At 38.5% G+C, this 473192-nt stretch overlaps 2 protein-coding genes across 4 annotated transcripts; both read left to right on the plus strand.

Moving 5' to 3' along the window:
* The first annotated feature begins 2445 nt into the window (after positions 1-2445).
* LOC146003238 (protocadherin Fat 1-like) lies at positions 2446-249400 on the plus strand. 2 transcript variants are annotated; one of them, XM_083141412.1, is made up of 19 exons: positions 2446-2594; positions 78835-78924; positions 83736-83857; positions 140411-140467; positions 150181-150510; positions 152365-152481; positions 157983-158070; positions 166872-166987; positions 181236-182295; positions 201783-201919; positions 202241-202385; positions 213881-214188; positions 216053-216241; positions 220043-220293; positions 229908-230075; positions 232085-232153; positions 239206-239280; positions 239801-239912; positions 248139-249400. In XM_083141412.1, exons 1-19 carry the CDS (start codon positions 2516-2518, stop codon positions 248355-248357), a joined length of 3732 nt encoding a protein of 1243 aa, XP_082997538.1. In that variant the 5' UTR covers positions 2446-2515; the 3' UTR covers positions 248358-249400. The 2 variants fall into 2 exon arrangements, with proteins under 2 accessions (XP_082997538.1, XP_082997539.1); XM_083141413.1 differs by lacking the exon at positions 181236-182295 and adding an exon at positions 188863-189046 and having other exon boundaries at positions 248139-249399.
* A 64399-nt stretch (positions 249401-313799) lies between these two features.
* Positions 313800-450488, plus strand: LOC146003582 (synaptotagmin-B-like). 2 transcript variants are annotated; one of them, XM_083141882.1, is made up of 5 exons: positions 313800-313948; positions 420871-421475; positions 424440-424578; positions 442148-442330; positions 449957-450488. In XM_083141882.1, the coding sequence occupies exons 2-5, from the start codon at positions 421020-421022 to the stop codon at positions 450088-450090; spliced, it is 912 nt and encodes a 303-aa protein (XP_082998008.1). In that variant the 5' UTR covers positions 313800-313948; positions 420871-421019; the 3' UTR covers positions 450091-450488. The 2 variants fall into 2 exon arrangements, with proteins under 2 accessions (XP_082998008.1, XP_082998009.1); XM_083141883.1 differs by lacking the exon at positions 313800-313948 and adding an exon at positions 374512-374746.
* The last annotated feature ends 22704 nt before the right edge of the window (positions 450489-473192 follow it).

The raw sequence follows: 473192 nt of genomic DNA on the forward strand, positions 1-473192 counted from the left end.
TTTTCTTAATCTCTAAGTGCATAGTCTACATTGGATTTTTAAAACATCAGCACAGTATGGATATTTGCAGCACAGGAACAAATCGCAGTTGTATTTACTGTGTAATTGCAATATCGTATATGTTTACTAATCAGAATATTGACATATGCCCCGGTTCGTTGGACATTGGAAAGCTCATGTGGTCTCAGTTTCCAGTACGCAATAGTATATAGTCTGTTGACTATCCGCACCTCATTTGCGTCGGGCTTCCCGCTGCGGTGTCAATTAACCATGGAATGTCAGTCTTCATTACTAAAGGGGTTCACACAGGTCGCATGTCGCTTGCTACGTTTACCAAAGTATGTACGATACTTAATTTTGTCTTCTATAAATGAGTATGGTACGCATACAAACTATAATACATTTTGTAAATTATAATATATACATGTACGTACACAAATACGAACAATAAAATTCAATGCATTAACTTGTAAACCGATAAAGTTCGAGGGAACTGACGTCCTGGTTTATTTCAAATGTAACAGGTTGATTGATTGATTGATTTGCTTTATTTTACTTCGCTTTTGGCTAATTTGCGAAGATGAGGATGAAAGGACACTCACAAACATCCATGCCCAGACCAGGATTCGGGACCCCTGGCGTCGTACCCCGAGGTGCTAACCACTCTGCAACGAGGGCCGGCCCATGTAACAGGATATAAGCACATACGACTTCAGGGGTTCCTACCTTTTCCTTTATTTATTTACCAAAGTTGCCCTCGACTCATTTTGTCGGGAGAATGAGACCCTGAATAACGTTCCCAGCTTGCTGGGTCAAAGTAGTTGTCGCTGTCAGCTATTTATTTCAAGGGTCTTTTAATTAAAGTATTATCACCTTCACCGGCATTTCCCCCAATGCAACTGGAACACACAGAAAATTAAACAGCTTCTCTTGTACGTACGTCGGAAGAGAAAACAGCTCCGTTGGTAGATACTTTGGTGCGTTAGGCAGGATTATAGTTTAACGCCTCCCTCCCACACTACCACGCATCAGCATTTTATGTGCGTCCTTCGATATGTTCTTCTATTGGCATGGTTTGTGATATTTACATCCCTAAAATTTTGAAATGAGAAACAAACAGAAACTCATGAAAATTAATATAGGTTACATCCAAAGATTCGTAGCTTGAATTTCTGATTTAAAAAAAAGTAGATTATATAAGAATATTCCAGTTGTGTCTTAGAGTCTAAAAACACCTTTAAAAACTGTCGTTTGTTGTTGTTTTTTAAGGGAAATTTGAAAGGCGCCCTAGACATCAGCCTCCCTAGCCTACTCCACGCTACGGCCTGGGTAACAAGGTCCTAATTTAATAACTATGCATCCGTTTTAAGCATATTGCCCACTGAGACGAGGGTAAACGAGGAGAAACGCGGGAACAGAACTTCTGTCGGCTGCTTCTATTGAAATCAAATGGTGTTACGTCCCCCACTGCAAGGAAACGTGCGGAACTGATTTCTGGCCAGAAGTCTGCAGGTTTCCAGGGTGGAAATTTTCTGTTGGCCGCGTCTCCAAATGCCCTCTCTTTTACTGTTACGGCGGCCGATCCTCATTCTGGCAAGGTGAGCGCGGAAGCAACCAATTCAGCACGATAAGAAACGCAGCAGCCAGTAGAACGAGGTTCACGTAATACTTCCTCCCGCCACGAGTAATAGTGAGTGCTCATTAAACTTGAAATAGTTTCTTATCAAATTTTCATTTTCTAAATATTTATATAATTCCATTGAAAAATGATTTGGATATTTTACTTCGCTTTTCTGCCACTTTTGACTAATTGCGAAGATGAGAATGAGTGACGATATGATGAAATTGAAATTGATGAAAGAATATTCACAAAGAACACCCATGCCAGGTCGGGATTCGAATCCGATACTCCGGGCGTCGTAGCGCGCTGTGTTAACCACTCCACCAAGGAGATCGGCTCAATTACATTTGAAGAGTCTACTTAAATGGACGTATGATAGATAGCACAGTTTGAGAGCACTGGATCATTGTATACTTTTTCTTTTCTTTTTTTGCAAACAATGCAGTGTATTATCTCCAGTATTTAAAACATGCCAGCGTATCAGTTGTTATCAGATAATGGGCAAACATTCATATTACGATGACAGTTGTTTTCCTTTCCATAGAGAAGGAAAGCGTTGCCAGATCATATTCCCGTACTGCTCTTAAAGTCGAAGAAAGAATATTCCCGTACCTGTACATTTACACAACACATAAAAACCAGAAAATCAAACACAAGAAAGAATGTAAGATCGGTCTTCCTTCTGAACTAACACCAACCGAAAGAAAATGAAGAATGCACGATGCAGAAATATGTTCCTTCTTATCACCCTGTTGCCTTTTATACTGATAAGGAAACATGGATCATAATCATCCTTTCACTGATAAGTTAGTCGAGTCTCTGAAAGTGTTGCCTTGCAGATGTGTTTTACTTTTGGATGTTGTGCTTCATGTAGTCGATTTTTATAATACCCTCATGGATAAAAGAAGGATATTTCTCTTCGTAGCATATTTGCTTTTCCTAAATTTTCAGGCTGGCAATGCTCAAGACGAAGGTAAGAACACTTTAAATAATTAGCATTTAATGTCGAAATGCAAGATTGATTTCTTAATGAGGTTTTGCTTATTTCGATGCTATGAATCATCGAAAAAAATTGCATTTTCTACGCTCTATTTATGCAACTATACGTAACAGAGATTCACTGTTGCCACAGATATGTATTATTTCTGTAGAATAGTGACGAAATTTGTAGTAAGATACGGATAGACAAGGTTTTCCTGGAATGTAACTGTACAGGATTTACATAGAGTCCATTAACACTTTCAAAAAATTATTGTAAAGAAGCTATTGGTATTACTAAGTAACACAGTACATTAATATCCGTACCAGCTAACTGTAGACCAGGCGAACGAGAACAAGTCTCTGCGGAAGTAGTGACGCGAGACGGCTCCACCAATGAACAGTGAGAGAAACGAGATTGCGTAATGGGCGACGGGAGTTTTCCAGATTTCCCCCTTCGATATGCAGCGTTGCAAACTTTTAAAAAGGATAATTCCGAACGCACATGGCAAACGGACCGTATTTTTGTCTCCAGGTCCGTACGATTGGTTTAAGAATTTCTTAGGGAATTATTAGGGACAAAACTGCAAGAGCAAATTTTGACGTACTGACTAAGGTCTGGACCGTACGTCCGTACATGTACGGTCAGGAACGTACGGTTGGCAACGCTGCGTTTTCACCACTCGATTTTCCTCCTCCTTCTCTGCCGATATGCGCGGCCCTGCTCTACAGTTAGCTGGGACAGGGTATAGTTGAAGGATTAAAATCGTATTTTTCTTTTTTCATTGCAGATGTTCCCTGTATTTCAATTTCTCGCCGCTAGATGGTGGCAAATTCAAGATGGCTCTTTCTAGAGCTGAAAAAATTAGTGTGCTACATTTTCATAAAACAAAGAGTGATACAGATGTCCAACGAAAATTTAAGAGCGAATAAGAAAAATAAGCTTAAATCAGGAAGGCAATATGCGATTGGCTTCAGAAATTTGTTACAACCGAGTGCTTGTGTACGAAGGAAAGAAGTGCTCTGCCAGGCTTGAGTGAAGGTGACATTGAACGAGTGAGAGAGGCGTTCACAAGGAGCCCTAGGAAATACACGCAGAGCCTCACGTTAGCTGGGTATGCCACCAATGACTGTGGCAAGTGTCTTGCGTAAAACAAAATGTGTATGAAACCATCCGACTGCAGTTAGTGCAAAAGTTATATCACTAAGACAAAGAAAGGTACTAACAGCTTTGCTGTGAATTGCAATAGAGAAGAAGACTTCGTAAATTTGTTAATTGTCAGTGATAAAGCAACATTAGGTTGCCTTCCTGCTTGGTGCTTCTTTCCTGTAATTGCTCCTACATTTCCGTTGGACATTTCTGTAGCACTCTTTGTTTTATCAAAATGTAGCACACAATTTTATTTCAGCTCCAGAAAGAGCCTTCTTGAATTTGCCACAATCTAGCGGCAAGAAATGGAACTATAGAGAACACATGCAATACAAGAAAAAATAAAACTCGCTCAACTAATGCACTATGTCACTTAATAATGATAATAGTTTCTTTAAAATAAATTTTTGAAAGTGTTACTGGACATTTTGTACACCCTATATATTTTAAAATTCACGAATTCTTTCTTAATGCAAACTTAGCAAATACGATGAACAACATACATGTGTATGCTTTGCTAGGGAGGAAAACGTTAAGATCAGTGACTTCACCCTACCAGCATCTATACTAATATGGTATTGTTTCCATGAAACACTATCATTTTTAGTATCTTATGCGATATCAAAAATACACTGCTCCATAAAAATTAAGGAACACCAAGGGAACAGAAGGAAACAAACACAAAACAGGGTTCACCCCGTGTACCATTTTGCAATATTGCTGGTCATTTTGGTTGGTGTTCATAAGCCGTGATCAAGAACATCCCAAACATGTTCGATAGGATTGAGGTCCGGTGAGCATGCAGGCCACTCAATACGGGTGATGTATTCCGACACAATACGTGCGCGGTGCGGGCGAGCATTGCCATCCATGAACGGGAACTTCGGACCAACTGCTCCACGGAAATTGCGAACATATGAACGCAAAGGTTGTCTTTCTCAATTTTGGAGGGGGCTGTAGCCTCATCAACCCATCTCTGCGTAGGCCAGTGTAGCGTAACAGTGCTTAAATAAAGAAACATATGACGATGAGGTGCAGAAGAGATTGTAATGTTATTCTCAAGATTTACAATATTCTCTATTACTCTACTGCTCTCATAATCCCTTGGTGTTTCTTAAGTTTTGTGGAGCAGCGTAATTTTCAGTGGCAACCACGAAGCTTTTAATGAGGTAGCATACATACAAAATGTCATTTTCAACTTCTCATATTATCCAAACAAGTCTTCTACGAGCAAACCCTTATCAAGGAAAGTTTTTCTCCTTCATGTCCTCCTCACTCTGTAAAAATTATCTGTGTTGGACAGTGGGATCTATGAGTATTAGTCCATGACTACTTTCATTAATTTTTCTCCTACATCCTGGGTGTTCTTAAGTGATGGATTTTTATGTATGCTGGTGCAGAAGTTGTCAACAGCTAGTTTTGAGTTTTCTTTTAATTCTTGAATCTCCTATTGAGTCAAATAAAGTGCACGAACATGGTGATGGACAATTTGCACGGTAATACTTATGGATCCCACTGTACAGTGGCACCATTTGTATTTAAATTCAGTGTATTAAAATAAATTGTGAGTGATAGAACCTTTTTGTGATATTTTAGTCATGTTCTTATGTTCGTATTACACTGGACTTAAAATGAAACATAACTGCTAACAGTAGGGCAGGGCACAATCTGCTAACTTTTTTACAAATTTTTTATTAACTTTCGTGCCGTGAAATGGATTGTGTGGCTGTTCAGAATTCGATAGGAATTTCAGAAAATTCTTATGTTTGGAAAAGAAGACAAGGTTTTGCAAGCTCTGCTCTGTGGTGGTCATAGAGGCCCCCTTCCGTAGAGGGAGAAGAACCCCTTTAGAGGGTTGGTTTCTTCATTAACGAACCTTTTTTTCCATTACGTAAAGATAATAAAAAATTCCTCTTTATAAAATGTAATACGAAAATTAAAATTCATATGAATGGCACTGTAATCGAGAAAACATTCATTAATCAAGGGGGATCCTATAGCTTTGCACCAATGGTTATAAAACTAAAGTTAGCAAATATTGTAGACTGCAGACTTCTTTTCTAAAGCCTTCCTCTCTCCACAAACAACCCTTTCATTTATGCAGAACAAGATCAAAATTCTTGCAAAATCGGAAAAATCGTGAATGTTAGCCTATTCTGGTACGTTTCTATATATCTGCATTAAAACATTTCATAGTTCGAAAGGGACATAACCCCATGGTATCACTCATATATATGTCTGAGTGGTGTTGCATTATTGTTTATATCCTTGTGAAAAACTCAAGCGTATCAGAAAGTACAATCAGAAGTTCACTAAGGTAAATGCAATGATTTAGTACACAACCTCAATCAAATCTCAGCAACCATGCTCGGAGTGATATAAAATAATCTTATGATATCCACCACAATAACCTAACTCTGTAGACAAACAGCGGACAAGTCCATGGTTATCGGTATTCAATCTCAGAGCAGCTATAAAGGCTGATACTAAAGAATCCACGCATGTGTCATCAAATAATATATTTGTGCATAGAGGCACGATATAAACCCCGTTGTTGGTATTTTATATGAGCTCCAATAACCATTTTAAACCTTCGTTTTAAATGTTATTCAAACACAAAAATAATTACCGGGACCATTTTAAGTTTCCTTCTCCGACTTCATTACTACCTTCATTTGAATTTGTTATTTTCTAAAAAATTTCGGGGGGGAAGCTGTAGCCCCTGCAGCCGCCTCCTCCCTCTGCGTACACCAGTATTACTTGTTGCAAATATTTGAAACGTATGTCTTTCTACTGTGCTATTTTCTCTTGAATATTCAAAGTCAATTTTAATGGACTGGTATTTGTTTAAGAGCAGTTATGTCTAAATATGTATTGGGCTATCTATAATAAAGTTACATAGGATACTATGCAAAAATGCCATGTTGTAACTAGAAAATGTAACTAGATACACCATTTCTGTGAATTACATTGAAGTCACTGCCTTCGAAACAGTGAATAACCCATACCTGCTTTCTTGTTTCAGGAAAAACAAGTTCAAATACGTTGCCTAAAGTAATTGTTTATTTGAATGTGCATATCCTTGTGTGTGATGTCAATACTTACAAGATGAAACTTAGAATTTATTCTCATAGTAATCTCAATAAATGAAGAGGGGAAAATGTCGAATGTCGGGAAGAATTATCTAAAAATTAAATTTAGGTCTCTCGTTAGTCCACTAGGAGGAGCGCAACACCCAAAAGTCCCTGCCCTTACCCAGGTGATTCTTCCCCTCAGCCCTCTTAGTTCCTAACCAATATCTACGTAAATAATGATCATTGACAGATAATCGTTTATTAGTCTTGATCCTCATGAGATTGGCTACAAAAAGGTTCTGTTCGATTTTTCGCTAATGTCCGTGGTTTTGCTGTAATTTTAAAAATAACACAAGCCTGCAAGGGGTAGGATGACTCACAGATGACTGTTGTCTCTTAATAGTTGAAGCATGCTGATTTCAAAAAATGAAATCCATTTTTACCCATCACGTCTAGTTTTTTTCAGAAAATAGCAATATATTAACTGCCTTAATTTTACAATAAAATGTGTAGTTCCATCATTTCCTCAATAGATGGCTCTATTTAGATGATGGCAAAATATTGGTTTTCTAGAATACAAATCCTCTAATTTTGAACTATAAATGCACATAATCAACCTTCTATCTTCACAAGACACATTGACATGAAAATTGTAAACTTTGATTACGTAAGTTCCATTTTCGAAATCCCTGATAAAAATTTTCTCCACAAAATGTCCAAACTCCATGTTATAATGTAGTGGATTGATTGAACTTAATGACGTGGAAAAAAATCCTGACGTGATGGGGAGAAATTTATGTCATATCCGTCATCACCATTCAAAATACTTCCAGAATCACCAGAACCGAAAATTTCCTTTGTTTAAAATTATATTATTTCCTTGTGTAACAGGCGTAATGGAATGGCAAATATAACAATATTGATTGTGAAATTGTGAAAAATCCTGACGTGAAGGGGGAAAGTGGATATCATGTGCGTGATCAGCAATTAAAATACTTCCAGAACCATCTACTGTTTTGTAAACAACCGAAATTTCTCTTGTTCAAATTTAGTTTGTTACCTGTAATAGGTGTAATGGAATGGCGAATATGAGAATTTGATTGTGAAATTGTTAGAAATCCTGACGTAATGGGGGAAAATGAATGTCATTTCCGTGATAAACACTCAAAATAATTTCAGAATCACTTAATTTCCTAAAAACCTAAATTTCCCTTGCATAAATGAATTTTGATGCGTTAGGTAATACATGTAATATAATGGCGAATATTAGAATGTTTATTGTGAAATAGTGAACAATCCTGATGTGATGGGAAAAAATTGATGTCACTTCCGTGCTCAGCATTCAAAATACTTCCAGAATTACCTATTGATTTGGGAACAACCTAAATTTCACTTGCATAAATTTATTTTAAATGCGTTAAGTAACAGACGTAATGTAATGGCGAATATGAGAATTTTGATTTTGAAATTGTGAAAAATCCTGATGTGATGGGAAAAAATGGATGTCATTTCCGTTATCAGCATTCAAAATACTTCCAGAATCAACTATTGATTTGAAATCATCAGAATTTTTTTAAAAAAATCTTTAAAAAAGGTAATTTCCATTGTACATTTTGAATGTTTTTCCTTATAACTTTTGAATAAATTAAGGGAAGTAATTTTTGGAATACAATTTGTATCCTTGTTTACAAGCAACGTGAGCTATAAAATATATGTTTTAATGATTTTTCATCAAATATACATTATTAAACGTGTCTCTTAGTGACACACAGCTTTAGAGAATACATTTTCATATTTGCGTACTTTCATCTAGATGCCGACCTCCGAGTTGGAATGTTTAGCGCAGCGCACTACGATGCCAGATACCGGTCTGGGCATGGGTGTTCTTTGTGAGTGTTCTTTCATCTATTTCATCACTCATCATCATCTTCGCGATTAACAAAAATGGCAGAAAGTCGAAGTAAAATAAACCAAATCAGTTAAATCAGTCATCTAGACGACAGGTTCTGAATACTTCAAATGACTACATTCTTTAGGCTGTGCAAATTTGAAAGTCCGAAGTCAATTACGTGCTGCAATCAGAGGCTCAACCACGAATCTTTGTCTGTGGGGATAAAGTACCAATATATACTAATACCAATAATAATAATAATAATAATAATAGTAGCCTAATAATAATAGCAACAATAATATTAACGTTATTGTCATTGTTGTTATTATTATTATTATTAGTTGTAGTAGTAGTATAAAAGACGTTATTTTCCTTGTAAATATCGCAAAAAGGGGGTAGAAGTCGGTGCTAAAGCATTTGGTTTGATCAAACGAGATTTGAAATATTTTTAAAACGTTCAATTTCACATTAACTAATAAAGGAAAACAAGAACACAAACTGTATTTTTGAAAGACAGAAAATGCATGATAAATGCATTCCGAATATATTTTTTTCACATAAAATGTACAACTTTCACGTACAACATATGTTTGACACATATGCAACGTATGCACACATATGCACATGGAACGACGTAAAATAAGAAAATACAAATGTAACATGCTAACACTTAATTAAGTATGTATTCAGAGCTTCTTTAATACACACACACACACACACACACACACACACACACACACACACACACACACACATATATATATATATATATATATATATATATATATATATATATATATATATATATTGTTGATTTGATATACGTCATTTGAAATTTATGGCTGTTTCGGTCCATGGCTTCATAACTTAAACTTCCACTAATATATAACAATATTTTTGACTATCTGTTAAAGTAGCTGAAAAACATGCAATTGGTTTCAGCACTCCTTCTATTTGTGACAACCTATTCCATAGCCGCTTGCATCCGTGACTAAAACTAATGGCAATCGCCTACTAAAACAGGTGCAGAAACTAATACATGCTTAACTAGCTGAAACTCCATCTCACATTCTTCGTTCCAAAACCATTGTACACTCTTCTTTTGCAATAAATAAAGATTAGGTATCCTAGAACTCAAATTATGCAAAATTCGTACATGACACGCCACTAAACCCATCAAAGTTGCCAATTCCTTTTTATTATCAGGTACCTTACATTTTAACACTGCCTGAACATGTTCGTTTGTAGGTAAAATTCCATGTTCCGTAAATTTTCTTCCAAGAAAATTTACTTCATGAACAAAAAATTCAGACTTCTGCAAATTTACTTTCACATCATACTGCATCTATCTTTCCAAAACTAATACAGTTAGTTTGTAACAGTCATACAATGTATCTGCTCCTAAAAGAATGTCATCAATAAATGATACCACCAAGTATTGTGTCCATGGCTCTTTGAAATACTTCAGAACTTATTTTAGTTCCAAACAATAAACGTTTATGTACATATAAATGACCTTCATTTACAATGGTAAGAACACGTTGAGACTTTTCCTCGACTAATAATTGATGAAAAGTTGAACATAGAAGATCAATCTTCGTATACAACTTATGTGAACCGAACTTATGATAAAACTCGTCAAAAGTTGGAAGTGGATATTGTAAAGTATCTACATTTGGATTTACAGTTTTGCTATAATCAGCACATACACGAATACTTCCATCTGCTTTTCGCACAGGAACTACAGGACTACTCCAATCAGAACGTTTTATTCCTTCCAAGATTCCTTGCTGGCACAAATATTTTATTGCCTTGCCTACTTCATCACGTATAAAGTAAGGTAGATTGTAACATTTCCTTTTCACAGGTACAAATCCAGGCTTCAATGGAATTCTAACATTAATATTTCTTATGGGTTCTGAAATGTCATTATTGAACAAAATTTTAAATTTTACTAAAATATCAGATTTCAACTTCGCTGATTCCCCATTTGATGTGTATGTGTACTGTGTCTCTCAAAAGTTTTAGATCAACGACATTTTAAACTAGGCAACCAAAATTACGTAAGGCGCTGGTGGGTTGCGTGTAGAGTTAGACTCAATTTCAGGGTTGCCATATGCACAATAGATATTTATGAAATACGTGAAAGGAATAAAATCAAGTATTATTGTATAAAACGCTAAAAAAATATCAGTATTACATTTGTCGCAAATAAGAAATACTGTCTGAAAGAAAGAAAATCGATTTTCTAGTATTTCATCGCTGATGAGTATAAACAAAGGAAAAGAGAAAAGAGGAAATGAAAAGGGACAACAATTGAGAGGAGAAAAGATAGAGCGAAAGGGGAAGAGGAAATGAAAGGAGGGAAGAAAAGATAGGACAGATGTGGATAGGAGAAGTAATGAGGAGAAGGGGAAAAAGATGCTAGGAGAGATGAGGAAAATGGAGCAAAGAGGAGAAGAGAGGAGGGAAAGAGATGAGAAGAGAGGAGAAGAGGTGGTTTGAGAGGAGAGGAGAAGACGAGAAGAGGGGAGTTGAGAGTAGAGTAAAAGAGAGAACATGAGAAGAACGAAAAGAAGAGAAGAGTGCAGTGAGGTCGGAAATCTAAGACAGGAGAGGAGATAAGAGGAGTGGAGAAGAATGGGATTGAGACAAGAGGGGAGAACAGGAGGGAAGGCGATATGACATAGGAGAAGAAGGGGAAAGAAGAAGGAGAGGAGATGGAGAGAAGAGAAAGCAGGCGAGAGAGGAGATGAGGTATTTGTAGAAAATATCGTCTCAGCGTCAAGAATTGATCCATTGATCAAAATATTGACATGAAACATTCAATAATATTTTAAAATGAATTGGAGGATGTATTCGATTGGTGCGAAATGCCTTTTGGCTGAGTTCAGAGCGAGATAAAATCTGCCACGTAAGATCTTTGATTCTACCTGTGATTATACCACTAAAAGTATGAATGTATTTTTTCATATTTGTAGTAATTATCCAATTCTTCTCCGCTTCTCAGTTCGTTGAAATTGAGGTTTTGTTATTTAACATTTCTTAATTTATTTAACATCGTTAATTCCAAACTGAATCATTCCGTTTCACACTGTGTGGAGAATGAACACAGAGGAAAATGTCTAAAACTTACGAAAATATTCTGCCACCAGAGGGGTTTGAACCTACGACCATCAGGTTGACAATCTGCAACTGTAACCACTACCCTAAAAACTTTCGTTCTTGAGAATAGCTAGGAGGACCTGACGAGTGTGAAATGTAGATGCAACTCTCCTCCTACATGTAATGTGCAAAGAATACTTGTTTGTAACAAAGAAAACTAAGGTAGTACGAATCGGCGCAAACATGTAATGGAGAAATGGACATAGGCCATTTATAGTAGGAGATTTAAATGATTTGAAACCTATACTTGGTCGAGCAGGATTGCGTATTCTCTTTGGCGATTGGAGAAGAAGTTTAGTAATTGATAGTGTACTAGGGCAAATGGAAGAAAAATATTGGAATGGTTTTGCGAGGAGCTTGTACAGTGTCTCAAAAGTTTTAGGACAACATTTTAAACTAGGCAACCAAAATTACGTAAGGCGCTGGTCAATTACTAAACTTCTTCTCCAATCGCCAAAGAGAATACGCAATCCTGCTCGACCAAGTATAGGTTTCAAATCATTTAAATATCATACTATAAATGGCATTTCATAACTCAGTGAGTTATACTTTACAGGTAAGGAAATTTGACCCTCAAACTTCAACTTTTCTCCTGTGATAGTACCATAGCCATTTTTGAGTGGATTCAATCGTAAAACGTCGCTGTTTTTCCATACAGTACTTTTAGGTAAAATGTTAGCAAAGCTTCCCGTATCCACTATAAATTTTACTGGTTTTTTGCATATATATATATATAGCTGAATCTCATAGCATAGTAACTCCTCAACATCCTTGCTGCTTTCTTCACTTTTATGCTGTACAGTATTTATTACATTTATACTAAATATATTGTGCAGACTTCCACTAATCATATTTTTTGCTTATCGCATCTTCATCCTCAGAGGGTGTAGAAGAAGATCTTACATTTGATGTAGTATTATTTAAATATTGCACAGCCGTTGAGGTGTAGTTAGGTTGTTTTTGATGCATGAAATCTGCCTTCTTCCCAGGTGATATTTTATCTACATACTTTATTTCGTTCTTGTATCTACAAACATTAGAAAAATTATTTATCTTGCCACAAAATCTGCAAGCTTTTCCAATAGCTGGACAACCTTCAGCTCCGTGTTTTTTTTTCTGACCTACACACACACATGCACATATATATAGCAAATCCACTTAACATTACTTGGACTGTCCTGTTGCAATTGTCCTTTATAACATTTCTTTCCTTCTAATTTGCCCTTGTACATATTTCTTGGAGTGTATGTACTAACTTTGTGGATGTTTGTGTCTTTCTGAATATGACTACGAAATCTGTCTAGTACTTCATGATTCCTAATGTAGTCACAAACATCTTTGTAGGTCTTTGGAGTCTCCATAATTAACTTCCTTTTTAATGTACCTTCCCCAAGTCCAAAAATTGTTTGCTGCTTTAATTCTTCATCATAATCCTCTGGCTTAAACCCACATGTTAATGACAACTTTTTAATTCGTGATATATAATCATGCATTGATTCGCCATACTCTTTTTTACCATTTTTAAGTTTATATATGTCTAGCAACTTGTTTGTTTTAGGTTCATAAATATCAATCAACGAGTTCTGTCATCAAAACCTCGACAGGAAAACTACCTGGATCATTTGGAGCCAATGCCTCATACGCATTATTTCCAATCACTGATAACAATAAATGAACCTTTTTATCATCTTCAACTTCTTGTGCTTTAATACTACTTCCTACCTCATAGGACTCGAAGAATGACCACGTATTCATTTTCGAAATTCTAATATTTCAATCTTGTATTCCACTGCAAAAATATTATTAATTGTTTAACTTACAAATGTATCCAATCCATCGTCGCCACTTATCATGTATTGATTCGAAGAACTTATCATGTATCTTAGCATTTTTAAATATATTACTATTGTGTGTTATTAACACACTTTGTATAATATTCAAGGAAACACTTGGGTTCGAACACTTTTATATTAACTCCATAACACATGTATATCAAATCAACAATATATACAGGGTGACTGGTAATTAGATGTATTCCCTGAAAGGGGTTAAAGTAGAGACAATTTGCAATAAATTTGACCATATGATACCCCGTCCGAAAATTTGTAGTTTTCGAGATAATCGAGTTTCAATTGTTTTTTTTAAAAATGACAATTTTCCACATAAAAAGATGAATTGAGAAAAAACTGCTCATTGTATGGAACTTATTTCAGCGTTTTCTGATAGCTAACAAATAAGTGGTTCATTGAAAAAAAAAGTTTTTCCCAAATAACAATCACATGCAAGTAACGGGTGGGTCTAAACTTACAAGTGATGATAAAAAAATGCACTCTTAGTTTACTTGGCAACGTATTAATAACAAAAATGGTATGACACGAAGCGTACAAATTACGTAAATTACTTCCTTGTGACATCTGCTATCCAATAAGGTACAAATGTTGCTAACATACACATTTGTGTACAAGAAATAATACTTCATTCTTCTTCATGTGAATGGAATCAATGAACAATACAATTAAAGAACATTACATGTCTTGCTCAAAGTGGGCACCTCTGTTACGAATGCAGGCACGCAGGTTTTTACAAACATTTGGTATCTTAACTAGTGATGTGATGGTGTCCTTGATGTGTTGACCAGCTGTTAAGATCCTCTCCCTGAGCTCTTCTTGCGAGTTTACCGGTGTCTTGCCATGTGGCTCCAAATGTAGAAGTCGCAAGGCGTCAAATCGATAGGGGGATCGACCTGAGCAGTCATCATGATGAAAAATCATGTCACGTCTTGTAGCTAGAGGCACATCCTCCAACAAGATTGCCATCCCGTTCCTCAAAAAATGTACATAAGTGATGCCATTTAAGATTTGGAGCAGGAAAAATGGCTCGATGAAATGATTGTTGATTACGCCCATCCATACTTCTGCTTGGGCGTGCGGCAGTGGCTGGATGAAAATTACCCAAAGAAATGGATTGGACGAGGCGGCCCGATTCGTTGGCCGGCTGGATCCCCCGATTTGACGCCTTACGACTTTTACATTTGGAGCCACATGACAAGACACCGGTAAACTCGCAAGAAGAGCTCAGGGAGAGGATCTTAACAGCTGGTCAACACATCAAGGAGACCATCACATCACGAGTTAAGAGACCAAATGTCCGTAAAAACCTGCGTGCCTGCATTCGTAACAGAGGTGCCCACTTTGAGCAAGACATGTAATGTTCTTTAATTGTATTGTTCATTGATTCCATTCACATGAAGAAGAATGAAGTATTATTTCTTGTACACAAATGTGTATGTTAGCAACATTTGTACCTTATTGGATAGCAGATGTCACAAGGAAGTAATTTACGTAATTTGTACGCTTCGTGTCATACCATTTTTGTTATTAATACGTTGCCAAGTAAACTAAGAGTGCATTTTTATATCATCACTTGTAAGTTTAGACCCACCCGTTACTTGCATGTGATTGTTATTTGGGAAAAACTTTTTTTTTCAATGAACCACTTATTTGTTAGCTATCAGAAAACGCTGAAATAAGTTCCATACAATGAGCAGTTTTTTCTCAATTCATCTTTTTATGTGGAAAATTGTCATTTTTAGATAAAACAATAGAAATTCGATTATCTCGAAAACTACAAATTTTCGGACGGGGTATCATATGGTCAAATTTATTGCAAATTGTCTCTACTTTAACCCCTTTCAGGGAATACATCTAATTACCAGTCACCCTGTATATATCATTTGAAATTTATGGCTGTTTCAGTCCATGGCTTCATAACTTAAATTTCCACTAATATATAACATAATTACTCTAAAATGCGCATATACTATTAATATGTTTTCATTTGATAATCTGTTTGATACGAGCCAAGAATTATTGATTCTTCATGCATATCATATGTACATTCACTTGCTCTCTTATTAGTTTGGAATGAACCTCGCATAACTATTGAAAGCAAATACATATATATATGTGGCATTATTTATATTTTCACATATTTCCAACTTCGTAATAAATGCATTTACACAACATCGGAAGTAGTTTACACAACATCGGATTTAGATGACAAATAGCTTCTTGCACTTCTTTGCATATCCTCTGCCACAGGAGTCGAAGTACCATCTGGGATAGGCTGCTGTTCCTCTCTTGGTAGAGATCCAGATGTTCCAGCTGGCTCAAGCGTATAATTTTCCTCAAATTGAAAGAAGACAAGTATTAGAAATATGCCAAAAAAAGAGGTTTTGTGCGTTTACTATAAGGGTGGTACCTAAACAACACTGAAAGGGGTGAGACCAGGGAATTTCCCATCTCTGCACATGTTCTTTCTCAGTTTTTACATCCTTAATTTAGTTCTCCCCCAATAAAAATAATAATAATTTCCCCTTTCACAGTTCTTGTTATTATGAAGAATAGTAAGAAATAGCTTGTCTTTTAATTTCAAGGTGATTATACGCTAGTTTAACGTGTCAGCTTCTACACTAAATTTTACATTTGTAATGTAATTTAATACCCACTTGCAAAACAAACATTTCTATCAGTCACAGCAAGTTTATACTTACAAATGTCTATGTCTAATTAATATTGTTGATTTGCCATCTTTGAAAAGATGTTAATGTCAAATTTGCCTTCCTCTAGAAGAAAAGTAAAAGCAAAAGTTCACCGAGCTGCTCGAGGAGGTACTGAATTCTCTTCTTTCCCAAGATGCAAAACCCTGTAGGATCGGTTATTTGTATGTAGCCCTATATGTTTGATTTCTCTGTGTATTGAAACAAAAAGAAACGTACTTAATATGTCTGCATATATTAATAATAATGTAAGTTTCTTGGAAAACCTACGCTTCGTTAAATTGAAATATATTGGCGTAAATGTTATGGTAATGTATTCTTGACAACCCCAACCCCCGGGTAAATTTATCTACGCGACCTTGACTCCAGAAGTTCATTGGGATGCATAAGCAGAGGCGGCAACTTAAAATAAATTTGGGGGGGGCAAGATTGATATAAACAATATTTTATATATGTAATATCTGTCCCTCTACGTGAATTGTTGGGGGGAGGGGGGTTGCAAAGGTTATCGGGAGGCATTTTGTATCAGTTCTTGAAGGAGCGTAAAACAAAGAATAAACCTGGTTATGGACGATTTGATTGGTAATACTTATGCGTCCCACTGTACTGCATACCAAGTTTAGCCGACGGCAAATTGTCCATCACCAGTTTCATTCATTCTGTTTTCCGCAATGTAGCGTTGAATAATTGAAAAAATGCATGAGTAAGCACATGAACAACTCCAATCCTTAAAAGTATAGAAAAAAGATTGAGAAAATAGGGGTGGACTATTCGCGTACTGTTATCTTTACGACAGATTGCATGAATCTCAAAATGTAAAAATATACTTGCTTTCCACTAATAAACCTTAACTTCGTTTTTCTCTTAATCTTGCAAGTCTAAAACGTTCTTTTTCTCAGCAATTAAATTCGTACATACAATGTATTGCACAAAAACTTTGAAAGTATACATATATTTTTGTTCACAATAATAAGGCTTTCAAGTAATATAAAACGTTCTCAACAGATGGCGCAGTTTTCATTTTAGATATTTATTTGAGAAAATAACTTCATTTTTAAAAGGTAATTAATGTAGAAACAAGAAAGTGTGGGGCGTTACCCCCACACCCCCTATACGCCTTCATGGCGTGGTGCTATGCACAGGGGAACACTTTACTTTACTTTACTTACAATTTTTGCAGATTTTATTGCAGTTAAATGCATTCAATAAAATTATTAAATTGTTTTGATTTTTCAGGTACGAGTTTGGAGTAATTTGAAATTATTTTGACTTTTCTCACAAATTCTTTGTGAGAAATATCCTTTAAATACAACCTCACGAGAAAATCAAATTCACGTCAGTGCGTCGAGAGAAAACCCCCTTGGAACATTCGCTCTGACTGTAATTTCAGTACGTTTGGAACGGACGACTGGAGGTAATTGCAGTCTACACAGTGCTTTGGTGTTTCCGAGGTACTTTGTTGAACGCCTTGCTGCGAAGGGATATCTGGCTCGAACGACACTTTTCAGGTGGCCGCAACTAGGTTGTAGCCACAACATTCACCAGTGGATCTGGTCACCAGTAGTTAGAGATACCGATCCTTTCCTTCGTTGGCTCTGGTTTCTGTCCTCGTTTCTCATTGGCTGTTTGGTTCCACAATCTTGTTTGGTAAGTGTTTGTTCCGAGACTTTGACTCTGACTCTCCTCCACGTGCAAAGTGCAGCTTCCACACTCACTCGCCGAAAGCAAAGTAGTGCAAGGGAAGCGATGCATAAGGGGCTCCCCCAACAAGTTGGGGGTACTATCCCTAGAGATGTCAGAGCCAGAGGCCGGAACAAGCTTGAAAACCCAAATTCCCGAAGCTCTTCCATGGATTCCCGCGATCGATCTAGGTCACCACTTGCCAACAAAAAGCAGAAACTTCCAGAGCGAACAGACTCCAGACAGAACAAGACCGAAGTAAACACACAGACACCAGTACTGTACAATTTCCTTCTTTCGAACTACGACACCAAATACAAGACGCCAAAACATATCCTAAGTCAAATCCTAAAATATGTGCCAAGAGCTGCAGTTAATGAAATAGTCTTCACCAGGAACGGAATACTTATAAAATCTACTGACCCACATTTCTCCACCATTATCAGAGACAAGGCCTCATACCAAATTTTTGGTACAAATGCCAATATGAAGCCACTAACCTCTACACGTCCAAAGCAACCTCCTCCGCCTAAACGAGCACCAATGCTATCAGTGGTGATTCGGGGTGTTCCCCCTGAATACACCGACACAGAAATTGCTGAAGAAATTCAGGCAGAAGGTCACACCATCCACAAGTGCATGAGAATTCGAAATGACAACGGACCAACCTATATGGTTCGAATACTGACAGCAGATAAAGATACCGTGGACGAACTATTGCACAATGGAGCCTATATATATTGTCGAAAGCACAGTGTCGAACCTTCCAGGACGTCAACACCACTGCCAGTGCGTTGTGAACGTTGTCAAACATACAATCAGCACACTACAACCAACTGTCCAAATTCAACCATCTGTGGATACTGTTCTGGGCCACATTCTGCCAACACTTGTACAGTCATGGAAAGTAGTTCTTGGGCCACGAGAACTACGATATCGTAACATCTTAAAGCCTGTTGTCTATGCAACCCAAATAACAAAATTGTCGCTTGTGTTTGCCTGGCGGACCTGGATTCTCGGGAATGATTGAGTATTGACAGCAGCGTGAGTCATACCCCCAAGCCCAGCCATAACAAACAACAGCTGGGTGCCGTGAGACCACCAGAAAAAGTATCAGGAATTGGTTTCTTAACAACAGCTATTCGTAAGAAAATGTTCCCTTTACTGATATTAGAGTCATTGTCAAGAAAGTTCACTGAAATGGTGGTTTTCGTCGAATGATCATCGCGCAACACACATGCTGTCAACCCAGAAGTCCTTGAAAAAGATTGGAGTTAAAAACAACTACTTGACTAATGATAAGACGAATCGCTATTCATTAGTCCCAACTTAGAATTTTGTGTAAGACATGGATCATCATGTCCTATCATCCATTTCATAACTTCATTAATCATCCTCATCGCCTTTGTTGACGCCAAGTGCTAGAAAAGCAATATAAAATAAGCAAAATTAAGAAATTAATAAATGACATTTTCAGCGATTTCACGCAGCGACTCAGTTGCATGTAGACAAAGTTTCATTAATCGGGAGCCAAGGGCCCCCTTGTTGTGCTTCATTGTCATTTTCTCTCCACTTTGCCTGCCGCGATTAACCTGATGTTGATTAATGCACAATCCACAAAGTGCACCAAAGCGGCGCATATTATGAATAGGTAAACTATGTGATATTATGCTAATTTAGAATTTAGTAATAAAATGTGAATTTTGGGGGCTTCAGTTAAGTGGCTGCACATCCATTACGTAATCGCGATATCATCAAATTGTACGAAGCGTGTCTACACCTACGTAAATGGTCAGTCCCCGTCATAGGCGTGCGCAGACCCTCTGATTAGGGGGGATAGCCTTGATTATATTTCAGGCCGGAAAAGAATAACGTAATTTCATCTCACTTGTTTAAATTTTATTGCATTGATGGGTGTGTTTATATATACACCCCTCCCCCGCCCCACACACACATATAAATACATACATATATACATATATATATATACATATATATATATATATATATATATATATATATACACAACACACACACACACACACACACATATATATACATATATACCAACAGTAAAAATCATATAAATTGTCTCTCAAATCTGCGCGTTCCTTTTCCTCCCAACAATTGTTCATGCACTTAAGAGAAAACCTTTGAGCAGCAGTACTTCTCTCCTCGGTAATATAAAATGCATTACAGAAAACAAATTGCGAGCAAAGCGACCAATAAATTTTCAGATCCAAACTTTTGCAAAATGAAAACAATGTCGATTTAATATGGGGAAAAAAATTCATGGAGCGCCATATTATTCTTTTTTACAATTTTTTTTCATTTAGATCGTTTGGCGTCCAGGGTTAACTTCCGCCGACCCCTAGCTACGGCTCTGAACTTGACTAGACTGCAAGAAAAGCAGACATTGCGAGCAAAGCGAGCAAGAACATTTTACAACATTTTTAGTATAAAATTTGAAATCAAGGGGGCAAATGCAGCTCTGTCCCCCCCCCCCCCGCAGGTGCTCTTGGCAGTCTGGAAGAAATAATGCAAGAAAGACGTGAAAACAAAATCCATCTTGAGTATCCTTTTGTCCTGCTACTCTTAGATTCTGCTACTCTTGCTTTCCTTTACTTCCATGTTTGCCCCTAAAATTGATTTCCGTTCAAGGTTGTGGGGGGCTGTGGTTTCGCCACTGCACCCCCTTCCCCCGTAGTTGCCTTGAACTTTCATCGGCTTGAAAATACTTAATTTTCTTTAAGAGTATAATTAGTTTAAAAATGGCGATAGGATTCATCTATCCTAAATTTCTAGGTGAAAATATAATATAGGGGCATAGATGTCTGAAAGGGAGGCAAGGTTTGCCACATCTTCCCCTTAGAAAACGAATGTCAACCAAAAAGTACGTTTTCACATGTATAATTTGATTTCAGTCATAATAATTTACATTAATTATTATAATGAGGATGCAGGAATGCGATAATGCAACACTGTTATCGGGGTAATATGCCCCATGGAAAAATACCTTGCTTGTCTCTTCGTAGAAAAAATCTGCAGACGTCCATGATTAAAGGTGCATTTGCCCTCCCCCTGGCCCCATGGGCGCGCGCCTATGATCCCCGTGATGGAATATGTAGCGCAAAGCCAGGGTTTTAAGATCAAATTTGTTTTGTTATTGTTTTTATTAGTAATTACCTCAGTTTTCTTCCTCTGAAGTTAAATTATTCATGACGACGATTTATGATTACATTAAAGACATGAATGAACACACAATGAATCCATTTTGGTCGGAACTCGAACTCGGAACCTTGTTCGGCAAGAAATAAAAATATCCATAAGGCATGAGTGTTTCATTGGAGATGTTCCTCTACTTCCGTCATTTTATCACTAAAATATTTCTTTAATATACAATAATAAGTCACAACTATCTAAAAATAAATATTATTTTGCATTTTCACATGCATATGTTTTTTGACGGTTAGAGTGTGAACTGGCACCTGTTTATTTAGATTGTTCTTTATGTTTCGTGTGTAGTTAAAGATAGGAAAAATGCTTGTGGAACGATTAGGGCTATAAGAATTCCGTCCGTGACAGAGTGGTTAGCACAGTGCGCTACGATGTCTGATGTCCTGGGTTCGAATCCCGTCGTGCGTATGGGTGAAATAAAAAGTCTTATAAGAATCATTCTTATTTCCGGACGTGTCCTACATTTTATAGTTGTGTCTGGCCTCCGGAAGAAATTTGAAAGAAATCTCAAATGTCTTATACGTATTTTGAGCATCACGTAACTTCAAATTAGATGGAGAAACAGAAAAACTGAGGGAAGTCTAAGATAACGTGGTTCCTTGGAGAAGTATGCTTAAATCAAAGAGTGTGCATGGTTGCTACTGGACGTTCGGAAAAACAATTACAATCCCAGCTCAGAAATTACTTCACGATTTTCTAGATCCGAAAAAGTCCGGATATATGTATAAAAATATTTACTTTGTGAAGTTTTATCGATATAAGTGTCGGTAATTTGTTCGAAGTAACAAGTAATTTTTCTCCTTATTGGATAAATAAGGCACACAATTCTGTTTTTTTCCCAGTGTATAGTAGTTTTTTTACATATTAATAAACATGAACTTCCAGACTTTGTTTACGAAATTGTGAATTTTTTCCTTCCCGAGTTCATGGATTGTTTTCTCTTCCTGGCCCCACATCGACGAAAAACGTTCTGTCTTACATACACAAGTTGAAATCACATACAGCCGTGCTATTAATTAGCAGTTGAGGAATTTTGAACTCAACCGTTCACTTCAACATTAATTTTTCAGCTGAAGATGTGTCATATTCTCGTTATATGCTAAGATGTCCTAGTAACCTATTATATTTACTGCAAATGCATTCGTGTCCAACATTTTGAGACAATTTGTCCTACTTTCCTCTGAAGAGTGATCTGATAGCCCTATGTGTGACGAGAACTGTTTTTACTCAATTTCTGATATAATTTATTCCAGCATTTCCTTCAACTTTTATTAACTTGTTATTACCTCCAGTGCTTACACAACTTATCGTTCGTACTCGACTTTTGGGTTCAGAAATGGTTTACAACACCCCCATCTCCCGCGTGTAAATAGCAGGCAACAACACTCTAGAAAACCACAATGTATACAACTTGTTTACTACATATTTTACGAAAATATTATAATGTTAGCTTGATATAACTGTGGATTGGAACGAACGAAATAAAATACCTGTTTCACACGCACACTGGAACGAGAGCAGGCCTGCTGTGAGTCACTCTGGCAGTGAAGGTCACTGATCGAAGCAGTTGGTGCTTGCTTACTAGAAGCAGGCGCCTTATCTTTCCTCAAGGAAACACGGAAATCTTTGTTACTTTCTTTCGCCAGACTAATGATGAACATTTACAGGAACGTAGGGAGTAGTATCGTATTCTATTGGAATTAGATTTCGTGGTGTTTAAAAGATATCATAACAATATGTAAATCTCTTTTGTGACCTACACTGAACTTATTTTAAAGTTTCATTGACATGTGAAAGCGGAAATTTAGAGATCCTTCTTCCTTACGATTTCTAAACAACCGAAGAGTGTGGTAAACGTGAAACTACTTATTGTTCGCAACAACGATATGTATTATACAAATGGTCCTTAATCAAAAACCCTATTACATCACAGGAACTGATATTTAAACAATTCTACCACGTATCCAACGGAACCAATATTCAGATTGCTTCCAAGCTTCTGTTTGGGTTATTTTGTGTCGCATTTTTACCTCTTGCGATAATCGCGACGACGAAGATGATGGGTAATGATACGAATGCAATGCTACATCTAAGCCTCAACAGGTTTCAAAAATGGATCCTCTGGCTTTGTAGAGAGTTACGGTGATTTTGATTTTTATTTTCATTTGGTATTTTAAGTCCACTTTATGCACACAAAGGCTAATCGAGACTGCATCTACAGTTTAAAGTGGGATCCTAACCACTGTGTCTCCATCGGGTATCGAACAGGGGACTCCTTGATTACAAGGCGACTCCTCTACTACAGTGCCATCGGGAAGGATGAGAGAGAGAGAGAGAGAGAGAGAGAGAGAGAGAGAGAGAGAGAGAGAGAGAGAGAGAGAGTTACGGTGACTACGATAATGAAGAATTGAAAGTAGCAGAACGCCTAAGCTATTCTTTTGTCAATATTGACATTGTTAATGAATGTTATGAATGTCAGTTCAAATTGAAAAAAAAAATTAAAAGATTTCCAGAGTGCCGTTACAAATCGTTAATTTTTATCTTTCCACACATTACTTTGCTACTATGTAGATATTTGCATGCTAAGATGTATAAAGTGCTGCATTTTCAGTGTGTGGAATTGCGATTTATTTCTGAGAATGGAGTGAGTAGTGGGAAAAGGATCACCTCACATGTTTGGATTATACCTCCCCGCCAAAAAAAGACACAAAATATATATCGGCTGTTGTTCTTATAAGGAAATATAACATGTATGAATTGTGTCAAGAAATATTGGAGCCTATTCACATCCCTACGGAACTTGGAAGAAAGCCCACGTAGAGATTGGGAAGTTTTGTTACGACAAAATTGGGATGTATAGTAAATTAAAATTCAAAGTCCTACCTTGTGCTTTGCACCAAGCCATGAAGACGTATAGGGGGTGTGGAGTTAGTGGAGTTAGGGCCCCACGCTTTCTTCATCAGGCCGAAGGTGGGAATGATGTGATCAGCACCACGCCCCTGGCCGCCATACCCCCCACCCCCCTTCCCCAGAGTTTCCTCCAGGTACCGACTTTATACGACGCTGGGTGGGCACCGAAGCAGCTTGAACAGGTGGACAAAATTCCGATTATCCCCCGTCGAGGATCGAACCCAGATCTCTCGCATGGTAATAAAACGCCCTAACGACTGTGCTACTGCGGCACATACAGTAATTAAGGCAAGAATTGTTTTAGCGTTTCGTTCAACGTTTTTAGGGGAATCATTTTCGGAGATATAACGTGTAGCTCTTGTCGGTTCTGCGACCTGGGTTGAGAAAAGGCGATTTTCTGACGAACAACATTTCACCTGACAAGTCACGTGACTTTCCTACATTTCCTGTGCCTGTTGGCTTTTGCATGAAAGACGAGTTGCTCTTGAGACAGACAGAACCACCCGATCACCTAATGGTGCAATGTGTGTTGCCTACCCTTCCGGCATTATTTACTACCATTAAAATCTTATGGGGAAGAACTTTTTTCCACCACTGTACAAACATCCAGAACCCGCCTAAATGCAACACATGCTCTGAAGGACATCCTACTTACAGCTATAAATGCCAAGCCAGACCTAACCCAGAACCAAATCACCCTGAGCTCGTTGTTCCCATCCGAACTATAGATAGCTCAACCAAACTGGAAAATTCATTAATGGACCCAATCACTGTGGAAGACCTGCTACGATTCTTTACTATTACAACTCAAAACATCCGGCCATTTCTACGCACACATATTCTGGACCAAGTCATACTCACTGCAAAAACACTTTTCAAACTGCAGTTACACGCTACGTATACGGGACCACATGTTCATTTTAATATCAACCCTCTTGAAAACACAAGTACATCCTAAAACAGTTTTCAGACTCTTCATAACAATCATGGGTTATTCTTTTCTCTTCTTAAATATTCGCTCTTTAACAAAACACAAAAGCTTATTTGAGACTGTCTTGCAGGAAAAGAATGTATCAGCTTTTGCCCTCAACGAAACATTCCTAACGCCAAAAATCAAACCCAAGATCAGCGGATATAATATGATTCGACATGATGGGCCAACGGAAGCTCAACGTGCAAATGGAGGGACTGCAATTGGCTTTCGAAAATCATATCCACATAGAGAACACACATTACCACCGCATTTCAACCTGCCGGAATACAGCATAGCAACAATATATCTGAGACACAGAAGCATTACCCTAGCAACCATCTATGTTCGGCCTGGACATCCTATACCATACAACTTTATCAATTACATAGAAAACAGCTACAAGCATTACATAATCATGGCCGACATAAATCTCCATAGTCGACCACAAGCCGAAAAGCGACAATTTCACCAAACTATAGTCAACTGCCAAAATTGCCATTTCCACCAACTTCCGAAACCATCTAGACCAATCAGCAGTACTTCTCCAGATGTTGTACTTACATCGACTTCCCTCCTTACAAATAGCAACGTGGATGTACTTGAACCCATTGGTAGCGATCACGCACCTATAATCTTTACAGTTGACGCACCTGCACCAACTCCTCACAAACCCTTTCTCATAACAAGATACTCCTACGATCAAGCAGACTGGGAAAAATATCGTAATGCAATCGAAAACTCCGTGCAAAACGCAGATACGCCAACAAACGATAGGGATCTGGATGATGTAGTCCCATTACTCACTTCTGCCTTAACTGAAGCTGCGAAAAGTACCATCCCACTTCAAACCATCAATCTATATAAACCAAAATTACCGCCGAACTATCTAAAACTGATTTCAGCCTCCAGGCGTGCCTTCCGAGAGTATGTTGTAACAAGAAATCCTGAAGCGTTACGGCATCATAGACAACTCCTCCGCACGGTACAAAACTATATCATTGCATATAAAAGAAGGAATTGGATAAAAACGTGCAATACACTGGCTGATACATCCCACCCATCAAAATACTGGCAGCAATTTAACAAACTCACAGGGAAAAGGTCAAGAACTACATATCCCATTATAGTCGATGGGAAATCCGTAGACGACGACCAAGAGAAAGCAAACGCCTTTGCACACCACTTTCAAGGTATCTTCACACCACAAACTGAACCATTACACAAAACAACCCAATCACGTACAGTACAACGTGTCTCAAACCCACATAACCGAGCTCTCAAACCTAACAATGATCATAGTATGGATGAAAACGAACCTCTAACCTCACCTATAACACCAGAAGACATCGCATGCGCAATATCTCGGAAAAGAAACACTGCTCCAGGCTTCGACTCTGTAACCTACCGACTCGTCAGAGAGGCTCCAAGAACCTTTCTGCTAATCCTAGCCACCATATATACCTATATACTACGAACAGGCTACTTCCCGACAGAATGGAAAGTTTCCAAAATGCTGCTGTTCGCCAAACCCGGGAAACCTGTTCGCGAAGTATCTTCTTACAGACCTATACAGCTCACATCGACCCTCAGCACAATCTTTGAAAAAGTACTTGTACGCAGATTGCACCAACACCTTTCATCCAAGAAGCTTATACCTGCACATCAAGCAGGCTTCCGACCATCCATCAGCCTCAACGACCAACTTCTGAGATTGATAACAACCATAACAAACCACTATAACAAGTCCTTGCCATCGTGTATTCTTTTATTCGATCTCGAAAAGGCGTTTGACAAAGTATGGCATTCGGGATTAATATATAAACTCCACAAATTCCAACTTCCTCAATGCTACATTCGCCTTATCCATTCGTTCCTGACAGTCCGCATGGCATACATCTCTCTGAACTCGGCAACATCCTATCCCATCTTCTTGCACACAGGAGTCCCACAGGGGTCTGTTTTGTCACCGCTGTTATATTTAATGTATGTAACAGATATGCCGACCATGGATACCAGCACGCACGTATTCCAATTTGCAGATGACACTGCTTTCCTAACTCTTGGGAAAACAGTTCAATCCATTAATAAAACACTCCAAAAGGCCGTAGACTCCTTTATTCGCTGGTGCAACCAATGGAAACTATCAATAAACTCTTCAAAAACTCAGGCAGTAGTTTTCCTACCTCCCCACTGTCGCTCCAAAATACACCGAAATCCCAAACTCTTGGAGATTAAAATAGAGGGGAGACGCATCTTACCTTCAAATCACGTAACATACCTTTGGGTTACCTTAGATGAAAAACTGACCTGGCGCCCACACTTAGAAAGGATAAAGAAGAATGTAAAGAACCGCCTAAACCTATTATGGAAACTGGTGGGTACATCTTGGGGATTACACCCGACAACAGTCCTAACCACCTACAAAATGTTCTTGCGCCCAGCCATCACTCACGGGCATATTGCTTGGATTGACGCTTCTGCCTCCTTCTACGACCAACTGGAAATCTTTGAACGGCACGCATTTAGATTGGCTTTCCGGATTAAATTACCTTATCCCACAGCACTACTGTATGACAGAATTTCCTTCCCAACTATTTTGTATCACGTCGAGAGCCAACGATACATAAACAAAGCCATGATATCCGAAAACCCAGTATTCTGGAATACCATTCATCTTGATATCCGACATGACGGAGCACCTACACATATTTATACGCCATTACAACACCTGCTCACCATGTATCCATGCTATCTAGATGATCTAGACCCACAGAAACACGAATACGATATATATCATCCATCGCAGTTATCACGCCATATTTATCCCACCACTACAGCCTAAGCAGTACCAACAATACTCCGACTCCAAATATCGAAATCCATATTTACAATCTTCTCAACCATGCTCAAAAGTAAGATAACACATACGAATTACCAATCTTAATAAGAAAAATATTCTGCAATATAAAAAAGCACTTAGACCATCCAAAATGATGAAAGACACATAACTTACAATGAAATCACTTACCGAAGTGAGGGCATAACCCTCTCAACGGGTTAACACTAGAAAAAAAAATCAAATTTGTATACATCTTACTTCATCTTGCTTCCTTTCCAAAGGAAAAATCACTTTTTGTAGAGGTAGAAATTGAGGCCCGCCCGGGCTTAATTTTCTGCCTAATCAGGAAAATAAAAACATGTTTGTTCTCAGCTCCAGTCTTGTGCGAAACGTATTGTTTCGGTAACACTTCCGTATGGTCTAAACGTCGTGGATCATCAGTGTGCGTATGTAGAAAAAATATCTCTCCGACGCACAATTGCTGTTGCTCTTATTTGCTTCCTCTACGTGAACTGGATGTTGCGATGACGTAACCCCCTATCAGTGTTTCCAACCACGCCGTTGTTTTGCAAGAAGATGAAGAAACGAAATGTACATTCCTGATATTACAAGGACCCAAAATTTTAACTATGTTTGCCTAACCGAACCTAACCTAACCTAACCTTACCGTGAATGATTTTTGGGGCTATACGTGAATGGTCTTTGGGGCTATGCATGAAATGGTTTGTGGGGCATTTTTCGGTGACGAAGGTTGGAAACACTACATACGCACTGATGATCCACAACACTAGTCAAGCTTCGCCCGCCATATTGCGTGTTATGTAAGCGAAAAAAGGAAGAACAATATTTACTGCTAATTTCTGCTGAAAATGGTTGACAACTAACATAATCCCAATTTCATGTATGAGTTGTGAGTTTTCGTTTTTTAAAGTCCATTTTATGTACAAATAGACTTATCAGGACTAGACCTACAGTTTAAATTGGGATCCGCGCTACTATGTGCCTCAACCAGGTATCGAGTCCGAGATTACTTACTTAATTATAAGGAGACTCTTTTTGATTATGCCAGAATTTATTTATCAATATTTAATTTAATGGGTACATGTTAATTCATGTATAAAATCATAAATACTGAGAAGATGTTTACGAGGAAAATTCTTGGGATTCTTAACAATTATATAATATATATATATATATATATATATATATATATATATATATATATGGATCCCACTTTAAACTGTAGGTCCAGTCCCAATTAGCCTTACTGTGCATAAAGTGGACTTAAAACAACAAATCAAATCAAATCAAAAATCAAAATATATATATATATATATAGGCTCTACAACCCGTAAGGGCCTTGGCCTATCTCCCGACTGCCAGTCTCCCTCCCACAGTCCTACCTAGAGCTATGGAGTTCTTTAACTGGTAATGGGGTGACGTGGGTCAGCACGTCGAACCATCAGCCGTTACAGGAGATATTTATGACCGGGTTACGCTACTCACTCGTAGCTCCCAAATTACCTCACGATGGTGGATTGCCACCGGTCCTATACACAGGCCGAGAACCCAGGCGGACTCGAACCCATGCCGTCCCGCAGTCGGAGCCCAAAAGCACAGCGCCTTAGACCGCACAGCCACTGATGAGGACTGTGTGTGTGTGTGTGTGTGTGTGTGTGTGTGTGTGTTCATACACACCGGGACATGGTTTCAGGAAGGTTGAGAACCATTTCTCTATAGAGTTTAAGTCTTCGCTTTATCGAGGCTGGAAAGTCTAGCGTATACATTTTGAAATCAGTGCACACGATTTCTCAGTTTTCTCATGCACAACATGCCCTTCCCGAGTTTCAATAACTTGCACAAATTTTAGAACGTGATTCACACAGAACAATGTATCTTGTTACGTTTTTTCGAGTGACTAATAAACAGATTAATGCAATTATATCGGTATCATCATGCAAACTGAGCGAAGAAACAAGTGTCGCGTGTCTCTTCGGTGTGAATTCTCCCTGAAAAATACCATGATAAAACTCATTTGAAAGTATAGAATGAGTCCCTTACTGTGTGTGATGTAATATTAGTGTCACTATACATACACACTACTTGAGACCGTTTCTTTCGAAGAGCGCCGTGGGTGATATTCGAAAGGAAAGAGGACAAAACAAACATGCCATTACCTCCTGACTAGGCAGTAATAAGAATAAATAAAAAATCTTCTTTCCTCTTTGGTGATTTCTCTTCTTCAGGTTTCCTTCACTCCATGTTCTTCACTTGCTTTGCTTCTTTTGTGCTGGTGACATATTTGTGTCGGCAGTATCTCTGTGTCGCAGTCTCGTCTCGTCTCGTCTCGTGAATGAGGAAGGTTATCTTGGCCTTGTCTCGAATCTCGGGCCTCCCCGATGGCGCAGTGGTAGCGTAGTCGCCTTGTAATCAAGGGGTCCCTGGTTCGATACCCGGTGGAAGCACAAGTGGTTCGGATCCCACTTTAAACTGTAGGCCCAGTCTCGATTAGCCTTACTGTGCATAAAGTGGACTTAAAATACCAAATCAATCAATCAGTCAATTGTCTCGAATCTCCCGTCTACCTTCAAGTTAACTTTAAACGATAGATCAGTTGAATGTACAACCAGTCTCATGTCTGCTGAGTAGGTTCAACAGCAATGTCGTCCTCACTTTAGAGTTTCCTAAAAGCTCCAGCGAAAGAGACAGTTGGGGAATAAGTTTCAGTCTGTCCTGTCCCTTCTTTACAGTCACCTGTCTCGTACTCGTCTGGATTCTTAATCTGTGTTCTCAGTCTCAATCCCGTCTTTAATTCTAAGATGAGGTTGAGACTAGTTTCTTCTCAGTACAGTGGGATCCATGAGTATTGCCAAGCAAACTGTCCATCACCATGTTTATTTGACCCAATAAGAGCTTCAAGAATTAAAATAAAACTCAAAACAAGCTGTTGACAACTTCTACGCCAGCATACATAAAAATCCATCGCTTAAAAACACATAGGATGTAAGAGAAAAATTAATTAAAATAGTCGTGGACAATTTGTACGGTAATACTAATGGATCCCACTGTACAATGCCTTCAAAATAATTTCAAGCTCCAAAGAAATGTGAATTACACATTTTCTTAACATCTGTGTCTCACGCATTTGCAGCTTGGGAACGATTCATAACTCCCAAATCCTCCATTCAGCAAGCTAAGCGCTGACGTCTTCCCAACGCAGCATAATCTTTCACTTTTGGTAGGCTCACTGGCTAGAGTTATTATAGAGGACCACAATGTGCACAGATTAAGCCAGTGTGAAAATTTTAATTTGGAAAGTCTGGAATACAATGCATGACAGAGGAAAAGCAACAATTACTTGGTGGAAAGCCTTATTATTTATTTATACAGAAACCAGTGTTATTTAGAGCTTACTTAAGGAGAACCCTTTTCGAACTTTCAGGACTTTTTTGGTTTCCCGTAAAACTCATGTCTTGAATTAGGTGAACGAAAAAATTTAAAGATTCTCAACTTTCAAGGATAGCTAACAAACCTCTCTGATAAGAAAAAGCCCATACTGTGATTGATGTTAACTTATATTAACCTGCCTTCTGGTAAGGGTTTTTCATTGAATAAATTTTTTTTTTTTTCTTAATTTGCAACTATACCTAAGTAGGGAACGATTGACTAAGGTTAAGAAAAGGGGAGGGGAGATCAAGAAAAAGTCAAGAATTTTGGTAGACACCCTGTACTCCGTTGAATAAAAATTTGTTTTGCAATGTGAATCGACAATGATAATGGATTTGAAAAACAGATGCAAGGAGCTTCAAAGCAAGACCAAAATTGTATTTGTAGGACAGGACTACCCAATACAAAGAGACGTTGTTTAGCAAAAATTGTCAAGAATGCTTTTTTGATAAATTTTTAAAAAACTGCATTGTTTAAAACCTTTCTGTCTGCACCGTAATAAAATTTCATTACAGTCGGAGCACCCGTTTCTTATTTATATAATTTCAAAGAGAGCGACCGTTTGCAAAAATAAAAAAACTGCACCTTTTTTTCTCGACGATTAAAAGTAGAAGGCATACCCGAAAAAAAAATCGTTAGCATAGATTAACCTACAATTCAAAAAGCTGAATTTTGATGTAACTCGTTTCTATGTAGGACTAACTACTGGTTAATTTTTGAGTCCTAACTCGAGTATCTATAAGTTTTAATCCGTCAGATAATTCTTTTGTTTGTTTCTTTTTCATCAACGTGTATGAGCAGCGAAACATGAAGCTACAGCTCCTATCGTAAATTTGCATCTTGACTACACACCGCTGCGCGATTTTCTTTTGTTTTACTACCAACATACAGCCCCATCGCTGGCCCATACAAAGACAGGAAATTAATTTATCTTATAACACAAAATCATCACTTATAGAAATAAATGCACTTTTACGACTCTGTGCGTAACAGCAGGAAATTTAATAATGTATTTTAAATTGTGTTTTGTTTCTTTTGACTCTTGCATTTTTTTTTAAAAAAAAAAAGTTTGCAACACTTCAGGCAATCTTATCTCAGGATGCCGAAGAGAAGGTTTCTTTCCTTGATAAGACTAGGAAACGACACTATCCTCAAGACATGATTGGCTAAGAATCTCTCTACAGTGTCTTGAGAGTTAAATACGAATACGGGCCTAGTCGCTAAAAAGAACTTCGTCCTTGACACCGCAGAGAGACAAAAGTTTTTCTAGTCAAAATTGCAAAAGTGTGGGTGAAACAAATGATTGTGTGGCTAGTGCAAAATACAGTACTAGCTAAGATTAACGCTAATTGGTGTAGGGATGGCCAAACGGATCCGGATCCGAAAAATCCGGATCCGGATCCGGGTCTGAAAGTTTCGGATCTGGATCCGTATCCGAGTCCGAAAAATCCGGATTTTTTGGATCCGGATCCGAGAGTTTCGTATCTCAATCCCATTATAATATTACCACACCTTAAAAGGTATTATGATCTTCGATTACTAAGAAATTTTTCATTAGTTAGTCCTACAAGAAATTTTTTCAAGTATTGTTCCTAAAATACTTTGCTACGCATCGGCTAACACACTCGTGCACAAAAATAATCTTACTTGTTGAACATAAAATGTCATTCGAATGTATTGGAAATGAAAACATACATAAATGTGAGACATTCAATTCCAGGATGAAACCTTTAACACATATAACAAGATAGAAATGTTATACAAAAATTATACAATTGTTCTACAGTTACAGTTTTACAAATTAAAATAAAACATTATAATATATGCAGTGTTATATAATTACAAAGTGTAAGACTAACAAGGGAGGTTATCTAAGTGTCCCCCTCCGATTTCCATGAAACTTGGCAGGCGTATAGTGGGGCCCAAAGGAAGAAATACGTGTTTTTTTTGTTTCAGCTAAAAAACTGTTTTAGGGGGCAAAACCCCCTCAAATGTCAAGATGAGGACAAATTGAAGTGTCCCTCCGATTTCCATGAAACTTGGCAGGTCTATAGTGAGGCTCAATGGAAGAATTTTTTTTTTTTTGTTTCAGCTAAAAAAACTGTTTTAGGGGCAAAACCCCCTCAAATGTCAAGATGAGGACAAATTGATGTGAGGATCTGACGCCTGTGTCCCCCTCCGATTTCCATGATACTTGGCAGGTGTGTGTATAAACGGGCCAAAAGAAAGAAATACGTGTTTTTTTTGCTTCAGCTAAGAAACTGTTTTCGGGGGCAAAACCCCCTCAAATGTCAAGATGAGGACAAATTGAAGTGAGGATCTGACCCCTGTGTCCCTCCGATTTCCATGAAACTTGGCAGGTGTATAGTGGGGCCCAATGGAAGAAATACGTTTTTGTTTTTGTTTCAGCTAAAAAACGGTAGGGACATCTGACCCCTGTGTCCCCCTCCGATTTCCATGGAATTTGACAGGTGTATAGAGAGGCCCTATGCCCCCTGTTTCTTCCTATGGCATATTTACGTGGTTTCGGGGTCAGATCCTCACTTCAATTTCTCCTCATCTTGCCATTTGAGGGGGGGGGTCTCTATACACCTGCCAAGTTGCATGGAAATCGGAGGGGGAGACTTAGACCTCCCTTGTAAGTGTATTAATCAATTACAAATCGCGCACGCGCGTACACACACACTATATATATATATATATATATATATATATATATATATATATATATATATATTAGCAGGTAACAATATGTTATAGCAGATTCTTACTTTCCAAAGAAGAGCATATGGGATGGCAAAACGGATCCGGATCCGGATCCAAAAGTACCGGATCCGCGGATCCGGAACCAACCGGATCCGGAATTCGGATCCGCCAGGATCCGGATCTGGCCATCCCTAAATTGGTGTACTCACCCTTTCTCCTCCTGTACTTACATATGCAGTTGCTGATGGAAGTTAGTTTCCACAAGTTTCTATCGCCAGTGTTCTTAAGGGCACGTTCACGAATTTAACGCTCCAAAATTATTAGAAAACAAAATTAAATATTTGTTAATGCATACAAAAGAGAAGAAGATATACCATGAATATGCCAGAGCCGTTGTAGCTTCCAGCGTGACCCCTTCCCTTTCACATGAGCTGTGCGTCAGCGCGACGTGATTGGTCACATTCAGTGTTGCATTTCCTGCGTGCCACAGCAGGCGCTCTAAACAGCCAATCAGACGGATGTATCCTTGAATCTTCCCGCGCTCTTATGCTATTGGAGGGCGGAAATAATGCCGGCCCTGCTTTAACAAATGCAACAAAACTTCGCAGATAGTATAGCGATTTACAAGTAGAGTTAATTGCTATTTATAGCGTTGCATTTCTTGTTGTTTTTTTTACAAAAATACGTAGTATTTCATCCATAGATTTTATAAAAATTCAAATGTGCGAGTTTCAACAGACACGTACTTTGCAATTAAATTTAAATACTCGATTTTTGTCTCTACAACCAATATACAGAAACACACACACTATCTCAAGCACGAACACCAAACCCTATGAAAAAGTGTGGAACAATCCTTCTGAATAAAGTCTTGGCTCGTTGAGATCATCTTTATCCTGCATACATGGAACCATGCAATAGTATCGGGGTTGCAAGTGGCACATTTTTCTGTCTAGGAAAAAGTATGTCTGAGGTCCACTTTAACCTCAGATGGACTAATAGCAACTATACCTTCAGTTTAGTGAGATCAAAGCTTTCATCGGGAATTGAACCTGATTTTTGTTTACAAGACAAAGTTACCACTTCGAAGAGTCCCTATACTTCTAACATATTGAATAGTACCGGAATGCCATGGAAAACCGTCATGTTAACATACACGCAAACAAGGTGAAGTCGCTATGGCGGGATTTTCCCCTAAAAATCTTCATTTTTACATACGCCACTTACCGTATTTATGCTTTTGCATTGAAGACAGGCTTCGTGAATGGTGTCCAAAGATGTTCACACTCCAGTGTAGGCATCCACTCCTCTCGGCTGCCTAGACAGGGGCTTAGCCAGGAATTTCTTTTTGGATGGGGTCAAACCTTTGATGAAAGAAAGAACATTGTTAGTGGAAAATAATACTGAACTCGCCACTATGTATGTTAATTGTCAACTACTTTATTCGCCGGGTCGGTGGCCAGCGCAGTCTTTAGCGATCTCGCCCTTGGTGAAAGCGGTCCCGTGTTCGACTCCATGTCGGAGCGACAACACTCAAACGTTGACCTCCGTGGTGGAGTGGTTAGCTACGACGCCAGGGGCAACGAATTTGAATCCTGGGTAAGACATGGATGTTTGTGTTGGATGAAAATCGAAGTGTAAGATTGGAAAACGGAAAGCAATAATCTCATCACTGCAGTTCCCGAATCTCACCACATCCTGGACATGGGCGTTGCTTGTGGTAGAAAAGCGACGGTGACAGGTGATGTTATTTATGATTTTGTGACGAGATTTACTAGATATGTGCCAAATGAGGTTAAATATGCAAGGAACTCTAAAATACCTCATAAAGTACTGCATTTGCATTTTAGCGAGTTTTTATGCATGAAAATGTGTTTAGCATGCTTTTGTTATCCACTTGAAAAGAATTTCTGGAACTTTTTATTTCAATGACACGTAAAAGAAACGCAAAAAAATTAAAAATTTAATTTGGTTTCTTCCTTAACAAATTGAAATCTTGCACGTGTCTCTGTCACAATTGTACGTGCAATACTTGAATGTGGTTGTGAATTGTGGAGTTCAGTATCTCGGTGTAATGTGACAAAAATAGAATCAATTCAGAAATATTTGATCAGATTACTCTTCATCTAAAGTGAAGTTGTTACGTGACATTTGTTAATGTGAATGTTGAGAAGTGATTAAAATCTCTTAAATTTTGCAAACACTGCATTTAATAAAGAGTAAAAAAATAATTGTACTTGTACAGAAAAGGCTTTCGTGGAAGATTGATATTAACTTTTTCTTGAGAGCTATGGGTTACAAGTTTCCCAAAACTACAACTTAGACAGAATTTCCTTCTAAAAGCAAACTGTAGCAGAGGTTTTGGACTGATTGAAACTCTCATAAATAATTATTTTAACGATTAGTAGTGAACTGATTGTGTTGTATCAGGCCATTGCTTCGTTCAGCACTAAATACCAATTATTGTTATTATTGTTTCTAAATGTCTATTGACACGTTCTCGACAAATCAAATGGAACATATAAATAAAAATCCTTGCGTTGTTCGTCAATATTTTCATTTCCCGGAACATAATTATTATGGACATACATTGAAATTATACATTAAGGTTCTAAAGAAGGCAAGGTAAAGTATTTCAGAGCGATTTTGAAGGACGCAGAGGAAAATTAAAATAATACCATGTAGCATAATTTTAGAAGACGCGTTTTTTGCAAGAAAAGGCCACAAAAAAAAACAGTTTGTACCTTATAGCAACCCTATGGTTAGATTAAATTCACGACTGAAAACCACTACCCCGAAGTGCTATTTATGGATCCGCCTCTGCACTCCAGAGAGGGGAAATTGTAAGTTACCAGATTAGTCTTTTAAAACTGTATGAAAAGTTGCTTTTTCGGTGCTTTATGTGCATTGGAACTTGCGATGTCTGAAAATGGCACTAATTCTCGTCTACCTTACACAATTCATATCAAGAAAGTAGTACCTTTTTTTCCTGGCAACAGTATTTGTAAATGAAATCCTCCTTCGAAATATTTAGATGGGTAACCATCTTCCTGACCGAACAATTGCACATAAAACTTTAAATGGCTAAAAAAAGAGTTGTCTTCCTTGGTTGATCTTAATATTACCATGATTACTAGTGTTAACAATTACTTTGGTTTCTTATTATTGCTGTCCTCTGGTTTAATTGTTGCACACACAAGAGAAAATTGCCATTGTTAGGGACTTACTGAAAACAGAAAACATCTACGCCTTATTCTGAGAAGCAACCTTGGACAAGAAATTGTCTCTTGGTGTTTTACCATTATAGGGTTTGTCTGACAGGAATGTAAATTATAGGAATTTTAAGGGGGGGGTTGTAATGATTCCAAAGCAATGACAATTCTGCTACTGACTTCGGGGCGGGGGCAAGGCAATTTCTGCCCCCACCAAATTCCTCAAGAAATATTTACATTATACATAAAAAATTATTGTTGTCTTCTCCCTCCCCTCCCCATATTTATATGAATTTACCGCATTGGGACAATTGATGAAAATTCAGTCATGGAAGAAAAACCTCATCCCATCTCACTGTCTCATTGTAATGATGGGCACGAAACAGGGGGGTACATAGTGTTTGCCTGCACACACCGAATATCCCCTTAGTGTAATTTTATGCGTATTATATATATATTATATATACTATATATTATAGTTCAATTAGAGTACAACACACATATCGTTGCCCGTTGCGTAGATACCAATTTTCGTTTCGTCTCCCTCTCTCTTAGTATCACGTGTTCTACGCTGCTCGAAAACCTTCGCTATTGTTGCCATATTGTCATTCCATTCCTGGACACACTCGCGCAAACATCATTGAAAACAATTGAATAGCGCTCCAGCTCGCGGTTCACACCGTTCGGCAGGGACGGTAATGTGGCAATATAGCACGGCGTAGTGGTTGCTTCTTTTATGCAGTGCATGTTCATTGGATAGCTAGTAACTAGTGTTGCCAACTGTAATAATGAAGCACTATTTCTGTCACGGAAGGGTAAAGGCAGGTAAAATGACGGTGAGTTTTGTTGGATTGGAAGCACCCTATTTTTATTTTATACTAAGTATTTTACCGGTTTGACGTTGTGTGCGTGTATTGCGTGTGTGTGTGTGTGTGTGTGAAAGTGTGTGTTTGTTAATGAACGTTAAATTCCATAATGCCTCTAGTTCTGTCAAAGTTGAAATCAAAAACCTTGCATAGCCAAGCTCGGGAAATTCTAAGCAACGTGCACGAGTTCATGAATGAGGAAGCCAGTGAAGGTGTTAGCATCCCAATACAGCATTTTGGCAAGAGAGCAGCGGCTGCGACTGGAGTTCCTGAACGAACAATCAGGGCTATCATAAACGAAGGCCCCTCCACATCATTCCACACTCCCGGGAAAGAACGACAAAGACCAGCGACCAAATCGTCAGTGGACGCTTTCGATGAAAACGTTATCCGTAGGCGCATATACGACTACGCTGTGCGTGAAAATGAAGTGCCGACATTGAAAAAATTGCATGTCAAATTACAGGCGGATATACATTTTGCGGGAAGTCAAGAGAGTTTGCGACGTTTGCTGCGAAAGATGGGATTTAGGTGGAGCAAGAGGAAGCTGTCATTTTTGCTGCTTAATGCGATGCATATTGTTTTCTGTGTTAAAATTGCCATGCTTTGATGGGTGACCAAGTTCATAGCAGGGCCGGCGGAAGGGGAGGGCGAACCGTGCCACTGGCCAGGGCGGCAAAATTTGAAGAGAAGAAAAAAATAAGCCTATTGAAAACTGTGGTCGAGCGAGATATTCTTTTGCGCTTAATAGTATTGAAATAGCATAAGAAGTCTCATTATTTATTTTATATTTTGATGTTTTACTTAGGAATATATTGATTTTCAATTTCCCGTTGCTGCGTAATGGCGGGGAGGAGGGGGGGTCGAAATGGAGCGGCATCTACCGCCACCGCCCAGGGAGGCAAAATGACTAGCGCCAGCCCTGGTTCATAGCAAAAGAAAAAGCCGCGCAGCTTATCGTCTAGTGGCAGTATATGTACTTGTTATTGTTGTGGAAGCCGGCATCGTTTGTAAATGTAGAACAAAGGCAACCGACTTTCGCCGATCACAGAGACGAAATAATAATACTGCTTGAGGATGAGTGTTGTGGTCCAATTGTCGCGGTTTAACACGTTGGCATGTCGTTAAAGTTCCGTACCAGTGTATACGGTTTTTGGGAGTGAACAGTTAGAACGCCACCAGTGCATTAATGCAATGAAAAATAATATTTTTTTAATTTTGTTTGAAATCACTCAAATAAGGAATCGTATAAAGAAGTCTTCTTTGCAGCATTTTTGGTAATTTTACGTATGTGTTAGTTCATATTTTGCGAATTTTTAGTCCATATGTATGTAGCTACATACAAAGCCACTTATTAGTATATATTTATCCTAGTCCTGGTATAATGCATGACGTTTAAAACTCAACGTTAGATAGACGTGAATTCTCTAATTTCCTTGTTGTACGTAACAGCTGTGCATCGGCGCACTGCAGCGATTTTTCTATCTGCTCCATTAGCAACACTGCTTCTTTAGTTCTGTCGCGCATCGCACGGCAGAAATATCTGTGCTGGACTCTACGCAGGAAACAATGCACGCCCCTCCTCCGTAGTTGCTTGGAATTTTAAGCTTGAAAATACTTCATCTTCTGTAAGAGTATAATATCGTTTAATAACGGCGATAAGATTCCTCTACACAAAATTTCTAGGTTTAAGTATAGAGGCCTGGATGTCCGGAAGGGGGGCAAGAAGGCACCACTTACCGCTAAAAAAGGTTTGTCAACCTAAAAGTATATATTTCACATATATGATTTGATTTCAGTCACGGTAATTACGTTAATTATTGTAACGGGGATGCATGCAGGAACGTGATAATTTCAAACTCAAGTGGTACTTTTTGAGAGGGCAAGGATGGCAATATGCCTCGTTTACCCCCCTTTAGAAAAATAGCTTGCTTGTCCCTCCCTGTAGAAAACCTGCGGACGTCCATGATTGGGAAGGGCAAATGCCCCCTTCCCCTTGTCCCCCTTGTCCCCCGTGCGCACGCCTATGCTTGTCAGCCATCATGTGGGTGCTTCCACGTGATGAATGATGATAAGATAAAATGGAAGAGAGAACAGTCACAGAGATACACAATTTCCAAATTCGTAAGAGAATGTAATCCATTGAAATGTATGGAATTTTGAAGTCCCACTCCCGCATCGAAACGCTACTTCAAAGAAAGTTCAAAAAGATCAGTTTCCCTCTTACAACCGCATGTCAAGTCCACGTGGAACCTAGTAAATCCTCCCCTCAAACCTTTTCCACCAATAGCGTCCGTTTTAGGAACCGACAACTCTTGTCAAGTTCACGTGGAGTAACTAAGATGTAGCCAATTCAGTTTCTTTAGAGATTTCTTAACGTTCCGTTATCTTTGCTAGAGCTCTCGACACGAAAACAGTCCAGTCAAGGTCACGCCACCCACCTAGAGTGTTGCCAATGAGCAACAATTTCAATCGACGAAATCGACCGCATACGTACAAAGCTAAGTGTCGACTGAGCAGCTTAGAGGGCCAGGGGTGTGGAGGAGCCAAAGGGAAGCTCCGACCTTGACTGGGCTGTTTTCGTGGCGAGAGCTATGTTTTGTGTCGTCATGTTGTGCTTTCTTTTCTTACTGACTAATAGTCTGAGCCTCGCATCAATGATAATAAAACTAAAATTATTCAGTATTGCAGACTACAAAGGAAAATATACTGTCTTTGCCCCACCAGTCTTGTCCCCCCCCCCCCCCCGTTTTGGAGTTACACATTGGCAAATGTTTTCCCATTCGGAATGGGTTTCTCGACGACGACGATTCTTTTTTATGTATTGCGCTGAAACGTCGGCCGATTTTGGCTCCGCCTTCAACCGACATTGAAATCGCCGGTTAACATCGTCGAACGACCTCCGTCGGCCGATTATAATCGGACATTGGACGATTGTCTTGTATCGTCTTGATCCGATTCATACCACTGGCGTACGTAGCGGTTCTCTACGAGTCCAGAAGAAATCAAAAGGTCAAGAAATTATGCTTGTGGTCAAGAATATTTTAATATTTGTTACATTTTATATTATTTATAGTGAATTTACATTGTTATATACCTGCACTGGGATTTGATGAAATTGAATATTTGGAAATCTGAGTTGTGGTTAAGATTTGATCAGTTTGTTTCTTAAGAATTATATTATTGTATGCGTGAAGTTTTGTAAATATTTTAAATAATGTAGCCGTTCTCCACCCAAGAAGAAGTCTGAAGCATTAATTTTAACATGCATTAAAAATTAAAGCAAGTCTAAATCTCTTGTTAAAGTACAACTTCAGTTTTCATCTTAACCGACCTTGTGGTAGGGATTTTTAATTGAGTAAACATATATATTTTCTTAATAGCTAAGTAGGGGGTAATTAAAAATGTTGGGAAAAGGGGTCAAGATAAATGAAACAAAGGACATGAAAAAGTCAAGAATTTTGGATTTGTTATTTTGGTAAACACCCTGGTGGTTTTTTGATAAATTTTGATAAATCATATTTTCAAATGAAAGCGGTAAAGAACTTGGGAAGAACCAAAGTGATAAATGCAAAGGACCCTCCATAAAATGGCCCCTGTTTCTGTCATTGAACAACTTTCAGGTCAAAGATGGAAGGCGTGACCTTATGTAAGGCACCTAAATGTTAACTTCACTCCACGTAGTACACCCCGGTAACTGCTTTCTGCAGGGCAACGAAGCTCTGGCGTCTGGACCTCTGTAGGGCCCTGTGTGTGTGTGTTTGTCCTTATATGGGATGAGTGCTCCTTTACAGCATCAGCTTTTAACTCCCGTATAATGTGACGGGTGCAAAGTTGCCTAAGTGCTGACGCACCCACAATTTTCAATTCAGTAAATCAAATCGATGGTTAAATATGGAAATTACGATATATTTTATTGTGGATCCCGGTCCCCCTAGAAAGCAGCCCCTTCCGAAAAAAAATGAGTACGCCAGTAATTTCTACCATGAACATCGACAGGATTTATTTTCCAGAGAGGGGCAATAATTATAAGGTCATTGTTCCTGCAATGCCATTATAATTGTTATAAATTACTGGATGAAATGAAATTATAGCTATGTGTGAAATATACAATGGCACAACATGATGCGTCTGTTGTTAAGAATTGTTAGGTTAAAATATCCAAGAAGACTCTCACGGGATTTCATTTGAGGGTAAATACCATCTAGTTTGTACTTTACGTGTCTTAAGAATTTAATTTGAATTTGTTCTATTTTGTTTATATCTTGCTACGTCTCAGGGTGCCACACTATGCTTGCGTATTCAGTCTTCGCTCTAACGTAAGTATTATTGAGCATGATTAAGCTTTCGACACTTTTGAACTCCTTGCATGTAAGCATTATAAATCCCAGGAGTCTGTAAACCTAGTTTGTTATGAAGTTAACGTGTGCGTGAAATGTAAGTTTAGAATAAAACAGAACTCCTAGATCTTTAATTGTTTCTACCTTTTTATAAATTTTATTTATTTATGAAATATTCGTTTTTATTGATGTAGTGTTTCGAGTATATGACATTTGGTAACACTTTTGGCTATTTAAGATTACTATTTTGTTTCTTTCGCATCATTCCACAACACTGTTTACGTCCGCTTGTAACTCGGTGCAGCCACTGTAACTGCATATTATTTTGTATATTTTTAAGCCGTCCGCAACAAAGTAACTTACCCGATTGAAATGTTCATGAATATCGTTTATATACATGAGAAAAGGACAAGAAACAATGCATAAGACGAGATTACAATAATTACCTTTTGACAACATTAGATTGTTTATGATGTATCATTAGTACAGTGGGATCCATGAGTATTATTATGCAAATTGTCCATGACTATTTTCATTAATTTTTCTCTTACATCCTGTGTGTTTTTAAGAGATGGATTTTTATGTATGCTGGTGCAGAACTTGTCAACAGCTTGTTTTGAGTTTTCTTTTAATTATTGAAGTTCTTATTGGATCAAATAAAGTGCACGAACATGGTGATGGACAATTTGCACGGTAATACTTATGAATCCCACTGTACGATCCATACTTTAATAAATAATAATAACACGTTAATGATAACAATATTTTTTTAAATTAAGCTTAATAGATTTTTAGGAGGAATGTGGGTAAACTGACCTCAAGGGGTGTCCCGTTTTGTAGCCAAAATATTTTGGCTACCCTATCCATAATCCCCACTGATAATATGCGTAGTAGAAGTCGTTGAAATTTCAGAATGAAAAAACTTCCAGTGTTGCGGTCTCGTGGCGAATGTAAAAAACTGAAATTACACAGAAGATTAAATAGTCATTTCAAGCGCAGCGGCGTGCTCAACGGGCTGTCAGATATTTCGAAGAACTTCCGGTTTCCACTAGAAACAGTACCCAACACGTCATCAATCATGTTGAGAAATATCAGTGTATTTATGAGCAAACTAAAACAAAAACCATGTTCGCATTTTTGTTCCTTTATCTCGTCACTACTGGAGGCTGATAATGAGAAGATGAATCCATAAAGGACGACACACTCTGTGGGGGAAGAGCAAGATATGCTTGTCCACATGATAATCCTTAAAAGGGTACAATATTTTTCAGGAAGTTCTTGTATAATTACTGTGGCTTTTGACGCTTCAAGTGCTTTAGACGGGCATTTTCCTAGGCTCTGAATGCTACGTTCTAAAATGCAAAACATTTACAGTGCAATGACATATTTCGTGCCATCTATCACGAACAGATAGGTCCTAATTTTCTTAGTGTGTCTGTAGCATAACCAATCAGAAGCGAGCTCTGCATCGAAAATGCAACTGTAATGTCGAGCGATTGATTGTTTTAGTTTATTTTACTTCGCTTTTTGTCACTTTTGGCTAATCGCGAAGATGAATATAAGTAATAATATTATAAAATTGATGAAGGGACACTCACAAACACCCTGCCCAGGCCGGGATTCGAACCTGCGGGATTGAAGCGCGCTGTGATAAACACTCCGCCACGGAGGCCGGCGTATTGTCGAGCGATTACAATAGATGCAATATAACACTTAACATGGAGTTTTGAAGAATCCAGTATTCTTATCAATGGAATTACATTACAAACGGTCTGGTACTTGTCCGCAGACAGAATTGTATGGAATGAATGGGGGTTCAGAACACACACAACTCCACTTCTCGTGGAAATTGAGTTACATGTACAACTTAGAAATGTGAAGTATCAACATTTCAGTGCTGGAAGAAAGTATCAGAAATAAGTTTCAAATTCTTGCTCATAGAGGCTGCACTATGTTTGTTCTCCAACAGTTAAATATAGGACTAAGTTACTTAAATGTGCCTTTTTCTCAAAACTGTCTTGAATGAAGTTACGGCATTTGTGCTCTAAACCCCTTTTTATAGTCGTTCAAGGAAAAAGTTTCCCTATGTAGCAAAAAAATGATTTCTTAAGTTACAGACAAAAATCAAGTTGCACCAAGTAGCATGGTCCTTTCTCACTTTCCAAGGCGACACAAGCATTTGTCCCATCGTAGCACAAATTTTTGAAAACCATCTGCAAAAAATTCGGGGTCGAGGGAACGAAGAACACTTTTCGTGTGGGGTGTGGTAACGTTTCCAATTTCATTTCTCGAAGTTTATCCTGCGTTAGTGCTGCCGAATGGGGACGAGCATTGTCATCCGAAAGAATGACACCAGCAGAAAGGAGTCCAGGACGTTTGCGGCGAATTGTTTTCTTCACTTTCTCCAGTATTTGGCAATAAAGTGCAGCATTGGCTGTTTCCCCTTTCTTCAAACACTCTGTGAGCAATACTCCACACCACGAAAACACGTTGTTTCGCCATGACTCGCTACTCCTTATGGCCAGGGCACGTTTCTCACTGCATGACTCACGCTAATCACGTGCCGCGCATGCGCGGTAGCCCGCACGAACATTGCATTCTGTGTAAATGCAGAGGAAAGAACACATTGCTAATTTCATTTCATTTATCGGGCTCGTACTTTCTAAAAAAAGGGAAACTTTTTCCTTGAACGACCCTCATGTGTTATATATATATATATATATATATATATATATATATATATATACACACACAGGTAATGGACAAAATAATATGAACACCTTGGTTTGCAAAAGCCTATATACGCCGTCGTGGAAAAGGAACAACACTAAGCAGAGATTTGAACCATCTAGTGGCGATGAAAGCAAACATATCAGTTTATCAGAAGCTGGTGTGAGAGTTGCATGCGAGCAGTCAGCTATCCGTCAAATGCAGGTATGTCCGACCTTTCAGACTTCAAAAGAGGCATGATCATAGGAGCCCACCTGGCTGGAGCATCTCTGACAAAAACAGCTACACTTGTTGGTGTAGCACGGAGCACAGTGTCAACTGTTCTGACAGCCTACAGACAACATGGAAAGACAACGTCTGCAAAGGAGAATAGTGGGCGAAAAACAAAGTTATCCAACAGGGATCGACGTGTGTTGAAGCGAATAGTGACTCGAAAGCACAAGACAACACTGTCCCAGATAACCGCAGAGATGAACAATCACCTCCAGGACCCTGTATCAACGAAAACCATTCAAAGGGAGCTGCATTCTGTGAACATTCATGGCAGAGTTGCCATCCCCAAACCGTTGGTGACTCCACGTAATGCAGTGACACGAAGAAGGTGGTGCCAAGAGCACAAGAATTGGACACAACAGCAATGGGAACATGTCATATGGTCAGGCGAATCGTCTTTCACATTATTTCAGACCACAGGACGTGTTTATGTGTGGAGAAACTCCTGCTGAAGCATTTGATATTGACTGCTTAGTGCCTACCGTGAAACATGGTGGGGGGTCTGTGATGGTTTGGGGGACTATATCTTGGAATGGTGTTGGCCCACTTGTCGTCCTGCGTGGGAGAATCAACGCAGAGAAGTACTGCACCATCCTGGGTGACCACCTCCATCCCATGGTTCAGACTTTGTTTCCCGATGCATGCCCCATCTTCCAAGATGATAACGCCCCTATTCACACTGCTAGGTGCGTTGATGCATGGTTTGATAAGGTAGAATATCTCATCTGGTGTCCACAGTCCCCCGATCTTAACATCATTGAGCCTTTGTGGGGTATTTTGGAGGCCAAAGTGCGTAATCGGTTTCCACCTCCAATGACACTTTCGGAACTTGAGACTCTTTTGTGCGAGGAGTGGCTACGTATTCCAGTTCACACTGTACAGGACCTTTATTTGTCTATCCCACGTAGGATACAAGCTGTCATTCAGGCAAGGGGGGGCCCAACCCCCTACTAATACAAGTTTTCTGCAATTGAATTGGTGTTCATATTATTTTGTCCATTACCTGTATATATACACACACACACACACACACACACACACACACACACACACACACACACACACACACATACATATATACATAACATATATTATTTAAATAAATAATCAATTAATCCACCTCATAATAAACCAGCAGCAAAAATTATCTAAAGTGTCTCTCAAATGCGCACGCTCCTATTCCTCAAGACAATTTTTTATGCATTTAAGACAAAATCAATTAAGAGTCTTACTTTTCTCTCTGGTAATTTACAATGCATTACAGAAAATCATAGACTGCAAGGGAAGCGAGCAAGCGAATTTTTACATCCAACTTTTTGCAAACTGAAAACAATATTGATTTAATGTGGTTCAAATAATTTCACGGAGCGTCATGGCATTCTCTATTATTATTATTTTTTCTATAGCTTCGGCCCTGAACTTGATAAGACTAAGAAAAAAGTTATTGTGAGCGAAGCGAGCAAGACAATTTTACGAAATGCATTTTATTTGCATACAATTGAAATGGAGTAGCAATTGCCCCTCTGTACGCCCTACAGGTGCCCTTGGCCGCCAATGTTTGCCGCCTTGCCCCCTAGAATCGATTTTCGTCCAAGGTTGTAGGACAATACCCCTCTGCCATAGGCGGAGTTCTGGAGGGGCCAGGTGGGGCCTGGTAACCCCAACTTAAAGAAGGCAAAAAAAATAACACATGATTAAGTTCAGTTACTACATTTTTGTTATGAAGCCATACCGCAAATCTTGTTTGGCATGATGTCATGTCGGTAATTGCGCCGCAATAACGGGTCTTAGACGATTTGATTGATGTGTACAGTTTGAAGAAAGAAAAAAGTAAAAGGACTTTGTGTTGAGTCAACAGTTACTGCTGAGGCATCACAAGAACTTTTCAATTTAATTTTTCTAAAATTTCTGAAGCTTACTATTGTACCGTAACTTTTTTAAAGTAATACGAGTATTGTATCAATAAAAAAATAATGAAATGCAAAATGCAATAATCGTACTGTTTTGCTTCTTTTAAAACTGACAACCAATATACTAAATAATATTTGTTTACTTAAGCGAGGAAATTTAATATTTTCAAATCTAAAAGGCCTAAAACTCAGTGTTTTTAAGTTGTTTTATTTAATTTCCGGGGAAGGCCTCCGGACTTCTTATAAACTAGGGGATATTCAATAACCCTCAGGTAAATCATATGCTTCTCCCAGAGTCTGGCCCCCCAAAGCGAAAGCTCAAACTCCGCCCATGCTCTCTGTCCCCCTGTGCTTGCGCCACTGGCTGCAGTAACAGTGACATTGTTTTCTACAGATACTTCAAGCAAGAATGCCTTTTTCATTGAAACTAGAGATAACAGATAACATATCATTCATTATCAGATGCAGTTCAGTTTGGTTCTTACTTCTGTATGCATTCGCACCGCCAACGCGCAATCTAATGCAGAGATATACACAGAAATTGGAAATAGTTTTCAATCTAAGATAAGCATACATGCATTGTTCTTTTGTATTATAGTCATTGCATTTCTATCCCTACATCAACAATGTATGAAGATTGTATGGATAAAGTATAAACCGACATGTTTTAGTGTTGCCTGTTATGGAGAGTTAGCTACAGAACCAGTGCTACACAACCTTTTTCACTACTTTCATCAAACTGTTGGAAACACTTAAGGGAGCTTTCAAACCAAAATGACAACAGTGGCGAAACCACTATGGGGGGCTCCCCCGCCCAAACCTCGGCAGAAACCAATTTTGGGGGACAAGGGGGAAAATATAGTTTGGCAGAATCTAAAAGTAGCAGAACAAAATGATACTCAAGATGGAATTAGTTTTCATGTATTTCTTGCGTTTCTTTCCAGGTGGCCAAGAGCACCTGCAGGGGGGGGGGGGGGGTACTGAGGGGCAATTGCCATCTTTGGACTTGAAATTTTATGCAAGAAAAAAATACGTTTCGTAAAATTCCTCGCTTTGCTCGCAATGCCTTCATTTCTTACAGTCTCATCACGTTCATAGCCGTAGTTAGGGGCCGGCAGGAGTCGGACTTCGGCACTGAACGATCTAAATGAAAAAGTTGTAAAAGATAGAATGAAATGACACCACGTTGAATTATTCGCGCTCTATTTCAGTTTGCAAAAATTAGTTCCAAAACTTTTCTTCTTCGCTTCGCTTGCAATATGTTTCTTTCCTGTACTGCATTGTAAATTACTAGAGAGAGAAGTAAGACCAAATAGGTACTTCAGACTGTTGCTGCTAAACTGTTTTTTTTAAATATATGAACAATAGTTTTGAGGAAATGAAGCACACACATATGAGAGACAATTTATATCATTTTTACTGTTGGTTTGTTATGAGGTGGATGAATTGATATATATACAGGTTGTTTCTAAAGGTCGTTTACAACGCTTGGGAGGTGATTCCTCTCACGAAAACAAGCAAAAAGTGTGAGTTTCATTTTTACGACTGAGGCTTCGTTTCCGAGATAGGAGCCTCGCAAAAGGTAACAAAGTGAACTTCACACCTAACTGGGACGAATACTATCACAGATAGAGAGGCGGTTCCAAGGGAATCATAAAGGAATCGTATGTGCTCAGTCCGGAAGTCACTATGAAAAGTTCACTGCACGCATGCGCAATGGAGTCCTCAAAGGAATTGGGGATTTCCAGCAAGAACAATGCATGGAAAGGGTATGTAACGCAGCAAGAGGGACCGTGACAATGAGAAATGCGTTAAATACAACACATCCCGACCTCAAACATCAAAACATGAGCACGGAACACAAAATCCGAAAAGTTGAGCACGGTTGCATACCTCAGTTACACGCGAGGAATAAACGGATCATGTCATGTGGCATACGAGATACACATTACTTCACCAGGAGGAGGGAAAGAAAAACACATTATCAGATGATTGCGACAACGTGTATTTTTACACGCGACAACTACGTAATATCCCCTCCCACCCACACACAACAAACAACAAATGCTACAATGTCTTACGCACAGACAGTGAGTGTCACTGTACACCAACTGAAGATGTCACTTTCACCACACAAAGGGGTGGGGAGCAATACCAAGAGTGTTCTCACTGGGAGTTTCCTAGGGCGATAATCACAGACGGTTTTCAAAATGTCTGCCGTTCACTTCTACGCAGAGATGACAGCGACGAATCAAGGATTGTCGAGTACGAGCAAACAAGCCAGGTGTATCTGCTACCGTCGCGGCGGCGACGTTGATGCGAGCACCGAGGTCCTCAGCTGATGTGACAGGTGCGTCGTATACGAGGGTTTCATTTCTCCCTAGAAGAAAAAATTGAGAGGGTTGAGATCTGGCGACCTCGGTGGCCAAGGCACTGGCTCATCCCTACCAATGAACCTATTACGATACACGTCATGCAGTAAATGTCGTACATTACGATCGAAATGAGCTTGTGCCCCATCGTGTTGGTACCACATTTCTTGCCGCAGTGCCAAAGGTACGGTCTCCAACAGTTCAGGCAGAACCTCACTAAGAAATGCATGATACGTGCGACCATTCAGGCGAACAGGGAGAATGTATGGTCCAATTAAATGATCATGTACTATCCCGCACCACACATTCACTGAAAACCTGTGCTGGTGATGGGCCACAAAAAGTGCATGTGGGTTGTTAAAGTCCCAGACATGATTGTTTCTACTATTGAAGACATCCATCCTGGTGAAAATGGCTTCATCTTCCCACAATACCTTTGCCCCGAAGTGAGGGTTTGTGTCCAGCTGATGCAACAACCATTGGCAAAACTCCATACGAGGGCGAAAGTCACGAGGTAACAGTTCTTGTACTTTCTGCAGTTTAAAAGGGTGCATTCCTTCCTCTGACAACACTCGCCAAACATTCACATGGGACGTCTTTCGTGTCCGAGCGAGCACGCGCGTACTGGTGCCAGGATGTTCTGCGACCGCTGTTAACACATCTTGTGCAAACTGATGTGTGCGTACACTTCGGGGTCTTCCAACTTCTTGCCGCGGTGGTAACACTGACGCTGTTTCACGCAGTCGACTGTAAACTACCTGAAAGAAGGCGTGAGACGGCAAACGTCTATGTGGAAAGCGTTCTCCATAAAGACGCCTTGCCTCAAGGCTATTACCACGTGCCTCCCCATACATGAGATGTATATCTGCTAGCTGCTGGGTGGTATACGCAGCCATCTGTGTAATAAAGAGCTGGAACTGCAAGGTATCGTTCGTGTTTAACACTGGCACACTGCACAAATTGGCCGTATCACCGTACGAACACCACAGTCCAATTGTTGCGATACTTCACTTGCCCACTCTACCACGTCAACTTCTTTCAATACAACATACTAGTACTCTTCAATGCGTATGACAACCTAGAGCGAACTGCTAATCATATCCCAGCACCTGCAACACGACTGGGACGACTGTCGGAGAGAACCAACCCTTCGAGCTCCTCTCGCGGGTACAGCAGTCACGAAGGTCAAACGTAGACTACGACAGTGTTGCCAATCTGCGAATGCAGGATTTCCCATTTACCAGTGTAAAATTTCCCTTTTTCGACCTAAATTTCCCTCGATTTTCAAAACACATCTGAAGCTGTATCTTTGTATTACTATAACTGTTAATCAGGACCGTATATAATGGGGTTCAGTGGGTTCAAACCCACCATTGAATAAAATACTAGACACTGATCATAGTTTCATAATATAATTATCCTAAAATAAACATTTGAATTTTCATATAAAAGACTAATGTATTGAAAAAATCCCCAAACCAAAAAAAAATTCGTCTGCGGCGCAATGATTGTCGGACTTTGAAACCCACCCATTGTCAAAGCTTAGCTAGGAGCCTGCTGTTAATATTGTTATTTTGACGCCTGTTTTGCCTGAGGAACAAACTTTATTATTATTAAATATTTATGAAAATCATAAAAGTGTGAAGTAATGGGCAGATATTCTCGAACAAAAGAAGGTAACAGGGGTCCACCGAAGTGGGGTCGGGTACTCTACGTTTTTCAAATTTTCCTGGGCAAAAAGAAAGAGAAAATTTTCCCACTCGCCTCACTTGGGATACAAACATTTCTATGATATTCAAGGATTAGCAAACAATTATTATTACCCAATATGTTGCTAGTTATCAAAGTAAAAAAAATTACTCGCTTTTCTCACAGTGCAAATATTTCTGAGACAATCACAAGTTCAGCAAACAATGTTAGCTTTATGTTGCTAATGTAGCGTTTACTTCTCAGCATTTTCGCGTTGACATTGTGTTTTTATCCTTTAGCATGTTTTTCCAGATCACTTTTTCCTCAATTCAAAACAACATCGCATGCTATGAACCTACACTTACACTCGTTACCTTTAACTGGTTGTAGCCAGCCTTTGAACTGCGGGTCTTCCTGCCACTCAATACGAAATTTTTTCACATGTTTCCCAGATATCTTTTCATCCCACGACGTTTCTAACTTTTTGGGAGTTGCAGGTAGCTTCCTATGAGTCACCTCTTCCATTCTCCTTGCAACGACACAGGACACACAAAGTCACACACATAGGGAGAAAGAAAGCTTACTGAAAGAAAAGTGTCACTGTTGCTAACTATTCATTTGGAAAAAGTACACGCTGAAAAAAAATATTTTCGAAATTTTTAAAAGAACGAAAATGTGAGTTTAAATTTCCCTGTTTTTTAGCTATTTTTCATAAAATTTCCCTTTTCCCTTTTCACCATCAAATTTCCCTGTGCCGAGGGAAATTTCCCTGCTTTTGGCATCACTGGACTACGAGAGCCAGACTTGCCTGCGCAGCGCTTCCAAAACTGGTCTCTTTAACGTCACAGTGATCGCGTGCGAACACTCTTGGTATTGCTCCACACCCCCTTTGTGTGGTGAAAGTGACATCTTCAGTTGGTGTACAGTGACACGCACTGTCTGTGCGTAAGACATTGTAGCATTTGTTGTTTGTTGTGTGTGTGGGGGGGAGGGGATATTACGTAGTTGTCGCGTGTAAAAATACACGTTGTCGCAATCATCAGATAATGTGTTTTTCTTTCCCTCCTCCTGGTGGAGTAATGTGTCTCTCGTATGCCACATGACATGATCCGTTTATTCCTCGCGTGTAACTGAGGTATGCAACCGTGCACAACTTTTCGGATTTTGTGTTCCGTGCTCATGTTTTGATGTTTGAGGTCGGGATGTGTTGTCTTTAACGCATTTCTCATTGTCACGGTCCCTCTTGCTGCGTTACATACCCTTTCCATGCATTGTTCTTGCTGGAAATCCTCAATTCCTTTGAAGACTCCATTGCGCATGCGTGCAGTGAACTTTTCATAGTGACTTCCGGACTGAGCACATACGATTCCTTTATGATTCCCTTGGAACCGCCTCTCTATCTGTGATAGTATTCGTCCCAGTTAGGTGTGACGTTCACTTTGTCACCTTTTGCGAGGCTCCTATCTCCGAAACGAAGCCTCAGTCGTAAAAATGGAACTCACACTTTTTGCTTGTTTTCGTGAGAGGAATCACCTCCCAAGCGTTGTAAACGACCTTTAGAAACACCCTGTATATATATATATATATATTGTAGGGTATTAAATAAACTTTGAATGCGTACACAATTTAGTGTTAACATGTTGCATATGTATTTTCTTATTTTACGTCGCTCCATGTTGCATATGTGTAAAACATATGTTACAAGAAATGAAAGTTATACATGTCATAAACAAAATTATATTCGCCGTTTTTGTCTTTCAACAATACAGCTTGTTTTCCATTAGGAAAATTGAACGTGTTGAAAAAACACGAGGATAAAATGCCATTATTATTATTATTATTATTATTATTATTATTATTATTATTATTGTCTCGTTTATCCTGGTACTTGAACCCCCCAGACAAAGATTGGTGGTTGAAACTTTGATGTGGTTTGTAACGATACCATGAAGTAAGTATATCAAGCTTGGTTAGGGTCGTCAGTAATGACATGAAGTAGGTTGAAACACTTTTGTGTGCTCAGCTGAGGTTATTATGATGATGTTCAACATCTTATGTGCCACAAAATATAAGCTGTATGCAATTCTATAACATCGGAGGACAGCACTTACGAACTTTAAAAGTGGGATGACATAAGTAAAAATGTCTGACTGCCACCAAGTCATTGCAATTACTTCATGACAATACACATTTATCCCATTATTCCATCATCCTTACCAACGAATTTCAGGAATTTCCATTGTTATTGCCCTCGATGACCGGTATTTGGAAGTTTTACAACAGTGCATATAGTATTCCGTGTTCGTGTCCGTTATTGAAAATGACAGTTGTTGAGAAAATATTTACATACACACCTGTATATTTCTCAGAGATAATAAAAACTATCCTTTATTTAGAATTTAGCATATTATAATTATTCTTATTAAGGATAAGAATTATAATTATTTAGGAATTTTTTCGACACCTCGTAAAGGAGGAAATGGGTACAAACATTCATTAAAATCTTTTTATATGTCGAAAAAACCTTCACCACTACATTTCGAGTGAAATTCTAACCTGATTTGATATATCACATCACCCTCTTCCCATTTTTTTTAGTAGAATTCAATATTGCGGCCAGCAATATGGTGGACAGCAATACGGTGGACGTGCGCTTGGAACACGCCAATTTGGTTCCCCCTAAGCCTAACCTGTATCATGACCATTTGTACCCAGCCTAACTCCTATACATTTTAAAGGGAGTTTTAAGGGACTTTGAATCAACCTATAGATGAAGACAACTTGTAAAAATCGAAAAATAAGAAAAAGAGAAAAGAAGAACAGGGAACTGAGATTCGCGAAATAAACGTCCTGGTCCTTTTAGGCACCAGGACATAAGCGCATACCCTCGAATATATGCGGGTGGAGGCTGGGCATTATTCATCCCCCCGTGTTGGTGTAACCTTCGAAAATTCATGGCAGGGAAATATTGGTTGTACTTTTACGATGAAAACGAGATAGTAGTGTTATGTAAAATATGCAACGAAGCTAATGATAAAAAAAAATTATTAAGCTTTTGCATCAAAGGACACCCTCGTTTCATTTCTTATCTTTTTCCAATGGAAGCATACAGTATGTACCTTCAGGAAATTCACTTCTCATGACACTTCAAAGTGTCACAAATAATCGTGTTCTACAGTTGCGGCAGTGCAGAGTACATTGAATGTTGCTTCTAATGTTAGCATTATCAACGGCATTATAAGATACCTCTGAACCAGAGAGCATTTGTGCCTGAACCCAATGTGGCCTAATACCCAATATGGCCTATTTGCTGTTTCTAAGTAGTTACATGGTTAATTCAACCGATTATGTTAAGGCTGGTTTTCATTGGTCGAGTGAGCGGGAGAGTTACTGGCCTCTCTGCTCGACTCGAAGTTTCTATGGCGAGGAGGTGTTTAAAATTTTCTACTCCACTCTTGCAAAGTGGGCTGTAGCTATTGGTGCTCTTTGGCAGAATGAACCCATTGTTGAAGATTAAAAAAAACAAAGCTCTGAAACTGTTTACACACTTTCTTGTAGGAGAAATGAAAACAATAATGCACGAGGACATGTCTAGAAAGAAAAATAACTTCCTTGATTTTTCAATTTTCAATCGTTCTTGGTTGTTACGTAAAACGTAAATTCTTTACTTTCAATTTTATTTCTCCTACGTCAAATCAAGTCCCACATCCTGCACTTATGGCCTCATACGCCTGTACGTTTTTAGAATATAATATTTTTTTTATTATTTTTGTTCCTATGATTGACACAAATTCCATGGACACTGATAATCACGTACAGTTATTCAAACTTTATGTTGTCGGACTTGGACCACCTATTCATGGTTGATTAAATAAAAGCAAACTCACAACACTCTACCACAACACAGACGTTATATATACTCTCCTCAGAAAGCGTTTACATTGATCGAGTAGTCTGTCGAGTTTACGCGCGAGTGAAAAACCGATTGGGGAGGATTTATTGCTTTATTTTACTTCGCTTTTTGTGCTACTTTCGGCTAATTTACGAAGATGGAGGTGAGTGATGATATGATGATATTGATGAATGGACACTCACAAACATTCGAACCCAGGACCCCTGGCGTCGTAGCGCGATGTGCTAACCCCTCAGTAACGGGGTCCGGCTCGATGGGGGAGGAAGCAGCTCGGTCGAGTCGCTGTTCTCCTTGGACAGCCACTCGACTGTCCTGATCCTGACTACTGGAGCGAGTGTTTATGGACACTCCAGTACTCTCCCCAGTTGTTTGTGCGGCAATGTACGTGGGTTGCAACAAGTCAACATAATTATATAATTATCTACAAGAGACAAACCTTATTGTTATAGGGGATAAATTACCTTATCCAGCAACTGTGAAATTTTTTAAAAAAACACAAATTTCGGGTATTTTCTAAGTTTAATTAACGTAATTTTTAAATATATGCAAGCCGTCTCCGAACATTCGATTCTCTAATTATAGGGCCAAAACTCTAATTTTGTGATGTTGGAAATCTCTAATGTTTGTACCTGGATGCTTTAAATTTCATCAATTACATCGGCAGTATGCTTGTCACAAGGTAGACTCACGTTACTCCAGGAAACGTCTCAACAGGCGCGAGGTCGCCCGACGTCCACATTTGTTAACACTCCATGGTGACAAGGCACTACTATCCGTGACAAAAATATTGAGCCCTCTGTTCACGTGCTTGTAAAATTGTACTCAGTGGGAGAATAAAAGTCAAATATACCTCATTGGAAAGCTACAAGTGTCTAATTTTACAAAAAATCAAGACAAATTGATTTTAGCTCTGTCTGTTCTCTATTAAAACAAAAATGTTCTTAAAAGTGTAGTTTTTCGTGTGTGTTTTATGTAAGTCGAATTCAATCATGTGTAGCTTCTTGAAAACCAGTCGTAAAAGTTTGAAATTTCTTGTGATTGAAGCTTGTTTATGTGTAAATATCTCGGCCATATATAATGTTGCTATCATTTGTGGAACAGCCAATATTAATGTTTAATTACAGTGTTGCAATCTCGGTAATGATCAGCCCAATGGCGATGCAAAGCATATCTAGATAATGAGCATGGAATAAAAATCAATTTTATATGGCTTATCTTTTCATATTCTGCGAATTGAAAACGACAGACAGAATTGTTTATCTTGGCAACCGGCTCGCGCGTTTTTCGTCTCGTTGCTACGACGAAGTGCTCTTTGTTGCCACACGCTGCCGGCAGCCCTTTAAATTTGCGTTCAGCCAGCAGCTTTGGCACGGAAAGTAACCGAAAGTTTTGGTTACAAAGCGAATTGTTTTGCACAGAGAAGCATTGTTCAGATGCTGTAATCGACGAATGCAGATTTTCTATCATCACTCTTGTGTTCCTACCATAACTCGCCTGAACTCGCACACATACATAAGATCCCTTACATGCACTTTTCTGTCTGTTTTCCTTTGTTATGAAGTTGTTTTTGCTGTACAGTGGGATCCATAAGTATTACCAAGCAAATTGTGCATCACCACGTTAACTCCCTTTGTTTTAAGCAATGAGAGCTTCAAGAACTGATACAAAACACCAAACAATCTGCTTACGACCTCTGAACCAGTATACGTAAAAATACAGTCCATAAAAATACGTAGGATGAAGATGAATACCAACGAAAATAGTCATGGACAATTTGCTGAGCAATACTTATGGATCCCACTGTACATCGCAGGCACGTTATTTTTTATACAGAGGAGACTGCGAAGCCAGCAGTCACGGGTTCGAATATTTGGTAAGATATTTCATTGCTTTCATCAAATCAAGCTCATCGTTGCACTTACTCTTTTTAAATGAGCGACATAAAATGATACGGAGAAAATGACGTTCGTATAAAGATATCTCCCACTTTACAACCAAAGTACAAGTGGTAGGCTTTCTTTATGATTGGCGTGAAATTTCTTTTTTGATCGACAAATGTTATTTCGCCGCAAACGTAACAAAACTTGTCTGCAATGTTAACACATTTACGCGACATGTTTCTGTTCAGTACAGTCATAAAACGATAAAAAGAAATAACACCACACACTCGTCCAATATCTCACCACAACAACACACTTACGCGGCAAGTTGCTGGTCAGTACAGTCATAAAACGATAAAAAAAAAATACACCACAAACATACACAAAATTTCGCCACGACCATGTTCGGGAGTTCAAATTGGAACTACGCAGGAACACGTTTCCCCTGGAAAAATTTTCAATACAAACTGAAGCGTGATGTGGTTGATGATTCTCGGTCAGCGATCACGTGCTAGCGATAAGGATAGTGATAAAGCTAACTGTCAAACAATGGATGTTTATTGAAATATGCAGACAGCAGCTGTTGTCATGAACCCTTATTTTGCACCCCGGAGCACATCCGGCGATAATGTATTTCTTCGAAACTCTAACGAATCTTCAAAAACTAATATCATATTCGTTATCAGCACCCTCAAATTAGTAAGAATTGGTTACTTTTATCTCCGAAGCATTTTCATTGTTGACTAGTGTAATCAATTAATCAATCTCATAACAAACCAACATTGATAGCAATGTTGGCATTGGGCCGCCATGGCATTCTCTGTTTTAAAAAGTTTTTCATTTAGATCGTTCGGCTCCCAGGGCCGACCTCAGCTACCCCCTAGCTACGGCATTGAACTTGATGAGACTGTATAATATACTTTAATATATTTCTACTTTCATAAAATTTGAAATCAAGGGGTTGCAATTGCCCCTCCGTTCCCCTCTGCAGGTGCCCTTTGCCGTCTGGAAGGAATAATACAAGAAAAATATGAAAACTAATTCCATCTTGAGTATCCTTTAGCCTAGTTTGTCTTGTACTTTAATGTTTGCCCCCCTTGCCCAACTCCGCTAGACTTAATTTTCGTCGAAAGTTAATGAGCAATGCCCCCTGCCCCCTGTGATTGAGCCACTGCGTGCCTGGTTAAGACACCATGTAATGAAGAACAATTAGTTTTCGATGAGGAGCTTTTTTGTTTGCCCGATCATTCATTTAAATAAATGAAGCTGTAATATTGCGTGCATTTCCTGGCAATAAGAAAAAAACTGCTTACAATGAACTGAAATCGCTAAGTATTTACTGTAAATTCTCCTTAAAGCAGAGAGCTCCTCCTAGGACTTCGTAGGATTTTGGAGCTACGTAAGTAGGCAACACTGGCTGTAGCTGTCCACTTGGTGAAGAAACGCCTGGAGCGACACGCTGCCGGAGGGCTGTTTCCTTCCAGCAGGTTTTGCATGCGCCCGGGTCTTGTTGAATGTCCAGGTACCTTGTAAGCGTAGAACGCCTTGAAGACGAGGAACCCGGGTAAAGACGCAAGTCGACTCGTTGCCGTGGACAGGCGAGCAGGTAAACCTGTTCTCGCGGGGCAAGAAGGACGGGTAGGCAAAAGCTAGACTTTGCAGTACTCCGAGTGTGTCCGTAAAATAACGGTGGGGTTTTAAACAGTCATAGTTTTAGAACAAAGGATGGTAGAAAGATGAACGATATGTCAAAGCAAAGAGAAACTCTCCAAGTTTCTTACCTGTTCAGTAGGCTTCGATGCGTGAACTCTTAGTTGTCCTGCAGACGTCAAGACGATATTCAGTCTCTTCCCATACACGGCAGAGAACATCCGACGTGATAGAGGAAGCAGCTTAAGTGATCCTTGCTTTTAAAAGGTCTAACCTCTAACGCACCACACATTCACTTGAAACACATTGCGCATGCGCTACCCCTCGCGCCTATATGTATCAGCGCGTAAGCTTTCGGGTACATAAACTTGGAGAGTTTCTCTTTGCTTTCACGTATTGTTCATCTTTCTACCATGCTTTGTTCCAAAACTATGACTGTTTAAAACTCCAGCATTATTTTACGGGCACACTACAATAAATTACCTAATCAATACAAGCAAATGTGCAAGAAGTTATTCTGAAAACATGTCCAGCAACATGTACTACGTGTACAAAATTAATGAATTTCTAGAAAAATAAAGGAACCAAATGAACATAAATAACTCCAATGATAGAATATAAAGAGTGATAAACATATCTGTCTACTCTGTTAAGCCTTATTTGTTACGAATATATGTTCATACCCTCATTATCTGTGTAATCTTCAAATATATTATGTATCGGATAGGATCATAAACTGTGTAACACTCAAGAATTTACTCTATTGCAATGTAATAAGATATCATGCAATTTATGAAACCATAGATCCTTGTAATCCCTAAGGCGATTAATAAATCAATCAACCTGAGTAAAATCATCTCAATGCAACAAGAGTTAGCGGACGTGGGATGCGGTATCGATGATGAAGAAATCTCCGAGATGATGTTGATTGGATTGCCTGAAAAGTATAATCCTTTGGTAATTGGTTAGAAGGAACTCAGACGAAACTTACATGTGAGTTTGTGAAGTCACGGCTTATGTAGGGTGATTTTCGACGAAGTGAAAGCGTTTCCAAGAATTCTCATATTTAGCTTGAGATATGAAGAAGGGTACATTTCTGCCTATTTGCCACCATTGCAAGAAGGAAGGCCATATAAAGACAAGATGTCCTCAACTACAGAAGTCTAAGATTGTGACGGTCCTGTGAATCCGCACAATATAATTATATGTTTATTGAAATTATTAATTTCATATTATACAAATCACTTTATAATAACGTTTAAAAAAATGTATAATTATTACTTTGTACAACGTTAATTATGTTTTATGTTATTCATTGCACTCTACGCTGTATAAACGAGATATTTGGAATTCTAACGTTGCTATAGCAACGAGAATCAATAGTCATTATGTGGTAGTGTGTCTGACAAAAATGGAAATATAGGTAATAGTGAACTGCATATTGCTTAATTATTTCACTAATATATAGACCTATAGAAGTTGTATCTTCACCTTCGCGTTTTATTTCAAATATTTATGAACTAAATGTGATCGTGCAAATGATTGACTTGTGAACGTCACAGGATAATTGGTGGCCAGTATTGTGGAACGTTATCAGCACGATCTTGAGTGATGTGTTTTGCGTAAGTGTTAACTTACACCATTGTTCTCGTGAATCTAGTTTGTACATAAATTTATATTATGTACGCATTAAGTAATCCTTATAATCTGAGATCCAAAACAAGTCTTACAGCTAGATCTATCAATTGTGGTGATGAACCTGATGAATCACAAAATAAGAATGGTGCCATGAATATGGTGAAGTGCTGCAAAGATCCCGATAAGGAAAGGTTGGTAGCTTGTGAAAATTGTGGCCATTGGTATCATTTACAATGTTTGGGTTTTTCCGATAAGCATTGGGAGTTATACCAGTTAAATGAAAATTATTTCTGTACAGATTGGGATCCATCTTATGATCCGTTCAGTATTGAAGCTTTTGTGCAATGGAAAAGAAGTCAAGAAAATGTTCAAGAAATTGACATTCGTCCTTCTGTGTTGGCAGAGACGTCAACGGGGCAAAGTAATGTTCCTTTTCAAATGTTTGATCTGCTGGCAGAGTTAAGAAAAATGAGCGAGTCACAACAGATGGAATTTACAAAAATTATGGAAACTCAAGAGTCTCAACAGCTTGAGTTTACAAAAATGAGGCAAACTCAAGAGTCTCAACAGCTTGAGTTTACAAAAATGAGGCAAACTCAAGAATCTCAACAGCTTGAGTTTACAAAAAAGGCAAACTCAAGAGTCTCAACAGCTTGAGTTTACAAAAGTGAGGCAAACTCAAGAGTCTCATCAGCTTGAGTTTACAAAAATCAGGGAATCTCAACAGGAAATTCAAAATTCACAGCAACTACTCAAGCTTGACTTCCACGAATTGAGTACATCGTTACGAAAGGAATTAGCTGAAGTTGCAGAGTCCTGCAAATTAGCAACACGTTCATTACATCAGGAAATGGAAAGAGAAGTGCAAGGACTAACAGAGAAAATCGAGGAAGTCAGCACTACTTGTACAGAGAATTCTGATAAACTTGCTGGCTTGAATGATCAGATTACCGAATGCCAGAACAATGTTTCAGGGTTGTCTCGGCAAGTTCAAAGACTTGAAGCCGTTGTGAGCAAGGACGAAATAACTAAGCGCGTGGAAGCATGTGAGGAAAATATTACTAAGTTAACATCTAATATTTCGACTAATGTTGAATCAAGTAATCCTGTACAAGTTTACAGTTCTCATGTGAATAGTAACTGTCAGCCTGGTATTCCTGCACGGAACCTAACCTCCCCTAAATCATCTGATTCTTCAGCGTGTGATGTTTCTGATGATGAACACAATCGCATTGCTTCACAAAGACACAAACGTTCTAGAAATAATCGAGTGAGAACTAGTAATACTAACAAGTTATGTCAATCAACCCGTACTTTATATTCTGATGGTTCTGGTCAGGAAAGAAAGAGGCAAGTAAACCAAAGGTCAGCAAATCCGCAGAATCATCGATGTAATTATCCTGACAATTGTGTGCGTTCGCTTACTCAAGAACCTCGACGGTTGGTAAGATTGAATGAACTTACTGTTCTTCCTAAATATTCTGGAGATCCTGAAAAATCAAGCCCACGTAAGTTTATTAAAACTTTAACGTCCTACTTAGACTTACTGCAAGTTCCTGACATGCAAAGGCTTGAATGTATTACTAATTGTTTTCAGGGACCTGCAGAAGGTTGGTATAATACTCATGTCGATTCGTTTACATCATACAAACAGTTTGTCGACGAATTTCTGAATCACTACACGTCTTATTCGTTAACTCAGGCTCAATTATCTGAACTTAGAAGTCGTAAATATGATCCTAAATCGACGAATAGTATGGAAGTTTTTGCTATTCGTACGCATTCAGCATATTATAATTTAGTTGATCGTCCGAATGATGCAGAAGTTATTGATATTTTAATCAATCAGTTGCCCACATCTATTGCACAAACAATATTAGCTGCTAGATTAGTTAAAATGGATGATGTAATTGCGTTACTAAAGAGGTTGGATTTAGTGAATTCAAGATCAAACAAGAGTTTTAATGTTCATGATAATGTACGTGAAAAAAATTTCCGACATGATGGGAATAATTCTAAAAGTTTTACCGACAATAATAGTGCAAGGGCAAAACTGAGAGTTCAAAGTGTTGCTAAAAGTTCATCGTTTGTGAACGATGATGAACCTAATGGAAATCAAGGTTCAAGACGTAACGTAAGACCTAATGATAGTGTTCATTTTGTTTCTTCTAGCGATGAAAATAAAAGAATTAAGATTCCACGTACAGATGTTCCGTTTGTTGCTGAAAACCAACAATCAAACTCCAGCCAGAAGACAATGATATTTAATAGAAATAATAATTTTGGGAAACCTAACCTAACTAACAAACCATATAATCGTTACAGACGTAATGGTGCAGGAACTCAAAATTTCCGGCAAAATAGAAGTCCACAAAGCTCACGATACTTCAACAATAATGGTAGATTTATGAGCAACAGTTTCAATGCCAGAAACGAGCAAGAACAACAGCAATTTACACTGCGTCCTAACTCTCAGTTCTCTAACAATAATTTTCACTCATTCCAACCATGCAGTGTATGTGCCAATTGCGGATATTCGTCTCCTCAGATGTCAACGGGTAACAGTTGCAATGCAACTGCAGTGGCGAATACTCCATTAAATGAAAATGCTCCATCTTTCGATCCAAGAGAAACTTCTTGTAAACAGTTCATTTCTTCTGTCCCTGAAGCAACGTTAAACGAACGTCGCGGGTGAACGTGGACCAGTTTGCTCGCACTAACATAATGGAGGGTCCGTCTAAATCATATCATAGTGATAATATAGGCACAACTTGTCAGTATGCTGTATTAAGTAATTCCGTTTTATCTGAAGTTGATCATTGTTATCCACTTTCAATATTTTTTCAATTAGATTGGTACGAAGATGAACCTACTTGGATTTTAAATGATACTGGTATACCTACTCCTATTACTGATCAACCTTTGATCACAGGAACAGTTTGCGGTATTACGATACAGTGTGTCATCGACAGTGGAAGCCAGTGTAATTTAGTCAGTTATGAATTATGGTGCAGTATAAAATCAATTATTCCGAGTGCCAAACTGGATACAGTGGATCAACTTAAGTTATTGCCGTTTGCAGGACATCAGAAGTTTCGTGTTGCTGGTCGGAAGATTATAAGTATTTCAATTAACTCGGAAGTTTTTACTTTGGAGATATTCGTATTGAAGCAACTGCATGCTGAATTAATTCTCGGAATACCATTTTTAAGGCAATACAAAGCTGTACTCGATTTTAGAAGAAACGAAATTAGTTTGATGGCGTCTACGGGTTCCGAATTGGTTCAGCCATTTAACTCTAGCAAAATTACAACTGATAGGGATCGCTGAAAAATGCAAGAAGTTACTATAATCAAAGAAGCAGAAAACTTACTTGTCGTTTCTCCAGATCAGATCACAACGAAGGTGCGGTCGTGTGAATCACTCAACACGGAGCAGCAGTCTCAGCTTGAGAATCTAATAATAGAATATCATAGTTTGTTTTCTGATCGACCTCGATCTGCATTCGTAGAACCTTATCAAATTGAACTAGACACAAATAACCAATTAAGGCACCTATATATCCAGTACCGTTCGCCAAAAGAGCGGCGTTAGAAAAGGAACTAGAAAAATGGAAAGCCTGGGGAATAATTAAAGAGATGTCTTCGCCTTATTTGAACCCAGTACATATCGTCCCAAAATCTAATGGTGAGTGGCGTCCAGTGGTGGATTTTCGTCGCCTAAACCAACATGTAATTTCACCACTTACCCATGTTGAACCGATAAACGAGCTACTTCAACATTTTAAGGGTGCAAGATATTTTTCTTCGATTGATCTCTCCTGTGGATATTTTCAAATACCACTTACGCCCGACTCATATAAGTACACAGCTTTTTCGTATCGAGGACGACAGCACGTGTTTTGTTACTTGCCATTTGGTATAAAATCAGCTGTTTCTGTTTTTGTTGAAAGAATGAATAAGGTGTTTGGACCAGAGACTCATTCATTTCTGATGATATATGTGGATGACATTTTAATATTTAGCCCAACAATAGAGAAACATTTTGAACATCTTGATTATGTTATACAGACATTGCAGAAGACGAACATGTCCATAAAATTTGCCAAATGCAAATTTTTCCAAACGGAAATTAAGTTTTTGGGTCATGTGGTGTCTGGGTCTGAGATTAAGGTCGATCATGATAAAGACTCAGCTATTCTACAGTTTCCTGTTCCTCAAAACAAAAAGTCACTTCGCAAATTTTTAGGACTAGCAAATTGGAGGAATCGTTTTATACAGGGATTTTCAGATATCGCTAGTCCATTATATCATCTTATACGCAAGAATGTGCCATTTTATTGGACACCTCAGTGTCAAGAAGCTTTCTTGTTATTAAAGAATGCTCTAATTTCAGCACCAGCATTGAGTCAACCCGACTTTGAGTTGAGGTTTTGTGTTTCTGTTGATGCAAGCCAGAAAGGATTGGGTTGTGTACTTTGGCAAGTTGATAATGATGAAATTCGTGTCATACAATATGGCAGTCGTGCTCTTAGAGGAGCAGAGATTACATATAGTACACACGAATTGGAATGTTTAGCTATATTATTTGCTCTGGAGAAATTTGCTATATATCTTAAAGGAACTGATTTCAACTTATATTCAGATCATAAGTCGTTGTCTTGGCTTAAAACTGCACAATCACTTAATTCTCGTCTTACGAGATGGGCTCTCAAACTGCAGTGTTTTGATTTCACGTTATATCATGTCCCAGGAGTTTCGAATAATATTGCTGATACGTTGAGTAGATTTCCGCCTTGTACTTCTTATTCTCCACTTGATGATAAATTATATATCAATCAAGTAATTGTGGAAGATTCACAAGATGATACTTCTTCTATTTGGTTAAAAGCTCAACGAGCAGATGAAAAATGCAATAATATAATTTCTCACCTGGAAGATAGTACAACTGATAAAGACTTTTCAAAGTATCTTCTTCACAACAAAATTCTGTTTTATAAACCCAATTCAGATGAAATTTGTAAACTTGTAGTGCCACGTGAGCTTATACCTTTGGTATTGCACAAAATGCATGATTTAAATGGACATTTTGGTTATCAGAAGGTTTTAGCAGCTTGTAGAAGGGCATATTTTTGGCCGTACATGAGAAAATCAATTAGAAATTACCTGAAAGATTGCTTAGAATGTGCACGAACAAAGATTGTAGGTCGGCCGTTGCGGAGAGATGAATATCACGTCGTTTCGCACCAACCACACGATTTCCTCTCTATTGATTTAATCGGAAAATTACCAAGATCACGTACATATGAATATCTCCTCACAATTGTAGACGTTATGTCAAAGTTTGTTATGATTTATCCGTTAAGAAAAGCGACTGCCAGGGAAATTATCAATCGTTTTGAAGAACAATATTTTAAACATTACTCTGTATGCAATGTATTATTATCAGATTGTGGAAGCCAATTTACATCAAATGAGTGGAAAGCCTACACGGATTCAAGGAAAATTAAGCATATTACTACCACTACATACAATCCGAAATCTAATCCTATTGAGAGGTACAATAAAGAGATTGTTAGGTTACTGCGATTATTCTGCAATGATAATCACACCAGTTGGTATCCAAAAATAAATTCTATTATTCAGTTATTAAATCATTCATGCTCTTCAGTTACCGGATTATCTCCTAGTGAACTTTTCTTACATGAAGATATCAAGGACTCAATATTTGAAGAAATCAGCTGGCCAGAACAAATTAAATCTTTGCCATGGAAACGCAAATTGTTTTTAGCAGAAATCAGGACTAGACAATCTAGAAGAAGTAGGAAGATTAAGAATGCATTGAACTCGATCAAACTTCAAACAGGAGATTTGGTTATGATAAAAAATAGACAAGTTAGTTCCAAAATTAACAGCCAGATTCATAAATTGTTCAACTTGTATATTGGGCCATTCCTTGTCAAGGAAATTAAGGACAATAATGCAATTCTTTACACAATGAACCAGCAATATTATGACAAGGTGAACTTTTCAAATCTTCGAGTGTTTAACTGTTCGGAAGAAAAGAGGAATCAACTCTTGTCTGAGAATTAAATTTATGAGAGTAGATACTTGAAAAAAATGAAACCATTCTGTTTATTATTTTGTACAATTGAATGTTGTATTATGTTCTGATTTGTTATTACCTGTTAGGCACAAATCTGTTTATGTGCACGTTGTTGTCGAATGTCAGATAATATTGTGCATTTGTAACTTTGTTTTAGTTATGTTGATAAACATCTGACTGATTTTTAAATGAAAACTCCTCCTTGCTGTTTCGTAGTTTTCATTTTCCCGGAGGAGGGGAATGTTGTGACGGTCCTGTGAATCCGCACAATATAATTATATGTTTATTGAAATTATTAATTTCATATTATACAAATCACTTTATATTAACGTTTAAAAAAATGTATAATTATTACTTTGTACAACGTTAATTATGTTTTATGTTATTCATTGCACTCTACGCTGTATAAACGAGATATTTGGAATTCTAACGTTGCTATAGCAACGAGAATCAATAGTCATTATGAGGTAGTGTGTCTGACAAAAATGGAAATATAGGTAATAGTGAACTGCATATTGCTTAGTTATTTCACTAATATATAGACCTATAGAAGTTGTATCTTCACCTTCGCGTTTTATTTCAAATATTTATGAACTAAATGTGATCGTGCAAATGATTGACTTGTGAACGTCACAAGATGTAGATCAAGAATCCTGTTACAGTTAAAAAGCAAGGACCAAGTTCTTCAAAACACAATGATTCATTGTTATTGACTACTCACAGTTCATTTGCAAGTGAAGTGTTTAGTAGTGATGACTGGTTACTTGATTCAGGGTGTTCTTCACAAATGAGTAAAGGTAAAGATTGGTTTATTAATTATTAAAATTCTGAGTCATCTGAAATTATTTGATTTCAAATTATCAAAATGTGATAACTAATGGAACTGGTGATGTGAAAGTAAATCTCAAAAATAATGTGCAGAAGTTAACTTCTGAAGTTATGTATGTTCCTGATATTACAGCTAATTTGCTATCTGTTAAAGTTACTGAAAAATGTTATGTTGCGTTTTTAAATACCATAAGATGTAGTGGTTACAATGTAACTGATATTGAAATTAAGAGTACTTCAACATTTACAGAAACAAAGATAGGTGGTATTTATAAGTTATAGGCTGAAAATTTACCCATGATGAATTTAAACAATGTTACTGTAAATTATCTTGACAATTGTGAGGAGAAAGTAGCTATGTTGTCAGTTAATGATTCACAAGATGTATAGCATAAACGTTTAGGTCATTTGAGTCGAAGAGGAATGTTATCTTTGAGAGATAATTTAGCTGATGGAGTATGTCTTCAGGATGACACCCCAAAACCTTGTATTCCTTGCATTGAGGGAAAGAAGAAAACTGTATCCCAAAGGAATGGCAAAGAGAGCTAAACAAAACCTGATGTTTGTGGACCAATATCTGAATCAAGTTGGGGTGGTGATTCACCGATGATTATACTCGCAAGAGTTTTGTATATTTTCTTAAATTTGAGCATGAGGTATTTGAACAATTTGTAGAGTTCAAAGCTTTTGTAGAAAATCAGTGTGATTAAAAAATCAAGAAACTTAGATCAGAAAATGGTACAGAATACTGTAACAAGAAATTTTCTGCATATCTCAGTGTACATGGTATAATCCATGAGACGAGTGCTCCATATACTCCGCAACAAAATGGAGTTGCCGAAAGACTAAACAGAACAGTTGTAGAAAAAGCTAGAACCATGTTTCATGATACTAATCTCAGTAACATATATTGGACTGAAGCAATTTCAACAGGAGTATATCTGAAGAATGTTTGTCCTACAGTTGCAATTAAAGAAGCTATTCCAGAGGAAATGTGAACAGGACATTAAATAAATCTAAGTTATCTTCGTGTACTTGGTTGTACAGCATATGTTTTGACACCAGACCATCAAAGAAAGAAGATGAATGCAAGTCGAAACCATACATTATGGTAGGATACAGTGTTTTTACAAATGATTATAGATTAGCAGATGCTTCAAATCCTTGTAAGCTTATTAAAGCAAGCAATGTTATATTCCTGGAAAATGTTGCAGGATCATGTGTCGATGGGACAGATGTCAACAGTGACATGTCTTTCAATGTAATTTTATCTCTGACTGTACAGATGCCATCTAATGGGTCACAAGTTAAAAACAATGAAAACGTTGCAGATCCTACAAAGAATTCAGAGGAAAAATCATGTGACACTTTATGCACTTATAGTAGTGTCAGTGAATTATCAGAAGTAAATTGTAGCGATAATGTAACTACAGAAGTAACAGATTCAGAAACTACTGAATGTTCGAATCTAGATTATAATTTATCTCAAAATGTAACACAAGAAAATGGTACACCTGTTAGGAAAAAAACAATTACCAATTTGGAAGGATGATTATGATTTGTCTAACACATCTTTTATGAGTTTTGAAGAACATGTAAGCTTTGAAGATACCACAACATGCAAAGAAAATTCCAAACGGAAGAGAGCAATGGATGATGAATATGAATCACTCTTGACGAATGAAGTTTGGGAATTAGTAGATCATCCAAAGGGCCACAGTGTTGTTAAGTGTCAATAGGTATATAAAGTAAAAACAGATGTAAATGGAGATTAAGATATATATATATACAAAGCTCAATTAGTAGCACAGGGCTTTACGCAAAGATATGGCATTGATTATGAAGAGATATTTGCAACTGCTGTAAGACACTCTACTCTCAGACTTTTGTTTGCTATTGATGTGGAATACAATATGGACATAGATTGATATATTTGATTGATATGTTGTTTTATGTCCACTTTATTCACAGTAAGTCTACAGGACTGGACCTACAGTTTAAAGTGGGATCTGAACCACTTGTGCCTCCACTGGGTATCGAACCCGGGGCCCCTTGATTACAAAGCGACAACACTAAATATGGACATAGAGCATGTTGATATAAGTACTACATTCCTCAATGGTGATTTAAATGAGACAAATTATATGGAACAGCCTCAATTTTATCAAGTTAATAATAAAGTATGTCTACTCAAAAAGAGTTTGTATGGTCTAAAACAAGCAATCAGAAAATACATGATGTGTTAATCAAAATGAATTACAATCGATCAAAATGAAACCTTATGTGTACACAAAATGTATAAAGTATAAAAAGATGAATATAGCTTTATACGTTGATGATATTTTTGTATTTAATGAAGATGCATATGAAAAACAAATGTTGATTAATGTACTAAAAGAAAATTTTGATGTTAAACTATTGGGACCAGTAAGACATTTTCTAGGAATAGAGGTCGACAGGAATAAGAAACTGAATATTCTGACTTTATCTCAGAAGGAGTATACTAAACAGTTACTTGCACATTTTGGTATGAATAGTTGTAAAATTGTTTGAGCTCCCATGGAGCTAAATGTAAAATTAGAAAGAGCTGAAAAATGTGAAACAAAATTTCCCTATCAGCAATTTGTAGGTAGTCTCATGTATCTAGCAGTTTGTACACAACCAGATATTGCTCTTGCTTGTAGTAAACTTAGTCAATTCAGTAATTGTTATGATGTAAGACATTGGGTTGCAGCAAAACGAGTTTTGAGATATTTGGCAGGTACACTAGATTACAGAATTAAGTTTCAAAAAGGTGGAAAGGAAGTAAATGTCTATACAAAAGCTGACTGGGCTAATGATTTGGTAGATCGTAAATTATACAGTGGTTTGGTTGTAAAATTTGGAGGTTTAGTTGTTAATTGGTAATCAAGAAAACAATGAACCATTGCTTACAAGTACTGAAGCAGAGTATTATAGTTTGGGTGATGAAAATGAAAAATAAAAAATTTGTTATCAGAGATAATTGATATTAAGGTGCCAATTACAATTTTTAAAGATAATCTAAGTACTCAGAAAATTGTTGAAAATTCTCAAGAGTATAGGCGTACAAAGCACATTGATGTACGACATAATTATATTAGGGATGCTGTTCAACAGGAAGAGTTTCATTTGGTTTACCAACCAATCAATGATATGGTCACAGATTTGTTAATTAAACCTGTATGCAAAATTGTACATGAAAATTATATATCACTGTTAGGTTTAAAATACTGTAATAATGGATGGTTATATGTATGTATGCATATTTGGGTAAAGGAAAGTGTTAAAATATTTGGTTCTGAAAATTCTCATACTGAAATATGTACAGGGAAATTTTCTCATAAATGTTATAGTCTGTGGTTTGACTTTTTTTCTCTCAGACTTCAGAAATAAACATGTAAAGTTGAGACCCTGAGACCTTCTGTAAACAAACCGTCTCACCGATTTGATGTATCACTGAACACGGAGACCTTCCCGCATGCATAGAACTTGTCAATGTTGAAAGCGGCACTACTTCCTTGCTGTTCACATGATTATTGTTAGAAAATAACCAATGTTATAAAATATCATTAGTACACAAATATCTAAGCTCATTGAACGTTACAATGCATATTCCTACAAAATGTTCACTTATCTTGCATTGCCATGTCACCAAGTTATTTTACAAAGTGCACTATATTTCAAAGTTTCCAACCGCAATAAATTTACGAACTTTCTTTGTCTTGTTTTGATCATCATCAATATATTTATCGGACTTACAGCATTGCATATGGCTGTTTATGGCCATTATATATTTTATTTACATAAGGGTACTACTTTACTATACCGGAGACACCTATCAATGATTTATTTCACAATTTTTTACATTGCTAACGTACTATTCTGCATTGCGGAACATTTATTTAGGAGAAATATTGAATTTCTAACGAACATAATGTCTATTTCTTACATTAACGAGTACTTACTGTTGTTCCTTATTTCCCACAAACCATCCACGGGTAGCCCCAAAAATTCACGATAGCCCCACGAACCATCACGGGGACGAGGTATGCCTACTAGGTTAGGTTAGGCCTGTTGGGTTAGGTTCCATTAGCACTCCTTTCGTTCAATTTAACATATATGGACAATACGAGAGCGTATTGTGCTCTCGTGCAGAAAGCAAATGGCGCAGCAGCAATAGCGCGTCGGAAATAGATTTTCGTAGAAAACCACATGCATTCGCATTAAAATGGATCAAAACTACATTCCCGAACATCAACAACGCTACAGAAAATGATTTGCGTAAGTACTTTCTCCTGTAAATTTGAAGAAATCCGTCTCTGGTCTAGTAAAGTGTTACCTACATGAGATACAATTTACATAAAATCTACAAACAAATTTCAAATGCACTTCTATCTATATCAAACCTTAGAAATATACATTATCATGTTATATCATTTTGTCTAAAAAAAAGGAAGTAAAATATATTCAATTCGCATGCAAGAAAGAAGCCAAATTTATGGGAAATAATTACTGGTGCAAGGAGTTAACCATAAAGGTGAAGCAATAAGTACAAAAGAAAGAGCATTGGGTTTAAAGTGAGATGTCATTTGCGGCAGTGTATTCCATACTACAAATTGGTCATTGTTTTACCTTACATAATGAATCCTGTAACAACGCTGGATTTTTGTGTGGATTATTTTACTTCTATGAGTTTGCAATGTTTTCTGCATGCACGTGGTTTTGTTTACAGAAGGTGTCAGGGTTGGTGATTTGAACTTTAGTTTTCAGTTCACTTTAGTGATTTTTTTTTCTGCATCAAGTATTCAGGTTTGAATAATACCTTAAAATTTAACAGTTACTCATCATTTGTACTATCCTGAAATGTGCTTAGTTTAAACTTTAATCTAAATTACTGTTTATAATGAAGGAAAGAAAACACTATGGAAGGTAGAGTCAATATGGTCTACATAGAAATATTCGTGAAGGACATGCGAAAATGTGTTATTTGTTACCCTTATGTTCATGTAGAGTGGGTGGAACTCATTAAGGATGATAAAGGACCTTTCATTTGCCCAGATTGTGATGTGTAGTCAATTGTCTTCTGGTATCAAATTGTGACATGCCACTCCCTTGTTTACTGGTCTGTGAACAATGTTATTTCTTTCTGCATATATTATATGCCATTATGTAAATAAAATGTAAGTGTATCAATATACTTATCTACCCATAAAGACAACATTGTGACACTTTTCTCACAATTTCTGTTGCATATTTTGAAGTGAAGAACAAAATAAATGACTAGGCCATATTGGTTACACATGTACTCAATATGGTCTAAACATAAAACTTTTTAATAAAATCTTCCCTGCACCCATGTTAATATTGGCTCCAATTTTCAGTAAATGTCCAGAAAATGTCCCTCTTTTAAATCTTGCTTTTAGTTTTACCTTTCTGACTTTGTACACCATGAGAAACAATGTCAAACCTTAGGTAGGCCATATTGGGTCCAGATACCATATGTTATCTGTATTAAGAAAAAGTACTGTGCTCCCCCTGTGCTTTGCACCATGCCATGAAGGTGTATAGGGTGTGTGGAGATGGTGCTCCACTCTTTCATGATCACGGCTGAAGGTGGGGGTGATGTGTTCAGCACCATGCCCCTGGTCGAATTTACCTCACAGAGTTTCTTCCAGACACCCAATTTACACGATGCTGGGTTGGCGCCGAAGCCACTTGAACAGGTGAAAAAAATCCAAGTTCTCCCCCACCGGGCATCGAACCAAGGTCTCTTGCATGGTAGTCAAACACCCTAACAACTTTTCTTTTTTAGTAAGGGAATACCCCTAAGGGGTAGTATCCCCGTAATTCACTTTTCTTTCAATTTTCAGACATATACAGGGTGTCCCATGTAACTTGACAAATCGAAATTTCGCGAGAAATATGCATCGAACGAAAAAATCTTCCATATGAAATATAATAGTATTGTGGGGGCAAGTCACTTAAGCTACAATGAACCCACCCCACCACCCCTGGGGGGGGGGGGCAGGGGGCAAACTTGAAATGTTAAAAGGGAACACCTATTTTTATTGCAATTTCAAATTCGACGACCGAAAATATGAAGGTTTTGTTCGACATATTTTGTTCCATTTGTGATAGATAAATGGCGCCGTCCGTTTACCTCTCACGGCATCGAGGTGCTTGTTTTGGGTGAGTCCCCTAGCCTCTCACCATTAAAGTGTTAGATGTAATTATTCCATGTAATGCTCAAAATGATGTTCTCGAACTTCAATGCATTTATTGATCTGTTGTTCAAATGATTGAACACAATGCAGAAGTGTATCTGCATCAATGTCTGCACAAGCATTTCTTATTTGTTTGATCATGTCTGCGCAGGTTGTTGGCACATCTTGATAAACACGTTCTTTCAGATATTCCCACAAAACGAAATCCGGCGATGTAAGGCTGGCGATCTGGCAGGCCAATGCACAGGACCACCTCTACCGATCCAACGACCATTGTACATGTGGTAATTATCTCCCGTGCTACTATTGCATTATGTGCTGGACACACATCATGTTGGAATCACATGTGCTGTCGCAGTGCAAAGTTTACATCGTCAAGCAATGTTGGTAATTCCTCATGCATAAACGTTCGATATTTGTGCCCATTTAAAGTACCGTCAATAACATACCGCACCAATCAGTTTGTTGCCTATGATTCCACACAACACGTTAACTGATCAAGGACGTTGATGTTCAACTTCACGCAATGAATTTGGGTTTCCCACACTCCAATAATTCATATTGTGATGATTAACCTGACCGTGGTTTGTGAATGTTGACTCGTTGGAGAAAAGTACTCTACAAAATCGTCGCCATGAAGTTCCTGATGCATGGACACGTGATAGGGATCACATTTGTGACGTTTCAATATTCTGAAAACACTATTGCGATGATATTACTCGCGTACTCACCTGCGGAGTATATACCTGTATTTGAAATTAAAAAATAAAAATAGGGGTGTTTAGGTTCGAATCTGGACTTGCGTTAATTAGGCATAGATGTTCACTTATGTAAAAGGAATTTATGTACCAACATAATTAAGACACGGGATTATACATCGTGTCGACGGTCCAAGAGTTCGGCCAATGGATAAGGATGCACAGGTTCCTTATACATTGCTCTTCATTTACGAGCCAAAATTATTACTACAAGAAGGAATCAGAAATCAAAAATCAAGACACTGAACACTGAAACATGTTATGACATAATATTTAATACATTGCAGTAGACATACTTACAACACCTTGCCTCCCGTCTACACAAGCACCATGCGGACAAAACACTATCGCCGACCCATAAGTCTCTGTGTCGGAACAAGTTAGCAGCGGGTGATGGCCAGCGTTACATACAAACTTTAAGTGAGCACCATTTGCTAACAAGTTTAAAAGTTAAAGTTGAAATCTCAAAGCTAAGAATCTAGACTTTGTCAAGAGAGGAGAAAATAAATTCCTCTCCGACCTGCAAAGGTGCTGAAACGAGAGTCTGAATGTGAATGTTGAACTGTGAATGTCCCTCTCAAGTCTTTACTTCTTCCTTTTCCCTGAGTTCCTTCGTTCCCGGAAGAATTGTCGCTTTCTCTATTGGTCGTCGAACTTTTAACTCCGCCCACACGTGGTCATGTCTACTTTGAAGGGTGATAATGCTTACACTGAAGGGAGATAATCGCGTAGCACAAAAACACAATAACACCTTGTTTGAGAGCTGATTTCGAGGAGAAAAGTATCTCGTTCTAATTAATTTTTATTGCTCGCAACTCGGACACTTCGTTAGAGTTATGCAGACAGTTTGTTAAAAGTTATGCTTCTGTGGCTGTCGAAACTTCACTGAGGCGAAGAGATACAAAGAGATATTTTCGGGCAGGGTTGTAGTTCAAGATTCCGTACTATTTACCCTTGTCACTTCACTGAGCCAGACTGGTTGGCGCGCTCCTAGAAGTTATGTCCATCTGCGAGAGCCTGTTATGTATAAGACTATTGTTTTGATTTGAGGCCTGGCCGGCTGCGAACTCCCTTGAGAACAGAGGGTCCTTGTTCAGGACGAGGGTGAGAGTCTTCGTTGGGGGTTTTAAATTTTAAAATGCCTGAAGTTCCGTGATTAGCTGCTTCTCTAAATTTCAACCATAGTGGTGAACTCTAATTGATTGTGACGTGAGCCGAATGTGGACTGGATGGATATGAGAGTTTATTGCGGGACACACTGGCTTCTTTATCTAGAAGTAGGAGCGGTGATATATGCAGGGCTTCATGGGAAAGAATGCTGGTTTCTAGAGACGGCTGTCTCTTTCTCAGAGAGCAGAAAAATGAAATCTTGGGGGAAATGCGTAGGAAGACCGATGGTAATGGTAATTCGTACATCGGCTATAAGTATGAGCCACCATGGCTAGGACTGCAATTTGATTATGCTCTCCAGTGGCAGTTGCTCGATAACCCATTGTTTTTTTGGTTGTACTCTTCCTTCGGCACATCAACGAAGAACGCGATTGTAGCCTGTCAGAAGACGTTCCGCATAAAGGGTCACAGTATCGTCGATGTTTCTTCTGCATTCACCATAAACAAGGATCATTTCAATTTTTTCTTCTTTGGCTAGATAATCCATGATGTTGAATACCCAACTTAAATGTGTCGTTCGACTCTTTGCAGTCACACTGCACTGACCATACAATCACTGACTACTGAGTGCATGAGCACAATTCTTCTAGACCACAGTATCTCTCCTCACACACTTGCCAGCCACTGCATTTGCGAGACAGAATCAACACGTTGCGCTTATGCACCATCTGTCTATCTATCACGAATGGAACAAAATGTGTCGGACAAACCTACATATTTTCAGACTACGAATTCGAATCTGCAATAAAAAAATAGGGTTTCCCTTTTAACATTTCAAGGTTGGCCCCTGCCCCACCCTCTCGCGGGTGGTGGGGTGGGTTCATTGTAGCATAGGTGACTTGACCCCACAATACTTTTATACTTTCATATGGCAGACTTTTTCGTTTGATACATATTTCTCGCGATATTCCGATTTGTCAAGTTACATGGGACACCCTGTATACTTTTCTCTATTTTCTCATTGGGACAAACACAAACGTCCATATCTGAACCGAGATTAGAACCAGGAACCCCTGGCATTGTAGCACACTGTACTAACTACTCCACCAAGGAGGTCGACATGAGCTAACGTGGCTGTTATGTTATCTGTAATCATATCAATATTATGAAAATTAATATCATGATACATGAAAGGGAGAATGTGTGATTTACTTTGTGTGTGTAAACTTCTACTCAAGTATTTAGGCTAGTCAATGTTTCTCAAAAGTTGCCGCGTCTGCTTATAACAGATACTACAGTGTTGTATTTGAGCAAATCGGTCATCACTAGGGAACGGAACTTTATGTGCTAAAAAACTCAGAAATATTTATTTTTTATGTGTCATAAATGTTGAAAATATGTGATAAAAACAGGAAAATATGTGACAAAAATAAAAACATTTGGTAACAAAAACAAACTATAACATGCATTTTAAACACCTGAAATTAGTTTCTAAATGATTACCTCTTAGCGAGCTATTTTTTGGAAGAGTTGCAGTGGATCACCATAGTTCTTTCCAAATTCTCCATTGTAAATCTGTGACGATTATCTCTAAAAAGCATTTATATTGTGAGAAAGATGGCTCCACGTCACAAGAAACAATTCTTGCATATTTGAAGCACGAAATGTCACTAACGCTGAAGTTTTCCAAAGCTTCCTCTTCCTCTACTTCACCTCCTTCCAAAATACATGCAATTTGGCACAATGTTTGAAAACCTTGGTTTTTCCCCAAAAATTCTGTACATTTAGACATTTAGATCCAGTGAGTTCTTTCGGTTTCGTTTCTACTATACGGACTTCACCAATGGAAGCTGCCAAAGTGTTCGCGGACGATTCAAGCTTTCATATGGAATTAGAGAGAATGGACAGGTTTGTTGAGATGTATGCCAATTCGACTTTTAAGGAGGGCTCCATCAACAGTTCTTGCAGAATTCTTCTTTGTCGAGATCATTTACAACAGATACAATTTTTTTCAAAGTTCTGGGCATAACATCTGCATCGCGTAACTACAGGTGTAGGGGGAAGGGGAACCTCAGGACATTTTTGTTTAAAAATGTCTATTCTTCTAGGCGACTTGATAAAAACTTTCTTCCCATTTGAAACCAGTTTATCGACATTGGGATAAAGAGCTCTTATCTTTTCACATATTCTATGCAACGCATGCGCCACACATGTAACGTGCACCATTTTGGGGTAGCTAACGGCAAGACCACTGCATGTAAGCTGCAGCATCTGTCAAGAGAAGAACATTGTCAAATTTTATGTCTTCTGGCCACAATAGCTGCATTGCTTCATTAAAAAGCCTTGCTATCGTTACGTGTAGCCAGCCCCAGCTACTTACAGCTATTTTCTCCCGATAGGATCGTAGGCGAGGTGCCAGAAGTCTGCCAGCGAGCGTTTTCAAAGACAAAACAAACCTAGCACTCTCGATATGAAAGAGGTGCGGAGAATAAACATTTTTCCTTGGAGGATTTCGAGGTAGATGAAGTCAACGAGCGATTTTATGTATTTAAAATGAAAATTCGCAAAATATGTATTTACATACGGAAAACTGGAAAATATGTGTTTTTATGTAAAATAAAATTTGCTGTGTTGACATATAAGGCTATGATAAGAATTTTGGCAAAAATGAGGGTCTCTATCTTATCGCAGAAAAAACATTTATTTACCTAAAGTTCCTTTCCCTAGTCATCACATTGGAAGCTATGAACAAATTTTGGAAATTACATTTTGCAAAATGTTTGTTCTGCAATCCTCTACTTGTTGTGGGTATTCACTGCTTTGCAAACACAAAAATTGCCAGTGTTGCAAATTTTCTCTTTCACCGTTTCTATGTTTAAAAGAAATATATATCTTAATAAAATCCTTGGAATATTAATTTGCGTGTGACCTCTTGACAGTTTTATACCAGTTCACCATGAAATAATTGTTTGGCATTGTAGATATGCGAGTCTTGCTAACACAGCCAATAAAACTTATATACATGTGTGTGTACATTTTGTGATATATTTCCATATTTTCGAAGTAATTTTATTTTTTCATTTTAGAGTGTACGTTATGTAAAAGTCCTGCCACACTCTTTGTAGATGATACTAAAAAAGCAGGCGATGAAATAGCAGGCTGCAGCACTACACAAAGTAAGTACAAATACATATTAGGAGTTTATTCATTTAATACTTTAGTTATCCAAGTTTATTGAAGAGAGCAAGCTCATTATTTTTAATAGATATAAAGCGTGCACGTGTGTGTTTGTGTTTGGTTTCACCTTGACAAGTTAATCGTTTTGGCGAATGGGAAACTGTGTTAGAATATACACCTGCACACCCTGGGGAATCAAATTGTCTATAGGAAACTGTTTCTGCAATCCCAGAAAGAAATCATCCAAAATACAGCAGAAAATTATGAAAGAATGCTCTGCTTTGTGTGAATTCTGGAAAGTTCCCCACATAGTGGATTTTTTTCAACAGTTTATAAAATTTGTGTACAATCAAGACAGTTCTCAATTGGATTTGATATACCCAGAGAGTCTCTAAAAAGCATAGTCAAATTAAAATGAAATAATTTATACAACACTGTTAATGATGGTCATGGCAAGGATGTAATTTATATAATTAACCCTTTATGTACTGATGGTACTTTAAAGTAGCAGTATTTTTAAAATTTCTTTCTGGCCACACCGCTTGTTAAATCCTGGTGGTATTCCTACTTACCATGCTTACGTATGTTATCTTTTTGTTCCTAGATGTCAGGGTGTGTTGCTTTTGTTTTCTTATGTTCAGCAGCATGTGACTGGTAGTGGAGCATGCTGACAGGCAGTCATTTTACAAGGAAAACTTTCTCTGAAAATTTACAATTGTTTTAGTCACCAAAGCATGGAAAGTGTTCCATTACTTTTTATTGGTTAGTGAATGTTCTGTATGTAATATGTGCAAAAGATATAAATTTTCTTAGGATATTATCCAAGTTAGTCCCCAATTTCATTTTGGTGCTTGGGTACTACTTTACTATACCGGAGACACTTATCAATGATTTATTTCGCAATTTTTTACATTGCTAACGTACTATTCTGCATTGCGGAACATTTCTTTAGGTGAAATAATGAGTTTTTAACGAAAATAATGTCTATTTCATACATTAACGAGTACTTACTGTTGTTCCTTATTTCCCACAAACCATCCATGGGTAGCCCCAAAAACCATTGACGTTAGCCCCAAAATTCATGATAGCCCCACGAACCATCATGGGGACGAGGTATGCCTACTAGGTTAGGTTAGGCCTGTTAGGGTAGGTTCCATTAGCACTCCTTTCGTTCAGTTTAGCATATACGGACAACATCGGCTTGTAGCAGCAGCAATAGCGTGTATTGTGCTCTCCTGCAGAAAGCAAATGGCGGCAGCAGCAATAGCGCGTCGGAAATAGATTTTCATAGAAAACCACATGCATTCGTATTAAAATGGATCAAAACTACATTCCTGAACATCAACAACACTACAGAAAATAATTTGCGTAAGTACTTTCTCCTGTAAATTTGAAGAAATCCATTTCCGGTATAGTAAAGTGTTACTGGTGCTTGTAAGTACCATGAGACACCTGGTGCATGATACATTTGTGTTTGTGTACTGTGGGGTGCCAAGGATTTTCAAAAAAGGGGAGGGTATGTATACTACCTTTAGTAGTCATCCTTAGTTTTCCATATTTTCCTGAGGGGCCTCCCCCATGGCACAGTGGTAGCGTCATTGTCTTGTAATCAAGGGGTCCCGGGTTCGATACCTGGTGGAGGCACAAGTGGTTCGGATCCCACTTTAAACTGTAGGTCCAGTTCCGATTAGCCTTACTGTGCATAAAGTGGACTTAAAACACCAACTCAAACCAAAACATATTTTCCTGACTCTGACATTAATTTTTTTGTAATACTGGCCCAAAAGGGGGGGTCATGACCACACAAGCTCCCTTTGAGCATGCTACTGTTTGTGTATATTAGTAAAAAAGCCATAATTGCACTGCAAGAGAGAAAATACTAATGTAGAAGGAACATAAAGGGTACATGTAAATCCTAAATTTACATAACATGCTTTTAATACTTATGTAATGTAATACATATATACATAGAGGATGTCAATATATGTGTTTCAAAAACACAATTATTCTCCATTTTGTTTTCTTAGAATGATGTAAAGCAAAACATTGTGTGACAAAGACATGTGACCTATTATTAAGGTATTTTTATCAGATTTAGATAAATCTGAATGAGAAGTTAATTCATAAATTGAAAAAAATACAATTATGTACAAATACGTACAAATGTTGTTATTATGGCAAATCAAAATGCATTGTGGCCTGGTGGTACTTCAAAGTACCAAACATTAATTTTGTAATTGAAATATAAACAAAATGAGTTGGATCATCTTTTTTTTTCAATTTCCTCTACCTATAGAAGTAACTAGTGGTCTAAGAAAAAATATTCATGGCTCTATATATCTTATATCATAATTCAGTGTATGTACAAGGGGTTAAATATACAAGTTACAATTGCATAAATTTTATTGGTACTACTCAGAAGATTGGAATATTCTAATTGATGGCAGTGACATGTAATAATATATGCTGGCCAATTCCAACCCAAATTTGTTTTTGTTTCAGAGTGGTGATTTCTCTAAATATGTTCTGACCAAAGTCACAATTTGTACCCAAAGCCTGCATCTCAATCTGCCGAAATTGGACACCGAGCTAACAGATGTCATCTTTTTCCCAAACATGTCCTACATTTTAGCCTTATGTTCAGCTTCCGGGAGGAATTTGAAAAACATCATAAATCTCCTACATTTTGAATGTCAGATAATTTGATTTGAGAAAAATACATGTTTCAGTCGAGCAAAGAGAAATCGCAGGAAACATGCAAGTTACAAGTCTAAGAGCTGCTCCCAAACTTAATATTGAAATTTATTTTGATTCAGACATTTTTCTGCCAGAATGGAGAGTGTTGCTATAATCAACAGAGTTTTCGGGCCATATTCTCTTGATGTCACTTTTTGATGCCTGAGCAGAATTTCTTGCTTTGGGGTTTATACTGATGAGAATAATTATGGATCTTTGAAGGTGTCTCTCATTCTTATTAAATGTTTTGATTGTAAAGCAGGGTATATGCAGAACAAATTTATTGAACTAAAAGACCCTAAATTAAGATTCTTGGTTTATTACAAATTATGTTAAGGAGCCCTGGAAATTTGTAGTGTTTACAGTAGAGAAATTCTACTGTTTTCAAATGCTTTCTACTATGCACTATGAATTGTACTCAAACCCAATTGTAGGTCTATTGTACAGCTACTGTACTTCAACAGAAAAAAAAAATCAATGGGAATAATAATGCATAATATTTGCAACAATATGTTATAAAATCATTTATTGACTACAAGAATATTCAGTTTAATTTTTGACACAACATTTTCAGAGATTTATAAGTGCTTTGGAAAAACACTACATCAACTGAATTTCTTCTGTCTTGCTAATGAATACTTCTGAAGTCAAATATATCTTAATGAAAAGTTAATAGAACACTTCTTAGGAAATAACTCTACTTTATAGCAGCTAGTAGTTTGAATACGTGATCATATTGGTTTTTATTTTTCAGCATGGAATTTCCTTGGTTTAAGTTTGTGTAATACAATTGCAAGTATGAGCGATCTTTTGATCAACATGGTCGACAGTGTTTGCTTGTTGGTTTCTCAAGCATTGAGGGTCAGGTCTTCTTATAAACTAATTTTTTGCTGTTTTCAAGTAAATTTAGGAAGAACAATGTATGTCTAAAATAGTATGTATTTCATTTTTCTACAAGCACTTTAACCACAACAAAGCTACATGTGTTCACTCTATTTTACTTTCCTGTTGTTTGAAAGTATTCCAAAGTATTAAATTCCACATGCTTTACAATAAATTTATTTTAGTAGTTTAATACGACTTTTCCATTGCATTTTCAGTTGTATGGATAGGATTTTTTCATTACTGATAATAGTACTGTTTTCATATAGCAATGCACTGAACACAATAAAAGACGTTGGTTGTACAATTATGTTACTGAAAACATTCGCAGTACAGTTCAGCTACTGAAGATAGACAGAGTTGGACTACAAAAAACAGTAGAAAATATTGGCAGTACAGTTCAGCTACTGAGAAAAGTAGACACAGTTGGGCTACTAAAACAGTAGATAACATTACCAGGACAGGTCATCAACTGAAAACAGTAGATGATTCAAAACACCTATTGATCTACTGAAAACTGTAGCCAGAATTTTTAGCATTATCTTTTATATTATGTTATGTAAAATGCTGAATATTTGTATGCAATTCCAGAACATAATGAATGGACTGATGAGAGAAATAAATTTCTCATAGAGTCTGTAAAAAGTTTGGTACTTGCTAATTTATTTCAAAAAAAAATTGGGGAAAAGTTCTGAGAAGTACGACTGGAAACATATGTGGTAATAAGTGTAGTGTGTAGTAAAGTCACTAAAAAAACACTGAAAATGTGTCAATTTCACATAATTTGCTAACATGTTTCAGTAATGTGCATTATTTACTGCAAATGATTTATGCCCTACTTTTTGACTTAAAGTAATACATTTTGGGATGGCATGTCATACCTTTCCCTTATAGTGGTCTGGTATCCCTAGTGCAGAGATGCAGCCTCAGTTACTCCCTCTCCACAACCACAACCATCACCACATCAGGCGAAACCACTGCTAGCCATGTATAACGATCATCATAATTTACTTTTAAGTTAACATTCAATTCTGATTGATATAAAAAATTAATGGAATATATTGGACATATTTAACAACCCTGTTTTTAAAATTACAATTTTAGCTCTGTTCAACTCTAAAGCAGTTCTACTTCAAATTCAAATGATTGTGGTTCATTTGGAACAATTTTTACATGTAATATTTTTTCTCAGTTCATTCACAGGACGATATATTAATCACAGACAGTGTACAAAATTATGTTGAAAAATCAGAAAAAAATGGGCGCATTTTACTGACATTAAAGGAAGGATTCAGTACCTTGGAAGAAATTGTGGTAAGTTACAAAAATGCCTTACTTTACTTACAAATCCTAGGAAATTTATTTTGTTTTTAAGTTATGGGTTCTAAACTATATATAAGTTATTATGGTTTGCTATCATACACATACACATTATCTCTCCTGATCTATTTGTTATCATGAATATTTGCAAGCTTAAATATTTGATTTTTGCATTTATTACTGAGCTTTCTTGTGATATCTGTACATCTTTGCATATGCTATTTAACTTTTTCATGTACTTAACATTTATTTCCTTTTACTAGCACCAGCAGGAATATATAATAATTTCCATACAGTCATTGTCATTCTGTGGCCGCGGTGGCTCAGTAGGTAACGCGTCTGACTACCATGCTCAAGGTCCCGGGTTCAATCCCCGGCCGGTTCAAATCTGTGAACTTTTCTAACTTTGGAAGCGACTCCGGTGCCCACCCAGCGTCGAAAGACATGGGTACCTGGGGGAAACCCTGGGGGGGTAAAGACGGTCAGGGGCGTGATGCTGATTACATCACCTCCACTCACGACCGGATCAAGAAAGTGTGGGGCGTTACCCCCACACCCCCTATATGCCCTCATGACGTGGTTGATGCACAGGGGAGCACCTTACCTTTACCTTTTTTCATTGTCATCCTGAAAGGGCCATCATAGTCTTCACAGACACTCTGTCCCATGTAATGTGCACACTGTGACCAGGGCATAACAAGTTCCCTCTTTGTGAACATTATGTGGTACTTGAATTTGCAAATACATATTACTTAATTTTGGACGTTCTTACATTAATATCTTAACAGTTACAGTTCTAGTTAAAATGTCAGCTTCCATGTCTTCTTAGTTAGTTATATGTTGTAAATAAGCATTTCTGTTTGACACATGTTTTACAAATTATATTTTCTATTTACGTATTTTCTTCAGTATTACTCCAAGCCAAAAAAAAATCTAACTTACTGTCCATCTTGACAATTATAAGGCTACCTGTAAATTTTCGAAAATCTAACTCTGATATTCAACTTATAACACATTTTAGGTCAGACAGACGTTCACACAATGCAACTAATTCTGTGCAGATAATGTAACTTTTAAATTTACTCTTCCAAAGTATAACTGATCGATCAACCTTTACATAACCACTGTATGAATTTGCTTCTAAAGTGTAAATCACCAGCCTGAGACCTTCTGTAAACAAACCGTCTCACTGATTCGATGTATCACTCCGCGTCAGCTGATCATGACCGCCGACTACCGCAATCATCTGCTGTTACACTCATAGTTCGCCACACCTATTCATTTTATATAAGAGCCAAAATGGATGTCTAACAGAAATGTTGTTGAATTAAAAATTGTCAAATCTTATTTTCTACTGTTTTATAATAACCTGTCCCATGTGTATATTTACTACCAAAAACATTGTACTCTAAATTTTCCTTTGTTCTCAGTGACAAAGCAAAGACAATCTTAAGCATATTTAAACTATACTTTATTTCAGTATTTCACTCACATCAAAACATTTCTCAATATTGTTGACGTGCAGAGTATTGTATTCTGGTGGCAGAACGAAAAGATCGCCACTTTTTCAATCAGACTCAAATCAAAGGCAAGCCAAGAAAAATGAAACGTTGATTCTTCATCTTCACTTTACATTTCATAAGTCACAATACCCAAACTGTTGAGACAGGGGGAAAATATGTATTTTTAATTCAATGGAAGGTGTTCACTTACTGCCAAATCTTCGTCACAGCTGTCTTTGGATTCACTTTCCCTGTCACTGACTTGGATAACAAATCTTTCAAAATTCAAGTTCTCAGTTAAATTGTCCACATCCCACAGTTTTCCTTCTTCTTTTTCAATAACGTGTCGAACTGCATCTGCCCAGTTGATAGCTGAAATTTCAGCAATGACACTCTCAAGTCTCTTCATTTCTTCAAGCTTGACTGTTTTGTTGTTCCTGGCAACGTACCCTTTGACTTGAGCCCATATCAGTTCAATGGGATTGAAGTTACAGGGTGCAAGCTCAACACAGTGTGCCCCGTTCTCCTTGCCATTTCATCTATCACGTAACTATGGTAGCTTGGCTTCAAGTGGGAACTTGATCCAAAAGTTCCAACTTCAATGAATCAGCTGAAAGTACGACACCTTTGCTACATAGCCATTCTAAAATATCACCTTTCCTCCCAGCAGTGGTCAGTAATTTTTCGCATTTCACGCTATGATATGGAGCATTGTTGAGCACAATAACACTGTCTGCATTAAGTTTAGGAAGCACAGACGAAAAGCACTCTTTAAAAACATCATCGTTCATGTCTTCATGGTAATTGTCAGTCGTCTTGGACACAAAAATAAGTTCTGCACCTTCAAAAAAGCCATTTTCACTTCCAATGTGAGTGATAATGAGTCTTTTGCCTTTTCCTGATGGTTGTTTAAGTCCAGTTGATAGTCCTTCGAGAAGAGCTTGCTTCTTTGAGGTTATAGTGCTATCATGCCACACCTTGCTTACAGTGTGCCTCGCATTTACCCCCGTTTCATCCAAGTAATAGATTTTCTTACCTTGGTTTCGTAGTTCCCAAATGGATCGAAGGTATTTTCACCACCAAACAACAATATCATCCCTATCAACGAGTGCTGCTTGTCGGTTTCTCTTTCCAAAAACAAAACCAACATCTAGCAAGAGGCTTTAACGTAGACACACTGAAACTTGGAAGATCTTCATCATTATTAACTTCAGTTAATACCTTTTTCAAAGTAGGCAGTTCTTGGTTTAAAAAGAAAGAATGCACTTTGCGCCTTATTGCACTTATTTCGAAATCATCATACTTACTAACACGAGTAGAGTCTGTTTCTCGCCCCCTTTTCAAAGGATGTCCTTGCTTGTGCTTTGAAAACGATCTCGGAGAACACGGAGACCTTCCTGCACACATAGAACTCGCCATGTTGAAAGTGGCACTACTTCCTTGCTGTTCATATGATTATTTTTAGAAAATAACAAATGTTATAAAATATCATTATGCACAGAAATCTCTAAGCTCATTGAAAGTTACAATGCATATTCCTACAAAATGTTCACACTTATCTTGCCTTGCCATGTCACCAAGTTATTTTACAAAGTGCACTATATTTGGTGGAACAAAAATTGTTATTAGGATGCTTGTCAAAGTTTCCAACCGCAATAAATTTTTGAACTTTCTTTCTCTTGTTTTGATCATCATCATCAATATATTTGTTGGACTTACAGCATTGCATATGGCTGTTTATGCCCATTATATATTTTATTTACATTACCATGTTATATCATTTTGTCTAAAAAATTGCAAGTAAAATATATTCAATTTGCATGCAAGAAAGAAGCCAAATTTATGGGAAACGATTACTGGTGTAAAGAGTTAATCATAAAGGTGAAGCAATAAGTACAAAAGAAAGAGCATTGGGTTTAAAGTGAGATGTCATTTGCTGCAGTGTATCCCATACTACAAATTGGCCATTGTTTTACCTTACATAATGAATCCTGTAACAGCACTGGATTTTTGTGTGGATTATTTTACTTCTATGAGTTTGCAATGCTTTCTGCATGCATGTGGTTTTGTTTACAGAAGGTGTCAGGGTTGGTGATTTGAACTTTAGTATTATAGTGTCCAAATTTGTATCCATACACAATTCAAGTTTGTCAGCTTCATTTGTAAAATATAATACATAATTACATGCTTCTTTCAAATAATGGTGCACTCTTTAGCGCCATCAAGTGAGTTATTATAGGATCATTACTGTAACTTGATAACTGACATTATATGCAATATCTGGCTTTAATCCTACTGTACATAAGCAAAACAATCTGCTGTAAGTACTTCTTTCTGTCAACTAATCTTGAGTCTGTACAGTTATTCAAGTCTTTATGCAAATCTCCTTGTGTTTTTAACTTGATTACACATCTAGTTCATATTTTTTCATTGTTTTGAGACATAACTTTTCTATGAAAACCGATACCATTTTTCAGTTCGAATTATGTCTATACACAGAAATGATTTCAAGTATTACAAAATACCAGGTAACCAAGAAAGTTCATGCGGTTTTTACAACTGCCCGTAGTTTTCGTGGGGTAGTACGCAGTTCAGCCGCCAGGGGTACATGTATGTGTGATTGGCGGAAAGCTCATTCCTTGGCACGTCGGCTAACGTAGATAACAGGTCGCAGTCGATAGTTCGGGAGCAAGTATTCGCAGTGAACCATGTCTGTGTCGAATGCAGTGATCAGGGCGTGTTTACTGTATGAGTACAAGTTGGGCACAAAAGGAGCGGAAGCAGCAAGAAAAATATGTGCAGCGTTTGGAGAAGGTACAATTAGTGAACGGACAGCGCAAAAGTGGTTTCAGACCTTCTCGAGTGGCGATGAGACACTGGCAGACAAACCTCGATCGGGCAGACCGAAATCTCTCGATGTGGACCAACTGAAGGCAGCAATTGAAGAGGATTCAAGTCAAACGTGTCAGGAACTCGCTCAACGATTTGCGGTAAGTGCTGAAACAATTCGTGTGCACTTGCATGAGCTTGGCAAATCATGGAAACTGAGTGAGTGGGTCCCGCACGAGCTGACTGCTGCGAACCGTCTCCGACGACTGAACATTTGCGCATCCTTGCTCACTAGGAACAACAACTGTCCAATTTTGGACCGCATTTTGAAGTGTGATGAAAAGTGGGTAATGTACGATAACAAGAAACGCTCATACCATTGGCTATCGTCAAATGACACCACACCTTTAACTGCAAAACCTGCTCTTCATCAGCGGAAGGTGCTGCAGTGTGTCTGGTGGACTACGACTGGGATTGTGCATTATGAGTTCTTGGAAAGTGGTAAAACCATCAACAAAGAGGTGTACTCCGCGCAATTGCAAAGATTGGCCGAACAGCTTGCAAATAAACAACCTGCATTAGTGAATAGGAAGCGTGTTCTTTTCCACCAAGACAACGCTAAACCGCATACAGCAAAGATGACCCTGGAGGTGATTTCTTCTCTCGGCTGGGAACTTCTGCCACATCCAGCGTATTCACCCGACATCGCTCCATCAGACTACCATCTTTTTTTGTCTATGGACAACCATATGCGCAATCGACATTTCCAAACTCGCGAGGAGGTTGAAAACGCGGTGGTGCAGTTTTTTGCGGCCCTACACAAATACTTTTTCAATCATGGCATCTACAGGCTTGTACAAAGATGGGAGAAGGTTGTAGAAGCGGATGGTGGATATTTTGAAGAATAAATATAAGGTAAACACATTTGTTTTGGACCTTTTCCTCTTTGCACTAAAACCGCATGAACTTTCTTGGTTACCTGGTAGTTTTCAACATTTCTATTATCTTACATATACTCTCATCATCTGACCCCAAAAGCAAAACAAATCATTATTATTATTTATTAGTTCAGCGCAGGATAAATCTCTCAATTATGTTAAACATAATATACTATGCATACAGAAAAATAAAATAAAATATAATTGAACATCTATATATATATATTATTTACACTATTTTTTGCACTTGTTGATGAAAGTATTGTTTTTCTTCTGTGCACTAAATGAATCTGTGAATATGTCAAATTCTACAGTTTTTAATAGTTCCTTCACTGCATCCTGCATTCGCACTGCAGATGTAAACCTATGCATATTGACTCTTGATCTCTGTGAAGAGATATTCGTATTAGCAACTAGGCATAGTTTTCATTGTATTGCACTGTGTCTATATTAAAGGTTATAGTTTGCAAGAGCTCGGAACACTGACAGTCATGTTTAATCAATTTCTGTAGGAAAATTATGTCACTGACAACTCTTCTGTTAAATAAAGTGTCCAAACCAAATCTTTACACAATATTTTGTAGTCTCTTTTGTGATAAACAGTATTCACCTTGAGACACAACCATTTAACAAACTGCATTTGAACGCTCTCCACTTCGTCTTGCCATGTTTTGTACTGTAGATTCGACATGAGACTGCAGTATTCAAGTAATGGGTGAACAAGTGTAATGTATACTTTTACAATAGGCACATAAAAATTAAACAAAAAGTTTCTTCTAATGAAACCAACTATGTTTATACACCTTTACACCATAGCTTGATAATAAGTGTTGAAAAATAGGTCAGATGTGAAGTGGACACTTAGGTCAGTATCACCACTCGTATGTCTCTCCGTAGAGCTGCCAATTCTATACTCATGCATAATGGTTGTTCTTTTGTTGGTAAACATAATTGTGTTGCACTTATCCACATTTATGATCATTCCTGTCAGTTTGCAACAGTTTGCGAAAGCCTTCTTGCAGCATGTCATCAATTGAGCTGATTGGATAGTAGTTTTATATCGTCTACATACATTAGGATGTTGACCTTTTGTAGGTGATTCAAAATGTAATTGACAATGGACCTAAATTGGATCTCTGGGGTACACCAGATGAGATGAAACTCCTCTCTCGGCAGAGGCATGCCCATTTATTGCAACTGTTAGGGTGCTATTAGAAAGATAGCTAGTTAGTAATGCGTGCAAATTATCAGAAATTCCAACATTAAGTAGTTTCTGGAGAATAATGGAGTGGTCTATTCTTTCAAATGGTTTGCTGAGGTTAGATTACATCTAACTGTGTATTTATACAGTCTGCGATATTTTGTGTTATCAACTACAATTGATAGTTGTGGATCTGCCCTGCATGAAACCATGTTGCTCAGAAGCTATGAAAGTTCTTAGATTCCATCTGAGATGATCGAAAGTCAGTGATTCGAATATTTTGGGAAAAAATGGGAGAAGGGAGATTGGGTGGAAGTTGCAAATGTTATATTTGTGTCGTGATTTGAAAACTGATATCACGAAGGCTTTTTCCATCGGTAGCGGAAGGAACCTGTTTCCTGGATTTTATTGTAGAATAATAGTAGCAGGGGTTGGAGTTCGTTTGCTCAAGCAGAGATGAAGTTTGAGGAAAGACGGTCTGAACCTGAATATTTTTCTTTAAGCTTTGATATCATGAATATACACTCTTATGTACAGACTTTAATTTATTTTCAACTTACAAAGGCCTCCCTGATGGTACAGTGGTAGCATCGTCACCTTGTAATCAAGGAGTCCTGGGTCCGATACCTGGTGGAGGCACATAGTGGTTTGGATCCCACTTTAAACTGTAGGTCCAGTCACGATTAGCCTTACTGTGCATAAAGTGGATTTAAAACACCAAATCAATCAATCAATTTTTCAACTTACAAATACATGGAGGTGATTCCATATCATAGAGACAAATTAAAAAATGTAACACATCATCTCATATTATCTTCAAATTTGCTATATTTGTTCCTCTGGTGGTCTTTACAAAAGTACAAATTTTTAATATTCTTGGACATTTGGTTTAGGAGATTCAGTTTGCCGAAACATTTATCCCACAAAAACTTTCGAATCATGCATTCATTATTTCAAGATCTCATTGCTGCTCTGCCAGTGGTTACAAATTGTTCATATTTTTCATTTATCTTAAGAAATAAGAAAACTTGTTTGAAAATATACAATTGTATGAACTTACCCCTTAAATTTCTCTCTAGATCTAAAGACAACATTTTCAAAAAATGAAGGGTTAGATACAAATTTGTTTCCACCATAAACACTACTTTGAAAATGAATGAGAATTGCTACAGTGATAGCGTGATATATGTACATTAAAAAGGCCAATAATCCATAATGGAGAAATGGGGTGAAATAAACCTACACTTTGTTAAATCCCCCTCTACTGTGATAAGTGAAAACTGGAACACTCTGCTCCTACGGTGGCACAATGTTTTTTTTACTTTTAAGTCTCTCAAGAGGATGGTACTACTAGACAGTATTTTCCTTGACAGAAAATCATGATAACAACTGACACTTATTAAGATTTTAGGGAAAATCGAAAGATATAAATTCACTTTAGGGATTTTTAAAAATATTTTGGTTGTAAAATGAACTTATAACATATGTTATAACTAACTAACTAACTCTCTAGCCTTCTTAAACCTGAAGGTTCATGGCTGCAGCAACACAGGCCTTCCACCTGTCCCTATCCTGAGCAAGATCTATATACTCTTTTCCATCCCTACCGATTTCCTTTAGGTCCATCTGAACGTTGTCCCTCCATCTTCATCTTGGTCTTCCTATAGGTCTCTTACCGTCAGGTTTCCCAACAAGAATCCTGTGAACTCCTCTTTCCTCTCCCATTCGTGCCACATGGCCTGCCCACCTAAGTCTTCTTGATTTAATTATTCTAATAATATCTGGACATGAATACAAATTATGTAGTTCTAAATTATGTAACCTTCTCCACTCACCTGTCTCCTCATCCCTTTTAGGTCCAAAGATTTTCCTAAGGATCCTATTTTCAAATACTCTCAATTTATGTTCCTCTTTCAATGTAAGGGACCAAGTTTCACACCCATATAATACTACAGGGAAAATTACGGTTTTGTATATTTTAACTTTTAGTTTCTTAGATATTAAACGAGAAGACAAAAGTTTATGAAGAGAGAAGTAACATGCATTTCTTGAATTAAGCCTACTTTTTATTTCCTCTTTAATATAATTTTCATTTGTTAATATTACTCCTAAGTATTTGAATTTGGAAACTGGTTCAAACGAGTTGTTATCAATAATTAGATTTTGATTATTACCTAACACTTGTTTTCGGCCTGTAAGCATATATTTAGTTTTCTCTTTGTTAACTTCCAAACCTATCTCTTTAGCAGTTTTGAAAAATATTTCAGCATTATTCTTAATTGTATTCACATCATCCCCCAGTAAGTCTACATCATCTGCATATGCTAACAACTGAGTCACACCATTTAATTTTAGTCCTTCTTTAGTTTCGTTTACCTTCCTAACAGCATATTCTAAGGCAAAATTAAAGAGCAATGGAGATAATGCATCTCCTTGTTTTAACCCATCATGAATTGTAAATTTGTCAGACACATTAATACCCACACGAATTTTACTTTCTGTTTCACTGGTGCATACTTTTATCATACTAACAAGCTTCTTAGGTATTCCAAACTCGACTAATATATTATATAATTTATCTCTTTTGACCGAATCATATGCTTTTTTAAAATCAATGAATAGCTGATGGACATTTTGATTATATTCCCACTTTTTGTCAAGTGTCTGTCTGATGTGAAAAATTTGATCTGTAGTTTAAATCCACATTGATAATCACCTATAATTTCATTAGCATATGGGGTTAGTCTTTTTAAAAGAATGTTAGATAATATTTTATATGTTGTTGAGAGTAGAGAAATTCCATGGTAATTATTGCAGTTCATTTTATCACCTTTCTTAAACACAGGAACAATTATGGATTCTTTCCACTGTTGAGGTATTTCTTCTTTATTCCATATTAGACAAATTAATTTATGAATTTGACATATTAACGAATTTCCACCATATTTAATTAACTCAGCTGGTATTAAATCAATGCCAGGTACTTTGTTATTCTTTAACCTTTTAATAGCATCTTTAACTTCAGTCAAGTTAGGTTCTGGAACTAAAGGTTCTGCTGTGTGCACTTCATTTACTTCTGATTTATCTCCTACATGAACATTTAAAAGGTCATTAAAGTAGTTATTCCATCTATTTAGAATATCGCTTGGGTCACCTAGAAAATCACCGTCTTTATCTTTTATCAAGTTTACTTTAGGTTCCCACCCCTTTCTAATATATTATAGCGAATGAATTTCTAAAGAAAGCCTAATATCTTATGGGATACAATGAAAGTACAAAAAATAATTTCTTAAGAGTATCAACTATGCCCTTCCCTTAAGTTGGTGAATTTCCCTTAAATTAGTGTTCATTTAGTTGGAAGTTATGTGTAAATTGTTATCCAACACAAAAACGTGTTTCAGAATGAATGCCTGAATTTAGCTGCAGGCACAGTCTGATTCTCACAATTAAAATTCATCGATTGTAAATTTAGATTTTTATGACGATAATTAGAGTTTTTCTACCTCATACCTCTTCTATAGTAAGGTAAATGCCCATTTAAATACAAATCATGTGAGAATAGTGCATTTTCCTTACTCATTGTGGTACATACCAATGTGCCAATGTATATTCTCGACGGTGCATTCTTCATTGAAAATCATGTATTTCCTACAACTTTCTTCCCTTTCTATTTTGTGATATCTGCACAAACAATGGAATTTTCTATCATGATAAACTTTTCAATTGTCATTGTAATTATTATTTATTCATTGTTGAAAAATAGAATATGTAATCTTGTTACAAATAATACAATCCAAGGTAATTACAGTAGATATACTATATCCACTTGATTACATATATGGGATGTGGGATAAGTATATATAGTATATATAGTATATATAGTATATATTCATAGGCATATTTAAGGGTGCGTACATTGGGCCCAACCTTCCCCCCTTTTGGATCAGTAAAATTAACAGATTACCTGTTCTATCTGCTTGTTCATAAAAAAAATTTCAGACTAATTTTGTTCTTCTAAATTAGAGGCATATTGGATGGAATAATTAATTAAGAAACTAATTCCACACACCAGATGGGATTGCAGACCAAATGTCTGCAATTTCCTGATAGTTTCAGAATTTCTCTAAAAAATGCTTGGAAAATTCATGATATTTTGCAAATTATACAGGGTGTCCCACGAACGGCGCAACTGGGAATTAAGAGTGGCGTTACTTTGTAACTAAAACCTGTACATACATAAGTCATACACCAAATGTTAGCCCTGTCCAAGTAGATATTTTTAAACATAGAAACAACAAATGGGGTGCAGTGTTGTTCATGCAGTGTTGCCAAATGTAAGTGAAAGTGTAAATTTATTTTTCCACAAAGCATGGAAAATTTCATGTAAAACATTCGTACGGAAGTATGGACTTCAATTTCCACCTTGGGTAAGTGGACTATTTCGCCATCTATAGTTCAGAGAAGAAAACTGATCGTTTTCGCATATAGCCAATCCTGAAATGCCTCGTAAAGGCGTACCGGTCCAAATGGGTGTTTTAAAAAAATTATGAGGTACAGTGGCAACACTGTTGATGTTTGAAGGCAACAAAAGGTGTGTTTAGTGATGGTCTATGACATGGAAATACTGGAAACAGGAAAAAAGAAAATGAAAATTATGGTGAAAAAAGTGTTACTTACCTACTCCTGGCAACCATGCAATGCGATAAGAGCGCCCACCGAACGAGAACAAAAGAATCAGTTACTTGTGTACTCAGAACTGTTTGAGCCGTGCATTTCGCATTGTTCGTAGGGAAAGATTAGAATTGTTCTGTGAAATGAAGTACTCTTTGGAAGAGAGGGTGTTCATTGTGGAACATTATTTTTGTTCAAAATCGTACGCTAGTGTAAAAACTGTGTTTCGCGAGAAATATCCGAATAACAGTGTTCCAGAAAATTCGACGATATATCGACTTGTTTCCAGATTTCGTGAAACAGGATCAGTTAATGACAAACCCTACCACAGACAACCACCAGTTTTGACACAAGGTGTGCTGCAGGATGTAGAGCAGAGAATATCACAATCTCCCAGGAAATCTGTTCGTAAACTTGCTGCACAGTCAGGTGTATCAAAACCAACAACTCACCAAGCGTTAAAAGAATTGCACCTACGTGCATATAAGGTACAGACTGTGCAAGAACTGAAGGAGGCAGACAAAGGTGCACGTGTAAGATACTGCCAGTGGTTTAGAAATTTTATTAGAGACAATGGTGTGAATATTTTGGATAAGTTTTTTTTCACGGATGAAGCATGGTTCCACTTAAATGAATATGTCAACAGTCAAAATTCTCGACACTGGTCAAGTAACAATCCCCATTTGTTACATGAACAATCACTTCATCCACAAAAGATCGGTGTGTGGTTTCGCGGAGAAAAATAATCGGTCCATTCTTTTTCAACACAACAGTTGACGGAATAGTTTATCGTGACCTTATCACACAGTTTATTTCTCTGTTGGAACGTGATGAACGTGGTTGTTGGTTTCAACAAGACTCCGCAACATGTCACACGTCTAATGAAACTTTAGACATGTTGGCAGAGTTTTTTGGCGATCACATTATAAGCAAAAACTTATGGCCCAGTCGCTCCCCGGATTTGACGTCTCCAGAATTTTTTCTGTGGGGTTATTTGAAACAAACAGTTTACATTAATAACCCAAGAACACTTGATGATCTAAAAATAAACATTTGCACAGCCATTAACAATATAAACCAATTAACCTTGCATAAAGTTGCTTCCAACATGATAAAACGTGTTGATGAATGCCTCAGGGAAAATGGTTGTCATTTTCAACATCTTTTGTAAAGCTACACTGCCTGTTACGTGCATTGCATGGTTGCCAGGAGTAGGTAAGTAACACTTTTTTCACCATAATTTTCATTTTCTTTTTTCCTGTTTCCAGTATTTCCATGTCATAGACCATCACTAAACACACCTTTTGTTGCCTTCAAACATCAACAGTGTTGCCACTGTACCTCATATTTTTTTAAAAACACCCATTTTGACCGGTACGCCTTTACGAGGCATTTCAGGATTGGCTATATGCGAAAACGATCAGTTTTCTTCTCTGAACTATAGATGGCAAAATAGTCCACCTACCCAAGGTGTAAATTGAAGTCCAAATTTCCGTACGAATGTTTTACATGAAATTTTCCATGCTTTGTGGAAAAATAAATTTACACTTTCACTTACATTTGGCAACACTGCATGAACAACACTGCACCCCGTTTGTTGTTTCTATGTTTAAAAATATCTACTTGGACAGGGCTAACATTTGGTGTATGACTTATGTATGTACAGGTTTCAGTTACAAAGTAACACCACTCTTAATTTCCAGTTGCGCCGTTCGTGGGACACCCTGTATAATGTTATATGTAATTTCTGCAAGAAGCAGATGTTTGTGAACATGTTGCATGAATATTACCATCTCATTATAAGTTCCCGAGATTGAAGAACTAAACATTCCTCAAGATCCAATTTTTTGACAATTTGAAATTTCTTAACTGTTTTATAATCCCGAAGGTCAATAAATCATTTCCCAAAGCCTAGATCAGAATGGAAAACTTTGTTTCCAATTTGTTCCTGTTGGAGATGTAACTGCATCTGAGTTAGCTTCAGCTATTACTTGTACTCTCTCTCTCTCTCTCTCTCTCTCTCTCTCTCTCTCTCTCTCTGGTTTGGGTGTGGGTTTAGGAAAAAATGGTTGTTCAAAGATATGATGGTGCTGGTATAATGCATGGTAGATTTAAAGTAGTGAGATCAATAATATCACAGAAGTGTCCAAAAGCAATATTTGTGCAGCACATATTTTAACTCTAGCTGTTGCCCATTCATGTGAAATTTATGCTATATAAACTACATTGGGACTGTGAAATCAGTTATATTTTTTCCTCTAGTATTCTCAAAGATATTTGCTTTGCTATTATAAATTGCAGTGCACGAAAGTAAGGTAAACACCGTATAAGTCTCAAGTTTTTGCCATAAAGTGAACAGAAAAGCATCAATACTAAATAGCATGACTTGTAGAATTGTTTTCACTAATTGTAGAAACTTTACAGGCTTTACAATTTACCAGTACAAGAGAAATGTTTCAGCAAGCTCTTCAGTTTCTTCACTGTGCAACCTGTGGGGAATTTGAAATATCTTATTTTGCTCAAACCAAATTGTTTTCATGCAGTGCAACATTATTTTGGGCACCTCAAAAAGTGGACTGTTCAGTATTGTGGACAAGTCAGTATTCTAATAGAGATATTTTTAAAAAAAAAACATGAGAGGGAGTTCTGAGAACTTTAATGAAATTTATTCCAAAGCAGAGAAAGTAGCTGGAGACTAGACTATGATGAATAAATAAAGAGACATAGAACACCCAACCGTCAAATAAGAGGAATAATGCACCAACTGAGAGCACAAAAGAATATTACAAGATAAACCTTTATCGTCCATTTTTGGGTCATTTTGTCATAGAAAGAATTCACGTTTCTCTGAACACAGTACACAAATTGCAAAATTGCAATAACTTCTTCCAAAAATGTGAATTGGCTATCCTTCATTCATTGGAACAGTGTGTCAAAATGTTGGATAGCCTAATGATAATTTTTACATTTTCAAATCTGAATGACAAATGTGGCAAAAGAGTGTGAAGCAGTAATTGAAATGACACATCCAGGGTCTACATTATAGGCAGTAGAAAATTGTGACAAGTTATTTTACCCAGACATGTGTAAATTGTTGGTGATATTGGCTACACTTCCAGTTTCAACTGCAACACCCGAGAAGATGTTTTCAACATTAAAGAAGTTTAAAATCATATCTTCGAATTCAATGGGAGATTCTCGAATAATGGACCTTGCACTGTTAAATGTACATAGGAATATTAAAATTAAAAAAATGATGATGTTATTTTCAATTCTGTAGGAAGAAATTTGTAGAAAACTAATTCTAATATTGTAATTCTTTTTTAAAGTGAAGCTGGGTATAGCTTTTAAAAAAGCATTTTCAACTCATTTTATACAGAGACGATAAACGTTTGCAGATAGACCTAATTTAACCCTCCAGTACTCGCGCGGGTGACCATTGTCACCCAGCCCCTTTGTTTTCGTTACCGCCAAGTAGTGTGGAGGAGTGGAGTGGTAGGGGCTTCAGTACCTTCCGCCTACATTTCCAGCTACCTGACTAGTGTGCTTTTGTATGTTGTAGTGAAGAGTGGCCCGTGTTATTGCGCTTGAAAGTCAGTTGGGTGACACTTGTCCCCCGCGCGATTAACGGCGTTATGAATGCACCAAAGCGTCCACGACTCTGTAATAGCTCTCTTATTTTGGACGTATTGCTTGGTGAGAGTTCCGATGAGGACGATGTTGTGGAAAATGATAGTGACGATGGTGGAGATGACCATTTAGATGTCCAGGACGATCTCTTTGACACCGAAGAAGAAGGTGAGCCACAAAAGGACCAAGTGAAAAATGTCGAAAATGACCTGATGCCAAATGCGGAAGAAGAATCCAGTGATGACGAGGACATCCCATTTGCAAATTTATGCATGGTAAGAGACCAGTTTAAAAATGTAATGAAGTGAAAGAACTATCCCCTCAGCCCAGAGCTGACAACATTATTTTGCGGCTCCCAGGACCAACTGGACAGGGTAGGGAAGCACGCAGTGCACTTGATTGCTTTGTACTTTTTAACGTTATTGGAACTATAGCTACATCAACCAACATTTATATTGACCATGTAAAGGAGCATTTTAGCCGAGAGATCGGCTTGCGCATATCAGAGAAGTCCTAGAACTTGTGGGGCAAAACTTGTGGTCAAGGCCTCAATCATTTACAAGTTCAACAATGATGCAGCTAAACCACCTGCAAGATGAGAATTCTTGAAAAGTTTGGCTTTAGAACTTATAAAACCTCTTATTGAGAGTCTAATCCAGCTTTCTTTCATGCCTGTACATCTGAAGAGAAGAGGAAAGGCCCTTCTTGTAATCGAAGAAACTCTTCAGCCTGAGCGCAGACAACAACGTAACAGTAGAGGTTGCTGCTATCTGTGTGGGAGGGCGAGACAAAACGACCAGAAAACATTGTGAAAAATGTGACCGTCATATCTGTAATGATCATTCATCAATTGTTTGTACTGAATGCTTGGAATGGGACTAAGGTAATACAAACATTGCAACTGTAAAATATTGCTGACTTCTTAGTATTCTTATGTACAAATGTATTTCTGTAGTTTAACATTCATTTCAATTTTGATATCCAAAATGTGAAACAAAATAAGGACATTATAGGCCTAGTCTTTACATTGAAATTTTCAACCTACAATATGCGTAAAAAATATTACGAGCAACAAACATTGTTGTGACTGTACTCTTTCTATATGTAAAATGCAAATTAGCCATTTATTTTGCCTTGTAAAAATGGCCAAAATATGTTAATATATATGTTTATGGATTCTCAATAAAGCTGTCTTTCATATGAGCAAGGAAATTTACAATGTTACCCTGCATTAAAAAAAGTTATGGTAGCCAAAAGTTTAAGATATTTTTTCCATCCAAAATTTTGTTAAAGAACGATTTGGTAATATTTTTTTTTGCAACACCTGTTTGATACAAAAATAATACAAAAAACATTTTAAGTGTCACTAGAATAGATTGTAAATATAACAAAACAAAAAAATTCACCATACTATAATTAGTCTTTTCGAAATAAATAAAATACCTTATGGGTGACAACTGTCACCCGCGCGAGTATCCGTGTTACGGGATGCCACGCGAGTACTCGAGGGTTAATGAAGTTGTGGCCTTCAATGTGGTGGCAGATTGAAATTCGGGACAATCCCGGAGTGATATAATTTGTCCTGATGTCCCGAATAGTTTCTTCGGGATGCACAAATGTTGTCATGGGATTGGGTGGGAATGAAGAAATAATTAAGACTATGATTTCATATATATTTAAATGCATGTACGTCATTTTAAAATGGGGGCCTCCCCGATGGCGCAGTGGTAGCGTCGTCGCCTTGTAATCAAGGGGTCCCGGGTTCGATACCCGATGGAGGCACAAGTGGTTCGGATCCCACTTTAAAACTGTAGGTCCAGTCCCGATTAGCCTTACTGTGCATAAAGTGGACTTAAAACGCCAAATCAAATCAAATCAGTCATTTTAAAATGCTCATTTTATAAATCAATCTAACTGTACATTGAACCACTCCCTCTTGATAGTACAAGAGTTATCGAGTTACAAGAAGATGCAGCAAAGATATTGTGACTTCACAATTCTAGCAGCACTGAATTTCAGTTGAAATTATCTTCCATTGCATAGTAAGCTGCTTACTGTAAACAGTCAGTGCTTGGGTTCAGTCAACAGATTTTAAATAAAGTTTCAACACAGCTTAGTTCATTATGGCACGGAGAAGTTATTGCAAGGTTATTTATACAGGGTGTCTCATAGCGCAAACTGACACACGTGAAAGTACACGATAATAGAAGCAAAAACGTATCAGTAAACACAAACAAGGGTCTGCAAACCAGACAAATCTGTTTTCGAGATAATCGCGAATGTGTGATTACAAGAAGCCACTGACTTCATTGTTTGTAAACGTCATCCTATTTGGTAAAATGCTAATAATGTGTGTGAATGTGTGGGTACAAACCGTTACTGACTTCAGTGTTTGTAAATGTCATCCTAGTTGGTAAAATACCAGTGGCGATTCTAGATAGAGGGCAACCAGGGCACTGCCCCCCAACAATTTTAACATAAAAAGTTCATCTGAAGAGACGATCGGTATATAACAATTTTTTTTTTGTTTTTGTTTTTTCCCTCAACTCCCACGTTGCTGCAACCAGACTTACAGGATGTGCACACTGTGCAAGGTTAATATATTTCTCCGTCCTGTTGGAGAGAGTCAGATCTCAGCTCTGCACAGCTGATCCAAACATTTACAGCACAGGCAAGGGACAGTATCCCCTCGAAAAGCGCAATATTCGTAGCCATCTTTGGGCAGTGGACGAGGTGCCCTGCTCATTCATGTTTGCCTCGTTCAGTGTTTCCAACTCTTGGCAGGCACTTCATTCGTTCTTCCAGCCTTCGTACTTTCACCTTCCTCAGCAATAAGCTACAAAAAAAAAATCCCCAAATGCTTTTATTCACGCTTGTTCCGGCAACCTGAAAAGTTGACAATACTTTTTATTGCCCAAAGTAGTCCCTCGGTGTTTTCAAAAAGATCCTCACCCCATTCCATTGTATACGGATTTGGATTTGAATTAGTGTGTAAGTTTGCGTTGTGTTCCATCTGTGTGCGTATTGATCATAATAAAAATAACTGTAATTGTAATTTATTCTTGTTCTGTTGTCTACAATGTAGATATTTTTATCTGCAGCAGTATAGACACGTCATTTGTTACATATAACATTAGCATGATTTCTGTACAAATACATCCACTTGATTACATATTTGGGATGCAGTATAATAAAAGTTACAAGTATATATTACATACATATACAAATCAGTTTGATTACATACATGGAATATAGGAGTTATGGTTATAAATATACAGGGTGTCGCAAAACTCTTTCAACAACGCTTGGGTGCTGGTAGATACCATAAAAACAAGTAACTTTTCCCTATAAAGTTTACCTCGAAGGCGCTTAGTTTCTGCGCTATAAGCGCTTAAAATCTATCCTGTACGTCTGCAACCCAACACAGCAAACGCTTGCTCTCACATAACTACCAGGGGCGCGTGGCAGGGTTGCCACTAGCGTTCCTCGTTAAGAGAGACGACTTGAAAACAACAACTTGGGAGTCTTGCCTGAGCAAAATCCAAAACATTAATGATACTTGCGATGTTATAAGAAGCATTCACAGTATTTATAAACTGATTGATTTCATTTGATTTGATTTAGTTTATTTTACTTCGCGTTTTGTGCCTCTTGGCTAATTTGCGAAGATGGGGATGAATGATGAAATGATGAAATTGATGAAAGGACATTCACAAACAACCAAGCCCGACCGGGATTCGAACCCGGGACCCTTGGCGTCGCAGCGCGATGTGCTAACCACTCGGCCACAGGGTCGGGCTATTTATAAACTGACCAAGACAAGTAATGGGCAGACTGAAATTCAAGATTAGCTACTCATTCTAAAATATCTCCATAATTCATTGATTGATTTCGTTTATTTTAATTCGCTTTTCTGCCTCCTTTGGATAATCGCGAAGATGAGGATGATATGATGAAATAACAAACAACACCAATGTTTAGGCCAGGATTTAAACCCGAGCCACTTGGCGCCGTAGCGAGCTGTGCTAACCACATCACCACGGAGTGTTTCGTGTATCATGCATTATCAACAATTGGAAGGAACACGTGAGATAGGGGAAATCCACGATCGAACCAATGTAAACATGATGTGTTTGCTGCCTCGTTTCGAACACGCAGACTGTAATGTTATTACCATTTATTTGAAAATTATTCCTATCTGTGCTAGCGTTATTGCTAATCTCTTCTCATAAGGAATTAATTGCAAGGCTCTTTTAATTTAATGATTGATTCATTCATTGCTTTATTGGTTTGCTTTATTTAACTTCTCTTTTTTATACCACTTTTGGCTAATTTGCGAAGATGGGGATGAGTGATGATATGATGAAATTGATGAATGGACACTCACAAACATCCATGCCCAAGCCGGGATTCGAACCCAAGACCCCTGGCTTATTTTAGAAAACAGTGGCAACCTATAAATTTTACCGAGAACGGATATGCATACAAGAAAAATTATGTGTTTTAATAGTTGGTTTCAAGAAAATCCCAACGATTATTTCAAAATACTAGGAACATGCGAATTAAAAACTCTCCCTCTCCGTCTCTCTCTGGTCCCGGGTTCGATACCCGGTGGAGGCACAAGTGGTTCGGATCCCACTTTAAACTGTAGGTCCAGTCCCGATTAGCCTTACTGTGCATAAAGTGGACTTTAAACAAAAATTCAATCAATCAATCTCTCTCTCTTTCTCTCCACTCAAACTGGTTCATCTTGAATGCTGTATTAAAGAATTTGCAGGAAGAAATTGTTATTTCATTGAAAGGAATTACATTGAGTTCGGTGTCTGTACTAGTTTGTTCCGCACTTCACGATATCGTTTGATATTGGTACATCAAGAGAAATCCTCGTAATTTACTCTCTTTTCATGTGTGGGAATTTGTTTTCTCATTTTGTGTCTTTGCTTCGCATTCTTATCATCGAACGTGAAAGAAAAATAATCAAAAGGAAACCATTGAGTACACGTCATAAATTGTACATATTTTTCATTCATTGTAGCAACTTGATATCAACATTGAAATGTAAGAGTAACACTTTTGGAAGGCACCAAAATGTCAAATTTTAGTTCAACCTGGAAACAACGTTTTGTAGCAAACGAGCGATATTCTGACATCTACAGGTAGATCAATTTCCGGGATAATTCTTGTGAATTTCTATTCTTCTCATTGTACGTCATTTTTCTGCACTTTCAGACAAATAGTAAAAACGAGGACGAAAGATCCAGTTACACCTTTGTCCAGGTCGGAACTCGTGTCCGGAACATTCGGTAGATAGATCATGTGTTGATCCCTAAACGTACTCCGTCACCGATGTGGCTCAAGAATATTCATCTGCCGGACATTTTTGTTTCTTTTCAGTATAGAGGTTTCCTGCTTTTTATAACGAACTCGATTAGCAATAGCGCTACTTCACAATATCTAATAAATAAATTGTAATAAGTTAACATTACAGTCTGCGTGTTCGAAACGAGGCAGCAAAGACATCATGTTTACATTTGTTCGTTCGTGGATTTCCCCTATCTCACGTGTTCCTTCCAATTGTTGATATTGCATGATACACGAAACACTCCGTGATGATGTGGTTAGCACAGCTCGCTACGGCGTCAAGTGTCTCGGGTTTAAATCCTGGCATAGACATTGGTGTCATTTGTTATTTGATCATATCATCCCCATCCTCGCGATTATCCAAAGGTGGCAGAAAAGCGAATTAAAATAAACGAAATCAATCAATCAATTATGGAGATACTCCCAAGTTGTTGCTTTCAAGTCGTCTCTCTTAACGAGGAACGCTAGTGGCAACCCTGCCACGCGCCCCTGGTAGTTATGTGAGAGCAAGCGTTTGCTGTGTTGGGTTGCAGACGTACAGGATAGATTTTAAGCGCTTATAGCGCAGAAACTAAGCGCTTTCGAGGTAAACTTTATAGGGAAAAGTTACTTGTTTTTATGATATCTACCAGCACCCAAGCGTTGTTGAAAGAGTTTTGCGACACCCTGTATATGACATACCCTTGATAACATATTTGGGATGTAGATTGGCATAATTGAGTTACAAATATATATTACATACCCTTGCTTACACATTTGTGGCCGCGGTGGCTCAGTCGGTAACGCGTCTGACTACCATGCTAAAGGTCCCGCGTTCGATCCCCGGCCGGTTCAAATCCGGGAACTTTTCTAATGTTGGAAGCGGCCCCGGTGCCTACCCAGCGTCGAAAGACATGGGTACCTGGGGGAAACCCTGGGGGGTAAAGGCAGTCAGGGGCGTGATGCTGATCACATCACCCTCACTCACGACCGGATCAAGAAAGTGTGGGGCGTTACCCCCACACCCCCTATATGCCTTCATGGCGTGGTGCTATGCACAGGGGAGCACTTTACCTTTTTTTTACACATTTGTGATATAGATCAGCAATTGAGTTTCAAATATATATTACATCCATTAGATTACATATATGGGATGCATATCAGATTAATGAAGGTTTCATACATGTTGATATATATATTGTGTCCAATTGATTGTGTACATGGGTGAGACAGAGAAAGTAGTTTTAGATATGCTGTAGAAATTCGTCAATACTGTAGGGTGATGTTTCTAAGAGATAGTTTTTAATTTTATTTTTGAATAGTTTAAGATTTCTTTCCTCCTTTATTTCACATGGAAGTTTATTGTATAGTAATATTTCTGTGTTTCTGGCACTCCTTTTGTATAGGTTCAGTCTGTGGTTGTCTATGTGTATATTTGCCTTTGTTCTTGTGTTAATCTTATGTATATTACTATTTTTATTGAGGTTTTTGATGTTGTGTTTTACAAATAAGAAGCATTCTAATATATATAGGGATGGTATTGTGAGTATTGAAAGTTTGGTGAACAGATTTTTACAAGATGTTTGCGGAGGCTCTTGGACCATAGTTCTGATGATTCTTTTTTGTAGAATGAAAACCTTCGACTGTTTTGTTGAGTTTCCCCATAGCAATATGCAATACCTTAGTCTAGATTCTACACTTGAAAAATAGAGGATTTTTACCATTTTTAAGTTAGAGATACTTCTCATTTTCTGAATTGCATAATGTAAAGTGGCTAGATGTTTACATAGATTTTCAATATGATGACCAAAATACATGTTTTCATCAAAATGTATGCCTAGAAATTTTATTGTTGTGGTTTTTTTGTACGATTTTTGAGTCTATTTCGAGTGTTGGGCAATCTTTGTTTTTCTGTTGTGTCGTGTGGAAGGCCATGTTGCTAGTTTTTGTTGGATTTAGTATTAGTCTGTTTTCCTTGCTCCATCCTTATAATTTTTTTAAAGTGTTATTTGAATTTTGCTGAAGAGAGTTCATTTTACAATCTACAATACTTAGAGAGGTGTCATCTGCGTATAGTAGTGTAGTTGATGCAGGCACAGCAGATGGGAAATCATTTATATACGTATATATCAGAAACAACAGGGGACCTAGTACACTTCCTTGGGGCACACCAAGATTATTTGTATTGGTATTCGAAATGTGCTTGGTATTTTTGCCATAGTTATCGTCATGTGATATTTCTACAATTTGCTTTCTGTTTGTCATGTAAGATTTAAACCAACTTAGAGGAATTCCTCTAATCCCATATCTTTCCAGTTTTTTAAAGAGTATATCATGGTCTATGGTATCAAAAGCTTTATAAGTCACAGAAAATTGTTGTGTTTAGTAGTTTCCTTTCCATGTGGAGAAGGACATTTTCTGTGAATTCATGAAGCGCTGTAGTTGTACAATTGTCTCTTAGAAAACCACGTTGGGTTGGTGTTATAATTTGGCATGTGTTACAAAAATTCCTTAGTCGTTTCTCAACTACTTGCTCGATTATTTTAGAGAACACTGACAGTAGTGTAATTGGCTTGTAGTTTTTTTTACGTCATTTTTTTCATCCTTTTTATAGATTGGTATTATTTGGGCTGTTTTTAGTTCTTCTGGAAAAATTCCACTTGAAGAGGAGTGGTTTGTAATATGTACAAAGGGTTTCATTATTTGCAAATGGCATGCTTTTATAATGTGGTCTGTTATTTCATTAAGTGCTGCTGTCTTTTTGTGTTTTAGTTTCCCGATAATTTGAATAATTTCTGAATCATCTGTTGGTTCCGTAATAAATGTTTTTGGATTCCGGTTGATTGTCAGTGACGATGATTTGTTTTGGGGGGTGAGGTTTTGTGGGTATAAGTTTCTAACACTTTCTATGAAGTGATTATTATAAACATTTGAGATTTTTTGGGGGTTGTGAATGTTATTTTGTCTTAGCTTTAAACTTTGTTTTGGTGGTTCTTTGGTGCAGAGTTGGTTTCTTTCTTTATTATATTCCACATTGTTTTTGTTTTATTTGTTGTGTTACTTATCTCTTTGTCATACTGCTGTTTTTCTTGCAACTTTTAGAACTTTTCTGTATTTTTTTTTTTTTTGTATGTTGCATAGATGTTCCAGAAGGTGGGAGTGTTATTGGTTTTGCTTTTTCTGTGATTTCATTTTTTTGCTTGAGATAGTAATTCCATTTCCAATCCAGCTTTTGTTTTTTTATTTTTAAGTTGTCTATGTTTCTCACGAAAAGTTTCTTTATATAGAGATTTAATAATATTAATAAAGTTGTTATATTTTTCATTTGTGCTGTTGGCTTCATGGATTTCTGTTCATTTCTTGTTTGATAATTTCTGTTTAAAACATAGTACAAGGGCCGTTCAAGGTTGACCGGGATTTTCGTACGTAAAAAATCGATGAATAGCCGGATCATGATGAAACGTGCGGGTGACGTAATGTATTCCTTCGCGAGTAACTAGCGCCCAGCATGATGTATTTCGCGCATGCGCAGCAGTTGCAGCGAACATGGCGGCAAGCAGTGTGTCTGTGGCTGTGGAGCAGCGGTGTGTAATCAAATTTCTCGTGAAGGAGAATGTGAAACCAGCTGAGATTTTCAGTCGATTGCAAGCACAGTATGGTGAACAAACGATGTCGCGGACAAGAGTGTACGAATGGTGTGAGCAGTTTCGCGAAGGATGGGAGCTGGTGACAAATGAAGCGCATGGACACATTCGGCCGACTGCAGTCACACCAGTGAATATCGCACGTGTTGAGCAAATGATTCTTGAGAACCGGTGAGTAACAGTGTGGGATATTGCTGCCGAGGTGAATATCAGTGTCGGGAGTGTTGAGACAATCATTCACGACCACTTACGCTTCCGCAAAATCTGTGCAAGGTGTGTTCCCTGCCAGCTGACATTCGATCAGAAGTGGACACGCAGGATGGTCTGTGAACAGCTTCTGAAACGGTTTCGAGCAGAAGGTGGTGAATTGTTGCAATCCATCATCACGTGTGATGAAACATGGTTGCACAATTCAACCCCAGAGACCAAAAGACGCAGCATGGAGTGGCGGCATAAAGGTTCCCCACCCCCCAAGAAAAGCAAAACGCAGCCGTCCGCTGGAAAGATCATGGCAAGTGTCTTCTGGGACATGAAGGGCGTTATCCATGTGGATTTTCTGGACAAAGGGAGCACGATTAATGCCCAGTATTACTCCACATTGTTGAGTGGTGCTGTACGAAAGTCCATTCGCAAGAAAAGACCTGGGATGTTGTCTGGAAATGTCATTCTTCTCCATGACAATGCCCGCCCTCACACGGCCAGTGTGACAACAACAACTCTGGCCGACATGCGCTGGGAAGTTCTGCCCCATCCCCCCTACAGTCCGGATTTAGCCCCCAGTGATTATAATTTGTTTGCACCCCTTAAAGACCATCTGGGAGGGAAGAAATTCAAGACAGACGAAGCACTGCGGAGCGATGTCCTCCAGTGGCTACGACAACAACCAAGTTCTTTCTACGCCAAAGGAATTCGGGAGCTGCCAGAACGATGGCAACGGTGCCTCGGCGCGCACGGAGAACACTTTGAAAAACTGACATAGTTTGGTGTTTCTTCTGCTACCTATTTCCTCTGCAGAAATAAAAGTCCCGGTCAACCTTGAACGACCCTTGTACATTGTTTGGGTTATAATCACGCATTTCTGCAGTGTTGGTACATTTTGTATTTTTATTGTAGCTTGTGTCTATTGTGAGTAGCTGAGCATCATGGTCTGAGAAGTAAATGTCAATTATTTTATATGCTGTTTTATTTATGTTATAATTTGACATAATTTGGTCTATCTGGACTATCTGGTCTATTTGGACTGTGTGGTTTTGGTAGTTCTTGTAGGAAAGTCAACATGAGGTGTCAAGCCATAGCTACATATTAGATGTTTTAGTCTTGTTTTCTGGGTGGAGTCTAAAAAAATCAACGTTTAGGTCACCACAGGCCACTATGTTGGATTTAAGCAGGGAATTGAGATTGTTTAGAAATACTTCAAAATCATCATCCGATGTTCTATATATACATATCACGATTAGTTGCATTTCTTTTTTCATTGCTGTTGAGAATTCAAAATCTTTTTCTACTTTTTTAATATTAATTTGTAATTGATCTACCTTTATGTTTGAGTTGGTAAAAATACATGTACCACCACATTTGTATTTGCATTTATCACTTTGGAGCCAATGCTCGGTGATACATACTATATCTGCCTGATTTGCATCTTGAATTATCATCTCTAAATCAATTTCTTTCCCTTCGAGTCCTTGTATATTTAAGTGAAGAATATTTATATTTGTTATTGCATTTGTATTATGGTCTTTTCCTTTCTTGTTTTTATTTATGTTAGCCTTTTCCCTGATTATTGCAGATTCTTTCGTGGATGAGTCACTTGTTTTTACCATTAAAAAAATCATCTTTTTTGTTTGGGATGCACTTTTTCCGATTTGAGATATGGATATTGTTATCAATAGTTTGATCACATACCTGTGAAGCCATGTGTGTACATGAGATGTCTTGCTTATAGTGGCTGTTGATTATACCTACTTCTGAATGTTCTTTAACCGAAGTTTTTGAAGGACTTTCTTCCACCATTTTTTCTTCATTATCTTTGCATTCACTTTTGCTTTCTTTTGGTAAACATATGCTTTCCATGGGTAGGAGCACTTCACTGGAGATGTTCACGTTTACTGCACTTGTACTTCCAAGTTATGGTTCCTTCTTTTCACAGATTTCCTCAGCAGAGTCACCGTCCACTTTTTCCTCTTCTCCACTATCCTTAATATTATTACTGGAAAACTTTTCACATTGCCGGGTTTTTTTATTCACCATTTCTTGTGCACTTTCACTTCATCTGGGAGAGCGTTCAACATGCCGCCCTTCTTCTTCAATGATACCAATATCACTCACAGTTTTCATAGCAATGTCACTAGCTTCTTCACTCACCCTATCATTTTCATTGCTGCTCTTGTTGTTTGTCTCAGTCAAAGTGTTCTGTGTTCTATGTTTTTCCCTTGTCGGATTCAACTAGCGCTGCTCCACTTATCCACTTCCTTGTGTCAGTACACTTTTTCCAGCAGAGTGGGATGATTTGATTTTCATGTGATTTTCTGTTAATAACACCATGGATCATTTGACATACATACTGTTTTCCTTTGTGGTTCAAGTGCTGTCCATGTCTTGTATGATATTCTCTGCTCATGGTGTCAAGGTGGATTCTGGTTACATTTTTAAAGTGTTTACAAGTGTTCTTCATCTGTTTATTTATTTTTTGTATTTCGATGTTTACACACGACTGAGAGACAAGATCATATCTGTGGGGTATAGTAGTTACAATTACATTGATATGAGTCAGTGAACCTAGTGAGTCAAGTACTGCCATTATTGCATCGCTGCCCTGATTTGTCATAATATCATTGGAGCCAGTGACTATAATAACATAGCTATTTGAGCTGAACATCGAACACTCCCTCCTAGCTGCTTCTAGCACATGTTTTGACTTTGCCCCGGGTTTCACTGAACCATATATATTTATTCCTGGTAGAAAATCTTTCATATTGGTGGTCAGGTAGCGCCCATGGCTGTCAGCGAAGATCACTGCTTTGGGTCTCTTTTCTTTGATTTTCAGTTTTGTAGTACTTTGAACTTTCCCGTCTCGAAGTGCATTGATTGGGTCTGTTGTAGACCTCTTTCTTCTTTCTTGGTATTTAAGCTCCCTAAACTAATTGCGTGCACTTTCAATTTCACCAGGTTCATCGGTCAGTGCTGCAAAAGAGTGGGTATGCTCGAATGTATTATCCATGCACTTTACTTTTGGAGCATTAGTGGATGGATAGTGCCAATTGAATTGAACTCTCCCATGTTTCACTACTTCACTCCAACTATCTTGCTTGTTTGTCTCGCAGAGATTTTGGGCAATCCTTCTTTCTTCTTCTTCTACATCTCGAAAGTCTGATTTCAGAACGTCGATAATTTTTTTCCTTTCACGCTAGTTCCAGTTTCAGTCTCTCACACTCGAGGTGTAATGATTTACAGCTGTCACAATTCGGCATCCTGTTTTTTGGCTTTAGTGATTCGTTTGCCACTATTTTTGGCACAGTTGTTATGAAATAATTCGTTTTTCGTGAGTGATAGAGTTTATTGTTGCTGTACATGTGTATTTATTTGTGTGATTGCATCTGTGTTGCAGACAACTTGACATGCAGATTATCTTCGTAAGTATAAACAAACTTTTTGGGGGTACATGGCCAATGTAAAGTATTGTAACTGAACTTAATGCTGCATCATCTTCCTAGTTAGTCATTGATATTAGTGGATACTTGGTGAATATAGAATATTTCTTTTCATTACTTTGGAAGACATTTTGCGATGCTAGTCCATGTTAAAATGACATTGAATCATGTAGAAACTTTAATATCTACGCCTTTCAATTAATTCATTGACAATGGAAAAGGAACTGAAGATAAAGCAACTATAGGACCACATCGACCAAGTACGTATTTCAATTGAGCATTCAACAACATGTAAGGGAAAGCAAGTAAATCCAGAATTTTAACATGGACTGGTATCAACGAAAAGTGTGGCTTTGTGTTTGTGATAAACGCAGCACTTTACTTTCCTTCTATTTTGTTTGGGAGCGACTTTGCTTGGACACGTACAGGTATAAAGGACATGAAACATTTGTCAGAAAAGATAAAAAGCCACAAATCTTACAAATTGAACATTAATGCATGTATGGATCTTGCATTACTGGGTCATGTAGGGCCAGATTAAGGTGGGTGCTATTGATGCTGCAGCATTAGGCCCATTCCTAAAATAGGGCCAGATGAAAACACAAGAATTTTCCGAAAGGTGAACAGTTTTCTTTTGCTATATTAACCTAAAAATAAATCTTAGAATGAAATTTGGAGCCCCAATTTCAGATGCCTAGACACAGTGTTACTTGTTATAGTTACTATTATTCTTTGCACCGTGACAACGTTGTTGTGTTTATTTTTCACCGAAGATTTCAAGCATCAGGCCTAATTTCATCTTAATCCGGCCCTGAGGGTAAGCATTTCTAAACAACTGGACTCATCATATCGAAGAGCAGTGAAATGGCACAATGATATGATTGACAAGAACAGGAAAATTCTATCAACTATTATAGACTGCATTAAATTTTGAAGGGTGCTCACCATTTCACAAATTTTAATGTCGTAGTTGAAAGTACGTTTGGCATTGTTTCCTTTCTCATGCCCTTTATAGCAGAGTTAACAGTGCAACATTTTGCTTATCATTCTAGTATCTATCCAAAGGTTAGTTCTGCAAGTGTATAGGGTTCCCACCTCAGTATTCGTGTTCTTTTTAATAAATGCAATTTCTTCCATATGTTGCTGATTTTTCGTATTCCTGCGTAGTTAGTATTTAATGCTCTTTGGAGAGATATCTTGATCCGAATTTGTTACATTTCATTCCAAATAGTGACCCATTGTTCGAACAATTTACTTACTCTATGTCAAGGAACTTTTCTCAAAAATCTTAAAGAGGAATATAGAGGTTAACTGCCCACCCCTCCCCACACAAAAGAATAATGTGCCCTGCCTGCCTGGAAAGGCACTGTAAAATACCAATAATACAGAATGAAATATCAGGAGATCTCATTGCTTTTATTGAACATTCTACTTACTTTAACAAGGAATACAGCACTACTTTCGCATGTTCTACGTTACAATTACTGTACACTCGTACCTGTTAAAGGAGGTGTTCAAAGTGTCATCCTTCCATCTGGATGCAATACTGTATGCAATTCCGCATTGCATTTCGAATTCTTTCATACACCCCCGGATCATTTCGGAATTGGTCACAAGCATGTGCAATTCTCTGTTCCAGTTCTCCAACCGTGTCAACAGGACTGTTGTTCACTATGCTTTTGAGGTGACCCCAGACACACAAATTCAAATAATTTAGATCCGGTGACCTTGGAGGCCATGTTACAGGCCCACCTCGACCTATCCATCTTTGATGATATCTGCGTGTTAGTTGTCGTCTCACAGCAGCAGCAAAATGTGCCGGTGCGCTATCATCCATGTACCACATACTCTGACGTGGATCAAGGGGAACATCCTCAAGCAATCCTGGAAGATCATGCCGCAAAAGGCGAAGGTACCTCGGTCCATTGAGTCTTCTTGGAGAGTGTTCTACTGCTTCCAACCCCATATCCTTAAATTCAGGCGTAATGCGTGCAGGTCTACTGCTCTCCTACCATGTTTGAAGCTCCCATATTCTTTGAGGTGCTGATGTACCCTAGTAAATGTGCGACTCTCGGGGTGCCTTCGAGCAGGGTATATTTCTTGGTACAAGCGTGCAGCCTCCCATGCATTGCCGTTAGCCAAACCATACACAAAATGCATATCCGCATACTCTGCGTTGCTGTAAGGTTCCATTTTTACTACACAGTCCAGTACAACTGATGTGACTCCCACAGTACAATTAGACTGTGTACTGATTGTATCCATAAAACGTCACCTCTCGGAAATGTTCTGTTTGAATACAACTCCAACTCTCGAAAATGTTCTGTTTTGTAAACAAAGAGCAAACCTCGGACCGCACAAGGAGTAAAGCACTCGGTGTTTACCAAATGCAATTAATGACAGCTTGTAACTACACATTCACACACATTATTAGCTTTTTACCAACTAGGACGACGTTTACAAACAATGAAGTCAGTGGCGGCTTGTAATCGCACATTGGATGTGTAAAAAATAGCCTCCTTGTGAAACAATGAAAAATTAACATTATATCTTCATAGCATTAGTTGCAACTGCTTCTTGCAGATTAACAAAGCTCTGGCGTGTGGTCGTACGTCACCTATAATCCTTTGTAAGGTTCGTGTTGTCCTATAAATTGTCGATATACATGCTAAGTCCCTAGTTACACCCTAAGCTTTTAGCTTCAATAAATGTATTTTAGTCCCCAACCCAAGTGTTGATGCACCCAAAGAAGCCAGTAATACTTCAAAAATACCTTGAAAAAGGCTATAAAGCTAAATAATTCTTCTAGAATAGTAAAAACGTTTGGAAAGTGGACCTAGGCCCCTAAGCCGTCTGTTAACTTCGTATTGTAATTATATTGTTAAATTGTTATATGTAAGGGGAAAAAACAATATTAGTAAGCATCCAAATATGGACCCTCGGTAAAGGGGTTTCAGACCTCATAGACACATCATAATTTTCGTTACACTAAAAAATTGCCCTCGTATAAAAGCAAATAGTTGAAATGTTAAACATTTCGTGTACTTTATCCAGTAAGCCTTAGCTAGAAATACAATAAAGGCGTTACAGACATAAAAATTAAGCAAGCTTTGATATTCTAGTGGCACATAATAAGTATAAAATATCCTTTAAAATACTCTGACAAATAGTTGTGGGTTGTCTGAGATCAAAATTTTCAAGTCCTCTCTCCTCTCTCCTGCATAAATATTCTCTAGAATTCACTAAGCCTCAAAATAATATTGGGTACATAAAATAAAAAGCAGATGGAGAGTGGTGCTGATCGCATCATCTCCAAAATAGCAAAAACAAAAGTATATAGAGCTCTATCTGGTATATTTAGAAAACTTTTACCTAGTATAGCAGTAACAAAATACTCAGCAAACTCTAAAATAAACAAACTTTCCTACGTGGCAGGCGTAACCTGCCCTAGATAAATACATATAGAAATACAGAACCAAAAATAGCATAGTGGAAATCAGTAAACCCTAATAATAATAATAATAATAATAATAATAATAATAATATATTCTGTGGCTTACATTTTAGCTAAAAGTACTTTTTTTTAGTGTTTTTGAAAAAAATAAATAAATACTAAACTCTAAGTTAAAAATTTGTAAATGTATATATGATACAAAACAAAATAAATAAAAGTTAATACATACCCTGCAAAAAATCAATAAAAAAGTTGAAAACCTCTCTTTGTGCATCCAAAATATAATAACAAATCCTTCCTGACTGGATTAAATTGTGTTATTTGAGTAATAATAAGCCTAAACTTGTAAAATAAAAGGGTAGAACTTGTCAAAACATACTTTTGCATCCAAAATATAATTCAAAACACATCTAAATTGTGTTATTTGAGTAAACTAGAGAATAATCCTGTAAACTTGGAAAATCTCTCTCTCTCTCTCTCTCTCTCTCTCCCCCTCTGTGTGTGTGTGTGTGTGTGTGTGTGTGTCTTTGAGAGTCCAAAATGTAATAAAAATGGTGCCTGAATAATATAAATAGTGTCATTTGAGTAAATATTAGGCTAAACTTGTAAAATAAACAAATAAAAGTTGAGAACACACATTTTGTGTGTCGAAAATGTAACTAAAAATCTTTCCTGAACAGATAGAATTGTGTTATTTGAGTAATAATAAGCCTAAACTTGTGAAATAAACAGATAGAAGTTGAGATCACACACTCTGTGTGTCGAAAATGCGACTAAAAGTCTTTCCTGAACAGATTGAATTGTATTATTTTGGTAATAATAAGCCTAAACGTGTGAAATAAACAGATAGAAGTTGAAAAAACACTTTGTGTGTCGAAAATATAACTAAAAGTCTTTCCTGAATAGTATAAATAGTGTTATTTTGGTAAAAATAGGTATAAAATTGTAAAATAATAAGTTAAAAGTTGAAAAAATGTCTTTGCGAGTCCAAAATTTAATAAAAAAATAATGCCTGAATAGTATAATTAGTGTTATTTTGGTAAAAATACACAAAAACTTGTAAAAGATTTGACATAAAGTCAAAGTTTGGTAAAAAAATAAGTTCAATATTATGTTAAATAGAACACAGTAACATAAATTTACTACCTAAATCAATAATCAAAGGGTCCTAGGTTCGATACCCCGTAATAAAAGCAAATAGTGAAAACTGTAGGCCCAGTCCCTGAAAGCTCTCCCTTCTTCATAGTACAGATATAAAACCCTTGCGCTTCGTTCTCCTTGTTCAAATTAAAGTTCTCGCTCCAATCTAATTGGGTATCCAAAATTCCTTTTTTCTTGTGTACTGGGCAAACTTGGCCTACTTAGACAAAAACATGTTCTAGCATGCAACGAGGCACAGTTTCAAAAAATTTGACCCTTGCTGCGCATTTCCAGACATCCTTTGTTGTCTGGATCAATCCCTCCCCTGCACTACAGTATTGCATACCTTACCCCTGTTCTTGCGTACTGGTTAACCTTGGAAAAACCGGTTCTGAAAACCTACCGACGCGTTCTCTGATTGGTCAATTGGGTTCGTTCTTTGTTCTGTCGTTGTGATGTCATTTGACCTTGAACGCACACTCCCCAAATTCCTTTCTCCTCTACCTGCGCGGAATATTAATTCATTCTCTCTGTCTACCTTCACGGCCGAGTCGAGATTCTGAGACAGTATTCTGTCTAGCATCTCGTACCATCGTGTTTCATACCATAATAACATACATTATTACATAGTACTAATTAATAATATTACATATCGCGGGTTCGAGTACCGGGACCGTCTTCTTTCGTACCATTACCAGCGTTCATAGCGGATCATAAACCACAAACTCTTATTTTCAATATTATAAACATTAATATTATCGATTTATACATTACATACTTTGCAGTAATGAATATAAAACCATATGCATAGCGTTTAGTACCTCTAATTACCATCTATATACATATTTTTCATAAAATAAATAATTATATATTCATAAAATGTTATAAACATGCAAATACATAAATGTAAAGTATTCTAAGTACGTGCAAATGAATTCTAAGTACATGCGAATTAATTAAAACCCGTGCAAATTAGTTATAAGTACATACAAATTAATTGCGAATATTAAATAGCGACCGACGTTGGCTGGGTCCCCATCTACTTAGAATTGGTTTGCCCATGTTATTCAGTTTTCCTGTTCTTCGCACTCTACCGGGTATGTTTTCCCTAGTTGAGCGGAGGGAACGGAAAAGGCTCTCAAGGTTGAGAGTGCGACCTGTGGACTCTCACAAGAAGGAGCTTACCCTGGGCACGGAATCACCGCGCCTGAAAAGCAGTGTTTCCTCCCCCTCATTCCTTTCTCCTCCCTCCTCGCCAAGGGTTGTAAGGAAAGCGGGAGGAATGACGTCAGGGTGAGATTCCCTGAAGTCATTCCACCGGCTGGAGAAAGGTTCCCGGACATTCGGTGGCAAACGATTGGAAGTATTCGCGCGCTGGAAGCAAGGAAATGTATGCATCGAAATTGGTTTGGAAGAATATTGCGAAGAAATATATATATATATATTTAAAAAAAATACAGCCGGGTCATCTGCGATTACCTAGATGGCCCAGAGTATACGCCGCTGCACGTAGAACACTTTATCGTCGTGGCCTTGAAGTTCCCTCAGGGCACTCCTACGTAAAGGCTTCTCAGCTAGAAGGATATCTTCCCCATTGAGTGGAGGAAAAGTGGGTGCGTATAGAGGTCCCTCAACTTTCGTATTCTGTTTCATTTCAGAACCCGTGCTGTATCGTCGACTTAATCCAATCTATCCGATGTAGGTTTTAGGTTCTGTTTCTGTTCGGTTATTTCACGTTGTCTTCCTGCTTATGTTATTCGCGACGAAGGCTCTGGATTCGATAATCTGGACAATAACGGGATTGTGTTGGTTGCTTGATTTGGTGTCTTAAGTTCACTTTATGTCCTGTTAGGCTAATCGTGAATGGACCTACAGTTTAAAGGGGGATCCGAACCACTATGTTCCTCCACCGAGTATCGAACCCGGGATCCCTTAATTACAAGGCGCCCACGATCCCACTCCGCCATCAGGGATTGTGTTCGCAACGAATGAATCAAATTTGAGTGATATGATATGCAACCATTGGAAGACTATTGAAAGAAAAGCTACGGGAACCTGCCAGTTTTTCTACTGCAGACAGGAAACCATAAACATGCAAGAGAAGCTTATATTCTATGAAACCTGACGCTATGTACTCGAATACTGGCTATATATAATCCATTGAGGCATAGCAACGTTAAACAACCTCTTATATGATACATATAGGTTTAAAAAGGTCGAAATACAAAGATTGTGTGCGCCTCACTGATCGCGTAGTGGTAAGGCCTTGTAATCAAGGGGTCTCGGGTACGATACCAGGTGATCGCACATAGTGGTTCGGATCCCACTTTAAACTGTATGCAGTTCAGATTAGTCTATCTGTGCCGGTGACTCAGTCGGTAACGCGTCTGACTACCATGCTATAGGCCCCGGGTTCGATTCCCGGCCGGTTCAAGCCCGGGAACTTTTCTAACGTTGGAAGCGGCCCCGGCGCCCACCCAGCGTCGAATGACATGGATACCTGGGGAAAACCCTGGGGGTAAAGGCGGTCAGGGGCGTGATGCTGATCACATCACCCCCCCACTCACGAACGAATCAAGAAAGTATGGGGCGGCTTGATGCTGATCACATCACCCCCACTCACGAACGAATCAAGAAAGTGTGGGGCGTTACCCCCACACCCCCTATACGCCTTCATGGCGTAGCGCTAAGCACAGGTGAGAACTTTACCTTTTTTTTGCATAAAGTGGACTTACAACAAAATTTAAAATTGCGATAAAGATTATGATAAGGTATTAAAGAATTGGGTCTAACACATTTTTTTATTGTTTACCAATGACCTTGTTAACGGTGGAAGCGGTCCCGGCGTCTACCCAGCGTCGAATAACATGGGTACCTGGGGGAAACCCTGGGGGGTAAAGGTGGTCAGGGGCGTGATGCTGATCACATCACCCCCACTCACGACCGGATCAAGAAAGTGTGGGGCGTTACCCCCACACCCTCTATACGCCTTCATGGCGTGGTGCTATGCACAGGGGAACACTTTACCTTTTTACCTTGTTAACTAATATTCTTAATTTCAGTTTCAAGATAAAATCGGCTACGAAATAAAAGGAGTGGGTTCATATTTCTGTTACGAAATTCCACTTTTGTAGTAGACCTGTGCCACACTAAGATGTGACATAATAAACAAATCTGAGACACTTTCAAAGTATTAAATTGCTATCTACGTATTTGGGAACAATCTTTCAATATAATACTTTTTTTGGACGCGTCAAATCATAGTATTTAATTCTTGTTTTAACAGCTTTAAGAAACCTGATTTTTTGGGGGGGTTACAAATGCCCTTTCTGCTCCCGTCAAGTTACGCCTATGAAAAAACAGGAATTCAAAGTAAAAGACTGTCCCGACTAAATCGGGAGACACGTCTGATAGATTTACAATTGGGAAAATCATAATTAAGCGTGTAGTTGAAAACAACCTATTTTCATATATTGCATGCAGCTCTACTTTTTCTGCAATGTGGATCAAGAACTGGGGACGTGGAGAAGCACAACACTCCACGTAACCAATAGTCACGTGACCCTCTTTGCTTTCCTGTCATGTTGACCTTCGCGTGGAACACATTTCTCGGTGTTAAGACAGGCAAAATCACCCGATCATCGAAGGGTGCAATATGTGTTGCCTACCCTCCTGCATTACTTGCTCCTATTAAAGCCTTATGGGGAAGAACTTTTTTCCATGACTGTACATTCATTCATTCATTCATCTCCATGTGAATGGAATCAATGAACAATACAATTAAAGAACATTACACGTCTTGCTCAAAGTGGGCACCTCCGTTACGAATGAAGGTACGCAGATTTTTAAGGACATTTGGTCTCTTAACTCGTGATGTGATGGTGTCCTTGATGTGTTGACCAGCTGTTAAGATCCTCTCCCTGAGCTGCTCTTGCGAGTTTACTGGTGTCTTGTCATGTGGCTCCAAATGTAAAAGTCGCAAGGTGGCAAATCGGGGGATCGAGCCGCCCAGGTAATCAGGCCACCTCGGCCAATCCATTTCTTTGGGTATTTTCATCGAGCCACTATCGCACGCCCAGGCAGAAGTATGGATGGGCATCATCAACAATCATTTGATCAAGCCATTTTTCCGCCCCAAATCTTAAATGGCATCACTTATGAACATTTTTTGAGGAACAGGATGGCAATGTTGTTGGAGGATGTGCCTCTAGCTACAAGACGTGACATGATTTATCAGCATGATGACTGCCCAGCTCGATCCCCCGATCGATTTGACGCCTTGCAACTTTTACATTTGGAGCCACATGACAAGACACCGGTAAACTCGCAAGAAGAGCTCAGGGAGAGGATCTTAACAGCTGGGCAACACATCAAGGACACCATCACATCACGAGTTAAGAGAACAAATGTCCGTAAAAACCTGCGTACCTGCATTCGTGACGGAGGTGCCCACTTTGAGCAAGACGTGTAATGTTCTTTAATTGTATTGTTCATTGATTCCATTCTCATGAAGATGAATGAAGTATTATTTCTTCTACACAAATATGAATGTTAGCAACATTTGTACCTTGTTGGATAGCAGACGATACAAGGAAGTAATTTAAGTAATTTGTACGCTTCGTGTCATACCATTTTTGTTATTAATATGTTGCCAAGTAAACTAAGAGTGCATTTTTTTTATCATCACGTGTATGTTTAGACCCACCCGTTACTTACATACTTACTTACTTACTTCCTCTAGTCCCCTTCTGCCATCATAGCATAGGGTTGGTTGCCTCGATCCATCTCCTCCATTCCTGTCTGTTTCTCATCATTTTCTTCATCATATTTATTGTCTTATTCCTTTCTCTTCCAATCTTTTCCATTCTGTCTTCAAACATTATCCTTGGTCTTCCTTTACCTCTCCTACCTTGCACCTTTACTTCTAGAATTGGCTTTACCTTTTTTTCTTCATTCATTCTGAATACATGTCCCCACCACTTTAGCTGTCTCTTTTCAATTATTTTCTCTAGCGACTCCTGTTCCACTTCTCTTCTTATTCTTTCATTCCTCACTTTATCTCTCCTAGTCTTATTAACAGCTCTTCTCAGGTATTTCATTTCACTAGCCTGAATTTTACTCAGATGTTTATCTTGAAGTGGTAAACTTTCCATTCCATATGTTAATGTAGGGACCAATATTGATTTGTATAGCTGCATTTTTGTCTTTTACTGCCACTTCTTTCTTTCCCATTATTGTTTTACTGAACTGATAATATAATATACTGTATTTGCTTTTCTTTTCCTATTTAGGATTTCTTCATCACACCTACCATCACTTGTTATGATGGTTCCTAAATATTCATATTCATCTACTTCTTCCAAGTTCTCGTTTCCATATCTAATTGCTATTTCATGATCTTTTTCTCCTTTTGCCACCTGCATAACTTTACTTTTCTTAATATTAATCTTCATCCCTTTTCTCGCAAGTTCTTCTCGCCATTCTATTACGCTCCTCTGTCAATTCTCTTCACTACTAGCAATTAAGACTATATCATCAGCATATAGCAGTACTTGCAGTTGTACTACTCTCATATTCCAATATCCTATTTGTACTCTTGGGGTTCTTCTTTTGCAAATTTTAGTTATTTCATCCATTACATTAATGAAAAGTAAAGGACTGAGACTATCTCCCTGTTTAATTCCTTTTTCTATTTGAAATTCCTTAGACTCGTTTCCTTCTATTCTTACTATTCCTTTTACATCCTTATATACACTTCTTATTGCTTTAATAAGTTCCTTAGGTACTTCCTTACTTTCTAATGCCTCCCATAGATATTTTCTAGGTACCGAGTCAAATGCCGCTTTCAAGACTAGAAATGCTAAGTATATTCTTTTATTTTTGTCCAGCATTTTCCCCATCATTGTTCTTAATATAAAAATGTGATCTTGAGTCTGTCTCCCAGGTCTGAATCCAGCTTGTTCCTCTTCAAGTTTTCCCTCTATGATTTTTCTCAGCCTCCTTTCCAATATATTCGTATACATCTTATATACTACTGATGATAGACATATTGCTCTATAATTATCACATTCCTTATTACCCCCTTTCTTGTGTACTGGCACAATTATGTTCCTTTTCCACTCTTCTGGTATAGTCTTAGTTCTCCATACTTCCCTTAATATATTCAGTAGTATTTCAGCCATTCTTGGTCCTCCATATTTTATAAGTTCTGGTGCTATTCCATCCCATCCTGCTGCTTTCCCAATTCGTATCCGTTTAATTACTTCTCTCACTTCATTCTCTGTTATCATCATATCTTCTTCTACATGCTCCTCCTCTTCTCTGTTCTTATTCTCTCATCCTCCTCCTGTTCCTGTTCCTGCTCCTCATCTTGTTCTTGCTCATTTGTCCTATCCTTGAACTTTTCTTCATAGTATTTTCTCCATTCCTCCATCACATTCTCCCTTCCTATGACTAGTACATTTTCCTTATTTCTTATAGCTCTTGCTGCTTTTCCCCATTTTCCTTTCAGACTTTTGACCATATTCCAGAACTGCTTTCTGTGTTCTACAAAACTTTGTTCAATATCATTTCCAAACTTCTCCCATGATTTTTGCTTTGCCTCCTCTACAGCCAATTTACTCTCATTTCTTTTTTGCACATATATTAACCTATGTTCCTCTGATCTTAATTTTAGGTAATTCTTCCATGCTTTCTTTTTCTCTTTCACTTTCCTCTTTACTTCATCCATCCACCAATTAGTTCTTTTCCTTTTTGTATTCACCCTAACTTTGCCACATACTTCAATTGCTGCATACAGTATCACTTCCTTAAATTTTTCCCACATACTGTCAAATTCCATTCCTCTTATTTCCAATTCATTCAATTTTTCTTCTACTAGTTCCTTATACTGTTTTCTCTTCCCTTCCTCTTTATTCACTACTCTTTGTAATTGAGTATAGAAAACTTCTTTCTCCAATATGTCCTGATCATTTGTCGGGGCATAAACTTGTATTATTGTTATTCTTTCTTCCATTTTCAGTCTAACTACTATTATCCTTGAATTCACTGGTTCCCATGATTCCACCCTTTCTTCCATTTGCTCATTAACTATTATTCCAACTCCCTCCTTAGCTCTTCTTCCTCTACCTACTCCAACATATCTCAGCACATATCCTCTTTCAAGGCCCATTATACCACTGCCTTTCTTCCTTACTTCACTTAGTCCTAGTACTGCTAGTTTATACTTTTCCATTTCTCCTACAATTTCCACTTCTTTTCCATTAATTGTTTTAATATTCCAAGTTCCAATTCGGATATTCCATTTCCTTGCTTGTCGTCTTCTACTAAATCCATCCTTTCCGAGGCTACCTTTATTTCTCTGAATCCACTAGTTTTAGTCTAGTGTGGGGGATTAGCCCAACGACCAGGCTGATTTTTATTCTCAGGTTTTTCTCCCATATCCTTTGGTGCTCCCACACCCCTGCAAGGCAGCAGTTGGTTTTGGGTATTTGACGGAGATATCCAATCCGCCTCTTCGTGGCTCATATTGGCCACTAAGGTCGTAACTCTTCCCTCCGGGCTGGCTCTCTATATTTTAACCCCTAGAGAGAGGGTGGCCCAGTATTAAGCCCCCAGGAACTGGGCTCCCTGTTGGTCCACGGGTCCTTATTCTATATTTGGACCACCCCACCATATCTGGGACAAACTTTTTTTTCAATGAACCACTTATTTGTTAGCTATCAGAAAACGCTGAAATATGTGAAATATGAACCATGAGCAGTTTTTTCTCAATTCGTATTTTTATGTGGAAAATTGTCATTTTTAAAAAATACAATAGAAATTCGATTATCTCGAGAACTACTAATTTTTGGACGGGGTATCATATAGTCAAATTTATTGCAAATTGTCTCTACTTTAACCCCTTTCAGGGAATACATCTAATTACCAGTCACCCTGTATACGCCCATTTATATATTATATACCCTTGATTACATATATGGGATGCAGATCAGCATAAATAAAGTTACACACACACACACACACACACACACACACACACACACACACACACTCACGCCCCCCCCTCTCTCTCACACACACAAATACACACAGGGTGTTTCTGAGACCGTGTTACAGACTTGCAGGGATGATGGAAGGGGACAAATGCAACAAACGCAACAAAATGAGATAGGCAACCCTGGTCCGGAAATGCCGCAGTCAAAAGTTACAAGCCAAAACCTTCGAAGGTCAGGCAACCACACACAACGCGTAGGGGAACAATAAACAAAATAGGTAAGAATCCACCGCACATGCCCTGGAGAAGACGTAACATTAGACTCGACGTATGTAGTCTAGAAGCACGAGTGTCATGGCTGCAATCAGTGCAATGGAGTGAATATATAATAGAGGAACTGACTGTTATGGTGTTTGTGTATGGACGAGCAAATGGGAACTGCAGGGAAGCAGAAAGGTTGTATCGGACCATGTATCCATGGTGCAGACATCCAGCGCACACCATGTTTCCCTGACTTTTCCAACGATTATGGGAAACGGGGCAAGTGCGACCTCAATTCCACGAGCAAGGAGGATGAAGAACTGCAAGGACACCTGACCTTGATGAAGCAGTGCTGGATCACGTGGAAGGGCAACCATTCATTAGTACTAGGGCTGTGGCACGTGAAATTGGTGGCAGCAGCTGCACCCTTACCATTCACAGCTTGTCCATTACTTGGGTCCAGCTGATTTCACACCCCACATCGTGTTTAGTGAATGGTTACTACAGCACTGTATGGTTGACTCCCAGTTCCATGTGTGTGTGCTTTACACTGATGAAGCATATTTCCCAAGATATGGGATACTGAATATTCATGATAACCATGTATGGGCCAATCAAAATCCCCGTGCCACAATCGTGAAGGGCCGTCAAGACAGATTTGCTGTAAAATGTGGGTGGGCATTGTCGACAAACATTTAATAGGTCCATATCTTTTACCGCCACGATTAACTGGACCATTGTACTCCGTGTTTCTGAGAGGCACAATCCCCAAGTTTTTGGAACATGTCCCTCTTCTCGTTCGTCAACACATGTAGTTTCAGCATGATGGGGTCCCAGCCCACTTCGTACCTGGTGCTTGTGATATTCTGACACAGACCATCCCTTAGCAGTGGATAGGAAGAGGCGGACCTGTTGGTTGGTCTGCCTGTTCACCTGATCTGACCCCACTTAATTTTTTTTAGTGGGGTCATATCAAAAGTGTTGTGAGTATTGTAGAGGAACTCTTGGCAAGAATCCTTGCAGCCTATGATCTGGTCCGAATGACTCCTGGGATATCAGAACAGATGCGACAGAGCTTTTTGCAATGCTGTCATGCCTGTATCGAGGCAGGGTGGCGTCATTTTGTACAACTGCTGTAATAATGGCTGCAGTTACGAGTGGCGTCTCCTGATCCTGAACTTAAGGTGTTGGAAAAGAAGGAATGTTAACCCCTCCCCATCTCATTTCTGTGAACAAGTATTACAAAATTTCTCCGAACATTTTTGGTGGAAATCTAGAAATATTTAGAAAAACATTAAATTACATAAATTATTTTAAATGCAGTAAATACTTCATTAAAAATATAATTCAAATAGCCATCGTATGTCTGGGCAATTAATTTATCCCCACACTTATATTTATCCGTTATTTCAGTCACGTGACTAAAAAGACCTCCTGCAGTTTTATCGGCGCTCATGTCATGAAATCCAAGAAATCTTTCAATTACTTTTTTCTGTGAGGCCAAAAAAACAAACATAAGATGGTTCACACCTAAGATTTATTGCTAATGTCTGATGTTTCATCGACCATGAGAGCCGCACAGTCTGTTTTGAATTTCATTGTAGATTTCATCTCTCAGAACATCCAAAACTGAATTTATTAAATCTTTTTAAATGCTTGCTGAAGTACCGTGAAAAACTAGAATTTAATAAATGTTCTTTTAATGAAGGATCAAACTCTGCACTTGCAATAAGGAATTCCATTGAATTGCCCTTATTTAGAGATGCTGCATTTTCCTCATGGTCTCGGAATGGCAGCTCTTGCTTTACTAAATAGCAGACGGTGTTAATCAACCTCTTTAATATTTTCCTGTTCTTTTTTACTTTTTCATTGTGTAGCTCTATTTCAGCTTTTCGTTGAGTATCCAAAAGAATGTCAATTCTAGTAGGGGTGGCAACAAAACCACTAAATTTAAAGAAACTAGAAAAATGCAATTCAGACTCGCTGTGTTTTATCACTCCAGTATTGAGATGATTCAAATCCGCATACCCTCGATAATCCCAAACACTTTTTTTTTTATTCGAGAATAATAAACATGTCCAATAGTAAAATTTATTCACCACGTCACACCCGCAAAGCCAGTGTGAAATATCATAGAGTTCTTTTCGAAAATGTGTCTCAAAACCTTTTCCAGCACCACTTTTTTCTTTAACACATGTAGACATCGTGAGATTCGGACCATTGTCAATCATTTGTTTCTTTTCTGAATACAAAAGTGAAGAAAAGGAATTATTTAAATACTTTTGCACAACACTTTCACTATTCTTCATCTTAAAATAATCACATCACTTCACACCACACGTTTAAAAATAATGCACAACAATCAAGAGCAAAACAACGAGGAATGGGGGGTGAATGAAAGCCAAATCGTTGGGAACAAATGCAACACCTTGAGAAGCTAACCATGGTGCGGGTGGCAGGGTGCGCATGCGCTGTCATCCTATGTTTTGGCATTGGTAAGACGTTGGATTTCCTCACCAATGTCCTGCCCGTCCTGATCCGATCTGCCTGTCTGACAACCACTGTGCGTTACGCGGCGTTCAAAAACTATCGGGCGCTCGAAACTGACAATTAAAGAAAAATGCTCAAAATCGTAATTTATAAAAGTACAGATACTTTCTTCTTTATTTCATTTTCCTTTGGGCGTTTACACATGACTTACACACCCAGAGAAATCGCCACTGGCAGTTACTAGTCATTATAGTCACTACAGTGATTCTTCTGTGTTTGTTTTCCACTTCCCCAAACATGTTTTATGGTTCCCCTCGATGTTGTGCATGGTTGCCTGCCCTTCGAGGGTTTTGGCTTGTAACTTTTGACGATGGCATTTCCAGGACCATGGTTGCCTATCACATTTTGTTGCGTATGTTACCTTTCATCATCCCTGCAAGTCTGTAACACGGTCACAGAAACACTCTGTATATATGGAACTGAAGCCACAATTGAATGCATACATAAAAGAATGTTTAATGACAATAATTGAAGACTAAAATCGGTAAACTATGTAAGTGCCAAAATAATTCAAACACCGTTTTCCACGTTAAACTGTGAAATGTGCCATGCTTTATAATGTGGTAAACGTGAAAAGTGGCTGGTAGCCCTCTAAGTAGTTCAAAGGGTGTGTAAAGAGGTCACTAGTGTGCACGTTCTTACGGGCTGATGTGCTGAACGATGCAATTTCCCAACACTTTTGCTTTTGGCACTTACAACGTTTACCAGTTTTAGTCCTCAATTATATCTACTTCAACCACCTTAGTAAACAGAACTGGACAGATACAGAGTAGGAGTGCAGTATAATAAACCTGGCATTTAATAAATTCCACAATATGTTTTCCTACTATTATGATATTGCCCTTTCAAAACAACGAATTAAAAAAACAAAAACAAAAAGACGAATCATGGATCACAACGGGAATAAAACAGCAAGTGAAAAAATGAGATTTCATGACAAAGCCAGAAAAGCTATAAACAAAACTAAAAATTTGAAAGAATATTTCAGTTAACATACAAGTAGATCAATAGATATTAAAATGCTTCAAGCAGGAAGAGAAAGAAATGCACAGTGAGAAATTACTTGCAAACAGCTCCAACAAATACAAAGCTACTGGAGAAATAATAAATAAAGAGTTATGCAGAAACAACATAATACAAGTGAACATCACACTACAGCACAATGAGTTAACCATAAAAGACACCCAGACAGTGGCAAACATGATTAACGAATACCTCAGCCATGGTAGCTCAGTCATTAGGGCCTCTGACAACCATGTGAGATATCTGTATTCTATCACCGGTGGGGAAGAACCAGGATTTTTTCCACTGGTGTCCACCAAGCATCGTGTAAAATGGGCATATGGAGGAAACTCTGGGGGGTAAAGTCAGGCAGGTAGGTGGTACTGATCACATCACTCCCACCTTCGGCAGTGATCAAGAGAGCGTGGATTCCTAACTCCACACCCTTTATACACCTTCACGGTATGGTACAATTCACAGGGGAGCACTTTGCTATTTTTTTTTACTATACTCATATACTATACTCACTAAACAAACTAAAACCACATCAAAACTTTTCACAAATAAAGAACAAATGCTGTAGCTGTACCTACAACCAGTCACTGAAGAAGAATTAGCAAACATAATTTCAAATATAAAAAAGTAAATGGTCCACCATTTTGGATGATACGAGGGTCACTATTTATATTTTGAGCCTAACAATGAAAAAACAGGAATTTGGCATTGAAAACTGCTTTATTGTTTTTCGAAGTATTCTCCTTTATGGTCAATACACTTTTGCATTCGTTCGAACCATTTGTCAAAGCAGTTTTTCCAATCTTCTTGAGACACCTCCATAATATGGTTTTTGAACGCATCAACGGCGTCTTCCGCCGACGAAAATCGTTGTCCACGCAATTTATTCTTGACATTCGGGAACAAGAAGAAGTCATTGGGTGCCAAATCAGGACTGTATGGCGGATGACCCATCAATTCGATTTTTTGACTGTTCATAAAGTCGGTTGTTAGACGAGATGTGTGACAGCTGGCATTGTCTTGATGAAGAATGATCCGACGGCATTTGTTTGTTTTCCGTATTTGACCGAAGACCTCTGGCAAACAAATTGTTGTGTACCATTCAGAGTTGACCATTGTACGTTCCTCTAAAGGCACAGTTGCCACATGACCAGTTTTCTCGAAAAAACAGGCAACCATTTGTTTCGATGTGCTTCGAGCGAGAACAACATTTGTTGGATTGGGTTCATCTTGAAACACCCATACAGTCGACTGCTGTTTACGTTCCGGCTCATATGCATATATCCATGATTCGTCACCTGTTACAATCTTATATACGTCTTTTGAAGCACCACGATTGTATTTATTGAGCATTTGTTTGCACCAATTGACGCGAGCGTATTTTTGAGTTTTTGTCAAATTGTGTGGGATCCAACGAGAACATACCTTTCTCACAGCTAAATGATCATGTTATATTTTATATATGCTGGTGGAACTAATGCCTATGGTTGCCTCAATCTCACAGTATGTCACATGACGATCTTGCAGTATTAGGTTTTGCACAGCATCAATGTTTTCTTGAACAACAACTGATTTTGGACGACGTTCGCGAATCTCGTCGGTGAGCGAATGGCGGCCACGATTAAATTCGTTATACCAGCGTTTCACAGTGGCAAAGGATGGAGCTTCATCGCCAAATGTGGCATGTTGATCGATGCACTCTTGTCTTGATAATCCACGTCGAAAATCGTAAAAAATCATCGCACGAAAATGTTCACGAGTTAATTCCATTTTATTGTTGTCGCGCAATCTCCAAGGCAACATAAACAACACAAATCAAGCTAATGACAAAACATTTGAAGTACGTTATTTTCAATAATGCCAGACGATTCCGTGCAAACGTCAAATCATGCCTAACTTCAATCAGTGTTGCCAAGGCTCAAAATATAAATAGTGGCCCTCGTATACCTTTGACAGTCATAAAGAAAAGTTTTACCCAAACTCTTCATCCATTATTCTATCTAGTCAACCTATCCTTCTCCACAGGAGTTTTCCCTGACAAATTAGAGGTGACAAAAATTAAACCAATATACAAAAAGGGTGGCAAACACGGCATAAGTAACTACAGACCCATAGCATTACTCTCCCCCTTCTCTAATATCATAGAAACTGCAATGAACAAACAATTGACAACGTTTTATAAAAAGAACAACATAATCTCTAAATCACAACATGGTTTTTGGAAATGAATATACATAAATACTGCAATATTTGAATTCATAAAGCATTTTAGATAAATCTTAGACAATAGACAGCACATAGCCAACTCACAAATAAAGTAAACCACTATGGTAAAAGGGGATTGGCAAATTCATGGTTTAAGTCCTATTTACAAAACTGCACTCAAAGCATGGAAATTTTACATAGAGAAAGAAACACTTCTGTAGCTGCCTGCCTTTCAAAACCTTGTAAACAATCATGTGGAGAACCCCCATGGCTCGATCCTGGGACCAATGCTATTTATCACATAAATGACTTGATATCATACTTAGAGTCGATCAAAACAATTTTATGCAGATGGCCCGAGTATGGTGCTGCCAGTGGCGGCTAGCCAAGTGCAACAAGTGCAGATGTTTTCACCTAATTTTCAAATTGATATTGACATTTTTCATTTGCTTGTTAAATTAAACTATTTCCCAGCAGAACGCACACGATAATACTCAAATAATACGCCGCTCGGTGCTATGCCGCACGTGAAGAGTTCGTCGTAGCATAAACAAACCAAGAGCAGACGCCGCCAGGTTGCGGAAGACTTTAGCCCATTGTCATGGCAATGGTGACGTCACCTAGCGTTGGAATTGAATGGGAGTCGCCATCTAGGTGCAGCAGTTCTCTCGCCGACAGAAAACATTGCATCCAGTGGTTGTGGCAAAATAGTGATCTTGTTCCGCTTGTGTGTTTCGCGTTTCCTATCGTGTGTGGTGTTCATGTGTTGAGCTGTGGTTTGTACAATGAACCCAGTAAATGACTTAGTGTGTAATTTGTTGCAGACACCATTTTCCAGATGGACGGATGAAGACAAAAAAAGACGTTTTAAATTGTGGGGGCCAACTGACACTTACTATTTGTTTTTCATTGCCTATAAATGTACTTCTTAACCTGTTATTTTAGGCACGAGCCGCTACTGGGTGCTGCATCGCAAAAATGAGCAAACACTTAAATCTGACATGAAAAAACACAACAGACAGACTTTCAGAGTGGTTCAGCAGCAAGAAACTATATATATAAAAACAACAACGTACCAGTAGCAGTAAAATTCCACCCTTAAAGAAATAATGATTGATTGATTGATTGATATGCTTTATTTTACTTCGCTTTTCTGCCACTTTTTGCTAATTTGCGAAGATGGGGATAAGTGATAACATGATGAAATTGATGAATGCACACTTGCAAACATCCATACCCAGGCCGGGATTCCAACCTGATCCACTCCGCCATGGCCCAAGAAATAAATGCAACAATACATCAACTGTAAGAATAGAAAATGAAAACATTAAATTTGAAAATTCTATCAAATTTCTGGGCATATGATTACAAAAAATCTCAATTTGGACACCCATATTAACTATCTAGCAGGAAAATTAAGCAGAATCATATATGTCATAAGAATGATGAAAGACATAACAGAAAATAACACAAGAAAATCCCTAAATTTCAGTCTATTCCAACTAACATATGACATTATATTCTGGGGAAATGCAACAAACAGCACACAAATATTTAGTTTTCAGAAAGAAGCATTAAGAATTATGACAGGAAAGAAATGGAACCATGTAGGGAAATCTTCATTCCACCACTACCCTGCCTATATACACATTTATTATGGCATGTAAAAATTGATCTGACCAAGTTCTCCAAACGCAACAATGAAGTACATCACTACAACACTAGGAATAACTCCAATCTCACAGTTCCAATGCATAACACATCACTATTTGAAGAAGGTCCAAAATCCACAGGCTCATCCACCTATGCAATAAGTTACCAGATCATATAACAACTATTGAACCAATAGCAAAATTCAAAAAGGAACTAAGAACCACAAGTGTGTTGATGGATTGGAGGTTCGTGGATTACCACAAGAGTGCCATTGAAAATGTAATCAATAGTTCCAACATAAACCCAGAGGAGCAACCACAAATTTTTGTCGGGGAGAGGGGGCGGTGGCAAGGACCAGGATAAACGTACCAAAAATAATAATAGTAATAATAATAATAATAATAAAGTTATAACATTATTATTATTAGTAGTAGTAGTAGTAGTAGTAGTAGTAGTAGTAGTGGTGGTGGTGGTGGTGGTGGTGGTGGTGGTAGTAGTAGTAGTACTAGTAGTAGTATCAAAGACGTTATTATCCTCTTAAATTACACAAGAAGGGGGTAGAAGTTGGTGCTAAAGCATTTGTGTTCGAACAAACTATTTGAATTATTTTTTTAACACGTTCAATTTCACATTAATAATGGAAATCAAGCACACAAACTATTTTTGAAAGGCAGAAAATGCTTGATAAATGCATTCCAAATATAATTATTTTTTACATTAACATGCATAACTTTCATGCATGATATAATGTTTCACACATATGAAACATGGAGTGACATGGACACTAAATTGTGTATGTATTCAAAGTTTCTTTAATACATATTATATATAACACATATATTATTTAAATAAATTACACAATCAATTCATCCATCTTACAATAAACCAACAGCAAAAAATACATAAATTGTCTCTCAAATGTGAACGCTCTCTTTCCTCAAAACAATTATTCATGCATTTAAGACGAGTCTTATTTCTTCCTCCGGTAATTTAGAATGCATTACAGAAAACAATGAAAAATTGCAAGCGAAGCAAGCAAGAACATTTTTAGATCCAATTTTTTTGCAGACTGAATTCAATATTGATTTAAAAAGGTGCAAATAATTTCACGGGGCGCCAATACATTCTCTTTTTTACACCTTTTGGGCCTCCTTGATGGTGTGTGGTAATGTCGTCACCTTGTGATCAAGGGGTCCTGGGTTCGATACTCAGTGGAGGCACATGGCACAGTGGTTCGGATTGCACTTTAAACTGTAAGTCCCGTCCCGATTAGCCCTTTTGTGCATAAAATGGAGTTAAAACCATAATTCAATCAAATCAATCAATCAATTTTATAACTTTTTTCACTTAGATCGTTTGGTGCTCAGGGCCGACTCCCACCGCTATGGTTCTGAACTTGATAAGACTAAGAAAATCAGGTATTGTGAGCGAAGCGAGCAAGAAAATTTTACGAAAAGTATTTTTATTTGCATAAAATTTGAAATTGGGTTCGGTAATTGCCCCCTGTAGGTATCCTTGGCTGTCAATGTTTGACCCCCCTTGCCCCCTCTAGAAGTCATATCCGTCCAAGGTTGTAGGGGGACAGTGGCCCCCGTGATAGCGCTACAGCAAGTTCTCTGTAACCATGTAGCGACAATATGCATGCGGAAAAAAGAGTCGCTCTTAGCCATCTGTTCCACCTGAATGGGTAAGATGGTGCAGTGCGAATAAAATCTGAATAGAACAGTTTAGTATCTCAAAACATTTTCTTGGCAAGCTGTAGTTCCATTTTTTTCACTGTTCTTCACACGGAGCACTTATCAGGATAAACAACAAGTTTAATGGGGTTAGCTTGTGCATTTGATGCATTGTATCCCATCTGCTGTGGATGTTGTCTCTCTGTAAAGTTTTAGGCACTCAACACATTCATTTTCATTGTTGGTAATAGATTCGTCGCTGTCACAGAACATAAGGAAATGTGATGATGACGATGATGAAGATGAAGAGATGGCTAGATAGATGTCTTCTGCATGCTGTCTGCTTGGGAATTTTTAGTTTTTTCTTCAGAGCCTCAGACTTGAACTTCGTACTCTCAATGAAATCTTCTCGGGTCAGAACTCAGGACATTAGCTGTTAGCTTTTGGTTTTGGCACTGTAGGAATTGGAGAAAAGAGTCCAATGCTGTTTGTTTAGAGTCATTGTTTCATTATCACTTTCTTCTCTAGTATTAGTGGATGTGTTGGATTGTGGTGTTGGAGGTTGCGGTGAGTATTCTTCCAATCCAATCATGTCAGAAATTGCAAATGCCTGGCGTGGGATAACAGACTCATCAAGAGGAAATATACCGGTAGCCTTAAATATGACAATTCCATAAGTTCTTGGAATGAAGTCGCCTTCATAGAGTAGACTCTGGTATGTAAAATTCTCAACTCGCTTTCCGCATTTTTCATCTTCCCATTAATCACATGCTGTGCAGAATTTTGAAGGAGTTCCTCCATCCAATATACTCGTTCCGTTGTTCTCTGGCACTTTCTGGACATATTTCTGCAAGAAAAGTGGAAAGAATGCATTAGTAACAACTACAGATGAAGGTTGAGATAATGAAACATATAGAACATTTTGTTTATGTCTGATAAAATGATAGTATCAGACTCTGGAACAGTTTAGTGATCTTGTAACCTTTCATGTAAATATATATAAAGTGTGCCATCTGTCTCACTCCACATTACGCCACCTTAACCCACAACGTCAAGATTAATGTTTAAACAGAACATCACCAGATGGTAGGCCTGACATGAATATACAAAACAACTATAGAAGTGCAAAAGAAAAGCTCCTTGAACATGGGTTTAAAAATGTCTTACTTGCTTTCCTAGATGATGCTTACAAAATAGTGATGATAAATTTATTTTACTTACCAGATATATAGTGGCAATGTAAAATACTTGTCATATCTCTGTTATCAGATTAATTGGGAACACAATTCTCACTTGATCATCCCGGTGTTGCTTCTGCAAAACTGTGGAAGATTGGCACAAATTCGCCTGCTCCTTCTCTGCTAGTCACATGATTTGCCATCTGTCTCCTCGCGCCATCTGTTCCCCCTTTACCCTATATTTGATTGCTTTTACATGCTGTCTTGTTTGGGTTATCATTTGACATAATTTGGTCTATCATGGGTTTTGGAAGTTCTTGTAGGAAAGTCAACATGAGGTGTCAGGCCATGGCTATATATTAGTTGTTTTAGTCGTCTTTTCTGGGTGGAATCTTTTAAAAGGTCAACATTTAGATCACCACAGACTAGTATGCTTGATTTGAATGAAAATATATGTTTAAACAGGGAGTTAAGATTGTTTAGTAAGACTTCAAAATCACCATCCAGTGTACTATACATATATATAATATGTATAGACATATTACAATTAGCTGCATTTCTTTTATTATTGCTTGATTGATTGATTTCCATCCACTTGATCATTCAAGTACAAATTGCACTATGATGTGGAATAGGTCAATTATATTAATGTCTAATTTTGAATACAAAGGAATTAACACATACTTATATCTATTAAAGTAGTAAAACAATAATATAGAGAAATGTAAAAACAATAGTACTATGGAAAGTTACAAAGTAATGTAATATTTAAAAGAGTTTTTAATGTCCATTAATGGAAAATGTGACCTAAGTAATCTTCTGTACCATAAAACAAATGTTTATTTGCATGCTCTTTACTGTCATTTTAAATTTAGTAGGATTGTGATTCTTGAATTCCTCTGGCAACATGTTATATAGCTTTACACCTTAAAATCTTAGGCCACCTTTTGTTTTGGATGTGTGGACAGTTGAAAGGTGGAGGGAGTTATGCATACAAGTGCTGTACTTGTGTTTATCCATACTTCTTAGAACATTTCAGAATTTCTATGAATAAGGAACAATATTAGCATGCTCCAAAAGAATTCTAAGTCCTGAAGTCGTAAACTTGGCAACATTGCACTTCAGTTCTAGCAGAGAGTAGCCAACTAGCAGTCAGTCCTTCGATTAGGCGAAAAATGTTGCGCCGAAAGTTTTCCCATGTCGCACATTCTATGATTTTATAAACTATAATACAATAATACAATATACACATTCAAACAGAAATATAAAATTGGAATAAGAATTTTGAGGAATTTTCACGATTCTGCATTACCTGAAATCAGATAGACTTGAAACACTGAAGAGGGTTTCTCTCCACCTGGAAGAAATCGGCACAAGTTTGAGCAGAAAGAGGCAAATTTCTGAGGAGTTTATGCAAAATTTTTTTTACAATACCCTGCATACGCTTGTCAAAAAATCATATTTTTCATGACTTGTGGAAAAAAATGTGCTTGGAACAAAGGAAGGTGGATGATTTCATAAAAATCAATGTGTTTTTAAGGATAGATTGACAGAAAGTTATAAAGCAGTTGGTTATAGACCAGTGGTTCCCAAAGTGTGGGCCCTGAAATGTTCCAATGTTTTCAGTGAAATGACACTTGTTAATTTACACATGGTTTTAGTACTTTTACATGTGAAATGTTTCTCAATTTGAAATATGTGTTTATTTTTTAAGTTAAGGCAAGCAACCTAACCACACTAACTGAGCATTGTAAGTGTTAGATAGGCCTACATTCTGACTTGGGGGCCGCAGAAAAATCATGAAACACTAAGGGCGCCGTGGAACGAAAAAGTTCGGAAACCACTGGCTAGGTTAGACATTCGTATCCTTATTTTTTGTCAAACGTACCGTCTTTACAGAACCTGGTGAAGTCTTGCACTTCCTTACCTCCTTTTCTTCTCAACGAGCATCTGGACCAAACAATATTCCTACTATTTTCATTCAAAAAACAGCTCACTCACTTGCTACTCCTCTTGCAATGTTATACAATAGGTGCTTCTCTGAAGGCTGCTTTCCCACTCAATGGAAGAAAGCAAATATCATTCCTATTTTTAAATCTGGCAATGCAAACGATACTACATGTTACAGGCCCATTTCTCTCCTTTCCACACTTGCTATTGTCTGTGAAAAGGTTCTAAAAAATAGACTTCTGAAATTCACATCCCCTTACATTAACCCAGCACAACACGGCTTTCTTCCAAATTCTTCATGCCTTACCAATCTGTCTTCTATGCAATCCTATGCCATAAAAGCAATTACTAATCGTAATCAGTTGGATGTTGTGTACTTTGATCTGTCCAAAGCTTTTGATTCAGTGGATCACCATTATTTACTGCATAAATTAGCTAATAGATTTAATATAACTGGAAACACGTTAAAAATAGTGAAAGACTATCTAAGAAATAGACAACAACGTGTTATACTTCCTGGAACTAATTCTAACTGGCTTCCTGATATATCTGGTGTGCCGCAAGGAAGCGTTCTTGGCCCTCTGTTATTTGTATTATATCTGGATGATCTCACAGACCTCTTTAATTCCCCCATCTCAAGCACAATTCTAATGTTCGCTGATGATTGCAAGATTATGAGAGAAATAAAACAGCCATCAGACATGCAACTTCTCCAAAATGACATAAATAGATTCTCTGAATGGTGCAAGCGATGGAAACAGACCACAAACCCTTCGAAATGCTCTTACATAACAATTTCATTGAAGCAAAACATTCTTGAAGGTAATTATACACTCACCGACATCACTCTAACAAAAGAAGCACAACACCGAGATCTAGGTATCCTCATAGATTCTAAACTAACTTTCGATAATCACATATCAACCATCACAAAAAAGGCAATGTGTATGCTAGGCTTACTTTACAGATTCACGGAAATCCATAACCCAAAAGCACTTTCCATTTACTTCAAAACTTTTGTGTCCCTCATTCTAGAATACTGTTCACCCATCCGGAATATGGCTGCCCCTTCTCATACCTCCAAGATCGAGAGTGTTCTCAGCTTTTTCCTCTCCACCGTTCGATATAGAGTGCCGGCCCTGAGACACCTACCTAAGAGAGATCTGCTTGTAAACTTAAACATAAATACTCCAGAATCACGTAGATACGTTGCAGATATGAAATTACTACATAAGATAATTAATGGAAACCTATACCGCGTTTGGTAGAACCTGTCCCGCTTCCCGCGCTAGGGAGCGCTCGACAGTTTCAGTGCCAATGTGAAACGAGGAAAAAATCGTCTGCTGGGCAGCGAGGAGCGAATGGAAGCCAGAAGAGAGGCGCTTACGTAGACGCTGTTGCGACGTTGCGTATTTTAATTGGCTGCCTGGCTTTGACTTTCCCCAACACCGAGAAAAGCCAGGGAGCAACTAGCGCGGGAACCGGGACAGGTTCTACCAAACGCGGTATAAGATGCAGCATCCCACTCAACGAACTCTCCCTCAGAGTGCCTACACACAAAACACGGAGCAAGGAAACTTTCCACACTGAAACTCCAAGACTCTCACTCATTCAACGTTCACTATTTCATAGGCTACCAAATCAGTTCAATGTCAGCTCAAACCAAACCGATATATTCAGTTCATATCCATCTTTTATCACCAACATAGAAAAAATTGTATATAAGTAATGCTTTTGTGAAACACATCTGTTTACCTTGGAACTGTCTCGACTTGTTTATGTTTATATTTATATTTTGTTTATTTTATTTTATTTTATCTTGTTTCGTGTGTTCATTTTAACACTAGTGTACTGTTTTACTGTTGTTTCTTTCCGGTTTAAAATGGCTTGTGCTGTACTGGAAATTTCAATAAATAAATAAATAAATAAATAAAAATCGCATGTTCAAATCCCACTTTTTTTTCACAGACCGTTGATATAAGAACACTAAAAATTAATTCAACACACATTTTAAGAAGGAATGTCCATCTGCACATTTTTTTCCTTAATGCTTATTCAGTTGATTGCCAGGATTTAAGGTTAAAACTTTTTCTTGTAGCCACTGAGGGATTTATAAAATTTTGGCCCCTAGGCTATCCGTTATTTTAGGGTTACTATTATTATTATTATTATTATTATTAACAATTTTGTTATCATGGCACTTCACTTCCACTAATTGCATGCTCTGTATTAATAACACTTGTAGACATCTAAATATAGACGCATCTGATTAAAAGTTATTAATTAAACTTCTATAAAACATTCAAACTTTAATTTAAAAGGAGAACACTCTTCTAAAACTATTTCCTTCTGGTTTTCAAGGCAGCAAACTGATGAATGAAAGATTCAAATTCAATTTCTTGTGGGACAAGGATTTTGATTTCAACTTTCAATATCCCTGCACTTCACTTTCAAATGTTGGCATTCAAAATGTTTATATTAGTTTCTTTGAGGAACAATTGTTTATATTTGAGCATTGTTACGTGAGTTTGTGCTGCTGCCTTTGCAGTCTGCCATACAGACTTGCACCCTGGTTATATACAGTATTGAAATCTAACACAGTTATTTTTAGTGGTTTTTATTGATTTGCAACGTCGTTTCGTTCTGGTTTCCCAGAACTTTCTCAAGCTACACTAAGATATATATACAAAAACACAACCTCACATGGCTAGTCACTCTACACTTCTAAGGAAAGAATGTGTGTCCTTGTTTCCTCCTAGGTAAACTGTTTTTTGTTTGCAGGTGTTCCTAACAGCTGGCTGTTTCTCCCCCTCCCCTCCACCCAGTAACATACTCTTCTTGTCTTCCCTCCCCTCCTCCTTCCGGTGGCACTGACCTTCTGTTTCTCCTTTAACTTATCTCGCAAGATAACATCTTCCATCAATAAAAAACACTAAAAATAACTGTGTTAGATTATTTTGCATGTACAAAAAGTGGTTATGCGAACCTTCAAGAAGAACATTCAGTATTGAAAATAGGATTATAATGTAAAAAGGTATTTTAGCACTAGGAACTCCTTCCTTCTACCTTCCTTCATGAAATAAACAATTGAAAGGACTTGGAATGTTGTTTAATTTTGTTGATATCAAAATATTAAGGAATTTTAATATGTCTATGTAACTCCCCTTCAGTGGCTCATTTTTGTTTATCCCCTAGGCTAGTTTAGAATAGCCTAGCAGCAAAACCCCCTTTGCTTGTAGCTATTCTTCACACATTGTGTTAACACACACATTATAACTAATTCATGTAACACTTAAACTTATTCACAATGCTGTATGTAAGGTTTGTTTATGTTCTTCACTGCACACCTAAAATATTGATTATTTCAATATACTAACACACAAACACACACAATTAAATTTATGTAGTGGGGAGAGTTTAATGAATTCCAATTGACAAGATTGGTTATGTTATGTCAATTCCTTTGAAATCACTGTTGTTAATCCCCTAACCTCTTCCGATGCATCTAAAATTAATGGTAAATCGCCAATTAAAATAAATAAATTGCTATTGCTAGCAAGGCGAGTGTGATAAAATAACTAATAATCAATATTTATATAGTGAGTGACATCTAAAAAATGAAAGACCTGAGAATGATCATTAATTCGCCACTGCTTTGAATCCTAAATACTTGTTTCATTTAAACAGAATTAGATGTAACAAATTTTATGTAGCACTATAGCAGGATTGAAAAAAATCTGTGGGGATTTTTGAGGCCAAGATTATCAGTGGGAAAAAATCTTCCTGTTCCCCCAAGGATTTTGCATGAAATCATAGCATGCTGTTAGCATGCTGTGTTAGCATGCTGGAGGTAAATTTTTTCAATAAGTTCTACGTGCTAACAAACACAGCACCTTAATTTTCAATCTGAAAGTGGGTTTAAGCTCCGAAAAATCAGGTGATGACAATAACAATACTGATTTACATAAATATGTTTATATTCTTAAATAACTTAGAAAATGTATTTAGCCTGTATTGACTTCTTCACCATTTATTGCAGACTTGCCATTTTCTTTCTTGCAGGTCTGCCCAATGTTGTCTAATGCTATTAGTGTAACATGTGCAGATGGAAAAAACTATGTAAGTATTGTAGCATACAAATGCTAAGGCATTATACAAACTTCTTGTTGGACAGGGTTCCGATCAGTGTCGTATCTTCTCGTAAGATAGTTTGTAGTAACACATAAATTAGAGGGGCATATTTATATGATTACATAACATAAGTATACTGAATAGCAAAAAACAAATAAGTTATTCTAATAATCAAGAAAGAGCCTCCCGATGGTATGTATCATTGCAACCTTGTAATCAAAGGATTAAGGATTTCATACCCAGTGGAGGCACAGTGTTCAGATCCCACTTTATACTGTTGGTCCAATCCTGAATCTGTGCATAAAACTCATCTCAGGGATATTTCGCTAACATTATTCATCTGACTTTTAAAGTGTCTCTTATCATGCTATTTATTTGTTTTGTGTGGTGTTTTACAAAAAATGTTGCCAGCACATGATGTAAGAAATTTTTTAATGTCATATTTTTCCTCATATTTAAGTTTCCTGTTTTTTCCTTAATTAATATGTTCTAATATAGATTCTGACTTCATGTTATAAGAAAGAAAGTAAACATTTCACCACTGTGTTCCTCATCTTGTAAAGGGACTTATAGTAAAGTTGGCCACTCTCTGATGGTGCTTATGAGCTACGAGGTGTGGCTAGAAAAAAAACGGACTGTTGCTACACAATCTTTTATTGGTTAGTTTGTACAATACAAACATTATCCCCTTCTAATTACTCCCCTGCACCATTGATACACTGCTCCATACGAATCTTCCATTTCTGGAAGCAGTGCTGGAAATCATTTTCTGAAACCACGTTCATGACCTCCATCGCTTTTGTTTTCACAGATTCTATGGTCGTAAATCTGGTTCCTTTCAGTGCTGATTTGACCTTTTGGAATAAAAAAGTCGCATGGAGTGATATCCGGCAAATAGGGTTGATGTTCTAACACTGGGATCCCATGCTTGGCCAAAAAAGCCTTGACTGACAATGCTGTGTGGACAGAAGCATTGCCCTGATGAAGAATCCATGACTTGCTTTTCCACAAATCAGGACGTTGCCTTCTTACACGCTCACGAAGGGTCGTCAGCACCATAATTTAATAATGTTGGTTATCTTGCAATAGCTCGAATACTCAAGGACAATCTTTTCGAATCAATTCACCGACATTTGCAGTGTTTGATTCCGTTTTTGATGTGCAAGGCCATCCAGGACACAAGTCGTCAGCGATCATTTCTCATCCCTCTTTAAACCTTTGAAACCACTCAAACACTTGCGTGCATGATAAACACTCATCTCCATATACTTGCTTCAACAAACCATAAGTTTCTGTGGTGGATTTTCCAAGTTTCATAAGAAACTTCAAATTGATATGGTGTTCCACTTTCACACTAAACATTTTTCCGACGGAGCAAAGATGTACAGTTCACTTAGTCTACCAGCTAAAGCGGAACTGAGCGCCGCACACCCTGGAAAATCATACAGTCGATAGGCAGGATATCACGTTATACACTCATGCACCGCTTGACCTTGACGCACTTGTCGTTTGTCGACAGCAACATAAATCCTCTTTTTTTCTAGCCACACCTCGTATGTTGTAACATTTACAATTTATGGACATAGAAATATTTCAGGTCAGTCAGATAACTTTTGGATAAGTTTACATATATTCTAAAGGCATTGAATAAACTGGGTCTATAAAAATATTGATAGAGTTTGTAATCAGTAAGCCCCCAGGAAAGGCCATTGACCAAGTCACAAAGTTATTACAATAATAAAAATTGACATTGCAATTGTATGAGTGGTTGCCTACAATTTTATCCCAGTTAGAAGTACCGAAAGCTATATCTTTATCCCAGTTAATGACCATAGAATTTGATACTAAGTACTTGGATACGAATGCTGTATCAGTTAGGAACTGCCCCAGAACTCTGATAAACCAGATAGGAACCTATAATAAATAGTACAATTTTTTTTTAGGTAAGAACAATGCACTGTTCACTTTTATCTCAGTTATGAAGTCTCACTTGTACAATGTTCCTTTAACACGTGGCACGTGAATAAATTTAGCTACAAAATTTTTCCTCATTATCATGTGGTCAATTAAACTGTTCAAATCAAATATTTATCCTCATCACATGACTGATTAGCAAAAATTGTAAACAGTGAAAACCTTTTAACATGGGACAAACTAACAGCGCTCTCTATAAACAAGTCTAAATGGATAGGGTGATGGGTACAGGTGATGAGAATTCCATGGGTATCCCCATGGCATGAGCCAGGAATTGAGAGCAGTCAATTCATGTCGACAGGTACACAATGGGTTCAGGAGAACTTACCTCAGGTTCTGAGGTTATGCACCTGGAATCAGGTTCCACAGAGTAGAACCAGTTGGTGGCTATCTTGACGTTTTTTTTTTCTTCCTGGGAACCAGTTTATACATTATTCATCCATTTCATAGCCTTGACTATCCCAAGGTATTCACCTAGGAATCAAGGTTCTGTTGTAAAATTGGCACACAGTCAGTGACTACATTAGTTAGGAAGGATCTGGTCATGGACTATCCTTAGACCATGGTCTGGGAATCTTCCAATCATATGCAGTTGGCATCCTCCAGTCAACTGAGTTGCCAAATTGCTGCATTGATATATCTTTGAGTGGCACTGAACTGAGGCAGGAATGAGACACTACAAGAATGATGTCATAAATGTCATAGTTGCAAACCCACTTTTATGTAGAGTTGGAAAACATGTGTGTGACATTGTCTGTTTCTTAACTCATAAAAATCCGTAAATATACAGACTACCAATAGCACATTACATTCATGCTAGCATACAAAACAAAAATTTCAGTATTGATCAGCCCAAAGACAACATTTGAATACATTAGCTAACAGACCTTAAAAGCTTGAAAAACAGCAATAGAGTTAAACTAATGTGACCTTGAACTAACAGGGTTACTAAAATGCGGGCTGCCAAATGAGTGTATGAAGTAATCATCGCAAATTTGTAATTATATACATATTACTATGTACCAGTGGGTGCATTATAAATTGTAATTCACTATTTTCACTACAGTTAACAGATAGTAATTTTAAATAAATATTATAACTTTAATTATCTGTGATATCTATACATATATACCTAATCAAATTGTAATTTTTGAATTTTGAATTTTTATTTTTCTTCCGTTGACCCTTGTTTAAAAGGGCATGGAAAACGTCAAGGTACATAATGAAATAATAATTAGTTAAATACATCATAACAAAAAAGAAGAAACATTGTGTAGTACATTACATCACTACACCAAAGTAAAAATGAAAAAATACACTACATTACACTACAATAAAAATAAAGAACACATTATCATTGTTGCATGATTGAAATAAGAATACAATTAAAATACATATTTTTTAGTACATTGGCCTTGTATTGTCTTGTTCCATGAATTCTCCGATACTGTAGAGAGCTCTATCTGTCAAATATTTTTTTATTGTTTGTATTTGTTTATCTTTTGGAGATATCAGTTTTATGTCATGAGGCAGCTGGTTGTAGAATATTTTTCCAGCATTCATTGGTGATTGTTTTGAGATATTGAGTCTGTGTTGGTTCTGGTAATAATTATCTTTCCCCCTTGTATTGTGGTTGTGTAATTGGTTATTTTTAGTCATGCTTCCAGTATTTAGAACAAACGTTATAGCCTTATAGATGTATAAGGAGTATATTGTCATTATTTGTTTCTCCCTGAATAACTCTTTGCAAGATTCCCCACAGCCTAGTTTGTACATTATTCTAAGAGCTCTCTTTTGAAGTCTCTGTATTCTGACAGTATTATTATAAAATGATCCACCCCAAGCTATTATGCCATATTCAACATAGGGGTAAATTAGTCCATAATATATGCATTTGTTAATTTCTGTTAAATTGTATTCAGCCATTTGTTTTAGCAGGTATAGATTAGATGATAATTTACTGCAGATGTTGTTAATTTGTTCTTCCCACATGAATTTTTGATCTAGTGTTATTCCCAAAAACTTTACTGAAGATACAGTTTCTATGAGCACATTGTCTATGCATAGTGTTTGTGACTCAAAATCCATGTTTCGGATTGTATTGAATATCATAAATTTTGTTTTATTGTTGTTTATTATTAATCCATGTGAAGTTAAGTATTGTGCCAGTTGGTTTATGGTGATAAAAGTGTTTATTTCAAGCTTCCTAGGGTCGATACCTCTGGCAAGAACAGTTGTGTCATCTGCATAGGTGACAATTTTTGTGTTTGGGTATTCTGGTACATTGTTTATGTACAAAATAAAGAGCAGGGGTCCCAGGGTTGATCCTTGGGGTAATCCCATTAACACTTTCCTACTTTGTGATTTAAAGTTAGTGACTATACCATGCATGTTGTAGCTTATTTGAGTAATTTGCATTCTGTCCTGTAGATAAGATTGTATAAGTTCATAAGCTATCCCTCTTATTCCTATATTGCTTAGTTTGACCATAAGCAGGTCATGTTTTACCCTATCAAATGCCTTGGAAAGATCTAGATACGGTGAGTCACATAATTATTCGGACAGATAAGATTTCTGAATATTTACTGACGTAGTCCTGATATAATACAATGATAAATGTTTAATATTTATTTAACAAACAAAACACAATATGAGCACACTGTTAATTATCTTCAATTATGTTTAATATAATATATTAGTAGAATATTTTCATTAAACAAAACAAACATTTTTTGTGGGTTAAACAAAATTATTCGGACACATGGAAGGAGAAACAGGAAAACATGCTTCAAAATCAACGAACAGAAATGTCAGTATCTGGTAGGCATCCCTTTCATTTTTAACACCTCGAATAAATGATTTGGCATACATTCTACCAATTTTCTAGTGTACACTGGCGATATGTTGGCCCATTCATGTTGAAGTCTCTCCTTGAGGTCTGCCTTCAAGGTTATAGGTGTTTTCCTCACTTCTTTCTCCAACTTGCACCAGAGGTGCTCAATGACGTTCAAGTCTGGAGACTGCGGTGGAGGATGGAGCACTTTTGGGCAGTTGTACAATAACCATTCTTGTACTACGCAGGAAGTGTGCTTCGGGTCATTATCTTGATAAAACATAAAGTTACAAAGAATGCCCATCATTTCAGCACTAGTCTTTAGATATGACTTCAGAATGGCAAGGTAAAGGTACCTGCTCGATGAAAGCCAATTTACCAACGCCTTGGGCCGACATGCAGCCCCAAACCATTACATGACCACCCCCGTGCTTCACTGTTGCTTGCAAATTTTTCCCTCGGAGCTCCTCATTTGGTTTACGCCACACTGTTACCCTCCTATCTGACTCACAAATATTGAATTTACTCTCGTCAGTGAAAATTACCCGATTCCACCATGTCTGATCCTTTCCTAAGTGTTCCTTTGCGAACACCAGTCTTTTTGTCCTGTTTGGCTTACTCACAAATGGCTTTCTCCTGGCTACACGGCCATGATAGTTTGCCCTTCTGAGCACTCTTCGTATAGTTTCAGGATGACTATGCTTTCCACACTCCTCAACTACCTCAGCACACACCATTGGAGCACTCATCTTTGTTTTTTGTTTTTTTAATTTTCCTCACGATTACTGTCTCTTCTCTGGGGGAAAAAATTCTTGGTCTCCCTGTATGACCGTGGGACTCGATCCTGTCTTCATCTTTAAATCGCTTAATAATATTTGCAACTGTACTTTTTTTCATTTTCAACATTGAGGCAATTGCACGGTAAGTTTTACCCTTAGCGTGGTGCCATATCACTAACTGACGTTGTTCAAATGAACTTTCCTTTCCTCTTCGCCCCATTTCTACATAGAAAATGTTCTTATATCACAACTTTGTTAAACAAAATGCGATCGTAATTGCTACAGAAACCTACAGGAAACCAGAGTTAATATATATGAACAGAGTATCATATCAATCCGTAAATCGAAATTGTCACTGTATCGCAGACTTACGTTAACATTTACTGTGTCCGAATAATTTTGTGGCACTATTTTTGCAACGGTACGGATTCATCCTTCCTTATATTGTTTCTGATGTTCGTTTTTTAACTTTTTATCATCCAATTTTGGCTAAAAATGACATTTTTTAAACGAAAATCAACTTCAACGCTGTATACAGATTTCACTCCCTTCCCGCTCTTAAACGTTAGAAATTTAATGTGTGTCCGAATAATTATGTGACTCACTGTATGTAGTGTTTGCAGCTTCGTGTTTCTCTAATGTTTCGGTTACATAATCGATTAACTGTGCTAGAGCTGTGTTTATTGATTTCCCTTTCTGGAATCCATGCTGGTTTCTGTTTATTATGTTATATTTGTTACAAAACTTTATAATATAATTTGATAAAAATTTTTTCCAATATCTTTGAATAAGCAGATGTTAGGGAGATAGGTCTGTAGTTCTCAATGTCTGTTGCAGCTCCTTTTTTGAATATGGGTATCACTGTGCTGTGTTTTAGAACTTTGGGGAATGTACCAAATTTTATTGAATTGTTGACTGCATACAGCAGGGGTTCTAAAATAGATTCTGAGCAGGATTTAATAAGTTCAGCTGACCATTCATCAGGTCCGTGTGATTTTTTGTTTTTAAACCTTGTATAACTTTTTTTTTAACTCATTAGCACTTACTTCTGGGATATATATACTGTTTGGCCGATATTTTTCTCGATTGGGATGTCTAGTGTTTTGTCATTATTTTCATTCTCTCTGTTTATGTTGGTTAAGTTTATAAAATATTCGTTGAATAAGTTACATATGATATTCGAGTCAATTACTTCAGTGTCATCCTTGATTACTTTTATGTTTGCTTTATCATTGTTTGTGTTTGATACACAGTGATTGTTTACTATTTTCCAAATGGCTTTCTGTTTATTAACAGACTTTTTTATTTGTTTACTGAAAATATTTGATTTGTGATTCTTTATGGCTTTCTTGAATAGTTTTTTTACATTTTTGTAGTTTTTCTGGTGCTTAGTGTCTTTTGTAATTCTAAATTTTTCATATTCTATTTTCATATTACTTTTCAAAAATATAATTTCTTCTGTTAGTGGTACTTTCTTCTTATTAGGGTATATTCTTTTTGTTGTTTTGGGACAAGCTACATTTAAATAATATGTTAAGTGGCTTATTAGCAATTCCCAGATATCATTCATGTCAGTTAGTTGGTAAAGGTCTATCCAATTTTCCTGATGTAAGAGGTATTTAAGATAATCTATATTTTGCTCACATGTATCCCTATATTCTATTGTGTAACTTTTTGAGTATTCTAACCTTTTCCCTTGTATTGTAATTTTTTGAGACGTGTGGTCGGAGATAAGCGTATGTAGGACTTCAGCTTTAATGTGATTTGATTGTATGTTTGTTATTACATGGTCAATCAGGGTTTCTGTACTTTCTGTTATTCGAGTTGGTTCTTGAATTATTTGAGTTAGGTTGTTTGATTTCAAGGTATCCAAGTATTGAGCACAGTTTGTGTCTTGTTTTAGAAGATCTATGTTTATATCTCCAACTAATAATAGTTTGTTATGTTTTTATGTCAAATGGTTTAGCATGTTGTCCAAAGCATTTACAAAGATATTTATATCACTCATTGGTGATCTGTATACTGCTATAATCTTAAATGTATCTAATCCTATATTAAGCTCTACACCACTAACTTCTAGTATATTTTCCATACAGTATTTGTCAAGTTTTAACACTTTTTTGATATTTTGTACACTATTTTTTATGAAGATCGCAGTGCCACCACTTTTTTGAATTGACCTGTGGTAGACTGCATGTAGATTGTAACCTGTAATTGTGCATAATTTATAATTTTCAGACCTGAGACCATGTTCAGTAATTACAAATATATCTGGTGTGCACTCACTTAGCATTATTTCCAGTTGGTCAATTTTGTTGGAAATGCTCTGTACATTGTTATGGAGAACTGTAATCGTTCCTTCTTGGTTTCGCAGGCTGTTTTTATTGGGGATTTGGTTATCATAAGTATGCTTATCACTTACCATAAAAAATCGTTTTTCAGTTTACTGCGTGTACACTTCTTCTGTTGAGATGACCGTACATTTGGAGCATTCACTTTTTCACTACACTTTTCACTGCTATCTTCGGTGTCGTGACTGATTGTAGCACAATCCCTGTTTTCAGATTGTACTTCTACCATGGAAGAATGTGTTTCTTCCTCAATTTCCCTTTGGTTTATGCCATTCTCCTCACATTCTTCACTTGATTTCTGCTCTTCTCTTCCATGAAACCAATATCACTCACAGTTTTCATAGCAATGTCGCTAGCTTCTACACCCACCCTATCATTTTCCTTGCTGCTCTTGTTGTTTGTCTCAGTCAAAGGGTTCTGTGTTTTTCCCTTGTCGGATTCAACTTGCGCTGATCCACTTATCCACTTCCTTGTGTCAGTACACTTTTTCCAGCAGAGTGGGATGATTTGATTTTCCTGTGATTTTCTGTTAATAATACCATGGATCATTTCACATACATACTGTTTTCCTTTGTGGTTCAAGTGCTGTCCATGTCTTGTATGATATTCTCTACTCATGGTGTCAAGGTCGATTATGGTTACATTTTTGAAGTGTTTACAAGTGTTCTTCATCTGTTTATTTATTTTTTGTATTTCGATGTTTACACACGACTGAGGGATGAGATCATATCTGTGGGATATAGTAGTTACAATTACATTTGTATGAGTCAGTGAACCTAGTGAGTCACGTACTGCCATTATTGCATCGCTGCCCTGATTTGTTGCAATATCATTGGAGCCAGTGACTATAATAACATAGTCATTTGAGCTGAACCTCGAACAGTCCTTCCTTGCTGCTTCTAGTACATGTTTTGACTTTGCCCCGGGTTTCACTGAACCATATATATTCATTGCTGGTAGAAAATCTTTCATATTGGTGGCCAGGTAGCATCCATGGCTGTCGGCGAAGATCACTGCTTTGGGTTTCTTTTCTTTGATTTTCAGTTTTGTAGTACTTTGAACTTTCCCGTCTTGAAGTGCATTGATTGGGTCTGTTGTATGCCTCTTTCTTCTTTCTTGGTATTTAAGCTACCTACACTGATTGCGTGCACTTTCGATTTCACCAGGTTCATTGGTCAGTGCTGCAAAAGGGTTGGTATGCTCGAATGAATTATCCAAGCACTTTACTTTTGGGGCATTAGTGGATGGATAGTGCCGATTGAATTGAACTCTCCCATGTTTCACTACTTCACTCCAACTATCTTGCTTGTTTGTCTCGCAGAGATCCTTATTTCTTCGTCTTCTACATCTCGAAAGTCCGATTTCAGAACGTTGATATTTTTTTCCTTTGACGCTAGTTCCAGTTTCAGACTCTCACACTCGAGGCGTAATGATTTACAGCTGTCACAATTCAGTATCCTGTTTTGTTTTTTTTTTGTTTTGTTTTTTTCCACAGGTTCGATCAATACACCACACTCACGTCAAGGTCGAGAAATAGAACCTACACTGAATTTCTTATACTTTCGTTTTCACTGCACTTCCTCACTCCCGAGTTGGGAAACACGCCTGACAATGGTGTGAATACCTCATATGGTTTATGAATGTGCTTCGTAAACAAATTACTTACTGCCTAATTATTATTATTTTTTTTCACTGTTCACTTAAAGGACCCGTTCTTCTGTAATACATGTACCTACAATGCTAATGTTATTTATTTTCTTTCAGGCAGTCAATATGTACGTCATAGATACTAACAACAATCCTCCTGAATTTGATGAAAATGACTACAAGATAAATTTGCCAATGCCATTTCCACCAAACTTTGGAATAACAGGATCTACAGAAGATTCCTTTGCAGTTATTAAGGCAACTGATATTGATCTTGATGGTACAAACAATAACATTACGTTCTCTACTGATAATGATCAGTTTGAAATAACATGCTATGATTGTGAGACATATCAATGTGGAAGCGGAAAAAAGAGCATCCATTTTGCAATCTTGAAAGCCAACAAGTTTGTTGATGTTGATACCACACTTACAATTATTGCAACGGTGAGTATAATATTTAACACTGATTTGTAGGGAACTAATGATGAAAGTGTAAGTTTAAGATATACTGATGGTGGAAGTCTGGGCTGGGTTCTAATATTTCAGTTGCTGTAGAAACCAAGAACCGGATATTCAAAAATTAACGCAGTAAGTTAGATTTCTATTGTGTTATGAGATGGTGTAGTAGAGATATTGCTCTTGAAAAATAACATTTGTTATTGTGTATCTTATGCAAGGACAAGTGATTTTTCTTTACTTCCAGACATTTACTTTCAGCAAATTATTTCAATCAACATAGCTAGTATGTACATTTGTCAAGATTAATATACAATTATGGAATTATATTGTAAGTTTGTTTATTGCACAGAATTAAGGTCACATTTTTTTAAACATATTCTTCTATTGCATCTTGTATTCAAGTTTTCCCAATAAATTGTTCCAAATCACATTCCAATGGACAGGAGTGGAAAAGAGACCAACTTTTGAGTGAGATTAGGCTTGCCAACTTTAAATAATAAAATTCTGGAAGATTTTTTTTGTAGCCTTCAAATCCTTTAGATTAAAATGTTCTGGAAGACTAATGTCCTGAATATGTCCTGTTACCTGTTTGTGGTCTTGCTACTGTGAATATAAAATTGAATTGTCTTGATCCAAACAACCTAGCTACCACAATTTGTAAATAAACAAATGAGTAAATACTTTCTTCTGTTTTGCCACCCCCTGAGGCACTACAATGTCATAGGACCCAATTTCGAAACCCGGTCTGGGCAGGGATGTTCTTCGTGTGTGTCCCTTCATCAAGTTCATCATATGATCACTCCTAATCTTTGCGATTAGCCAAAAGTGCCAGAAAAGCAAAATAAAATAACAAAATCAATAAATCAATTTAATTTATTTTATTGCGGCTCGAAACTGGACGTGACAACATGAAAACTGAGACACACTTAATCCAACTGTAACATAGTGCTAACTAAACTAATGTAATGAAGCAAAATTGGGTGGAGAGAAATAAATAAACGTTGAGGCTTTGGCGTATATGTTGTTTTCTTTTGTAAATGCTCCATCACAGCAATGCATTTATTTAAACTTTCCTCCCACTTACTTAAACAATGACTCATTTTTCACGAGTCTTTAATATAATATGGTGTAGTTTTATTATTTGGTTTGCAATAAGAAATTTTTTGATCAGCTAATGCATACCAAAAGAAAATAAAAAGATAAAAATAAAAATATAATAGCTCTTAATGTCTTAATTTCTGGAGATAATAAAGTTTGTCTGGGAGACCGAAAGAGAGAGTTCGATCCTGGGAGACTCTCAGTCATTCTGGGAGGGTTGGCAAGCCTAAGTGAACTAGGAATAACAATAATTACTAGAAATATTGTTATTTAAGAACAAAAGCAATCTGTTATTCAGAGAAAAACAAAAAAAGTCAAGATGTCAATATAGTAAATTAATGGCCTTTAATTTCATCCCCAGTTATATTTCAGCTGTCAAATGCTACATCCTGCAGATGATTATATATAATGAACATTTATGAAGAAAGCTGTAGGCAGCTAGAATTGTAGTTGTGCAAATGTGCTGGGTTTTCTTTTTCTTTCAGTGCAAAATAGTTCTTCCTTGTAATTGTCTCCATATTTCAACATTTAAGTATGTATATTTTCAAAACAGTCTCACTATAAGTAAAATATATGGTAATTTTTTGACATTCAAATGTAGAAGTCTTGTTATATAATGTTAGAACTACGATATTGGAAAGTAACCATGGTTTGCAATTTACTTCATTTGACAGTATTTTCTCTAATTAACTGAGCTAATAGTTTTAGTGATATAAATGTGTTTCACTCTGTATTTCCCAGGATGGTGAACATCGTGCTACAGCAACAGTTACAATACAGAGGAGTAATAACGTTACTGATGAATATAACCCTCCAGCTTTCAGCAAACCCTTGTATGAAGCAGACATTTCAGAAGATGTAAGTATAATGTAACAAACGATCACATGGAAGAAGTATACATATACCTTACTTTGCCTCATTGTGCTATAAGCCTTGAAGAACTTATATTTCTGACGATTATAGGTGGTAAATTTATATATATATATGAAAGAAGTAGGTTTACTGGTGGAACACCAGTTAACATGGGAGAATATTCCACTGATAAATTAGCAGAGGCAGCAAAACATTCAGTTTATTAATCCATTGATGACATTAGTTCCTTCATTGCTCTGCTGTAATGAGTTTTTCTTTTGTAAAATGATAGAGTTCTTCTTGTTGTTGAGTTTGATTGTAAGTCCGCTATATGCACCTACAGCCTAATTGGAAATGGATCTAAAGACTAAAGTGGGATACAAACCATTATGTGCCTCCACTGGGTATCGAATCTGGTAATCCCTTGATTACAAAGTGACGGTGTTACACTATGCTATTGGAAAGCCCAAATAGTTTTTCCTGTATGCATATATTGCATGCTTTGTGCAGTTTTTCTTTTAACCCTAGAAAGCTAACGTGGAAAATCAGGAATGCTAAAGCTAAGGCATAGTCAATTTGATGACCTTACTCTTTTGCTTTGTAGGTAAAGTTTTATTGGCAATTAAAATTAGTTAATAACATAATTGTAGGGCTGAGCCATTACTGATACCGGCGGTACCAGCATCCGTGAGTATCGGTTGATTTTCTTTTACCGATACCATCTGATACCAAAGATTTTAAGTGGCTAGAAAAACTTGCAAAGGGAACAGCTCATCTTAAGATTTGTCCTTTTTTAAAGCTTCGTTCACCCTTCCTTGTGACAGGTTGGGAGACCAATACAGGAAGTTCCATAGATTTTCCTAGAAACACTGGATAAATCCCCATCCTTCTGAGAAGCAGAAGGCAAGATCAAAGGCATGGGTAAGTGAAACGTGACCATGAAGGCATGTAACTGCTTAGTTAATGCTGTGGGAAATAAACTATCCATTGCCAATTCTTGCTTGAATTGCTTGGTAAGATAGGTGGATGTTTTTAAACCACCCACCGTGCTAAGGCCGGGGCAGATAGTTGCGGAGTTCTTGGAAAAGAGGGATGAAGGTCACTGTAATTAGTTTGTTTTATCTACGTCCAAGGGGAAAGTCGATTCAGCAATTTCTTCTTGTCCTCTTCACTTCTGTGTCAGTCGGCCAATGAGGGTTATTTATTTTCGCCAAGATTAGATTCAAACCAGACAGTATCACTCCCTCCACAGCTCAAGGCGAATTGAAGGTACCGAGGATGTCAAGTACATCATGTGGTAATAAAGGGTGGGGGATACCTTCTTGCATTTATGCGTCATCAATTTGAGGAAGACTTAGCTTTCTAGGGTTAATTTATAGTTGTTACATGCAAGTAAATACTTTCTATTATGCAATAGCATGGACTGAAGAGAGGTGGGTACTAATTATTGGGGGGACGCAAGAAATTGAAACCATACAATGAAGGAAGTAAGTTTATGTAACAGATGTTTAACTGAAATAAGACTTGAATGATGAATAAATAGATTCTCTCGGGTTATCGACCAGGTGAGTTGCGGAAAATATTCCAAGCTTTCGAGAGCTAACATCACTCTCATGTCCAGGGTTGAAGTGCAGACACGAGTGTCAACCCCGTGTATATACTTTTGTGGAGGGGGGATCCCAGTGAAGATGGAGGACCAATTGAGTGTCATGTCTGCTCCTGGTTAACTAACGCTAACCAAGTTTGGTCTAGTTCGAGGTCCGTGTCGCGATTAAGATTATATTTTTCTTCATGAATGGCTATTCCATCCTTGATGATGCTGTCCCTGTAGTTTGATGTTTTGGCTATGATTTCTGTGTTGCTGAAATCTGGTCTATGTCCCTCATTTATTGAATGTTCTGCTAGACCCGACTTTTCAGGATGGAAATACTTGATGCTGCTTTGGTGTTCTTTATAGTGCTGTTCTATTGTCCTACCCATCTACCCAATGTATGCTTTCCTGCATTTGCAGGTAGTATGGTAGACTCCTGGTGTTTTGAGTCCTAACTCGTCCTTGGGGTTGCGTAGTAGGCTTCTGATCTTTGGAGGTGGTTTATGAATGGTTTTTATGTTATGCTTCATGAAAATCTGGCTTATAACTCCAGAGAGATTTCCAGTGTAAGGCAGGATGGCTATCTTCAGGTCAGCTTTGTCCGGGTTCCCTGATGTGTTCGGATTCCCTGCCATGTCTGGATTCCCTGATGTGTCTGGATTCCCCAGTGTATCTAGATTCCCCAGTGTGTCCAGATTCCCTGGTATGTCTGGATTACCCGATGTGTCCGAATTCCCTGATGTGCTGGTCTTCTTGGACAGTACTTGTTTTAATGTTTTGTTGATGTTGTGTTCCGAGTGTACCCGTTCTGTTTGAAAGCCATGCGAAGAAGCTGTATTTCTTCTGGTAGATGCTCCACATCACTGATGGAAATGGCCCAGTGAAATAAAGTAGAGAGTACTGTATCTCGCTGAGACGGATGGTGCAAACTGTTGGCATTGAGATATAGATCTGTGTGAGTCGATTTCCGGTATGCACACTGTCCCAAGGATCCGTCTGGCTTGCGTTTGATGAGGATATCCAGGAACGGCAGGCTGTTGTTCTTCTTGGTCTCCATGGTGAACTTGATATTTGGGTGTTGATTGTTGAGGTGATCTAAGAATGGCTGAAGCATTTCTTTACTGTGCGGCCAGATGATGAAGGTGTCGTCAACGTTTCTGTAGAAGGTGGCAGGTTTCAAGGGAGCTGTGTGCAGCGCTTCGTGCTCAAAGTTTTCCATGAAAAAATTGGCTAGGACAGGCGAGAGAGCGGAGCCCATTGCCACACCATCGGTTTGTTCATAGTACTGTCCACCGTAGCTGAAGTAGCTAGAGGTCACTGTGTGTTTGAACAGACTGATGATTTCTGGTGTGAAGTGGCATTCTAGTAATTGCAGTGAATCTTGAAGTGGCACTTTGGTGAAGAGTGACACTACGTCGAAGCTGAATAAGATGTCATCTGGTGATGTTCTGATCTGCTGCAGCATCTTGATGAATTCTGCAGAGTTTTTCACATGGTGTTCACATTTCCCTATGAGTGGTTGGAGTTGGGCTGTCAAGAGTTTGGCACGTCTATACATTGGGCATCCAATGGCGCTGATGATCGGTCTTAATGGCACTGCCATCTTATGTATTTTGGGAAGTCCATATAGTCATGGCGGTATTATTCTGTCTGGTGTCAATTTGTCCAGAATCGGCTTCGGAAAATAAGTTTTCTTCAGAAGTGCTCTGGTCTTCCTGTCAACTGCTGCTGTGGGATGTTTAACCCTCAACTACAGTTGTGACATCCCACAAACCGGAGTGTTTCTTTTGCTTGTTTCTCTCAAAGTTACCTTCCTCAACTTCAGTGTGCTATGAAAGCGTGAAGGGAAAGGTTGCATTATCTGCATCTGTGGTGTTCTATTTATATACTGCGGTCCCGTGGACGTCACGACTGTGTTTGAGGATCAAAATCACCGACGATTTATTACGATCAATAGACAAGAGAATTGCAGATTTTTTATTTGTGGCATATACTGAATAGAGGGACCCGTGGTTTTGAAGAACGAATGTTAAATAATAACTATGGACTAAATTCATGTTGATCAGCTGTGTGTAAATACTCAGTTGAGAGGTGGTAAGGGGGGGGGATAATAGGTGGATAAAAAAAATGGCCACAGGTGTTAAAGGTGGTGTTATGGCTGATGCTGTGGGTGGCAACAGTAAGGTTGGAGTTGTGGGTGGAAGAATGGTGGCTATTGATTCTGAGGTTCAAGGGGTGGATGTTTCGCCAAGGTAGAAGTTACCACAGATTTGACAGATGAGGATGTATGTAAGGTGTGACAGTTGCCCTTTGGGTGAAGGGTGGTAGGGAAGGGATCTGGAGGATAAGGGTGGTGATGAATATGGGGTAATTCTTGCACCTGGGTTTGTTGCACCTGTGGGTTGGGGTGTGTGAGATGGGGGTTGGTGTATTTCTGACCAAGATGTTCTTGAGGTTTGGGGGTTGGGACAGAAGATGACGCTTGGTTTGCCTGAGGATCACTGTAAAGTATGGGAAGGAGGGAGTGGAAGGTATGCTTGATTTTCATAAGGTGAGGGTAATATTGAGTGATCAGAGCAGGAGGATTGGTATTGGATTGTTAAGTGCTGGTTTGGAAAGTGGCTCTGGTGATTTGTTTGTTGATGAGGTGGAGGGGTAGCCACAGTTGATTAGGGCTTGGTGCAGGTGTAGGTTGTAGTTTTGGCAGGATGAGGGAGATTAGTTGAGGCATTGGCCTCTGAGAACTAGGGAGAACGGGAAGCTTTTTTAGTGTAGTAGGGGTGAGAGCTGGAGTAGTTGAGATATTGGAGGTGGTTAGTTGATTTGATATGTATGGATGTTTCCAGGTGGTCTCCCACAATGTGAATATCCACATCTAGGAAGGTCACTTGGTCTTTGGAGTGAGAGCAAGTGAATTTGAGAGTGGAAAAGATATTCACTTGGTTTAGGAAGGTTGTGAATTTGGTTTTGCAGTGTGTCCAGATGAGTAGTTTTAGATGATAGGAGTCTAGGCACTCTTTTTTCAGACTGCCCATAAACAGGTTAACATAGGAGGGTGCCATTTTCGTGCCCATGGCTGTGCCATATTTTCAGGTAGTGCTGGTCTCTGAAGTGAAAGTTGTTGCAGGTGACTAGAAGGCTGGCTGATTGAATCAGGAAGTGGGTGCTGGGACTGTGTGGTCTTGGTCGGCTCTTAAAGATTTTGATTCAGTTGAATGGAGGCCTTGGGCATGGAGGGTGTTGGTATAGAGGGAGGTGACATCAACGGTGGTAAGGATGGTGGGTGGTAAGGGTGGTAAGTTATGGATGATGTCAAGAAAGTGATTGGTGTCATGAAGATATTAGAACAGGGCTTGGATGAGGAGTTCGAGATGGGAGCCAACGAAAACTGATATGTGTTCGTAGGTAAATTTTAACTAGACACAATGGGTATCCCAATGTGTACACACACACACACACACACACACACACACACACACACACACACACACACACACACACACACACACACTGTAACTATGCTGATCTGCATTCCATATATGCAATCAAATGGATGCAATATATATTTGTAACTTTAATTATGCTGCATCCCATATATGTAATCAAGTGGATATATACATACTGTAATTTACTAAAATATGTTATGTTACAAGATGACGTGTTTTATACAACTGTCTATCAACAATGTAGTCCACAAAACAAAAATAAATCACAATTACAATTTTAATTACTAATGATAGAAGAATTTATAAAAAGGAGAGGCTGAGAGAATTAAATTTCAAATAAGACCAGAAAATATTGTTGTTGTTGTTGTTGTTATTATTATTATTAGATGTTTCACAAGGAATGACAAGGAATTTTAAATTAGTGTATCTATTTCTTTTTAAAGATAACCACTGAATTCTTTTACTTTCAGGCTCAAACAGGTGAAATAAACTTTGATGATGAAGTTACTTTGAGTTCAGGAGATTTGAATTCAATAACTTTGAGTTTAAGAAATTCAGGTCAGTTACACATATTATATCTTTCTATTAATTTATTTCTCTTATACTCATAAAGTGTGTAATTTCATTCAAAAATCATTATATAGTTTAAGTTTATGTACAATATAAATTTTAAAATCTGCGCTGTAATTGCAATAGCTCTCTCTCTCTCTCTCTCTCTCTCTCATATTTTGCATCTGCACTGCACATATGCATGCATATTTGTGTGTTACAAGAACAAGAAAAACAATAAAATGGTATATGTTTTATTATGTTACACAGCGTGCTTTAAAAGTCCTGCAGGATTCTAAAAAGCTATGAGATTAAAGTAATAGGTTTATTAAAACGAAATATTGTTTGTTTACACAGAGGAAAATTTAAAATTTTGTTCTGTCCAAACTGCTGAATGACGTGTGTGTAGGTGATCACATGGTCACATGATTCCAAGATGGCATCAATGCAGGAAAACGCTCAGTGCATGTTATGGCTTGCCAAGTTAAAATCTTGTGTTTTGGTGCAGAGAAAATTCCAAACAATGTTTGTAAAAAATACCTCAAGCGGAGACAAGTATCCAGAGAAGATATGAAACGTTTAAGACTAAGTGAAGCATAGCAGATTTGCTACGTAGTGGGAGGCCAAGAACGAGTGACAATGTGGTTGATGCAGTGCAGGAGAGCATGGCAACAGAGTCAAATGAAATCTCTTAAACGAAGATCCTTGGGAACGCGAGTGGCGAGGTCTATGTTACACAGTATCTTACGCAAGGAAATGGAAGCCGGACCCTACAAGTCGAGATTTGTGCACGATCTGACAGAAGAGGACTCTGACATGAGGAAGGAATTATGTGAATTAATGTTAACATGATTAAATGGTGATGGTAGCCATGCCCTTCAGTCTCTCAACCTTTTCTCTGATGAGGCAACATTCAATGTTTCAGGAAAAATGAATAGACACAATTGCCGCATTTGAGGGGTAAGGAATCCTCATGTGTACGAGACACAAAAGCGGGATAACCCCAAGGTCAATATGTGTTGTGCAGTTTCCACGAACCACCTCATTGGTCCATTCTTCTTCGAGGAGGACATGGTGAATGGCACCAAACCACCTGATCATGCTAAAGACATTTCTTGTCCCATAACTTGAGAGGTTAGGCATCATCAATGGTGTCCACTTCCAGCAAGCCCCACATACACACACTTTGCCCTTGGAGTTCGTGTGTTTCTTGTTAGTCAATTTGGGGAGGGATGGATTCGCCACAAAGGACCCACACCTTGGCCCACAAGGTCACCAGACTTTACGCCTTGCAATTACTGGCTGTGGGGACATGTCAAGACCTAGGTGTATGCACAGAAACTAACAGATTTTGATGACCTGATGTTCAAGGTAAGTGATGTGATCCACAACATTCCAGATGAGCACCATCAGAGTGCAATTCTCGGATTCAAACATTGATTGCAAGAGTGTTTGGACATGAATGGTGCCCAGCTGGAGACCTTGTAATGAACCAAACCATATCAAACATTAATATTCAAGTTTCCCCTGTGTAACAAACAATATATTGTCATAATAGACCTATTAATTTACACACTGTGTATATACAGTATATTATGTTATATTTATATATATATTATTTTATGTCTTCTCATTTCTGAAAACACTGCCTTATTTCTTATTGCTAAGGAACTGTTCCGTAGTTCTATTCTATAGTACATGATTATTCATTCTAAGAAAATAACAGAAAATATGTGATGAAAACATGTGGTGCTTCTAGTAATGTGAAAGCAGCGAGGAGATGAAATGATATGGCTGAGATTTTTTTAGAGGCAAACAACTTTTATGCAATTTAATATGAAAAAAATACTCCCTACAAACTGAAAAGCTACCATATTGGCACAAATATTTAATTCAGACACAGAAAGTTGGCAATTCAACTTATTTATGTTGAATTCCACACAAACCTCTGCACAAAAAAAATAATAAAAATAAAAATGTACAAGATTCTAAAAGTACTTGCATTTACTTTCTAGTCCAGATGTGAAACTATGATTTTGTGCATAATGGCAAATGAAAAAGAAAACAATCTTGTACTCCTTACACAGGCTGAATCAAAAGTCCCTGACCACACCTTATGAAATGAAAGGGAGTGTAGATTGCAGCAATTGGTCATGGTAGTAATATGTTAGACCTAGGGGGAAACTTTTTGGTGCATGTCATGACAACGTCCGTCATCTTGGTGACGGCCATCTTGGATCCAACTTCATTCTTTAAATGGAAAGGGCGGCATCTGGGGTATAGTTTTGGGGTAGAATTTCACCAGGAATTCAGTAGTGAAGTCAGATTTATGAAAAATTTATTGATAAGGAAGTTATGGGCATTAGATAGTTACATTATGAAAGTTACACAATGTGCTCAATATGTCATCCTCTTTGTGCTATGCACATGTTGAGACGGTTCTCCCATGCTCTGTAGACACGGAGTAATATCTAAGGTGTGACTTGGGCACAGGCATCCAGTATCCGTTGCTCCAAGTGGCCCACATCCTGAATCTCTTCGACACATGCAATTGACTTCACATGACCCCACAGGGAAAAATCGAGTGGGTACAAATCTGGTGATCAGGGAGGCCATTCCAGTGGCCCACATCGACCAGAGAACTAAAGGTCCAGATAGTGACGAATCTGTCACCCATAATGAGGTAGTGCCCCTTCCTGCTGAAAATATGCCATCCTCTGTCAAAACAGACGGAAAAATGTGTTCTTGTAACAAATGCAAGTCTGCATTTAAATTGTCATATATGAAGAATGGGCCAATGATACATGTCCCCCAGATCCCGGCCCTACCATAACCTTCCCAGCACTAACCATATTGCTCGGATCTCTTCACAATGGGTTCTTGGAGGACCATACCTCATGTTCTGTTTGTTCACTTCCCCATTCACATAAAAATTTGCTTCATCAGAATGCAGAATATGCAGTGCAAAGTGTGGGTTCTCGCAAATTTGCTCCACAGCCCATTCACAAAACTGCATTCTCCAATCCAGGTCATCCTCACAGAGATGGTGCTGCAGCTGCACCTTGTACGGGTTCCACTTAACCATCTTTAACACCCTGCAAATGGAACTCTGGCTGACAGCACATTGCACAGACATTCGACGTGTGCTGTGCTGCCGAGACTTGGCAAACTATGCTAACAGTGCCGTACCTGTTCCTTCGTCAGTGCCAGTTCTGGGCCTACCAGATCGTGGCCTGTCCTGGACTGTACCGCTCTCTTCAAACCTGGTAAGCAATTGGAACATTGTAACATGCGACACTGGGTTCTGTTGAGGGTTTCCTTCATTGAAATCACGAGCTACAGCATGGGTACTTCTGCTCCCCCACAGGTTGATGATCTGGATTCATTCGGCCTGGTCAATGGCATGGTTCAGTACCTGCAAATGATACATAATTATCACTTTCATATGTCCATAACTACCTTATCATTAAAGTTTTCATAAATCTGACTTCACCACTGAATTCCTGGTAAATTTCTAGCTCAAAACGATACCCCACATGCCCCCCCTTCCCATTTAAAGAATGAAGTTGGATCCGAGATGGCTGTCACCAAGATGATGGACATTGTCATGACATGCACCAAAAAGTTTCCCCCTAGGCCTAACATATTACTACCATGACCAATTGCTGCAATCTACACTCCCTTTCATTTCATAAGGTGTGGTCAGGGACTTTTGACACACCCTGTAGATCATTTGATGACCAACATCCATCTATCAGTACCCTCCCCCCCTTTTTTTGGATTTTACATTAAAAGAACAAATACTTTCACAAATTAGATGGGGAACCTTTTACATCATTCTGAAATTAAGGTTAGAAAATTGTAACAGTTGTGTGATGAAATGTGAAGGAATCCCATCTCCCACATCTTCATAATTTACGTTGCCATGTTCAATAAATTATGGCAGTGTGGCTGTTCTGATCACAGGCGAAGATGACAAAGACATCACAGAAAACTTGCTGCCTTTAGGATTCATTCCCTGTCAATCTCCTCAATGTCATGTTATATACAAACATATTTATGCATGATGTATCAATAAAAGAAGAATGTTTTACTTCCATCTATATTTGTCATAGCACAGGTTGAAATACCAATCCTATTAACAAACATTTGTTTCCACCAAATATTGTAAAAATATATTTAAGTCTGGAAACAAATACAGCTTTCACTTCTTTCAATCGCAAGTATATGCCGGTTTTTCAGTGTAAGAGCCACATCAATCATTGTTCACACACCAACACCATGCTACAGAGCAGGATACTAAATGGTAATTCCCAATGTAACAGGTTATTCATAGACTGTTGAATCTATCATCTTCACTTGTATGTTTAATGTGTTAATGCCACAAAAATTGAAAACAATGTGTAAAGTGTGGAGATTGCTGTTCCCATGAAATTGTAACTGTTTCAGGTGTGCCCTAATCTTGATCCCTTGTCATATTTAATACTAATTAACGACTTACCAAAACATATTACAAATTATGAGAAACAATTATTCAATGACGATCTAAACGTTCTATAGAAATATGATGAAGACGATTCCATGAAGTTACAACAAGATATTGAAAAATCTTAACATGTGGTGTAAAGAAAATAGAATAAATGTAAAGCATACGAAATACAGAGTCTTAACCTTTACCTGCTTGAAATCTTCATGACATTACAATTACAAAATATAAGGCACGTTAGTAGACAGGGCATACTCAGTAATAAATCTTGACAAATTCAATGACAAATTATCATTTCAGTTACATATCACCAACAATGGTGTACGCAAGGTGTAACCTGATGGAGTTACAGGCACTCCCAAAATTTTAATAAAATCACATTTATAAATACATATATTCAATAATAAACTTGAGAAAGAGAAAGTGATAAATCCAAACCCTCCTTAAAATACCTATTAACATTTTTGTCTTTGAACAACTTCTAAAGCAAAGTATAAAAATGGCATTTTTGATAACTTATTTTTGTGCAATTTTATGTGTGTGTGTGTGTGTGTGTGTGGGTGTGTATTCACCCCTGGAATGTAGCACCTTTACAATTTCAACCACCTCCAAAAAATATCCTGTGTATACTAGTGATCACCAAGACAGTTAATAAAGTGCTTAAGAATCTGGGGTTCATTATGAGAACTGCATGAGAATTAAATGAAAAAGAAACACTACTGTCACTATTTAACATAAATGGTAGGCCCATCTATAGTGCAGAATCCACAAACAGATGTAAAAATATCCACCAAAAAAGTTCAAAACAAGTTCATTCGCTGTGTTATTATTAAGACAAGTACAATTCTATATTGACTTCACTGCAATTAAGATCATTAATAAGTCATCTAATTGCTAGGAAGCCAAAGCAATAGCCAACAAGCGGAAATACACAATCTTAATGGGGACATGAGGCCTGTGCTAGATCTGGCCTGGCTAGTGATAGTTGACTGAGAGCATGGATACAGGAGCATGGCACTTGATTGTACCATCACCTACCCCCTCCCCCCTCCAGAACCCCTCCCACATTAAACTGAACTTGCAGCAATGACTCTACTTATTCTATGTTCGTAGTTTACAGTTTCAGTGAAAATTTCATTTTATTTTTCAAAGAACAATTTATCTCTGTATTAATCAAAACTTTACCTTCGTAAAAAAAAATCATACACCTAAATACATCCCACTAGTACTAGAAGTGGTAGATTTAAATGGTTGTGCAACTATTGTCATATTTCTGCAAATCAATATTCTTTAATTTCATAAGAAGTAAGTAGCAAAAGTTAGAAACTGATGGTAGACATTAAAAAGTTTATGTAGTTTTTGTTCAAGAGAATTTGCAAGAAAATGATAATGTTATCCCTAGTACAATGCAGCATGACACATTTGTACATGGGGGTGGGGGAGAGGGGTTACCCGTGTGCTTCTCTGGAGTCGGAAAACTTCACTTGAGATTAGGAATGGGTGGATCAGAATTTTTGAAGGTTCAGATACAATAGTCTAATGATTTGGATAATAAAGATTCAGATATTATGTTATGTACCCAATTGGCATAATTCTTGTAAATAGTTGATAAGATGAAACAGAGATGGCAGCAACAGGCATGTAAGATAGAAGATTGCAGTGATGTGTGCGCAGGACAATGTAAATAAGTGACAGAGTGAATTAGGAAGATGAAAATTAATAGAATACTACGTAAGATGATAAAGAAAAGATAAAAATAATAAATTAATAAAGATGCTTGTCAAATAAGATTAATACTCATATGTAAATAATTAAGAAATTTAAAGAAGTGGAAGTACCAATACCTGCAAAAAAATTCTTAATGTGTTAGGTTGCTTTACGTTTTGATTACACCAGTGGCAAACCACAGCACTTTTGGTTTCCTGTCACAGCCGCTACACCAACTTGGCTGCATGTTTCAGTTGTTTGTCACCAAGTCTACACTTTGTCGCAGTTGCCAGTAGCAGCGTGTTCCTGTCGACACCCCAAGGGTTGGAAAGAGTTAGATATCAGAACTTAGATGGTGAAAATTAGTTTGATCCAGAAATAACATAAGTATTGGGCTTACCTGTTACGCATAAAAGAAGTTAAGAGAATATATGCAAAGGACTTTGAATAAGCAGTTACAAGGATCCAAGTAAAATGCCAAACCCGATCCAGAAGGAAGTTCGAATCCCGATCCAGCTCCACAAGGAAGTCCATACCCAAATCCCCAAACAGAAGGAAGTCCAGAAGGAAGCCCGGAAGGAAGCATAGAGAAGAAGTCACGACAAAAGAAGACTATCCATCGTTGAGGAAGAAAATGAAGTTATTAATAATATGGAAGAATAGAAATACATACAAATACGTACATATGTGAAAACTTATCAAGGAAAATCCAAATAAGGAAAAAGAACTTGTAAAATAAGAAAAATAATTGTGTAAATAACCAAATTAGTGCATTCTAAATGATATCTCATTAATGTAAAAAGAAATATATATATTTTAATCAATGAACTGTCTCCATTGGTAGGCTTACTGTCTGGTTTCATTTCTAACAAGAACCCTACCCTGAAGATACCTTAGCTGTGGTAAAAAGATTTGTACCCTAGTGAGGTAGCAATTTGATCCAGGATTTCGGATTCAGATATGTCATCCATTGAAAATAATTTGTACATTGTTTATTATACAAAATATGTAGTACAAAGAAATTGGATTACACATACTACAATATGGAGCTAGTCATTATGCAGCACATGTTCAATATCTCCAATTTCTTGTTATAGAACCTCTTTTAGACAGGCTCGCACGTTATTGACCACTTGGCAACACAAATCCTCTCCTAATTCCTGGAAAAGGATAACAATGTAAGCTAGCACTTGCTCTATTGTTGCAGCTCTCTGTAGGTACATCTTATACTTTAGGTAGCCCCAAAGAAGAAGTCACATGGGTTATTATCGAGGCTGTGTGGGGGCCACATTGCCCCACAAAGAAAATGTTCTGGAAAATGATTGGACATGACACGAAGGCCAAACTGATTGTGCAGAAAATCCAAAACAATGTTTGCTGTATTGGAGCAAGGTCTGTCTTGCATAAATCATTGGGTTTTGATGGGAAGTTTGCTTGCCAATAACTGTGGAAGGAAACAACACTGTTTTTACCTTCTGCTTCAGTGTCAATCTTCCCTTATCTGGAATGTTGTACATACTACAGCTGGAAATCGGGCAGGGTGCCTATGTGTCACATCATTTAGGGCTGCCATCTGTTGAACCATGCATGAACCAAGCCATGTTGTATGAAAATATAATACTCCAACACCCAACAGTATGAGAAGTCCATTCTAGTTTATGGACTTTTACCCCACTGTTATTTTTTCAAAGAGATTTACCTACGTTTCAGAGGCTGAATCTGCCTTCATCTTCAAGGTAGCGTATAGTCTGGTTGATCATATAAATGGTCTTTAAATGGTTGCCTTGGAAGCCTTGATTCTGACCTTGACGTGGTCATCCTACGAAGTGGAGCCTGGGCCACTGATAATCCTACCTGGCAACTTTATGTATGTAGAGGTCCTTGTGACTGACAGACGTGGTGGAGCCTAGGCTACCAAGAATAATCCTCCGAGGCAACCATTTATAGACCATTTATATGATCTAACAGACTACACGCTACCCTGAAGACGGAGGCAGATTCAGCCTCCGAAACATAGGTAAATCTCTTTTAAAAAATAACAGTGGTTAAAAGTCTAAAAACTAGAATGAATAAATCACCACTAATTAGCTACAAAGAAGTATGAGAAGTGTATGACATTTTCAATGGATGACATTTTTCATGTCTCAGCCTGTATCAGCTCTGGGATCTAAGGTTTCGATCCTGAATCGTGGATCTGAGGGTCAGATGTCAAATGCTGGATCTGAGTTTTGGAAAATTAATCACAAGTCTTAGGTTTGGATTCTGGATCAAAGGTTCAGATAACAACTTCAGGATTTGGGATTTCGATATCGGATTCAGTATTTGAATCAAGCAGGATTTGAATTTGATTTTCATTCTATAAATCACACCCAGATATGCCTCACAGTATGAGTACAAACTAACTAGAACCAGCACAGTGATTGAAAATATTCAATTATTATTGAAAGGTTGGAGCACATTATGGTATTTTTCTTTTCTTCTTCTTATTTTTTTTTTTTTTTGCACATTCTATACTGACTGACTGAAACATGTAAATTACTATAACTATATTACATTTTGATTAACAGATAATAATGTAATTATTCTAAGATTACAAAATGAAAATTTCACCTTACAGATGGCAGTATAAGTGAAGATTTTGAAGCTACCAAGGGTGACGGAAAGGTGGTAGTTTCATTGAAAACACCTGTGGAAGACCTTCCAAATGAATGTACGATGCTTCTAATTTTGGAGGTAAGTGGTATTATCAGTGCTAGAAAAATGTATTTTTACATTAATAATTCTAACAAAAATCTACATAATTATCTCACCAAACAGTAAATAATCATATGCAACTAAATAAAATGTGGATTCAGTGAAAGATTTTCAACATCACATAGTAGACAGAATAGTTTCAATCCATTGTTGAAAACAAGGTAAGAAACAAAAAAAAGGCAAAAAAGTCCTGCTTTCTTCAAATTGTAGAAAAGGATCTTAAGACTTCATTTATTGAAATTCCTTAAAATTACAAACATGAAGTTGCATTTTGTGTTCACAAATACTTGATAGTTTCTTGTTCTTCATGGGCACAAAAAAAGAAGATACAAGTGTTATCCAAAAAGCAAGTTTATAATTTGTGAATCTTCATTGAATTGACATTAGACAGGAATGATTGTGGAATATTCCTTCTTGTCAATTGGTAATTGCATGTTAGCTGACAACACTGTGTAGCACCATCCCAGCAGCAACCACCATTTCAAAATGAAGAGTCTTCTGGAACAGTGGCCCAAACAAGAGTTCATGTCATGCAGAACACTTTCATGAATTATATTTCTTGATTCCATTATCACTGGCAGCAAGATATGAGTTCATAGCACAGCTGAAATGAAACATAATGGAAGCATAGATTATCACATCTTTCTAGCTCTGAATGGACATTGCTGGACACCCTTCATAGTTTCAAATGATGAAGGCATGGCACGTTAACCAATAAACTGAGTTCCTTATAAGTATATTGTTATTGCTTTGGGTTTCCTCAGAGTGAAAGAAATTGGGGTCTTGGAATATAATTCATTTCTCCACTTTATTTTCATTGCGTGCAGTTTTATATAACCAAGAGATATATTAGTAGGCTATAATCTCTTTGAATTCCAGCATGCACAGAATATAATTTAAAAGTTTCATATACAATCGTTTAAGAAATCATTGTGGTAGATAGTGATATTGAGCAGTAAATATCTTGCAAGTCACCAAAAACCTTAAGAGATTGCAAATATGTCTGCAAATTTGCCATCTAGATATCATTACCATAACAAATTGCACAATACTTTCAGTAAAGATAAACAGTGACGTGCGGTGACGTCGACACTTGGGGTAGCAGTCAGTGGCGTGCTCAAGGGGGGTATGGGTTGGTGTGGGTCACACCCCTCCCCCTTTAGTGTCCAGTATTCCTAAAAAAAGGAATGTCAATAACAGGAAAAGATTGCAAAATGATGAATGAGTACTAAAAAAAAGTACACGTAAACCCCACCCACATTCGAAAATAAAAATCGATTTGATTTGACTACTAAGCCAGAGATCCTGGGTTCGAATCTCAGCTTGGCGATGGGTTTTCTTTGTGCGTGTGTCCCTTCATCAATTTTATCGTATCATCTTCGCGATTAGCCAAAAGTGGCGGAAAAGCGAAGTAAAATAAACCAAATCGAGCAATCAATCAATGATTTGATTTCATTTTTGTTACTTAGCGTGTCTTTTTTGTCACATTTGGTTAATTGCGAAAATGATACGATAAAATTAATGAAGGGACAATCACAAAGAACACCAATGCCCAGGATGGGGTTCGAACCCGGAACTCCTGTTGTCGTAGCACGCTGTGATAACCACTCCCCCACGGTTGGTTGATTTGGTGTTTTAAGCACACTTTATGCACAGAAACAAAACAGGTAACAAAACACACTTTTTTGTAGTTTCTTCAATAATATTCATTTGGCTTTTTGAGTTCTGAGATACATTTTTCATTCCAAATTATTTCATTATTCACTGCAGAGTACAACACATAGGACAAGAATGCGAACTCATCACGGGTTCGAATCCTGGTCTGGATTGTTCACATGAGGTCCCTTCATCAATTTCATCATATCATCACTCATCCTCATTTTCGCGATAACCAAATGTGGCAGAAGAGTGAAGTAAAATAAACCAAACCAACAGCAATATGAACACGCGTTCTCTTGCCCAAGTAAATACATCCGTATTTATGACTGTTAGAGGCCAAAAGGTAAAATGCTCCCCTGTGCATAGCACCATGCCATGAAGGTGTATAGGGGGTGTGGGGGTAACGCCCCACACTTTCTTGATCCGGTCGTGGTTGGGGTGATGTGATCAGCACGACTCCCCTGACCGCCTTTACCCCCAGGGTTTCCCCCAGGTACCCATGTTATTCGACGCTGTGTGGGCGCCGGGGCCGCTTCCATCGTTAGAAAAGTTCCCGGATTTGAACCGGCCGGGGATCGAACCCGGGACCTTTAGCATGCAAGAGTAGTATATTTAAATAAAACACTACTAAAACGAGAGTGAGAGAGAGCCCGAGCACATATTTGTAATTTAATCATTATATTTGAAAAAAAAGAAAGAAAGCATATTATTATTGTCTGCACATAACACGTTCCCATTTCATAAATAATAAAACTACATTCCATATTATCCATACATATTGTACAACGTGTAAAATGTTCTGTAAATACAGAGAACATAAGTACTGCAGAAAATTTTACCCTGAGTTCTTTAGAGGATTTACAAAAAATCTATGAGAAACCAATCCCCTATCTGACCTATAGGAGATAGACTAGGGGACCTGAAAGCCTGGGCTTTCAACCATTGCGGGGGGGGGGGGGGCGAGGGGGCAAGGGAGGTAGAGGTAGAAATCTTCCTTTTCCTTGGGCCGGCCGTTTCTACCTGGAAACTGGTCTGGCGGAAGAAGAGCGAGCTAGGGTATCCAGCCAGCTTTGCCCGCGGAGAACACCGATGGACGAGAAGCGCGTGGAAAAGAAGGTGTTGCATATGAGCTGTGGTGGCTTTAACAAGACAATAAATATTGTGATTTGAATATAATTCGAAATGTGAGATTGGTTGACCTATCTCTGCTAGACTAGCTACTCCTCAGTGCACGTCACTGAAGATAAATAATAATAATAACAATAATAATAATGAGTCAACCTACTGAAATGCAATGGAAGATTGAGGGGGGGTGGCAGAAGGAAAGAGAATAACTTTAAAAGGTTATAATTTAGAATTCAATTTATAAATTTGCCCACTATTTCAATTAATTTTGTTGCATAATTTGATATTTCACTTCAAATACATGTTTATGTGTAAACATAAATGTGTCAAACCATAAACCATAATCCTGCCTAGAACTCCAAAATATCAACAATGGAGCTTCCATCAAACACCCACGAGGGTTCCCAAATCTTTCTTTTTCAAGCTCAGTTCCATACTCAAGGTAATACATGGGTCATATTCCTCTATAGTATCAAATGTATTTTAGAAAAATATTATGTACGAAAGGAACAAAGATCAAATGCAGAGAAATTACCCTCAATACACACTTGAAAATTCTGAAATCATAACATTCTGTATTTCTTCTGTATATTACTAGTTTTTCAATGTCTAATTTCAATATTTTGATGTATGAGAAGGTTATTTCTCATTTTAGTACTTCCTATTTTATTATGAATGAACCAAATCTATAGTGACAGATTACATAAAGTCAACAATTTAGAAGTACTGAATATTTATTATTAATTAATGCTATGAAGGTAGGGAATTCCATGACAAGAAACATCAATAACAAGTTTGATTTTGTCAAAACGTATGTAAGAAAAAGGCTTTTAAGAAGAGATGAACTACAAATTATCCCTACTTACCAATAAAAATGCTTATAAAAAATTGTGTTTCGATAGCTCTTGCTTATTAGCTTTGTGTATTTTCATTTCAGCAGTTTTAATTTTGGCTAAAATTATGTTAATTTTTGCACAAGTTTCAGGTTCACATTGACCAGGGATGGTTTCACTAGAGTTGGCTTTCCTACTTTAAAATATGGCTAGAGGTTTCCTTGGTGGTGAATGATGAAGATATTCTGTTGGGTTATTGACCTGGTGGTTTCCTGATAGGCTTTTGAGCACTCTCACTTTTGTGTCCTTGATTCGACTTGAAAATGAGTATGCCATTAGAATTTGAAAACTTTGAATCATGTTAACAATTCAACTGCTTAATATCCCTTGAGAATTTCTCCATCAAATTTGTTTGCTTTTTTAGGCAATATATAATAACAGATTACTGAGTGCTAAATCCTCTCCTGATCACTATGAATGTTATTGTTCATCACTCAAAGCCATTAATAGCTTTAAGATTGCTATTGTCTGTGTTAGTGAACTTCATTTCCATCTCAATTTTGCAAAATTACTTAAAACGTGAAGACAAGCAAATTTTTTACTTCCTATAGAGGCTCATGAGTGGGGCAGGGAGAGGAGATATAGACCATCATTTTCTTCATAGAAATTTTATAGATGAGAATAAAAAAATTCCAAGACATGTAAAGAATTTTAATACTCAACAAATTTTATAATTCACTTTTGACAATATAGTTATTATTGATATTAATTGCTTCTCATTTTTAATATGAGACTTCATTTAATTTTTAAACATTACGTTACATTTAGTTTATGTTTTATAATAAAATAAATTTCTGCCCTGGTCAGCATATTGAGATTTTTTAACATTACAGACTGTTTCCTGTGCCTAATTTTAATAGTGCTAGATTCAACATTTTGATTGGGAGGCCTACATTCCACTTTGAGTGAGAGGGAGTGATAAATTTTCCCCTTCTGTGTACTTGCTTGAAATATTTTGAAAGGTTCAATATTGTGTATATTTGTGTGTGTGTGTGTGTGTGCATGCGCATATATTTTAATTTCATAAATATAATTGAAAGTCTATGAATTGTCACAAGCCGACCTCTATGGTGGATTGGTTAGCATAGCATGCTACAATGGCAGGTCCCAGTTTTGAATCCTGGATGGCATAGGTATTATCCTTTGTGAGTGTCCTTTCATCAATTTTTTCATATCATCAAGTATTCTCATCTTCACTATTAGCCAAAAGTGGCACAATACTCATTGTTTTCTTCTCAAGAGCGCATTCTCTAGATGAGGAAGAGGGATGAACAAGTTTCATGCAGAGAATTTTTTATGGAAAATACGAAAGCTTTGCTCTTTATTAAATCTTTCATTATAATTTTCATACGCAACTACATCCTATAAAAAAATTACATATCTTAAATGTATAAAACTGGCAATGGTAAGAATCAGTGATGTATATATATATCACATGCCATTGATAGACAAGACAGCCTGTTAATGTATAACAATAATATTCCTTCTCCTAGAGATGGTGATGATTGCAACTTACAGTATAGGTGATCATAATTTTCTGTACATATCACTCAATTATTAAAACTTATGGGCTAGTTAAATTTATTATGACAGAATTAACATCAACCTAAAATGCATATGAGAATGTAATTTGCAAAATTTAATTTTAACAAGAGATAAAATTGAATCAGTTTCAGTTTTGTATTTCTGCTATGCTGTAATTTTTAATTTTTAACATAATTTTTATTCTTCACATAACTGTTCTGCATTGCCAAGTTAGAGAGAGACAATCATATTCCTCAGAAAAGTACGGGCTTCAGAATTGATCCCTTGTTTTGCAATATTGTCATTTTCAATTCAATTAATTATGCAGTTATGTATGTACATATGTATGTATCAAAGCCTGAAGTTGAAAATGTTAACTGGGGGATTTTTGGTCGAGCTTTTGAGTTAGCCAACCTGAAGAGAGACATTCATGGACATTGGCTTCACTCAGACGAGGGCATATTCGACTGGGTAAGGTTGTGGATCTGCCAGAAGAAGGCAAGCTTTTACAAGAATGGAATTTTCCATCTCGTCTCCTAGTGGGATAAATAAGTTAATAGTTATGGAGTTAGTTACTTTTGAGGTAATATATTTTCAATGAAACGTTTTGGTGGCTGATCCATTTTCATTTGTCTCCCACTTATATATGTGAGCAAGATGCTTACAATATAATAAGATCAAAACTTTCAGAGAAGTATCAAAAAGTTTTATTCTTGCATTGTGCAGCACATACTTTCAATATAACGGTTGCCCATTCATCTGAAATTTCTGCAGTAAGGAACTGCATTGGGACTATCAAGTCAGTTATACATTTTTTCTGTGAATCGTCTCAAAGGAATTTGGTTTCAAAAGAAATGTAGTGCAAGAGAGATAGGATATGAGACACCAAAATATTCTCAAGTTCTGTGGCCAAGATGGACAGAAAATCTCAATAGCTCAATTTGTGGGATTGTATTGATCAATTGTAACTGGTGTTTCACTCGGGACGGAACCCTGTATTTCGGTCATAACTCAGACACTAATAAAGATATTGCAACAAAATTTGGAGTGGACTTACCTCCGATCATACGAAGTCAGGTGACATCATAAGACGTGCTGGAAATGGCCACCATTCGCATCGAGGCAGCAAAACATCACGCAACCTGGAGTAGCAACGGCACCTATCGGTCGCCCCCGTGAACCAACTGGACGATGAGGAATTATCCATTGGTTATATCCAGCAGGATGGAGCAACACCGCACATCTTGCGCGCAAGCATGGCCGAAATCTGGTATTTTTTCGGCGACCGCGTAATTTCCAGGGAACTTTGGCCACCGTGCTTGCCCGATCTCATGCTGCCTGATTTTTTTTTGTGGGACATTTGAAGTCACAGGTTTACGTCAACAAACCGCGAACCATAGAGGCGTTGAAAGCAAACATCAGTGCAGCCATCCAAGCAGTGACACCTGACATAGTGAGACGGACTATCCACAACATGGAACACTGCATCCAATGCTGCCTGGATGCCAATGGTGGCCATTTCCAGCACTTCTTATGATGTCACCTGACTTCGCATGAATGGAGATAAGTCCATTCCAAATTTCATTGCAATACCTTTATTAGTGTTCTAGTTATGAACAATATACAGGGTTCCACCCTAAGTGAAACACCCTGTAGAAACTTTATCAGTACAAGAGAAATAACATCTGGGGAGTTTGTGGTATCTTTACTTACTCCGAAAAGGTTACAGTGAAACACCAAAAAGTGGACTATGATCTTGTTCAGTGACATGAACATCAGTGGCGTGCGGTGACATTTAGACTAGGGTATGCAAGAGAAATACATAAGTGGAATCCTTATTGGATAATTTACCAAACTTTGAAAACAATACTAGTGGCTGTATCAAATGCATTCATATGCACACAAAAAGAAAAGAAAGATTTCTACCGCATTTTTTGGTATGTTAAAGGAAGCAGAATTTAAGCTTCCTTTATGCACACTAAAGCCGATTGAAGTTAGTTGAATTGAAATGGGATCTAATTCAGGACATTTTTATATAAAGATATAACATTAAAACACTACCGGAGAGATTCAGATGTAACACGATAAAACATTTGTATGATATTTTATATACTTGCTTCGCAAATATATTTTTCAAAAAACGTGCAGCCCAACAATTCAACCTTGATTAGTTTCTTCATGCAGCGCGATGTACATTGAACGGGAACGAAAGGACATACAAATGTTTAATATCTTAATTAAGGGTTGAGGAAGAAATACACACATAAGTAAGTTTTTTCTGAAAATGCCTAACATACTGCTTACCATCCTTCGTAACTCCTGCCTGAGACAAGTCCTCCAATTCAGGAACAGGCCTCTCATTTCCGATTATTTCCACTTTCTTTTCATAACTATATGACGAAAAAACCCTCTCCAGAACGTCATCAGCAACTCCCGATTTCATATTTCTATTTCACCTCTTCACCGCACTGACAAAACAATAACAATAAGAACGAAACACTACAAATTTCACACGTAAGACGGAAGAAACAAAAAACGTCAATCTCTCACGGTAACAAGTGTCTCTTTCCTTGAAATAGCCACTCACATTTGTAGATGAATGGATCAGGGTTGTCAGTCGACGAGATATTTTGTAGAATGAAGAAATTAAGGAGACTCGTAGAAAATGCATCAGAATAGAATGGTATTAATCCCAACACACTTCAAAAGCTCAAATAAACGTTGGGCAGGGTTCGAAGTCCTGAGGGGGAAGGGAGGGATTTCCCCCCACCAATAATCTTGGCCTCAAAAATCCCCACACCAAAATTTCCCGGTGGGGGGAGAGTTTTTGTTATAACAATGAAAGATGAAGGATAATATTGAAAACATACACTACCCCTTCAAGAGATCTTTAACAGATCTACACCAATAGCAAAATATTCACAATAGAAGTAAAACAAGAATGCAAGACAAATATAAATATGATGTTAATAGAAAAACTATTGCATAATATAATGATTCCAACTATTTTTGTAATTTATTGACATCTTTAACCCGTTAGTAAATGAATTAGTTTGCTACTTTATAAATATCTCATGTATATAAAAGTAACAAATTGATTTCTTTCTATGTATTTATTAATAATGCATTTTTAAATATTTAAAAATTCATTATTTTTTATATTGAATGACATTATAAATATGTATATCATAATTATATTATGTATATATGTAATATATGCGCGCGTGTGTGTAGATTGAGATATCACCCCCCCCCACCACCAATATGATTTTGCACCCTTATGTTGGGCACAATGTAACGTCCATTTACATAACTTTGCAACGTAAGGGAGCGGGAGTACATTCGAATCCCATAGTAAGCAATGTGTTTATGTTTTTTCTTTCGTTCATTTATATCGTCGGGTCAACAGTCAACACCCATCCTTATCATAAGCTGAAATGCAAAGTGACACGAATACAATTTTGATCTCTAGAATGAGAAAGACAGGTACTGAGAATGGGGTGAAACATGCAAATTGTCCATATAATTTCCCTCTGACACATTGACATGACAACGCCGAAAAAGGTTTCAGGTAAAACGCAATGCTCAGTCGATCACTCCATTTCCCTCACCTCCCGATAAACATTTTCTTGCCTTCGCTCCGATTTGTATGTCAGTAATAAATTTTTATGATGCATTTTTATTGCAACCAAAGCACAGGGATTAATTTATCTAAGCGTGTCTGTCCAATGTTAGTAAACTAAACATAAGAGAAAAAATATATGTTGACTACTACCAACACTGCAGACGCTGCCAAAATCTTAGGTACCCTGGCTTCTTAGAACCATGTGCTTTGAACAGGAAAATGCACCGTGGGATGAGCACGGGAAGACCCAAACATATGGTGGGGGTTGATCGGAGCAAATGGGGATTGCCCTCCGAATTTCTAGGGTACCCAACAGAGGCAGCAGCTTTTGCTCGTGGAAATCGGCAGAAGCCATGGTGGATGGGGTGGGTGCGGGCAACACCGAAGGCACAATCGGGATCATTCGGGCAGATGTTCGGGACTGCCTGGAGGGCCAGGCTACTCGGGCAAGGCAGCAGCGTTCTCGGACGGAAGATAGAATTTCTGGCAGTGGAAGGGGATTTCGGAGAGACGATAGTTGAATTTTCATGCTCTGAGAAGGTGGGGAAAATTATTATTTTGTCTTACGGTGTTGTGGGTACGCAGTGCATACCTTGCGTATCCAGAATGCACGCCGCTGATGAACATGCCAGTATTCTAATCGAGATATTTCTGAAAGAACTGAGAGAGAGTTCAGAAAACCTTAATGACATTTTTTTCACAAGCAGAGAAACTAATTAGAGATTATGGAGAAAAAATGAAGAAACCTAGAAATCCCAGCTGTCAAATAGGAAGCAGCTAACAGCACAGGAGAATATTACAATGTAAACCTATATTTTCATTTTGTGTACTATTTTGAACAGAAATGCAGATTTTTCTGAATACAGTAAACACATTGCAAAATTGCAATAACTTCTGCCAAAATGTGAATGAAATTGGTCTCTCATTCAGTAGGTGTGTCAAAAATTTTTGATGGCCTGGCTGATAATTTTTAATTTTTCAAATCTGGATGACAAATGTGGCAGAGATAGTGGCAAAAAGTGTCTGAAAAGGCATGCCTGGGGACTGCATTAGAGGCAGCTCTTTGGCCCAAATATACAAAAATTACTGCTAGTTTCAACTGCAACACCTGAGAAAATGTCTTCAACATTATAGACTAATGGGCATTGCTTTGTTAAGTGTACATGCATGAAACATAAAAACATTAAAATCAACACTGATGACATCATTCCTCGTTTGTAGCAAAGAAGAAAAACAAAATTTAATATTGTAATTCTTTTTGAAGGTAGAGGAAGAAATCAATTTTTTAAAAGCACTTTAAAAGTTTATAGATATACCTAATTTAATAAAGTTATAACCTTGCATCTGGTGACAGATTTAATTTGGAGAGCCTGATCACACTAAACATTGAACCCACCCCCTCACCCCCACTTTGCATAAGCTATATATACTCTCATGGCTGGGCACTGCCAAAGCACTGCTACTGTTGTCAATTATCTGTTTTGTTGAAGTTCCTGTTTTGTTTTCATTTCACACTTCGTACACTAAATTATTCCTTTAAATACACTTTGTTTTGTAATACCAGTATCTATTACGCAGATACAAGCAGAAAACATCAATTATGAAATTTTAACAAATTATTTACCCTCCGTCGGGCGCAATATTTAAATGTGTCATAAGTGGTGCAATGTATCAATTTCATACTTTTGATTTTAAGCTTTTCTATTTGTGTTTGTATGAATATTATTTAAATATTAATCAATAGAACTATTCATTTAGGATGTAAGGACTAGTTCCTAAGAGTTTTTTGTTCAATTACTTACTTCCGAAATATTGAAAAAATAAAATAAAAAATGTTTACATAATTAACAGTAATTAATATTACACTATCGGGCGCAATGTATCAATTTGATTATTTTTGTTTCATAATGTTTTGTTTCGTCTTCATCACTAGATCTGTCATTAGGTAGCTGCATCTTTGGATAACACTTAACACATACAGTAACTGTGTGTTGTGGGCACACTGGAGACTTACAAGCTTTGCAACGTTTTCTTGTCAGTTTGCTTCTTCTTGCGTCCTTGAAAACGGCACATTTAATTCGCTTATCCAGCGTCTCATCTCCTAAAACTACATTAGCATCCACTATATTTTGAGGGCGGTACCTTTTCACTGTAGGTGTGGAAGTACTAGTTTGTGGCTTAGATTTCGAAGAAACAGTCGTCTTTTCTTTATTTCATTGCCATTCCCCAAGTATACGACCTGAGCATTGATGCCAGCTATATTGAGCATTGCAAAGAAAATGACCATTGGCCAACGACGAATATTTCTCACTACATTGTAAGATGTGCAGAGTTTGTCAGTGACATCCATTTTATTGTAATAAGTTACCATCATAGGCTTACTTGCTTCTCCACTTTCTTCATCAATTTCATCATCAAAATGCTGACTTGAGATTACGAGTACATTTTTCTTTTACTTTTGGGGGGACATATGATACAAGTGTCGATGATTCCCCGAACACAAAATAGCTGCTTGAACGCTGTCGATCTTTGATATTCAGCAGTTCTATTGGAATAGCTTTTTTTATTATTATTATTGTTCCATCATACAATAATCTATAACGTTTCAACTCCTCTATCAACCCAACATCTGTAAACCAGTTATCCGCAGTTATGCTACGCCCTGTTTTGAATTTTGGTGTAGCCAGTCTCAAAACAACATCTTTGGGTTTATTACTCAGTTGGTAAGGGCCTTCCGGTTGTTTGCATGCGTAAATTTCCAAGTTGTGGGAATAAAACGTTTTGGCGTCAGTCATGGCATAAATCTTGAGTCCATACTTGGCTGGTTTAGAGGGAATATACTGCCTGAATCTACATTGGCCCCTGAATGCTTCAAGTTTCTCATCGATTGTGACACAATTTCCCACAGAATAGTTGTGCTTGCCCTTCTCAACAAAACTAGAAAATAAATCACGAACAGCAGCCAGGTTATCTGTTGTCTTCCTTTCGTCTCTCATTGCTCTGTCATCAAATCTTGCACATTTCAATTAAAACTTAAACCGCTTGATACTCATGACTAACCGGAACTTTTCAATTCCATCACCTTCTGTACCCTAGAGGTCTTCTAAGCTCTGGCGATTTCCGTGGTGTGTGCCAGCTAGATACGAGAGGCCTATAAAAGCACACATTTCTGGGATATCTGTTTCAAGTGCATCATGCTGATGGCAAAATGAGTGCTGTATGACACGTATATATTCATTTGTGTGATTGGTAATCCTTTCAAGCATAACTTGTTTGAAACACTTTCCCAACACTCTCGCTCAGTCTTACATTGCCTAACGGCTCCAATTATATCTGGCAAGCATGTCAGAAGGTTTTGAGTAGGAACACGCTGATCACCTGCACAAGGAACCATCTGCTACCTTGTAACTCCGTCTTCTCCAAGAATGTACAAATTAGAATGAGGGTCTCATACTTCCTGAACTACTCCTTCTTCATCACTTTGTTCCGTATCGGAATTTTCATAGCATTCTTCTACTTCATCCTGGTCATCTACATCAGATTCACCATCCAACAGTAATTCACACACTGTGTTCAAATCACTGGGGTTATTAAAGTCAAAAAGTCTACTGGAGCTTTCCTTGTTATTCAGACAAAACATACAATAAAAACAAAACAACATGCAGAACAAACCGTTCAACAAACACAGACAACATTTGACACTAATAACTTAAGAAAGACAAGCAATAACACAATCAGGCGCACTATATCATTTTGATACAAAGAGCTACGGACACTGACTAACGCCTTGTACAAAGTTTTCCACTCGACTGACGTGGAGTGGGTGTAGAGGGAGGAAGGTACTAGAGGAGTGGTGTGGAGCCAGTGACGCAGCGAGAAGTGACATCAAAATATCGCCATGTTGTATCATTTTGATCAGTTGCACCCGACGGAGAGTTAAACTGTTTTCTTGTCAATAAGAAAAATCTGTATCTTGGAGCAATATGATGAATTCAACATTTTAGTTTATTTTCTTCTTTTTATGGTTACAGTGCAGGGCATCAACTATGATACAGAGTGCATATAGCATTTCACTCTTTCACTCTATCTGAAGTTAAACTTCTATCTTGTGAACAGAAATTGAGATATACCTAAGTATATATTGCATTTCATTTAATCTTGTTGAATTTTAAGTTCATTGGATGATGAGAAAAGAAGGTTACATGGGCCATAAATTAAATTGTAGTTGTAGTAGAGTCAAGTAAAAATGTATATGTACTGCTATCATGTATATCTAGTTGCATGTGGTGTAGGCATGTTCTGTTTCAACCGGAATTATTGCAAAGTGACTGTACAAAATGTCTGTACATTTGAAACATTGGTCAAGGGCAGAAATAGGGATTGTAATTACTTGTATGTGAGCCAGAAATGTTTCGACTCTCCAGATTCATAGTGAACTGGTGGAAATTCAGGGTGAAGGTGTGATGTCAAGGCAGTGTGTAGCCTTAGTGTCACATCGTTTAAGTTGAAAGCTATTCCATCAGCCAGAAAAGTTCTAGATACTGTTTTCTGGGATGTGTCTGGCGTCTTACTGGTTGAATATCTTGAACATGGGTGAATTTTTAATGCTGATGGCTACTGCCAGAAACTTCAGCAGCAGAGTGTTCAATACATGTCCTCATACACGTGTCAAACCGTTACTTGTTTGCGAAGTTTCACTTAGAATTCTTGACCCCCTGAAAGTCTGGATTTAGCACCAGTTCTGGAGTGATGTCTGGGCACTACTATCAGAACAATGAACATGTGAAAACTTCTGCATCTAGGTGGTTTGGAAATCTTGATGCAAAATTTTGTTCTACTGGCATGAACAACTTAATCTCACACCATGATAGGTGTTTCGAAAGGAACGATGATTATGTGGAGCAGTAGTGTCATGTACCCACTTTCACCCACACATATTCATTTTCAGGGCATAAACAGTACCCTGTCATTTACAGGTTTTGTAACCTTTTTTTTCTGATCACCCCATGTATAAATTGACAAAATATAAATTTCAAATATCAACACACAGAAAATGGTGCACCAAAGAAATGTTTATACTTTGAAAATCAGCCCATGCTAATTCTACATGTGCACTTTAAAATTAAAATAATTTAATATTATTTTATAATGCTCTAGTAGGTTTTCAAATCTGCTTTGCAATTTTACTATTACCACTTGCACTACATATCTTTTGCATACTATTTGTATAATTGAATGCACGTATCTGCTTGTGCCTTACAACTGCTTCAGATGCATGTAAATCTATGTATTAACTACTTGTAATACGATCTCTTATCTTAGAACTTTTCAATGCTTTATTCAGTTTGCTTATTAAATTAAAAATATGTGTTGGTAATAGTTATGATATTTTCATTTGTAGGCTGCTTCTGGTGACAAGGAGAATGTACAATTTTCTACTGTTTTATCTCTCTCACTGCCACTTCCTGTACCAACAACTGTATCTCCTACAACTCCAGACACATGCCCACCTTGCACTACAACTGTAGAAACATGCACACCATGCCCTGATACAACTACATCGGAAGCAACTACAACTACTTGTCCAACAGTTGAACCTTGTCCTACCACCGTAACTGAAACTACTACATGTGACTGTTCCGATACAACCATCACAAGTGGAACAACGCCTACTACAACTTGTCCACCAACTGATTGTGATACCACACCAACCACATGCCCTTCACCTTCCACATGTGATTGTGCAACTGACTGTCCATCATTCAGTACTGGCAGTTCCACAGGAACAACTGATTCATCATGTGACTGTAGCTCTGATAGTACCACAAGTAGCACAACTACTGATGGGAATGATGATGGTGGTACTACATCTTGTAATTGTGACTGTTCTACAATATGCCCCACAAGTAGTACAACTGATGGCTCAAATTCTGATACAACTAGTAGTCCATGCACACCTTGTCCTACAACTAGCGATACAACTACCAGCGACTCAAATCATGGAAGTGACAGTACTACACCTTGTGACTGCTCCTCATCAGAAGGAACAACCAGTTCATCAACTTCTGGGTCAGGAGGTACATCACCGTTTACTTGTGAACCATGTACATGTGAACCATGCACAAGTTCATCCACTGCTGAACCAGGTAGTACGTCACCATCTACTTGTGAACCATGCACAAGTTCATCCACTGCTGAACCAGGTGGTACATCACCATCCACTTGTGAACCATGTACATGTGAACCATGCACAAGTTCATCTACCTCATCACCATTTACTTGTGAACCTTGTACAACATGTGAACCATGTGCAACTGTTACTCCTCCAATTCCTGAAGTGCATTTTATGAGACCTTCCTACATTATATACGTTGTTAAAAGTGATCATACAGAGAATTTAGGTACTGTCCAGGCTATAAGAACAGGAGATGGATATATTAAATATTCATTACAACAACAAGGTATGTTATGTTTCATTTCTATCTGTTCTTGTGCGTTGTGTTTACAAATGTGTGGCTTACTTGCTTACCAGCTTCTTGTTTTGTTGGTACTGTGTTGTTTTACATAAGCTTTCAACCCCATCTAGTTCACTGCATTTTTTGAATCTGTTTGCATTCACATGTCTAGTTGGTTACAAAGCACAACACCAAGTTGTCTACTTCATTTATTTGGTGTCTGACCATTTGCACTACATTTTAGAGTGCTGCTGCACAGTGTGGTGTATGGTCACATGGTACATGTTAACCAATCAAATAAATGTTCATAGTGGTAGACAAGCATTTGTTGAATCTTATGAACTCAAGCACTGCTTTTCTTGTATACGGTGTCTACTTGGTTCAACACAGTTTCCTTGCCTGACAAGATTTATCTGCACTACACCTAGCGTCAAATAGTGCAGTAAACTAGATTTGGCTTTTGATAGGCAAGTGGGAACAAATGCATATTTACATTGGAATATACTTATTTATGTTCTTCAAAATTGCTTCAAGACCCCAAAAGAAATGAAGTTTTATCTCAAGTTGGTGATTTGCTAAATATTTTATCACCTACTACACATTCATACAAACTATACCCATATTATTGTAAAATATTACAATATTAAGTCAATGTGTTTTCACTATATTTTATACAAAAATAATTTTTAGCATCATCACATACATGAATTTCCCTTTTCATGTAGTATTTCTTTTTTTAGTTTTGAATGATTCCTCATACATTTTGTTCTTTGCTTTTTCAAATCCATTATAACAATGAAATAATATTCATACTGATATAAATGCACTTTGTGATAAAGATAGCAATAATAAAACAGATTTTCATTTTTAACAAAGGACTATCTGGAAACATATATTTAAGGGAAACCAAGTAATCAAGTTATTGTAGATAAGAGACCAATCTGTTCACAACAAGAGAGAAATATGTGGACGAATTTCAGTAACAGAACTAATATTTCAAATAGTAATTGAAGTTAAGATAGAAGAACTGAACACAGTAGAAAGATAAACATTGAAAAAAATGGTTACTGTATTTAGAGAAGAGAATAAGACCATGAAAGTATGGTCATATTTTTAACTAACTCTCAAGCCTTCTTAAACTTGAAGGTTTATGGCTGCAGCAACACAAGCCTTCCATCTGCCCCTCTCTCTTGGATAAGATCAATCCAAACTTTTCCATTCTTAACAATTTAATTTAGGTCCATCTCAACGTTATCCCTCCATCTTCCTCTTGGCCTTCCTGCAGGTCTCTTACCATCAGGTTTCCCAACAAGAATTCTGTAAACTCTTCTTTCCTCTCCCATTCATGCCACATGGCCTGCTCACCCAAGTCTTCTTCATTTAATTATTATCGTCATATTTTTTAAAAAAATATTAATAGATGCACACAGGGGCAGTACTACGGGGGGGGGGGGGAAGAAACCCTTCTCAAAACATGTCTCTGCCGCTTATAGTTTACCCAAATTGTTGTAATACAGTAGACGTATTTTGACCAAAAATAAGGAAAAACTAGATATTTTCTTATATCATATTTTGAATTATAAATTTCCATTTGGGGCAAGGCTATTACATTGTTCAAGTATATTTTGTAGTTTAGTAAGATTACAAGATTACTTGTTTACAATGTGTTCTAAAATAGTAGGGCAGCTGCAGATCTGCCTGGTCAATCATGAGTCACCAAAATTGCTACAAAATTGACATGATACTCTGCTGTCTGCCTGGTAGGTGGATGTATTCAGCAGCTGTGGGAGTGTTCTTTGGTTGTTAGAGGTTAAAATGGTGATGAAGAATATAAGCATATGCAACTAAATGTGTACAATTATTAGCATCTATTTTTCAGTATTCTTTTGGGAAACGTCTAACAGGTGTGAAAAATGAATTCTTATAAGTAGGCTAGGGCCAGGGTGCAAAATCCTAGGGGTGTCCCCCCCCCCCAAAACCATCTTGGCCTAAAAATTCCTCCACCAATGTCTGGGTGGGAGAGTTTTTTTTAATAACAACAAAAATAAGAAATTAGTTTCGAGTTCAGATATATTTTACTATGTTGATATAAAAAATATGCACATGAGTGTTTTCACTCTCTTTCTCTCTCTCTTCTTTTCAAGTGACAATTAACAGATCTAAACTGTTAACAATATATGCACAATAAAAAGTAAAATAATTGATTTATTTGCTTCATTTTACTTTGCTTTTCTGCCACTTTTGGCTAATTGCTAAGATAAATGTAAAACGAGAATGCAAGATAGATAAAGGTATGAAATCTAATTGATTTATGTTATTAAAAACAAAAAAAAATACAAAAATTTATATGGAATAAAACCATTTCAATTACTTTGTAATTTATTGACATTTTTGACCAATTGGTAAAGGAATTACTTTGCTGCTTTACAAATACCGTATTGGCCTGAATATAAGCTGCACTTTTTTATCCAAATTTCAATTGTGAAAAAAATAGGATTCGTCTTACATTCCCAACCTTAAAAAAAATATGACATTTCGTCAAATCATATGCTTTTAAAAATGTGCTGATTTCTCATTTTAAAATAATGATAATGCAACAATAGCATTAATCTATTGTATTATCTTTTCTTTCTTTTCACTCCTTCAAATTTTAGGGTGTGGCTTGTATTCGGGCCAATACGGTAGGTGATATATATAAAAGTAAACAAATTAATTATTTTTATAGTAATAATAAATATGTGTAACTTCATATATATATATGTAATATATATATGAATATATAATTCATATATATATATATATATATATATATATATATATATAATTCATGTGTGTGTGTGTGTGTGTGTGTGTGTGTGTGTGTGTGTGTGTGTGTGTGTAAATTAAGATCTTCCTTCCCCCACACACACACACAAGTTTCAAAATATTTCACACCCTGAGAATGATATTCATCTTCTAAGGAACTGACAAGTTTACTTTCTGTTTGTTATGTTTCTCATTCAAGTACCAGCAATAACATGTGTGTTAGCAATATTCTTTAATTTGTTTTATTGTTATATCTATCCATATCGTTGCAAATATATGAGAGGGAAAAATATGATGTTAAGGAATCAAAGAACACCTAGTGATATTTCTAGTTCTCCAAATGATTGACCAAAGCAGTCCATTCTCAACAGTTAACCCACAACAAAATACAACAAGCAATGGTTGGTGGAATTTTAATCCAAACTGGTATGACACTTGATGGAGCATCGGTTATAAGTGGGCATCTTACTACAGTGAGACCACACACAAAAGACTTACACAAAACCACGTTCCCTGTGTATCGTACACATTAGTGGTGGAGAGAGGTAGAGTGAAGTAGGCTTCCTTATGGCCTGAGTTGAATGGATGGAGGGGAAGATGAGAGAAGGGTTTAAGCCAAAGTTCATTTTATTTGTGGTCACTCTATAGTGCACAAACTCTCTTCAAGAAGAAAGTTCCTCAATTGTTTTATGTGCATTGCTACAATCAGACTCAATTTGGTTATAGTTAATGTATGCCATGGTCTTGAAGAAGTTCATATCTTTTCCATATCTTCACCAATTGTAGGAAGAGAATGAAGTGCAAAAAATTAAACTGGGATATACTTATATGTGACAAAAGGTGTTGTATTTGCCAATTTACAACCTGTAAGGCAGTCAAGGGCACATTCAGTTATACATCTGATTTCAAATCAGATTGTAACAACTACAACAACTGAAAAGTACTCAGGAAAACAAGTAAAGTGAAAGGCATTATGGATTGAATAAATTTTAACTTTGTATTCTGCCTTCATCTCTTTCATGGTCTTCTGTGAGACCTGAAACTAGTTTCTGATTATTTGCAGAAAACTGAGTATGATCTTGCTGTTGCTTGTACCATATCTGACTCTCTCTTGGAAAAATCACATGAACATCGAATACATAATATTGGTTTTCAGGGCCTTATTAAAGAAGTGAAGACTTTTTCAGATGGAAATAATATTTCAAGGAATGGTGGTAAATGAAGAAAACTGAAAATTTCCAAAATGGTTTGAGCATTAAGTGAAATTTCAGCAAAAGAAAAGTGAAAGTGAAAAGTGAAAGCAAAAGAGCTACAGTAAAGATGATGTTGAAAGTTAGGCTTAATATTTCAGTTATTGATCGCCTAATTTCTAAACTAAAGGGAAGGTTTACCAAGAACAGTGACATGTAGAGTTAGCTTTTTAAATTCTTAAAATGTCTGTTTTCTGATCAATGAAAAGCCACAATCTTTTGCCACTTGCTACTGTTGTGATTTGAGCTGTTTAGAGTCCAAGTTAAAGCTGATGCCAAAAGTTGTGAGATGCTAAGAAAGAAATCTCAAATGAAGGTCCCTTCAGCGGCTAATTGCAATGGTTGAAAGATTGAAAAAAAACAAGCAATTAAGAAGAAATGAAAGAACGAATGAGAAATGAATATACAAGCCAGCATGGTCATAACTTGGGGTCTAATTTTGAGGGGACAGAATGAACCCTAGGGCTTATCTTTGTGGGAAAAACACTCAAAGTTCTCCATCTCATGAAACTAGCATCCAGGATTATATGCTAAATAACTGTGATGTTTGCGAAAGCACAAATGTTATTCTATATTTATTTTCTCCTCAGGTTTAATAAACCTGAAAATTTTGAGAGGAAAAGTGACCCCTCGCAAGTTACATTATGTAAGTCGGAAGAAGTCTAAACATTTTTAAATGAACAACCACATATGGATAGCTTATTTACAGTATTAAATACAAAATATTTGTGAATGTTTCTTTCTCTTTTCTGTAATATTGACAGCCTTGATTGTGAGATATTATATTTCCATTATAGCGTAACATCTTTTGTAACTTAGGTTGAAACAAAACTAAAAAATGGTACAATGAATTGTGTGGTTTATTATACTGTTGTATTGATCAAGAATATATAAAATTTATTATAAGTACACTTTATGCTTAGATAGGCTAATCAGAACTAGACCCTCACTTTAAAGTGCAATCCAAAGCACTGTAAAATGTGTCACCATCTGAGATTGAACCTGCCATTCCATTGATTGCAAGACAATGGAATTACTCTTACTACATTATCAAGGAGACTCAGAATACACAAAGCATATATTCAGTATTCAATTTACCAGCTTTAGAAATTAGCAATATTGGAGCATTGGTGTTAATTTATTTATTTATTTATTTATTAACCAATCGCCTATAACAGAGCGAATGCTCCAATTACAATAGGCATTACAATTTGCTATATACAATATAATTTACATAAATATATAATACATGATACAAACACATAGTAATTATTACACAAAACATTAGATAAATATGAATACAAAAAGTTATACAAATACAAAAGTTACACAAATACAAAAAATTACATACATATACATATTACAAATTTTGAACAGAGGAAAAACTAAAGGACAGAAGAAACAAAACATAAACAAGTAACAAACTATAAAAGCTTGAGAAGAATAAAGAAATTATACGAATAGCACTATTTAAATAGGAAACAGGAATAATCAATACAAAGCAAAAGTTCAAATTTGAATTCGTTTATATGTATACAAAATTTAGAAAGCTATAACTTGTATTTGAGACTATAAATAAATCACTCTAGAATTAGATCTGTTTTATTTGTATATTATATCTAATATGTTGTTTAAACTATATAGATAGTTTTTAATATTAAAAGCAAAATCCAAATCAATTCCATTCGGGACAATATTATTATGTTTACTTAATAATCTAATGATTGGAGAATTTTTATGGAATTTTGTGTTTGATTTATTGCAGTAAAATGGTTGTCTTACTCTTAATACCTTATAATTGACGTTAAAGTTTATCAACTGTATAAGATTTTCACACTCAAGTATACCATTGACAAGTTTATATAGGAATATATGGTCAGCCGTTTCGCGTCTTCATTGAAGTGTATCACATGAGAATTCATTTAGTAATTTAACATAGGAGATGCGATCTGCATATGAAGATCTCTTGTATTTTTTGTAGTAAATATGTCGTATGTACAGTTTAAGCTTGCTGAAAGTGGTTCCTTTTTTGTTATATAAAAAAACAATAAAATAATTTTTAGGTACATGAATCTTATATATTCATATATTACAAAAACAAAAATCACAATTATGGTGAATCATTTGGCAACATGCATGTCCTCTCAATTCCTACAGAAATGACCTGCAAAGGCATATCCTAACCTGCTAACAGACCCAAACAAACACTCACACACACACACACACACACACACAAATACAGTTGCAGTTGCTTTTTCTACTATTACATTACTTTCATTAATAAATTTTCTAAACTGTTCATTTATACCATCTGTGCAATACAAATTTCTGGCCTCTATTTGGATTATGTTTGAGACATGAAATAATATTAACAGGAAGCAATAAAAATGAAACTACAAAAATTATGAATTCAATTAGATAAACTATTTTGAAAAGAATATCACTACTATTACTTCTTATATTTTTGTGTCAAAATATTTTATAATTCAGTATATTTGTAATATTGACTTTTTTGTAGGCTAAATCAAGCAACTCGATTAATCCTGCTGGTACAGTACTTCACATCCAGTTGCCTTGTGTCAAAATTCAATTTGATCAAGATATTTATCATTCTACATTTCTTGCAAATGAAACTGTGCATTTAAGGGTACATGCAACATCCATTTTCCCAGGAAATATTACTTATGAGTTACAAAATACTGGTAAGTATATGAACTCAAGACAAGTTTAAAAAAATAAACTTATGAAGAAATAGGATGCAGACATGAGATGATATGAAATGTACTATGGTTTACAATGTTCATGCTTCTTCCAACAATGAGATAAATGTATGTAATCAATGCATAATTTGATGCTCACTGGCCTTTTCAGCTTTCTTCCTTTTCCACACTTCTGTATATATGTATGACAGATAACACTGGCCTACAAATATTAACTTTTTGTTTACTCCAGAAACAAAAATAGTAATTTCTCAATGAATTCAACATGCTGAGTTCGAAAATGGCAATAAAAGTAATGGATTTGCTAAGATAACAGAAAAACACTGCAATTAATTATGTTGTAATGCATATAAATGTATATATATATATATATAGAGAGAGAGAGAGAGAGAGAGAAAGAAAGAGAGATAAAAACAAGGAGGGCCAAAAGGGCTAAATAAAAATCAAAGAAGGAGAAAGGAAACACTCACCAGACAGTGGAAAAAATTCGAATTTTTGCTAGCTTAATCCTAGCATCTTCAGAGTAGGAAGAAAGAGACAGAACCGGAAGTTGGAGCCCAGCAGAAGAGGAAGCGGTGCGTAGAATGGAAAAAAACACTGTGTCCTCACCAGGCACATCGAAAACTGTGAGTGGGTGGGATGGGTTGGGGGAGATCATCGAATGAGGTGGGGAAGTTACTGGGTGGACTTGTTCAGGCCAGGTGGAGTGGTTGCACTCATGGCTGATATATAGGTCATCTCCCATCTTTTTCGAACAGAGGTGTTGGCTGGTGTAGCGTTCTTTTTCGTATTCTTACGTTCCCATCCAAAGGCTGCTACAAAATTCCTTTAGTGAAGCTTCTCGGTGCACCTAGTTTCCTTATTTGCAACTAGATTGCACTGTCTGTACTTTCCCTTACTTGTCAGTAGGTGCCTCTGCATGCCACATTTGGAACTAAATATTCGTGACCTAGTTTCTTCGATTTTTTCTCGGACGTCACACTGGTTGGGGTAAGAGATGGATGATTGCTACCTGGAATCAATCGTTGAAATGGATATTGTGGTAGTTGGTATGGATGGCGACTGTGAAGTCCAGGTTGTGGTGGAGGAGCGGTGGTTATTGATGCGGAGGTTGAGGGCAGTTGATGTTTTCCCCAGGTAAAAATCACCACAGTTGTTGCAGGTGAGGATGTAGATCAGGTTTGAGGCATGGCAGGTCCCTTTGGGGTGGAGGGTAAATTTGCCAGTGGCCGTGTGCACCTGGAGAGTGTGAGAGGTAATGAGGATGGGCAGGTTTTGCACCTAGGGCGGTTGCATTTATGGGCAGAGGGGTATTGTGGACCAGGATGTTTTGGAGGTTGGGAGGGGGGGGGGTGAGCATTTGAAAACCACTCTGGTCTTGTCGGGAAATATGTTTTTGGTTTCAGGATCACTGTGGAGAATGGGGAGAAGAGAGTGTAGTGTGTGCCTGATTTTGTTGAGGTGGGGATGATATTGGGTGATGAGTGCAGATGGGTTGGTGGCAAAAGGTTTCTTGGTGGTAGTGGTGTGTGAAGCAGCTCACGATATTTGTCTGGTGACCAGGATGGAGGGATATCCACGGTTGACCAGGACTTGGTGTAGGCGGAGGTTATAATTCTGGCAGGAGGTGGGTGAAGTGTTGAGGCGCTGTCCCCTGAGGACCAGGGAGAATGGAATGGCTTTTTTGGTGTGGAACGGGTGGGAGCTGGAGAAGTGTAGGTATTGCATGTGGTTGGTGGGTTTTATGTGGATAGTGGTTGTCAGATGTCCTCCCTCGATGTGCACGTCCATCCAAGAAGGTGATCTGGTTGGGGGAGTGCATCCAGGTGAATTTTATAGAACGAAAGTGATTAAGTTGGTCCAGGAAAGCTGATAAGGTTGGTTCGCCATGTGTCCAGAGAATAAAGATGTCGTCGATGAAGAGAAGCCAGAGGAGGGGTTGGAGGGGTTGGGTATCCAGGAACTGTGGCTCAAGTTTGCCCATGAAGAGGTTTGCCATGTCTCAAACCTGATTTACATCCTCACCTGCAATATCTATGGTGATTTTTACCTAGGAAAAACATCAACTGCCCTCAACCTCCGCATCAATAACCACCGCTCCTCCACCCACAACCTGGACTACACAGTCACCGACCATACCAACCACCACAATATCCCTTTCAACGACTGCTTCCGGGTATCGATCATCCATCTCTTACCCCAACCAGCCAACACCTCTGTTTTCAAAAGATGGAAGAGGGCCTATATATCAGTCATGAGTGCAACCACTCAACCTGGTCTGAACAAGGGCACCCAGTAACTTCTCCACCTCATCTGATGCTTCCAACCAACTAAGCCCACACTCCCACCCTCCCAACCCATCCCACCCACTCACAGTTTTCGACCTGCCTGGTGATGAAACAGTGTTTTCTTCGTTCTACACACCGCTTCCTCTTCAATCGGGACGTGGCAAATCTGCTGGGCTCCAACTTCCGGTTCCGTCTCTTTCTTTCTACTCTGAAGATGCTACGATTAAGCTAGCGAAAATTCGAATTGTTTCCACTGTCTGGTGAGTGTTTCCTTTCTCCTTCTTTGTTATATATACAGGGTGACTGGTAATTAGATGTATTCCCTGAAAGGGGTTAAAGTAGAGACAATTTGCAATAAATTTGACCATATGATACCCTGTCCGAAAATTAGTAGTTTTCGAGATAATCGAATTTCTTTTGTTTCTTTAAAAAATGACAATTTTCCACATAAAAACATGAACTGAGAAAAAACTGCTCATTGTATGGAACTTATTTCAGCGTTTTCTGATAGCTAACGAATAAGTGGTTCGTTGAAAAAAAAGTTTTTCCCAAATAACAATCACATGTAGGTAACGGGTGGGTCTAAACTTACAAGTGATGATAAAAAAATGCACTCTTAGTTTACTTGGCAACGTATTAATAACAAAAATGGTATGACACAAAGCGTACAAATTACTTAAATTACTTCCTTGTGACATCAGCTATCCAACAAGGTACAAATGTTGCTAACATTCACATTTGTGTACAAGAAATAATACTTCATTCATCTTCATGTGAATGGAATCAATTGAACAATACAATTAAAGAACATTACACGTCTTTCTCAAAGTGGGCACCTCCGTTACGAAAGCAGGCACACAGGTTTTTACAAACATTTGGTATCTTAACTAGTGATGTGATGGTGTCCTTGGTGTGTTGACCAGCTGTTAAGAACCTCTACCTGAGCTCTTCTTGCGAGTTTACCGGTGTCTTGTCATTTGGCTAAAAATGTAGAAGTCGCAAAGCGTCAAATCGGGGGATCGAGCCGGCCAGGGAAACGGGCCACTTCGGCCAATCCATTTCTTTGGGTAATTTTCATCCAGCCACTGTCGCATGCCCAGGCAGAAGTTTGGATAGGCGTCATGAACAATCATTTGATCAAGCCATTTTTCCTGCCCCAAATCTTAAATGGCATCACTTATGAACATTTTTTGAGGAATGGGATGGCAATGTTGTTGGAGGATGTGCCTCTAGCTACAAGACGTGACATGATTTATCAACATGATGACTGCCCAGCTCAATCCCCCGATCGATTTGACGCCTGCCGACTTTTACATTTGGAGCCACATGACAAGACACCGGTAAACTCGCAAGAAGAGCTCAGGGAGAGGATCTTAACAGCTGGTCAGCACATCAAGGACACCATCACATCACTAGTTAAGATACCAAATGTTTGTAAAAACCTGCGTGCCTGATTTCGTAACATAGGTGCCCACTTTGAGAAAGACGTGTAATGTTCTTTAATTGTATTGTTCAATTGATTCCATTCACATGAAGATGAATGAAGCATTATTTCTTGTACACAAATGTGAATGTTAGCAACATTTGTACCTTGTTGGATAGCTGATGTCACAAGGAAGTAATTTAAGTAATTTGTACGCTTTGTGTCATACCATTTTTGTTATTAATACGTTGCCAAGTAAACTAAGAGTGCATTTTTTTATCATCACTTGTAAGTTTAGACCCACCCGTTACCTACATGTGATTGTTATTTGGGAAAAACTTTTTTTTCAACGAACCACTTATTCGTTAGCTATCAGAAAACGCTGAAATAAGTTCCATACAATGAGCAGTTTTTTCTCAGTTCATGTTTTTATGTGGAAAATTGTCATTTTTTAAAGAAACAAAAGAAATTCGATTATCTCGAAAACTACTAATTTTCGGACAGGGTATCATATGGTCAAATTTATTGCAAATTGTCTCTACTTTAACCCCTTTCAGGGAATACATCTAATTACCAGTCACCCTGTATATATATAAACTGAATGACACTTCATTTCACTCTACATATAAAAATATTTAAGCATTTCTAGAGCGATTTTCCAGCAAATGTCTACTCACATCGATCTATTTCCCTTAGTAGCTTTTTTCATACTTGCAATCCTAGTCACTGAAGAACCACAATTGTAGGAAAAAAGATCAAAATGGAAATGCAAATATCAATTTCAGAATCATGTTTCATCCCAATTTTGTGGTAGCTGACCTCAATAGTGGAGTGTCTCTTCATAGATTACATCATACCATCAATCATCCAAAAGTGGTAGAAAAGCAAAGTAAAATAAACCAAATCAATCAATCAATTAACAAGTGTTTTGGGTATATAAAACAGAAAATATGTCAAGGAATAAAGAAGTACATTTTTACACATATGAAATAAACACTTTCGTATTTAGGCCACGACCCTTGCATTTTGCTGGTAAAAAGAAAGTGCAGGCTTATGAACTTCCCTCTCCTCTCCTTGGATGGGTAAGTTTCTTTTTATCACTGGTATGATAGGGTTAAAACAAAATAATAATATTCCCACCACAATATTCCTTTCAATGACTGCTTCTGCATAGCAATCATCCAATCCTTGCCCCAATTCACCTACACCTCAGTATGAAAAAGATGAGAGAGGGCCTACATATCAGCCATGAGTGCAACCACATCCCCTGGCCTGAACAAGGCCACCCAGTAATGTTCCCCCACACCCACCCCTCACCTTCAGCAACACCCATTGCCTCTCATAACATCTTTCACCACTCACAGTTTTTGACAGCCTGGCAAAGGAACATTTTTCCGTGTGTGGCACTGTCAATACCTTTTCTTCTGATCCTGGCAAGACTGCAGGCCATGCTATCGCACTGTTCATGTAGCATATTTAACAATTATATTTTCTACTCCTGATGATGCAGTACCTACCTCGAAAATTTGAAGCTTTTGTGTGTCTGGTGAGTGTTTCCTCTGTACTCTTTCTTTCACTTTATATATATATATATATATATATATATATATATAAAGCATGTATCTTCTTATCCTTAGCATAGAGTGGGGTGAATATGAAAACAGAGTAGCTGTACTTGCTCTGCATATGGTTGGGAAGTCACTCACTGAGATTGTCCATCCCCTAAAAATCTCGAAGATCAGCAAAAGGTTTGTGTATCAGGCAATCCAGAGATTCGATGATACTGGTAGCATGAAAGATCACCCAAGAGTTGGTCAACTTCACACAGTGATGGCTCCCAACTGCCAAAATCCCATCCGGAAGCAAGTGTTAATGGCACAGGAGCTGAATATTTCACAACAATCAATGTTCAGGGTACTTAATGAAGACCTTGGAATTGGAGCTTACCGGTGGAGTGCTGGAAATTTCCTGACGACACAAGTGAAGAAGCAGAGGAAACTGAAATCGAGACGGCTCCTGCAGTGGTACATTGCCAATGGGCATTGAAGGATTCTCTTCATTGATAAGAAATTGTTCAACACTGAAAAAAGTTTTATGTGCCAAAATGAAAGGGTGTATGCTTCAAACTATCGAGAAGTTTGTGAGAGAGTTCCCAAAAATCAGATATGCCACCAGCCCTCCTCAGTCATGGTTTGATTGGGGGGGGGGGGTGAGCTATGAGAGTTCCACCAGGCCTCATGTTTGAGAAAAGGGCTTAAAAGCCATGCGAAAGTGTATGTGGAAAGTGTCCTGGACCCTCTCGTGACACTGTTGAACCAAACAATGTTTCACAATGAATCCTGGATGTTCAAGAAATGTTCTGCCTCAGCTAATAAGGCAAGGATGATGTGATGGTGACTGGAGACTAGGGATGGCCAGATCCGGATCCTGGCGGATCCGAAATCCGGATCCGGTTGGTTCCGGATCATAAGGATCCGGATCCTAAATTTTTTCGGATCCGGATCCGCAGATCCGGAATTTTCAGATCCGGATCCAAAACTTTCGGTTCCGGATCCAGTACTTTTGGATCCAGATCCGGAATTTTCGGATCCGGATCCGTTTTGCCATCCCACATGCGCTTCTTTGGAAATTAAGAATGTGCTTATAACATAGGCCTATTGTTACCTGCTAATATATATATATATATATATATATATATATAAAATACACATACACACATATATATATAGTGTGTGTGCGCGCGTGCACGATTTGCAATTAATTAATACATTTACAAGGGAGGTCTAAGTCTCCCCCTCCGATTTCCATGAAACTTGGCAGGTGTATAGAGGCCCCACCCCTCAAATGTCAAGACGAGGAGAAATTGACGTGGGGATCTGACCCCGAAACCACGTAAATATGGCATAGGAAGAAACAGGGGGCATAGGGCCTATCTATACACCTGCCAAATTTCATGGAAATCCGAGGGGGACACAGGGGTCAGATGATCCCCACGTGAATTTGTCATCTTGACATTTGAGGCGGGTTTTGCTCCCTAAAACAGTTTTTTAGCCGAAACAAAAAAAAACACGTATTTCTTCTTTTGGGCCCCTCTATACACCTCCAAGTTTCATGAAAATCGGAGGGGAACACAGGGGTACAGATCCTTACTTCAATTTGTCCTCATCTTGACATTTAAGGGGATTTTGCCCCCTAAAACAGTTTTTAGCTGAAACAAAAAAACACGTAATTCTTTCTTTGGGCCCCTCTATATACCTGCCACGTTTCATGGAAATCGGAGGGGAACACAGGGGTCAGATCCCCACTTCAATTTGTCCTCATCTTGACATTTGAGAGGAGGTTGCCCCCTAGAACAAATTTTTTGCTGAAACAAAGAAACACTTATTTCTTTATTTGTGCCCGTTTATACACACACCTGCCAAGTTTCATGGAAATCGGAGGGGGACACAGGGGTCAGATCCTTACTTCAATTTGTCCTCATCTTGACATTTGAGGGGATTTTTCCCCCTAAAACAGTTTTTAGCTGAAACAAAAAAACAAGTAATTCTTCCTTTGGGCCCCTCTATACACCTGCCAAGTTTCATGGAAATCGGAGGGGGACACAGGGGTCAGATCCCTACTTCAATTTGTCCTCATCTTGACAATTGGGTGGGTTTCGCCCTGTAAAACTGTTTTTTAGCTGAAACAAAAAAAAACGTATTTCTTAATTTGGGCCCCACTATACACCTGCCAAGTTTCATGGAAATCGGAGGGGGACACATAAGTCAAATGCACACTTAAATTTGTCCTCATATTGACATTTGTGGGGGAGGGGGTTTGCCCCCTAAAACCGTTTTTTAGCCGAAACAAAAAAAAACACGTGTATCTTCATTTGGGTCCGTTTATACACACACCTGCCAAGTATCATGGAAATCGGAGGGGGACACAGGGGTCAGATCTTCACTTCAATTTGTCCTCATCTTGACATTTGAGGGGGTTTTGCCCCCTAAAACCGTATTTTAGCTGAAACAAAAAAACACGTATTTCTTCCATTGGGCCCCACTATACACCTGCCAAGTTTCATGGAAATCGGAGGGAAACAGGGGTCAGATCCTCACTTCAATTTGCCCTCATCTTGACATTTGAGGGGGTTTTGCCCCCTAAAACCGTTTCTAGCTGAAACAAAAAAAACACGTAATTCTTCCTTTGGGCCCCACTATACTGCCAAATTTCATGGAAATCGGAGGGGGACACTTAGATAACCTCCCTTGTTAGTCTTACACTTTGTAATTATTTAACACTGCATATATTATAATGTTTTATTTTAATTTGTAAAACTGTAACTGTAGAACAATTGTATAATTTTTGTATAACATTTCTATCTTGTTATATATGTTAAAGGTTTCATCCTGGAATGGAATGTCTCACATTTATGTGTGTTTTTATTTCCAATACATTCGAATGAATACATATTCGTTTCAAAGGCATTTACAAAATCACCTCTGACATTTGTGCACGAGTGTGTTAGCCGATGCGTAGCAAAGTATTTTAGGAACAACACTTGAAAAAAAATCTTCTAGGACTAACGAAAAATTTCTTTGTAATCGAAAATCATAATACCTTTTAAGGTGTGGTAATATTATAATGGGATTGAGATCCGAAACTCTCGGATCTGGATCCAGATCCGAAACTTTCAGACCCGGATCCGGATCCGTGGATTCGAACTCTCGGATCCGGATTCAGATCCGGAACTTTCAGACCCGGACCCGCGGATCCGGATTTTTCGGATCCGGATCCTTTTGGCCATCCCTACTGGAGACCAGTGTACTCGATTTCATCTCCACTTTCGATTGGCTATCTGATAGCCATGATCTCAGTACCTTCGACTTCAAACTGTGCTCAGAGCTAGAGGGGACTGTCTGCGAGGAGAGACACACTCTAATTGAAAGTTAAAAGTGCTCCTTGATGGCAGCAGGGGCAGACTTTCCCATCAAAACCATCCCTGCTGCAATAGATGCCTGGCCAGGGACACTTCGAGGCTGTGTGAAGGTGTAAAGTGTACATTTTGAAAACTGATTGGTGCTGTTTGCGTGTAATATATGTAAGTGTAACATACTAAAAGAACATTTAAAAATCTGAAACCATATTCAAATTATTCACAAAATAGTGTGCAACAGTATTTATGGCCAGACTAGGTATATACATATATACATACATACATACACACTCTATGACAGACTGACTAGTGATTAGTACAGTGTGCTACAATGAAATTTGCTCTGGGTTTGAATCCCAGCCTGGGCATATGTTTCCTTTGTGAGTATCCCTTAATCAATTTATTTCATCATCATTCATCCTCAATGTTGCAATTAGCTAAAAGTGGAAGAAAAGCAATGCTAAATAACAAAAAATTAATCAAATCAAATATATTTTTTATAAAAAATTGAACAACACAAATATTGGCATATTAAGCGATTTTTGCCATAATCTTGTGATAAACTCCCCAAACTGTCCTGAGCTAAGTAAATATGGAATGTGTAACAAAATTTTATAACACTCATATGTATTAAAATCATTTTAAAATTATGTACAGTGGAATCTTGATTTTACCTTCCCAAAGTTTAAATTTCTTACATTTTATCTATTTCTACAGCTACCTATACATCAAAAAATAGAGAATTAAAACTTCAAACCTTTGCACAGGTGAATTTATATTATTTTCATTGTTGGTGAACATGCAGGTTTCTACCAAAAATAGTCCAAGTTTCACTAATGTTGTTGAGCTGAAGCGTAATAAAACAGTGTTTTGAAGATCACACACCTTTTTTGTCAAGTTGAGTTCAGCGTACTTCATGGAGGAAGTCCAGAAATACGTAAGGTTACTATCTTGAAGTTTATCTTTATGATAAATACATTTGAAAATTAAGGAATATGCATTCTATGTAAACATCCGTACTTGTATCTTTGTAGTTGTACTTGTACATACATTTCACAATGAACATCAATTATCTTGGTCTCTGACCATAGTGTTTCAGTTCTTGTCAATATGTTTATGTTTGTGAATATTTACTCGTACACATTTGTTGATGAATTTGTGACTGTGTGTGTGTTATTTGAGATTCAAAGTTAAGTTTGTTTACTGCATATGTGGTTTTCCTGTATCTTCATTAATGTACTTTCATTGTAATTCTAATGAACAATATTTCTTTCAGTTACCTGATTAAAAATTAATAATTAGTGGGTTTTTTATGAGCTGCTGTATGATATAGTTTGGAAATATACATAGACATAACACAGAAAATTTCAATTGCTTTATATTACTTTGCTTTTCTGTCATTTTTGGCTAATCTCAAAGATGAAGATGAGTGATGAAATTGATGAAGAGACACTTGCAAAGGACCTCTATGCACAGGCCAGGATTCAAAACTGTGATCTCCTGATATCATATCATGCTGTGCTAACCACTCTGTCATGGAGGATGGCAGAAAATTTCAATTTTTTTCACTTTTCTTGTATGGCATTTAAGCGATGATTTTCACAGAGTATTTTTTTATTATTTTTATACGATATAAGGTTCCTTGTTTTCAATTGATGTCTTGGATTGATCTTTAAATAAATTCGAAACATGTAAAATATTATTATTATTATTATTTCACATACTTGTCATTTCCAAAATATATCATTATAAGTTAATTTTTCATATTACTGTACAGGTAATGGTAAGTAGTAGACCAAAATTCAGGGGATGACGTAAGGAGGTTACAGCCCAGAGCCTCTGTCTGCAAAGAGACCTTCACAGGGTAAAAAGTTTTAAAATGCAACAAAATGGGAGAAAATAAATATGTTTGAAATGTGTGAAAATTTCAAAAAAATATAACTAACCATGTGACATAAGTTGGACTCAATGTTACAACTAATTCTTATTTGCAATGGTCTTCACAATATTATTAGCTTCCATTGAAGTTATTTTATTTACCTGTCATGCCTTCCTTGCAGCATGAGTTGTGTAACTTACTCTAGAAAATACCCTTAGAAATATTTTACCCAACTTTGTCCAACAATTGGCTGTATCATTTAGTATTAATCTAATTATATGACTTTTTAGATAACTGATATCAAGTATTCTTTTAATATTCCAGAATTTAGACATCATTGTTTTTCTTAACTTGATTTTCACATGATCAAATTACGGAAATAACTTGGCCAGATGTTATCATTCACTGACTGGCTTCAGTGACAAATTTATTTATAGTAAATGATGTTTCATACACAAGCATTATATTGCCAATCAAAGAACTTCCATTGTTTTGTACTATTCTTTGGGTTGGGGTCAACGATTATGATTATTATGATTATAAATTTTTGGGCACTCATTTTGCATTGGTTCGGAGCAAGGTGTGTTAATATGACACTGAAACATATCCTTTTCTTCAATATTGCCATGTAGTACTAAGAGTGAAAGTTTGGGTTCCTGTTTGAGTTCATGCAAGACATGTGCCAATAATGAAGTTATTAAGAAATTTGAAAGTTGCCCACTTCTGGCTGCATTTTTGTTACCCTCCTCACATCATCTGAAGTAACAGACTGGAATAATATGAACATTCAGATCTTAAAGCTTCGAACAATAGAGATAATTTCAATCAGATCATCGTAAAGTCTCACATAAAATTGATTTTCAATCTATTTTTTCTGATCAGATAGACATAAGTGAGGAATAAGCTAATACAGGAGTAATTAAGTAATTTCAAGAAATTGTAAAATACAGGGTAGATAATTTGTTTGTATCATGTTATCATTTTTTTATTCAATAGATACACTACAATGATTAGAGAATTTAATTATATTGAAGCATTTGAAACTGTAATTTTTGTGCACAAATACCTTATATACACATGTACATAATTTAGTGTCATTTGCACTGGTATTATGAGGAAAGGTAGAACAAATCAGTCTAATTGAAAACATAAAGGTTATGACCAGGTTCCTGCATTTTCCACTCAACTTTCTGTGGTAAGTCATTATTCCATTGGGAAACTAAGTAACTGAACTTCATTTCTGTTATCGCCTATCAAAATAATAGATACAGGGGACTTCTTTTAATTCAAACTCCAAGGAGACATGAAAAAGTTCAAATTATCCAAAATTCAAATTAGCAAACCAATAAGACAGACTGTAGTACTGTACAAACAAAAATAATGAACATGCAATGGATCTTACAATAAAAATTACTGTACTGTATGCATGTTCCTACTGTGCAAGCCAAAAACAATTCCTCTCACAATAGTAATTAAGCTACAAGTAAGTGGAAAACATGTTAACTGCACTGTGTTAACACATAAAATCACATAATTAAGTAACAACATTACCTACCTGTTCTCACTTCAAGAAGTTTGTGATTGCTGTTTGCATCTGTTTGTTTATTTTTACATTGTTATCATTTTCTCCTAGAACTTTGACTTTTTTTTTCTAATGTTAAGCTAGTTTACACTCCATGCTTTGATAATGTGAACAATGCACCCTGACGAATCACAACAGAGAACCGAGGGTAGATAAGAAGACCTTTACCATTCATTGGCTAGTTGGGATTTAAGGATCAACACCTCACACAAAAAGGGTGGGTTATACCATGTTATTGAGGTGAGGTGGAGGCCGAATAACAGCAAACAGAAACTTCTCTTCCCTACGGCAGTCCCTTGATAGCAGATTTCAATTTATCCAAATAAAGGGTTCAAAAATTCAAATTACACATGAATTTTTAACATTGGTTATTTCAAGGGAAATGAGTTTTTGTTCGAATTATCTAAGTTTGAATTAAAAAGAGTTTACTGTATCTCAAAATTTCTCATAAAGGATGTTTGAGTAGGTAGGAGAATAGCTAAGTCTGTTTCCCTGAGGGCTACTATGGATTCGTTTGTTCCATAAGAATATAAAAGAGCTGTGTTCCTGCTAAATATTGTATATATTCTATTATGTAATTCAAAGGTTATGTATAAATGAGTTCTAATTTGCACTATTATTTTTCTTTCAGGAAATATATTTATTATTGACTCTGAAACAGGCATGATCTCTTCTAGTGCAACTTTGGATATTTCAATAAATACTGTCAAAGTAATAGCTAAATTGTTTGATTCAAATGATCTCGTAATTGATGAGGCCAGTGCTTCGGTAAGTTAAGTATTAAATTCTAATACAAATAACAGCTCTTCATTTTATGCTACAAGAATTCAAATTACGCTTTTATTATAATTTACCAATCAGTGTTCTTTTGTTTATGCCTTTTCAAATATTTGAAAGTTTTATGATGATGAAGAGTGAGTGAGTAGGTATAAAAGATATCAGGCCATTACCTAGATATGCTATTGTATCCTGTGAGCACATAATTTGAATATTTTCTTAAACAATGCAATTTATCGATTTTCTTAGGAACCTTCCATAATATGAGATTATTTTAATATTATAATACATAATATAAATGCTATATTTCAGGTGATCATTGAAGTGGTTGATAAATTTATTTTCCCATTTAACCAAGTAGTCAAATCTTTAGATGAGAGTGATGTAGACCAGGTTGTGACTGACGTGGACCTTGTAAGTGGCGAAGAAGTTTATTTCAACTTTACTTGTGGCGAAGGTGAGAAAATTATTTCGCTCCACTCTTATATTTATGGGAATGAAAGCTTTAAAAATTTCATAAAAGTAATCTACTCTTGTTGCATAGAAATATATATTAACTTCGTATGCAACAGATTACCTTTTCAGATGACACTTGGGTGACTGATTCATTGATATAGTTTATTATACTTCACTTTTCTGCCGCTATTGGCTAATCGTGGAGATGAAGATGAGTGATGGTATGATGAAATTGATGAAGGAACACTCAGCAAACACACCCATGCTCAGTCCAGGATTCAAACCTGAGACCCCTGGCATCATAACACTCCTCTGCTGTGCTAACAACTCCGCTATGGAGGCTGGCAGAAGACACTTTGAAGACTGTATCTTTGCAGATAAACAATACACTCATGCCTGTACCTAGTGTAACCCTCTATGGTGAAGGCTCCCATCGTGGAGTGGTTAGCAAATCACATTACGAAGCTAGGGGTCCTGGGTTCGAATCCAGGCCTAGGCGTGGATGTTTGTGATTGTCCATTCATCATATCATCATTTATCCCCATCTTTGCAAATTAACAAAAAGTGGCACAAAAATCGAGGTAAAATAAAGCAAATCAATCAATCAATATTTTGTGGAGTTTGTGTCATGTGTTGTGTCCGTATGTGCTTGTTTATTGCTTCATCCATTTCATCTCATCCATAATTCGTCCCATTATAAATTACGCAAAAGTTCCAGAAAAAATATATAAAGTAAACTAAATACAAATATATTATGGAAACAAAAAAGATAACATACAGTGCATTTTAACTTATATCTAGATTTCTACATGTAAAAATGGAATGGAAAAGGGGCCAGAAGACCAATTAAATAAGAATGGAAGGAGGAAGTGAATACTGAACAAGATGAAAGTTTCTATATTTCGCAGCCACTGAACATGTGGCCAAGCTGAGAAATATAGAAACTTTCATTTTTTGTGGTCCAAGTATTTACTATTTCCTTCCATTTACAAATAGATTTATTAATTTTTAGAATGTGTACATTCAAAGCTTCATCTTATGTTCCCTATAATTATATTTTATTTTAAATTTCATTGGAGACATTACCTTACATATTTGTAAGTATACTAATTTCTGAAATAAAAAATAATGCTAGACATAATTTAAACATAATGCGAGGTGCATTCAAGTTCTAAGGTCTCCTATTTTTTTTTCTTTCATAAATCACTTACACAACAGAAATGAAACCTCATTCACTTCTCAGCATAGTCTCCCTCTAGACGTACACACTTTTTGCAACGTCGATGCCATGATTGCATGGCCGCACCGAATGCTTCTTTAGGAGTCTGCTTGGCCCACTGGAAAATTGCAGATACAATAGTGGCATGAGAGAAAAATGTGCGGTCCTTCAGCATTGGGAAAAGCCAAAAATCGCTAGGTGCAAGGTCAGGGGAGTAAAGAGCATGAGCAATCACTTCAATGTTGTTGTCACAAAGGAATCTCTGAAGCTTTGCTGCCCGATGAGCAGGAGCATTGTCTTGATGAAAAAGCACATGTGGATCCCTCTGGCCATTTTTCTGCAAAGGCTGGAAGAAACTTCATCGCAAGAACTGTTTTGTGGGAAGCAGCAGTCAGCATAGTGCCCTGGGGAATGCAGTGTGTGAGGATTATGCCTTCCACGGTCAATTGACGGTCATCCATGACCAATTGCTCCACCCGGGAAATCATGTTCTCAGACAGGCTGGTGCGTGCGCAAGGCTGCTTCCGTTCAGATGCACAGGACATTCTGCTTTCTCTGAATTTCCGCACCCATGAACACACATTTTTCACATGCATGACACCATCAACACATGTCTCAGTCAATTGCCGATGAATGTAGATTGGTTCGACCCCACGCAAGTGAAGAAAACGTATAATCACATGTTGCTCTTTTAACGTGAATGTCACCATTGTTAGTACCAGAGACACATCTCACTCTAGCTGCTGCCACGAGGTTTCTGTGCATAGTACGGTGCTGCTATCTCACTCACACATTCACAAACAGACCCACGTCCAACGTGCCAAACCACATGTTGGTATCTTCCACCAATCCTGTAAAATAAAAGGAGATCTTAGAACTTGAATGCACCTCGTACATAAAATATAACATATTGAATGAAATATAATTTTTACATAATATTCTAAATATAATAAGATAAATGGAGAAAAGTTCCCTAAATATTTCAGTTTTAGTCTTTATTTTAATTGTGCTATTATCAATATTTAAGATTTAAAAATGCAAAAATGCAAAAATAATAATATGTATAAACAGCCAGTGTTTGGAAGTAACAAGTTACTTGTAATACAGTTACAAGTAAAAGTCTCTTTATTTAATAAAGTAACTGTAACAAATGTCCTGCACCGTAGCTATGCGGTCTAAGGCATCATGCTTTAGGCTCCAGCTATGGCACGTGTGCAGGTTCAAGACTCCTGAGGACAGTGACGTGCGGTGACGTCGACACTTGGGGTAGTAATCAGTGACATGCTCAAGGGGTTGGGGTTGGTGTAGGTCTACCCCTCCTCCCTTTATTGGATTGATTTGTTGTTTTAAGTCCACTTTATGCACAGTAAGGCTAATCGGGACTGGACCTACAGTTTAAAGTGGGATCCGAACCACTATGTGCCTCCACCGGGAATCGAACCCGGGACCCCTTGATTGCAAGGCGACGACGCTACCACTGCGCCATCGGGGAGGCCACTTTCCTCCTCCTCCCTTTAGGACACAGTATTAAAAATAGAATGTCAATAACAGGAAAAGATTGCAAAATGATGAATGAGTACTAAAAAGTACAAGTAACCTCCACCCCCATTCGAAAATAAAAAAGATTTGATTTGACTACTAAGCCAGAGATCCTGGGTTCGAATCTCGGGTTGACCATGGGTATTCTTTGACTGTGTCCCTTCATCAATTATTCTATCATCTTCGCAATTAGCCAAAAGTGGCGGAGAAGCGAAGTAAAATAAACCAAATCAAGCAATCAATCAATGATTTGACTTGATTTTTGTTACTTAGCGCTGCTTTTTTCTCATATTTGGTTAATTGCGAAGATGATACAATAAATTAATGAAGGGACAAACACAAAGAACACCCATTCCCAGATCGGGGTTCGAACCTGGAACTCCTGGTGTCATAGCACGCTGTGATAACCACTCCTCCACGGTTGGTTGATTTTAAGTCCACTTTATGCACAGAAACAAAACAGGTAATAAAACACACTTTTTTGTAGTTTCTTCAAGTCATTTGATTTCTTGAGTTCTGAGATACATTTTTCATTTCAAATTATTTCATTATTCACTGCAGAGTACAACACAGAAACAAGAATGTGCGCTCATCACAGGTTTGAATCCTGGTCTGGATTGTTCGAGGTCCCATCATCAATTTCATCATATCATTACTCATCCTCATTTTCGTGATAACCAAATGTGGCAGAAAAGCGAAGTAAAATAAACCAAATGAACAACAATATGAACGTGCATTTTCTTACCCAAAAAAATACATCCGTTGGAGGCCAAAAGATTAGTATATTTAAATAAAATACTACTAAAACGAGAGCGAGAGAGAGCCTGAGCAAATATTTGTAATTTAATCATTATATATTCCATATTTGAAAAAAAAGAAAGAAAGAAAGAAAGCATAACATTATTGTCTGCACATAACACGTTCCCATTTCATAAATAATAAAACTACATCCCATAAGGTTCTGTAAATACAGAGAACATACATAAGTACTGCAGAAAATTTTCCCTTGAGTTCTTTAGAGGATTTACAAAGAATCAAGGGAAACCAATCCCCTATCTGTCCTATAGGAGATAGACAGGGGACCTGAAAGCCTGGGCTTTCAACCATTGCAGCGAGGGCGAGGGGGCAAGGGAGGTAGAGGCAGATATCTTCCCTTTTCCTTCGAGCGGCCATTTACCTGGAACTGGTATGGTGCAAGAAGAGTGAGCTAGGCCAGTTTTGGCCGCGGATCACACCGAGTGACAAGAAGCTCGTGAAAAAGAAAGTGTTGCATATGAACTGTAGCTTTAACAAGACAATAAATATTGTGATTTTAAAATAATTAGAGATGTGAGATTGATTAATCTATCTCTGCTAGACTAGCTATTCTTCAGTGCACGTCACTGCCTGAGGAAATGTAACAACTTTTCTCCTGAGATTTCGGCCTGTGTATGAGACCGGTGGCCACCAACCACCATGAGGAAATTGGGGAGCTACGAATGAGTAGCATAACCCAGTCCTGAAAACCTACAAGAACGACTGGGGGTTTGTCGTGCTGACCACATGTCACCCCATAACTGGTTGGATGATCTTCTGCCTCAGATGAGTGAGAGTAGAATCAGTTGGGATTGAGGTCTGCAGGCAGTAGGTAGGCTCGGGCCCTCAATGGGCTGTTGCGCCACAAGTTATTAACTGTAAAAATCTTACTTTCTGAAATGAGTAACTAATTCAGTTACATTTCTTAGGTAACCAATAATGAAATTAATCTCTGTATGTTTCACTGAAACAAGTAAAATTTATGGTTTGCTAAATACACTAGTGTCCAAAATTAAAGCAACAAACAGAAATCCTTTCCTTGTGTGATTTTTTTCTGTTGATAAATTTGCCAAGTGTAACCTGTTGCTATCGTGATTTTTTTGTTGAAAAATCCTGGCAGGGGTGCCCACAGGGGATTTTATGGCACAGGTTGCGCCATCGAGATTTTTGGGGGGGATTTTTTCCCTTCAAATAATATAAAATTCAACATTTATATCTTTTCCAAAATATATGTAAAAATTTTACACCTTAAATGCACCATATTTAATCCATTAGATGAAGAAATGAAAGTGTTTAGGGAATTATCGAAGGGGGGGGAGGGTATCGAACTCCTATATATAAGGCCTTAATTGACACGTGGGTTCTGAGGGGGATTCTGAATTAAACTTTGGTAAGGTAAAAGGTAAAGTGCTCCCCTGTGCATAGCACCACGCCATGAAGGGTGTGGGGGTAACGCCCCACACTTTCTTGATCCGGTCGTGAGTGGGGGTGATGTGATCAGCATCACGCCCCTGACCGCCTTTACCCCCCAGGGTTTCCCCCAGGTACCCATGTTATTCGACACTGGGTGGGTGCCGGGGCCGCTTCCAACGTTAGAAAAGTTCCCGGACTTGAACCGGCCGGGGATCGAACCCGGGACCCTTAGCATGGTAGTCAACTTTGGGGGGGACAGTATCCAACTCTAGGTCTTAGATTATGGCGAGTACTTTAGTTAGAGGGGGATTGAGCATTAAATTGAGGGTGGTATCCAATTCTTGTGTATTACTATTGTCTTAGACTATTGCGGAAATTCTGGTGTGGAAACTGAGAATTAATTTTTTGGAGGAGGCAATATCTACTCTTCAATATTAACAGTAAGTCTAAAATTGGCATGGAAATTTTGGTGGTAGGATTGAGTATTAAATTTAAAGGGGGAGATAGAAAGCTCTTGATAAAGTGTTAAATCTTAAATTGTCAAGGGATTTCTGTAGTGGAGAGAGAGTTCGAACATTACATTTTGGAGACTGTATTTAGCATTAAGGCATCCACACGTTTTCGACCCCGAATGTGCGAAAGGAAAAGCTGGAAAAGATCTTAAGAAGTATTGACACCCGATTAAATTAATATTCTTCAAAGATTGCAAATAAATGGATGTAAAAATTTTCTTGCTCGCTTCGCTCGCAGTAATTTGTCACTACAATGTGTTTTTGGTGCTTTGATGAGATGAATATGAAGTTTTTATACTAAAGCTGCATTACAAGACAAGCGATATTCTCGATTGATTGATTTCCACCTTATACACTCTAAGGCTAATCAGGACTGAACCTACAGTTTAAAGTGGGATCCATGCGATATTTTCGATTATGATGAACAATTTTAGGGGTGGTCTTGAGTGATTGCACCCCTGTTAAGGGAGGAGGGTCAGATCAATTACACTGATCGGCATGAAAATCCTCCCACGAGGATGAAAGGGTGTACCTTATAGATTTCGAGTCGCTGATTACGAATATTGCATTGAAAAAGTTCCAGCATGTAAGGTTTTTTTTTAGGGGGCATTTTCCATAAAAAATTACCGAAAAATTGTATTTTTGTAATGAAATTGTAATTTTTATGCTTGGAATGCATAATTGTGTATTTTTACCTCAATCCAAGAATTGTTACTATATCCTAGGAACATTCTTTCCCCTGCCCTCACAACATCCCCCCCCCCCGAAATAGAAGAAAATTCCAAAAAAAACAGTGAATTCTGCCACAACACACATTTTTTTGAGAATTCCAGATAAATGTCAAAACAAAAATGTGAATAATATTGCATTTTAACATTACTACTGGAAGAAATATTTTCACGATGTCCCATGAGCCATAAGTGACTGGCTCTAAAATGAATGGTATCTTACAATTTTTAACTATGTGTGACAGGCTTATTTGTGTACATTGGAGTTCAACATTTTATTTTCGTTACACTCTTCCTACACTGTCACCTCGGCTTCCTTCAAGGTAAAAGGATTCGTAATCAACTTGTGGTCATTCGTTGGCACCCCCTTGTCTAGACGACAAACAGGATGTGGCTGGAAAAAGGTGCCAAGACATCCACCTCGTTGTCCCATGAAGCAGATATTTTACTTCCGAGGTGATCGTGGTGTAAGAGAGTCGCGTTACTCTGTGTCTGTTTGTATCGTTAAGGAAAAATATTTCTGCGTGAAATATTGACATTTGTGTTAAACCAACATGCCACGAACTTGCAAAAACTCGGTAGATTCATTCTACTACATATGTGGGGAAGTGGTCTTCAAGGAGCAAAGTAGGGCATTGTCACCGTTCCTAAAGACAGCGTACCAACTGTACTTTGGGTGTAAAGTCGGCGACCAGAATCGCGATTGGGCTCCCAAACAAAGTTGTAACTCGTGTGCTCTTTCTCTAAAAGGATGGTTGGAAGGTACACATAAATCGATACCATTCGCTGTACCTATGGTTTGGCGCGAGCCCCGGGATCATGTTGCAGACTGTTATTTCTGCCTGACCAATATTACAGGTTTCTGAAAAGGCACGAAGCATAAAATACAGTATCCTGACTTGGATTCCGCGTGGAGACCTCTCCCACATGATGTTGTTCTGCCTGTACCCGTACCACCAGACTCATACACACTGAGCAGTGTTTCATCCGACGAAGAACCTGCGACTTGTCAGGATGTTGCACAATCTTCGAGTACGCATTCAGATCCCAATTACGCCCCAGTGTCTGACACTAAGGAACCACATGTGATAAGTCAGGAAGAACTGAATGATCTGATCAGAGACTTAAACCTTCCGAAGACCAAGGCCCTGTTGCTTGCATCACGACTTCAACAATGGAATCTACTTGACCGAGATGTGAATATATCGATGTACAGAAAAAGAGAGGTGAGCCTAGTTCCTAATTTTACAAAGGATGGTGATTTGGTGTATTGCAGTGACATTCCGTCGCTTATGGAACAACTGAAATTTGACTACATCACTGAAGAATTATCTCGGGAATCATAAGTCACCTAATTACAAAGACATTGTGGGCAGGTTAATTACTTCATTTCGTAACATGGGATTTAATATGTCCCTCAAGTTACATTTCCTGCATTGTCACTTGGACTTCTTCCCTCAACAGTACAGCTTGGGTGAGGTCTCCGATGGACACGGTGAAAGGTGCTACAGTGGGAAATGGAGTGTGAATATGTTGGCCGACTTCTGTTGGAATGCGACACACGAGACACCCTGTACAAATTACAAGAGAAGCAGGAACACCAATTGACATGCAAATGTTGAACTTTTACTCTTTATGTAGTTGTATCTGCTTGTTTTATGTTGAAATTCTGATGATAGCATGCAATTTTATATGGGGGGAGAATAGCACCTTTGCGTGGTAATTGAAACCCACCCCCACCCCCTCCCTCAAAACTGGTACGTCTTGGAGAAAAACGGGTTGCGGATTCGAACTCAGGAGCTCGAAATCTATAAGAATCACCTAATTTGGTTCATGGGAGCGACAAAAAGTTTAATTTTGCCGAACAGTGTTATAATGTTCAGTAAAGCTAAGGAAAAAGTTACTTTTGGTAGACACACTGTTGTAATTAAATATTTTGTGCTGATTACAATGTGGTTTAAGGGCGCGAATGATATGATTTGGAGGAAATGCTTGACATGATTTTGGGGGGGATGCACCATTTGCCTTGGGGGGATGGGCACCCCTGAATCCTGGTGCATTAAGGTTAGTTCATTTTCTATCTTAAACAAGTTGTCTATGACATCATAAATATTACTATCACCTGATCGTATTATGTGGTCAAATGGACACACGGGAAAGAATTTCCGTTGGTTGCTTTAATTTTGGACATTAGTATAGTAATAAAAATAAATTATGTGTTTTAAGTCCACTTTATGCACAGAAAGACTAATCGGGACTGGACTTACAGTTTAAAGTGAGATCTGAACCACTATGTGCTTCCAACGGTTATGGAACCTGGATCCTCTTGATTACAATACTAATAGAAATAAAATTTTAATATTTGTGTTATGAGCAAATGTTTTGTATGAAATTTCTCTTTCAAATATAATGGTCTACTCTGAATTTTATCATCTCAATGTTTCCACATATAAATATACAAAGTTCATTATAATTTAAGGAAAATTAATTTGTATTTTATTTGGTAAACTGCAAAAGAGAAGAGCTCACCTACAGTCCATACATGCAACACATTCTACAAGTTACATTTTATCAACAATAAATTAACTGTAAAAGTAAGTCACAGTTACATTTCAAAATAATTAACTGCAACTGTAATTCTGTTACCCTTTGTACAATGTAACTCTCATGCCTGTTTGCACCAATGCTGGTTTACTAGTTTTCAGCATGAAAGCTGGCAGAAAAAGGATGGTTAATTTTAGCCTCTGAGGTCAGAGTAATAGATGCCATCTGCAACCGGTATTGTATCACTTCAGAAATTCAAAACTAAATAAATTTAAAATTGGTAGTAATGGACTCAAACTGCACATATAAAAAGTGAGAAATTTATAGTCTGTTATTAAATATATACTTTGGTAGATATTCAGTGTGCACATTCTTCAGTACAGAGTTCATAAAATTACATGTGCAATATAAACAGTGTGGTATTTAAGAAATTTCCAGTGGGGGTAAAATTCTCCTGACTGTCTCAAGACAGCATGGGATATTGCTTTACAGGGGGTACCTCGAGAACTTTAGATGGTAAATGGGGTTATCACACATTTTGTTTTACACATAAAAGGAAAGAAAGAAATGAAAAATAGATGATTTAAATTTGTATCTTGAGAGAAAGGAAAGGCAAGTTCACTTTATGTTCAGAACAGCTAATCAGGACTTGGCCTACAGTTTTTAAAGTGGGATTTTGACACCCAACCCCAGAAATCTAGTCTGGCATCTAACTTTTAGACTTTTGGGGAACTGAGTCGAACTTGGGCATAATGCAGGGGAAAGGGCAGAATCAAAAAGTTTTCTAACCCATAAAAATAGCACCCAAGACTACTTTGCTAAATTACTGTTACATTTGCGAAATTATAAAAAATTCTCATTATCTTGCTTCTCAGATCCCAGGAGCTTAACACAAGTTCCATTTCATTGTTAATTTTAAAAAATTGTTAGGTTGGCAAGTGCCTCCCTCCCCAAGTTATGTTTAATTAGTCTTGGGCTCTATGAATATAAGATAATAGAGATTACCACTACTAGGCTATATATCTAACGCCAATCATTGTGTTTGTAATTTCATGGCAATTGTTGTTACGAAAATGATCAAGAGAATGAATTCAATATCGATTCTTCTGCATTTTTAATCATGAGATTTTACCAAAAACTGTTCCCAACAAAGTATACCACCTTTCATGTCACCCATGTGTTTTAATTCAGTGATGTTGAAAGATTATGCATGTGTAACTTCATCACTGGATACATAAAGCCAAGGCTGTGTAACTTTAGTTTTGATAAATTTTTCACGGGCAAGCAGAAATCAAGAGGAACTCACCACTATACTACTGCTGCCTTCTTGTGTAGATGCACTTGCAAATTTTCAGAACCGATCCTTTGAAAAACACAGCCATCACCACTACCAGCTTTATCATATTTTGTTCATTTTGAAGGCAGATTCCTGATATTGCATAGTCTGGAACTCATAATGCTCACTTTTTCCATTATCATTCTAACTTCACAACGAAATCTAGCTCTTTGTTCTAAAAAAAAAAGAAACACATAGTTCTTTAAAAAATGACTTCCTATAGGCTATTGTGCTTGCATCAAAAATTCCATGCAGGTTATCTTCATGTACTATTGTTCCACTCATACAAATACAGACATTCTGTGGTGACAAGTTAGAATTATGTGAAAACCAATTTGTAACTTTCACATTCATCGGGGTGGCATTTTCCAGCCTAATTCCATGACAAAGAAAAGGGAAGGGGGGAAGTGGTCTTCGACCCTGGCCACTTGTTTAACAGTTCCGAGAATAGAGTAGTGCCTGAGGCCATATCTGTACTCATGAAATGGAGCTTCCAGTTGTCTGACAGAAATATGTTGAAATTGAATGGCAAAGTGGGGAAAAAATACTAAATTGCCAATAATATGTTCCCCCCAAATAATATTCCCCTCCAGGGATAAAATTTATAAAGCAGAGAGAGTGACACAAGTATCCAGAGGGGAATTTACCCATCCCCCCTACAAATACCACCCTGAATACAAACATAAACATACATTCATGCTCAGTAGCTGGAGGAAGTGGAATAGTGCAGCCATAAAACGATCATGAATAGCTCATAAAGGTAGATGTATACATCAAAATCTAATACAAACATCACTATAAAACAACTTAGTATGATTGCAAACTGCAATAATATATGAAAATTTATTCACATAAATATTTACCCCTGATTGAAATGTTCTCATGGCAGTAGCTTGTCACTGTTTACAGAGATACCAATGGTCCATTACCTCCATCCTTTCTCTTTTTTCCTCTGTCATTCAGCTACACCTCGAGTAGAACCACACCTTTTTGAAACAGGTAAGGAATCACTTGTTTCAATCTGTATGACGTTTAGGCACTTGCTTTGAGGCTAACTGCTATCATAGAGTAAACCCGGGGTTTCGTAACTTGTGTGGTCTGCCTTTCAGATTGGTGTAATGGAAAATGATCGTAACTCGAGTCTTGCCCTGACCCATAGATTTTCAAACCCGCAAGTTTATGCAGCATTGGTGCAAACCGGCATAACTGCAACTGAGTTACTTTAAAAAGTAACTTTCTAAAGGCTATTCAGCCTGATATAGCATTGTTTTTTTTACATATCATGCATTTACAGATTGCTAAATATAGTCAAAATTATTACTACTCTTTACTTTAAGAAAGAAAAAAAGAGAGATGAATGGAGTAAAAAATATGTGCAAACATATTTTAACTTTTGTTTTTTCTTCTCAGGTGATTATTTCTACCTAGATGGCAATGACTCCTCATGGAAAATTATGTTTAGAGCAACAGACCGTGACGATTTTGTTCAAGATCATGTTTTTATCAGTAAATTTGGAGTATATGATAAAAGTAGTGAAACTGTTCCTTGTGATACAGAGGAAATTATAACCCTGTCAAATGAAATAATACTTATGGTGACACTGAAAGATATTAATGACAACAGTCCTGAATTTATTGAAGATATGCAAACACAATTTGGATTCCCAAGTCCTGATCTACTGGATTTAGTTCTGCCACAGTATGTTGCCAAAGTTAAGGTATGTAAACTTTTATGCAATAACAAATGTTATGGACATGTGAGCCCTCATAATATATAATGTATTTATTGTACTTGTACCAAGATTGCATCATATTTGTAGTGTATTAACTGTTATAAATACATTTGAGAACTTATTTGACAAGCTGACAAAGTTTACAAAGAACTCTTTAAAAATCTATTTCAAGAACAAGAGCAAATCTTATTTTACGAACAAAAAATATTTTTTCATTCACTGCACACAATGGCTTCCAGTAGAGAATAAAGAAAATTAACAGAATTTGCTGGAAACACACACAATTCAATAGGGAATAAAGCACATTAAAAATTACAATCATTAAAGATTTGTACTCTAATGTAATTACTATATATTTACACCAATACCTTATGCCTTGTATATGATGCATTTACTTGTGGAATTTAATTATATTTTATTTGTGCTTTTATGGTATTTAAATGTTAATTACATTACAACTACATATGGATGCTATGGATTTCATTTAAATTTTATGACTATTTTAAGTACCTTATTTTTACATATGAATGGCTTATTGCAGAAAGGGACCTGAGTCACATTTTTGAGGTATAGGAGTTAATGGTATTTTTGATTTTCCTAGTTACAAACACATCTTTTAGTGCAGAAAGGACGTCAGTCACACGAGGTCTTTAGCCAAGAAAATGCAAGTGAAAAGTGTACTTTAATGCAGAAAGGTACCTGAGTCACTGACTCGGGTCCTTTTCTGCAATAAACTTAGCCATATTTATACGTTGTACGAACTGTTTACGCTAATCTGTAATGCCGCTCGGGGCGGTAAAAATACTGTCAAACTTATTGACACCAGTAACATTATTGGTTTCGCAACGTGGTGGCCTCATGTCTACAAAAAAAATGTGGCATCTGTGGAAACTACCATGTTTTCCTACAAGAATAGGCAGTATTTTCAGATTTCCAAGTATCATTACTTTGAATACTGTGTTGAAAATAAGGGTACTGTCAAGGTTTCCGAATTCATCAAAGGTTTGACGTCTTACACCTTCTATCTGTCCAAAGGTGCAAGAATCGTAATTCCTACGCCACGTACATTCCCAGTTGCACGTATGCCGATCAAGCTTACTAAATTGAAGGACATACGAACTGCCTTGTCGTATGTACCAGACGACGTCAAAGGATTTTATGAAGATATTCTTCAGTGGCCCACTACGCACGGCAATGAAACAGACTCAGATGTAGCATAACACATGCATGTATGAGCTCGTACATTATTGTACTTCAAACACCGACAATAAAGTCCAGAAAGTGCAGTACACTGTCATTTATTGATGAATCTATAATTTTCTGTGGCATTCTGTATAACTTAACCTAACTTAACCTAGCTTATGTGGCAACGACAAACGGGCGTTTGTAGTGAATATTTCTCAAAGTTTCCACTTTTATTGCAGAAAGGTACCGGAGTCACAACCTTTTCATCTCCACTGTCTCTAGCAGCATACTGCAGGGGGGAGCATTGAGGGTTGCAAAATTAACTTTTCTTTATGCTGAATATTTGAGCCAACAGGGGTACATTTCTTGCTTACACTATCAATATTATACGATTTTTCTTGTTTTTCTCAGCATTGTGTAAAAGTGACTCAGGTCCCTTTCTGCAATAAGCCATTCATATAATCTTTTTGATTACTTGTGCGATATCTACAAACAAATGCATGATTAAAGGTTGTTGTAAAAACAGTACTAGAGGCTGGAACAGTGCTGCTCATAATCTGTTGGCATAATGGATAACACTGTTGCCTTGTAATTAAAGGTAATTAAACTTGAAGTCAAATTCACAGATCAAGAAAATAATTGTTTCTTCCTCAATATCTTTCAGGCCACAGATAAAGATGTAGGAGAAAATGGATTAGTAACGTACAGTATTAGTACAAAGGATGTTCCAGTTGTAATCAACAGAAACACTGGCATTATATATCCAGCATCGGGAAGTGTACTCAATAATGATCTCACATTTACTGTCATGGCACAAGATGGTGGTAATAATGATAATATTGTTAATATTACAGTAAGTGTTGACATTATTTCTATTATTTTTTTTCTGGTTCATTAACATTGATTGCATAAGATATGAAAAGAATCTTTTATATTATATGTGCAATTCTCTGCACTTGCTTAATGAGGAAACCAAATAATAAGATTATGAAAGTTATCCGGTCATAAACACAAACTCTACATGTGAGAATGTTATTGTTAGTGGCCATGTGCATTTCCAGGTTTAATGCAGTAAGTGTTATTGTAGTTCCGTTTCTAAGATTGATAACAGACACGACGATGCATATATTAACAACAACAACTATTTCTTACTGCAAACGGTAAGTTACAAAGATGTACAGTTTCTATAGCATCTTCACCCTGACACCGTCATACTTACGACACAGATTATTCCATCCCATGTAATGTACTCATAGTTGCCCATCTTCAACATAACCCCCTTTGTGAACATTATGTGCTAATAATGATATTTCTTCTTTTACACATACACTAGCTAATGCTAAATTATCTAACATGAATATCCCCTTACTTATTTTCTCCATTTTTGACTTAGTTACATTTTTAGTAAGTATATTAGCTTCTACATTTTGTGAATTTACATGTTGTAGGTAGACATTTCCATTTGCTACATCCACTTTTACAAATTATATTTTCTATTTCTGTGCTTTGTTCTTGCCTTTACAGTGTTACTTGAGATCCAATCAATTGCCGATTTACTGTCAGTCTTAACAATTACTGGTCTATTTACAAAATTTCCAACATCTAATTCTGATATTACATCACACAAACCTTTACATAATGCCAGGGGCGGCGCGTGCCTTTTCAGGCAGGCAGGGCACATTTTTCTTTTTGGGTGGAGAGGGGCAGTTAATCTCTATATTCCTCTTTAAGGTTTTTGAGTGAAGTTCCTTGACATGGAGTAAGTAAATTGTGGGTCTGTAAATCCTTTTTTATGTATTATCATTCCTCGTGTGCTTTATTTATTCTATGTGTCACTTTCTCACAAACAAAGGTAGGTTGCAAAAATGGCCCAAGAGCCGAAACATGCCTGCTTTAATAGAGATGCTTATTATTATTATTATTATTATTATTATTATTATTAAGAAACAACTGAAAAGAAACACACATTTACTCTTTCACCATGCATTGTGCTCTCTCTCCAGACGACAACAGGGGATGAACTTTTTTTGCAGTAGTAACATAAGAAAGGTGAAGGGAAGTGAAGTGCACGTTAAAGCTCATGCAGTGGTTTGGTGCGTTTTTCAGATTTACGATATGTAAATCTAGTATCATTTCATGTACTAAAATAGCTGAAATTCAAGGGTGCCAAACTTTTCTTGACAATTTTAACAAATGTGAACAGACTTTAAAACCATTTCAGGGTTTTCCAGATGGAATGACATAGTTCACATTACTGGGTTTGATTCATGATGGAAGAGCATTGCACAATGATTCGAATTCTACTTAGTCCAACATAAACTTGTCTGAGCGTAAAGTGCAGTTGCATAACTAATGGATCTGCATTGAGGGAAGGGGGTGTGCCAGGAGGTGATGATATCAGGATACCAGAAAAATGAAAAATGAGAACAGTGTTTGCTTTTCCCTCATTAAGAAATTTTTCACAAAACATTACGCCACCTACTGCATTGTTCCCATGTTGATCCACAAAAGCATCCCCTTCCTATCCTCAAACTCAACCAAATGTCCCTCCAGTTAGGAATTTTCACTTTGAGCATTGAATAAAACAATTACCCAAATTTTCCAGCATATTCTAGCAAATCCCACGTATATTGGGTGTTATTTTGTTTCCAGCATTTAACATGCATAAGTTCTTATACAAGAACAACATCTTGGTGATCTTTGCCAAGAGTAGCAGAGAGGCAAATTGAAATAAAAAAATAAATCAATTAAATAAAAAACATCAAATATCTGAAAAAATCTTCAACGGAATTTCACAATTACAAAGTCATAGTAATAGAGAAAATCTAAGACCACTTCAATTGGCATGGCAGTAGCTTGAACTTATAAAAGAAAGGAGTTTGGAGTCGACTATTAAGTGAGAAATATTTTATCAAAGTTGTTAAGCTGCATTTGAAATAAGTAACAAACGAAACTCTCAACAATAACAGCAGCAGCAGCATAAACAACAGCACTGTTGTGCATACACTATACTCCTAATAGCAGCCTCACCCTTTTAATGCCACCTCTTGCTTTCTTTGGCTGGAAAGATGCATACTCATTTAGCAGAATTATCTGTTTACCCAGTAACAAACATTTGCCTCTTTCATGTGGGTTCTTGTAACATTGCAGAGATATACATGCAATTTTTCTCTGTGGTAACTTGGTGCACTTGAAAAATAAATTAACCAAGAAACAGAAAAAAGAAAAATGTAACAATGAAACAATAAACTAACTAAAACGCTGATAGCAAACAAAAGCTAAAACATTTCTGAGGGTATTTTCACCTACAGAAAATCAACGGTCAACACGTGAAAAGTCCTGCATTGCAATACTGCATACTGTCTTATCTCCTCTGTGCTCCAGTAGACGATAGAGAAAAAGCTCTCTCTAAGCAAGGGCATAGAAGAAACAGAAGGGAGGTAATGTGACATCATTGCTTTCTGTCCCGACCACACTCCTCCCTTGCAGAACCCCATGCTGAGTAATACTGTAGTTTTCGGCATTCTTTTACAGTGTCATCTTTCACTTGTCAGAAATTAATTTAAAGACTTAACAATTGTCAGCCATGTTTAAAATAGTTCTGCATGAAATTTTATTTCATTGACCAGACAAACCACAGAATTGGATTAATTGCCTTGTAAATGAAATCATGGAGCTGTGTCCATGTTATCCAGTCGTAGGGTGTCTGATTGCCACGAGGGAAGGAGGGAGATGAGATGATTCATGAGAGGAAAAGAAAGAATGAATGTCAAAATAGTCATAATGACTGATATAGTGAACATTTCAAAATAATTGGCTCATGTGCGATCCCACATTAAAAAAAAAATACCTGCCAAAGTCACTGGATTTAAGTCCACTTTATTCTCAGCAACACTTCTACAGGGCTACTATAAATGATTCATTCGATTTCAAAACACTGTATTTTCCAAAGTATTGAAAATAACTGTAAACTCACCAAGTTTGCATCGCGACACACCAATTGGCAGTACGAGTGCAGTGCTTGTATAAAATGGTGACAAACCAAGAAAAGAGCTTTTCTGTGTTGGAATATGCGAGATGTTCATCTGTTATTGCAGTTCAGCGTGTATTCAGAAGAGAGTAGAGAAAAGAACCACCATGTGAACGGAGAATTTTTCGGCTCTATTAACCAAGTCATTGTGTGAGCTTTTTTGGCCTAATTTCCCATGGTATTGGCAATTTAAGGACACTGGAATTTCTACAAAATGTATGGGTGGAACTCGACTACTCAACTTGGATGTGTGTCTTGTGGCCAGAGGGCTACACATAGAACATTTGTAGAATGTGAGGAAAACTTGATGAGTTTACAGTTATTTTCATGTATCTTTCATATCTGTATGTGCAATACTTTGGGAAATACAGTGTTTTCTAATCAAATGAATCATTTATAGTAGCCCTGTATTTAAAGTGGGCTCCAAAACCTGAAATGTACCTTACCAGAAAATAACTCATAATCTCTGATTACAATCCTAAATTATTAACCACTAAGCTACTGAAGAGGCCCACTGCATTTGTTTTGTTTAAATTTGTTTCTGCTGCTCATGTTTTTAAAAAATAGAATTGTTTCTGATATATATATGTATATTTGTTAATCATAAGTTCATTGTATTTCTAGATAAAGATGTTGTCAAGGGAACATATTTTTGTAGTGACAGTGGATGATGTTAAAGATGGTGACTTAGATACTGCAATCATTGAACTCAATAATAAGTTAGGCACAACACTGAGAGATCTGTCATCATCTTTGATACCATATGATGAAAGTAAACGTATGAGAGCAGATGCTGCATCTCAATCTTTCCGTCTTGTTGCATACGCATTTGATGCAGAGAATAAAGACTTCATTACCATTGATAGTTTCAAAGAGTAAGTATATTTCTAATTACAACATTTTAAAAATTTAAGTGAAAATGAGATATATATATATATAAAAAATGATAAGATTTAGTAAATACAAGGCCCACCTATAAAAAACCTAACTTTCTTTTTAGGTAAGAAAACAAGTAAATTACCTTCATATGACTTTATCACCTTCAAAATAATCACCAGAGGAGACAATACACTGTGACCATTTGTACAGGTCTTGGAAACATTGTTGATAGTCATTGACATTAAGTGTTCGCAAAATATGCGTAACATTTAATTTAATGTCCACAACGTTGTCAAATCTTTGCCCTTTCATAGCTATTTTAAGCTTAGGAAATAGGAAAAAATCAGCAGGCGATAAGTCCGGAGAATATGAAGGGTATGAGGCCGAGCATTATCATGTAACAGAAACCATTGGCCAGAATCACAGAGGTCCTTCCTAACCAGCTTCATCCTGTTTCTGAGTCGACCACTACAGGAGGAGCTAGGGGGGTAAACCATGCCTCAGCCCCCCTTGTAGCCCCTAGATTTTGGTAGTACGATAGATGCATTTCAATCTAAAACTTAAAAAGTAAAATTTACTTTTTCCAATGTAAACTTCCATTGGGTAAAGTACAATGTTCAAGTACATTTTCTAGTTCGGTTAGATCGCAATTACTTTCTTACGGTGTGTTCTGATTTGATTTGCTTATTTTACCTCGCTTCTTGTGCCACTTTTGGCTAATTTACGAAGATGGGGATGAGTGATGACATCATGAAATTGATATTGTTGTTATTGATTTGCTCTATTTTACTTCGCATCTTGTGCCACTTTTGGCTAATTTGCGAAGATGGGGATGAGTGATGATATGATGAAATTGAGGATTAGACACTCACAAACATCCATGCCCAGACCAGAATTCGAACCCGGGACCCCAGGCGTCATAGGGTGATGTGCTAACCAATCCTCCATGAGGGCCGCCACGATATGTTCTGAAATCAAAGAGCCACTGATCATTCGATACTAAGTAATTTGCCAATCATGAGTCGCCAAACTTGCTACAAAATGCTGCCTGCCTGGTAGATGGACGTATTCAGTGGCTGTGAGATTGTTCTTTGATTGCTGTTGGCATATACAGATGAATTTGTATAATTCATAGGCGTCCGCACAGGGGGGGGGGGCGGTAATTGGCTCCCTAATCATGGACGTCCGCAGATTCTTTCAACAGAGGGACAAGGAAGGTATTTTTCATGGGGTATATTGCTACCTCCTAAATACCACTTGAATTTGAAATTATCGCATTAATGTAAATTACTTTGACTGAAATCAAATTATACGTGTGAAATATATATTTTTAGGTTGACATTCGATTTCCAAGGGGGAGGTGTGGCCATCCTTGCTTCCCCTTTCAGACGTCCATGTCCCTACATTATTATACTTTCATCTAGAAATTTCGTGTAGAGGAATCTTATCGCTGTTATTAAACGATATTATACTCTTAAAGAATATAAAGTATTTTCAAGCCGATAAAATTCCAAAGTAACTACGGGGGAAGGGGATTGCCCCTCCTCAACCTTCGATGGAAATCAATTCTAAGGGGGCAAGGGGGCCAAACAATGAGGTAAAAGAAATCTCTAAGAGTAGCAGAACAAAAGGATACTCAAGATGGAATTCATTTTCACGACTTTCGTGCATTATTTCTTACAGACGGCCAAGACCACCTGCAGGGTGGCACAAAGGGAAATTTCCTCGATATAAAATTTAAACAATTAAAAATACATTTCGTAAAAATTTCAAATTCAGAGCCATAACTAGGAAGCAGCCGGAGTTGGCCCTGAGCGCCAAACTATCTAAATGAAAAAAATTGTAAAAGCGAATGCCAAGGAACCCCATGATTTTTTTAGTGTGATATTACATCAATATTGTTTTCAGTTTGCAAAAAATTTGGATCTTAATATTTCCTTGCTCGCTTCGCTTGCAATTTTCTTGTTTTCTGTAATGCATTGCAAATTACCAGAGACAAAAGTAATAACTACTAAGTACTTCAGACTCTTGCTGCTAAACAGTTTTGTCTTAAATGCATGAACACAACTTCGGGAGGAAAAGGATCGCGGCACATTTCAGAGACAATTTATTTATTCGTTATTGTGTCTCTATGTTGCTGAATTTATATGGGTATTGATGGGTTGTATATACCACCATCAATGCAATGAAACTAAAACAGTGAAAAAAAATGAGGTTTTCTTTCCCGACTGAACTTTTATCAAGGCTTTTGAACCCCCCTAATCAGAAGGTCTGCGCATGCCTATGGTACAATTATGATCAACAAGATAATGTTACCACAATGTTGTGGCAATGTTAGCCCCTAACATACCTAACGTTGTTACAATCTTGAATATATGTTGATACAACATTTTGAAAACGTTGTGTCAATGTTTAAGGGTAATTTATTTCAACGTTGTGGCAACATATACTGAACATTATGTAGCAGCGTTAGGTATATAAAGGGTTAACGTTGCAACAACTTTTTTGCAACATTACCTTGCTGCCTGTGTAATTTACGAATATAACAACAATGCATATTTAAAGTCTGGTCATTTCGCATGGTAAGCTATATTAGCAATCTTGCCAAGGCATATTTGTATATAATACATATGCGTAACAGGAAAAACTTATGTTTGAAACATCACAGTTTCTCTTTACATATTATAAAAACCTTGTCCTTCCACCAAAATAGGCAATTGTTAGTCTGGAGAGTTTGATGAATTAACCAATCTCTAACTACACCTTGTAATCAGTTTCTTTTTGCAGTTTTTTTTTTGTCCTCATTTTCCATTTAGAAGGGTACACCTTCTCTTTGGTAAGTGAATTGTTTTCATAAATGTTTTCCCTTGCAAGGTGATGGTCTAAGTGTTTTCAGTATTGAAGTGGTACATATTTACTTAGATAGTTCACTTAGATCTTATTTATTCAGTAGTGGGAAACTTACTTCAGTTAGGAAAGTAATAATTTGCTATGGTGCGGCATGTGTTGGATATATCACGTGCCGTAGTTCCGGAGGATGATGGATATTATACAGCTGATAGTCAGGATGCTGTGGATCTATCAGGAAGGTATACATGGTTAAGAGATGCTGTTATGGTGTGCAGTGGTATGTGGGAAGGCAGTCGTGTAGAGCATCTTCGTACATTGTGGTAAGAAGTTGTGGATGGTGCGAGTTCATTCGACCAGTTATATATTTGTGACGGATGGCTTCGATATGAGTTGTGATTTCGGGAAAGGTTATTCGTTTGTACAGTAGTCGTGTAGGACTTGGTAGGACTACTCTGAAGGCCAAACGAAGAGCATGTCTTTCCAGAACTTGTAGTATATGATAAAATGAATCTGGTGCTGATATCCATGCAGTGTGGCCATAAGTAATTGTTGGTCGAAGGAAAGCCTTGTAGGTATGTAAGACGACCTGGGAGTTGAGTCCCCAGGAGGTTCCAATTAGACGTTTGAGTAACCTTAGCCGATTTGTAGCTTTCTGGACAATGTTGAGCAAGTGAGGTATCCAGGTTAGCTTGGAGTCAAATATGACTCCCAGGTATTTTGCAGTGGTGGCAGGCAGAATAGGAGTTCCCCGTATTTTAATGTTTAACAATGTTGGCTTCCTTTGGATCTTCGAGCGACAGCCTGTCTGTAGAAACACCAATGCTTGTGTTTTGAGAGCATTAATTGTGAGATGCCATGTGTCACACCATCTTTGGAAGGAGTTTATAGCTGGTTGGAAAGCTTTGTTGATAGCTTGGATGGTTGAACAACATGCAAGGAATGCGGTGTCGTCGGCGAATTGGTAGATAGAAACTTGTGGGTTTCTTGGCATATCGGCAACGTATAGTATGTAAAGTAATGGTGATAGAGCAGCACCCTGTGGAACGCCAGAGTAAGGGAAAATGGGGTATGACATCGCTCCATTTACATTGACATAAGCGACCCTATTTGTTAGAAAGCTGTGTACTAATCTGACATAGGAAAGCGGTAGGTGGAATTTATGGAGCTTGTAGATGAGTCCAGTATGCCATACTTTGTCAAATGCTTTCTCCAAGTCGAATAGTACTAGACAGGATGGTTTGGAAGTGTTGAAGTGATTTGTGATGTGAGTCGTTAGTTTTAACAAATTATCAAGGACACTGTGTTGAGATCTAAAGCCTGCTTGGTGCGACGGAAGTAAACTGTGTGCTTGTAAGTGCACGTGTATGCATCGAACAATGATGCGTTCGAATATTTTGCTAAAGGTTGATGTGAGCTGAATAGGTCGATAGTTTGTGGGGTTGATACTATCTTTGTGTGGCTTTGGGAACATTAGAACCTTCGAAATCTTCCAGTCTGTTGGGTAGTGTCCTGTGCGGAGGATAAAATTGTAGATAATAGTCAGAATGGACAGCAATGCAAGCGGGGCCTGTTTAATCAATACGTATGTGATATTGTCCAATCCGGGAGCAGTGTTTCTCTTCCTACGCACAGTATTCATAACATCGTCTGTTGTGATAGGAACAGTTAGAGCATTAGTAGGATCAATAGTGTGCGTATTACTGGGTTGCAGTTGCCTGTTATTCGGGTTGGTGACTCTGTCAATTTTGGTCTGGAGGCGGAGATTTGTAGCTAGTTGTGGTGTTGGAGTGAAAGTGTCTTGCAAGACATTTGCGAAGGCATAAGCTTTTTCAGTGTTGGTGTTTAGAGCTCCGTCCTTGATTGTTATCGGATAAGGAGTACTACTGGATTGTCCAGTGAGCTCCTTGAAACGTTTCCAGTATTTTGTGGGATGGCTTTCATCACTCAATTGGTTGCACGTTTCAATCCATTGACGTTGTTTATAAGCTTTTATATAGTTTCGAACTGTACGCAGCCATTGACGATATAAATTAAGGGATTCAGGATTTCTGGTCTGGTCCCTGTATGCTCATCGTGATGCTGTGATTAGGTGAAGATATTGTGGAGGTAGCTTTGGTTTGTAACTATTGAGAGTGGTCGTAGGTATGTTAGTGGTTGCCGTACTGGTAATCTGTGCTGTAAGATGTTCCACCGCCGTATCGAGTTCCTCTGAATTGTTTGGTGGTGGAAGTGGGTCAGAAAATGCCTGCTGTAGCTTTGCACTATATGCCTCCCAGTTCGCTTTGTTGTAACACCAGATTATTCGAGGTTGTATTGTACTGCTCGTATTGCGGTTACCAAGATTTAAGGTGATTTTCACTGGGTCATGGTCACTGCCGATGGAATCCAGCACAGATATGTTCAAACAGGTACTAAGAGATGTTGATGATATAATGACGTCTGGGGTAGTGTCACTTATGGGACGTGTGGCTCTGGTCAGTACATGGAATTCGGCTGTAGTGTTTTGGTCGAGAAATTGTAAAAAGTTTGTTTTGTCTTGCATGCTACGACTATGATAATTGATGTCCTCTGCTATGATATAGTGTTTGCTAAGGGTTTGGATATGTTGAAAGAATTGGTATGGAATAGTTTCCCATGGTCTTACATAGATGGCAGCAAATGTAACGACCCGGGATGTAAAGTAGATGATACTAGCAGTATGTTCTGGCAAGTGGAAGTTTGGTGGGAAGGTAACTGTTCGATATGGTAATTTTCTATCTACTCCAATTGCTGTGCCACCGTTTGCTCTTAAGCCCGGCAGACCATCGTGGCGTAAGATGTTGTATGGTGGAATATGACAGATCATCTTTGGAGCCAGGTAGGTTTCGTTTAGCGCAAAGCAGTGAACAGATTCTTCCAAGAGCAGGTGTTGCAATAAAGCTTTTCGTTTAGAAACGGATCGGATATTTAAAAATAGAAAAGTATACATATTCCGTACTGCCATATTCAAAACTTTAAACCGCAGTTTCCAAGTGGGATATGTGGAAATGCACATGAGGAGCAGAGTATGTTGCATGGAGTTTCAAGTTTAAAATGGTTTTAGCAGATGCTGTTACTTGGGTTAATATGTGCATTCTTGAAAATGGGTGCACATTTTGGAGAGTCAGTGTGAAGAAACGTATTAGATCTTCCACTGTTACTCGTAGTGAGTTGTCAGGTTCTGTAGCAGTGTCATTGGTGCGCAGGGGAACTGTTAGGTCAGGGTGTTCAGGTATTGCATCTGGCTTGGCTTTGCATTTGTAACTGTATGTAGGATGGTTTTCCGTACATGTGACACATTTTGGTGGAGCAGTTTGGTTTTGACATTCTTTGGTTGAATGGGGTCCTGAACAGTATCCGCATTTATCTCGGTTTGGACATGCAGCAGTAGTGTGCTTGTTATAATGTTGGCATTTTTCGCACCGCAATGGAAGAGGTTGTTGAGAACGGGATGGTTCAACTTTGTACCTGTGTAGTAGTGTGTCTACAGCATTTTGTGAGTCTGTTAGGACCCGCACCATGTATGTGGGTCCGTTGTTGTTGCGAATACGGATACATTTGCGGATTTGTACACCTTCGCATTCCAGTTCCTCAAAGATCCCTTCCTCAAAGATCTCTTCCTTACAACTTCGATATTCACACATTTTCAAAGGATAATAAAACACATTTTTCACTAATTACAATCGAAGTTATCCTTATTTGTTTTACTAAAACTTATGTTTGTTTTGCATTTGAGTCACACTGCCATCTAGTGTAAACTGTAGGAAATACAAGGTTTGGTGGTCAGTGCACCCACAAATTCAGATTAAACAAAACACTCCGATCTGATGTTTGTGGTGCTCATGGTGGTGACCATCCAAACTAAAGCGTATTCAGTGGAATGTTCTTTTTTTTGTAACGTTGATGCAACGTTATCACAACGTTGTTCCCCTATATACAACATTCCATCATAAATACAACAAGCATATAATGTTGTGGCAACGTTATCACAACATTGTTCCCCTACATACTACATTCATCATAAATACAACATACATACAACGTTGTGGCAATGTTAGTGTGTTGACTATAGCCTCTGTAAATCGTATCACTATATTTCGGAATAGGTCTAACAGGTGCTAAACATTGGAAAGATTGACCTTCCAACCTCCATAGTCCACCGTTAAAATTGCTGGCTTGATATCAAGGGGTCCAGGTTTGATGCCCGGTAAGATTTCATTAAATCATGCAGATTCCACTAGAAGGGCTTCCTCGATGGCATAATGATAACGTCGTTGACTTGTAATGAAGGAGTCCTGAGTTCGATACCCTGTGAAGGCATATAGCACAGTGGTTTGGATCGAATTCCACTTTAAATTGTAGGCCCAGTCCCGATTAAGCCATCTGTGCATAAAGTGGACTTCAAAAAAGATTCAATTCCACTAGAAGATGTAGCTCTCGTCCCGATTAGTCTCTGTGTATGGGCCTTAATACATATTAAATAAAGCAATCATTGAAATATCGTACAGTGCGAATATCAGCAGGTTTGGGCAATTTTCTTGCTGGCAGTCCTAGTCCTACATGTTAATTAATTTTAATTTGGGAGGTTAAGAATCAATTGCTGCAGTACCACCATAGTGACCAAATTTCATTCCATGCAGAAGAATCAACCTTTGAAGCACATCTAAAACTATTAATCCAATGCTGTTCAGTATGTATGCATAATATATTCTGAAATAAAATTATAATCTTCAGCAGTTATTTTCACTAATCAAAATGCCCAGTGCAAGAGTTGCAAACTCTATTCATTGTCTTTATGTCGATGTATTTGTCTCCTAGTGCAGCTGGATTTGTAATTAAAATAGGTTTGTTCATTGAGAATGACACCTCCTAAGTGGATGGTATTTAACTCTCATCCTCCCAATTTTTAGCCCGAAGTTCTGAATTCCAGTCGTTGAACAAGAAAAAGTAAAATATTTTATCATGGCAGAGAAAATGGTATCATTAACACGCTTTCTATCCAAGGGTGGTATAGCTTATTTGATGCCTATTTTATTAAGTTAGTGCTGCATTTCTGAAGCATGAAAAGCTTCAATCTTTAGCCACTCTCTACTGTTGTGATTTCAACAGTTTGGAGTTATGGCAGAAAGGAACTCAAAATAAAGACCCTTCAGCAGCTGCTTGCAATGGTTGAAATATTGAAAATTGCCTTTTACAAACTTTATTTGTGTTATTGAAATGTGCAAGCCCCCATCAACAGCTGCTAGCGGCAAATCAAGTGTTACCTTTATAATCAAATTGGTAACGAGAAGTTGAGGGCTCTGTCTATTCTGTCCTTCGAGAAAGAGCTTGCAAAACCTTTGGATTTAAACAAGGTTGTAGCTGCTCACAATAACAAACGTATCTTGTAGTTTCTTGATGTGGATATTTTCTTACTTGAACAAAAAGTACTCACACTCTTTACATATAAATACGTGTAGTATTTATACATATATCCAGCGAGTTGAATAAGTGTAGTTTTTATAGTGTATTTTGTTTACGGTTCATATCAATAGTAACTATGTGATATTATCCCCCTCGATAATGGGTTAGGAAAATAAAACAATACAATTATTGCATTTTATTTAACATAAAAGATTTGTATTTATGCAACAAAATGCAACATAACATCTCAGTGATTTATCTTTGGATCTGACTGTAAAATATGTCACTGACAAAATAATACAGTAGAGTTACGCAATTACCTTTTAGCCGATATTAGTTAGCTCCCTGAGAATTTCACTCCGAAATCTATAGCTCCCCTACTTATTTTTGGCTGGTGCCGTCTCTGCCACCAAGCACTTCCTTGTAATACCAGTGATTGATTGTTTGGTTTTCAGGAACAAATTCATGGTGGATCAGTTCTTGGGAATCAATAAAATGCGATCTCCACATTGTTGTCATTCCTTGATGTCAAAGGGCATCCTGATCTTGGTTCATCCTCGACACTTTCACATCCACCTTTGAAACGATCGTACCACTCATTCACCTGGGTTCTTGATCATGCTGCATCACCATACACTGCCTGTATCATTTGTAATGTTTCAGTAAACGATTTACCCAATTTGTAACAAAACTTTATGTTGTAACATTCTTCCATCTTGGTGTGCATATTTTGTATGCCGCCTGCACACAACCTGCCCCAATACCAATTGCCTGTAACAGGTTGAAACATGCACTGATGGGAAGTTTAGATTTAGCTCTTTGCAGTGTTGCCAGTATACAGTACCTTTTTATTTGACTTGGTTCTTTTTTTGACAGTTCGGTTTCTTTATGTGCAGACTTTGTACTATTGTAGGCTTCCATTAGATGCATAAGAAAGAATTAAGGAATACCAACTATTCATATTGTTACAAACACTAGTTTCCTACAACAGCAAAAACTTCAGAGTGGTCTTTGTGATTATTGTTTATGTAAAATTGAATGACTGCCTCATGGAGTGGCATTTCTAAAATAAGGGGGGGGTGATAATCCTCTCTTTGACCCAGTATTCATAAAAAAATAACATCAAAGGCAGGAAAAGACGGCAAAATGAGGACTGTTTAGAAAAAATGTACACATAACTCCCCCCAACCCATTCGAAAATCAGGATAAGCCACTGGTCTCATACAATACTGTTATGAATCCTTAAGTTAACGACAAGCACTTGGATATTTTTGTAACTTTTGTGAAAATTTTCTGAATACTTTTATAATGAAATTTATTTCATTTATCACATTTACAGAATGGCAAATGGTATAACAAAAGTGGAAACTTTAAATGAAGCATCTGTACAAGGCTCTGGTGATGAAACAGACACAACTGGTCTCACTGCAGCATCCATAACGTTAGGTGTAATTGTTCTGCTGTTACTTATTGGTGGTGGAGCAGGATTCTACTTCCTCTACATAAAGTAAGTATTATTAGCTGTGCTAACAATATCACATTGTTACAATTTTATGCAATTAGGAGAAACATATTCTTACCTATAATTCAAGTAATCTGCATTTAACACAAGACAGTCGTCCAGAGAAAAGAACTTAGAATGTGTCTATGTAGAACTGTTAGAGAACAGAAATTGAATGTGTATATGAACAATCCAAACGAATATAAAGTTTAATGCGATCTTCAAATATCATCAAAGTGAAATAACTTAATCAAAATATCCAAAGTATCACTCTTTAAATGAACTCAAGATACACATGATCTTTATTAGGGTCAATATCACACAACGTTCAAGCAGAAAATGTTTTTTTTTTTAATACTTTTACACGATGAAATTTATCAATGAACATTAATATTTTAACTGGGAAGTTCATGTACATACATTAAAAGTTTTCAAACCAGTTCAATTCAAGTGATCAGTAATCAGAATTACCAAATCCTCCTTCAAAAATAGCATCATTCTTGCATATTCTATAATTGCCACAAGAAAAATGTTAGTAGAACGGTGGATATATTTCTGAAGTGAGAGTCGCATTTATCATATAAAATGCATATTTAGAAAAAAAATGTTTAATTACATTTTTTGTCTGCTAGGCATTAGGCTAACCAACTTGTAGCATCTGACCCTCTATGGCATCATCACTAATCTATGTGTTATCCATATGTTTTTCCCATCCATTAATTTAACTAACAATTACATATTTCACACTGTTTGCTATTAACATAATGGCAAATATGTCTGTAAATCACTTGTTCCCATCTACAGATAGATGATGTGCAAAGTAAGTTTGCTAAATTTAACCTTACTAAATATAATACTTAATGCTCTATCCCTGAAACATTGGCAGGCATTTTTGGATATTTATGTAGTGTAGTTGCCTTGCATTTGGTTTTATCTGAATTATAACCAATTTCAATAAGAGTGCACCTCTGCAATCCACATGAAAATGATCAATATATATCTGAGTTCCATAACAAATTATTGATGTGACTATACTTAACTTCTTAGACCATGTGCCAGCAACGTTGTAGTTAAACACAACAGAAGACAAATGAAATCATGATGAAGGGCATTTTATAAGTCTGTTCAAGCTTTGGTATTCATCTCAGAGTCATTATTATTATACTGGTTAATAAGCAGAGAGAAAAAAGCAGCAGTAATTCTGATATCGCTACTTGACTTGGTACCTTCCCGCAGGCACATAATAATAAAGTAAATGTGTGTTAGCTTTGAAACGTTACTCTAATAAACAATAATTAAGTCCGAACTTCATGTTTTCATAGTATACCACTTAATATAAGCTATGCATGGTTCCATGAGCTTTCATAATTTCCAAAAAATTCTATTTTTATGTGAAGGAACACAGAACATAAATATTATGATTAAAATTTCATCCAGTCTTTCAAATCTTTTTCTTGGATCAAGTGTACCAAAGCTAATAACAACACAAAATAACAATTATTTCTGTATATCAATATGGAAAGTGAAAAACTTAAAAAGAAATGTGTACCAGATATTTACACATCTGGTGTATATTGAGTAGAAAATATCATCCCGTGGATGTAATAATATAGCAATAAAATAATCATATATTCTTATGTAGTGTATAATAATGATTGTTGATTTATTATTTTTCTACTATTCGATTCTGTATTAGTGGAAACATTTACAAGAATTTCTGGCATTGGCATTGGGGATTTTTGAATTGAAATGAATTGAAAGCATTATGCAGGGATATGTGTTGTTATCCACACTCAAAAGGAACTGAAGAAGTACAGTACACTTCTTAATTTTCATCCCACTGTTCTCCCATCAATAAGAATAATGATTAATCAGATAAGTTTCTCATAACACAAGCACACATATGCAAACACGTATGTTATATATATGTGCACAGTGGCATTTTTAAACATTAATATCACAAGCTTACAAGTAGATGTTATGCAAATTTGTTAAGAATTATATTTCCATTCCAGACCAAGGCGAGAAGCTGGATCAACGTCAGATATCAGAAAGCAGCCTCTGGAAAATGAAACAAATTACAGGTAAGCAGAAAATGAAATAAGGTCAATAAGATTCATTAATATTGCTATTGTGTGTTGAAATTTACAGCTGATTGTTTGAACACTGGGCGATATTTTTGCAGAGTTCACATACTGCACCCAAGGACCAAGGATGTTTAAGAAGGTGTTTAATCCCTATCCTCTGTAGAATATATGAAACAACTGGTTCAGCCCTCACCATTCCCACCCCTCACCCAACAAATCCAGGGTGCACTAATGACTGCAAAGGACAAGTCTGGCATGTATCCAAGAATGTGGGATGTTGGACAAGAGAAAGTTACAGATCAATGTCTGCCCACATGACAACAATATTATTTTTAACAAGGAATATTTAAATAAAGGAATGAATAAATTATTCGAAAATACAATGTATATGTACACTTCTCTACAACATGCATGTACAATAATATGATATACATTGCCTATAAAGACAAACAATTAACCAACTCATTATCTCCTGTAGGACTAAGTTGGAACTAACCACCAGTAAACTGACAGCAATGCCAACTAAACCCATGAAATTAGGCAGGTTGCAGAAGTTTGCACTGTTGCCACATCACAGAACAACCCTGTTTTTATGAGGCTTAAGAGAATGAAAGATCTCGTTGTAGAGTTGTAGTGTTGGTCCTTGTAATCCATGTGATACAAATTAACAGTATTTGCTCGAAAGGTCAGGGATGACCCGTGACATAGTGGCCGCCTCTGCAACCCCTGCAATGCAGGGGGGAGGGGAGGTGTATGGGCCCCACAATGTGCTCTTGAAATATTATATAATTGCAGAAATTCCACAATTAGTATCGCTTCAAAAAAAATCTAATTATGAAAGGAAACAGAGATTTGGTTTCCAGTAACATCATATGACGATGTCTGCGATAATAAGCAGTGGAATATTGTCTCAGCCAGAGGGGGCTGGGTAACTTGTAATGTGGGTCCCCTCCGAAAGGTAGAATTAACTTACTTGCTATGCAGAAAGCAATCGATAGGAAAATATCTCTCATACCTTTATAGCTATGCAATTTGTCGTAAAAGTAGTGTAGTGTGTCAGTTGTCTACAGTTATGAAACATTCAGTTGCTCGACCAGTCGAAGTCTTATTACTACAAAATAAACATGAAACTTGGTAATTCATAACCTTTTACCACTAATGTTAGTTTTATATGAGATATTTAAAATGTAACTTCACACTAAATATTTTCAATGGGAGCCCAAGCCATTTCCCTTTTCATATTGAAATAAGAGCTGAAATGAATTTCCCACATTATCTACACCTGTTATGTTTTACTTCAAAGGGTTCCACAAACCCAGTAGGAGGTGGAGCCCAGGAGCAATTACCCCTTTGCCCTAGGGCCATCCCCTACTCTGCCACGCGGGGTACACCGTATGAGTTCATGATGGCCATAATTTTGTGTAATTTTGTAAGTTCATTTTTCTTACATATTGAAATTTTGTGGCCTAGCTAACTATTGGACGAGTACGTGCATCCCACTCTGGCATCATATTTTTTTGTCACTAAGAGGCCCCCCAATATTTTACTTGAGAACTGCACTATGCCACTGGGGATGACACAAAAGTGCCCTGGAGAGAGATCGGTCTGATGTTCGAACTAGGCAATGCAGCTTGGTTGACGTTGCCACACAGTGCATGGGAACCAGTGATGTTTGCCCCACTCTCGCTTTGCTTTTCTCATATGTGGCACCAGCGCAATTCTGCCCAGCTGCCTATTTTCATGGCCATGCGATTAGTCCACGATTACTTGCTGAATATCATGATAGAAGAAGCAACAAGAATTATATTTTCCTTCACACACACTACCACAGTTACGATCAATTTGGTCTTATCAATTACAGACAAGAATTGCACTTGCCATTTTTCTCGGACAGATCATAAAGGTTCTGAGAGACAAAGGAACACAGTAATGCCTTCATGTGTCTCCATGAATATCGTATAGAACAAACGCACCAAGCATTGTTTCTTCCCTACTGGCATCAGAACATCAAGCTGTATGAAAGAAATAGATAGTCCACTTGGTGGGTGGCACATTGAACACAGACAGCTCTGGGTTACTTCTCCCTGATTCAAAATCCAATATCACTGATGTGTCTTTTCATGTTTGCAGCTCCATTGAAGCTGAAGCCCACTAAATTGTTAGTTTCAGGCGTAAGCACCAACTAGCATTCAAAATTGTCTGTCCCTGCTTCAGCATGCATGCCATACAAAATATAGAAATACTTCTAGAACACAGTTGATTTGCAAGAAAATTTGAACCCACAGTGAAACTATTCTGTTATCAACATGCCTAAATTTCTGACTTGCAATAACAAAGAGATTTATTTACCATACTGGTCAGAAAATAAGCTGCACTTGGATATAAGCCATGCCCTGAAAATTTGAGGGGAAAAAGGATATACTTGGATATAAGCAGCAACCTTATATTCAGAGAGTGAGGTAAGAAATATTACTGGTAGCAATTTTATTCTATATATCTAGTATTTGAAAAACGATATGTACCTATAGAATTTTCTATCTACACATTTATTTTCTTGTTAGCTACGGTATGAATCATTATTAACTTTAGTAGAAACACGTACATAAACATTTATTATCACAACGTTACTAACACAGTGAAGAATAACATATTCACATCAGTACATTACAGATATAACTGACTTAAATAGTACTAGTATTATGAATTATGAATAATGTATTTTCATAACGTGCTTTGGATGGTTAGCTAAACATATTGCTGCATTCGAACAAAACAATATACACAATCTTAACACCAAAATCAAACATTGCATTGTTGCATCATTAGAATACTGCCAGTTTCATTTACAGACATTAGCTGTATCATTGCATTATTTAAATAAGCTGCACCTTAACATTCATAGTTGAAATTTGGATAAAAAGTGCAGCTTACTTTTGTCCAACATGATAACTTGGATACAAGTTTTTTTTTTCTTTTGTTTAATCAGTTCCTAAAAAGTTTTTATCACCTCATTTTGCATGGATTAAACTAAAATGTGATCTTATCCTAATATTGATCAAAATTTTCTGAAGTTTGTGTAATATTAATGAATGATAAATATTTCTCTTGTTAGATCAGCATTACAATATGTTATTACATGAACAAGATGCTAAGAAATTTGTTTTGTCTAGTGTGAACAGAAAAATTTCAGGAGTGACCTCAAGCCCCCTGAGGCCCCTTCTCCTCTCTGGATACATGCCAGTCAACATTTTCACAAAGTTTAAAGCATCCTGGGAAATGTATCAAGTGGACACTGTACAACTAGAGTGTGAAATGTAAAAAGAGTGAATTTCCGAATCGAACTATATGTATATTTCTTGTAATAAACTGATTTTCTAATATGAAAATCTATTAATATTTTTAATAAACTATTGTGAACTGTTATGGTATAGTTGCAATGGAATACTTACATATTAACATTTATAAATACTTTCAAGAAATTTAAATTTTTACAATTGTGTAGATATTGGTGGGTGGTATCATCAGGGGTGGCACCAAAAAATTCAAATGTAATCAGTGCAAGCAATGATTACTTCATTTTTCAACTATTTATTCAATTATTAAAAGATAGAGTTTTCTTACAAGCATTTCATTTTATGGAGTACAAGGGAACACAGTAATAGCACCGATACAAAATCATGTAACAGTGGAGATAAATTGAAAATTCTCTCATGGATCTAAACTTTGTGAGAAAGTATTCATTGTGATATGAAAAGGTGATTGAATGACACTGTTAGTAACTGTAATGAAATTTACCCATTCTTAATATACTACTTAATAGCATTGACCAAAAAAAGGACTGGGTCATCATCATCATCATTCTTTGCTGTTCCTGCCTCTGGATGGGTCAGCATAGACGTTCAGCTTCTCCATTTATTCTATTCTTCCACCACTCTTCTCTTTCCATGTTGTTCCAAGCTTGGCCTCTTCTCATTAAACTCAACACTATCTGCTCTTTTCACCGACATTGTAAGCTCTTACTCATACTGCACCCACTCTCTTCATGTGTTGGAACCATTTCATCTGTACCTCATCTATTCTGCCCTGAAGCTTCACCACCCCCACTGTCTTCTGGATCTCCTCATTCCTTATTTTATCCCTTCTAGTCTTCCCCAATATACTCCTTAAAAATCTTGTCTCCACTGCCTGCATCTATCTTATGTCTCTCTCTATCATTGTACAATCTCTGCTTCATACATAATTCTCAGCACATAGTATATGTTATATATTACCTTCTTGCATTTCATATGTACATTCCTGTTCCACGTTAATCTTCAAATGCTTTGATAGAGTCCACCACCTATTTGTCCTCTTCTGTTTACCTCCCCATCTATTCTTCCACTTCTATCAATTGTGCTTCCAAGATATTGAAACTCTCCTCTGCCCTCAACTCTTCCATGTCAACCTTTATTCTTGGTACATTTCTGGCTCTGTTGTTATTAGCACCTCACTCTTTTTTGCACTGAATTTCATTTCTGCTCTTCTAGTTTCCTCATTCCAACCATAGGCGCCGACTCCATGGGGCTTAGGGGGGCTCGAGCCCCCCCCAATGTTAATGATGTGGGGGCAGAGCCCCCCGAATAATTTTGCTTAAGAGGATCTAATGTATTAATTTTTTTTTCTTGTAAAGTTTACTCTGAATTGTGCCACATGAACTTAACTTTAAACGCACATTAGAAATGTTCTAGACCATCAACTTTGGGGGGCTGAGACCGCTAAACCATCAACTTTGGGGAGGGGGACTATGTCCGGATACAGCAAAACACATGACTTATTACTATATACTAAGTATATAATTATTATTTACTGTTATACATATTAATCAGAGACATAATGAATTTAGCCAACGACTTGTTAAAGACTGTTTGGGAATCCCCTAAAAGAATGCAAATATTTAGGAATATTATTGATGTGAATGAGAAGGCTGGCCACATTGGACTGCGACCACTTTGTCCTCGTCGGTGGACGTTGACAGCCTCCAGTGTGCAACAGATCTTAAAGAACTATGAAAACCTTCTAAATTTTCTTGAGAAATTTTCTGAAGAAGATTCTACTGACGCAGCATCAAAATGTGCTGGATACCTGGAGACAATGCTTAACTTCAAAACATTTTTCTTTCTCTCCCTCTACTGCCATGTGATGGGTCCAATAGAAGAGGTAAAATGTAAGATTCAGTTTCCACGCATTGGTGCTACAGAAGTGGAATCAAAACTAAAATACTTGACTGACATCTTTCAAGAAAAGCGAATGTGTTTTGATCAGTTCTGGCTGAAATGCACAGAGGGCAAACCGAGCCTCGTTGATGAGCCAGAATTGCCCCGGCAACGTCACGTCCCTAAGAGACTTGAAAATCCTGATGCTGCCAAACATCACAAGTTCTACACTTCAAAATAGTATTATAAACCAATATACACTGACGTGTGTGACACAGCAAAATCATGTGTTAAACAAGGACATGAATCTACGGGACTACAAAAAGTAACAGCCGTAGAGAAAGAATGCATCTCAACTGTGAACAGTTGCACAACAAACTTTCAACAAACGCGAGAATTCTTTCGCCAAGATTTGGATGTCGATAGACTCTCCTTACACATATCCATACTTGGTGATATCGCCAAACAGAAGAGTGCTTCTAACTGCCATGCGTGACATAAGGAAGTTTCTTTTGGAAGACAGCACCCTCCAGGAGCTTCTGCCTGAAGTTGCCAAATTCATAATGGTCCTCCGCACTATGCCAATGACGACAACCACAGCCGAAAGGTCATTCAGTGCTATTCGCCGACTAAAGACATATTTAAGATCTACAATGAGGCAGAAGAGACTAAGCAGCTTAGCGGAACTCCACATACATCAAACTGGGCTTGAAAATTTGGACCTGAGACCATTCGTTAATGAGTTAATAAAAAAATAACCCACTGCGTAGAGCAACTCTTGCTTTATTTTTAAATCATGTTCATATGTTTTTGTTGTGTATGTCACTTTATATCTTAGTGTACATGCTATTTTTTTTATTATTGCAAAAATAAATTTAAGAAGTAAAATATTGTAGCAAGAACAAAAGAGTAAAACTATTTTACTTCGATTTGTGTTAACATTTATGTACATAATTAAATAAAACTTAAATATTGTAAATATTCGTTATTTTATGGGTACGTCAACACTAAGGTTACTTGCAACCCATCACATGTCTGTTGAGGACATTAAAACACACCCATGCCCTCGCCGGGACTCGAACCCGAGACCTCTGGATCAAAGCGAGTTGAGTCGACCACCCAACACGCTCGGCTACCGAGGCCGGCATAAAACTATTAGTTTGGTCTCTTAATGTAAATACATACTTCTCAATAAAAATGTTAATTGTTATCTAAAAAAACAAATGAGCAGACACAAAAGACATAAAGAGACTTTGAAACATTTTCTAAACGTTTTTCATGTTACATTTCATTTGCATGAGGAATATAATAGCTGCTTAAAAACTGCTATACGAAGACGTAATTTTTATTTTTTTAAAAAGGGAGGGAGTGAGTCATTCATTCATTTATTTCAGTGATCAGAGCCCCCCCAATAATTTTGACAAGTCGGCGCCCCCGATTCCAACTATCAAGCTGTCTCTGTGTTGGTTTGTATTTTATGCATTTCACATTTGTTTAGATTGAAATCTATTTACATACATTAGATGCATGCCAATTACATTAGAATTTTAATAGGGACATTTTTAAAAATATTTGAAACAGCCTATATAGATATTGTAGTAACGTGTTAGAATAGAGAAGGCTAAAATGTTTACAGTGTCTATTCAAATAACACAAGCAAACTTGCTTCTTTTCACTTGCTTCTTACTATCTGGCAATTTATAATAAGCATGGGGCTTCAAAACTACAGAAAGCAGAGATAAATAAAATTTTGCTAATACTTGTGTTGACATGGGTGATAATATTTTGACTTTCATAAGTTTTCACTTTAGCCTTTTAATAATAGAATTGAGTAATTTACTGAATTTTCTCTTTTAGCTCTAATGCCTACCAAACTCATAATGAACCAGAAAATGATGTTGAAGTTTATGTGGGATCATCAAATTACAAGTTGTAAGTCCAATTGTATTTGTATAAAATAACAATCAAAGAAATTATATTGATTGGAATATTTGCCATTCATTATAAGAGACATGGTGATCTGCTTGGTACTGTTCAGTAAATTAGTCCACTAATGAGTGAATTGATCACTGATCACTGAGCATCAAACCAGTCTTTGGACACAATGTTCAGGATGGGGAAGAACTTAAAGAATACCAAATCTTGAAAGTGCAATTAACCCCAGACATTCAATCCAAAAATTGTGGTATGAAAGCATGTGTGTGTATGTGTGGTGACCTGGAGGTTAGGACATCTTGTTACTCTCTTGTTGATAACTGACACACACACACACACACACACACAATATGCAATTTAGTTTATTGATCTGTTCAACATCACTGTACAATATACAGCAAATATCATATGGACAAAGATAAATCTAATCTAATGAAACAGTTATTAATAATTATAAGAATTAGAAAGTGAGATTTGTGGAAAAATAAATATATATTTCCTTTTTTATTATTTGCAGTGACTTTTACAACAACCAACAACCACAGAGCAATGGCACTTTAGTAAGTGATGTCTCAGTAGACATGCATTCAAATGAAGCCTACAATAATAATATTGAAGATTCAGAAGAGGTCTGTTTATAATTATACTTATTTATATATTTTATTTGCTTAGAATTATTTCTGTATTTATGGCATAGAAGTTGCTTTTTTTAAAAAATATTCTGAAGTTCATCAATGCATCCATATAACATATACTATATTGCCAGTGTTCCACACCATGGCCACTTGAAATTAAGGCACCAGGCTTTGGGCTCAGGTTGCAGTGACACATGCTGGTTCGAGTCTCCTAAGAGAAAGCATAACAACATTTCTCCTGAGATTTCAGACAGTGTATGGGACTGGTAGCCACCCACCATCGTGCTACAAATGAGTAGCGTAACCCTGTCATGCAAACCTACAACAACGACTGGGGGTTCGTCATGCTGACCACATGTGGCCCCTTAACTGGTCAGATGATCGCCCACCTCTGCTGAGCCCGGCTGTCAGTATGTATATCATGGTTCTCAAGGGCTGTTACGTTAAGGGTTATTACTATATTGTCAATAATAACCAGACACCCCCATGAATGTGCTTACCTGGAGCTGGTCTGGTCGCCAGTCACAGCTATCACAGCTTCTACCCTTCGAGGAAATATTTCCACCAGGATACGGTAAATGTCAGCCAATAATCACTTCCATTCCTTCTGCAGAATGGCTAAAAGCTCGATACTGGTGGTTTGGTTGTTTGCCCTGGATTGCAACCAGCATTCTAACTCATCCCACAGATGTTCAATGGGGTTAATATCAGAGCTCTGAGATGACCAGTCGAGTTCATTCACTACTATATCATCAAATAACTTGGATATGGCCCATGCTTTATGGAAATGAAGAAATGAAATTCTGGAAATGAAAAAGTCCAACTTCGAACTGTTGCCACAAGGTGGTGAGCACATTGTTGTCTAATAGTGCATGATAGGCATTCAGGCACAAAAACCAGGGAACCAATATCATACCACGAAAAACAGTCCCATACCATGATTCCACCTCCAGTAAATTTCATGATCAGGACAGTACACACATGGTAAGAACCACTCCCTGGACGTTCACACATGTCCATTAGATCGCCACATGCAACGTGATTTGTCACTGTTGAACTCAACGCAGATATTTCCGTAACTTGGTTTTACAAGGAGTAACAACACGTGCTAACAGTTAATTAACACTTTATTAGTGTCTAACGCGACCGACCGCGACGCGATGTACATTGCTACATTCCTGGTACAATACAACTTTCTTGGAGAGCATTCTCCACAGACTACTCACTACAGAGCAAAAACAAATGATAAGTCAATTTGACCATGTTGGGAAAGTGTGTCTTTTGTACAACGTTCAACACTTCCCCTCAAAAACAACTTTCACAAGCTTCCCTTTACAAAAAAACATTGCTACACTTTAACATAACAATAAGTACACTACTTTTAATTTCCCACTCCCATTAAGCCACATAATTTAGCAAACCTAACTTTCGCTAATGGTTTCGTGAGAATGTCTGCTACCTGACTTTCAGCATCAATGTGTTCCACATTTAACATTTTTTCCTGAAACTTTTCTCTTACAAAATAATAACGCACTGCAATATGTTTTGAGCGTTTATGAAATTCAGGATTTTTTACTAACTTAATAGCACTAGCATTGTCCACCAGCAGTGTGGGCATTCCTGTCAGATGACTGATCTCATCCAATAGTCTTGTTAGCCATATCACTTCCTTCGCTCCCTCGCTGGCTGCCACAAATTCAGCCTCTGTTGTTGATAGAGCAACAGATTTCTGCTTCCGGCTCATCCAAGATATCGCTCCACCTGCATACTTGCATAGAACTCCAGTTGTTGAGCGTCTTGTTGTTGGATCTCCACCATAATCTGCATCACTGAAGGCTTCCAGGATCTCAGGATTATGATTTGAATTGTAGCATATTCCATAAGCAGTGGTTCCTCGTAGATACTTGAAAATTCGTTTCACTGCTTGCCAATCAGATAGTCTTGGACTGTCCAATGCTTGCGACACTAATCCAACAGCATAGGAGATATCTGGCCTAGTGACTGTAGCCAGATACATCAAGCTGCCAACTGCTTCTCTGTAAGGCACACTAGTGTCTACTAACTGCTGTGCGTTTTCTTCCCCTGCATTTACACTTCCCTTTTCAGCAGGTGTTGACACAGCATTTGCTTCACTCATGCGAAATTTCTCAAGAATTTTCTTTGTATAGTTTTCTTGACATACAAAAATAGAACCATCTTCCTTTTGTGTTATTTGTATGCCCAAGAAACAATCTAATGACCCAACCACAATTTCAAATTCTTCTTTTAGAGTTCCGAGAAAACTGTTGATATCTTCAATATTATTGCCAGCAACCAAACCATCATCCACATAGATGGCTACGATCATTTTCTTTCCATTTTTCTTACGAATGAACATACTGGGATCAGCTTTGCTGCATGTAAAACCATGCTTCGACATGAAATTCACAAATCGTCTATTCCAGCAACGAGGTGCTTGCTTCAGTCCATAAAGACTCCTTTTTAGTTTACACACACAACCAGTCCCGTCATCAAACCCTTCAGGTTGACACATATAGATTTCCTCATCAAGTTCACCATAAAGAAAAGCTGTTTTCACATCAAATTGAGCTAACTTCAACCCTTCACAAGCTGCAACACTCAGCACAGTTCGTACAGTATCAAATCGAGCCACTGGACTAAAGGTTTCATCGTAATCAATCCCACTCTTCTGTAGATAACCCTTTGCTACCAGTCTTGCTTTAAATCTGAAGATACTGCCATCTGCTTTGGTCTTTACTTTTAGAACCCACCGATTATCAATAACTTTCTTATTGCTTGGAGGTTCAACTAGTATCCAAGTATGGTTCTTAGCCAAAGACTGCATTTCATCTTCCATTGCTAATTTCCACTCTGCAGCATTTCTTGATGAAATGGCATCTTTATATGAGCTCGGTTCTAAGCAATCTACCTGTAACACATAACCATCTTGCCACACTGGTTTCTGCACCCTTTGACGATCTCGCAATTCATAACGTGGTTCACTTCCCCCAGTTACATCTCCTGTGATGCATCTGTTTCCTGTATCATCATAGTTTGCAGACTCACTACCAGGGCTATCAGGTTCTTCCACAGTAGATTCAAACATTACTGATTTTTCTGGTGAAACAATTTCAAAAGACTCTTTTACTGGCAAAATTGTTTGCGTGCAAAAAATAACATCACGACTGAGCAACACTTTATCAGTTTTCTGATTCCAGATGCGGTAACCATCTTTTTCATCACAGTAACCAATCAGAAGACCCTTAATGCTCTTTTTGTCCCATTTCTGTCGCTTTTGCTTTGGTACATGAACAAAACACTCTGTTCCGAACACTTTCAAATGATCTACACTTGGTAAGTCTTTTCCAAACCAAAGTTCATATGGTGTCTTCTTCTCTACAGTTGTTGGTCCAGTTCTGTTCAGAACATACGTTGCAGTATTCACTGCTTCAGCCCAAAGTTTCACTGGAAGACCTTTTGAATGCAACATTGAGCGTCCAGATTCAACCAATGTTCTGTTCTCACGTTCTGCAGCTCCATTCTGTTCAGGTGTATAAGGCATGGTGGTTCTGAAATTGATCCCCTTTTCTTTCAACAAAGCCTTCACTTCCACATTATCAAATTCCTTCCCACAGTCAGTGAGCAATTCTTTTACTACATGACCTGCAACACTGACTTCAGCTAAAAACTGTTTTAGTCTTGCAGCAACTTCCGATTTTTGTTTCAGAAAAAACACGTGTCGGAATTTCGAAAAGTCATCTTTGAAACAAACAAAATATAGTGCACCACCCAATGATTTTGTTTGCATTGGTCCACACACGTCAGCATGGATTCTTTCACCTGGTTTTTCTGCACGAGTAACCCGCTGTCCAAAACTTTTACGATGTTGCTTGCCAACCACACAGCCTTCACAAAACTGATCATCAGTTTTTACATCAATTCCGTGCTGCACTAGAAACTTCCGAACATGTTGCTTACCTTGGTGAACCAACCTTTCATGCCACAGCTGCAATGTATCGGAAGCTGACACTAAGCACACTTCAGCAGGATTTTTGGAGGGTAATGCACGCATGTGCATTTGGTACAAACCACTTAAAGTAACACTTCCCCATGCATGTACCTTACCATTCTTTTTTAGTAAACACTTCATGGAGTCTGCACAGAATAGAAAACCTCTTTTTGTAGTGGAGTTCACAGAAAATAAATTCTTACTGATATTTGGCACATACCACACATCACGAAGATGATTTTTCACCCACCTACCATTGACCAACATTTCCACATTCACTATACCACTGCCATGTGCTAATATGATGGCTTTATTTCCCACCTGTAATTCCTTTGGTGCTGGGAATTTTTGGTACTGTAGAAAGTAGTCCTTCCGGTTAGTCATATGTGCTGTGCTTCCAGTATCTGCAATCCAAACTTCCGAAACAGGACAGTTCGATTCAAAGCTCACAAATGCTCCTCCTTCTGGAACACGGTCACTTCCACTGGTTGAAGATCTATTTAACACCAACTTGCATTGTTTGGCAAAATGGCCTACCTTGTGACATTTAAAACACTTTTTCGCTTTTTCTGGACGTTTCTTGTGTTTCTTCGAATCATCACTTTTTACCACAAAAGCTGTTGTGTCACTACTCTTGTTGGGAAGTCTCATTTCAATTAGCCTAAGTCGTTCAGTTAGCCTGTCTACAGTACGCTCTTCCACTGGAACTGATTCCCATACACTTTTGAATTCAAAATATTCACTAGGTAAGGTAGACATGATTCGACTCATTAGAAGCAGTTCTGGAACCTTGGACTTCGTGAGACGTTCCATTTCGTCATTCATTTCACGAAAATTTCTCTGCAATTTGGACACGTATGTTGCAATGTCTTCTGCTGCATCTTTGGATTGATTGAAGAACTGCTCTGACAATCCATCCAAACGCTGTGCTGAACTTTGTTCATATACTGACATTAGTTTGTTCCAAATTTCCTTAGACGTATCACACGTGCTGGTAAGTTCCGAATTTGCATCATCCATACTATTCACCAATATCATTTGTGCCATAATGTCCGCCTTCTGGAATGTTTTACACTCTGCTTCATACTTACGTCGATCTTCCGTAGTACACTCAGCACCAAGTTCCTGTGGAGAAGTACACGTGCCATCCACAACTTTTAGGACATCGTGGTGTCGTAACAGCAGCTCCACTTGTCGTTTCCATCTCGGCCAGTTCTTTGCACCTTCTAGCTTGTCTACTGTTGTCTTGAACTCCATCTTCAGCAGCAAACGAAACACGCTTCTTCCGAAAGTGTAAAACTCTCACCAGTCCGGTAAGGAAGACAAAGGACACTTCCTGTTGTACTCCAAACAACGACGACACTTACTGTTGCACTCCGACAAACTACCAAATTTCACGGGCGCAGTGGAAGCGTGCTGGGCCCATAACCTGTTGAACTCAACGCAGATATTTCCGTAACTTGGTTTTACAAGGAGTAACAACACGTGCTAACAGTTAATTAACACTTTATTAGTGTCTAACGCAACCGACCGCGACGCGATGTACATTGCTACATTCCTGGTACAATACAACTTTCTTGGAGAGCATTCTCCACAGACTACTCACTACAGAGCAAAAACAAATGATAAGTCAATTTGACCATGTTGGGAAAGTGTGTCTTTTGTACAACGTTCAACAGTCACTTCAAAGGATATTTTCCCATTATTCTAGGGACCACTGGTGACATTCTTTGCACCACTGTAATCGACATGCCATGTTTCGGGTAGTAATCGTTGGCTTGTGTGCTGCAGCTGTTCCATGGAATCACAGTGCCACCACTACCAGCCAGATGGTATGAGTACTGGCGTCATATCTTGATGGCATTCGAAAGTATGTGGTCACAGTGTCCAATGAAGCCCGTCCATCTTTAGAGCACTCGTTGATTCCTATTGGTAAATGGGTCATTGTTGTGGTTTTATCACACCCTAACAATTTCAAATCAACACTGCATCACTGACTGTTGCATGTTGTATCTGGAACCTGTCCGAAATCTCATGGATGGAATGCCCCAATCAGTGGACACTGATAATCGTACCCCCATTCAGTCTCTCTCAGCTCATGTGATCCACCCATTTTGACAGCTGGCAGTGGCATTCACACCTACAGCACACGGTCATTCTAGTGGCTCATGACGTGTATTGATGATGTATGGGTGATCTTCCTTACAGTTTAGGGGGTGTCTGTTTATTATTGGAAATATACGTAAGTGCCATTAGAATATAAAATGTTAATGTTCTATTTTTTTTTTAACAGAAATGGGATTAATTGATATTATATTGGAACTGTGCATCACAGTGCATAATTCCTATGTCTTCTATGGATATTATTTCAGATTCCTGAATATTACTTAGATTTAGACATATTAGGCAATATTTTCAGTGACAATTGACAACACATCTGTAGGCAGTACTAGTTACATAATATGTTACATTATACTTTTCAGTGCTACATTCTTTAGTTACTTTATGTGAACTGTGATACGTGTTTGTTTGTTGTAGTCCCTTCATAAGATATTGATACATACCATGTGAGTAATTGTTGATTACCTCACACAGTCAGATCATCATTCAAAATGATCTATGCAACTCAAAGAAATCAGTTGGTTTTTAAGTAAATCTGATTGTCATATTGTATAGAGTTTTGACTCACACATATTGACGAACCGGATAATGATTATGATTATCATTTATGCAGCAATATGTGCATGTGATGTAGACTGTTTACTCAAAGAATGAGTTAAGTCATTTTGTAGTTTTCAGTACTTGACATGAATTTTGTTATTATATCAAGAATCACCTCCTTTAGTATCAGAAGCAATGCTTTTCCCTCACCCTCTCATATCCCCTCAAGATTCTGAATAAATATTCAACATCTGCATTCATATATCTAGCACTGGATGAGAATCATTATGAACTTTGATCTTGAAAGTAATTGTAATTTACATTTTCATTTACCAGGAAATCACTCCGGCTGCCATTATATGCAATAGTACATCTAAGTCCTGGTGATTTTAATGAGCAGAAGTTTGTTCTACAGATAGCGACACATGCGTGGAATGAATTCTACCTGGTCTTTAATAGCTTCCTACTTATAATTGTGAAGTACACTTACCACCACATTATATGTTCGCAAAAATTATAGGAATCTTCCTCTAAACGGAAAATTAGTTTTTGCTTCTTTCACTACACGCAAAGGAATGCAATGCAACAATGGATCAGTTAAGAGTATCTGTAGGGGGCAGCGCTTGTTAGAACCAGCTACCTATAACTGTTTTCGAGAAAACTACCTGAGCGACATTTCCCACTGATCGCATTGCCATACTGAATACATGAGAGAAAATAGAAGAATGTAGAATACAATAAAATAGAAGTCAATTAGTTGGAAGACCAAAAGAAAACTCAAGCTTTAAGTGTTAAAATAAAGTACAATTTATAAACAATTTGTCCATATGTGCATTTAACCACAAAAACTCACTGAACTACCTCGGTAACATTTTAGCAGAGATAATAACTCAAATAAAGTTAATTAATCATTATTTGATATCTAGTCACTATTTGGTACTTCATCATATAAAACATATCATGTATGATAAGTGCTTTGAGTAATGAGTTCCAACTTGAGGTAACTCTTAGAGAAACAAGGAAGGGGATAAGAAAACATGGACAAAATTATTAAATTATAAATTGCAAATCGCAAAAATATTATTACAATAAGTCACCAACTTTTTCATGAGGTGTTGCGTAGGTTATTGTTCTCCAACTTCTTTTTTTTCATTTTATTTTGCTCATTTGCGGTGCCCTCTTGTGTTACCCACTGACGGCAATTCCCCTGCAGCCATGCCTTTGTCGTATTGTTGTAAAAATATAGATATTTAATGAATATTCTAGATTTTCTTTGGAACCCTCGATTCAGTTCTCTGCCACCATGCTCACATATAAAACTACCATCAGAACTGTCACAAGCAGTGGTTAAATGTACCAGTTAAATGTGTCCTCATTGAGCAAAGATTAATGAAATTGACCAATTTAAAAATAAATTTATTATTGAAAAAGGTGATGTTTGGAAACTTCTATTAAGGTTAGATTCACTTTGAATACAAAAAATGCCTTCATATACAACCAAAAATGCCTCCATATATTACTAAAATATGCCTTCATATATTTGGTTTTAGGAGGAAAGTGAAGAAGAGGAAGAAGAACAATCAGAGGAAGAGGAGGAAGAAGAAATAATAGAAGAAGATACAAAAAGAGAGAGAAAGAAATCAGTAGTTACATTTAGTGAAATGGCTGAAGTTATACCAGTAGAAACAGATGAAAAGAAATCAGGAGTAACATTCAGTGAAATGGCTGAAGTTATTCCAGTTGAAACAGATGAAACTGAAATGTTGTAAAGAAGAATGGAAATGAAATTAGCAATACTGGAAAAGTACATAAACTTGATACTGTTATTTGCTATGTTCTTGCAAAAGGAGTTAACACTTGATTTTTTTTGGTTTTAAGACAAGTTCAGATATCTTCTCTACATTTTAGGACCTGTTTGTTTATACGCTTCAAATTGTGCATAAATGTTGATAAATTGGGGTTGTGTAAATTTTGTCGCAGATAAATAGTTTCATGTGGGAGACAATTGTATTTTTTAAAAATATTAATGTACCAAAGAGAACGATGGAAATATGAAATTTATTAGGAAAAAATTGACAATGTTTATGCATTAAAGCTCAATAATGAACTGCTTGGTACTAACATCAAACAAATGGGATGATTCCCTAATATGTAGTATTATATTCAAACCAATAATACACAAACATTATAGCTATGTGATGGATGCAATTCTTATGGTGCAATTTGTTACATACAAGGACTGGTTAATGAAGACTTATTTCACAATAGATTTTAAATATTAACACAAAAAAATGTGGTCCTCTCATGTAAATTCATTCTCCAATTTTTTCTCTGAACTCTCTTCAAAGTATTATGTAGACAAATATGGAGGTGGATGGCAGAATTTGACATATGTCATACGTTCAAATAGATAATTGCAAGAAGTATGTATTTAATACCAAAATATACCATTGTTATGTATATTTTTTGTAATAATAATATTGTTGAATATACTTTTGAAAAATATTGAATCAATACAACAAATTTTGATGAACATTTATGCAGATTACAGATATTGTAATTATATTGTATACAATAAATAAAATATCTTATGACTTTCATAAGATCCCTTCTGTCTATGTAAATAGAATTATGTTATCATAGCAATGTAATATGCTGTATGTTATATCAATAAGGTGATAAATGTATTATTTAATTTATAAAGTAGAAGATAGGTAAATGAACAAAAATCGATAAGAATTAGAAATTTAACTATAGTTCTTTTATTAACACTTTACATTCTTAAACATATCATCAGAAATTTAAATAAGTATTTCAAAAACAAAATGATACATAAATTTTATATCATTTTCTACATAATATATACAAATAGAAGTAATTTAAAATTATATAATTTTTCTTATACTAGAAAAATGTGTAAAATATATTTTCCACAATAAAATATTATAATACTCTTAAATTTTCAGTTTCTTTCTACTCTGACAGCCAGCATAAGTTACTTGTTTCCAATTGTACAACAATTACTTCCAAAAGATTTTTCATAATATAATTTCACATTTCAGTGGCCATTGGGTGCCAAACCTTGAGGGCAAGAACAGTTTATTTGTACTTGGTGGACAAGACTTAACATTAAGAGGTCATAGTGTAGGCATGGCCGGTTCTACCATACGTGCAACACGTGCATTTGCACGGGGCGGCAAACTCAAGGGAGTGGCAAAATGTATAAAAATTGGAAGCTGCATTATTTGAGGCAGTTTGGTCTTCTTGGTGGGAGAGAGAATTCAAATTAAATCCATTTGCATTTGCGTATAAAGCGGAAACGGATAAGAGAAGCAACGAGTAACTGCGAAAGAAAGCGGTGCCGAAAGTTTTTTAGTTGTCTTCTTACAAAAGCAGCTATTAGTGTTTGTCCGTGATACAAATATCCTAGGACAAGTTTACCCCCTACCAAAAACATCATTATTACATGGTTTTGTGGTGAAAGGGGGTACAAATATCCTAGCACAAGTTTACCCCTACCCAAAACATCGTTATTATGTGTTTTTCTGGTGTAAGACGGTACAAATATCCTAGGACAAGTTTATCCCCTACCCAAAACATCTCTCCCAGTTAGCACATAAGCTTGGGGCAAGCTTGCGATAGCTTCCTTTTAGCTTGTCAAAGCAAGCTTGACATGGCAAGCTCGATGTAAGCCTGATGCATGTGATAAGCATGCAGTTTTTAAAAAATAAAACAATAGACACACCCATTTAATATAACAATAGAGATACTTATTAAACATAAACAATAGTGACAAAATGGAATAAAACTGAAATACAGTGGAATGAATTCCAGTGTGAATAAAGCACCAAACATTTTATTTCATGCGGCGTACACCACATGGCAGTGCAACTCAAATGTAAAATAAACATAAGTTTTAGTAACATAAATAAGGATAACTTTGATTGTAATTAGTAAAAAAATGTGTTTTATATATCCTTCAAAAGATGTGTGAATTTTGAAGTTGGAACGAAGATAAAAAAATAAAATGTGGTGAATAAAAGTGAAACTCCCATGATAAATATTTTTATCCCAGACTATATAATCAGGAGCTAAGTACAGCAAAGAAAAAATTTTAACATATGAATAAAAAGATCAGTGATCGGTTACTTCGTATGAACTTTCCAGCCTGATCATTACCAGTGTGTAGTTAGAGATTGGTTAGTTCATTGAACTCTCCAGCCTAATTATTGCCTATTTTTGTGGGAGCAGGAAAAGGTTTATTAGCCAAAGAAAAATGTATTACCAGTGTGTAGTTAGAGATTGATTAGTTCATCGAGCTCTTCAGCCTAACTATTGCCTATTTTGGGGGAGCATGAAAAGTTTTTATAAGCTGAAAAGAGAGTTGCTGTTTTAAGTACACTTTATGCACAGTAAGGCTAATCGGGACTGGACCTACAGTTTAAAGTGGAATCCGAACCACTTGTGCCTCCACCGGGTATCGAACCCGGGACCCATTGATTGCAAGGTAATGACGCTACCACTGTGTCATGGGGGAGGCCCAAGCTGCAAAGAGAAACTGTGACGTTACAAACATGGGTGTTTGTTGTTAATTAGCCCCTATTGTTTCTAGTTTTGCATATATGTGTATACAATGTACATTACAGCCATGTTTATATAGAGATGTATATATAAATTTAGCTTAAAGACACACATTATGGCTTACTTCGAGCTTACAGCTAGTTATGAAAAGCTTGATGCAAGCATAACCTTGGCAAGCTTGCTGCAACTTCCAATTGTGGTAAGTAGATTGCTTAATGCAAGCTTGCATCCAGCTAATAGCTTGCCATGGCAAGCTTGCTTTTAGCTACTTAGCTTGCCATGGTAAGCTTGCTTCATGCTTGCAGCAAGCTGTCTGTGCTATCTGGGTAAGTGGTTTTGTGGTGAAAGGGGGTACAAATGTCCTAGGACAAGTTTACCTCCTATCCAAAACATCGTTATTGCGTGGTTTTGTGGTGTAAGGAGGTACAAATATGCTAGGACAAGTATACCCCCTACCAGAAGCGCAACCACGATTTTTTCTCTGGGGGGGACAAGTACCAGGATAAACGATCCAATAATAATAATAATAATAATAATAATAATAATAATAATAATAAAGGTAATAATAATAATTTTAATAATAATAATCCTCAAAATAATAATGTCAATAATAATAATGTTGTTGTTATAACATTATTATTATTATTATTATTATTATTATTATTATTATTATTATTATTATTGGTTTGCTTTATTATACTTCGCTTCTTGTGCCACTTTTGGCTAATTTGTGAAGATGGGGATGAGTTATTATACATATGATGAAATTGATGAATGGACACTCACAAACATCCATGCTCAAGCCGGGATTCGAACCCGGGACCAACATTATTATTATTATATTATTATTAGTAGTAGTAGCGGTAGTAGTAGTAGTATCGGTAGTAGTAGTAGTAGTAGTGGTAGTATCAAAGACGTCATTACCCTCGTAAATTATGCAAAAAGGGTTAGAAGTTGGTGCTATAGGTAAAGGTAAAGTGCTCCCCTGTGCTTAGCACCACGCCATGAAGGCGTATAGGGGGTGTGGGGGTAACGCCCCACACTTTCTTGATCCGGTCGTGAGTGGGGATGGTGTGATCAGCATCACGCCCCTGACCGCCTTTACCCCCCCAGGGTTTCCCCCAGGTACCCATGTTATTCGACGCTGGGTGGGCGCCGGGACCGCTTCCAACGTTAGAAAAGTTCCCGGATTTGAACCGGCCGGGGAACCCGGGACCTTTCGCATGGTAGTCAGACGCGTTACCGACTGAGCCACCGCGGCCACTTGGTGGTGCTATAGAAGTTGGTGCTATAGCATTTGTATTCAAACAAACGATTTTAATTATCTTTTCAACACATTCAATTTCACATTAATAATGGAAAACAAGCACACAAACTATTTTTGAAAGAGAGAAAATGCTTGATAAATGCATTCCAAATATAATTATTTTTTACATTAACATGTATAACTTTCATGCACGATATATGTTTCACATATATGCAACATGGAGCGAAGTGGACACTAAATTGTGTACAAATTCAAAGTTTCTTTAATACATATAATATACAACATGTATTAGCCTACTTATATCTATTACACATCCAATTCATCCATCTCACAATAAACTAACAGCAAAACTTACATAAATTGTCTCTGAAATGTGCACGCTCCCTTTCATCAAAACAATTATGCATGCATTTAAAAGAAAACCAATTAAGACTAGTCTTATTTCTCTGTCTGGAAATTTACAATGCATGACAGAGAACAATGATACACTGCGAGCGAAGGGAGCGAGAAAATTTTTGGATGCACTTTTTTTTGCAGGCTGTAATCAATATTGATTTAATATGGCGCAAATAATTTCACGGGACGCCAATGCATTCTCTCTTTTACAACTTTTGTGCCTCCCCGATGGTGTAGTGGTAACATCGTCGCCTTGTGATCAATGGATCCCGGGTTCGATACCCGGTGGAGGCACATGGCGCAGTGGTTCGGATCCCACTTTAAACTGTAGGTCCAGTTCCGATTAGCCTCTCTGTGCATAAAGTGGACTTAAAACCAAAAATCAATGAATTAATTTTACAACTTCTTTTCATTTAGATCGTTCGGCGCCGAAGGCAGACTCCCGCCGCCCCTAGCTACGGTTATGAACTTGATAAAACCAAGAAAAGCAGGCATTGCGAACGAAGCGATGAAGAAAAATTTACGAAACGTATTTTTATTTGCATAAAATTTGAAGTTGTGGGAAGAAATTGTCCCCTGCAGGTGCACTTGGCTGTCAATGTTTGCCCCCCTAGAACTCATTTCAGTCCAAGGTTGGGGGGGGGGGGCAATGCTTCCCCTGTGATTGCGCCACTGCCCCCTACCATGGGCGTATATATATCTCAAGTAATGGGGGGGTTCAACTTTTGGTTCAATTAGGGTTCCTATATTTCATAAGTGAAAATGCGGGACACTACTGGCCGGTAGCTTGTTAGGGAAGGGGAAGGGGGGGCTGGATCCGTTAAAGTTATATGTATGTACAACATTATCATTTACATCCACATTGTGTGGGAACTTTATTTGAAAACTGCGGACTGAATTTTACGTAAAATTTTAAAATATAAATAAAGTTCAGGAAAGTATAATCATAATCATTTCTTCCTTCCCACCCGATTCCAGGACATTTATGCATCCCGAAGAAACTATTCGGGACACCGGGACAAATGATACCATTCCGGGATTGTCTCTGATCTGGCTATCAAAATTCACTCTGCCACCACATGAAAGGTCACACATTTATTAAATCAAGTCTATCTACGAATTTCTAACTCTTCTACATAAAATGAGCAGAAAATACTTTGAATACTAATCCCAGCTTCTCTTTAAAAAATAATTACAATTGAAGACTAAAATTGAAAACGCTGTAAGTGCCAAAATAATTCAAACACCGTTTTCCACGTTAAACTGTGAAATGTGCCATGCATTATAGTGTGGTCAAGGTACATAGAGATTAGGTAAAGCCATCCGAAGATTGCCGATCTTGCACGAACGCGTGACGTCACCGGAGAAGCAGTGAGCTCGGCTGAAGCAGACGGCCCCTAGCATTTATATGGGAGATTCAGAGAACGAAAGTATATTATTACTTTTAGGAGGGGGAAAATAATAATTGTCATCCTCCAAGATGGTATTGAGGCATCCTTTTAATGATTAGTAACATAATTGAAAACGCGCTACTTTTAAAAGGGGGCAAAGTACATGTGAAAAAATGTATTTGGAAAATCCATATTCCTGAAACTTTCTGACCGATGCGCTACAAAGAAAGTTGCGTGTTCTCCTTTAGAAGTTCGTCATTTTACAAATCGTAAAATAATTTTAACAAAAACGTGGCATGCTAATGAAGAATTAAAGAGTTTAAAAAAATAATTGATTAATAGACTTAGTTTATTTTACTTCGCTTATCTGTCACATATGGCTAATCGCAAAGATGAGGAGGATGCGTGATGATATGATGAAATTGAAGAAAGGAGATTAGACCCATGCCCGAGCGGGGATTCGAACCTGGGGGCCCTTGGCATCGTAAAGCGTTGTGCTAACCACTTCGCCACGGAGGTCAGCATTACAAGGAAATAAACAGAAAATGGCATCTATGTTTTAATATGCGAGAAACATTTGCGAGGAGACTATTGAAGTAACAAATAATTATTACAAGACGTTGTGATGAAAATTATTAATATATCTGAAATATCGAGAGTTGACCTTGCAGTCTCTAAATATACTTTCAGGGTTACGCAAAACCTTTACTCAAAATTGCTAGTGTAAATTTATAAGCTATTAAAATTTAAAACTTATTCCTGTTCGAAAAAAGAAACTGCCAAGTCAAATTAATATTTCGTAGAAATACATATATTTTTCTTTCATGAGGCCAAGAGAGTATTTGGAGGGGACGGTGGCTTGGGAAGGCTATAGCCTAGGATCTCGATCTGCAAAGGGGCTTCCAGTGGGAAAACATTGCTATGAAATAGTCCAGAAGAAGGGGCGAAATGATTTTTCTTAAATGGCTCAAGAATACAAAGATATAAGTGGACATTTGACAAGCTTAGTCTAAAACTTACAACTGAAATCGTACGTGTGTGTGTGGGGGGGGGGGGGGTGGCTACGTGAGGTAACACAGTGGAATATGATTCACAATACTAAAATTAAAATAAATATGTGGGAACAATAGAAATCAAAATATGTTGTAGCTAGTGACGGCGCAATAGTAAAGATGGAGGGGTAAGTCATATTTTCCCGGGACAATCATGTTTATTATTCCGTTACATACGACATAAAAATGCATATTTTGGCTAAAAGAGCATTCATTTATTTATTTATTTTTGTCGTTTTACTGGGGGCAGATAAGATAGAGAGAGAGAAATTGTCGAACGAGAATAGGGGGGCGTTCCTGCCCCCCCCCTGTAGTGTGGTCACTGCCTATAGCTATGCTGGAGAAGAATGCACCAATTAATACGCTATTAAATAAAACTGATACTTTTAAAACTTTTAATCAAATTATTTGTGAACTATGATTTAAAATTACTTGATTAATTTAATTTGGATGAGTTAACTTCTGAAGCCTGCCATATCCGAGCCTTCTTCCGGTGTAACTGCACTGCCTTTTGAGCCCTAGCTGCTGCGTCCAGGTGGCGGAACGAGCAGAATACTAATTAAAACAAATATGTGACAAATATATATATATATATATATATATATATATATATATATATATATATATATATATATATATATATATAAGTATATAAAACAACGTGTTGAAGCTATTGACGGCGCCAAAGAAAAGACAGAAGAGAAACTTGGAGAGTGTAGTGATATTTTACGGGAAGCAGTAACGTTTATTACACCCTTACATTTACATACAATATTAAAAAGTTCTGCTTTTAGATCTCGCACAATGCCTTTTTCACAAAAATGGGCATACCCGCATTTTTTATATCAATCAAGCTGTGATATTTTAGATTTCTTTCGTTAGTTTTCTGATAATAGTTTTCACAGCTTTCCATAGCATTTAGGCATGATTTCAGTTGACAAGAACAAAATAATCTTATTTCAAAACATACAGCAAAAAGAAATCCAACGCGCTTAAGTTAAAACTCCCTTACATTGGAAGCCTGGAGAGAACAAAACAGGGGTTCCTTCGTTACACGATTTCTTGAAAACCATTTTACACATTTGAATCAACTTTGTGATAAATTGATTAGAAAGGATGAATCTTAACAGTAAAAGTTGTAACTTTTCCCCAGCTACTATATTTTAGAAGATATTCGTTGTCAAATATCTCAATATTTGCATAAGGAACCAGCCTTTTCCGTGCCGAGTGTTTCGACGATGACGTCAGGCATCCACGGACAACTGCGCATACGATCTGCGCCGCCGAACGAGCACCCCCTGTAGTGTGGTAATCATGAAAAGTGGCTCGTAGCCCTCTAAGTAGTTCAAATGGCGTGTAAAGAGGTCACTAGTGTGAACGTTCTTACGGGCTAATGTGAACGATGCGATTTCCCAACACTTTCGCTTTTGGCACTTACAACGTTTACCACTTTTAGTCCTCAATTAGTATTTTCCTCCTTGCTACAAAATTGAAAATAACTTCTCCGGTGTTATTTTAATATTCGTATGTATGCACACTTATCAGTGCAGGGTCCATTAGTCGAGGATCTCCCGTTGAATTGCCAGGACATTATTTCAACCTCCTTAAATCCCCTCTTGTGTTGAGGATGAAACTGTCAGTGTAGCCACAATTTGTGAATATTTAAGTACAAGAGCTTGTCACAATTTTCGACTGCCTGCAATGCAGACCATGGACATGTCTTTTCAATTACTGTTTTCCACATTTTTCATTCAGATTTGAAAATGTAAAAAATATTAAACAAACCATCCAACATTTTGACACACTGTTCCAATGAATGAGGAATAGGCATTTCATATTGGAATAAGTTGTTGCAATTTTTCAATGTGTTGACTTTGTTCAGAGAAACTTGGGTTCATTTCTACTACAAAATGATCCAAAAATGGACAACAGTCAAGTTTCTACTATTAATGTATACGATTTCACAAGTCACCCTACTGAGTATTGATACTTTTCTGTTGAACAACCTGAGAGCGTTACAGAACTTCCCTAGCTATTTTGCACTGCATTTTTTGAAACCAAATTACTTTGAGAAGATTGATTTATTTGCATTATTTTTCTTCGCTTTTTGTGCCACTTTTGGCTAATTTCTTAAGATTGGGATGAGTGATGACATGACAAAATTGATAAATGGACACCCACAAACGCCCATGCCCATTCCAGATTTCGAACCCGGGACCCACGATATGAAACCCCGGGGGCTGCTCCTTTGAGAAGACTCGAGTGGAAAAAATTATAACTGATTTGACAGTCTCAATATCGCAGAAAATCCACAGAAATGGGTAATAGCCAGGGTTAAAATATGTGCTGAACAGTGTACAAAAATTGCTTTTCGACACTTCTCTGAAATTGTCTATCTATCTCACCCCCTTAACTCTATAACCCATTAAATCAGCGTCATCATATTCTTCACCAACTATTTTTTTTTCTAAATCCACACCCACTCAACCCAGAGAGAGTAGAAGTACTAATAGCTGAAGCTAACCCAGATGCAGTTACAATCTCCAATAGGGACAAGTTTCCCATTCCCATCTAGAGTTTGGAAAATGGTTTATCGACTTTCGTGATTATCAAACAGTTAGGAAATTTGAAATTATCAAAAAATTAGAGCCTGAGGAATACTTAATTCTTGAATGGTAACAAACCATATCGGGAACTTCTAATGAAATGATAATATTCGTGCTATAAGTTCACAAGCAGCTGCTTCGGGCAGAAATTTCATGTGGCATTGTAGAATTTGTGAAATGTCAGGAGTTTTCTAAGTATTTTCCAGAGAAATTCCGAAACTTTCAGGAAATTGCAGACATTTGCTTTGCAGTCCCATCTGGTATGTGGAATTAATTTCTTTCCCATTCGTATACTATTTTCTATATGCTTGTAATTTATGAGAACAAAATAAGTCTGAAGAAATTTTTACGAACAAGTCTCTGCGCATAGCGGATAGAACAGGTAACCTGGTAATTTTACTGAACCTAAGGAGCAGGGTTGGCATGTTTAAAACAAAAGTGTTTAAAACACTTTGTTTTAAACGTTTACAAAACACGGCTTTGTTTTATACAAATGTTTAAAACGTTTAAAACAATGTGTTTTAAACATGTTTTTTTAGAAGTGTTTAAAACACACTTTGGTACTTTATATTTTATAATCTGTGATAATTTTTTTGTTTGGCAACCCTGTCTTTTCATTGAATCTGTGTCAATTAATCCGTGCTTTACGGGTCTCACTTATCGCACAACACTTGACCAACGTTATGTTCTGATGTCACGGGAGAAAGCTTTTTTATTTTAGGATAAATGCCTACGTTGTTAGGTTAGGCAGGCTGGCTCTGTATGCACAAGGTAGCAAAACTGTTGTGCGACAAGAAAGACCCTTGCTTTACTGTAGAAATCGAAACTTCTCAGTTCTTTGTTTCCTACCGTCCTGTAAGTTTGAGACTGGTGGAAGCTGGAAACTAATATCTGAATATACAATGCTCGATTTTGATCATGACGTGATTTTTATTTCTCTTTCGATACGATTCATTGGTTTGCATAACTGAATGAAGCGCAGATGCTTACCTTTGGGAACATAATTTTGCACTTGGAAACATAAATTGATCTGGAGAATCTATTATGACACTGCAGGTTGTTTTCTGCTATATAAACTGTTCAGGCAGCAGGAAATATTTCACTCTGCTTTTTCCAGGATGGGGATAGTAAATCTATAATATTTAATTTCTTGAAATTTAGATGAATATGAATCCTAACCTACTTCAGCAGTGACGTAAAAAGAGGGGCTATTACCCCAAACCTTTGTCCCTGCAGTAGAGTTGTGCGGGATACCGAAAATTCGGGACCGGGATCGGGGAAAAAAATTCCCGGATTGCGAGTTCGGGAAATTACTTAACGACTTATCGGGATCCCAAGCAGTCGAGAAATACCGAATGGTCATTTTAAAAAGTCGTCAATTCTCGACGTTTTCTGCATTGTAAATGTCTGGCACTTATCGGAAATTCTTAGTTTTTGTACCAGAAGTGCAAAAAACAAGCACTTAAGATGGAAATTACGTGTAGAATTCGAGATTTCAAGAGCTTTGGGAAATTTCGAACATATCCCGTCCCCTTTGTCGGGAAATTGTGAATTTTCCCAGTTCCGAATGTCGGGATTTAAAGAATTTCCCGTCCCAACCCAAAAAATTCTGTCCCGCACAAAACCTACTCTGCAGTATGGTAAACCTTATCTCCAACTGTCCTTGCCGCCACTGTACTCATAAAAATGAGTATTTTTTTCTTTAACGACTTTAACTAAAATTTACTGGGAAAAAGTTGACTTTCTTTTGTTCAAAACATGTTTAAAACATGTTTTTTTTAACTCATGTTCAAATCTATGTTTAAAACAAAAAAACATCTTTTAAACAACAAAAAAAAAACAGTTTGTTTTGTTCTTTTTTTTAAAAAAAACAAATTTTGCCAACCCTGCTAAGGGGGGGGGGGGTTGGAACCGTTGAATATCCCCCTTAAATACGCTCATGCCCCTTACCCAAAACATCGTTATTGCGTGGTTTTGAGGCGAAAGGGATACAAATGTCCTAGGACAAGTTTATCCCTACCTAAAACATCGTTATTGTATGTTTATTGCATATCCCCGCATAAAGCGGCTCCAGGGCCCACCCAGCCTCAAATCAAATGGTACCCGGTGGGGAGTAAAGGTGGCCGGAGCGTGGTGCAAATCACATCACCTCCATGATGTCCTACCCACACATACCATAAATGTGCCTTCATTGCACTGTGCTATATGCACAGGAACTTGAACTTTACCTTTACCTGTTTACATTGTATTCTTCTCTGTACCCCTGGCGCCGACTCCATGGGGCTTGGGGGGTGTTCGAGCCCCCCCAATGTTAACGATGTGGGGCAAAGCCCCCCAAATAATTTTGCTTAAGAGGATCTAGTATTATTTTGCTTCTCTTGTAAAGTTTACTATGAATTGTGCCACATGAACTTAACTTTAAATACACATTTGAAATGTTCTAGACCATCAACTTTGGAGGGCTGAGACCGTTAAACCATCAACTTTGGGGGGGGGGGGAGGGTATGACCAGAGACAGCAAAACACATGACTTATTACTATATACTAAGTATATAATTATGAGTATTTTTAACTCGTCTGACTACCATGCTAAAGGTCCCGGGTTCGATCCCCGGCCGGTTCAAATCCGGGAACTTTTCTAACGTTGGAAGCGGCCCCGGCGCGCACCCAGCGTCGAATAACATGGGTACCTGGGGAAACCTGGGGGGTAAAGGCGGTCAGGGGCGTGGTGCTGATCACATCACCCCCAATCACGACCGGATCAAGAAAGTGTGGGGCGTTACCCCCACACCCCCTATACGCCTTCACGGCGTGGTGCTAAGCACAGGGGAACACTTTACTTTTTACTTTTACGTTAACATTTCTACTAAAAAGAGTTTCAAAAGAAGATGTGCATGAACTAGGAGAATGGATGTGACGTTCGGGCTACAAATAGCTCTCACATGACATTCAAAACGAGATCATTGATATATTAGGGAGATCTGTTTTACGCTCCGTGGTAGCAGGTATTAAAAGTCGGGAATATTTTGCTATTATGGTTGACGAAACTTGTGACATATCCATCCGTGAACAATTGACATTTTGCATTCGAACTGTAAATGAAAATTTTAATATTTTTGAGGAAATCATGGGTTTTATCATGGGGTTTACGTGATTCCGAACACTGAGACCAAAACTTAAAAAAGGGAGGGAGTGAGTCATTCATTAATTTATTTCAGTGATCAAAGCCCCCCAATAATTTTGACAAGTCGGTAACTATGTTTATTTTTTACATACGCATACACGGACACTCTACTATGCCAAGGGCTGAGGGCCCCCTAAAAGCTTACTTGTCTCCGCCCCCCCCCCCCCCCCCCGCACTGCGGGGTTTTGAGGCTTGTAGATCCGGCACTGTGTGGATTTCAGATGTCTCGTCTGATTGATTCTGCCATCTGGTGACTAAACACTAAATGTGGCGTTGTCCTCAAAGAGTACGCATTGAACAGTACCCAAGTAGTTTGCATGCGTACTCTTGAGGGACAGGGCAGTTTCTACGCAGTAAAATTTCTTGAATCTGTGATATTTCTTAAAAGATGTCTGAGGTCACAATTTCTCAATAATTTTCTGTAAAATTAGAAGAATTTACATAGATGGAATCACGTGCAACGTACTCCAGTTGGACACCAGTCGTCGATAAGTTACTCCGCTACTCCTGTAGTCGGGAACATGAGAATCTTTGCAAATCATCAGGGCTTGCTGGGCAGAAAAGAAACACAACACAGTATTCAAAGTTAAACGTAGTTTTTATAAGCACTTATATTTCCTATCGTATGTGTACTTACAAGCAAGGCACAGATTTGCTTACGTTTCTGCCTGAAGAGGAACAATTCTATATCATATTAAATCACATCACAATCACTACAGACACTTGCATATAGAATTAACGTTGGACAAGACAAACATAAATACACGAAAGTTTCTGTACTTAATTATTATTTCGAGTATAGCCAGAATGAAACGAAAATAGTTACCATTACATTTTTCCGGCATTAACTGTTACCAAGTTCTTGTTGATTCCTCACCTTCACATGTTTTACAAACTCAGTCTGTCGTTAGGTGAGAAACATTCAGGTGGGTTCACTTCCTCTGCTGACATGAGAAAGTGACGTCAACACGAAGAGATTATGACGTATTTATCAACATCTATACCAGTTCCATACACAACTGTATAAATCTAACTATAGTTGTCTGTGACAACTTGCACATTATTTGAGGTAAGAAACATTTTAAAAATCTTAAAGTATTACAAATATAAAACCTTAAACTCTCAGGTTCGTTACAATTGCCCCTCGTCCGGGGAAAATTTTTGAAGAAATTGTAATTTACAAGTTCTGAAAAAATGTTTGAGTACATAAAGAATATTTAAATACAGAAATTATCTTGAAAATAAGTCAACTTCACCAACCAATGCTTCTCTTCATTCGACAACAACTCGGAAGGAACGTAGTTTGTAGTATCCAAAACAGAATACAATCCAGGATAGTTAATCAGCCAATAAGCAGTGAATTCAGGCAATGATTTATTCCATGATGGTTTAATAGAACAGCAGGCTTCCATATATGTAGTTTCTTCTCCAGAAAGACTTTGTAGAAAACGGTATAGGGTTCGATAAGCAATGAACTGAATCAGTACTTTCCTATAGCACATCAAACTCAACACTCTTCTTGCTTCTGTGCTTCTAGAATAATGCCTTTAAATTCCACACCAGCAATATAATAACTCCTGCTTATAGGAATCAATCCAAATATTTACTATATGGACCTTCTCTCAGAGGTCTACGGATTTATACATCCCGATTCTATCCTCATCTTGGACCTTTCGGATGTACCGCACTAAATATATATCTGGAAAATCCTACTTCATTTGATCAGGAGTGGTAACAAACAACACATCAACTGCATTTTTCTTAATACTTATTTCTTTCTGGTGCAGTTTTTAGAAAAAGCATACGCCAGAGAAAGTCAGAACCAAAACCTTCTTAAATGAATACTTTGGCGCTAAAAGTCAGACCACCGATTTCCAGTTCTACTTGTCTAACAAACTAACACTCAATTCTTGAGTCTTCCGGAAAATCTATACCAGTTTTGTATTCGGAGCCTTTTGCACTTGACTGCCAGAAAATACATTTTCGGTCAGCAATAAGAATTTACATATTATTCTTGTACTTTACGTCCCTGAGAGTTCACTTGCCTAAACGAAGAGGAGGCACTTAGAAATGGTCGACGTTTGTTTGACATGATTGGGATCGCTGGTTGTGCAGAAACTCTCTAGTAGTCTCCACTGCTTCTTCTTGCTCGGAGGCAACGTCATGTCTTGGTGAGAAAGAACCATAATTATCGCCTCTACGTCGTGGAGAGTACCGTCGGAGCGGACTACGGCTACGTCGTTCTTCGTAACGCCATCTGCCTGGAGAGCTTTGCCCTTGTTCTGGACGAGTTCCTCTGTCTTTCGTTCTGATCTCGGTTGAAGCCTCTCCTGCCTGATCCTCTGTTGAATCTTCGAGGTCGTGAGAAATTTCCTCCTCGACTCTGTGAATCCGTCTGGATATTCCAGATCTTAAAACTTTTATTGCCTGCAGCCTCTTTATTCTTAGGGTCTTCTTTATTCTTCCAGGCATCAGGGTCATCATAAATATCGAAGTCCTTTAAGAAGTGTGTCAATTCATCCACACTTCGTGGAGCATGCGCCAGACAAAGATTCCGAATGCGATACGGCAACTGTCCAATGATCAAATTAAGAACTTCACTCTCATTAAAATTGTCAGCCAGGTTTCTGTACGCTGCGTAGACACTCCAGGCAAAACTTTCTAAGTTGTTGTGGACCAGGCGAGAATACCTTCGGTTCCTCACAGCCGCTAGTTGTCTTTGTTTCGCCTTTTCTGAGGCAAATTCATCCTTAAAGCGTGCACAGAAATCAGCATAATTCACAAAGTTGTCCATATTACCAGCTAACCAATGCTCAGCCTTGCCGGTGAAAACCCGAGGTAATAATTCCAATCTATAGTGCTCAGGCACTTGCATTAAGTCAAAACTGACATTTAATTCACGCAGATATCGTTCGGCAGATTGAGCTTCGATATCGCCTTTAAACTTCGGAATGTTCGCGATATCAGCCATTCTGGGCATCTTAAACTCTCTTCCGCGTCGAGGAGAAAACCCGTCATTACTAACCTTTTCTCTAGGCCTCTTGCATCTATCAGAAGTTGTGGTATTACCGTGGAAGAATGGGTTTGGAAGTACAACAGCAGGCTCATAGGCAGTAGCTTCTGGGTTCAGTCTTCGGATTGGATCAGGTAGTATATCGGAAGAGGTTTCTGGTCGAATCTGTAAGTTATGGATCTTTTCCTGCAGTTCACTGACCCTACTTATAATTGTACCTGTCTGTTCCTGAATTTCTTGGCGAAGAGATACTTCCATCTTTTTAGCCTTCTCATGGAGAAAACTAACCTTTCCTCCAGCTTCCTTTATTTCAACTTTCTGTTCTTGCGCTATATTTTCTATGAGTTCTGTTCGTTCACCAAAGGTTTTTAGTGCTACATTAAATGACTATACAGAACTCTTTAATTCTTGAACTCTCTCTGGAGGGTCACATTCAGATTCTCTTCTAGACTGGACAATTTCAAGGCAGGTTTCCATATTCTTCTTCAATTGATCCTGTTCCTTCTCTATCCGTCCTTGCCGAACTGTTAAGACCTCTAGCTGCTCTTCCACAATTTCCTTTACCCTTTCGTCCACCTTTTCAGTGACTTTAATACTAAGCTTTTCTATCTCTCCTCTGATGCTCTCTACCTGTTCAAGTTTATGTTGAGAGAATAGAGCCTGTAACTCTGACCTTAGTTTTATATCTTCCTGTATCCTCCTTTCTTCCTGGTTTTCAATCAATGCACGGAAAATATCTAAGTCTTCTTTTCTCTTTCTCTCTTCCTCCTCTTTCTCTTTCCTTCTCTTTTCTTCTTCCTCTTCTTTTTCCTTCTTTCTCCTTTCCTCTTTTTCCTCTTTCTCTTTCCTTCGCTTTTCTTCTTCCTCTTCTTTTCCTTCTTTCTCCTTTCCTGTTCCTCCTCTTTCTCTTTCCTTCTCTTTTCTTCTTCCTCTTCTATTTCCTTCTTTCTCCTTTTCTCTTCCTCCTCTTTCTCTTTCCTTCTCTTTTCTTCTTCCTTTTTCCTTTCTCTTTTTTTCTTCATCCTCTTTCTCTTTCCTTTTCTTTTCTTCTTCCTCCTCTTTCTCTTTCCTTCTCTTTTCTTCTTCCTCTTCTTTCTGTTTACTTCTCTTTTCTTTTATAGACTCAACTATGAGCTTAAACTCTATCATCTCCTTCTTTCGAACTTTCTCTATCTGAGCCATCTCTTTCTTATGCTGTTTCTCCTCCTCTATCCTTTCCTTCTGTCTACGCTCCTCATCCTTCTGTCTACGGTCTTCATCCTCCTTTTCTTTCTGGTTTCGCTCTGCTTTATCTTTCATCAACCAATCAAGTAGCCAGTGATCTGCTGAGGGTTTGGTAGGAACGCTCGGTTCTGGTTCTGTTTCTGGTGCTGACAAGCATGATGTGCATCGCATCTCTTTATTTGATGCCAACGTTACTTCCTGCCCATCACAACTACTATGAAACCTCTGCAAACATTGGCAACACTGGAAGAATTCCCTGTCATTGGTAAGATCATCACAGCATCCAAACTTGGTTTCTGCATCCATTGTCGTTCTTCCTCTGCTTTGCAGATTCATTCCTGTCGCGTCTTTCTCCATTCTACAACACCGTCTATGGCTCTTACCAGTTAATACCTTCACTTCACTATCACACTTTTACCTTCGTGAATTCCAAGCACTTTCACTATCACCTTCATGAATTCTATGGACGAACAATTTCAGTATGCACTAAATCGGGTATCACGTTTTAATTGCTAAAATAACTTTGCACTCAAGCAACCACGATTGTACCAAAATAACTATGCACTCGTGCCCCACGTTGGTATGCCAAAATAACTATGCAACGTACTCCAGTTGGACACCAGTCGTCGATAAGTTACTCCGCTACTCCTGTAGTCGGGAACATGAGAATCTTTGCAAATCATCAGGGCTTGCTGGGCAGAAAAGAAACACAACACAGTATTCAAAGTTAAACGTAGTTTTTATAAGCACTTATATTTCCTATCGTATGTGTACTTACAAGCAAGGCACAGATTTGCTTACGTTTCTGCCTGAAGAGGAACAATTCTATATCATATTAAATCACATCACAATCACTACAGACACTTGCATATAGAATTAACGTTGGACAAGACAAACATAAATACACGAAAGTTTCTGTACTTAATTATTATTTCGAGTATAGCCAGAATGAAACGAAAATAGTTACCATTACATTTTTCCGGCATTAACTGTTACCAAGTTCTTGTTGATTCCTCACCTTCACATGTTTTACAAACTCAGTCTGTCGTTAGGTGAGAAACATTCAGGTGGGTTCACTTCCTCTGCTGACATGAGAAAGTGACGTCAACACGAAGAGATTATGACGTATTTATCAACATCTATACCAGTTCCATACACAACTGTATAAATCTAACTATAGTTGTCTGTGACAACTTGCACATTATTTGAGGTAAGAAACATTTTAAAAATCTTAAAGTATTACAAATATAAAACCTTAAACTCTCAGGTTCGTTACAATTGCCCCTCGTCCGGGGAAAATTTTTGAAGAAATTGTAATTTACAAGTTCTGAAAAAATGTTTGAGTACATAAAGAATATTTAAATACAGAAATTATCTTGAAAATAAGTCAACTTCACCAACCAATGCTTCTCTTCATTCGACAACAACTCGGAAGGAACGTAGTTTGTAGTATCCAAAACAGAATACAATCCAGGATAGTTAATCAGCCAATAAGCAGTGAATTCAGGCAATGATTTATTCCATGATGGTTTAATAGAACAGCAGGCTTCCATATATGTAGTTTCTTCTCCAGAAAGACTTTGTAGAAAACGGTATAGGGTTCGATAAGCAATGAACTGAATCAGTACTTTCCTATAGCACATCAAACTCAACACTCTTCTTGCTTCTGTGCTTCTAGAATAATGCCTTTAAATTCCACACCAGCAATATAATAACTCCTGCTTATAGGAATCAATCCAAATATTTACTATATGGACCTTCTCTCAGAGGTCTACGGATTTATACATCCCGATTCTATCCTCATCTTGGACCTTTCGGATGTACCGCACTAAATATATATCTGGAAAATCCTACTTCATTTGATCAGGAGTGGTAACAAACAACACATCAACTGCATTTTTCTTAATACTTATTTCTTTCTGGTGCAGTTTTTAGAAAAAGCATACGCCAGAGAAAGTCAGAACCAAAACCTTCTTAAATGAATACTTTGGCGCTAAAAGTCAGACCACCGATTTCCAGTTCTACTTGTCTAACAAACTAACACTCAATTCTTGAGTCTTCCGGAAAATCTATACCAGTTTTGTATTCGGAGCCTTTTGCACTTGACTGCCAGAAAATACATTTTCGGTCAGCAATAAGAATTTACATATTATTCTTGTACTTTACGTCCCTGAGAGTTCAGTTGCCTAAAAGAAGAGGAGGCACTTAGAAATGGTCGACGTTTGTTTGACATGATTGGGATCGCTGGTTGTGCAGAAACTCTCTAGTAGTCTCCACTGCTTCTTCTTGCTCGGAGGCAACGTCATGTCTTGGTGAGAAAGAACCATAATTATCGCCTCTACGTCGTGGAGAGTACCGTCGGAGCGGACTACGGCTACGTCGTTCTTCGTAACGCCATCTGCCTGGAGAGCTTTGCCCTTGTTCTGGACGAGTTCCTCTGTCTTTCGTTCTGATCTCGGTTGAAGCCTCTCCTGCCTGATCCTCTGTTGAATCTTCGAGGTCGTGAGAAATTTCCTCCTCGACTCTGTGAATCCGTCTGGATATTCCAGATCTTAAAACTTTTATTGCCTGCAGCCTCTTTATTCTTAGGGTCTTCTTTATTCTTCCAGGCATCAGGGTCATCATAAATATCGAAGTCCTTTAAGAAGTGTGTCAATTCATCCACACTTCGTGGAGCATGCGCCAGACAAAGATTCCGAATGCGATACGGCAACTGTCCAATGATCAAATTAAGAACTTCACTCTCATTAAAATTGTCAGCCAGGTTTCTGTACGCTGCGTAGACACTCCAGGCAAAACTTTCTAAGTTGTTGTGGACCAGGCGAGAATACCTTCGGTTCCTCACAGCCGCTAGTTGTCTTTGTTTCGCCTTTTCTGAGGCAAATTCATCCTTAAAGCGTGCACAGAAATCAGCATAATTCACAAAGTTGTCCATATTACCAGCTAACCAATGCTCAGCCTTGCCGGTGAAAACCCGAGGTAATAATTCCAATCTATAGTGCTCAGGCACTTGCATTAAGTCAAAACTGACATTTAATTCACGCAGATATCGTTCGGCAGATTGAGCTTCGATATCGCCTTTAAACTTCGGAATGTTCGCGATATCAGCCATTCTGGGCATCTTAAACTCTCTTCCGCGTCGAGGAGAAAACCCGTCATTACTAACCTTTTCTCTAGGCCTCTTGCATCTATCAGAAGTTGTGGTATTACCGTGGAAGAATGGGTTTGGAAGTACAACAGCAGGCTCATAGGCAGTAGCTTCTGGGTTCAGTCTTCGGATTGGATCAGGTAGTATATCGGAAGAGGTTTCTGGTCGAATCTGTAAGTTATGGATCTTTTCCTGCAGTTCACTGACCCTACTTATAATTGTACCTGTCTGTTCCTGAATTTCTTGGCGAAGAGATACTTCCATCTTTTTAGCCTTCTCATGGAGAAAACTAACCTTTCCTCCAGCTTCCTTTATTTCAACTTTCTGTTCTTGCGCTATATTTTCTATGAGTTCTGTTCGTTCACCAAAGGTTTTTAGTGCTACATTAAATGACTATACAGAACTCTTTAATTCTTGAACTCTCTCTGGAGGGTCACATTCAGATTCTCTTCTAGACTGGACAATTTCAAGGCAGGTTTCCATATTCTTCTTCAATTGATCCTGTTCCTTCTCTATCCGTCCTTGCCGAACTGTTAAGACCTCTAGCTGCTCTTCCACAATTTCCTTTACCCTTTCGTCCACCTTTTCAGTGACTTTAATACTAAGCTTTTCTATCTCTCCTCTGATGCTCTCTACCTGTTCAAGTTTATGTTGAGAGAATAGAGCCTGTAACTCTGACCTTAGTTTTATATCTTCCTGTATCCTCCTTTCTTCCTGGTTTTCAATCAATGCACGGAAAATATCTAAGTCTTCTTTTCTCTTTCTCTCTTCCTCCTCTTTCTCTTTCCTTCTCTTTTCTTCTTCCTCTTCTTTTTCCTTCTTTCTCCTTTCCTCTTTTTCCTCTTTCTCTTTCCTTCTCTTTTCTTCTTCCTCTTCTTTTCCTTCTTTCTCCTTTCCTGTTCCTCCTCTTTCTCTTTCCTTCTCTTTTCTTCTTCCTCTTCTATTTCCTTCTTTCTCCTTTTCTCTTCCTCCTCTTTCTCTTTCCTTCTCTTTTCTTCTTCCTTTTTTCTTTCTCTTTTTTCTTCATCCTCTTTCTCTTTCCTTTTCTTTTCTTCTTCCTCCTCTTTCTCTTTCCTTCTCTTTTCTTCTTCCTCTTCTTTCTGTTTACTTCTCTTTTCTTTTATAGACTCAACTATGAGCTTAAACTCTATCATCTCCTTCTTTCGAACTTTCTCTATCTGAGCCATCTCTTTCTTATGCTGTTTCTCCTCCTCTATCCTTTCCTTCTGTCTACGCTCCTCATCCTTCTGTCTACGGTCTTCATCCTCCTTTTCTTTCTGGTTTCGCTCTGCTTTATCTTTCATCAACCAATCAAGTAGCCAGTGATCTGCTGAGGGTTTGGTAGGAACGCTCGGTTCTGGTTCTGTTTCTGGTGCTGACAAGCATGATGTGCATCGCATCTCTTTATTTGATGCCAACGTTACTTCCTGCCCATCACAACTACTATGAAACCTCTGCAAACATTGGCAACACTGGAAGAATTCCCTGTCATTGGTAAGATCATCACAGCATCCAAACTTGGTTTCTGCATCCATTGTCGTTCTTCCTCTGCTTTGCAGATTCATTCCTGTCGCGTCTTTCTTCATTCTACAACACCGTCTATGGCTCTTACCAGTTAATACCTTCACTTCACTATCACACTTTTACCTTCGTGAATTCCAAGGACTTTCACTATCACCTTCGTGAATTCTATGGACGAACAATTTCAGTATGCACTAAATCGGGTATCACGTTTTAATTGCTAAAATAACTTTGCACTCAAGCAACCACGATTGTACCAAAATAACTATGCACTCGTGCCCCACGTTGGTATGCCAAAATAACTATGCAAAGTACTCCAGTTGGACACCAGTCGTCGATAAGTTACTCCGCTACTCCTGTAGTCGGGAACATGAGAATCTTTGCAAATCATCAGGGCTTGCTGGGCAGAAAAGAAACACAACACAGTATTCAAAGTTAAACGTAGTTTTTATAAGCACTTATATTTCCTATCGTATGTGTACTTACAAGCAAGGCACAGATTTGCTTACGTTTCTGCCTGAAGAGGAACAATTCTATATCATATTAAATCACATCACAATCACTACAGACACTTGCATATAGAATTAACGTTGGACAAGACAAACATAAATACACGAAAGTTTCTGTACTTAATTATTATTTCGAGTATAGCCAGAATGAAACGAAAATAGTTACCATTACATTTTTCCGGCATTAACTGTTACCAAGTTCTTGTTGATTCCTCACCTTCACATGTTTTACAAACTCAGTCTGTCGTTAGGTGAGAAACATTCAGGTGGGTTCACTTCCTCTGCTGACATGAGAAAGTGACGTCAACACGAAGAGATTATGACGTATTTATCAACATCTATACCAGTTCCATACACAACTGTATAAATCTAACTATAGTTGTCTGTGACAACTTGCACATTATTTGAGGTAAGAAACATTTTAAAAATCTTAAAGTATTACAAATATAAAACCTTAAACTCTCAGGTTCGTTACAATTGCCCCTCGTCCGGGGAAAATTTTTGAAGAAATTGTAATTTACAAGTTCTGAAAAAATGTTTGAGTACATAAAGAATATTTAAATACAGAAATTATCTTGAAAATAAGTCAACTTCACCAACCAATGCTTCTCTTCATTCGACAACAACTCGGAAGGAACGTAGTTTGTAGTATCCAAAACAGAATACAATCCAGGATAGTTAATCAGCCAATAAGCAGTGAATTCAGGCAATGATTTATTCCATGATGGTTTAATAGAACAGCAGGCTTCCATATATGTAGTTTCTTCTCCAGAAAGACTTTGTAGAAAACGGTATAGGGTTCGATAAGCAATGAACTGAATCAGTACTTTCCTATAGCACATCAAACTCAACACTCTTCTTGCTTCTGTGCTTCTAGAATAATGCCTTTAAATTCCACACCAGCAATATAATAACTCCTGCTTATAGGAATCAATCCAAATATTTACTATATGGACCTTCTCTCAGAGGTCTACGGATTTATACATCCCGATTCTATCCTCATCTTGGACCTTTCGGATGTACCGCACTAAATATATATCTGGAAAATCCTACTTCATTTGATCAGGAGTGGTAACAAACAACACATCAACTGCATTTTTCTTAATACTTATTTCTTTCTGGTGCAGTTTTTAGAAAAAGCATACGCCAGAGAAAGTCAGAACCAAAACCTTCTTAAATGAATACTTTGGCGCTAAAAGTCAGACCACCGATTTCCAGTTCTACTTGTCTAACAAACTAACACTCAATTCTTGAGTCTTCCGGAAAATCTATACCAGTTTTGTATTCGGAGCCTTTTGCACTTGACTGCCAGAAAATACATTTTCGGTCAGCAATAAGAATTTACATATTATTCTTGTACTTTACGTCCCTGAGAGTTCACTTGCCTAAACGAAGAGGAGGCACTTAGAAATGGTCGACGTTTGTTTGACATGATTGGGATCGCTGGTTGTGCAGAAACTCTCTAGTAGTCTCCGCTGCTTCTTCTTGCTCGGAGGCAACGTCATGTCTTGGTGAGAAAGAACCATAATTATCGCCTCTACGTCGTGGAGAGTACCGTCGGAGCGGACTACGGCTACGTCGTTCTTCGTAACGCCATCTGCCTGGAGAGCTTTGCCCTTGTTCTGGACGAGTTCCTCTGTCTTTCGTTCTGATCTCGGTTGAAGCCTCTCCTGCCTGATCCTCTGTTGAATCTTCGAGGTCGTGAGAAATTTCCTCCTCGACTCTGTGAATCCGTCTGGATATTCCAGATCTTAAAACTTTTATTGCCTGCAGCCTCTTTATTCTTAGGGTCTTCTTTATTCTTCCAGGCATCAGGGTCATCATAAATATCGAAGTCCTTTAAGAAGTGTGTCAATTCATCCACACTTCGTGGAGCATGCGCCAGACAAAGATTCCGAATGCGATACGGCAACTGTCCAATGATCAAATTAAGAACTTCACTCTCATTAAAATTGTCAGCCAGGTTTCTGTACCATGCGTAGACACTCCAGGCAAAACTTTCTAAGTTGTTGTGGACCAGGCGAGAATACCTTCGGTTCCTCACAGCCGCTAGTTGTCTTTGTTTCGCCTTTTCTGAGGCAAATTCATCCTTAAAGCGTGCACAGAAATCAGCATAATTCACAAAGTTGTCCATATTACCAGCTAACCAATGCTCAGCCTTGTCGGTGAAAACCCGAGGTAATAATTCCAATCTATAGTGCTCAGGCACTTGCATTAAGTCAAAACTGACATTTAATTCACGCAGATATCGTTCGGCAGATTGAGCTTCGATATCGCCTTTAAACTTCGGAATGTTCGCGATATCAGCCATTCTGGGCATCTTAAACTCTCTTCCGCGTCGAGGAGAAAACCCGTCATTACTAACCTTTTCTCTAGGCCTCTTGCATCTATCAGAAGTTGTGGTATTACCGTGGAAGAATGGGTTTGGAAGTACAACAGCAGGCTCATAGGCAGTAGCTTCTGGGTTCAGTCTTCGGATTGGATCAGGTAGTATATCGGAAGAGGTTTCTGGTCGAATCTGTAAGTTATGGATCTTTTCCTGCAGTTCACTGACCCTACTTATAATTGTACCTGTCTGTTCCTGAATTTCTTGGCGAAGAGATACTTCCATCTTTTTAGCCTTCTCATGGAGAAAACTAACCTTTCCTCCAGCTTCCTTTATTTCAACTTTCTGTTCTTGCGCTATATTTTCTATGAGTTCTGTTCGTTCACCAAAGGTTTTTAGTGCTACATTAAATGACTCTACAGAACTCTTTAATTCTTGAACTCTCTCTGGAGGGTCACATTCAGATTCTCTTCTAGACTGGACAATTTCAAGGCAGGTTTCCATATTCTTCTTCAATTGATCCTGTTCCTTCTCTATCCGTCCTTGCCGAACTGTTAAGACCTCTAGCTGCTCTTCCACAATTTCCTTTACCCTTTCGTCCACCTTTTCAGTGACTTTAATACTAAGCTTTTCTATCTCTCCTCTGATGCTCTCTACCTGTTCAAGTTTATGTTGAGAGAATAGAGCCTGTAACTCTGACCTTAGTTTTATATCTTCCTGTATCCTCCTTTCTTCCTGGTTTTCAATCAATGCACGGAAAATATCTAAGTCTTCTTTTCTCTTTCTCTCTTCCTCCTCTTTCTCTTTCCTTCTCTTTTCTTCTTCCTCTTCTTTTTCCTTCTTTCTCCTTTCCTCTTTTTCCTCTTTCTCTTTCCTTCTCTTTTCTTCTTCCTCTTCTTTTCCTTCTTTCTCCTTTCCTGTTCCTCCTCTTTCTCTTTCCTTCTCTTTTCTTCTTCCTCTTCTATTTCCTTCTTTCTCCTTTTCTCTTCCTCCTCTTTCTCTTTCCTTCTCTTTTCTTCTTCCTTTTTCCTTTCTCTTTTTTTCTTCATCCTCTTTCTCTTTCCTTTTCTTTTCTTCTTCCTCCTCTTTCTCTTTCCTTCTCTTTTCTTCTTCCTCTTCTTTCTGTTTACTTCTCTTTTCTTTTATAGACTCAACTATGAGCTTAAACTCTATCATCTCCTTCTTTCGAACTTTCTCTATCTGAGCCATCTCTTTCTTATGCTGTTTCTCCTCCTATATTAATTCCTTCTGTCTACGCTCTCATCCTTCTGTCTACCGTCTTCATCCTCCTTTTCTTTCTGGTTTCGCTCTGCTTTATCTTTCATCAACCAATCAAGTAGCCAGTGATCTGCTGAGGGTTTGGTAGGAACGCTCGGTTCTGGTTCTGTTTCTGGTGCTGACAAGCATGATGTGCATCGCATCTCTTTATTTGATGCCAACGTTACTTCCTGCCCATCACAACTACTATGAAACCTCTGCAAACATTGGCAACACTGGAAGAATTCCCTGTCATTGGTAAGATCATCACAGCATCCAAACTTGGTTTCTGCATCCATTGTCGTTCTTCCTCTGCTTTGCAGATTCATTCCTGTCGCGTCTTTCTCCATTCTACAACACCGTCTATGGCTCTTACCAGTTAATACCTTCACTTCACTATCACACTTTTACCTTCGTGAATTCCAAGGACTTTCACTATCACCTTCGTGAATTCTATGGACGAACAATTTCAGTATGCACTAAATCGGGTATCACGTTTTAATTGCTAAAATAATTTTGCACTCAAGCAACCACGATTGTACCAAAATAACTATGCACTCGTGCCCCACGTTGGTATGCCAAAATAACTATGCAACGTACTCCAGTTGGACACCAGTCGTCGATAAGTTACTCCGCTACTCCTTTAGTCGGGAACATGAGAATCTTTGCAAATCATCAGGGCTTGCTGGGCAGACAAGCAAGGCACAGATTTGCTTTCGTTTCTGCCTGAAGAGGAACAATTCTATATCGTATTAAATCACATCACAATCACTACAGACACTTGCATATAGAATTAACGTTGGACAAGACAAACATAAATACACGAAAGTTTCTGTACTTAATTATTATTTCGAATATAGCCAGAATGAAACGAAAATAGTTACCATTACATTTTTCCGGCATTAACTGTTACCAAGTTCTTGTTGATTCCTCACCTTCACATGTTTTACAAACTCAGTCTGTCGTTAGGTGAGAAACATTCAGGTGGGTTCACTTCCTCTGCTGACATGAGAAAGTGACGTCAACACGAAGAGGTTATGACGTATTTATCAACATCTATACCAGTTCCATACACAACTGTATAAATCTAACTATAGTTGTCTGTGACAACTTGCACATTATTTGAGGTAAGAAACATTTTAAAAATCTTAACGTATTACAAATATAAAACCTTAAACTCTCAGGTTCGTTACAATTGCTCCGGGGAAAATTTTTGAAGAAATTGTAATTTACAAGTTCTGAAAAAATGTTTGAGTACATAAAGAATATTTAAATACAGAAATTATCTTGAAAATAAGTCAACTTCACCAACCAATGCTTCTCTTCATTCGACAACAACTCGGAAGGAACGTAGTTTGTAGTATCCAAAACAGAATACAATCCAGGATAGTTAATCAGCCAATAAGCAGTGAATTCAGGCAATGATTTATTCCATGATGGTTTAATAGAACAGCAGGCTTCCATATATGTAGTTTCTTCTCCAGAAAGACTTTGTAGAAAACGGTATAGGGTTCGATAAGCAATGAACTGAATGAGTACTTTCCTATAGCACATCAAACTCAACACTCTTCTTGCTTCTGTGCTTCTAGAATAATGCCTTTAAATTCCACACCAGCAATATAATAACTCCTGCTTATAGGAATCAATCCAAATATTTACTATATGGACCTTCTCTCAGAGGTCTACGGATTTATACATCCCGATTCTATCCTCATCTTGGACCTTTCGGATGTACCGCACTAAATATATATCTGGAAAATCCTACTTCATTTGATCAGGAGTGGTAACAAACAACACATCAACTGCATTTTTCTTAATACTTATTTCTTTCTGGTGCAGTTTTTAGAAAAAGCATACGCCAGAGAAAGTCAGAACCAAAACCTTCTTAAATGAATACTTTGGCGCTAAAAGTCAGACCACCGATTTCCAGTTCTACTTGTCTAACAAACTAACACTCAATTCTTGAGTCTTCCGGAAAATCTATACCAGTTTTGTATTCGGAGCCTTTTGCACTTGACTGCCAGAAAATACATTTTCGGTCAGCAATAAGAATTTACATATTATTCTTGTACTTTACGTCCCTGAGAGTTCACTTGCCTAAACGAAGAGGAGGCACTTAGAAATGGTCGACGTTTGTTTGACATGATTGGGATCGCTGGTTGTGCAGAAACTCTCTAGTAGTCTCCACTGCTTCTTCTTGCTCGGAGGCAACGTCATGTCTTGGTGAGAAAGAACCATAATTATCGCCTCTACGTCGTGGAGAGTACCGTCGGAGCGGACTACGGCTACGTCGTTCTTCGTAACGCCATCTGCCTGGAGAGCTTTGCCCTTGTTCTGGACGAGTTCCTCTGTCTTTCGTTCTGATCTCGGTTGAAGCCTCTCCTGCCTGATCCTCTGTTGAATCTTCGAGGTCGTGAGAAATTTCCTCCTCGACTCTGTGAATCCGTCTGGATATTCCAGATCTTAAAACTTTTATTGCCTGCAGCCTCTTTATTCTTAGGGTCTTCTTTATTCTTCCAGGCATCAGGGTCATCATAAATATCGAAGTCCTTTAAGAAGTGTGTCAATTCATCCACACTTCGTGGAGCATGCGCCAGACAAAGATTCCGAATGCGATACGGCAACTGTCCAATGATCAAATTAAGAACTTCACTCTCATTAAAATTGTCAGCCAGGTTTCTGTACGCTGCGTAGACACTCCAGGCAAAACTTTCTAAGTTGTTGTGGACCAGGCGAGAATACCTTCGGTTCCTCACAGCCGCTAGTTGTCTTTGTTTCGCCTTTTCTGAGGCAAATTCATCCTTAAAGCGTGCACAGAAATCAGCATAATTCACAAAGTTGTCCATATTACCAGCTAACCAATGCTCAGCCTTGCCGGTGAAAACCCGAGGTAATAATTCCAATCTATAGTGCTCAGGCACTTGCATTAAGTCAAAACTGACATTTAATTCACGCAGATATCGTTCGGCAGATTGAGCTTCGATATCGCCTTTAAACTTCGGAATGTTCGCGATATCAGCCATTCTGGGCATCTTAAACTCTCTTCCGCGTCGAGGAGAAAACCCGTCATTACTAACCTTTTCTCTAGGCCTCTTGCATCTATCAGAAGTTGTGGTATTACCGTGGAAGAATGGGTTTGGAAGTACAACAGCAGGCTCATAGGCAGTGGCTTCTGGGTTCAGTCTTCGGATTGGATCAGGTAGTATATCGGAAGAGGTTTCTGGTCGAATCTGTAAGTTATGGATCTTTTCCTGCAGTTCACTGACCCTACTTATAATTGTACCTGTCTGTTCCTGAATTTCTTGGCGAAGAGATACTTCCATCTTTTTAGCCTTCTCATGGAGAAAACTAACCTTTCCTCCAGCTTCCTTTATTTCAACTTTCTGTTCTTGCGCTATATTTTCTATGAGTTCTGTTCGTTCACCAAAGGTTTTTAGTGCTACATTAAATGACTATACAGAACTCTTTAATTCTTGAACTCTCTCTGGAGGGTCACATTCAGATTCTCTTCTAGACTGGACAATTTCAAGGCAGGTTTCCATATTCTTCTTCAATTGATCCTGTTCCTTCTCTATCCGTCCTTGCCGAACTGTTAAGACCTCTAGCTGCTCTTCCACAATTTCCTTTACCCTTTCGTCCACCTTTTCAGTGACTTTAATACTAAGCTTTTCTATCTCTCCTCTGATGCTCTCTACCTGTTCAAGTTTATGTTGAGAGAATAGAGCCTGTAACTCTGACCTTAGTTTTATATCTTCCTGTATCCTCCTTTCTTCCTGGTTTTCAATCAATGCACGGAAAATATCTAAGTCTTCTTTTCTCTTTCTCTCTTCCTCCTCTTTCTCTTTCCTTCTCTTTTCTTCTTCCTCTTCTTTTTCCTTCTTTCTCCTTTCCTCTTTTTCCTCTTTCTCTTTCCTTCTCTTTTCTTCTTCCTCTTCTTTTCCTTCTTTCTCCTTTCCTGTTCCTCCTCTTTCTCTTTCCTTCTCTTTTCTTCTTCCTCTTCTATTTCCTTCTTTCTCCTTTTCTCTTCCTCCTCTTTCTCTTTCCTTCTCTATTCTTCTTCCTTTTTTCTTTCTCATTTTTTCTTCATCCTCTTTCTCTTTCCTTTTCTTTTCTTCTTCCTCCTCTTTCTCTTTCCTTCTCTTTTCTTCTTCCTCTTCTTTCTCTTTCCTTCTCTTTTCTTTTATAGACTCAACTATGAGCTTAAACTCTATCATCTCCTTCTTTCGAACTTTCTCTATCTGAGCCATCTCTTTCTTAAGCTGTTTCTCCTCCTCTATCCTTTCCTTCTGTCTACGCTCCTCATCCTTCTGTCTACGGTCTTCATCCTCCTTTTCTTTCTGGTTTCGCTCTGCTTTATCTTTCATCAACCAATCAAGTAGCCAGTGATCTGCTGAGGGTTTGGTAGGAACGCTCGGTTCTGGTTCTGTTTCTGGTGCTGACAAGCATGATGTGCATCGCATCTCTTTATTTGATGCCAACGTTACTTCCTGCCCATCACAACTACTATGAAACCTCTGCAAACATTGGCAACACTGGTAGAATTCCCTGTCATTGGTAAGATCATCACAGCATCCAAACTTGGTTTCTGCATCCATTGTCGTTCTTCCTCTGCTTTGCAGATTCATTCCTGTCGCGTCTTTCTCCATTCTACAACACCGTCTATGGCTCTTACCAGTTAATACCTTCACTTCACTATCACACTTTTACCTTCGTGAATTCCAAGGACTTTCACTATCACCTTCGTGAATTCTATGGACGAACAATTTCAGTATGCACTAAATCGGGTATCACGTTTTAATTGCTAAAATAACTTTGCACTCAAGCAACCACGATTGTACCAAAATAACTATGCACTCGTGCCCCACGTTGGTATGCCAAAATAATTATGCAAAGTACTCCAGTTGGACACCAGTCGTCGATAAGTTACTCCGCTACTCCTGTAGTCGGGAACATGAGAATCTTTGCAAATCATCAGGGCTTGCTGGGCAGAAAAGAAACACAACACAGTATTCAAAGTTAAACGTAGTTTTTATAAGCACTTATATTTCCTATCGTATGTGTACTTACAAGCAAGGCACAGATTTGCTTACGTTTCTGCCTGAAGAGGAACAATTCTATATCATATTAAATCACATCACAATCACTACAGACACTTGCATATAGAATTAACGTTGGACAAGACAAACATAAATACACGAAAGTTTCTGTACTTAATTATTATTTCGAGTATAGCCAGAATGAAACGAAAATAGTTACCATTACATTTTTCCGGCATTAACTGTTACCAAGTTCTTGTTGATTCCTCACCTTCACATGTTTTACAAACTCAGTCTGTCGTTAGGTGAGAAACATTCAGGTGGGTTCACTTCCTCTGCTGACATGAGAAAGTGACGTCAACACGAACAGATTATGACGTATTTATAAACATCTATACCAGTTCCATACACAACTGTATAAATCTAACTATAGTTGTCTGTGACAACTTGCACATTATTTGAGGTAAGAAACATTTTAAAAATCTTAACGTATTACAAATATAAAACCTTAAACTCTCAGGTTCGTTACAATTGCCCCTCGTCCGGGGAAAATTTTTGAAGAAATTGTAATTTACAAGTTCTGAAAAAATGTTTGAGTACATAAAGAATATTTAAATACAGAAATTATCTTGAAAATAAGTCAACTTCACCAACCAATGCTTCTCTTCATTCGACAACAACTCGAAAGGAACGTAGTTTGTAGTATCCAAAACAGAATACAATCCAGGATAGTTAATCAGCCAATAAGCAGTGAATTCAGGCAATGATTTATTCCATGATGGTTTAATAGAACAGCAGGCTTCCATATATGTAGTTTCTTCTCCAGAAAGACTTTGTAGAAAACGGTATAGGGTTCGATAAGCAATGAACTGAATCAGTACTTTCCTATAGCACATCAAACTCAACACTCTTCTTGCTTCTGTGCTTCTAGAATAATGCCTTTAAATTCCACACCAGCAATATAATAACTCCTGCTTATAGGAATCAATCCAAATATTTACTATATGGACCTTCTCTCAGAGGTCTACGGATTTATACATCCCGATTCTATCCTCATCTTGGACCTTTCGGATGTACCGCACTAAATATATATCTGGAAAATCCTACTTCATTTGATCAGGAGTGGTAACAAACAACACATCAACTGCATTTTTCTTAATACTTATTTCTTTCTGGTGCAGTTTTTAGAAAAAGCATACGCCAGAGAAAGTCAGAACCAAAACCTTCTTAAATGAATACTTTGGCGCTAAAAGTCAGACCACCGATTTCCAGTTCTACTTGTCTAACAAACTAACACTCAATTCTTGAGTCTTCCGGAAAATCTATACCAGTTTTGTATTCGGAGCCTTTTGCACTTGACTGCCAGAAAATACATTTTCGGTCAGCAATAAGAATTTACATATTATTCTTGTACTTTACGTCCCTGAGAGTTCACTTGCCTAAACGAAGAGGAGGCACTTAGAAATGGTCGACCTTTGTTTGACATGATTGGGATCGCTGGTTGTGCAGAAACTCTCTAGTAGTCTCCACTGCTTCTTCTTGCTCGGAGGCAACGTCATGTCTTGGTGAGAAAGAACCATAATTATCGCCTCTACGTCGTGGAGAGTACCGTCGGAGCGGACTACGGCTACGTCGTTCTTCGTAACGCCATCTGCCTGGAGAGCTTTGCCCTTGTTCTGGACGAGGCCTGTACGAGTTCCTCTGTCTTTCGTTCTGATCTCGGTTGAAGCCTCTCCTGCCTGATCCTCTGTTGAATCTTCGAGGTCGTGAGAAATTTCCTCCTCGACTCTGTGAATCCGTCTGGATATTCCAGATCTTAAAACTTTTATTGCCTGCAGCCTCTTTATTCTTAGGGTCTTCTTTATTCTTCCAGGCATCAGGGTCATCATAAATATCGAAGTCCTTTAAGAAGTGTGTCAATTCATCCACACTTCGTGGAGCATGCGCCAGACAAAGATTCCGAATGCGATACGGCAACTGTCCAATGATCAAATTAAGAACATCACTCTCATTAAAATTGTCAGCCAGGTTTCTGTACGCTGCGTAGACACTCCAGGCAAAACTTTCTAAGTAGTTGTGGACCAGGCGAGAATACCTTCGGTTCCTCACAGCCGCTAGTTGTCTTTGTTTCGCCTTTTCTGAGGCAAATTCATCCTTAAAGCGTGCACAGAAATCAGCATAATTCACAAAGTTGTCCATATTACCAGCTAACCAATGCTCAGCCTTGCCGGTGAAAACCCGAGGTAATAATTCCAATCTATAGTGCTCAGGCACTTGCATTAAGTCAAAACTGACATTTAATTCACGCAGATATCGTTCGGCAGATTGAGCTTCGATATCGCCTTTAAACTTCGGAATGTTCACGATATCAGCCATTCTGGGCATCTTAAACTCTCTTCCGCGTCGAGGAGAAAACCCGTCATTACTAACCTTTTCTCTAGGCCTCTTGCATCTATCAGAAGTTGTGGTATTACCGTGGAAGAATGGGTTTGGAAGTACAACAGCAGGCTCATAGGCAGTGGCTTCTGGGTTCAGTCTTCGGATTGGATCAGGTAGTATATCGGAAGAGGTTTCTGGTCGAATCTGTAAGTTATGGATCTTTTCCTGCAGTTCACTGACCCTACTTATAATTGTACCTGTCTGTTCCTGAATTTCTTGGCGAAGAGATACTTCCATCTTTTTAGCCTTCTCATGGAGAAAACTAACCTTTCCTCCAGCTTCCTTTATTTCAACTTTCTGTTCTTGCGCTATATTTTCTATGAGTTCTGTTCGTTCACCAAAGGTTTTTAGTGCTACATTAAATGACTCTACAGAACTCTTTAATTCTTGAACTCTCTCTGGAGGGTCACATTCAGATTCTCTTCTAGACTGGACAATTTCAAGGCAGGTTTCCATATTCTTCTTCAATTGATCCTGTTCCTTCTCTATCCGTCCTTGCCGAACTGTTAAGACCTCTAGCTGCTCTTCCACAATTTCCTTTACCCTTTCGTCCACCTTTTCAGTGACTTTAATACTAAGCTTTTCTATCTCTCCTCTGATGCTCTCTACCTGTTCAAGTTTATGTTGAGAGAATAGAGCCTGTAACTCTGACCTTAGTTTTATATCTTCCTGTATCCTCCTTTCTTCCTGGTTTTCAATCAATGCACGGAAAATATCTAAGTCTTCTTTTCTCTTTCTCTCTTCCTCCTCTTTCTCTTTCCTTCTCTTTTCTTCTTCCTCTTCTTTTTCCTTCTTTCTCCTTTCCTCTTTTTCCTCTTTCTCTTTCCTTCTCTTTTCTTCTTCCTCTTCTTTTCCTTCTTTCTCCTTTCCTGTTCCTCCTCTTTCTCTTTCCTTCTCTTTTCTTCTTCCTCTTCTATTTCCTTCTTTCTCCTTTTCTCTTCCTCCTCTTTCTCTTTCCTTCTCTTTTCTTCTTCCTTTTTTCTTTCTCTTTTTTTCTTCATCCTCTTTCTCTTTCCTTTTCTTTTCTTCTTCCTCCTCTTTCTCTTTCCTTCTCTTTTCTTCTTCCTCTTCTTTCTCTTTCCTTCTCTTTTCTTCTATAGACTCAACTATGAGCTTAAACTCTATCATCTCCTTCTTTCGAACTTTCTCTATCTGAGCCATCTCTTTCTTAAGCTGTTTCTCCTCCTCTATCCTTTCCTTCTGTCTACGCTCCTCATCCTTCTGTCTACGGTCTTCATCCTCCTTTTCTTTCTGGTTTCGCTCTGCTTTATCTTTCATCAACCAATCAAGTAGCCAGTGATCTGCTGAGGGTTTGGTAGGAACGCTCGGTTCTGGTTCTGTTTCTGGTGCTGACAAGCATGATGTGCATCGCATCTCTTTATTTGATGCCAACGTTACTTCCTGCCCATCACAACTACTATGAAACCTCTGCAAACATTGGCAACACTGGAAGAATTCCCTGTCATTGGTAAGATCATCACAGCATCCAAACTTGGTTTCTGCATCCATTGTCGTTCTTCCTCTGCTTTGCAGATTCATTCCTGTCGCGTCTTTCTCCATTCTACAACACCGTCTATGGCTCTTACCAGTTAATACCTTCACTTCACTATCACACTTTTACCTTCGTGAATTCCAAGGACTTTCACTATCACCTTCGTGAATTCTATGGACGAACAATTTCAGTATGCACTAAATCGGGTATCACGTTTTAATTGCTAAAATAACTTTGCACTCAAGCAACCACGATTGTACCAAAATAACTATGCACTCGTGCCCCACGTTGGTATGCCAAAATAACTATGCAAAGTACTCCAGTTGGACACCAGTCGTCGATAAGTTACTCCGCTACTCCTGTAGTCGGGAACATGAGAATCTTTGCAAATCATCAGGGCTTGCTGGGCAGAAAAGAAACACAACACAGTATTCAAAGTTAAACGTAGTTTTTATAAGCACTTATATTTCCTATCGTATGTGTACTTACAAGCAAGGCACAGATTTGCTTACGTTTCTGCCTGAAGAGGAACAATTCTATATCATATTAAATCACATCACAATCACTACAGACACTTGCATATAGAATTAACGTTGGACAAGACAAACATAAATACACGAAAGTTTCTGTACTTAATTATTATTTCGAGTATAGCCGGAATGAAACGAAAATAGTTACCATTACATTTTTCCGGCATTAACTGTTACCAAGTTCTTGTTGATTCCTCACCTTCACATGTTTTACAAACTCAGTCTGTCGTTAGGTGAGAAACATTCAGGTGGGTTCACTTCCTCTGCTGACATGAGAAAGTGACGTCAACACGAACAGATTATGACGTATTTATAAACATCTATACCAGTTCGATACACAACTGTATAAATCTAACTATAGTTGTCTGTGACAACTTGCACATTATTTGAGGTAAGAAACATTTTAAAAATCTTAAAGTATTACAAATATAAAACCTTAAACTCTCAGGTTCGTTACAATTGCCCCTCGTCCGGGGAAAATTTTTGAAGAAATTGTAATTTACAAGTTCTGAAAAAATGTTTGAGTACATAAAGAATATTTAAATACAGAAATTATCTTGAAAATAAGTCAACTTCACCAACCAATGCTTCTCTTCATTCGACAACAACTCGGAAGGAACGTAGTTTGTAGTATCCAAAACAGAATACAATCCAGGATAGTTAATCAGCCAATAAGCAGTGAATTCAGGCAATGATTTATTCCATGATGGTTTAATAGAACAGCAGGCTTCCATATATGTAGTTTCTTCTCCAGAAAGACTTTGTAGAAAACGGTATAGGGTTCGATAAGCAATGAACTGAATCAGTACTTTCCTATAGCACATCAAACTCAACACTCTTCTTGCTTCTGTGCTTCTAGAATAATGCCTTTAAATTCCACACCAGCAATATAATAACTCCTGCTTATAGGAATCAATCCAAATATTTACTATATGGACCTTCTCTCAGAGGTCTACGGATTTATACATCCCGATTCTATCCTCATCTTGGACCTTTCGGATGTACCGCACTAAATATATATCTGGAAAATCCTACTTCATTTGATCAGGAGTGGTAACAAACAACACATCAACTGCATTTTTCTTAATACTTATTTCTTTCTGGTGCAGTTTTTAGAAAAAGCATACGCCAGAGAAAGTCAGAACCAAAACCTTCTTAAATGAATACTTTGGCGCTAAAAGTCAGACCACCGATTTCCAGTTCTACTTGTCTAACAAACTAACACTCAATTCTTGAGTCTTCCGGAAAATCTATACCAGTTTTGTATTCGGAGCCTTTTGCACTTGACTGCCAGAAAATACATTTTCGGTCAGCAATAAGAATTTACATATTATTCTTGTACTTTACGTCCCTGAGAGTTCACTTGCCTAAACGAAGAGGAGGCACTTAGAAATGGTCGACGTTTGTTTGACATGATTGGGATCGCTGGTTGTGCAGAAACTCTCTAGTAGTCTCCACTGCTTCTTCTTGCTCGGAGGCAACGTCATGTCTTGGTGAGAAAGAACCATAATTATCGCCTCTACGTCGTGGAGAGTACCGTCGGAGCGGACTACGGCTACGTCGTTCTTCGTAACGCCATCTGCCTGGAGAGCTTTGCCCTTGTTCTGGACGAGTTCCTCTGTCTTTCGTTCTGATCTCGGTTGAAGCCTCTCCTGCCTGATCCTCTGTTGAATCTTCGAGGTCGTGAGAAATTTCCTCCTCGACTCTGTGAATCCGTCTGGATATTCCAGATCTTAAAACTTTTATTGCCTGCAGCCTCTTTATTCTTAGGGTCTTCTTTATTCTTCCAGGCATCAGGGTCATCATAAATATCGAAGTCCTTTAAGAAGTGTGTCAATTCATCCACACTTCGTGGAGCATGCGCCAGACAAAGATTCCGAATGCGATACGGCAACTGTCCAATGATCAAATTAAGAACTTCACTCTCATTAAAATTGTCAGCCAGGTTTCTGTACGCTGCGTAGACACTCCAGGCAAAACTTTCTAAGTTGTTGTGGACCAGGCGAGAATACCTTCGGTTCCTCACAGCCGCTAGTTGTCTTTGTTTCGCCTTTTCTGAGGCAAATTCATCCTTAAAGCGTGCACAGAAATCAGCATAATTCACAAAGTTGTCCATATTACCAGCTAACCAATGCTCAGCCTTGCCGGTGAAAACCCGAGGTAATAATTCCAATCTATAGTGCTCAGGCACTTGCATTAAGTCAAAACTGACATTTAATTCACGCAGATATCGTTCGGCAGATTGAGCTTCGATATCGCCTTTAAACTTCGGAATGTTCGCGATATCAGCCATTCTGGGCATCTTAAACTCTCTTCCGCGTCGAGGAGAAAACCCGTCATTACTAACCTTTTCTCTAGGCCTCTTGCATCTATCAGAAGTTGTGGTATTACCGTGGAAGAATGGGTTTGGAAGTACAACAGCAGGCTCATAGGCAGTAGCTTCTGGGTTCAGTCTTCGGATTGGATCAGGTAGTATATCGGAAGAGGTTTCTGGTCGAATCTGTAAGTTATGGATCTTTTCCTGCAGTTCACTGACCCTACTTATAATTGTACCTGTCTGTTCCTGAATTTCTTGGCGAAGAGATACTTCCATCTTTTTAGCCTTCTCATGGAGAAAACTAACCTTTCCTCCAGCTTCCTTTATTTCAACTTTCTGTTCTTGCGCTATATTTTCTATGAGTTCTGTTCGTTCACCAAAGGTTTTTAGTGCTACATTAAATGACTATACAGAACTCTTTAATTCTTGAACTCTCTCTGGAGGGTCACATTCAGATTCTCTTCTAGACTGGACAATTTCAAGGCAGGTTTCCATATTCTTCTTCAATTGATCCTGTTCCTTCTCTATCCGTCCTTGCCGAACTGTTAAGACCTCTAGCTGCTCTTCCACAATTTCCTTTACCCTTTCGTCCACCTTTTCAGTGACTTTAATACTAAGCTTTTCTATCTCTCCTCTGATGCTCTCTACCTGTTCAAGTTTATGTTGAGAGAATAGAGCCTGTAACTCTGACCTTAGTTTTATATCTTCCTGTATCCTCCTTTCTTCCTGGTTTTCAATCAATGCACGGAAAATATCTAAGTCTTCTTTTCTCTTTCTCTCTTCCTCCTCTTTCTCTTTCCTTCTCTTTTCTTCTTCCTCTTCTTTTTCCTTCTTTCTCCTTTCCTCTTTTTCCTCTTTCTCTTTCCTTCTCTTTTCTTCTTCCTCTTCTTTTCCTTCTTTCTCCTTTCCTGTTCCTCCTCTTTCTCTTTCCTTCTCTTTTCTTCTTCCTCTTCTATTTCCTTCTTTCTCCTTTTCTCTTCCTCCTCTTTCTCTTTCCTTCTCTTTTCTTCTTCCTTTTTTCTTTCTCTTTTTTTCTTCATCCTCTTTCTCTTTCCTTTTCTTTTCTTCTTCCTCCTCTTTCTCTTTCCTTCTCTTTTCTTCTTCCTCTTCTTTCTCTTTCCTTCTCTTTTCTTCTATAGACTCAACTATGAGCTTAAACTCTATCATCTCCTTCTTTCGAACTTTCTCTATCTGAGCCATCTCTTTCTTATGCTGTTTCTCCTCCTCTATCCTTTCCTTCTGTCTACGCTCCTCATCCTTCTGTCTACGGTCTTCATCCTCCTTTTCTTTCTGGTTGCGCTCTGCTTTATCTTTCATCAACCAATCAAGTAGCCAGTGATCTGCTGAGGGTTTGGTAGGAACGCTCGGTTCTGGTTCTGTTTCTGGTGCTGACAAGCATGATGTGCATCGCATCTCTTTATTTGATGCCAACGTTACTTCCTGCCCATCACAACTACTATGAAACCTCTGCAAACATTGGCAACACTGGAAGAATTCCCTGTCATTGGTAAGATCATCACAGCATCCAAACTTGGTTTCTGCATCCATTGTCGTTCTTCCTCTGCTTTGCAGATTCATTCCTGTCGCGTCTTTCTCCATTCTACAACACCGTCTATGGCTCTTACCAGTTAATACCTTCACTTCACTATCACACTTTTACCTTCGTGAATTCCAAGGACTTTCACTATCACCTTCGTGAATTCTATGGACGAACAATTTCAGTATGCACTAAATCGGGTATCACGTTTTAATTGCTAAAATAACTTTGCACTCAAGCAACCACGATTGTACCAAAATAACTATGCACTCGTGCCCCACGTTGGTATGCCAAAATAACTATGCAACGTACTCCAGTTGGACACCAGTCGTCGATAAGTTACTCCGCTACTCCTTTAGTCGGGAACATGAGAATCTTTGCAAATCATCAGGGCTTGCTGGGCAGACAAGCAAGGCACAGATTTGCTTACGTTTCTGCCTGAAGAGGAACAATTCTATATCATATTAAATCACATCACAATCACTACAGACACTTGCATATAGAATTAACGTTGGACAAGACAAACATAAATACACGAAAGTTTCTGTACTTAATTATTATTTCGAGTATAGCCAGAATGAAACGAAAATAGTTACCATTACATTTTTCCGGCATTAACTGTTACCAAGTTCTTGTTGATTCCTCACCTTCACATGTTTTACAAACTCAGTCTGTCGTTAGGTGAGAAACATTCAGGTGGGTTCACTTCCTCTGCTGACATGAGAAAGTGACGTCAACACGAAGAGATTATGACGTATTTATAAACATCTATACCAGTTCCATACACAACTGTATAAATCTAACTATAGTTGTCTGTGACAACTTGCACATTATTTGAGGTAAGAAACATTTTAAAAATCTTAACGTATTACAAATATAAAACCTTAAACTCTCAGGTTCGTTACAATTGCCCCTCGTCCGGGGAAAATTTTTGAAGAAATTGTAATTTACAAGTTCTGAAAAAATGTTTGAGTACATAAAGAATATTTAAATACAGAAATTATCTTGAAAATAAGTCAACTTCACCAACCAATGCTTCTCTACATTCGACAACAACTCGGAAGGAACGTAGTTTGTAGTATCCCAAAACAGAATACAATCCAGGATAGTTAATCAGCCAATAAGCAGTGAATTCAGGCAATGATTTATTCCATGATGGTTTAATAGAACAGCAGGCTTCCATATATGTAGTTTCTTCTCCAGAAAGACTTTGTAGAAAACGGTATAGGGTTCGATAAGCAATGAACTGAATGAGTACTTTCCTATAGCACATCAAACTCAACACTCTTCTTGCTTCTGTGCTTCTAGAATAATGCCTTTAAATTCCACACCAGCAATATAATAACTCCTGCTTATAGGAATCAATCCAAATATTTACTATATGGACCTTCTCTCAGAGGTCTACGGATTTATACATCCCGATTCTATCCTCATCTTGGACCTTTCGGATGTACCGCACTAAATATATATCTGGAAAATCCTACTTCATTTGATCAGGAGTTGTAACAAACAACACATCAACTACATTTTTCTTAATACTTATTTCTTTCTGGTGCAGTTTTTAGAAAAAGCATACGCCAGAGAAAGTCAGAACCAAAACCTTCTTAAATGAATACTTTGGCGCTAAAAGTCAGACCACCGATTTCCAGTTCTACTTGTCTAACAAACTAACACTCAATTCTTGAGTCTTCCGGAAAATCTATACCAGTTTTGTATTCGGAGCCTTTTGCACTTGACTGCCAGAAAATACATTTTCGGTCAGCAATAAGAATTTACATATTATTCTTGTACTTTACGTCCCTGAGAGTTCACTTGCCTAAACGAAGAGGAGGCACTTAGAAATGGTCGACGTTTGTTTGACATGATTGGGATCGCTGGTTGTGCAGAAACTCTCTAGTAGTCTCCACTGCTTCTTCTTGCTCGGAGGCAACGTCATGTCTTGGTGAGAAAGAACCATAATTATCGCCTCTACGTCGTGGAGAGTACCGTCGGAGCGGACTACGGCTACGTCGTTCTTCGTAACGCCATCTGCCTGGAGAGCTTTGCCCTTGTTCTGGACGAGTTCCTCTGTCTTTCGTTCTGATCTCGGTTGAAGCCTCTCCTGCCTGATCCTCTGTTGAATCTTCGAGGTCGTGAGAAATTTCCTCCTCGACTCTGTGAATCCGTCTGGATATTCCAGATCTTAAAACTTTTATTGCCTGCAGCCTCTTTATTCTTAGGGTCTTCTTTATTCTTCCAGGCATCAGGGTCATCATAAATATCGAAGTCCTTTAAGAAGTGTGTCAATTCATCCACACTTCGTGGAGCATGCGCCAGACAAAGATTCCGAATGCGATACGGCAACTGTCCAATGATCAAATTAAGAACTTCACTCTCATTAAAATTGTCAGCCAGGTTTCTGTACGCTGCGTAGACACTCCAGGCAAAACTTTCTAAGTTGTTGTGGACCAGGCGAGAATACCTTCGGTTCCTCACAGCCGCTAGTTGTCTTTGTTTCGCCTTTTCTGAGGCAAATTCATCCTTAAAGCGTGCACAGAAATCAGCATAATTCACAAAGTTGTCCATATTACCAGCTAACCAATGCTCAGCCTTGCCGGTGAAAACCCGAGGTAATAATTCCAATCTATAGTGCTCAGGCACTTGCATTAAGTCAAAACTGACATTTAATTCACGCAGATATCGTTCGGCAGATTGAGCTTCGATATCGCCTTTAAACTTCGGAATGTTCGCGATATCAGCCATTCTGGGCATCTTAAACTCTCTTCCGCGTCGAGGAGAAAACCCGTCATTACTAACCTTTTCTCTAGGCCTCTTGCATCTATCAGAAGTTGTGGTATTACCGTGGAAGAATGGGTTTGGAAGTACAACAGCAGGCTCATAGGCAGTAGCTTCTGGGTTCAGTCTTCGGATTGGATCAGGTAGTATATCGGAAGAGGTTTCTGGTCGAATCTGTAAGTTATGGATCTTTTCCTGCAGTTCACTGACCCTACTTATAATTGTACCTGTCTGTTCCTGAATTTCTTGGCGAAGAGATACTTCCATCTTTTTAGCCTTCTCATGGAGAAAACTAACCTTTCCTCCAGCTTCCTTTATTTCAACTTTCTGTTCTTGCGCTATATTTTCTATGAGTTCTGTTCGTTCACCAAAGGTTTTTAGTGCTACATTAAATGACTCTACAGAACTCTTTAATTCTTGAACTCTCTCTGGAGGGTCACATTCAGATTCTCTTCTAGACTGGACAATTTCAAGGCAGGTTTCCATATTCTTCTTCAATTGATCCTGTTCCTTCTCTATCCGTCCTTGCCGAACTGTTAAGACCTCTAGCTGCTCTTCCACAATTTCCTTTACCCTTTCGTCCACCTTTTCAGTGACTTTAATACTAAGCTTTTCTATCTCTCCTCTGATGCTCTCTACCTGTTCAAGTTTATGTTGAGAGAATAGAGCCTGTAACTCTGACCTTAGTTTTATATCTTCCTGTATCCTCCTTTCTTCCTGGTTTTCAATCAATGCACGGAAAATATCTAAGTCTTCTTTTCTCTTTCTCTCTTCCTCCTCTCTCTCTTTCCTTCTCTTTTCTTCTTCCTCTTCTTTTTCCTTCTTTCTCCTTTCCTCTTTTTCCTCTTTCTCTTTCCTTCTCTTTTCTTCTTCCTCTTCTTTTCCTTCTTTCTCCTTTCCTGTTCCTCCTCTTTCTCTTTCCTTCTCTTTTCTTCTTCCTCTTCTATTTCCTTCTTTCTCCTTTTCTCTTCCTCCTCTTTCTCTTTCCTTCTCTTTTCTTCTTCCTTTTTTCTTTCTCTTTTTTTCTTCATCCTCTTTCTCTTTCCTTTTCTTTTCTTCTTCCTCCTCTTTCTCTTTCCTTCTCTTTTCTTCTTCCTCTTCTTTCTCTTTCCTTCTCTTTTCTTCTATAGACTCAACTATGAGCTTAAACTCTATCATCTCCTTCTTTCGAACTTTCTCTATCTGAGCCATCTCTTTCTTATGCTGTTTCTCCTCCTCTATCCTTTCCTTCTGTCTACGCTCCTCATCCTTCTGTCTACGGTCTTCATCCTCCTTTTCTTTCTGGTTTCGCTCTGCTTTATCTTTCATCAACCAATCAAGTAGCCAGTGATCTGCTGAGGGTTTGGTAGGAACGCTCGGTTCTGGTTCTGTTTCTGGTGCTGACAAGCATGATGTGCATCGCATCTCTTTATTTGATGCCAACGTTACTTCCTGCCCATCACAACTACTATGAAACCTCTGCAAACATTGGCAACACTGGAAGAATTCCCTGTCATTGGTAAGATCATCACAGCATCCAAACTTGGTTTCTGCATCCATTGTCGTTCTTCCTCTGCTTTGCAGATTCATTCCTGTCGCGTCTTTCTCCATTCTACAACACCGTCTATGGCTCTTACCAGTTAATACCTTCACTTCACTATCACACTTTTACCTTCGTGAATTCCAAGGACTTTCACTATCACCTTCGTGAATTCTATGGACGAACAATTTCAGTATGCACTAAATCGGGTATCACGTTTTAATTGCTAAAATAACTTTGCACTCAAGCAACCACGATTGTACCAAAATAACTATGCACTCGTGCCCCACGTTGGTATGCCAAAATAACTATGCAAAGTACTCCAGTTGGACACCAGTCGTCGATAAGTTACTCCGCTACTCCTTTAGTCGGGAACATGAGAATCTTTGCAAATCATCAGGGCTTGCTGGGCAGACAAGCAAGGCACAGATTTGCTTACGTTTCTGCCTGAAGAGGAACAATTCTATATCATATTAAATCACATCACAATCACTACAGACACTTGCATATAGAATTAACGTTGGACAAGACAAACATAAATACACGAAAGTTTCTGTACTTAATTATTATTTCGAGTATAGCCAGAATGAAACGAAAATAGTTACCATTACATTTTTCCGGCATTAACTGTTACCAAGTTCATGTTGATTCCTCACCTTCACATGTTTTACAAACTCAGTCTGTCGTTAGGTGAGAAACATTCAGGTGGGTTCACTTCCTCTGCTGACATGAGAAAGTGACGTCAACACGAAGAGATTATGACGTATTTATAAACATCTATACCAGTTCCATACACAACTGTATAAATCTAACTATAGTTGTCTGTGACAACTTGCACATTATTTGAGGTAAGAAACATTTTAAAAATCTTAACGTATTACAAATATAAAACCTTAAACTCTCAGGTTCGTTACAATTGCCCCTCGTCCGGGGAAAATTTTTGAAGAAATTGTAATTTACAAGTTCTGAAAAAATGTTTGAGTACATAAAGAATATTTAAATACAGAAATTATCTTGAAAATAAGTCAACTTCACCAACCAATGCTTCTCTACATTCGACAACAACTCGGAAGGAACGTAGTTTGTAGTATCCCAAAACAGAATACAATCCAGGATAGTTAATCAGCCAATAAGCAGTGAATTCAGGCAATGATTTATTCCATGATGGTTTAATAGAACAGCAGGCTTCCATATATGTAGTTTCTTCTCCAGAAAGACTTTGTAGAAAACGGTATAGGGTTCGATAAGCAATGAACTGAATCAGTACTTTCCTATAGCACATCAAACTCAACACTCTTCTTGCTTCTGTGCTTCTAGAATAATGCCTTTAAATTCCACACCAGCAATATAATAACTCCTGCTTATAGGAATCAATCCAAATATTTACTATATGGACCTTCTCTCAGAGGTCTACGGATTTATACATCCCGATTCTATCCTCATCTTGGACCTTTCGGATGTACCGCACTAAATATATATCTGGAAAACCCTACTTCATTTGATCAGGAGTGGTAACAAACAACACATCAACTGCATTTTTCTTAATACTTATTTCTTTCTGGTGCAGTTTTTAGAAAAAGCATACGCCAGAGAAAGTCAGAACCAAAACCTTCTTAAATGAATACTTTGGCGCTAAAAGTCAGACCACCGATTTCCAGTTCTACTTGTCTAACAAACTAACACTCAATTCTTGAGTCTTCCGGAAAATCTATACCAGTTTTGAATTCGGAGCCTTTTGCACTTGACTGCCAGAAAATACATTTTCGGTCAGCAATAAGAATTTACATATTATTCTTGTACTTTACGTCCCTGAGAGTTCACTTGCCTAAACGAAGAGGAGGCACTTAGAAATGGTCGACGTTTGTTTGACATGATTGGGATCGCTGGTTGTGCAGAAACTCTCTAGTAGTCTCCACTGCTTCTTCTTGCTCGGAGGCATGGTCTTGGTGAGAAAGTACCATAATTATCGCCTCTACGTCGTGGAGAGTACCGTCGGAGCGGACTACGGCTACGTCGTTCTTCGTAACGCCATCTGCCTGGAGAGCTTTGCCCTTGTTCTGGACGAGTTCCTCTGTCTTTCGTTCTGATCTCGGTTGAAGCCTCTCCTGCCTGATCCTCTGTTGAATCTTCGAGGTCGTGAGAAATTTCCTCCTCGACTCTGTGAATCCGTCTGGATATTCCAGATCTTAAAACTTTTATTGCCTGCAGCCTCTTTATTCTTAGGGTCTTCTTTATTCTTCCAGGCATCAGGGTCATCATAAATATCGAAGTCCTTTAAGAAGTGTGTCAATTCATCCACACTTCGTGGAGCATGCGCCAGACAAAGATTCCGAATGCGATACGGCAACTGTCCAATGATCAAATTAAGAACTTCACTCTCATTAAAATTGTCAGCCAGGTTTCTGTACGCTGCGTAGACACTCCAGGCAAAACTATCTAAGTTGTTGTGGACCAGGCGAGAATACCTTCGGTTCCTCACAGCCGCTAGTTGTCTTTGTTTCGCCTTTTCTGAGGCAAATTCATCCTTAAAGCGTGCACAGAAATCAGCATAATTCACAAAGTTGTCCATATTACCAGCTAACCAATGCTCAGCCTTGCCGGTGAAAACCCGAGGTAATAATTCCAATCTATAGTGCTCAGGCACTTGCATTAAGTCAAAACTGACATTTAATTCACGCAGATATCGTTCGGCAGATTGAGCTTCGATATCGCCTTTAAACTTCGGAATGTTCGCGATATCAGCCATTCTGGGCATCTTAAACTCTCTTCCGCGTCGAGGAGAAAACCCGTCATTACTAACCTTTTCTCTAGGCCTTTTGCATCTATCAGAAGTTGTGGTATTACCGTGGAAGAATGGGTTTGGAAGTACAACAGCAGGCTCATAGGCAGTAGCTTCTGGGTTCAGTCTTCGGATTGGATCAGGTAGTATATCGGAAGAGGTTTCTGGTCGAATCTGTAAGTTATGGATCTTTTCCTGCAGTTCACTGACCCTACTTATAATTGTACCTGTCTGTTCCTGAATTTCTTGGCGAAGAGATACTTCCATCTTTTTAGCCTTCTCATGGAGAAAACTAACCTTTCCTCCAGCTTCCCTTATTTCAACTTTCTGTTCTTGCGCTATATTTTCTATGAGTTCTGTTCGTTCACCAAAGGTTTTTAGTGCTACATTAAATGACTCTACAGAACTCTTTAATTCTTGAACTCTCTCTGGAGGGTCACATTCAGATTCTCTTCTAGACTGGACAATTTCAAGGCAGGTTTCCATATTCTTCTTCAATTGATCCTGTTCCTTCTCTACCCGTCCTTGCCGAACTGTTAAGACCTCTAGCTGCTCTTCCACAATTTCCTTTACCCTTTCGTCCACCTCTTCACTGACTTTAATACTAAGCTTTTCTATCTCTGCTCTGATGCTCTCTACCTGTTCAAGTTTATGTTGAGAGAATAGAGCCTGTAACTCTGACCTTAGTTTTATATCTTCCTGTATCCTCCTTTCTTCCTGGTTTTCAATCAATGCACGGAAAATATCTAAGTCTTCTTTTCTCTTTCTCTCTTCCTCCTCTTTCTCTTTCCTTCTCTTTTCTTCTTCCTCTTCTTTTTCCTTCTTTCTCCTTTCCTCTTTTTCCTCTTTCACTTTCCTTCTCTTTTCTTCTTCCTCTTCTTTTCCTTCTTTCTCCTTTCCTGTTCCTCCTCTTTCTCTTTCCTTCTCTTTTCTTCTTCCTCTTCTATTTCCTTCTTTCTCCTTTTCTCTTCCTCCTCTTTCTCTTTCCTTCTCTTTTCTTCTTCCTTTTTTCTTTCTCTTTTTTTCTTCATCCTCTTTCTCTTTCCTTTTCTTTTCTTCTTCCTCCTCTTTCTCTTTCCTTCTCTTTTCTTCTTCCTCTTCTTTCTCTTTCCTTCTCTTTTCTTCTATAGACTCAACTATGAGCTTAAACTCTATCATCTCCTTCTTTCGAACTTTCTCTATCTGAGCCATCTCTTTCTTATGCTGTTTCTCCTCCTCTATCCTTTCCTTCTGTCTACGCTCCTCATCCTTCTGTCTACGGTCTTCATCCTCCTTTTCTTTCTGGTTTCGCTCTGCTTTATCTTTCATCAACCAATCAAGTAGCCAGTGATCTGCTGAGGGTTTGGTAGGAACGCTCGGTTCTGGTTCTGTTTCTGGTGCTGACAAGCATGATGTGCATCGCATCTCTTTATTTGATGCCAACGTTACTTCCTGCCCATCACAACTACTATGAAACCTCTGCAAACATTGGCAACACTGGAAGAATTCCCTGTCATTGGTAAGATCATCACAGCATCCAAACTTGGTTTCTGCATCCATTGTCGTTCTTCCTCTGCTTTGCAGATTCATTCCTGTCGCGTCTTTCTCCATTCTACAACACCGTCTATGGCTCTTACCAGTTAATACCTTCACTTCACTATCACACTTTTACCTTCGTGAATTCCAAGGACTTTCACTATCACCTTCGTGAATTCTATGGACGAACAATTTCAGTATGCACTAAATCGGGTATCACGTTTTAATTGCTAAAATAACTTTGCACTCAAGCAACCACGATTGTACCAAAATAACTATGCACTCGTGCCCCACGTTGGTATGCCAAAATAACTATGCAACGTACTCCAGTTGGACACCAGTCGTCGATAAGTTACTCCGCTACTCCTTTAGTCGGGAACATGAGAATCTTTGCAAATCATCAGGGCTTGCTGGGCAGACAAGCAAGGCACAGATTTGCTTACGTTTCTGCCTGAAGAGGAACAATTCTATATCATATTAAATCACATCACAATCACTACAGACACTTGCATATAGAATTAACGTTGGACAAGACAAACATAAATACACGAAAGTTTCTGTACTTAATTATTATTTCGAGTATAGCCAGAATGAAACGAAAATAGTTACCATTACATTTTTCCGGCATTAACTGTTACCAAGTTCTTGTTGATTCCTCACCTTCACATGTTTTACAAACTCAGTCTGTCGTTAGGTGAGAAACATTCAGGTGGGTTCACTTCCTCTGCTGACATGAGAAAGTGACGTCAACACGAAGAGATTATGACGTATTTATAAACATCTATACCAGTTCCATACACAACTGTATAAATCTAACTATAGTTGTCTGTGACAACTTGCACATTATTTGAGGTAAGAAACATTTTAAAAATCTTAAAGTATTACAAATATAAAACCTTAAACTCTCAGGTTCGTTACAATTGCCCCTCGTCCGGGGAAAATTTTTGAAGAAATTGTAATTTACAAGTTCTGAAAAAATGTTTGAGTACATAAAGAATATTTAAATACAGAAATTATCTTGAAAATAAGTCAACTTCACCAACCAATGCTTCTCTTCATTCGACAACAACTCGGAAGGAACGTAGTTTGTAGTATCCAAAACAGAATACAATCCAGGATAGTTAATCAGCCAATAAGCAGTGAATTCAGGCAATGATTTATTCCATGATGGTTTAATAGAACAGCAGGCTTCCATATATGTAGTTTCTTCTCCAGAAAGACTTTGTAGAAAACGGTATAGGGTTCGATAAGCAATGAACTGAATGAGTACTTTCCTATAGCACATCAAGCTCAACACTCTTCTTGCTTCTGTGCTTCTAGAATAATGCCTTTAAATTCCACACCAGCAATATAATAACTCCTGCTTATAGGAATCAATCCAAATATTTACTATATGGACCTTCTCTCAGAGGTCTACGGATTTATACATCCCGATTCTATCCTCATCTTGGACCTTTCGGATGTACCGCACTAAATATATATCTGGAAAATCCTACTTCATTTGATCAGGAGTGGTAACAAACAACACATCAACTGCATTTTTCTTAATACTTATTTCTTTCTGGTGCAGTTTTTAGAAAAAGCATACGCCAGAGAAAGTCAGAACCAAAACCTTCTTAAATGAATACTTTGGCGCTAAAAGTCAGACCACCGATTTCCAGTTCTACTTGTCTAACAAACTAACACTCAATTCTTGAGTCTTCCGGAAAATCTATACCAGTTTTGTATTCGGAGCCTTTTGCACTTGACTGCCAGAAAATACATTTTCGGTCAGCAATAAGAATTTACATATTATTCTTGTACTTTACGTCCCTGAGAGTTCACTTGCCTAAACGAAGAGGAGGCACTTAGAAATGGTCGACGTTTGTTTGACATGATTGGGATCGCTGGTTGTGCAGAAACTCTCTAGTAGTCTCCACTGCTTCTTCTTGCTCGGAGGCAACGTCATGTCTTGGTGAGAAAGTACCATAATTATCGCCTCTACGTCGTGGAGAGTACCGTCGGAGCGGACTACGGCTACGTCGTTCTTCGTAACGCCATCTGCCTGGAGAGCTTTGCCCTTGTTCTGGACGAGGCCTGTACGAGTTCCTCTGTCTTTCGTTCTGATCTCGGTTGAAGCCTCTCCTGCCTGATCCTCTGTTGAATCTTCGAGGTCGTGAGAAATTTCCTCCTCGACTCTGTGAATCCGTCTGGATATTCCAGATCTTAAAACTTTTATTGCCTGCAGCCTCTTTATTCTTAGGGTCTTCTTTATTCTTCCAGGCATCAGGGTCATCATAAATATCGAAGTCCTTTAAGAAGTGTGTCAATTCATCCACACTTCGTGGAGCATGCGCCAGACAAAGATTCCGAATGCGATACGGCAACTGTCCAATGATCAAATTAAGAACTTCACTCTCATTAAAATTGTCAGCCAGGTTTCTGTACGCTGCGTAGACACTCCAGGCAAAACTATCTAAGTTGTTGTGGACCAGGCGAGAATACCTTCGGTTCCTCACAGCCGCTAGTTGTCTTTGTTTCGCCTTTTCTGAGGCAAATTCATCCTTAAAGCGTGCACAGAAATCAGCATAATTCACAAAGTTGTCCATATTACCAGCTAACCAATGCTCAGCCTTGCCGGTGAAAACCCGAGGTAATAATTCCAATCTATAGTGCTCAGGCACTTGCATTAAGTCAAAACTGACATTTAATTCACGCAGATATCGTTCGGCAGATTGAGCTTCGATATCGCCTTTAAACTTCGGAATGTTCGCGATATCAGCCATTCTGGGCATCTTAAACTCTCTTCCGCGTCGAGGAGAAAACCCGTCATTACTAACCTTTTCTCTAGGCCTCTTGCATCTATCAGAAGTTGTGGTATTACCGTGGAAGAATGGGTTTGGAAGTACAACAGCAGGCTCATAGGCAGTAGCTTCTGGGTTCAGTCTTCGGATTGGATCAGGTAGTATATCGGAAGAGGTTTCTGGTCGAATCTGTAAGTTATGGATCTTTTCCTGCAGTTCACTGACCCTACTTATAATTGTACCTGTCTGTTCCTGAATTTCTTGGCGAAGAGATACTTCCATCTTTTTAGCCTTCTCATGGAGAAAACTAACCTTTCCTCCAGCTTCCCTTATTTCAACTTTCTGTTCTTGCGCTATATTTTCTATGAGTTCTGTTCGTTCACCAAAGGTTTTTAGTGCTACATTAAATGACTATACAGAACTCTTTAATTCTTGAACTCTCTCTGGAGGGTCACATTCAGATTCTCTTCTAGACTGGACAATTTCAAGGCAGGTTTCCATATTCTTCTTCAATTGATCCTGTTCCTTCTCTACCCGTCCTTGCCGAACTGTTAAGACCTCTAGCTGCTCTTCCACAATTTCCTTTACCCTTTCGTCCACCTCTTCACTGACTTTAATACTAAGCTTTTCTATCTCTGCTCTGATGCTCTCTACCTGTTCAAGTTTATGTTGAGAGAATAGAGCCTGTAACTCTGACCTTAGTTTTATATCTTCCTGTATCCTCCTTTCTTCCTGGTTTTCAATCAATGCACGGAAAATATCTAAGTCTTCTTTTCTCTTTCTCTCTTCCTCCTCTTTCTCTTTCCTTCTCTTTTCTTCTTCCTCTTCTTTTTCCTTCTTTCTCCTTTCCTCTTTTTCCTCTTTCACTTTCCTTCTCTTTTCTTCTTCCTCTTCTTTTCCTTCTTTCTCCTTTCCTGTTCCTCCTCTTTCTCTTTCCTTCTCTTTTCTTCTTCCTCTTCTATTTCCTTCTTTCTCCTTTTCTCTTCCTCCTCTTTCTCTTTCCTTCTCTATTCATCTTCCTTTTTTCTTTCTCATTTTTTCTTCATCCTCTTTCTCTTTCCTTTTCTTTTCTTCTTCCTCCTCTTTCTCTTTCCTTCTCTTTTCTTCTTCCTCTTCTTTCTCTTTCCTTCTCTTTTCTTTTATAGACTCAACTATGAGCTTAAACTCTATCATCTCCTTCTTTCGAACTTTCTCTATCTGAGCCATCTCTTTCTTAAGCTGTTTCTCCTCCTCTATCCTTTCCTTCTGTCTACGCTCCTCATCCTTCTGTCTACGGTCTTCATCCTCCTTTTCTTTCTGGTTTCGCTCTGCTTTATCTTTCATCAACCAATCAAGTAGCCAGTGATCTGCTGAGGGTTTGGTAGGAACGCTCGGTTCTGGTTCTGTTTCTGGTGCTGACAAGCATGATGTGCATCGCATCTCTTTATTTGATGCCAACGTTACTTCCTGCCCATCACAACTACTATGAAACCTCTGCAAACATTGGCAACACTGGAAGAATTCCCTGTCATTGGTAAGATCATCACAGCATCCAAACTTGGTTTCTGCATCCATTGTCGTTCTTCCTCTGCTTTGCAGATTCATTCCTGTCGCGTCTTTCTCCATTCTACAACACCGTCTATGGCTCTTACCAGTTAATACCTTCACTTCACTATCACACTTTTACCTTCGTGAATTCCAAGGACTTTCACTATCACCTTCGTGAATTCTATGGACGAACAATTTCAGTATGCACTAAATCGGGTATCACGTTTTAATTGCTAAAATAACTTTGCACTCAAGCAACTACGATTGTACCAAAATAACTATGCACTCGTGCCCCACGTTGGTAGGCCAAAATAACTATGCAACATACTCCAGTTGGACACCAGTCGTCGATAAGTTACTCCGCTACTCCTGTAGTCGGGAACATGAGAATCTTTGCAAATCATCAGGGCTTGCTGGGCAGAAAAGAAACACAACACAGTATTCAAAGTTAAACGTAGTTTTTATAAGCACTTATATTTCCTATCGTATGTGTACTTACAAGCAAGGCACAGATTTGCTTACGTTTCTGCCTGAAGAGGAACAATTCTATATCATATTAAATCACATCACAATCACTACAGACACTTGCATATAGAATTAACGTTGGACAAGACAAACATAAATACACGAAAGTTTCTGTACTTAATTATTATTTCGAGTATAGCCAGAATGAAACGAAAATAGTTACCATTACATTTTTCCGGCATTAACTGTTACCAAGTTCTTGTTGATTCCTCACCTTCACATGTTTTACAAACTCAGTCTGTCGTTAGGTGAGAAACATTCAGGTGGGTTCACTTCCTCTGCTGACATGAGAAAGTGACGTCAACACGAACAGATTATGACGTATTTATAAACATCTATACCAGTTCCATACACAACTGTATAAATCTAACTATAGTTGTCTGTGACAACTTGCACATTATTTGAGGTAAGAAACATTTTAAAAATCTTAACGTATTACAAATATAAAACCTTAAACTCTCAGGTTCGTTACAATTGCCCCTCGTCCGGGGAAAATTTTTGAAGAAATTGTAATTTACAAGTTCTGAAAAAATGTTTGAGTACATAAAGAATATTTAAATACAGAAATTATCTTGAAAATAAGTCAACTTCACCAACCAATGCTTCTCTTCATTCGACAACAACTCGGAAGGAACGTAGTTTGTAGTATCCAAAACGGAATACAATCCAGGATAGTTAATCAGCCAATAAGCAGTGAATTCAGGCAATGATTTATTCCATGATGGTTTAATAGAACAGCAGGCTTCCATATATGTAGTTTCTTCTCCAGAAAGACTTTGTAGAAAACGGTATAGGGTTCGATAAGCAATGAACTGAATCAGTACTTTCCTATAGCACATCAAACTCAACACTCTTCTTGCTTCTGTGCTTCTAGAATAATGCCTTTAAATTCCACACCAGCAATATAATAACTCCTGCTTATAGGAATCAATCCAAATATTTACTATATGGACCTTCTCTCAGAGGTCTACGGATTTATACATCCCGATTCTATCCTCATCTTGGACCTTTCGGATGTACCGCACTAAATATATATCTGGAAAATCCTACTTCATTTGATCAGGAGTGGTAACAAACAACACATCAACTGCATTTTTCTTAATACTTATTTCTTTCTGGTGCAGTTTTTAGAAAAAGCATACGCCAGAGAAAGTCAGAACCAAAACCTTCTTAAATGAATACTTTGGCGCTAAAAGTCAGACCACCGATTTCCAGTTCTACTTGTCTAACAAACTAACACTCAATTCTTGAGTCTTCCGGAAAATCTATACCAGTTTTGTATTCGGAGCCTTTTGCACTTGACTGCCAGAAAATACATTTTCGGTCAGCAATAAGAATTTACATATTATTCTTGTACTTTACGTCCCTGAGAGTTCACTTGCCTAAACGAAGAGGAGGCACTTAGAAATGGTCGACGTTTGTTTGACATGATTGGGATCGCTGGTTGTGCAGAAACTCTCTAGTAGTCTCCACTGCTTCTTCTTGCTCGGAGGCAACGTCATGTCTTGGTGAGAAAGAACCATAATTATCGCCTCTACGTCGTGGAGAGTACCGTCGGAGCGGACTACGGCTACGTCGTTCTTCGTAACGCCATCTGCCTGGAGAGCTTTGCCCTTGTTCTGGACGAGTTCCTCTGTCTTTCGTTCTGATCTCGGTTGAAGCCTCTCCTGCCTGATCCTCTGTTGAATCTTCGAGGTCGTGAGAAATTTCCTCCTCGACTCTGTGAATCCGTCTGGATATTCCAGATCTTAAAACTTTTATTGCCTGCAGCCTCTTTATTCTTAGGGTCTTCTTTATTCTTCCAGGCATCAGGGTCATCATAAATATCGAAGTCCTTTAAGAAGTGTGTCAATTCATCCACACTTCGTGGAGCATGCGCCAGACAAAGATTCCGAATGCGATACGGCAACTGTCCAATGATCAAATTAAGAACTTCACTCTCATTAAAATTGTCAGCCAGGTTTCTGTACGCTGCGTAGACACTCCAGGCAAAACTTTCTAAGTTGTTGTGGACCAGGCGAGAATACCTTCGGTTCCTCACAGCCGCTAGTTGTCTTTGTTTCGCCTTTTCTGAGGCAAATTCATCCTTAAAGCGTGCACAGAAATCAGCATAATTCACAAAGTTGTCCATATTACCAGCTAACCAATGCTCAGCCTTGCCGGTGAAAACCCGAGGTAATAATTCCAATCTATAGTGCTCAGGCACTTGCATTAAGTCAAAACTGACATTTAATTCACGCAGATATCGTTCGGCAGATTGAGCTTCGATATCGCCTTTAAACTTCGGAATGTTCGCGATATCAGCCATTCTGGGCATCTTAAACTCTCTTCCGCGTCGAGGAGAAAACCCGTCATTACTAACCTTTTCTCTAGGCCTCTTGCATCTATCAGAAGTTGTGGTATTACCGTGGAAGAATGGGTTTGGAAGTACAACAGCAGGCTCATAGGCAGTAGCTTCTGGGTTCAGTCTTCGGATTGGATCAGGTAGTATATCGGAAGAGGTTTCTGGTCGAATCTGTAAGTTATGGATCTTTTCCTGCAGTTCACTGACCCTACTTATAATTGTACCTGTCTGTTCCTGAATTTCTTGGCGAAGAGATACTTCCATCTTTTTAGCCTTCTCATGGAGAAAACTAACCTTTCCTCCAGCTTCCTTTATTTCAACTTTCTGTTCTTGCGCTATATTTTCTATGAGTTCTGTTCGTTCACCAAAGGTTTTTAGTGCTACATTAAATGACTATACAGAACTCTTTAATTCTTGAACTCTCTCTGGAGGGTCACATTCAGATTCTCTTCTAGACTGGACAATTTCAAGGCAGGTTTCCATATTCTTCTTCAATTGATCCTGTTCCTTCTCTATCCGTCCTTGCCGAACTGTTAAGACCTCTAGCTGCTCTTCCACAATTTCCTTTACCCTTTCGTCCACCTTTTCAGTGACTTTAATACTAAGCTTTTCTATCTCTCCTCTGATGCTCTCTACCTGTTCAAGTTTATGTTGAGAGAATAGAGCCTGTAACTCTGACCTTAGTTTTATATCTTCCTGTATCCTCCTTTCTTCCTGGTTTTCAATCAATGCACGGAAAATATCTAAGTCTTCTTTTCTCTTTCTCTCTTCCTCCTCTTTCTCTTTCCTTCTCTTTTCTTCTTCCTCTTCTTTTTCCTTCTTTCTCCTTTCCTCTTTTTCCTCTTTCTCTTTCCTTCTCTTTTCTTCTTCCTCTTCTTTTCCTTCTTTCTCCTTTCCTGTTCCTCCTCTTTCTCTTTCCTTCTCTTTTCTTCTTCCTCTTCTATTTCCTTCTTTCTCCTTTTCTCTTCCTCCTCTTTCTCTTTCCTTCTCTTTTCTTCTTCCTTTTTTCTTTCTCTTTTTTTCTTCATCCTCTTTCTCTTTCCTTTTCTTTTCTTCTTCCTCCTCTTTCTCTTTCCTTCTCTTTTCTTCTTCCTCTTCTTTCTCTTTCCTTCTCTTTTCTTCTATAGACTCAACTATGAGCTTAAACTCTATCATCTCCTTCTTTCGAACTTTCTCTATCTGAGCCATCTCTTTCTTATGCTGTTTCTCCTCCTCTATCCTTTCCTTCTGTCTACGCTCCTCATCCTTCTGTCTACGGTCTTCATCCTCCTTTTCTTTCTGGTTTCGCTCTGCTTTATCTTTCATCAACCAATCAAGTAGCCAGTGATCTGCTGAGGGTTTGGTAGGAACGCTCGGTTCTGGTTCTGTTTCTGGTGCTGACAAGCATGATGTGCATCGCATCTCTTTATTTGATGCCAACGTTACTTCCTGCCCATCACAACTACTATGAAACCTCTGCAAACATTGGCAACACTGGAAGAATTCCCTGTCATTGGTAAGATCATCACAGCATCCAAACTTGGTTTCTGCATCCATTGTCGTTCTTCCTCTGCTTTGCAGATTCATTCCTGTCGCGTCTTTCTCCATTCTACAACACCGTCTATGGCTCTTACCAGTTAATACCTTCACTTCACTATCACACTTTTACCTTCGTGAATTCCAAGGACTTTCACTATCACCTTCGTGAATTCTATGGACGAACAATTTCAGTATGCACTAAATCGGGTATCACGTTTTAATTGCTAAAATAACTTTGCACTCAAGCAACCACGATTGTACCAAAATAACTATGCACTCGTGCCCCACGTTGGTATGCCAAAATAACTATGCAAAGTACTCCAGTTGGACACCAGTCGTCGATAAGTTACTCCGCTACTCCTGTAGTCGGGAACATGAGAATCTTTGCAAATCATCAGGGCTTGCTGGGCAGAAAAGAAACACAACACAGTATTCAAAGTTAAACGTAGTTTTTATAAGCACTTATATTTCCTATCGTATGTGTACTTACAAGCAAGGCACAGATTTGCTTACGTTTCTGCCTGAAGAGGAACAATTCTATATCATATTAAATCACATCACAATCACTACAGACACTTGCATATAGAATTAACGTTGGACAAGACAAACATAAATACACGAAAGTTTCTGTACTTAATTATTATTTCGAGTATAGCCAGAATGAAACGAAAATAGTTACCATTACATTTTTCCGGCATTAACTGTTACCAAGTTCTTGTTGATTCCTCACCTTCACATGTTTTACAAACTCAGTCTGTCGTTAGGTGAGAAACATTCAGGTGGGTTCACTTCCTCTGCTGACATGAGAAAGTGACGTCAACACGAACAGATTATGACGTATTTATAAACATCTATACCAGTTCCATACACAACTGTATAAATCTAACTATAGTTGTCTGTGACAACTTGCACATTATTTGAGGTAAGAAACATTTTAAAAATCTTAACGTATTACAAATATAAAACCTTAAACTCTCAGGTTCGTTACACACGAATAAAATGAAAGTACAGTTTCCTATGTGCATAAATTCATACGTAAAATACAAACTTTGTGACAATAGTTATTATTTCATCTACAGGAAAGATGTCAGGTTAGAAATGGAAAACAAACAGCAAATTGGTGTTCACGGAGGAAGTGCCTGCTACAGGCGATTACAACGGGGAGAAAACAAAACGAAAATTGCCGCATCGCTGGGAGTAAATGAGTGCACACTCCGGAAAAGAATGCAGGCTGTAAGTCCGTTTTCCTACAAACATTTCATTTTTTAAAAAAAAAATCTTTGGCATGTTTCAAAAAATTAACTAGCCTACTTCTTTCCAATCATGAAGGCTTATTTCGTCTTTCCTTATAGACCTAGGCCATTGTCTTGATTAGTTTATGGGAATAAAATAGTCTCTCACCCGAAATAAGATTTAAACTTCGAGTTTAATGAATGGAGCTTGTGGGTGTGCTATCAATCACATAGGCTAACTAGCACTAGCTACTCTCTTCATTAGGATACGCTCACAAATGTAGCTATTCACAAGACATTTCTATTGTAAATCAAAATTTCGTTTCTTCTTTGCATTATTACAGGGGACAGTTCCAGCTTCCCTTGGGAGACTGAAACCTATCTTCACAGGAGACGAGGAAACGCTGTTAGCACAACATGTGAGAGATTTGGATGCAAGATTTTACGGTCTCACTAGAATTGGGTATATGGGTTTTGTAAGAGAAACAACTTCTGTCTACGGAGACCAGAATAGTGTAGCATGGAAAGAGCTGCTGGGTTTAACGGAGTACAGTGTAAAAGATTTTTTGACAATTTGAAGGCCGTGATGGAAGATAACAAACTTGCGATAAAAAAGTGGACTGTCAATCGTTCCTAATCAAATTCCTAAAGTGGTATCGGCAAAAGGCAAACTTTCATTGAGCAAAGTGGTGTCTGGTGAAAGGGGACTATTGTATGTTGCCTGTTACCTACTGGCTTCTACGTTACCCCTGCCATGATCTTTCCTAGGAAGAGACTTAGGATGGAACTGTACAAAGAAGCACCCGAAGGAACTCTACCTCTCATTTCAGACTCAGGATACATGATAACTGACCTTTTCATACAATGGCTGCAACACTTTAAAGTTTGTGAAGCCAAGCGAACAAGATCAAGTTTTGCTGATTGTTGACAACCACATTTCGCATTGTAGCATAGGTGCTATATTATTGTGTAGAGAAAATTTCTTCACTTTACTTTCACTTCCACCGCACGCCAGTCACATGCTGCAACCTCTTCATAGAGGTTTCTTTGGACCCCTTAAGAAAGCATTTGCTATTCAATGTGACAAGTGGATTGTAAACAATCCTGGACGCTCTATTACTGTTAATGAAATGTCCTACCTCTTTCGTTGTTCATATGAACGAATTGCAACAATTGAAAAGGCGAAAGTAGCATTCCAGTGTACAGGAATACATCCATACAACCCTGACATTTTCACAGACGAAGATTTCCTACCTGCAGCAGTAACAAACCGACCAGCTGTGACAGTGCACCAGGAGGAAACCAGTCAGTGCTCAAATATTTCAATTCAGCTTCATGAGGATGATGTTGAGCATCCGAGGAATTCCAATGCTAGTGCAGTGTCTGAAAGTACAGACTGTTGAAGTGACAATGGCAGCAGCAGACAGTCAGAAGTTGACCTACGAGCATCTCCTTCTGAATTTCTTCCCTGCCCAAAGCCAAGCATGAGTTGAAGCACCGTAGCGGAAAGAAATCCGAAATAATGACATCATCACCATATCGAGAAATATTGGAGTGTGCATCATCCAAAACTACGGAACCAAGTAAAGGAGGCAAGCGTTGCATAGGGAAAAAGCGCTTGAAATTTGATGCTGCTGTACCTTCCACATCTACAGACCTTCCAGGGGTCTTGCTCTTCGCACAACAGTTTTGCTACTTTGTTTTCTGACGTCAGACGAGGAATGCCTACGAGGTTAGGTTAGGCCTGTTAGGTTAGGTTACATTAGCATAAATACAATGACAAATTATTATTTAGGCTAAGAGAACTAAACCTATTTAGCCTAATCTAACAACGTAGGCATTTAGCCTAAAATTAAAAATCTTTCTCCCTGACGTCGGAACACAAGGTTGCTCAAGTGTTGTGCGATGAGTGAGACCCGACCTTCCAGAAGTTGTCAACTGTCAAGGATGCCACGAAATCTACGGGGAACCAATTCTAGAAGACTGGATTCAATGTGGAGGTTTCGAGCAATTGTGGCATGAAGCTTGCTCTTCATATGAAGGACAGGGTGCCTTTCAGTGTGACATGTGTTAGAGGTTTTATTTCCTTCATCTCCACGACACTTTCAAGTGCGTACTTTTAGAGGACTAGTCCCCTAAGAGTACTATTTTGCATCCATTTAAAAATATAATTGTATATCCTATATTTTGTTTCCATTCATTTTATTTTTAGTTCCATACGAAAGTAAAGATACTACTTAAGAAGAAGTGCAGTTGTTTTGTGTTTCTGTTTGCTTACGTTCACGTGATATGATTAAAACACTAAGTGTAAATTTCTCCGTCGCATATTATTAAATATAATTTTCGTCAGAAATTTTTTATTATTATTATTATTTAAGTATGATATTTTGCTGACGTATCCTTTAAGACTTTGTATCGATTCACAATGAGATTTCAAATTTAAAGAACGGATGAGGGCCTCGCATTCTCATCTCGCCCAGGGCCCCGCGATATGTTGCTACGTCACTGCCCTGCCCAGGACCATTGGTGATAAGGCGATGACGTTACCACTTTACCCTCGGGGATGCCCTATGACAGTTTTGGATTGGTTAGATGTGTATTTGTGAACTAAATCTTGAAATCGATGCCGAAAGCGCTATCCCACTCAGACTCTACAATACTCTGCAACAGAGTATTTTCCAAAGGAAAATACACTTAAACATTGAACATTCTTATTGAAATAAAACCAGGCCCGTAGCTAGAATTGATCTGTAGGGGGGGCTCACGGGTTATCAGGGGGGGCTTTGTAAACCAAGTCTATTTTTCAAAAGGTTAAATGAAGATGTGTGTGTGTGTGTGTGTGTGGTGGGGAGTGTCATTAACTTATATAAAATTTATAAATATCATACAGATACTACATTTTTCATCATCTTTTAAACCATCTCTTGGAGTGTTAATTGATTGAAACTGATATCATCCCTTACCCAAACTTTTTCGTTTCACGGCGCCCCTAGTGTTTTAAGATTTTTCTGCGGCGCTCTGGTCAGAATGTAAGCCTATCTAGCACTTGCAACGCCCAATTAGTGTGGTTAGGTTGCTTGCCTTAGTTAAAAAAAATATATACACAGTTTTCAAATTCAGAAACATTTTACATGTAAAAAGTATTAAATGAGCAAATATTTGGAACAATATAATAATTTCAGTGCAAATAATGTAACATTTCGCGGCAACCCTAAAATCCAGCCACGTCGCACCAGGGTGCCGCGGTGCACACTTTGGGGACCACTGCACACTCAATACTACAGATGATACAGACATGTATATCACACACAAAAGAACGCACAATATTCAATCACATTGCCTAGAGTACATTTCACGCCCGGCCGAAGCAGTGACACTCCCCTTCGTTCCCAAATCTTGAGAGCTGTTGACCTTTGATGCAGATGCGAAGGGAATTTGCATGACGACATCAAAGTCACAGATTTCTGTCTAAACGGGAGGTCGCAACAGGGACAGTGAAGGTACAGATAAAGAAGACCCCTTATGAAAGAACTTTCAAAGTCTAGATAATCTTCAAAATATTTGCAGCTACTAAGACTTCTGCTCATAAACAAGATGAGCGAATGTAATAGCTGCTGTTCATGTTCTGTGGATTTATCTTTAAAATTGTGAGCTGTCTACATTCTCACTCTTCACTGGAAACAAATTACACAAAATAGTTTTACCTAACGTCAATGGGGGCTGATGGCAGTGCCAGGGGAAGTTGAGCCCCCCTGGCCCCTGCCTGGCTACGGGCCTGAATAAAACTGACTGTATGAGTTCAGTCCATGGAGGTCCGCAAGATTTTTTCCAGGGAGAGACAAGCAAGGTATTTTTTCAGGCATATTTACGCATAATAATGATGCCCCTCAAAAATCACCATTTCAGTCTGAAATTACCATGTTCCTTCAACACCCTTACAATAATTAACCCGGGAGGACGCGCGTGGCGGGGATTTGACCGCATTTTTTCCCCCTTTGCTTGCCTTTTTGCGCCTTCGTGTTGGTTTCGCTCCTTCCTACCACCTTATCCATGCTGGACATGTGGGGGACGCGCCGGCAAGCCAATAGTTTCAACAGTGATCTTCTACCATTTAAAAGGCACAGTTCAGTTTCATCTGCGGTGCTTTTGACCGCGCACGCTTTCTCGTGTTATAGATTAAACAATAGATCTTTATTGAATTCTCGACTATAATTATGAACCCGGAAGAATGGGCTTCAAAAAGGAGCAACAACGTGATAAAGTACTCGGAAGGCAATTTGAAAAACTAAGATGACACCTTTTTGGCGATGAAGAATGTAAATCGAAAAAGTAAGAGAATGAGTCCACTGTTCACTCTACACATGCCGTGAACAGATAGTCTTTAACACTAGGAGGACGGTGATTTCCTAGCTACCTATTAGGACGAATCCGTCATTTTGACGGGTATAGTTTTTTCATGCCATATTTGTCACTACTTTTATTATGAAAGTGAAACAACTCCTGTATTTCAGTATTTCTTTTACTTTCACATCATTATAAATATTAATTACAAATTCTGCCTCCTGCAGTGTCTAATAGAGGGTCACAAAAGGAACAAATTATCTGGTCAGAAGGACCGTGTTATTCATAGTCAGTTAAATCATGGAAGACTTGGAGTTAACTTAACATCGTCAAAATTATAATTACGAAATATATAAATAAATCACCTGTCAACATTATGGTGTGTAAGTGTATTTCATGTATTTATTTAATTTATTTATTTTTTAGTGTATTTTTATTTATTTTGAGTTTTTGTGTTCGTAGAAACATTTTTCCTTACTGTTTAGATTACGAATGATTTTGTCATTGGTGGGAACTTTTGAAAAATATAATTACGTTATTTTATCACAAAAGTTAGAAATACACGATCACTCACTTGGAAAGGAGGAAACTCCGGCCCTCATGTCGTAGTGGTTAGCACATTAAGCTACGACGACAAAGATCACGGGTTCGAATCCCGACCGGGGCATGGATGTTTGTGAGTGTCCATTCACCAATTTTATCATATCATCACTCATCCCCATCTTCGCAATTAGCAAAAGTGGCACAAGGCGAAGTAACAAACAAAATCAATCAGTAAAAATCAATAAAGGAGGAAACATCAATCTGCAGACCCTCACATGCATTGTCCTCATCCTGAACATCTTCATCTGAAAAATAATTGTAGAAATGTACGTAAGTTGTATGGAATGAACATCTATTCCGACATTGTCATTATCTAATCAGCACTCATCATATTCATAAATATTGTCCTCTCCCTCAGATTCGACGTCTGACAAATCACGGAGATAATGAGGTAGCTACGTCACGATCCAGTATGCCACGTTCGGTTGACATATTGGACACTGCAGTGAGCTAAATAGAGTAAGCGAATAGAGGTTGCCAATATTTTACTCTAGATAATTCGTTCACCGATCTGCCGGACCCTGTGGCCGAGTGGTTGTCGACCTTCGTGACGGAGTGGTTAGCACAGCGCGCTACAACGCCAGGGGTTCCGGGTTCGCGTCCCGGGTAAGGCATGGGTATTTGTGATTGTCTGTCCTAAAAAGTCCTGACATAGGAACGTGAATGGAATGATATGAGTGATTGAAGTGTGATGGGGGAAGCTTCCGTTTAGGGGCTTGGTTGTTTGTGAATGTCCATTCATCAATTTCATCACTCATCCCCATCTTCGCAAATTAGCCAAGAGGCACAAAATGCGAAGTAAAATAAACTAAATCAATCTGTTACGTTTAGGCCGTTCCCCGGCTTAAACTTCTTGGCTGCGAGAGGATGAATGTATGGGGGATGGAATAAATTACGCTCATTGCCCTTTACCAATATTTAATAGAATTCGCACAAGGGAGAGAGGATGATCAATCACGAGCCAGCAAGATATCTAAACACTGATAATGAGAAACCCAAAGTGTCACCACTGAACCTGTTTCGTTGTTCCTCGGCTGAGTCACGACGTGGCACTGTGTCGGTCCATCGAAAGTGTCCTCAGTGGTTTCGCCCAAACATTTTAGGTGGACCAACTTAACACGGTCACTCGCAACACACTTCCCACTGCGCAAGACTCCCCCGGCGACCTCTTGTCACCCGGGGACTGCTGGCGTTTTCAATTACACAGCATTTATTTCCGGCTCGTGACATGCCATCTCCCCCTGAAAAGAAATGGGGTTGACCAAGGGACAAGCCCATTTCTGTATTTACAATATATATATATGATTAAATATGTACAATGACGAGTCCCTGAATAAATGATTGCACCCCGTATATAACACAATTCGTAGTAGGGCAGTAGGCTAGTATGTAGTGTCATATAAACAGGCCCTGTACGTTACGAAGCATAATACACTAATTGAAGTGTGACAAATCAATCAATCAATCGTTCGCCGATCTGAACTAACATTCGACTTGAAAATACGTCCGTTAGACAAACAACAATGAGCAAAGTTGAACTAAGATTCGCTCACACTTAGAATACGCTACTGCTAATAGATGTATCTAAGTAAGAACTGTACCCGTCAAAATTACGGGTGATCGTACTAATAGTAGTAATCCAATGTAGTTGCCTTCTCATGTGAGATCGAAGTTTACATTTTTACGCAAGTGGAGAGCATTAATATTTGTTAAAAGTCACAGAACATGGAAGCTGTGGAGTAAAATTAACATTGTCAAAATTACAATAAAAATAGGGTCACCCGTCAAAATGACGGGTCCCGTCCTGCTTGTGGAATGTGCAAATGGAAATTTTGATGGCGACAGCGATAATGTGGAGTAAAGAGATGAAATAAATAAATTTAAGAAAAAAACTGGAGTAGTAAACGTAGAAAATATACTACAATTGTAAATACCTTTTTGGTATCATATTTTTGATCTATATAAAACCATTGCATTAAACTTATGTAAAATTATGTTTGTTTCATAATCATATTGTATTTTTACAATAATGAAAATGAACAAGAATAATTATCTATTAAACTTTTGTAATATAGTGTTTCTTTTGCCTATTATATTCTTAAAAAAATAAAGAACCAAACAATTTCTTCAAAAAGTGATTAAACTTTTGAAAACTCATATCAATTTTATATATTTTATTAAACAAATAAAACGATATATATAAAAGAAACAACGGAACAAAAAAATAATAATTTTAAAATATGATGAAACAATCCCAATAGACCTAAATATTCGGGCGCGGTCATTTTGACCGTGCACGCCTCCTCACGTAAGATGTCGGCGCGCGCGTTCTCCCGGGTTAACATAAATTATGTGACTGAAATGAAATTGCGTGTGAAATATATACTTTTTAGGTGGACATTCATTTTCCGGTGGAAAGGGGGGGGGGGGGTCCGGACGTCCATGATCCAGTCCCGATTAGCTCTCTGTGGAAGTGCACTTGAAAAACAAGTTTGACTATACCGCGCAGACTTTGTAAACTTAACGTGACGATCGATTTTGGTTCGTTGAATTGACAAGAGGAAGAGCAAATGAGACCGGATTGTTGCCGACGAAAGTAGCTTATTTTTCGCACATCCAGGTCTATGTTCGATGATGATTCATCTTGACCTCGGTGATTTAATCATGACATCAGCAGTCCGGCATTCTCTTAAAGCGCAACGCACCCACAGAATTCCAAGACGCCATAAGAATATTAAAACACCATGAAGAAAATCTTAAACGACCATTGGGTTTTACGCAAGACTTTGCTATGGCTCATTTGTATACTGGCGCCACCTACAATCGTCTCTTCAGAATGCAATGCGCGCAATGAAGACGCGCCATTTTTTTTTCTTCTTTTTTCTGTAACGACCTATTCTCACACGCTTTACGCTGCATTACGTAATACTTATCGGCAGGTAAGCACGGGAGAGGGGCGCGCCCGAGTCCTGGTTGGTTGTCAGTTGAGGTTACTGTGTCGCTGGTAGCAGCTGGATTCAACAAATTCCTCGCTGGTTCTTGCTTCGAGCGTGGCGAAGGGAGGGCTTTTCTCGTAAGTAAACCGGCTGTTCAGCTGCAGTCTTTTAACTTTTGTCTCTCTGCATAAACAACGAATTCGTCTGTGATCTAAATGCAGCCTGTTTGCACAAAACTGGCTACATTTTGCTCCACTTTCATCCAGAGAAGTAGGTATTCTGTTTTCCGCTTTCGTGTAAAATGATTGTGCTTTGTAGAACACCACACGCATGTACAGTGGGATCCATGAGTATTACCGTGCAAATTGTCCATGACTATTTTCATTTACTTTTCTCTTACATCCTAAGTGTTTTTAAGCGATGGAAGTTTTCTTTTAATTCTTGAAGCTCTTATTGGGTCAAATAAAGTGCACGAACATGGTGATGGACAATTTGCACGGTAATACTCATGGATCCCACTGTACCAGCATCCAGCAATACAACACCGAAAAATATTTAGTACATGCCAAAACTGTTTAATTTCAATCATTGGGAGCACTTGGAGGTAATGTATTCGATGTATCCTTGACCTTGATTACATTTGTATGAGTTAATAGTTTGCGCTAGGCTATTGGATATTTAATGTTTTCCATTTTAAGTGTGTATCTGACTTGTGCTTACGATTAACACAATTAGGACTAGTGTTATTGTAAACTCAAAGTATCGAGACGCTCACAGTCTTTTATCTGGCATTGACACCGTTTCATGAAGGGCAAAGCGGAAGAAATCTGTGTTCGAGTAACGGCTCGACATTGCTATCTTCTACTTTCACAAGGTTTGGTGATATGAAGGCAACTGTTGAGTGACAGTATTAATAAATTTGACATTACGTTCTCCCTTTCTAGTGGTGTACTGTGCACTTAATCAAGCGAAAGTTTAGAGGTCATGTTTTTTAATTATTTTTTTATTTTGCGTTGCTTTTCGTCCGATTTTTTGCCGACGTGGCGGAGTGGTTAGCACATCGCGCTACGACGCCAGGGGTCCCTGGTTCGAATCCTGGCCTGGGCATGGATGTGTGTGAGTGTGTATTCATCAATTTCATCACATCATCACTCATCTTCATCGTCGCAAATTAGCCAAAAGTGGCAGAAAAGGCGAAGTAAAATAAAGCAATCAATCAATCTTCCGATTTTGGGTAATTGCCACGATAATGATGAGTTGAAATTCATGAAAGGACAGTCCTAAAAAGACGCCCATGTCCAAGCCGGAACCCGAACCCAGAACTTTGCTGGCGAAATCGAAAGTCACCAAGGCGGCAGGCCATGTTTTATCACTTTCGTTCATCAATACGTTCATACGACAAGGACGGCTAATATGTTGTTGTAAAATAAAAAAGTACATTTTCATAGTTCTCTACTCTCTGCCTGTCTGTCTCAGGTATCCCCGCTCTGGCATGGCTGTTCTTTGTGAGTGTTCTTCATTAACTTCATCCTATCATCACCCATCTTCGTCGTCGCTATTAGCCAAAAGTGACAGAAAAGCGAAGCTAAATAACAAAATCAAATCTTTCCAGGGGTGTGTGCAGCGCTCGAAGTGAGGGTGGATGCGAAGGAATGGTATCCCCAGCCACTGTACAAATTAAGCTTTTTGCTTTTGGGGGGAGGGGGATGCTCACTCATTGGCGTATTTGTGATTTCATTTGGAGGAAGGCTTTTAGGGTATGCAAATTTGTATATATTACCGGTCAGTAAATTAAATGATTTTTCAATTGCATTTGTAACATTGTTAAGAAATGCTGTACTATATCCTTTCAATTCCGTTTTCTTTGAAGGGAATAAAAACATCCCTGGCAGGGGCATAAATGATGTTCTTTTTCCGCGGATAAAAGTTTCTGTGAGGGGGAAATCCCCGGCATCCCCCTATTAATTCGCACCTTGCCCCCAGCTAACACAATTTTCGCAAAACATCCCCCCCCCCCCCTTTCCTCCAGCAAGCCCCAAGTCTCCAACAAACATCCCCGAGCTAGCAATTTCCACTTCAAGCGCTGAGTTTGTGGATATGCACACTTAAGAAACTGTATGGCAGCAAATATTTTGACATTTCCTTTCATAAGTACGTGTATTTCATATATAAAGGGGGCCTTTAGCAATATTTAGCAGGAGGGCCAAAAATGTGTAGATCCTGCACTGCTCAGGTACGTTCTCGTGTTCAACAAAATTGCTAACATCTTGAATGTTCTGTTTCATGAAATTTCTGTCCGAACATTGTCATGATAATTCATGTAGCTTCTATTCTGGGATTTGTGGGCCGCCGAAAAGTTACCGTACCCTTCTTATTACCTTTGGTTTCGAATCTCTGTTATGTATTACATTGATCAGGCGCAGTGGTTCATTAACATTAAATAGGACGGCTGCTTTCCACACGGAAAACGCGCGTCGGTTATCTCAGGTGGTAATTCCCCATTTTAAAGTGCTATGGAGCTCACCCAGGCTCGTATTACCTGAAGGTAAAGACGGACGAAGCATGATGCTGATAACGTACTGACATGCCTCCACGGCACGGTGAACAGCGGATAGATTTACCTTGCTTGTGCATTTCATTCATTCGTTGCTCTACACTCCGGCACTCTGAATCCCCTCCCCCCCCTCCCGTATATTTGACCCACATTTGCATGAATCACCTTTAGAACAAGACCTTGACCTTGATGGAATCCCTCACTTTTCGTTTCCAAACAATTAGCTTGTCTGTGAATAAAGCGGACTCTAAGTCAAACAAACTCGCAACTCGCAAACTCTGATAGCCAGGGCCTGCCATGCCCAAGTGCATTGAGCCCCATCGCTGCTGCTTTTCAACTATCCCCCTCAATTGTCCTCTCGGTGATGGATGAATTTCGAAATTTTCGGGTCTCACACCGATAAGCAAACCCGAGACCGCTAGAACAATTTGGCTACGCGGCAGGCATACATACACACCCCCATATGAGAGAGATACCAGAAATGATAGCACATATGGAAAAGTGAAAAGTATAGGATGGCAGAAGTAAAGAATCTCGGTAAACTTTCGTTTGCGAGATAATTGCGAATGTATGGTTACTAGAGCCTGAATTTGTATGTAGAGATACATGCATTGAACAGGAAAATATCAACGAATTATGTTACTGAAATGATTTAGCGTAAGTTTTATGTTACATATTTTTACATATTTGCCAGGATATTTACATATTTTTACATATTTTCCAGGATATTTACATATTTTTACATATTTGCCAGGATATTTACATATTTTTACATATTTGCCAGGATATTACGTATTTGCTAATTTACTTTACATAAGACAACATATTAAGGTCATTTTTTCCTGTATTTTCGTAGCTCATGTGATGCCATATTTTCTATATAATGGTATGCATAGTGTTTACGGTCACTAGTGTTGCCCACGGGACGAGACGGGACAGGCTTTTAAAAATTCGAGACGAGACGAGATTGACCATGTGTCATAAGACAAACGAATATTTTCGAGACGAGACAGCTATTCCACGAGACTCCACGAGACGAGACAGGTCAAAATCTCGTCTCGTGGGCAACACTAACGGTCACCTAAAATGAACCGCCGCAACCGAATTGCGCACACTTTAGATCCAGAATTGCGCACAAATCTCACTGACCTGTTTTGCGCACAGATTTTGATCCAACGTTGCCACTTTGATAGTTTTAAAGTCTGTGCGCAAAACTGTTTTTTTTCTTTAGACAAGAAGAGAGAGGGAAATTAGAAATAAAATAGTAAATATCTTAAGGATTAAATAGAAAAATATAACTTAACCAGTAAATGTAACAAGTCAAGATACAATTTTCATACCAATTTACATAATACAGTAAGTCACTATTGATGTTTTCAAGATACAATTTTCATACCAATTTACTCAAACTCAAAAGTTAGGTTAGGTTAGGTTAATGACTGCACAACAAACACTTCTGTCAATCGAAGCTCGTGCCCTTCGGTATAAATACGGAGATACACCGACCATTACATTCTACTCCACCAATCAGGTTCATCCTCTATGGTAATCTAATGCTAACCTTCCAGCAAAAACACGTGTAAGTCCACACACACATACACGCACACAAAGAAACACAACAGAAGTGAGAACGGCTGGAGAACATTTTACATCTGACAACATCGCCTAATTTTTTGGTGCGCAATCCTGTACATTGTGACAGCTTGTCAACGGCTTATCAGATACCACTGATAAAACCGGAAAAGCGTGCGCAATCCGGCTGTAGCCAAAATGGACTGCCCAGACAGGTTGAAGGGGAAAAAAAAACAAAAAGAAAATGGAACTGTTACTTATCGAAAGATGCTATAGTTTCTCTCCCCCCACCCCTTTTCTGGTTATATATTTTCGATTCCCTTTTATGTTTAGGCAAAGCACCTAGAAACTTGGCATCGGTGGACAAGAAAGCTACTTTCCTGTACGTAGCGAGTTACACAATATGTTCCCTTGTACAAAAATACAAAAAGTACGAAAGTAGCTATGTATTTTCATTCGATTGTTTCTGTAAATGCTGCTTTTTTTTCGAAACTTACAAAGAGCTGTCTTTGCCTCAATGCACTGGAAAATTTCTTAAATATGTACAGTCACGGACAGTTCTGGGTTGTAATGAATGCATTGACTTTCAATGGAATCGTTACAACCCAGCTTCGCTTTTTTGAGCTTATTTGATACAAATTATACTTTGAACAACTTATGTCCTTAAAATTATGTTGAACATGTTCAAATAAAATAAATACCTAACGAATTCTTGAAAGTTTTTGGATAGTCGATTATTATTATTACATATTCTTTTGATAATACATATTTAGGTACATATTTTATCAATTATTGTTACATATTTATGTACATATTTTATACTTTGATATTACGTAAAAATCCGGGGTCTAATGGTTTCCTGATGTGATGTAATTATTGTTTCTACAAATCGTGCTGTAGTCTCCTTGCGCACTCCGAGGTTTTCTTACTTTTTAATTGAACGCTGCCGAAAGGGGGCGTTGTAAACAAACTATATGTCCTGTACATGACGGAAGGCATAACACGCACGTTACTTGTAAAGTGACAAGTCTACGATGTGTGCAAACAATCAAGTCAGTAGCAGATCGTAACCACACATTCGCAATTATCTCGCAAACGGTTCGTTGCGATCCCATGTTTACTGATAACCATTTGCTTCTACTATCGTGTACTTTTCACCGTTTCAGTTTGCGCTATCCTTTCTGATACACCTTGTATATACACATTCAAATATACTTACATATGTTTTGGGGTTATCTCATTCATTTATATTTCCTGCAGAAAAGTAGGACCCATTTTAAAATGAAAAGAAACAACACTAACTTAAACGAAACCTAACTAACTTGTATTTTCCTTAATTTACTTTGATTTTCTGCCACGTTTTGCTAATCGCGAGGATGAGGATGAATGATAGAAGGATTTATGAATGTGTACTCACAAAGCAATACCTAAGCCGAAGCCGGAACTGCAACCCGGAACCTTTGTGGCGAGATCACCTGTCTGTCTGATTGATTGATTGATTGATTGATTTGTTGTTTAAAGTCCACTTTATGCACAGTAAGGCTAATCGGGACTGGACCTACAGTTTAAAGTGGGATCCGAACCACTTGTGCCTCCACCGGGTATCGAACCCGGGACCCCTTGATTACAAGGCGACGACGCTACCACTGCGCCATCAGGGAGGCCACCTGTCTGTCAATTAACACGCTCACACATTTATAATTACATAAACTTCGCATAATTCTTTGTGTCTGAGATCACAATTGATGTGTTAGTCAATAGATGTTTTTTTACATTTGTAATGTTCATACTACAGCGCCTTGAATAACGTAGTGTGGAAAAGACCCAAGAAACTGGTTCCCCGAGACGATGACAAGTAGATGGCAGTGCGATCGACCCCGGTGCTAATTTTGTTATGAAAGTAATGCGGCTTAGTTAGTTTTTGGAATATATTGTGCAGATTTGTTTCTCTAGAAAGGCGGTAAGTGAATTGATGGAAACAGTTATATTTGTGGAGTGATTTGCAGTCACGAAATGGCATTAATTTGGAAAGAAAAGTATAATAAAATTAATAAATAAATAGCATGCGTAACACAAGAAGAAACATCGTAATGTGATTCCGGACGTCAGGTCTTGGACTGTGTATTAGAGTTTATTTTTCTATGTTATTAGAATATAAATAGTATCCTGAGAGATATTTCATACCGAGGTGACATACCACAAATGTCGCTTGAAAGCGAGCAGTCGGAAATCAACGCAGCCTTACGAACCGTAGGGACAAAAGCTCTGACTGCACCGTTTCCTCAAGGAGATTTTACACCAAAGCGACACGCGACAAACGATACGGGGATTTCACACCAAAGCGACACGGGTCATTCGGTCCAAGGCAACTTTCATACCGAAGTGACACATGTTGCTTGGAAAGGAGCCAATTAAGAGCAACATTTCACATCGTAGCGGCATGACGGGAAGCACAGGCCAGCGTTCGGTTGGTGAAATCCTCAAGCGATAAGTGTCGCGTGCCGCTTGTCGCTTTGGTGCGCAATCTCACTAAAGCAAGACACTCATTGTATCGCGTATGCGCGAACAACAAACCACGGCAACATGTTGCAAGCTATTGGGGAAATAGCCCAGTTTGAGCGACGCAGAAGCGACAAAGCGACACGTGTGGCTTATCGTGTCGCCTAGATCTGTTGTTGTATTGTGCGGTTTATCGTGTCGCCTATCTGTTGTTCGCAAGCAACGCTTGCTAATAGACTGAAGGCACCATGTTGCTTGTCACTTAGTTGGGAACTCCCCCTGTAGCGCGTCGCTTCGGTCTCAGCACCCTTCCTTTAAGGAGCTTTCCGACCGAAGTAACAAGTAGCACGCGAATACGCCATATGAACGTGTCGTTTGCTGTTTGCAATGAATGCTCTTTTACAGTCTGGAAGTGTGTGTCACTAGTGTGACAGTGTGAACATCCCGTGTCGCTTGTCCCATTGGTTTGAAAGTTGCCTTACACTCATGTCGATGCCACTAAGAAAGTTTTGTGGGGTTCCCCTTGTCGTTTCATGCAATCATCATTATCATCATCGCCGCGATTAGTTTAAAGCGGAAGAAAAGAGACAGTAAATATCAAAAATACAAATGCTTCAGTGTGTATATATTTAAAAGAAATGATGATGATGATAATAATAATGAACCTAATTCATACACAAAAATTTAGTTGCCAAGAACATTCCACGCGTATTTTTTCTCCCGTATTATTAACGAAAGTATGACGATAACAGGACGTGGTCGACTGTCTAGAATGTTCGTTAATATCTTCGCGACCACTGTACCAAATATCATAGCAATTATCACATTCATAGAAATGCTTCATGTAAAAGAATCAGACGTTGCAGCGAAAACTCCATTTACTTCCATTATAAGCACTCGAACACCAAGCACCGGGGTCAACACCAGCGCCTCGATCGGATCATTTTCGAGTGGAACCAGCCAGAGAGCGCAGAAGCATGCCGTTTTCCACACTACGTTATTCTAGGCGCTGTAGTTCATACTCTCAAACCCAGAACAGTGACTCTAGAAGAGCGAGACAATATGGCGAAGCACGTGCTATGCTTCATTTCGTTCATCGCTTTGCAGCACAGCAAAGTTTGTATAACAATGTAGTGTGTGTGTTTTGAAGAATATATTGTCGTTCAGTAGCAGTCTGAGTGTCATTCCGCCAAACATCTGTAGTGAATCAAGCCTATGGAATACAGCATTATGGCCCTCCACTCCAGAGACGAAGGTTTGTGTTACAACGCTACGCGCTGGAAATAATTGTAATTTCCTAACTCGTGCATCGTGCAAACTTACACAAAAACTCACATTCAGTCCAACATAAACGCACACACATTTGTGCCCATACTAACGGGACCGTATACACACTTTGCAAGTTCGACTTAAAAGTCACTTAGGTGTTCACAATATCTATTTGGGTCGAGATCTTATTAAACTGATTTGGTAATCATACAGAACAAAGATAGTTGAATGACCGAGTTATAGTATAGAAAGTTTCCTTGTTCCATATTATTATTGTTAAACTGTTATGGCTTGCATAAAACACGCTTTCTTTCACTTTAGAGGAGAAAAACTTTTATGTTGAAACCGCATATCTGGCACTTGATCTGACCAATCTAAAAGGTCAAATGGCGCGAGGTCACAGTAATAAGTGCTCGTCTGTGGAGACTTGAAAGTAGTATTACAAAGTTCTTCCTTCTTCGTTGATGAATCATTTTATCCTTGTAGGAGGACATGATTCTAACATACGCAAGCACCAAAACTTAAAATAAATACCCCAAATTATCCTCTACAAGCTGCGTATTTTGTGGTGCTAATTCTGTTTTGTATTGATAGATATGGAAAATGTTGAACTAGTTAAGTAAATGAGACAAGAGACTTGTAGTTGCAGTTCATATCATTTTTGGTTGATTGCTTTATTTTACTTCGCTTTTCGTGCCACTTTTGCTTTAATTTCCGAAGATGGGGTAAGTGATGATATGATGAAATTGATGAATGGACGCTCACAAACATCCAGGCCAGGATTCTAACCCGGGACCCCTGCCTTCGTAGCTCGATGTGCTAACCACTCCGCCACGGGGGGGGGGGGGGGGCATTGATCCTAGGATTATTGACTTCACCGAGTATGTCATTCACCACAAATTGACTACCCTGGCAGGATAGGGGGCCTTCCTCTGACTTTTTTGAAAATAGACACAATCTCCATTGACACTCCCTTCTTCCATTACGAAATTATGGGCACGCCATTGTTCATCGGACGTGGTATATGAACCAAAACAAAGAAAAGTAATTTTACTGTGGAATCTGTTCTTCTGTTTTCTAATTGAAGGGTTAGGTCTTGCCAGTTTAATGCTGCAATAATACTAATAACAACAATAACAATAATAGCAATAATAATAATAATAATAATAATAATAATAATAATAAAGCCTTTCTTTACTGGTGGTACGACGTACAGACATCTTCTTATAGGTGGCCTCTTTATGTCGCAGCGTAGCGTCGTCCCGGGTTCGATTCCGGTGGAGGTACTTAGTGGTTCGGATCCAACTTTAAACTGTAGTTCTAGTCCCGATTAGCCTCACTGTGCATAAAGTGGACTTAAAAAAACAAACAATCAATCAATCTGCACATAGGTGAGAATAAAAATAAAAACATTTTATTTTAACGATAGAAATGCGTGTGTGTGTGTGTGTGCACCTATATTCTGTCCCTGTTTTCTCTGGAGCAAGGGTGCGCATAGCATCAGACAAGGGGAGGAAATCGAGTGGGCAGAGCGAAGCAGTACACGTTGCTGCAAAGGCTGGTAACGGCAGTCGTTTCCCCCTTCCACGCAATACCATTCCCTCTCATGTGTTCACGAGTCCTTTCACGTCACTACTTGCGCATAGATTCACAATCATTTATGAACAATCACAATATTTAGAGTAGTGCAGATAAATGCTGCGTTTATCACGGTAACTTTTTTTAAAAATATATTTAATCAAATTCGATGTTAGTGTAAAGATAGCCTATGTTCATAAAACAAACTGTGTAACTGTGCTACAGTCTTCACTTTTGATTTTGCTTTTCCAAAAGCTAAGGGCTAGATTAAATGTTTGTATACTTTGTTCACTTGCTGAGATTTTAAGTGCAAGTCTTAAAAATGCTAAATTGTTCCTAAGAAATTAGAAAGTTGGTGTTAAATTTTTCTTCCTTGAACCTCGGCGACTTCAGAACTTTTTGTGCACATGATCAATTGATATTCTTGAGGAATTTTTATTCACGTTTGTTGTAATATTACGTAATGATAATTTGGGAAATAGAGAAATAGTGGTTCAAATGACACGTTTCATAAGAAGAATGTCATCTGTTAATATCGCCACTGATCAGTGGCGTGCTAAGAGAGACTAATGGGGGTCACACACGTCCTCTTGTGGTTGAACGTTCCTAATTTGAATTTTGAATTTGAATTTAAAATTTTGGGAGCGTCAGCACTTAGGCTATTTTGCTCCCGTCACATTATACGGGGGCCAGCCCCTTATCATTACAAATAACAACTCTAGCGTTGCATAACTAAAAATGTTAAAATGTTCTGACTTCTGTTAAAAGCTGAGGCCGTAAATGGGCACTCAGCACACACAAGGACAACAAACAGGACAAAACACACAAAATTATACTGGCCATAGTGCCAGTCGCCAGAGCCTCTTTAGTCTTTAGTCCAGGGTGCACTACGTGGAAGTGAGGTTGACTTTTGGGCGCCTACGTGGAAGGTCACCCCTTACACCCCTGAACGTTCCTAATGCAGAACGTCGGATAAACAGTAAAGATGGCAGAATCGTCTTACTCCTATACTCCGAATTCCTCGACACCCTATTGATTTCATCAATGAATTCTTTTAGTCTAGCCAGGGATCCCGGGTTCGAATCCTGGCCTGGGCATGGATGTTTGTGAGTATTCATTCATCAATTTCATCATATCATCACTCATCCCCATCTTCGCAAATTAGCTAAAAAGTGGCACAAAAGGCGAAGTAAAATAAAGCAAAGCAAATCTTTTTTAGTCTACAGTTTTTGACCATCGATAAGACTTGCGAAATTCTGATTTGACCCGTTGGAGCTCGAATGAGAATTAGGTTTTTCTTTAGTTTATGTCGCTACAATATTCTGTGGAGGAAGGAACATTTGGAAGAAGGGTCATATAAAAATGTAACTTTGTCCTCTTGCCTAGGACATTGAGATAGGTTCTGAGGGTGGTATTTGTAGGGGGGGATGGGGGGGATTTCACCCCTCTGGGTACTTGTGTCCCCTCCTCTGCTTGATAAATTTTATCCATGGGGGGAAATGTTATATGGCATACAGTCATTATCTATGCTTCCCCTAGACAGTCAGTAGAACTCCCCCCACCCACACTGGAAATTTCTTAAATATCACACTGGGTTCTGCAGATACAAACTCTATTCAATTCTAGAATCTCTTGTGAAACTCTTTATCGGTATCTCGTAATGGCATTTTTTTTTATTTTCTGTTTATGTTAACGTTATTATATCGTGCTGTATAGTATATCTTTTATGGACCAGATCATATGAAGTCGTGCAATATACTGTACGTGACTATATTCTCCAGAGCGATATAATAAAACGTGTGGAAATTAATTGCTTGTGATGTACAAGGCGATGTCGATTGCTTTGTTCCACCATGCTGTAGTGGTAGTTTTGGTTCCATGTTACGGTAGAGCCCTTGAAGCCATCAAGATTAAGATGTTCCTTGGTTGAATAAAGAGATAGGTTTAGTAGTGCGTTTCATCCGTTCACTTTCATTGTTCTGGTCTCACTTAAGAATTACAGTCCTCCCTAAACCTTTTGAAAATGCACATTTTAAACTTTTTTTAATGCATATTTTCATGTTTAAATATATGAATCATATATATAAATTTCTTGCATATTTTAGAGCCAACAAACACTACTAAAATTGTATTTACATCTTAATAAAAGAACTTCCTATGTACTTCCGTCTCTGCTGTTTTTTCTCCACTATCGTTCACAAAACATGAAGACAACTTGTAGGGGCGGATTTTTGCATATTTGCATGTTTTTTTCCTTAATGAAAATTCATATGCTCTAAACGGATTTATGCATTTCACTTAATGTGGATTACTATGGTAATGTTTTATAGTGCATCTCGTAAATGCATATTTGGGACGTTAGTGCATATTTTAGCTTATCGTGCATATAATTTGCATATATTGGAAGTAATTTTCATGTAATTGTTGGTTTCAAAGTTTGACTGCTTCATTTTCCCCGTTCTTTGTGTCAGCATTGAAAAATAGCCTACTTTGTCTGGTCATGGGCACTAGTTGGGTCAAGGACATTCGAAAACTCATCTCGTAGCGTTGTAGGGGTCTGGTTGCGAAGATAGAGAAAACCCATCCTTTCATCAACCAACGACCTTTCAGAGATGCGAGTCACATTTCGAAATTCCAGAGACGGGTCGCGTTATTTGAGGATTTTCTGTTAATGTAGCATCTTGATATATCTGTGTATATACTTATATGCGTGCGTGTGTGCTGCAGAAGTGGCAATAAATGCCGCAGGAGAGAAGAAGTTACAGTATATTGCTCCAACAGTGGGTAGAAGGCAACAATGCGTCTACCACTGCCGGCAGAGTTATTTATTGTAAAGTATGCTCTAAACATGTAATACATTTCAGGTATTTAGAGTAGTTTTTGGCAGCTTAAATGGAAATTTGCCGAAATGCAAATTTACCATGCTCAAACAGAGCTTAACATTTTTGGTAACAGAAAACATTTGTTGCCTGCATAGACCTGGACACTATAATTTTATAAACTTATGTTAATTTTTGGGGACAATCCTGCTGTATAACCTAGTGAAGGATCATTATGTTCTTTGAGTACAAAATAAGAAGACAGCAGAAACTAGGGAATGGAGGTCAGATGATGAACATATGCACTGTGAGCGTATTTTATTCTTAAATTAGACATAATGAAAATACAATGACATTTTTCGATTTTGTCTGTCGATAGATTTCAGCTAAATATTCAAACATACTGGTGAGGATTAAACATGATTTTTGGGCGATTATTTACAAAAATAGTGGTGATTTGAAGTGCTAATTTTACTATTAAAGTTATAGGAAGGAGAAGAATGGCAGTCCTATAGAAGCTGAGATAGCGTTCGTGGGATTTGTGCACTTATTGATATATTAATGCCGTTTTTATGGGCGTGTTACACGGTCCCTGGTTTTTATGTGGAAAATTGTCACAATTATATCTCGTATAAAACCTGCAGCATAATTTATGTTAAAAAGATTATGCTTTTCTATTTTCCATTCAATCTCACGAGGCAAATTGCGTTTGATCGACTATGTTACGGTAGGTGCGAACCACAGATTCATAGTGCACACGGTTTGCTGCGTGAGTTCAGTATCTGTCTACAATACATTTATCTCTGTGCGAAATCTATCCACACCAAAACCAAACGTTAAATGTAGCAATCCAGCATTGCTTCTTTTGAATTGACGGTTAAGGTGATGGATCCACATTCGGAGTGTTTGCAGGTCAAATCCCCGCATTAGACCATCCAGACCATTGTGGTATGTCTGTAGTTGTACCATGTGCAATTTGTGATTGTGTTGTTAATTTGAATCAAAATGCAGTTGATCTGAATCTTAATTGAAGTATTAAAAATATGGAAAAATTTCGTTGATAGTTTTGAACGGACAAAGATTAAAAGAAAACTCAAAACAAGCTGTTGACAATTTCTCCACCAGCATACATAAAAATCCATCGCTTAGAAACACATAGGTTGGGAGCGAAAAATTCATGAAAAAAGTCATGGACAATTTGCCGAGCAATACTAGTGGATCCCACTATACATGCGTATGTAAACAATACACGTAGTTACTCTGGGGCTACAATATATAAAGTTAAAGGTAAAGGTAAAGTTGCCTGTGCATATAGCACAGTGCCATGAAGGCACATTTATGGCGCAGTGGTAGCGTCATTGCCTTGTAATCGAGGGGTCCCGGGTTCGATACCCGGTGGAGGCACAAGTGGTTCGGATCCCACTTTAAACTGTAGGTCCAGTCCCGATTAGCCTTACTGTGCATAAAGTGGACTTAAAACACCAAATCAAACCAAATGAAGGCACATTTAGGGTATGTGGACCCCATATATGTTCGAGGTCCGCCATCTTGAAGGTGATGTGATAAGCACCACGCTGCGGTCGCCTTTACCCCACCCCACGTACCATTTGATTTGAGGCTGGGTGGCCCCTAGAACCGCTTTATACGGGGACAATGCAGGAAAAATTCCGACCTTAGATTACCCACCCCGGGTTTCCCGTGTGGCAGTCAGGCAACAATCAAATCAGGCTAGAATTTCACGAGAAATGCAGTGTTGAAGGTTTCTTTGAATTCATTATGGCGGACGTCCGCATGGAACACACCAATGTGGTTCCCATAAGCCTAACCTGTTTCTATCATGACCTATTGTACCCAGCCTAACTCCTTTACATTTTATAGGGGGTGTTAAGGGACTTTTGAATCACCCTCTAGGACCTTCTTTATATGTGACTTTGTCAACATCAAGAATCACACACACACACATATTATATATGTGTATTTGTGTATGTGTTGGGGGTGTAGAGGTAGCTAGGTAGAGGGGGCCTTTGGTAATATTTGGCGGGGGGGGGGGTGAAAGATTTGTAGATCCGGCACTGATTCAGAACTGTAACTTTTACATTTATTACATGCTAAGTCATATGAGCTGATAAAGGAATGAGTATAGGATATTTGTGAGTACGCCACTGAGACAAAGTACGCTCTATGGAATCATTGGTTTTTTTTAACTAACCCATGAGAATGCGGTCGTGAGAATTTGCATTCATTTCCGCTTTGATAAGCAAAAATGTGTATCGTTTCCCTGTGATGGTGGATAGTATTATGGTCACACATGAGGGAGTCCGTAGAGCAGTTGTTAACGTGACACGCTACGAAGGTTTAAATCCTGAACATTTCAGCAAGTCTGTTCCTCGTTTATTTAATCCATTCGCAATTTACTCCACCGCCGAGATTTACCAACAGAAGTAGAAAAAGGACGCTAACCAAAATGCGAAAAAAAATTGATCTTCAATATAACGATTCTGAACATAATAGCGATAGAGAGAAGTCCCAATACGAAAATATTGGATTAAGTGATAGCCACGGGTATCTCCAGAAACATTTCTAAAAGAGGGGTCAAACAATATATAAAATCGATTAATTGAAATAAGAAATAATTATTATTAGAAACAAGAAAATATACTGTTATTTTTATATCCTTTCGTTCACTTTTCTGGCCCTCTCTGATGGCGGAGTGGGAACTTCTCGCCCCGGGTTTCATACCCGGAGGCATACGGTGGTTCGGATCCCACTGTAAACTGTTCGTCCAGTCGGAAGCGCCCATCCCGGCAAGACACAATGAAGAAGTAAGGAATATCAGGTTTCAACCGGCAAGGAATTCACACACTAGGAATGTGCCTCCCGCACCGGCTCGGCTGGACGAACGGGAGGCAGAAGGAGACGAAGTGTAAGAAGTGGAGGAAGCTGCGGAAAATGCTTCTAGAAGAAGATTCTTCGCTGACTTACTGGGAAGGCAGGAAGCTGAGGAGCGTAGGAGAATTCGTCCAATCAGAATGCCTGGTGAGAAACATAAAGACTGCCTTATAAGGGTGGCTGCATCCAGAACATCAAACATGTAAATTAATCCTCTAACTCATATAAATATCCTCATCAGACGCAAACAAAACACATATCTTTAAATTGCCATGCTAAAGTGCACTTCACACATTTTATCCCTGCACTGGTACTCCAGTGTCTTATATTTCAGTTTCATATTTATCACCATATATCTACACTTTCAGCACCATGTTTTCACTACGCTGGAACTCCAGTGTTTAAAATATTTTTCTTCTTCTTCTTTTTTATTATGTTCTTTTAAATTTTTATATCTATTATTATCTCATATATAATTTTTATCTCAAAGCATTAAGAAACCACACATCCCCGTTCTAAGGAAACTCGCGCGCGCTATAATCACTCTTTACCAACTCCAAATCCCAAACTCTTGTACAGACGGGGGCTGGACACCGACAGCGGAACACCTAGCCTCTGGGGTGGAGCATTCTTTGACAACAATAATTGCAAAACGTAAAAATAAATGGTCTTAAACCAAGAGCTCACCCGCTTTCGGTTGCCGGCTCCTGATGCAAGATGCATCAATAAACAATATTATGTAATGTATAGGGCGTGCGAGCTCCAAAAACTTCTCACTCATAGATCTTGGAGCCCGGGATCCGGTACATGCTAGATCACCACACACTACAGCATATCACCTAAAATTGTAATACAAACAATATGTAACGGAAGATACTTATTCACGTGGAAAATGTATAGCATTGTACTGTCTACAAATGTAATGTAATGTAACTCAATTTATTAACTATGTTATTTAATCTTGTATTGTTTTCTTTTTATTTTCAGTCTTATGTATCTGCAATTATCAATAAAATAGTAGTGCACAACGATAACGGGGGAACCGTAATTCGAGCAAAAGACGTCCCAGTTTATTGCAGAGGCACTGGGACAAGCGTATGCCCTCGAATGCATACGGGTGGAGGTTTGGTTGTATTCGGGGGTTTCCACCTTATTGTGTTCGTCCAGTCCAGATTAGTCTATCTCTGCATAAAGTAAACAAACACTCTCACCAACGTAAAGCATCAACTTTTCTGCTCGACACACCAACACAACACAACACAGCTCATTCTCTTATTTTTCACTGAATTTTTTTTGCTATTTTACCTGGCTATTCTGCTACTTTGGTCTAATCGCGACGATGAGGACGAATTGTAATAACATGAAATTGACGAAACGATAATCGCATTCGCAAACACATATGGACAGCACACAACACAAGCCCCACAGAGGATTATACTGGCCGTAGGCCCAGACGCCAGAGCCTCGTTAGTCTGCAAAATGCAGTCCAGGGTGTACTACATGAAAGAGATGTTGACCGTTAAGACATCACATGCAATCGACGTTGACCGTTAATAGGGCTATACAGGAATGCAAAATTAATCTATTTTGTTGTTAACTATTACAACCTCAAGAAAAATGTTTGAAAATTAGAGATATTTTAGGTATAAGGCTTACTTGTGCGGCGACCCCTTACATGAATCTCACTTTTGGAGTTTTGAAAACTCAGGAACCTCGGATTTCATTATATATATATATATAATTCTGCTGAAGTACTAAATAACTGAATTTTATTTCCGTTATACGGTTTCCAAACAATAAGCTTATTGCTTAAAATATAAGATGATAGCTTTAAAACCTCAGAAAGGAAATTGATTTCAGCAAAATTAGGAATAGTTGTACGCTTTACATCCCACATTGTTTTCCTTGATTTACAGACTGTCAGTTACAGCAATTAACTGCCACGTCCAACTAAATAACGAGAGAACGTTTTCACAAAAGACATTAGAATCATGTTGACTGCCTCATAACTAGTGGTGTGCGGGATGGTGAAAAGTCAGGAACTGTTCATCAAAAAAGTGACATAGGCGTGCGCAGACCCTGTGATTAAGGGGGGCAAAATCCTTGATGAAAGTTCATTTGGGTATTTAACAGGGGCGTACATAGTGTGTGCCTGGACCCAAAAGTTCTCTGTTCCCCTCCTCCTTTATTTTCCTTCTCTGTCGTTCAGACTAATTTACATATAAACATTATTTCGTTCAGCTGATTCAAAACAACCACACATAATTTATTCATTTCCATTGTGTTACCAATTTATTCTGAGGTCACATAGGTGTAACGAATGAAATGCGTGAGTCTTAATAATAAGTAATTTGCTGGAGAACGAAGCGAGATAGTCCAACTACATAGGAAATAAACCTGCCGTAGTTGCTTGGAACTTTCGTCAGATTGAAAATACTTTATTTTTTAAAGAGAATAATATTTTTTAATAACGGTAATAACATTTCTTTACACTTAACGCCAAGTGAAAGTATTAGGACGGGCAACTGCTCCCCTTGGTAGCCCGTGTGCAAGCGTATGGGAAGTGATACATGTTTATGGAAAGGAAGCAGTTCCTACTTAAATAGTGGACTCAAGTCTAAACTCGTCAAGAACGTCAAAGTATTTTCAAGTCACTTTCAATTTTATGATTTGTAATATAATAATAACAGTAAATATAAAATGTAAGTGTAACGACCCTGCGAGGTCGCCACATTTAACAGCCCTGCGAAGTCGCAGTATTGTGTTTTGTTGGGAAGGTATGGATGAATAATGCATGCTAAATGTTTAAATGTGTTAACGGATCCACCTCTACGGTTATTAGTTTCGCTTATTTTTATTTGACCCTACGTGGTCGCTGTATTCTGTAAATGTTAACGGGTCCACCTCTACGTTGATGAACTTAGCTCAGGATTAGACCCTGCGTGGACGTTGTATTTGGTAAATGTTATCAATTATTGGGACATGATAATTAAAGGTCAAAAACCAGAAAAGTGGAATGTGAAATGGAAAAAAATGTAAATTAGCTCAGCGAGAAGCACTCTTTGAAATCAGTAAGTACTTGGCAGAAAGGCCTGGAGTTCAAATTCTGAGTACAGTGTGAATGTTTATGACATGAGATGGTTAGCCATTTTTATTGTCATTTATACTGTTCAATTTGTTGATGCAAGTGAGTGGTAAGGGTAAAGGTAAAGACACTTGAGTAAGTGTGCTAAAGGACATCTTTGTGATACGATTATAATAAACTGTTACATATATATGTATAAACCTGGTTTAGTCTTTCTTTACACCTAGCAAGCCCTGAGATATTTCTGAGTCCTTGTACTACGACTGAATCAGTTAGCACATATGGGTAACTTTTGCCGACCATCCAACTGCAGTGTTTAGCGTGTTGAACGCAGCCAGTACCAGTACTCCTGCGCCGTGGTGCTGAGCACTGCGTGGGTGGACGTTGCATAAGCTTCTATGACTGAAGCACAATATATGAAATCCTACTCTGCCCCTGTGGGGAAAAAATCCTTCGGATGGTCTTGATTCTTAGATCTTTCTGTTCATAATGTTGCATTTTTAAAAAATTAAAGACTGATGTTTATTGCAGTAACAACATATGTTCTTCCTCCTGTCCCTATCCTGGGAAAGATCAGTTCATTATTGGCTCTCCTTATCAATAACCTTCAGGACCATTTTAGTATATTTATTCCATCTTCGTCTTGGCCTTCCCATAGGTCACGTACTATCAGGCTTCCCAACAACGTCCCTGTAGCCTTTTCTGTCCTCTCCCATGCATGCTACATTTTTTGTACGGGGGGTCAAGCAATTGATAAATGTTGATAGTAAAATAGAAACAATAACAACCATTATTGCGGGGCGGCGTAGGTTCGAATCCGGCTCTGGTCGGAATTTATTCGGCCTACGTATAGGGCCGGTGGCAACCCACCATCGTGAGGAAATTGGGAAGCTCCGAGTGAGTGAGCGTAACCCGGTCGAGAAGACCTACAACAACGGCTGGGGGTTCGTCGGGCTGATCACCCGTCGCCCCAATACTGGTCTAAGACCTCCACGCTATAACAGGTGACGGAGGAACAGTGTGGGAGGGAGACCAGCAGTCGGTAGGTAAGCCAAGGCCCTCCAAGGTGCTGTAGCGCTGTGGGTTATGTTAATAACCATTATTATCACGCTTATGATTTTAATGATAACATAACTAATATGAACTCATTAAAATGAACTATTTTATTGATCATTATTATTGTTATTATTAAGATTATTATTACATCATTGGCGGAACTTTTATACTCGATCCACCAGATGAATGAGAATCCAGCACTTGTATTTTCTATTATTTTTTTTTAAACATTTCATGCAGTTAGTGTACTCAAATACATAATTATTCTATTTTGTTATTAACTTTTACATACGCCGTTCAAGAAAAAGCTTTAATTGTTGAAGAGGAATTTTGGTAACAATGATTGTTTCTTTACCTGTCACACAAAACTCTATTTTAGAGTTTTGAAAACTGTGAAACGATATGATCTTTGGTTTAACTGGTAGTAGGCTATATGAAAAAATTAACTGGTTCTTGTATTTTGCACTAAATTTGATATCGATTTAACGCATTTTTCGATTCGTTATTCTGTTCGAATGATAACTAACGTTTTTTTATTTATTAACAATGACAATAACAGGGCCTCCCCGGTTTAGTAGTGGTAAGGTCATCGCCTTGTAATCAAGGGGTCCCGGGTTCGATAGTGGTTCGAATCCCACTTTAAACTGTAGGTCCAGTCCCGATTAGCCTATCTGTTGCAAAAAGTGGACTTAAAACAAACAAAAAATAAAAATAACAATAATTATTATTTTCTTGTAACTTGAAATAAACGATGCCAATTTCGAGGGGATGGGGGTCAAACCCGTTCAACGAACCCCCACCAGACGCCCACGGCTACATGGCCTCCCCAACGAAGGTTTCTTGATTTAGTTATTCAAATAATATCAGGGGTTGAGTATGGATTGTGGTTGATATTTTGTGGCAATCTATATCAATAGTTTACACAGAACGACACGAAGATCGCAATACCGGGTTGGAATCCCGGCCATGGCTTGGTTGTTCTTTGTGAGCGTTCCTTCATCAACTTCTTCACATCTTCACTCATCCCTAGGTGACCATAATATTTTGATCCAAAAACGGGACATCCCAAGGAGGGCAGTTTATCCCCCCACCAGTATAAAATCGGTTAGGCCAAATTATAAAATTATTGTTGTTATTATTAACGTATTGTTATTAGTATTATTTATTAAAGTATGTATAACATAAATGATACATCATAACAGTAGCGTACGCAGGATTTCGTCAAGGGGGGGGGGTTATTTCTAAAACTTCCTCCAAATTTAATTTTACCTTTGATTTATTATACTTTAATTAAATAATAATAATCACAATTAATTAATAATACTTATAATTAATTAATTAGCTGAATTACTACTAATAATACTACTAATACCACTACTACTATTATGTAGTAGAGATCTACATAAATATACCATTTATGAAAACAATAGAAAGAAATTACTTTCTAATCATTCAATTTTTATCAAATCCTGGGACCTTTTTTTGTTTTTGTTTTTTGTCTGGTCAACGAGGTGAGACATTTTAAGGGTGAAGAAAATTCATAAAAGAAGAAAATATATTAAAATAATTTGAAATAATTAAAGTATGGAACTCACCCAAGAAGCTGCGGTGGTCTGGTCGGTAGAGCATCTGACAATTACGCGGGAGATCCGGATTCGAATCCCTGGAATTGGTTGGAATTTTTCCGGCTTCTTCCCCGCATAAACGTCCCCGATAATTCACATCTGGATTGTCTCACTGTTCTTACCAACAAAACATTTTCCACTAGTTAAGCTTATTGTCGTTTGAATAATTGTCTAGTCAACAAGGTGAGACATTTTAAAGAGAGACATTCAAACGTGCTGCGGTAAATAATATAGTACAACACACATATCGTTGCCGTTGCGTAGATACCAATTTTCGTTTCGTCTCCCTCTCTCTTGGCATCACGTGTTCTACCATGCTCGCCAACCTTCGCTATTGTTGCCATATTTTCATTCCATTCCTGGACACACTCGCGCAAACATAATTGAAAACAATTGAATAGCGCTCCAGCTCGCGGTTCACACTGTTCGGTAATGTGGCAATATAGCACGGCGTAGTGGTTGCTTCTTTTATGCAGTGCATGTTCATTGGCTAGCTAGTAACTAGTGTTGCCAACTGTAATAATGAAGCACTATTTCTGTCACGGAAGGGGAAAGGCAGGTAAAGTGACGGTGAGTTTTGTTGGATTGGAAGCACCATAATTTTATTTTATATAAGTATTTGACCGGTTTGACGTTGTGTGCGAGTGCTTCTGAACTGTAGACAATTTACCGAACCCATAGCTGTGTTCAATGTTATCTACTGGTTATAATCAGGGCTAGGATTTATAGGTAAATACATACTTTTAGTTTGACGAAATATCGCTCAAATTTTGTGATATCTTTGCGAATAGTAATGTTTGTAGTGATTTAAGGTACATTTCATTGTCAATATTTTTCCATATTTGTAACTTTAATAAATACTTACTTTTACATATTTAAGGAAAATATACTTAATTTTACATATTTCAACAGGTTTAATTCACAAATTGTTCACCCCCCCCCCCCCAGAGCGGCAAATTTTTAAGGCGGCAAAATTTGAAGAGAAGAAAAAAATAAGCCTATTGAAAACTGTGGTCGAGCGAGATATTCTTTTGCGCTTAATAGTATTGAAATAGCATAAGAAGTCTCATTATTTATTTTATATTTTGATGTTTTACTTAGGAATATATTGATTTTCAATTTCCCGTGGCTGCGTAATGGCGGGGGGGGGGGGGGGTTCGAAATGGAGCGGCATCTACCGCCACCGCCCAGGGAGGCAAAATGACTAGCGCCGGGGCTCTGGTTCATAGCAAAAGAAAAAGCCGCGCAGCTTATCGTATAGTGGCAGTATATGTTGTTGTTGTTTTGGATACCGGCATCTTTCGTAAATGTACAACAAAGGCAACCGACTGTCGCCGATCACAGAGAGGAAATAATATTACTGCTTGAGGTGGAGTTTTGTGGTCCAATTGTCGCGGTTTAACACGTTGGCATGTTATTATCTGCCGTTGCAGTTCCGTACCAGTGTATACGGGTTTTGGGAGTAAACAGTTAGAACGCCACCAGTGCAATAATGCAATGGAAAATAATATTTTTTTATTTTGTTTGAAGTCACTCAAATAAGGAATCGTATGAAGAAGTCTTCTTTGCAGCATTTTTGGTAATTTTTCTTATGTGTTAGTTCATATTTTGCGAATTTTTAGTCCATATGTATGTAGCTACATACAAAGCCACTTGTTAGTACATATTAATCCTAGTTCTGGTATAATGCATGACGTTTAAAACTCAACGTTAAATGTACCTGAATTCTCTAATTTTCTTGTACGTAACAGCTGTGCATCGGCGCACTGCAGCGATTTTTCTATCTGCTCCATTAGCAACACTGCTTCTTGAGTTGTGTCGCGCATCACACGGCAGAAATATCTGTGCTGGACTCTACAATGGGAAGGCAGACTGGTGACTGTATTCTTGTCCGCCTAGCCTTTGTCTATACATTAGCCTCTAACAACGAACCAAGAACTTTCTTTAGTTAATTCTCATTGTTCACACACAAAAAAAAATACATGTTCGTTGAACACTGGCCGATGGTTAGAGGCACATACTTTTGGTAAATAAAAAAGCAAAATTTCAGTATAAAAACAGTCAATTTTGGGTTCAAAAGCTGTAAATAAAATGAAATTTCGCTGTTATAGCGGTGAAAAAGCGGTATATAAAATTACATTTTGGTTTTAAAAATGTGAATATATCTAAAAACTGCACTATTACACAAAATAAACATATCCCTTCTAATAGCACATTAAATCATTACCAGAATATTAAGTTTATTCCTGTATAGAGGAGTCCATTTTTGCTTTTCAAATATTTACAGCAAAATTAATCAATTTTCCGTGAATTGCATAACACACAGGATACTTCTGACTTCAGAAACTGTCGCGTCGGTATAGAAACGGTAAATTTCGTGTTTAAGAGTTTATTTCGCATTTTGCAGTTCATTTCGCATCATTTCGTGACAAAACAGGGTAGGAAAATGAACCTCACACCTTTCAGAAATCTTAAAAATTAACATTGCAATGTGTTATTTCAAATTTCGTTTTTTTTTTTTGTCAAAAACGAAATATGCATGCCTCTACCGATGATGCTACAGCCCCTACCAAAATTTTCAGGAAATCAGAATTTTCAAATAAAAATCCGTTAAGATCTTTAAAAAATCAAAGTGTAAATACGAAACCTCTTTTAAAGTGAGTCCCGATTACCATTTTTGTCTTTGAATACAATTTTAATAGACTGAAAAGCTCCAAAAATACGAAATGTTTTATTATGCATCCTGCCCTCCAAAACGAAGCCATGTGTTATCCACATTTACTATTCCGGCCCCTCCCCCCCCCAAAAAAAACTGCGTACGCCAGAGTATTGAGCATTGTTGCAACTGAAATACAAAACATTTTATTTCTCTTTTAAATCATAGTTACCCTCATATTTCACTTTCAAGAACTTGTGCTTATTTTCAAGGCATCGCTCTGAAAGACGCGTGTGCTTGGAATGCTGTGCTTTTCTCCATGCTACATGGAAATAATAATTCAAATTATTATTATTATTATTAGTGGTTGTAGTAGTAGTAGTAGATGTAGTAATAGTAATAGTATTGTCCCAGATCTTTGACTGTGGTAAATTGGCCATTTAAATTTTTTTCCACAGCACTTTTCATAATATTTCACAAGCTCAAGGGGGGGTTTAAACCCCGTAACCCCCCTTGCGTACGCCACTGCATCATAAACAGTAAATGAAATATGTTGTTGTTGAGTTGGTGTTTTAAGTCCATATGCACAGTAAGGCTAATCGGGACTGGACCTACAGTTGATAGTGGGATCCGAGCCACTTGTGCCTCCACCCGGTATCGAACCCGGGACCCCTTGATTACAAGGCGGCGACGCTACCACTGCGCCATCGGGGAGGCCCCCTAGTAAATGAAATATGATCCGTTGTCAAGATTTATTAGTTATTATAATTTCAGTATGACTTACATAGTGTTTCTGATCCGTTTGACGTTAGCGCTACACTGAAGCTGTGGAGTGGCAGAAGTATTTATCAGAAGAACCATTCTTCTTGAGAACAACTTTATTCTTCACCAACCTTTCATAAAACTCTCCTCATATCTGACTCAACGCGAGTTTTGTCTTCTGAGTTTGTGTAAAGATACAGGAATTTAAATTTAGTTGGAGGTCCCTATTGACACTCCTGCGCTTTTTGGTCGTGTTTATTCACTACTCTACAAATAACGGAACACACACAAAACAATACAACTGTCTGCTCGAACCTTCTCGACGGCCATGACGCTAGTTTAAAAATTCGATAAACATTTTTTTTAGCATGAAATGTCTCTTAAATTAGATTTGGTTTTCAAGCTAGCTCATAGACTTTTATAAAACGGGACTGTCCCGGTCAAAACGGAACTTATGGTCACCCTACTCATCCCTATATTCACGATTTGCCAAAAGTGGCAGAAATGCGAAGTAAAATAAACCAAATTAATCAATTAATCACGAAGATCACAAAATTGTGCTTATCTTGGTTTTATTTTTCATTTTAAATTCAATCCCTTTCTGTCAAGTGAACAAATTATATTTACCCTTTGGGTGTGGCTTGTGAAGCATGTTGTAAAGCAAACTGAACGCTAAGATGATATCGCAGGTTCTTATATGTAGGTTATCGCAAAATTCACCTTGAAAAGAACCCAGAGATAATTAAACCCATGTCGATTCAACTCAAGGTCCTTCAATCTTCTCTGCAGACATATTCCTCCAGGTTTTCTCATTGTTATTCTTTGTGTCACTCACGCAACAGATACGGTCTGTGCTCTTTGTATCGATGTGGCTTGCAATTTCCTGTTTTGCGCAACGTCTTGATAAGCGGTTAGTTCCTTCTCCGGTGTTTGCATCCAAGAATACACAGTTCCAGGTAAGTTTATCGTATTTTATGTTAGTCACGTGTGAATGTGTGGCAACAGTTGTTGGCGTATGCTAAAACGCTAATGTAGTAATTGCATTTTATTTATGCTTTCGTATCCAATTAGATTTCTTTACAAAACGTTATAGCAAGAAGAAATTGTATGTAAAGATGTGTTTATGCTTATACACAGGGTGTCCACAAATGGTTTTACCCGAAGTTGAAAGAATGCTGTAAGATACATTAAAACGGTCATGTGTCGGAAGTAATTTATTTTCAAGTTACTGGCGTGTCAGGGAAGAAACAAAAATGACGATATTTGATATTTATTTCCATTTTTTCTTTTTTCGTTCATGTTGCTTTCAGGATTCAGTAGCTTCGGGTTGATCCTTTTTTTAATGTTTTTATCTCACTTAACAAATCTCATCGGCAGTGCTGGAGTCACAATCTCGTCCGACGTTCCCAGGTTCGAGTCCTGATTTCATCTATTGATCATATCCATGAATCCCGGCCTGCGCATGGGTGTTCTTTGTCCGTCCCTTCATCAATATCATCATATCGTATCAAATGATCCTCATCGTCGCGATTAGGAAAAAGTGGCCCAAAAGCGACGTTAAATGACAAACACCAAATCAAATCCTATCAAATCCAACCATCATTCATCCTCGTAGTCGCGATTAAGATAAAGAACCAAAGAGTGAAGTAAAATAACAAACACAAACACGTTCGTTCTTATTTTTGGCTATCAGAATCCAAACAAATTACGTGGATAATATACTGCTGGACAAAAAAAACCGGACACTTGCATTTTTTGTGATAACGCATACATTCTGATTCGAAGGCTAAGTAAATGTTGCAGAAATTATTGGAAATAAGAAATCCTGAATATATTCAACAGAAAGCAAATTAAAATTTATTGTTAATAAGTTAAATTAGAACATAAACGAAAGTTACAGAAAACTACCAAAAAAAATCTTAGCAATATATTTTTTTTAATATTGTTAACTGGTACTGGTGGGGTCTAATAGCGGGTGTTACCTCCCCTGCCATCAATTACAGCTTGTAACCGCCGTGGCATACTTCGAATAAGGTTGGCAATCACTTCTTGGTCCAATTGCTCCCATTCTTCTTGAATAGCACGTCTTAGCTCTTCAATTGTTTCTGGAACTATTGCGCGGTTTCTGATATGTCGTTTCAGTTGATCCCAGACGTGCTCTATCGGATTTAGGTCTGGACTTTGTGGTGGCCATTCTAATCGCGTAATCGCAACTTCGTCCAAGTACTCCGTGACAATATTCGCAACGTGAGGACGCACATTGTCATGCATAAAAACAAAGTCCGGGCCTATGAATGGTGCATATGGTACTACATGATCTGCCACACATTCTGTAATATGCCTGCAAGCTGCCATTGCCTCATTATCTACAAGAACCAACTCTGTACGTCCTTGTAAAGAGATACCTCCCCAGACCATGACACCACCACCTCCAAAGGGTGTTATTTCAACGAAACAACATTGTGCATAACGCTCATTAGGTCTTCTATACACATGTTCAAGCCCGTCCGATGAACGTAGGTTGAATTCTGACTCATCAGAGAATAAAACCTTTTCCCACTGCTCCACATTCCAACGTAAGTGTTTTGTAGAAAATTCCAGTCTTCGCTTCCGGTGACGTGCTAACAACCTGGGACCTGCAGCCGGCCTCCGAGATGATAAACCACTTTCATTCAGTCTTCTACGAACTGTTCGTGAAGAAACCACAGTTCTATGAACATTTCTCAAATGCTGTGCCACAATATTTGAAGTCGTACGACGGTCTCTTAAGACTATGATACGCATTAAACGATCTTCCCGTGCTGTTGTGCATCGTTTCTGACCAGAACCCGGTCTTCTACCATAGGAACCGGTTGCGTCATACCGTCTGAGACCTTCATGGATAGTACTTCGTGCTATATTTAGCACCCTAGCAATATAGTGTACACTACGACCATCATCGCGAAGAGCTACTGCTTTTACACTACCTCTTCACGTCTCATTTTCAAGCTAGCAGCAAACTTACAATACACTTGCAAGAAAAATACCAGCAATGACAATGTCAATAATATATGTTACTATGGTTACTATGAACCAAAATTCATGCCTCTCTAGACATTAAACAAAATAACATCAACAGGAATTGAAAATCAATAAATTAAAACAAAATTGCATGAAATTAATTTTGAGCCTACTAAGTGTTCCAAATAAGTAAATACGAGTAAATAAATAAATAAATAGATAAATAATAAACGGAAAACTGTGGAAAATGTTCAATAATGAATGTTCAATTGTTCAATACTTAACTGAGAGCGTAATTCATAAGTAATTGCAATTCAGATGTCAAATATTAAGGTGTCCGGTTTTTTTTGTCCAGTAGTATATATTGTGTAAAATTCTATACTATATCTTTCCCAGTTATTCCCTTTGGCTGCAATCTGTATTTCTTATTTGTATTTTTTCTTTGTACGCCATTTTTCCGCCACTTTTGGCTAATTTGCGAAGATGGGGATCAGTGATGATATGCTGAAATTGATGAATGGACGGACACTCGCAAGGATTCGAACTCAGGACGCCTGGCGTCGTAGCGTGATGTGCTAATCACTCCGCCACGGGGGCCGGCAAAATTTTGAAAGTGCTTTTATCCTTATAATAATATAAAATCCAACATGTATATATATATTATATGTATTTCAATAAAACAATAAAGTGCAATATAAAGCGGAGAAACCGATAAATTTCACTGAACTGGCGTCCTGGTTTATTTTAAAAGTATCAGGACAATAAGCGCATACCTCTGAAAGTATTGCGGGTGGAGGCACGCTTTTTTTCAGGTCCCCCCTTTATTCCTGTTAGGAATAAAACGAACAAAAAAGTATATATATATATATATATATATATATATATATATATATATTAAAATATATGTAAGAAATACACCTTCGCACCATGTTGCAATATATTCGATGAGGCGGGTGAGGGAGAGGATCAGAACATATTTCTTTCGTAATTAATTTACTTTAGCTGGTTTCAAGTTTCTTTGCTACTAGCTGTTACCCTGCCCCCGTGTCAGTGCAACAGTGTTTTTTTCCTTATTTAAATATTTTATTAATATGTTAATTAATTAGGTAATTACGTGTATATTATGTGATAAGGGTATCTCAATTTATTATGCATTTTACGTTAGTATATATTCCATGTATAAAAACCATGTAGCTCTGTTCTTTCTTCGTGTTTCGAACGTACAAAAGAAAGGCGGGCAGTTTAGCTGTTAAAGATTAAAAATTTTGAAAGAAGGGCCGTTGGCAACAGACGCCAACCAAACGTATATAAACTCCCAGATGAGAGGGGGGAGGTCGGCTGTTGGAACTGAGACTTGGAAGGGAGAGGCTGTTGCTTCGGTTAGCTAGGACCCAGGCGCGGCTCGTGCATTATTTACCCGGGGGTTCACTGAAGTGATGTGACATATATTCACTTTCCGCAAAATATACTTCCTTCGCCCAACAAAAGGATGGGGGAGGGTTTAAAAGCTTTGTCAAGAATTCTTTTTATCTGGGAGTATAAGGTTTTGTTGTAGGGGTGTGCGAATAAATTTAGGGCTGAAACTACAATAAATTGTGCCTTTATGAAAAAAGTTGAGTTTTGTTGGAATATCATGGACGTCCTCAAGTAGGGGCAAGTAATATATTTTTTCCCCACGAGGAGCAAAAAACACTCCTTCAGTCTGAAGTTACTGCAACGCTTTTATAATAATTACCAAAAATTACTGTGACTGAAATTAAATTATATGCGTGTAATATATAATTTTTGGTTTACATTCAATTTCCATGGGGGGCGGCCCCCTTTTCCCCTTCCGGACGTCCATGCTGACTAATCAGAACTGGTCCTACATTTGTTAAAGGGAAATGGCAACTAATGGCATGCGCATACTAGAAATCGAACCTGAGACCCTTTCATTTATACGCGACAGGTTCGACCAGCACACGCTTTTTTTCAGTGGACAAGGAAGTTTGTTTACGTTAATTATGTGCATTTCTATCGGTCATTTCTTACCTGCGCGGACAGCAACGCCTACACTGCATCAAATGACATAACCTAGGTAAAGTCCATCCCTCGTTTCACTCGCAGCATCACTTAATACTTTCCAACAAGTATCCAAGCACTTCAAAAACTAAAAAACTTGAGACTTTGACACCGAGCGACAGCGAGTCACGTCTTCGCGCCATTCTTTCTCTTTCGCGAACCCGAAGTGTTTCCACCTTTAAGGAAAAACCTCTGAATGCATGCACAAGGTATTTTGGTAATGTATCTCCTTTATTTTAATTCATCGCATCTAATTCCAGCTTCTATTTGTTTCCACTCATCCATCTCTGACACAATCTTGCATTTATTCCAAGAAGTTCGGTGCAAAAATGATACAAGAGAAGATTGAATATGTAATGTGTGCGCTTCAAACTTCAACCGCACACAGCAACACTGGAAGGGAGGAAGCAGCGAGAAGAAGCCTTGTCCCGCGGCTTCTGCGAGAGAACGAACTGCGCATGACCGTTGGGTAGAGACATAGGTTCTGGAATCTCATCTCCCATGTATTTTGTCCTATACCCTCCTCGCGCTTCTGCTCCCGCACGAAGCTTTCACAATGGCACGAGCTGTCCTGTGGGGGTTCAACTGAGGGTCTGTATCAGGGCGGCCGATTCGCGGTTTCTTCTTCTCAGCAAGAGAGTTCGCCGTGTTACGGGCACAAATACATGACTTATTGTGTAGAATTTTTAGCGAAATAATGTGAAAATTTAAAGACATTGTTCATTGTTCATTCTCGAGGTGATTATCGTATATTACTGGGGGTTCACTGATCCTGTGCGCTATAGGGCCAACCGCGCCTGCTAGGACCGGAGGTCAGGTCTCCTAAAACGGATGCTGTAAGAGATTGGATTGCCGGGCAAGCTAGTGCCTTGGTGTCCAGTTTAAAGGTAAAAAGGTAGTTTGTACTGGATGTTATTTTGAAGTAATTAAGGTGCGCCGGGCAGCCTAGTGTCTTGTCACCGTGAAGGTTGAGAAATGTACACGTCGGGCGACCTCGCGCCTGTTAAGACGTTTCTTGGAGTAACGCGAGTCTACCTTGTGACAAGCGTAGCCTACTCCCGATGTAATTCATGAAATGTACTCGTAAAGCATCCAGAGATTTCCAACATCAAAATTAGAGTTTTGGCCCGATAATTAGAGAAATGAACGTTCGGATACGACATGTATATACTTCAAATTTTACGTTAATTAAACTATAGAAAATATCCAAAATTTCCGTTTTTAATTTCACAGATGCTGGACAAGGTAATTTATCCCTCTGATCAATAAGGTTTCGTAAAAGTTATCTGTTGTCTCTTGTAGTTAATTATATAATTATGTTGACTTGTAGCTACCCATGTGCAATGTCGTACAAAGAAAGATACCCCTAGACAAATCTGAGCCGAGTACGAAGTGCACCGAACCTCGAGTGCGGAGGTAAAGTGTGGGGGGCCAGACGAGTAACATAGCTGAACCATATTAAAATTATCATAAAGTAGAGGACTCTAGCCCCCACTCTTCCCATCAACTCCCCGGGTACGCTACTGCCAAATCGACGCAAACTGTACTGAATCCTAAGAATCTTAAATACGAGATATCATTCCGAGGATGTAGATTAAATAACCACATTCTTGAATTTTAATCCATTTAAGTCACGTTGGTAGAAATCCTCCGATAGTACGATAGCAGTTTCTCGAACCTGAACGCACTTCAGCGGACTCGTTCGTGCACACACACACATTTTAAGTGCAATATTTCATCAATCCAAATATTACAAATCTCATTTGTAATGTTTATTCACGAGTTTAATGGCTTTTGTTTTAATTTTGCACGTCATGTTTTGCCACTTTTGTCTAATCGCGAAGATGAGAATGAACGGTGATGAAGTTGACGAAGAAACAAACACACATGGACATGACATATCACAAGCTCCATAGAGGATAATACTAGCTGTGAGACAAAGCGCCAAAGCCTCGTCGGCCTACAATAATGAATGTTATGAAATATGAAACAACCCATGATGAGACTGGGTTAGAAATTTAATAAAAATTGTGAAAATTTTTCCGTGATCATTTGGGATCAAAACGCAACTTTTGCCTACCATATGTTTTTGAACTGTAGGTAATTTCTATTCGATACAGACTAACGGACAGGCTATTAAACGAAGGGCATCCCCTACAAGTACTTTGTTTCAGCTTTTGCTAGCTAAGACTCTACAATTACAAATATTCCCCTTCCCTATTCCACTACCCAGTAGAGATGTTCTAATACAATCTAATCTTGTAATGGCTATTGCTGAGTTTTTGACTACAATGTGAAGAATGGTTGTTGTATTAATGTGTTCTTAAGACAAGCACAGCCCCAAAGTGATAAGTATAAGTGATCTCCCACCCTCGGAAAGTTGAGACATAAAATGCACTTAACCTGTCACGTGAAATAATTATTGCTGCCTACCCGAGGACGACCTACATGGGAAGTCCCCAGTACCGAGAAATCTACAACAAATAATTTGCCACGGTTAACAATCGTCTAATGTTCACCAGATAGCTACATTTCCTTGAGCATTTTCCCAAGAACAATTAGTTTCACTTTTATATGAAAAGGAAGTAAGACAAAATGTATGTACTTGCATACGTATATCAAACGACTTCTAATTGTGAGGAACAGGACATTCTTTGAAAATTTCCTTTAGAAACTTTTACATTTGTTTGTGTATATAATATATATGAACCAAAACTATTACTAAAAGCTTAGTATATCCTTTCCATTACAATACACTACCGGAGAGAGTTCAGTGAAGATTTTACAGTAATCATTGCTACAGAAAGTTTTGTGGAGTGAAATAAGAATAGATTAACAATACATTGTGTTCCTCTTAGAAGGGATCGAGAAATAAATCTCACCGATTAAAACATATAAAGATATTGTTATGATTTTCATTTTAAAAGATGCAGAAACTCTCAGAGTTTATACATCAGTAATGAACAAGATGTCTGTAGGACAACTCAAGGCGCACACATCGAATTGCATTGACCATTTTCCTAAACTCTGAGAGTTTCTACATCAAGAGATGCAAATAACTAAACAACCATTATTTACACTTCAAATTATCAATAATTTCTCGATCCTTCTAAGCGGAATACGCTGTGTATCTGTTACTTGTCTGAGTTCGAGGTGGGATGTGTGACTGTTGTGATTGGTGTTCATTGTGCAGCTATACAGAAAACGCTATTCTAACGTTTTTTAACCTGTATTTTTGCATGGAATAAGTAATTTTATGAAACCAGTATTATGAATAAACTAATATTCTGTTTCAAAAGCGCAGCAGAAATAGTATTTCATATTTCCATTTCAAAACTACATTTCTGCCAAGAAAAGGTAAGTAACTTTATAACACAGATCAAACATTTGGCCGTTCCTATATACTACGTAATAGAAATAATCAAGAAAAAATTACACCTGGATAAGAAGCATTGTGAAGATCTAAGACAAAGAATTGTATGTGAAATCATATGTTCAACTCAATTGGAGTCCGTAGTTGAAAAGAAATGCTTTTCTTTTCTTCACAAGACCAAGAAAAAGTTTTTCCACTTCCTTTGTGTACGCCCATTGTTTCTGAAGTTGTGAACAAGAAATAAGTGGAAACATATGGTCTTAGTTTATAAATTATATTAAGACAATACACTTATGGAGCTATTGTGCCAGTATGTAAGTAGTTTTCTCGTGGAGGAAATTATTGCACTTGCTAGTTTCGTGTTTGCATTCCTTACCTCATTGTAATATAAATAATGTGGCAGTAATACTAAACCCAAATGAAATAAAACAAGAATGCTGTATAGTGGATAAGAGCGTGTGTATCGCATCTTCTGAAGGCACGAGTAATTCTTTCTGTCAGTAGACATTTGCACTTCCATAGATCATTACCGTAAGTGCACTAATAATAACCCACAGCGCGACAGCCCTTGAAGGGCCTTGGCTTACGTATATTTAGACAGCCCCCCCCACCATCTCCGATTTGCACCAAAATGGTGCCAAACGTTAGTGCATCGTTTGTGCACGAATGTGCACGCAAAAATTTCGTTTGTGCACAAACAGAAAACACCAAAATTAGCAAGTCAATTTGGGGGGGCTGTCTAAATGCCAGCCCCCCCACCGTCTCTGATTTTCACTAAAATGGTGCCAAACGTTAGTGCATCGTTTGTGCACGAATGTGCACGCAAAAATTTCGTTTGTGCACAAGGGGAAATCCGAGATATTAACACCTTAACTTTTGGGGTCAGCCCCCCCACCTTCTCCGATTTGCACCAAAATGGTGCCAAACGTTAGTGCATCGTTTGTGCACGAATGTGCACGCAAAAATTTCGTTTGTGCACAAACGGAAAACACCAAAATTAGCAAGTCAATTTGGGGGGGCTGTCTAAATGCCAGCCCCACCACCGTCTCTGATTTTCACTAAAATGGTTCCAAACGTTAGTGCATCGTTTGTGCACGAATGTGCACGCAAAAATTTCGTTTGTGCACAAGGGGAAATCCGAGATATTAACACCTTAACTTTTGGGGTCAGCCCCCCCACCTTCTCCGATTTGCACCAAAATGGTGCCAAACGTTAGTGCATCGTTTGTGCACGAATGTGCACGCAAAAATTTCGTTTGTGCACAAACGGAAAACACCAAAATTAGCAAGTCAATTTGGGGGGGCTGTCTAAATGCCAGCCCCACCACCGTCTCTGATTTTCACTAAAATGGTTCCAAACGTTAGTGCATCGTTTGTGCACGAATGTGCACGCAAAAATTTCGTTTGTGCACAAGGGGAAATCCGAGATATTAACACCTTAACTTTTGGGGTCAGCCCCCCCACCTTCTCCGATTTGCACCAAAATGGTGCCAAACGTCAGTGCATCGTTTGTGCAGGAATGTGCACGCAAAAATTTCGTTTGTGCACAAGGGGAAACCCGAGATATTAACTCCTTAACTTTTGGGGTTCCCCCCCCCCCACCTTCTCCGATTTTCACCAAAATGGTGCCAAAAGTTAGTGCATCGTTTGTGACTTTGCGTACATCTATTCTATCTCATGTGTGCGATATGGAATACATGTGCAATGGGATTCATATGTATTACCGTGAAAATTGTCCATCACCATTTTGGTGCAATTTATTCGAGGCAATAAGAGCTTCAAGAAGTTTAAAAAAAAGTCCAAACAAACTGTTGACAACTTCTGCACGAGCACACACAATAATTCATTGCTTAAAATCACATAAGATATAAGATAAAAATTAATGAAGATGGTTATGGACAATTTGCACGGTTATATTCTTGGTACACTGTACCACGATATATTTTCTCTTACGCCGGGCCCTTTTCTACCTGTTCAAGGGGCTCCGGTGCCCACCCAGCGTCGTGTAAAGTGGAGGGAACTCTGTAGGGTAAAGGCAGCTAGGGGCGTGGTGCTGATGACATCACCCCCACGTTCGACCGTGATCCACACCCCCTATACGTCTTCACGGCGTCGTGAAAAACACAGGAGGGGGCACTTTACTTTTATTTCACTTTTTTGCCACGTGCTTTGTCCAGAATATCATATTTATTGCAATATACTGTACTGGCTGAATTAATAATTATTGACAATAAGCACAGGCACTGTAAAAAGTGAGAAATAAACATGTGACACGTGCATCCCCCTCCACTTCCCTCGTACACTAGAAAAGACTAAACACGCACAAGTGATAATATGGGTACACCCGTGATAAATGGCTGACTCCATAAGTGTCTGCTTAATCGCAGAGAAAGACAGACGACGTCATGCAAAACTAAAAGTTGACGCCACAGGCATTCGTAAAATTACAACATGAAACACACTCCACCTTTTCTAATAGCGGTGGTGCAGGGAGGAGGGGTGGAGGATCTGCGCGTGTAACAGTTCAAGTAATCACGTTGTTTAATTTTTAACTTTGCCCATAATAATCGTCACCAATTCTTAATTTATCCAGTACGCTACTGCGACGATGCACGGTATTTCGAACGAAGCATGTGGCAACATGGCATTTTCTGCTTCCATTAAAACTCGTACAAATATACAACCTCCACGGTGAACCAAAGTTGAAAATTCAATCACTTTAGACGAGTGGTGGAGACTGGGTTCCAAAACCGGGGTACAAGATGACAAAACTGGCGGGCAAAGACAGTATATTTCCCTTTTTAGATAATGTTTAGCATAGTGCGGGGGCAAAGGTGGCAAAATGTGGCGGTCGTCAATTGCACCCCTCAACCCCCTAATCGCCGCCACTGCTTTAGACTGAAAACAATATATTTCCGAACGACACGTTATCCGTCCTTACATTTTTCGCTTTCTGCACCGGACTTTTGAATCACCGTGTGTATCAAGAACTGATACCGTGGTGTGGAGTTATTAGGCATACAGGTGTCTTACGACACAGCTGCTTCAGGAGCAAAAGGAACAAGATTTTCCTTTCATCTACTTTGCAAATTATTAAAATAATGCGCAAAAGAAAATCAAGTGGCTCTAAGACAAAGTGATCGACACTATCTTATATAAATTATCTTTTTACTCGGTCTGAGCTCACCTTACATCGACAACCGTTCCATTCGTCCCCTGTAGCTGCAAAACAGGTCGCATAGAACAAATAAACAATATAGGTTAGCGGTGGCTCAGTCGGTAACGCGTCTGACTACCATGCTAAAGGTCCCGGGTTCGATCCCCGGCCGGTTCAAATCCGGGAACTTTTCTAACGATGGAAGCGGCCCCGGCGCCCACCCAGCGTCGAATAACATGGGTACCTGGGGGGAAACCCTGGGGGGTAAAGGCGGTCAGGGGCGTGATGCTGATCACATCACCCCCACTCACGACCGGATCAAGAAAGTGTGGGGCGTTACCCCCACACCCCCTATACGCCTTCATGGCGTGGTGCTATGCACAGGGGAGCACTTTACCTTTTTTATCTTTACCTTTACAAATCACAGTTATAAAGAATATTAAAAAGAAGAAGAAAAGGTAAAGTGCCGCCTTGTGCTTAGCACCACGCCATGAAGGCGTAGCTATAGGGGGTGTGGGGGTAACACCTCACTTTCTTGACCGGTAGTGACTAGGGATGATGTGATCAGCATCACGCCCCTGACCGCTATACCCCCAGGGTTTCCCCCTGGTACCTAAGTCATTCGATGCTGGGTGGTCGCCGGGGCCGCTTCCAACGTTAGAAACGTTTCGAGATTTGAACCGACCCGGGATCGAACCCGGGACCTTTAGCTTGGTAGAATAAAGAATATTAACCAGGAGGAATTCAAATAAGTCATTCATACCTCGCCCCCACAAACACAAAGGTGAAGGGGCTGACCCCAAAAGTTAAGGTGTTAATATCTCGGATTTCCCGTTGTGCACAAACGAAATTTTTGCGTGCACATTCGTGCACAAACGATGCACTAACGTTTGGCACCATTTTAGTGAAAATCGGAGAAGGTGGGGGGCTGACCCCAAAAGTTAAGGTGTTAATATCTCGGATTTCCCCTTGTGCACAAACGAAATTTTTGCGTGCACATTCCTGCACAAACGATGCACTAACGTTTGGCACCATTTTAGTGAAAATCGGAGAAGGTGGGGGGGCTGACCCCAAAAGTTAAGGTGTTAATATCTCGGATTTCCCCTTGTGCACAAACGAAATTTTTGCGTGCACATTCGTGCACAAACGATGCACTAACGTTTGGCACCATTTTAGTGAAAATCGGAGAAGGTGGGGGGGGGCTGACCCCAAAAGTTAAGGTGTTAATATCTCGGATTTCCCCTTGTGCACAAACGAAATTTTTGCGTGCACATTCGTGCACAAACGATGCACTAACGTTTGGCACCATTTTAGTGAAAATCGGAGAAGGTGGGGGGGCTGACCCCAAAAGTTAAGGTGTTAATATCTCGGATTTCCCCTTGTGCACAAACGAAATTTTTGCGTGCACATTCGTGCACAAACGATGCACTAACGTTTGGCACCATTTTAGTGAAAATCGGAGAAGGTGGGGGGGCTGACCCCAAAAGTTAAGGTGTTAATATCTCGGATTTCCCCTTGTGCAGAAACGAAATTTTTGCGTGCACATTCGTGCACAAACGATGCACTAACGTTTGGCACCATTTTAGTGAAAATCAGAGATGGTGGGGGGGCTGGCATTTAGACAGCCCCCCCAAATTGACTTGCTAATTTTGGTGTTTTCCGTTTGTGCACAAACGAAATTTTTGCGTGCACATTCGTGCACAAACGATGCACTAACGTTTGGCACCATTTTGGTGCAAATCGGAGAAGGTGGGGGGGCTGTCTAAATATACGTCCTTGACTTTCCTACCGACTGCTGGTCTCCCTCCCACACTGTTCCTCCGTCACCTGTTATAGCGTGGAGATCTTAGACCAGTATTGGGGTGTCGGGTCGTCATCCCGACGAACCCCCAGCCGTTGTAGGTCTTCTCGACCGGGTTACCGCTCACTCATTCGGAGCTCCCCAATTTCCTCACGATGGTGGGTTGCCACCGGCCCTATACGTAGTCCGAATAAATTCCGACCAGAGCCGGATTCGAACCTACGCCGTCCCGTAAGTGCACTACAGTCATATTTTATACGTATGTTAGTAATCATGGTCTTCAGGAGAGGAGAGGGCGAACAGGTTCGTCGACTTCCCCCCCCCCTGGATATTGGCATTGTTCATTTCAAGTTACAAAAATGTAAGTTTGATATTTTTATTGTTAATAACTACAAAAACTTAGTATTGGAACTTTTAAGGGTTGTTCTTTAACGAAGTATGTAAAAGTTAATAAGAAGAAATCAATGGCAGTACATTAATTGTATGAAGTGTTAGAATAATAATAATATTAATAATTTTGAATGAAATTGATATTTCTAGATTTAAAGTTTTATAAATGGTATGATCCTTAGTTACTAAATTTTCTACCGACGCTTATGTTAGTGATACATGTATTTTCGTCATTCAGTATTAAGGTATATCCAAGGATTCCAAGCAGGGATGATATTGTACCAAACCGTTTCGGGGTAACCTGAATAGTGTAGCCTTCTGAGATACGAGGGAAAGTCCGAAAAATTACTCCCCCCCCCCCCACTTTGCCAGGGAAATCGTACAGCAATGGGGGAAACCAGGCCGTGTTGGAACACAACAGACACCCATACACCAGTGGGTGAAGTACGACCGCGATCCAACAGATGGCGTGAGCGTAATGCGTGCAAATGAGGGGAGGTGCCTCTCAGTCGTGGCCCGGCAGATATGGAGCATATCATACGTTATCACCGTGAAGGAAATGAATTTCTCTTTCGGATTGTGACGGGGGATGAAACGTCGGTCCACCCAAGACTAGTAGTCTTGGGGTCCACCATAGCACACCCGAATCGAAGGCCGCATCAATGGAGTGGAAACATCAGTCATCTCCTGTCCGGAAGAAGTTCAAGAGAACTCCCTCGGCAGGTAAGGTGTTTCTCACAGTTTTTTGGGACGCCCATGGTGTTTTGGTGCTGGACTTTTTGGAACAAGGAACCATCAACGCTGCACGTTACTGTCACACCCTGTCCAAATTGAAGTAGGCTATTCGGCGTAGGCGGCCTGGCCTTCTCACATCTGGCGTGCTGTTGTTGGATGACAATGCGAAACCGCACTCGGCGAGGGCTACGCAACACCATCTTGCAACCCTTGGTTGGGAGCGCCTTACCCATCCGCCGTACAGTCCCGATCTCGCGCCGAGTGACTTCCATCTGTTTCCGGCTTTGAAGAAGGCTCTCGGAGGAGGGTGCTTTGGAAGCAATGCTGCGGTGACACATATCGTGCAACACTTCTTCCGTATACAGGACACTCATTTTTTCCAAGAGGGTTTTTTGAAGCTTATCAAGCGGTATGACAAAAGTCTGAATGTCCGGGGTTCCTATGTGGAAATATAAAGTAAGTATGCTATTCCTTTTCTCATTTACGTTTTTTGCTTTTCCTTCCCATCTGTCCACAGTCGCCAGGGGAAACTTATTTGCGGACTCTCCCCAAAAGACCGAAGTGGGGAAGAAGAAAGTCTGTTCTTGTTTCAAGAGTAGCGTGGATTGTAGGTTGGACTCTGATACCAGGGAATACAAACAGAACTGCTGGTTCCGGCTGCGGGGGAACGCAGGAGGGCCTGTACGGGCTGTTTCACTATTATAATGCAAATGTACGTAGATGCAGTCCAATTGTCAACTGTTTGTGCCTCTCGACGTCTCTCCTTTCTCCACTACCTCTCGCGGAAATGGAAGTGTGTGTGTGTGTGTAGGGGGGGGGGGGAGGGTCCCCTCTTTTACCTGAGTTATCCCGCAACAGGATCCTGGCAGTTCATGCACCACAATACCAATCGAAAATGAAGAAGAGTCTGAAACCGGCATTTGACGTTGTTTAAGAAATACAAAATATCAACCCTCCCTTCAGTGTACAAACACTGTATATGAAATGGCTTTATATGTGAGAAAAAATATATACTGTAAAAACTAGACTAGATAGAAACTTACTATCTGCGAGTCTGTAAAGGATTGATTGATTGATTTGGTGTTTTAAGTCCACTTTAGGCACAGTAAGGCTAATCGGGACTGGACCTACAGTTTAAAGTGGGATCCGAACCACTATGTGCCTCCACAGAGTCTGTAAAGAAATGTTTGGTATTACTACTATGGAAATTTCACCTAAATGAAAACAAAAACTTCACTATGCAACTTGATTGTTTGTAGTTAATTATATGTGCTCTCACAGAACTATATTTCGGGATGGATCCGAATCAAGTGTCTCACATGTAATAATAATAATAATAATAATAATAATAATAATTTTTACAATTAAGATATTAATAATGTTAATATGTATATTAATGATATTATTAAAATAAGTAAATTTTTATTATTATTGTTACATTAACAAGTAACAATATGATATAAGAATAGAGATACGAATCCCGGAGAACGTGGCATCTGTAGTATGGATGGCAGTGCGAGGAATGGTTATCGTAAAGAGGCCAGTAGTAATTGTTGGGTCAACAGTCGTCGCAAGGCTTTTTAGTGTATCCAAATAGCCGTTCTTCGGTGAAGAAATGGCAGAGAATGCCACAGGGAGCTGGTGGAAACTGTGGGGAATGGTGTCCTACGTAGTATGCGCCTATTTTGTTCCTGTAAAGCTTGCATGCTTTCTGACTTGTAAACACATGTGGTATTATACGATCTGTAAGGATGTTTTGCTCGCTTCTCTATCCTACACCTGGTACATATGCATGATCTCCATTGTTCATACATTCCATAGTACCATACACTGCTCCCTTCCATTTCTATATTCCTGTTTTTCATGCTGGTCTCACATTCGCGAACAAATAATAGTTGCCATAACTTATACCCCAAGTATTCATTATCTGGCTTAAGTCAAGTTAAGATCACTAAATTTGTATAAAAACAGATATCCTCCGAAAGAAATTTAGGTCAAACTTTTTAAATACATTATTTATTTAGTACTAAAAAAGTTATTACGTTCAGCTGACTAAAAGTAAAGTCCCTGCTCATTATTTTGTCTTTATTGTTAATAGTAGTGGTTTGCACAAATTTTTGCAGGCACCGTCAACGCAAAGCTGTATAATCACAATTTAATCCTTATCTCTATGTAAGTTCTGCGGAAATAAAAATCTAACTTCATATTATGGAACAGTAAAAAGGTACGACTGGTAAGTCTTGCGGAGGAGATCCGGACCCCCACGACCCCCCTCTAAATACGTCCCTGAGGTGTTCTTTAATGTTAATGCAAAGTAAAATAGGTGAGTTTTAAGACCATACCAAGACACAAGAAGACGGGATTTAGAACTGGTTGTAACTTGAAAGCAAGACAACAGACATTTACAATTTCAAACAGGAGCGAGTAGATGATTTTGGCATGTATACAGTACATGGCATTTTTTCCTTTATTTTTAGGGAAGCTGGGTGGAAAGTGAAAAAAAAAATCACCATCATTGCATCATTCCTCAGACACGTTACTACTCACCTTTGTCTGATGTGATACGCTATTTTTAGCTCGGTACTTGTGTAAATTAATATAAATAAATATAGACATCAGACTTCACACACTGCAGAGTACAGAAATGTAAATTTTTACTGTATGGCGATTTCAGCAGATATCCACCTTGTTTTTATTCTTAAAGCGTTGATTCGGCTTCTTGATGTGTGCTACATGACCTTTGAAATATCTCCGACCTTCAGTCACACGCCCCGAGGTCGAAGGAGAGTCGTAAGTGGGCGAAACGCGTGACTGGTCGGATGAAGATGACCTTTGAAATTTTGTGTAAAGCTGTTACAAAAGGAATGCTCACTAAATGGTAATTTGTTTGGAAAACAATCTCTTATGTAGGGAGTACTTCTTTTGTCAGTTTTTTTTCGCTAAACAACCATTCAGTGTGCATTCCTTTTGATATAGCTTCTTTTGTTTACCAGACTAATCATTTTCAGTGAGTAATTCTCTGCCAGCTCATTTGTTCGTTAAACAAACTACTATTCATTGATAGTAGGCTTCAACATTTTTACAGGGCTTTATGGTGAGGAGATGACTACACAGCAAAAACGTTGACAGGAGAAATGACCGCTAAAGTCGTCGCATTGTAATGAAGTTATTCCTGATTCGATACCAGGCGGAGGCATGTAGTGGTCCGGGTCTCACTTTAAAATATAGGTGCAATCCCGATTAGCCTTATTGTGCATAAAATTGACTTACTGAAACAAAGAAGACTACCAATTTCCACTACCATCTAACTACAGCAAAAATGACCATGCTCGTTTTTGAAGTACCAACGGTTATTACATATTTTTGATTGAGTTGGTGTTTTAAGTCTACTTTATGCACAGTAAGACTAATTGGGACACTTAAAGTGGGATCCGAACCAGTATGTGTCTTCAGCGGGTATTGAAACCAGGACCCCTTGATTACAAGGCGAGGTATGAATGACTTATTTGAATTCCTCCTGGTTAATATTCTTTATTCTACCAAGCTAAAGGTCCCGGGTTCGATCCCCGGCCGGTTCAAATCCGGGAACTTTTCTAACGATGGAAGCGGCCCCGGCGCCCACCCAGCGTCGAATAACATGGGTACCTGGGGGGAAACCCTGGGGGGTAAAGGCGGTCAGGGGCGTGATGCTGATCACATCACCCCCACTCACGACCGGATAAAGAAAGTGTGGGGCGTTACCCCCACACCCCCTATACGCCTTCATGGCGTGGTGCTATGCACAGGGGAGCACTTTACCTTTTTTATCTTTACCTTTACAAATCACAGTTATAAAGAATATTAAAAAGAAGAAGAAAAGGTAAAGTGCCGCCTTGTGCTTAGCACCACGCCATGAAGGCGTAGCTATAGGGGGTGTGGGGGTAACACCTCACTTTCTTGACCGGTAGTGACTAGGGATGATGTGATCAGCATCACGCCCCTGACCGCTATACCCCCAGGGTTTCCCCCTGGTACCTAAGTCATTCGATGCTGGGTGGTCGCCGGGGCCGCTTCCAACGTTAGAAACGTTTCGAGATTTGAACCGACCCGGGATCGAACCCGGGACCTTTAGCTTGGTAGAATAAAGAATATTAACCAGGAGGAATTCAAATAAGTCATTCATACCTCGCCCCCACAAACACAAAGGTGAAGGGGCTGACCCCAAAAGTTAAGGTGTTAATATCTCGGATTTCCCGTTGTGCACAAACGAAATTTTTGCGTGCACATTCGTGCACAAACGATGCACTAACGTTTGGCACCATTTTAGTGAAAATCGGAGAAGGTGGGGGGCTGACCCCAAAAGTTAAGGTGTTAATATCTCGGATTTCCCCTTGTGCACAAACGAAATTTTTGCGTGCACATTCCTGCACAAACGATGCACTAACGTTTGGCACCATTTTAGTGAAAATCGGAGAAGGTGGGGGGGCTGACCCCAAAAGTTAAGGTGTTAATATCTCGGATTTCCCCTTGTGCACAAACGAAATTTTTGCGTGCACATTCGTGCACAAACGATGCACTAACGTTTGGAACCATTTTAGTGAAAATCAGAGACGGTGGTGGGGCTGGCATTTAGACAGCCCCCCCAAATTGACTTGCTAATTTTGGTGTTTTCCGTTTGTGCACAAACGAAATTTTTGCGTGCACATTCGTGCACAAACGATGCACTAACGTTTGGCACCATTTTGGTGCAAATCGGAGAAGGTGGGGGGGGCTGACCCCAAAAGTTAAGGTGTTAATATCTCGGATTTCCCCTTGTGCACAAACGAAATTTTTGCGTGCACATTCGTGCACAAACGATGCACTAACGTTTGGCACCATTTTAGTGAAAATCGGAGAAGGTGGGGGGGCTGACCCCAAAAGTTAAGGTGTTAATATCTCGGATTTCCCCTTGTGCACAAACGAAATTTTTGCGTGCACATTCGTGCACAAACGATGCACTAACGTTTGGCACCATTTTAGTGAAAATCGGAGAAGGTGGGGGGGCTGACCCCAAAAGTTAAGGTGTTAATATCTCGGATTTCCCCTTGTGCAGAAACGAAATTTTTGCGTGCACATTCGTGCACAAACGATGCACTAACGTTTGGCACCATTTTAGTGAAAATCAGAGATGGTGGGGGGGCTGGCATTTAGACAGCCCCCCCAAATTGACTTGCTAATTTTGGTGTTTTCCGTTTGTGCACAAACGAAATTTTTGCGTGCACATTCGTGCACAAACGATGCACTAACGTTTGGCACCATTTTGGTGCAAATCGGAGAAGGTGGGGGGGCTGTCTAAATATACGTCCTTGACTTTCCTACCGACTGCTGGTCTCCCTCCCACACTGTTCCTCCGTCACCTGTTATAGCGTGGAGATCTTAGACCAGTATTGGGGTGTCGGGTCGTCATCCCGACGAACCCCCAGCCGTTGTAGGTCTTCTCGACCGGGTTACCGCTCACTCATTCGGAGCTCCCCAATTTCCTCACGATGGTGGGTTGCCACCGGCCCTATACGTAGTCCGAATAAATTCCGACCAGAGCCGGATTCGAACCTACGCCGTCCCGTAAGTGCACTACAGTCATATTTTATACGTATGTTAGTAATCATGGTCTTCAGGAGAGGAGAGGGCGAACAGGTTCGTCGACTTCCCCCCCCCCTGGATATTGGCATTGTTCATTTCAAGTTACAAAAATGTAAGTTTGATATTTTTATTGTTAATAACTACAAAAACTTAGTATTGGAACTTTTAAGGGTTGTTCTTTAACGAAGTATGTAAAAGTTAATAAGAAGAAATCAATGGCAGTACATTAATTGTATGAAGTGTTAGAATAATAATAATATTAATAATTTTGAATGAAATTGATATTTCTAGATTTAAAGTTTTATAAATGGTATGATCCTTAGTTACTAAATTTTCTACCGACGCTTATGTTAGTGATACATGTATTTTCGTCATTCAGTATTAAGGTATATCCAAGGATTCCAAGCAGGGATGATATTGTACCAAACCGTTTCGGGGTAACCTGAATAGTGTAGCCTTCTGAGATACGAGGGAAAGTCCGAAAAATTACTCCCCCCCCCCCACTTTGCCAGGGAAATCGTACAGCAATGGGGGAAACCAGGCCGTGTTGGAACACAACAGACACCCATACACCAGTGGGTGAAGTACGACCGCGATCCAACAGATGGCGTGAGCGTAATGCGTGCAAATGAGGGGAGGTGCCTCTCAGTCGTGGCCCGGCAGATATGGAGCATATCATACGTTATCACCGTGAAGGAAATGAATTTCTCTTTCGGATTGTGACGGGGGATGAAACGTCGGTCCACCCAAGACTAGTAGTCTTGGGGTCCACCATAGCACACCCGAATCGAAGGCCGCATCAATGGAGTGGAAACATCAGTCATCTCCTGTCCGGAAGAAGTTCAAGAGAACTCCCTCGGCAGGTAAGGTGTTTCTCACAGTTTTTTGGGACGCCCATGGTGTTTTGGTGCTGGACTTTTTGGAACAAGGAACCATCAACGCTGCACGTTACTGTCACACCCTGTCCAAATTGAAGTAGGCTATTCGGCGTAGGCGGCCTGGCCTTCTCACATCTGGCGTGCTGTTGTTGGATGACAATGCGAAACCGCACTCGGCGAGGGCTACGCAACACCATCTTGCAACCCTTGGTTGGGAGCGCCTTACCCATCCGCCGTACAGTCCCGATCTCGCGCCGAGTGACTTCCATCTGTTTCCGGCTTTGAAGAAGGCTCTCGGAGGAGGGTGCTTTGGAATCAATGCTGCGGTGACACATATCGTGCAACACTTCTTCCGTATACAGGACACTCATTTTTTCCAAGAGGGTTTTTTGAAGCTTATCAAGCGGTATGACAAAAGTCTGAATGTCCGGGGTTCCTATGTGGAAATATAAAGTAAGTATGCTATTCCTTTTCTCATTTACGTTTTTTGCTTTTCCTTCCCATCTGTCCACAGTCGCCAGGGGAAACTTATTTGCGGACTCTCCCCAAAAGACCGAAGTGGGGAAGAAGAAAGTCTGTTCTTGTTTCAAGAGTAGCGTGGATTGTAGGTTGGACTCTGATACCAGGGAATACAAACAGAACTGCTGGTTCCGGCTGCGGGGGAACGCAGGAGGGCCTGTACGGGCTGTTTCACTATTATAATGCAAATGTACGTAGATGCAGTCCAATTGTCAACTGTTTGTGCCTCTCGACGTCTCTCCTTTCTCCACTACCTCTCGCGGAAATGGAAGTGTGTGTGTGTGTGTAGGGGGGGGGGGAGGGTCCCCTCTTTTACCTGAGTTATCCCGCAACAGGATCCTGGCAGTTCATGCACCACAATACCAATCGAAAATGAAGAAGAGTCTGAAACCGGCATTTGACGTTGTTTAAGAAATACAAAATATCAACCCTCCCTTCAGTGTACAAACACTGTATATGAAATGGCTTTATATGTGAGAAAAAATATATACTGTAAAAACTAGACTAGATAGAAACTTACTATCTGCGAGTCTGTAAAGGATTGATTGATTGATTTGGTGTTTTAAGTCCACTTTAGGCACAGTAAGGCTAATCGGGACTGGACCTACAGTTTAAAGTGGGATCCGAACCACTATGTGCCTCCACAGAGTCTGTAAAGAAATGTTTGGTATTACTACTATGGAAATTTCACCTAAATGAAAACAAAAACTTCACTATGCAACTTGATTGTTTGTAGTTAATTATATGTGCTCTCACAGAACTATATTTCGGGATGGATCCGAATCAAGTGTCTCACATGTAATAATAATAATAATAATAATAATAATAATAATTTTTACAATTAAGATATTAATAATGTTAATATGTATATTAATGATATTATTAAAATAAGTAAATTTTTATTATTATTGTTACATTAACAAGTAACAATATGATATAAGAATAGAGATACGAATCCCGGAGAACGTGGCATCTGTAGTATGGATGGCAGTGCGAGGAATGGTTATCGTAAAGAGGCCAGTAGTAATTGTTGGGTCAACAGTCGTCGCAAGGCTTTTTAGTGTATCCAAATAGCCGTTCTTCGGTGAAGAAATGGCAGAGAATGCCACAGGGAGCTGGTGGAAACTGTGGGGAATGGTGTCCTACGTAGTATGCGCCTATTTTGTTCCTGTAAAGCTTGCATGCTTTCTGACTTGTAAACACATGTGGTATTATACGATCTGTAAGGATGTTTTGCTCGCTTCTCTATCCTACACCTGGTACATATGCATGATCTCCATTGTTCATACATTCCATAGTACCATACACTGCTCCCTTCCATTTCTATATTCCTGTTTTTCATGCTGGTCTCACATTCGCGAACAAATAATAGTTGCCATAACTTATACCCCAAGTATTCATTATCTGGCTTAAGTCAAGTTAAGATCACTAAATTTGTATAAAAACAGATATCCTCCGAAAGAAATTTAGGTCAAACTTTTTAAATACATTATTTATTTAGTACTAAAAAAGTTATTACGTTCAGCTGACTAAAAGTAAAGTCCCTGCTCATTATTTTGTCTTTATTGTTAATAGTAGTGGTTTGCACAAATTTTTGCAGGCACCGTCAACGCAAAGCTGTATAATCACAATTTAATCCTTATCTCTATGTAAGTTCTGCGGAAATAAAAATCTAACTTCATATTATGGAACAGTAAAAAGGTACGACTGGTAAGTCTTGCGGAGGAGATCCGGACCCCCACGACCCCCCTCTAAATACGTCCCTGAGGTGTTCTTTAATGTTAATGCAAAGTAAAATAGGTGAGTTTTAAGACCATACCAAGACACAAGAAGACGGGATTTAGAACTGGTTGTAACTTGAAAGCAAGACAACAGACATTTACAATTTCAAACAGGAGCGAGTAGATGATTTTGGCATGTATACAGTACATGGCATTTTTTCCTTTATTTTTAGGGAAGCTGGGTGGAAAGTGAAAAAAAAAATCACCATCATTGCATCATTCCTCAGACACGTTACTACTCACCTTTGTCTGATGTGATACGCTATTTTTAGCTCGGTACTTGTGTAAATTAATATAAATAAATATAGACATCAGACTTCACACACTGCAGAGTACAGAAATGTAAATTTTTACTGTATGGCGATTTCAGCAGATATCCACCTTGTTTTTATTCTTAAAGCGTTGATTCGGCTTCTTGATGTGTGCTACATGACCTTTGAAATATCTCCGACCTTCAGTCACACGCCCCGAGGTCGAAGGAGAGTCGTAAGTGGGCGAAACGCGTGACTGGTCGGATGAAGATGACCTTTGAAATTTTGTGTAAAGCTGTTACAAAAGGAATGCTCACTAAATGGTAATTTGTTTGGAAAACAATCTCTTATGTAGGGAGTACTTCTTTTGTCAGTTTTTTTTCGCTAAACAACCATTCAGTGTGCATTCCTTTTGATATAGCTTCTTTTGTTTACCAGACTAATCATTTTCAGTGAGTAATTCTCTGCCAGCTCATTTGTTCGTTAAAAAAACTACTATTCATTGATAGTAGGCTTCAACATTTTTACAGGGCTTTATGGTGAGGAGATGACTACACAGCAAAAACGTTGACAGGAGAAATGACCGCTAAAGTCGTCGCATTGTAATGAAGTTATTCCTGATTCGATACCAGGCGGAGGCATGTAGTGGTCCGGGTCTCACTTTAAAATATAGGTGCAATCCCGATTAGCCTTATTGTGCATAAAATTGACTTACTGAAACAAAGAAGACTACCAATTTCCACTACCATCTAACTACAGCAAAAATGACCATGCTCGTTTTTGAAGTACCAACGGTTATTACATATTTTTGATTGAGTTGGTGTTTTAAGTCTACTTTATGCACAGTAAGACTAATTGGGACACTTAAAGTGGGATCCGAACCAGTATGTGTCTTCAGCGGGTATTGAAACCAGGACCCCTTGATTACAAGGCGACGACGCTACCGCTGCGCCATCGGGAAGGACGGTTATCACGTAGTTAACCTAATAAATGTAAGAGAAATGATTCAGTTTTAAAAATATATTTATGTATTTTTGGTGTACTCAACTGTAATGTATAACCATTATCTTTCTAGCCTCATGCACGATAACATATTAAAGTTAATTTAAAAACGGTTGCGTCTTTGTAAAATGACAAGCAGGCTGTTAAATGTTAACGATAAAATGTTAGGGTAACTTCTTTCAAAGTTATTGTCTAGTTCTAGACCCTTCGTTTTTAGATCTTTAAAAGATAACAACTGTAACTTAAATAAGATAAGCTTTCCCCCCTGAAGTTCAAAAACACAACAGATAAAATGATAAAACCATTTGTGATCATTAGAGCCCGGATTTATAAGCGAAATGCATATTCTTTTCCAGACTTCTAACGGTAAGGAGAAAGGTTATACTTCGTATTACATACCTTGATGAGCTATTTAACTACGGTTGAAAGTGCTTATAAATGCTTATTTCTGCAGGAAACGGTTATGCTTGCTTATTTTATGATTTTGGTTTAAAATAGCATATTTTACCCAAATCTGTCATATTTCAATCCTATTTCAATCACACGACGGCATTGGGATGACGAGATCAATGCTTCTAAATAGCCGCACGGGAGAAAAGGCATCCAAGAAAAGATACAGTACATCCAAAATCATTTTTCCAAATTACCTGATATTATAACACAGTTCAAAGCTCGAAACAATCCATTGCAACATTCGCTTTCTCTCATTCATGAAATTTCAGTAACGTTGTCTTCAGAAACTCACGGTGTTGCTAAAATTGTGTCCGACAAGCTCAGTCAGGAATTACTGAAAACTCCCGGTTACAAAACACTGTGTCAAATTTATAAAAATATTTCTGGTGAAGAAACGGACATTGAAGAGGAATTCACCGAAGAAGAACTGTGGTGTTTTTCACATGCGCCTGTGATGTCATGCTACGTGGAAAGAACATTTTCACTGTACAAAATCATTCTTCACTGACAGACACAGGAGCTTCACACAAGAAAATCTCAGGATGACCTTCCTTACATACAATAACAGCTTTGAATAAGATAAGAAATCTAATAAACAAATGTTTTTTCAGATTTTCCTGTATTTGTTTATGCTTATTTTGGTGCTTATTTTTTTCATTTTTTGTGCTTATTAACTTGCTTATTTTACTGTTTGATTGTGCTTATAAATCCGGGCCCTAGTGATCACCAAGAAAAGCTTATTTAATAAGTAATCTTAAGGAGTTTTTAATAAACTAAAATTTCCTCTAAGCCAAATTGTCCATTGAAAATTCACACCGATTATCTCCTGAACAATGTCTTTCATTGCGAGAACGATCTTTCCACATCACATGTTAGTTTAACATATTTGAAGTGAGGGATTCCATGCACACAATATATCACCTACATGTTCACTCTCCAGAACCTGAGCAACTTTGCACAGTTTTTTGTACTTAGTGTTTTGAACTTACATTCGTGTCCCTGATAGAGAGTTCAATTTCCTTTCAACTTCACTTCACTTACGCCCTTCACCGTTTCGCAAAGCAGTTGTGTGGAAGTTTTTAATTTTATCACGTCACACAAATAGCTTAGATTTGCAAACAGGAACCCAAAATTGTTTTGTAAACATCCAACTTTCAATAAATCTTCAAGTATCGCAATTATTTGTTGTGAACTCCCGAATATGATAGTAATTTACTAATTACCGTGTATTTCGCCTATTTTATGCATTAACTCTTAATTATGCGTTTACGCAAATAATGCGCAAACTTTATTTTGTCTGAAATGTCTAAAATAGGATGTAAATTTTATGTATTTTCCCTAGAAATATGTGTTTTATGTACTAAAGGTAAAATTATGCACTTTTATGTGAAATATGACTTCGAAGATAATATTGCAACCATATGGTTGGCATTCTTACCGAGGTTGACCGACTTTCGAGCAACAGAAAAAAAAAATGTTTTTATCTAAAAATCCGCTCCCCAATTATTACTAGGATTGGTTATAGTTTCGAGAATCTCACAACACGTCACTGCTCTGTATGATAATTCTGAAAATACTAATAATATTTTGTCTACAACCAACTTTTGCTTCTAGCTGTACAATCAATAATCCAAATTAGGGTATACTTTGTAACTCGGTGTGAAACTAAGTACTATTCTGTATGGATAGGAGCTAGGATAGAAACTATTGGGAAGATTTTTAAGATTATATTATTTCTGATTTTTACAAATAACGTCACATTTCCAATCACGTAAAACTTACTTTTTCCGAAGCAACGCAAAGAATCTGGGCTATTTACTCATTCCTTGAATAAACACTTCAATGAAAGAAAAGAAAGTAAAGTTTTCTTGGACAATGCCGACATAAATGAGAAAAACTTGCAGTGTTAAATATATATTTTTAATTGTTCATGCTTATAATACACATTCCAATACCTGTTTGAATATTTGTTTGAATATGTGCCGTGGGCTGCTGTTTAAAAATGTGTAATTCCAATTATTCCATTCTGCTTCTCATGTTCCTGTTGGCATGTAAGTAAACATATTAGAACTTTACATAAATTAATTATTATTAATATGTAATATTTACACCAGAAAAATGATCTCTGAAAAATGTAAATTGACTTTTAAGCAATTCTTGAACTAGTACGCCGGTCCCAGTGGCGGAGTGGTTGGCCGAGAGTCCCGGATTTCAAATCTTGCCTGGGCATGGATGTTTGTGGGTGTCCATTCATCAATTGCATCATATCACCACTCATCCCCATCTTCGCAAAGATGGTGGAAGCACATAGTGGTTGGGATTCCACTTTAAACTGTAGGTCCAGTCCCGATTCGCCTTTCTGTGCACAAAGCGGACTTAAAACACCAAATCATCAAATCAAGTAAGCATACCAATTCATGGGTAATAATTACAGAAAAGCGGCGTAAAATATATATAAAAAAATACAAATAATTACTCAGTTTCAATTCTAGCAGGTTTTCTTACGTGTCAGGGAACATGTTAACGAAATAATTTCATATTTTTTATGGCGTTGAACTTGCACATTGATGTGAAGCTTATTCAAGGTACAACCAAATGAGCGATATCAGAAAGTAATATTCAGATGATTTGTATTCTCTAGTTTTCTTCTGTTGGAAGTCAGGCTACAGACTAGAGTTCGTAGCTTCTGTAATTTTACTTTCATGAAGGTAGTACATTTTTCGAGAACTGACGCCCGACGCAGGCAAATGCGGCTGCGCCCCGTGCCTAATAGCCTTGACACATCTTGACACATCTATTGTTTCAGTCGTACGTGTCTAGCTGTCCCTTTTTCGCCGAACGAAACGGCCGTTGACGCATCTAAACGCACAGCAATGAAAATAGGCGGCTGAGCAGAATTGCGCTAGTGCCACATATGGGAAAAGCAAAGCGGGAGCGGGATAAAAGTCCCTTCTTCCCGTGCACTAAGTGGCAACGTCAACCGGGCAGCGTTGCCTATTTTGAGCGTCAGACCGACCTCTCTCCAGGGCACTTTTGTGTCATCCCTGATCTTTCGAGCAAATACTGTCAGTTTGTATCACATGGATTACAATGACCAACTCTGCAACGAGCCTTTCATTCTTTTAAACCTCCAAACACACGGGGTTGTCGTCCGACATGGCAACACCGCGAACTTCTGCCAACCGCCTAATTTCATCGCCGTGCGTTTAGGAAACACATGCAACTGAAACAATAGGAGATGTGTCGAGGCCATTCGCTAGTTCTAGGAAAACAGACTTTTACAACCAAGGACGTATTTAGGGGGGTCCAGGTGATCCCTCCCTCCCTGAAAGACTTACCAAGTAAAAACATTTAGAAAATGAAGATATACTTTGTTTAACATTTGTTATGTAATCGAGTGATATTTATTTCCACCGAACTTATCTGAAGGCAGTAAATATTTAGTTTTTATAATTGCTTTATTTAACATTAATTTGATGTGTGTGTCTAAACAAAAGCTACTTATTTTATTGGGAAACTCTTGAAACAAGACTATTCTACCGGACTGGCAAGGGCATATTTAAGGGTGAGCTCGAAGGGCCCGGATCCTCCCCCCACCCTAAGGCTTACCAAGTACTAAAATTAAATAATGAAAATATACTTATTCAACATTTTCTGTATAATCGAGGGTAATTTATTTCCGCCGAATTCTGAATGACAGTACCCAAGATATTAATCTGAAACTTTAATTTTCGTCAACTGGATGTAACATTCTTTTTTGTTATTTAATAAATATTACTTTTTATCTATTTGGCACTGAATTCCTTGTCAGGACAGTTGCTTTCGTACAAATGTTTAGCGATCTTAACTACAAGTGCGTCCATTTCGATCTGCAGCCGAGAGATCGGGAGAAGCGTGGCGGGCGGCACTGACGGAGATGCCGACATTTGCGGCCTGAAATGCCCGCTTATTTTTATGGACATATGCAGACATTTATATAAATATTGCAAAACGAGCACTAACCTGTGTTATAAGAGTATGGTTTTAATTTTAGTAGCTTAGTGACTGTATGTGCCGATGATTTTGACACGCCCACCTCTTGTGAAACACGGCGTAGAGGTTTGTTTGGAGAACGTTCTAACGCTGCACCAATATCATCGAGTTTTGCTTCGGTTAGAATCCGTCGTTTTTGCTTAGGTGTTTTAAAATTTAACGATACAGTTTCTCGTAATTTAAGGACAAGATGTCTAACCGTATCTCTGTGTGGAGTTGAAACGCATGGGAATTTCTGTACAAATTACCTACACACGTCTCGACACGAGTTTGTTTTCACGTAGGTACGTGTCATACATAAAAAAATCTTTGTTCTAACGTGAATCTTGCGGCTGGCATTCCAATCGTCTCACTGACACGTCACACATACACACTACAATAACACAAACAAGTAACTGCAAGTAACCAAGAATAACACTCTTGCGCACAGTACGAAATTAACACGCTCTTGGTTTACATTGCTCGCCACTATATTTACAACTCTGTCTTCATCTAGTCGCGAAGGAACAAAAAACTCGAGGTCGGAGATTTCGGATTGCAAGGAAGCTCACGAACACTATTGACTTTTAACGGTTTCTTCTACTGCGTAATCTTGATACAGTGTTGCACATTCAAAACCTCCAAACGATCCCCATCGGCACCAAACTCTTTCAAGGATATAAACTTAAGCAGGACGTTACTGGTCAAAACTATGATTAAAATGTTTTATTATCTGTGGCTCTTAACATCGTTTCTAAAGCGTATTTATTTGTGCATATAAGAGCAGAACTTGGATGAATTACAGAAGAACTTTTGCGTGTTATAACACAGGTTAGTGATCGTTTTGCAATATTTATATAAATGTCTGCATATGTCTATAAAAATAAGCGGGCATTACAGGCCGCAAATGTCGGCATCTCCGTCAGCGCCGCCCGCCACGCTTCTCCCGATCTCTCGGCTGCAGATCGAAATGAACGCACTACGTACGATGAACTTTTATACCTCTATTCTTGTACCGTATTTTTACCTATTCATATAATAATAGCAAAACAATATTAATTTATATATTTTAAATAATATTATTTTAATTGAATATAATTACAGTATAACAATTATTCTAATATAAACTTTTATTTTATTATTATTATTTCTGAGACCCTTGGTTCGGACCTCCTGAAATAAATTTCTAATAGTGCATGCCTGTTTACAACCATTCCACAATTTAGTATCAGTCCTGCGTACAGTGAGGGCTGAGAAGCTTAGCAGTGTCACGAAATCCTACAGCTTTTATAAGTTTTAATTCGCAGTATTTTTTAGCTTACCGAAATCGCGTCTCTCTTCATCTCGCGGCGCGACCAGAAGGACTGACTTTTCCTGCTGCGTTTCCCACTGCCCGACCGGTTGGGGCAGACCACCACCGAAAGGTAGGTAGGTAAGATTTATTTTCTGTTTTCCCAATTCCCTCGACTTTAACCTTTCGGCCGATGCAATGATGGATGAGGTTTCAGGTAGCCTAGTCTCTTACCTGTAGGGATTGATAGGAGAATAGTTTTCCAAACAAAAAAATATTTGGAAGTGCCACATTTTTCTTAATTTATTCTTTATTGTAATGATATGATATCATTACTCGATCTTTTTTTATGTTTATTAATTGTATATATTTAATATTTACTTTCATTAGGCAATTTTTCCGCGGAGTACTGTGAGGTGGGAAGAGGGTATATTTCTCTAAGGTATAGACGTGGATAGTTTTCCTGCATACATGAGCCCAGTGGCGGGCGACTCGTGGCTTTTTCGGAGTGTAGGAAGAAGTTATGATAAGCCGAGGAAGGTTTGTACTATCCATTGCATTTAGAATGTTAGCTGTAGGCCAATGCTCAAGGTATGGCAAGGGGCCCTTGCTCCTCACTTTGAACTACGAAATATTTAAATATGAACCTATAATAACCGACGAATATAACATTGACCATAATTCCGATTTTGCAAGAATTTCGATTTTCTTTCCCCTCCCTGTCGTCGTGTGGATTGACGATAATAAAAAGTTCTGCTCAAACTTCGAAATTATGCTAAATGGTTCTAAATTGTGGTAGAATTTATTATTATTATTATTTTTCGATAATTGTAATTCTGCATCTACTTTTCTAGTTTTGAACTTGCGTTACTTATTTTTAACAGTTATGCAATCGTGTAAATTTCCCTCCAAAATTGTTTAAAAGGTTTGAGAAAATTGTTTACCCTCAACTTTCTAACGATTTCCTGCCATAAAATCTCCTGGCGAATAAATCGGGCAGGATGAAGAAAAGATAGAGGATGGTGGATCGTGGCATGGTTGTAATAAAAGCTTGCCGCTGGATCGGCATACTTCCTTTCGTTTGAAACAATGTCATGTCTGCTGGTGAAGTTGAAATACAATTTGGACATAATTTTATTTTTATTTCCTGAAAACATTCCTTTAAATTCGATTTTCCTCTCGCCCCAGTGACTGCCGTTTGCAGATTATGATAGATTTTACCATTATGTCAAGAGCAGGGTGCTAAGTGCTAACAAAGATCAAACTGTGCTAGGTTTAGTACCATTTAGCTGGGGTTGGCATCGCTGATTGAGGAAACTCTCGCTGGGTCCTCGGCCCTCGCCGATCTTCGCCGCCCTCTCTTCACTGTCTCTTAGACTCTTAGACTCTCACCCATCTGTCTGTATGATGACTGCCGATGTTCCTTAGCGGGCGGCAGTAAAGCCTGTGACCATCGTCTTTGAGCTGCTGCTGGAGCATTAAACTCCTAAAAAGTAGATAAATGAACTGTAGGAAGTTCCTCACTTCCTACATGGAGTAATCGCCCCTAAATGAGCCAACGGGGATATTAATTTATTTCTGTAATTCACACACTTGCTCTTTTCGCATTCTTTCAGTCGACTAGTTCGTGTGGAAAACAGGGTGTACGAGCACACTCACACACTCTTATCGGCGACCTTTTTGTGGTACTGAAAGGCTAATTTTCTTTTTACTCATAAAGTCAATGGCTACACGAGTCCACATACTTTCTTTGGTACGGGGACCGGCTACATAGAGATGGAAACCCATTTAGCTGAAGCCCAAAATTAACTTTTTCTCTGTAAATATAAACCCCCACGATATCTAAAGAAAATCAGGCATTGTGTTATGATTTGAAGAAAACTAAAACAATACCTGTCCGCAGCCATCTTTTGTTATTTCCACGGAATTTAAGGAACTTCTTATGAGGACCTAGTAACAAGGTTGATGATGTTTAGGGTGTAATCGGAGGTAAGAAGTGTCCGAAGAGGTAAAAAATAGCCGTGGTGAATAATCAGTGGAGCTGGATATCCTCACAATACACACCGTAAAACAGTATGGAAACAAGAATCTGTTTTGTTTTAGTAATATTTTTTTTTTAAAAAAATATGGTAATCTCTTTATCGCAAATGCGAGGGCTAATCAATGCAATTAAATGAGCACACAATCGGAAATGTGCGTGTGCATTGTAATAATTTTGCACCGAAACACACAAAATAAATATTACTGTGTTAATTACACAAACCTATTTCTATTTTGAGTGCTTTACTATATTGCACTTTGGCATTAATAATATTAAGAACCCGTGGCTCGTCAGCCCTCGAAGGACCTTGGCCTATCTCCCGACTGCCAGTCTCCCTCCCACAAGCCTACCTAGAGGTGTGGAGATCTTCAACGGTAATGGGGTGACGTGGGGTCAGCACGTCGAACCCCTAGCCGTTATAGGAGATACGCTACTCACTCGTAGCACCCCAATTTCCTCACGGTGGTGGGTTGCCATCGGTTCTATACACAGGCCAGAGACTGAACGCAGGCGGACTCGAACCCATGCCGTCTCGCAGTCGGAGTCCAAAGCACAGCGTCTTAGACCGAACGACCACGGTAACACTTTTCTAGCTTTTTAAATTGAATAACTACTCAGGCCCGTTGCCAGGTGGGGCCGGGGGGGCTGCACCCCCCTGAGACTGCCGTCAGTCCCCCGTGGTACCACCTTCAGCCCCTTTGACATTAGGCAAAACTATTTTCTGTACTTTGTTTGCAGTGAAGAATAAAAATGTATACAGCAGATATCATTTTGCTCACAACTTTCGTGAAAGATAAATTCACAGAACATGAACAACAGCTAATACATTTGTTCATCTTATTTATAAGAAGAAGTATAAGTAGTGGCAAGTATTCAGAAGATTGGCTTCTCTAGACTCTAGAAAGTTCTTCAAAGGGCAGCTTCTTTATCTGTACGTTCGCTGTCCCTGTTGCGAACTCCCGTTTAGACAGAAATCTGTGACTTTGATGTCATCATGCAAATTCCCTCCGCATCTGCGTCAAAGGCCAACAGCCCATGTGTTGGAAACGAAGGGGAGTTTCATTGATTCCGCCCGGGGTGGAATGCATTGTAGGCACTACGATCGAATATTGTGCATTTTTTCATGTGTGATATAAATATATGTATCATCAAAAGTAGTATGGGGTGTGTAGTGAGGGATGATGTCAGTAGCAGTCAACACCTCAAGAAAACCATGTTTTAGAAGATATAGAAAAAAATTGTAGTATTTGTATGATATTTCTAAAATTCATATACTTAATGACCCCCCACACATAATTTACCTTAATTTAATAGTGTTAACCTTTTTAAAATTGGACTTGGTTTGAAAAGGCCCCCCCTGATAACCTCTGAGCCCCCTTGGAGATCAATTCTAAAAAATAGTGAATTAACTCGTGGAAGTAAGTTCGTAAGCATAAGCATCTGGAGGGGGAATTATGTGTAATATGCCCATAATATGCACATAGTAAGGTTAAATAAATCTACGTTTTGCCACATTTTCAACAACAAAAAACTTAACTCCATGGCGCAACAGCGCCCCGCGTTCAGTTCTGCAGGGCAGAGGAGCCTCTAAGCAAGCTGTATAATGCCATCATCTCTCCATTGTGGTTTGTACTTTGTCGATATCTAACCAGGGTCTCACTTTTCGCACGGAAACCAGACACCTTTTAGGTTAAACCCCTGTTCTTGATTGATTGATTTGCTCTATTTTACTTCCCTTCTTGTGCCACTTTTCACTAATTTGCGAAGATGGTGGTGAGTGATGATGTGATGAATGGACACTCACAAACATCCATGCCCAGGCAGGAATTCGAACCCGGGACCTCTGGCGTCGTTGCGAGATGTGCTAACCACTCCGCCACGGGGGCCGGCAAACCCCTCTTCTTCTACGTCAGGCAAAAATTAGAGCGTATTTATGCTAAGACACAGGCCCGTAGCTAGAGGGGGGGCAGGGGGGCAACTGCCCCCCCCTGAGAGCCTGCTTTGCCCCCTCCTGTGAAAAGACAGAACATATCCCTACCTTGAATTCTCACTAATCTTTATAATTATATCATGTGTTACACTAGCAACATAACAAAGACACTAAATTGATTTTGTGATTTATTAGAGAGAGTGGGATTACGTATAATGTCGTATCAGGGGGCAAAATTCCCTTCCAGATTCAGACTTCGGGAAATGATTTAGCAATTTTCAGTATCTAGAACAGTTGTGACATTTTGAGTAGTCTTGTATTACAGGTGCCTAATGTGTTCGGATGTTTTTCTTGGATATGTTGCTATGAACTTGGAATTGCTTAATTTTTTGTTTCCCAAGTCTACCTTTTGGTAATAGCGATTCATGTGGTAGAGAGAGGGAGTGGATATTTGATTCTTGTCACTTAGCGTTGCTTTTCTGCCACTTTTAGCTAATCTCAACAATGAATGATGACGTGAAATTGATGAAGAGACACTTACTAACAGTGCTGGAACCACTGGAGGGCAATGGTCATTGTCCCCCCCCCAAACCTTGGACGGAAATACATTCTAGGGGAAGCAAACATTGAAGTAAAAAAACAAGACAAGGAGAATTTAATAGCAGGACAATTGGACACTTATGATGGAATTACTCTTTACGTGTTCCTTGCATTTTTCTTCCAGACGGCCAATTGCACTTGCAAAGAGCACAGAGGGGCAATTGCCCTCCCCTCGATTTCAAATTTTATACAAATAAAAATACATTTTGTAAAATTTTCTTGCTCGCTACGCTCGCACTATCTGCTATTCTTATGGTCCAAGTTCAGAGCCATAGATAGCTATGAGGCGGCGGGAGTCGGCAATGGGAGCCAAATGATCTATATGAAAAAAAAATAATAATAATTTAAAGATAGTGCCATGGCACCCCGTAAAATTATTTGCGCCCTACTAAATCAATTTCTCTTTATGAAACTTAATATGAAATATTAATGATGACACTGTAATCCAAGAAGTCATTGATCAATAAAGGGATTCCTATTTGTTTGTCAGGTGTCAAAACATGTATTTCAACTATGATATAATACAATTCACACAATATTTTGCAAAATGGTTAACGTAACCAGTAGGCAAATATTGTCTGTAGTGATGCAAGAGTCTCCAGTTTGAAGGAAATAGAGTCTGTGGTGGACTAAGGGACCCATGTTTTAATGTTTTAGCAAGTACAAAATAATGTATTACAATTTTTTACACAATTCATCAAAGTGTAGATAATATGTAACCATTATTATTTAATTAATTCGATTTTTCTTGCATAACACAACACAATGGTGTTCGATTCTCGTTAGATTCCTTTGTGCGTAAAAGTCTTGCATACTGGAAACTAAGAGGGAATCATTATGAAGCATGATTTATAAAGGGCTTCCTTAATCAGTTCTGCAGAGAAGCCCAAAGCTGTTGGTACATATTAATCGTCTATTAACATTATCGACCTGTAAATATCAAGTAGATACAGTTCCAATTCGCCTATTTATGTTAAATTTTATATTCTTTGGCAATCTGGAAAGGTCATTATCGAAATATTACTATTTGATGTCGCTCGAATTTTTTTTTTTTTGTTCGTTGCAGTTTCAAGATATCATCCCTTTTCTGTTACTTATCTATTTTGGGGCAGGGGCAAGTGCCTCTGTGCCAATGCGACACAATGCATTAAAAATTTGCTCCCCCTAGGATTGACCGCCCCCCCTACGAAGAATTCCTGGCTACGGGCCTGCTAAGACATCTAGACCTAACAAGCCCAACCTAAGAACGAAGGAATAAGGGCCCTGACGCGAGAACACGAGGGATAGGGCTTGGCCGAAAAGGTGATTGAGATGCGTCCGATCAGTTTACCCATCTCAAGGCGCTTATTCTGAGCTTCTCGAACGTGCCTGTAGATGGCAGCATGGTACAGTGAAGCATGCGCGTGGAACATCTGTTCGTGAACTTCCTGAACTCGGCGGGAAAACATTCTTACCCAACAACACATCAAGGAGAGAACGTAGAAGTTGCCACATTGGGTGGGAAGGAAGCCATTAGATTTATAGTGTTCATAAGTGATAGTGTTTACAGTTTAAGTTTCCACTCTAAATGACTGACTTCGAGTGGCAAACTGTGAGTGTATGTGTGCAAGTTCGTTTATAGATAAATAACTTGGTCAACTTGTCGGTGTGCTGTGCCTGTGTTTGGAGTCATTTACACCAGGATAACAGGAACGATAATCGTAAGTTTTGGTAACTTAAATTAGTAGTTCAGGTCATTAATCAAGGTCCAGGCTGCCCAAACTACGGCTCGCGGATCATATCCGACCCGCAGTGGCGGCGATTAGGGACGACGAAGGGGCCAGTAGCCCCCCACTTTTTGCCACTTTTACCCCCGCACTATGCTAAACATTATCTACCAAGGGAAAGCAAACTGTCCTTGCCCCCCCCCCCAGTTTTGGCACCCAATCGCCGCCACTGCCGACCCGCCAAATAGTCCGGCCCGACCGAGTACTTATAAAATCTGTATCATTAGTTGGCCCTGCCAGGCACGTATCTAGAAAGGTATTTCGGGGGGGGGGGGTCCGAACCTAGTGTCTTAGATAATATAAATGTTTAAATTATAATTATGCTAAATTAAATATTAATTAAAGGGTGACGGTTCCGATTGTTTTATGATTTCTCCTAGCACAAAGACTAATTATCGTAGAATTTTGTTATTCATTGTCACAAGAAATTTGAACCTTCCTTAAAGTAATGAGCACTGTTTGGACTCGAAAAAAAAGTTATTTATGTTGAAAAAAAACTACTTGAAAATTACCTTACGCACTTCTCATGGACAAGATATTCTCCGTCGACAAGCGACAGTAAATGTCGTAGGTGTGGGAATGAATGTAGAAATAAATCGGAACCTTAGTAGAATGCATTTAGGGACTTTATTTTAATGCTAAGGGAACCAAACCTAACCTGCCTAACCTAACTACGAAAGCATATATTGAACAAAACCTTAAGTAATCGCTAAAACTCCGCAGTATGTGTTAACAGACGTACATCGAAATCGAACCATTTTAAAATTGGATTCGTAGCAAGATGAAATCGCAATAAAAGAAAAGGAACTTGGGCCAAGGAAATTAATGTCACATAGGTAGAGAATTGAATATTTATTGAATAGCTAAAAAAATACTGTTAGATCCAGTTGACAAGATGTAAGGTTCTTGATTAATATTTTTAATTATTATCATAAGTAGTCTGCATAAATCTTCTTTGACATTGTCCTTAAAGGTCAAGTTATCCCACTCCTAATCGTTGGCTTCTAATAAGTTCGCTTGAAATAAATAACCATCGATTATGCAACAAATGCTCAAGAAAATTTCCATTTTTTAATTTAGTAATTTGGGGGGTGGGGGCGTCCTAAATACGTCCTTGTGCCCTGCATATCAAAACGTTTGGCCACCCCTGATCTAGATCAGTAGTTTATCCATAATTTTTCGTCCACACTCGACGGAGCTTACTACCATTTGGCATTTGTGAAAACTTTTAGGATAGTGTTGTGAAATTTGGGGGATGTTAGCTGGGTGTTGGGGTGATTTCCTTCATTCTTATTTGCAGTTTTTATTTCTAAATTACCAGTCTTCATGAGCTTCATATTGATTTTTATTCGCAAGTTGTCGTGGATTCAAATACCACTATTTAGCGATTCTGATCCAAATGGGCCAAAGCTGCTGTACGATATTGCATGTAACCTCATTCAGTGAATTATCCAAACACCACCAAACATAGGCGTGCGCAGACCCTCTGATCATGGGGACAAGAGCCTTGATGAAAGTTCAGTCGGGAAAGAAAAAACATAACGAATAAATACATTATCTGTGAAGTGTTCCGTGCTCCTTTTCCTCCAAAATATTGTGTTCATGCATTTAAGACAAAACTGTTTAGCGGCAACAGTCTGAAGTACTTAGTAGTTATAACCTCTCTCTGGTAATTACAATGGATTACAGAAGATAATAAAATTGAGAGCGAAGCGAGTAAGAACATTTTTAGATCCAAATATTTACAAACTGAAAACAATATTTATTTAATATGGCACAAAAAATTTCACGGGATGCCATGGAATTCTCTTTTTTACAATATTCTTTAATTTTGATCATTCGGCGCCCAGAGCCGAATAATAACGTAGTGTGGAAAACGGCATGGTTCTGCCGTCTCTCGCTGGTTCCACTCGAAAATGATCCGCTAGAGGCGCTGGTGTTGACCCCGGTGCTTGGTGTTCGACTGCTTATAATGGAAGTAAATGGGGATTTCGCTGCAACGTCTGATTCTTTTCCTTGTAACATTTCTTTGTATCAGAAAATTGTTATGATATTTGGTACAGTAGTCGCGAAAATATTAAAGAATATTATGAACTGTCGATCATGACCTGTCCTTGAGTTTTTTATTAACAATACGGAAGAAAACATAGGTATGGATTGTAACACGTAACATGGCAATTGCTGCAAGAATTAGTATTGTGTATGCATTATCCTGAAAGGTTCATTAATATTGTCATTGTCACAAATATTATTTTTATGGAATTTCACACAGACAATACTCGTTTATTTTTCAAAGATTGTTTTACATCCACTCGCGTGTTGTTAAACTTACCGCCCAAAAACTCGCAAGTGTGAAATATGGCACTTTTCGTTTCCCGCTTACTGGAAAAATGTAAACAACGCGTTGATTGAGTTATATTTTCATCAATGTTCTACTTACCAATCGACACGAATGTAAAGCAATTTGTTGATAGAGATGACAAGGTACATCTTAATCGGCTATTTGAACTCCATGGAATATGAAACTAAATTCTTTCGAATATCTATATTTCGGGAAAATGACTTCATAATATGTGCGCCACGAAACATTTTTTCTCCTTCATGACACTATTTCAATTTTATTAGTATACAAAAATAAACTTGTTTACACAATCCAACGTTTGACGTCCAGCCTCACATGCGATATGTTGATGCCCGTGCTGCGTTGCACATAAAACGTATTTATGTTACTTTTCTGTGTAAATTAATGCCATTTCGTGACTGCAAATCACTCCACAAATATAATTGTTTCCATCAATTCACTTACCGCCTTTCTAGAGAAACAAATCTACACAATATATTCCCAAAACTAACTAAGCCGCATTACTTTCATAACAAAATTAGCACCTGGGTCGATCGCACTGCCATCTACTTGTCATCGTCTCGGGGAACCAGTTTCTTGGGTCGTTTTCCACACTGCGTTATTCCAGGCGCTGTACCCTAGCTACGGCTCTGAACTTTACAATACTAAGAAAAGCATATATTGCGAGCGAAGAGAGCAAGAAAATTTTACAATAGGTATTTTTATTTGTATAAATTTTTATATCGAGCAGGGCAATTGCCCCATTGTGCCCCTCTTCAGGTGCTCTTGGCCTTCTGGAAGAAATAATGGAAGAAAGACTTGAAAACTAATTCCATCTTGAGTACTCTTAGATTCTACTAGTCTTGCTTTCTTTTGCCTCAGTGATTGCCCCCCTAGATTTGATTTCCGTCCAAGATTGGGGAGGGGCAATGCCAATTGCTCCCCCCGTGGTTGCTTTGAACTTTAATCAGCTTGAAAATACTTGATTTTGTTTGAGAATAATATAGTTTAAAAACGCCGATAAGATTCCTCTACACTAAATTTCTAGGTGAAGGTATAATATGTAGGGACATGGACGCCTGGAAGAGGGGCAAGGATGGCCACACCACCCCTTTAGAAATCGAATGTCAACCTAAAAGTATATATTTCACCCGTATAATTTGATTACAGTCATAGTAATTTACATTAATGCGATAATTTCAAATTCAAGTGGTTTTTTTGAGTGGCAATACTATTATGGGAAAATACCTTTTCTTGTCGCTCCGTGGAAAAAACAAAATCTGCGGACGGCCATGATTAGGGGCGGCAATTGCCCCCTCCCCCCGTTGCGCACGCATATGCCACCAAATACACTCTAAAATTTTCTCTACACCCCCTAGAATTTATGGTTATTTTGACTCGAAAGAAACCATTACACACCCCCTAAATTTAGACACACTCCCCCAAATGAAAAATTGTGGATAAATCCCTGCCCTCATTGTATGGAAGTTCCGAGGGTGATGGGGTGAAACAGGTCAATCTATCACCCTGGAAATTAATATTGTCCATATGATTGTAATCAAACACAAAACTAACTTTATGGTTTTCGTTGAAAAAGTAAATCTCAGTTAATTAATAGCCCATTAGAATAGGAAGGAAAATTTGAGTTGATTTCAAAATTTTCCGGAAATTAGTACAGAACTCTTATGTTTTCACAGTGTATCTTATTCCAAAGAATAATAAATGGTTCAAAGAAAGAGTATTCGAAATTTAAATAGATTACTAGGATGTCATATCCGCGGTGAGGATTAATCAGCAGAGCGGAGGGTACGTTGATCCCTCTGTAAAGCCCGAAATAATAATAGTTTGACAAAGTCTTTTACATTCCGCTTTGAGCACAGTTACGTTAGTCAGAACTGGAACTATATCTTAAAGAGATCATAACTACCGCATTGTGTCCTCTGAAAATCTCATCCACGACCCTTTGGTTACAAGGCAACATCCTTTAAATGTACAAAAAACAATCTGTACAAGGCCGCCTGCAGGAGTTTTTCTCAGGAGGGCAGCAGCAGTCAGTGGTAGGAATGTGGGTAAGTCTCCCCCCCAGTTAAGAAAATTCGAATAAAACCTCCCTCATTTGGATAATTTACGTAGACATTCCCCACCCACTGCATTTTCTCCATGTTGATCCATGTAAGCATACCCCAACTTTATCAAACTTTTGTTGCGAGATATCTCAGGAGGGCAAGTGCTTCCCCTGGCCCCCCTCTGCGGGCACCCTTGTATGTGTAAAGAAATAACCATTTCAGCACTTGCCATCTAAGTAAATACAAAATAATAATAAAGAATTTAAACGGTGATAGCCCTTCTGTTTTGCTGTTTAAGTTTGAATATTGAACATCTCGAACACTTTGTCCAAAATATTAATTTGACTAGCTAAAAGTATTAATGACACTTTATCTTCAAAGTAACACCTTTTCATGTCCTAGCTTGATTTGTTTCCGGTATAGGCATTTGAAAATATCGTGTTTTACAAATAACCTTTTTTTTAAATCTCTAGGTAACATTACAAAAAAAAAGAAATGTTTCTCTTCAAATTGAAAATTAATTGACTTGATTTTGCACAGTATAGCTGTAGTCAGTGGCGTGTCCAGAATTTTCCAAAAAAAGGGGGGGCTACGTGTACTTTTTTTTTTAGTAGTCAGTCATCATTTTGCCATGTTTTCCTGCCTTTGATGTTGTTTATTAAGCAATTCTGTGCCAAAAGGATAAGTTATGTCCCCCCCACCAATCCCCTTTGGACACGCCATTGGCTGTAGTGGTTAGCATAACACCTTGAGTTTACTTTTGTCTTCCTTCATAGTGTAGAATGGTTAAATCTCAGATATTATGTCCGCCTTGTAATCAAGGACTCCCGGGTTCGATACCCGGAGGAGACACGTAGTGGTTCGGATCCCACTTTAAACTGTAGGTCCAGTCCCGATTAGCCTTACTGTGCATAAAGTGAACTTTAAACACCAAATCAATCAATCAAATCAGATATTGTGACCAAATAGTCGTAGCCAAAGAGTCCAACGATGCACCTGAGAGCACGTAGTTGTTCCGATCTGATTTCAAACTGTTACTACATCTAATTCCGATTACCTTTAGATTAGAAAAGTTAGAATAGCGGTGCAAAAGAAGCTAAAATATAGTAATATAAACTGCTGCGATGTTCTACCTAAGTTTGCAAGAAATAAAATCATGGCTTTTTCTCGTAGAAAAAAATAGAGTACTTTAAATTCAGTTTTATCTGTATTTACTTACTTAAAATTTATTTTTCCCGTGCATCTGTGCTTTGAATTTGGCCATGGGCAACATACGGGGAGGGGGTATTTTTTTCCAGGGAGGGAGGCATGAAAAGAATTTTCCTCTCAAAAAACTGCTTCAATTTGAAGTTATCGTGCTCCAGCAACTATCCGTTCCGTTGGCTGAAATGAAATTATATGTGTGAAATATTTTAAATTGTAATTTTAAACGGACCAGGGGCAAATTAAAGTGGGGGCGGAGGGGTCGACCGCCCCATTGAAGTACTAGGGAGGGGTGTCGTGGGTGACTTCCGCCCATATGTAAATAAATAATTTGCCCAGTTCGAATGACATGCAATAAACATTGTGTCATTTTAAAGAAACATACAAGAGCGGATTAAAGCAGGCAGAGGGAACGCTGGTGGGCATTATTTGTAAAGTTGAAATAAAATAAAACAGACATTCAGACATTTTACCACAGACATAGCTAGGTAAGAAGAGTTAGGGGGAGCTGGGGTTAATTGCCATGGTCGCTGAAATGTTTGTTTGTTTGATTGATTGATTTGGCTTATTTCACTTTGCATTTCTGCCGCTTTTGGCTAATCGCGAAGATGAGGAGGAGTGATGATATGATGAAAATGAAGAAGGGATACGCAAACAGAACACCCATGCTTAGGTCAAGATTTGAACCTGGGACCAAGGTGCGTCGTAGCGCAGTTACATAACCACTCGGCAACGGATCCCGGCTCGGTAGTGCGGGGGCGAAAGACAGGAGAAGCTGAAAGAAAGGGCTGCCGAAAATTGGGGTTCTATGAAAGCAAAGGATCTTGGGAGTGGCGCAGAGAGTGACTGCCAAGAGCCTCATTTTATTTATTATGATATTGATAAATAGTCCCATGCCGTGGACGTGCGGTATAAGGTGCCATGCTTTGGGCTCCGTCTACGGGACGCGCGGAGGTTGGAGTCTACTGACGGAAGAATAACAACTTTTCTCCTGAGATTTCGGCCTGTGTATGCGAACGGTGGCCACCCACCATCGTGAGGATATTGGGGATCTACGAACGAGTAGCGTAACCTGGTTATAGAAAACCGACGACGTCGTGCTGACCACACGTCACCCCGTAACTGGTTGGGTAATCTCCCACTTCGGCAGGTGGAAGTGAAACCGGCAAAGGCCCTAACCCTCACGGGCTGTTGCGTCAGGGTAATTTATTGCGGATATTGATAAATAATTCACACAGAGCACAATAGAACTAATATTGAAAGTAGTACAGTGGCACGGGTTCACCAACCGAAAATGAGGCTCGGTGAGGCTTGCCTTAATGGATTTCTCTCGTAAGGCATGAGCCTCATTTTCTCGCAGTGTTGCCAGCTCCTTACTTGAAAAAATCACCAAGGTTTTTTTTTCTAGTCTAACCTAACCTAAAGCAAGGAGCTGGCAACACTGCTTGAGGCTTGCTTTAATGGTTTGTTTTTGTAAGGCATAAGCCTTATTTTCTCGCAGTGTGGCCAACACCTTACTTGAAAAAATCACCAAGGTTTTTTTTGGTCTAATCTAACCTAAAGCAAGGAGCTGGCAATCTTGTGTGCTCGCAGTGTTGCCAACACTTTACTCGAAAAAATCACCAAGGTTTTTTTTGGTCTAACCTAACCTAAAGCAAGGAGCTGCCAACACTGCTTGAGGCTTGCCTTACAGTGCATAAAGCAAGGTTGCCAACCTACTGGTATTTTTGCCATAGCTTTCTACAAAAAAAAAAAGAGAGAGGAGAGAGGGGGAAATGTTAAACAACCGACAATGTTGCTAATATTTACCTACAGCTTTTTTTTTACTTGGCAAGGGCTTAGCCAATTTATATACTGGCGTAACATACATACACTGGGCAAAGAGAGCCGGCAACAAACACACACTGCCGTAAAAGAGAAAGAGATGGATGGATGGATGGATGGCAACACAGTATGTGTGTGCGTGTGTGTGTGTATAATATGTAGCATTATTAACTAGAGTGTGTTGGCAACCCGCCTGCAACTAAAAAATGATAGAGATACCAACATTGCTGTAAGATAAAGAGAGAAACCTATAGCTGGCAACAGTGGTGAGCGAATACGCATTATTTCCAAGTCCCGGGCGCCAATGTATATCGTGACCTTTGTAAACCTCTCTCGCGGGAACGATGTGCCACACACGCGCGCGCGCGCGCACCTGTATTGTGACGTAAACAAACAAATAATAATTGTTGTTTTTAAGATGCCTGGCCCCTAACCCCGCCAGGGTGCGTGGTGCCCAACCCAAAAAGGTTCTAACGGCTGCGGTTGTAGATAACCGCACCTCTGTAGAGTTTCACGTGTTTTTTTTTTTTTCCCCAAACTTCCATGAAACCCTACAGAGGACCTCCGTAATGCATGCAACGTGTACTAACGACTCTAGTGTTATTTGATGTTGTAATATTTTGGATATAGAGTTTTATTGTGTGATAGATAAAAATAATTATGTTTATTATAATATTTTTTTTGATGAAAATGGAGAATGTAGGTGTGTGTTACAAATAAAGTTGCATGCTTATTTTTTAGTGTGTTTGTATGTGTATGTGTTTTTGATGTTCGACAGCATCTGAAACGATAAAAAAAGAATTTTATTGTTAATTTTCTCATGTAAAAACAACAACAACAAAATTTTTGTGCAAAAATTTCTGATTGTTTCGTGTTATAGTGCAAAAACTGATGAGAAAAAAAGATATTGTAACTGATAACTGATGAAATTGATATTGTAACTGATCTTGAACTAGTGAAATTTTCGTATTGTGTTATTGAAACTGATTGTGCTAGTACAAAAATTTCTTATTGTGTAAGAAAAAATGTTATAAACTTGTTAAAACTGCTCTGTGACCCTCTCGTTCTTCACGTCGTGGACGAAGGACTTCTCGGCAACCAGGATCACACTGCATACGGTGTCCTCGGGCAACGGGCTGTTGAACTCGCAGACGACCTTGATGTTGGTGCGATCGTTGACCACCACCTGCTTCCTCTTCGTGGTATTGATGACGGACATGGGTCTGTGGGTTATGAATTCGCTGGGCGTGTAGTACATGTCCACGTTTCCCTCGGTCACACGTTTGAAAGAGGTGTAAGCTTCGTAAAGTTTTAGGTAATCGTCTTTGGCCATGTCGAGGTTGTAATTCTCGCGCGGGAACACTTCGTTTCTTCCATTCTTCAGATAAACATTCTTGATTTTGCAGTTGTCGAATTTGCTGGAATTTTTTTCCTGATTTTTATCGCGCCCGGTCTGAAAAAGCACCACGACGAAATCTGGCATGTCGAACTGTATGTTGTTGAACTGCGTTGTCACGTCGAATTCCATGTGACTTCCCGATGCCACCTTCTGCACGCACTGGTAACCGTGAAAGCGAATCGGCACCTGCGGACTCTTCAAGATCTCCGCTTTGTACTTGAGGGCGTAGTTTGTTTCGTATTCTACGATCGGCATTCTCAACTCCATGCTCCGGATGACGCACTTGGCTGCTTCGGGTAATGTGTTGGCTATCGGCGTGCCGTCGGCGTTCAAGTTGGTGTATCGCATCAGCGCGTCGTTGTCGTTGGCTGCTCTTCGAAACGTGACGCGCAATCCTCCCTTCCACATGATCTCCTTGTAGTCCGAGAAGAATCCTGGCAGCAGACGCATGGGAAAGAGCACTGTGTGACTTGTCGTCGATATTTTCGTCCCTGCTTCGAATCCTCCTGCTTGATAGTACGCTGCGTCTGTTTTGGATAATTTCAATGTTCCCACTGCCGTCGACGTGATGCCTGGATAGTCTATTCTGTCTATGACGGTGTTGTGTTTCCTCACCTCCACCTGCGAGAACAGGTGAGGCACGAAGTTGTCCACGAGTATCAAATTTGCTGCTGCGGGAAACGCGTCTCCGCTTTCCTTCTTCACCACGTCGAATTGAAGGTAGAGGTCTGCTCTGTGAGGATGAACGAACCCATCCCCTACGTCCACGTCGTATTCGATCTCCCTGTTCGCTTCGTTCAAATTGGCGAACGTGCGACGGTTGGGAGGGAAAGATTGCAATTCGTAACTTTCGATTTGCTCCATTTTCACTATGCGTGTTATTTATTATACGTTGATCTCCACGATGGCAGTGGTCGTTGCACCTGCGAAATCCACCACGTCTCCTTTCTAGTTTGCCACCACCAACTCTATGTCGTCTATGCGGTTGCGGCATACTGGAAAATAGATCGGCGAAGAGGGTGTGTAGATGATCGGTTCCATGAATTCGGAACTGGGTTTGAACGTAGCTATGATTCCTGTCTGCTTGTGACTTCCTAACAATCCGTCCGAGGATTTCGTGATCATGCCTTCCGCCACGTTACAGTGAACGTTTAGAGTCTCTATGGCTAGAAATTTAGGAATGTTGGTTGCTGTGTGTTTGATGCCAGCTTCGAGTTTGGTGTTGTTCTCGAAACCTAAAAGTTCTCCTATGGTGCCCAGATCCACGGTCTCCGTCGCCGACACGATTTCCACTCTGTGCGTGACCGAATTTTGAGAAAGGTACGTGCCTTTGGGTAATTGAGCTTGCAAAGTGGAAAGATTGTATTGGCCTGGCGTGACGACGATGTGCTCGCTTCCGACGCTAATTTTGTTGTTGTGCTGCGTGACGTTAGGTATGAGGTACATGCTGTAGAATGCACGCAGAGCTACGGATTTAGGATAGACGATGTCGTCGTGCAGCGTGAGTTTCAAGATTGAAGATTCGCTCGTGAGATGGAACACGCCCATCGTGTTTAAGATTCCACAATGTTTTCTGAAAATGTTCCACCGACGGGTTATTTATTTTAGACATGTATGCGAGAACGGAAAGGCATAGGTGGCCGCAGTTAACATCGGTGAAACCCTGGATGCGTTTGTCATTGTAGTAGAGGTTGGCAACACTGAGATACTTCACCAACCTGGCAGGTGGTGTGCGTCCGAACGAATCGAAAACAAATGCATTGTTATCGTCAATTTTGAGGTAGCATATCCAATGTGTACCAGGATTTTTGTAACTGTCCAGGTTTACCACGCCATACTCCTTTTTCTTCACAGCAGAGGGTAGAGAATCGGACATGAAAACACCCCTGAAGTTTTTTATTCCCAACAGTTCGATCAGAGATTCAATATCGAAGTTGGACAGGGCTTCTTCTTTTTTTTATATTTCTTCAAAGCATCGAGGTTGTTTTTTTGTTTTTTTGTCATACCTTTCCCCTTCTTCTCCATAGCCAGGTTGTGACGTTTCTGCTCTTCCAATTCTGCCTTGTTCTTCTTCGAGTCGATGACGGTTTTCGCGATGGCGGCACTTCCGCCGGCCAAACTTCCAACGGCCCCCAATGCTGCCAGGATGGCTGGGATGCTGAATATGAAACCTCCGATCTTTTGCTGTTTCCGCGAACGCTGCAAGCGTCTCAATTGAGGTGTGCTGAGAAGTAATTTCATTCCGTGTCCTTTCGTCAAGCAAGAACGTTTCTTCTCGCGTTGTTTCTTGGTGAGTAACCCATCAAGGGCACCTAGATTTTTCAGATTGGAGTATGGTATCTGGTACACGACACCTTTGGGCTTCATGTTGATGCTCTATATGTTATTTTCACGGTATGTTATTTATATATATGTTCTGAGATTTTTTTGTTTTGTGTAATTTTTTTCGGTATGTTATTTATATATAAATGTTCTGAGATTTTTTTTTGTTTCGTGTAATTTTTTTTTTCAAGGATATACTCCGCGCAGAGCCGTTACACAAATTCTATTACGTGCTTCGTTTTCTTACCAAGAAGTTCTTTTGTCCCCTTGTACACGATTTGAGTTTTGTTCTCGATTAAAATAGCTAGCTTCTCGTCGGATAACATGTTAGCGTATCGATCTGGTAAAAATAGACTGTATTGTGCGTTGAGCAACAGACGCGCCTTGGGACCATACTGGGTAGAAACAATTGAACCAGAAGTTATCGTGTAAGGTTTGTCCACTTCCAATTCCTGAATTTTTACATATTCGACTGATGAATTTAGCATTTGTTTTAATGCTTGGGCGTCTAGTGATTGTTTACTCATTTTTATAAGATGGCAAACACAACTGGAGTTTTTTTTTTTTTTTTTACGTAGTGTTATTTATATACCGAAGAAATTTTTTTTCACGGTTCGAGAATTTTTTTTATTTCTACACACCCCATCCAAATTTTTGTTTCGTGTTCATGGCGATGGTGGTGCCCAGTGCTGCAACTCTTTCTCCCAGCGAAGCGTCTCTGCTAACGAATCTTTCGAAAGCTGCGTGCTCTAATTTTCTGACTGCTTCGTGACGTGCATCCAGATCGGTGCGAGTGGTGTTGTAGGCGATGTCGTGATCTTTGCATGCGGCGTCCAACGGATTCACACCCTTGTCTCCTCTCTCCAATCTTTTCTCGAGTTTGGTACCCGGTCCGCAGTACTGGTAGCCGGGTAAATGCATCTCGAAAGGTAACTTGTTGATGATGTCGTTCACGAGTCCCTTTCCTTCGGCCACGTTCCAGAATCTCGGAGGCAACGTGTTGATAATTTTAATGAGGTAACCTATGCCCTTGTCGTCGTTCACGATGAAGTTGGAAAGTTTGGCGCTGATCATGTCCACGATGCCAACCTTCTCGTTGTAGAAATTACGATTGCCTGCATTCTCCTCTCCTGCAATAACCAACAACCTGTCTATGAGCTTGCGCACGTCATCCACCCACACAAACTCTTTGGGCAGGGTGTTGTAGAGTTTGACGCCACTGCCTGTTTTCACCTGATTCCATATCGGTTTGATGAGATTCCTGTACTTCTCGCCGCTGCTGGATTTGACCCTATTCTGCGTAGCGTCGTTGTTTTGGTACAAGGCATCCGTCATGATCAAAATTTCCTTGTAACTCTGGTAATCTTCGTCGGTGTAATCCTTCGGCTGCTTTTTGGCAACGAGTTCCCACAGTCCCACCGTACCCGGATACCTGTTCCAGCTATCCTTGTCGCCTAAATTAACTTTAATGTCGTTGCCTTCGAAGGTGACTTTCGATTTTCCAATCTTCCAAACCACACCACCGCCTTCGTTGCTCTCCATGCTCGGATACAATCCGAACACTTCATCCTTGTCGAATTTCCCCGTGCTCAGGTAGTCTCGTGCCAAAGGTCCCAACTCGATCTTATCCAAAGACGACGACGTGCTACCTATGGCTCGACGTCGTGCCGGTATGTCCTTCAGTTCGAACGGCGTCGAAGGAATGCTCGAAATGGGCGTGGGTACGGTGTAACTTTTAGCTGCAAGTGGTACGAGTTCGTTGATCAAATTTTTATTTTGTTCCGTGACGCCTTTAATTTCTTTACCTAGATCGCTGATGGCGTCGATCACAGGTTGATCTTGACGTTTCTTCTCTTCGTAGAATCCGCGATTCTCGGATTTCCAACCTTTGAAGCGTTTCGCGAGGTAATCGCGAAGCTTGAGATTTTCGTCTTCGATTTTTCGTTTCGTCATAACGTTATTTATACACGTCGTTTCTCACAACGTTGCAACGTTTAGAAAGTCGTTGATTTTGTTTCTGTATTTTCCGTCGTTGGGTTTTCTCGTCATGTCGATCGTCGCGAATCCGAAATCGTCACTGTTCCAACAGTGGGAGCAGCAGCGTTCCGAAAATTGATTGTAGTTCATGTCTCCGCCTACGTAGTCATCGTACGCGTGCTTGAGGTTGGTGTGATCTTGACGAAACAAACATATGAAATTAGCGTTGTCGCGTACTAACTGTTTTGGAATTTTGGAAAACGTTTGAGCTAGGAAGAAGCAATCTATTCCTTTGTGACGACCTTGCGTGAAAAAATTGCGAATTTCATTTTGATTTTCCAGGATAACATCGTCGAACACAACGACTGAATTTTTACGACAATCGTCGAGTGGTTTTATTTCCGAAGCGAACGTTGCAATGTCCAGACCATCGTACAGTTTTATCAGTTGCTGGTATTTCGCTTGTTCGAGACTTTTCGAAAATACGTAGAGGTGCCTGTTCTTCCAATCTAACCAATTCGGTGCGAGGAGAAAATTGTCCACGAGCAGTGTTGTTTTCCCACACCCCGAAGGACCTACGATCAGACAGCGGATGCTGTCGGGAAGCAACTCGCCGTTCTTTTTTTTTTGTTTGACTTTCCGAATCTGGTAGACGCTTCACCACGTTCCACGTACTCACAAGATCACTTCGTTCGCGTCGATCCAACTCTTTTCCGGAAGTCCCAGCCATTTGACAAACAGTTTGTCGCCTTTCCTACGCAATACTTTCTCGATGAGGTACGTGTCGGGATGTTTTGTTTTAGAGAGTTCCTCTTTGTAAAATCTTCCTTTCAAAATCTCGCCGCTACTATCTTTTATTATATACGTGTGTCGGTTTCCGGGTAAAACTCGAACTACCGTAAAAAGTTCCGTGCTCCAATTTTTTGTGAACCCCTTCTCGAAGGTGCGTTTGAATTTGCTGATCCTCACCTGGTCTCCAATTTTGAATTTTGATTTCTTGGTAGTCGTGGGAGTGTACTTTGGACAGTAAACTGTAGAAATTAAACGCTGCTCGTCAGATTTCGTAACGTTAGCTGGCTTCATGCCTATCTTTCTGTGTACCGTATCATTATAGGTGTCGACGAGTTCCGGCAGTATGTCGACCCATTTGTAATTTCCTCGAAGCGTGAATCGTTTCCACATGTGTGTTTTCAAGGTTCGATTAAATCTTTCCACGATGCTGGCTTTGATGTGACTGAAGGTTGAATAATGTCGAATGTCATGTTTTTGAATAAACTTTTGGAATACGGCATTGTAAAATTCTTTACCGTTGTCTGTTTGCAAAAACCGAGGTCGTCTGTCGCTTTCGCGAAAAATTGTCTTGAATGCTTCCGTGACGCATGTCCCCGTTTTGGCTTTCAAAGGTAGAGCCCATGCGAATTTCGAAAACGTGTCTATGACGGTGAGGAGGTACTTGTTGCCCTTGTTCAATTTATGCACATTTTTTAGATTGCCGCTACTCATCTCCACGAGGTCACTTTGCCAGAGGTCATCGATTCCCTTGGTTACCACCGCCAAACGTTCGTAGTTGCGGCGTGCAGGTTTATGCAATTCTTCGACGATGGCTTGCCTAGACATTTTTAGAGATTACGTTTGAAGAGAAGCACAAGCGTGATGGGATTCAAAGAGGGTGGCACTTCGCTCGTGTTTTGAATGATCAGCTTATCGCCAGCACTCACGTCAAAAACGGTAAGATCTTCGTCTTCGTGTATTTCATATATGTTGCGCGTTTCGTTCCAACGTGCCAGAGGAATGTTTCCTGCTTTCTGGACACCACGATTCGATATCAAGGTCATGGTGGGAACGCTAGCTTTTCTGCCGTGAGACCAGTACGAAAATTCATTTATCTGAATCGTGCCATCGAGGAGAAACTTGTAGTACGGATGATAAGGATGTAACATGTACAGTTTGTTACCTTCGACGAACGTGGAGATTCTCTGTTGATTGGGTACGCTGTTGATTTCGATGGCTTGCAGAGAATGCAGTTTAGCGAATTTAGTATCGACGCTAACGAGGTTGCTGTGAAGCTGTCCCAGTGTATTTTGTACGGGCAACAAATGTTCGACGATGGTATCCGTTACTGTAGAAAATGACGGCTTGATTTTCACTTCCACGTTCAACTGCTTGAAGTTTTCGTTGAGTTCTTGCAACTTGGCACCGAAAGAGGCCAGCGTCGATTCCTGCGTGGATTCCAGGACTCCAACTTGATCTCTGATGTTGACGACGATACTCTGAAGGTTCTCGACTTGATTCAATTTCGAACTTTTCTCGGTAAGATCGTTCACGATGCTTCGCATCTCGGTAAACTGCGTGTGAAGGTCGGCGACGCTTTTCGAAGTGGGCAGCGTCGACACCAGCGAAGCAAGTTCGTCTCGAATCTGTTCCACGTTCGCCGTTTCCGTTTCTAGTCGTTTCAGCATACGTGATATGCTCCTTTTCAAAGCGTGTAATTCTTTTGAGGTGGGGAGATTGGCCACCCTACTCTCGAGATCGCTCAATGAACTTTTGATGTCGCTCGAATCGGATAGTGCCGTCACCGCCGTTTTCAATTTTTCCAAATCTTCGCTCGAAGGTACGCTCGTCCGTAACGATTCCAAGTCACCCTGTATGTTGTCCAGTACGTGATGAAAATGAGCAAGATTCGTTTCGACGTTCAAATTTTCTAAATATTCGATCTTCTGCTGAACCGTGCTCAACGTGTCTTGTATGCTCGTCAACGCACTTGCTTCAGCGTGAATATTTTTAATTTCTTCGTTGATCAACTCCAGAGACGCCTGAAGCGTAGCGATGGTGGTTTGAATGTGTTCGAAATCTTGATAAGCCTCCAATTGAATTTTTATGTTCGCGACGCTTTTGCCGATGACCTGCAGTTCGTCTGACGATGGTAGGTTCGTCATGGTATCTTCCAAAGTCTGTAACTTGGATTTAATTTCTTCCAACGTGCTGGCGAATTCTTCTTGTAATTTGGAAACAACAACATGCAAGCGTTCTACATCAATATCTTTCACGACGGTTTGAAGTTCAGATAAATTCTTTTCGATTGCGGAAGTTCGTTCTTCGATTTCGAGTTTCAATTTTTCCAAATCTTCATTTTTCGATTGAAATTGCTGCAATTTGAGCAAATCATTTTGAAGCTTATCCACGCTCAACTGTATATTTTGAACGTTGTCGTAAGAAGGTACGTCGACATAATTTTTTATGAGCGTTTTCAGTTCGGAATCGATTTTCAGAATGGGGTCGAGACATTGCGTTTGGAGCGTAGCGATCTCCGACTCTAAACTTTTGTTTAAGGTCTCCTGCAAAGCGATCAAATCGCTCCTCAACTTTTTAATTCGGACGTCCAACATGAGAATCTCTTCTGCGTGGTCTACACGTTTGGTGTGGCCGAAAATGTCGTTAGGCATTTTGGTTAACGGTTATTTATAATAGGATAGACGATTCGTAATTCTACCAAGAGAGGAATGAGTTTGTCGTAATCTCCTAGGAGTTCCATGTATAAACAATCTCCTGCAGAAACATCGTACGTAATGTTAGAAAGCATCTTGTCGTGCTTGATTCGAAAAATGTTCTTGCCGGTAGATATTTTGATTTCGCCTACGTTTTCCGGATTCACGGTGATTTGAAGTTTTCCATCGATCGGAATTTTGTAAAAATGTAAATTGTTGTTGAAGACGTAAAACATCTTGCCCACATCGTCATCCAATTTCGTCCAAATGCTGTTAAGGTGAACAATCAGTAGACCGTTGAGTTTAGTTAACATGGAAGGTAGAAATTCATGATCTGTCGTCGCGCGGTGTACAGTCTCCATGTTGGTTTGTTTTCGGAAACCAAAGAGATTCATAGGTATGCTGGTTATTTAAGAATACGGTCAAAGTTTTTTGTAATGACAGTCAGTGTTTTTTTTTTTTTTTTTTTGTAATGACGAACAAAATGATTTTTTTTGTTTTCTTTTTTTTTTGTTTTTGTTTTTATGAATCTTCTGTTGAAGATGGGCATATGTTGCAGGTTTTGCTTTCTGCTAAGCGATAGTGCCCCCACGGCAGTGTGTGGATTCCACATTGGAGGACGCACCTCTTGTCGTCGTTGGGATCCAGGGCAATCTTCCTCACCTTGTTGGTGGTCAACACATGGTCGACGCTCTGGATACGCTGTTCTGCTCTTAGAACCGACGACCTGGTCTTGAGGCAATCCACGAAGTCCTCGAATGTGAGATGCTCCCGAACCACCTGTCTGCCGACACCCTTGGCCTTCTTGGTAACGCTGGCCTCGGCTTTGATGGTATAGGCCTTGGGGCGAAGACCTGCAAACTCAAGAATCACGTCTCCGTCCTTCTCATCTTTGAGTTTGCCAGGCACCTTCTTGTTGCAGGCTAGGATACCGTACTGTTTCGGCTGGGGATAGCCCGAGGTGTCGAAGAGGTTAACCAAAGATGGAACTGTGGTTATATCCCCGTATGCGTCGGCTGTGCGAACGTGGTACACCAAGCTGTCCGTGTCCGTGTAGAGAAGCGAGATGTTGTGGCCGTAGTGTGGACGTAATATGTCGTAGTACGTCTCGAACATGTGAAGCTTGCTCAGATCCAGAACCGTGGCTCCAACGTAGATGGGCTTGTCGAGTAGCACCACACCTTGCTTCATGTGAATCAGAGCCAGCTGCTCGTTGTAGATTGTTCGAGACTTGAACAATGGACTCGCGACAAGCTGACGACATCGCTCTTTCCTCGTCACCAATTTTATGTCCACGCGATTCCGTACATTCTCCATGGTCTTGCCAAACACCGCATTATTCATGAGCTTGAAGAAATCCTTATCAAGCTCGGACGTGGCTGCGGTGCGGTGTTTGGTGTTGACTTCAATATATGGACGCAACCATGGAGAATGCTCGAACTTGAGGATGCGGTGAACTGCGTGGACTGTGACCCCTCGTTGCATCAACCACCGGAGATTCTGGTAGTGAAGGACGTAATTCTTCTTGGGTTCGAAATCCATGACGAGCTTCGTCTGGTTGGAATCGGGTGGACACTTGAACTCGGGTGCAGGGGGAAGATCGCAGAACAAATCCTGTAGCTTCTCGGAGAACTCAAGGTCCACCTCGGCGAAAAATCCGCATTCCGAATCGTCGAAACCTTCAACGTCAAATTTGGTAGGATCAGCCCACTCGAACCCTCTAAAAGGGAGTGGCTGCATCATGGAGTGCCCGTACAAGTTATTCACGTCCGTGTGCATGATGTAGCTCGACGGTTGGGTGGAGTCGTAGCCAGTAGCCATGTGATGGTTGTTGGCGCGCGCGTGCCGTTGCGACACCTGGACCATTCCACCCCGGATAGCGCGTTCCACAAACAGCATCATGTCCACGTCCGAAAGAAGCTCCAGCTCGATTTTCGTCACCAGAAACATGGCTGACCACGCCAGTCCGGGGAGACTATAGAAGTAGGCGGGATCCAGGTGGTAGATCTTCATTGCGGTCGTCCGGAATGTCTGGAACACGTCGGCGAGGAGTGTCACATCAAGTCTGAGGTAGGCGTCGTGGTAGTCTCCGAGAGTTCGACAACCTAGCTCGTGCCACATGGACTGGGCATGGTGATATTCTTCGTCGGTGATGTTCGAGCCTCGTAGCTGACTGTAGAACTTCGCCTGGGGAGGTAGCGACGTCTCCGCGAACTTGGTAGAGTCGGTGACGTATTCGTAGGGGTAGACCCCCTTACGCCTGAAGAGACCGGCGTCCAAGTTTGGAAAATTCGCAGAGGTAATGAGCATTTGCTCGTTGCTGAGTTTTTTCGCCAGGGCATCGAGGCTGGCCGGGAGGAACCTCAGGGAGTCGAGGAAGCGAAGCTCGACGGTAGAGCATAATACTGGGATTTGAACCCATTTGCTCACACTGATGTAACGCTCCTCGTTCTCGGCGAGAACGTTGATTCGCATGTCGTTGTACCCAAGATGCTTGATCAGGTGGTGAAAGTCGTACCCCGAGCCATTGTGAAAAAACACAGGGATGAAGCGCGGGTCCCAGGTCCTGAGGTTGCATGTGTTGCACCAAGGACCAACATACCTACCGTTAAAGTGATCGTGGTGATGGACTTTACGGTTGTTGATGCTAAACTTACAGGTGCACACAGGACAGTTAGTAGCCTCCTCGTGCTTGATTTTGTCGTCAGAAGACAGCGATTCCATAGGCTTGGGGGCCAACAATACCTTCCCTATTTCGATGGCCTCGTCAACCATCCTCTCGAGGAAGTGTTTGGCTGCGTCGGGACCACGGTACACGTAGGGCTCGGGGGCGATGTGCTGGTCCACAACGTATGCGAAACTGGATGCCTCGTGGAGTTGGTAAGGGGTGGTGGAGGAAACTTCGGGATCGGGATCGCAAGTGGACAGGGGTTTGAGGAAGGCCTCGAAATCCGCGATGATGATAGCGGGGTGCTCCACCATGGCACCGTGCATGTGGAAACGCTCCACGGTGCCAGGTTCGGGCAAGTCTGCCACCCCCGGTTCGTTGGCATTGCAGTAGAGCTTGTGGTTAGCGAGCTTCTCGGCAGCGATGTTGGGACCTCTGATGCGTTGATAATCCTGCCGTTTTTGATTACGAAATATAGACAAGCACCTGCGACAAACTTCTATGTGGGTTTTGTCTTTGCTCCGTTGGCTCGAAACAAGTCTAGAGAGGGAATGGATAGGAGTGTAGTGATGGCGAGTTTCATCCTTGATGAGCAGAAGGTGAATTTCCTGCGCACCGTTGTCGTCTATGTCGCTCACCCGGATGGGGTACACCACATTTTCGTCAGTGAGGCCATAAACGTTGATGGCCAACCGAGGGTTGTGTGTACGGGCCTCGAACTTGCGAATGTCCGAGACCTCCACCGGGTAGTCGATCCCAGCAATGGCATCTTCCAGCTCTGGCTCGTAGGGTAGGTAGTGGTTAACTCGGTGTGGTTGGTTTTTCCAGTGGACAGGGTGCAATGCTGCAAGCACAGACCAGAGAAAGCACTTGGCGTCACTGTTCTGAATGTTCAGGACGGCCTTTTTTGCCGCAATAGCAGGTGGTAAGGGGACGTAGCTGGAGGCGGAAAGAGGTACAAACTTGCAAAGTTTGACGCGCAGTTCGTGAGGCTCACCACACAGCGAACCCCCCGAGCCCTTGGCTTGATGTTCTTCTTGCTTTGCCACCAGCTCCTCGACAAACTTGTTGTAGATGACCTCGAGGTTGTCGACATCCGCCAGATGCAGCGTCTTCGCCTTGGTGTTGTGGCAGAAGCTGTAAATTTCATCAGACGGCTTCTTGTACCAGCAACAAAGCGATGCGTAGAATTTGGTGGAGTGTGTTGCAAGCGCATCGCCGAGGATGGAAATAATTTGGGCTTGCACGTTCTCCAAAAAGCTACGCACGTCGCATGAGTCCTCCGAAGTAAGGGGAAAGTCCTCTAACAAACGCTGGAAAGCAGACTGGTTCGCTTTTATCGCAGGCTTGACGCGTTTGGCGGGTGGTGTATTGATGGAGGCTGCTTCTGCCTTCCTCTTGGTGGAGGTCGAAGGCTGGGCCCCAGATGTATTTTTGCTTAGACAAATAAGCTTATGCTTCTTGACATACGCAATTGTAATGTGTTTATTGCATCTGGAACACAGTTCGGTGGCAGCCAAATGCTTGCCTGGCACGCAGGTGCGACAATGTCTTGCAAAATTTTTGCTTGATATAGTTTTTTTGCACACAGGGCAACTTTTCATGGAGCGCATTTTTTCGGGGTATGTTTATTTATATGTGATCTGTTGGTGGTAGAGTGTTTACAAAACAAAAATACCTTATGAGAAAAATTTTGCAAGCTAATTCTAATTGGTGTTAGTTTAAGGGGTTTATTTATATATGGGTGGTGTTGTCTTCCTCAAATATGTACTTTAATCAACCCTATAAAAAAATAAAAAATATATAAGAAAAATATAATTGTAGATAGAAAAAACACAATAAATATTATATGCATGTGTAATTCTATTTAGCTTATTTTTGCTAGACACGAATCTTCTTCAGATTTTATTGCCCACTAGTATATTTTTCTACCATTCTAGTAGAGGTGTGAAACTATGAAAATCTTCTTGTTTATATATATTCTATTGTTTTGGCTAATATAATAGCAAATATATATATATATAGCTATTTTGAAATTCTAAAACTTTCAGGTATACTTGTTTTTTACATGCAAACATACATCATAAAAATTACACAATCATATTTTTTTTCCATATACATATTTTTTTTATTTTCAGAAAACAAAATTATTTTCGATCTCCATTTTTTTAAAAAATTATTTGTGTTTATAGTATTTGTCGGGCAATACCAGATAAAACAAGAATAGGTTTTCTACAACCCATACTTTACGAGTTACAAAACAACTTAGAAATTACATCTTGAAATTTTAATTTAAAATAACTCGAAAACAGTAAGCACTAATCATTATGTTTCCAATAGGTTGCAGAGTACCTTCAATTTTTTATCAAATATCATTAAAATTTTCGAATTAGAGTAAAAACTAAGCCGGCAAATCAAGTTTCTCAAAAAATAAAAAAATTGTCTGTATTTCCAAAACTTGAGGGGGTGGAATCGATTTTATTTGCTAGTCGAATAGTTTTCGTCGAATCCTATCCAACAAACCTAAAATCATCATCCTAGCTCAATTAGGAGCCGAGAAAATCAATATCTTGGAAAACATCTTAAGATTTTTGTCTTAAGAAAATTTTCTTGACAGACCGGAAGTAACATCTTGAGATACCGGAAGTCGACTTTCTTAAAGATTAAGATATTTGTCTTAAGACGTTTTCCAAGACATTGATTTTCTCGACTCCTATGGGACCTAGAACCATGTAACTTTGGTCTATGTATATACCAGTACTTGCCCGACCCTGTGGCCGAGTGGTTAACACATCACGCTACGACGCCAAGGGTCCCGGGTTCAAATCCCGGTCAGGTATGGTTGTTTGTGAATATCCATTTTCATCAATTTCATCACTCATCCCCATCTTCGCAAATTAGCCAAGAGGCACAAAACATGAAGTTAAAATAAACTAAATCAATCAATCAATCAATCATTAAGTTCCGTGTTGTAATCATAAAATTAAATTTTAATTAATTTTTTTTTCTATCCATCTCTCAAATCTATATAGCCTGTTCATATTTGGCATGTCGACTATTTTGTTTACGTAGCAAAAAAAAATCTCAAGCCATTTTTTACAAATGCTCGTTGTAGCCATAAGTATATTTGGATATAATTGCCGGATTTTATTTAACTTTAGGTTTAAAAATCAATAAGCATGCATAAAAAAAAACTGAATATTTTAAATAAATAAGATTCGAATAACTATGTACTTCCACTAGCCTTTGCGATGGCACAGCGGTAGCATTGTAATCAAGAGATCTCGGGTTCGATACCCGCACAAGTGGTTCTTGAAACTGTAGGTCCAGTCCCGATTAGCCTTACTGTGCATAAAGTGGACTTAAAACATCAAATCAATCAGTACTTCCACTAGCCTCTGCAATAGCACAGCAATAGCCTTGTAATCAAGGGTTCGATACCCGCACAAGTGGTTCTTGAAACTGTAGGTCCAGTCCCGATTAGCCTTACTGTGCATAAAGTGGACTTAAAACATCAAATCAATCAGTACTTCCACTAGCCTCTGTAATAGCACAGCAATAGCCTTGTAATCAAGGGTTCGATACCCGCACAAGTGGTTCTTGAAACTGTAGGTCCAGTCCCGATTAGCCTTACTGTGCATAAAGTGGACTTAAAACATCAAATCAATCAGTACTTCCACTAGCCTCTGCAATGGTACAGCAATAACGTTGTTGTCTTGTAATCAAGGGTTCGATACCCGCACAAGTGGTTCTTGAAACTGTAGGTCCAGTCCCGATTAGTCTTACTGTGCATAAAATATACTTAAAACATCAAATCAATCAGTACTTCCACTAGCCTCTGCAATGGTACAGCAATAACGTTGTTGTCTTGTAATCAAGGGTTCGATACCCGCACAAGTGGTTCTTGAAACTGTAGGTCCAGTCCCGATTAGTCTTACTGTGCATAAAATATACTTAAAACATCAAATCAATCAGTACTTCCACTAGCCTCTGCAATGGTACAGCAATAACGTTGTTGTCTTGTAATCAAGGGTTCGATACCCGCACAAGTGGTTCTTGAAACTGTAGGTCCAGTCCCGATTAGTCTTACTGTGCATAAAATATACTTAAAACATCAAATCAATCAGTACTTCCACTAGATATCAAAAACACGCAACTCTCCTCCATTTTTTCTTACCTTCCTCTAACAATTTAACACATTTATTTTTTGAAATATACCTCGCACACATTTCCTACCTACCAACAACAGCACACGGAAGAAAAAAAAATATTCCAGCTACCAAGATGCATGCTTCAAATATACTTATAAATCAAAGCCAACTCATGCAAGCTAAAAAAACAAAGTTACTTACTTTTGGAAAATACTGCAGAAATGCTCTTCACTAACGTTCAAAATAAAACAGAATTTTCTACACCAGTGCTTTAAGTTTTATACAGTTTTCTAATAAGCTCAAAAATAAAATGTTAGCCAACGCAACGTGGACCAATAGAAATCCAAGACAATCTGCTCTAGAATATTCTTCCCCCACATTTCAGCCACATCATTTTGCGAGTTTGAAAATTCACAAGTTAATGCATCGCATCGCATTACTGCTACCTATGCTGTTAACTGACATCAAAATTGTATACATCAGTAGGGCAGGAAGTATAACTTCCGTCGTCCCAAGGCCTACATATACAATTTGTTTTGTTTATATTTCAATACACATGATGCTTAGGTTACAACAGGTTGTTAACATCAGCTCTGGCAATTGTTGAGAAATAGTGACGTCAGTAGGGCAGGAAGTATAACTTCCGTCGTCCCAAGGCCTATGTATTGTTGAATTTGTGTCATTGCGTCAACATTGATAGCGCACGTAGAGAGGAGAGGGAACAAAATTGTAGTTTTTCTAGATGTGTTTGCGTCACAATACGAAAATAAAAAAAAGTACGTACGTGTGTGTGCGTGTGTGGCACATCGTCCCCGCGAGAGAGGTTTACAAAGGTCACGATATACATTGGCGCCCGGGACTTGGAAATAATGCGTATTCGCTCACCACTGTTGCCAGCTATAGGTTTCTCTCTTTATCTTACAGCAATGTTGGTATCTCTATCATTTTTTAGTTGCAGGCGGGTTGCCAACACACTCTAGTTAATAATGCTACATATTATACACACACACACGCACACACATACTGTGTTGCCATCCATCCATCCATCCATCTCTTTCTCTTTTACGGCAGTGTGTGTTTGTTGCCGGCTCTCTTTGCCCAGTGTATGTATGTTACGCCAGTATATAAATTGGCTAAGCCCTTGCCAAGTAAAAAAAAAACTGTAGGTAAATATTAGCAACATTGTCGGTTGTTTAACATTTCCCCCTCTCTCCTCTCTCTTTTTTTTTTGTAAAAAGCTATGGCAAAAATACCAGTAGGTTGGCAACCTTGCTTTATGCACTGTAAGGCAAGCCTCAAGCAGTGTTGGCAGCTCCTTGCTTTAGGTTAGGTTAGACCAAAAAAACCTTGGTGATTTTTTCGAGTAAAGTGTTGGCAACACTGCGAGCACACAAGATTGCCAGCTCCTTGCTTTAGGTTAGATTAGACCAAAAAAAACCTTGGTGATTTTTTCAAGTAAGGTGTTGGCCACACTGCGAGAAAATAAGGCTTGTGCCTTACAAAAACAAACCATTAAAGCAAGCCTCAAGCAGTGTTGCCAGCTCCTTGCTTTAGGTTAGGTTAGACTAGAAAAAAAACCTTGGTGATTTTTTCAAGTAAGGAGCTGGCAACACTGCGAGAAAATGAGGCTCATGCCTTACGAGAGAAATCCATTAAGGCAAGCCTCACCGAGCCTCATTTTCGGTTGGTGAACCCGTGCCACTGTACTACTATTGAAACATTTTATATCGCCCTATCCGAAAGAAAACTTTTTAATCTGCTGCTGAAGCAGGCATTCATTTTCCATTGGGGCAATGGTCCTCCTTCCCGCCTCCGGACGCTCAGGAATATGACCCAAATGACGGATGAATGTTCTTGTAACTACCAATGAAAGTCTTTGTGTAGGTATTTCCTTAAAACGAGTATACGGCCAAACAGTCACATGTGAATCATCATCATCATACTTTTCTACATACTGGACTTCACGTTTAGGTGTTTACGCACAGCATACATTTTGAATATGTAAACATGTTCAGAGAACCAGAATACATTCATAAATGTAATAGCTGACCTCCGTGGTGGAGTGGTTAGCACAACGCACTACGACGCCAGGGGTTTCGGGTTCGAATCCCGGCATAGGTGTTCTTTGTAAGTATCCCTTTATCAATTTCGTCATGTCATCAGTCATCCTTATCTTCGCGATTAGTCAAAAGTGGCAGATAAAGCGAAGTAAAAGATACCAAATCAAACATTTTATCCAGTAGCGGCGATTGCGTGCCAAAACTAAGGGGGCTAAGAACAGTTTACTTTTTCTTGGAAGACAAGTGAGGGGACAAGAAGTCGTGGGCAACTCGCCCACTCTTCCCTAAACGCTGCCACTGATTTTATCATATGGATACATTCATGTAAAAATCATTCTAATTCCGTGTTGCAGATTTTTATTACTTTGTCTGAGAAATGCAAGTATAATATAGCCAATACGAATATCTGGTATGTGCAATAATGAAACAAAATTATCGGATAAGGTGCATTAATTTATTGTAATGCTTACATAAATATCTCGTTCACTGCATCAATATAGGCCATAATTTGAAGCTTTTAAAATGTGTATTTTAAATACACCCAGAACCTCTAGCATGTTGTATTAATGCAATTTCAGACACCGAAATCAAATATTTTTCAAAGTTTTACAAAAATGCAACAGTGAGAGAGCCATTCCTTGAAATAATCGACCCAAAATTTTTAAGCTTTTTGAATTCTTGAAACGTGTGCAAAATTTGTTTACTTTTAGAATTACAGACCAACCGCGACTTCTCCACTTTCATTTCTCGCCGTCCTCTTCCAGCGTTCTTCCTGCTTCAGACTGAAAATTCTCTTATGATTGTTGAAAAATTCCTTTTCATACTTTTGGATAAGATATTTTATTCCCCCGCTCCCTTCCTTGACAAGAGTTCGAACCTAGGACCTCTGGCTTCATAGCACGTTATACGCTCACCACTACCACCAGTGGTCGGCATAGTAGGCTATATAAAAATCCATTTAACCTGTGTTCAGTCCCATAAAACAAGGGTTTGTATAGTCATAGTGACTGTATATAACGCTGCTAAGTATATAATCAATTATGGGTGAACCTTCTCATATTATACATTTTATATATTTTCTCTATATATATTTTCTGTGTACCGACATACCTCAACGGAACTACGTCATTAAATCACATCAAGCAATAGGGACAAAAAGCTCTGATACTACATTACTAATTGAAAAGTAATCTGGACAAGAACAGCCAATTGTAAAACACTTCAGTTCAACATATAAATATGGTGATAAGCAAGGTTATTAGAAGTATAGAGGTTGGGACGATGTATTGTTTTCTTGTGATGAGGTAATGACAATGGAAGGTGAACTTACCCATGAGTCAGAGTTGCACCATGCAGATAGAAGAAAATGTCAGACAACAACTGAACACACGAAACTTAGTAAAGAAATGTGGATTTTAGGATGTCAGGAGCTTTCTTCTTCATGAATAAGAAACCCTTTTGCAGTTTCTGACTTCAGGTGTCTACTAAAAGTAGGTCTACTAAAAAGTTTAAGTTAGAGTTTATTACACATAACATGAAATATAAAGAATGATGGGTAAAATCTATACTTCTATTTAAGAGTTTCAAACAACATATTCGATGAGAACAGTCATGGTTCAATTTTTGCTGTGTAACTTGAAGGTCGTAAGGTTGAATCTAACTTTAGAAATATGTATTTTTTAAATTTGCCTTTTTACCCTTTTTCAAGGAAAAAAAAACGTTTCTTGAAACGTTCAATTTTTAATGGTACTTTCTTTAGTTTAATCGAAGTCTTAAAAATATAGCATCATCATATGATAATGATGATTCATCTACTGTCGGCCTAAGTTATGAAAGCTACCTTGACTTCTAAATTTGCTCAATCATCGTCAATATCCGGTAACATCTAAAAAACACTTTTTTTTATCTACCACAATGCCTGGACGGAACTACCTCACATGCCAACCATAAAGTTCTAATAATCTTGGTGGTACACAGTACTAATTGAGAAAGTATGCTGGACAGGAGCAGCCAGTTGTAAAACTTTTAGGTTCAACAATTGAATATGGTGATAAACAAGATATTATTGTTTTGACAAACGGTCTGGCGTGCTGCTGTCTTAGTGAAAAGTTAAAATAGTTGCGTGTGCTGGAGCAGATTGCAATAATCACAGTAATAAGACAAAATACATCACAGTTCATGCATTTCCTGAGGAATCTTCCGTTATCCTCCGTTGAATTCGTGATTTTGTACAAGTTTTTAATGTGAACGATGGTGGACTCTGCAGAGCACATTTCTGCCCAGATCATAATAGGCGGAATACTAAAGCAAAATTACAACGTCTTATTTGGATGTACCGCCATGTGATGGAACATCTTTGTTCATAAAAATTGAGAATTCAAACGTTTTACTCATACTTCAGGGATATGCCGGTAGCATCAGTAAAACAAAAATATTAATAGGAAACACACTTTGTCTCTGTAATTTAATCGCGACGACAAGAATGGATGAAGGTCATAAAATAGGCGGATGACCAAACATCTTATTGTGTATATAAATGGGATTAGTAGTTCCCGTAAAAATACTAGGAGCGCGTATACTCCCAAAAGATATGGCTAAGTATTATGATAAATAATAATATCGTTATATTCCAAAGGAAGTTCGAGCATCATAAAATATAATCATTCAAAAATATCATTTTCTAGACAGTCTACAATTTTTAAAACATACATTTACAACAAATAGGCTAATCTACACTGGATTTACACTAAAAGAATTATCCTTTTTAGTTTTCATTTTTTATTCTTCCATTTCGCATATCCAGTTTGTATTTTGCAGTTACGTTACCCTAGATTGAGGAGGTGGGGATAGGGTATAATACAATCACAAAATTTTCTGTATGCAACCAAAAAAATGTAGTAATCAACACTGCAGGGCGCTTTATCCAGAAATTTTACTTCAGGTGTACCGCTGTACTGCTGGTTTTGAACTCAAACGAGTGTGTCGCTTTATTTGAATAGAAGCATCTAGATATAGGGGAAAGTGGGGCAAAGCGAAATAAGGGGCAAAGTGAAATGATCGAATTGCCAAGCACACACGCAGCGCCATCTTTTGGTTTGCCGATGTATTGTCACCATCACGTACAGGTGCATCTCCCTCATAGGTGGCAGCACGCGACAACTTTTCCTCCGGCTTCAGTAACAAAGAAAGTGTTTGGAGCACATGGTCTTGTAATATTGGCGCCCTGCTTCGTTGCACACTGAGAGGTATGTATTTTGTTAACATTATTCTCTTGATATTTTTATCATTACTTATAAAGTCATGCATCATGTGGCAATGGCAAAATGTGTAAAGACGAAATAAATTAAATGCAAATAATTTATAAACCTGTACTGTGTGCCAGGGGCAAAATGAAAGGGGCAAAAAGAAATGTTATTCCACTTTGCCCCGGGCTACAGTTTCTCGAAGTATCTAAATAGTAATGGTTAGATTTTAATACAATTCCAATAAAATTGTGTATTATTTATGTTACATCTTCTTGTTTCAGGCAAGATGGTACGTAATTACAAACGCACAGCTAATCAGCAATCCTGGACAGAGGAGTCTATGGCTCTAGCTGTAACAGCTGTAAAAGATAATATTATGAGTTTCCAGAAGGCTGCTGACTCATTCGCCGTTCCTGTTGCCACGCTGTACCGTCGAGTAAAACGAGATGGTAAGAGTTTCAATTTGTATTATTTAATACATTTTATTTTTGTAGAACTGCAGCTTATGGATATAGCCTAGTGCATTTTAGTGTGTAGGCTAATAAGTTTCTCACTGTTTAATTTAAATCAAATCGTATTGTGAATGAGCAGAAGGCCTAAGTAGGCTTAAGCAATTATGAAGACATTTATCCTCACTGTGATACCAACTTGAAAACATTAAAGATGTGACCTAATTTGAAACAGTATTGGATTGAAAAAAGAAATAATGAATATATTAACTTTATTTTTATTACTTTATCTGCTATTAATTAACATTAATAAACAAATTATTGATAAAAGGCCTACATGTGATGAATAATGTAGCTAATAAAACTTATATTTTCCCCCCATTTTTGACATCAGAAACCCACCGTGGGGACCGCACCCAAGACTGTCGGATTTAGAGACTAGTTTCCTAACCACTGTGCCATGAAGCCTGCTGTGCAGCTCATAAATACCAGCTGATTGGACTGTTAGTTTTTGATTAAAAATTAGCTCTTAACATTGTATAAATTGATTCATGAATGGTCAGTAGGCTATAAACATTCCATCCGTATTTGAAAGGACCAAGACGTGTGGACCTACATTGTAACACAGGATAATGTTTGGAAACTTTTCAGTTTTGTTGTGAAAATTGAATTGTTATGAGTATAAAGAGAAATAAAGTAAACCAAAATAGACATATTTGAAGGTTTGAGTGACAAACGTAATTACCTACAATAGGCTGATACTAATTGTATTAACACTTTTTTTCTTTATTGCAGTGGACGTTGACCAGTCATGTGAGAAAAGACTAGGAAGATTCAGGACGATTTTCACAGAATCTCAGGAGGCAGAATTAGAGGAACATGTCATTCTTATGGAATCACGACTATTCGGACTCACGACGAAGGATCTTCGCTGCCTGGCGTTTCAGTATGCTGAGTGTAATAATATTACACATCCATTCTCTAAGCAGTCTGGAATGGCTGGTGTAGACTGGCTGTATGGATTTTTGAAACGTCATCCTGCTTTAACACTTCGAACTCCAGAGTCTACTTCTCAAGCTAGAGTCTCATCTTTCAACAAGGTAACTGTAGCTAATTTTTTCGATCTCCTTACAGCACTGATGGACACCCACAAGTTTTCTCCTAGTCGCATTTATAATGTCGACGAGACAGGTATGAGCACTGTTCCCAATAAAACTTCCAAGGTTATCAGTTTAAAGGGTAGGAGACAAGTTGGGCAAATTTCATCAGCAGAAAGAGGAACAACAACAACTGCTGTGATCTGCTTTAGTGCAGCAGGATACTACATTCCACCTCTTCTTATTTTTCCACGTGTTAGAAATAATCCAGCCTTTTCCCATGGAACACCTCCAGATACGATTGTTCATTGCCACCCTTCAGGCTGGATGCAGACAGATATTTTTACAAAGTGGTTTGATCATTTCATCCATTGTACCAAACCTTCCGTTCATGATCCTGCACTCCTTATTCTCGATGGCCACGCGACCCACACAAAGAACCTTCAATTGGTCCTAAAGGCACGCGACAACCACGTGCATATCCTGTGTATCCCTCCTCACACGAGTCATAAACTCCAACCTCTAGATGTTGCCTTCATGGGCCCATTAAGCACATTTTATTCTCAGGAATGTGCAACGTGGCTACGTAATCACCCAGGAAAGGTAGTCTCTATAACTGAAGTTGGTGAACTTTTTGGGAAAGCGTACATGAAGGCAGCCACCACAGTGACCGCAGTAAATGGATTCAGGTCAACTGGAATCTGTCCTTGTGACCCCAACATCTTTCCGGAAGAGGCTTTTGTAGCTGCAGAAACGACGAACAGACCACCTCCAGGTGAGGACGATGTAATTCCAAACCAATCGGCAGTTCCAGGAGAGGCATCAGCTGGTCCATCAGGAGTAGGAGTACAAATAGTTCGCGATGAGCCAAAAGTTCGTCCATTTGACGTCCTAACGGTACAGCCACAACCTAGCACTTCATCAAAAGTGTGTAAACAGGTGAGCCCTAAGGACATCTTGCCTTTGCCTGCAATGATAAGAGACAACAGTATCCGAAAAACATCGAGAAAGACAGGAGTGACAGCAGTTTTGACTTCTAGTCCTTACTTGACAGAGCTGAAGGTTCATAACTCTTCAGCTACAGGAAACAGCAAAGATTCATCATGTAAGAACAGGCCAGCGCGTAAACAATTGTTTGGGGGTCGAGCTCTAAGCAAGGGTAAGAACAAAAAACCAAAACTACCAGTAGGCCTAGATGATGAATCTTCTGATGAGAGTGACGAAGAAGAGTGCATGTTTTGTAGTGAGCCCTTTTCAAGATCGAAGCCAGGTGAGGGATGGATCACGTGCTCCAAGTGCAAGAAATGGGCTCATGAGGAATGCACAACATTTGATAATGAGATTGATGATGAAAACCATTACATTTGTGACAATTGTAACACATAATTAATTGTAATGTTTCATAATTGGTGTATTTCACTTTGCCCCAATTAGTTTTTCACTTTGCCCCATATATGGGGCAAAGTGAAATTTTTGAAGTGTTTATAAATATTGTATGTCTTTCCTAAAGTAAAGATGGCTACATCTCATTGTTTTTATTATATGTAGCCAACATATGTAGGTATTACACTGTGTATTTAGATTTGTTATTTCTGTAATTACATGCGTTTCAAATATTATTATTTGTTAGCTATTTCACTTTGCCCCACCTTCCCCTACACACCACAGGCCGCCACTAGAATTTGAAAACTTCAAAGAAAAATAATAATAATAATAATAAATAACAAAAATAAAATAACAAATAAACTAGAATTGAAACTTTTATTGCTTTTCACCTGGAAATTAATAATTAATGCTCTGCATTGTACAACCGGCAAATAAGATATTTAAGATGAATCTAAACAACAGCAGCAAAATTAACACTAAGATGCAAATAAATTGAAAGGAAGAAGGAAGTAATGAAAATCGACAACTTAAACTGAAAAAATATTACATCCAGAAAGAATAGGACATAGGACAAACCAAACGTCTTTGTTAGTCAACAATTAGAATATAACACTGAAAATTAAAAACATTGTTCTGTGATAAATGCTTGAGTATCCTAGAAACAAACTTCAGTTCTTTGAATCTTAAGCTTTGGGTGAGACATAAACTTTTGCTTTGAAGCCAAATCGCAAGCAACTATGGGTGATGAAGAAGACGGTGTGTTTGGTAGCTGATAGCAACGGGTAACACTTTGTTCTCAGAATGACATGGCCTGCGATGAAGGCTGCGGCAGAGTGACGAGAGTCAAGGATCTTCCTCGACGACCCGGAGGTTCAAGAGGACGTGATGTGGCTCATCCGAGTGACAAGGTACTCTCACTATCGACTAAATATCCAAAAAATTTAGTCGACTCCTTTTTCGAATAATATTAGTGAAAGTAGTCGTTCGTCTAATATTAGTCCAATTAGTCGTTCAGCTAATACTATTAGTCGAATTAATTGTTAGGCCTTAGTCTAAATAGTCGTTCGGCCTTTGAGTCGAATTAGTCATTCGACCAATACTAGTCGAAGTAGTTGTTTGGCCAATATTAGTCTAAGTAGTCATTCTACCATCATTAGTCGAAGTAATTGTTCTGCCATCATTAGTGGAAGTAATTCTTCGGCCATCATTAGTCAAAGTAGTCTTTATGCCATCATTAGTCCAAGTAATTGTTTAGCCATCATTAATCGAGGTAGTCGTTCGACAGTCATTAGTCGAGATAGTCGTTCTCTCAACCCCTTCCGAGATAGTCGTTCTCTCAACACTCGTCGAGATAGTCGTTCTCTCAACACTCGTCGAGATAGTCGTTCTCTCAACACTCGTCGAGATACTTCGTTTTGCCAACATTCTTCGAGATACTTCGTTGTGCCAACATTCTTCGAGATGGTCGTTCTGCCGACGTTCTTCGAGATCGTCGTTTGGCCAACATTAGTGGAAAGTAGTCGTTCCGCCAATATTTGTAGAAATTGAGTCAACTTCTTTTCCGAGTAAGGCTTAGCGTGAACTAGCGATTAAAATGTTGGGTATTTTTTTAATTATAGATAAAAATAGCTGCTGTACTTTTGTCAAGCGCACAATAGCAATAAAATAGTTGTGTGATTTGTAGGATATCACACCCTTTTATTAGTAAATGTCTGTATTCCTTGTGGCTTTTCTTTTATTTTCAAACTGAAGTAGTTGTGGAGGAAGTGTTGCCTTTGAAGAACAGTGCATTATAACTGATTGCAACTAAAAGATCCGGAAGAAAACATCCGAAACTATCAGTGAAAGAAATTTTCGTTTTTCAAACATTCGTTTCATTGTCAGGATCATCTTGATGCCATTGCTGAGAACAGTTTTTCAAGTTCTGTGTACTCAAAGTTGCAAATGGCCATGTAACACTTCTGGCTTGAGGTTGAAAAATATGAAAGTATGAAGGTATTTATTGCTGCATATTGCAAGGGAGTATAAACTTTTCTTGTCGAACTAAGATTGATTGAATTGTTGTTATAAGTCCACTTTATGCACAGAAAGGCAAATCGGGGCTGGAACTACAGTTTAAAGTGGGATCCGAATCATTATGTGCCTCCGCCGGGTATCGAACCCGGGACGCCTAGATTACACGGCGAGGACGCGCCATCGGGGAGGCACCGAACTAAGAATATACTAATACTTTTCATTTTTGTCCGAATTTGTCCTGACTTTTTTTTGCAGGCGATAGTCCACTCCACTTTTCTACGAATATCTCGTGTAATTCTAGCCACAAATTTCCTTTCTCGTTCTTGTCGGAATATTTTTGAAACGTATCTTTTCAACTTTCAGTATAAAACGTTCTGTATCAACGACAATATTCGCGCAGCAACATCATTTCCCGACACAATGGGATTTCCTTTCCCGACAGCTAGTCAATAGTGTATCGGGTGATAAACAATCGCCAGTGTACGCTAACACGTCCTTGAAAATGGAGAACGTGGTAACATTTTAGTTGCAGTGATCTAAAAATTGTCATTGCACGCATTCCCATATGAATGCTTATGTTCTGTTATGAGTCCAAGGAAGACCCACCTGTTTCACTTCATCCCAATTTCAGTAGTAGATGGCTCGTCTAAAATGAGTAATCGGTTTCGACTGATATTCGTGGGAATGTAGTCCACTGTTGGCTTGACTGATATTAATACAGGGTTGCTCAAAAAGTCACTTAACACACCCGGTACAATGCCACTGCAGCGCGCAACATGGAAATGGTGATGACCAATCGTTATTAGGCCAAGAGGGAACCACATTGACGTCACCTGCACGGTCGGCGGCCATCTTCATGTCCGCCATCTTGAATTCAACTTCAGAATTTTAAAAGGGAAGGGGATGATATGATATATCACATCAGGCTAGAATTTCACGAGAAATGCAACGGTGAAGGTTTTTTCGACGTATCTTTAACCAGTAAAAAGTTATGACTGAATTCTTGTACCAATTTGCTTCTTTTCGAGGTGTTAGAAAAATGCCTTAAAATTTGTTTAGCGCATCGGTAATGCATCAAGATCAAAGTGATGTCTAGGGATACCATTGCACACGATTTTAATCGGATACATCCACGAAGAGCTGCGCATTATGAATGGTTGTCGTGAACAATTTACAGTGTGACGCTTCCATTGAATTAAAAGTCCTTCACAGTGACAAGGCTAATGTTTATGTTCATAACGAAGTTCATAAACAGAATATGCGACCTTGTCATCTGATAACTAACTTTGGACAGAAACTGCTTCACAACGTTTCCATAGTGTTCTGGTGTTCCTCCCTATTGAAAAAACTCTGTAAAAAGTACCTTTTTCCATAAGCAAGGATGAAAAAAACCTCTTTATTTAACAAATCCAAGTAGCTCTAAGCATTTAAGGTTCCGTTGATGAAAAATTGACTAACCAATCATGTTCCACACAGCACACCACACTATTAACGTACCAGCACTAACCATTCAGCTTTGATCTGTCGAAAATGGGTTATCAGATATAAAGCATCGAATATTCTGTTTATGAACTTCCTTATGAACATAAACATTAGCCTTGTCACTGTGAAGGACTTTTCATTTAATTGAAGCGTCACACTGTAATTGTTCATAATGCTCAGCTATTCATGGATGTATCCGATGAAAATCTTGTGCAATGGCATGCGAACTTCTCTCCCTAGACGTTACTTTGATCTCGATGTGTTACCAATGCGCTAAACAAATTTTAAGGCATTTTTCTAACACTTCGAAAAACAAATTTTAAGGCATTTTTCTAACACTTCGAAAAGGAGCAAATTGGTACAAGAATTCAGTCATAACCTTTTACTGGTTAAAGATACATTAAAAAAAAAACCCTTCACCATTGCATTTCTCGTGAAATTCTAGCCTGATTTGATATATCACCCCCTTCCAATTTAAAATTCTGAAGTTGAATTCAAGATGGCGGACATGAAGATGGCCGCCGACCGTGCGGGTAGCGTCAATGTGGTTCCCCCTTGGCCTGGCAACGATTGGTCATCACCATTTCCACGTTGCGTGCTGCAGTGGCCTTGTACCGAGGTGTTAAGTGACTTTTTGAGCCACCCTGTAGAACCACTACTTCGACCAATATTAGTCGAACGACTCCTTTGACCAATATTAGTCGAACGACTCCTTTGACCAATATTAGTCGAACGACTCCTTTGACCAATATTAGTCGAACGACTACTTCGACCAATATTAGTCGAACGACTACTTCGACCAACATTAGTCGAACCACTACTTCGACCAACATTAGTCGAACAGCTAATGTTAATTCACTAATATTGGTCACCTGCTCTAATAGCGTCACCTTTGTTGTGGTTTCTTGGCGGCAGGGATCTCCAGCTGCATCAGCACCCTCGTGTGCTGCAATCTCACGGTGGTCTCGTAGTCAGTACCATGCTCTTCAAGGTCCTTCAAAGGCTCAACCCTACGACTTCCTGAGGAGGATCCGGTTCTAGAAGCACGACGAATACAGTCACGAACGAACTATCCTGGATTGTAATAATCCCATTGAAAGACAATGGAGTTGTTACAACCCAGAAGTGTCCGTAACTGTAGTACAAGGAGGTGTCGGGAGTGTGCCTCGTCGCTCTGGTGGCCCTTGGCATATGCTGCTGGCACGTCTACAAGAGCTGCGCTTGAAACTGCTCGCGTCGTCCTTCTCCATTGATGAGATCTGCTGCAATGGAGCAATTTTATATTTGCTCTTAAGAAGACATAGAGACAAGTTTTGAGCGTCTGTGAGGACCTATCCCACTGCAGAATGCGGAGCCTAACATCTGACAAAATCTCGAATTTGCAGAAGTATCATACAAAGAAATAAAAGGCTCAATTTTGATTTGGACTTATTACATATTCAGTAAAAGAAACGTCAGAACACCAAATTTTACGGCAGAAAGGACAATTCTCCAAATTCATAAGTACTTACTTCTGATGTTGATTTGCTTAAGCTGTTTTACTTTCTTCCTCATCGCTTTACTCTTAAACCCATATTTTCCTTCTCTTCTCTTTGCTTTTTGCGTTCACTTCTCTTCTCTTATTCTATTGTTCTTCCTTTTCAACTCATATTCTCTATCTCTTCCCTTTGGTTTTGCATTCTCTTCTCTTCTCCCTTTGTTCTCTTCTCTTTTTCTCTTATATTGTTGGTTCTCTTAAAGTCATATTCTTTTTCTGTTCCCTTTGTTTTTCGTGCATTCAATTCTCTTCTCCTGTTGTTCTCTTCCCTTAATTTCTTCTATTGTTCTTCCTCTTAATGTCATATTCTCCTTCTCTCCCCTTTGTTTTTTTGCATTTACTTCTCTTTTTCCTGTTCTTCTCTTCTCTTATTCTATTGTTCTTCCTCTTAAAGTCATATTCTCCTTCTCTCCCCTTGTTTCTTGCATTCACCTCTCTTCTCTTATTTTCTTGTATTATTCTTCCATTTAAACTCTTATTCCCCTTATCTTTCCGTTATTTTTTTGGATTCCCTTCGCTTCTCCTGTTCTTGTCTTCTCTTATTTTCTTCTCTTGTTGTTCTTCCGTTTCTGTTAAAAATATAGACAATCAAAAACACACATACCTTTGTACAGTTCTCTGAATGTTAGTGACAATGGTCCTACTTTTGCATGCAATGTTAATTGGACATTATCCATTGTATAGTGTTTTAAACTATACTTACTCTAGCATTACGTTTCGATAGCGCACCTCTTCTCTCGTCTTCAGGGGAACACATATTTAATAATGTCTAATTAACATTACATGCCTTATACTGTTGTAAGTTAGCGCCGTCGCTTTGTAATCAAAGGTTCCCATGTCCCGATCCCCTTGCACAGTAGTTCGGATTCCAATTACAACTGTAAGTGAGCATAAAGGTAGTTTTTAAAAAAAGTTATGAATTATGTTCAAAACATTTTTAGCTGTGACAAACTTTGTAGAAATATAAACGTTCATCAGTCACCTTTATTTAAAATGAGATCCAGGAGGATTAGGCTTAGGTTACCCAAACCTAGTCGTCGCAAATGTTGCTGTCAGAGTACAGGCTCCTCCTGAAAAATTTGACAAGCACTAAAATTAAATTTGCTTCGTGATTTATCCGGAGTCCCCTAACTATCCTAAATATTCACACAGGCTTAATTTACCTAGGTATGTTCACTTTGGTTCTATATTTGCCTCTAAATTCTTTTAAAACTGGGCTCGTCGCTTCGAGATTGAACACTTTACATAAATCTCTACATTGCGTTACGTTAACTAGAGGCATCTCAAATCCCAATAGGAAATGATTGATTGATTTAATTTATTTTACTTCGCTTTTTTTGCCACTTTTGGCTAATCGCGAGGATGAGTGGTAATATGATGAAACTGATAAAGGAACACTGACAATGAACACCAATGTCCAGTCCGGGGCCTCTGGTGTAGTCAATGTGATAAGTAGGGCTCGAATTTTTAGGTAAATTAATATTTTTTCTACGAGTAGATATGACCTCGTAAGAGAGTTACTAATTCCGATCATTGTAATTGGAGCCTATATACCAAATTTTATTTCACATAAAAACACATTTTCTATTTTAATATCAATACATATTTCTTAATATTCGCTCATAAATGCATAAAATTCATGTTTTGTCACAGAAATTCCACATAAAATTTCATATCTACTTAAATTATCTTTTTTTTTTAGATTTCCCAAAAATAAATCAAAAGTCATTTTTTTATAGCTGTACTTATTTTCGCATCTTACAGAGGGAAACATTTCTGTATGACCTGGCAACAGTATCTAGTCTTTTGATGAGCCATACGTGTAGCGCACGGAGTAATATCTGGACCGTACTCCCGTATATGTACAGTCTAGACCATACGGTTGGCAACGCTGAGCTTTCACCACTCAATTCCCTTCCTCCTTCTCTGCCGCTATGCGCGACCCTGCTCTACAATTAGCTTGGACAGGGTATAGATCACTATTTTCCAACGCTGTTATCACCCTCGCAGTGAAACAGGAGAAGTAGGAGTCTACGAATTTACGCCAACATATTCGATATCCGATATAAACAACGTAACTCATTGGAAACAACTTCTATGTGCTCATCTGTTTACTGCCGAAACTTTATTTTATTTTCTTACATCGAACATTCACGCCGCAATAACATGCCTTCTTATTGGAATTTGGCGTTACGGCCACTCATATCATGGCGGACACAGCTTCAGTTGCCATCAGCCGAGAGAACCTTTCCAACACTATTTATATATTCTAACTCCTTGACATACACAGTGAGCGACCCTTACTAAAGGCCGATTCACACGAAACTGGATATCCAGTTAGTTGGCGCTGAACTGGCTACCTGCCCGGATGTGATTGCTGCCTGGCTGACTGCTTGACTGGTTTGGAGGAATAGGACATGTTCTAATTGCTACTGGCTTTCCCCAACTGGATTCTGTGGAACAGCCAATCAGAACAAAGTTTGGCCATTTGAATATAATCTGCGAGTTTGCAAAGGAGAGTTTTTTGTCTGTGGTTTCCCAGTGTTGGCTAAAAAAAAGAGTGAAGAGTTGACGTGCAGTGAATTTATGTTCAGTTCATTAATATTTAGGTATTTATGCAAAGCGATGAGATGTGTACGTAACAAATATGATTAGCTAAAAATGAAAGTCCTTATTTTTACAAGTGTAAAGTGTATTACTAAATGTTTGACGTTTCTTTTTTTGTGTGTGTGTGAATGAATCCTGCGAATCTCATGTGTGAATATGCATACCCGAGTTCATCAAAAAGCTTTTTCGGTATGCATTGATTACCATTTTTTTTAGCCAATTTCTAGTCCATACTTTTATTTTTTAATTTTTAATAAAAGCACAAAGCAGTAATTCTCCTGAAACATTCTTCAAATTGCTTGTCCATGTTTACAGATTGTCTGCTCTGCGCAATGTCTTTCTCATGGGAACAAAAGTCTATCGACAAGTACGGAAACAAATATCATGTGAGGTGAAAACTAGCAAATGGGTAGCCAGTCCAGTGCCACCTAGGGCATTCCTACTGAAAATCCTGTTCCGTGTGATTCGAGCTTAATTGTCTCACACCGGGGAACAAAGAAACGTGTCCTAAATCTAAAATAAAATACAAAGTAATACAAATAATATACTCTTCAATGCAAATTGATGAAGTTTAAATCATTTTTTGAGTTTCACGTCGGCAGCAGGCTAACCGTTTGATAATGCCACTAATTTCCATCTTAGCTTTTCCATTAACCATTTTTCTTGATCAGGTGTTTATAATCTGCATATTGCAGCACTGCCGCTTCATCGTTTTACGTTCTCGTGGCGTGATACATTATTTTGTTGCCATTACGTCATTGCTCACAAGGAACTAAAAGCAAGATTATTACAAATATTGAGGTTAAGTATGTAGTTAGTAAGTACAGGTTAGGTGAAATCATTGTTTTTTCATGACGTTTTAACGACGGTAGATGAATTTATCGAACGAAACGAGTACGAAATCTATGCACTAGTATTGCACTATGCAGATAGAAAACTGAACACACTTAATCGAGTAAATAAATGCGCATTTCCCGATGTCAATGCAATAAACCCATTTACAGTTTTTGGAATGAATAAATGAATGGATTAATTTTGGGGGGGGTTCGTCGGCATATATGTTATTTTGCAACGTTTAGAATGTACGAGAGTTTTTGGCTTTTGATAAATTGAATATCCTAATAGGTACATATTATTATACATAACATGAAATGAAACCTATTTCCTGGTGTTTAAAATGACCAGTAAGTAACTTTTGTTTCAATATTTTTCAATAAACACAAAACGTAATGCAAATAATACACTCTACAGCAGGGCCGTACCCATGATGTTTTTGAGGGAGGGGCCAGATCCAAAGATTTGTGTGTGTGTGTGTGTGTGTGTATATATATATATATATATATATATATATTATGTAGATAGATTACACAATTCTTGTAGTGATTCTACATGTATTAAGACTTAGACTACATTTAATTATTGCTTTCTATTATATTAATGATATAGTTACATATATATATTGACGAAGGATCATTGGGAGCCTGTGATGTTGAACGCTACTCACCCCTTGCTGTAGGTCTGGCCCTCGGCTTCTGGCGTCGGCGACGGTTGCACGGTGACAGGTGCCCGCTGGAGAGATGCGGCAGGCAATTCGACGACTTGATTTTATGGACTGCAGATTCTCCGGCTGACTTTGGCTAATGTTCCTCCGTAGTCCGGACTGCTTCTGGACTTCTCGCTTGTTGCCGCCTCGTAACGTCGCAATCTCTCAACTGGCCGTCGTCGTCTTCTCGTTGATCAGTTTGCTGGTGATATTGGAGCGAAGTGAGAGATCGATTTACCGTCTCCAGGGGTTTTGGATTTGAGTCATGACTTGGTGGATTTTGCACCTCCAGCTGTGCACCTGGGGTATCCCTGGATGCAGATAGAAATTTACAGTGGAGATGCACTCACCGCTGGCTAGGGCCGTTGCCATGCTGACTGTGCAGAGCTGAGTGGAAAATTCTTGTTACTCGGCTCTGCATCCGGTGGAATGTGGGGTGAATGAGCGTTCAACTTCCGAGCTTCAGAGCGACGTTTTATGAAAATTGATGTTTCTTCCTTTATGCTCCCAATTCCTTCATCAATATAAATATATTTCAATTATAATATATGTATATATATTATAATTAAAATATATTTATATTGTCTTGTCGCATTTGATCTTTATTTTCGTATATGTTGGTAAGGCGGCTACCCAGGATGTTTTAATACAGGGCGTGGTACAAGGAGAATTTTCTTTCTCTAGGTAGACGAGCTTGAGTTTTTGTTTTAGGTACATTTAGGCTAATCAGAACTGGACATACAGTTTCAAGTGGTTGACCGGGTCTTGGTAGACAAGGCTTAGCATTGTGCAGGGGCAAAGTGGAAAAATGTGGGGAGGCAACTGTCCCCCATGCCCCCTATTCGCCGCCACTCCTGGTAGCCTTGCAGCAATGGTTATCAAACTAAAACTATCAAATATTGCAGTGCAGAATTCAGACTTCTGGAGCCTACCTCACTACACAACAAACATATTCATTTATGCAAGAACGAAACTCTTTTTTTTTTATTACAAATTTGTTATTTTTGTAGCTTTTTATATGTTCATATTTAAAGATTTCATGGTTCGAGGGGGAGGCCATGCCCCCCATGACCCTTTTCCTTGGTACGGGCCTGTTCTACAGTGCAATTTGATGAAATTTAGTAAATAATGTTATTAATTTTATGTTGGCCGCGGACTAATCACAAGAACCTGTTAATTTGTCCATGGTTTTATAACTTAAAGTTTCTCTCCAACCGTTTCATGGCGCTAGTGACTTCTACTTCGCTTTTCCACAGGTTATGGTAAACATTCGTAAATAATTCTTAAACAATAGAGATTGTTATTGTTTAGCCGTATATATATATTCATATTGCGACACTGTCGTTTCATTGTTTCGCGTTCTAAAGATACATTAACCTTGCCTTCAATGCGTCATTGCGCACAAAATGTTAAATGTCACCTTGGATATATGCCGCCGTTGATGATAAGACTAATTGAAAAGGTGAGAATCATAAGACAAGTTATATTATAATTAAGTGTTCTGTTTGTTTCCTCTGCACACAATGTGTCTGCGCAGTGCATTTTGAAGAAACTGTTTCCATATTTCAAGTGTTGTGTCGATTTACCTGTCGAATTCAGATTTTGCAAGGCTAGCGAGGTCAATAACAAGTCTTCTGAACCAAACAGATATTTGCCTTGTCAGCCAATCTTCGCCAATGGCTTCACTAGTGAAGAAATTTCTGTTGGAAAATCTTGGCGGTGAAATCTGAAGACAACGACATGTTCGTATTTTCCCTCACTTCAAATGCAGGTGTGCACAATTGATGAACCAAATATCCTCTCGTCAAAGTAAGATATTGATATCTCAAAATACTTAAACTAACCGACACAACATTAGCCAAGCACGGCCTTACTAGATATAAGCTAACCGAAAGTTACTAACAATATTTTAGTTATTCTATATCTCGCTCTTCTACCCCTCTGGTTAATTGGAACATACTTGTTATGCTAAAAGTTACATTATCAAAACTCACGTAATAAAACTTAACTTAACGTAGCCCAAACGTACAAGTACTTAAGCAACAAAGCTAATGTTCGTAGTAAGATTAACGTTCTTGGCCTACTGTAACCAATCTCCAAACCTAACATAGCCAGCCTATGCTATTGTATGATGGTACTGATTAACAATCATGCTAAATACCTATGGTATATAGATACATGCATTGAAAGTATGAAAAGAAACTACACAACTAAATCGCCGAATCATACGTTTCGCGATTCCAACTTCTTACCCATCGATATCTGTTCCAGAATTAGCATAATTAATTTTGTAGTTCCACATAACACACTGCTCAGGATAGTCAATTTAACCGTTTCTATAGAACCACATTATTTCTGTTTGTTGGATCTTGATTGTAAGAACTTTGAGAAACTTCGATTTACATGTACTAAGTATTTTATATTTTACTGTAAGTGAATAATATAATTGAGACACTATATTTCTTCCCATAAAGGGAGATTTAGTAGAATAAATTATTTTGAAATTGTTATAAAGTCAATGATGAACATTTAATGAAGATTTTTTCAGTGGCTGTTTCAATTTTGAATTCTTCAATTTTTTTATATTTTTACTCAGTTGCCTTTCTAGTCTTTAAAGCTGTTTCTTCCATTATTTTCGTGACTTTCAAGTTTATCTTCTTCTTCAAATGTTTATTTTTGTCCATGTGCAAGAAATAGGCGCTCTTTACCTTTAAGCGCCTTCATATCAATCTAAATGGTACGTAACTATTATACAATTAGATCGATTACATAGGTCTAATTATCTAAAGTAATATTAAATTATTATCCCTTTTATCCCTTTACTATTTTCAGTGAAAGAAAAACTACTTTTCATATTTGATATAGTTATAATGTATCGATTTGTAAATATATTTTAATTTCATCCGAAACGAAAAACGAATCTAGAACTCTGTTTCCTTTAACATTAAAATTTATCCTCCATTTCTTGAAGGATCATGGAAAGTTAGCTTGGTTTAAAGGTGACGTAAATTGTACGAATGAACGGGGGCTAATAAAGACGTTTGTGGATGTGAATTAGTTGGGTAAACGCAGAATAGGAATAAATGGCATGACTTACAAACGTCATGTTCCATAACAGTACAATTAGCATACTTGCGTTGAAGCATTAATACCACTTACCAGCAGACTGTCGTTTTCATTCTGTTGTGAAGGTTGTGTGGCTATGCAACGTAGCTTTCTTTAGATGCACATGTTAAGCACATTTAATCTTCCAAGTTAGTATCACAAATGCATTTTACACAGTTTTTTGTGGCCGCACTGTGCGAAACATTTCCAGCTTTCCTCCATTCTCCATGTCTATATTTGGAATGTTTTTCGAACAGATTAGACATCCAGCATCATCATCCTCACTGTAGCTGTCGTTAGTCGAGTCTTCATATTGAATGTCGTCACTTTTCTTCACGTGATCTTTCAAAGTTCACCTAGAAACATTGCACAGCTTGATTGATGTCTGTTTGTATCCCAATTCCTCATGAATCGCCATCTTCATTGCACCCTTATCCCATGCTACCGAGATCGCATCTGAAACAAAAACTGAAAGTATTAGGGGACGAAATTAGGAATAACTCTCACCTTCTCAATAAGTGAACCTGACGATACACGCCCTTCAATTGACAAAGGACCTAAGGCAGTGAAGAAAATATAAAAACAACGCTTACATTAATCGTATATGATTACTAATAATGGCATTGACGAAACTCGCATTACCAAGAAAATCTCCATAAAATCAGGACAGAATATTCCTGGATCACAAAATGTGATGGCGCCTATAATGTTCCTAACTGCAGTTCCGAGAAACGGAAGGGGACGAAATTAGGACGCGAGGACGAAATTCGGACCCCTTACCTCATAATTTATTTCAATAGATAGATATACGAAACAGAAAGTTAATATATTCTGATAAATTGTATTGACATTTTTAGTTACGTATATACGTGGGTTGGAAATTTAGTAGTGGCAACACTGCTGTATATACGCCATGAAACTGAACCGATGCTTCTCACTTATACCACATGTTAGTTTGATACCTAAGCTACCTCCCAATAAATTGACTCTCCTTTCAACACTAGGCGCATGCGCAGTGACGAGAGGAATAGAGTATCGTTGGAGTTGGCGGTCTAAAGTTGTGTAGTCATAACCCCAATAATGTGAAAGTACCTCCAGGACAGACCGTCAACGCGCAGTATTACTGTTAATTTTTGGAACATAACCTGCGTTGCGAAAGAAGAGTGGACACTTTCTGCTGAATCCTGCCATCATTTTCCAGGACAATGCTTGGGCGCATGTAGCTCAACCTGTGACTGATTTGTTAGCTCGATGATTTGATATCTAAGATGAAGTTTCCGAACTGTTCCAGAGATTCTTCAGGCAATAGACTGCTCCATTCATACCATCAACAGAACAGGCATTGCTACAGAAATACTACGACTTTCACATCGCTGCCAACAGGTTGCACACAATGTTGGTGACTACAACGAAGGGCTGCAAAAGTTTCACAGAGATATCTCTTTTGTAACATTTGACAATTAATAGTTGCCACTATTAAATTTCCAACCCACGTATAATCTGTTCAACGTATCTTCCACATAGTGCGTGCAGTATATTGCAGTCTAACGAAACTCTGGTACTGGGATTCATAACGGAGCTTGGTGGAATTCTGTGCTGTCCGTATTTTGCTGAGTAGCCTTTACAACCTCAGCGCGTTTGCACACACACCGATAACATCGACTGCGACCACCCCAAATGGTACCGTGTGCATCAAGAAACAATGGGGGTACATGCGACAGGCGCACACTTAGATCTGCACGACAAATTTCCTTTGAGGAACTTCCGATGATGGGTTTGCGTCCGGAGCTCCCCTCGACACATGGGTAGAGTCGGACCCTCAGCGTTTATCTAATTATATCTATGGCGATTATTGTCTGCGCGCGCGTTTATGTAAGTGTGTGTGTGTGAGAGAGAGAGAGCGCGAGAGGACATATTCAGCATGCAATGTAAAATTTATTAAAACTCTCATAGCCATGCTACATTTCAGATGTAAATTGTAACTTGTTGCTACACTTATTCTTGTTCACATACATTGATAATGAAATGTGCCAGTTTTACTTGTATCAGTGCCTTGTGCCGAACTTAATTGTGTGTGTATTTATTGTATTTTCAGATTTTGACACGTAGATGAGATGACTGAAGCCCAGAGATAGTGTATTTTGTCCTTGGTGGAGAAGTGACCGTTGCAGATGAAGAAGTAGAAGAAGGCATGTTCAGTTCTTACTTGGGAGCTAATTAGAATCAGTTCGTCGAGAAGATACCATGGCGGCCAACGCAAAACCTGAAAATGGGGCAGAAATAGTCCATCCGACTGTCGGATTCCGCTTGCGATATTTCAAGACCCAGAACAAGCTGCGAGTGATAGTGGTTGGAGCGAGGCACCTGCCGTCGTGCATAGGAACCAAGTGCGCCAAGGGGTATTGCTTTAAGGTGAAGATGTTCCCAGGAAAGGACAAGTTCGAGACCTCCGTGAAGGAACACAAGCAGCCTTCTTTCAAGGAGGAATTCAATTTCGTTCTGAGTGACGGATCCATGTCGGGGAAGTTCCTTGTGATCACCGGCTACGTTGTGGATCCAGCCAATAAGAGGGTGCCCATCGGTCACGTGAACTGTGTACTGGACGAAAAGTTGTTTTCCCGCTTCTCTGGCCTCTCTGTAGCAGAATCTCCTGACATCTGGCAGCGACTCGAAGAAATAGGCAGTATAAGGAACAAAGAGGTATTTACACTCATTATACTTAGATTGTTACGTTGCCTACTAGCCTACTCTGAGGCCACCTCAGGCGTTGGATAAACCTTATGACATGGAAACGGATTTATATGTAGTTAAAATGTGCTAAATAGTATGTAAATACATATTTAGTTATTTTCACCAAAATGTTGAGTTAAATATGGACTAAAAATTGTAAATATTTATATTTTTAATAATGTGAGACACTACACAAGCTACATAAAAGACAGTGTAACTATGACCCTAACCTTAAAATAATAATAAGCAGAAGCAAATCCCGTACGTGAGCCACCACAAAATCGTTCCTTCTGGCGCTGCTGTCGGGCGCGGAACTAGAAGCGAGGGAGGGGTTAGCAATGGACTGTTGTTTCAACGTTGCCAAAATAACGCTTGGGGCCTCTTCGATGGCACAGTGGTAGCGTCGTAATCAAGGTGTTCCGGGTTCGATACCCGTTGGAGGCACATGGTGGTTCGGATTCCACTTTAAACTGTAGCTCCAGACCCGATTAGCCTTACTGTGGATAAAGTGATCTTAAAACACTTAAAATTATGTCGCTTTTTCCAATACCACAGAATGACAAACACCTTAATTTCCCTGAAATAATATTAAATCAGACAAAGGCCGTTAATTATTCTTATGGAGGGGCAGAAAAGCCACAACCAAGCTTTCCCACCTAAGAGTTTGAATTTGGCTTTCTTATTAGTAAAAATCAGCTAACTGTAATACTCAATCAATGTATAGTCATTGGAAAGCAATTACATTACCAAAATTAGTAATTGTCACTTGATATTGCTTTCCGGGGGCGGTGGCCTTCCCTTTCCCCATTACTTTTTGATTCACTATGTACATAAAGTTTACAAGAGCTTTTGTTTATAATTAATAATAATAATAATATATTTAGGTGACATAAAATTTATATTTTTAGTCCCTAGGTTCGTTACACATGTACAGAGAGTGAATAAAAAAAACTGATAAAAAGTAGTACTATTTCTCAGGTAGTTTAAATTAAGCAAATCATAACATTATCTTGGAGGATTACATGGGTTTATTATACGTTGCTATTATATACATATTTACATAGTGTTTCCATATGTGCATTTACAAAATCAACCAATTTCCGCAATTCAAACAAAGGTGTACCTATGGCCTAACTATTGGTACTTTCATTAACACAGAGTTAGCCTAACTATCTCTGTGGCCTACCCTGGACTTAATTGATATTCCGACTAGTCTTGCGTTTCCTTACGCAGCATCCTCCTTCAGCCCGCTAGGCATTATGATGCAACTCGTCAATATTTTAAATATGCAAATCATTGCTAATTGGAAAACTTGGGGATTTACCAAATTTGCTTTACCAAATGCTACATATTTTTGCCATCATGCCACCATAAGTGGACTAAACTCTCGAAGAAGGTTCTTTGGCCAGGTATTACATTTAGTTCTCAATCATTCACTCTAACCACCATAAGTAGACTAAACTCTAGAGGAAAGTTCCTCGTCGTTGTGAAGGTGGTAAAAAACTGTTTCTTTTTTCTTGTTAAGTCCAACTTGCCTTTTTTATAGTCGGGGTTGGAGTCCGTGGATGTTAACCCTGTAGCACTGGAATTTTCAACAGCAACGGTCCTTTGAAAGACAGGTCCCCCAACTGGGAATCTAAGAACAGGAGAATCTAATATCCAGTAAAAGTACACACATGAAACATATTAATTAACCCTACACCTTGTAGCTGGCCAGCAATTATCTAATACAATACCACAAACCAGTAATGGTCAAAGTATATTTTTATTATTTATTATTGGTTATTTCATTATTCTCATCATTTAATTTTTGTAATTAGTAAGTCTTTTGGGGGGGTCCGGACCCCTCTGGACCTCCCCCTAAATACGTCCTTGGTGACTATACACTACATACAAAAACCAAAATGTGCATAAACCAGTGCATAAACTACCTATGATGCACTTATGCATCAAAGGGCACTTTTATCAGCCACTGTTCCATGTGATACGCTTGAGAAGATGAGGCACGGACATTTCAAAGAAACCAAAACTACACGTTTTAATATATCAATTGATGCACTAAAATTGAATCAACCTTGACTTGATGCATTTCGAGTACTTGTGTTTATTGAGAACTTGCAAAGTGATCACATTTTTATTTAGATTGTACAGGGTGTGGCATAAAAATGGGTTCATTTGTTTTCGATGGGAGAGTTTCTGTAATGGTGTTGTCATTTGCATCACCAATGTAGGCTATGCCTTTTACAGACATGGATCGCTGGAGCAGAGCTCAACGTTCTGTAGCTGTGATGGCGTTCTATCAAAATGACGACTCTGTTGCCACTGCGAGCAAAGAATAACGACGATATTTTAATCCTGGGAGACGTGATCTTATTCCATCGGCCAATGCAATTAGAATGTGCCTGAAGAGTTTTGAAAACAGCGAATGTACTGAAGCAGAAACATTCCTATTCACATGTTGGAATGTGCAGTGGAATATTTCGACTCCAGATTGACCAATGTCAACAACGAAATGGTGGTCACCTGCAGAATGTAATTTGCAACACACGAACGTGACTTTGAGCGTAATCGTGCATGTTTTGCAAAACGCAATGTGTAATGGTGTAGTTGATGTATTTGTATTTTTATCTAATGAAACGTAGAATTATCCGGCTCCCGTGGCGGAGTGGTTAGCACATCCCGCTACGGCGCAAGGGGTCCCGGGTTCGAATCCCGGGCTGGGCATGGATGTTTATGAGCGTCTATTCATCATACTATCACTCATCCCCATCTTCTGAAATTAGCCAAAAGTGGCACAAGAAGCGAAGAAAAATAAAGCAAATCAATAACATGGAAAAAACGTAGTAAATAGTTTCGTTGCATTTTTTAAAAAAAGCCCATTTTTATACCACACTCTTTATATAACAATCATTTTATAACTATTTGTTCTTGCAGGGAGGAGGCGACAAGGCAACCCAAATGTTGGTGTCACTGAAATTCTGCCCGAACAAGGACAATGCGAATCTGCTCACTGTTGGAATCAGTCGCCTCAGGCTTAGTGTCGAGTGCGCCAACGCTTGGGAACAGAAGAAAAGTAAGTGCACTAACATATTTGCTAAATTGTGACTTAGTTATTCTTTGTGAACGAGAGTTGAAGCTAGGTTTATTTAATTGGTATTTTCAGTCGTTTGAAACCTTCATGTTCATCTCAATTCCTAGCCGCAGGTTCGAATCCCGGCATGGGTTTTCTTTTGATCGCTTCCCGTTTCGCCTAATCCTGTTTCGCCTAATAGCTTATCACTTATCAGCACCTATCAATAAGATCTGACAGCTGTGCGCCACTCTAGGCCTACTACCATTCGTCTAAATAGGTTCGAAGGAAAATATTGCAGTTTGGGAAATTTTGACGGTGATTCAACGTAAACACCAAACAATTCGGGATATATCCAAAGTTTCAACAGCGGACCAATGGACATTTGCACAAAATTTTACTTAACAACAATTTTAAAAACTACACCATGGAAAATGGCCCTTGGAAGTTATCACGCTTCTCTATGTTCAGTTTAAGGCAAAAACGAGACTTCCAAAGTTGGCGAGGCTAGAGTTGCGCTCAAAACACGATAGGCCATGTTGATACGTCATCTATACGCAGCTGGTTTGTCGTCTGCTCTTCGAGCGTTCAGTTTACTGTGTAGCCTACAGCGTGTGCGGTAGTTTTATTTATATTCATTGAAATTTACATAACCTGTAGTGCAAAATAAGAATAAGGAAGTATGATATTCAACTTTTCATATCCTTCACTTTATTTAGCCTATATCGCCTTTTTTACTATCTTTTCCATAAGGCAATTTCAGTTTGCGTTTCCTTTCTGTGTGCCCAGTCATTATAAATAATCAAATATTTTTGTTCAGATAAGGAGCAATACAATGTAGAAGATTGCATCAGTTGCACAGAAAATTTCTAAGGATTACAAGGAAATAATGTGCATCACATATTGAAATAGTACGATATGTTTAAATTTTGTACTACGAAATAGCTGCTTCATCTCATTAGCCGAGCGCGTTGGTTGGTCAGCGCAGAATTTTGCCACTAGGGGTGGTATCGAAACGAGACGAGACAGTCTCGGGTCTCGTTTCGAGTTGTAAGTTCCTGTCTCGTTCTTGGTGTGCTAATTTGTAAATGTCTCATTGACTCGATGTATAAATATCTGTTTCCTTGTCTCTTTTCAAGGGCATTTCTCGTTCTCTCTCGTGTCAAGTCTCGAAAAAAATATAGAATGTACAACATTAAACATATGCAAAGGACCAGCGTACAAAACTTTCACAGTGCATAGAGGTTATTGAGAGCAACTTCTGTTAATTCCGTTTTTTGTTCCACGTCTCGTTTCGACGTTAAGAGCCCTCGAAAACGGGATATTATCCTGATTATATATGCAAACCGAACCGCCGATTTAGAATTACCATGACTGAACTGGCGTTATAATTAGTATACACAAGATTCATGACGTATCTGAGAAAGTCACCTAGTAAATATGGACCGCAGTGCGCGCGGAGCCGTCATTTTGTTATATTTCTGTTTCATTTGTGCCAGGTTGATGGAATCATTGTTAATTTTGCCACCAGAGGTCAATAGAATCGGTTACGCAATGACGTAATAAGGAAGCCTCGGTGCGACCTCGCAGCCCTTGAGGCAGCGCATTTTGCTAGGGGCCGTCTGCTTGAGCCGAGCTCACTCCCTCTCTGGTGACGTCACGCGTTCGTGCAAGATCGGCAATCTTCGGATGGCTTTACCTAATCTCTATCTACCTTGCATTTTGGATTCTGACCCAGAGAGAGGAAGTTGTTTTCCTCAAGGTAGACACTTTGTGAAGGTGTCCGAGGAACCACGATATGGAGGAGAAGGATAAGTACTTTCCGTAATGTTTTATGTTCCAAACTTGCACGCACTCACTCAATTATATTTTGTTCATAATCTTTCTCTCTTATATACTACGTGAAGAAGTGACTTGACAGTCAAAAGACAGATTTAGTTCATTATTAATTAGTTAAACGAATATCCATCAAACTGGCCTAAGTGAGAAGACATGTTTTTCTTTCAGCGAGTTTATCGTCGAACAAACTCTATTTATTTGTGTAGTGTAATTGTGCTTGCACATGATGTAAATATACTCGCATAATCTGGAACAGTGTTATATCTGTACTTTCGAATAGCATAGCTGCCCCATAGCAAATAAGTAGACCTTTAAGGCGGAAATCTTCCACTGCGCGCTTACTTCAAGGTTCGAATGCATTAAACAAGCCAGTTTAAACTAGGTTTAGATGATTTATTTATTTATTTTCAAGTCTCGAACGAGATCTAAAATCTCGGAATCAATCTCAGCCTCGCCTCGATTTTCTAGAGGTCTGCCTCGCAGGGCCTGTTCTCATTCGATTATTACAACTCCATCTCGGGTTATTATATATTTCGGCCCAATATTTAAATTGTGCTGGTAGTGAGGGTAGTGTCCTTCTCCACCCCACCCCGACTTCGAACATTGCCGTCATTCATTTTCATTGTCGCTATTAGCCAAAACTTGCAAGAAAAGTGGCGCAGGAAAAGAGAAATACTAAATTAACCATGAGTTCTAATAGTTGCGTTTAGACAAAGAAACAGATAAGCGACGTAGTAGGATAAATACACAAATTTCTAAAATATACGAGGCGTATTTTTAAAGTAAGTACCGTTTTGAAATTCCGCCGCTGTAGGGCAGCGGTCGGTGTTCCGTGCATGCGCACTGTGTACCTACATCTGTTTACAAGCCACAGACGCCATTGCGGCAACAATCGATCGTGTATACATTTGCTTTTACGTATTTAAAATGCCTCCACCGATTGAGAATCCCGCCGACTGTGAAATACACTCTGTTATTCGTTTTCACGTGCTAAAGGCGTGAAAGCAGTTGAAATTCACCGTAAGATTTGTGAAGTGTACGGACAAAACATTATGAGTGATGGAATGGTGCGCAAATTGGTAAGAGCTTTCAAAGATGGCCGAAAGAATGTTCATGAAGAGGAACGGAGTGGACGACCCTCAGTGATCACTGTCGATTTGGTGCATAAAGTCGACGAAAAAGTGAAAGAGAACAGACGCTCGACGATTTCTTCGTTATCAGAGGAGTTCCCTGAAGTTTCAAGAAGTGTTATCTACGAAATTGTTACCGAACGCTTAAACTATCAAAAATTGTGCTCACGAGGGATACCAAAAATGTTAACTGAGGCGCACAAAAGCAAATGTTTAGGTAGCGCATTGACTTTTCTTGTCAAGATCTCATCGGATCATTTGGCTGGAAACAATTTGATCATCCTCCATACAGCCCCGATCTAGCGTTCAGTGACTACCACGTGTTTCTGCAACTGAAGAAACATCTCGGAGGTCAGCGCCACGATGACGACGATAGCCTCAAAACGGCCGTGTTGCAGTGGCTGTCAACTCAGGCGGCAAACTTCTATGACGACGGAATACAAAAGCTTGTTGTTCGATATGATTAGTGCCTTAATATTGGTGGCAATTATGTGGAAAAGTAGATAAAAGTGTGGTCTTTCATGTAACAATAAAATTGGTACTAAAAGTTTACTTGTTTTTTGTACATATCAAAACGGTACTTACTTAAAAAATACGCCTCGTATATAACTGAAGAAAAATTATCGCTTACTGGAGGAAATTTAAAATCTCCGCTTACTTTTTTTTTTTTTTTTTTTTTTTTTTTTACCGGATCACCACTTATAATGAGGAAAATGACTTGTAAACCCGAGTGTTCTAATGTACTGTTATTTTAGAATTTGTGAATAAAATATCTTGGCGAAATTAATTGTGATTCCCGAAAAGGCATTCTTGTAGCAATTTGTTTCCAGTCAGAAGCTATGTATTGGGAGCGAACAAGGCCATTCACGCTTTCAGCCATTACCTGTTACCAGTATTGCTTTGTCAGTCTAATGGAAAAACCTCTACTGAGTGGCTGAATCAGTGGCGGCGATTAGGAGGGGGTGCAGTTGCCCCCTCACTTTTGTCCCCGCACTATGCTATCTACAAAGGGAAATATATTGTCTTTGCCCCCCAGTTTTGTCACCTTGCCCCCCCCCCCCATTTTTTAACCCAACCACTGGGTTGAATTGTAATTGCTGCTATACTGCTAGGAAATAATTCATCTGCAAGAGATGCAGCATCACAAGTTTTTGCACTGCAAGTTACAAGATACTTGTGTTTTACACTGTAACTAATGACATTTTGCTGTCGCTTTCACGACACACGCTAAGTTTACATGGCTAGCAGAAAGCCCTACCTGCACGCCTTCCTGATAGATGACGTCACTGAAGTGACGTAGGATGCGAATTTCAGCAATGTGTGAAGGCGTGTTTCTCAAGAACCAAAACAAATATCGCCGAGATATTTGGCATATCTCATTTTTGTATCATAATCCGTAAAATGAATGGATTTTAAACGTTTTTCATGTCGTAGTGGAAATGTCCATTAAGGTTCCGTGGTACGAACGGATGGTGGCACGAACGGAAAGGGAAAAAAATCATATTCAGGTATCGTGGCATGAACGGGAAGAAAAGGACGACCAGTGACCAGCCAATGGACCTCCTGTTGACTACTTGACGTTTAACCGAGGTTCAGCTGATGACAAAGTACTTTTTTACGATTTACTTCAAAAGCCACGAATGTAGTTAGTAATTTAAAACACAATCGCCATTCAATGTGAGATACATTGAATTATTTTCAAACGCTCTGTATATAAAGATACGAAACAAGAGGCCAGAAGGCCTTTCTCGCAGGAGAGTGATGTCATCCGCACATGCACCTGCACGCAGTTCCGTCATATGCCACAAGAGGCGCTACATGATAGTGACTCAAGCTTATGTACGTAGTTCACCAGTCACCGCTGGAGGCGCTACGTTCGAAGTGAGGTACTAGTATTTCGATCCGCATACGCTAGATGGCTCTGTGTATCGATAACTCGGAAACTATGGCGCCACCAGACAAACTTTTGTGGACTGTTGGAACAAATTAATATAGCTCATGTAGATTATACTGATTGGACCGTGCGCTTGGCCATAAAATTCAACAAATATAATAATTTTGCACGTCAGTACATTAACTGTATCAAATACGAAAATATAATGAAGTCAGATGTACTGTATATTCAGTCATCTTGTGGATCGGCTTGGAAAGTTTCCTCTGTGATGTAATAATAGTAGCAATAAATTTGGAATAAAATGTATTTATGTTTGTTAGTTCATAACATTTACCATTGTATCAAAAGAAATCATAACCATGATAATATTTATTATTGTTATTTCTACAATGTTGAGACCTGCTTTGGTTGATTCTACTTTTGATTTGATTTGAGTTTTAACTCCACTTTATGCATAGGAAGGCTAATAGGGACTGGACCTACAGTTTAAATTGGGAACCGAACCACTTGTGTCCCCACCGGGTATCGAACCTAGGACCACTTGATTACAAGGCAATGACGACAAGGAACTCCGCCATCGGGGAGGCCCTCTCTCGACTTCAGAAATAACTGATTTGAACAAGTTTACTCAAAATCGACATGAGGTTTTTGTATTACTAACGGATATGTCTCGAGATAAGACAAGTATACCAACTGTGTTTTCATTTGTCCAACAGTAAACGTTTTAAAATATTTTTTAGGAAAGTGGAAGCTTGAACCCAGGAGGGACCAAGGGGATCATGCCCTCTCTCTTCGAAATATGATATGTTTCAATATGAACCTACAAAAACTTACGAAAATGAATTTGGCGACTTTTCAGATTTTGCAAAGATTTCGAGTTTATCCTTGCATAAATGGTTGTTGTGGAGAGGGGCAAGTTCCAGGAGTCTGCAGTCTGCAATATTCGATAATTATAAATTTATAACCACTGATGAAGGCCACCAAACTTCCCGATTTAGTCAAGACAGTTCATTCTTTATTATCAATGTCTCGCCTTTTTTCGAACTGCAGTGCTTCAAAAATGTTCCTTTTTTAAAACTTATATTCATTATAAGAATCATTGCTATTAATCAGGAAACATTATAATAACATTATAATACAGTAGCCTACTATTCGAATGTCTTTCAGAATTGAAGGAAAAGAATAAGCACCAAAGTATACGCTGTGTAACAGCCTTTCTAGACGACTGTGTTTCTGATTGTCGTATCAGGGAGTGTCTATTGGGGAGTTGAATTTCTTTGTTATTTTGGACCGTAATATTGAAACTCTATAATTGTTAGTCTAGATGCAATAGCGTTGGTGGTTTCATCTAATAAGGTAGCTCGTGTTCCCAAGGTTGCCAACTTTACGAAAATCATTTTAGTACGATTTAACACAGCTAACAAATGGAACTACATTAATAGGCACTACATTAATATACCCAGTCCCCCTCAGGTACACCATGCAGAAAACGAACTGTCTCGGGCTGCCAGCAGCCATTTTATGTAAGTTATTGTGGAACCCCTGGAGTTATAGGGTCTGTGCAGACAATTAAAAGTTTGAGACCAACAATTTTCTCTAATAAGATGTAGAAACGTGAATAAACATATTTTCTAGAGCATGCGCATCGTTTTCTAAGCCAACTATAAGCGGAGGGCCACCTTTGGGACGCATGGGCCACCATGGGAACAGATGTAACGGTTTTGTAATTATCTTTTTTAAAAAACATTACAAGCAATGTTACAAAATATCCATTTGGTATACGTTGTTCATTAGTTATAGGAGTTATTTCTTTCAATTTCAGGAATTTATCTCTCATTAGAGATTTGCAAATTGCCATAGAAGCTTAACTAGGGCCACCTTTCGTTCACCTATCTTACTCCAACAGCATTTCGGATCTTCTCTTTTTTCCACATTAAGGGATTTCCCCCCACCCCCCTCAAAAAATGCTGGGTACAGGTGTGGGAAAATTCATATACTATATTAATTTAGTTTATTTTACTTGCTTTTCTACCGCTAATCGTGAGGATATGATGAAATTACTGAAATGACACTCACAATGAACAACCATACCCAGGCCGGGATTCGAACCCTGGACCCTTAGCGTCGTAGCACGGTGTGCTAACCACTCCACCAGGGAGGTCCGGGCAAAAGAAGAATGAATCTGAAACAATGACTACTAGTAGATGAAATATTCGTTCATACTGCGAACAAATAAAGTCACACAACTACAGTACATACTGCAGTCATTTATTTTCGGTAATGCCGTGTGGGTTAATAGTTAATAATATCGATAGCAACCATTAGTTGCAGATAAGAATACATGCTAAGATCAAGATCAAGACGTATCATGGCGGGTTAAGTTATTTTTAACTTTCGACAACTTTGTTGCCCTGCTTTCTGGTCCGTGTCGTTGTAGCCTTATCACCATGTCTTGGTCTCATTTTTGTCTCTTCTATTCCTTTTCGCACGGTTGTCGTGTAACTTGGGTATGGGAATCTTGAAACACTGTATACTTACCTTCCTATTGACACGTATTGCCTTAAGGTTATATAACAGAAACAATAGGCCTAATTTAATTTACTCCTAACGTGACGAGCTGTATGTAGTAAAATTTTAATTAACAGTAATTGAAACGTTATGATTCGATAGAATAAATGGTCACCCATCCAAGTGCTTTTCGGACATAACACTGCTAGATTTTTCTTGGATTACATTATAAACTGGCATATTGGATTTGTTTCTTAAGTCTAGGCATTTGGATCTCGTTCGCCAATGGTACTTATGGTCGGATTATGGTGGTGAGGTTGTTGTGCCCAGAATTTCAATCTTTCTCGCTGCATGTATTCAAATTGCATTGCTTGATCTAATGCTTCTCTTATTTGAATCAATGTTAGGTACGTGTCGATTAGTGTTGCCCACGGGACGAGACGGGACAGGCTTTTAAAAATTCGAGACGAGACGAGATTGATCATGTGTCCCTTTGACAAACGAATATTTTCGAGACGAGACAGCACTTCCACGAGACGAGACAGGCCAAGTCTCGTCTCGTGGGCAACACTAGTGTCGATGCGCCAGAGATTATTTATTCTTAGTGCCTCGTTCTGAATACTTTGTATTGGCCTTTGGTAGGTTGGGGCACTGTGCTGCTACACAACACACGCATAAGTTAACATTGTTCTTATACTCTATCCGAGGTATCTCTGGAGCGAACGAACGAAAATAAGTCTCTGCGCAAGGAGTGACTCGAGAGTGCTCGTCCAATAAACTCGTGAGAGGGGAAGTGAGTGTGACTACCAGCCATTTGCAGAAGCGCACACTGCTTAGCTCCACCAACTCGCAGTCTCCCTTTCTCTACCGTTATGCGCTGCCTTGCTCCACAGATTCCCCGGACAGAGTATAGTAGAACGTTAAGCATCGTTAGCCTATTTTTCCTTATTGTATATAATTGCCCTTCACGTGTGCTGCCTTTGTGCGCAAGATTGTTGTGTATTTTTTTCTACAAATGCATATTTTATTTAATATAATGGAGATACAACAATATCCGCATATTTGAATTCAACGTCATTGTTAATATGGGAAGGAATTTCTTGCATTGCTTTGTGATTTACATGGTAACATGTTTGCCGGCGGATCATCCCTAAACGTACAGTCAACGGCAAAGATAATGGTAGGCAAATTGTCCATCGCTATTTTCATTACTTTTTGTTCTACGTCCTGTGTTATTTTAAGGAGTGAAACTATGTTGGTATTGCCATCTGCTTATTGACGTCTTTATTTCAATTCATTTTAATCATATTGTGCAATACATACTGAATGAAAATGTTGATGGACAATTCGCCTACAGTTTCTTTTGCCGTTGGGTGTACGTACAAGTCACATATGGAATTTTCCTTGCATTTTGTGGAATATAGTGATCTGGTAACCCTATCCCGTATATCAAGAAATGCTGATCACGGTTCACCACTGACCGCGACAACGTCTCTTAAAGAAAAATACTGCAGACAAGAAGTCCTTCAATAGCTTGGAAGAACACGAATGGAAATTGCAGACAGTAGCGTTCCGTCCTACAGACGAAGAACGCTCCAGACTTACAAGACATATCCTCGAGTTTACTGTCCAGCTGATTACAGATAAGAACGTTATTCAGGTGGCGTGGGATACTTTATGGATGTCCCTGCGTTCGTGAAGGAAGTCCATGTACGGAAATTCCCCTTCCACACTGGATGGCTCTCCTGTTCGTAAGCGACAGGCGACAAAAGAAATGACCATGGACAAAAGACCATAAACTATTGCATACAATAACATTTAGAACTACAGAAGGTTTCTTCTGTTTAAAAGCGGTGTTTGTATTGCCGGTGGAGCCACGACCGAAAACAGGTGTGACTGTGGGCGTATTCCCAACAGACGATTTTGCACTGCGTAAGCTGCTAAGTCCCATAGACGTATGTGTAGTGTAAAACAACCATGACCGTATATGCATAGGGTTTCATTGACCTTGAATCAATTCGGTACGGGGGATGGAGACTGACCCAAGTACCAACATGATATAAGGAACGAGAACCCCTGTCCGGAAACGCCTCATTAAAACGTTACAAGCCAAAACTAGTTGGGGCTGCCTGTGAAAGTTCAATATGACAACTGAAAGATGCGGCTTGTAGATTTAATTCGGACATTACTACTGTGTATCGTAGCAGTGTACAACGAAAACGTTACAGTAAGTGTTGAAAATTGCGGCTCCCACAGTAGAAGCAGGCATGGCAGCGTCAAGAAGCCCTGTCACATCCCCTCTAACATCTCTGGAGTCGTTCTGACGATATCACACGCAGGAAGGATTCTTGACAGAAGGGTATGTAACGTTTTCGTCGTAGAGTGCTGTGATACACTGTGTAATGCCCGTATTAAATCAACAATCCGCATCTTTCCGTTGTCTTTTTGCACTGTCATAAGCAGCCTCAATTAGTTTTGGCTTATAACTTTTAATGACGAGTTTCTGGATCGGGGTTCCTTATCTCATATTCGTACTTGGGTCAATCTCCATCCACCCTGCCAGATGGATTCAAGCTCCCGGAAACACCCTGTATACAGAAATAATGGATGGGGGTTCAACTTACTGCGATGGTGCAGTTTTAATAGTTGTACTTTGTTATTATTTATTATTAATAAACAATGTTAAAATATGACCAATATATTTTTCTCTCAACAATTTGGATTCAAATATTAGCTTGATATAGACCTAAGTTTATTGTATTAACAATAACAATATTGTTTTTATATTTAGCTTTATTAGTTAGGCTTTGATATTTAAAACCTACTTTTTTTTCGTCTGTAAGATTGCTGACGAGAATACCTTTCAGCACATTGATGTTCGAGGCAAGAACAACCTACCCATGTCCCGAATCTATTTTTACCAAAGATAGCGCAAAATAAGGTGTTGATAAAATGTTCAGTGTCGTGCAAGGTACTGCCCAAACTCCCAAAAAATTTGCCTCTTTGGGTTCAACCTTCTTGACAGCGATTTTCTGCAGGCTCAGTGTTACAAACCTCTCACATAAGTATGTGTGTTTTCAAATGTTCTCAACTTTCTTAATCCAATTTACGATGGCTGATTGTGTATTACATTAAGTGTTTATAGTCTCTAATTCCACACAGTGGCGACGATTCGGTTCCAAAACTGTGACGGGGGGGGGGGGGAGCAAGAACAGTTTACTTTTCCTTAGTATATAAAGTTTAGCATAGTGGGAGGCTACTGCCCCACACGGCCCCCTAATCGCCGCCACTGATTTCACAAGTAGGTGAGAAGGTAAATCATTAACTACAACTTTTTGTTCATTTAGTTGAAGGGCCTGTCACAAATTTGCTGAAGTGCTGTTGTTGCGTTTCATATTTAAACACTGGACTGATTATATACACTATTTAATGTACACTGACACTGGACTACATTGGAATGGAGTCGACCACCGTGTAGCAATGTCTCTCGCTGTTCTCTCGTACAGTGCGGGTATTTCCCGATATGTACCACGCCCTGCACAGTCTCCGAAGCAGAGTCTGCACTGTCCTGCCACCTAGTGGCGACAAGTATAATGAATACTTAAGATATACAAATTTTCACACATTGATAACACAAATAATAATACATACACTAATCTGTCCCAAACATAGTCCCCCCTCTTGATCGAGTCGATCAACAAAAGTACCACTAATGATCTACTGGAAGAGGCACTAGTTTGTTAACTGGACGTTTATAAGTTGAAGACGAAGTGCGAACAGTTGCAACACGCACTAGTCCATCCGCACCAGGATGCACTTGTTCAACTATAGCAAGTTTCCATGTAAGTGGAGGTAGGTGATCTTCCTTCACTAAGACCACTGTTCCTGGTTCCAAATTCTTCCTTTGGGTGTTCCACTTGGTCCTCTGCTGCAGGGAATGCAAGTAGTCCTTTGACCAACGGTCCCATAGTTGTTGGTACATCTGCTGCAATCTCTGCCATCTGGATAAACTGGATTCTTTGATGTTAGTCAGACTAGGCTCAGGAAAACTAGTTAGGGGTGCACCAATAAGGAAATGGCCAGGGGTTATAAAACTGGGATCTGTAGGGTCATGTGACATTACTGTGAGGGGCCTGGAGTTAAGACAGGCTTCGATTTGAACTAAGAGTGTTTCAAGTTCTTCGAAAGTGAGAGCAGAGTTCCCTACGATTCTCCTCAGGTGATGCTTCATGGACTTCACTCCTGCTTCACAAAGTCCAGCCATATTTGGGCTATTGGGTGGTAGAAAATGCCATTTGAATCCTTCCTGAGCTGCATGGTCTTCTAAAGACTTGCTGAAGTCTGATGATTGGAATAAATTCTTCAAGTCTTGTAATTCACGATTGGCACCGACGAAATTTCTTCCGTTATCGCTGTACAAGTTCAAACATTTTCCTCTGCGTGCCGTAAATCTTCGCAAAGCAGCAATGAATGACTTGGTGCTGAGATCTCCGACCAATTCTAGGTGTATGGCCCTTGTGGCAAAGCATACAAATACTGCTACATATGCTTTCAGCCTTGATTTGCTTCTAGTGATTGACGGCTTTATGATAATTGGTCCAGCGTAATCAACTCCAGTGTTTAGAAATGGTCTAGTGGACTGTATTCTGGATGGTGGTAATTGTCCCATGAGTTGGTTGGAAATAGATGCTCTTAATTTGAAACAAATGAGGCACTTGTGCAGAATAGCTCTGACCACTTGTCTGGCTCTTGGTATCCAGTACTCCTGTCGTAATGAAGATATAAGGAGTTGCGGTCCTGCATGTAATAGCCTGTGGTGTTCTGAAAGAATGATCAATTCAGTTAAATGATGCTTCGGTGGCAATATGATTTGATGTTTGCTATCATATGGTAGCTGTGAGTGCCTAAGTCTTCCTCCAACTCTGAGTACTTGTTTGTCATCTAGGAAAGGATGCAAGTCTGAAAGTTGACTATCCTTTGACACCTGACTGTTAGAAGACAATTCTCTTATTTCCTTGCCATAAACTTCGTGTTGCATGCTTCTAATGCAAGTATGCAATGCTGATCTTAAGTCACTTGCTGACAATGATCCTATATGTTTCTCTTGTTTGTTCCTCGCATTGTGTAGAAATCTCAAACAATATGCAATCACTCTTTGAAGTTTCAATAACGACGAAAATCTGCTGATAAATTCTATCGTTGGTGCATTTGTGACTAGACTTACTGTAGTTGTTCTTTGTTCTTCAAGTTCGTCGAGTTCGAAGTCATCCTCCCTTGACGATGTTGGACTCGAAGGCCATGCTGTTGCTGGAAGTGATAGCCAATCAGGGCCATGAAACCACATTTGAGAGGTGTGTAGTGAGTCTACATTTGTCCCTCTGCTGATTAAATCTGCGGGGTTCTGTGCTGACACTACATGTTTCCAGTACTGAGGCTTAGAACATTCTTGAATTTGTGAAACTCTATTCGCTACAAATGTTTTCCATCGTCTTGCAGGTGATGCTAGCCACGCCAGTACGATCTTCGAATCGGTCCATAGATTGATTCTACTGACTTCCAATTGTAGTAGTTGTAACACCTTGTGTGTTAGTTTCGCCAGCAACAAAGCAGCGCACAATTCAAGACGAGGAAGAGTGATTCTTCTTATAGGTGCCACACGCGAACGTGAACAAAGTAAATGTACAGTGGTTTCACCATTTTCATTTGTTGATCTAAGATACAAACAACAGCCATATGCAACTTGCGATGCATCTGAAAATCCGTGGAGTTGAATGTCAACCACTTTTCCTTGAACTAGCACAAATCTGTTAACTTGTATCTGATTAATGTTTGGTAACTGTTGAAACAAACGTTTCCACTCCATGTTGAGTTTATCTAGTAACTTATCGTCCCATTCCATGTTATGGAACCATAATTGTTGTAGAAATATCTTGTAAGAAATTACTATTGGACTCACTAGTCCCAAAGGATCAAAGATTGATGCGACAATAGAAGCTACTTGTCGTTTAGTGATGTTGTCTTCATAACATGACACTATCTCCTTGTTATTTGCTTGCAATTTATCGGTGACTGGATCCCACGTGAGGCCTAAAGCCGTAACGCTCGCTCCCTTGTCGAACTGAAATGGTAGTTGCATTTCTCTATGAGTAGTTGGTACTGCTTCAAGAAGTTCTGGATGATTAGAACACCATTTCTTCAAAGTGAATCCTGCTGAATTCAGTAAATCGATTAGTTCTCCTTGCAATTGTCTAGCTTCTTCAATACTGTTGGCTCCAGTGAGAAGGTCATCAACGTAAACATCTCGTTGTAAAACTTTGGATGCATTCGGAAACTTGGTTGCTTCCTCTTCAGCTAACTGCTGCAATGTTTTGGTCGCCAAAAACGGTGATGATGCCAAACCAAATGTGACTCTTGTGAGCTCGAACGTTTGTACTGGCATATCTGTAGATTTTCTCCAAAGTATGCGTTGAAACTTAGTGTCATCTGGATGAATCAGAATTTGTCTGAACATCTTCTCGGCGTCTGCCGTAAATACAACCTTGTGAGTTCTGAAGCGAAGAGCTATAGACTGAAGATCGTCATGTGTGGTTGGACCGACCATCAGTATATCGTTTAATGAGACTCCATTTGTTGTTTTTGCTGATGCATCAAAAACAATTCTGGTCTTCGTGCTGCTGCTGCTAGGTTTGAATACTGGATGATGTGGTAAATGGTATGACACGTCATCAGCTTCATTTGGATCTGGTTGTACTGGCTTCATGTGTCCCAACATTTCATACTCCTCGAGTATTCTGCCATACTCCTCTTTCAACCTTGGTTGTTGTTGAAACCTCTTCTCTAACTGATGTAATCTGAATAATGCCTGGTTGTATGAACGTCCTAGCTCTGTATGAACTGATCGAAATGGGAGACGAACAATGAAACGCCCTGTTTCATCTCTGGTGGTGTGTTGATTGAAGTGGTTTTCACAAGCTACTTCTTCAGCTGTTTTTGGTTTCGAGTACATTTCCTCCAATTCGAAAAAACGCCGTAATTGAGAATCCAAATTATCCTCCATGCGTACAAAACATGCTACTGTGGGTGTACTAGGTTCTACAGGCTGTTCCATCCGACCAGCTAAAATCCAACCTAATTCGGTATTTTGAAGAACAGGATAGTTTTCATCTCTCGTTTGTCTTTCAGGAAGAAGTAAGTGCAAGTAAAGTTCCGATCCAATTAGTAGATCTATCCCTTCTGGTTTGTAGAAATCTGGATCTGCTAACTCAATGTCGGTTGGTAGGTTCCAATGTTCATGATGAATAACTTGAGAAGGTACGTTCCCTGTGATGCGTGGGAGTATCAGACAAGTAAGTGAAGTCTGGAAGTCTGACACTCTTGAGCGCAGCTGAATGTCTACACTGTGCTTCGCTTCCGATGAAACATTATTGATTCCTCTGATTGGAATATGATTTTTCTGCTTTCGCAACTGTAGTCTCTGAACAAGATCTTCCTTGATGAAATTTGACTGAGACCCACTGTCCAGGAGAGCTCTACATGTATGTGGCTGTCCCCTAGAATCGATGACTTCTACTAAAGCTGTTGATAGCAGAACGTGTGATCTTGGTTTACTCTTAAATGTGCAGTATGAAGATTGTACTGAAGTTGTCCTTGCCGCTTCATTCCTCGTGTCTGGTGAGTCATTCCTTGGCTGGTCTTGCCTTAGAGGACCTCCTCGTTTACCGCCTTCGTCTGGATGCAACAATGAATTGTGTTTCAATCCACAGCGTCTACAATTACCTGAAGTACAGTTCCTAAAATTATGATTCGATCTGAGACAATTATAACAAAGTTTGTTGTTGCGCACACACTCTTGTTTCTGCTTCAGACTTGCGCCTGCAAAAGACTTGCATGAATATAAGGAATGTGCTAATTTACAGAAATAGCATTGTGTATTTGTAGTTGTCAGGTAAGAATTTGACTGACGGATGTGTTTCTGTTTAGGGCTAACCTTGTGTTCATTGACATTTTTGTTTACGTGAACAGACTTCATTGATTCCAAAGCTTGACATTTTTGTTCTAGAAAGGTGAACAGTTCCTTTAGTGTAGGGAACGACTGATCGGTATGGCTTAATTCCCATTCCCTTCTTGTGTGAGAATCAAGTTGAGCCAAAAAATGATGTATCAAAATAACATCTTCTAACGGTGTTTGTAATTCAAGGGCTCGAAGAGCATTTAAGTTACTGGTGACGTCATTGATGAACTGATGTAATTCTGTGGGATTTTCCTTGTTAATTGCGTTCACATGCAAGATGTTATTGACATGACTTGCTGCTATCAGTCGTTTATTCTCATACCTATCTTTCAACAATTGCCATGCAATATCGTAATTTGAATCAGTCATGGGCAAAGTATCGATAAGTGTTCTTGCTTCAGATTCTAATGATGAACGTAAGTAGTGGAATTTCTGTATTTTAGGAATATTGTCATTTGTGTGAACCATAGCCTGAAATGCATCTGAATATGCTAACCAATCCTGATAATTACCGTAAAACGTGGGTAAAGATACCGTGGGTAATTTGATGTGCTTGGTGCCTAATGATGAAGCATTGTTTACAACATTCGATCCATCTGTAGGTGCAGCTTGTGCTTGTTTATGTTTCTCTATAATGGATTCCATTTTACCCCGTACCTTGTAGTAAACTTCTTCAAAATCCTCCCTGTGAGGTTCGTGATTCTCGTTTATATCTTCTACTTCTAAACGTGTTTGAACTTCATCGTATTTTTCCCACAAAGGTGTTAAATTCTGTAAACGGACCCTTACTTCTTGAACTTCCCCCGTATCTTCAAAGGAATTAACAAATGCTTGTGTTCGTGTTAACTGGCCCCTAAATCCAGCTCTCCTACGTATCAACACTCTTTTCTCTTCTTCATCCATCGCGAAGGAAAGAGGGCAAGATATGTAGGAAATAGTACGTGAGGAAAGCGTAAACAAAATATGGTGCGAGCCTAGCTAACTACTGACCTTGACCTGAAGCTTCCCTGGGTGTTGGCGATGACGTCACTTCAGATGATAGCAGGATACTGTAGTGGATGCTCGAAACTGTCCAAATTTATGATACTCAGTCCCGTGATGAGTTCTCGTAACAAATAACTTATTGTCCACTGAATACCACCGTGTACAATTCGGTCTTCTAACAAAACATTCGACGTGCGCACGATAACGATACGGAATGTCTGTTCAAACCACACGCTTAACCGTTGTGATCGAAAATTACACGTAATACGTAATAAGTACTGTGACACAAAAAGTTCTACGATTGAGCACATAACATGCAACCATATATTGACGTAAGTACGAATGTCAGTACACATCTGTAACTGGAACACTGCATACAAAGTCACTTCGATACCGCGCGAAAACACTCGTTCTTTCCATGGCGGGCGAGCTGAGACGTTTGTTCTGATGCGTAACACGTCATATCTCACAGAGATTGTTCACTTGGTAAACTAATCCTGCCCGGAGATGACCATAAAATGTTGCGTTTCATATTTAAACACTGGACTGATTATATACACTATTTAATGTACACTGACACTGGACTACATTGGAATGGAGTCGACCACCGTGTAGCAATGTCTCTCGCTGTTCTCTCGTACAGTGCGGGTATTTCCCGATATGTACCACGCCCTGCACAGTCTCCGAAGCAGAGTCTGCACTGTCCTGCCACCTAGTGGCGACAAGTATAATGAATACTTAAGATATACAAATTTTCACACATTGATAACACAAATAATAATACATACACTAATCTGTCCCAAACAGCTGTGTTGGCAATTTTAAGAACTTTAAACTTAAAATCTTCTCGGGGAGGCGAAATAAGAAGTGTGCCGAATTATATCTAAACTATGAACCTGTCAGTTGAGTGAAATAAAGAAAGCTAATATCATATTCATTGAGTGAGAAAGATTGAGAGAGGAAACCATCATAAGTTTCCAATTGAAAATCGTTGGGAATTTCTAGTGGGCATTGAATGATAGGGTCTATATGATTTTTTGAAATGTTAACGTGTATTCTGAATCTTATCTTTTGGAGGTACCATCAGTTCCTAAATGGTGCTTCAGTAGGGTCTGGAATAGTATTGATCTTCCTTTTTATTATTGATATCTATCCTTTCAGGTCAATGTTCGAAACTATATTAATTTCCTATGTCTATAATTTCAGTCCAGCCTTACGTGAAGGTGAGCCTCCTTCAGGGGGGCAAGCCCCTCCGGAAGTTGAAGACCCGCCGTGTTAATCCCTGCATCTCGATTCCATTCGATGACGTCATCAGCGTGTCCCTTGCCAAGCAGTCTAACCTGAATGACGTCATGGGCCGCATAAGCCTCTGCAACAAAAGCAAGTTCGGTAAGTGGAAAGCATCAGTGCTCCTTTGTTTCTATTGTTGATCTCCGTTATAGTTTCTAGGGTGCATGCCTAGCTCCCTACTAATCAGCAAAGCTGACAAAATCGTACCTTTATATCCGACGGTGTCTGTCCATCAACTGTCGGTATCTTGAGAAACTACAAAAGCTATAATAATCAGAATTTGGTAAACGCATCAGAACTAACTCCATTTAGTAACTGCTAAATTAAGAGACAGACTCTCAGTGGTAAATCATAAGCAACAAAATTTAAAAGTTGTAAAATTTAATACAGTAAAATTTGTTGATGAAGGAATTAAAAAAGATTACCAAATTAAATTGTCATAATAGTTTCGATGTTTTCCAGGATTTAAGTGATGCAAATATAAATGAAACAGACGTAAATAAGGATTGAGAGCGTATACGTAATGGTAGAATCAGCAATTAGAAGAAAGTATAGGATACCATAATCCCAGAAAAAGTAAACCGTGGTTTGATAATGAATGTGATAATCTAATAGAAATAAGAAATCAGGCTAGACTTAGGTGGTTATATAACTCTGATGATTCAAATTTTAGCAATTATAATAGAATAAAGCGAGAAGTTAACCGCACGTTTAGAAGTAAGGAAAGAGATTATTTGAAAATCAAAATTTAAAAAATTGAAATAAACCAAAAATAAAAATATCAGAGATTTATATAAAGGGGTAAATGAATTTAGAAAGGTTGGCAACCTAAAATAAACTTGATAAAAGAAAAAAACCTATGAATTCTTGGATGATGAAAGCGATACTTTAAATAGATGGAAGAACTACTTTAATGACCTTTTAAATGTTCATGTAGGAGATAAATCAGAAGTATATGAAATACACACAGCAGACCCTTTAGTTCCAGAACATAACTTGACTGAAGTTAGAGATGCTAGTTAAAGCTTAAAAAATAACAAAGCATTTGGCATTGGTTTAATACCAGCCGAGTTAATTAAATATGGTGGGAATTCCTTAATATGTGAAATTCATAATATGGAATAAAGAAGAAATCCCTCATCAGTGGAAAGAAACAATCATTGTTCCTGTGTTTCAACAATAAACTACAATAATTACCGTGGAATTTCTCTCCTCTCAACACCATATAAAATATTATGTAACATTCTTTTAACAAGGCTAAATCCATATGCTAATAAAACGATTCAAAAGAAAAAAAAACTGGGAGTTTGTTGTTAGGAAACGAATAGTCGTGAACAAATATCTTTGCAGCTCATTGCTGGGAGACGATTCAAAGGAAAGAAGTAGGAGTCTGTTGCTAGGACACGAATGATCGTAAACAAATATCTTGCAGCTCATTGCTGGGAAAAGATGCAAAGAAAAAAACTGGGAGTCTGTTGCTAAACGAATGGTCGTAAACAAATAGATTTGAAGCCCATTGCTGGGAAACGATTGAGAGGAAAAAGTGGAAATCTGCTAGGAAACGATTCAAAAGAAAAAAAACTGGGAGTTTGTTGCTAAACGAATGGTTGTAAACAAATATCTTTGCAGCTCATTGCTGGGAAACGATTCAAAGAAAAAAAAACTGGGAGTCTGTTGCTAGGAAACGAGTGGTCGTGAACAAATAGCTTTGAAGCCCATTGCTGGGAAACGATTGAGAGGAAAAAGTGGAAATCTGCTAGGAGACGATTCAAAAGAAAAAAAACTGGGAGTTTGTTGCTAGGAAACGAATGGTCGTAAACAAATATATTTGCAAGTCATTGCTGGGAAACGATGCAAATAAAAAACTGGGAGTCTGATTCTGGGAAAAGAATGGTCGAGAACAAATATATTTACAGCTCATTGCTGAGTTCTTGGTCAAGATGTTATTTTCCATTTAAATTCTTCTCAGTCAACCATTTCAAAGAAGGACACTTGTTTGAAAATATAGTATACTTAGAAACATTATTTAGCTTGACTCACATGAAATGGAATTTCTTTGCCAGCGGACTGAAGTAGGTCATGTAACAGACTCCCGCAGGATTTTTCCCAGTTAGGGGCAAGCATGGTATTTTTTCCAGAGGGTGGGCAAAGGAAGCACATTTCTCCCACAATATTATTGTCACCTCAAATAGAACTTATTGAGTTTGAAGTTATCAAGTACCTGAACGCCTTTGCAATAATTAACATATATTACTGTGACTGAAATTAAATGATATATGTGTGAAGTACGTACTTTTTATTTGACTTATTTTCCATGGTAAGGGTGGGGATCCCCCTTAACCACCCTACTTCCAGACGCCCATGCCAACAACCAGCATTGTTTGTTTCTAAACAGCGTGTTTGATATGTTTTTGACAGTCAAGTACATGCAACGTAATCCCAGCTTAACAATTATTCAATATAATTTCCACACATGTAGATTTTGTTTCAAGAAAGAGACAATTTCGGTTTAGTTTTTCATTTTTTCTTATCTCACACCAAATATTTTTGTCACACTGTTATTGTTTTGATCAGAAGACCAATACTGTTTTGCATTTCGATCAATCAAATAAATTTTCAGTTGGGCTGCATTATATTATTTTGAAAACAACACGACTTTAAATATGTATATCGTATTTGGAAAAATAGTAATTCCGTCACACACGGTTTTGGAAAAAAAAAAATAAGTATCAGAATGCAAAAACAATTTTAGTTGTCCTGCGTGGCATGATGAGCATGCTTTGAACTATTTTTCCTGACAGGAATATCTTTCTAGTGCACCCAGATAATTTACATATTTTGTATGCTTTGAGTTGCACAACATTTGGTCAATCATATAGCATATAGCACAACAAGTCACATATTGTACTATATACGTTAGTACATCAGGGAAATATGTAATTACATTGTTGTTCTAAAGGTAATTCCGTCACAAATTGAATTGCCCCTGTAGTATTATATTGATGCAAAACTTGGTGTCTTACATTGAAAGAGGAACATAAATTAAGAGTATTTGAAAATGAAATCCTTAGAAAAATATTTGGTTCTAAAAGGGATGAGGAAACAGGTAAGTGGAGAAGGTTACATAATTTAGAACTTCATAATTTGTATTCAAGTCCAGATATTATTAGAATGATTAAATCAAGAAGACTTAGACTTAGGTGGGCAGGCCATGTGACAGTAATGGGAGAGAAAAGAGGAGTTTACGATATTCTTTTTGGAAAGCATGATGGTAAGAGACCAGTAGGAAGACGAAGATGGAGAGATAACGTTGAGATGGACCTAAAGGAAATCGGTAGGGATGAAAAAGAGTGGATTGATCTTGCCCGGGAGAGGAACAGATGGAAGGTCTGTGTTGATGCAGCCATAAACCTTCCGGTTTAAGAAGTCAAGAGAGTTAGTTAGTTTTTGTATATTAATGGTATTAATCTGAGGGATCCGCTGACCAACGACAGGTGCTGTCCTCCATTCATATTGGTGGCTAGGCGTAGAGCTGACAACTGTGCACTGTAAAAAGACATGTCAAGAAACAGCAATATGAGGCCATGGATGTTCCCAAGGTAAAATATTCCGGAGGTAAATTGTCTCCCATTCGGATCTCCGGGCGGGGACTACTTTGGGAGCTCCCTGGACTAAGGATAAGATCTACATTAGGAATAAGGATATTAAATTAAGCACTTGGAATATTCTGAGACTTTACCGGCCTGGGGCATTTCAGTGTACAGTTAATGAGATAGATAAGTATAAATTAGATGTAGTAGCTGTCCAGGAAGCTTGAGGCCAGGAGAAGGGAATTGTAAATCTAAAAATTATACTTTTTTCTATGGTCGTACTGAAAATCATAATTTTGGAACAGGCTTTTTCATAAATAATAGAATTATCTCTGCTCTTAAAACAGTAATTTTTTTTAATGATAGGATATCATATGCAGTTTTACAGGGTAGGTGGGGTAAAATTATTTTCATGAACATACATGCACCAACGGAAGATTAAGATGATAATACTAAAGATGATTTTTATGCAGAGTTAGAACAGGTCTTTGATAAATTTTCCCAGTTTGATATAAAAATTCTGTTAGGTGACTAATGCACAGATTGGTAAAGAACAGACATTTAAACCAACGATTGGTAAAGAAAGTCTTCATGAATTAAGTAATAATAATGGTATAAGATTGATTACTTTTGCAACCTCAAAGAATTTAATTGTGAAAAGTACCACTTTTAAACATAAAGATATCCATAAATATACCTGGTCTTCTCCAGATTAGTAATTGCTAAATTAAGAGAGAGACTCGCAGTGATAAATCATAAGCAACAAAATCTAAAAGTTCTAAAATTTAATACAGGAAAATTTGCTGATGAAAGAATTAAGAAAGATTACCAAATTAAACTGTCAAATAGATTGGATGTTTTGCAGGATTTAAATGATGATGAAAATATAAATGAAACAGACGTAAATAAGAATTGGGAGCACATACAAAATGCAATAGAATCAGCAGCTAAAGAAAGTATAGGATACCTTAAACCAAGAAAAAGTAAGCCATGGTTTTATAAGGAATGTCATAATCTAATAGAAATAAGAAATCAGGCTAGACTTGGATGGTTAAATGATTCTGACAATGCAAATCTAAACAATTATAATCGAATAAAGCGAGGAGTTAACCGCACGTTTAGAAGTAATAAAGGAGATTACTTTAAAAGTAAAATTAACGAAATTGAAACAAAGGGCAAAAACAAAAATATCAGATATTTATATAAAGGTGTAAATTAATTTAGAAAGGGATTACAACCTAAAGTAAACTTGATAAAAGATAAAAACTGTGATTTTTGGCCGATACAAACGATATTTTAAATAGATGGAGGAACTACTTTACTGACCTCTTAAATGTTCATGTAGGAAATAAATCAGAAGTAAATGAAGTCCACACAGCAGAACCTTTTGTTCCAGAACCGAACTTGACTGAAGTTAAAGATGCTATTAAAAGGCTAAAGAATAACAAAGCACCTGCCATTGATGTAATACCAGCTGAGTTAATGAAATATGGTGGAAATTAGTTAATAGGCTATGTCAAATTCATAAATTAATTTGTTTAATATGGAATAAAGAAGAAATCTCTCAACAATGGAAAGAATCCATAATTGTTCCTGTGTTTAAGAAAGGTGATAAAATGAACTGCAATAATTACCGTGCAATTTCTCTGCTCTCAACAACATATAAAATATAATCTAACATTCTAACAGATCAACTACAGATCAAATTTTTCTCATCAGACAGACACTTGAGAAAAAGTGGGAATATAATCAAATTGTCCATCAACTATTCATTGATTTCAAAAAGCATATGATTGAGTCAAAAGAGATAAGTTATATAATATATTAGTCGAGTTTGGAATACCTAAGAAGCTTGTTAATATGATAAATGTCTGCACCAGTGAAACCAGAAAGTAAAATTCGTGTGGGTATTAATATGTCTGACAAATTTACAATTCATGATGGGTTAAAACAAGGAGATGCATTATCTCCATTGCTCTTTAATTTTACGTTAGAATATGCTGTCAGGAAGGTAAAAGAAACTAACGAAGGACTAAAATTAAACGGTGTGACTCAGTTGTTAGCATATGCAGATGATGTAGACTTATTAGGGGATGATATAAATACAATTAAGAATAATTCTAAAAAAATTTTTCAAAAGCAGCTAGAGAGATATGTTTGAAAGTTAACAAAGAGAAAAGTAAATATATGCTTAAAGGCCGAAACCAATTGTTAGGTAATAATCAAAATCTAATTATTGATAACAATTCGTTTGAACCAGTTTCCAAATGTAAGTACTTAGGAGTAATACTAACAAATGAAAATTATATTAAAGAGGAAATAAAAAACAGGCTTAATTCAGGAAATGCATGTTATTTTTATCTTCATAAACTTTTGTCTTCTCGTTTAATATCTAAGAAACTAAAAGTTAAAATATACAAAACAGTAATTTTGCCTGTATTATTATATGGATGCGAAACTTGGTCCCTTACATTGAAAGAGGAACATAAATTGAGAGTATTTGAAAATATGATCCTTAGGAAAATATTTGGGCCAAAAATAAATGAGGAGACAGGTGAGTGGAGATGGTTACATAATTTAGAACTGCATAATCTGTATTCATGTCCAGATATTATTAGAATGATTAAATCAAGAATACTTAGGTGGGCAGACCATGTGGTACGAATGGGAGAGGAAAGAAGAGTTTACAGGATTCTTGTTGGGAAACCTGATGGTAAGAGACCTGTAGGAAGGCCACGACGAAGATGGAGGGATAACGTTGAGATGGACCTAAAGGAAAACTGTAGGGATGGAAAAGATTATATAGATCTTGCTCAAGATAGGAACAGATGGAAGGCCTGTGTTGCTGCAGCCATGAACCTTCGTGTTTAAGAAGGTTAGAGAGTTAGTTAGTTATCTATATTAATGGTATGATATCTGGAAAAGTAAATTAAATAAATCAGTCTTGCCAAGGATATATTTTTGTTGACAACAAACTGATAATAAAATACTAGTTCATTATTATTTGTTTGCAATAACTTGTTATATCAACGGCCTAACATCCCTTACAGATATTTCTGGCGACGTTCATGTTGATAATCGTCAATGTAGAATGGAGTGGTGTAAGAACGTGCAATGGGTAAAATGTTCGTTGTGCATATATCCGTGTTCCATTGAAAGTTAGGCAGGTAACAATGCGTCTGCCTTAAATATGTCATGGCGGAATGTAATCATATGTGTTTAACAGGCTTCTGGAACAAAACACGTTGAAACCATGAGTTCGGTTTTATTCGTTGTCTTCCTAAGGTGGTACTATGATATTTTTGCAAACTGTGTTGCATAACAAGAAAATAACTTCAAAATTTCATTAACCACATGTTTTTACTTGTGATGTTTGCCATAATGCGTTACATGTTTCAAAATATTTTTTATAACTGGCAAGACCTTCTGGTAATTTAAAAAGCGGGATTTGAAGTTGGCATATCACATTTGGGGCAAAATAAAAGTTCGCGCAACTATGCAAAATTTTTGAGTTTCTGATTTCGGACTCTGTGCCTCATTCATCAACTGGAGCATCAACATCAGTCTTCCGTGACGAAATCATCCCACCCCCAAAATTAAGAGTTATCATGAGAAAGGGCCAAGCATCTGAAATCATAACCACTTCTCCTTCTAAGAATCTACATGTACATTTTTAAATTAGTTACCAATACAAATAGTTTCAGTACAAATTTATAACAGATTTTGTAGTCTAACATTATTTTCTAATTTTTTTCCTAAATGCGAACTTTACCCCACCGCATGCTTTTACCCCACCAGTGGGGTAAAAATGCGTTTACTTCAATCATTAATATATTATATATTACAACTAAGATATTCTAATTATTAATCTGAGACCTAGAGAAACTAAAATTAGAATATTTGAGGTTTGTTAGTTATAAATTTTAAGATCCTTACTGCTTTGGTATCTTAGATATATGGAATCAAAACTAAGTGCGCACTCTTACCCCGCTATACTCTACTAGGCTGTCTGTGAAGTCAGAAGCTGAAACTGTCTGGTTTAGGATTAATGCATGTAGACCACTAAGTAAAACACTTCACATCCACAAATTGTGATGACAGCATTGCCTCTAAAGATTTGTCTATGTCTTTCCAGGAAGGAAAACCGTGCTTGGAAGCTTGATCATCGGACCTTCACCAAACGTCAAGGGAACCGGGGCAGATCACTGGAGTGACATGGTTCATGCCAAGGGCACGAATATAACAAAGTGGCATATTCTTACCACGTGAAAGTTTGTGAGAAACTCAAGAGAATGAAATTGTGGACATTGTGCGTGGCAGATATAAGACAGTAGCAGCATGTAATATACATGTTAGGGCTTACTACAAATGCAAGAAGTGTATGTTACAAAATTGCTAGGGCTTACTACAAATGCAAGAAGTGTATGTTACAAAATTGCCTCCTATACTCTTCCTTCACGTGAGAGCATATAGATGTCTACACCACTGTCATACCATTATATCTTCAAAACAAGATGTTTTATAATATGCATTTAGTGTGGCTTACTTTCCCCAAACAGTTAATTTAAACTTTCAAATATATATTTTAATGTTCTTTTACTACCGTTATAACCTTATGTTTATTTTTATTCAATTCATATGTAAATATTGGAGAATAAAATCACATTACAGTTTCGTTTCTAAAATGCAATCTTATCATATCCATTAACCCAAGAGAACATACCTTTCACTCCACGTGTAAAAATAAGGAAAAATGCAATTTTTGGATGGATTCCAGTTCATATAGGTTAGCACTACTTGATGTTAACCCAAGACACATCTTTACTAACAAATATTGTTGTAATTTTCAGAATTTTTACAATGTTTTGCTTATTGTTACTAGTTTTTAGTTTTCAATTTAACTGAAGTATTTCTAAAATAATTAATAAAACAATATGAAACACAGGAACAATATTTTCCACAGTACACTTTAAAACATCTAAAATACAGGGTGTCCGGGCTAGAGGTATACAAAAATATATGCTTATAAAGAAAGAACTATACATGTTGTAGCGCTAATGCTCCGCTGGACTTCTGGCCGACCCCAGGCCAGCTATTTTCGAATATTCCTCTTTCGAAAAATCGCTTTCTAATTCCAAAATGATATCTGCTTAGAATTCCGTCTAGAGCTTTCACGTGAATCTTTGCGTGGTTTGCTTTTTCTGTTGCCTAGATATAATAAATAGTTTCGTGGGTACCTAAGTCTCTTAAACTATATTCGAAAGAAGAGCAATATTCGAAAATAGCTGCTCTTGCGTCGGCCTAATGTCCAGCCGAGCCTTTTGTTCTCAATTGCTTGTCTACGCGGAGGGGACAATCAAAGTACTTTTTGTAACGTTAAAGTAGCAATTGCTCTGTTGTCATTGTATGAAAAATTTCAGTTCTTCAGTTTGACTCACTACGAATTTATCTTGCTTTGAACTATTATTTGGTCAGTCCGTCAGTCCACCAACATCCGACTTTGTAGCTCTTGTAACCCTATCGGACTACATTCAATGTCAATCTTCCTTCCACGTAGCACACACCCTGGACTGCATTTTTCATACTAACGAGGCTCCGGTCTCTGGATTCAAAGTCCCTATAGAATATGTTTGTGATTGTCCATCTCGTCACCATTCACCACTCATATTCGTCATTAGCCAAAAGTGGTAGCAAAATTAAATAAATCAACCAATCAATCAATTAGAATTCTCTTTGGTTTAGAAGTTTGCAAATATATTCTTGCAGGCCGAAACCAAGTGTTAGGTAATAATCAAAATCTAATAATTAATAACAACTCCTTTGAATCAGTGTCCAAATTCAAGTAATTGCTTAGGAGTAATATTAACAATTGAAAATGATATTATAGAAGAAATAAAACATATATTTAATTCTTGAAATGCGTGTTACTTTTCTCTTCATAAACTTTTATCTTCTCGTATATCATATCTAGGGCTCGGAAGTTGAAGACCTGTTAATTGTCCTATGAAAAGACCTAAAAATATCAAAAAAAGGACGTAAAAATTTGGTTCAAATTAATTAATAACTTCAGTTTTAATTACACTTTTAATGAATAAAAAATGCTGGTGGTATGGAACACACAGTGTGAAAAAACTATATGAATGAAATGCATCTTCTTTCAGTCCAAAAATGATTTTCTCTCGTTTCCTGGATGGTTCAAATATATTTCTTTCTTTTCTTTTTTTATTTCTTTACAACAGAAAGATGTATAAGAGGTGATGAACTGATGATGATTCGAATTGAGAATGGGCAGTAAAAACGTAGTCGAAAGAAGGTGAAGTTTGCAAAAAAAATGCCGTTAAGACCTAAAAAAGGCAAAAAAGAACCAATAAGCCAAAAAACGCCGAAAAAGGCAAACAAGGAGAAATAAAACCCACCTTTTTCTGGCCTACAATGACCCAAAATGAACATAGTGACCGTCTTCGGACACTAGGAAAAAAAAGGATTTTTCCTCAACTTCCGAGCCCTAATCATATCTAAGAGACTGAAAGTTGAAATATACAAAACGGTAACTTTGTCTATGGTATTATGTGGATGTAAAACTTGTTCCATTACATTAAACGAGAAACATAAATTAAGAGTATTTGAAAATAAAATCCTTAGGAAAATATTTGGACCTAAAAGGGACGAGGAAACAGGTAAGTGGAGAACGTTATATAATTTAAAACTTCACAATTTGTATTCTTCTCCAGATATTATTAGAATAATTAAATCAAGAAGTCTGAGATGGACAGGCCATGTGGTACGAATGGAAGAGGAAAGAAGAGTTCATAGAATTCTTGTTGGGAAACTCATGGTAACAGAAATGTAGGACGGACAAGATGGAGGGATAACGTTGAGATGGACCTAAATGAATCGGTAAGGATTGGAAATATTGGATAGATCCTACCCAGGATAGGGACAGATGGAAGGCTTGCGTTGCTGCAGCCATAAATCTTCGGGTTTAATAATGCTAGAGAGTAAGTAAGGAAGTATAGTTCTTCCAGTTCCCGAGATAGGGACTGGATAGACGGAAGGACATACAGGCCGTTGGCTTTTGCCTAAAATTGATGATAATTTTGAAATTTACAGTGTGTGCAAGTCGTGGAAATATGCGAGGTTATAAAGGTCAACATAGTTACTTTGTCAAGTTAAGACTGCTGTTAAACAATTTCTTGACGTGTGTCAATCGGACTGTTCATTACCAAACATTTCCCGTGGCGGCGCCACCCCTGTTGTGTCCCTTAGGGAGAATTCACACCGAAGAAACACGCAACACGCGACATTCAACACGAAACACGTGTCGCTTGGAAGCCAACACTCGGTAATCAATGCAACATTTCGAACCGAAGAGACACGGCAAGATGCAAGTGTCGCGTGTCGCTTACGTGCCTCGGACTGTGCCGTTTTCTCAATAATGTGCATCGTGTTGCTTCAGTTTGTTGTTCGCGCATGCGCAGCGAATGCTTCATTCCAACGAGCTGTATTTAGACTCTAGAAGAGAGCCCAACCTGCATTATTTTTGATCCTCTAATTTGTTGATATAATAAAGTATCGATATGTACAATGTTTTAAGATTTGAACACAACGTTCATTTCGCTTTATCAAGATTTTTGATGCAGTTATCTATCAGCTGTAATTTGCCTTCAACATGTGAAAAGAAGCCGTGTTTTGGCCATTTACCTGACTGCTTTTATTTGAAAAAGTCAACTTATGGAGGCACTTTAGTCCAAAAGATATTTGTCAACATGGTAAAGTACTCTAGTGCATTCTTTTTCAACCACCGGACCACGACCCAATACCGTGCCCTCGTATCAACTATAGGCTACTGAGCTGTGAAATGTTCTGCTGAAACTGGTTGACAACTATCATAATCCCAATATCATATTTGAGTTGTGAGTTTTCGTTTTTTAAGTCCATTTTATGCACAAATAGACTAATCAGAACTGGATCTGCCCGGTGCCTCCCCGGTTATCGAACCCGGGATCACTTAATTACAAGGAGACGACGTTACCACTTTGTTTTCCATATTTTTATATTTGTCAACAATCCTACACACGTAATCAAACTATTATTACTATTATGATTATGCTAGAATTTATTTATAAATATTTAATGTCATAGGCACATGTTAATTCATGCATAAAATCTTCAATACTGTAAAGATTTACGAGGAAAATTCTTCCGCTAAGGACATTGACTTAAAAAAATACCGTGGCATGGTTTCACGAAGGTTGAGAACCATTTCTCTAGTGTTTAGGTATTCGCTTTATTCAGGCTGAAAAGTCTAGCGTATTCAGTTTGAGGTCAGTGCATATTATTTCTCAGTTTTCTTGTGCACAACATGCCTCTCCCAAGTTTCCATAACTCACACAAATTTTACAACGCAATTTACATTTGCCAATGTCTCTTGTTACGTTATTTTCCGGTGACTAATAACCTGATTAATGCAAATATATCGGTACCATCATGCAAACTGAGCAAAGAAACCAGTGTCGCTTGCCTAAGGGAAAATTCACACCGAAGAAATACGCGACACTCAACATGAACATCCGACATGCAACACGCGACACGAGTGTTTGACACCGAAGAGACAAGATGATAAATATATAAAAATTGATAAATAAATTCTAGCATAATCATAATAGTAATAATAGTTTGATTACGTGTGTAGGATTGTTGACAAATATAAAAATATGGAAGACAAAGTGGTAACGTCGTCTCCTTGTAATTAAGTGATCCCGGGTTCGATAACCGGGGAGGCACCGGGCAGATCCAGTTCTGATTAGTCTATTTGTGCATAAAATGGACTTAAAAAACGAAAACTCACAACTCAAATATGATATTGGGATTATGATAGTTGTCAACCAGTTTCAGCAGAACATTTCACAGCTCAGTAGCTTATAGTTGATACGAGGGCACGGTATTGGGTCGTGGTCCGGTGGTTGAAAAAGAATGCACTAGAATACTTTACTATGTTGACTAATATAGTTTGGACTAAAGTGCATCCATAAGTTGACTTTTTCAAATAAAGCAGTCAGGTAAATGGCCAAAACACGGCCTCTTTTAACGATGTTGAAGGCAAATTACAGCTGATAGATAACTGCATCAAAAATCTTCATAAAGCGAAATGAACGTTGTGTTTAAATGTTAAAACATTGTTAAAACATTGTACATATCGATACTTTATTATATCAACAAATTAGAGGATCTAACATAATGCAGGTTGGGCTCTCTTCTAGAGTCTAAATACAGCTCGTTAGAATGAAGCATTCACTGCGTATGCGCGAATAACAAACTGAAGCAACACGATGCACGGTATTGAGAAACGGCACAGTCCGAGAGGCACGTAAGCGACACGCGACACGTGCATCTTGCCGTGTCTCTTCTGTTCGAAAGGTTGCATTGATTACTGAGTGTTGGCTTCCAAGCAACACGCAACATGCAACATGCAACATGCAACACGCGACACGAGTGTTTCACATCGAAGAGACAAGATGCAAGCGGCAAGCGACACTCAGTTTGCATGATGGTAACTATACCACGTGAGTCACCTAAAAGTACCACCTGAAATAGCGAAGAAACCAGAAACAGTAGCGATGTGACGTTTGCGGGAAACAATAATATCAAATGGGGCTCGTAAATCGGAGGTGGGTCGAAAAATATCGACAAATGGGGCATCTGGAGCAAAGTCATATTTTTTTTTTAATGGAACGATATACAATAACATGCATAGTATAAAGGAGCACACGCAGAGAAACACAACGCCGTTGGTCTCATGCATCTACTGCAAATAGGAACGAAGGTATGGCCATGTGAAACTATGTAAACAAACTAACAAGTGGCCCACTTGACCGTCAGTACCATGGCATGTAAGACTTCTCAGGTGCCTGACAGAACTGCCTTTACGCAGTGCAAGTTTTGATAGCAGGTCCACGAGATCGTGTTAGTTCATAGCAAGCAGTCGTAGTGGTAAGAGCGAAGATTATGGTGTTCACAAACATAGAAAAAGCGGATATGATCCTGATTTATGGGGAATGCCGAAAGAATGCCTCAGAAGCCTACCATGTGTACGCAGAGAGATATCCGGACAGACGACAGCAATCCCGACGTCTGTTTGGTAAGTTATTTATTAAATTAAGAGACATCGGAAGTGTAACACCACGAGCACGTGTGCGGAACAAGCCAACTACAGGTGAGGCAGGTTCAACAAATGTTCTCGCCACTGTTGCTGTGAATCCGCACGTTAGCTCCCGTGAAATTGCCAGGGATGCTGGGATGAGTCAGCGAAGTGTATTGCGCATTCTGCACACACACATTTTTCACCCATATCATATCTCCCTCCATCAGGAACTTCACGGAAATGATTTTGTGGACCGTGTTCGGTTTTGCACATGGATGTTACGACACGACACACCCGATTTGTCACGTATCCTCTTCACTGACGAGGCAACTTTTACCAATCATGGAAATGTCAACCTAAGGAACATGCACTATTGGTCATTGACAAATCCACATTGGCTTCGCCAAGTGGAACGCCAGCGCCCATGCAGTGTGAACGTGTGGTGTGGTATAGTGGGTGAACATCTCATTGGCCCTTTTTTTATACAAGGGACACTGAATGCTGACCGATACATACAGTTTTTACAACATGAACTGCCTGTACTATTGGAGGACATACCACTTCAGACAAGGAGGGACATTTGGTACCAACATGACGGGTGCCCAGCTCACAGTGCAAGACGCGCTACAGCATGTGTGGAAAATACATTTCCAAATCGTTGGAATGGACGTGGAGGGCCTGTCAAATGGCCGGCTCGTTCCCCAGATTTGACACCGTTAGACTTTTTCCTGTGGGGAAAGCTGAAGGACATTGTCTACCGGGATGTGTCAACAACTCCAGAGGATATGCAACACCGCATTACTGCGGCCTGTAGGGACATTCCCTACGAGATGCTACATTCTGTGCAACGATCTTTGCGTGGGCGCCTCGTTACCTGTATCGCAGCTGACGGCCACCACTTTGAACACACACTTTGACAGGTTTTCGCTTCTTACGCAGTGGTTCTTCGACATACTGTCATGGTCATTTTCATTATGCTGTAACACTGTCAAATACATGGTGCTGACGATGTCTACTGTATTTTTTCTTCCTTTAACACGTTCTGTCTTCATCTTGTCCAATGGCTTCCGACATCTCATACTTGTACATGCCGTGGTACTGACGGTCAAGTGGACCACTTGTTAGTTTGTTTACATATTTTCACATGGCCATATCTTCGTTCCTATGTGCAGTAGATGCATGAGACCAACGGCGTTGTGTTTCTCTGCGTGTGCTCTTTTATATTATGCATGTTATTGTATATCGTTCCATTTAAAGAAAATATGACTTTGCTCCAGATGCCCTATTTGTCGATATTTTTCGACCCACCCCATACTTCCGATTTACGAGCCCCATTTGATATTATTGTTTCCCGCAAACCTCACATCGCTACTGTTTCTGGTTCCTTCGCTATTTCAGGTGGTACTTTTAGGTGCCTCACGCTGTATAATTGCATTATTCAGTTTATTAGTCACCGGAAAATAACGTAACAAGAGACATTGTTACATGTAAACTGCGTTGTAAAATTTGTGCAAGTTATTGAAACTTGGGAGAAGCATGTTGTGCACAAGAAAACTGAGAAATAATATGCATTGACCTCAAACTGTATACGCTAAACTTTTCAGTCTGAATAAAGCGAATACCTAAACACTAGAGAAATGGTTCTCAACCTTCGTGAAACCATGCCACGGTATTTTTTTAAGTCAATGTCCTTAGCAGAAGAATTTTCCTCGTAAATCTTTACAGTATTGAAGATTTTATGCATGAATTAACATGTGCCTATGATATTAAATATTTATAAATAAATTCTAGCATAATCATAAGAGCAATAATAGTTTGATTACGTGTGTAGGATTGTTGACAAATATAAAAATATGGAAGACAAAGTGGTAACGTCGTCTCCTTGTAATTAAGTGATCCCGGGTTCGATAACCGGGGAGGCACCGGGCAGATCCAGTTCTGATTAGTCTATTTGTGCATAAAATGGACTTAAAAAACGAAAACTCACAACTCAAATATAATATTGGGATTATGATAGTTGTCAACCAGTTTCAGCAGAACATTTCACAGCTCAGTAGCCTATAGTTGATACGAGGGCACGGTATTGGGTCGTGGTCCGGTGGTTGAAAAAGAATGCACTAGAGTACTTTACCATGTTGACAAATATCTTTTGGACTAAAGTGCCTCCATAAGTTGACTTTTTCAAATAAAAGCAGTCAGGTAAATGGCCAAAACACGGCTTCTTTTCACATGTTGAAGGCAAATTACAGCTGATAGATAACTGCATCAAAAATCTTGATAAAGCGAAATGAACGTTGTGTTCAAATCTTAAAACATTGTACATATCGATACTTTATTATATCAACAAATTAGAGGATCAAAAATAATGCAGGTTGGGCTCTCTTCTAGAGTCTAAATACAGCTCGTTAGAATGAAGCATTCACTGCGTATGCGCGAATAACAAACTGAAGCAACACGATGCACGGTATTGAGAAACGGCACAGTCCGAGAGGCACGTAAGCGACACGCGACACGTGCATCTTGCCGTGTCTCTTCTGTTCGAAAGGTTGCATTGATTACTGAGTGTTGGCTTGCAAGCGACACGTGTTTCGTGTTGCATGTTGCATGTTGCATGTCGCGTGTTGCGTGTCGTGTGTTTCTTCGGTGTGAATTCTCCCTAAATAATTTCGTTCGTCATTTGGTTGCCCTAAGCTTTACATTAGAGCGCGATGGGATGGCTATTGAAACGTCATTTTCAACGAAGGTAAGAATTTCTCGTGTAAAAAAATAATAAAAATTGGTATAGCAAAGCTTTAACACTCTGTAGTCAGTCATAAGTTTCCGATATTAAAGTGCAACGGCAAGATTGCGCAAACGGGCTAAATATTGTATGTTTGTGCACAAAGAGCACTAAACTTGACGTAATTTGGGCCGTCCTTAGCTGCCATGGGTTGATAATACAAACATTTAGATTTTTACACTACGCTTTATGTTTTTTTCTGGTTGCGAGTATGTGTAATTCAACGGCTGGAATTGGAATCTGAGAAACTCCCAAAATAATTTAAAAAATGTATTAAGTGCGGAAGCGCATGATATTTATTATTATATACACTATGACACTACGACCTATCCGGTAACTTAATATTAACGTATGTTTATATTGTATTAAGCAGACATTTTCCCCTCGATTTTTTTTTTTTTTATATAACAACAATATTCCTGTAAATAAGAATGCCCTAGAGGTTGCGAGACATGAAACAGAAGATAAAATATTTTTTTTGTAATAACTATTTTTCTCGATAAATGTGTGTATATAAAACAAATGACCATATTTAATAGCCACGTGGAAAAGTATGATATTACGTGAAAAGAAGTAGTCCGTTATTAAAAACAACTATAATAATAAAAATACAGTCGCGCGGAATTATTGTCATTTTTTTTACCGGATTCAGAACAAAAGTGCCCTTAAATTGTGAAAATTGCATGTGACGTTAACAAGTGCTGTGCAAATTTTAAGGCTTTTTTGTGTTCCGATATATTTTCTGTTGTTGACGATCGTCTTTTCAAAAGTCTTACTTTTAGAGCACTGACTATTCAACTATCATGTTCAGATATAATTTCTGAGGTTAAGATACAATTAAACTTGCAATTTAATGTAATAACAGCACTCTCAGCATCATGTATATATTTAAAGGGGAGAACAATTGCCCATGAAAAACGTGGGGACAGAACAGGGGTGCTGCCACCTACAATAGTTTGACCAGGGCCATTTGCACCTTGTGAAAGCATAATAATCCTCGGTAGGTGTTTACCAGTGGCAGAGAATTTTACGGTCTATTCACAAATCAGTGCTCACTAATTGTGGACAAATGCCGTTATGGTAAATCACTTTCAAGCATTTCTTTCTGAGTTGTTGTCATCCTAAGCCAGGACAATGACCACACAGACAAAGGCGGAAACAAAAGTCTGGCGCCCACCTCTGCCGACACGTTGTCTTCTATCACCACGGTTGGCACTTTCACTGTCAGAACCACTTTACGGATCCATCAGCTTGCCCTTTGTAATGCCATTACAGGAATACAAAGAGCAAGATCTTGTAAGCTACATGGTCACGAACAATTCCTATAAAATAGTTTCCAATAATAATGGAGTCATCGTTACAGTTGCTCATTTTAAAAAGTAACTCGGTTACAGTTACTGGTACTTGAAAAGTAGTTACTTTTACATTGCTGGAAATTTTCGTGCAAACAAAATTATGAAAAATCAATGATCATTATTTTTAATAAATTAAATATATGAAGACTTTCATATGTTTTATTTTTGTTTTTTATACATATTGTGTCTTCATGTAGCTATTTATGTTATTACAGAATAAATAATCCCATATCCTCCCCAGGGTTAAAAATTTGGACTGAGAAGGATTTCCCCACACCATCCCAATAAACACCACCCTTCGAACTGGTGTTCTCGGATTACCAACCAGATTAGATTGGAGTTAGCTTCCAACGTTTCGAGCGCATGCATTGCTCTCCTCATCAGGGAATATGAGCGATGAGAGCAATGCATGCGCTCGAAACGTTGGACTCCGATCTAACCTGGTTGGTAACACGAGAACACCTGTTCGAATCACATCGCCAGGAAAGCTACAATTCCTAAACACTGCCCTGTTTACAACAGAGGTGAAAAGACTACACAAATTTTGTAAGCGGTTGAAATTCGTACTTAGCAATCTATTAAAATAAACCGTCAATAATTATATAATTATTTAAAATTTGTATCCACAATCTCTTGCCTTAAGATGTTTCAGATTCGCTACTAACGATATGTTGGTGTATAAACTTTGGTTTTCTTTTTCCAACACAGAGCTTGCACAGATATTCATAATTATTTGAATCTTTGCCTTTTAAGTTGAAAAAATCATTCGTATGCTGGCAACGGTAATTGCACGTGTAGGCGCCGATTCCACATTGTTCCCTAGGGCGTTCCCAAAACATAAATATAATGCACGTAACTAGAAGGTAAAATGCACTAGGTGGTCCTATCAGGCGCCATCTTGAAATGCTTGACATTTGAGACACTCCTGCCAGTGAGAGTGTAAGCAATTGGTTGGTAATGATAATTTTGGCAATTATTATAATTGATAAACAACTACACCTCTATAAATAAAAAACTGTAATTAAAACTGATTATGGTTTTTGTGAGATTTAGTGAATGGTAAAATATGTATGTGATATTCTTGCAATAATTGGCTATTATTTCTTATTATTTATGGTATATTTTAATTGTTATAATTAATGAATAACTGCACTTATATAATAGACAATGGAAGAAATAATTCAATAACAAAATAGTCTATTGAATTTTTGTAATAGGAAAAGGTGTGGGCCTGTGAGCTCCCCTCAGACAGGCCCGTAGCCAGAAATTTATTTCATAGGAGGCTCACACTTTATCAGCAGCCGCTATGTAAAGGCGAAAAATTGGAGGGGGTAGAAGAACTGAAGATGTATTTCTCAATATATCACAAATTATTATGCAAAATGTTTAATCCTGCTAATGAAGTAAAATTAATTACCACTGTACACTATTTAAATTTGATATTTGAAGGATTTCGGGGGGGCTTCATCCCCCTGAGTTCCCTGGCTACGTGCCTGCCCTCAGGCAAGCAACTTTATCGTACGACACGGATAAGCTGGGGTTAAGCCAACAATCGACATTTCTAACTTCTGATATCTCGTACACAAATAAAGTTACGTGTAAAATACGTAAAAATGTGAAAAATAAGTTAAATCTAGAGATCCTAAATCCGGGCCTGGTACGACGAAAAGGTGAATAATTACCAGATGAAAAAGTTGAAAATCGAATACCAAAGGCGAGGACACAAGAAGAACTTAACTAAACTGCGTTTAAAAGTCCTAGATGCCAGGCGTAGATGTATATATGTACATGTGTGAGAATGCTCCTAACGCGTCGGTGGAAGTTCAGGGATGTCCTGATCCTCGCCTGTTATTGGCTGATCCTATCTCCTGCAACTTTTCGAGTAATTGTCACATGCGACGCTGGATCCCGTTGGGGGTGTCGTTGTTTAAAGCTAGCTTCTCTCCCCAGACAGCAGTACGATCTCGATGCGTTCCTTGCGTGTTAGGAGTATTCTGGCCAGTGGCGGCCGGCGGCAAGTATGATTGGTAGTGCCAACGTGATCAAGAAATCGAAAGAAAAAAAACCTCTGCAATGCTCCCGCTCTCTCCTTGAGGTTGCCCCACTCGCCAAGATGTTTATCCTCGTTTGGTAACGTGGAAAACAGTGTGGGTTTAAGTAATAACACACTAATACGATTCATCTTCACTCACTAACCTATCTTTATACACTACAGGACACTTCACTAAAAACACAATTACAAGAGGAAGGGAAAACAAATCTTCTCACCTTCTCCTCCCCCTTGCACACGTATTCCAACTGGATGTTGAAAATATCCTAGACATTTAATATAAAAAGAAATTGCCGAAATGCCAAAGGAAACTCGCATCACCATAGGATTTTTTACTTTATATTGTTAAAAAGTCTGGATGGCCCTCTAGGCGCATCTATCTATTATAAAAATGTTCATTTAACTTTGGAAAAATACTAGGTTCGTTTCTCCAAAAGTTGGCAGAAAAGTAGATAGTACCTTCTTTAAGAATTACTTCCCCAACGGGTCTTACAAATCCGTCGTATTTAGCGACTTATCTCTGAAGATGGCAACTGTGTCAACACTTCGAAAGTTCCCTCGCTGTGCCAAAGCGAAAACGGGCACGGCTGGTGTCTTATGGGCTAACCCCATTGGCTAACACCACCCCCTGCCACCTTCTTCCCGGCTCATGGTGGAAATGTTACTCGCTGAGACTTCTCACGTGTTTCAACTTGGTTAGGCCAGCTCCTGAGTGGCGCGGACCGCTGCCTCGCCGAGGGAACGAAACAGCTGGCGATGCAGTGAGGAGGTTGGGGCTGTTCGTATCTAGTCTGTGGTTGGGGCGGTCGTCACGTCAGCTTGACCGATTGCAAGATTCAAATCTCCTTGTCTGTAAACTATCAATGTATTAATTTCCCTTGAGCCGCCGTTGATTCTGGCACTGTTTTCTCACATCTGGAAAATGAGACATTTGTTACAATCATGCAGTCATAACTGTTTCCTGATTTAGATAGGTTAAAAAAAATCCTAGGCCTGATTTGATATACAAGGGCTGTTCAAAAAGAAACCTAACGTTTACAAAATTGAGATAATTGTAATATTCACCAGCTATTTGGACCTGTCTCCTTCAAAGTACTCCCCTTCACTGTGCACACACCATTCCCAGCGTTTTATCCAGTCCCGGAATGCCTGGAATGGCCTCTAGGTCCCGTAGCGAATTATCCTTGACCTCTTCGACCTTCGTGGGATGATTTCAACTTGGAAAAGAGGAAGAAATCTGCTGGTGCCAAATCAGTGAAGTAGGCTGGTTGTGAAAATATAGGTGTCTGGTGCTTTGCCAAAAACTGCCGGACAACGAATGAGGAATGAGCACATGCATTTTCGTGAAGAACCATCCAGGACTTGCATCTGCAAGTTATCCGTCAAAATCGTGTGTCACGAGCCTATACTGACGCTCAGTTCAGCAGAAACTTCACGTACGGTGAGACGATGGTTTGCACACGTGTGACTTCCCGTACCCTTTTCATGTGATCCATGTTAGTAGAGGTGGATAGTATCATATCTTCCCCTTTACAATTAAAAATATTGAGTTGAATTCAATATGGCGATTGGAACACACCAATATTGTTTCCCTTAGGCCTAATCTGTTTCTATCATGACTAGGTGTTTAACCTTGATAATTCGAACCTCAACATCTAGAATTCCTTAATAAGTCGATTTTTTGTAATCCCCTTGAATTGTCCATAACACTCAATACTGATTTTACCTCAACAACTCGAATAAAACCTTGATATGACGAATTTTTGTACAGTTTATGGGATGCCGTTAGAGCTCAATAACTCGAAGGTAGACTATGAAAAACCTCCATGAGTCGAAGTTAAATTCTAATCACCTCTATAGCTCGAAGTTTTAGTCGCACGGACCTCAATAAGTCGAAGTGTAGGGTGCGTACGTACAATGTCAGGTGATCAACAATCGTGTTGGGACTTGAACTCCCACACGTTCAGAAGGGTCAGTAAATTTTAGACCTCTATAACTCGAAGTCGGTGATTTTGTCCCTCAATAACTCGAACCTTGGTAAGTCGAAATCCTTGATATCTCGATTTTTCTTTTCCCCCTTAAGTTCGAGTTATCAAGGTTCCACTGTATTTTATAGGAGTGTTAAGGGACTTCTGCATCACCCTGTATATCGAGTTCATAAGTTGTTTTATCTTTCATCTAATAATTATCTTGAAATTAATTAGAATGAATTATACATTTTCCTCCGTTCTCAAGTGTTAATCATGGAACTCTTTTACGTCAAGAGCGCGTAGTAAAGTCGTGTAGCCAACGGTAATTTCCCCAGGATAGCTCGTCAGTTACTGTAGTGTTGCAACGTTTCAGCAGAATGTTCCTGCACTTCACGACAGAACAATGATTCTGAGGATCGTAAAAAGATAAGGAATTTCTGAGAGCGTTCTGCGGAATGGCGAAAGCTGATATGCAGTTCCTCTTGATGTCATTGCTGACGTAAGGAGCATACGTACGAGATATTCCATGTATCAGATCTTCAACACACAATCGCACACTGACGAGTGAATCACAGCAATAAAGAAGCTTCCGGTACTTTAACTGAAGAGATACGCCCAAGTGATTCAGCTGATTGTATCTCTCTCTCTCTCTCTCTCTCTCTCCCTCTCCTCTCTGAAACGCATATAAAATATTAAGAACACACTTTACCAATGAGAAAGATGGAACACAAATGACACCTGTTCATAAAAGTGTCCATATGATAGGTACTCAGAAATAAAAATGTGTAACTCGGCGATTCTAGGCATCCCCGATGGCGCGTTGGTAGCGTCCTCGCCTTGTAGGCTAATCCATGGCTCCCGGGTTCGATACCCGGTGAAGAATAGTGGTTCGGATCCCTTTTTAAAAAAAAAAAAAAAAAAAAAATAGGTCCGGTCCCGATTAGCATAAAATGGACTTAAAACAACAATTCAATCAATCGGCGATTCTAGAATTAGGGGACAATTTAATGTCCCAGATCTGCAACAATAGTTCTAAAAAATTCCATATTCTAGATACAACCCTTTATCTTCAACGAAATATAATATAAATTTATTCAAAATAGAGAGAGAATATTACATCCATGGTATTTGTCCCTTGCATGTTATATTAATGTTTATGTGCTATTAATTTATGAAGTAAAAATATTTTTTTGCACAAAATAAGTATGATACTCGTACTTCATAATACTATGAAATGGAAAACAATCAACGATACAATGTAATGGGTTTCATTTATTGATTTGCTTTATTTTACTTCACTTTTTGTGCCACATTTGGCTAATTTACGAAGATGGGGATGACTGATGACATGATGAAATTGATGAATGGACACTCATAATCATCCATGCCATGCCGGGATTCGAACCCGGGACCCCTGCCGTCGTAGCGCGATGTGCTAACCACTCCGCCACAGGGGCCGGCTACAATGTAATGGCGATGCGAATAAACTTTCGGTCAATCTTATGTCATGCTAAATTTTAAATTCAGTTTTGGAAGGCACGGATATTATAGAGTAATAGTACATATGGAACAATATGTCAAGGTATACTATTTCCAAGTCAAAAGTGTACACTTAATGTAGAATCACTCATCTCCTAATGCATCAAATATCAATCTTTCGCTTCTACTTCGTATCTGCCCGTTACGCGTCCACACAATTTATAAAATTCAATGTTTAATGTGTTAATGTAAAACGAAATACTTGTGTTATTCTATGACGTCATAATTAGTTTGACTCAAATTTGTAGTCTGTTGCAATGGTTATTGACTAACCTTAAGACATTTGAGTGTTGGTTGCAAGGTGATGTGATTTATTGATTTTGACGGCAGAAGTAAGTTAATTTTAAAATGAATGTTTTAATTTAACATTTTTTGAGGAACCCAAATAAGAAATTCTTCTTTGTAGCTAATCAGTAAGAAAATAATACGAGGACCATACAGAAAATAAAGACAGTTTCATGATACAAAATGAAAAACACAATACTTATTGGAGAAAAAACAATTCTGTTACATATCTGAAGCTTCCTTCACTTCTCTACATAATCATTTCATACATTTAAATATTTGTCGTATCTGGGCACGAGCTTAAGAATTCCCATGTTATACTCTTCTGCCGCCAGTTCATTAAGCCAGGTGGTCACTGCATTCAAACAAAAGACCGTTCGCGTATTTCCGCCAAAAGGCACTACGATCAATGCAAATCGTTATTGTGAGACTGCAACAATGTTGGTGGTTAACCCCACGTTGGGCGCCACTTGTAAAGTTATACTTGGTTGCCCACGTTGCCTAGCACACGACGCACCGGCTCGGTCCCCTCGAAAGACCAAGACCGGGCGTCGCTACTTACCAATTATCTTTCTGTTATATTATATGCCACGACTAATTCTCAGTTCCTGCGGGGCATGAGAGCCCGCATCCCAAAGTTTGGGTAAGGGTCTGCTTTTGAATAAAAAAATAATAATTTATGTTTACTTAACCAAGAACCTTAACTCTAAAGTAAGGTAACCTTCCTTACGCTTAAACTTCCATCGTGATCGCACCCGCATCCCACTGACCAGTGAGAATACGCATGCGGGTCGCGAGCGAAATCAGCATAATCTAAACTGACTTCTTATGGATTGATAAAGTCTCCGCCTCATTGACCAGTGACGGCGGGACACCTCATCAAACCAAAAGGAGGCCAGTTAATTTGTACTTATAAACCAAATTTACTATAAGGAAATACCCATGAACGATTACAAATTTATTTACATCTCAAATTTCCAATAAACTCTACAAAATTAACATGAGAGAAGGTTCTCCGTCTAAACCTTAATCAACTTATTCACAAATTCAAACATAGTTAAGTTAAAAGAAAAATATACATACTTCTGATCAAAAGGAAAACTACAACAATGCCAAGATAAAATTTAGATCATAACGTCTTCCATAATATCGTCAAAACTTTCTATTGAGTAAACATAAAACCCAGAGAGCTCTCTCTTAAATTACATGTCCATATCCCATCATAGAACTAACACAGCTTTAACTTGGTTTCAAATAACGGGTGACAAATTATTAACTAAAGGTCGACAAAATTACTATTAACCAAAACCAAAGAAAAATGTGCATAACATCTTTCCGTAAATTTCTATTCATGCTTCTGTTATATTTTCACATCTGCATTATGTTGTCTAGAACTCATGAGGTAAACTACCATCTTCAGGGTCAACCTCCAAAAAAAACATTCATAACAAAATATAAGGGGAGCCTTTATCTACCCAATATCAAAGCCATATCTCGGCCACAAATTACAAATGTCCACGTGGAATTCCTTAACATAATAGGGGACTCTATGTCTACCCTTTTTGGCTACTCTCATTGCAAAAGCAAAACAATAGACTTTTACATTAAATGAATTTCTATAAAAACATTTACTCGACCGGTCACCTATTATAGCTGTTTCAAAATTACATCTAATATAAACCTAAATAAGAGAAACCATAAACCTTCCTCAACTTTCCGGATACTCAGACTTTAAAACGGACATGAAAACTACATAAGCTATCAGATTTAAAAGACACCCTCTGACCAGAGGTATGCTCTCGGATTAATGTAACAAGAAATAAACTTTTATTTAAATGAACCTCCTGACCAGGAGAATTCAGAATGATTTAGAATAAAAATTAACTCGACGAGAAGGATGTATATCTTGAATTTATATCGGAGTCACACTGACCAGTGACAACTCCAACAGAATTTATGAATCAAAATTTTAAATTATTAAGATTAAATATGTATGAATCAAATTATTTATATGCTCGCTAAATCCCCTTTAAGGATCATGCTGACCAGCACTAATCCTGAAAGGTGGCTTACGGAAAACCTCGGACATTGTGGAAGGGAGAGCTGACCAGCCACTCCCCACACAACGTCCGTATTCTCCCAGCCCTGGACCTCGACAAGCGATTTAATCACCTAACTATTTCTGAGTACACTGATCAACTGATTATTTTGCCAGCGAAACGGCTGGTATTTATACTCGCGAGATTGCGCAATCCTATTCCCTGAACAAAAGATTTGGACATATGGAAAGTTATTTTTACCTTAAACAATTAACCCTTCGAAAAAAGCATATCGAGAAACACAATACAGCAAAATTTACTTACAGAACGGCGCAGCGCCGAACGAAAAAGAACCCATTGTTGTTAAGAAAGAAAAAGAATGCAAGCTTCAACTTGCTTTGCGTTCTTTTTCGCTTGGCAGAAACTGCGTTGCAAATTTTAACAAGGATAAAATATACATTCAAAAAGATTAGACTAATCCGCGCGTCAGGCTAAGTTTGCAGCAGGTTTTATGTATCAATCCGCGCGGGAACTGAGCACAGAATCTTCCGTGCCAGTCTTGCCTCAACCGCCGAGCTGCTTACATCGCAGACACTGAGAAAATCCACAGTATTGCCAACCGCACAACACATCAAAACCCGCATGCATGTCAAGCGGAATATATTTGTGTTTCTTTTTGTCTCCTGAAACATAACATTTTAGAAGTACTTTCGGCGCATAAATTATTTAAAAAAATGTGTCATTACTTAATATAAATGCGAAATATCATCGAAACATGAGAGTATTTTTCCCAGGGGGGCAAACAAGTCACATTTCCCCCAAAAGAGTGTAGTTCCCTAATAACATTGCTTAAATTTGAATTTATTGTGTTAATGCAATAATTAACACATATTATTGTGGCTAAAATGAAATTATATGTGTGAAATACATAATTTTTGGTTGACTTTCATTTTCCAGGGAGTGAACGGCCCCATTGCCCCCCCTTCCGGACGCCCATGAGCATGTGTGTATATTTCGAGCACGCAAAAATAAAAATAAACAAAGTTATAAGTAAACAACGACAGGCCCTCTTGAATTTAATGACAAATTATTGTTTTTGGTTTATAAAAAATTACGTTGATGAAAACCTTTGTTACTGTAAGACACACGCACTTCAAGTTATACCAGCAAAAAAAAAAGTATGATTTGTTATTGTGGATATATACAATCAGGTGCATTGTCTGCTGCTATTATTCTGGTTACAATTTATGAATCACTTCACTAAACCAGGATTCAAATCTTGGTCTGTCCATTTCTTGCTAATCATCCATCCCTTTCCTTGCACGGAACAGTAAATATATGCGCCTTCAACAAATACGTCATTGCCGTCAGTGGGTGAAACAATAAGCCTCCCCCTTCCCCTCTCCCTTTCTCGTCGGTTTCTTCAGCCCTGGCGGTGGTTTTGCATGGTGATATATATATAAAAAAAAATCAATATAACGCCCACGCCCCTCCCAGAGTTAAAGCACGTCTGCTCCAAATAATAAACATGTTTCTTCTCACGGGGATATCTTTTAATACCGGGGACATTATTTTGTAGTCAAACAACAAACAATCGTTTCCTCTTCCTAAACTCAAACCGCAAATCATTCAACACCCGGGATACAGTTCGTGCGCCCATTGACGGCAAATCACCTCCCGCCCTGTTTTACTTTGATCTTGTTTCCGTAAGGAGGATTATGCATTTTAAACAACTTGCTTGATTTGAAGAGCTTTTCCCTTCGGATGAAGCCCACAATAACACTCGCTGAACAAGAGACCTTGCTTGATTCAGCCATTCTCGCCGCTGTATAGCACGATTATTAATCACAATAAACATAGGGTTAAAATAGTGGGATGTGCAACACTGGTATCACGGATTCCACGCGCTCTGGAACGTATTCAGTCTTGCTCGACTCGCACTTGGGCTTCAGGGATTCCTCAGCTCAATACAAACTCCAGTTGGCGAATCTGCGGATCCAAGTTCGTCTGCACAGTGATTGCAACCGATCAAGTCCACACCTGCTAATGGATGTATTATTTTGTCTGTATTTTACAAATTAAATAACTGTTTTCTTGCAAGTATGCAGTTGTGTCGGAATAGAACCCGTCTCAGTGGAACTATATTCTTGCGCGCACGTTTGGATCTACATATGCGAAAACCTGCTGCAAGGTTAACCTGACGCTTGGCTTACAAAAGAATTTATACGAGGGCTATCGAAAAGTAATTTGAATAATAAAGAAATTTACCAAACTTTATCAATCGTTACAAGACTCGTAAGAAAACTACGGCGAGACATCCAAAACAGGAGGCGAGGAATGCTTTCTGGAGGAATTGTGCTTCTGCACGACAATGCCCGCCCTCACACTGCAGGTGCAACTCAAGAATTTCTGGATCAATTCGGATGGGAAATTTTTGATCATCCACCCTATATTCCGGACTTTGCTCCTAGCGATTTCTACCTTTTCCCTAATCTGAAGTAGTTTCTGGGCGGTAAATGTTTTGGAAGTGATGACGAGTTGGAGAATGCGGTGACCACCTGGCTTAATGAACTGGCGGCAGAAGATCATAAGATGAGAATTCCGAAGCTCGTGCCCAGATACGACAAATAAAGGGCCAGGGGGGAAAACGATGAATGTTCATTCTAGACGATTTACCAGGAAATCAAAAACAAGTATTTCTCTTTCATAAATACGTCAAAATATGCCAGAATAATAATGCATTTTTCAGGCACTTACCCAACCAAGGCCGTTCTCATTCTTATAGTACAGCTTTTGAGCTATCAGATGGCGCTGCGATCTCAAAATGGGCGAAAAATCGACATTCATCGTTTTTCCCCCTGGGTCTTCAATTGTTTAAATGTAGGAGGTGATTATGTAGAGAAGTGAAGGAAGCTTCAGGTATGTAACATAATTGTTTTCTTCCAATAAATATTCGTCTTGTGTTCTCCGGAATGGATTAATAGTAAGTACATGAAGTGAGTTTAAACCCGGAACGTGACAAGCCTCAGATTTTTAAGCCATGGAAAGGAATCCGCACATTTATATGGACAATTATTGTATTTACGCTCGTATATCTTCGTTAATGAATGCTACTTTCATGATTAGATGAAGTAAATGAAATAATAAACATGTTGAAACATACGTGCCTTAGTTGGGGAAGGGGGGGAGCTCCCGATGACGTAATAGTAAACACTCGTCTTGTAACCAAGGGATATCGGGGTCCACCTCGGTAGAGTCACAGTGTACAGTAGCTCGAATCACACTTAAAACCGTAAGTTTATTCCCGAAAGGCCATCTCAGCATAAAATAAACAAAAAACAACGTTCTAGTCGGAACTACCAAGAAAAAAAAGGATTTTTGGAGGCGAGATCGTAAGTGAAAATCTCGACTCCGCCGCTAAGCATGTATTGAGACAATAACGAGACAAAAGCCTTAAAGACTGTTCCAGACGAGCCCAATAACGAGATCGACCTCTGTAATGTTAGAAAGAGATTAGAGTAGAGTCCGATACCCGATCTCGTTCGAATTTGCTTGTTTTGAGTTTGTTTGTACAACTACTTTATGCATAGAAAGGTTAATTGCGACTGAACCTGCAGTTTAAAGTGAGATTCGAACCTCTCTGTGCCTCTACCGGGTACAGAACATACGATCCCTTGATTACATGACGACAAGTCTAAAATTGCAATTACGCCATCGGAGTATATACAGTATATATATATACAGGGTGATCCGTTTGGGTATGGATAAAATAAAATGAATGTGAAACTGAAATGTGGGATTTTTTTTATTTTTATACACTACTAACAGTTTGGTACAGTTTTCAGTTTTCTACATGGCCTCCATTGCGAACCCTGCATAACTCATAACGGTGATTCAATTCCTTCCACGTCTGGTTTAACATCTCTGGGGGTATTCTTTCTGTGGAAACCCTGTGTGATTTTGAGTTCCAATCATCAATGTCTGTGGATTTCGGTAATTTACGCGCACCATACTGACGACGAAATTCCCGTTGGACTTGTGTAACACTCTCAGACTTAGCATACCAAAGGACACACTTAGACCGTTGCTGGATCGGCAACCACTTTAACAATAACGAATCAGTTCAAACTTCATTGTTGCCAACACACTACAGCAAAACTCCCATGTTTCACGCACGAAAACACCAACACGAAAATTTTCCTACTGTCTCATTTACGTTTTTATTAATATTTTATTTTATCCAAAACCAAAAGGATAACCCTGGTATATATATATATATATATATGTGTATATATATATATATATATATATATATATATATATATATATATATATATATATATATATATATATATGTATATATATATGTATATATATAATTATACTATGGGAGTGTGTGTGTGTACATACATCTATGAAGGTAAGATTTCTTGGTTATATGACTCTTATGAAGTGTATATTTGTCGGAATGTCATAGATACGTAGATCATATAATTATTTTCTTATTCGCATAGCACAGGAAAGTAGGAATGTAAATCGATTGGCAACTGGTTATTTATGGAACATGGTTGCATATACGTATATCTAGAATGAACCTTTTGTCAAGAGTTCTTAGCAGAAGAACACGTTATTAAGGTTTGCTTTAATGTCATCTACATCATCATCTCTAATCATCACGATTAACTTACAAAACTCAATTAAGAAAATGTTTATAAAAACAAGAACCTATGAATGTTGAAATACTCTTTTGGAGTAATTCTCCTTGTTCCGTGATCCTGTGTTAGTACGTCAAGATTAGCCTCTGTGCATATAGTGGACTCGTATAGCAACCAAGCTAGAACAATGAAAATTTCTTTGTTAGATCCAGCCTCAAGGGTGACCAACAGGAAGTGCGGGTTTCTTTATTTGGCGTGTACCGGTTTGTGCTTCACTCCCATCCCAATGCCAACATTCGAGACGGGCGTTTTGTCACGGGAGATTAATACCGTAACATTTCTCACGATTTCGCTAATGTCAGTTGCTACCCTGGGCAGTTTCACTCAAACGGTGATTTTTTTCCGTTCCTCGACGTTACCTTATTGGGAAGAAATACAAATGGCTTTGTGCAAAGGTTTTTTTTCCTCTTTCTTAACGATGTTGAGTTGCAAGGTCGTTCAAGGCTAGCAAAGGCATCTTTTCTCGCACACCTTATGGGCTCGTGTTTTCCCCTCCTC

Source organism: Lepisma saccharinum, chromosome 20 (genome assembly GCF_977018435.1).
Source record: "Lepisma saccharinum chromosome 20, izLepSacc3.1, whole genome shotgun sequence".
NCBI classification, from domain to species: Eukaryota; Metazoa; Arthropoda; class Insecta; order Zygentoma; family Lepismatidae; genus Lepisma; species Lepisma saccharinum.

Coding starts and splice junctions, on each gene's coding strand:
- LOC146003238 (XM_083141412.1), top strand. CDS start 2,516: ATGGATAAAAGAAGGATATTTCTCTTCGTAGCATATTTGCTTTTCCTA. Junction 150,511..152,364: donor CACTTACAATTATTGCAACG/GTGAGTATAATA, acceptor TGTATTTCCCAG/GATGGTGAACATCGTGCTAC. Junction 158,071..166,871: donor TTTGAGTTTAAGAAATTCAG/GTCAGTTACACA, acceptor TTCACCTTACAG/ATGGCAGTATAAGTGAAGAT.
- LOC146003582 (XM_083141882.1), top strand. CDS start 421,020: ATGGCGGCCAACGCAAAACCTGAAAATGGGGCAGAAATAGTCCATCCG. Junction 421,476..424,439: donor GCAGTATAAGGAACAAAGAG/GTATTTACACTC, acceptor TTGTTCTTGCAG/GGAGGAGGCGACAAGGCAAC. Junction 442,331..449,956: donor CTGCAACAAAAGCAAGTTCG/GTAAGTGGAAAG, acceptor ATGTCTTTCCAG/GAAGGAAAACCGTGCTTGGA.